Source organism: Remersonia thermophila, chromosome 4, assembly GCF_042764415.1.
Source record: "Remersonia thermophila strain ATCC 22073 chromosome 4, whole genome shotgun sequence".
In the NCBI taxonomy this organism is placed as follows: Eukaryota; Fungi; Ascomycota; class Sordariomycetes; order Sordariales; family Chaetomiaceae; genus Remersonia; species Remersonia thermophila.
In genome coordinates, this window is record NC_092220.1 from 2,875,220 (window position 1) to 3,286,960 (window position 411,741).

At 60.9% G+C, this 411,741-nt stretch overlaps 104 protein-coding genes and 4 non-coding genes across 108 annotated transcripts; 51 read left to right on the forward strand and 57 right to left on the reverse strand.

The window, feature by feature from the left end:
• Window positions 1-1,548: 1,548 nt before the first annotated feature.
• Window positions 1,549-3,699, forward strand: VTJ83DRAFT_4960 (uncharacterized protein; the record flags this gene model as incomplete). The annotated part of the gene is made up of 2 exons (XM_071011507.1): window positions 1,549-3,609; window positions 3,682-3,699. 2 exons carry the CDS (start codon window positions 1,549-1,551, stop codon window positions 3,697-3,699), a joined length of 2,079 nt encoding a protein of 692 aa, XP_070866410.1.
• A 2,700-nt stretch (window positions 3,700-6,399) lies between these two features.
• On the forward strand, window positions 6,400-8,708 carry VTJ83DRAFT_4961 (uncharacterized protein; the record flags this gene model as incomplete). Its single annotated transcript, XM_071011508.1, has 9 exons — window positions 6,400-6,474; window positions 6,724-7,075; window positions 7,142-7,610; window positions 7,671-7,761; window positions 7,821-7,910; window positions 7,962-8,053; window positions 8,110-8,367; window positions 8,420-8,515; window positions 8,573-8,708. The coding sequence occupies 9 exons, from the start codon at window positions 6,400-6,402 to the stop codon at window positions 8,706-8,708; spliced, it is 1,659 nt and encodes a 552-aa protein (XP_070866411.1).
• Window positions 8,709-9,148: 440 nt separating this feature from the next.
• On the reverse strand, window positions 9,149-10,480 carry VTJ83DRAFT_4962 (uncharacterized protein; the record flags this gene model as incomplete). Its single annotated transcript, XM_071011509.1, has 2 exons — window positions 9,149-10,285; window positions 10,418-10,480. 2 exons carry the CDS (start codon window positions 10,478-10,480, stop codon window positions 9,149-9,151), a joined length of 1,200 nt encoding a protein of 399 aa, XP_070866412.1.
• Window positions 10,481-11,221: 741 nt separating this feature from the next.
• VTJ83DRAFT_4963 (uncharacterized protein) lies at window positions 11,222-14,195 on the forward strand (the record flags this gene model as incomplete). The annotated part of the gene is made up of 4 exons (XM_071011510.1): window positions 11,222-11,354; window positions 11,462-11,532; window positions 11,613-14,093; window positions 14,172-14,195. The coding sequence occupies 4 exons, from the start codon at window positions 11,222-11,224 to the stop codon at window positions 14,193-14,195; spliced, it is 2,709 nt and encodes a 902-aa protein (XP_070866413.1).
• A 1,538-nt stretch (window positions 14,196-15,733) lies between these two features.
• VTJ83DRAFT_4964 (uncharacterized protein) lies at window positions 15,734-19,492 on the reverse strand (the record flags this gene model as incomplete). Its single annotated transcript, XM_071011511.1, has 5 exons — window positions 15,734-16,463; window positions 16,610-17,389; window positions 17,471-17,998; window positions 18,087-18,269; window positions 18,363-19,492. 5 exons carry the CDS (start codon window positions 19,490-19,492, stop codon window positions 15,734-15,736), a joined length of 3,351 nt encoding a protein of 1,116 aa, XP_070866414.1.
• Window positions 19,493-24,943: 5,451 nt separating this feature from the next.
• On the reverse strand, window positions 24,944-27,390 carry VTJ83DRAFT_4965 (uncharacterized protein; the record flags this gene model as incomplete). The annotated part of the gene is made up of 3 exons (XM_071011512.1): window positions 24,944-25,205; window positions 25,304-26,769; window positions 26,854-27,390. 3 exons carry the CDS (start codon window positions 27,388-27,390, stop codon window positions 24,944-24,946), a joined length of 2,265 nt encoding a protein of 754 aa, XP_070866415.1.
• An 8,964-nt stretch (window positions 27,391-36,354) lies between these two features.
• Window positions 36,355-37,878, reverse strand: VTJ83DRAFT_4966 (uncharacterized protein; the record flags this gene model as incomplete). Its single annotated transcript, XM_071011513.1, has 4 exons — window positions 36,355-36,687; window positions 36,781-37,017; window positions 37,147-37,378; window positions 37,454-37,878. The coding sequence occupies 4 exons, from the start codon at window positions 37,876-37,878 to the stop codon at window positions 36,355-36,357; spliced, it is 1,227 nt and encodes a 408-aa protein (XP_070866416.1).
• A 4,907-nt stretch (window positions 37,879-42,785) lies between these two features.
• On the reverse strand, window positions 42,786-46,853 carry VTJ83DRAFT_4967 (uncharacterized protein; the record flags this gene model as incomplete). Its single annotated transcript, XM_071011514.1, has 1 exon — window positions 42,786-46,853. One exon carries the CDS (start codon window positions 46,851-46,853, stop codon window positions 42,786-42,788), a length of 4,068 nt encoding a protein of 1,355 aa, XP_070866417.1.
• A 4,721-nt stretch (window positions 46,854-51,574) lies between these two features.
• Window positions 51,575-53,624, reverse strand: VTJ83DRAFT_4968 (uncharacterized protein; the record flags this gene model as incomplete). The annotated part of the gene is made up of 7 exons (XM_071011515.1): window positions 51,575-52,165; window positions 52,250-52,279; window positions 52,377-52,924; window positions 52,984-53,212; window positions 53,299-53,343; window positions 53,413-53,462; window positions 53,546-53,624. The coding sequence occupies 7 exons, from the start codon at window positions 53,622-53,624 to the stop codon at window positions 51,575-51,577; spliced, it is 1,572 nt and encodes a 523-aa protein (XP_070866418.1).
• Window positions 53,625-55,159: 1,535 nt separating this feature from the next.
• Window positions 55,160-61,143, forward strand: VTJ83DRAFT_4969 (uncharacterized protein; the record flags this gene model as incomplete). The annotated part of the gene is made up of 2 exons (XM_071011516.1): window positions 55,160-55,627; window positions 55,690-61,143. 2 exons carry the CDS (start codon window positions 55,160-55,162, stop codon window positions 61,141-61,143), a joined length of 5,922 nt encoding a protein of 1,973 aa, XP_070866419.1.
• A 545-nt stretch (window positions 61,144-61,688) lies between these two features.
• VTJ83DRAFT_4970 (uncharacterized protein) lies at window positions 61,689-65,465 on the reverse strand (the record flags this gene model as incomplete). Its single annotated transcript, XM_071011518.1, has 1 exon — window positions 61,689-65,465. One exon carries the CDS (start codon window positions 65,463-65,465, stop codon window positions 61,689-61,691), a length of 3,777 nt encoding a protein of 1,258 aa, XP_070866420.1.
• A 1,348-nt stretch (window positions 65,466-66,813) lies between these two features.
• Window positions 66,814-69,391, forward strand: VTJ83DRAFT_4971 (uncharacterized protein; the record flags this gene model as incomplete). The annotated part of the gene is made up of 4 exons (XM_071011519.1): window positions 66,814-66,908; window positions 67,018-67,463; window positions 67,526-69,190; window positions 69,279-69,391. 4 exons carry the CDS (start codon window positions 66,814-66,816, stop codon window positions 69,389-69,391), a joined length of 2,319 nt encoding a protein of 772 aa, XP_070866421.1.
• Window positions 69,392-70,050: 659 nt separating this feature from the next.
• On the reverse strand, window positions 70,051-73,424 carry VTJ83DRAFT_4972 (uncharacterized protein; the record flags this gene model as incomplete). The annotated part of the gene is made up of 3 exons (XM_071011520.1): window positions 70,051-70,809; window positions 70,908-72,973; window positions 73,091-73,424. 3 exons carry the CDS (start codon window positions 73,422-73,424, stop codon window positions 70,051-70,053), a joined length of 3,159 nt encoding a protein of 1,052 aa, XP_070866422.1.
• A 715-nt stretch (window positions 73,425-74,139) lies between these two features.
• Window positions 74,140-75,742, forward strand: VTJ83DRAFT_4973 (uncharacterized protein; the record flags this gene model as incomplete). Its single annotated transcript, XM_071011521.1, has 5 exons — window positions 74,140-74,226; window positions 74,298-74,363; window positions 74,559-74,645; window positions 74,726-74,848; window positions 74,951-75,742. The coding sequence occupies 5 exons, from the start codon at window positions 74,140-74,142 to the stop codon at window positions 75,740-75,742; spliced, it is 1,155 nt and encodes a 384-aa protein (XP_070866423.1).
• A 3,375-nt stretch (window positions 75,743-79,117) lies between these two features.
• VTJ83DRAFT_4974 (uncharacterized protein) lies at window positions 79,118-80,151 on the forward strand (the record flags this gene model as incomplete). Its single annotated transcript, XM_071011522.1, has 3 exons — window positions 79,118-79,377; window positions 79,446-79,526; window positions 79,575-80,151. 3 exons carry the CDS (start codon window positions 79,118-79,120, stop codon window positions 80,149-80,151), a joined length of 918 nt encoding a protein of 305 aa, XP_070866424.1.
• Window positions 80,152-81,886: 1,735 nt separating this feature from the next.
• On the forward strand, window positions 81,887-83,173 carry VTJ83DRAFT_4975 (uncharacterized protein; the record flags this gene model as incomplete). Its single annotated transcript, XM_071011523.1, has 1 exon — window positions 81,887-83,173. One exon carries the CDS (start codon window positions 81,887-81,889, stop codon window positions 83,171-83,173), a length of 1,287 nt encoding a protein of 428 aa, XP_070866425.1.
• Window positions 83,174-83,723: 550 nt separating this feature from the next.
• On the reverse strand, window positions 83,724-84,913 carry VTJ83DRAFT_4976 (uncharacterized protein; the record flags this gene model as incomplete). The annotated part of the gene is made up of 4 exons (XM_071011524.1): window positions 83,724-83,965; window positions 84,091-84,328; window positions 84,456-84,773; window positions 84,842-84,913. 4 exons carry the CDS (start codon window positions 84,911-84,913, stop codon window positions 83,724-83,726), a joined length of 870 nt encoding a protein of 289 aa, XP_070866426.1.
• A 2,746-nt stretch (window positions 84,914-87,659) lies between these two features.
• On the forward strand, window positions 87,660-91,526 carry VTJ83DRAFT_4977 (uncharacterized protein; the record flags this gene model as incomplete). Its single annotated transcript, XM_071011525.1, has 3 exons — window positions 87,660-88,124; window positions 88,210-88,328; window positions 88,400-91,526. The coding sequence occupies 3 exons, from the start codon at window positions 87,660-87,662 to the stop codon at window positions 91,524-91,526; spliced, it is 3,711 nt and encodes a 1,236-aa protein (XP_070866427.1).
• Window positions 91,527-96,179: 4,653 nt separating this feature from the next.
• VTJ83DRAFT_4978 (uncharacterized protein) lies at window positions 96,180-99,865 on the forward strand (the record flags this gene model as incomplete). The annotated part of the gene is made up of 5 exons (XM_071011526.1): window positions 96,180-96,245; window positions 96,305-96,335; window positions 96,396-99,392; window positions 99,485-99,618; window positions 99,719-99,865. The coding sequence occupies 5 exons, from the start codon at window positions 96,180-96,182 to the stop codon at window positions 99,863-99,865; spliced, it is 3,375 nt and encodes a 1,124-aa protein (XP_070866428.1).
• Window positions 99,866-100,781: 916 nt separating this feature from the next.
• VTJ83DRAFT_4979 (uncharacterized protein) lies at window positions 100,782-101,700 on the reverse strand (the record flags this gene model as incomplete). The annotated part of the gene is made up of 2 exons (XM_071011527.1): window positions 100,782-101,467; window positions 101,559-101,700. The coding sequence occupies 2 exons, from the start codon at window positions 101,698-101,700 to the stop codon at window positions 100,782-100,784; spliced, it is 828 nt and encodes a 275-aa protein (XP_070866429.1).
• A 2,117-nt stretch (window positions 101,701-103,817) lies between these two features.
• VTJ83DRAFT_4980 (uncharacterized protein) lies at window positions 103,818-106,597 on the forward strand (the record flags this gene model as incomplete). The annotated part of the gene is made up of 2 exons (XM_071011529.1): window positions 103,818-104,135; window positions 104,198-106,597. The coding sequence occupies 2 exons, from the start codon at window positions 103,818-103,820 to the stop codon at window positions 106,595-106,597; spliced, it is 2,718 nt and encodes a 905-aa protein (XP_070866430.1).
• Window positions 106,598-107,421: 824 nt separating this feature from the next.
• Window positions 107,422-110,419, reverse strand: VTJ83DRAFT_4981 (uncharacterized protein; the record flags this gene model as incomplete). The annotated part of the gene is made up of 6 exons (XM_071011530.1): window positions 107,422-107,439; window positions 107,501-109,276; window positions 109,337-109,788; window positions 109,854-110,102; window positions 110,177-110,208; window positions 110,412-110,419. 6 exons carry the CDS (start codon window positions 110,417-110,419, stop codon window positions 107,422-107,424), a joined length of 2,535 nt encoding a protein of 844 aa, XP_070866431.1.
• A 1,493-nt stretch (window positions 110,420-111,912) lies between these two features.
• On the reverse strand, window positions 111,913-114,062 carry VTJ83DRAFT_4982 (uncharacterized protein; the record flags this gene model as incomplete). The annotated part of the gene is made up of 6 exons (XM_071011531.1): window positions 111,913-112,428; window positions 112,501-113,502; window positions 113,564-113,651; window positions 113,720-113,773; window positions 113,845-113,862; window positions 113,977-114,062. 6 exons carry the CDS (start codon window positions 114,060-114,062, stop codon window positions 111,913-111,915), a joined length of 1,764 nt encoding a protein of 587 aa, XP_070866432.1.
• Window positions 114,063-114,752: 690 nt separating this feature from the next.
• Window positions 114,753-124,895, forward strand: VTJ83DRAFT_4983 (uncharacterized protein; the record flags this gene model as incomplete). Its single annotated transcript, XM_071011532.1, has 2 exons — window positions 114,753-114,802; window positions 114,872-124,895. 2 exons carry the CDS (start codon window positions 114,753-114,755, stop codon window positions 124,893-124,895), a joined length of 10,074 nt encoding a protein of 3,357 aa, XP_070866433.1.
• Window positions 124,896-125,561: 666 nt separating this feature from the next.
• Window positions 125,562-125,649, forward strand: VTJ83DRAFT_t89. Its single transcript has one exon. It is a non-coding gene; the product is annotated as a tRNA-Ala (tRNA).
• Window positions 125,650-127,707: 2,058 nt separating this feature from the next.
• On the forward strand, window positions 127,708-129,675 carry VTJ83DRAFT_4984 (uncharacterized protein; the record flags this gene model as incomplete). Its single annotated transcript, XM_071011533.1, has 2 exons — window positions 127,708-129,406; window positions 129,470-129,675. 2 exons carry the CDS (start codon window positions 127,708-127,710, stop codon window positions 129,673-129,675), a joined length of 1,905 nt encoding a protein of 634 aa, XP_070866434.1.
• Window positions 129,676-131,485: 1,810 nt separating this feature from the next.
• Window positions 131,486-134,415, reverse strand: VTJ83DRAFT_4985 (uncharacterized protein; the record flags this gene model as incomplete). The annotated part of the gene is made up of 5 exons (XM_071011534.1): window positions 131,486-132,019; window positions 132,095-133,149; window positions 133,213-134,013; window positions 134,145-134,263; window positions 134,351-134,415. 5 exons carry the CDS (start codon window positions 134,413-134,415, stop codon window positions 131,486-131,488), a joined length of 2,574 nt encoding a protein of 857 aa, XP_070866435.1.
• Window positions 134,416-135,058: 643 nt separating this feature from the next.
• On the reverse strand, window positions 135,059-140,797 carry VTJ83DRAFT_4986 (uncharacterized protein; the record flags this gene model as incomplete). The annotated part of the gene is made up of 1 exon (XM_071011535.1): window positions 135,059-140,797. One exon carries the CDS (start codon window positions 140,795-140,797, stop codon window positions 135,059-135,061), a length of 5,739 nt encoding a protein of 1,912 aa, XP_070866436.1.
• A 783-nt stretch (window positions 140,798-141,580) lies between these two features.
• Window positions 141,581-143,613, forward strand: VTJ83DRAFT_4987 (uncharacterized protein; the record flags this gene model as incomplete). Its single annotated transcript, XM_071011536.1, has 3 exons — window positions 141,581-141,771; window positions 141,860-142,981; window positions 143,043-143,613. The coding sequence occupies 3 exons, from the start codon at window positions 141,581-141,583 to the stop codon at window positions 143,611-143,613; spliced, it is 1,884 nt and encodes a 627-aa protein (XP_070866437.1).
• A 1,183-nt stretch (window positions 143,614-144,796) lies between these two features.
• Window positions 144,797-146,996, reverse strand: VTJ83DRAFT_4988 (uncharacterized protein; the record flags this gene model as incomplete). The annotated part of the gene is made up of 3 exons (XM_071011537.1): window positions 144,797-146,655; window positions 146,739-146,859; window positions 146,970-146,996. 3 exons carry the CDS (start codon window positions 146,994-146,996, stop codon window positions 144,797-144,799), a joined length of 2,007 nt encoding a protein of 668 aa, XP_070866438.1.
• A 1,707-nt stretch (window positions 146,997-148,703) lies between these two features.
• On the forward strand, window positions 148,704-151,581 carry VTJ83DRAFT_4989 (uncharacterized protein; the record flags this gene model as incomplete). Its single annotated transcript, XM_071011538.1, has 6 exons — window positions 148,704-148,723; window positions 148,828-148,896; window positions 148,964-149,713; window positions 149,776-151,068; window positions 151,220-151,351; window positions 151,497-151,581. The coding sequence occupies 6 exons, from the start codon at window positions 148,704-148,706 to the stop codon at window positions 151,579-151,581; spliced, it is 2,349 nt and encodes a 782-aa protein (XP_070866439.1).
• A 618-nt stretch (window positions 151,582-152,199) lies between these two features.
• Window positions 152,200-153,468, reverse strand: VTJ83DRAFT_4990 (uncharacterized protein; the record flags this gene model as incomplete). The annotated part of the gene is made up of 1 exon (XM_071011540.1): window positions 152,200-153,468. One exon carries the CDS (start codon window positions 153,466-153,468, stop codon window positions 152,200-152,202), a length of 1,269 nt encoding a protein of 422 aa, XP_070866440.1.
• Window positions 153,469-154,786: 1,318 nt separating this feature from the next.
• On the forward strand, window positions 154,787-155,962 carry VTJ83DRAFT_4991 (uncharacterized protein; the record flags this gene model as incomplete). Its single annotated transcript, XM_071011541.1, has 3 exons — window positions 154,787-154,964; window positions 155,026-155,712; window positions 155,814-155,962. 3 exons carry the CDS (start codon window positions 154,787-154,789, stop codon window positions 155,960-155,962), a joined length of 1,014 nt encoding a protein of 337 aa, XP_070866441.1.
• A 3,753-nt stretch (window positions 155,963-159,715) lies between these two features.
• On the forward strand, window positions 159,716-162,127 carry VTJ83DRAFT_4992 (uncharacterized protein; the record flags this gene model as incomplete). The annotated part of the gene is made up of 1 exon (XM_071011542.1): window positions 159,716-162,127. One exon carries the CDS (start codon window positions 159,716-159,718, stop codon window positions 162,125-162,127), a length of 2,412 nt encoding a protein of 803 aa, XP_070866442.1.
• A 909-nt stretch (window positions 162,128-163,036) lies between these two features.
• VTJ83DRAFT_4993 (uncharacterized protein) lies at window positions 163,037-164,140 on the forward strand (the record flags this gene model as incomplete). Its single annotated transcript, XM_071011543.1, has 3 exons — window positions 163,037-163,053; window positions 163,148-163,802; window positions 163,916-164,140. 3 exons carry the CDS (start codon window positions 163,037-163,039, stop codon window positions 164,138-164,140), a joined length of 897 nt encoding a protein of 298 aa, XP_070866443.1.
• Window positions 164,141-165,436: 1,296 nt separating this feature from the next.
• Window positions 165,437-166,033, reverse strand: VTJ83DRAFT_4994 (uncharacterized protein; the record flags this gene model as incomplete). Its single annotated transcript, XM_071011544.1, has 1 exon — window positions 165,437-166,033. The coding sequence occupies one exon, from the start codon at window positions 166,031-166,033 to the stop codon at window positions 165,437-165,439; it is 597 nt and encodes a 198-aa protein (XP_070866444.1).
• Window positions 166,034-167,772: 1,739 nt separating this feature from the next.
• VTJ83DRAFT_4995 (uncharacterized protein) lies at window positions 167,773-170,911 on the forward strand (the record flags this gene model as incomplete). Its single annotated transcript, XM_071011545.1, has 4 exons — window positions 167,773-167,968; window positions 168,069-168,668; window positions 168,720-170,764; window positions 170,837-170,911. The coding sequence occupies 4 exons, from the start codon at window positions 167,773-167,775 to the stop codon at window positions 170,909-170,911; spliced, it is 2,916 nt and encodes a 971-aa protein (XP_070866445.1).
• Window positions 170,912-171,860: 949 nt separating this feature from the next.
• VTJ83DRAFT_4996 (uncharacterized protein) lies at window positions 171,861-172,774 on the reverse strand (the record flags this gene model as incomplete). The annotated part of the gene is made up of 2 exons (XM_071011546.1): window positions 171,861-172,299; window positions 172,377-172,774. 2 exons carry the CDS (start codon window positions 172,772-172,774, stop codon window positions 171,861-171,863), a joined length of 837 nt encoding a protein of 278 aa, XP_070866446.1.
• Window positions 172,775-174,499: 1,725 nt separating this feature from the next.
• On the reverse strand, window positions 174,500-175,757 carry VTJ83DRAFT_4997 (uncharacterized protein; the record flags this gene model as incomplete). The annotated part of the gene is made up of 6 exons (XM_071011547.1): window positions 174,500-174,535; window positions 174,595-174,703; window positions 174,781-174,836; window positions 174,906-175,198; window positions 175,291-175,307; window positions 175,450-175,757. 6 exons carry the CDS (start codon window positions 175,755-175,757, stop codon window positions 174,500-174,502), a joined length of 819 nt encoding a protein of 272 aa, XP_070866447.1.
• A 1,006-nt stretch (window positions 175,758-176,763) lies between these two features.
• On the reverse strand, window positions 176,764-179,022 carry VTJ83DRAFT_4998 (uncharacterized protein; the record flags this gene model as incomplete). The annotated part of the gene is made up of 5 exons (XM_071011548.1): window positions 176,764-177,802; window positions 177,867-177,986; window positions 178,057-178,225; window positions 178,352-178,647; window positions 178,736-179,022. 5 exons carry the CDS (start codon window positions 179,020-179,022, stop codon window positions 176,764-176,766), a joined length of 1,911 nt encoding a protein of 636 aa, XP_070866448.1.
• Window positions 179,023-186,035: 7,013 nt separating this feature from the next.
• On the reverse strand, window positions 186,036-188,672 carry VTJ83DRAFT_4999 (uncharacterized protein; the record flags this gene model as incomplete). The annotated part of the gene is made up of 2 exons (XM_071011549.1): window positions 186,036-188,415; window positions 188,500-188,672. The coding sequence occupies 2 exons, from the start codon at window positions 188,670-188,672 to the stop codon at window positions 186,036-186,038; spliced, it is 2,553 nt and encodes an 850-aa protein (XP_070866449.1).
• Window positions 188,673-199,350: 10,678 nt separating this feature from the next.
• On the reverse strand, window positions 199,351-201,305 carry VTJ83DRAFT_5000 (uncharacterized protein; the record flags this gene model as incomplete). The annotated part of the gene is made up of 5 exons (XM_071011553.1): window positions 199,351-199,712; window positions 199,823-200,150; window positions 200,223-200,795; window positions 200,876-201,042; window positions 201,113-201,305. The coding sequence occupies 5 exons, from the start codon at window positions 201,303-201,305 to the stop codon at window positions 199,351-199,353; spliced, it is 1,623 nt and encodes a 540-aa protein (XP_070866450.1).
• Window positions 201,306-201,987: 682 nt separating this feature from the next.
• Window positions 201,988-203,345, forward strand: VTJ83DRAFT_5001 (uncharacterized protein; the record flags this gene model as incomplete). Its single annotated transcript, XM_071011554.1, has 8 exons — window positions 201,988-202,070; window positions 202,135-202,362; window positions 202,414-202,535; window positions 202,585-202,727; window positions 202,789-202,929; window positions 203,012-203,019; window positions 203,240-203,263; window positions 203,324-203,345. The coding sequence occupies 8 exons, from the start codon at window positions 201,988-201,990 to the stop codon at window positions 203,343-203,345; spliced, it is 771 nt and encodes a 256-aa protein (XP_070866451.1).
• A 462-nt stretch (window positions 203,346-203,807) lies between these two features.
• On the forward strand, window positions 203,808-203,891 carry VTJ83DRAFT_t90. The gene has a single exon. It is a non-coding gene; the product is annotated as a tRNA-Gln (tRNA).
• A 1,074-nt stretch (window positions 203,892-204,965) lies between these two features.
• On the forward strand, window positions 204,966-205,838 carry VTJ83DRAFT_5002 (uncharacterized protein; the record flags this gene model as incomplete). The annotated part of the gene is made up of 4 exons (XM_071011555.1): window positions 204,966-204,975; window positions 205,106-205,303; window positions 205,605-205,667; window positions 205,738-205,838. The coding sequence occupies 4 exons, from the start codon at window positions 204,966-204,968 to the stop codon at window positions 205,836-205,838; spliced, it is 372 nt and encodes a 123-aa protein (XP_070866452.1).
• A 392-nt stretch (window positions 205,839-206,230) lies between these two features.
• Window positions 206,231-207,277, reverse strand: VTJ83DRAFT_5003 (uncharacterized protein; the record flags this gene model as incomplete). The annotated part of the gene is made up of 2 exons (XM_071011556.1): window positions 206,231-207,048; window positions 207,196-207,277. The coding sequence occupies 2 exons, from the start codon at window positions 207,275-207,277 to the stop codon at window positions 206,231-206,233; spliced, it is 900 nt and encodes a 299-aa protein (XP_070866453.1).
• A 4,092-nt stretch (window positions 207,278-211,369) lies between these two features.
• Window positions 211,370-214,702, forward strand: VTJ83DRAFT_5004 (uncharacterized protein; the record flags this gene model as incomplete). Its single annotated transcript, XM_071011557.1, has 1 exon — window positions 211,370-214,702. One exon carries the CDS (start codon window positions 211,370-211,372, stop codon window positions 214,700-214,702), a length of 3,333 nt encoding a protein of 1,110 aa, XP_070866454.1.
• Window positions 214,703-214,850: 148 nt separating this feature from the next.
• Window positions 214,851-217,065, reverse strand: VTJ83DRAFT_5005 (uncharacterized protein; the record flags this gene model as incomplete). The annotated part of the gene is made up of 6 exons (XM_071011558.1): window positions 214,851-215,216; window positions 215,296-215,733; window positions 215,961-216,433; window positions 216,555-216,723; window positions 216,823-216,905; window positions 216,978-217,065. The coding sequence occupies 6 exons, from the start codon at window positions 217,063-217,065 to the stop codon at window positions 214,851-214,853; spliced, it is 1,617 nt and encodes a 538-aa protein (XP_070866455.1).
• A 591-nt stretch (window positions 217,066-217,656) lies between these two features.
• Window positions 217,657-219,078, forward strand: VTJ83DRAFT_5006 (uncharacterized protein; the record flags this gene model as incomplete). The annotated part of the gene is made up of 1 exon (XM_071011559.1): window positions 217,657-219,078. The coding sequence occupies one exon, from the start codon at window positions 217,657-217,659 to the stop codon at window positions 219,076-219,078; it is 1,422 nt and encodes a 473-aa protein (XP_070866456.1).
• A 77-nt stretch (window positions 219,079-219,155) lies between these two features.
• VTJ83DRAFT_5007 (uncharacterized protein) lies at window positions 219,156-220,938 on the reverse strand (the record flags this gene model as incomplete). Its single annotated transcript, XM_071011560.1, has 2 exons — window positions 219,156-219,958; window positions 220,050-220,938. 2 exons carry the CDS (start codon window positions 220,936-220,938, stop codon window positions 219,156-219,158), a joined length of 1,692 nt encoding a protein of 563 aa, XP_070866457.1.
• Window positions 220,939-221,941: 1,003 nt separating this feature from the next.
• VTJ83DRAFT_5008 (uncharacterized protein) lies at window positions 221,942-227,070 on the reverse strand (the record flags this gene model as incomplete). Its single annotated transcript, XM_071011561.1, has 6 exons — window positions 221,942-222,606; window positions 222,677-223,181; window positions 223,242-223,587; window positions 223,642-223,928; window positions 224,025-226,672; window positions 226,740-227,070. 6 exons carry the CDS (start codon window positions 227,068-227,070, stop codon window positions 221,942-221,944), a joined length of 4,782 nt encoding a protein of 1,593 aa, XP_070866458.1.
• A 971-nt stretch (window positions 227,071-228,041) lies between these two features.
• Window positions 228,042-229,799, reverse strand: VTJ83DRAFT_5009 (uncharacterized protein; the record flags this gene model as incomplete). The annotated part of the gene is made up of 4 exons (XM_071011562.1): window positions 228,042-228,308; window positions 228,395-228,490; window positions 228,561-229,587; window positions 229,693-229,799. 4 exons carry the CDS (start codon window positions 229,797-229,799, stop codon window positions 228,042-228,044), a joined length of 1,497 nt encoding a protein of 498 aa, XP_070866459.1.
• A 526-nt stretch (window positions 229,800-230,325) lies between these two features.
• On the reverse strand, window positions 230,326-230,547 carry VTJ83DRAFT_5010 (uncharacterized protein; the record flags this gene model as incomplete). Its single annotated transcript, XM_071011564.1, has 1 exon — window positions 230,326-230,547. The coding sequence occupies one exon, from the start codon at window positions 230,545-230,547 to the stop codon at window positions 230,326-230,328; it is 222 nt and encodes a 73-aa protein (XP_070866460.1).
• Window positions 230,548-230,724: 177 nt separating this feature from the next.
• Window positions 230,725-231,502, reverse strand: VTJ83DRAFT_5011 (uncharacterized protein; the record flags this gene model as incomplete). Its single annotated transcript, XM_071011565.1, has 2 exons — window positions 230,725-231,016; window positions 231,447-231,502. 2 exons carry the CDS (start codon window positions 231,500-231,502, stop codon window positions 230,725-230,727), a joined length of 348 nt encoding a protein of 115 aa, XP_070866461.1.
• A 598-nt stretch (window positions 231,503-232,100) lies between these two features.
• VTJ83DRAFT_5012 (uncharacterized protein) lies at window positions 232,101-233,041 on the forward strand (the record flags this gene model as incomplete). The annotated part of the gene is made up of 2 exons (XM_071011566.1): window positions 232,101-232,227; window positions 232,293-233,041. The coding sequence occupies 2 exons, from the start codon at window positions 232,101-232,103 to the stop codon at window positions 233,039-233,041; spliced, it is 876 nt and encodes a 291-aa protein (XP_070866462.1).
• Window positions 233,042-234,517: 1,476 nt separating this feature from the next.
• On the forward strand, window positions 234,518-236,734 carry VTJ83DRAFT_5013 (uncharacterized protein; the record flags this gene model as incomplete). The annotated part of the gene is made up of 1 exon (XM_071011567.1): window positions 234,518-236,734. One exon carries the CDS (start codon window positions 234,518-234,520, stop codon window positions 236,732-236,734), a length of 2,217 nt encoding a protein of 738 aa, XP_070866463.1.
• A 788-nt stretch (window positions 236,735-237,522) lies between these two features.
• Window positions 237,523-238,212, reverse strand: VTJ83DRAFT_5014 (uncharacterized protein; the record flags this gene model as incomplete). The annotated part of the gene is made up of 1 exon (XM_071011568.1): window positions 237,523-238,212. One exon carries the CDS (start codon window positions 238,210-238,212, stop codon window positions 237,523-237,525), a length of 690 nt encoding a protein of 229 aa, XP_070866464.1.
• Window positions 238,213-239,599: 1,387 nt separating this feature from the next.
• Window positions 239,600-240,689, forward strand: VTJ83DRAFT_5015 (uncharacterized protein; the record flags this gene model as incomplete). Its single annotated transcript, XM_071011569.1, has 2 exons — window positions 239,600-239,646; window positions 239,699-240,689. 2 exons carry the CDS (start codon window positions 239,600-239,602, stop codon window positions 240,687-240,689), a joined length of 1,038 nt encoding a protein of 345 aa, XP_070866465.1.
• A 276-nt stretch (window positions 240,690-240,965) lies between these two features.
• VTJ83DRAFT_5016 (uncharacterized protein) lies at window positions 240,966-241,504 on the reverse strand (the record flags this gene model as incomplete). The annotated part of the gene is made up of 2 exons (XM_071011570.1): window positions 240,966-241,074; window positions 241,161-241,504. 2 exons carry the CDS (start codon window positions 241,502-241,504, stop codon window positions 240,966-240,968), a joined length of 453 nt encoding a protein of 150 aa, XP_070866466.1.
• A 363-nt stretch (window positions 241,505-241,867) lies between these two features.
• VTJ83DRAFT_5017 (uncharacterized protein) lies at window positions 241,868-243,118 on the forward strand (the record flags this gene model as incomplete). The annotated part of the gene is made up of 1 exon (XM_071011571.1): window positions 241,868-243,118. The coding sequence occupies one exon, from the start codon at window positions 241,868-241,870 to the stop codon at window positions 243,116-243,118; it is 1,251 nt and encodes a 416-aa protein (XP_070866467.1).
• A 783-nt stretch (window positions 243,119-243,901) lies between these two features.
• On the forward strand, window positions 243,902-244,900 carry VTJ83DRAFT_5018 (uncharacterized protein; the record flags this gene model as incomplete). Its single annotated transcript, XM_071011572.1, has 1 exon — window positions 243,902-244,900. The coding sequence occupies one exon, from the start codon at window positions 243,902-243,904 to the stop codon at window positions 244,898-244,900; it is 999 nt and encodes a 332-aa protein (XP_070866468.1).
• A 582-nt stretch (window positions 244,901-245,482) lies between these two features.
• Window positions 245,483-248,674, reverse strand: VTJ83DRAFT_5019 (uncharacterized protein; the record flags this gene model as incomplete). Its single annotated transcript, XM_071011573.1, has 1 exon — window positions 245,483-248,674. One exon carries the CDS (start codon window positions 248,672-248,674, stop codon window positions 245,483-245,485), a length of 3,192 nt encoding a protein of 1,063 aa, XP_070866469.1.
• Window positions 248,675-249,492: 818 nt separating this feature from the next.
• Window positions 249,493-250,492, forward strand: VTJ83DRAFT_5020 (uncharacterized protein; the record flags this gene model as incomplete). Its single annotated transcript, XM_071011575.1, has 3 exons — window positions 249,493-249,521; window positions 249,665-249,978; window positions 250,092-250,492. 3 exons carry the CDS (start codon window positions 249,493-249,495, stop codon window positions 250,490-250,492), a joined length of 744 nt encoding a protein of 247 aa, XP_070866470.1.
• Window positions 250,493-250,722: 230 nt separating this feature from the next.
• On the reverse strand, window positions 250,723-251,924 carry VTJ83DRAFT_5021 (uncharacterized protein; the record flags this gene model as incomplete). The annotated part of the gene is made up of 7 exons (XM_071011576.1): window positions 250,723-250,872; window positions 250,934-250,989; window positions 251,071-251,111; window positions 251,177-251,561; window positions 251,633-251,643; window positions 251,718-251,830; window positions 251,910-251,924. 7 exons carry the CDS (start codon window positions 251,922-251,924, stop codon window positions 250,723-250,725), a joined length of 771 nt encoding a protein of 256 aa, XP_070866471.1.
• A 902-nt stretch (window positions 251,925-252,826) lies between these two features.
• VTJ83DRAFT_5022 (uncharacterized protein) lies at window positions 252,827-255,536 on the forward strand (the record flags this gene model as incomplete). Its single annotated transcript, XM_071011577.1, has 3 exons — window positions 252,827-252,874; window positions 252,982-253,152; window positions 253,218-255,536. 3 exons carry the CDS (start codon window positions 252,827-252,829, stop codon window positions 255,534-255,536), a joined length of 2,538 nt encoding a protein of 845 aa, XP_070866472.1.
• Window positions 255,537-256,058: 522 nt separating this feature from the next.
• On the reverse strand, window positions 256,059-257,350 carry VTJ83DRAFT_5023 (uncharacterized protein; the record flags this gene model as incomplete). Its single annotated transcript, XM_071011578.1, has 3 exons — window positions 256,059-256,718; window positions 256,924-256,969; window positions 257,085-257,350. The coding sequence occupies 3 exons, from the start codon at window positions 257,348-257,350 to the stop codon at window positions 256,059-256,061; spliced, it is 972 nt and encodes a 323-aa protein (XP_070866473.1).
• Window positions 257,351-258,661: 1,311 nt separating this feature from the next.
• VTJ83DRAFT_5024 (uncharacterized protein) lies at window positions 258,662-261,739 on the reverse strand (the record flags this gene model as incomplete). The annotated part of the gene is made up of 3 exons (XM_071011579.1): window positions 258,662-259,726; window positions 259,808-261,383; window positions 261,462-261,739. 3 exons carry the CDS (start codon window positions 261,737-261,739, stop codon window positions 258,662-258,664), a joined length of 2,919 nt encoding a protein of 972 aa, XP_070866474.1.
• A 2,416-nt stretch (window positions 261,740-264,155) lies between these two features.
• On the reverse strand, window positions 264,156-267,611 carry VTJ83DRAFT_5025 (uncharacterized protein; the record flags this gene model as incomplete). The annotated part of the gene is made up of 6 exons (XM_071011580.1): window positions 264,156-264,225; window positions 264,318-266,753; window positions 266,893-267,026; window positions 267,108-267,125; window positions 267,315-267,339; window positions 267,478-267,611. 6 exons carry the CDS (start codon window positions 267,609-267,611, stop codon window positions 264,156-264,158), a joined length of 2,817 nt encoding a protein of 938 aa, XP_070866475.1.
• Window positions 267,612-270,016: 2,405 nt separating this feature from the next.
• VTJ83DRAFT_5026 (uncharacterized protein) lies at window positions 270,017-270,382 on the forward strand (the record flags this gene model as incomplete). The annotated part of the gene is made up of 1 exon (XM_071011581.1): window positions 270,017-270,382. One exon carries the CDS (start codon window positions 270,017-270,019, stop codon window positions 270,380-270,382), a length of 366 nt encoding a protein of 121 aa, XP_070866476.1.
• Window positions 270,383-271,126: 744 nt separating this feature from the next.
• VTJ83DRAFT_5027 (uncharacterized protein) lies at window positions 271,127-274,444 on the reverse strand (the record flags this gene model as incomplete). The annotated part of the gene is made up of 5 exons (XM_071011582.1): window positions 271,127-272,043; window positions 272,100-272,347; window positions 272,408-272,595; window positions 272,650-274,205; window positions 274,267-274,444. 5 exons carry the CDS (start codon window positions 274,442-274,444, stop codon window positions 271,127-271,129), a joined length of 3,087 nt encoding a protein of 1,028 aa, XP_070866477.1.
• A 599-nt stretch (window positions 274,445-275,043) lies between these two features.
• On the forward strand, window positions 275,044-276,697 carry VTJ83DRAFT_5028 (uncharacterized protein; the record flags this gene model as incomplete). Its single annotated transcript, XM_071011583.1, has 6 exons — window positions 275,044-275,097; window positions 275,177-275,232; window positions 275,290-275,516; window positions 275,586-275,653; window positions 275,709-276,468; window positions 276,525-276,697. 6 exons carry the CDS (start codon window positions 275,044-275,046, stop codon window positions 276,695-276,697), a joined length of 1,338 nt encoding a protein of 445 aa, XP_070866478.1.
• Window positions 276,698-277,245: 548 nt separating this feature from the next.
• On the forward strand, window positions 277,246-279,097 carry VTJ83DRAFT_5029 (uncharacterized protein; the record flags this gene model as incomplete). The annotated part of the gene is made up of 4 exons (XM_071011584.1): window positions 277,246-277,400; window positions 277,465-278,696; window positions 278,761-278,928; window positions 278,991-279,097. The coding sequence occupies 4 exons, from the start codon at window positions 277,246-277,248 to the stop codon at window positions 279,095-279,097; spliced, it is 1,662 nt and encodes a 553-aa protein (XP_070866479.1).
• Window positions 279,098-279,987: 890 nt separating this feature from the next.
• On the forward strand, window positions 279,988-281,233 carry VTJ83DRAFT_5030 (uncharacterized protein; the record flags this gene model as incomplete). The annotated part of the gene is made up of 5 exons (XM_071011586.1): window positions 279,988-280,069; window positions 280,137-280,375; window positions 280,453-280,511; window positions 280,586-280,939; window positions 281,026-281,233. 5 exons carry the CDS (start codon window positions 279,988-279,990, stop codon window positions 281,231-281,233), a joined length of 942 nt encoding a protein of 313 aa, XP_070866480.1.
• Window positions 281,234-290,351: 9,118 nt separating this feature from the next.
• Window positions 290,352-292,384, reverse strand: VTJ83DRAFT_5031 (uncharacterized protein; the record flags this gene model as incomplete). The annotated part of the gene is made up of 2 exons (XM_071011587.1): window positions 290,352-292,084; window positions 292,174-292,384. The coding sequence occupies 2 exons, from the start codon at window positions 292,382-292,384 to the stop codon at window positions 290,352-290,354; spliced, it is 1,944 nt and encodes a 647-aa protein (XP_070866481.1).
• Window positions 292,385-293,017: 633 nt separating this feature from the next.
• VTJ83DRAFT_5032 (uncharacterized protein) lies at window positions 293,018-294,620 on the reverse strand (the record flags this gene model as incomplete). Its single annotated transcript, XM_071011588.1, has 4 exons — window positions 293,018-293,474; window positions 293,547-293,800; window positions 293,861-294,204; window positions 294,254-294,620. 4 exons carry the CDS (start codon window positions 294,618-294,620, stop codon window positions 293,018-293,020), a joined length of 1,422 nt encoding a protein of 473 aa, XP_070866482.1.
• Window positions 294,621-299,146: 4,526 nt separating this feature from the next.
• Window positions 299,147-302,059, forward strand: VTJ83DRAFT_5033 (uncharacterized protein; the record flags this gene model as incomplete). Its single annotated transcript, XM_071011589.1, has 3 exons — window positions 299,147-299,219; window positions 299,293-301,921; window positions 302,023-302,059. The coding sequence occupies 3 exons, from the start codon at window positions 299,147-299,149 to the stop codon at window positions 302,057-302,059; spliced, it is 2,739 nt and encodes a 912-aa protein (XP_070866483.1).
• A 614-nt stretch (window positions 302,060-302,673) lies between these two features.
• Window positions 302,674-304,140, reverse strand: VTJ83DRAFT_5034 (uncharacterized protein; the record flags this gene model as incomplete). Its single annotated transcript, XM_071011590.1, has 2 exons — window positions 302,674-303,929; window positions 304,011-304,140. The coding sequence occupies 2 exons, from the start codon at window positions 304,138-304,140 to the stop codon at window positions 302,674-302,676; spliced, it is 1,386 nt and encodes a 461-aa protein (XP_070866484.1).
• Window positions 304,141-305,712: 1,572 nt separating this feature from the next.
• VTJ83DRAFT_5035 (uncharacterized protein) lies at window positions 305,713-307,669 on the forward strand (the record flags this gene model as incomplete). The annotated part of the gene is made up of 4 exons (XM_071011591.1): window positions 305,713-305,754; window positions 305,889-306,499; window positions 306,589-307,117; window positions 307,217-307,669. The coding sequence occupies 4 exons, from the start codon at window positions 305,713-305,715 to the stop codon at window positions 307,667-307,669; spliced, it is 1,635 nt and encodes a 544-aa protein (XP_070866485.1).
• A 719-nt stretch (window positions 307,670-308,388) lies between these two features.
• Window positions 308,389-310,473, reverse strand: VTJ83DRAFT_5036 (uncharacterized protein; the record flags this gene model as incomplete). Its single annotated transcript, XM_071011592.1, has 3 exons — window positions 308,389-308,515; window positions 308,584-310,307; window positions 310,375-310,473. The coding sequence occupies 3 exons, from the start codon at window positions 310,471-310,473 to the stop codon at window positions 308,389-308,391; spliced, it is 1,950 nt and encodes a 649-aa protein (XP_070866486.1).
• Window positions 310,474-312,042: 1,569 nt separating this feature from the next.
• VTJ83DRAFT_t91 lies at window positions 312,043-312,139 on the forward strand. Its single transcript has one exon. It is a non-coding gene; the product is annotated as a tRNA-Leu (tRNA).
• Window positions 312,140-312,877: 738 nt separating this feature from the next.
• On the reverse strand, window positions 312,878-315,140 carry VTJ83DRAFT_5037 (uncharacterized protein; the record flags this gene model as incomplete). The annotated part of the gene is made up of 3 exons (XM_071011593.1): window positions 312,878-314,323; window positions 314,422-314,945; window positions 315,032-315,140. The coding sequence occupies 3 exons, from the start codon at window positions 315,138-315,140 to the stop codon at window positions 312,878-312,880; spliced, it is 2,079 nt and encodes a 692-aa protein (XP_070866487.1).
• A 786-nt stretch (window positions 315,141-315,926) lies between these two features.
• Window positions 315,927-316,997, forward strand: VTJ83DRAFT_5038 (uncharacterized protein; the record flags this gene model as incomplete). Its single annotated transcript, XM_071011594.1, has 1 exon — window positions 315,927-316,997. One exon carries the CDS (start codon window positions 315,927-315,929, stop codon window positions 316,995-316,997), a length of 1,071 nt encoding a protein of 356 aa, XP_070866488.1.
• A 166-nt stretch (window positions 316,998-317,163) lies between these two features.
• VTJ83DRAFT_5039 (uncharacterized protein) lies at window positions 317,164-318,931 on the reverse strand (the record flags this gene model as incomplete). The annotated part of the gene is made up of 2 exons (XM_071011595.1): window positions 317,164-318,465; window positions 318,635-318,931. 2 exons carry the CDS (start codon window positions 318,929-318,931, stop codon window positions 317,164-317,166), a joined length of 1,599 nt encoding a protein of 532 aa, XP_070866489.1.
• An 839-nt stretch (window positions 318,932-319,770) lies between these two features.
• On the forward strand, window positions 319,771-322,060 carry VTJ83DRAFT_5040 (uncharacterized protein; the record flags this gene model as incomplete). The annotated part of the gene is made up of 3 exons (XM_071011597.1): window positions 319,771-319,937; window positions 320,005-320,197; window positions 320,282-322,060. 3 exons carry the CDS (start codon window positions 319,771-319,773, stop codon window positions 322,058-322,060), a joined length of 2,139 nt encoding a protein of 712 aa, XP_070866490.1.
• A 494-nt stretch (window positions 322,061-322,554) lies between these two features.
• On the reverse strand, window positions 322,555-326,086 carry VTJ83DRAFT_5041 (uncharacterized protein; the record flags this gene model as incomplete). The annotated part of the gene is made up of 3 exons (XM_071011598.1): window positions 322,555-325,829; window positions 325,891-325,987; window positions 326,045-326,086. 3 exons carry the CDS (start codon window positions 326,084-326,086, stop codon window positions 322,555-322,557), a joined length of 3,414 nt encoding a protein of 1,137 aa, XP_070866491.1.
• Window positions 326,087-326,806: 720 nt separating this feature from the next.
• Window positions 326,807-328,356, forward strand: VTJ83DRAFT_5042 (uncharacterized protein; the record flags this gene model as incomplete). The annotated part of the gene is made up of 2 exons (XM_071011599.1): window positions 326,807-326,937; window positions 327,012-328,356. The coding sequence occupies 2 exons, from the start codon at window positions 326,807-326,809 to the stop codon at window positions 328,354-328,356; spliced, it is 1,476 nt and encodes a 491-aa protein (XP_070866492.1).
• A 3,575-nt stretch (window positions 328,357-331,931) lies between these two features.
• Window positions 331,932-333,334, reverse strand: VTJ83DRAFT_5043 (uncharacterized protein; the record flags this gene model as incomplete). The annotated part of the gene is made up of 2 exons (XM_071011600.1): window positions 331,932-332,018; window positions 332,087-333,334. 2 exons carry the CDS (start codon window positions 333,332-333,334, stop codon window positions 331,932-331,934), a joined length of 1,335 nt encoding a protein of 444 aa, XP_070866493.1.
• A 1,335-nt stretch (window positions 333,335-334,669) lies between these two features.
• Window positions 334,670-336,093, reverse strand: VTJ83DRAFT_5044 (uncharacterized protein; the record flags this gene model as incomplete). Its single annotated transcript, XM_071011601.1, has 3 exons — window positions 334,670-335,198; window positions 335,269-335,927; window positions 336,034-336,093. The coding sequence occupies 3 exons, from the start codon at window positions 336,091-336,093 to the stop codon at window positions 334,670-334,672; spliced, it is 1,248 nt and encodes a 415-aa protein (XP_070866494.1).
• Window positions 336,094-337,933: 1,840 nt separating this feature from the next.
• On the forward strand, window positions 337,934-339,173 carry VTJ83DRAFT_5045 (uncharacterized protein; the record flags this gene model as incomplete). Its single annotated transcript, XM_071011602.1, has 5 exons — window positions 337,934-337,946; window positions 338,033-338,288; window positions 338,329-338,516; window positions 338,576-338,733; window positions 338,808-339,173. 5 exons carry the CDS (start codon window positions 337,934-337,936, stop codon window positions 339,171-339,173), a joined length of 981 nt encoding a protein of 326 aa, XP_070866495.1.
• A 3,998-nt stretch (window positions 339,174-343,171) lies between these two features.
• VTJ83DRAFT_5046 (uncharacterized protein) lies at window positions 343,172-346,824 on the forward strand (the record flags this gene model as incomplete). The annotated part of the gene is made up of 2 exons (XM_071011603.1): window positions 343,172-343,870; window positions 343,969-346,824. 2 exons carry the CDS (start codon window positions 343,172-343,174, stop codon window positions 346,822-346,824), a joined length of 3,555 nt encoding a protein of 1,184 aa, XP_070866496.1.
• Window positions 346,825-348,872: 2,048 nt separating this feature from the next.
• Window positions 348,873-350,507, reverse strand: VTJ83DRAFT_5047 (uncharacterized protein; the record flags this gene model as incomplete). The annotated part of the gene is made up of 3 exons (XM_071011604.1): window positions 348,873-349,081; window positions 349,178-349,621; window positions 349,745-350,507. 3 exons carry the CDS (start codon window positions 350,505-350,507, stop codon window positions 348,873-348,875), a joined length of 1,416 nt encoding a protein of 471 aa, XP_070866497.1.
• Window positions 350,508-351,911: 1,404 nt separating this feature from the next.
• VTJ83DRAFT_5048 (uncharacterized protein) lies at window positions 351,912-353,842 on the forward strand (the record flags this gene model as incomplete). The annotated part of the gene is made up of 3 exons (XM_071011605.1): window positions 351,912-353,101; window positions 353,166-353,299; window positions 353,358-353,842. 3 exons carry the CDS (start codon window positions 351,912-351,914, stop codon window positions 353,840-353,842), a joined length of 1,809 nt encoding a protein of 602 aa, XP_070866498.1.
• Window positions 353,843-354,484: 642 nt separating this feature from the next.
• Window positions 354,485-355,222, forward strand: VTJ83DRAFT_5049 (uncharacterized protein; the record flags this gene model as incomplete). The annotated part of the gene is made up of 3 exons (XM_071011606.1): window positions 354,485-354,516; window positions 354,602-354,671; window positions 354,893-355,222. 3 exons carry the CDS (start codon window positions 354,485-354,487, stop codon window positions 355,220-355,222), a joined length of 432 nt encoding a protein of 143 aa, XP_070866499.1.
• A 1,144-nt stretch (window positions 355,223-356,366) lies between these two features.
• Window positions 356,367-358,243, reverse strand: VTJ83DRAFT_5050 (uncharacterized protein; the record flags this gene model as incomplete). Its single annotated transcript, XM_071011608.1, has 2 exons — window positions 356,367-357,523; window positions 357,580-358,243. The coding sequence occupies 2 exons, from the start codon at window positions 358,241-358,243 to the stop codon at window positions 356,367-356,369; spliced, it is 1,821 nt and encodes a 606-aa protein (XP_070866500.1).
• An 892-nt stretch (window positions 358,244-359,135) lies between these two features.
• Window positions 359,136-360,281, reverse strand: VTJ83DRAFT_5051 (uncharacterized protein; the record flags this gene model as incomplete). Its single annotated transcript, XM_071011609.1, has 3 exons — window positions 359,136-359,438; window positions 359,534-360,166; window positions 360,252-360,281. 3 exons carry the CDS (start codon window positions 360,279-360,281, stop codon window positions 359,136-359,138), a joined length of 966 nt encoding a protein of 321 aa, XP_070866501.1.
• A 607-nt stretch (window positions 360,282-360,888) lies between these two features.
• Window positions 360,889-362,825, reverse strand: VTJ83DRAFT_5052 (uncharacterized protein; the record flags this gene model as incomplete). The annotated part of the gene is made up of 3 exons (XM_071011610.1): window positions 360,889-361,710; window positions 361,779-361,868; window positions 362,778-362,825. The coding sequence occupies 3 exons, from the start codon at window positions 362,823-362,825 to the stop codon at window positions 360,889-360,891; spliced, it is 960 nt and encodes a 319-aa protein (XP_070866502.1).
• Window positions 362,826-363,566: 741 nt separating this feature from the next.
• On the reverse strand, window positions 363,567-364,709 carry VTJ83DRAFT_5053 (uncharacterized protein; the record flags this gene model as incomplete). The annotated part of the gene is made up of 1 exon (XM_071011611.1): window positions 363,567-364,709. One exon carries the CDS (start codon window positions 364,707-364,709, stop codon window positions 363,567-363,569), a length of 1,143 nt encoding a protein of 380 aa, XP_070866503.1.
• Window positions 364,710-365,979: 1,270 nt separating this feature from the next.
• On the forward strand, window positions 365,980-367,149 carry VTJ83DRAFT_5054 (uncharacterized protein; the record flags this gene model as incomplete). The annotated part of the gene is made up of 2 exons (XM_071011612.1): window positions 365,980-366,141; window positions 366,214-367,149. 2 exons carry the CDS (start codon window positions 365,980-365,982, stop codon window positions 367,147-367,149), a joined length of 1,098 nt encoding a protein of 365 aa, XP_070866504.1.
• A 968-nt stretch (window positions 367,150-368,117) lies between these two features.
• On the reverse strand, window positions 368,118-371,087 carry VTJ83DRAFT_5055 (uncharacterized protein; the record flags this gene model as incomplete). The annotated part of the gene is made up of 3 exons (XM_071011613.1): window positions 368,118-368,379; window positions 368,456-370,887; window positions 370,968-371,087. 3 exons carry the CDS (start codon window positions 371,085-371,087, stop codon window positions 368,118-368,120), a joined length of 2,814 nt encoding a protein of 937 aa, XP_070866505.1.
• Window positions 371,088-373,214: 2,127 nt separating this feature from the next.
• On the reverse strand, window positions 373,215-373,907 carry VTJ83DRAFT_5056 (uncharacterized protein; the record flags this gene model as incomplete). Its single annotated transcript, XM_071011614.1, has 4 exons — window positions 373,215-373,338; window positions 373,409-373,633; window positions 373,709-373,773; window positions 373,866-373,907. The coding sequence occupies 4 exons, from the start codon at window positions 373,905-373,907 to the stop codon at window positions 373,215-373,217; spliced, it is 456 nt and encodes a 151-aa protein (XP_070866506.1).
• Window positions 373,908-374,800: 893 nt separating this feature from the next.
• On the forward strand, window positions 374,801-376,233 carry VTJ83DRAFT_5057 (uncharacterized protein; the record flags this gene model as incomplete). Its single annotated transcript, XM_071011615.1, has 3 exons — window positions 374,801-374,944; window positions 375,019-375,963; window positions 376,036-376,233. 3 exons carry the CDS (start codon window positions 374,801-374,803, stop codon window positions 376,231-376,233), a joined length of 1,287 nt encoding a protein of 428 aa, XP_070866507.1.
• Window positions 376,234-376,856: 623 nt separating this feature from the next.
• Window positions 376,857-378,769, forward strand: VTJ83DRAFT_5058 (uncharacterized protein; the record flags this gene model as incomplete). The annotated part of the gene is made up of 3 exons (XM_071011616.1): window positions 376,857-377,188; window positions 377,256-377,571; window positions 377,645-378,769. 3 exons carry the CDS (start codon window positions 376,857-376,859, stop codon window positions 378,767-378,769), a joined length of 1,773 nt encoding a protein of 590 aa, XP_070866508.1.
• A 1,586-nt stretch (window positions 378,770-380,355) lies between these two features.
• Window positions 380,356-381,920, reverse strand: VTJ83DRAFT_5059 (uncharacterized protein; the record flags this gene model as incomplete). The annotated part of the gene is made up of 3 exons (XM_071011617.1): window positions 380,356-381,181; window positions 381,252-381,481; window positions 381,561-381,920. The coding sequence occupies 3 exons, from the start codon at window positions 381,918-381,920 to the stop codon at window positions 380,356-380,358; spliced, it is 1,416 nt and encodes a 471-aa protein (XP_070866509.1).
• A 1,531-nt stretch (window positions 381,921-383,451) lies between these two features.
• Window positions 383,452-383,562, reverse strand: VTJ83DRAFT_t96. The gene has a single exon. It is a non-coding gene; the product is annotated as a tRNA-Leu (tRNA).
• A 364-nt stretch (window positions 383,563-383,926) lies between these two features.
• VTJ83DRAFT_5060 (uncharacterized protein) lies at window positions 383,927-385,785 on the forward strand (the record flags this gene model as incomplete). Its single annotated transcript, XM_071011619.1, has 2 exons — window positions 383,927-384,125; window positions 384,176-385,785. The coding sequence occupies 2 exons, from the start codon at window positions 383,927-383,929 to the stop codon at window positions 385,783-385,785; spliced, it is 1,809 nt and encodes a 602-aa protein (XP_070866510.1).
• A 2,725-nt stretch (window positions 385,786-388,510) lies between these two features.
• Window positions 388,511-389,643, reverse strand: VTJ83DRAFT_5061 (uncharacterized protein; the record flags this gene model as incomplete). The annotated part of the gene is made up of 3 exons (XM_071011620.1): window positions 388,511-388,754; window positions 388,816-389,373; window positions 389,447-389,643. The coding sequence occupies 3 exons, from the start codon at window positions 389,641-389,643 to the stop codon at window positions 388,511-388,513; spliced, it is 999 nt and encodes a 332-aa protein (XP_070866511.1).
• Window positions 389,644-397,312: 7,669 nt separating this feature from the next.
• VTJ83DRAFT_5062 (uncharacterized protein) lies at window positions 397,313-401,054 on the forward strand (the record flags this gene model as incomplete). Its single annotated transcript, XM_071011621.1, has 2 exons — window positions 397,313-397,703; window positions 397,807-401,054. 2 exons carry the CDS (start codon window positions 397,313-397,315, stop codon window positions 401,052-401,054), a joined length of 3,639 nt encoding a protein of 1,212 aa, XP_070866512.1.
• Window positions 401,055-403,108: 2,054 nt separating this feature from the next.
• On the reverse strand, window positions 403,109-406,383 carry VTJ83DRAFT_5063 (uncharacterized protein; the record flags this gene model as incomplete). The annotated part of the gene is made up of 4 exons (XM_071011622.1): window positions 403,109-405,393; window positions 405,482-405,841; window positions 405,926-406,053; window positions 406,220-406,383. The coding sequence occupies 4 exons, from the start codon at window positions 406,381-406,383 to the stop codon at window positions 403,109-403,111; spliced, it is 2,937 nt and encodes a 978-aa protein (XP_070866513.1).
• Window positions 406,384-411,741: the final 5,358 nt, after the last annotated feature.

The following is a 411,741-nucleotide window of genomic DNA, read 5'->3' on the forward strand; positions in this document are numbered from 1 at the left end:
CGAGCTGAGCCCGAGCAAACAAACGAAACCACGCGGCCTGGGTCCAGGAATGTCTTTTCGTTGCGGCCGAGTTACCTTATACCTACCTAGCTAGGTATCTAAGGTAGGTTGTCTGCTCTCCGGCAGTGAGGATCTGGTGGAGGGCACCAGGGACCTAACGTTAGCCAAGGTGGCGGCTCCCACCTTTTGTTGCAGGCGGGGACGCGGCTTGGCCTCCACCATTCGCGCAGAGGAGGCATGAGATGGTCAGCGTAGCACTGGACATGATGGGTGCAACAACATCCTACCAGCACCGTAGTAAGCCACCTCAGGGGCACCTCCCGTCATTCCAGGACGGCATGGCCAGCTTTGCGCCAACCTAGCGTTTCGTTACTGTGCAACCTACCTTTGCATCCTGACATACCTACGTAGGCAATGTCCCATAAGGATATAGGCACGTAGGGTTGACCCAAGGTACCTTTGCCACCCAGCCTTTTTGCTACGAGTGAAGAAGACAGGGCCGCTTGGCGATGTCGCCTGAGTTCACGTCCTCCCCCGGGCCCATGCCTTACACCCTACACAGTACGAAACCGTATGCAAACGAAAACGGCCAATCAGGCCGACAGTTGCGGGGCAGGCCGTACTTGGCGGCGACAGCCGGACGAACGAGCTGCCCCGGGGACTTTGGAAGGGGGGGGGGGGGGGGGGCGCCTCTTGCACATGGAACGATTTGTCGATAAAATCCACCCCGTAGAATGGACTGACCAGAGATTGTCAGAATAGGTACCTCGTGGGATTGCACACAAGAGAGCCCCTGTTGCTGATGCTCAACCCTCGTCGCTCTGGGCCCATCCCCTCTTTCTTTCTTTCCTCGCCTTCCGTATTTTTTCTCCCCTCGCACGTCCCGTTGCCTCAAGTATTATTGGCCGTGCTGTCATCTCCTGGGGCCGCCCCTTTTCTCCTTTTTTTTTTTTTTTTTTTTTAATCTTCTCCTTCTCTTGACTTTTGTCGCTGTGCAGTACAACAGTACCTACCACTCAGCGCGCATTTATTGGAGCCGGTTTTGGCTTGTCCTCGCCCCGCTTCAAGTTCCGTCCCGGTTTGCGGCACAGCGGCTCCCTAGTCGGCCTCTCGCTGGTGTACCACCCAACGCCCAACGTTATTCTAGCTGACCTTAGCGCCCCCGTGCATTCTTTTCTCCGCCAACGGTCGCGGCTTCGGACGGCCTCCTCTCGTCCAAATTGCTTCCGTGCCGACCGGACCGCATCCATCCCTGCGGCTAACGTTTCCCGCCGACTACGGTCGGGTCCGGTCTCCGGGGCTCCAGCTGGGTCTCTCGGAGTAGAAAGACACCGTGCAGCCCCGCGGCCCCCGTCTCTGCGGTCGCGCCCGCACACCCCTGCTCGCACCGGGGTCCGTCAGTCGAAGGAAAAGGAGTCGTGGAGCTTGGCGCCCACCAAAATCCGACGCACCACGTCGTCCTCTTCTTTCTCCTTCTGACCACCGCGCTCTGACGAGAGCGTCTGCCCCTGGTTTCTTCTCGTCAACCTTGCCGTCTCTTCGCCCGCCATGGCCGAACTCGACACGTTGGACGTTGTGGTCCTCATCGCCATCCTCGTCGGGACGGCGGCGTACCTGACCAAGGGCAAGCTATGGGCCGTCGAGAAGGATCCCTACGCGGCCTCCTTCGCCGCCGCCAACAGCGCCAAGTCGGGCAAGACGCGCAACATCATCGAGGCCCTCGAGGAGACGGGCAAGAACTGCATCATCTTCTACGGCTCGCAGACGGGCACCGCTGAGGACTATGCTGCCCGTCTCGCCAAGGAGGGCAAGAGCCGCTTCGGCCTCGAGACCATGGTGGCCGACCTTGAAGACTACGACTTTGACAACCTCGACCAGATCCCCAGCGACAAGGTTGTCTTCTTCGTCCTGGCCACCTACGGCGAGGGCGAGCCGACGGACAACGCCGTCGAGTTCTACGAGTTCATCACCTCCGAGAGCCCGTCCTTCTCGGACAACAACGACCCTCCGCTCGCCAATCTGAACTACGTCACCTTCGGTCTCGGAAATAACACCTACGAGCATTACAACGCCATGGTTCGTAATGTCGACAAGGCCCTTCAGCGCCTGGGCGCCCACCGCATCGGCGAGGCCGGCGAGGGCGACGACGGCGCCGGCACCATGGAGGAGGATTTCCTCGCCTGGAAGGACCCCATGTGGGCTGCTCTGGCCGCCAAGATGGGCCTGGAGGAGCGCGAGGGCGTCTACGAGCCCATCTTTGGCATTGTCGAGCGCGAAGGTCTCACCCGTGACTCCCCGGAGGTCTACCTCGGCGAGCCCAACAAGTCGCACCTCGAAGGCACCCCCCAGGGCCCCTTCAACGCTCACAACCCCTACATTGCCCCCATCGCCAAGTCGTACGAGCTCTTCAAGGTCAAGGATCGCAACTGCCTGCACATGGAGATCGACGTCAGCGCTTCCAACCTGTCGTACCAGACCGGCGACCACATTGCTATTTGGCCCACCAATGCCGGCGAGGAGGTCGACCGTTTCCTCGACCTCTTCGACCTCGCCGACAAGCGTCACGATGTCATCGGCGTCAAGGCCCTCGAGCCGACCGCCAAGGTCCCGTTCCCGACCCCGACCACCTACGACGCCATCGTCCGCTACCACATGGAAATCTGCGCCCCCGTCTCTCGCCAGTTCGTCGCCACGCTCGCCCCGTTCGCGCCCACCGAGGAGGCCAAGGCCGAGCTGACCAAGCTCGGCAACGACAAGGACTACTTCCACGCCAAGGTCACGACCCAGTATCTCAACATCGCCCGTCTCCTGTCCAGCGTCGCCAAGGGCGAGAAGTGGTCCAACGTCCCCTTCTCGCTCCTCATCGAGGGCATCACCAAGCTGCAGCCCCGCTACTACTCCATCTCGTCGTCCTCGATCGAGCATCCCAAGACCATCTCCATCACCGCCGTCGTCGAGTCCCAGGCCCTCCCCGGCCGCGAGGACCCTTTCCGCGGCGTCTCGACAAACTACCTCTTGGCTCTCAAGGAGAAGCAGAACGGCGACCCCAGCCCGACCCCGTTCGGCCTCTCGTACGAAATCACGGGCCCTCGCAACAAGTACGACGGCTGCCACGTCCCCGTCCACGTCCGCCACTCCAACTTCAAGCTCCCCTCCAACCCCACCAAGCCTGTCATCATGGTCGGCCCGGGTACCGGCGTCGCTCCCTTCCGCGGCTTCGTCCGCGAGAGGCGCAAGATGGCCGAGAACGGCCAGGAGGTTGGCAAGACGGTCCTCTTCTTTGGCTGCCGGAAATCGACCGAGGATTTCCTGTACGAGGAGGAGTGGAAGGAAGCCAAGGAGGTGCTCGGCGACAAGTTCGAGCTCATCACGGCCTTCTCGCGCGAAGGACCCAAGAAGGTCTACGTGCAGCACCGCCTCAAGGAGCGCGCCAAGGAGATCAACGAGCTGCTGGAGCAAAAGGCCTACTTTTACGTCTGCGGCGACGCGGCCAACATGGCCCGCGAGGTTAATGCCGTTCTGGCCCAGATCATTGCGTCGGAGCGCGGCATCCCGGAAGCAAAGGCCGAGGAGATTGTCAAGCAGATGAGGTCATCGAACCAATACCAGGTACGTCGTTTCTATCGTTTCCTCTTCCTCCCGGTGGATTTGGTTCGGCTCGCGGCTAACACGTTTGTGCAGGAGGATGTGTGGTCATAACGTCTCTTTTCGTCCATTGATTGACCTATCGCTCAAAAAGTGGGGAGGAGATGTGCTCTTGGCTACGACCAATTCAATGAACATGCAGATGGCTGGCTGGCGGGCACTGGCGCTAGGGTCCGGAAATTAGCTGTCATCGGCTCTTTTTGCATCCGAATGTTGCATGCTCTGGGATAGAGTTGAGGGGGGGTTATGTCTCTTGTGTGTATCACTTTTTTCTGCGTACATCTTGGGTCTCTCCCCCCATGGCTTGGCCCGGGGTTTTTTTTTTCTCTGTCTTTTAGAAGGCTGTCTATTTCCTTTGCATTGTTTAATCTGGCAGCATTAGCACAAGCGGAAGGCTCAGCGACAAGTGGTTTTGGTGCAAGTTCACCTTGCTTCGCCTGCTTATACTTCTGATGAAGGGAACAAAAAATGAAAATACAATAAAATATGTGCAAAGGTTTCTCTCTTCTTCCCTCATGAAGTCTTTTCCAGGTATATGTGATACTACACAGGAATCATGATGCCCTCCCCGACGGTGCTCACTCTCACTCGAATCCCGTCCTTAGCCCGGAGCCAACCACGGATGATTATGTCATCAAGCCAACCGCAGCCCGGCCAGGTCCCCCCAATACAGAGCCAAAATGATGTCTTTTTACGTGCTCCATGGGGCCTCCAGGGAAAATATCTCCCCGGGGGGTTGCTTTCTGCTTAAAGTACCCTGTGGCACCTCTTCTTCCCTTCGTAGAGGGCTCGCTCTCTCCTGCTCCTTGGAACCGACTCGAAGTACATCGGTTCAAGTAGCCTCGAAAGACTTACAGAGCCAACTGGCTGGCCCATCGACCTCAGTTCAAAAACAAGACACGAACATGGACAAAACGCCTGAAAGTCCATCCAGGACGTACAATGGAAGTCCCCGTAACAGCAATGTTATGTTTCATTAGGAGTCATCTGTCGGGAGATACCTCCCCCCCCCCCCCCCCCAAGCGTGGCTGGGTGGCTTGAGACGTCGCCCTTCTTTCTTTCATGCCGTAGTTTGACGATATAATAGATGGAAAGAAGATACGGAACCGGAGCCCCCTGCCCGGGGATGCAATGGCGGATCCTTTGGAGGTTTCTGAACCCTGACTCTAGGACGAAACACAAAGTGCGGCGTGTCCAGTTTACAGCAAAGTTGAGAAAACGATAGAGGAGCTTAGAGGACATCCAATGGCTCCCGGTTCTCCGGCTCTAATCTCTCAGGTAGAGTTGGCCCGTACCAGAAGGCTAGCAAGGGCGTGGGGTTGCCGAAAGATGGAAACACTGGAGGTCAGTGGGATTGGAAGGAAAGCTGAAAAGCACATGCGGTCAGGAAGGAAGCTGTTTGCAAGCTTTCAGGTTGGCGGGCGGGCAGTGTCGGCCCGGTAACACCAAGTCCCAATTTCCAACGAAGTTTTTCTTGCTGATTCCGGCAGTGAGTCAATAAAACCTTAGGCAGGAAGGAGCCCGACTCCTTTTTCGATCCAAACAAAGTGGCCACCTCCCGCCCGCCTACCAACCACCGCTTCTTTCTTCCACAAATCTCTGTTCTGCTTTCCTCTTCACTTTCACCTCCGCAACATAGACTTTCGTTGCGCATCGTTCTGGACCGGCAATCAAAACAGCATTGATTGCAAGGCTCCTGTCGACACCACGAGAGTTCATTGCCCCAACCGCCAGTTCAACGAAGCGACCTCCACTGGTAGGTGAGTACAGTCTTCTTTTCTTCTCTTTGTGATTTTTGCTTTCCAAAGCTCCAGAGGGCTCGTCCTCCTCCGTGGGCAGGCCCGTTGGTCTTTCTCGATCTTTTTCCAAGGGCGATTCCCAAGGGTGAGTGGGAGACGCCGAGGCCGCATCGTGATCTACCTCTCTCCATGGCAGGCAATCACGAAGGACCAGGCGGCAGAGCACGCTCCTGTCATGAGCCTGATCTTGGCCTCGGTCTTGCTGTCTTGACAAGAGTTTTGTTTTCACGGCAAGGGCGGGGAGCAACTCGGTGCGAACAATCCGGGTGCTTCAACGGCTGCTTCAAAAGCCGGCGCACTTCCGGAATTTCTTCCTCCTTTCGCGAGCCCGGAAGAAAACAAACCACCTTCGATGCTCGTCGATTCTGCTCTCTTTCCGATCATTTACCACAGCATCAACACCCATTTCCATTCCATCCCCAGAGAGCACCTCAGCAGTCTCTTCCCTATCATCTTGGTGATAGCCTGGTCCATCTTACCCTTTCACATCACCACTTCGCTCACTCATTTTTCTTCGACTCCTTTGGTGGTACTAACTCGCCAGCTTCACCGAGCGGTCCGATTTCTTGTCGTCGTCGATCACAACAGCCCATTCATCCCAACTCGACCACCACGATCGAGCCCAAGTGCACCGGGAAAAGGTTTTCGAGGTAAGTCTGCACACTTTTGTTTGTTGTGGTGTTCTATTTTTCCCACACGTGACAAAGGAATTTTTTCTTTCTTTCCGGAATCTTGTACATTCTGTTTTTTTCTGCTGCCTACGCTTTTTCTCTGCCTCTTCTTCTTTCATCTGCCCCCCAACACATTCTGGCCTTCGACCATCACGCTTGGAAACTTCCTTCCACAGCATTCGTTTCCCTCTCCATTTTCTTTTCGACTCCGGCGTCGAATTTCTTTCCCCTGCGTTACCAACATCCTCTTCTTTTGTTTTTCTATTCGGAATCTGCAACTCGACATGTCTTCCCCGCCCGATCCGACAGCGGATAGAGACAGCTTCACTTCGGAAGCATCTAACTCCTCCGAGGTTGTGGTACGTTTCTTCGTTGTTTGGGTTTCTGAGGAGTGTCTTGTCTGGCCAGAATCGCCATATGGATATCCTCTCGTCACCCAGTTGTCGCCTGTTTATGTTTTTCTTTTCGGTTTTGTATTTGCTCTTTGGCCTTCCTGCCTGGCTAAACCTTGGAAGCCTGTTTCTTCACCATTTCCTTTTCCACATCGTTCCCTCATCCATTTGCCCGAGATTCGAGATCATTCTAACTGAACATTTGTCTTTGCTCAGGCTGTTGAAATGAATCACTACCACACGACAGCTCCTATGTCTTCCGACAACAACACGAATCGCCGTGCCTCGTACCCGGCGTACATGGCTGCTCAGATGGGGAACTCCGCACAGCAGGATTCCGCTTCGCATGGCCAGCACACCGGCCACCCGTCGGACTCGATCGGTGCTGTAATGAGCCAGTTCAGCTCCCTCAGCATTCCCGCGGGCCCTGCTCTTCCCGCTGGTTCTCAGCTGCAGGCTCACGCAACCTACTGTGGTCCCCAGGAGCAGCCGGTCGCTTACCCCGGCTATTCGATGCCTCTCCACGTTGGAATGACTCCCGAGACGGCATACTCGTTTGGCGTTTCCGGTCAGTTCCCAATCCAGGGCGGTTTTGCTCCGCTGCCCATCCCCTTCGCAATGCCGTACACTCCAGGCCGGATGGCCTCCTATGCGACGGACCGCAGCAGCGAGGTCCCTGGATTGGAGAACCGCCGTGGCTCGTACTCGACGACCGAGTCGACGCCTGCCACACCCTTCTTCGGCAGCATCTCTGAGCGCAACGGGGCGGGTCGGGTCGCCGTCTTCCGGTCGAGCTACACGACCCCGTCTCCTGAGCACCTTGTGGCTCCGAAGCCGCCTCAGCCCATTGATGAGGATTTGCTTGCGCTCTTGAAGCAGGATCCTCCCATCCCCGAGGCTGTCCCGGCGGTTTTCACCCCGCCGAGCCACACCAAGACCTTGGAGCAGTGCCTCGAGAACCGGATTCAGGGCAACCGGAACGTCTACATTCGCGGCCTGCATCCGACCACGGACGATGATCTGCTGCACCGCTACGCCTCTCGCTTCGGCAAGGTTGAGCAGAGCAAGGCCATCATCGACACAGCCACCGGCGCTTGCAAGGGGTACGCTTGTCTTGGTTTCCTGCTTCTACCGCATTTTCGTGCCCTGCTGACACCACCCAGCTTCGGATTCGCCAAGTTCACCGACGTCCGTGACTCGGAGAAGTGCATTCGCGGTTTCTACCATCTTGGTTACGAGGTGGGCTTTGCTCGGGTAAGTCTTGTCTAGCCCCTCAACACCCTGGAGCGTTGACGAAGCTAATCTTGAGACAGGAGAGCTTCAATGCCCGTCTCAAGGCGGAGGGCGATGAGACCTCGACCAACCTGTATCTGTCGAACCTCCCAAAGCGCCTCAACGAGGCGGTAAGTCGTCCAGAATCGGCATCCTATCTTAATCGCAGCTGACATCTCTAGGAACTCAACGCCATCTTCGCTGGCTACCATGTGGTCTCGAGCAAGATTCTTCGCGACAGCATGGGCAATAGCCGTGGTGTCGGCTTCGCCAGGTAATCGAGCACATTCATCCATGTGTTGCCTTGGCTGTTGTCTGATTGTTGAATAGGTTTGACACTCGCGAGGAGTGCGAGGAGATCATCAAGAAGTACCACGGTGCCTCGATTGGCGACGAGGGAATGCTCATGCAGGTCCGCTACGCGGACACTCCTGCTCAGAAGGAGTTGAAGCGCATCACCGCAGAGCGCCGCCAATTCCGCACCAACGAGTACAACATCGGCGCTTACGGCACTGCGGATGTGGGCGTCAGCCCCAGCATTTACAGCCCCGCCCCCTGGAATCGCCGTGCCGCCATGGGAGCCACCACGTATGTTCTCTCGCCTTCTGGATATCGTGAGCATTCGGCTGACCGTAACCAGGCCCATCGCTCCTCGTGTGCCTTGGATTCGCACGAACATCGCGAGCAGTGCCAGCGCGGGCACGGTGACAGCCCCGTCCATTGGACACACTCCGAAGTATGTGCCATGCTTGTTGTGGCGAGGTATCCGAGCTGACAGACGTCTTCTTTTCAGGCAGAGCGCGTCTGTCCCTGCGACGGTCTCCTCCGATGACGGCTTGGGCGGCGACAGCACCACGATTGTCGAGTCACCGACGGCCAAGAAGGCCAGCACCCAGTCGTCGCCGGCCAACAAGAAGGAGAAGGCCTAGATGGCTGGCGACGTTTCGTCGTGATTTCTCCATCACAGCCTATCGGAGAATTGTATGAGTTCGATCGACTTATCTCGAAGGGTCGGGCAAACGATATCGGGTACTTCACTATGGTCATTTCTTTGTTTTTCCTATCGTCACAGTGGCCTATGGACTGGACGTTGAGTCGGTTTCGGGGCAAGGTGGTTGGCAGCTCACATAATGAACTCTCTACTATGTCGAACTGGAGGCAACAATCTTATGGATGGACTCTTAGTCGGTAGCGGAGGCCTAGAGGCAGTGGGCTTGACAGCCATCGCAATACAGATAGATTGTCTTTCATCAGCTTCGTGAGATCTTAGGCAGCACGCCGAGCACAACGTCCTTGATGACATGGAAGGCATCGCATCATGTGAAGTACACGGGCTTAGTGAGGTGAGGTTGACATGAAGTGTATTTCATCACGTCTCATCACTAGGTGACAAAGCCTGTAACCCTTCTTGGGTTTCCAGGACTCTGTCACCAATGACGAGAGGCTCTTGGTTCCCTGCTTCGCTATCATCATCTGACTCGTCCTCGTCGTCATCCTCATTATCATCCTCGTCCGACTCGTCTTGGTCATCAGCCTTGTTGGCTTCCTGTTCCCGGATGGCCGCCTCGAGGTCTTTTGCCATCTTTTTGGTGAAGCCCGAGGCCTCGGAGACGGCATCGAGTCTCGTGGCGCCGTCCTTGCCGACGGTTTTCTTGGCATCCTTGAAAAAGGGCCCTGGCGTCTCGCTGACAAAGTGGAAGCGGCGCTCGAAGAAGCGCTTGATGCAGGCAACGTCGCGGTCAAAGTACATTTCGGCATTGGGGTGGTCCATCGAGATCATTTGGGGGAAGTCGATGAGGATGGGGGTTAGCGTTATCTTGGACTCGTCATCGGTTGGGTCTTCCTTGTCTTCGCGCAGGAGAATGTTGAACTCGTTGAAGTCGCCGTGGATGAGGCCGTGCTTGGCCAAGCGGAGGAGGAGGGCGATGAGGTCGGCGTAGAGAGCGGCGGGGTCCGGGACCGAGGCGATCTGGCGCAGCGGGGGCGCGTCGACGAGGGACATGACGATGGTGTGCCGCGACTGGGCGATGGGCTCGGGCACGGGGAAGCCCTCGGCATGCAGGGCCTGCATGAAGGAGAACTCGCGCACGGCGGCGAGGCGGGAGAGGTACATCCACGACGCCGACTGGCGGTTCTTGAGGTAGTCGCGGTTGGCCTTGACGGTGCGGAAGGAGACGCGGCCCAGGCGGTGCATCTTGAGGATGCGCTTCCGGCCGGACGAGTCGGCGACCACCATGATGTCGCTCTCCTTGCCGACGCCGACCCGGCTGCCGCCCACGCTGTAGACGTGGCCCCGCGCGGCGTGGGTGTGCATGGCGAGGTAGTCGAGGCCGCCGTAGGTGAGGCGGTAGCCGTCGTAGCGGGCCTCCTTCATGCGCGCGATCAGGCCGGCCTTGGCGAGGGTGGCGATGGACTTGTGCACGCCGCTGGCGCCGCCGCGGAGGCGCGCGATCTTTTCGATGAGGGGGGTGGGGACGAGCTCGTGGTTCTTGCTGCCCATCTCGACCTGGGAGAGGAGAGAGGTCGGTGTTAGCAGGGGTGGGGGGGGGGGGGGGGGGGGGCAGGTCGCGGCGCGGCGGCGGTCCCCAGGGGGGCAGGGGGGCCACGAGAGCAGAAGGGGACGTAGAGAGAGACGGACTGCTGTGAGGACGCGCCAGTCCTCAGAAGTGAGATGGCGCATCGCCCGCGTGTCGAGCTTCATGGCGGGCGGTAAGCGATGGGAGGGTCGGAGGATGGAGACAAGGGGGACAGATAGGGAGGCGAGGTGAGCGCAATAATCGGTGGTTGTTTCTAGGTAGGTGATCCGGGAGAGAGCTGAGTGGATGGAGGGTTGGCGTGTCTTCGGGGCGTTGGGATCGATGTCCAGGACCCCTCCATCCCAGGGTGACGTCCAGGTCCACCAAAAATTATGGGAGGATGGAGGGGCTCTTGAGAGCCGATAAGGCGATAAGACGGTGAGAGGTTGACAAGCGGAACGGAATTTCCACCGCGCCGAGCGGCTCTGCGCAGCTCGGGTCTTGGCGCGGTCCCGGCTGGCAGCTCCAGGGACCCGCTTCAAGGTGGAGCCCTGACGACTGGTCGGGCGCCTCGCCTCTCTGTCTCTCCCCCCCCCACAGGCGGCAGCAGCATCGCGTAACCACCAAGCTGCCTGTCCTTGGCCGCCCGATTTTCCAAACAACCCGACCTGAACCAGCTCTCAGCCAAGAACCTGCACCACCGCCGTTGTTCATTCTAGCCATACCGCCCATCGTTTCGATACAAGAATCGGCCCCGGGAGTCATCCAAAGTGCCAATTCCTCCCCCCCTCCCCGATACCGCCAAGACATCCCACCTAAACCAACCCAACCTCGCCTCCTCCATCCTCCATCCTCCCCCGCCGCCCGTCCGTCATCCTCGAGCTTCGGGACCATCCATCCTTCGCCATACAAGCATCGTCCCGATCATGGCGCAAGAACACGATCTCTCCAAAGCGGCCGACAAGGGTAAAGGGAAGGCTGTCGAGGATGAGCCACAGAAGGATAAGTCCGGGCAACCGGCACCAAACGGGAAGAAGAAGGACGATGACAAGGGCGACTGTGGGTTTCCCTGATGCTCCCCGATGCTGCCGCTGCTGCCGCTGCTGCCGCCGCCGCCGCCATCGCCGCCGGCCCGTGGTCTCGGTTGGTACTGACTCCGAGACCAGCTACCGAAGAGCTTAGCGAAGAGGACCAGCAGCTCAAGAGCGAGCTCGACATGCTCGTGGAGCGGTTGACGGTGCGTGCGCTTGACCGCTGCCTGGCGAGGAGGAGACGGCCTCGCATTGCCCCGTCCCGGAGCTGACGATGCGGCCCTAGGAATCCAACACATCCCTCTACAAGCCGGCCCTCGAGGCCATGAAGACCTTCATCAAGACGTCGACATCCTCCATGACGGCCGTCCCCAAGCCTCTCAAGTTCCTGCGTCCGCACTACGAGACCATGACGAAGCTCTACGATGAGTGGCCCGCGGGCGACGACAAGAACTCGCTTGCCGACGTGCTGTCGGTCATCGGCATGACCTTCTCGGACGAGGACCGCCAGGATACGCTAAAGTACCGCCTTCTCGCGCCCACCCAGGAGGATATCGGATCGTGGGGCCACGAGTACGTGCGCCACCTCGCCCTCGAGATAGGGGAGGTGTACGCCAAGCGCGTGGCCGCCGACGAGTCGGTCACCGATCTCATCGACCTCGCCCTCCTCCTGGTGCCGCTCTTCCTCAAGAGCAACCAGGAGGCCGACGCGGTCGACCTGATGAGCGAGCTGGAGATCATCGAGGAGCTTCCCAAGTTCGTCGATGAGAACACCTACGGCCGCGTCTGCCTGTACATGGTGTCCATGGTGAACCTGCTGACCTATCCCGACAACGAGCTGTTCCTGCGCGTCGCGCACGACATCTACAAGACGTACAAGCAGTACACCCAGGCCATGGTGCTCGCCATCCGCCTCAACGACCACGAGCTGATCGAGACCGACTTCCACGACGCCCCGGACCCGGCCCTCAAGAAGCAGCTCGCCTTCCTGGTGGCCCGCCAGAGGATATGCCTGGAGCACCCCCGCGACACCAACGACGACGAGGAAATCGTCGAGTGCCTCGGCAACGTCAAGCTGCCCGAGCACTTCAAGGCCCTCGGCAAGGAGCTCAACATCCTCGAGCCCAAGACCACCGAGGACATCTACAAGAGCCATCTCGAGAGCAGCCGCGTCGCCGGCCTGACCAACTACGACTCGGCCCGCAACAACCTGGCCGCCGCCTTTGTCAACGCCTTTGTCAACGCGGGCTTCGGCCAGGACAAGATGATGCTGGTCGAGGAGGGCAAGGAGAGCTGGGTCTGGAAGACCAAGGATGAGGGCATGATGTCGACCGTCGCGTCGCTGGGCACCCTGCTGATGTGGGACATCGAGAACGGCCTCGACCAGGTCGACAAGTACACGTACCTCGACGAGGAGTCCATCCAGGCCGGCGCCTACCTCGCCATCGGCATCATGAACTCGGGCGTCCGCCTCGACTCGGAGCCCGCCATGGCCCTCCTGGCCGACAACGACAAGCTCAACCACAAGAACCCGCTGATCCGCGTCGCCGCCATCATGGGCCTGGGCCTGTCGTACGCCGGCTCCAACAAGGAGGAGCTCCTGGCCTACCTCGTGCCCATCATCTCGGACACGACCCAGGAGATGCGCGTCTCGGCCATGGCGGCCCTGGCGTGCGGCCTCATCTTTGTCGGCTCGTCCCACGCCGAGGCCGGCGAGGCCATCATCATGACCCTGATGGACGACGACCGCAAGAGCCAGCTCACCGACAAGTGGACGCGCTTCCTCGCCCTCGGCCTCGGCCTCCTCTACTTTGGCCGCCAGGAAGAGGTGGACGTGGTCCTCGAGACCCTCAAGGTGGTGGAGCACCCCATGGCCAAGCCCACCTCGGTCCTGGCCTCCATCTGCGCCTGGGCCGGCACCGGCGCCGTGCTCAAGATCCAGGAGCTGCTGCACCTGTGCAACGAGCACATCGAGGAGTCGGACGAGAAGAAGGGCGACGAGCTGCTGCAGGCCTACGCCGTGCTCGGCATCGGCCTGATCGCCATGGGCGAGGACATTGGCCAGGACATGGTCCTGCGCCACTTTGGCCACCTCATGCACTACGGCGAGGCCAACATCCGCCGCGCCGTCCCGCTCGCCATGGGCCTCGTCAGCCCGAGCAACCCGCAGATGAAGATCTACGACACGCTCTCGCGCTACAGCCACGACACGGACAACGACGTGGCCCTCAACGCCATCTTCGCCATGGGCCTCCTGGGCGCGGGCACCAACAACGCCCGCCTGGCCCAGCTGCTGCGCCAGCTCGCCAGCTACTACCATCGCGACCAAGAGTCCCTCTTCATGGTGCGCATCGCCCAGGGCCTGCTGCACATGGGCAAGGGCACCCTGTCCATCAACCCCTTCCACACGGACCGCCAGATCCTGTCGCGCGTCTCGGCCGCCGGCCTGCTCGCCGTGCTCGTCGCCATGATCGACGCCAAGCAGTTCATCACGTCCAGCTCGCACTACCTGCTCTACTTCCTCGTCACCGCCATGCACCCGCGCTTTCTGGTTACGCTCGACGAGAACCTCAAGCCCGTCACGGTCAACGTTCGCGTCGGCCAGGCCGTCGACGTGGTCGGCCAAGCGGGACGGCCCAAGACCATCACCGGCTGGCAAACCCAGAGCACCCCCGTCCTGCTGGCCTATGGCGAGCGCGCGGAGCTCGAGGATGATGAGTATATCAGCTTGAGCAGCACCCTTGAGGGGCTAGTGATTTTGCGCAAGGTATCTTCTTCTCTCCCCTCCTTTTTCCGAACGTTGCGATGATCGCCCGTCCAGCTCGGTACTAACACGTACATGCAGAACCCCGAGTGGGAAGGGAGATGAGCGGAGCCCGTTGTCGAGCCCGAGGACAACGCGAGCGTGGGATGGTGGCGCATGGACGGCAGGCGGAAGCGGAGGGTAACGAACAAGGAAAGGGGAAAGGGGTAGCAGGGAAAGGGGCTGACGTGTGTCTGCTGTACATTATTACACAGGTCGCGTAAGGGCGACGCCCCCATGGACGTGAACGGACCAGCCCAACCGCCGCAGAAGGAAAGGCAGTTTCTGGTTTGCTAAAGACATGGTAGACGACAATGATGAAAGTAAAAAGATGCTCGATGGTTAGTGATTGGGTGTGTACGACTCTTGATTGCTCCCGGCTCGTCCGCAGGGTTATCGTCCCGTTAGCGGATGAAGGACGCGAAAAAAAAAAAAAAAAAAAAAAAAGAAAAGAGAAAGAAAAGTAAAGAAAGCAGGCGGCCGAGGCAGGGAGACGCTGTAAAACCTTCGAGGCGCTCGTGTTGCGTGACGTCTGCGAATACCGTGCCTTTCCACGCACCATGCACCCATGCGCCATGCACGCCAACCATAGAATGCACGCATCACGCTTGATACATCCAAACCGTTTCTCAGCAAGCCAGCGAGTTTATGCGAATCCAGAGTCCATCAAAGGAAAGGGGCGTGTACATTGTGAAAACGAGCAAGACGGGTGAGCGAGAACTGGGAAAAGTGGAAAGAAAAAAGACAGGCAAAGAGGGGCAGAGATGCAATGAGGGAAAAGAGGGAAGAAATCGTTCTTTGCCATCCTCGCAGCCCATTCCATCCGCCATCCCAACGCATCACCAATCCATCAATCCATCACGCCTCGCACTCAGTCATCAGCTCGCTCTCACTCTTGCTTTCTTATTCTCTCACGCTGCCATTTTCGCTTCATCACCTCATCCTCGCTATTTCTTTTCCTCATCCTCACCATCATCAACAGAACCAACTCATCATGTTCATCGTCGTTAAGTATCATCATCATCGGTCATCACTCGTCACTTCATCCCAATCCATCCCACCTCGCGCACCTTTCCGGCCCCCATCCTGTCCTATCCTGCTCGGCTGTTCCCATATCCTTCAAACCCCGACCCCCGCCTCCCTCCCATTCCAAATTGGCATGTAACCAAAATCCCAAGAGACCTCCTTGGCCTTCCCTTCGTGCCATATAGTGTACGAACTTGGCGATCTCAGACATGACTACCATGGAGAACCTCGCCCAAAGCGCTCCTCTTCCTCGTTTCCAACAAACCCGGGAATACCATGATGGCACAAATGGACACGACTTGATATGCATAGCTTGCTTTGCTTGACCGACCTGGGAGAACAGAGAAAATGAAACCCAAGTGAGATTTGTCCAAGCGGATCGACCTGCCAACGGTAGGAGGGGAGAAATTCCAAAACAAGAATCCATAAAGGCAAACAGCCAACGGGCACTCAAACAAACAATAAAGCAGAGAAAAGACAACCCTGACGCCCAAGGCCAACCACGACCAACGCAAATAAGAGCCGGGCGTGGGTGATGATTCAAGGGGGACATGAGAGAGGGGAAAGAAAAGGAGGCCCTACTCCGGCGGCACTGGCTCGACATAGTGTACCCACTCCGACACGCGATGCATCCCTCGGCCCATGCCTCCCAGACCGGCGAGCACAGACGACCTTGGAGGTTCAACCTTGCTATGCTCGCGCGTCGCCTCGCGCGGCGGTCGTCTCTTGACGTGCGGTGCGCGCGGGGAGCCGGCGGCAGCAGCGGCCGCGGCGTTGGTGGGATCGTTGAGGCCGTTGGGGTTGCCAACGCCGCCGCCCATGCCCATGTTCATGCCCAAGCCCATGTCAGGCATCATGTCGTGCAAGCCTGGCGGCGGCGGCGGCGGCGGAGCGGGGACGGGGGGGTGATGCATCATCCCCATAGGTCCCATGGGCGGCATGCCCATGGGTCCCAGGGGGCCCATGGGGCCCATCGGCATACCCGGCGGCGGCGGATGCGCGTGAGGGTGGTTGTGCGGATGACCGTGAGGAAGCGGCGGGCCGAACCACTCGGTAGGCGGCGGCATGGTGGGCGGAGCGTAGCGGTCCTCTTCCATCGTGTGGTGCCTGCGGAGTGCAGCCAACGGCTGGGAAGCGCCCGGGACCGGGACCGCGGGCGGCACGGCAGGCATGTGCATAGGGATCCCGACGTGCGTGGCGGGGCGTGGAGGGGGCGGCACCCGCGTCGGCGTGAGCGGCCCCACAGCCCCTGCGGGGCCGAGGGCGCCCGCGGGGTGCCCGGCGCGGTCGGGATCGGGCGTGCCGTGTCTTTGGAAAAGCGGCCGGCAAGGCGTCGCTCAAGAGAGCTCGCCCGGCGTCTCTCGGGCGATGGGGCACGGTGCCTCTCCTCGGGAGCTGGCGGAGGCCTCTCGGGGGATGGATATCGCGTGGGCAGCTGCCAGGTATCCGGGGACACGGGCCGCGGCTCGGACGGGAACGTGTGGCGCCTGTCGCGACCCCGAGGGGTGCGGTCTTGCGAGAAGGCCTCCCAGGGGTCGGGAGAACGGTGGCGGCGCCTTTCGAGCGTGTAGTTGTCTGCCCCGGCGTACTCGTCGATGCGGTCGGGCGAAGGGTAGCGGTTGTCGCGGCGGCTGCGCATGAGCGACGCGTAATCCAGGGCGGATACGGAGCGATCAAATCCTGGCGTACGCGACGGGGGCTCGAACGCCGAGCGAGGCGGCGGAGGGGCCGAAGGGACGGGCGGATGGGGCGGCGACGGCGCCACGACGGTGGCGGCGCGGCGGTGGTAGTCGTCGTCGTAGGAGCCGCCGCTATAGCGGCGCGCCTCGATACGGCGGCGGTGACCTCGGGCGTCTCGCGGATCGTCAAAACCGTAATCGTCACGCCTCCGGTCGAAATCCACGGCGCTGCTGTGGGGGGGAACGGCGTCGAACGAGTGCATCCTCCGGGCAAGGGGGTCTTCCCGATGCTCGTGCAGGCGGCGGGCGAGGGCATCTTCGTCGTAGCTCGAAACGCGAGCGTGCCCGGGGGCGGCCGCCACCGCGGCTACCGCTGCAGCGGGAGGGGCGGCAAAGTCGGAACGATAGCCGCGGGGAGAGGGGGCCCGCGACGCGAAAGGATTCGCTTGGCGCATGCTCAGGTCGGGGGCGTCGAAGGCGTCCGCTCGGGTCGAGGGACAGTCGCACGTCTTCCACTTGGCCCCGCAGGCCAAGCACCACTCGGCGCCGCAGCGACTGCAAGACCATCCGGTCAGTAACGCAGGGACCACGTCGTGGCCGGCGGCGGCCGAGCACAAGGGGGGGGGAGAGCCTGACCAGAGCATGTGGTTACGGCCATCCCGTTTCTCGACGGTAGCCCTGCAGCGTCGGCAGCGCTGCCAGGCATCCCGGGCAGCGGCGGCGCGCTCGGCGAACGACTGGGTTTCGGTGCCGTCGTCGACCGGACACTCGGCCAGAGGGTGCCAACGGCCGCCGCAAGCGCCGCAGATCTTGGTGTTGCAGTGGGAGCAACGGGCCTGCCAGCGGCTGCCTTCGATGCGCACGTCGTTGGGCCGCATCCATTGGCCGCAGCGCCGCGCAGGGCATTGGATGGGGCGGCCGCGGCTCGCATGCTCGCGGTACCTCTGCTGCCACTCTCGCTTGAATCCCGAGTCGAACAGGGCCTCGACGTGCTCGGGAGCGATGGCGTCGTCGCAGCACCGCGGCGGCATGTGCTGGGAATCGGCGAGGGACTGCTTGAAGACCTTGCGCAGACAGCCGTGGCACATGCGGTGGCAGCACTTGAGCTTCGCCGTCCGGCTCACGGGGGTGTTGGGGTTCCTGCAAAGCACGCACACGGTGGTACTGCAGAGGGAGGGTCAGACCTAAGGCAACAAGGCTTTCCCGATGGCGGGCTGGGGGATGCCGGAGTCTGGCAAGCAATACTACTGACCGTTCGGCCGGCTTCTCCGGGTGGGCTGAGCGGGCCGGCGGGAAATCGGCGGCAAAGTAGGCCGAGCGCTTCGCCGAGGAATCGAGGCTGTAGGATGAGGCGGCATGATGCCTCTGGAAGGAGGAGGCGGGCCGCGACGAGGCGTAGACGTCGGATTCGTAATTTCTCCTCGACGGCATGGCGCTGCACGCGTGGACCCGGCGACAAGGCGCTTGCTTAGCATTCCGAAAGGCCACAAAACTCGCGGCGCCATGGGGATCGGGTCGGCCGGCTTACCTCTTGGATCTCGAGCGGGAGCGGCGAGTCTCGTCCAGGCTCGGAGGGTCCGACAGGGTGATATCCCTGGGCCGGCGGTACTGATCCTGCCGGCTCGACGGCGGACGGGAGAGCGAGCGCGAGCGACGATGCCTTGTGGCCACCGACGGGGCGTACCTCGACGTGGCATCGGCCTCGGTTTCTTCGTACACCATCTCGGGACGGCGGTTCAGACGTTCCTGGAGAGAGCTGTGGACCTGCGGGACGGCCGGGGCGGGGGGGTCTGGAGGAAGCGGCAGCTTGCCGCGGAGTCCCAGATCGTCGTCGGAGGTGACGTCGGTGTTGTCTGCGTCGTCGTCCGAGTCGGAGACCGAGGTTCTCGGGGAGCGGCGAGACTCGGGGGTGGAGCGGTAGCGGTGAACGGAGCGCGGGAGGCTGGGCTCGCGACGGGCGATGGTCTGGCGGCTGTAGGGACGGGAGGGGGCGCGAGAGGGGGCGCGAGAAGGGGCGCGGGACGGGGCACGGGACGGGGCGCGCGAGGGGGCGCGCGAGGGAGCGCGGGAGCGAGAGCGAGAGCGACCGGTACGGGTGGTGGCGGCACGATCGTCCGAGACGTCGTCGTCGTCGTCGTCGCGGTCGAGGACGAGGGTGGGGCGGCGATGGACCGAGGCCGTGTCGACCACGGGCACCGAGGCGTTGGGCACCCGCATGGTCTTGCTCGAGCGGTGACGCCTGGAGCGGAGCGGGGTCTTGGCCTGGGAGGTGCTATCTGAGGCGGAGGATGAGTCGCCGGCGTCTGAGCTTGCGGGACGGGGGCGGAGTCGTCGGCGACGTTCCTTGTGGGAGGTCTTCCTCCTGGGCACGGGGCGGGCGTCACCGGTGTCGTCGTCGTCTGGGTCGTCGTCGGACAGGGGCGGCTCCGTCGATGACTCGACAATGTCCATGTCTATATCCGCAGGACGCCGGGAACGGGGCGTGGTGCGGGAGCGCAGCTCGCTGGTCCGCGGCCAATCATCTGAGGCGTGCGGCTGTTTCGGCCGGCCGGTGTGTGCGTTTTTCTTGGGGTGAGGAGACGTGCTGGTCCCGCCCTGCTCTTCCTCATGCTTCTCCCGCTTCTTCTGCCTCTGCCGGAGCTGGTCGAGGTCTGCCATTCGTCCCGAGTGCAGCTAGCTGGCAGGGCTGGGAGAGGGGGGGGGGGGGGGGTATTGCTCTGCTCCTTTGACACAAACACACGCGCGCACACACACACACACACTCCTCTCTCTCTCTCTGTCTGTCTCTTCTTCGTCTTTGTTGTTGCTTTGCTTTTCCCGGGTCGGCTCCGACGCTGCAGCAGGGGCGGGGAGAGGGTGGCAGCAAGGCCTTGCTGGGCGTCAAAGAAGCGATGGGGCAATGGCGAGATGGTCAAGCGGTCGGACAGCTGGTTGAGCGTGGTTGGCCCGGCAAGGGCGGGTCTAGAGGGGACCCGGCTGCGATTGGGCTCGCCGAGGCTTCGCGTGCATTGCCAGCACAGCCGACACACCAAAGAAGAAGAGCTGCCCTGTCGAAAAGCAGGCAGTCCGACCCCCCTCCCGGGTTTGGACCTGGTCGGCCGTCGGGTCAAATCTGGCCGTGGGCTTGTTGTGAGGTCAGAAAATGCCCGTTGCGTTGGGCAGCGTCGCGATGGAAGAGACACGGGATGGGGTAATGCTATCGGACAGGGCCGGCCGAATGATGATAAGGTGCTCAGAGGATGAGGAGGACGGTGCGCCGGGAGTTTGGATGAGGGGTGGGCGGGGAGGGGGCGGAGAGGGACGAGGAAGCGGGGAGCAAAAGTGGAAGTGGAAGAGGAAGAGGAAGTGGAGTGAACAAGAAGGCGGCAGGATGAAAGAGATGAGATAAGATGAGATGGAGATGAAGATGGGAAGCCCAGGAATGGGAAGGCTTGATTAAAGCAACCTGGAATGGAGGGTAGGCGCACGATGCTCGCTCCGGGTTGGTTGGTCTAGGCTGCTGGAGCTCTGGAGCAGCTGCAGGTGCTGCCCTCCACCTTTCTTTCCAGTCTTTACCCCAGTGAGCTCCTTCCAAGGACAACCTCGAGCGTGTGTCTCATTCCTGCCTTGGTGGCTGGCTTAGGGGCGCTCCCTTCCGGGTGGGTGAGGTGGTGAGGTGGTAGGAGGTGGGTGGTGGGTGGTGGGTGGTGGCTGCCCTAGCCTCAGGACGGGGAGGCTAGCGTTACCTGACACTACCTGCGGGCTAGGCTAGGTAATACCTTAGTTAGCCTTTCGCTACCTCTAGCCACCTATCGGGCCCCCGTTGCCTGTAAGCCAAGGTAGGTCATTGTCTGTCTGTCTGTGGCCAATTCCGCAAAGGGATCACCGAGGTGTGGGGGAACCAATGCCTCGCCACCTATCGAGGTGCTCGGCCCTCAAATCGACCCAGCAATTGCTCCCGCTCCCTCCCTGAAGCAGAAACCCGGAGAGGGGAGAGGGAGAGGGAGAGGGAGAGGGAGAGGGAGAGGGAGAGGCAGAGGGGGGCTGGACCTTGAGACACCGGCCTCGGGGGTTGCAGATTTGCACACCATCAACCCTCTCCCGTGATTCATCCGTGATTCATCAGAGACCACGCGTCATCCAATCGCGCGACCTGCAGAGGCTCGGAAAGCGGGATGGCGGGGCGCTTCGCTGTGACGAATCACGTGATGCTCCGCCACCCAGCAGTCGACCCCGCTGACTCCTATGCCCACGAACCGAGCCCCTGGCGCTGCATGCGCTCACGGACGCAAAATGCAAAAAGAGATTCAACTCTGCCTACCGAAACCGTTTCGACACACACACACAAAAAGCCCCACAACATATCCAACTACGTACGAATACCGTGATGGGCGGAGTGGGTAGCTAGGCAGCGTCAGGACCTACGGGACGGGTTCGGTGGACACCTCCTTGGACCTTGTGTGGGAATCGTGGTGTTGAAGAATTGATGCCCCAGGAAACGCCGCCGGACATTCCTCAAGCCCGGGGATGTCCTGCCTATGAGCTCCCCCGCCCCACCTCCGCCCGCGGGGCTTGGATAGGTGCGTGGACCTGATCCTGATCCTCCTTCCCCGCAACGGAACCCACGGCGATCTGGCCCCGCTTCTCCAGAAGCTCGCTCCCCCAAGAGCCGTCCGCGCCTTATGCGCGCAGAATACCGCTTGCTTCCGCGGAGGAAAAACAAGCGAGGCCATGGGAGGATGCTCTTCGCCAGCAAAACCGCCTCGTTGGATTCTTCCATGGCCAGAACTACCTTGCTAGTAGGTACCCCCATTCTCCATTGCGTTTCGCCCATGCCACGCCAAAGCCATCTCTCGCGCCGGTCAGGCCCGGGCCTGGAACCTTTGGCTCTCTCGATCTGCCGGCCTCCCGGCGCCAAGGCAAGCAGAGGCCGCTCCCGAGGACTCGGGCGGCCCCTCCGCGATGCCGTGCAACCCGAACCCCAAGTCTCTCCGGGCCTTGCAGACCAAAGGCCCGGCCGCCCCTGCCGGGCGTTGCGGTCCGGCTGCGCCGCGTCTTGGTGTCCGGACCGCACCCAGGCGGTCCGCACTCATGCTCCTCGGGCCCGGGGTACCTACCCACGTAGACACGGCCGGCCCGGTCCGATCCGTCAGAGGCCCCGTCCCGGCGTCCCCTTCCCTCGCCCAGATCGTCGCCCGACGGCTCCGGCGACACCAGACACGGTGAGCTGCCCGCGATGCGCCTGGCAGACCGTCTGCGTGGCCTCTCGCTCGCCCCCGTGAAGCCGGCTGGCGCATCGCGTAGCACGTCTGGCCGTGTCATCGGCGGACCGGACATGTGTGAAGCATTGCGCGTGGTGGCCGACGCGGGTCCCGGCTGCCACGGATCCTGTTTCCCTCCCTTTTTTTCTTTTTTCGCCTCTCGTGTTTCGGACAGCACAGCATCAGAGGGCACAGCAAACGAAAAGGAATCCTCTCTGAGATGGCTCCGATCCCGCACTCCAAGCACCCGACGCCTTGCTAAGTGAGCAGCAAGCCGCACGATGGGACCTGCTGGTTTCCCCGTCCCGCATCCCATCTAGGTAGAGTACGTGTGTCGTTGGACACAACAAAACCAACAACAGCCTGAGGTCTTTCCAAGCCCAGCTAGGTCGTCTCAATCCCCCTGATTTCCAGTCCGGGGGGGAGGGGGGAGGGGGGGAACGACGGCTTGCCCACCGCGACGTCGCCGGGTAATCCGCGATCCGATTACGTCCACACCCCTGCGTTGCGAGCAGGTAGTTATGTATTACGATATCCACGACAGAAACGAGGTCAATAGACACAGGGAAAAAAAAGAAGAGGGTTTCACGGCAAAAGCCTTTATCTCTTCTGCTTCCTGGTGCAGGGGAAAGACGACAACGTTGGAGAGGAGGATGAAGTTTTGGTGATGGTGCCAAGAAAAACGCTCGACGAGGACGCTGGTGAGTTCGTCCCATGCAGCAACACCACCACCAGAAACCGCCAGTCAAGAATCCCAGCCTCAACATCCATGCATGTCCCATTCTATGTACGTACAAGCATATTGTGTAGCCTAGGAACGTTTTCAAGCAACCTCCCATGGCTGGCCGAGCATTTTTTGTGTCAGTCCCCTCCCGTCCGGCCCCGCGCCCCCTCCCCTCCCCCCAAAAGAGCCGGTCCCTCAATCCCTTTCTGGGAAGCCCAGGGCAAAACAGGCCACAGCGAGACATCCCAATCCGGGCAAGCCCATTCGGCGAGCGAGCAGCGCGGGCTGATAAAAATAACCAGGGCCAATCTACGGCTCCCATGATTTCTTCTCTTCTCCCCTGGTCTGCAGAGCATCCAAACTTGACCCGCGTCCCTCCCATCTCCGCCACACGGGGTCCAGATCCTGTGGGCATGGAGGGGAGGTACCTGGTTAATTAATCAAGTCTGGGTCCGGTCCTGCTGAGACCAAGACTCTGGGTGAGGGGGAGCAATCAACACAATGATACACTGGCCGTTCCAACCTAGTTTAGGTTCCCAAAGTTGGCCAGTTAGGTAGGTGGTACTGTGGCTGCTAGATCATGTAAGCAAGGCAAAAAAAATATGAGACTAACGCCAGGACCAAGACTGGGTTCTTGGTCGCAGCGCATCGCCGAGGTGACATTGAAACAAACGGAACTGTTTCGGGGCGGACGGGATAGCTGGCCAGCACCTGACGTTCGTCAGTTAGATAACGGAAGGGAGAGCAAGCCTGAACCATGATTGCGCACATCCACAAGTGGCATCCTCAGCGCGTCGGTCTGTGTCTGTGTCTTTCAGCGTCTCCAAAACAATCCTAACATCGTTATACACTAAGCACATAGGCAGAGGGTTGGGTATGCCATGTTACACTCCCGGGGATATATCCACCAAATCAGACATGCCACATAAACCAAATCCACGACACCCAAAAAGGTGAGACAAGAAATGGGCTAAGAATCCCTCCCTCCCAAAACAAAAACCAGGTATTTGTCCCGACGCCAAACGGTGGTGTGGTGGTGGTGAGTTGCAAATTTGCCCGCCAGTTTTAAGCCCCTCGCTCCCTCCGTTCCCTCGCCCCAAATATCCAACCGGCTCGATCAATGACACAAAAGAAAAAAAAAAAAGGCAGCCGAAAAAGGCTGAATAAAAATGTCTCAGAAGAAGATGAAGAAGAAGAAAAGAATAATCGTAACAAGAGGAATGCGATTCCGACCGGGTGATTTCCGTCAACCCCGGGTCGGAGACGCATGACGAAGAGAATGCGGGGATCGGGGGAATGCAGAGAGGGTGAAGGGTCGGCGAATCGGCCCGACATCGCGCAGCCAGCATCGCATGCGCAGCCTCCCCGACAAGAAGGGTCGATTCTGACTCGCCCTGGGGATGGACGTCCTCTGTGTAACCCCAGACCAGACATGCAGCGCTCCCCTCCTTTGCCCCCCCCCCCCCCCCCCCTTCCGGGGCGACCGTCCGCAACGCAAAAATCCAGCCCTCTGGCATGACAATGTGCGTGCCCAACCCAAAGAAAGTGGCGCAACGGTCGTGCAGGACCCGGCCAAACATAAGCGGTTCTCGGCCGGTCAGCTTCCCGGTGCAGATCGAGCGACTCGGATCGCCTTGTTCCTGAATGGTTCGAACGTCTGGGGGCATGACAAGATTGTTTCAAAACCATGGCCAGAGTTGTGAACGCCGTCTTGAACGCCGTTGCACATTTCCGAGAGCGTCGGGTGTCGCGCCGGAGCCGCCGAGGTCTTGGCATCGCCGCGGAGTAGCAGTAGGTTGGGAATTCGTTGATAAGAAAATACCTCGTGCCTGCATGCGTGTCTGGCGGGAAGGGCACGAGTCCGTGCCGGATATGCATCGGCTCCATGCAACTCGCCATAGGCGAATGGTGAGCCATCTTGACGTCGGCATCGGAATGCAGCAAATCGTCGTCTTTCCCAAAAGACCGGAAGCGCGATGTGAGTTCGAGGCAAGGCCGGCGATGTCGTAGGGAGATCATGGTTTCATGCATCGGTTCGCCACAGAGTCGGATGCGTGTACGTAGTAGCGTGTGACGAGAGCGAGGGGGTGAGGGGGGGCGTTGTGCGTGTTCGTGAGAGGTGCATGTGCTCGCGACTCGACGACATCAGCCGCTGAGGAAGGTCCGCCGCCGGACCTCGGCTTCCTTGAGGATTTCGGACGCGAGGCTAAGGCTCGGGGAGAGAACGGCATAGCGCTCGAGCTCCATCACCACGTCGTTGATGATCTGGTCGATGGCCTCGCGGTGAGCGACAAGGCTCCAGAGGATCGTCGACAGCGATGGCGACATGGTGGCGCCCATGACAAGCAGCGTTTGAGACACAATGGAGAGAGCGCCTTGCCAGAGGTACGGCATATGACCGGCATGACTATAGCCAATAGGTTAGATTGCGTGTACGGAGAGAGAGGCAGGCACGGGGCAACGGGAATGAGCACGGAGGGGAGAGCTGGGAGGGCGAGATCTTACTGTGCGGTAATGTGCTCCAGCTGCCGGATGGCGGCCTCTAGGCACTTGGTGCAGGCGTCGCGAACCGCCGGATCCAGGATGGCTTGCTCGTTGTCGAGGACGGCGAGGATGTAAGGGCGGTAGATGATGGTTCGGCAGGCGAAGAAGCGGAGCCGCAGCACCGTCTGCACCGGGTCCGGAAGCATGGTGCGGGTGAAGGGGAACTGCAGCGGCACGGGGAGGCTCTCGTACCATTGGGTCAGCTGGAAGTCGAGCTCGGCGACGACGGGCTCGAGGCTGGTGGTCGAGGCCATCGAATCCTTGGAGTAGATGAGCTGGCTGACGCGGTTCAGCAGGCGGCGCAACGCGATCTCGGCCAAAAAGTACCACAGCTCGTCGCGGCCGACGGCATCCTGCTCGTCTCCCTCGAAGCCGCACGGCAGGCCGACGTTCTCCTCAAACGCGACGACGCCCGAGTGGGGCAGGTCGAGCTCGGCCAGAAGGTCGCTCTCGAAGAGGAGCGAGTTCCAATAGATGCGCTCAATGAGCTCGCGCTGGTCGGCGGGCACGCGGTTCGGCGTCATGAGCAGGAGCTGGAGCTTGGTGCTGGTGGTGCAGAGCAGGTTCCAGGCCTCGAGAGGCCGCACCAGGTAGAAGAGGTAGGCAGCGGCCAGCAGGTGGCACTGGGCGGCGAGCACGCTGTTGGACGTCATCATGCCGGGGAGCAGGGACCAGGCGGCGGTGAAGTACTGCAGCCCCGGGGGATCCTCGTGAGGGACGATGCGAGATATGCTCCCGCGAAGGCTGGCCTGGCCGAGGGCCAGGACGAGCAGGACGATGCAGCTCTCGGGTCCTTCGCGGAAGCCGTTGGAAAGGGCGATCCTGTAGTGGCTCTTCCACGTGTAAGGGTTGACGCAGGCGTACCAGATGTTGACGCGGTCGAAGTAGGCGTCGATGTAAGCGCTCGTGTTGGACAGGTCGACGCAGGGCGTCTTGGCCAGCGAGTGCAGCGGCTCGCGCGCCATCTCGAGCTGCAGGAGGATCTGCGGATCGTAGGGCCGAGACACCAGGTCCCGGATCAGCGGCCACTGGAGCAGGTGGAGCGCGGCATTGGTGTGCACCTTGGGCATGGTCGAGATGTTGTTGGTGGCGGCTGCCGACCACGTACCGAGGCCGCCGTTGGGTATAACGGAGACAAAGTTGCTATTGGGGCCCCCTTGCATCATCATGCCGTTTTCGCCGCTCAGCGCGGTGCCGTTGCTCATGTTGGGCGAGTCGTGCGACAGGTTCAGGGCGTTGCCGTTGCCCACGAGCGTCATTTGGAGCAGGTTTTCGATCCGGTTGAGGCGCTCCAGGATGAGCTTGTCTCCGGCATCCAGCTTGATGCCGGGTTCGCGGTAGATGCATTCGGCGCCGAGCTCGGTGCAGAGCTTGCACTTGGGCTTAGTGCCGTCGCATCGTGATTTCCTGGACCGGCACACTTCGCACTACCCAAACAACGTCAGCACAACAAAAACAGCTCGCGGCGGCGGTTCCCCGAGAGAGGTTCCCGGACGAGAGGCTCCACATACAGCGATGGTGGCTCGTCTCCTAGGATAATCCACGGTGGCGTCTGTGTTTCTCCTCTTCAGGGGGTTGATGGACTCTTCGGACGGGGCGGACTTGGGGATTCCGTTGGCGATGGCCTCTGGCCTGTTGTCCGACGTCTGAGACAGGTTCCTGGCCTTTTGGGCCGAGCCGAGGATGCCCTCGCGGCTGAAGCTCGGGGTCCTGTTCGCCGCGGCGGCGGCGGCCGTGGCGGCGACCGGCGTCTTGAGCGTGGTTGGCGATTTGAGCGTGTTCGCGCCGTTGGGCCCTTGGGGCATCTGGGGAGAGGGTATCTCCACGGTGAAGTCGCGGTTCGGCAGCGGCGGGTACGGCGGCCGCACCACGCTGGCGGCGGCGGCCGGGGTCGTCATGGCGGCGGTCGCCGAATGTGGTGACTCGCCAGTGGAGGATGGGGACATGCTGCTAGTGCTGATGCTGGGCGGCGCGACGGGCGGCGCCAACTGCGACGAAACTTGCGAGACACGGACCCGTTGCCGAATCTCCTCCCAACCGACAACCATTCAACAGACGGGTATGAATCAGCAAGGGCAATCGACGGCGGCTCGATGGAGCGTGTGTTGGTTTAGACGCCGGAAACACGGAAACTACTGGGGTTCGTCGCTCGTGGTCGAACTCGCATTATCTCGGGGGTCGCTGCTCCCAAAGCAAAGGGCTGGACCGGACCGGCAGCGGGAAGAATTTTGTTCCCGGCAAAGAGAGAGCGGGGGCGGCGAGCAGCCTTTGGTGTTGCTCGTACGTGCGTGCTGGGTGGCACCGTGTACCAACCAGTCTTGGAGATCAGAGGGTGGTCCGTTGGTCGGTGCGTCACGACGGTGGCGCCGTGGAAGGAGGAGGTGGAAAGCCTTCTTCTCCGGGGTCTTGGGGAACGGGAAGGTGGAGGATTCATATGTGCCGCCTTTGCTCTGATTCCACCCATGGGGTCTGCCTGTGCCGAGACAGGTCTGGGGACTCCACCCGTGGAGAACGGGGACCAGCAGGGGGTGTGGGGAGACGTTCCAGCGGTGGTGTGTGTGGTGTGTGTGTATGCGTGTGTGCGTGCGCGCGCGTCCAGTGCGAGCGCTGGAGCTGTGCTAGGTCCACGGCCATGGAACGCGCACCGTCCGCCGTGAGCGGTACGTATGTATTTCCGTCCTCCAACAAAGATGCGACTTGTGTGCAGAACCGTCCCACTTGCGCCGCTTGGGGTCGCTTTTCGTCCTGCGCTAATCACGACGGGGCCAGGACCGGCTGGTGCGTGTCAGGTGTGGCGGCCGGCTCCCCCGTTCGTTTTTTCCTCTATCCTTGCTTCCGCCAACGCTCCAACCGTTGCGCTTTGGGGATTGCGGGGAGCGCCAGATCTTCCTGGCTGTCGACCGTTCTGGGGGGGGGGGAGCGCAAAAGGTCGGCCAGGTGGGTGAACGTTAACGGAGGGCGGGACGGTGACGGCAGGGGTACCCTGCGCTAGTGCCGACTGGATGAGGAGGCGTCGAAGCTGGGTGGGCGAGAACCCTGGTCAAAGGTTGCATGGACGCTCTCGAAGACGGCGCGTTGTGGAGAAGCTTCAATGTCGCTTTTTTTTTCTTTGCTGCATCTTGCTTGGGGTTCGCCGTGTCCGATTTGCGACTGGAGCGTGTGCAAGATGGGTCCCTGGGCCTTGGAGTCTGGTTGAGCTGGGGCTTGACAATCTGTTGATGCAGGACGATGGCGGACCAGAGCGGAGCGGTCTGTGACGGGCGGCGGAGGGTGCAGCGTGCGTCCACCGCATGATGTTTCGATCCGTGGACCATGCTCGGCCATGTTGATGGTCACGGGCGGTCCCCCCCCCCCCCCCCCAGCTGATGAACAACAAGCTGCACAACGCTCTGGCATGCGATTCGGCGATGCTGAGACCGGAGTGGACGGCCAAAGACGACCAAGCAGTGGGTCGGTTGCGGAGAAGGGGAATGGGAGATGAAGGGGGGGAGACATGCAACTGGAAAACGCGGGGGTGGGTCTTGAATCCGAGCTCTCCCTTCCGTTGGCCAGCGCGAAGTCTTCTTTCCATCCATCCTTTCCATCTCGGGCTGGGCCTTTCCCTGTCAACCAACCTAAGCAATGGATGGAAGTGGAAAGCCTCCGCACCTTCCGTCTTCCAGAGGAAGGCAAAGCAGGTCGTCTGTAACACGCTGATACACTCGTAGCCTGCCAGAGACGTGCTCGCTGTTCCCTTGATTGATTGCGGGTGCCGGAGAGGGCTCAATGACTTGCATGATGATTCGCATCGCCCTGGGGTGCGCTTTGACCGACACCCGGGCATGTCGACACACCGCAACGCCGTGAAGCTCCCGTCGTTGACATCGTCGCCAGCATGCCAGGTCCATGTTTCCCCCCTGGTCCTGCTGGGCAGTGCGGGACGTGGAGAGGCGGGCATCCTTGACGGGACCCCATCCCCCATGGCTGGTGCGGAATGATGGGTTTGGTTGAGGTACCGAACCCAGAACCAATGGATCTTGGAGGGCGGAAAGTATGTACATGGACACCTTTGGCCACTATGTTTCCAAAGCTTCTGTGTCGAGGCGAAGCTTGTCCCCGAGGGTCACCGAGAAAGAAGAGAAGAGGGGAGAAGCTGGCAAAGGAGGGGCACGCATGCCCGCCGACAGGTCGTTGCAGCTCTAGCCTGGAACCTCGCTGGCTGGAGGGCCCATCGGCCATGAGGTGGTCATGGTGGCTCCAACAAAGGTGGCTACATACATACATACATACATACATCCATACATACATATGGCTCCAGGGCGATGTGCGATTGTCGGACGACGGGAAGATCCCCAAAAAGGATCGGGTGCGACAGTGTATGCACGTACAGATACGATGCTTGGCCTCCTGTAGATCTTCAGCTTCGTGGTCTGTTGACGGTTCCATGCACGTCTTTGCTGTCTTGTTATCTTTTGTGGCCATGGTTGAGGCCGCCGCCGACCGACTTGGCGACTCGATTAAAAACGATCAAAGCTTGCCCACTGGCCCCGCTGACACAGCAATGCAATGTCAAGCCCGGCTCGTCAACCATAGGTAGGTAGGTAGTTGACCACCCAGCAAAAAAAAAAACCCTTTGCGTGCTTGACCATGGTTCTCCGCAGGGTACCGGGTCCCGTCGAGATACCTAGCTAAGGTATAGTACACTACACACACACACACACAGGGAGAGAGAAAGGGGGGGGGGGAGAGAGAGAGAGCTAGATACGGAGGAGGGTGAGGTGAGCAGAGCTATCTTCAACGTATCTTCCTCGCTCCAGGATCCACCGGACAGCGCGCCCCAGCCCAGCCTTCCATCCTGCGTATCAGATTCCATTCTTTCCAACCTAGTTTGGGATGGGATGCACAGAACTTCCTCCCCCTCCATGATCCAATCCGGGCCACACCATGCGAGGCCCAGGGAACCCTCGCCGGCGTGCAATTTAGCATAAATCCGGCACCTGGCCGGTGTTGCTCCCACGCAACTTCTTGGCCGTCGAACCACGTCAGCTCCTCCGCTGCAGTCTGGTGTCAGCACAGGAGCCCGTCATTTGTCGAACAAAAAGGGGAAGTCTTCGAGAAGCCCTCCCACCCCACACACCGCTGTGGGCCCTGCTCGCGGTGAGGATGATGCGACACGGCCTCTCATCCATGACAGGCTGGGCATGAGGGTGGCGTTCAAATCCTGACGCCCTGGCCAGGCGCTAGTGCGTACATAGGTAGTCTCCCTGCTCACAGCTTCGCTTGACGTCCAGCATGGGGTGAGAAGGGGGGGGGGACTCGCAACCCCCCCCCCCCCCATTAACATTCGTCTGGTATAGATCGGCGTTGCTGGCTCGGATAGGTATGGAGTCTAATGTGTATAGTACTATAGACACGAGAACGAAAAAAAGTGGACACTCGGTACAGTACGTACAGAGAGGGAGGGAGCACTACCCGGTCATTGTCGTGATCGGACGAGACCCTGTTTGGCCTGGACGTCCATCAGATCACCTCACCATGGGCGTCCCCGGCGCGACCGGGGACCGGCGACCCGGCGGGGACGAGGTGCCACAGATCAGGAGTCATGTGAAAGAAAGCCGTTCCCGCCTCCTCTGCCCAGCCATCGTGGTGTATGTACATACTACATGGCACATCATGCATCGTCGCAGAGGCCATCAGAGTTTCACCTTGTCAAAAAATAAGGAGTTCTTTTTCCTTCCTTTCTCGTCGCTGCATGGCAAGTCCCGTGAGCAGTCGGCAATCCATTCGACCATTGCCACCGTCGCCAGCAAGCCGTTCGGGCTGCCGGCTCTCTGCCATGCCGCGCCCTATTTCAGGCAAAGCCGAGATTGCGTGCAGAACAAAAAAGAGCGGGCGTCCAAGAGCTGGAGGGCTGATGATACGAGGCGTCCGTGATGGGGGGGGGGGGGAGGGGGGGGAGGGGGGAGACGGCGGAACCTTCCATGGAGCTCGTCGTGTCCTCCACTACGTACCTCCCCATATCGTGCTCCTCAAGATGTCAAGACAAAAGCAGAGACGCGACCGTAGGCATGGAGCGTAGGATCGTGTGCCGGGCCGAGCGAACCCTTAGAGAGCTGGTGGCCCTGCATCCCCAACGAGTCGCCATCGACCAGCAGACCAGGTTCAACGCCGCAATCTCGCGGGCACGGGCACAGACTCCCGCCCCGCCTCGTCCATCGGTCAAAAACGGGGGACTTTTGGGGTCGAGCTTGGGTTCGGGCGGACGGGTCCCTTGCTCTCTCTCCCCTTCCCCCCCCCCCCCCCCCCCCGGCGGGAGCCAGTTTCCATCAGCGCCTGCCCCTGCCCCTGCACCTGCACCTGGACTCTCCTTCCCCGATCGAGGCCATGGCGCCGGCACGCTCCCGGCGGTTGTGGCGTCTGCTCTCGTTCGTTGTGGCTTGACGTGACCAAACGGTTTTGGCTCCTGACCCCATGCCCTTCCAGGCAAGGCGCACGTGCGACCCCCTCGCAGCCGAGCGTTGGTGGCTTGCCAAAGCAGCCTTCTGACTGGACGCTCGCGCAGGATTCTCGGACCGAATACCAGTTCCAGCTTCGTCGACAAGCATCCAACCGCCACACGGGTTTTTTTCTTCTCTCTTCGTTCTGCTGTTCATTGATCGCGTTGTGTTGGATCGTGTTGTGTTGTTGCCGGAAAACTAAGCTAGCAAGTCTTGCGAATGACATAAATCCTCAGTCAGCAAATCGCCGTTTCATTGAACAGGGCCGCCAGGGCCACTCTGCGGAGCCGAGGTGCACCGCTTTCCGGATCGGTTCGGGAGCGGCGAGAGACGAGATTACTTGTTTCTACCCAACCTACCGCCTCGGACCTAGCCTCGACGCCCTGTCCCCATCCGTGGTGACAGCTTCTCTTTGGTGGACCAGCAACGTCCTGACTGGGCTGTTGGGCGGCGCGTAGCCTTGCGCGGCCAACCCGAACGCTTGGGAACCTGCGGCCATGTCCCATCCCATCTTGCGTCCCGCGGCCGCCCGTCGACGCCAGGGTAGCCGAATCGTAGCCGAGCGCGCGGCGGTCATGGGACGTGGACGCTCAGCGCGGTTCGTTATCAATCGACACATGGACGCCACCATCCCTCATCGAGGTCCATGTACGCAGTAGGTGCCGCGTATAGGCCTCACGGCTGGACCGGGCCTTTGCCGCGCACAGCTGGAGATGAGCAGAGACGTTTCCTGCATGAAACTCCACAGGACATGCACGAGACTCGTTCGTCAATATGTTTTTGCCTCCCCCGCGAACCGCCGCAGCACGTGCGATGCCTTTGCACGAGCCCCGCGGCTTGTGGGACTCGGCGTAGGGGCATGGACGTGTTCTAGCCGCTCACCCTCCGTCCAAGCTGAACTTTGGATTCATCTCCGGGGGCAGACGACGGCCATGTGGGCACCACGCGCCATGGCCGGCACTTCCTCCGCTACGGCTTCGAAAAAGACAAAACCGTCCATTCTACGTACGCACAAGTGCTATCCATGCCGAGCATCAGGACGGCGCCACGGACATGATAGCATGTAGTTACATACAAGCAAGTAAGCTTCGGCGATGGCCCCGATCCAGCACATCTTGGGTCTCGACGCCATTTCACGCCCCGTGCGCGCGCGCGCGCGCGGCCGCCGCCGCGGGAGGGTGGTGTAGCATTCGACAGCGGCTGTCACAGACCGCCAAGGCGCCATTAGCACGGATGAGCAGCGGCGCTTGCAGGAGATGCCATGATTGCCGACATACCTCGGGCTCGCTCGCAGGGACGAGACGAGACGAGACGAGACGAGACGAGGAGGACGAGGTAGCGTCTCATGACCGACCAGCCCGACCCTGTCGTCGACATCGCAGGCCGTGCCCGCCCACCCGCACGCAAGCACGCCGCCGCCGCCGCCGCTCCTCCCAAGACGGACAGCCAGCCCCGCAGCCGAACCCGGGTCGAACCACGGTACGGGGCACTTCGCTTCGGCCTCGCCAGGACGTTAGCTTCGGCTTTGATTACCTACCTTTGTGTCTGGGCCCCAACTTTCTTGCTTTCTTCATCCTGATGCAGATTTCCTTCGTCCAGGGCTGTCAACCGCACGGATCAGCAGACGGGGATCCCTCTCTCCACTAACCTGTCACCGATGGACGCGGGCCCCTACGGACCCCCCATGCCACGGGGCGGATTCTCCCACGCTCGCTGCAACGCACCCTCTTCTCTCTCCCTAACACTAGCGTGCAATCCTTGGTTGTTGTAACCTGTGCGGGTACGGGACACACACACACACTCACTCTGTCTCTGTCTCCCTCGCCCACATCCCCGCCACCATCAGCACCTTCGTGCCGGGGTCACACGTCTCATCTCGCATTCGCGCAATGTGGAAACCTTATGTTCTCTTCCTGGCAAGGATCCTTTCCGCTTCCGTGCCCGCCGTCTTGTTCTGTGGCAATGGTGCGATGAGGCCTCTTCCATGGGGGGGGGGAAGATAGACTCCATACGCAGGATAACTAACTATCTGTATGGGACCGTCACATGCAAACGCGGCTTTGCATAGGGGCCTACTGTGTACGCAAGAGATGAATCTCCTCCCACCAGACGTGCATCAGACGCAAGCCACCTCCCCTCCCTCCCCTCCCCTTCAGCACGACGACTGCCAGGGTTTCTGGATTACCAAAGGTCAGAAGCGTGAAGATGGCATCAAGACCCCCATCTCCGCTCTCTCTCTCTCTCTCTTTCTCTCTGTGTGTATGATCATTGACGACGTTCACACGATGCCGTCACACTCTCCCTCGCCTATGCCACGAACCCAACTCCACTTGCCGTGCCCGCCACGTTGTGAAATGCTACTGTAGTACTGTAGTACTGTAGTACCTAGGCCCTCTCGCCCCCCCCCCCCCCCCCCCCCGGGGACCTCTCAACAACCGAAAGGACCTGAACAGAGATGGCCCATACTTGCACACGCTGGATGGACATCACTACTGTACTACCTATAGTATACACATCTCCACCACCCGCGGCTCGTTTCGAGGGCGTCTAATTTCCTTGACATGGCTGGCGCGTCCGTGTCCCAATCCTCAGAGAGGAGGAAGAGGAGGAGGAGGAGGAGGAGGAGGAGGAGTGGCGGTAAGGGATGATTCATTCCTCTTGGTTGGGACCTGGGAGAACCCAGCCCAGCTCAACGCCTCCACTATTGTGGATGCCCCCCCCCCCCCCCCCTCAGGCATGAATGGGCGGAGAATGAGGGCGGGAAGGAAAAGCTCTAGGGAAAGAGGGAGAGGAGAGGGAGAGGAGAGGGGCGGGAGGCGAAACGCTCGCGGAAGACGGGCTTGTTCCCCTTCCAGCCTTCGCCTTCCTCACGCACTCCTCACAAAGATTGTCAAAGAGAGCCGCCGGCCGACGTATGCATGTATGTGTGTGTGTATGTATGTGTCTCTGTGTGTGTGTGTGTTTGATCCTGCTTCGTAGTCAGATAACAGACGGCTCGGCCGCGCGGGACTTTGCGCGCGCGCCTCGCCCAGCATGTGAACGAAACCAAGCCCGTCTTTCTCCTCTGCGGTATGCAGTTCGGCGCATGGAGCTCGGCTCGAGGCAGGGTGCCGGGCGCGCGGCGCAGCGCAGTGCAGTGCAGGCGGTTGGTCTGTGTTCCTCCCTCGCATCTGCCGAGCGGGACAAGCACCTACGGCGATCTTGTGCATATGTCCGTACGTGCATTCGGTGCCCGGTATTGGCGTCCTTCTAGGTAAGGTGCGTAGGCATGTAGGTCCGTAGGTGGGTAGGTGCCTAGGTAGGTAGGTCTTCTAGAGCGCACGTACTTGCTCACCTAGGTAGGTAGGCCGGTAGGTGGGCAGGTAGGCAGGCCTCTGCTCCCAGAGTGGTCTGCCATCTTGATAGATGTGCCGCTCAAGAAGCAAAGGGACCGTTACGGACCTCAGGAGCCCAAGGCCCGAGGGGTAGCTCCAGCAGACGGGGACGGTGGTTTCATGGTGAGAGCCTCGAGTGCCCGCTGGTGTTCTCCGGGCGGCCCCGTCCCTCGGGCGGCTCCGGTATGCCTGATCGGGGCACGCAGGTACGGGAGGAGGGATAGGTTCGGAGCGGGGAGCGGCGTGACACCCGACCCCCGCTTCGGTTGGCGGCGGCTCCAGGTCCTGCCTCGGCGGGTTGTGTGGGCCGCGGCGCCCGGAGTGGGGCCGGGCCTAGATGCTCCGGCCCGGACCCCGCACTACGTTCCTCACGGATCTCGCTGCCTCGGGACGTAACGCACGCACGCTACCTAGGAAAGGAGGTGGGATTGGGATGGATGCTCTGTGGTGAGAGGATGCTTCTCCTCTCGGCATTTGCGACCATGTACGTATCGTTGGATTTTCGCTCAAGGGACGACCCGGATTTGGCAACTCCATGCGTTGATCCCCGTCTGGGGTCGACCGGGTCGACCAGGGGGGGTGGAGAGGATTGTCGCATGATGTCGTAGAGCGCGTCAAAGAGCGGGGAGGGTAAGGGGGGGAGGGAGAGGGGTTTTGATGAATGCATGCCTGAGCATGCCTGAGATCCTACTACAAGCATGGACGTGTGAAGTTTACGGGAGGACACGGCCGATGGACGATGCTGGGGGGGGGGGGGGGAATCCGCCGAGATGCACCGACGAAACTACCGTCCTCTCAGCGTCTACGCAACGCTCACGTTGTATGCATGCGACCCCAGCGCGGGGCGCCGATGGCACTGCGTAAAATCACAACGGGCGGGGGCGGGCAAGATGTCGAGCCCCTGAAACGGGATGGGAGATTCCGCTTCGGTCTTTCTGCATAACATGATTTCCTGCGATCAACCAACGGCGTAGCATGCACCGGCATTGAGGACACGTCGCAGATCGCTGCAGATCGTTGGGAGGGGGATCTCGTTTTAACGTGTGCGAAAAAAAAAAAAAAGTCTGTCTACCGCCGCACCAACATGCAAGGAATAAAAGAAGCAGGAATCATGTCGAAAGGGTATCAGGCTCCATGCATCCCCGCGTCGTCGTCATCCTCATCACTGCTGGAAGATGACCGAGTTAGGGTTGCCCTCGACGATGGCCTCGGCGATGGCTTCCCCGATCTCGCCCGTTGCGACGTTGCGCCGAAAGACGACGATGCGGCTGTCGGACTGGGCGGCGCTGGCGACGAGGGTGCCGTCCTTGTTAAAGGAGAAGTGGCGCGGGTTGATGCCGCCGGCGGGGGCCACCTGGACGAGCTCGAGCGCGCCCGACTCGTGGTCGACCTTGAAGGTGATGAGCGGGTCCGAGGGCACCGTGGTGCCGTCGGCGAGGGTGAACTCGAGCGACCTCTCGTTGCGCGACGAGAGCGTGATGAACTTGCCGTCGGGCTGTGGGGGAGGGAGGCGGCGTGGCGTGGTTAGCACGTGTTGCGGGCTCTCTCGTCTCCCAGAAGGATGCCGCCCGGGTAGCGGTGGACTTACAGAGACGTAAATCTCGGCGGCGGCGGTGCCGCTGGGAAGCGCCTGGTCGTCGCCGTGGGTGGTGGCGTTGAACACGCGGGTGAGCTTGAGGTCGTCCCCGGTGTACTCGACCGAGAAGCCCTGGATGAGGTTCTTAAGCTCGGCAACGACGTAGAGGAAGGTCTTGTCGCCGGCCTTGTAAAAGGCGACGTGGCGGGGACCCGTGCCACGCTCCTCCGGGGGATAGACGAAGCCCTCCTGCCAGAGAAGTCAGCCTGAGGTGGACTTTGACATTCGGAGTCCTGGGAGAGAAAGAGAGAGAGAGAGAGAGAGAGAGAGAGAGAGAGAGAGAGAGAGAGAGAGGAGGGGAGCGGCTCCATGACGCACCTTGATCTCGTGCTCGAGCGTTTCCTTGTTCACCTTGAAGACGCGGAGCACATCGGCGCCCAGGTCCGGGAAGACGAGAAAGTCTCCGGTGGGGTCGAGAACCGCCTGGTGAGGGCGCGACACGTCTTGCGGGGGGCTCTGATTATCACCCGGAGGGGCATAACCCTCGGTCTTGATGAGGGTGATGGCAGAGGGGTCCTCGACGTTGAAGGTGTCGATGCCGGCGCCGGCGCTAGGTGTGCGGCAGATTAGCGTTGGGCACCCTCTTGGGGAGGCCAAGGGGGAGGGGGGGTGTCGAGCTGCTCACTAGTTGGCAACGGCCAGGCCGCGGCCGTTGTTGCCGTAGACGGTGTTGCTCACAGGCCCGGGACGCGTCTTGGCCCCGCCCAGCCTGGTGACGGCAGCGTTGCTGCCGATGGCCAGGGCGTAGAGATCGCCTTGCGGGGCGCCCCAGGCCTCGTTGACGCAGTAGAGGACGTCGCCGGCCTGGGTCAGCCACGACGGATTGACGCCGCAGGCCTCCGACTCGGCGACCGACGTGAGACGCGAGTGAGCGAGCTGAAGCGTGATGACCTTGCCCGACTGACCCCATACCGCAGGATATGTGGTGACCCAGAGGTGCGCGGACTCGGCGGTGCTGTTGTTGTTGTTGTTGCCGCCGCCGCAGGGGCGGGCCGCCGCCAACTGGAAGCCAGCCGTCAGGGCGGCAGCGATGCCGTGAGACGTACGCATGGCGATGAAAGAGGAGGAGGAGGAGGAGGAGGAGGAGGAGGAGGAGCAGGGAATGGATGGTGCTCGACGGTCCGAGTGACGAAGCCTAGGCCTAGGGTCTCTTTGGCGATCACTGACAGCGACAAACCAAGTCGAGCCCGAGAAGGGGAGAATGTTTTGTTTTGTATTCTCTCTTTTTCTTCTTTGAAATGCGTCGTGGGCCGCCTGATGTCCCAGGTGATTGATCGGCGCGCAGCCTCCGAGCAGCCCTCGCCCAGTGATACGGCGGGAGCCAGGGCTCTCTCTACTATATATAAAGGAAATGCAAGGTTGTGTTGATCACCTCAGACGCAAAAATGTCCGCCCAAGTGGACACACGGTAGCAGCTTAGGGAAGGGGCAGGGACCGGAGACATCTCATCGGGCCGCTCACATCAGCGACCGCCATTTTGGTCCTCCATGCGGCACTTTGTTTGATTTGGACGGAGCCCAGGCGATTGGCGGTCCTCCTCGCCGCTGTTGGAACACACGTCGACGAGGCCCTGCGGCTCGGGTTGGCTGCCGGGACCCGGCATATGGAGCAGGGGAAAAATAACCCCAGCCTGGCGGCGGAATGCCCCTTGCAGGGCTCAGAGCAATCAGGGAGCGCGCGGACGGACGGGGTTGCTTGTGCTCCATGGATTGCCGCATGGCGAAGGAGGCAAAGGAGGCACGCAATCGCCTTGGGACCAGTGGACGTAGGACATTGCCCTGGGGAGGCTAATCTATCACGGCCCGGATAGACGATGGAAGCGGCGGTAATGCTCCGCGTCGGGCATGGATGAGACGTTGAAGCGGCATTTGGATGGAGGCTTGATGTTTCAAGGTGGAGGAGGTGGCAGATCTTGTAAAGAGATCGAAATTGCGTGGATGCCGATTGCCGGAGGGAAACCCTTTCATTGCCGGCGGAAGCTTGGCCTGGCCCTGTCAAGCCAAGCAGCGGCCAATCCCGCTCAAGCCAATGCCCCCTTGGGGGGGGAGGGATTACCGAACGGAACGAGCCCGTGTACGCAGTACGCAGTACGCAGCAGTAGCCCGACGCAGGGCATGCAAGGCCAGCAGCGCGGGGGAGAATGGCCAGGGGCCGGGTCCCCGGGAGATCGATCGGTCGCTGCAGCTGCATCGGCAGCTTGGGGGCGGCGAGGCTCCCCAATTTCCCTTCCGGTTGTCAGGTTTGTGTACTACTAGAGATGGCAAGGTTGTCAGACATCCAAGGGAATGGAGGTTGAGGCTGACTGACCCTGAGCTCTTGCATGCCCATGGCCGGCGAGGAGCTGAGGAGCCCATTGGCACTGGATAGGTACCGAGCAAGCAAGCTCTATCACGGGCATCAACATGGGTTGCTGACTGAGCCAGGGCAGCCAGCCATGGAGCAGTGGCGGCCGAGGTTGTTTGCTGCGTAGGTGACTGGTTCATTATTAGTGATTATACAACGGCGGCGCTGGTCTCAGGTTCTGCTGCGCCAACAAGCATGCCCGGAATAGCTGGCCAATCACGCTCGCTCCCTGAGCCAGGGGTAACGTCCAGCAGCAGCAGCAGCAGCAGCAGCAGCAGCAGCAGCAAAAACAACAAAGATGTACCGCACGCCTCAGCTATCTCATCTTACCGTAGGGAGTGCTCGTTGACACAGGCCTCCCCAGGCTGCGGCTGAAGACGAGACCACAAGCGCTCGTCAGAGGAACTCGTCAAAGGCTGCAAGAGCTGCAAGGGCGCATCAAGCCAGCCAGCGGCGCCGTACACAGTAGGCCTGGCATGTGCCACGGCGCAGCAGCTAACCAGGTGCCTAATTAGCTACCCGTCTGCGTACAGCAACTAACTACTGTGTACACAACGGCTAGTTAGCCGCCTTCGCCGAGCCCACCACAGCACGTCGCAACCCGCCGGGCTGGCGCGTCACTGGTTCTCAACGATGCCTAAGGTACCTACTATACCATAGGCACGAAGAAGTCCCTACGTGCCGCGTTGGTTGCCCACCTTCCTTTCTGAGACAATGCTGCGCTGGCTTTTGCCCGTTTCATGCCGTGGATGGTATCCATTCTTGGATGTCACCCGCCTACTATTAGTATGTGCACTGTGCTACAGTCCTCTTCTGCCGTTTTCGCGGTTGAGCCGCTGCGGGCACCACAGCGCCCTCTCTCCTCCTCGCGGCATCCGTTGGCGCGCCGTTGAACGTGACCAACAGTACACGGGCCTTGTCCGACTCGTCCGGTTCCCCCGGATTCGACGCCGTTTTCTGCAAACAACCCCGTCCTCGAGGATGGCCCCATTCTACCACGTCCGGGTCTGAGCGCCCACGGACATTATCATTCCTCCTCCTCCTCTTCCTCATCATCATCAGAACACGAGGTCATATGAGGCTTTTTGGCATGCCACCCCTGGCGCGCGGCGGTTGCACCCATCGCGGAAAGGAATGCACGTTTTTCTTATGTACACAGGCGCGCGCGGCCGCGTATCTGATGGGCTCGCTAACATTAGCGCCGGGACTTGCCCATCGCGCCGCTACCCCACGGGCTTCGCCTATCATGCCCACCGCACCCACCACGCCCGCATCCACGCCAGAATGACACCACAACGGGACCATGTCCGGATCCGCCGTCTCGTCGGGGCACGCGCACGGGCAAGGCGGCTGAGGATGGCCTTGAAGGCAAGTTACTTACGTACGCGTATGTCCACCTCTGGTGGATACGTTCCCCATGGGCCCCGTCGTCTCCAGCCGCCGCCGTCTGCCTTCGGGGCTTCTTTCTCCCCTGGTTCGCTTTTTGTCCTCCGCGGACCCTGGGGTACTATACACGCTAAGCAGATGCCGGTGGTGCTTCTCCTCGCTAGCCATCGCCCGCTTGTGCTTGTCCGATGATCACCAGGCCAGATGCATGCAACTGAGCTGGCCACCGACCCGGACAAGCTCGGCTCGGCGTTCCATGGGACGCATGCTCGGAGAAACGCCCTAGAAGGTTCATGGAAGGACCGGGGTGGGGATGCAGCGGGAGGCGAAGCGCGATAGGATCAGCCTGTCGACGAGGCCAAGGGGGGCGAAGGGAGGGACACCAACCACCTCCCCCAAAGCCGCCAAGGAGGCATGCATGCTTGAGGTGACCTCTCCCCAGGTTCGACGAGTGTGTGGTGTGGCGTGTTGGTTGGGTGCATGCGACGCTCGCTGCTCTGCGTAGGATCCTGGTCGGCAGAAGAGGGGAGAAGGGAGAACTGAGGAGGAGCAGCAGCATCAAATGGCGTAGATTGTACAGAAAGGAAGATACATGCAGCACGCCGCATACAAGGTTGTGCGTTTCTCGAAACGGGCTTCTCTGAAAGCGAGACGCCAGAAATCCGGCATATCTGCTGCTGCCGCTGCTGCCGCTGCTGCACCAACCATCCCTCGCGGTCCATACCTCGGTACAACAGCGACCTGCACAGGACACAGCAGCCCTCCGCAATCCTGTACGACACAAAGGTGAAGAGGCACCGTAACGACATGGCAAAACACCAAGAGACCATCCCAACCCCCGTCCTCTCCGCATGGAATGGCTAGGGCGCCACTTCCCGATCCCAACTGCCGCCGCCTCTTCAACCCCGGTTTCTTTCCACGACCCAGCTCAACAAATGCTACGGGCCCCGGGGGGACGGGGGGCCCGCGGCCATCCCCCAGAGTAACAACACGGGCCAGCGGCGAGGGGGATTGCGCTAGTAACCCGACACCTAACGTGCCAGCGAGCCAGGGCATGCGTTGAACCATGGTCAGAGGAGCCGGTACGCCAACACAACGTCGAATCTGAAACGACCTACCTATGATGCACATACGCGCATCTACATGCTTGCCTGCTTGCTTACACGCAGGCCCCCTCGCTTTCTCCACGGTGCCTCAGCCAGGGTGCTAGCTACCGTAGGTACGTAGGTGGATAGGTAGGCAGGTAGGCATCCCCCAACCCTATACCAATATAGTATGTATACATATGTCTCTTCGGGGTGAATGCTGCAACAACATTGCAACCCTCCCGCCGAATTCCCCCCTCCCCAGGCCGAAATGGGATTGCAAGTCTGCCGGCACCTGACCTACCACAGCAATCCAGCTCCAGACACCGGAACCAAACTCGCCGGGGTTAGGGTCGTAAAGTCCAGGTCCGATGTCGCGCCCCGGCCTTTCTCCGGACGGACGTTACCCTCCTCCTCCTCCTCCTCCTCTTCCTCCTCCATTCCCCACGGTCCGTGTGAAGACTGCAGCACATCCCAACGCACACCCCAACCTGGCCAACCACGGTACTGTACAGCACCTAGCATCCAACGCTGTATGTACATCGCTGGTGAGTAGCAGCACGCAAAACGGTGGGATGGGGTGGTATCAGTCGTGGTGGCGGTGGTGGTGGTGATGATGATGACGATATTGATAGGTCGGTTTACCAACCACACAACCTGCATAGGTAAGGTAGTCATAGCATAATACCCAGTCAAATCAACCAACCTTTTACATCAAACTCAACAAGGCAATTCAACGATCAAAGAGAGTCAACCGTGAAATGGGAAAAAATAACATGTCTTCGCTGTACTCCCTGTATGCCATCATGATGTCCGTGTGTAATGCCAGCCCATGCATGGTACGATCCACCAATAATAAAGCCACCCGCACGCATCCAACAGAGAAATCATGGAAGCCCCCAACCGACAGGACACCTAGCTCAGTAATACCCAGCCCAACGAACCAAGGGAGCAAAAAAAAGACGAAACCCCGCCAAAGCTATGCAAAACCGGTGCAAAGGAAACCCTCAACACAGACAAACGGGGGGTATCAACACACAAAACAGAAATTCCAAGAATAGAGAAAAAAAAAACGCCACCGATCCCTTGCTCTCCCCTTCATCATGAAACGGTTCCACCTCTTCCTTGACACATCACAACCGTTCATTCCACGCCAGCAACAGCGGCATCCAGCCCCTCTATCCACCCGCGCACCGCCTCGCGGAGCGGGCTCTCCCTCTCCCTCTCCCTGGCCCTCTGCTTCTGCTGCCTCTGCTTCAGCAGCCTCTCTTCCTGATCCTGCTCCCGGCGGTGGTCCTGCTGCTGCTCTCGTGGAGAAGGTTCCGAATCTCCCTCTCCAACGGAGCCGGATTCGCCACGATGGCTCTCTTCCTCCTCTTCCTCCTCTCTCCCCGCGAGGACGTCGTGTATGATATCCTCCAGCGCGGTGAGCAGCACCGTCTTGCACTGCGACCGCGGCACTTCTTGCTGGCAGTACTCCACCATCACCGAGGAGGGCACGCCAAGTCCGCGGACCGGCGTCGGCTCTGCGGAGCGGTGGCTTTGGTCGGGGTGATGATTGCCGGTGCTCGTAGCGCTCGTAGCATAATCCCCGTCAAACCCGGCAGGCCGCGGCGCGTCGAGGGACGTCCTCGTCGACCTCGACGCCGACGCCAACCCGGAGGCAGGAGGGTCCATCGACAGGCTCTCGGCCTTGCTTTCCCTGTCCCTGTCCATCTCGTTGTCTCTCCCTCGTCGCTTGCTCGTCGACCTCGACGAGCTCGCCGAGCTGGCTTTGCTCACCGTTGCCTCGGTTCCCGCAACGGTCCCCATCCCCGGGGCGGCAATGACGCGCTCAACGGCTTCGACCACAACGTCGTCAAAAGCGACGATGGGCTCCTCGATGAACTCTTCCCGCAGCGGCGCATCCAAGCTCAACGGTCGTCGAGGCGGCGGGGTATTGGAGGGCGACATGAAGGAGGCTGCAGACGACGCTACCGCTGCTGACGTTGTCGGGCTCGAGCCGGAGCCGGATGGCGGTCGCAGCCGGACCAGGCGGCGATATCGGATACGGGTGATGGTAAATGTCGTCGTGTCGGCGACCAGCGCGGAGGAGACGTCGACCCATCGTTCTGTCGCGTGGGCGGCGTCATCTCCCGGGGACGAGGGCGTGGCCGACAGGGGCGGGGTCGGCTCGGCGCGCATCGAGGACTTGATTTCGTCGATCACGCTGGACTGCTTTTGGGCCGGGAGGGCCTGCAAAACAAAATCCGGGTGGTAGTGCTGCAGCCAGCCGGCGGCGTTCAACGGCCCGTCGCCGTCGGTGGCGAAGCGGAAGAGGTTCTCGAAAGCATCCAGGCCGGTGCCAAAGCCCGAGGCGGAGAGGTAGCCGCTGCTCGACGGCGAGCTAACGGCGCTCTCAAACGACGTGATGAAGTCCGGGAGCGGGACGTCGACATCAATGACGCCATCGTCGAGATTAACGGACGTTTTGACGGGCGCATCGAAAGCGCCCGGCAGCGCGGGGGTTCTCTTGACCTTCTGGAACGAGTCCGGACGCTCGCCCGGAACGGTCGCTTCTGTCGGCGCCGGACCGGCATCTGCGAGCCCAGCCGCCGAAGTGTCGTGGGGGCTAACGCTCCGTTTGATATCGGCGGGCTCGGGTGTGAGGACCGGCCGGGCGCCCCCAGCGACCGACGGCTGGCGTGACTTGGCGGGCGACGCCAAGGGCGCGTCATGAAGGTCGCTGAAGACCGGCGAGCGGCCTGTGGAATCTCTTCTGCGACCGTTCCAGAAGCCGCTCAGGACACTCCACCGCGAGCTCTGCCTGCGTTCTCGCGTGCTCGAACCTTGCGAGCCCGGGCTCTCGTCCCGGGCGAAGCGCTTGAGGTCATCCGCGGCCGCGCTGTTGCTGCTCCCCGGGCGGCCTGGGCCAAACATGTCGGCCCTGTAGACGGTGGAGAAGTGAGGGATGCTGGTCTCGGGGGTTACGGTGGCGGTGGTGGCGGCGGCGGCGGCCACGCTGCTCTTCCGGGCCATGGGGTCGCTGCCGCGGATGGGCACATGGGCGGTCCGAACGGAGGCGGCGTCCGAGGCGCGCCTCTCGTGGCGGTTGTCCATGCTGAGGTGGGCCAGGGGCGGCGGGACGGCGCCGGAGCGCGCACCGCTCGAGGTCTGCAGGCTCAGGTTCCGCGAATGCGACGGAACGCGGGCGCCGGCGGTGCGGCGATTGATCTTTCTGCGCAGCGACTCCTCCTTGAGGATGGGCACGACAAAGGACGGCGGCGACTGAGACAGGGCGCCGAAGGAGGCAGGCGTGCTTGGGCGGGGGGCTCGGGCGCCGGGGAGCGGCTGCGACGTCGGGAGGAACGACGAAAGCAGGAAGACCAGGCGGCGAGCGGCGATCTTGTCGTCGCTCAGGATGACCGTGCGCGCCGGCACGAGGAGGGCATCCTCTTCGGAGCGACCCCGCTGCTGCTGCTGCTGGAGCAGGTGCTGGCGGCGGTAGGCGGGAGGGCCGAGGGCTTGAAGCCAGTCGGTGTGGGTCGCCAGGAAGCCCGTGAGCAAGTTGTAAAAGAAGAAACCCTGCTCCTTCGAGCCCGCCCACTTGGCGACCCAGCGGGCTTCCTCGCGCCAGATGGGCCAGCGGTTCTGGCCCGTGGCGACGCGGGAGGCCCGGATGCCGGCGACGATGCGCGTCTTGGCGGCATCGATCTCGGCGGTGATGCTGTGGTTATCGAGCAGGCAGTTGGGCAGCAGAGTGATGTGCTTGGCGTTGGTCTTGGGCAGCTTGGGGACGGGGCCCTGGCCGTCCTCTCCGCGGCGTCCCAGGCCTCGTGCGGCCAGCGGGATGGACGGGACGGGGTCCGGAGATGCCAGGTCGACCTGGCGGAGCATGGAGAACAAGGTGCTGGCGACGACGGACTGCAGGTGGCTCAGGGTTCTCATGATGATATCCCAGTGACGCGTGATGGCGTCGATGTGGTCCTCAACGTCGCTCCCGTAGCCCACGTCCAACGAGTCGCAGGCGCCAAGCCCAGGGCCGTGATTGACCAGCGTCCAGCCGGAGCGGCGGGCGGAGCCAAAGGACGAGGGGAACGAGTCTTGCTCGGCGTACGAGCCGGGGCCCCTGAACGCGCCGGAGCGCAGCGTGGCCGGAGCCGAGTGGGCCGGCGATGGCGGCAGGGTGATGATGAGGGCAACAGCGTACATGGGGGTGCGCTTCTGGCGCGGCTGGAACTTTTTCCTGGCCTTGACGTCCTCCGTGGCCTGGGCGCCTGGGACGCCCGGGGCCGCCGGGTCCACGGGGAGGCGAGAGGCGCCGTCTTCGTCGAGCGGCAGGGTGACGGGGAACAGCCTTGTGATGAGGACCTTTTTCCGGTCCGAGGCTCGACCCGGGCCGCCAAAGGACGGAGCGTGAGGGAACATGACGGGGTGCTCGGAGGTGAAGGACTGCGAGAGGCGGCTTGCCCTCGTGGCTGCGGATCGGCCCAGGGAGCCGCGGCCGTCGCCGAAAAACGAGTCGGCGGGACGGATATCGGAGGGCACGACGTGGACCTTTGTCGAGGTGCCCTTGTAAGCCATGAGCTCCGAGTTGCCAAAGATGCAGCTGGAAAAGGTGGCCAGCTCCTCGCGGTACTCGCGCCAGGCACGCTGCGACTCGCTCTCGGCGGAGGCCTGGCTGCGGCTGTGAACCGAAGGCCGGCGGTCAAAGGCGGGCGGGGGCCGCATCTTGGGGCTGCCGGGCTGGGGGGGCGGGGGCCGCTGCGAGTAGCCCATGCTGAGCTTGCGCGGAGGGGCGGGATTCCGGCGGGGCTCTTGGACCGAGTAGGAACCGGCGGTGGCGGAGGGACGGTCGAGAGAGGCGGTGGCGACGGGCGGGGCGGGCTGGCTGTCGTAGAGCAGCGAGGCGGCGACGGAGCTCAGGGCATCCTGCATGATGATGATGCGGACGTCGCGCACGTCCAGGTCGATATCGGTGCTGTAGTCAAAGGCAGCGGCCGGAGAGCCGGCCGGGGCGAAGGCGGGGCCGCCGGACAAAGGATACAGCTGGTTGGCGCGGTGCTCGTAGAGGTCCTGGGGGTCCGGGAAGAGCAGGTGGCGCGTGTGCATGTCCTCCTGGACCGACTCGAGGGGGAAAGGCCGGTGGGACGAGGACTGCGGGGAGGACACGGCGCCCGAGCCGGAGCCGGAGCCGGCGCCGGCGCCGAGGTTGAAGAGCTTCCCGAGCATGTCGGAGGGTGGCGGCGACCGAGGAATAAGAGGCAATCAGAGGCAAGGGAGGCGCGGACAAGCCGGTTGCGCCGTGCAAGACGTCGGCGGAGCAGCCCTTCACGCGACGACGGCGGTAGCAGCAGCGGCAGTCTGGACACGCATGGTCGCCGGCGGGTTTGGCGAGGCCGCCATGCAGGGAGCGCAGCCGTGGGATGGGAAGCGTCGGAGAGGGGTTGCAAAAGCAGACTGGTACTACACGGTGCTGGCGATGTTGAAGAGAACCGGTCAATGCGCTTGGGGGTCTCGTGACGGCTTCGAGCCTCTTTCTCCGTCCGTTACACCTCGTGCTCTGCGTACACGCGTGTGGTAACGGTGGGCGTCCAGGGTGCTGGGCAGCAGCTCGCAGGGGGGTGTTGAATAAGAGAGATGAAGCGTGGTTCCGACAGGGGTTCAAGAGCGAAAGCGACCGGGCGTGGGGGACGGGGGATTGCGAGGCGTCCACGACACGCTGTGTAAGAGGAGCACACGACACACCTACCGTGCGTGGTGCAGTAGGATTGTTGAGCGGGCGTCAGTATTACGGATGGGCCTTGAGTTTGTTTTATTTCTCCTTCTCTGAGAGGGGAGAGGAGGGGGGAGGGGGGGGTTCAATGGCAACCCATCTCCTCCTGCAGGGCTTCCGACAAGATTAGCACGAGGAGAATCGAGAAGCGGCAGAAGGCGTGGGCGGGTGGAGAAGTTGGCACGAGGGGAGTCCTGGCGAGCCGCAGAACCAAGAGAAGGCGAGTGGAGAGGGTGGAGAGGGAACGAGGGGAGGCGAGAGATGGAGACGAAAAGAAGAGGGGACGAGGGGCGGCGGGCGGCGAGGGGGAGAACAGGACGAGATGCAGCAGGGAATCCTCGGGTCCTCGGATCGTGGCAATGAAAATGAAGAATGGTACAAGGTACGCCTTTTTGCGCGGCTGCGGCGTCAAGGGATGGGATCCCTTTGAAGAGTCCACGGGTGGGAGCAGAGAAGGGCGTCTAGGGTCCTGCCGGGCCAGCACCGGCTCTCATTCGAAGCGGCATTCTTGTTCGCATCCAGTTGAGCAAAAGGCCGGGGGATGACGACGAGGATGGGACTTTTGATTGCTTGCATTGGGCTTTTGGCTTCTGCGTTGCATGGTTTCGATGGGTGTCCTCGACCTCGACCAAATCTTGACTTGGTACTAACTAGCGTACTAGTAGGCCCAAGCCCCCCCTCCCTTCTCTTGTGTTGCCTCTCGGCAGGTTGGGCCAGGGTGGAAGGATGGAGAAGGTCCAGAATGGCGGTGACGACAAGGTGTCGGGTGAGGGAGACCCGGGAGCGCGAGTGGTGAGGGAGAGGGTGAAAGACGCAAAAAGAGACGGACGACAGATGGAACCCCAGCTTTTCCCAGTCCAGTCCCGGCCAGTCCCAGCCAGGCATGTGGGCAAGTGGGGCAGGATGGGGCATGTGGAGAATCCATCTGGGACCCCTGGCCCTTCCATCTTCTCCAAGGCTGGCGGGGCTCTCTTGCCTGTTTGTCTGTGTCCATCTGGTCCATCTGCTTGCCTGCCTTCCTGCCTGCTTGCCGAGACCGGGGGAGGAGGGACCTGGGGCAGCCAGGTCGGTCCTGACTGCAGTGCACCAGACTGGTTCGCTTGCATCGTTGCTTCTGCTGCTGCATCTGCCGCATCTGCGGCATCTGCTGCATCCCAGAACGTTGCTGCTCGCCGTGTACGGTGTATAGTACGCAGCAGTGGCTATCCCTTTTGCTGCACAGCGTGGAGGAGATATGAGTGGAGTTCCCATCCCTGGTAGGTACGGTACCTTACGGTGTATTAGGACGTACTACTATACGTTCAGTACGCAGAATGTGCATGTTTGTACTGCGTACTACTGAGTATACTATAGATGGAGGTGACGGCGTACCTACGCAGTACTTGGGTTGCATTGTCTTGATGGCACGCTCCACGCACCCAGGCTCACGTGTGGCTTTCGTGCAGCAGCACAGCCCCGGCCACCATACCCCCTAGGGCACCCGCTCATCAACAGGGCATGGAAGAAACAGCCTTGCATTGCGTAGGTACTGTGTATGTACTTGTACCTACGCGTAGCAAGTTAGATTCTGTGCATCGCGCACACTTCTCCAAACTGCCTAGCTACCTAGTTACCTGGTTGCCTTACACCACCTGCTAAGGTACTTACCTACCTCCCTACGTTTGCTCATCATGTGCTGCTGCACGTCGGGTTCTGTCTGCTGTAGGTTCCTTCATGCCGCCATCTCACCTTGAACGCTCCCACCCTCCCTCTCTTCTCCTCTCCACTCCACCACGCTCGACTCGCGTCCCAACACCGCCGGCCACCGCCGACGGCGCCCGCTCCGGCCTTTTCTTTTCATCTGCCCTCGCGGGTCGGCGGCCCCGTCAAGACCTGCCCCCCCAATCCATCCAATATTCTACTGGCCTGCGAAGCTACACGTGTACAAGGCCGACAACGACCGAAGGCGGATGATGGAGAAACAGTGTCGCGTGACGTTCCCCGTGGCTCGGTTGGAAAGACATCCCCCATCTCGGCCGGTGAGCATTGTGATCGCAACCCAGGCAACCCCGGGAACGACCTGCCCTGGCAAAACCCGTCGCCAGATCGAGAACCTGGCATCGGGCATGCCCATCTCGTTTCTGACGCACCCGCCTCGCCGAGATTCCAGGTGGGTGTACAAAGTAACAACGCTGGGAAAAAACGCGGCGGACCCGAAAACGAGGCCTGAATGGATCGTTCGCCAAGAGGGGACGCAACCAGGACGATGGGAGTCCACACTGCAGTTTGTGGTTAACTATGTCGTGCCTCAACGCCCAATTCGCTCTCTGCCGCGCCGGTCGGGTCCATCGCTCCCGCGCATCATCACCCCTGGTTCCCCTGTCCCTGGTCCGCTGCGGGATTTCAACGTCTCGATAATAGTTATCACCATCGAGGTCGCCGACTCGCGCCCCTCCAAAAAGCGCGAGCCCTGAAGAAGCCGGGAATTCCAGGCTTTGCAGGCTTTGCAGGCTTTGCAAACCTTGCACCCTGCTTCCCTTCATCCAATCCGTCGGACACGCATCGTGGCTTCACTTTCGGGTGGTGAAGATTCCTTTGCCTGTGCGACATGTCGCGTGCCTTGCCGGTGTTCCCAAGGGCTGACCCCATCGAACTCCTCTTCCCCCCCCTCCCCTCCCGCGCCGGTGCGTCCAACTCCACAACCCTGGCAGCCTGCACGGAAGGAATGCCACGCAGCCAATGACAGCCACCCCAATTGGGCTTCGACACGGCGAGGGACCCGGAGAGCGCCGGTCAACGCCGGAGCTATCTCCGGTCCGGCGCGACACTTGGGCACTTTGAGCACTTTTAAACGGTGCACTAGGTGGCGTCGGCCGGTTTGCCACTGCGTTCCAGAGGCGGCCAGTTTCATCGGACGGTTTGCTTGCCAACGGGGGAATCAGGTTTGGGAAGAGGGAGGCCCGGTTCCTTGACTTGTCCGCAGGCTAGAGCGGCCGTAACCCGATCTGATCTCTTCCCGCGACCGATCCAGGCCTCGATTCCGTAGCTCGTGTTGCTGGGACGCCTCCCTGCCGTCCGATCGCCTCGCGCATCTCATCTCATCTCATTTGTGCCGCCCGCGCATGCAATTATCTCCGAACTCCAGGCGGGAGGGAGGAGCGTGTATGTACCGCAACGTCGCAACGTATCCAAGCAGCAAACGCCAGAGCGACGTTCCCTCCCACGCGCCAGCGTTGCTTTTTGCCGCCGCCAGACCCCTTCGCCCTCGCCCGCGCGGCTGGCTGGAAGGACGCGGTATCTGTTACGTACTGAAGTGCCGCATCGACAGCGACCCTAGATGAGCCGCTGCACAATGACACGCTCGAGGTGCTGGTTGATTTCGTCACACATCGCCAACGGCCCCCCACCCCCACGCTCGCCAAAACCCCTGGCCGAAACTCGTTCTTTGGGGCTAGTGACGCAGTAACTAACTACGCAGTACATACCACACCCATCGCACCCTTGCGCGTTGCGTCGATTCTCTCCCCCCCCTACACGTGTAGGGTGAAAACTCTCCAGGATCCGGCCCCACGGGTCTGGCACCGCCTACTATTTTGGGGACTCAAAGCGAACGCCGCGCTACGCAGACCGCCACATCATCACATGCGAGTGCATGTGAGAAGAGAGGCTAGTGGCTAGTGTGTCGATGGGACGTGCTCTGCTCGTCCATCAGATCCAAAGGTTTTTTTTTTTTTTTTCGTGGAATGAATGAACATCCCTCTCGCTCCTTGCATACCTACCTACATGTGCAGGGGATGCGGGATGCTGCGGTAGCGCATCGCATGCCGTTTGCCCCGATCCTGAGTTGCTGTTCGGCGGGCGATCACATGCGGTCCATAGCAGGGCCAAAGACCAGCTAGAACAGGCAGGCAGGCATCTGGCCAAGCTTCAGGGTTGAAGCTTGCTTGACTGGCAGGCCAACGAGCATATCAACACCACAATAACAATACGAGGGTGTGCTGGAGAACGTAGGGAGGAGAAACAGAGAAGGGGGGACAGGAACTCGGGTTCATCCGATGTGGACTTTTGTCGACCTCTGGTCAAAGCTAATTCTCTCGCCGCTTGAACGCAACGTCCAATCCCTGTTTCCGCGATCATCACCAAGTTGGGAGTCGCCATGGATGGGAATATCTATGCGTCCGTCCCTCTGGACGGGCTGTTAGTCTCCACGTCTCATCCTCGAGTCCCGCGGCCCCCCGCAGCAAGTGAGAGCCTCGCACTCCTGCCCCGGGCACATGACTTGGCACTCTGTCGTAGCCCGTAAGATGGGTCCGTTATGGTGCTCGGCTTGTCCTTGGGAATGGTGAACAGGATCACGATCATGACCACGGCCGCGGTCGGGGCCGCTGGTTGAGATTGGAGCGGGTGTGACAGCCTTGCGTTGAGTGCCACCCCCAAAGCTGGTTATGCTGTCCTCCTCCTCTCCGCTGGCCCCGTTATTCCCATTGTTGCTTGGCTCCTCAACCATCGAAGGGGCGGTGATGGCGTCGGCGTCGGCGTGAGGGCTGGCGTGAGGGCTAGCCCCGGTTAGGGACGAGCCTCGTGCCCCGGAGGCCGCCGACGACGAGGTAGGAGGAGGAGAAGCGATGAGGGCGGCGAGCTCGGGTTGCAGCGTGACCGAGTGGATGCCATAGGCGTGAAAGCAGCGGGCAGCGATGCGGGCAAGGGCCAGGAAGCTCGAGATCTCTGGGTCGGAGACGACGAGGTGGGCCGAGGCGATCGTCTTCTGCTGGTCGAGGCGCCAGACATGCTGGTACGGTGCGTGGGAGTCAGCATTTCTGATGATGATGAGTTGGAGAGGGCAAGGTGCTCAGGGATATCAAACGAAACTCACGAGTTCGTGGATATTGAGGACACCCGGAATCTAGAATAGCATTGAGATTGAATTAGACCTCTCCGTTCCACCCGACAGTGTCACCTGCCGTTCACTCAAGCCTGTCTCGCGACGCTCCACTACTCACCCTCTCCAAGTCGTGCCGGATATCCTCCAGCTTGACACCGCGGGGCGCACTCTGCAACAAGATTTTGCCGCTCCTCCGCAACAACGGCCAGGCCGAGCCCATCACCATAATGGCGATAACCACACTGACCGCCGGATCTGCGTAGAAGAAGCGGTGGTCGTGCGGGGCGCCGAACCACATTGCGAGAGCGGCACCGATGACGCCAACGTTGTTAAGGGCATCCCCGAGAACGTGCAGGAGGGCACCCAACATGCCAAGGTCGCGCCCTCGAGCTACCGCAGCGATACCGGCAGCCGCCGTCGTGTGTCTGTGGTTGGCGTGAAGCTCGGCCATGTCCAGGTTGAGAGTGGGGTGGCCGTCGCCAGCAGCGGTGGTGCTGGCGATGGCAGAACCGTTGGCGTGAGCGTCAGCCGGCCGACTCTGGAGAGTATCAATACGGATGCCGGCCTCGGGGTTCTCGGAAATTCCATGGTGGTGTTGGCGGTGGTCATGAACATCGTCATCATCATTCTCATGACCCTGATGATGGGTATGGTGTCCATGGTGATCTGGAACATAAATGTCAGTTACCGTCTTTTCGGTTTCCCACGGCGAGCGGCTAACGCACCGTGAAGAAAGAGGGCTGCGAGAACGTTCAACCCCAGGCCCACACAGCCCATAAGGAAGACTATCTTGACATGGTCAACATTGTGTAGCGCTGTGAAACGTTCGATGGCGTTCAGCATGATGCCGAAGCCGAGGGCCAGCAGAAAGGCGCCGTTGAAGAAGGCGCCTAGGATTCTCGCACGCTGCCATCCGTACGAAAAGTCCTGGCGAAACTCGGTCTTCTCCGCCATCTGCTTGATGTCAGGACCGGTTCCGGATGCCCTCATCTCCGCCACGACGGGTGCGAATCGAGCGACAACTCTTCATCAAAACGTACGCAAATCGACACGAGCGTCACCACGAAGGAGAGCAGGTCGGTGAGCTAACCGGAAGTCAGTGTGAAAGTGGAATCTCCACCACCTGTTGCGTGCGAAGCTATGCGAGAACTCACGTAGTGGATGGCATCGGCCATGAGGGCCAGGCTGCCAGTAATGTAGGCAGCTTTGCCATGATCAGCACCTCCAGACAGCGCATGTTCCCCGCCTGGTGTTGCGTCAACCCAGCACAAGACTCTCAAGACGTACCGGTGAGCTCGGCTAGGAAAAAGGCCGATGAGAGGGCGATGACTGCTGCAACTTTGCGCTTGTCGCTCAGTCGGTTCATGATGTCGTGGGCTGCTGCTGTTGCCAGTGTTGATGGTGGGGGAATTTGGTGTCAACTCGGAGTTGAAGAGGGAGGAAGGTCAAGGAAACGCCAGCGAGGCTTCTCAACAAGGGAACAACGCGCAGTCAGGTGTGACGAGATGTCAGGGCTGTGAGGGCCCCGAGACGGCTCCGGATCAGGACCTCCGAGGTCGCCAGCGATGACTGCGACGTGACCAGCCGCCGGCGCCGAGCTCGTCTCAGGGACCAGAGCATGGTGAGATTGACTCAAGAAGTCCGAGAGCTGTCATAGGATTATCTGATACTTGACAGTAAAAAGGGAGCCCAAACTGTTGCGACAGGCTGGCGTGATACACGTAGAAGAGCGCGGGCCAGCTCCAAGGGGCACTGCCAGGCACTGCAAGGAAGCCTGAGATGTTCCCGGTTTCCGTCACCAGAGAGATGGAAAGACACCGGATCATCTCGACTTTTGAAACTACACTTGAAATCACCACTGGAGCATGGTCAAGAACCAAGGGCCTGTTGGTGGCGAGATGTTGTCTGTTCGCCTTGGACGCAGCTCGCACGACAGGATCTAGGGTACCACTCGATCAAGTGAGAGTGAAGAGGGCAATATACGGTGGTCTCAGTTGACAAAGAGCTAAAGTCCGATAGATTCGGTTGTGCCACGATAGGAAACGTTGCAAAAAGTACCACATCATGCATAGTTCAAACTAGATGCATGCTGGGAAGCACAGAGATGCCTCCGTTCTCGTAGGGTTCATCTTCCCGAACAAGAATGGCCATCGTCCGTTCGCGCAGAATGTCCAATGCATAAATTCGAATATCCGTCCTTCTGCTAGAGAAGGAAGCTCCAGGTACACCTATGTGTTGCTGATCGCCATAGACTCACAGGTGGTGCGTTGGATGGTGCAACTGAAGGTATTGTGCTGGGGAAGCTCAGCAAGGCCACGAGATCATGGCCAAATGAACCAAGGGTTGAGGGTTGAGGTATCGTAAACGGCATGATACACGCGGGACCTCATCCGGATGTGCGGAGGACGCCAAACAACCAAGGATATCGAGGAACAAGAGAGAAACAAGATCCGAGCTGTCCCATCGGGCAACAATCAAGCAGGTCCGGGAGCTTTCATAGCTCCCGGCGGCTGTGGAACCATCCGACACCCGAGACTCCACACGCGCAGGCGGCAAGCATCGGACAGGAAGGCGGTGTGAGAGGTCCCACACAAATGCCCCACACATCACAGATTCTGCCGGCATCTGCTAACCTCCCGGCTTGATGGCGCAGGCACGACGCAGCGCAGGATCCAAGATGGGAAGGGCATCCTAAGGAATCTTCTGGGAATATTTCTCCCCTCTTCAACCCACAAAGACCGAGGCATTGCATTCTCAATGTTGCTTGCTCAGACATGACGACTCCGGGGCGGCCTTTGTTGATTCGGACTGTCAGAAGCCAGGACGGGCATGCATGCATGACTGCTTGACCCTTGATCTTTGATCGGCCCCGTCTCATCCAACTCCCCCAGTTGATTCCTCATGCTATCGCGAAATGCCGCGTCGCCGGCGGCTGCTGCTTCGGCGGCCCCGGCGACAGGTTTGCCGCCATCATCGTCCGTGACTTCACCGGCGCCATCGACAGACCCCTATGACCGTCCCTCGTCTCGGCTGCGCGCCGAGCGAGCATGGACTGTCACGATCAACGAGTCCATGACCCAGCACAGAGTGCTGCTCAACCTTAACCTGATGCACAACGACATACGACCTGGCAGCCTCGTCTCCATTGAAGTTCTCAAGCCCGATTCCGATAAGCCCCAGCACTCTCAGCCCGACCGCAGGGATCCCGCTCAGGCCGCCACCCCCTGCTCCAACCATCGCTACGTCTGCATTGCCACGGACATGCCCAAGGACCTCAAGAAGAGGTACGCTACCGTCGAGGTCTTCGTCGCCAAGCACATCGCCGACGCCTTTGGCATGAGGAAAGGGACCAAGGTCACCATCGCGCCGGTATGGTTTGCCAGCTTGCTCCCTCGCCAGCGCCTGCGTTTGCCCCCCTGACACGGTCTCAGATCGGCCCGGATAACCCCGTTGTCGAGGCATCCCACGTTGAGCTCTCCTTCAAGGACCAGTATCTTTCCCGCGCAGACATGTGGCGCCTGGCCGTCGGCGAGCTTGCCGACCGTACTGTTTACAAGGGCCAAACGATCCACTTCCTCGGCACGATCAAGGCGCAGGTCATAGCCGTCTATGTCAACGGCCGCAAGGCCCAGTCGGCCTTCTTCGGCCGCGACACGAAACCCGTCTTCCGCAGCGAGTCGGCCCGCTACGTGCTCTTCATCCAGATGGCCCGCGAGATGTGGGACTTTGACGCCGACGGCTCTGGCGAGATCATGTTCTCCAAGGTCGTCAACGGGTTCTTGCCGGCCCTCTTCAAGAAGTGGGCAGCCCTCAAGGTCAGGCACCTCGTCACCATTGTCTTGTTTGCCCGCGTTGAGTACGACCTGGGCATTTCGACCGATCTCGCCTGGACCGACGCCCAGCACCATTATTACACGGGCATCCAGCATTCTGGCGATCGGCGTCCTTACAAGGACTTCTACCGGGTTGTCGTCAGCGAGATGGGCAGCGGAGAGTGGACGAGGATCCTTCACCAGCTGAAGCGCGAGTTCAACTACTTCCGCAAGGATATCAGCACCCACCACCAGACCGCCCTGGCCGCGTCGTCGTCCTTGTCGTCCTCTGCGGGGGAGGACTCGGATGTCCTGCTCAACCGCATCAAGGCCGAGGCCTCCCTTGCCGTCCATGGAAACTTCCTCGAGGCCATCAATATGGCTTGCACTCTCTATTCGCAAGACTACATCGACCGTGACTTGACCCGCACCGGCATCTCGGTCGTTGTCATTAGCCCGGGCCCTGGCGTCTTCGAGGTTGAGTACGACGCCCTGCGCCGCACCACCGAGGCGCTGGTAGGCAGCGGCATCGGCATCGACCTGATTTGCATCCCCAAGATTCCTTTGCACTCGGTACCCTTGTTCCGATACCGCAACCCGCACCCGGCCGGGCCGGCGCCCTCCCGTGCCCGGACGACCAGGGGCGACTTCAGCCTCGGGACCACTCCTAAGCAGGCTACCCTGCTGTCTACCAGCTACAACAGCGCTGCGGGATCCTGCTCGCCAAGCAAAAGGCCGGATGGCAGTGGCGGAGGGGGCATCGACCCGGCGTCGCGACGCGATGAGTGGCTATCGGCCATTCCCCAGTGGCTTCACGTCTCCTACTGGACCGGAGACTCAAGGGAGGAGTTGTCCTATCACGGCATAGCACTGTCCGTCTCGGACGCAGCTCGCGCCCACGGCCCCGACGAGTTCCCTATTCGATGCCGCATGTACGACCTGCAGATGCGGAGCGTTATGGAGACCAACGAAATCGAGACGAAGCCGCTGTACGCCGATCCTTTTTTCCCGCTCGAGGCGGTGCTCGCACACAAGCTGTGCCCCAGGCCGCGCGTCGACGCAGAGGGGAACGTCCTCTTCCGGAACACAAAGGTGCCCGACTCGCTGTACGATCACGTATACGGCTTCCAAAAGTTTGCTCCCGACCGCCACAACAAACACAGCGAGCGCTCGCTTTGGAAACTGCTCCAGGAGTATGACGACAGTCGAGCCAAGCTGCACTCTCGTCTAGCCCTCATCAGCAGCGGCCCCGCGAGAAATGTCCGCGAGCCCGTTGGCGAGGCGCCTAGAAAACACGCCGAGGGCGTGGGTGCGAACCTCCTCGAGACGACCGTGAACCGCAGTCGGCCATCCTCCAGGGCTGTCCATCAGACGGTTCCCGAGCTGTCAGCCTATCCACACCTGGGCTCCGAGAGAGCCGAGGCCGTCTCAACGTCAAGCAGCAGCAGAACAGCTAGCATCACAGAGCCCAGCCGGCCGACATCCAAGGCATCGTCGTCATCGTCGTCGTTCTTGACGACCAAATCTCACAAGCTCATGCGTCACATCAGCTTGGGCAACCGGGGCTTCGGCATCGCCGCCCCCGCCATCGCCACGGCCGAGGTGAGCTTGGAGAGCGTGGGTGCCTCCAGATCCCTAACGCCATCTCGCAGCTCTCAGGATCTGCGTAAGATGCCCCCGGTAAAGCCCGGCCAGCGGTCGTCGTCGCGGCTGACGGCGGGAGTTCCGGCCACGTCAGGCCTCGCAGCGCCATTCTCGTACGTGCCAGGCGCTCACTCGCCCCCAGACACTCCCACGCGCCCTGTGAGCATTCGTGCAGGCCATCCGTGTCCAAAGGACCCAGCCGCCAATATGCTATCGGGCTCCGTCATCTCGACAACGCTTCGGCCAGAGCCGGCTGGTCACGACCGAGACATCCAGTACTCCAACGCCATCCGGGCCGAGGACGCCAAGAAGCTGTACAACTCCAAGCTGCTTGCAGGTGCCATCCCGGAGTTGCCGTCCACCCTCTCGCCCACGGCCTCCTTATCGCCCTGGTTGACGGTGTTGAACCCGTCCAACCCCAATGCCAACGACCTTGACATGGCCACGCTCTACAGCCGCTGGCAGCACGTCTTTCCCCGGCCCCAAGAGATGCGGGTCATGAAGTGGAAGAGCCTGTGTTCGCCGGCCTCGGTGCCTCTGACGACCGAGTTCTTCCCGTCCAAGGCGCAGTTCGAGACCGAGTACCAGCGTCAGCCCTACAACGTCTCGCAAAATTTTGACGACGAGCTTACCGAGGTTCCGAGATCCCGGGACGAGCTCTTGCGTGAGCTCGTTGGCCTGCGGCTCACTCAGGGCTTCCAGATTGTCGTCGGCCCGGCCGTCGCCAGGGCCTTTGGCCAGAAGCAGGTCCGCGTCGCCGATGTCTTCTCGCGTGACCACGTTGTCGAGGATGGCGCTAGCATCTTCATGTCGCGCGGCAACACAATTCACCAGCTGTCGTGCGTCAATGGCACCGAGGTTGAGGTGAACATCTTCGTCCGCAAGCCCACGGCCCCGTCTGTGCCTTCGGGCTATGACGAACCGCCCCGTTATAAGCCTGCCATCCGTACTCTCTTGGAGCACAGCTATACGACGAGCGAGTTCGAGCTCGTCCGGCAGCGCATCGACCGCAACTGGAACTACATTGATGCCTTCATCGCAGGTCACAATGACGAGCTGTCCGAGCACCTTCGGTTCTGGCGCGCCAGGTTCGTGCTGATTCCCGTTGGGGGCAGGCGCTCCTCCGTTCCGGGCACCCATGCTGGCGATAGCGAGGAAGAAATTCGCATCGAGGGCATCCGCAAGCTTGCGCAGATATGGCAACGGTATCGCTATGTTTCGCCAAGCGAGCGCCCTCGCGCCCCGCAGGCCAGCGCAAAGAAGGACCCGAACCCGCTCGACATCATTTACAAGACGGAAGACGCGTCCGTCGTGATCGCCGCAGAGCTCGAAACGCTGCCCCTGCTCGAAGGAACCGATCGTAAGGGCCAGCTGGTGCGCACTCGCGAACCCTTCTCCAAGCATAATATCAACCTGGGCGCCCTTGCGGAGGCCATTCAACAGCCCGTGGAGCACGGCGGTGTCCGCATGCAAAACCGCCGCTGGCATTTCCGCCTGCATTACAACTGCTTCATCGGCTCCGACATGACGAGCTGGCTCCTCGAGAACTTTGAGGATCTGGAAACCCGAGAAGAGGCCGAGGCCCTGGGCAACCGCCTCATGGCCTCGAACGATAAGGAGCGGGATGGAAAGAGAGAGGGCGGCCTGTTTGTCCACGTCGAGAAGCGCCACCCGTTCCGGGATGGCCAGTACTTCTACCAGATCAGCAGCGAGTATGCGAAGCCGCATCCTCCCAGCTGGTTTCACTCCAAGCGCAGCCACGGCTCGGTCCCTTCGACGCCGGTGGGTGAGCAGTGGTCGCGCCAGGCATCGATTCACGACGACGCGTCGCCGTCGGCCTCAGGCTCGACCACGCCGACGGGACCAGGTGCCCCGGCTGGCAAAAAGCCCAAGGTGATGCTCAGCAGGGTCATCAAGTACGACGTCGACCACCGGAAGAAGTCCTACCGCCCCGAGATCATCGAGCTGCACTACGATCGGCTCCACAACCCGGACAACTGTTATCACATCCGCATCGACTGGATGAACGTGACGGCCAAGTTGGTCGAGGACGCTCTCGAGAATTGGGGCCGCGAGGCCGCCCAGTACGGGTTACGCCTTGTCGAAGTACCTATCGCCGAAGCATCCGCCATCAGCGAGGTCAACCCGTTCCGCCAGCCCTATCTGATCAAACTCGCCGTGCTGCCTCCAGACCAATCGCCCCTCACCTACTATGACCCAAATTCCTTCACCCCGCAGGCCCAGCCGGGACGCCATTTCTACCAAAAGGCCATCCTCCGCAAGTTCGACTTTGTCCTCGACATGGAGGCTGCGTCCAACTTCCCGAGCGATGTCGAGGTGTCGTATTCATGGGGCAAGCCTGATTTCAAGTACACACAGTACATTCATCGCTCAGGAACCGTCTTGGTCCAAATCAGGGACGATGGCCACTTCCTGCTGCTGGCCAACCGCCTAAGCAGCAGCAGCCGCAATTTTGCCGCGCGCGAGAGGGAGGTGATGCACAAGGAGATGCGCGGCGGCGAGCCTTCGCAGCAGAGTCAGATCCACGGCCAAGGCACCTCAGTCCGCGGCATCACGCCGAGTTCCTACTCACCAGCCTACGGCTTCCCATCCTCGGTGCCGCCATCCACCGCCCACGATATCGCCAGCAGCCCCGCCTCGTCCCCGCTCTTCAGACCGATGCCGTCCTCGTCTCTGCGCTCTCCTTCTTTACGGCCGGTCCTGTCTGCTCAGGTTCCAAGCGGCGGCACCACATGCAATGCAGGTCATGCTCAGACGCAGCATCAATGCAAGAACTCACAGCCTGGCGGCGGTGGCTGCGGCAACGCAGGCCCTACCTGGGTGCCCGGATGGACCTCCCAAGACGCCGGGTGGATTAAGAACGAGCTCGAGACGTTCTGTAGCGACGCAAATGCGCTCGAGGTGTTTTATCGGGAGGCGAAGACCGCCGTGCCGGCTCCAGGGCCGGCGGCGGGCCATGCGGCGGAGACCGGGCCGGACGGCGGCAGCGAGACGGATGACGGGTTGGCTTTGTCTCCGGCGTTGGTGCCCATTTCATCCATGGATTCTAGCGCTCCTCCTGCGGGTGGTGATCATCGGGATGGTTGCGGGGATTCGGGCGCCGTTGCCGAGGGGAACATACCCGTTTTGGGCCTGCCGCCGGGGCTGTTGACGGCTTCTTCCGGCGCGGCCGAGAGCGTCGGTGATGGCGTTGGGTATCGGGAGGCTGGTGGGCGCCCGAGCGTCGTCGCGAGCAGCCTGGACGTGGGGTCTCGCTTTGGCACCCCGCGGCCGGCGAGTCCCGGCCTGTCGTTGATGGCGGCGAGCCAGCTGCTGAGGCGCGGGAGCGTGCAATACGAGAGCATCCGGAGCGGGTTGAGCGGGCTGAGGAGCGCGGGAGAAAGGGACAAGGAGAGGGATGGATCGTAAGGGAGCAGAAGATACCTTGGAGAAGGGCGTGCTGATTGGTGGATGGAGTTGACGATATCTCAAGGCGATTGTCTTTTCTTTTTTTTTTCTTTTTTTTTTTTATTATAGGACTGAGGAATAGCCCGTAATTGTCAACTCGTTTCATGCCCTCGGATGGCTGTACATGACTCTTGTTCATCCTGTACAATACCTACCTACCTAGGCAAGGCAGGCAGCGGTAGCCACGCACATGTGTCATCAAGAGCCCATCGCTTCGGACCGGCCAGAAGAAACAGACCGAGCATCACAGGACACGCGGCCAGTCAGGATTACAAATGAGATTACCCTTCACCCCCTACGCTACGCACCCTTCTATCCAAGTCCCTCCGCATCCATGTCGAATAGATGGGCATGTAAGGATGTACAGGGGTATGGTGCGCGCCCCGACCGATACCCCATCCCACGTCTAATACCTCGCCGGCGCTCTTTCTTCCCACCCGACGGCTTCCCCAACGCAATCCAACAAGCGAACAAGAACCCCAGCGGCGATCCATGCTCGTCTTGCTTCACTTGTTCGCGACCCCCGGATCGGTCCCTCCGCTCCCTCCTGCCGCCGTCCCCGTCGGCGACTTCGACCGGGCCCTCCTCACAAACTTTTCGGTCCAACTCCACATGTTTGCGCTCGAGTTCTTCTCGCTGCTGCTGCTGCTGCTGCTGCTGCTGCTGCCGCCGCCGCCGCCGCCGCTTCCCGCCAGGCTCAAGCCCAGTCCGCTTGTTGCTCCTCCTCCCTCTCCTTGAACGGCTTTGCCCTTCCCCTCGACCGAGGCGGGCGCTGCCGGCTGCGGTTCCGCAGCGGCCTTCTTTTTCGCCGCAGCGGCAGCGGCAGCGGTACGTGTCTTCCCGCTGCCAGGGTCATCGCTCTCGTCGGCGCTGTCCACCCAGTCGCGATCGCTCCACGTGACCGAGTCGATCCGGTCGAGGGGGGGGCGGCTGGGCGTGGCTGCGGTGCAAGGCGGCGCTGCGCCCGGGGAGGATGCGTGGACGGGCGGCGACATCACCCCGAGGGCATCTGCGGACGGCAGATCCGACACCGTATCGTCGCTCTCGCCCTCGTGGGCCGGGTCCTCGTTCCCGCCGCCCTGCGCCCCTCCCGCGGGCGCCTCCCCCGCGAGCACCTCCCCCTCGGGCTTCGTCTCCTTCCCGTCCGCCCCCGTCTTGACCGCGGGATCCTTGGCACGCTCCAGGCCCGGCACATCCTCGTCGCGCGTGCGCGCCATGGCCGCGTCCGAGAAGTGCGCCTCGACAAGGTGCTGCACGACAGGCCAGCCAAAGGCATTGGCAAACATGCGGCGCACAACGATGTTGTTGTGGGCGTCGGGCTCGAGCTTGACCAGCACCTTGCGCCACGACAAGCCGCGGTGGTAGGCGCGCGCGATCTTTTCTTCGACGCGCATGTGCGATATGTCATACTCGGGGGTGGGCGTCTCGTCGCCGTCTCGTTGCTGCAGCGGCTGCTCAGGGCCGGCGGGTGCCACCGCCGCCGCCGCCGCCGCCGCCGCCGCCACCGCCGCGACCGAGTCGGCGCTGGCCAGGGACGGGCTGTGGACGGTGGAGTCGTTGTCGGTCGAGACGGTGGACTCTTTGCGTGGTCTGGAGGCTTGGGGAGCGGGGGTAGAGTCTTTGTGGTCGAGCTGCTGGGCGGACGGCGATGGGGAGACGGAGCCGCTCCCCGCCTTGGGAGACGAGCTGGCCGCCGCGGGGTTCCAGCGGAGCAGGTTGAGGGTGCTCGTCGTCGTCTTTTGCTTGACCGGCGGCGGGGGAATGTCGGTCGGGTGGTAGACGCGGTCATGAAAGATGGTGCGCGGCCGCTTGGACGGATCAATGAGAAATTCGATGGACGGCAGCTTGGGGTTGAGCAGGTCGCCGGCCGCCTCGAAAACGCTCGTCTTCGGAGGCGCCAGCACGCCCTCGGGCTCGTCTGCGAGCTCGTGCCCGCTGGTGACCCTGGACTTGGAGGAAGCGACAGGGTCCGCCGAACCCGTCCAATCGCCAGGCTTGAGCGTCTGGCTGCGTTGGTAGATCTTGGGCACCTTGGGCGACGTCGGAGGCGGCGGTTTTGGCCCCTCGCCGCGGAAGAAGTTCAAGAGGCCGGCAAAAGGGTTGGTGGTCGTGGCGGTGGTGTTGGCCATGTCGCCCGGGGGCCGTAAGACGCCGGTCATGGACCTCAGGCTCTGCCGGTCGTCCTCGAACACGGCATTGGTCGGCGGTTGCGGAACCTCTTGGGCGTGCCCTGGGCGGGCTGGGGTAGACCTGCTGGTGGCGTCGGCTTCGTTCTTCTCGTGAGACTCTTCCTCCGACCACGGAGCGAGCCTGGGGCTCGTGACGTTGGCGCCGGTAAGCTCTGCCCAGCCGAACCCGACCACGGTCTCCACCAGGCCGGCCTCTCGGCGAGCCTTCTCGACCCGCCCCAGGCCCTGCCAGTCCAGGAAGAGAAGGCAGCTCGTCCGGAGCGGCACGATGCCGTCGTTGACCACGTTGGAATAGACGGTTCTGTTGCGAAACTTCCGCAGCGCCTTGTGGGCGGGCCCTGTGGGCAGGATCCGGAGCAGCGGCTTGGACTCGGGCCGGGGCTCGCCGTGGACGCGTTTGTGGGCGCTGTCGCCGAGGCCGCCCACGAGGGCACCCCAACCGTTCCGTGCGATGGTCGGGGCTCGCCATGTCAAGCCCAGATCCTGGCCTGTTCTGCCGACGAGGCCAAAGTCCAGAGCAAACTTGACGTAAAGGGGGTTTTCGTGGTTGAGGCCGAGAAACGGCGATGCCAGGGCGATGAAGTTGACGGGCTCGATCAGGTCGAAAAAGTGCGGAGAGTGCTTCTGGATGTACGCGACGGCGTATGTCTGGACGAGGCCGCCGAGGGAGTGGGCGATGAAGCTGATCTTGGTGAACTTGTAAAGCCGCTTGCCCCCCAGAGACGCCGCGGCATGGGCGGCGGCGCCGTGTTTGTGAGCCTCGTCGCCCGCCTTCCTGTGAGAGGTGGCCTTGAGCGTGTGGGCGATGGCTTCCGACGCTGCCTTGGCGGTCGGCAAGCATGGCTGGTCCGGATAGGTCATGGACAGGATGTACCTAGCGAGACGCTTCCCCAAGTACTTGATGCCTCGCTCCGTTCTGGTCGCGTTGCCCGAGAACCCTCGCACGATGACCTCTTCATCATCCTCGTCTTCTTCTTCTTGTTCCTCCTCCTCTTCCTCCTTTTCTTGCTCGCCAAGATGCTGCGGAGGGACCCCATTGGGCTGATCACCAGCGTTGTCGCTGTTGGTCTCTGTCTCGGGACCCGTCGCTGGAGTGACTAATTCGGTCGTCGGTGCTCCATCGGAAGCCGCAGGACGTTGCGAGCTGGGCCGCGCGGCTCGCTCCCTTGCTTTGCGTGCCTTTGCGTCCGTCTTGGCTTGCTTGACAGCGGCGTCGATGCTTTCCTTGAGGAACAGCATGTCGGCGCCGAGGTTGCTGTGCAGCCCGTGCGTGAGCACCACAAGATGAACCTTTTTCTGCTTGAATCGCGGACGGGGCGTTTGCTCGGCGCCCGTGCCGCCGTCGCCGGGGGGAGGAGCGCCCGCCGGAGCAGCGTTGGCGAGGTCGGCCTCTCGAGCGCGGAGCCACCCGACATCATCCCAGCCCGGCAGCCGCGGGGTGTTCCAGAGAGCCGCGGTGTCCTCGACCTTGAGGTGGACAGCCTTGGAGAAGACGCCCTTGGGCTGGGCGGGGTGGTGGGTGCGACCGCCAGGGCCTTGCTGGAAGTCGCTCACGCGGCCCGGCCGGGGCACCTGCGCCTGGCCGCCGATGATGGGCACGACGGAGCCCAGGTTGAGCGACTTTTCATCGCGTGCCAGCAGCAGCTCGTAATGAACGTGAGCCGATGCGGAAAAGATGACCTGGGACGCTATCTCGATGACCCAGCTCACCGTGTCGTCGTCGTGCTCGGGGCCGCTCCCGAAGTGGCCGGTGCTGATGCCCTCGCCGGCCGTCTGGCGTATGTTGTCGGGCACGATCAGGTGGCAGTTCCAGGTGCCGCCGGCCTTGAGCATGGGCTCGAACTCGGGCACGCCATAGCGACGAGGGTTGTCGAACTTTTCGAAGGGCTTGAAGTGGGAGGGGTACGCGGCCACGCTGAGGGTGTACGGACCGTGGACGAAGGCGGCGCGGAGGGCGGCGGCGCAGGTGTTTTTGATGCGCAGGTAAAGAAACTCGGGGGAGGGGAGGATGTGGTCGGCCGAGGGTTTGTAGGTGACGGTGTAGCGAACCACCTCGCCGATCTTGACGCTGCCGGTTTGGTGAAGCAGCAACATGGCGGCTAGGCTCCGGCACGGAGGCAGAAACTGGCGATGGGCCCGGGGTGCTGGGTGTGGAAGGGCGATCGGGGCATCGAGGGTCGTCGGGCGCGGAAAGGGTCAAGCGATTGCGTTGGGGTTCGGATTCAAAGGGGGGGGGGGGGGGGGGCGATAAGGAGGGCGGGGCCAGGGTGCAGCGTCTCGAGACGAGGCGAGGCTGCTAGGCCATGGTTTATGAAGGTCAGGGACGGCGAGATGCTGTCCTGCAATTTTGGGAGGGGGGTTTCTTTTTATTTTATTTTTTTCGCAAGGGGTTGATGAGCTTCGTTGTCGTCGTCGTCGTCGTCGTCGTCGTCGTCGTCGTCGTCGTCGTCGTCTGCTTCTCGGTGCTTCTGTCCAGCGTACCGGACCTAGGTGCCCTGGAAGATGGAGGAGGAGAAGAAGAAGGAAGAAAAAGAAAAGAAAAAGAAAAATGGCGGCTGGAGAGGGGGGAAGGGAGTTGGGATGAACCAAGGGAAAGCAACCTGGAAGCAGGCAGACAGCGCTGGTGGGCCCGTCATGGACGGGAATGACGCGCCTTGCCGTTCGGCTGGGCCCGGCAGTTTACGTTGGATCCCACTCGCCGGGAGGGAGGGAGGGAGCTGACGGACGGGGAGCCTCGATTGACCGGGAGCCCGCCGAAAGCTTGACGTGTCTTGGCCGCTTGGCAAGTGGATCAGATAAGGCGGATGGATGGATGGTGGCCGCTGACAGGCTCAGGAGGAAGAAGGACTTGCATGTCAAACTGGACATGAATGGAAGTTAACGTTATTACTATATGGTAGTAGTTATTGGACTTGAAGCAAAAAGAACCCCCCTCCCTCTGTCCCTTCTCTCCCCCACGGCTGGCCGCCAGCTGTCCTGCCTGTCCATAGTAGGGTCTCCGAGATGGGAGTGGGAGTATCTCACGTGGGTTTCCTCGACTTCCCCGGTCCGGGCCAGGATGAATCCCCACCCAAGATACCGCAGAGATGGAACACGTTCGTTACCTTACTTGTACTATAATACCATACTAGAATACACGCACGGTACTAACAAGTACACAGTAACTGACCATGCCCACAAAAGATGGGCCCCACCTCCTCCCCCCCCCCCCCCCGGGGGATCCATCTGGGTAGGTACACGGAGTGGGTGGGTCCCGACGCGACTGACCGCCAACTTTTCCCAATGGTTTAAGCCGGCAGTATTTTCGCCTTCTCCTTCCAAAGACCCCTCCGCCTTACAACCGCCATCTTCACCGACTAGCACTGACCCGACCCAAGCCAACATCACCCCTTCTGCCCGTCTTGGGTCCATCAATGAGGCATTCGGCATCTCGACTGCAACCATGGGAAGACGCCCGAATGCCCTCATTGCACAGTACTTCCAGCGCGGACCAAAGCTGCAGGACCAGAGCAACCGATATCCCCACACATGCAAAGCGTGAGCTGCTGCCACCGCTCTTTTGTCTTTCCTGCCCGCCCCGTCGCCTGCCTCCCCATTGGAGACGGCCCTTTGCTAACACCCTCGTCCTCCCCTTCGTCCTCCACAGGTGCGGCGAGCATTTCCCCCGCGGCCGCCTCGACAGCCTGACGAGCCACTTGACCAAAAAATGCCCGGCCATCTCTGAAGCAGAACGGGTCAACGCCTTGCTGACCTTGTCGGGCATGGGCCATGCATCCCAGCGCTTCCAGCAGTCCCAGCAGGCCCAAGCCCACGTCCAGGCCCACGCCCACGCCCAGGCACAGGTCCCCGTGGCCGCCAATGGCTCGTCGGTCGACCTTCCCATGATCCAACGCGACTGGACCGCCCTCGGTGTCCTCGCCGAGGTGTCGCGCCAGATCGATCTCAACGAAAAGAACGACGATCGGACCCAGCCGGCTGCCGGCCCCGGCTCGGCCCTCGTCGCCCAGCCGCCCGACGGCCAGCTCCAGGAGTCCAGCGCCATCGCCAACGTCCAGGAGGGGCCCCAGGACGCCGCGCTGCAGCCGGTCAAGGGTACGTGGACCCCCGGGCTTCCCAAGGCGAGCCGGCCTGTTTCCGTGCTGACCGTCATCCAGCCGAGCCCGTCGCCGAGGATGCCGAGCGAGCGCTCACGGCCGAGGAACGCCTCCAAGAGATCCTCCGCGTCGACAACGCCCAATCCGACCCTGCGAACAACATCACCATGGCCGCCGCCGCGACCGCCCGCCTCCATCCTGCCTACCTGGACCCGGAGATCCTCGAAGAGCAGGCCACCGCCGCCGCCGAGGCCGCCACCGCGACCGCCGCCGCCGCCGCTGCCGCTGCTGCTGCTGCTGCCGCTGCGGCGGCGGCGACCACCGCGGAGAACGAGGCTCTGGTCGCCGCAGCCGCCGAAACCACCTTTCCCGTGGCAGAGATGACTGGTACCGACGACGCCTTGGCCCCGGGCACGAGCACCGCTGCCGCGCATCCCTCCATTCCCGCCACCAGCGCCCCGCCGCCGTGGGGCGTCATAACGTACGCAACCGACTCGTTTCCGGCCGCCGTCCCGAACCATAGCGCGACCCCGATGCCCATGCAGACCACGACGCTGGGGCCCCACGGGAAGGGCGTGTTCCGGCTCGACGGCGGGCCGAACGGCGCCAAATCGCGCCATTCCCGGGCCAGGTTCAGCGCCACCCGGCGGAAGGAGGTGCAGGAGGTTCGCAAGATCGGCGCCTGCATCCGCTGTCGCGTCCTGCGGAAGACGTGCTCTCAGGGCTCGCCCTGCGACACGTGCCGAAAGGTCCTGTCGCCCCGCGTGTGGCGCACGGGCTGCGTTCGCACCAAGTTTTCGGAGCAGCTCGATCTGTATTCGGCCGGCGTGCAGATCGTCCTGGCCCAGGCCCGGGTCAACCAGATCAAACAGACGGTCAACCTCGCCGCCCACGGCCTCGTCGTGGAGGCGTGCCACTTCCCGGACTGCACCCCCCGGCTGCTCCTCCAGGTGCTCCAGCGCGATCCCGATCGAGACGCCGACGGGAAGCTCGTCGACGCGGCCGTCGTCGAGGATCAGCCGTCCACCTACCCCATCGTCATGCTCGACAACGAGAACCAGGACGTGCCGACCCGCGTCGAGACGTACATGCGCCAGGCCCTGCCCGACTTGATCCGCCGCGAGCCGTCCCACTTCATGCAGGTGACGCTGCAGACGGCCGTCGACGTGGCGGAAAAGACCAACGACGAGCTGCTCAAGAAGTCGCTCGAGCTGTGGGGCCTCGTCGAGATCCTGGACCGCGAGCGCCAGTGGACAATCACGGCCAAACCCTTGGGCGACGAGGGCGAGCCGCGGCTGATCAAGGAGGACACGGACGGCGAGCTGTTCAACACCATCTGCCTCCAGCTGGCGGCCGCCGCCGAGAGGAAAGCCGCCGCCACCAGCAAGGCTCTCCTCACCGGCATGCAGCGCGTCCTGCAGGACAGCAAGGTCCGCATCGACTTTAACATGTACTTTGCCGTGCTGATCCTGCTCAACTGCGTCGAAAAGTCGAGCTGGGCCTTCAAGGCCTGGGAGCAGGAGAACCTGCGCCACCTCTGGCCTCTGGAAAAGGAGCCCGTGAGCTTCACCCAGCAGGGCTACGTCATTGCCAACCTGCTGCAGATGCTCCTCAGCATCCGCAAGGCCCTTCCCCGGACCTCGCGCCGCGACGGCGACGGGAAGCTGGTCACGGAGGAGGACAACCCGACCATCAAGGGCTACTTTGAGGCCATCAACCTAGACTGTGAGCAACCCCTTCCGGAAACGAGCCGGACAACGTTCCCGCGTCAAGATGGCCATGGTCTTGCTAACGAGCGGTTTCCTTGCTGCAGTCGCCCACGTCAAGGCGAAGCAGGTCCGCCCCGATTTCTCGCCGACCGATTCCCGCTCATTCGAGCTCCTCTTCTGCTCGACCCTCCTCCTCCCTCCCAGCAACGACCCCTGATGGGGACCGTTGGAGGTGCGCCAAACACAATCCCAACCCGAAGCGAGCAACGTACGCCCGTACGCTCCTCGGCGTTGGCTTCGCCGATGAGCCCTGCTTCCTAGACCCTGCGGCAGCTTCGGCCATCGGCTTATGACATGTACGACTATATATGGTTTCCTCGGGGGAGTTGGCGGCGATTCTCGCAACGCCAGCATGCGGTTTCGATCCCTTAATGATATGATGGTTTTACGCCTCGGCTGGCTGGCGAACGGCGATGAGGCTGCGTTTGGTGTTTTTTTCTTTCACGGGCTTGCAGAAGCCAGCCCAAGGGGGAGGGGGGAACGTTGGCCGAAGCAAAGAACAAACAACACGCAAAAAAAAAAAAAGGGCATGCATGTTATAGACCAATACCCCGACGGATATGTCACGACGAAAGACACCCACCTGAAAGTGCCCTCTTTGACCATAATCCGGGTGCTTTCAGGTTGTCTGACATCTTCCTCCTGCTTTCTTCAATCCTAGAGGAGGATTGTTTTATTTGTCACTCGTGAACCATAAAGACGTGCCAGTTTGCCAGTCCACCCGTATGCCACATTCGAGACCAACAACCCCTTTCTCCCCAACTCTACCGGTATATGATTATCCCCTTCTTCTTCTTCTTCTCCCAGCAAGCCACCCTACCGGTCGCTTCCCAAGCTCCCTCCCGTATCCCTCCTCGGCAGCAGCCCCGCCACGCCTCCCGCCGCCGCCTTGGCCGCCGCCGCCACGGCCGCGAGCCTCTTGGGCTTCTTGAAGCACGCAAACTCCCCCTTGGACGCCTCGCGCAGCCGCTTGAGCACGGCCCGCAGCTCGGGCAGCTCGGCCTGCAGCCGGGCGCGCGCCTCGTTGTCGGTCCTCGCGTCGAGCTCCTGGTAGATGGCGCTCTGGATCTCCGACGCGCGGTCCGTCGTGTAGTGGCTGAGCGTCTGGGCGACGAACTCGACGTCGAGCGTGGCCTGCAGCAGGGCCTCGAGGTGGTAGCGCGGGCGGGCGGCGCGGAAGGCCTCGAGCAGCTCGCGCGAGGCCTGCTCGAGGAGGTACGAGAGGACCTCGGCGGCGAGGGACGGCGCCGTGGTGGTGACCTGGGTGTGCACGAGCACCAGGTTGAGGAGGGCCTCGTAGACGTAGGGCCGCACCTCGCGGGGCTTGGCGCCCGGGGGCGGCACCCAGTCGGGCGCCGCGACGCCGGCGCGGATGATGCGGCGCAGGGACTCGATGGCGGGCCGCGTGTACGACTGGAAGAGCCGGGCGTCGATCTGGCCGAGCACGTCGCGGATCGTCTTGGTCTCGTCGGTGAGCTTGACCGAGAAGGCGTTTTCGAACTGCGTGTTGAGGCTGGGGACCACCGTCGAGCGCAGGGCTTGCAGGTTGCTGAGCGTCAGGAGCATGCGGACGTTCTGTCGGGAACTATGCGTTAGCTGCGGGCGCGCTTGATTCCGTGAAAAAAAAAAAGGGGGGGGGGGGGGGGGGGGTAAGAGGAGGGAGGTGCACGTACCCTATCGGCCGCATCGATCGTGCCGCCGCTGAGGGTCGGCACCGTGCTGTTGACGAGGAAGTGGCCGTCGGCGTCGACCGTCCAATCGTCGTCGGCCTGCTTGGGGTACCGCTCGGCGTTTTCCACCATGCCGCTCAGGGCCTTGTACAGCGTCGTCACGTACTGGCTGCGGACCATCTGCAGCAGCTTGGTCGGCGGCGGAAGCACAATGTCCTCGGCCCCCGGCTTGGACATGGCGTCCGAGACGTAGAGGATGTTTTGCATCCCGGTGAGAAGAGCCCCCTCGAAGGCGGCGAAGCTGGCCGGCATCTTGGTCACGTCGCGGCTGTCGGGGGACCGGCGCCAGTCCTCGACGTACTTGATGTTCTCGGCGTCGCGGTTCCAGGCGGCGCAGAGCGCCGTGACGCACCGCTCCCGGGCGGCGCCCACCAGCGCCCGGACGCGCTCCAGCTCGGTCGCGTCGCCCTTGCCGACGGGGTCGATGGATGCCATGTCGGCGGCGCCGCTCCCCACGAGAGCAAGCATCTTGGAGAGGAAGTGGGCGCCGCTGAGCGAGTTCGACCAGGGCGGCCAGAAGGCGAACTTCTCCCACGGCTCGCCGCGCTTGGGCGACGGCGGCGGCGGGTTGTTGGCGTCCAGGTTGAAGCGCGGGTCCCGGGGCGTGAGCGATCCGGACATGGACGGCGTCCCTGGCGACGACGGCATCGGCGAGAAGAGCAACGAGAGATCTTCGGGCGGCGGCCCCGCAAAAAACAGGAGGATGTGGTCCCGGATCATGCTGACCAGCTCGATCGTGCCCTTGCGAAGATCGGCGGCGCCCTGCGGCGAGAGTCGGTGATGGGCCACGGACTCGCCTCTGTAGCCGGTTGGCAGGCTCCGCTGCGTCTTGCCGTCGACGAAGCCCTGCACCGTTTGCCAAAACTCGACCACCTCGCCGAGGATGCCCTGAGGAGAGAGCATGTTGCTGACGAAGGAGACGTTCAGCTCCCACAGCTCGATGACGTCCGACGAGTCAAACGTCTTGGACATGGTTTCGATCGACTGCCGCCCGAGGGTGCGCATGTGGGATGCGATGATTTGCGGCTTGGGCTTCTCCCCGTTGGCAAGCCGGCGGCGCAGGTACTCAATCTCCACCTTGGTGCGCTCGGCGGTGGCCTGGATCTTGCCCTTGAGGTGGTCGTACCGGCTCAAGAGCCACACCCAAATCGGGTTGTCCTCGACCCCGAGCTCCAGGAGGAGCGAGATGAGCTCCATGTGCTGGTCGCTGTCGCGGTGGTGGCCTGGGGTCTCGATCTTGGCCATGTTGTACGGGGACACGAGCTTCCGCCAGACGTCCCGCTTCAAGAGCTGGATCTGCTCGTCGACATCATGCCACATGCGCGCGGCCAGCAGGATCCGGTGCAGCTGGTCGTCGGTCGGCTGCGACGTCTTGATGTCGTAGGCGAGCTGCTTGGCCTCGTCGGCAAACTTGCGCGCCTTGTTGTACTCGTCGACGAGCGTCTCGTGGTCCTTGCGCTTTATGCTGTCGGCGATGGCGGCGCTTGTCTCGACGTACTCCTTGTACTTTTCCAAGGCCGAGGCCACCGTCTTGAGATGCTCCTCCTTCTCCCTGCCTCCGAGCGCCGGGCCCCACACCTCTTCGGCCTTGGCCGACACGTCCAGCAGCGGCGCCTTGACGCCGATCACGCCGTACTCGCTCTCCTTCACCAGCGCGTTCTTCTTGCGGGGGTCCAAGGCGGGTGAGAGCGTGTTGGCGGCCGGGGACGCTCCGCTGGAGCTCATGAAGCTGCTCCGCCTCGCGTGATGCGAGTGGCGGGACTTTGCGGGGTTCGGATCGGCCCCGCGGTACTTCATCTCCTTGTAAACATTGTCGATGGTGGCCTTTGCGCGGACGAAGCGCTCAAAGTTGGACTCGACAAGGACCTTGAGGGACGCCGATTTCTGGTCGATGGACCGCGAGAGGACCTCGAGGCCGTTGATGAGCGACTGCGTGTCGGCCGTGGCGTGCATCTGCGAGAGGAACAGGGCTGGAGAGAAGGTGGTCGAGGAGAGAAGGAACCGATTGCCTGCGGGTGAGAAGCTAGCGCGTCAGCCATGCCGCCCTGACCTTGAACGTTCCGGCCTGGATGTCCGTTCGTTCCCCCCCCCCCCCCCCCCCCCCTTGCGCTCCCGGCCCGACTCACGTAGCCTCACGTCATCCTGCAGCGGGACGCCCAGATGCTTCAAGGTGCGCACGACGCTGTCGGTGGTGCCGAGCGGGTCCGGCTCGTCCCTCTGCACCAGGTTGGCGATGCCGCTGCCCGAGGTCTCGGATCCCGGGAGGATGCTGCTGCGGTTGCTGACGGCGCGCTCCAAGGCCTGGTACCGCGATTTCCGGCGGTTGGCCTTTTTCCTGAGGGCTTCGGCTTCGTCCTCGGACGCGTCGCTGTCGCGGTCCTTCTCGGCGGGCCATTGCGTGAGGTTCAGGGTCGAGATCTGGTAGAAGTCGAGCACGGTGCGTTCCAGGTCGGCGGCCATGGCGTCTTGCTGTCGTCGGGGCTCGGGCCCGGGGATGGGTACGGGGACGGGGACGGGGATGCAATCAATGTGTCGCACCACCTTGGTGCCTCGAGGTTCTCGCGATGCTTGTCCCTCCGACGCTTCCCTGGGGTCGGCCCTGGCTGCCCCCTCATCCGGTCGTGCGCAGGCCTGTCTTCCAACGGTTCGGCGTCGAGGTTGCAAGCTCGGGGCTGACAGGGGTAAGGTTCCGGATGGCGGCCGGGTCCCTGGATGGAATGGAGTTGGCCGGTGGGGTTTCAGTTGCGTTCCACCCTGCCGGAAGCCGTCGTTTACCGCCTTCACCCTTCGCGGTTCTGCCGAGTTTTCCGGGCGGTGAGCGCTTGGCTTCCTGATGCGGAAGCTCTGCGCGGGGAGAAGGTGCTACGACGTCACGAGTTCACATGGAACCACCTCGTTGCCGCCGCGGTCCCATCCCTGTGCGTGCACGGTCCACTCACCGGCTTTCCGCGCCAAATCCTGCATCCCCGGGGGTTTGGGTTGGCAATTGGATTTTGTTATCTGCGCAAATCAGCAGCCAAAATCCAACACCTCACTCTTTTGCTCTCTGCATTCCCATATCCCTCCACCAACCCCCGGCCGCAGGACTGCTCTGTCCAACCTCCAACGACCCTCTCTGTCCTCCCTCGACCCCCCCATCCAATATCCCAGTCCCGGCCGGATTGCAACCGTCACCATGTTTGCCCTCCGCTCCGTTGCTGCGCCCGTGCAGCGCCAGTGCTTCCGCGCTGCCCCCCGCGCTGCCACTTCGTTTGTGCTTCAGGTGCGCCGTCCGCTCAACGCCGCTAGGCCAACGCTCGGCCGGTCGCTGACGCTCACGCTTCCTCCTCGCAGAACCAGAGGCTGTACTCGACGCAGCAGGACCGCGTCGCCAAGTTTGACGGCAAGAAGGATGCGCAGGTAAGCAGAGAAAAAAAAAATGTCACGCTTGCTGGGTGGCTTGCCAGCATGCCTGCCTGCCACCACCAAGCTCCAACAACCGCCGCATCTACGCGGTCTTGGCATGAAAATCACTCAAGAAACCCAACAAGACGGCGCCGATAGCGTCGAGGAGAAGGGGCATGCGCATGAAAGCTGACGTTTTTTTCCCTCTAGGGTCGCTACACCGTCAGCTTGATCGAGGGCGACGGTATCGGCCCCGAGATTGCCGTGGCCGTCAAGGATATCTTTGCTGCTGCCAAGGTTCGTCTCTCGCTTCCGCTCATCCGGCAACACCAGCCAGGCTGCGACTTGGCGGCGGCAACGCTTACACCACAGCACAGACCCCCATCGTCTGGGAGCCCATCAACGTCGACCCCATCCTCAAGGACGGCAAGACGGCCATCCCCGATGAGGCCATCGAGAGCATCCGGAGGAACAAGATCGCCCTCAAGGGCCCCCTCGCGGTACGTGCCCACCCGCTCTTGGTGGTGTCTTGCATGCGCTGCTGCTTTGCATCACGTCGCCCGCCCGCTCCATCTATCTAACCCACGCCTGTCTACCCGCAGACCCCTATTGGCAAGGGCCACGTCTCCCTCAACCTGACGCTCCGCCGGACCTTCAACCTCTTCGCCAACCTGCGGCCCTGCCGGTCGGTGGCCGGGTACAAGACCCCCTACGACAATGTCGACACGGTTCTGATCCGTGAGAACACGGAGGGCGAGTACTCGGGCATCGAGCACGTCGTGGTGGACGGCGTCGTGCAGAGCATCAAGCTCATCACGCGCGAGGCCAGCGAGCGGGTGCTTCGGTTCGCCTTCCAGCACGCGCGCGCCATCGGCCGCAAGAAGGTGCGGGTTGTCCACAAGGCCACCATCATGAAGATGAGCGACGGCCTCTTCCTGTCGGTCGGCAACCAGGTGGCCAAGGAGTTCCCGGACATTGAGTTCGACGCCGAGCTGCTCGACAACACGTGCCTCAAGATGACGACGGACCCGATCCCGTACAACGACAAGGTGCTGGTCATGCCCAACCTCTACGGCGACATCCTGTCCGACATGTGCGCCGGCCTGATCGGCGGCCTGGGCCTGACCCCCTCGGGCAACATCGGCGACGAGTGCTCCATCTTCGAGGCCGTCCACGGCTCCGCCCCGGACATCGCCGGCAAGAACCTGGCCAACCCCACCGCCCTGCTGCTTAGCTCCATGATGATGCTGCGGCACATGGGCCTGACCGAGTACGCCGACCGCATCGAGAAGGCCATCTTCGACACGCTCGCCGAGGGCAAGGCCCTGACGGGCGACCTGGGCGGCAAGGCCAAGACCAACGAGTACGCCGCCGCCATCATCGAGAAGCTTTGAGATATCCCCCCCCCCCCCCAACACACACACACACCCTCTGGTTGTATAGACTGGATGTACTTGTACCCTTGGACGACGTTCGATAGCATCTAGGCTGGTCTGGTGGTAGCGATGTTGATGAATGTTTTTGCTTGAGGTCGTTCGGGCCTGTGGTGACTTGAAAACTGGGTGGCAAGCTGTGGCTCACGACGGAGGAGGGGCTTTACCTGCTGGCTCGGCGGGCCTTGTTCGGTCAGGGTGAGAAGGTTCATTCGCGGTTCGCCGACGCACCGCGTGATTTGCTGCGGCACGGTGGGCGCCTGAGGTATAGATTCCTCAAACTCATGGATCTACAGTACACAAGCGTAAGAGAAGTAGAAGTTACCATATCCTCGAGGAGGAGGGGAGTGAACGACAAAGGGATTTGCTCTCGGTCTCGCCTCTGCCAAGGGGTCGGCGGCACCAGCACGGCTTTCTTGGCTCCCAACCATCTCGCACAGCGCACGCTAGCACCATGGACGCCTCATATCATATCATCTTGTCTGCCTTGGCGACTTCTCGACCGAGCATCGCACCGATGAGCCAAGGAAATCTGGGTGCGGGGGGCTTGAGTGAAGCAGCGACGAGTGCTCCGCAATATGAAGTTCCAAGACCTGCGAGGAGACCCAAAAGGTTTTTGTCGAGCCCCGACCCTCCCGTTCCGGGGGTTTTTGTCTGAAACGTGGACGTTGCGGTGATACAACCCTTACGTACACCCACCCACCCACCCACCCACCCACACACACACACACACACACACACACACACCACATACACACACACACACACACACACACACACACACACACACACACACACACACACACACACACACACACACACACACACACACACACACACACACACACACACCACATACACACACACACCACATACACACACACACCACATACACACACACACCGACTGACTGCCCTCGCTGCAACCCACCTTATACGTAGGCACCACCTCACGTTCACAGTGACGGTCCTCGTCTCCAACCCTCCCGTCGTCTCCACGCCAAGAGCCCGTGTCTTGCTGCGCTGCGTCGAACCAGAATGCCAAGGCCGCCTTGGCCGCCTTGGCCGCCGTTCGTTTACTTCTTCCCACCACCCTCGCCGTGTTCCCCCGGGTTTTCAGCGCGCAGAGAACGACACTGGACCCAAACATGGCGCTGCATACGACCCGATGCGCGCTGCGCAGCTGTTCCCCGAGAACATGATGTACGGACGCACGGATGGAACATTCCAATGCAAGCAATGGGACCTACCTGGTAGGTTTGCGGTGAGGGTGAGGTGTGCGCGTTGCGTGGGGGAGCCCACGGAGCACAACCCCCGCGGACAACCGGCCACTTGCCTAAACTGAAAAGAAGAGGGCCCTCCCATTGGCTGGCGCGGCCCCCGAGAGCCCCAGCCCTGCGGAATCAGCGGCTCCACTTCTTTTCGCTTTCTGGTGGGGCGCTTTGCGTCCTCGCCCCGGCCGGCTCTGGGCAAAATAGAAAAAAAAAAAAAAAAAACCGTTCCACGACTTGGACTTGGCCAAATGCTCTGCCGTCATGGAAGCCAGAAAGCGGGCGATCGGTCGGTCACGTTGGTTCATCAAGCCGGGATGGAAACTCAAACCTTTTTTGCTTCTGCGGCAGAATGTTTCAAACGATCGGTGGCTGCGTTCCAAGCTATGATGCCAACATGACGACAGACACCTCGCCTGAAACCGCCCTCCCCCCCTCTTCCCTCCCACGTACGGTTAGGCCGTGCACTTGGGTGCAGGTGGTGGTGGTCGGATCAAGCCGCGCAGAAAATCACTCACCCTTCGACCGGCAGCATCCGAGTCGTCCAGCTGCACGGCCATGCGGTCCAAGTCTCATTTGTTTACGTGTCTCCAATTTCAACCACACCTTTCGGGGGGGGGAAGCCGTCGATGATCCTGCAGAGGGGAGACGAATGCAGCCTTGGCCATCCGTGATGGAAGACATTTTGTTGGCTTCTGGTTGGCTCCCCCCGGACGAGGACGCATCTCCAAGTTTTTTGGAGACAAGTGTTGTGTAACCATAATTCCCGATGCGGCGGCGAGCGCCCCGACCTCGAGCCGTGTCTGTCCGCCGACGCCGAGCCCTGCCATTGAAGCAAAGAAAAAGAGAGAAAAAAAAAAAAAAAAAAAAAAGAAGCTTGCGAGGATATGAATGGCGGCGCAGCCGACACAGAGGAGGACGGGGGACGGCGGCGCAACGGCGACAACGGCGACAACGGAAGCGGAGGTTCGGCGGTTCTTCATGCCGGACGGCATCTCCGGAACGGGCGGGTGTGGAGGTTCGCTGTTTGCTCGCGCCGCCCCCCGCCTCTTGTGTACCTTGAGCAAGGTTGTACGTAGGTAGGTCTGAGACGACGGTGGCCGAGATGTCGCCTTTTTACGTTACCCGACAACGAGATGCACGCTCTTAGTTACCTACTGCACGAGGAGGCCATGCTGTGGCAAATCGGTCCCCCTCCCCAACGGTGCTTTTCATGATATGGCTGTAGATCGAGGCTTTCCCTATGGGACCTCGGTCTGTCTGAAAACCATCCTTCATAGGCTGTTGACGCCTGAGGTCCGGGAAACCCTGGCTCGCCTACCCTGTGAGATAACGAATCTTATCGACCCGGCCGGGCTTTTACAAAGAGTTATTCGCACGGCATGCCCCCATCGCCAAAACCAAGGCGGGGCCCAGCTGGGCGGTATCGTTTCTTCGGTTTCGCGGTTGAGGAATTAGCCCGAATGGGTTCGTTGCGGGCTCCATCCAGGGGGTTCGAATGTCGGGACGCTGCCGCCGGAGACGTGCAACGTCAAGGGTGCCAGGGGTTTGGTGTCGCGCGAAGCTGCGAGCGTCAATGGGAAGCGAGCCGGGGCCTGGTGTGTACACACGTGCGGCCTGCAAATGGCTCATGGCGATTCCCCCTCTTAGGTTGGTTGTTGGAGAGAGGGGAGAGAGAAGGAGGGGGGGGGTAAAGGAGGGATGGAGGCAGTTGGTTTCCTGGTGATGCATTGGTGACGTCCAATTCCGCCTCATCTTGCTCACCCCACCTACCTAGGTACCTACCGACGCCCCCCCCCCTCCTGGGCGAGGCCGGGCCGCTTCCGACCTGTCACCTTTTTGTCTGAGGCGTGAGCATACATGCGGGACACTCATGCCTGCTGCGTGTACCTACCCCCGGGATAGCACACGTGCGCCGGTCGGGGCGGGGCCATGGCGTCCCGGATGCGGGAATCGTGACGCTCCACTGATGAAATAGAGCCGGTCGACCCCCAATGGTTTGAGACACGATGTGCCGGTTCTGACTATATATACCTCACCTCTCTTCTCTCGTTGGGACTTTCTGAATGGCCTCTTGTTTGATCAAACCCAACGCGCTCAAGGTCTCGCCTTCTTTGCCTCGTTGCCATCACTTGCAGCCTCACAAAAGTTCGCTCTGCCTTGACTACCTTGACCATCGCTTGACCTCCTCTCCCCCATCTACAACATCCACCATGCCCAACGTTCAGGAGCAGCTCATCCAGACCCTGGAGACCAAGGGCCTCCAGTTCCACATCAAGACGGGCAACGCCAAGTACAAGTGCACCCTCATCGACCGTGCTACCCAGTAAGACCACCTCTACCTCCTGCTCCGCGAATGTTTATCGCATCGGGTTGGCTAACATCGGCGCGCAGCGAGAGGAGAAAGGCCGAGCGGACCACCTCTTCGTCGGCGGTGTCGACGACGACGTCCTCGAGCAGTTCCATCTCGAGCGGGTCTCACTAAGACCCTCTCCCCTTCGAGACGTACCAGCGCCGGACGAGGTTTCTTTGCTTGGTCTGGAACACGCCGCATCTCTCTCTCTACACAGTATACCCAACGCAGCAACCAAGCACCTCTCGGATGGAGGGCGGCCATATCGCGCGTGCCGCTGTAGCAAACCACCCCCCGGGCAGGCAAGGGGCTGGGTGGTGGTGGAAGCTGACTAATGGAAGAGAGAGAGAGAGAGAGAGGGACCACCCACCACCTCCTCGATGTTGGGATCCCGGGGTTTCCAGAAAGCTCATCCTGCGATATCCTGGATGCAACTTCGGCGGTGGGGTCTGGTCCGGTTCCCGTACGTCTTCGATGAGGGAGTGGATCCCTCCACCGGTGGAGGGATGGAAGCCCGACCACGAGGGCGCATGGGAACCGTGGTTTCTTTTTCTTGTCCTCGGGCTTCGGCGGCGAGGGAGAGCGAGGGCCCGCGAGCGGCTCCTCGCGTTCCGTCCTCTCCCAACCCCGTCATCTCGCGCTCTTGTTTTTCTCTGTTTTACACGGCCTCAGGTTTCTTCGGATTGGGTGTTTCGGGAGCACGGAAAAGCCGGGAAGTGGTTTTTCTTGATCGGCTGGAGTTTGTAGCGCTTTTTTTCTTTTTTTTTTGGTTTTGGCATGTCATCTAGGCAGACGGGGGCGTTCGCGTGGAAAGAAACACAGAGAAGAGAAACATTGCTTGCTGAAACACCACAAGCGCGCTCCCGCATGCCTTTTTGTGCCGCCGAAGGTGTGGATGGGGCTGGCCAGCGTTGGCTCGTTCGTTGTTGTACTATAAGCAACTCAAACCTGGAACAGAGCGACATGGAGGTCTTCCCGCCATCCATTCTCCGCTCCCATCTGGGCCGAGGCATGGCAGCGTTCGCCCGCGTCCGGCCCGGCTCGTGTTCCAGGATGACAGCCAACTAATTAGTTACAAGCATGAAAGCTCGCTGGTGGAGTTGGACCATCGGGAGTTGGGGATACCGATCTCCGACATGGTGGACTCGTCGGGTGGATTTGAGGTCGCCATGACATGATTCGACGCGGGGCATCGACTTGCCCTAGACTTTCTCATTCCCTTACGGGCCCATGGAGAGGGAGGAAAGCCGCCATGTGGATGGAAGTCCCGGATCGTGTGAAGAGTCGCACAACTCCAAGGTTCTGCTGTGCTCAGCTGCCTCGACCGCCCCGCCTCAGCTCTGCCAAGGGCTGCGTCCAAGATCCCTGTCATTACAGGTCGTTCGTTGTCACATACTGTGTAAGTTACCGTTATTTTCTGAATGGTCCAAGCCCCGGCCGCAGCGATGGATGCTTGATGCCATTGCTTACACGGCATTCACCAACACGCTATTAAAGCAAACGTCCTTGGCGACATGGCGTCTCCGCGCCACGTTCAACCCATCGAGGTTGTCAAACGATCGGATGGCTTCGCTGCCTTTTGTTGGATCCAAGCCGAGCCTAGCTCAGGGCTCAGCACACGACAATGGGTGGTCATAGAAACGCATCAAACCACGTTCGTTGGTTTGACATCATCTGGCCAATCCTCGCCCCGCCCCCTTCCCTCCCCAAAAGGGCTCAAGGCTCTCTCGCAGAGGAGGGGGAAGCCTTGCAACCAGATGCCGCCCTGCTGCGTAAGCTGCCGCGTCAGGGCGCACCTGATCTCGTCCAACGGGCAGACAAAACGGTGCTGTCCCCGGCTTGTGGCTTGCTGCCACGCTCTCCTCTCCCCTCTCCCATTGCTTTTTCCCGCCCAGCCTTCCACAGTAGACGTCCATGCCCAGGACCGGAGCTCGGCTGCCCCTTCATATCCATCGTCCTCTACCCACTCGAGATACCTATCCATCTTGCGCAAGGGGGTTTCGTCGACAATGCCGGTCCCCGTGGCTGTCAAAGGTCAGTGGTGATCAATTGGTGATTGTCGCTTGAGGTTGAGGCGTTGCCGTTGCCGTACCCCTGTCGCCATCCCCCTCCTTTTCCCCGCGTACCGTGTAGATGGGGTTGGGGTTGGTCGTTTTTACCGCCCGCGCCCGCTGTGACCTGAGGCCGCCTCTGTTTCCCCGCTAGTGCGGATCGCGGTCTGCCCAGCCCGGAGGGAGTGGCAAGGCGACACGCAATCAAGGCACTAAGAGCTCGTTTTAGCGCCTGCTGCCTCGACAAAACCGTTCGACGTTCAAAAAGTCGTTGGCTTTGCATTTCAATCCTCGACAAACACGAACCATCTTCTTTCCTTGTCTTGTGTTGTAAAGGTTCATTTTCATCCTCTTTGATTCAAGAGAGCGCTGAATCTGGACCGTTTTGACCGCCTTGCGTTCCCTTCTCCTCCATCACCTCCATCTCTGCTATGCCACCGCCTATTAACCATGCTGTGCTCGCCTCAGTTGGCATCGTCGTCGCCTCGGTGACCGTGGCGGCCGCCATTGCCATCTACGAGATCCCCGAGGTCCGCCGGGCCGCTGAGGACCTCCGCCGTCGCATCGCCATCGCTCTGCACGCGCTCGGCGACAACGTCGACCCTGCTCGCCAGCCGCCGCGCTTCAACCGCCCCGAGGACGCCGAGGGGTTCTATCAATCTCATGATGTCGACGCCGACGAGGAGACGAGGAGGAGGCAGCGGGAGGAGCTGATGTACTGGAACATGCGTCGCGAGCAGCAGCTGAGAGAGCAGGGCGAGCCTCCCCACCGGCCACGGGCGCAGACCTTTGACGACATCCTCGCGCCGGACCACGAGCGAAGCCCGAGCGGTACCCTGGTGTACAACACAGGCGCCAGCGCCCGGGATCTTGACCCCGCCAACCTTGTCCGCCGACGCGGCAACGCCGAGGGCGTGCGGGGCCTCAGCGCCGCCGCCCTGGCCAACCCCTTCAGCGACGAGTACGGCATTGAGCTGGACGACCGCCCGCAGCTTCCCAGCCCGCCCCGCGACGAGGTCATGTCCGATATCTACGGTGCCACCCCTCGGGTCCAGACTCCGCAGGTCCCCGACAGCCAGCCCTTGGCCGTGCTGTCTCCCATCCCCGTCCCGTCCACCAGCGAGGTGCTCTTTGACTACGAGTCGCAAACCCCCACCGACTACGGCACCGCCCTGAGCGCCACCACCGACAGCGATGCCCACGACGAGCAGAGGCCGACGCGGCCGGCCACGCCCGACCGGGCGTCCACCCCGACCCCCGCCACCCCGTCGTCTCGCAGCGCCACGCTCGACCGCGAGCTCGCCGACGGCGAGCACATGACGGCCGGGCAGGACCGGATCGCGGCCGACGCGTACGCGTCGATCCAGGCCTGGGCCCGCGGCTCGTCGTCGCATTCCTACTACGAGAACAGCCAGCACGGCCAGCACTACGACGGGGGCGCGAGCTTCTACTCGCCGCTGCCGCACACCCCCCAGGCGCCCGCGTCGGAGCCCGAGCTGGTGAGCGCAGGCCAGCTGACGCCGACGAGTTCCGACTCGGCGTCGGTGGTGGACGTTTCCCCTGCTGCTGCTGCTGCTGCTGCTGCTGCGGAGTCGGCGGCGGCGCAAGACCGGAGCGACGACGTGCTTAGCGTGACGGACGGCGGGGTCCCCACGCCGGCCAGCTGGTCGGATGTCGGGAGCGTCGTGAGCGAGAGCGACAGCGCATGGAGGGGCTGATGCTCCTCCCCCTTTCGAGCGCTTGCGCCGTCTCTCTGGTCCTTTTCCACCATTTGTTGACCCCGTCGGGCGCGGTCTACGTTGTTTCGCACGAGGCCGCCGACATTTCATCGTGGGCATTTTTCTTAGGCTATTATTACGGCGTTACGGGACGGTTGTACGACAGAAGGACGCGCATACGGTAAACAGGACATCTCCGGGATTGGATTTTGGGGAATATTCGGGTGCACTTGTTGTTGGATCTTGCTTTAGGACTTGGCATGGACGATATCGGGGGGGGCTGCGCGAGGCGATTCCTCTCTTTACAGGAGTTGCAGCAGGCTATTATGGGCCGTCTTGGACCCTCTTCAATACCATCTGCTTTGTGCTCCGGTTGACTCGACACGCCTGCGTCCATGAGCATTTGGATTTCTTGCCCTTTCGATTGATCCTGAGCCCCATCATTATTATACCAAGAAAAAGTGTTGATGTGCTACATCTATCCAGCCATCTTCTATGCGCCCGGTGCCTTGAGCAGAATTTCGCGGGGGAGGGCGCCAACAGAAACGTCTCAACTGCAACTTTCGTCGTCACTCCGATCCCCTTCGCCGTCTCCCTCCCCTCCCGTAACCTCCTTGACGTAGTTGGCATACAGCTCATCCACCGTCTTCCCCAGCAGCTTGCACCAGAAAGCGCCGCCGCGATACTTGTGCCGTCGCATCTTGGCATTGATCTCCTGCACCGTGCCGGGGCCGAACCGGGTTTCGAGGTACTGGAGGAAGTAGGCCGTTTGCTCGTAGCCGGAGGCCCAGTCTGTGTCGTTTTGCGGGAAAGCGGGAACGTCAGCGTGCGAGCGAGGGAGAGCAACGCGGAGGGGCATGGCAGAGAGGGAGAAGCAGGAGGAAAGAAAAGAAAAAGAAAAAAAAAAAAGGACATACCGCCATCCGGGTGCTTCCTCCAATGCGGCGGCTCCAAACCGCAGCGCAGCCGCACCCAGTCGGCCACGCCCTCAATGAGCCCTCCCGGGCACGTCCCGCACGCGTTCCACTGGTAGCAATGCACGAGCTCGTGGGTCAGGACGCCGCGGATCTCGGAGGCGAGGAGCTCCTCGGGGTGGATACTGTCGATGTACCGCAGCGAGAAATGGATTTCTTTGTGGTCGTCGTCAAGATCGGACTTTGGTGGGAGGGTTTGCACGTCAGTTGTTAGACCGGCCTCCTGGCTCCTCATGCATCCAACGGCCTTTTGGCGCTCACGAGGGTGTCGGAGCAAGAGACGAAGAAGAAGAAGAGGATTGACATACCCCTGTCGTGTACGCGACGCCGTCCATGTCCTCGAGCACGAGGGTTACCGAGCGGGTGGGCGGGGCGTGGGGCCTGGTCCCTTGCTTCTTGCTGCCGTCCGGCGGACGGTACAGCAGGCGGTCGATGTCGCCGACGGCTTGGGCAAGCAGGTCGCCCGCGTTGGGGACGACCCGCAAGAACTTGGCCGTGCCGGGGTGCGCCAGATCCTGGATGTGGAGGCGCAGCTTGGGCGGCTTGATGGCGGCGGGCCGGGACGCGGGGTCTGACGAGGACGACGAAGCCCTCTTGTCGTCGCCGGACCCGGCGTCGGAAGCGTCCTCGGCATCCGAGGCCGCAGCGCCTGTCGGCGGCGCCGGTGGCGTCGGGGCTGCGGCGGGGGAATGACCACGACGACGGAAGCGGGGGCAGACGACGACAGGGCGTCGGCTCCCATTGGGTCTTGCTCGCGCATCACCATGGTTGTCAGGCCGCTATGTACGGCGTGCTCTCAGGTGCACAAGTGCCCCGGTATTTCACGTTGATCGGCACGGCTGGATGCTATTTTGGTCGCTCTTCACGGGCGAGGCTCGGGAAATGGGCGCTACGCCAGGTCGCTTTGAGCACAGCAAAGTTGAGCACGACAACGTTGAGCACAAGCCTTCCTACGAGAGGTGCCGGCCAGCCTTTTAAGGCGGTCGAGCTGCGAGGCTCTGGAGGTGTTGTGAGGTGTTGTCTGGGGGGGAGGCCGTGAGGTCGTCAAGGAAAAGCCAATAATGATAGCTAGCGCCTCGGCAGAAGCGTTGGTGCTGGCTAGGCGCTTAGGCAGCAAGCTGCTATCTCTCACCGGCTCGGAGATCAAGGTGCAGCCGTGGCTGCAGCCTTGGGGGTTATGTTGCGTGTTAGTTGAGGTACAGGTGGACAGGGACGTTGAAGTCAGGTTCTCTGCCTGGATGAAGTGGGTTTCTTAGCGCAAGACAGGGACTATGTATGTTCCAGGCTGCAAACACAAGGTTCCTCTGCGAAGTACGAGTGCCTACATTAGCATGTATAGTATTCCTCTCTACGCCAAGCATGCGGCTGACTCGCCCGCGGCTCTATCTGCCTTCTCTCGGCATCTCGTTGGGGAAGACTACGTCATAACTAAACTGCCTTTGCTTTCGGGGACTTTCACACTTGTCATCTCACCTCTTTTCCCCAGCGTCGGGGGTCAGATTCCACCGGGCCCTTGTGGTCCCGGACCTTGGTCGAGGGTTGGCGCGTACGACATGTACATATCTCGTACCACCGTATACAGCTGGTGGTCGCGTACCTACAGAACCTGTCTGCAGCCACGACGTCGACATGCCTCCCAGGTCGGATTTGCGGATTTGGCCTGCACAGGATAGGGGCAAGGAGACGGGGGAGAAGGGGGGGGGGGGGGGGGCATCGGACTATTTGGTGCCGTTGGGCGCTCTATATGGTGTAGCGTGCGGAACTCTGGGAAATAAGACACGCCATCTCTCCGTCTTGCGTGCTGTGCTCGTGCATCGCGGCTCTACGCTGCCTATACAGGCTTCTTTGCGGCGTCGAAGTGAAGGCTTCGTTTGATAACACGCCACGAGACGACGTCGCCATGGAGTATGGGTATACCCGGCCTAGCCCGAGGCCGAATGGGCCGGCCTCCAGCTGCCTCTTTGCCCGTCACTTCCAGGCCAACGACCGCCAGTCGAACTTGACGCTGACACAACGCTCCATCAACCCGGCCTGCTTCCGCCCTCTCCAGAGCCCGGACCATGATGCCGGCCACGGCCAAGCTGCCGTGGCATGGCCAGCAAGCGAACCCATGGGCAGCGATCAGAAGCTTGAGGCTCAGCCGCTTAACCATCCGTCGAGACCGACCGAGCCAGCCCCGAACAAAGCTCTTGCCCAGAGCCCTGCCAGGACGGCGACCATCTTGCGCTCACCTCACAGAGCTTCAACGTCAACAACCTCCCAACCTTCCAGGACTCGACAGATGCCGTGTTCCAGCCGCTCGTCCAAATGAGCTGCTCCATGTACAGGTACAGCCAGGAGACGCTGGCGTCGAGCACCTTGCCCCCCCCCCCCCCTTGGAGGGCGTTGAAATTCCGAAGTGCCTGGGCGACCCCGTGTGTGAAAGGCTGCTAAAGAACCGCAACATCGCGATCAAGGACCTCGGGTACGAGTCTATGCTCACTGCGAAGAACGAACGGGTCGAGGTGTTGAGGCCGGGGGGGGGGGGGGGGAGGGGGCTGTACCACTCAGGGGAGGAGCCAGGGTTGGTGGAGTTGGGCATGATCTTGATGATGTTATGACGATCATGAAACGGAAACGGGTCCAAAGCAGAGTTTCATTCTCTTCGTGTACTGCGTACATAAATATCCCGGTAATGAAGTAGTTATGGTGGATTCGGCCAGGAACACTGAACAAAAGGAGCCAATGTGCAGCGTTCTCTAACAGCAACGTTGTCCGGAATGACGGCCATTTTTGGCTGTTGTGCAAGCTCTCTTATGAATCCGAAGTTGTGCTGTTTTCTTCAACCGAATATATGATTTGTTTAAAAAAGTTTTCTAGAGAGTTATTCACATATACCATGTCATGCCATGGATGAGACGAGCTTCTGGTTGTCATGGCGTTGGGTAACGAACTACTCCACCTCCGCCTCCATGACCAGTGCCGAACCTAACCCTCTTGGCCCCGAACCCTCTCCCCAATCCCGATAACTATTAGCTAACCCTGAATGAGCCTGAAGCGGGGGTTACGTATTAAAAAGCACCTTACGGTACGTACGGTGGGATTCACAAGAGCAGAAAGCGGCGAAAGGATGGCGCTCGTAATCAACATTGCGATCACCAAACCATCATCTGATCGTCCCAGCCCAACTTGCATCTCCGATTTGCGCCCACCACCACCACCAGCCCACCGACCCGTCGCTATCAAACGCGCTGGGAAATCAACGTGCACGGCAGCGCATGCGACCTGTTGCTCTGCAGCGCTCGCTTGTTCCTGTGAGTCCTTGTCGGCGTCCTCTCCTGTCGTTGGTTGCATTCGGTTGGCTGTCGCATCTCTGCGGTGCAACCAGTCGCGGGCTGGGATTTTGTTTACACGCGCAATGTTTTCTTTCTTCCTGTTTCTGCTGCAACCCACCGTCTGACCCTCAACCCCGCAGAATCCACGGTTTTGACGACGCTTTCCACCATCGCCGCAGTCTCCTTTCCAGGAGGATCATGGCGGAACGAATCACGGACCAGCAGGTCGCCGACCTGATCGCGCTCTTGCGCACCGACGCCCCCGTCGACGTCAAGGTGCAGCACGTCACGGCCGTCAAGTCGAGCATCAAGCAGCACACGGTCCCCGAAACGTGCATCCTACCCGTCTTCGACGCCCTTCGCACCGCCTCGAGCTCCCAGAATTCCATCCTTGTCAATGCCGGCTTCACCGCGCTCAACCACCTCTTCACCAGGCTGGTGCGCCAAGAGCCCAAACAGCTCGCGAAGGAGGGCGTGCGCACCCTGCCCTTGATCGTCGAGAAGCTCGGTGACCAGAAGGAAAAGTTCCGCCAGGTTGCCCAGCAGGCCTTGGTCACCCTGTACAAGGTTGCGCCCGCCGAGGTCGAACGCCAGATTCGCAACGTCGCCATGACCGGAAAGAGCGCGAGGGCAAAGGAGGCCAGCATGCACTGGTTGCTTCAGGTTCGTTCGTCTGGCCAGGGGAGAAGGGAGAAGGGCTCGTGCCCGCGCCAGGTGGCGTTTCTAGTCTGCTAACGAACCCGCGTAGATGCACCAAGAGCATGGCCTTCAGTTTCGCGCTTACGTCCCGAACCTTATGGAGCTTCTCGAAGACGCCGATCCTGTGGTGCGCGATGTGGCAAAGTCGACCGTGATAGAGCTCTTCAGGTGCGATTCCCCCCCCCCCCTTTTCTGCACCCCATCGTCGTCTCTTGCGCCCGCTGACCCAGCCTACACAGAAACGCCCCGAATGCGGCAAAATCCGACCTGAAAAAACAGCTCAAGATCTTCAAGATCCGACCCGCCATCGAGCAGGCCATCATCAAGGAGCTCAACCCCGCGCCGACGTCTGCATCGGCCTCTCAGGCCGAGCCCTTGGACGAGCCCGCACCAGCGCCCCGTTCAGGCCTCGGCGCGAGCCTACCGGCGCTGAGCAGCCGCCCCATCACGCCAGGCCCGACGGAGAGCAACAGTGCAACCGAGGCGGTCGAGCCGTTGTACATCAATACGGTGCGGGAGCTCGACGACATCCTGCGGGAGATGCATCTGTACTTTGAGGGCAAGGAGACGGAGCAAAACTGGCTGAAGCGGGAAGAAAGCATCACAAGGCTTCGGCGCATGCTGGCCGGGAATGCCGCCGCCGACTTCCCCGACCAGTTCCTGGCGGGGCTCAGGGCGCTGCTGGACGGCATCATCAAGGCCGTCGTGTCGCTTCGCACAAGCCTCTCCAAGGAGGGCTGCAACCTCGTCCAGGACATGGCCCGCGTTTACGGTCCCGGCATCGACCCCATGGTGGAGATCCTGATGCAGACCTTCATCAAGCTGACGGCCGCCACCAAGAAGATCTCGTCGCAGCTCGCCAACGTCACGGTCGACACCATCGTCGAGCGCGTCACGTACACGACGCGCATCATGCAGCACCTCTGGATGGCCTGCCAGGACAAGAACGTGCAGCCGCGCCTGTACGCCTGCGGGTGGCTCAAGACGCTGCTCAAGAAGGAGGCCCACCACAAGAACCACGTCGAGCACACGGGCGGCGTCGACCTGATTGAGAAGTGCATCAAGAAGGGCCTCGCCGACGCCAACCCGGGCGTCCGCGAGAAGATGCGCGCCACGTACTGGGCGTTCGCCGGCATCTGGCCGGCGCGCGCAGAGGCCATCATGAGCGGGCTCGACGCTACCGCCGCCCGGCTGCTCCAAAACGACCCTAGCAACCCCAAGTCGCCAAAGAAGGCCGAAGGGGGAGGGGGAGCCGTGCGTCCGGGCCTGGGCCTGTCCAAGAGCACCATCGGCACCTCGAAGCCAAGCGTGCGCGATGCCATGCTCGCTCAGAAGCGCGCCATGGCGGCAAAGACCATGCCCCCGCGACCGGGTTCCGCCATGGCCAACTTGTCGCCCGTTAGGCACACGACATCGCAGCATCAGACGGCGACGACGACGACGACGACAGGTTCGAGGCCGAGGCCCGAATCCACGTTGCTCACCTCCACCGGCGGCATTTCGGGCGCGCCTGTGAGGCCGGGCAGGAGGCGACCGGAGACCATCGCGAGACCGGCGACGGCGGGTCCCTATTCGGTTCGAGGACACGACCGGCCTTCCACCGAGCAGACGAGCCCTCCAAGCCATCACCCGTCCAAGTCCAGGCCCGTCACGCCCAAAGCAACAACCAGCACGTCGCCGAAACGGCCGGCCCCTAAGGTGGGCCGGCCCCTGGTCTACCCGGCGGCGGGCGAGGTTGGAGCGTCGACGCCTCCCCGGGAGGGCACCCCTAAGAACATCGTGTCCCCTCGAGCCACGCCGTCGCGGAACATTGTCGTGCCCATCTTCCCGCCCTCGAGCGACACGGCGAGAGCCAACGAGGACATGAGCCTGGTCGTGCCGACCGTCGCGGCTCGCTACGCTTCCCCCCCGCGGGAACCTGCTCTGATGGCCAGCGCCCTGGAGCGCGACCCCCCTCACGTCGGGTCGCCAGGCACCCCTTCGCGCCTCCCGCAGCCCGTCAGGAGGTCGCCGCCGAGCCGTCCTCAGCAGTTCGCCTTCGCAAACGAGGGGATCCCGAGGAGCCCGCCGTACGCGGTCGAAACCACCACGACCCCGGTCTCGCTCAGCCCGCCGCGGTCGCTCGAGGTTTACGAAGACCCGCTGACCCGCGAGCAGCAGACGTCGCCCGAGCCCATTTTTGGGTCGGTTCTCGAAGACAGGCCCGTCAACGAGGACGCCGCGCTCCTGCAGCAGGCCGTTCACCTCGAGCAGCAACTGCAGCAACAACAACCGCAACCGCAACAGCCGCTTCAGCTTCAGCAGCAGCACCAGCACCAGCAGCCACCGCCGAAGGAAAGCCGTGCCGACCACGCCACGGCTCCCACGCCGCTCTCTCCCGAAAAGCTTAAGCAGCTCTCGCGTCTCCTCGACAGCGGCATCGCCAAGACGCAACAAAGGTCGCTCGACGCTCACGGCTTCCGCAGGGTCCAGAGCATCCTCCGCAACATCCTGCGCGATAGCGGCAGCGTCCCGCCGCAGAACCACCCGTTCACCACCGTCTTCACCGACGCCAAGTTCTCCGCCCTCGTGACGGCGCTCTTCTCCTTCATCGAGGCCCCGCGGTCGCAGCTCGCCTTCCCCTCGCCGACCCCCGAGCGCGCGCTCGACGCCAAGGCGCAAGCCCTGGCCATCATCCGCATGCTCCTCCGCGACGATGCTTCCTCGTCGTCGTCGTCGTCATCGTCGTCGTCGTCGTCGTCGTCGCTGCTGCGGGCGTCGTTTGCCCCGCACGTCGCGCGCGGGCTCGAGAGCCTGGTGAGGGCGCGGGCCGGGTTCGACAGGAACGTGCACATCGTCGGCGGGCTCGAGGTGGTGGCCAAGGAGCTGTGCGCGCTGGGGGACAAGGCCGAGATCGTGAACGTGCTGACGAGGGTGCTGGAGACGCTGGGCGAGAGCGGCCAAGAGGCGGCGGCGGACGAGGAGGGGGAGGAGAAGAGCGCGAGGTCGGTAGGCATGGGGCTGGCGGTCCTGCGGGAGGTGCTGGAGAAGCCCTTTGCCGCCTCCTCGAGCTTGGCCGCCGGGTCGTCGCACCACCACCACCACCACTACTACTACAGCCCGAGCGACGCCGAGCTGGCGGCGCTGGCGAGGCTGGCGGCGCGGTGCCTGGAGAGCCCGGACTCGGCGGTGCGCATGGATGCGGTGCACCTGTGCGTGGCGCTGCACGCGAGGACGGGCGAGGCGCGGTTCTGGGAGGCGATGAGGGGGGTGCGGGAGGATCCCAAGAACCTGATCACGTACTACATTGCGAGGGAGCAGCGGGAGAAGGCGAAGGCGGCGGCGGGCAAGGGGGGGAGGAGCGGCGGCGTGCCGCTTTTTGGGTAGCGCGTGGTGGTTGGCTGCATTCATACCGCTGGCTTACCTGCCTAGGGAGCCGGGTTGTGTGTGTGTGTGTGTGTACGCGCGGTGCTGTGGGGGGAGGGAATTGCTTGGTTTCTTCGATGGGGGAACGCTGGATTTTTCAGGGACCCTTGTGTTTCTCATACTGCTTGTTTAATAATTCTGGCTGGCTTGGGGAAAGGGGATGGGGACGGGGAATACCTCGCTGGGTGTAACTGTTGGAGAAACGAAAGGTATACCAAGGGTTGAGAGAATGGCGTTGGCGTCCCGGGTACAGCGGAGGGGAGGTATCAACGATGGAAAGCGTAGGACAACCATCACTAACTCCGGGTTCTTGTTCAAGGTGCAAATACCACGCGGTCTGTTTCTTTCCGATGCTTGCTTTGGGGACCCAAGTTGAACTTGGAACACCTCTTCCGACCTGACTTTGGGGTTTCTTGCGAGACGCACTTCTTCAGGGTCTGGATTCCGCCGGTTCAAGGTGGGACATCTTGCTGAACAAGTCCCCGTCCGCCATCCTTGATCAGATCATTAGGTATTATTGATTTGGTGTACAACCCGGGACCGACCCCCGGGCGTCCTCTTCACTTGCGTCTCCCATCTCATTGCAGCGCCACAAGAGCGCCGTATACTAGGTGCCGCATAGGTAGCCTGATCAAGCCACGAGGTTCTACGATGAGCAAAACCTCCTCCTCGCTGACCATGGCCGCCGGCCGGATTCGGCCGCTGCACTTTGTCCCACCTGAAGGAACTTGACGTCCTTGTTCTGTCGTGCCCTTTTACTCGTATTCTTTCCAAGCCATCCCTTTCCCGTCGGCCTTGTCCAAACCCCCCCACACACACGCACCGACGGGCCTACGGTAGATGGAGAGGGGACGAATGGTGTTTGTCCGATTCGTCCTCTCTGTCTTTCGGTTTCGGGAGGAGGAGGATTTCCGAGACTCATGATTTTGTTTTTTTCCCCCCTCGGTCCCCGTCCCCGTCCCGCGTACTTACGTAGACATGTAGACATTGCAGATGCACGACCACGACCACGAGAACGCCCTGCAGAACCCGCGATCCGTTTGTGACATGTCAGACGCATGGGACGTGACGCCTTGGATGACAAAGGACGGTTGTCTCGGAGGGCTGAGAGGGAGTTTAACTTGGGCGGCCTGGCCTGGCTTTCCTTTCCCCCCCCCCCCCCCCCTGACGCCTGACGGAAAGGGAAATCCACAGGACGGTGGATGCGATCAATCTGAAACGCCAAGCTGCGGGTGTTGCCCTTGGGTGTGGAGAGAGAGAGAGAGAGAGAGAGGAGGAGGGGGAGGGGGGGAGGATCATCGTTCTGCAAGTCGGACCCCTGGCTTGCAGATCCCCGGGTCAAGGGCAGGGCAGGACATTCCCAGGGCATCAGGGCTGAGGCGTGGATGGTGGATGCAGGAGGCTACTTCTTGGATAGTACACGTGTTGATGCTGAGTGGATGGAGGACGGCATACGTACGTTCGTATAGTGGATGCTTGTGGCAGTCATGGTTGTCCATTCCACCTGGTTTCTTCTGTGCTCTCCCATCCGGTACCTGCGTATCGTAGGTACGTATAGTAGGTGGGCAAGTGCCACAGTCGATGATATCCCCTGTGGCTTTGGTGGCTGTACCGTTCGTTATTTTCCGAGACATGTCCTTCGTGGCGTGGCGCCCATGGACTGAAACTACTACCAGGCGAGGTGAGCGGGCGTGGGGGGGGGGGCCAAGTCTCGCAGGCGGTGCCGATATGGGTAAGATTGTGAAACATGTACATACTGCGTAACTACAAGTAGAGCCGGGTTCGGAGTGCGAGCGTCACGAAAATTCCCAGCTCGTAGATTGGGACGGGATGATGCCGTGCCAGGTCTTCCGTGTCGAGCAGCACAGCAAGATAGTTCTCTAGATGCTGCGTGTTGTTGGTTAGAGGGGCAAAGCGGACGGGATCTTTTGCGCCATGGATGTGTGTCGGCCGGTTCCATGGAACGACATGGGGCTCTGTGATGCGCGCCTCTCATCTTGCTGCCCGCGGGCAATGCCGGCACGGTGGTCCAAGGGCGGGCGGCAGTTTCAGATACCCGCGGATGCTACGCCGCGGTCCCAGAGTTTGTGTGTCCACGGCGGTGCTGCGCCGCCAAGGATGTCTGGCGATACCGTCACGGCCCACGCAGCGATTGTCCAAGTACTGCCTCCATGTACCGGCATCGTGTACCACGCGCATGGAACGGTGGCGTTGCCGAGGATGCACCTATCATTCCACCTGTTCCCGGCAGGCTGGGCGCATCACACCCAGAGCTGCAAGCCGGAGAAGGACGCACGTAAGACCGTCAAGACAGTCGGGACCGTCGGGACAGTCGGTGTTTTTGTTTGATGTTTGGGCTGGGAGGTGGCGTGACACAGGTCGTAGGGAACGCCTCCATCTGGAGGGAACCGGCCTTGTTGATCGGCCTTGACGGTACCTCAGCGCCATCTCAGGGATAGTTAGCCCCTTACACACGAGTACTCTGGGCAGGCCGGCTTTCCGGGTTGGCGGGGTTGTTGGTTTGTTGAAACCCGAAGGGAGGACGGCGGTCTCGAGCCGGCGAAAGAAGTTGGTGGACCGGGGAGAGAGAGGGGCATGTTCGGTCACTTGGGCAGACCAAACGTCAAGAGCCGAGAAAACACTGATGTTTCCGACTCTGTTTCATACATAATTATCTAGGCCAAGAGGCGCTCCATTTTGAGGCTGTACCGAGCTGAGGTGTGGTGCGCAAGGTATTACCTGATGGGAGGTACGGGAACTACCAGAATGTGCAATGACAGGGGGCTCGCATGGCGAGGCGTTCCTTGTCATTCGAGTAGCAATGATACAGCATCAGCAGCCGAGCAGGTAACTAGGTACCTGAAGTTCCCAGATCATACCTAGGTAGTATAGGTCATTCTCTCCCATCAAGCAACTCTGAAGGGAAAAAAAAAAGGAAAAGAGATGTCACATGCCATAGCTATGTATGCCTATCCAAGGTACCTAGGTAAGATATCTGGTAAGATGTCTGAAGTACGCCGTCTTAGACTAGTTAGGTACCTACCTTCAGGCACGGTACACATACACACACACACACACACACTGTGGACAGGATTAGGTCAACAACCTGCCCTGATGATGCGCGCCATGGGAGATTTCATGGCTCCGGGCCTTTCCTGGAGCCCGGCCACGATAAACCACCTTACGGTGTAAGAACCTGAATGGAGACGTGGGCGAAGCTACCGACAGCACAGCGGGGCTTTTTTACTCTGCAACGGCCATTGGCTCCTGAAGCAACCCCCTGTGCGGCCCCTGACGAGCAGGACCTGACTGGACCCAGACGGGGCCCAGACTGGACCCAAACTGGAGGTGGACCCAGACCCAGACCCCTCCCTCCCCCCCCCCCCCCCCCCCCCTCCCCTCCTCTCCCCCTTCCAGGTTGGCCATGGACTTTCCACGGTTTCCCTTCCCAGGGGGCCCAGCCATTGTTCATTGTGTGGGCAGCGCAGTGTCCACCGCCCTTGAGCAAACGGCAACGGCAGGCGGACCTAACGGGGCATGCATTCTGGAATGCCATCCATCCAATTGCCTACTGCCTACCCAAGGTACCTACCAACCGGACCCACGATCTGGAACTTTTACCTTCTTCCTCTTCGGCACCCTCGAATTCGAGTCGAGCATTGGGTTTGTTTCGGGTCTCGCGTCTCCCCCCCAGCACAACGAGACGACCAACCTAGCGGACGTGCCCTTCGTTCAGCCAGCCTGCCAGGTCATCTCGTTCGGGAACCATTCAGCAGGTCCGTCTCGTCCACACATTTCCCCAGGCGGCCATCCATTATTACCTATCGACTCGGCTGCAAAGGCTGAGCCCAGGTGGTTGCAACTTTATTTTTGTCTTGGTGCGCCGTAGGTGCCCACTCCTGACTCGCTCCACCACACCGCGGTTCGACTCGGACGAACTCATCCCAGGTCCATACCTTGAACTTACGCAGTTACCTCCCCCCCAGGTGCTCTCTGTATCTGCTCCCCTGCTTGCCCTGCTTGCGTTCCCGCTCTCTTGCTCGTCCCTGCTTTTGCTGCCGTTTTCGCCCGGCACAACACGCCCCATCCCCGACGGGGGCTGCGAGACAAGACAACGCAACAACAAACGTCCCAACGCGGCTCGACTCGGATCCGGATCCTTTTGTCTTGAAGACGCCCCCGCGCACTGGGCACCCAACCCAAGACAGGACACCCCCGCCCGCCCCTTTGCCATCCCACGATATACGCTACCTATCCTGCCTGCTTACCTACGACGCAACGCAACTCGGCTCTCGACGGCTCCCTGCCCGGCCTTCTTCTCCCTCCATCCTCCCACCCCCCTCCCCTCGACGGCGCTGGACCCTTTCCGGCCAAACGCTACGCGAAGCCGGCCAAGCGGTGCACCACAACCATCAGAGCCGCCTCGTCGTCCATCCTCCTCCTCCTCCGCTTCCTCCTCCTTGCCAGCCTTCCTTCATGCCGCTCCGCGGCCGACCCGCGGCCTCGTAGTCGGTCCATGCCCGGCTGGTCTCTCCAGCGCTAGAAACCACCGCCACAACATCCACACCCCCGCCGAATCGTACCCGAATCATACGTTGCATACCCTCCGCCACGATGGATGACTATCTGGACAGTCCGATGGAGACGGACGACATCTTCCCCTGCAAGGGGTGCGGTGAGGTGGGTGCGCCGCGTCCGGAACCCGGCGTCTCCTCGTTCTGACCATGCATGCCGCACAGATATTGGAGGAGGGAAAAGCCTTTGAGCTTGGTAGGTCTTTGCTGCCGCAAGCATCGGACCGTGTCCGCTGAGCTGACCGCCCCCCGACAGCCGGAAACCGATGGCATCTCGATTGCTTCCGCTGCAACACGTGCAATACGCTCCTCGACTCGGACGCGAACCTGCTCCTCCTCGGCGATGGCTCCCTCATCTGCAACAACTGCACCTACAGCTGCAGCGCCTGCGGCAACAAGATTGAGGACCTCGCCATCCTGACGGGCGAAGAGGCGTTTTGCGCAAGCTGCTTCCGCTGCCGAAACTGCAAGCGAAAGATCGAGAACCTGCGCTACGCGCGTACATCGCACGGCATCTTTTGCATGAACTGCCACGAGTCGCTGATGGCCAGGCGTCGAAAAAAGTCCAAGGCCGCCGCCCAGGCCAAGCAGCGCGAGAAGGACGCCTCGCCCCTCATCACCGACAAGTCGCTGCCCGCCCTGCCTCCCAACGCCGACCCGCCGCCCATGTTTGCCAACGACCGCGTGATCCCCTCCGACGCCCCGACCGAGCTCTCCCCGCGCCCCCGAGCCGCCTACGGCGCAGGCGAGCCCTCCTCCCGCGGCCGCTCCCCGGACCGCCCGTCGGAGCCGTCCAAGGAATCCCTCGCCCCGTCCGCCCCCAGCTACCGCCACAACCGGAACTCGGCCATCTTCGCGGGGACCCTCGACACGGGAGATGGCGACGGCGGCTTCTACATCCCGGTCGCCCTGGACCCGACCTCGGCCCCGCCCCCCGCCTCGACGCCCCAGTCCGTCTCGGAGCCCTTCCCGGACGCGAGCCGGAGGACCAAGGACAGGGATTACAACACCACCCCCAGGGCCCCGGCGGAGCGGAGGAACGAGTCCCAGTCATCGTCGACGCCCCACATCGCCTTTACCGAGAAAGGGAGGCAGCCATCCTCCGAGCACGAAACCCCCCCGCCGCAGGACCGGCCCGCCCGGAAGCTCTCCAAGAGGAACAACGGAAACAAGGCTTCGCCGAGCAGCGGCGATGACCCCAAGGCGGCGGCGGCCCGGTCTCCGCCAAGCGAAGAGTTCAAGCTCCAGGACGCTCCCAAGACCAAGCGGCAGGCCAACAACAGGAGCAACCCCGTCTCGAACAACGCCGGGCCGGACGTGCCAGCCCCGACGAAAGCGCCCCCGGCCCCGCCGCCGTCGCGGCCGCCGGGAAGCGGCGACAGGTCGCCGCCGCCCAGAGACGCGCGCCGGAGGGACGACGAGGCCGTCCGGCCGTCGCTGGACGCGGTCGCATCGCCCGGCCGGCCCGAGCCGAAGCTGACCGACACGTACATGCAGCCCAGGCCGCCGCCGCCGCCTCCCATCCAGACGGGCCCCAAGGAGACGACGCCAGCGCCCGGCGGCGACGTCACCGAGCCGAAGCTGCCCCGCTGGAGCGCCGGCGGCGAGTTCTCGATGGACGAGGACATCGCCAAGATCCTCGGCGCCGACGAGGGATCGTCGTCCATCCTCCGCCGCGTATCCAACGCCGTGCGCCACGGCCGCAACAACAGCGCCGAGACGGTCAGCACCCCGACCAGGATCGGCCACTCGCGGAGCGTCAGCGAGACCACCCGGGGCACGTCGTCGCCCCGGTGGCCCAAGTCGCCCGCCGGCGACGGCGCCGGCGACCCGGAAATCAGCAGCCCCATCTCGTTCGCCGGCAGCTCCCAGGACGACCCCGCGCTTCTCAAGAGGCAGCTTCGGAACTCGGAGCAGCGCGTGGCCGAGCTCGAGCGCCAGTTCAACACGGAGAAGGACCTCCAGAGCCTGAACAAGAAGCTCATCGAGAAGCGCAAGACGGTGTCGGTCCTCGACACGCAGACCGAAATCATGATCCGCCAGATCGAGGTGCTCGCCGGCTACGTGGAGCGCGCCAAGAAGACCAAGGAGCCCCTCGACCCGCGCGAGCTCGAGGAGTCGGCCATCAAGGAGTTTGTGCAAAAGCTCGAGCAGGTCAAGCAGGCCATGTCGGCCCAGATCGCCCAGCTGCACGCCGAGCGCGACGAGCTGCTCGAGCAAAAGGCCCAGGCCATCGCCGACCGGGACCGCGCCCTGCTCGAGTTCGAGCAGCTGTCGTCCAAGAACGCCCAGCTGGCCGACATGAACAACGATTTGACCCACCAGATCCAGGAGCGCTTCAAGCAGCAGATCAACAACGGCTCCGACGTGAGGCTGGCCAACAACGGCCTGGGCATCTACGGCCACGCCAAGGGCTCCTCGTCCATCTCGGTCAACGACAGCCTCCAGACGGGCACGACCGTCCTCGGCGACGCAGACGACACGGTCCTCGAGGGCCCCACCGTGATTAACATTCGCAAGGGCCAGGTCAAAAAGTTCAACTGGAAGAAGGGCTCCAGCAAGGTCGCCCACAACATCTCCAAGGGCATCAACCGCGCCGCCGGCGCTTTCCAGCAGCAACAGCAGCAGCAGCAGCAGCAGCAGCAGCAGCATCAGCAACAACAACAGCAGCAACAGCTGCAGTCTGGCCCGCAGCCCCTGTCGTCCGACAACATCGGCCTGCCGTACAACATGACCGTCACGCAGGCTGACTCGCCCGTCACGATGGGTCCGCCCCCGCTCGCGGGAGGCAACAACCGCGGCGGCAACGACGGCGGCCGCCAAGGCGGGTTCGGCTTCTTTGGCAAGAAGGGCACCATGCCCAAATCCGCGTCCACATCCAACGTGCCGGGCTCGTCCCAGCCAGCCCTGGGCCCGTCCCCGGCGATCGTCCCCGAAGCCCCGAGCACGCTGTTCGGGTCCGAGCTGGTCGAGCGCGCCGAGTACGAGCGACGGCAGATCCCCAGCGTGGTGACGCGCTGCATCGAGGAGGTGGAGCTGCGCGGCATGGACATTGAGGGCATCTACCGGAAGACGGGCGGCAACTCGCTGGTCAAGGCCATCCAGGAAGGGTTTGATCGGGACGACGATTATGACATCTCGGACCCGTCCCTGGATATCACGGCGGTCACGAGCGTGTTGAAGCAGTATTTCAGAAAGCTGCCGACGCCCTTGGTGACGTATGATGTGTATGATCGGATTCTGGAGTCGAATTGTGAGTTTTTTTCTCGTTTTTCTTCACTCAGGCGGGGGAGTTTTATGGAGGAGAAAGATGGTTGTCTGTGCTAACGAGACGTGTTGTCGTAGCCATCCAAGACGAGCAGGAGCGCTGCGCTCACATGCGCAAGACCATCAACATGCTCCCGCCCAAGCACCGCGATACGCTCGAGTTCCTCATGTTCCACCTCTTCCGCGTGGCGAGCCGGGAGAAGGAGAACTTGGTACGTTTTGTTCTTGGCTGCCCTCCCCTCGTCTGCGATGGCCCGGACGGAGGGAAGCGTACGGCGAACGAGCGTGTGAAAGCTAACGCCGATTGCCTAGATGTCGCCCAAGAACCTGGCCGTCGTGTTTGCTCCCACCATCATGCGCGACCACAGCCTCGAGCGCGAGATGTCGGACATGCACGCCAAGAACCTGGCGGTGCAGTTTTTGATCGAGAACAGCCATGTCATTTTTGGCGAGGCGTGATGAGGGTGCAGTTCAGCATTGGCCCTTTTTTTGGGTAACCTCAGCAAATAACTACGTTCGAAGAGGGTCGAGCCGGTCGGGCGCTTGTTGTTGCTGTTGGGAATGGAACGAGAAGAAGGAAGGGGGCGGGCATTGGATAAGGTAAATGATGATGGGCAGGTTTCGAGTAATTTTTGTTCCTTCTTCATTTTCCTTGTCTTCTTCTCGTTTTCTTTTCTGTTGTGGCTGGTAGGGACGTGGTGTTGTGGTGATGGTGGGATGGTGGGATGGTGGTAGTGATGATGGTGAGGTTGCTTTCTGGGCGACTTCTCTTTCTACGCCTTTTTTTTTTTTTTTTGTTGTCGAAACCCATCCCCACCCAACCTGGGTTTCTTCCCCTTTTTAATCGCTGTTGCGTGTTTTTCATCCCCTCATGAAAGGTCCGGTTTTGCTTGTATATACCTTGACTGTTTTGCATTGTTCATCCTGGTTCCCCCCCTTTTTTTGGTTGGTTTTGTTGACCTGGGTATTCCTACCTTCCCAATGCCTCATATGCCTCATAGCCAGCTCTCCGGTCATTCTTTTGGATTCTTTCGTTCTTTAGGGGGGGAGGGGGGGGGGCGGCACATTGCTGGTGAGGCCAAGGGAGGCGGACGATTGGGGATAACTACATCATCAGGACGGGGAACTTCATGGGAGGACGCTAAGAGAAGGTGGACGTCGTTTGGTGAATAATTTCCATTGAGCATATCGCACACGCAGCAATATACATCATGTCCCCCTGTCGTTCATGAACGTTAGGCTCCTTTCTCCCGACTACTAGTAGACTATTACCTACAGAACCGCCCACTTACCCCCGTTATCCTCATCCCAGCACACGCTAGAAAATAAACCAGTCGAAAAAAAAAAAAAAAAAGAAAAACCAAAGAAGCCCTATTCAACCGCTCCCTACCAGCTTCTTGACCTTGTCCAACAGAATCTTGGACTCCCTCCCCAGCTTGGGCTTTCCGTCGCGCCCGGGGGCTTTCGCCTTGGCCATGGCGCGGCGGTACCGCTCGCGCTCGGCGATGCGCTTCTGCCGCTCCTCCTCGCGGCGGGCGCGCTCGGCGGCGCGGGCCTCGGCTTCCTGCTTCTTGCGCTCGGCGGCAGCGAGGTCCTTCTGGAAGTAGTCGGGCTTTTTGGGCTTTTTCTTTTTCTTCCTCCCACTCCCCTCGTCGGCATGGCCGTCCGTCTTGGCGTCGTTCGGATCTTGCTGGTTCTTGTCCTCGTTGTCACCATCGCCATCGCCATTGTCGTCGTCGTCGTCGTCGTCGTCGTCGTCGTCGTCGTCGTCGTCGTCGTCGTCATCGTTGTTGTCGTCATCCTCGCCTTTCTCTGTGCCGTGCCGTCGTGGCTGGCGTCGGTCGGGACGCGGCCGTTGCGGGGCCGCCGAGCTCAGCATGGCTTGTCGGTCGGGGTGCATCTGGGCAGCCGCGCCGGGGGCAGCCGGGCCGTCGGGGAGGGCGCCGTCATCGGCGCTCGCGGCGGCGCTCGCGGCGGCCTGCTTTTGGTACTCGGCCTTGATCTTGGCATACTGCTTCTTGACCTTGGCCTTGACGATGAGGTCCTTTTTTATTTTGGCCACTGGGGTGGGAAGAGGTGGGCGGTTAGCTGGGTCGAAACGGCGGCGGGGCTAGAAGGGCAGAAGGGCAGAAGAAAGGCGCGGCGAATGTACCTTTGCGCTTCCAAGGGCCATCGGGCAGGTTCTCGGGCCCGACGCGGAATCCATGCTTTGGCTTTTTGGCCTTGCGAGAGTCGTCCTTGGCGGGCGACGGGCCTGCCTCGGTCGCCTCTTCGTCGCGAGCTCTCTTGGGCATGACCACCTAGGGCTGACTGACGCAAGAGGTGGTTGAAGGTCCGCTTTGCTTCGCCATGGCGGTGATGATGCTCCGCCGAGGTTGGGCGGGCTATTTTTTGGCGAAACCGTCTCTTATCGCTTATCGCAATGCCCACCTCGTTGCAGTGCAAAAAAAAAAAAAAGGTCGCATGAGCCGCTCCCGTGCCTTATCGGGCTGGGCGGTGAGCGACCCCCCCCCCACCCATCACCACGCGCGCCCATGCCATGCCCAGACGGGAACCAAGCAAGCGGAGCGTGGTTCGGCATGGACCCTCTCCCCCAACCCTCCCGTCACGCAAATGACTTTTGCTGGCTGTTTCACCGCCCTGCGGAGAGCCGCTGTGGGAAATGCGTGCTTGGGTACAACAAGTCCTCGGTGCAAAGTACGTAACCCGGTGGCATGGTGACGACGAGCATTCGTCAGCCCAGCCCACCGCGGCCTGGCCATCCGAGGATGGACGCATGTGTATAGTACTTACACAGTAGGTGTAGCTAGGTAACGTTACGTCACAGGGTCGGAAAGGTCTCGCAACGCGCCATCCAGCCGGGCGGGAAATTGGGTACGTACCGTGTACCGTGTGCGTACTGCGTACATATTCGTTCGTTATCTGGATGGGTTCTCTTGTTCCGGGGAACCAGGGCCACTTCGGGACCCGTGCGGAAATCGGGAGTGGTCGGGAGCTCCAACCGCACGAAACGATCCAGCGGCCAACATGGAACAAGACGGCCCGCCCGGACAGGCCTCCGCAGACAGCGTACCGTGTCTTGGACAGCACTTATAGTACATTGTTGAACGTGGGTGGACACGGGCAAGGGTGAGTTCCAGCTCAGTTATATGAGTACCTACTGTGCGTGGTAGGTATGGTACTTTAGCGAAGGTGGTGAGCGTATTTCGGTTTGGGATGTTGGATGCTTTGTAGGATCTTTGTTCCGCTACCTTAGGCATGCCGGTATTCGTGTACGGACATGGGTTGGGTCACTTTGCACCGACTAATACTGAGTAGTCCCCCACGACCCCGTGACCCTACGACCCGGAGGCGCTGTGCGGTGGATGGCGGGGGCTTCCATGCTTGGATTGGGGGGTCCCGCTCCCCGCTAAAACACGCGAGGGGGGGCAGCTGGCGCATGGCGGTTGTCACTTGCAAGCCAATGCAACCTCTTGGACTCGTCCGCTCTGGAACCTGAACCTCCCATGGCCCATCCGTCCGTCTTGCAGCACAAGCACAAGCACAAGCTGGACCAGAGAAAAAAGGCAATTTCCGTCTTCCCTACGTGTTCACCACGCAAGCTGCCCAACCTCAACCTCTTCGGGCGTCAGTGGTTTGTTTTTGGTGACTCTAGATCGAGATCCATCCGTCCGTCCTATACCGTTATTATCTACCTTGGGGAATCCAAGACTAGGCCTTTCTTCCCTGAGTCACACTCATCCTCTCAGCGTCATTCCAACAAGACCTCACCGCCGCCGCCCCCCGGCCACCTCAACGACCACGGCGACCATCCCGTCTTTCGGCGCTTTTGTTGACGGCTCCGAGGACGACTTGTAGAGTAACTACTTTTCACGTCAAAAGACGATCACCACTCGATCATTGATTTTTTTTTTTTCTTCTTCTCTTCTTCGGAGGCCGACGTTTGACCTAATTATCGTCTCCCTTCATCCCATCCTTCCTCGGAGCCAAAGGAACCAACGACACGGCATCGTCCGAAGCCGAGTCACAACAAAGGGCTCCTTTCGGCCTGTCGTTGCCCCGGGCGCACCCTTGTGCCGGCCTCGGTCTCCCGCGGGAAACCAGCTGAGGGCTGAGGCGAAGCTTCGAGGGCTATGATCGCCTCGAATGACATGACGCATGCCGAAGATCCCTACGTAACGTGACGAACGGGCGGTTTTTCTTGGATCCTGCCTCACCACCCCACGCCCTCTCCTCCACCTCCTCTCCTCCACCTCCTCTCCTCCACGCCACACGTCAACTCCCTCTCACCCGGCGCTTCTCCCATCCCGCCTCCTCCCAGGCCGGACCGTTCGGCGTGTAGCGGCCCGGCGGGGACCCCGCCATTTGGCTTGATTCATAAGGAAATCAGAAAAAGAACATTAGAGATACAATGCCCATGTTCCGCGAAGACATGACGGGCCTGGGGCCGGAGCCGGATGGCTCGCCTGAGCCTCGTCCACAGGAGCCAACGGCCAACGGCGGCTCGGCCCCCATCCAGATCCAGACGTCACCGGGTGTCGACCGGTGGTTCGGCCGCCGCCTCTCCGAAGAGAGCATCCGGACCGAGCTCTGCGAGGGCCCCGTCCCGGACACCCCCCCTCGGCCTGCCACGCCGCGCGACGCCGTCTCGCGCGCCGTCTCGGACCGGGCGGAGCTCATAGAGCGCCTCAAACGAGGCGAGAGCCCGACCTGGGTTCCCAACCGGCACGTATGATGACCCTTGTCGTCCCCCCGGTTTCTCGCTTTGGTGGTGGCTGACGCATCACACAGCTGGAAGGCTTGCTGCAGCAGGACAAGCAGCCCTCCTCGCCCCCCAGGACGCCGAGGACGCCGCGGGCTGCCGAGGACCCTTCTTCGGCCTTGTTGCCGGCGGCTCGGATCACGCCCGAGAAGCTGGACCCAGGTCGCCCCCAGAACCCTGCCTCGCCCCTGACGAGCGGCTTGGACATTGAGCGGCCTCGTTCCGCCCTCCACAGCGGCAACTTCACCCCCTCCGAGACCACCCCGCCCGCGTCCAGGACCACCAGAGAGGCTTCGGATCTCTCGCGTCCGAGCCGTCATGCCCAGTTCCCGCCGGCCTCCGCGTCCTGGACGAGCACCTCCCCGCCGCCCAGCTCGGCCCCGCTCGACGTTTCCCGAGCCATCCCGGGCTACAGGAGGGAGGCTTTCGGCTCCGGACCCTCCTCACTCAGCTCCTCCCTTTCCTCCAGCTTCGTCTACAAGCCGCCGACAAGCCCGCTCGTTCAGTCCGAGAGCAACGAGGATCTGGATCTAACCCTGCCCATGAACAGCTTCAACATCGACGCCAGCAGCCCTCGGAGCTCTCGTCGCCACACCCTCAACTTTGGGCACTCGCCCTTTGCCCACGCGCCCGCCCACGCCAGGCAGCCTTCGGCGCGCCGCGAGACCACGTTCCCCTACCAGGCGCACCAGCCCCGGAGGCTGTCCAGCTCCGGCTTCCCGGTTCCCGGGTCCTCGCCGCAGACGCCCTTCTTCCGCAGCCGACGCCCCTCCATCGGCCTCGAGGCCTCCCCGCTGCAGCACGCGTCCATGGTGGGCTCGTACGAGGAGAGCATCCTCCGAGGCCGCATGTCCACCACGCCGTCCAAGCCTCTCGAGTTCACCGCCCAGATCGGCGTCCTGGGCCTCGGGAAGTGCAAAGCGAGCCTGCGCTGCCCCTCTCACGTGACGCTGCCCTTCTCGGCCGTCTTCTACAACTACGCCGCCACGACGCTTGGGGGCGCCAAGGTGGACGACGGGCCGAGCCCGTACGTGGGCCAGATCGATCTCGAGAACGGCTTGCCAAACTCCGAAGAGGGCCAGCGCGCGAGGAGGAAGATGCAAGCTCGATATCAGGACCTCATGAACGCCTCGGGAGCGGACGGCCAAGATCCGGCCCCCGGCGAGCCGTCCGACGGCGAGGGCGCATCCAAGCCGGGCAGGACGAGGCGATCCTCGCGATCCGTCAAGGCGCCCCCCGGCGGCAACTACCGCATCCCCGAGAAAGGCCAGCTCCAGATCATCATCAAGAACCAAAACAAGACCGCCGTCAAGCTGTTTCTGGTGCCGTACGACCTCGCCGGCATGGAGCCGGGCACCAAGACCTTCATCCGCCAGCGCAGCTACTCGACGGGTCCCATCATCGACCCGGAGCTCCCGCCCGCCGCCGCCCCCGCCGCAACGACCACGGCCGCGACGGACCGCCCGACGCTCCGCTACCTGATCCATCTCCACATCTGCTGCCCCTCCAAGGGCCGGTACTACCTGTACAAGTCGATCCGCGTCGTCTTTGCCAACCGCGTCCCCGACGGCAAGGAGCGCCTCCGCAACGAGATCACCTACCCGGACCCGCGCTTCACCCCGTACAAGCCCATCCGCGTCATGCACCCCCCCGCCCAGCCCCCGCACCAGCCCTCGCACCAACCGCTGCCGCCGCCGCCGCCGCCGCCGATGTCGAACCCGTTCTGCAACCCAACGCCCCCCAGCAACGACGCGATGATGATGATGATGATGATGATGATGATGCACCCTTCCCCGGGCGCCATGGACATGCGACGGCGCAGCTCGGGCTTTGTCCTGGGCCGCCAGCTCCTGCACGAGGAACAACAACAACAACAGCAGCAGCAGCAACAGCAGCAGCAGCAGCAACAGCAGCAGCAGCAGCAACGCGGAGACGAGCTTCACCGCCCCCGTCCGTTCCACCACCCCTTCAACCCCTTTCACGGCCCCAGCGAGCCGCGAACCTCGGCAACGGCCGCATCATCATCATCCCCATCACCGTCATTCGACACAATGCCAGGGCTGGAGATGACCGGCAGCCCCAGCCCCACGTCGACCAACTTTGGTCGGCTCCGCTACGGCGCCGTTGCCGCCGACGGCCCTCCCAACATCCACAGCGAGAACGGCTGCAGCAGCATCAAAAACAACAACAACAACAACAACAACCACCCGGAGAGCGGGCATGAGGAGATCCCTCTTTGCTCCAGCAACAACAACAGCAACAACAACAACAGCAATAACGGCACCACGGCCGCCGCAGAGGGGTTGCTCTCTCAGGGCCTTCGCTCGTTGGAGGTGGAGCAGGACCGGCTGCGGCAACAAAAACGGCAGCAAAAGGAAGAAGAAGAAGAAGAAGAGGATGAGAAGGAACAGCGGAACCAAGACCAGTGAGGGAGGAAGGACGACGGGGCTACCACCACCACCATCATCACCATCATCACCATCATCACCATCATCACCATCATCACCATCATCACCATCATCATCACCACCATCGCCAACAACCGCAAAAGAGGGAGTCAAGAACAACAACAAGAACAAGAACAATAGCCGTAACCACAATGGCATCGTGCTGCCGCTGACACCCGCGTGCCGCTGACAAGGCGAACGATCAAGGGTGCGGCACGTTCGTGTCTACATGCATCCATCACCCACGGGAGCCGGGAACTGTCGAGGAATCAACCCCGCCAGGGTTGTTGAAAGAGTGAGGAAAACAGAACCGAGCTGTACTTTTCCATAGTTACCTACCTTACATAGTCCAATGCACATACGCCCATCATCATACCATTGCACATGGCAGGAAGGGCTGCAATTGATAAATCACCCACCTATAATACACTTATCTCCCCTGTCGGCGCTGCCTTTGGACGGCGACTCCTCCACCAATTGACAGGCATCATCATATCGCATCATCATCGACAAGGGGCCACGAGTTGGGCACAAACAAGAACGACGTGACATTTCAATATCCTCTCCTGGACCTGGTAGTTTTCTACCCTACAACTGCCGCGACCCGGAAGCTTCCGTGCCAGTGACTCTCTTCATGGGTATGGCTTTTGGACCATCCTTTCGCCTCCTGTTTTCCCCTCGCCTGGCTTGCTATCCGTGTCGGCCCAGCAACCCCCATCACCCGCCGGGTAAGAACCCCAGCGACGCGGCGCTTATCATGCGAAGGGCGCGGAGCAACCGCTTGCACGCTGGTTGATGGACGCCGCTTAGAGCTTGTCGTAGTACTGGAAACAGTGTTAGCAACCGTCCTTTCTGAAATACACTCAAGCTAGCAGGGATGCTTACGTTGTCGACACCCGGAACCTCGATCTTGAGACCCTTGCGCTTGCGCATCTCCGACACAACCTGGCCAGTCTTGGAGGTGGCGTCCAGAGGAGAGCCACCGGGCAGGATCTGCCAGTGGTCGAAGACGGACTGGGGGAAGGCCTGGCCCGAAGTGGCCTGGCGCAGATCGGCGTTGAAGCCGAACGACTCCATGACGGGCAGGTAAGCCTTGATGGTGAACAGAGGAGTGCCGGGGCGCTGCTCCTCGTTGAAGACGTGGCCTCTCCTGCGGGTGAGGACACCGTAGATGCCACCCATGGCCTGCTCGGGCACCTGGATCTCGACCAGGAAGACGGGCTCGAGAAGGGCGGGCTCGGCCAGGAGGGTGGCGGCGTAGAGCACACGACGAGCCGTGGGGATGATCTGGCCACCGCCACGGTGAATGGCATCGGCGTGGAGGGTAACATCCAGGATGTTGAAGCGGATCGAGCGCATGGGCTCCTCACCGATGGGACCCTCACGGGTGGCCCACTGGAAGCCGGAGACGACCGAATCCTTGATTTCGTTGAGGTACTGGACGGCCTTGGTCTGGTCAACCAGCAGGTTGGCACCGTTGGTGTCGGGACCGAAAGCCCAGATCTTGCGGGCATCAGTGACATCCCAGCCGAAGTCGTCGGCAAGGATGCGGGCACGGGCCTTGAGATCGTCGCGGGGGTTGATGGTACCGTTCTCGATGGCCTTGGAGAGCTCCTCCTCCAAGGGCTCGGCAACCACGTACAGACGGTTGTGCTTGTTGGGAGACTTGGACAGAGCAGTCATGCTCGACTTGGTAGTGACGGTCTCGCGGTACTGGACGACGGGGTCCGAGATGATGAGGGGAACACCGGCGTGATCCTCCTCGAGATCCTTGAGGCAAATCTCGAGGTGAAGCTCACCAGCACCAGCGACGACGTGCTCGCCAGACTCGTTGGTGAGGGTCAGGACGCAAGGATCCGACTTGGACAGACGCTTGAGACCTTCGACGAGCTTGGGAAGATCCTGAGCGTTCTTGACCTGGACGGAGCGCTGCACGACGGGCGAGACCGAGAACTTCATGACCTTGAGGTTGTGGGCGGTCTCGCTGGTGGTGAGGGTACCCGACTTGAGCAGGAACTGGTCAATGCCGACCAGGCCGACAATGTTACCAGCGGGCAGGTCGTCGATGGGCTCGACCTTGCCGCCCATCATGAGGACGGTACGCTGGATGGCCTTGATGAAGAGATCCTCCTTCCTGCCAGGGGTGTAGTTGGGGCCCTGGATGCGGACCTTGAGACCCGAGCGGACGGTACCCGAGAAGACACGGCCGAAGGCGTAGAAGCGGCCCTTGTCCGAGGTGGGAACCATCTTGGAGACGTAGAGCATCAGAGGACCCTTGGAGTTGCAGTCGCGGATGCTGATGGCGGCCTCGTCATCCAGGGGACCCTCGTACAGGGTCTCGACACGGTAGCGCTGGGCAGTGACGGGCGAGGGGAGGTGGAGGATCATCATCTCCAGCAGGCAGTCGGCAGCCGGCAGGAAGGTCCTCATGATGGACTTGAGGAGCGGCTTGCCCTCCTTGTCGCGGTCCTCGGCGGGGAGCTTGAGGTTGAGCTTCTCGAGAAGGGTGGCGATCTCATCCTTCTTGAAGTTCATGACGGCCGAGAAGATCTTGAAGATGGGGTCCAGGATGAACTGGCAGAAGGCACGCTCGAGCTGCTTGCCCTCATAGGTGGCGTTCTTGGTCCACTTCTTGGTGTGGGGGTTGAAGTAGTTGTCACCCTAGCGGAGGGTTAGACACAAACGCTGGACTAAAGTTACAAGACGCAAAGGTGAACATACCCAGAGACGCTCCATCATCTTGTTGCGGTCGACACCGAACTTCTTGGCATAGCGGGTGGCGAACTGGCGAACGGTGAAGGCCCAGCCGTGCAGACCGGAACCGAAAGCGACGGTACCCTTGTCGGGGTAGACCTGGACATCGCCCAGAGTCTTGTCGAAGTAGGTCGAGATGATGACGTTGACCGACTCAATGGTACGGGAGAAGGACTGGTACAGGTCCTCCTTGCTGACCTGCAGCTCGAGAAGAGCGCGGTCGACCTTGTTGATGATGACGACGGGCTTGATGCGCTCGCCGAGAGCCTGACGAAGCACAGTCTCGGTCTGGACGCACACACCCTCGACGGTGTCGACGACGACGAGAGCACCGTCGGTGACACGAAGAGCAGCCGTGACCTCAGAAGAGAAGTCAACGTGACCGGGGGAGTCGATCAGGTTGATCAGGAAGTCCTTGCCTATGCCGGGTATTAGCGGTCGAGGGTCTCGAGGAGGGGCTTGGAGGGCGGCTTCGGCTTCTTACCGTCCGACTTCTGGCCGACGATGTCCTTGAGATCCTCTTCTTCGGGCAGGCTGCCGTAGAGGGAAACGGCCGTCGACTTGATGGTGATACCACGTTCTTGCTCGTCGGCACGGGTATCTGTCGCGCGAGCCTCACCGGCCTTGCCGGTCGAGATGATACCGGCCTTGGCGAGAAGAGAGTCGGTCAGGGTGGACTTGCCGTGGTCAACGTGCGCAATGACGGACATGTTGCGCACGTTGGTGGGCTTGTCTGTGAAACAGGGTCAGCATCGTCAGATCCTGCCGCCGCGAGGCCAGCACATCGCCGTGGGCGGATCAACTTACCCATCAAGGCCCGAATCTCCTCGATCGTGAAGCTGCAAGGCGGTCGCCGTTAGTCATGTTGTCCAGAACGACAGCCATCGGCAGAGTTGCTCAATTGACCGCGGGGCAGCGAACGCCAGAAACTGCGCAGTCGGGTCGCAAAAAAAAAAAAAAAAAGAAAAAAAAAAACAAAAACGACGGCGACGGCGACAGCCGTGGTGGGAAGGCGATGGCGAGAACGGGAAGGACGACTTACTTCACCATCTTGACGGTATTTAACGGTGACTACCTGAGATGAGTTGGTTGTTTGGTGGATGGAAGGGTTTGGCCGAGGAATCTCTGGAGGCAGAGAATTTCAACCTGGCCTTGAAAAAAAAAAATGCAGATAAAAGCGGAGGAACGCTTTTGGCGCTACCCGAGAAGTAACCGTGCGGGGAGAAAGATAATGACGCGGCAACTGACGAGTCCCTGCTCAGTGGATCAGCTATCAGCACCAGACCGACAGCTGGAAACAACGGAGAAGGGCGTCTGGGAGACAGTTGGCTGTTCCGAGGGCGCCTTTGTATTTTAGAGAGAAAGAGAAAAACTGGAATGGAGGCCGGCGGGGAGAGGGAAAATGAGATGGGCCATCTGAGGGCGGAAGGAGGGGTAAAAGATATGGTGGGGCAGCCGAGCACCACTCGATGGAAAAGAGAGGTGCGATTTCTGCCAGCCCCTCTGTGCCCCGCCGTGCTTTGCTCTCATTGGCTCCACTGAGTCGCCTGATGCACAAACAACGGCTGGCGAGGGTCAAGCCCTGGCTCTGCCCCTCCTGCCAAACAGAGTAAGGGTCCACACAGGGATCAGTGGGACTTTTCAAGGTGGGGCTGGCAGCCTTGGGAGCTGGAGCTTGAAACTTGAGCTGCTCGCGGTTTTTTTACGACCTTGATGTCAGGCAGGTTGAACACAGCAGGTACCTTGGTACTGCAGCTGCTCATACTGAACCGACAATATCTTAATGTACCTGTGCTGTCCGTATTTCTTTCGTTCTCCTTCTTTTTGCCCATGACTTGGGTGCATCATCGACGAAGAGAGCTTGAGAGGGTGGCGTTTGGGGTCTCCTGAGCTGCGTCCAATCCTCGGTTGCATTTTGCCGCAGTAGCCCGCAGCAGTGGCTTGTCCAGGTGGTTGCTCTAAGATGCCGGGGATGCTGTTTCGGATGGGACGGAATGAGCCATGCAGCGTGCCAGAAACAGCAGTGCATAGTGACGTTAACACGCCACCGCGCTCCGTTTTCACACCTCACAAAACCAACCCAGGTAGGTGAAAGCACTGCGACGCTGGAGCCTGGCTCAGCTATCTCCCTGTAGGTACGTAGGCTTGACCACAGGCACGAGTTCGCCTTAGCGTCTGGCGACATCCGTGCTATGCACCCAACCGCTCTCCGGGAACCTGACGTGCCCTGTCATGCAGGATACAGACTGACCCAAGACCCCGTCGATATATTCTAACCGCCGCCGCCGGAAGAGCATACCCAGACAGATGAATGCCCCCAACAGCTTCCCCGCTGTAAACCCTGCAAGCCTCCCCCCTACCCGAATCCCCCAAGATCTGGTTTCAAAACTCCCATGTACCACAACACCAAATATCAATAATATCAAGTAAACGAGGGGTATCGTCCGAGCCGGGATCCCAACCACGCCAATGCTCGTTAGATGAAGAAATACAGAGACTGCGTCATGGCACGGCGTTCGCAAACTTTGACGACAGATGAGAGGTCACCTATCCCACACATTCCGGAACTCGTCCTCTCCCTCGATACCGTACGAAGGACTTGTGCGTCGAGGCGGCTCATCGTCATCATCACCGTCTGAGCCATTGCCCGAGGGCTGGTGCTGTGGCCGGTTCAGGCCCGCCGGTTCGTGATCCTGCGGCTTGTGGAGCCCACGCTCGGTGTCGACTTGGAAGTCATCGGCGGTAAGCCGAGTATGAGTCCCAACCGTGGGACCGTAGGCAATCTCGAGAGGGTCCTTGCCCGTCTCGTTTGTCTCCCCCTTTGCGGCGCGCTGGGCGTCAGCAGTCGCCTTCTTGTTGCCCTTTCGGTCTCCAACCCCGGCCTGAGCACCTTCGGGCGCTTGCTTTCTTCGCCTTTCGTGAGGGGTATCTGTGTCGAGAGCTGGGGGGGTGAGTGACGTCGAGGAGCGGTTGTAGGCGCTTCCTGTGGGTGTGTGCTGGTACAAGCTCGGATGCGGTGACAAATACCGGGGTGGCTCGCTCGCCGTGATGACGGGGTACTGGTAGCACGCCACGGTCAGTTCCAAGCCGGACAGAAATCCCAGGGAGTGGAAGGACGTTGGATCACTCACGTTCCAATCACCGTATTCGAGCTTCCTCGCGCTCTCGTACAGCTTCTCCTCGTCCGGGTCGAGCACGGGCTCTTCAAACATGTTTGTATGCGGCGATAGGGAGCCGTTCCGCCTGCTCGGCCCACCATTTCTCCCGAGCAGCGGCGTGGTTGCGTTAATCTCGCCGGGTTTCGGGATCCAGTACTTCCCCTTCCCGCCGCGCTCGTACCGCATGCCCTCCTTGATGCGTGCCAACCGCGACCGGGAGGCTTCGTGGGCCATGATCTTGTCTCCGGAATCAAAGAAGCGGTAGCCGTAACGGTCGCCCTTGAACGTCTCCTTCGAATCCTGAATGAGATCGCGGATGCCGAAGGCATCACGAGCGGCGTAATAGACAGGCATCCTCGCCGAAGAGATGCGGCTGTCGGCGAAGTCATGCCACGAGAAGGCATGCCAGTGGGCAACCGCAAAGGCGGGCATCTCGACGCAGATGAGAAAGTCCTGTATGGCAGCGGCGAGGTTGTCGGGCGTATAGCCCTCGACGTGGTCGGGGATGGCGCCGAGCCAGACCAAAATCGACAGGAGGAAACCCTGCCAGTATGAAGCAAAGATGATGAGCTTGACGCACAGGAACTTGGGCACCGGGCGGAAAGGCTTCAGATCGTTGTTCATGCAGACCCAGAACAGACCCAGCGAGTAGAGGCTGACGGTGACGCTGATGTTGTAGATGATGCCGCTCCAAAAGTAGCCCGATTTGAGCCCGATGTAGCCCTCCTGGTACGTGCCCGTTGCTCTCATGATAATGGTGGCCAGAGCGAGCAGGGGCTTCAACCAAGCGTACTGCAGGATTCCGCGCTTGATGGCGAGGAACGTGTGCGGATCGGATATGTCGACGCGAGGGAGCACGTGATTCATCGGCCAAAGGTGGTCAACCGGCTCACGGCCGTGGGTCATGATGATGAGAGCCCGCTCGCCATCGAGATAGTTGATGAGAAGCTGAAAGAAGGTGTAGATGGTAAACGCCTGAGATGTGTGTGAGCCTGGGTGAAGCCCTCAAAGACGGTTGATATGATGGCGGCAGTACCTCGTAGATATCACGGATGGGATCCAAGACGTCGGCAGCGGTGCGTGAGACCATGCTGGTCCATGATGAGACGGAGTAGATGGGGACCCTGGAGACGGCTCATTATCAGCATGGTGCTGCATGGCCGATGATGGATGGGACGCGGGCACGGCGCACATGAGCAGGATTCGGACCACATATCGCTGCAGCAACGGCTTCCGGTAATTCTTGCTGCGTCGTGGACACGAGGTTAGCATGCGAGGATCGGCCGGGATGGACTCGAGAGTTTGGAGGGTGCTCACGTTTGAAGCCATATTGATCTGCCGGGGTAGATGGGGTTAGCGCTCTGCTCCGAGACCCAGACAGGCAAGACCTCTTTGCAGCTGGCCAAGATGGACAGACAGAGGAGGGGAGAAGGATCTGGGAGCACTTACACCACGGACATCAGGGTCGCAACGAGCGACGCGACGCCGGCGATGATGGTGGCCGCAGCCTCGAACTTCTGCCCTGTGCCTCCCATGCTCCTGGTATCCTCCGGGCGGCCCTCGGTGACATCAAGAGGTGGTTTATGAAGCGAAGCTAAACCGCCATCACACGGCTTCGGGCGTGTCGTTGAGGAAACGAGGCTCGAAGGGCCGGCGCGGCCTCAAGGTCGCAGTTGGGTCGGGACCTGAGTTGGGAGTGGGAAGAGTGGATGACGATAACGTTCACCTCCCGCTATCGCCGGGGACTGGATGCAAGCGCATCAAGGCTCCAACGGGGGCCGCCTCAGCGCGTCAAAGTGGGGCCCCTGACCCACCTGCGGTACTGCGTACTATACAGCAGGGCAGCTTCCAGGTTCTCCTGCGGGATCCACCTGAGCTCGGCCACCCCTGTCGCCGGTTGCTTGATGATGCATCCATCTGCATCTGTCCGTAATTCCAGGACGGGCTTGGCCGAACATTTGGCCTCTCTCCCCGTCGCGTCCATCTTTCGGTGAAGACGCGCATCAACAGCGGTATATTCGCCCCAGCATGAATTGATTAGTCTTTGGAGAAACAACGCCTCCGCACACTTAGCTTCTCCATCGTTTTCTGGCATGGCAATGGAGGTTATGCCGGGCCATGCATTCTCGGTCCAGTAGCACTGCGACGGATTCCACCGACGACGAGCTCTCTCCTCGGCCGGTGCTCCCGCTCCAGATCTCTTTGGCGGCAACAACGACGGCGATATGTCCAGTGGCGGCGGCCTCTTCTCGGGCGAGGGAGCTGAATTCCACCCGTACGGCAGAACCATGCAGCGCATCCATCCATCTCCCTTGGCCACAGCCTAACCGTGTCTCGTTCCCAGGTCGTTTCTCGGCATCCTGATCGCATGCGGAGCTCTGTCGGTGTTCACGCTTCTGTACTTCAACCGCGTGTTTGCCTCCGTCGTCTCCTGGGGGATCCGAACCTATACCTTCCATCGCTACGGCGTCTACATCGACATACAGGCCCTCCAGATCTCGCTGCTCGCCGGCCGCATCTTCTTCACGGGGTTTCGATACCATGGCAACAACGAGACCATCCTGGTTCAGAATGGCCACATTACCTGGGCCTACTGGCTGCGCAGGGTCCGTCAGGTGGACATCGGCACGGCCAGGGACACGGCCGCCGCGGATGCATCGGCGAGGCTTCCTTGCCGCGTCAAGGTGTCGCTGATGGGGCTTGAGTGGTTCATCTACAACCGCAGCCCGGCTTACGACTCTGTCCTGGCTGGTCTGACGAAATCCGACGCTCCGGAGGAGAAGCCACCATCCGTGGATGAGGTGATCATAGAGCCAGTTTCTCGCGATGCTCCCGCAAAGTCGCGGCTAAGACGGCGTTCAGGCCGGCGGGGAGACAAATCGACGACGCCGTCTTCCCTCAACCCCCCCGCCACCGCCGAAAGCGCGAGCGTTTCCGGAGATGGCTTGTCCCGCAGCAGGACCCCCAAGGAGCCGATCCTCAGCCCCAGCTCATCAAGCACCGACGGACCCGGGGCTCAACGAAGCCGCAGCCACGCCCAGGATGAAGACCCAGACTTGCCGTTGTTCCTTCAGCTCCTGCCCATCTCCCTGACATGCGAACGAGCAGCCGTGGTCATGGGGAACGAGAACACGAAGGCCATCCTCATCATCAAGACGAGCGAGCTGTTGGGCGAGGCGGATGCCTCCGAGGCCAGCACGCTCGACCATTATCGCCAGTACTACCGCTTCCAGCTCAAGAAGCCAGTCGTCGAGATGAAGGAGAATATGGATTTCAAAGAGGATCAGGCCGACCGCGCTGTGCGTGAAAAGCAGATGGCCCAGGGATCTGTCCCGCACTTCAAGCAGTCCTTCTTCCGGGGACAGCGTCGGAGGCTGCGGGAAGCCCTCAGGGGCATGGTCCCGTTCTGGAACAGGTCGGTCGAGTCGCTATCTCCCTCCGACAGGCGCATTGGGACCGCCGCCAGCCAGGTCCCCGGCTCGAGCCAGTGGCAGGGCTTGTCGCGCTACCTCGCCGACGATGACGAGGACCAAAAGGCGCGCTGGGCCTCGTGCGAATATGCCGCCGTGCCAACTCTCATCGACAGTCCCGATGCGTCGCTGACCGTCTTCTGGGACGTCGTTGGCAAAGTTGCGCCCCCACCGTCGCATCCGTCCCAGGAAAAGCTTGCTGGCCAGTCTCCCAATATCAATGGCGCGCCGCCGCCGGCCTGGGGCATCACGCTCTCTCTGAATGGAGGCTCCATCAACTACGGCCCCTGGGCCGACAGGCACCGTGCAGATCTCCAGCGCGTGTTCGTTCCCTCCCTCTGCAGAGACGCGGTCCCGGCCCGCCCGCTCCGCCCCGGCGAAGATCGCGTGCCGACCCAGTTTACGTTCTACCTGGAGCTCACCGCTGACACGGTGATTCGCGTCCCCACGAGAGAGGCTTCCAAGAACTGGAGGTGGAAGGGGAAAGAGCCGGCGCCGAAGAAGCCCGGGGGGGATACGCGCAAAGCCCGCCGCTCTAAGAAAACGGACCCGTCCGCGGCTCAGCACGAGCGATCTCACGGATGGCTCGACTTGAGAGTCCCCAAAGACACCACCGTCTCGTACTCGATGGACATGGTGGCTGGCTCCTCGGGCTACACCAACACGCTTGACGTAGATATCCCCAGCACGGAAATCTCGAGTAGCATCAATCACGGCCTGCTCCTGAAGTCGGGCCGGCAGAGGATAGCCTGCGATTTGTCGGCACCCCTGGGCTGGAACGCTCTCCGTCAGTGGCATTTTCGGTTCGACAGCGAGGATTTGGACCTCTATCTCCTCCGAGAGCATGTCTTTCTGCTGACCGACCTTGTCGACGATTGGACCAGCGGCCCGCCGGTAGACTACCTGGTCTTCACTCCGTTCAAGTATCATTTCGATCTCCGCATGCGCAACATCCGCCTGTACATGAACATCAACGATGCCAACATCATCAACAACCCCACGGATCTCGATGACAACACCTACCTCATCATCTCCAGCCCCCTCCTGAGCGTCGGAACACGGATCGATGCTGATACGTATCGCGCGAGCGAGAGCGGCGTGCCTTTCGACATCCGGGCCGAGACTGCGACCTTCGACCTTCATCTCCCTCCCTGGAACACTCAAGCACAGTTCCTGACGTCAAAGGAGGTTGGACGGCTGGAAAACTTGGCCATTGAAGGTGGTTATTATTACCACGCAACCACCTCCCCGGGACTTACCGATACTCTGGTCCTGAAGATGAGTGCGCAGTCTCCAATCGTGCAGGCCCACGGTTTCACCGTCCGCTACTTTATGAAAGTGAAGGACAACTACTTTGGCGACGACATTCACTTCAAGACCCTGGAAGAGCATCAGGATATGCTACGTCTCAAGGAGGAGAATCCGGGCGCCGAGCCGACCAACAAGCCCCCCCCTAAGAAGACGAATGATCTGGACATCATGCTCAGCATCCGCGTCGACGATCCTAAAATCTTGCTTCCCGCCAGCCTCTACTCGTCGCAACGCCACATCCAGATCGACACGGCATCGATGTGCCTGGACCTGCGCTTCACAAACTATTACATGGATCTGGACCTTGTCATCGCCCCGTTGCACCTCTCTCTTGGGAATGCCGTGTCAGGCGCCGAAACTCCCATGAGCACGGCCGCATCGAGCACTCAGCTGTTTGTGGATGGCCTCCATGTTTACGGACATCGCCTCTTTGGACTGCCTCCTACGGAGCCTACCTACATGTGCAACTGGGACCTCTCCTTGGGCGCGCTGACCGGCGAATGCACCACGGAATTTCTAACGAGTCTCGTGCATGCGGGCAAGGCATTTGCTTTCACATTTGACGATGATGAAAACGCCCTGATCCCCTTCTCGTCCATCATCGTCTACGACGCCACTTTCCTCCGCGTATTCGTGCATTCGGTTCGCCTCTGGCTGCACGTCGACGATGCCGCGTTCCTCTTCTCCACGGATACGATCGACATCAACTACAACGACTGGGCACGGTCGCACTATTCGCGAAGGGCCAACATCAACATCCCTGACATCAAGCTGTCTTGCATCAACGCTGAGACTTCCACCAGGCACAAGACCTGGTCGCAACATGCCGTCGAGGCAGATGCGCTCGTCGAGACGAGCGTTCGAGTGGCTATTATCGGGCGCAAGGCGCACTTCTCACGGGAGAGAAGGCTTCAACAAGACCTCATTCGCGAGCATGACCAGAGAACGAACCGAACCCCATTCCTCATCCTGCCGGACCTGGAAGGGGTTGACGACTTCGCAGCCAGCACCGTAGACCCGCCCGCTCAGAGCGTTCCCCGGGTGCCCTTGCCCATTCAACCGCAGGACGCCGGCGATGACGGCACCTCCCTGCGTTCTAAGACAAGTTCGAAAAGGTCGCGAAGCCTGCGCCACAAGTCGTCCTTCCTTTCGTTGAACAGTTCGGCGACGGGCAGCGTGGTCAAACCTCTTAGCTCGCGACGGTCCAGCGGCAAGGGAAAGATCCCTGAGCCATTGCCCGGTTACCAGTCACGCCACGGCGAGAGACTCGCGGCGTCGTCCACGCAACCCCGCGAGACCTCTCCTTCCACCCGCCATTCCGCCTTCTACAGCATGCCCGGCGACTCGGCCGAGCATCAAGACTCCGCTCACCACAACACGGTTGTCTTTTCGAGCCCGTATTTTGCTCCGTACTTCCCGCTCGAGAATGTCAGACCGAGCCACGGCGAAGCGATGGTGCCCAACATGAAGATGGATGACGAGTCCTGGGCCGACTTTGAGTCCGTGACTTTTGACTTGGACGACGTGGATCCCCGCCTCCTCGACGAGGATGTTGCGCACTCGAGCATCCTGCTTGAGCTGCCCAAGGGCTTGACGGCGGTCTGCAATCCCACGGCGTTGCGATGTGTCGCGAGCCTGCTCTCGTCCATGCAGGACACGGACCCCGATGCCATTCTGGACTCGCTGCAGATGACTGCCATGGGCGCCGTGTTTGATGCGCAGAAGGACCAGACCCTCAAGGGGCGGGTGAGCGACCTTCTTGTCAGGCTTCCCCATCTCAGCGCCCGCCTGATCAACTCTCCCGAGGGACACCCCCTACAGGAGCCTAGCGACGAGCAGGATCAGTACGACGTCGTGCTCACAAGGCTCTCCTTCACAACCCGGACCCAGACCTCCTGGCAGGACGCGTACAAGCCGCAATCGAAAGAGTCACGCAATTCATTCCACCTGCGTCTGGACTCGGCCAAGGTCTCGGCTGCCGAGAGGGTCCGCGGCATGGACAACTCACAGGCTGCTGCGGTCGTCCGCATGGACAGCATTTTGGCGTCCATGGGCGACAAGGACGTCACGTACTTCGATGCCGAGATCGGGGGCATCCATGCCAGCACATTCTCTGGAAAGGTTGACTACCTCGCGTCACTGGTCCATCGCACAGGGGTCTTGGCCTCGGGTATGGGCAACCTCTTCGCCGAGGTTACGTCGCAGGAGCAGAGGACTGTCCAGAATCTGATACATCGACTCACCACGGCGGGCGACAAGGTTCCGGACCCGTCGTTCCTCATCCGCCCCTCTGCGGTGCTGCGCTCCGCGCGGCAGCATCTGCGCACCTTCGATTCATGGAAGCTGGCCATGCGCCTGCGACAGATTTGGACGGTTTTGGCCCCAAAGATGGGTGAGCAGATCAAGATCGATTGCTTAGGAGCGCTCCCGGGACCTGTGGCCGAGCTCAGGCGGGACGCTATCAAGGCGTTCGCAAAATGGCGCAGCTGGGACCTCGGCGATCTCGAAGACAGCTGGCTCCTTGATGTGGTATTTGGTCCGTCCGTTACCAAGGCTCCCAACGGCGCATCGCAGGAAAAGCCGACTCTGGCGGCCGTAAGGGTTAAGCAGGTCGAACTGGCGCTCAACCCGGGGCCAAAGCAGAACGAAATCACCCTGGTGAACATCGTCACAAAGCTGCAACACAACCCGGCGCCATCGTTGGCGGAGAAGCTGGCTGGGGCTGGCGAGACCGCTGGCCAGTCGACGGTCCTGAGTATCTCATGTGAGGATGCCGCAGTCAGCCTGAACTGGGAGCTTTGTGAGCTGGCCGATAAGGTGCTGGCACTGGCGAACAATGCACGGGAGCCTGCGCCGGTCGTCCAGTCTCCGGTCCAGTCCAAGCCGGCCAACATTGCGCCGGCCCGAGCGGAACAGCGGCCATCAGAGCATACGATCCATTGCGTCTTGTCCATGGGGAATGGGTCTCTGATTCTGGACGCTGTGAATCTCCATTCAGCCTCGTTCAGCAAGGGGGTGCAGGCATCGCTGCTTGTCAGAAAGCGCTGCAACAATGCAGTGGGTACGAACCTGACCGTGAACTGCGCTTCCGTCACCTCGAGCCTCAGAAGCCACCACCAGAGACTGGCGAAGCTGGTTTGGGAGAGACCCCGCGTCTTCGTATCCCACGAGCTACAGCCTGGGCGGGCTACCCAAGCTCACACCATCAAAGCGGCCGCCAGCAGTCAGTATCTGAGCCTGATCGTCAAGCAGGATCCTGTCACGCTGGCAGAAGTCGCAGACCTGGTGGTGCGCGATGAGTTTGCCCAGGTGTACGGTCTGCTGAAGAACCGGCTTCCTTCTACCCCACAGACTGCGCCGTCATCGTCCAAGAATATGGCGGAACAGCTCTCAGCCTTCCGGATCAATGTGGCCCTCTTTATGGATCAGTACACTATCAGCGTGCCGCTACTGCCGTCTCTCATCTACACAGTCCATGGCACCGTTTCCCGGGCAGCCGTGGCGGCCACCTCGGGCCGCGAGATCATCTTTGACTTCGACATCAAGGAGAACTCCCACGACATACAGGTTCGGGTGAACAACACATCGCGCAGCATCTCACTGCTGCAGATCCCTCCAACCAATGGGCGAGTCCGCAGCCTTGAGGAGGCTGGGGAGCGTTTTGTCAGCGTTTTCGCGTCTGTCGAGCTGGTGCAGCTGGATGCCTCGGCCGTGTACAGCCTCCTGTCGGCTCTGAACCGCCCGGAGATTTCCAGCGTGGTTAAGGACCTGAAGCACCAGGTGAAGAGCATCCAAAAGCATGTCAGCGAAATCACCGGCGGCGTCGCGGAAACCAAGTCGGTCGTCGCGTCCGAAGTTGAGGCGACGGCTTTGGCTTATGCCGTTCATCTAAGCATCGCCGGGCTTGAAGTGTTTGGAAACAGCCCTTTGCAGTTAGAAAAGGAACCGCTGGCGCACATCTCGTTCGCCCTCGGCAGCATCCGCGTGGCAATGTCCAACCGCACAGAGCAGTCCGGTCCTCTGCTGACGTACCCGGAGATCAGCATCGCGCTACGCCGTATCACGTTCGAGATTCAGAGAGGCAATGCGACGGTGATGAGATCGTGCGGCAGCGTTGCTTTCGGCGCATCCATCTCGGCGTCGTCACGGGTCGGCGAGGATGGGAAGGAAAAGAGGTTCTTTCACGTCACCAGTGACGCGTTCGCGGTGGATCTGTCTCCCGAGACCATTTCAACCGTTGTTGACGTCCTGGGCTACATGGGCGACAAGATCAAAGACCTCGACACGACCCGAGAACTCGGCTATCTGCGGAAGCTTCGGCACCAGTCGAGGCCGCGCTTCGCCGTCGCCCATGACGCGGAGACGGAGGAGGAAACGGACATCATCGATGCGGTCTTGTCGTCCGTCACGTACAGCTTCGAGGTTCGCAACATCCAGGTCGCCTGGCGCGTCATCAAGGACGGTGACGAGGCCGCCAGCGGGAAGGAGGACCTGGTGCTTTCACTTCAGCGCATCGAGCTCGGCACGCGCACCCGCAACTCGGCCCGCCTGACCATTGAACACCTCCAGCTTGAGATGGTGAGTCCGTCGTACGACAGGACTGCCCGATCGCCCAACTCAGCGCTGTTGCCCGAAGTCATCTTTAACGTCGCGTACGTGTCTACGGCGGATGCCCGCCGCCTCGCCTTCCAGGCGGTTGGCAAGTCGCTTGACGTGCGGTTGACATCGGGCTTCATCATCCCTGCGGCGCATCTCAACGACTCCATCAGCCTGTCATACAAGAACATCCAGCTGGCGTCTCAGAACTGGAACCCTGTGCCTTCCAGGGGCAGCCCGACCCGTGTGGCTGCGGAGGAGCAGATGCCGCGCAAAAACATCCTCGGGGGCAAGAGACTTGAATCGCTGCTCATTGACGCCGACTTTGCGGGAGCTGTTGTGCACCTGACAGGCAGAAGAGCACCGGCGGATCTCATCTCCGTTACCAAGTCGTCGAACCGACCGTCCAGCGCCGGACGCCAGGGGGGTGGTCACCTCGGAGCCGACGAGACGGCGAGCAGCACCACGCTGAAGTCACCTGGTCTGGCTTGGAAGCTGGAATACAGAGACAATGACAGAGACGACCCGTCCCTCCATGTCGAGATCAAGATCGACGCGTCCAGCAATATCCTCTATCCGTCGGTGGTGCCCTTGGTGGTGGATATCAGCAACAGCATCCAGAAAGTGGTGAGAAGCCATGATGAGGCCAGCAGTGCTCGTGCTACGAAGCCAGCGGGGCAACGAAGGGGGTCATCGATCCCTGCCAAGGTCAAGCTCCCTGAGGAGGACAGCATCCTCACCGCAGACCCGACGGCCGTACTTGGGCGTATGAGGCTGAACATTGGTCTGCGCATCTGCAAGCAAGAGTTCTCGCTGAGCTGCCAGCCGATCGCGCGCGTGGCGGCAACGGCGAGTTTCGACGATGTCTACTTTACCGCCAACACGGTCCGTTCGGTCGAGCAGGGCAACTTCTTTGCTATCTCGGGTGCCTTCACCAACCTGCAGGCGTCGGTACAGCACGTCTATTCCCGGGAGTCGACCGGAAGCTTCCGCGTGCAGACCATCGTCTTCTCGCTCCTCAACAGCAAGCACCTTAGCGGCACCAGCGGCGTCTCGGCGATTCTTAAGGTCAGCCCCATGGAGGTGTCAATCAACGCGCGCCAGTTGCAGGACTTTTTGCTTTTCCGCGAGATTTGGCTCCCGAAGAAGGCGCCGCCGGCAGCGGTCGATCCGAACGCCCCCCGAACCACGGCAAGACTCGTCACGGAGACGTCGCAAGGACATCTCGTGCAGCGGTACCAGCAAGTGGCGGCCACGGCGGCGTTCCCCTGGACGGCGAGCATCTCCATCTCGGCGCTCAAAATTGTGCTGGACCTTGGACAATCGCTAGGCCGGTCGACCTTCTCCATCACCGATTTCTGGGTCTCGTCCAAGAAAACGTCCGACTGGCAGCAGAACCTGTGTCTCGGCTTCGGCATGGTCGGCGTCGAGAGCACCGGCCGCATGAGCGGCTTCGTGGTGCTCCGCGACTTCAAGCTGCGCACGTCGATCGAGTGGCCCGAACGAGAGCAGGCCCTCAGCGAGACGCCGCTGATCCAGGCCTCGGTTGGCTTCAGCCAGCTCCGCCTCAAGGCCGCCTTCGACTACCAGGCCTTTCTCGTGGCCGACATATCAAGTCTCGACTTCCTCATGTACAACATCCGACGGAGTCGCGAGGGTGGCGGTGATCGCCTGGTCGCTACCCTCCAAGGCGAGGCCGTTCAGGTCTTTGGCACCACCACGTCCGCCGCCCAAGGCCTCGCGCTCTACCAGGCTTTTCAGCGGCTGATGCAGGAGCGCCGGGCAAACTTTGAGAGCTCTCTCAAGGAAATCGAGCGCTACATGCAGCGCAAGTCTGTGTCATCCCCCACAGGCGTCGCGCAGAGACTCAGCGATCCCAAGCCGCCAGCAACCGGCGCTGCGGGGGGAGACAGCATCAAGAGGGACCTCGACGCCATCAAATCGCCCATTTCGCTCGACACACATGTGGTCGTCGCACTCCAGGCGCTCAACCTGGGCGTATTCCCCAGCACCTTCTCGGACCACCAGGTGTTCAAGATGGAAGCGCTCAACGCGCAGGCCCGCTTTGCCGCGTTGGTCGAGCAGGATTCTCGTATTCATAGCACGCTTAGCCTCACGCTCGGACAGCTGCGCATCGGGCTTGCTGCCGTACGGCCATCAACGTCGACGCCAGCGTCGCCGACCACAAGCCCGACTATCGCTCTGCCGATTTCCGAGACAAAGGCAGCAGCGACAGCCACAGCCGGCGGCCGTGGTCCATCCAACATGCCATCAGAATCCACGCAAGCTTCCTCGGCCGCCGCCGCCGCCACCACCACCACCACCGCCGCCGCCGCAGCAGCAGCAGCAGCAGCTACCAGAACCCTCGCCGGCGAACTATCCGTCGAAGAAATTGTTCGCAGCGCGACGGGCTCGCGGGGCGGCACCATCCTCAAGGTGCCGCGCGTCGAGGCCAGCATGCAGACGTGGCAACGTCCCGAGTCGAGGCGGATCGACTACATTTTCCGCAGTGCCTTTGAAGGCAAGGTCGAGGTCGGCTGGAACTACAGCCGCATCAGCTACATCCGCGGCATGTGGGCCAACCACTCGCGCACGCTGACCCAGGCCTGGGGCAGGGAGCTTCCCGGGGTGACGGCGATTAAGGTGACCGGGGCGCTGCCCGAGGCGGCCGCCACCGGGGCGACCGGGGCGGGCGAGCAGAAGGAGGAGGAGAAGGGCAAGGAAAAAGACAAGGACAAGACCAAGGCCGCCAGCAAGATCACGGCCGAGGTTACGGTGCCCGTGTCGCGGTACGAGTACGTGGCGCTCGAGACGCCCGTCATCGAGACGCCCCAGCTGCGTGACATGGGCGAGGCGACGCCGCCGCTCGAGTGGATCGGCGTCAACCGCGAGCGCCTGCCCAACCTGACGCACCAGATTGTGATTGTGTCGCTGCTCGAGCTGGCTGGAGAGGTGGAAGATGCGTATGAGAGGATTTTGGGGAGCAGCTGATCTTGGTTTCTTGTTCTCCTTGTTCTATTTCGCTGGGTCGCGGGGATGGGGTTTCCAGGTTCTTTGGAGTATTGGTTGCGTTCTCGGGGGGGTTTTCTAGAAAGAGATGGGAGAGGGTACTGCTGCATCGTATTGGAGTTGCATTGTACGAAGCATACAGCACAGAGAGAAGAATATTGTGTGGATCCTGCTACCGAAGCACCTGGACAGACAGGTGGTAACGTTCAGTGTTTTTCCTTTGTCTGCATTCTTGTTGCTGTTGTTGTTGGATGATGTTGATAGTATGCAGTACATGGGATGGGGAAGGGGGATCCTAGAGGACAGCAAGGACCTTGATAGACAGGAGGACAACAGCACACATGCTCCGTCGTGGTAGAGCACTCCACCGTTGTTGCGGCTACAGTCCCATGTGTTAGTGAGTACGGTGTTGCCTCCCTGAGGGTCATCATGAAGAGCCTTCCCTAGACCTAACCGGAGGCTTGGAATTCTTCTCCACGGTTGATTGCTGCTCTGTGACCCTTACCCGGCCCTTCGAGCAACTCTCGTCCCCTCACTCCCTGGACCTCGGACGTCATGGATTCATCAAAACTGAACTCCTCCACCCTGACCGCTGCCTCTCTGCTTCTTGGGAGGCCCCCATGCCCTCATTCACCATCAACCAATCAAGGGCGTGTGGCTCAGTTGGTAGAGCGTTCGCTTAGCATGGGTTAAACACCGATGCGAAAGGTCCTGGGTTCGATTCCCAGCTCGTCCACTTCACTTTTGCTGTTTTTGGGCAACTATTGCTTTCACGTGTCTTGCTTCTGCTGTGCGTGTGTCGTTTCTTTTTTTTTTTTTTTCTTTTCTTTTCTTTTTTTTTGGGGGGGGAGGGAGGGGGAGGAGGGGGGAAAGGTGCGTTTGTTTGTTTCACCTGTCGATCGGTTGGGGCGTTGCCCGTTGGTTTTTGCCAAACAACGACGTTTTGGTTTCCACCGTCGACACGCAATACATACATTGGATGGCCGTCACTCGTTGCACAGTACGGACAACGGCCCGATGGCCGGTGGTTGCAGCTGCAGCCGGTGGGGGTTCTCCCACCCTCTGCCCCGAGAACCGGGGACGTTGGTGGTCGCATCCATGCATGCCACCGGGCGTGGGCTACATCAGGGAACTCGAATCAGCCTGGGTTGTCGGATTTTCCCACACGGAGCTCAGAGGTGGTGTTCCACAAAGTGTACTTGGGTACGTACTGTGTAGGAGTATGCGGTATGTCTCCAACCGCATCAGGGCCACCGTACTAGTACTGCGTACAGGAGTCTCGCACCGAGTCAGGAACGGATTCTTCCGACCGGAATGGCCTTCACGAACTACCTATCCAGCACCTATCCAGGGGGGTAAAGCACTTGACCGTACGAAGCATTGGTTGCACGATGCATGCGTTCCTGTTGTCCCTCGCCTCGTAGCGTGGCGTTCTGCGGTGACTGGCCCGGCGATGGTTGACCGCTACTTCATGATTGCTGCTTCGCAGAGAGCTTGACCAGTTCGTACTGTGCGCTCGTGTCCGTGTCTGTGTGCGTTGTGTTGCTTAGGAAGAGGGCATGCAGAGGTTGCAGTAGTATCGCCAGATATGTACGTGTAGGTATACGTAGTATGGTTGTGGGGGTGCGCTGTACATAGCGTGGTTCCTGGGCGCTGGACGTATCACCGTGGAATGTTGCTGCGCTGTCAATTGGCGTTCGTCTTGGTCAACCCCCCACTGAGATGTTTTGACTTTGTCTGCCAGACAGAGTGAAACACTGCTTTTTGTTTGTCAACAAACCGTGGATGGGCTTTTTTATTTCCCCTATGGCCATGTGACCTGCGTCAAAGTCAGTCAACATGGCAAGGGGAGATTACTACGTACATGTCCCTATCGGATTGCGGGGTTGGCAAACGTTATTGTGCCTCGAGATCGACAATCGCAACGCTTGGAGGGGCGGGAAGCGTGGAGGATGGCGGGATGAGACAAAAAGGTGGGGTGCGCAGCCGGAGCCTGCGGGACCAAGCTCGGCGTCGTCCAATCAACGAGGCCCGAGCATCTCCGGGGACGGCGAGGCTGTTTGTTGAAATTTGAGCTTCGCACTGTCCGCACTGTGTAACGAACATGTCCATGCCCCGCGGAAGGAGGGAAGACGCTTCTTTCCATGAGCTTTGGACAGGAGACCAGCTTCGGCCCGGTTTCTCTCAGTTTCTCTTTCCACGCTCCCCTGTCCCTTGCCTCCTCGTTTTCCTCTTTTTTCTTCCCCTGCCTTGTTATTTTTTTTTCTTTTACTTCCCGACTTCTCCATTCCAGCTCCAGCTCCGTCTCCTCTCCTCCGAACTACCCCTCCGAACCCCGGAGATCATCACCGTCGGCCGGACACGAGAGACGCACCTCGGTGGACCGTGGACCGTTGCCTGTGGAAGAGGGTTCCAATTGGGTTTGTCTGCGTCGAAGAGAGTGCGTTCTTTGTGCTGAGCTGTTGGCCGAACTGCTACAGTACATCATCTGTATGGTCCCCCCGTTCTTGCCCCCGTCTCCCGTCAAGCGCCAACGTGGTCATTGTCCCACCGGACCACCTCTAGTGCCTTTCATTGCCGTGCCCCAGTGCTCCCTCGGGTGCGCCCTGGCGACAAGAACTGTCTTGGGGTCGATATTTGTACTGACAGGACATCCTCTCCCCTCCCCAGTCACAAAGCCGAGGCCATAGTGCTCTCTTGTTCTTCCTAGCCCTCCATCTCTTCCGTCTCCAGTGTCTCTTCTCCTCTTTCACGCTGCTCTCTCCGTCCCGCGCCGGACCACCCATCGCCCACCATGCACATCCGCGACATGCTGGCGGAAGCCGAGAGGACGTGCGAACCGTCCTTCTCCTTTGAGTACTTCCCGCCCAAGACGGCCCAAGGCGTGCAGAACCTCTACGAGCGCATGGAGCGCATGTACAATTTCGGTCCCAAGTTCATCGATATCACCTGGGGTGCCGGCGGACGAGTGGCCGAGCTGACGTGCGAGATGGTCGTCCAGGCCCAGGCGTACCTCGGTCTCGAGGCGTGCATGCACCTGACGTGCACCGACATGGGCGTTGACAAGGTGAACGATGCTCTCCGGAAGGCGTACAAGGCCGGCTGCACCAACATTCTAGCCCTCCGCGGCGACCCGCCACGCGACAAGGAGAAGTGGGAGGCTGCCGACGACGGCTTCCGCTACGCTCGCGACCTCGTCCTTCACATCCGCAAAACCTATGGCGATCACTTTGACATTGGCGTCGCCGGATATCCCGAAGGCTGCGACGACAACAAGGACGAGGACCTGTTGCTCGACCACCTGAAGGAAAAGGTGGATGCCGGCGCTACCTTCATCGTTACCCAGATGTTTTACGATGTCGACAACTTCCTCCGCTGGGTCAAGAGGGTCCGCGAGCACGGCATCACCGTGCCCATCGTTCCCGGAATCATGCCCATCGCCACCTACGCCAGCTTCCTGCGTCGCGCCAACCACATGAAGTGCAAGATCCCCCAGGAATGGATGGACAAGCTTGAGCCTGTCAAGAACGACGATGTGGCCGTCCGCGAGATTGGCAAGACGCTGGTCGCCGACATGTGCCGCAAGATCCTCGCCGCCGGCATCCGCCATTTGCACTTCTACACCATGAACCTCGCCCAGGCAACCCGCATGGTGCTCGAGGAGCTCGACTGGCTCCCATCCCCCGACCGCCCGCTCAAGCAGCCGCTTCCCTGGAAGCAGTCCCTGGGCTTTGGCCGCCGCGGCGAAGACGTCCGGCCCATCTTCTGGCGCAACCGCAACAAGTCCTACGTGGCCCGCACCCAGGACTGGGACGAGTTTCCCAACGGCCGCTGGGGCGACTCCCGGTCGCCGGCGTTTGGCGAGCTGGACGCTTACGGTATCGGCTTGACGGGCAGCAACGAGCAGAACCGCCAGAAGTGGGGCGAGCCGAGGTGTATCCGCGACCTTTCGGACCTTTTCGTCCGCTACCTGAACAAGGACATTCCGTACCTGCCGTGGAGCGAGGCCCCCGTCGCCGAAGAGGCCGACCTCATCAAGAACGAGCTCATCGACCTCAACAAGCGTGGCCTCATCACGGTCAACTCGCAGCCCGCCATCAACGGCGTCAAGTCGACCCACCCGGTGCACGGCTGGGGCCCCGCCAACGGCTACGTCTACCAGAAGGCTTATCTCGAGCTGTTTGTCTCGCCAGAGCTCTTTACGGAGATCAAGCGCCGCATCGAGAACCATCCCGACTTGACGTACCACGCGGTGACGAAGTCGGGCAATCTTCACACCAATGCCCAGTCCGACGGCCCCAACGCCGTCACTTGGGGCGTGTTCCCGGGCAAGGAGATTGTTCAGCCGACCATTGTCGAGCGCATCAGCTTCCTCGCCTGGAAGGACGAGGCCTTCCAGCTGGGTACCGAATGGGCCCGCTGCTATGACTCCGGCAGCCCAAGCCGCTTGTTGCTGGACAACGTGATGAACACGTGGTATCTGGTCAATATCGGTGCGTAACAGATCTGACTTCAAGGGTATATCTCTCGGGGGAGAAGTGACTAACGAAGAGCAGTGAACAATGATTTCCATAATGGCCAGACCATCTTTGAGGTCCTGAACGGCCTGGAGTACCCCGACATGGACAAGGTGCCAGAAGCCCCGACGAACGGAGTTGCCAACGGCGTGGCCACGGACGCTTCCAACGATGCCACGACCAACGGCATTCCCGACGTTGCCGGTAAAGGCGGTGCACCTGCCAGCATCGAGGCCGCCGCTTAATATTTTCTTCGCTAGCCCAGCTCGCTTCCCCCCGGACCGTTCAACTCGGCCGGCAGGATAGCCAGCTGTGGCCATCAGTTTTCTTTCAACACTTTCTGCATGGCAAGGATCCATCCAGCTTCAACCTCCCAACGTGCAACACCTTCGGGCACAGCACTCTTAATAAACTCCGTCCATCCATCCGCAGCCTGGAGCGACATACGGATGGGACGCATATTCGACAACCAACGATTACAACAACAACGCGGGCATACGGCATTATTTAACATAGGGCAGCATGCATATGGGACGGCGTTTTACGAAGGGGGCTGGCGCACAAACACACACACACACAGGGGATACAGACGGGCATGCCGGGGCCATTTGCCCTGGCCAGGGTTTTGACTTTTCAACAACAGAGGGATTGGGTCGGCGGATCGGCGTGTTGGGAACACGGATGGGTTGGGCTCGCGAATCATCGACTGGTAGACGGGCGTGGGAGTGTCTGATGACTAGCAGGGGTTGGGATCTGAAGGGGGAAAAATGGTCGATGATGAAGAGGGGGGACGGCAATGACGAGGGGAAGACAAAATAATCCAAGTTCCTGCACACGTCGCCGACATCTCAACGATACCCAGGGGAGAAAGAGAAAACAATTGGTCGGGATTTAGGACTTATTTACCAGCTATTCCGTGAGATTGGTCCTTTGCTTGGCTACCACAGCCTGGTAGGGTAGGGGACCGGTCTGAAATATATCTTTGATTGTGAGCGAGTGCTTGGAATGCCTACAGGGTGTGGATTGTATCCGGGCTTTGATCGATGAAAGAGATTGATTGCGCAAAAACCACAACGCCCAGTGACTTTTGGGCAATGAAGAACGAAGATCCGACGTCCTTGCGTCTACTAATATCTCTTGTCATTGATGACGTTCCCTCGTCCTAGCTCTCTCATTCTGCCACCCTTCCGCTTCGTTGGTTCTGGGTGGAAACCCCGGCGCCAGCTGCATGAAGATCATCCCACATGGACTCAATATCGACATCGACATTGCCATCGCCATCGCCATCCACACCGAAGCCGGAATTCCTCCTGGATCCGGAATCCTTTTTGCACCCAAGCAACACGGGAGCAACCCGCGCCTTGATGGACCTTGCGTACGGTACGAGAACTCGGGCGCCAATCTACTGGGTACTCTAGGGGTACCGTACACTAATATCTTACATATATGTACAGAGCACCAAGGGGCATGGAATGCGCATTATCAATCCCGTCTCTCTCTCTCTCTCTCTCTCTCTCTCTCTCCCAACGGGGACGCTGCCGGGTCGGGCCGGGCCGGGCCGATTTCGCGTGTAACCAGCTTTTACCTTGCTCCTCAACTCCGACCACAACGAGAGGGTCGGTCTAGAGCCAAGGTAGTGAACTCCATGCCCGAAGCTTCTCAAACACCAGCCAGCGATAGACCCCATGCTCATAGGCCCTCTCACCCGGTTGTTTTTTCTTTTCGTTTTCTGCTCCCCTAGTACCACATCCGTACCTCTACCCCCCTTCCCCCCCTCTGACCCCAACCCGCCCTGGACCCGGGATATCTCGCTCGGCCCAAACCGTCTATTACAATCCCATCTAGCCACCGTTTGGTTCCTTGGGCAACCGCCCACTTCCCAGCCCGGGAGCAGCAACAAACAAAGCGACAAACGCGACAGGGGCGGAGCGAAAGCGAAAGGGGAAAGCAATCACCACCCGAACCGCCACCGTCGCTACCGGTGCTTCTCTCGGCCGCAACACAAAAAGGCAGACGGCGCAGCGTGGAAACAAGAAAAAGGAAAGGGAGAAACTACTAGTACCCCCACCCTTCCTCGTCCGCAACCTCGTAGTCCATCTCGTTCTGGTCCTGATCGGGCCGCCGGTCAAGCTGGATGTGCAGGTCCTTATCGCTGCTTGCGATCCCGCTGGCGGCGTCGTCGTGGTCCTCTCCCTCCTCGCCATCCCTGCGGCCATCCCCTTCTCCGGTCGTCGTCGTGGTTATCGTCGTCGCCGCCGCCGCCGCCGCCGCCGTCGCTGCCTTGGAGCCCGCACCGCCATTGGCAGTCCCATTCGCCGTCGTGCCGGCACCGGCGGTGCCGTTGCGTGCCGTGCTGCTGATGCCAAACTCCGCCGGGGTGGCCGTCGGGAACTTGTCGCTCGAGGAGGAACCCGATGTCGTGCCGTTGGGTCCCACCCAGGCGAGCTCGAGGGGTGTGTCGTCGAGGCCGGGGATTTGCTTGTCGTTGAGGGCGACGGCGTTGAAGAACTTCTCGGCCGTTTTGCGGTCCTTGAAGGTGATTTCCGCGGAGGCCGAGGTGGTTTGGATGTCGGTGAACTCGCCGATGCCCTGGGGCGCGCTGTTAGTTGCATGGTCATGACGACGGCGAGACCGAGCGATCCTGATCTGGGCGGGGGAACTTACAAACAGGTACTGCCTCAACGTCTCATCCCTCTCGGGCACGGTAAAGTCGGCGCCCGTCAGGAGCACCTTCTTGGGCCGGTTATCCAGCGAGTACGCCGCGTACGCGGCGTGAATGTTGGCCCTGCCGCGATAGCTTCCGCGCCCACGCGGCGCACAAGACGATGGCGATGCACCCCGCCAACCACCCCTACCGCGCCCGTAGGAGCTGCCACGGGCAGGCCAGGAGGAAGAGGATGCCGCGTCCAGCGCGTCGGGGTCAAGCCCCATCTGCCTGGCCTCCGCCTCGAGCGCGGCAAGCTGGGCACGGAGCGCCTCCGTCTGGGTCATGGGCTTCTTCTCGGAGCCGCCGTCGCCGTTTGCCGCGTTGGTCCCCTTCGCAGCGGCAAGCTTTGCCTCGAGCTTCGCTTTCTCTTCCGCCTGCTTGGCCAAGAGCTCCTTTTGGCGCCTCTCCAGCTCCTCTCGCTGGCGCTCAATCTCCTGGATCCTTCGCTGCTTCTCCTCGAACGCCTTCTGCTTCTCTTGTTGCTGCTTCGCAAACTCTTCAAAGTCGATCTCGGGCTGCGCAGAGACGCCGTTGCCGTCGGATGCAGAAGAGCCGTTCGCACCGGGACCCTTCAGGCCGTCGGGGCCCTTGGCCCCATGCGGCGCCGAAGAAGAGGCGGCGTCATCCTTGTACCAAAAGACCTTAACGAAGCGGTTGTCAAAGATGACCTTGGGAGACTGGTAGGCGGCGTTGGCGGCGTTCCAGCTGTCAAACTTGACGATCGCCAGCCGCTTGTATGGCTTCATGGTGACCTCCAGAATGGCGCCAAACTGCGAGAAGAAGCTCCGGACCTGGTCCTCGGTGAAGTTCTCCTCCGGTATGTTCTCCACAACAATGGTCGACTTTGACTTGTCCAGAACCGGCCCGTCGGCTGAGAAGGGCGCCTTATCGCCTCTCCGCGGCCTCCCGCCTCTGGGTTTCGACGATGGGGGGAAAGCGGGGAGGAATGGATGGCTTTGCATCGCCGCCGAACCCTGAAAGTCTGGCATGAGCGCATTCGAAGGATCATACTCTAGCCCCTGGTTAGCTCTCCGCATATCGTTTCCAAACAAAGAAACGAGAGTTCAAGCCGTACCATCAAACATGGGTTGCTGCGGCGGCCGCTGAGCGCCGCCAAAGGGAGAAGGGCCCGGGACGGGAGGAGGAAACACGGGGTCGTTGCTGTGCTGGAACATGCAGCTCGTCCCGCGTGGGCAGTATCCCTTCCTCTCCCAGTCGCGGCACTTCTTGCGCTTCTTAGGCGGCATCGAGGCGGCCTGTGCCAGGAACTCTGGGAGGGGATGTCCAGCAGCCAAGCTCATTCCGTACATCGCGGCGGCGCCCATGGGGTTCTTGGGATCGAAGTACCCGACGGTCGTCGGGCCCGGCAACGGCGGCTGTTGCGGTGACGGACCGCCCGGTTGTTGTTGTTGTTGCTGCTGCTGCTGCTGCTGCTGGAACGCAACACCTAACGCGCCGATATGTAGAGGCACCGCGGGCGGCATGAGACCGCTGCCACCAAAGTCGTCCGGCCTGTCGCCCCCGGCGCGACCTCCTCCGCCTCTGCCTCCCCCACGGCGCTGCTTGAACGGCCTCGAGCCGTTGCCCCAGTCCCTGCCTTTCTGAGCCGCAGGATCGTCCCAATCCACATATTGCCGTTTCCTGGAGCCCTCCGAGAAGTGCCGAGGGGGCGGGTACGCGGGTGCGGCCGACGCCGGCGCTCCGGTCATGGGCGCGTCATCATAAGACAGGCTATGCAAGGGCTGGGGCGCGGCGGTCGCGGTCGCGTTCGAGACGGGCGGTGCGCGAGCGTACTTCAGAGGCGGTGGCGGGGCGCCGGGCAAGTAGGACTGGTAGGCGATGGCGTCGAAGAGGTCGTTGATGAAGACGGGGGTGTCTGCGGCACGGGAAGGGAGGCTCTGGTCAGCTCGGATGCTTGCCGCCACGGCCTTGGGGGAAGCGGGAGACCAGAGGGGAAAAGACAAGGGCGAAACGGGAGAGGAAGAGAACGCGGAAGAGCCAGCGCACCTTCTTTCACAAAGTCGGGGATCTCTTCTTCGCAGAGCCTGCGCACGTCGGCGACGCTGCCGTCATGGCGGAGGAGCGCCAAGACGTAATCGGCGAGCACGTCTGGGTCGGCATCGGAACTATTGGGAGCGACGGCAGGTCAGATGGGCGCATCGGAGAAGGCGGAAACGCACGACGTCGTCGTCGTCATCGTCGTCGTCACGTACGTGTTCTCGAGTCGCTTGACAATCCATTGCTTCAAGTGCGATGCGTGCTCCTCGGGGAACAGCATTGTGGTCGTGGAATGCCGGTCTGGTCTGTAATTGTTTCCATGGACAGTCGAAACAATCGAGACGAAAAGAAAGGAAGCTCCTCGGAGTCGTCGGGACAGGATTCGAAGGAGACGAAGCTCGCGGGACAGGTTGGACGTTGGAACTGGGTGGTTGCCAGGAACTTGGACGGAGGAGAAATGTTATCTCGTCGATAAGCGTCGAAGCTCCCAAGGGTTCGAGAAAAAAAACATGGCCGGGGACACCATTCCAGGCGGCCCATGACGCGTAATTACGTTTGGTAACGAACTAACTGGTGGGCCAAGTACCTACCTTACCTATTCATAGATGAATGGAACACACGACTGGAAGAGCTCCGACACTTTCTCTGACCAAAACACCACGGCGTGAAATTGCATCCTTATCATCTCAGGGATCCGTCGCATGGCATGGCTCTGCGCTCTGCCCAAGCTGTCGCAGGTAGGCAAGGTCAATGCCGTGAGTCTATGTGTCATGTCCCAAGGTCTATCCCACCACAAAACTACAGGTAGGTCCATACGGTAACGCATACAAGGGCATACAGCACATCCAAGGTACACATCTCCAACGCGCATATATGTACAGCCAAACCCATCCCTATCATACACGCCTCCTCTTGTCCCACGGTTATTTCGTCCGCTCCTGTCGCTTCTTTTCAGCCCTCTTCCTCTCCTCCTTGTTACCCCCTGCCAGCATCTCCATCAGCGTCTGTTGGTCCACTTCGCCCCGTTTCCGGGTTTCCAACTCGGCCCCCCCAGGGGCCGTCAGGAACCCGTGCTCGTCGAAAACTGCGTCGTCCCGCAACTTCTTCTCCCTCATCTTCTCCTTTTCCTTCTCCTTCCTCGCCCTATTCTGCTGAACCTTCTTCTCCTTCTTCCTCAGCATCTTCGCCAGCTTCTTCTCCCTCCTCTCCTTGTTCTTCTCCGCCCTCTCTGCCTTCCGCGCCAACTTTCTCTCCCGCCTCAGCTGCCTCTTCTCTTCCTTCTTCTTCCGTATCCGCTCCTCCTCCGTCAGCGGCACGTCCTCGGAGGGCTTCGCGTCCTCTCTCGCAGAGGACGCGAGCCTTTCTGCCGGCGCCTCACTGCTCCGAATCTTGGCCTGTTCCGTCTGATGCAAAGTCAACATGTCGATGAGCTCTTCCTTGCTCAAGGCGGCGCTGGCCTTGGCGGGCGTCGTCTTCTTGCTCTTGGGCATCTTCTTGGCGTCGTCGGCACGTTTCGCGGAGGCATCTTGGGGGAAGAACGCGTCATCTGGAGACGGCTTGGGCTTCCGGCCCCGGCGGCGGCGGTTGGCTTGTCTGCGTTCTTCGGCCTTCCTTTTCTCGGCCTCCGCCTCCAGCTCCTCCACCCTCGACCTCACCCACTGGAGGAATTCTTCCCGGCGGCGCTCGGCTTCGGCTTGCTCCTGGGCCCGCTGGTCGCCCATCGGCACCGGCTCCGGACCTTCCGCTTCAAACTTCAACCACCGCAGATCCAGGGCCTGCCGGTCGGCTTCGCTTCTTCCTTGACTGCCCAGAATCGCCTCCTTCTCCCGGACAGAGTGCAGCAGCTTGACCAGCACGGGGCTCGTTTCCTGGACCTTCTCCCGCTTCTCCTCCTTCACGGGCGGCTTCTTCTCGTCCTTTTCGGACTGCTTCGCTTCCTCCTTTTCAGGCAGCTTCTTCTTCTCCTCCGTCTCGGGCTTCACAGGGGAAGCAGGCTTTTCAACCACGGGCCGGGACTCCTTCTCGGGCCTCGGAGGGGAAGCAGGCTTCTCAACCACGGGCTGGGAAGAGTGACCTTCCGCAAGGGACTCATCCGAGACTTGAAGCCGAGGCTGCGGAGGGCTGGATTGATCCACGAGGGGCTCTTCGGCCGCCTCTGGCTTGCTCGCGCCGTCCTTCTTGGGCTTCGGGGTGGGCGCAGGCATCTTCTTCTTCTGCATGGTTGGGGAGGGGCTGCTGTCCACAAATTTCTTGATGAGCAGGATTTGAGGTTCGGGCTCAGGCGGAGGGGGTTGAGGGGGCGGAGGCGTCGGTTCCTCCACGGGTTGGAAGAAGCCGTCTTCGGTGAAATACTGGTCCGAGAACTGAGCCTGAGGCGGGTTGGGTTGATACTCGAAGGCGGTGGCGTTGTTGCTGTCGGCCGCCGTCTCACCGCTCCCGCCTTCTTCCTCATGCACCTCGCCATCCGCTACCCCAGCCCATTCTATCTCGTAGTCCCCATCTTCTTCCCCCCCTTCCAACGCCTCATCGGGATGATGGTCTTCAGCGAACTGCACCATCCACTTCTTGCCCCGCTTCCACTTCCGCCGCCTCTGCGCAAAGACGGTCTCCTGCCACGGCCTAATCATCCGGCCGCCTCTCCACGTCGTTTGGACCTTGCGCAGGCGTTGCTCGCGCTTTTCGAGGAACTCGTCCCACAGCTCCTCGAGCGCGCGGGGTCCCTTGCGCTCCAGCTCGTCGGACCACTCCTCGAGCGGCACGTTGTCGTAGGCGTCGTCTTCGGCGGTGTCGCCCCACGGGGCCTCCTCCCCTGGCTCCACCTCGCCCTGGGGCTCCTCCTCCGCTTTCTCTTCCTCGCGAAGCTGCTGCTCCTGCTCAAACCCGGGATACGGCCTCTGCAGCGACGGCCTGCCGCGCTCGCCAAAGATCTCGAGCTCAAGCTCGGACCCGGTTTGCAGCATCGTCTTGATGGCGTGCACCGTCTTGACGCATTTTTCCTCGATGAGCTCAAACTCCCGCCCCGCCTCGTGCGACCAAAGCATGGCCTCTTCGAGGTCGAGGTACTCCTTGGCGAGCTGAAGCAGCGTGAACGAGACGGGCCGGGGCCGGGCCGGGTTGCGGCCGATGCGGCGGATCTCAAGGGGCGCCTTGGAGCTGGGCATCTGGCGGAAGCGCACCTGGTGCCACCCGGTCCACTGTGACATGAGCACCAGCTCGCAAATGGTGAAGGCCTCGCGGTAGCGCTTGAGGCGGGCGAGGGCCTGCACGTGGTAGTTCCAGTTCTTGTTGGTCAGGTCGAAGCCGAGCCGCCGGACCGTGTCGACGAGCTCAATCAGGGCGTCGGGGTTGCCCTCCTCGAGGTATAGTCGCTGCATGGTCTTGAGCGGGTCCGAGAGGCGGAAGCGTTGAGAGTAGAGCACCGGCCGCGGCGGGATGCTGTAGATGTCGATGCCGGCTCCTTCCTCTCCCTCCCCTCCATGCAGATCGCTCAAGAACGATGCGGCCGGCTGATACCGCCAGCTGCTGCGGCGCAGAATGATGTCCCACGTCTCCTTGGCGCGGCTAAAGTTCTTCTGCTCAAAGTCGGCAAGCAGCGACTGGTGGAGGAGGCGGAGCGGCATCGTCTCGGGGGCGGCGTATTCGGGGAACCGCTTCTGAAACATGCGAATGATCTGCTCCACCGTGTCGAACTGACGCATGTTGATGAGGAAGAAGGCGACGTTGGAAAAGAGCGAGATGATGGATGTGATCTTGTCGGCCGAGGCCTGTTCGTCCGCCTCCATGACGTCGTGGAAGTGGTGCAGGATGAGGCGCATGTAGTATGCCCCGTCGGCGGCCAGCCGCTTGTTGAATGGAAGCTGCTGCCACCTTCCCAGGGTTCCGATGAGCGTGGTCATGCGCCTGGCTGATGCTGGGAAGTCCATGCCGTTCATCTGCCAATCAAGAAGGAGGGCATTATGCGGCTGGCCGGTCATGAGGAAGCCCTTCATGAGAGGCAGGTAGAAACCGGGCGTCGGCTCGACGGCGCCCTCCTGGGTGGCGACGCGGAGCAGCTCCATGGCATGGGACACTTGATACGTGCGGATCAGCGCCATGAGGAGACTCAGGTACGTCTCCTGGTTGTACGCGACCCCGTGCGCCGACATGGCCTCGAGGAGGTTGTTGACGCCCACCAGATCTCGGCGTCTGGCCCGCCACTGGATGACGGCATTCCAGAGGGTTGCGTAGTCGCCAGGCGTGTCCTTCTTCTTGGTGACAGCCGCACAGAGCTTCTGGGCGTCGGTGGCCCGGTCGTTGGCACAGTAGGCGCCGGCCAAAGCCCGGAGCATCGCCATGGTCGGCTTGATGCCGTGTCTCCTGGCGAGCTGGAAGAGGTCGAGGGCGAATTGAAGATCGCCGCGCAGCCCCGCCATGGTCATCATTGTCGTGATGGTGTGGGCATCCGGGCCGAGCTCGCTGCAAATCTCGTTGAAGAGCCGGATGGTCGTCCGGTAGTCGCCCGATCGGAAGTGAGCATCCAACACAAGATTCCACTGCTCGAGCCCTGGCTCGATCCCGTGTTTTTCGGCAGCGTCGATCATGACCTGGCGAGTGGCCTCGGGGTCGCCTCGGACGGAGTGCGCGCGCATGAGAGTGGTGATGAACTTTGGGTCCCGCTCCAAGTTGATGCCGTAGCACGCGGCGTATTCTGACGCAAGCCGCTGCACTAGTCTCGAGTTGCCCTGTTCGGCGTAGACGTTGATGAAGATTCGGTATGCTCTCTTGTTCAGGCGGCCGTAGGTCCGATACCAGTCCTCGAGCAGCCGCTCCATGCCCATGATATCGTGAGGGAGGAGGACTTTGGGCATGGCCCGCAAAACAGGGCCGGCCACGCGCACGTTAGGGAGCACCCGGTATTTGCGGTACAGGTCACGGGCCACTCTCTTGCGGTCCTGCTCGATGTTGACGACGATGAAGCGAGCGTATGACTCCGGGTCTCGGGAACGATGGAGCATGAAGACGACGACGGGCACCGAAAACAAATCCATCGAGCTCCTCACGACGTGGCGGAGGAAGGAATCGGCCAGGGCCGTGGTCTCCTTCTTGGTTTCCGGGTCACTCTCCAGATACTCATACATCTCCTTCAGCTTGGCGCCTAGGTCGTTTGTGGCCGCCAACAGTGGGTAGCCGCGCGCCATGGCTTGACCATCCACCATCTCAGCGGAAGGCTTGTCGTCGGCAGGAGACGCGAGTTCTTGTTGGGAATTGGGCGCAGGTCCAGACTGGGTTGTCTGCGACGACGGCGTCGTATCGGCTTCTGGCTCACCATGCATCGGTTCCAGCTGTTCCAACGCCGAGGCCGGCACGGTCTGGGAGTTGAGGGCAGGTGTCCGCTCGGGAACGGATGCTTCCGGCTCCGACTCCGGCACAGCAGTTTCTGATTGCTGGTTGGACCCAACGTCCTGCGTTTGCGGCATCTCGGCGCTCGGGCTTTCGGACGAGCTGACCTCCTCGGCGTGTGTTGGTACCGCGTCCTGAACCTCCGATGGATTGGGAGCATACATATCTGGCGCTCCTGGGGTCTCGTCCGTGGCGGCCTCGAGCCCAGCATCCTCCATTGTCGGTGCTGGCCCTTGCTCGTCTTCTTCGTCCTCCTCGAGAAAATCTGGCAGTTCGGGTGCAAGCGTTCCGGCTGGCTGGTCAGTCAGAGCCAAAGGCTTGGGTACGGAGTCAACATCGCCCTTGGCTTGGAGGTACAGTTCCCAGGCGTCCAGGACCAGGTCCCAATCCGACTCCTGAAACGCATAAGCAGCCATGTTGTCGAGTGCTCGACCGAAGCCGTGATGCTGCAGAGCCGCTTGGTAAACTGCCATGGCTTCGTCCGTCCTGTCAAATTCCAGCTGCGCCTCGATGACGGCAACTGCGAGTTCCTCGGTCCACATCTGTGAGGGGTAGCCATTCAGGAGTTCGTACATCCTCGAGGCATCGACGGGACGGCCGGCTGACCTTGAGAGGGTCATGATGACATCCGGGATGGAATCTTGCTTCCACTTGGGGTCGAGCTTCTCGTACAGCTGATATACCGCGTCGTAGGCGCCGGCCTTCTGCAGGTCTTGAATTTCCTCGCGGAACCGCGCAAGATTCGCAGAACCCTCGGCTCCCGCACCGTCGCTGCTGGGGTTTTGGTCTACACTTCCCAATCCATCTTGGGAAACCTCCGTGGAGCTTCCCTCGCAAGCCGTGTCGATATTGGCCGTGGGTTCCGCGCCAACGGGTGGGTCGGGCGACTGCTGGGACCTGCGAGGTATCGCGGAGCTGAAGAGACGGGAGGCGTGGGTCCGGGCTACCTGGCTGGCTTCCAGGCGGGGCGGGAGGACATAGCACGGCCGATGGAGAAGGGCGGCTGTGCCTCTGGGGTAGAGAAAGTCGAGGAGAGCACCCGCCGACGTTGTGGCATCGACGCTCGTCTTGGGTCTTGCTTTAGGACCGCGGACGTTCGGCTCGGCGGGCGAGGGGCGTCGAAGACCTTGGCAGGCATCGGCGAGCTCCAATTCGGCAGCTCCATGGCGCCAAAAGGAGGAGTGAAGCTTGCGGCGGGTATGGAGGCAGACGGTGGCCGAGGGAAGGACTCGCTGGAGGCTGCTGCTGCACGGCTCGATGCTCGCAGCGGTCCTCTCGAGCATGGCGGCAATGGAGACGAATGGGCGGACGGACCACGACCCAGCTCAGAGGAACAGATTCACAAGAAAAAAAAACTCGAGCTCGAGGTCACCGTCGTTGCATGGTCCGGGAGCAGTGCGGTGATGGCTGCTCAGGGAGGTGGTTGGTGGTTGGTGTGGTGGGGGTGGGTGCGAGGGATCAGAGGGGAGATGGGAGCCGGCCAAGCACGCGTTGGACCGCCGGCATAGTCGATACTCGGGATGGGCAGCCGTGATGCTGAAGGTCGGGGGAGTCCCGGGTATGGGCCTTGGTGCAGCTGGCGTGTGGGCTTGGCCAGCGGCAAACAGCGTCCATGCGGCGTTCAAGCGTGCGTCGTGGGGTTGAAGCTGCACCGTTGCGTCGAAACTGGAATTTACAGAGGAGAATCCAAAGATTTTGGGACCCACTCCGGCACCCGGCGGCCGACCCAGCGCCGAGCTCCGTCGATTGGCGGGACGGGCAAGGCTGCCCTGGAGCGCTGCCCTGGAGCTTGAGTGGGTCCCTCTGCCCGCTGCCCGCTGCCCGCTGCCCGCTGCCCCACCAAACCACTTGGCCAACGCTGCACTTGCGCACACTGGCAACCCTCGGGGCGAGGGTCCATTCGCCAGTGCCCCACATTCTGGTCCCGCTCTCAACCTTCCGTCGTCTCTCCCGTCGTCTCGTCAACTCGTGCTAAGCACTGTCGACGTCGACGAACGACCGGGCACTAGGTAACCACCGTCTCCTCCCCCCCCGTCGACCCGGCAGAGCCACGACGCCCATCCGCCATGGACATCACCAAGACCGTCGTCGCTCTTCGCGAGAAGGCCCTCCTCTACGGCGACTACTCGACCTACCGCTCGCAGCTGTCGGGCAAGCTGCTCAAGAGCCGCAAGAAGCTCAACATTGCGACCAAGAACCGCGGGAAATTCAGCCAAAAGGGCGACGTCACGCCCGACAAGATTGCCGAGAACCGCGAGTGCGTAGAGCTGGCTGCCTCTTCTTTGCCACGTTCTCTTTTTTTTTTTTTCTTTTTCGCCGTCAGCCTGTTAACCCTCCACGCCCAGATATGTCTACCTCCAGCTGCTGACGTCGGAGCGCGCCTGGGCCCATGCCATGGCCATGAAGGCGAGCCATTCGGCCGGCACCAAGGGCATGACCAGCAAGACGCGCTCTCACATCGTCTCGCGCCTCGAGAAGGCCGCGCGGGTCGCCGACAAGCTGGCCGAAGCTCTCGCCTCCGACCTGAGCGGCGCATCCCCCACCGACGTCCTCGACGCCCGTGCCTACGCCGCCCTGCTCAAAGGCGCGGCCCTGTTTGAGCGCCAGAGCTGGGAACCGTGCCTCAAGAGTTACGCCGTCTCCCGCATCATCTACAGCGCTCTTGCCACCTCGGCCAAGGGCGACGTCTTCCGCGACCTGCTGTCCGAGACGGTCGACCCCTCCATCCGCTACGCAGCGTACCAGGCAAAGATCCCGCGCACCCAGCCGGTTCCCGCGATCGCCCGCAAGGCGTTTGACCAAGCCGACCCCGCGCTTGCAGACCAGGTCAGGGCGGTGAATCCTGCCGCCCTGGACGACGGTGGCTCGGATGCCTCCAAGGACGCTCCGACGACCTTGACCTGGCGTGGCAGGGAGGTCAAGATCGAGGATGCCGCCATCGCCGCCGCTTGGGCCGCCGTCGGCACAGCCAGGGCCCAGCTGGCGGAGAATCTGGCCTCGGCCGGGGCGCTGCACCCCAAGGACATGGCCGCGGCCTACGATGGCATTCTGACCGCGAGCCAAGATGCCGTCGACGCCACGAAGCAAGCCATTGACGAGCTCCGGGCCGAAGGGGTTCCGCAGGGCGACGCGCGCATGCAGAGCCTGCAAATCACGCGGACGGCCGTGAGCTACGAGATGATCAGCTGGCGCATCGGTCGCAACCGCGTGCTGGTGGGCGACAACGACGGCGCCAGCTTGGAGTTTGGTCCGACGTCGCGGAGGAAGAAGAAGTCGGACGAGCCGGAGGGAGACAGGCGCAAAGACGAAGCGCCGGGTCGGCAGATCGCCAGGCTCAAGGAGAAGGTCGTCCTGTACGACGGCGTGCTCCAGAGCCTCGAGTCCATCAGGGAGCTCCCCGGCATCGCCAACGACGAGGGCCTGACGCGTCGGCTCGACGGAACCTCGCAGTACTTTACCGCGCTGAAGTAGGTTTTCTCACGCACCATTTTCCTGTCGGCCGTGATGGCTAACCCTCCAACCTCCCAGATCCCTCGCCATCGCCCGGTCCCACGCCATCGCCGGCAACCCGGTCAACGCTCTCGCCCTCATCCAGCACGCCCTCCACCTCACCCAAGCCGCCATCCCCTCCCTCTCCGGTTCCTCTGACGCCACCGACTCCCCCCGCAACATCCAGGTCACCTCCCACGACACGACCTTCCTCCGTGACACCCTCACCGGCGAGCTGCACCGCGCCCGCGCCCTCGTCGAGATCTTCAACGCCGCCGCCGCCCAGCAACCGCCATCATCGCAGCAGCAGCAAGGCCAGCCATCCCTTCCCCTCTCGGCCCGCCTGTCGGACTACCCCGCCTCCGGCGCGGTCGACCTGTCCAACATCGTCACGTACCCGCCCCGCCTCGAAACCTTCCCTGTCAAGCCGCTCTTCCTGGACACGGCGTGGAACTATATCACCTACCCTGCCCCGCCCGGCAAGGCTGCTGCTGAGGGGAGGACGGCCTCGCCGGCTCCGGCTGCTGCGAAGAAGGACGAGCCCAAGGTGGAGGCGAAGGAGGAGGAGAAGAAGCCGGCGAGGAAGGGATGGTTTGGGTTCGGCAGGTAGTGTGTAGCGTGTCCTATACGTGCGGCCATGTTGCGGCAAGATTGGGTTTTGGCTCTGGGAATGGGGGAAGGCTAGCTGCAGGACGGCCCGTGGCGGTGAGGAAGGGGAGAAACGGGTAGTAAAAAAGAAAAAGAAAAATAGACGCACCGGGGCGCGCCGGTTGGGCTTCCTGGGAGCATGGTACATCACATCATCACTTGACCACCTATGAACACCTTATGGATCCCTCGCATCCCTTGCATCACGGCGGCTCTGGAAACGAACGCAGGCTACTGTAGCGCCTCGGCCCCCCTTCTGAGAGATGAGCACACATACGGTTTTACTTTTGGCCAAGTAACTCATCCAAATATGCCTTTTTAGTAAAAAGTCTTCCAAGTGGTTTTTTTTTTTCTTCTTGTTGGAGGAGGGGGTTCCATTTGCCTCCGATACGTACATTTGGTTTTTCTTGAAAACAGAAAAATGATAAGAAGAGGCAAAAAAAAAAAAAAAAAGGGGGGGGGGGAAGGGAAAATAGAAATAAAAATAAAAACAAAAATAATTGAAATTGCAGAAGATTGGCACATTTTATTTGTAAGATACACAGGATGCTGTAATAGTGTATACAACCCCACGTTTTGCCGTGCTGTACAAATTTTATGGAATGATCTTGCAAGCGGAAGCCGATCTTGAAATACCAGGGAACTTTCCATGATCTAAGAGATGATACCGACCGGAAAGGGTCTTGCATGGGAGAAGATGGGATACCCGCCTGACCGCCCGACATGCAGGACCACGCAGGAAGGCTTACGATTGCCATACAGATCCAATGGTCGCTGTGACCATCTCTCAGATGCCGGGAGGGGGGGGGGTCCAGTCACTTCTTGAGAGGGGATTTGATTGTATTGTTTCCTGTGGTTCCGAAGAAAAAGTACACGCATGCACCTTTATCCTGCCCCTGCCGTCCCGAAAGCCATCCCCCGAAAGTCCGTCGTTCGAAAATCGTGACATGACCCCGCCCAAATGTACACTGCAAGATTTTTTTGATGCTCAGTAAACGCCATCCACCGCCTGTCTGCAGATCAAGACAATCCGCAACCCCTGGGATATGAGTACACAGAATATACACTGGAGACCGCTTCCGCTCCAACCTAATTAGACAACGAGATGAAAGGGTGAGAAAATACTAAGAGAGGGATGATGGTGCTTAAGCCTTGGGCTCATCCTTCTTGTCGCCCTCGGCGCTCTGGCTGGCCTCGCCCTGCTCGGCGCGGGCCTTGTGCATCTTGTCAAAGAGGTTGAGGGAGGCGACCTGGAGCTCGTCCGTCTTCTCCTTGAGCTCGGCGGCGGTGGCCGTGATCTCGCCCGACTGGGCCTTGGCGACGAACTCGCGCAGGGCGGCAATCTTCTCGCGGATCTGGTCGGCCTCGGTCTTGTCGAGCTTGTCGGCGTACTCGTTGAGGGCCTTCTCGGTGTCGACGACGACGCTGTCGGCCTTGTTGGCGGCCTCGATGACGGCGCGGCGCTCCTTGTCCTGCTCGGCGTACTTCTCCGAGTCGGCCACCATCTGCTGGATCTCGGCGTCCGAGAGACCCGAGCCCGAGGCGATGGTGATGGACTGGTCCTTGCCGGTGGACTTGTCCTTGGCGTGGACGTGGACGATGGAGTCGGCGTCAATGTCGAACGTCACCTCGATCTGAGGCACGCCGCGGTGGGCCGGGGGAATGCCGACAAGCTGGAAGTTGCCGAGGAGCTTGTTGTCGCGGACGAGCTCGCGCTCGCCCTGGTAGACCTTGATCTCAACAGCGGTCTGGAAGTCGGCGGCGGTCGAGAAGACCTGCGACTTCTTGGTGGGGATGGTGGTGTTGCGGTTGATGAGGCGGGTGAAGACGCCGCCGAGGGTCTCGATACCGAGCGACAGCGGGGTCACGTCGAGCAGGAGCAGGTCCTTGACCTCGCCGGACAGGACGGCACCCTGGACGGCGGCACCGATAGCGACGGCCTCGTCGGGGTTGACCGACTTAGCGGGCTCGCGGCCGAAGATGCTGCGGACCGACTCGCCGACCTTGGGCATGCGGGTCATGCCGCCGACGAGGATGACCTCCTGGATGTCCTTGGCCTGGAGGTTGGCATCCTTGAGGGCCTTGCGCACGGGCTCAACCGTCTTGGAGATGAGGGGGTCAACCATGCCCTCCAGCTGGGCGCGGGTGAGCTTCAGGTTGATGTGCTTGGGGCCCGAGGCATCGGCCGTGATGAAGGGCAGGCTGATGTCGGTCTGGAGGGACGACGACAGCTCGATCTTGGCCTTCTCGGCCGCCTCGCGGATGCGCTGGATGGCCATGCGGTCGCTGGTCAGGTCGATGCCCGACTCGGTCTTGAACTGCTGGACGATGTGGCGGACGAGACGGATATCAAAGTCCTCGCCGCCAAGGTGGGTGTCACCGTTGGTGGACTTGACCTCGAAGACGCCGTTCTGGATCTCGAGGATCGAGATATCGAAGGTGCCACCGCCAAGATCGTAGACGGCGACGACGCGGTCCGCCTCCTTCTCCAGGCCGTAGGCCAGGGCGGCGGCCGTGGGCTCGTTGACGACGCGAAGCACGTTCAGGCCGGCAATCTGACCAGCATCCTTGGTGGCCTGGCGCTGCGAGTCGTTGAAGTAGGCAGGGACGGTGACGACAGCGTTCTTGACGGGCTTGCCCAGGTAGGCCTCGGCCGTCTCCTTCATCTTGTTGAGGACGAAGCCACCAACCTGGGAAGGCGAGTACTTCTGGCCGCGGGCCTCGACCCAGGCATCGCCGTTGGTGTGCGCAACAATCTTGTAGGGCACCTCCTTGATGTCGCGCTGGACCTCCGTGTCGGTGAACTTGCGGCCGATTAACCGCTTGGTGGCGAAGAGGGTGTTCTCTGGGTTAACAACGGCCTGGCGCTTGGCGGCGACACCAACGAGACGCTCGCCGTTCTCGGCGAAGGCGACGACGGAGGGCGTGGTGCGGGCACCCTCGGCGTTCTCAATGATCTTGGGGGTCTTGCCCTCCATGATGGCGACGGCCGAGTTGGTGGTACCTGGAGAGGGGGGATCCGGTCAGCGGGCTGCTGCCGAGCCGTTGGACGCCCTAGAAGGGCCGGGACGGACAAGGACGACTTACCCAGATCGATACCGATGACGGCGCCCTTGACCTTCTCCTCGGTCGACTGGAACCGCGCGAGGGCGGGGACGGAGCGGAGCACCGCGGGGCGGGCCGCCATCGAGGCCGTTGCCCTGGGAAGCTATCACGGGGTTGTCAGTATGGATGATGCTGAGCCGGAGGTTCGAGGCAGGGAGCTCGGCCCAGCAAGCAGCGCAGCCAAGCGGGAGGGGGGGGAGGGGGGGGGCTTACGGCGCGGGAAAGCCGTGTGGCCATCATTGTGAAGGATCTGAGCAGAATAACAACCAACGCCCTTCTCGAAGAAGAATTAAGGGAGCCGAAGGTCTAAGGCGGCCCGCGGGAAAGGTGTAATGGAGAAGAGGTGGGATTGGGGATGAGGAGAGGAGGAGTGAAGGATCGGGAGCGAGGATGGAGAAATCGGTGTTTTGGTGTCGCCGTCTTTTGTACGGCCACTTGCAAAAAATTCTGCCCACCACATCGAAGCCGCTCGAATTTCGCGCTGTCCATTGGCCTTGTTAGCGCAGTGGGGCCGGCGGGCAGCCAATGGGGGCGGATGCGGCCGGAACCGCTGGGACCCGGGAGCGACTGAGTTTGCCGTTGCGTTGCCGTCGAAAGGTGGGGTCGAAGGAGAGAAGGAAACGGTGGCGATGCACGTGACATGACACAAGTGAACACAAAACTGCCCGACTGGGCCGGGGATGATGGGTAAGAGGGTTCGCGAGGGACAAGCAGAAACCCTGCCCTGTGCAACCAATGTTAACTCGGAACTGACTTTGACCTGACCTGAACCGAATTCCATGTCGCCCAAAAAAGACAAAAAATTAGTGGCCTGCGCTTCCATATCGAGTTGCGGAGCTCCGGTTTCTTGTGCACCCAGCCCGGGCCAGCCCAGCCGAGCAAAGCACACCTAGCACAACCTACGCAGTAATACTGTGTACACAGCACAGCACAAGGCTCGGGGCATAGAAAGTGACGCAACACTGCAGAGCGGCGCAGTGGATGCGGTGGATGCCGTGTTTCCAACGCGACCGGAGGCGAGGGTGGGTTCCATGACGACCTACCTTAGCTCAGCTAAGGCGGTGGACTGTCTAAGTCCGTGCCCGACCTCAGGCATACAGGAGTTGTGTTGTTGGTGGCCAAGAGCCGCATGGGAATGAATGTTCTGTATATTAGTATGTACATACTGCGTATGGTGTGTGGGAGGACGGGACCGAGGAGGGCATCCCATCCGGACCACCGATGGACAGGGACGGGCGTCATTCCTGATTCCCTGGCCCCCCTCTTCCCCTCCCCGTCCCCGGCATCACCATCGTCTTGTTTGTTAGTCATAGGATGCTTCTTTCGCATCTCCATTCCACCTCCCACCCGGCCTGCGCACTGCCGGTGCAATCCGGGGGCGATGCCATGCCCATGCCCATGCAATGCAGATTGGATAGTGGGCTGCGTAATGCCATGCTATAAGATGCGATGCTAGAGTAGGCAAGTGTCGTGTCGGTGGCGAGCCGCGGTTTGCGACGCCTGCTTTCGTTGCATGTCGCGGGCTCTCCCGCTCCGTTGCAAAGCCCCCCCCCCCCCCCCCCAAGCTTCGCTTCTCCACCTGGTTCGTGGCCATGACGACGGTCGCTTGAATGTGCACCCGGGCCGGCTTTGCTTTGTCGCCCTCCCCAAGCAAGACAGAACCTCACCGCCAGCAAACCCCCCCCCCCCCCCTTTGCGCCCTTTCGCCAACCCGGATGCTGTTGCGCTAATCACCAAACATCGACCTGCGACCTACAACCGCCAACGCATTTTGAACCGCCGAGAAATTTCGACCCCTTTGCACATCGCGCCCTGGTTCGCCCGACGACAAACACCCGCCTCGCATCGCCTCGCATCGCCTCCCCCGGCCCGTACGCTGTGAATGGTCGCATCACGTCAGAACGCACCCGCTGAGGCGTTTCCCTAGACAGACAGCCTGTCAGAACCATGGCCGTCTCCAACAACTCGTGCGAACCTCCCCTTCCACACCTGCTGCATCAGGACCCAAGTCAAGCAAGAAATAATAATAATAATTAAAAAAAAGGCTTGCTGACTCGTCGCATGTCCGCAGATACATGGCGACGGACGACCTGATCCTCGCCAAACCGCGACGGCGGTTCCGCACCGGGATCCGATGGCAGTACGTCTGATCTCAGCCTCGTCGACCCCCCCGCCGCTCGTCGCTGACCAGCTCATTCATCGTTCAGGCATTGGCAGCTTCGGTCCCTCATCGGTGTCGATGGCCAGAATTACGTCTACTTCCCCGTGCCGCTCTCGGACGGCGGGCCCTGCACCGTGCAGCGCCTCAACACAAAAACACGCGAGACCGAGATCGTAAAACGCCTGTCCTTCAACCCCCGATGTCTGGTGGCGCGCCACGGCTGGGTGTGCTGCGGTGGCGAGGGCGGCAGGTTCAGCGCCTTCCGCGTGGGCGGCTGGAACCCCAACGACAGCGCCGACAGACGATACGACCTGCAAGCCGACGACCCCTTGCCGCTCTCCCTCGACCTTCCGGACGCCCTCTCCGCCGTCCTCGACGACGCCCGCAGCGAAAAGAACTCGGTGGCGCGAACCATGCAGTTCGGGAGGGACAGGGTCAACTGCATCACGCTCTGGTTCCCCCCGCCCTCGAGAGATCTGTGGGAGGGGGCGTATGACCAGGCCGTGGCCGTCCTGGCGCACAACGACAGCTCCGTCATCATGGTGGACCTGCGGCGCCAAGAGATGCTGGACAGGGTCACGTACCCGGAGTACATGAACAGGGGCGTCATCTCCCCCAACGGGCGGCTGCTCGTGGCCATCAGCGACGATCCCTACCTCTACGTCCACGAGAGGATAGAAAAGAAGCCCGAAGCCGGCGCGCCGGCCCGGTACGGCGACCGCCCGACGTACGCGTGGGAGCTGTGCAACAAGATCCAGCTCAAGAGCCAGAGGCTGGATGACCGGTCGGATAACAGGTGCGCCACCCGGGGGGGAGCCGGCTGCTGAGCGAGCGATCCGTTGCTAACGCGAACACCAGGGGGAGCTTCGCGGCGTGCTTCTCCAGCACGGGGGAGTTTCTGGCCGTGGGCACCCAGTACGGGACCATCTCCATCTTCCACGTCCCCGGCCTCACGCACCCCCGATCCGATTCGCTCATCACCTTCTTCAACGTCTCGCGCGCCAACGCCGAATTCGGCGCCGTCCGGGACATGGCCTTCTCGCCCGGGCCCAACGACCTGCTTGCCTGGACCGAGGACCGCGGCCGCGTGGGCGTCGCCGACGTCCGCCGGTGCTTCGACGCCCGCCAGATCCTCATGCTCGACCAGGACGAGGATTTCGAACCGCTGTCGGTGTCGGACCGCGGCACCATCGACCCCCGCCTCCTGGACCAGCGAAGCGGCGGCGGCGGTGGCGGCGGCAGCGAGCGCAGCGACGCCGTCTTCGCCTTTGCCAACGCCCTGGAGAACCGCCGTTCCGAGGGCCAGTCCTTGCTCGCTCGCTACAACGTCCCGCTAACCGCTGACGAAACGGCCGTCCTCGAGGCCATCCAGGACTATCGCCGGCGCCAGGAGCAGTACAGCCGCAGAACGGACCCCGAAGGCGACAACGAAGGCGGCACGAGCAGCAGCAGTAGCAGCAATAATAACAACAATGCCAATCACAGTTCTGGAAGCAGCGCCGCGAGACCTCCGCCGTGGTCGGAACGAGCCGGCCGAACTATCACTACTACTTCAACGACGACGACGACGACTACCGGGGGCGGCGGCGGCGGCGGCAGCGAAAGCACCAGCGCGGGAACCAGCCAGCAGCGCTCGGCGAGCGTCTCCCGCACCGTCAACGACGTGCTCGACAGCATCCGGGACCAGCGGGACCGCATCCGCGAGACGCACGCCGCGGCGCGGCTGCGGGCCCGCGCGAGCGCGAGCGCAGGGGGCGGGGGCGCGGCAGGGGCCGGAGAGGACAACAGCGCCCTCGCGGACAGACGCCGGTATGCAGCACCACCTCCTCCTCATGCTACTCTCTATGGAATTGTCGGCGTGCCGCCACACCTTGCGGGAGGAGGGGCCACGCGGGGGCGAGGAGGAGGAGGAGGTGCTGGTGAAGGTGCGGGTGGTAGCGGTAGTGGTGCCAGACGCGGTAGCATTGGCAGCAGCGGAGCTGGTGCGGGCGTCGGACCTGGCACCTTGTTCTCGCGCCTCATGGCCAACGTCACCAGCGCGGCTGCTGCCGGGGCGGGTAGCGGCAGCAGCAGCAGCAGCGGCAGCAGTGGTACCGCCGCTGGCGCAGGTGGTGGTGGCGGAGGTTATGGTTGGGAGAACGTCGAGGCTTTGTAGGGCCCCTCCTCACCCGGTGGCTCTCGGCCCCCATTTTTGTCTTTTTTTTTTTTCTTTTTTTTTGGTTCCCGGGGATTCTGCATCTTGTTGCAAAATCATCTGCGGCCGCAAGGCTCATCTGCTAACGTTGTGTTTGCGTTCTTGCAGGGCATCGTTCCTCTTGCGCGAGTGGGAAGAGAACCCCGGCCGCCGCATCGTCACGTCCTTCTTCGTCCCGCATGCTCGACCGCAGCCGTACGACACGGCAGGGCTGGCGTGGAGCGAAGACGGGAGTATTTTGTAAGTTTTGAATCCTTCCAAGGGATCCAGCGGGGTGTCTCTTCTCTGGGGGCTCCCTACCGCCTTGGCTGGCGGTGGTGGTGGTGGTCGTCGTCGTGAGAATGATGGTTCCGGCCGGTTTCTGACGCGAACGCCTTTCTTGCAGGTTTGTCGGCGCCGAGAACGGAATCTTTGAGTTTCACGTCAACACGCGTGCGCGGAGGATGCTGCCGTGCATCGACCCGAGTTAGGCCGGCGACGGACGGCCGCGAGCTACGAAACGACCAAAAATGGCATCACATATATACATCGGTAATCAACGGCGCTACGAAGTCTCACTTTCTTTTTTTTTTTTTTTTTTTTTTTTCTTGATTTTCAATTTGGACGACCGTCGCTTCAAAACGCAAACGAATCAATCTCGCGGGGGTTGGGGGCATGAATCAGTCGAGACTGTGCATATCTCTTGCGGGCATCTTGGGAGAAGGGCGATATTTGGGTTACTCTTGCGACGCTTGGGAGAAAGGGGGGCATATCTTTTCATGAACCATTAGCAAACGTAGCAACCAGGCTTGGCTGAGCATTCCGCGTACTTCCTTACATAGAGGTACGACCTCGAGGCCTGGGACTGGAGCGCGATGAGGGGAAATTGGTTTAGGGTACCGTCTCAAGGAGGACAATGCCAACATCCACGACGAAACGGGTTTCTCATGTTGTCCAAGTCCAGCAGGTTGGCGGGCATTTCACCCTGGTGAATTGTAGGGCAATGTTATCTTGTACACAAAAACAGAGGTTCGCCGGGAGCCTACGATATATAGATTGTATTATCTCACAGAATCCATGCCATGTACATACGGAACTCCGTTTCCTCGTCACCCGTATAATAGTTCCCTGACCCTCTCCGCAATCGCCAAGCTGCTCGTCAACCCCGGGCTCTCGATCCCCAGAAGGTTCACCCACCCTGCATAGCCCTCCTCCTTCTGCACCACAAAATCGACAAAGCCTTTCCCCTGCAGCACCGCGCCCTGCCTTCCCAGCTTGGGCCGTATCCCCGCGTAGTCCGGCTGCAGCTTTTCCTCGTCCAGCCCGGGCAGGTACTTCTTCACCTCCGCCGCCGTCTGCTCCCGCCGCCCCTCGCTCACGGTCAGGTCGTCGGGAGACTCGACCCACTCCACGTCCGGCCCGAACCGCATCCTCCCCGCCAGGTCGAGCGTCAGGTGCGTGCCGAGGCCTGCGTGGCCGGGCTCGGGGGCCGGATAGACGAGCGTCGAGACGCGCGGCGCGCCGCCCGTGTACGAGAAGTAGTTACCCTTGGCGTAAAACATGTCGCGCCGGCGGTCCGGGGGCACGATCATGTTGTGCACGGCGACGGCGCCGAGGCCGGCGGCGTTGACGATGGTGTCGGCCGTGACGGTCGAGCGCTCCCCCGTGGCCGCGTCGCGGACCGCGAGCGACCAGCCGCTCGAGCCGTCGCCGCCCAGGGGACGAATCTCCTCGACGGCGGTGGACAAGGCCAGCGTGCCGCCCGCGTCCTCGAACTGCCCCAGCAGGCAGAGCATGAGAGCGTGGCTGTCGACGATGCCCGTGACGGGGCTCTCGAGGACGCCCTTTTCGGCGCGGACGAAGGGCTCGCGGCGGGCGGCCTCCTCGCGGCCGACCCAGCGCAGCGGCACGTCAACGTCCGGGCGGGCGCAGTGCGCGGCGAGGCGTTCCAGGGCGGCGAGCTGGGCATCATTCTGCGCGACGATCCACTTGCCCGTGCGGCGGTGCGGGATGCCGTGGGACGAGCAGAGGGCGTACAGGAGCTCCCGGCCCCGGGTGCAGAGGGACGTTTTGAGGGTGCCCGGGCCGTAGTAGATGCCAGCGTGGATGACCTCAGAGTTGCGCGACGAGGTTTCGGTGCCGACGGCGGCGTGGCGCTCGAGAAGGAGGGTGGAGCCTCCGGCCCGTGCGGCGAGGGATCGGGCTACGGCAAGACCGACGACGCCGGCGCCGATGACGGCATGGGTGAAATCGGATGCGGAGGAGGATGTTCGGGTGGTGGTGACCGTGCTGAACCCCCGACGAGTCGCCGACAGGACGTTGGAGGTGGCCGGGGATCGGGCCCCGAGGGCCGGCGCCCGTCTCAGCCAAGGCTGCATGCTTTGTCAGGTCGAGGCCGCTGAACACGGCCCCATGCGGAAAAAAAGGACACCTAACAGCGCGGCCTGATTGATGAATTGGCCTTGGGATCTGGGTCTAAGCGCAAGGGTGATGGGATTGGCACGGCGATCCCGCACGCCCGACGGTTGCGGGGTGCGAGGTCGGTCCTTGTCGGGCCCGAAAGTGGCTGAGGTTGGGGTGGTCTCGTCGTGGGATGACCTTTCTGGGGCGTGATGCATCCCAGCACAACAGCAACCGAGCAAGCCCGGGCCCTGTGACTCGGCCGCCTGACATGGCGTATGCCGGTCCTCGTTGCTCTATCTAGGTCATGCGTGGTCTCTACCCATCGAGGGAATGATGTAGAGAAAAAAACTTTCGACTGTCCCTTGGCAACTGACTGCCCAAGGGACAAACATGCATGCATGGTGGGCATGTATGCATCCCATGAGACATTCATGAGACAGCCGCTGTCAAGATCCCGAGCACGTTGAAGAATGACCCCGGGGGACCCGTTCGGTTGGGACAGGCAAACAACCAACGAGCATTGCACACCTGACCTCTAGGTGGTACCTACCTGCCCTAAATAATACAGTTGATTTCCCGTTCCGTCCATCCCATCGTCAGCTGTTAAAAGGTACGGAAGGTACCTTATCTGCCTAGCTAGGTAAGCAAGGTGGCCAAAGGAAACCACCTAACACAGCCTGCCCAGGAAGTGCTTTGTGGTTGCCTCCCTTCGTGGCAACAGGCTCCCGTCCCTTCCAAGGTCCCAACGAAGTTTACCCGGCTGGACCCGGTCCCGTCTGCTGGGTGGGTCCACGGGGCCCCAGGTGGCTGCGTCACGCGGCCGGGCCTCGCCGGAAACCCGACCTGACCTCACCCCGCCCCCACCACAAACCCTTGGATCGGTAGGGCCCTCAAGTCCCGCTCATGAGGTGAAGCGCTTTCTGCTGGACCCTCGACTACGTGCACATCCTGTATCCTCCAGGAACCTGCTGTATGGTACGTAATCTCTCCTTGCCTCATCGGCAGACCATCTCACCGCGCATCCTGGCCACTCTCGCATTATCCATCTGCGGTCTAGGCTGCGTCCGGTTCCGTCTCAGAGGTTCCAGTCTTGGCGACCAGCTCTGCCCCGGCTCCGGCATTAGGATGCTCCCGCTTCGGTCCCGCCACTAAACCGCTCCTCCAGTGATATCTTACACCCAGAGCCGCGCTCGGAACCGACCGTCTTCATTCCAGTCCCCCCCCCCCCCCCCAAAAGACATTCCAGAAACCACCCGCCACCTAAACGACCCGCCAGCGTTGCCAACGCTCACCATGTCACAAGGCGCCAGCTCTCCAAGGCTTCAATCGCCTCGGCTTCGGCCGGCAGAACGCGGGCCATCGCCCGCTCCGGCGTCACGACGTGGCTCGGTCAGCCTCCAAGCCGCCGCGACTCTCAACGCCGGCCTTCAGCTTGAGGGCGCCGGCCTGCAGAACGGGTCAATATCGGAAGGTACTGTCGGCTCGAACGAGCCCCGACCACGAGACACGAGATGGCTAACCCGCACCCCCAGACCCCAGCTCGTTCCCGAGCCCCAACAGATCCCCGAGCGTCGACCGTCGTCGATCCCAAGTCCTCATGAACCTGCAGCTTGCCGACCCCGCGCTTCCCGGGCCCGGGGAAATGGTGACCGACAGCTCGCAGGGCGGCAGCACCCTCACCCACAGCCCACGCCCCATCTCGGGCTCCCCGCACCTCATCCCCTCCCGCCGCCCCAGCCACATCCGCACCCCCAGCCTCGGCGAGCTCCACCAGGAGCTCGAGGCGGAGCAGGAGTACCAGGTCAACCGCCTGCTCCAGCAGATCCGCCAGCTCCAGGACCAGCTCCAGCGCCAGCAGCTCCAGTCGGGAGCCGCCGCCGTGGCCGTCGGGGACGAGCCCCCCGCGACGGCTCCCGCCCCCGTGCCCATCCCGACGGCCTCGCCGCACCCCTTCAGCCCAAGCCCCGGCCCGGGCTCCGTCTCGGGCTCCCTGCCGCGCTCCCCCGGCTTCCCGCGCGCGTCGCTCCACCGGTCGAGGACGCCTAGCCGCCACGCCTCGCCGCGCCTGCGTGCCACTTCGATCGGGACCGATGCCAGCGGCTTCGGCGCCGGCGAGAACTGGGCCCTGGGCGGGCGCGACGAGAGCGCTTTCTACCAGGCCGAGACACAGATGTTGGTGAGGGAAAATCAGATGCTGAAGCATCGGATTCGGGAACTGGGTGAGTTGACTTTTCCCATTCGCCGCCTTGGTGGCTCGTCCAAGGATGGTTCTTGTGGAATGGATGGAGCATTGTGTGCTGACTGCAACGTTGTGAAACAGAGCGCCAGCTAGCCGACCTTCAAGGCGGCCATGCGGCCGTGACGCGCGAGCCGGCCCAGTTGTCGAGCCTGAGCCGTTCTGTGTCGGTCTCGGAGGCTGGAGACAGCTCGGCCCAACCGACGCCCGCCTCTATGGTGGCTGAAGAGTAGGAACCGGCTCCGCGAGAAGCTGACTAGATCAGCTCCGCTGCCAAAAGCCTGTGGACGGCACTCGGGGAACAGGCCGTCTGCCGTTGTCATCCCTCTTGTCTTTTCGCTAGTTACCCCTGATCTTTTTTTCTCATCCTCCATCCTCCCAGAGGCTGGAGATAGAGCGGCGTTTGTCAGGGGAAACCAACTTTCCGGTCATGTGTTCGCCGTTGGTTTTGAGGAGCCTCTTTATCCGGAAAGGGAAGTTGGGCTGTACGCCAAGTCCATGGTTTCGGGTTGGTTTCAGGGGGTTTCGTGGTTGTGTGCACTTCTACTATAGGTTGTGTGTTCTTTGTTGTTCCTTCCGTCTCCTAATGGGTTGCCGGCCGTTGATGGCACGGCCCGTGGATATTGAGGGTTATGTTTTTCTCAAAGTATGTACTGTGTATTTTGGGGTGGATGGGGAACGGCATGGAATCAGCACAGGGGGGGGGGGGGGGGGGGTAGTTTGTTATTGTGTAGTAGTAAAAGGCGAAGGCTACAATGGTGGGAACGGGACGGTGTTCTTCACATGGCATCAAAACACGTTGGGTTGTCAATGTTCATTTACTCTTCCCAGCTGCCTCGATCTCTAGCATTTCTACAAGTTCCGACTCAGACATGGAGTAACTAGTTTCCAGGTCCTTTTTTTAGTGAGAGATCCGTGATTCCAGCAAGATATGTCGACCTCTCAGAATCGAGGAGCTACTACTACTCTGCAAAACTGCCGTGACGTGGTTTTGCCAGGTCTTGGATCGCCGCGGGCAGCGTTACATACAATTTCCACGCACATGGCGCTAATGCAGGAACGAATGAGGCTGAGGAGCAAGAATCCCGAGACATCAACAAAATGCACTTCTCAACTACGTGGGATAGGTATGCCGTAGGTAGTACTGCGTCATAATATAGATGCAATGCAGCCATCCACGTTACAACACGGGAACATGAAAGGACCTCGCAGCGCCGGGCGAACGGGAACGGGTTGAGAGCGGTTGTGGGCTGTTTTGGCCTCTCTTTCTCCCCTCCTGCTTTCTCCCTCCCCCTCCACCCCTTCACTCTCCCTCTTCTTTCTCTCCTCTCGTTCTGTGTGTCTGTCATCCGGCCGGTCGTGTGTGTACGCAGTAGTCCATATCTGTCATGGCCCGGCCTGGGTCGGCCTTAGGTTCTCCACCTACAGCCCAGGGAGGGAGAAAAAAGTACGTCATCCCATCGTGGCTTATGTACATCCAGATCGGCGCGCTTCCCGATAGTTAGCTAATACGTATGTGTGGTTCCCCGACAACCAGGAGAGTTCACGGGCCCGGAGGTAAGGACGTACGTACACAGTACACACCGTAGCTCCGAAGGTCAATCATAACCCTAATGGGCGTGTCACCGCTAGTATAGCCTGCAGTAGCGTACGCCCCGAGGCCGGGGGACTCGATTCTTTGTTTTTCTTTTTTTTTGTTACCATACCGGATTCTCTGCCAGGTGGCGATGGTTCCGGGGATATCCATACTTGCCGGAGCATGTTGCTCTGGTGACTACTGATCGAACAATTGGGATATGGAGACGCTGCGATAGGACAAAATAGACGCATTTCCATCCTCGAATAGGTGAAAGCATCCAACCAACGCTCTGCGCCTGGAGACCAAACGTCCTGCGACAAAAAACCCCTACGCTAGCTAGGCTGCTGCAAGGCGGGAGCGCCGACGGCTTCCTACACTAAGCCATGGCTTAACGCAAGCATCCTTCCGCTAACCAGCCCTGGGCAAAGTTGAACGGTCTGGCTAACGCCTCTCCGACCAGCGCCCGCAAGCGCCGCATCGCCAGGCGAGAAGCGAGCCGTTCAGAAACGTAGCTGGACTGGGGAACGCCTCTTTGTTTCAGACACCCCGGATCCCCTGTTCCCCGGAACCGCACCCGGGGCTGAAATCTAAGACATGGCAACTTCTTTGCAGGCGAGGAAGAAAAAACGGCAGCGGGCGCTGGAAAAGGCCCAAATGTCCGCCTGGCTTCCAGGTTTTTTGGTGGATCATGGAGAAAGCCCCCGGATCTCCGATGTCCCGGCACGATCGATAGCCGGGGCTAAGGTCCAAGACGTGGCAGATCTTTTTTTTTTTTTTTTTTTTTTTTTTCGCAGACGAAGGACATCAATTGCCGCTGAAAAGACGCAAAGCTCTGACCTGGCCCCGGCGGATATCGCGGAGGAGAGGTAAGCCGTGTTGCGCCCATTCCACCACGTTACCAGGTTACCGGGAAGTCAGGCATTCTTTGCTGTGGATCCTGAACGCTAAAGTTAGAACTGGTGAACCGTGGTCGGCGGACGTGAGTGAAGAGACCATTGTCCGTCCTGCTTTCGAGGTCATCCGGGTAGGTTGTCTGCGGGATGGCGGGGGGGGCACAATCCATGGTTGCAAGCCTGATCGCCCAAGAAGAAAAGAAAGATGGCAAGTTTGTCCCGATGAAGGTTTTTGGTTCGCTGACAGCATCATCTCAAGCTTTGTCGAGCTCGGCTAGGAAGCCGCGACCCCTGAATGATGCCACTTGTCGACAGGGGTAGGCCCCAGCCGAAGGAGGGACAGGCCGGCCTGGGAGAATCTGATTCGCGGTGGCGTCCCAGGAAGCTTCCCCCGACCCGGGAGTTGATACGACTTGCTGTGAAATTTGCATCTCTCATTTCCGTCTGGCGCTCCGGCCACCACGTGAGGTCGCGGGCAAGTTACCCGCTCAAAGTTTTTTGGACGGAGGGAAAGTTATGCATCTCAGCTCTCCTGGTCCAGCAGTCGCCGCTGCGAAATAACCAACCATTGCCAACCCCCCCTCCCAACAACAACGACAGAAAAATCCATCATCGTCTCCTATCTGCTCTCCCGTCTTCTTAGGTACGAAAAGAAAAATCGTCGCTCCGGCATGTCCGCAATGCGATCACAGTTGTTTTTCTTCGGCAGATCGTGCCGAAACAGGGCGCGTCCAAGTACCGAGACGTTGTCTGAGACGCCCTGTCTGCAGCAGCGCCAGCATGGATGGCGCTAACTTCAGCCCATGGCTAGGCGGCCGGTCCCTGTTCTCCACCAGGGACCAACCTCGTCGCTTTTCTCATCAGCTGGGCCGTCCCTGGTTCTTTCGTCTCATTTGCTCACTGTGTTGTCCCATCCAAATAAGAAGAAGCGGATGCTCGTTCATTCTCGGACAATTCCTTTTATCGGCGCCGAGCTGTGCTGCTATTTCTCTCTTCACCCCCCCACCCCCCAAAGACGCTCTTTCGGTCCATCGACCCCAATTGCCGGGTCTCTCTGGAGAGGACGTATTTGTCGTGAATGGCACGTCAGGCTTGACGTATATTCGCCAAAGTCGAGGTTATAATATCGGTCCCGTTCTGGCCTCTCTCGTCGTGTCATCCTGGTCGTCCCCGATCCCGCCCTGACGTTGCACCGCAGCTTCGGGACGCGCCCTGTACCCCGTTGCTTGCCAACCCACGCGTCCCCAGGTCTATCCTCTCCTCTGGGACCTTGTCTTCCGCTCCTTTATATCTTCCTGGTTTCCCTCCACCCACCTCGATTGCGGAGCCGTTGCCGGGCCGCTTCACGCTCGTTTCTTTTTTGCGTTTTCTCCCGCCCCATGCCAGGCGCTGCTCCACGACATATGGCAGCCAACACTCTTTCGGGATTCCTCGCTGCTTCCTACCGCGCCTAGGCGGCACATCTGCGTTGCACACTCGTTTCGCCCTGCGCGCTCCTCGTCCGCACGCTCACCATGTCATACCTGTTAGACCCGGACTCGCCCGAGTCCTCTCCTGACCACAACAGCAATGGCCACAGCTCCCACCCCCGGAGGACACGGCCCCCGGATCCGTATGCCGAGGTTGACGATGCGCTGCGAGTCCCGTTGAGGCCGGAACCCGAGAACAAGGCCCGGAAGCGAGAGTCCAAGCTGGGCTTGAGGAACCTCTTCAACCGCGCCCGCGGAGCCTCCGACGTGTCCGCCGCCCCCCTGTCGCCGCTGGATGCCGCCTCTCAGAAGCTTGGGGCCATCCGGGCCTCGCTGGCCGAGATCGGTCGGTCCTACGGCTCGCATGGATCCCAGGGAAACCGGTCCGAAACCTCGCTGGGTGCCGCCATTTCCAAGGCGATCCCCGTCCCGACGCTGAAGCACAAAAAGTCGGAGAGCGTCGTCCGCCAGCAGCCGGACACCCCGGAAGGCATCGCCGCCTGGACCCCTCCGCCCTTGTTCAGGGCGTACCCGCAGGCCATCAAACACGCCCACCTACCCGCATGCACGCTCCCCGCCGAGACGCTGCTCCGGATGCACCACCAAAAGACGAGCGGCACCCTCGCCGCCCTGTTGAGCCCGACGATGCCCGACTTCCCCGAGGATCCGATCGGCGCTCCCAACAAGCCCAGGAGGCACCGGAGGACCGGCTCCGGGTCCGCGCCGAAGCTGGAATGGACGAGCAAGGTCTACGTTCTCGCCACCTCGGGATACCTGCTGCAGTACGCTGGCGAGGGCACGTATGATCGGCTTCCGGAGCGGGTCCTGCAGCTGGGAAAGGACTCGGCCGCCTTCGTGAGCGATGCCATCCCGGGCCGGCACTGGGTCTTGCAGGTCTCGGCCGTTGCCGAACCCGATACCTTGCATGCGGGCTCGCATGCCTCGCTGCTTGCACGGTTGCCCTTCCGGGGCGCCGACAGGAAGCATTGCTCGACCTTCCTCATGGTGTTCGAGAACGTCGAGGACATGGAGAGCTGGATGGCCACGCTTCGAGGCGAGATCGAAAAGCTCGGAGGCCGGAAGGTCTTGTCGGAAACGGGGAAGCCCAAGGCAGGGCTGGCCGACCCTCAGCTCGGCCGCCAGACGAGCCAGCGGGCCTTGGTGAGGCCCGATCCGAACCGCTTCTCTCGCGTGATGCACTCCGACGACGCCTGGAAACGCCAGAGCACCGCTTCATCGAACCCAAGCTTGTACATTTCCGCCCACGACCATTCATTCGACGACAACTCGACGGCGAGCTTCATTTCCCACGAGGGGCGGCAGCTCGACGGTTTGAGAGACAGCACGAACCGCCTCTCGTATCACTCGTTGGGGCAACGCACGATGGTTACGTCCGTCGGCTCTTCGCCGGCATGCTCCCCGATCCGGGACTCGTTCGGCGACTTTGATTCGCGGCTCGAGCTCTCCGATAACGAGGACCAGCAGATGCAGCCCAGGCTGAGGCCGAACGCCAGGGCTATCATCGACCGGCGTAGATCGCTCCAGGCCATCAACCACGTCTTGGAGATGCGCGTGGCTGCCGCCCAAGGCCTGCCCCCGTCGTCGAACGCCTCGGATTCCAACCCAACCGAAGCGGGAGCCCCTTTTGGGCCCCCGTTGCAACCGGCGGCATCCAACGTCAGTCTTGCTCACGGCGCCGCGAGCAAGCGACACTCACTCGGCAGGGCTCCGATGGGGATGCCACCCGCCCCGACCACGGCCATGTCTTCGGGGGCGCGCATGAGCGCTCGCAGGCCCCCGCCGTCGGTCCTGGCCATCAACCCGCGACCCTTGTCGCTCGTTGAGGACCAGCCTTCTCCTGCCATGTCGTCGGCTAGCGGAACCGGAAGCCCGGCGGACAGGACCGAAAACCCTCCTCCGTCTGCCACCCAAGTCGCGACTCCGGTGTCGTTTCCGCCACCCCAGAGGCCTGAAAGCAGGGCCGACCGGTCCAAGTTCCGCGACGAACCGATCCGTGACTCGGGCATTTCGACCCACGATCAACCCCCGAGCGGTTCGGCAGAGAGCGACTCCAAGGTCCTGCCAACCGGCGAGGCGACTGGCATTCCGGCGGATGCTCCACGCGTTCCACCCTTGGGCGTAGCGCAAGAGATCCCGGTGGAAGTGCGGCCGACCAGCCCTCCGCCGGGCGCTATGGCCATGACCACCCGTCGTCCGAGCTTGACCCCGTCCCAGATCGACAAGGCCGGGCAGCTGTCCTCCCCTCCGATCTCTCCGGCGTTTCCGCCACAGCTCGGGTTGCATGAGCTGAAACATGTGCCTGGGTTGCAACACCTTCGCAGGGGCTCCGAGCAGTCGGCGGTCGACGGGCCGCCACCTGCTCCCCCGCCGAACCGGGCCCTTCCCCCGATCCCCAAGAAGCGGAAGGGAAGCCTTCCGCCACCGGGCTTCATCTGATGAGCAATCCCCATACCAGCCGCGGCAAAGCTCACATACTTCCTACGCTTTCTATGCTGGCCGAGAGGCCTTCTGAGCGTCGTTTGACGACCCGTTCCTTCATGATATGCATTCACTAGACGGCGCCTGGAGCGATTGGCTTTTGGATACCTAGACCTAGACATAATTTTGGTTGTCTGCTTGTGTACAGGCAGGCGTTGCACGGAGGCAGGGTGTTGTGTGATTGTTTTGTTTTTTTGGACAGGAGGTTTGTTGAGCGATCTGATGAGATGGGGATTTGTTCAGGGTATACCCGGTGTATGACAGTCGACGAACTTTTTTTTCTTTGAGTCGGTGGAGGTTGGGAGTGTGCACAAAATTGCTTCGGTCTAGTGTGTGTTGCTATAGAATAGAAAGCTTTCCAGGGCTCCTCGCCGTGGCGCCAATTTCCGCTCTGTAACTACCACAGTACCTACTAGTATGCTCGCTGTCTTTTGAAACCGGATGCGGCGTGACGCCTGCTTCCGGAGCCAAGTTTCGTGGACCAGGGTTGGGGTTAGGTAGGCATCGGGGAGCACACCGGAGGCTTGATCAATTCAGAAAGTCGCCGAGAACGCATGGCAAGACCAGGCCATGGAGAAAATGGTCGAAGGAGGGACGGTGCAGTGCTCTTTGTGATGGCTGTCGTCGAGAAGAAGTGGCAAGCTGGAGTTGTCTTAAGGTGTGGCCAACGCGAGTCATCCTTTCATCGATTTTGACATTCATCACCAATTTTCGCCCCACACTCGAATATCCCAAAATTTGGCACGACAAACCTCCAGCTTTCAACCTCCCCACCCCCACCACAACCCTCCCCTCCCCCCAATCGACCACCTCAGCCCAACCCTTGAACCCTTCGGACAAGTTCACAGTTGCTCACAGATTGCAAACATGGCGCCGCCGACAAAGTGAGTATTGTCCGCTCCGGTGCTCCTGCTTCCTCCGGCAGGGCTCTGCCGTCCCCGAGGGATGGCCGCTGACAAAGGAACCCTCCTGTCACAGGCACGACTGGGCCGACGACGACGAGCTCGAGGAGACCACCACCACCACCGACCTCCCGCCCCCCCAGAAGATCCAGAACAAGGACGGCACCTGGACCATCATCGAGTACCGCTACAACGATGCCGGCCAGAAGGTGAAGGCCACCCGCCGGGTGCGCTATGTGGTGCGCCGCGAAGTCGTCAACCCGCGCGTGGCTGAGCGCAAGACATGGTCCAAGTTTGGCGACTCGGCCAACGACCCGCCTGGCCCCGCCCTCGACACCACCACCGTCGGCGAGAACATCATCTTCCGCCCGTCCGTCAACTGGCGCCGCGAGGCCAAGGACGAGGCCAACGACCCCAACGCCCAGGCCATGAAGGACAAGCTCAAGGACAAGAAGGTCAAGTGCCGCATCTGCGACGGCGAGCACTTCACCGCGCGCTGCCCGTACAAGGACACCATGGCGCCGATCGGGGAGGCGGCCGGTGCGGCCGATCTGGCGGCCGGCCTGGACGAGGTGCGCGGCGCGTCGGCCGCGGCGGGCGCGGCCGGCCCCGGCAAGAAGGGTTCCTACGTGCCCCCGGCGCTGCGCGACCGCGCCAACGCCGGCGCTGGAGAGCGGATGGGCGGGAAGTACGGCGAGCGGGACGACCTGGCGACGCTGCGCGTCACCAACGTAAGTTTTTTTTTTTTTTTTTTTCTTTTTCGTTTTTCCTCCTCTCCTCCCGGAGCCGTTTCTTCTTTTTCTTTGCATCACCGAGCCAGAGGCTGACGATAGGATCCTGCTAGGTCTCCGAGATGGCCGAGGAGCACGAGCTCCGCGAGCTTTTCGAGCGCTTCGGACGCGTCACGCGCGTCTTCCTGGCCAAGGACCGCGAAACGGGCCTGGCCAAGGGCTTTGCCTTTATCAGCTTCGCCGACCGCGACGATGCCGCCAAGGCTTGCGCAAAGATGGACGGTTTCGGTTTCCGCCACCTTATCCTCAGGGTGGAGTTCTCGAAGAAGGCGCAGTAAACAGAGACGGGGACGGGGGATTGAGGGGAAAATTCTCGCGGGAGATGGCTGCGGGCATGGGTTACGGCATGTAGAATGGAATGGAATCAACTGTTTTCTTTCGTCCCATTTTTTCTCTCTCGTACGTCATCATCATCGCGTCGCAAGGGGATTGCCTCGGCCGGTGGTCACCTATCTGGTTGAAAGCATTCACGAGAGGATAGCATGGCAAAATGAACGAAATGGGTTGTCAAGCGGGATGAAGACACGATGCAGCTTCAACAAGCCTTGGAAGGAAAACGCAGAAAGGGAAAACAAAACGCCGACATCAGAGAGCATGTTGAAACTGGCTTGTTGGAGTCACACGAGGCAGACGACGGGTTCGTGACTTGGAAAGGCAGATTAGGCCGTCACAGATAGTCAGGACAGCGATAAGCAACGCCGCCGCCGCCATATATGCCATGTCGGTCAGCACTATGCCGTTCATCACTCAACGCATCGCCAGCAAATTCGACATCTCATTCCATACTATATGTGTGCTGGTAGTGCTTTTCCAGGATTGCTATTTCTGTGGTATCTGCCAGCTCCCAATTTTCGTTCTGTTTTCTCTCCAGCAGATACCGAGCTGTGGTGAACAAACGCGCGCGGTGAATGACAACCTGAAGTAGCCCACGGCAACCCGGGGATAACCCAACCACAGCCGGACCACGCAGCCTCCCGCCCCAACAATAGACCAGTTTTCCCAGTAGTATCCCAAACCAGCTGGGGAAGCCGATATATCCGCCCGGCCATGATTCCCATCCCCCGTCTTTTCGTGCCGTGTCATGCCTCATCAAGTCGTAACAGGGGTATTATGGGGTATTAGTGCAATGTAGAAGAGAGAAATGATGACGGTGATAAGAGAAAAAAGAGATAGAGAGAGAGAGAGAGAGTGTGTGTGTGTGTGTGTGCTGTAAAACAGCAAGTGTAGTAGTGACCGTAGAGAGTGTGTGCTGCGAGCGAGATGTGCTCAGCTCGCGAAATAATAATAGAAAAAAAGACTGAGGGAGAGGTATCAAAGAAATGAGTGAGCGTATGTGAGAGCAAGAGAGAAAAGAAAGGAGAGTAAAAAAGATCGAAAAGACCAGAGAGACGGCTGGCCAAACGTCGAAGTAGACCCGGCGATGGGCCACCGTGTGTGGGGACGAGAAGGCAGAGCGTGTCGAGCATCCATCGAACATCGAATCCGCCCTGTTCTTCTCCCACCCAACACCGTCCGCAACAGCAACAACAACCCCCAACGCATCAATCACCCCTACTCACACCTCCCCCCTTGGATTAATTCCTCCCACCGCTCATCACGGCGGTCTCCCTCTCGCCGTCATCCTCGTCCGCGCCCTCCTCCGCCGCGCCGACGGCCGCCAGCTTCTCGTCCAGCTTCTTCTTCATCTCGAGCACCTTCTTGCGCTTGGCCTCCTCCTTCTTCATCTTGCGCGTCTCCCGCTTCTCCCGCAGCACGTACGGCCACGCCTTGGCGGCCGCGAACAGCAGCTTCCACCCCATCGCGAAGTGCTCCCTGGCCTGCTTCAGGTGCTCCTTGCCGCCCTGGGCGTTGGCCCGGGCCGCGGCCGAGCGCTTGCGCGCCCGGTAGGCCCGCTCGGCGCGCTCGGCCTGGCGCAGCTGCTCCGAGGCCTTGCGGCGGGAGACGCGCAGGGCGGCCTCGGTGCCCGAGGTGCCCGGGCGCTGGGGCTCGGTGAGGATGGGGGAGGGGAGGGGCTTGTCATCGTCGGCGGGCGGAGGGGGAGGGGGAGGGTTGTTGTTGTTGTTGTTGTTGTTGTTGTTGTTGCGGCTGTTGCGGGCCATGGGGGGCACGGTCTTGATGGTGAGCTGATCCGTGGTGGAGGCGGAGGAGGCGGGTTGGCGGGAGCGGAACATTTAGGGGTATCAAAAGAACGGACGGCCTGCCAACGCTACGCTGGGGAAGGCCTTGGGGATGGGTTTTGTTTGTGTCGTACGTCCCGGATGGGGCGAAAGGAGCGACTCAACGTCTGGTGGGAGAGGGAGGAAGAAGGGGGGGATCGAGGAAGACGTCGACGCCCAGGGGAGCAAGCTCCGGCTTATATGTATCATCAACTTTCTACTGCACCAAGATCCCTACCTGTCTGGACCTCCAAGGCTCTACTATACCTATGGTGTACCTATCCGTCATGCTGCCGTCGGAGCTTTTTCTTTAGTCCCTTCTCTCGCCGGGGTATGTTCCGGGAAGAGCACTCAATCGGAGAAGTCCTTGGGTCCATCGAGTTCATGCGTCATCGCGGCGTCCCCCCGGACCACTGGAGCCAAGAGGAGCGCAAGAGGCTTGACGGCGCCAAAGGCAACCGTTGACAGCTGACCAGTAGACCGGCGGTGTTGCAGAGCATAACAATCTCATCAAACACAGGGTCACACAGGGTCGCCGATGCGACGTGCGGCGGGTATGCGCCTTGCCATTTTGTTCGCCTGGCCTGGGATCGCGCGTCTACTATGTATATGTCCAGCCTTCGAGAAGATTGCCTTTTTTTGGTTCCTACGATGGCTGCACACGGGGTGGCCGTTGAACCATGTTGTCGAACAAGGTCAGGATGACTGATCCGCGCGACGTGACCCTGGGATGTCAACGTTCGATGGACCTTGTTTCATCGTTGGTTGGAACGAAGTGCCGAAATCCCCTAAAACGGAATGTGGGGGGTCCAACGTTATCGCCGCCCGTCCGCTCTTGGTCAGGGTTAACTACTGCGACTGATCTGTCCGTTTCTGTTTCCTTCCAACAAAAAAAAAAGGCCAGGGCCCACCTCGCTCAACTCTTCGACGTGGAGCCTTTCACCGTTGCACAACGCATCCCTCGCATCCCTCGCATCCCTCGGGGTCCCCAGAAAACCCCAGAGAAAGCCCACAAAATGCCCATCAAAACACAGGAACCCTGGTCGTCCATCGGGGCCACGCTGTCTTTAACGTCCGGGAGCTGTTCCTGGGAAGGGTCTTAATGCCCCTCCGCGATGGATAGCTAGCTGGCCTCAGCACCCACAACAACTGCCGGGAAACCAGCACGCATTCCTTCGGCGCCAAGGTGAAATTGTTATAGTAGTGACGTCGTTTCCGGCCGTTTGTGTTCAGCCCGACCCAGCCAAGACGCGAAGCAAAACGTCCCATCCCAGGTCGCGAAGTCTCCGGATCCATCGGCTGCAATCGGATTCGCGAGCTTAATCGGTCTTGGCATTCAGGTGGGCGAGCAAGAGCTCCCGTGGCTCTGGTCGGTGGCGTCTGCTCGATTCGGGCATCCGGGCGCCCCTCCCTGCCCCCCTCGGCAAGAGCCATCCACCATACAGAGCGCGAGCACACGTTCCCGTCCTCAGCGACACGCAGAGTGGCAGGCACGGCGGCACCAGCACGCGAAACGCAGTAACGTTATTCCAGGCTCCCTTGTGCCGCCGACTTCCGTCCCCTCCTCGCAGGGCCCCTCACTCACTCCGCCCCGTCTCGTCATCCCATCATAAGAACAAACCCCTCCTACCACCCTCCTTCTCGGATCCCCCTCCCCGTTTCCTTCCCTCCAAACTGCCACCTTGATTGGTGATGCTGCAAAAGCTCAACGCTTGTCTCTGCTGAATCGGTCTTCAACACCGAGCCCTGAGAGAATGAGCACGGCAACCTCCGGGCCCGAGGGCCTCGAATCCCTCCGACAGCGCCCCCGCGCCACCACCGACGCCACCGACTACTCCTCCGTCTCCTCATCCCGCCTTGCCGACACGCCCGACTCTCGCGAGTCTTCGTCGGGGGCCAATGGAGAAAATCGTCCCAGGCGGGCATACGGGCGGACGCCCGACGGCACCGGTGCGTAACGCTTCCCCCCCTCGGGAGCAACCGAGCCTAGGCCCCGTACTCGGGCTGGAATGCTGATCATGGTCCGGGTCTTGTTTTGCGCCTTTTGCAGTCTTCGTCGTGCCCGAAACCCACGACATGGTATCGCAGCTCATGGACCCCCGCGAGCCCAAGAACCTTTCCGACGTTGTCGTCCTGGCCATCCTCGTCCTCCACGCCATCGCCGCCTACGCTCTCCCGTCCAACCTCAAGCGTCCCATCTTCGCCCTTGTCTTCCTCTTCTGGCGTGCCTCGTACAACGTCGGCATCGGCTACCTCCTTACCGTCCAGTCCAAGTATCGCCTCATGGTGACCTGGGCCCGGCGTCTGAAGCTCTTCGAGGACCCCTCGACCGGCAAGAACCCGCGCCCCTGGCTGTACCAGCTTCTGCAGCGCGAGCTCGAGGCCAAGATCCCCAAGGACTACAAGATGGCCGACGCCCCGATCGAGTACAACACTTGGCTCGTCTTCCGCCGCCTCGTCGACCTCATCCTCATGTGCGATTTCGTCTCGTACTGCCTGTTCGCCGTCATCTGCGCTCACAAGCCCCTCGATGAGGGATCCGCCATGGCCCTGACCCGCTGGACCTTCGGCATCGCGCTCGTCGGCTTCAACCTCTGGGTCAAGCTCGACGCTCACCGGGTCGTCAAGGATTACGCTTGGTATTGGGGCGGTAAGGACCCGTCTCGCCGAGGTGCAGCCAACGCCCGTGCTAACCTTGCAGATTTCTTCTACCTCATCGAGCAGGAGCTTACCTTCGACGGCGTCTTCGAGATGGCCCCGCATCCCATGTACTCGATCGGCTATGCGGGTTACTACGGCATCTCCATGATGGCTGCGAGCTACGACGTCCTCTTCATCTCCATCCTGGCCCACGCCGCCCAGTTCGCCTTCCTGGCCATCGTCGAGAACCCCCACATCGAAAAGACGTACAACCCGCCCCCGCCGCGCCCCCGTGCCCAGTCCGAGGTTAGCAGCCGCTCCGACGGCGTCAGCAGCGAAGCGTCGTCCTCGCTCCGCAAGTCAGCCGCGAATCCCGAGGCCCCGGTGCCCGTCCACAACATGCTGGGCCTCAAGAACTTTGATCCCTTTCGCGTCCCCGACTATACCACGCTGCTCCTGGTCTTTTACCTGGGCGCTCTGGCCCTCGTCACCCCGTCGACCCCGGCGTACCAGGTTGCCTTCGTCATCAACGCCATCGTCTGGCGCGTGTGGTACTCGGTCGGTCTCGGCGTCATCCTCACCAAGCAGTCCAGCGAGAAGGGGTTCACGCGTCACTTCCTCAAGTACGGCGAGACCCTCGGCGAGGCTTGGCGCCAGTGGAAGGCCATGTACCACATCAGCATGACGCTGTGCCACGCCTCGTTCCTTGCCGCTTGCTGGAAGATGTACACGTACCCGGAGGACTGGGGCTACGGCTGGGTCCTGCTCAAGCACGTCATCGGCATGAGCTTGATCGCCCTGCAAATGTGGACGTCGATGAGCATCTACGAGTCCCTGGGCGAGTTTGGCTGGTTCTACGGTGATTTCTTCTTTGACAGCAACGGCAAGCTTACGTACCAGTCCATCTACCGTTACCTCAACAACCCGGAGCGCATCATCGGCACCGCCGGCCTGTGGGGCATGGCTCTCATCACCTCGAGCCGCTCCATCTTTGTGCTCGCCGTCATCGGCCACGTGCTGACCCTGGCCTTCATCTCGTACGTCGAGAAGCCGCACATGCAAAAGATCTACGGCGAGAACCTGCGCAAGGAGGCTGGCCTCACAAAGTTCATCAAGCGCTCGCTGCCCCAGCCCGTCAAGGGCCTGCAGCAGAGCGTCGACAAGGTCTTGGAGGACTCGAAGCACGTTATTGACGAGCTCATCGAGGTTGCTCGCTCCAAGATCTCTTCCGGCTCGTCCGCCGTCGTCCTCGACACCCCCTCCCTGTTCAACAAGTCCGCCGCCCGCCTGACCCTGCGGCGCATCCCCAAGGAGCTCGTCGGCCATGACCCGAAGCACTACTCCATCTCCATCGAGGGCACCCCCTTGGTGGTCTCGGCCGATGACAAGTTTACGGGCAAGGAAAGCGCCGAGGCCCGCGTGCCCAAGCATGTCAAGACCCATGTCTTTGAGTACGGCGCCCCGATCCGCGTCCACTGGACCGCTCCGCGCAACCACAGCAAGAAGGACTGGGTCGGTCTGTACATGGTCACGGACAACCGCTCACGCGAGGTCACCGAGGTGCCTACCCTGGGCCGCTGGGTGCCGACCAACCCCGGCGAGTACGACACGACGACCGACCAGGGGATCGTGGCTTGGGACAAGCCCGTGGCTGTCGCGCACGCGGCGGCGGCTGACGACGCCCACCTCGTCCAGGGCGAGATGGTCTTCGAGGGCGACAAGCTGTGGTGGACCCAGGGCGTGTTCGAGTTCCGTTACCACCACGGCGGCGGCCACAACGTCATGTCCATCTCGGAGCCCTTCGAGGTGCGTCTGGCCAAGGTGGACGACGAGGACAGCACCGCCGGGGCGCCTTTGACTTCGAGCGAGATCGAGGAGGCCTTGTTGCCCATTGTGCGGAACTGCCTGGATCGGGACCCGGATATCGCGCCGTCAACGCCCGAGGAAAGGTTTGGCGCGCACGTGGAAAGGGACTCAAAGTACGCCAAGCGCGTCGTCTATGCGATTCAGCACATGTTCGGCGTCGAGTTTACGCCGGCGGTGGTGCCGGCAGATGGGACGGTGCGGCAGCTGGCTTGGCGGATCTGCAGCGCGAAGGAAGTGCTGGTGAGTAGCTTGTCGGCCTGTTTGCTTGGTGAGAGTGGCGCGAGAAAGTGCTGATGGAGAATGATACAACAGGCGCCGTATAGCATGTCGCAAAGGCAGGGCCCACCGACACCGGTGAGGGATAGGTTCCCCGACGGGTTGAAATGAGGCAACGAAGGGAGAAAGGGAGAAAGAGAGAAAGGGGCGAGTTGTGTCTATAAAGGAGGAAGCTGGAAGCAGGGGGCCGTTTATACCTTTTGCGCGCTTGAGTCGTTCAGTGGTGCATATAGCATGTTGCATGGCGGCGCGAGTGCGGTTTGTGAACATGCAGGAAATACCATTGTTGGCTGTTGATAGAGAGATGATCACAGAGGGGAAATAAAATGCACATTCGTGCGTGGATACGACCCGCAAAGAGTTGGTCGGTTGTGTATAGATGGTGCGTGAGCTGGTGAGCGGGGTGCCTTTTGAATGCATGAAGCCAGTCGATAGCGCCCTCGGCTCCCATGTTTCTTGTCTCGAGCGTTCTCCCAACAGATAGCTGTCTACCCACCGGCGTGCTTCTTCTCTGCGTCTCTGTGTGGATCAGGTCGAACGACCAGGCAGCTGCTCGACTGTGAAGGCTGCTCTAATGCAGTTGATGAGGCTTGGGTGATGAAGCTCCAGGTTAACGGTACTCGGCGTTGGAAGGATCACAACATTCATTAGGGCCTTTTTGTAGTTTTTCACACCGAGGGTTCATGTCTATTATGTTCAAAGGAGCGTAGTGGGTATATACAAAATGCAAAACAAAAACCGAGAAAAAAAAGCCAATGCTGTACAAGATCGTCTCGTCATCATGCCTTTCCTCTCCGCCTCCCCCTCGGTGAAACCATGCCAAAAGAAACGACTGACACCCTCCAGATTCCAGAGCCCATTCCATGAAGCAGCCAGCAGTCCACATCCCACGATAGTGATCAACACTATGATGTCCAAAAAAGCTCAAGTCAAGCCCCGAAACCTTCCCCTCCGCCCCGCCCAGTTCTCGATGCCCCCCCCCTTTCTTTTCCTCACCATCCTCCACTCATTTCATGGCCTGGCCGAGCCGAACCCAGGCAAATCCGGCAACAAAAGAGCTTTAGTACTCGAGCTCCTCGAGGATCTCGGCGAGGACATCCGGGTCGGCGAGGTCCTCGGCGAGGGCGACGGCCTTCTTGCGGAGGCGCTCGAGGCGGAGCTGCGAGTCGCGGACCTGGGCGGCGAGCGAGCGGCGGGCCATGCGGCGGCGGACCTCCTCGGCGGGGTCGGCAGCGTCGACGACGGTAGCGTTGCCGCCCGCGGCAGCGGCGGCGGCGAAGTCATCGACCAGCTGGACGGGCACGATGCCGCCGAAGGGGCCGGCGCGCGCCCGGTTCTCGCAGCGCACCAGGCAGACGTTGTCCTGGCCGGCCACGGTGCCGGTGCACTCCTGCGTGGCGGGGATGCTGGCGACCAGGGGGAAGGCGGTGGCCTCGCCGTCGCGGTTGCGCGAGGTGCGCGGGTTGCCGGGGACGTTGGTGGTGACTTGGATGTTGGTCCTGCGTAAGGGGGACGGGTTAGCTTTGCTTGTTGCCGCTTCGCGGATAGGGCCGACGAAAAGAAAAAAAACACTCACCAGGAGGTGCCCGTGCCGTCCGAGTTGATCCTGCACGTGTAGGGGCCGGCGCCGTCCGAGTTGACCTGGTGCAGCGTCATCTCGATGCTGCCGCCCCGGGTGACCTGGGGCAGGACGTCGCCCATCTCGGCCATGATGGCGCGGGTGCCGGCCTCGACGTTGTTGTTGCCGCCGCGCAGGGTCTCGCCGACCGTCTCGCGAGCGCTGCCGCGGAAGCGGGTGGAGTCCTGCTGGAAGGGGTTGCGGCGGGTGCCGTCGCGGGGGGTCGAGGTGTCGACGCCCAGGGCCATGCCGAGACCGCCGGCGTCGCCGACCGCCTGGATGATGACGGAGTGGGCGGTGGCGAGGGGAGCGGCGGTGAGGAGGAGGAAGGAGAGGAGGGACTTGGTGCTGGCCATTTTGTCTGATGGGAGATACGAGATGAGAAAGAAAGAGGGTTGAGAGTGAATGTAGTAGTGGTAGTGGTGGCAGAAGTAGTAGGTGTTAAAGATGCAAGGAAAACAAGAGAGCCGTGGGCTTGGGGGGTGGATTAAAAAGGCCTGCTCTGCAGGAGAAGAAGTGAAGTGGTGATGTGGGCTGGCTGGTCTCCTGGACTCTGAGCTGTCTCCTGGACTGTGTTGATGCTGCTGCTGATGATGGAGAAGAGAAAGACGGACCTGACGGTGAGATTGGACCTCCTTATATAGACGTTTGCGCCCTGAGGAAGCCCGCTGAGGATGTTCGTGATGCTATTCCCGGAGCTGGCTGTTTCTCTCTCTTCCCCTCCCTCGTCGATCTCGTCGATGCTCGTCCCCGAGCTTCCCCTTCAAGCGCGACGTTTCAAACGGTCGAGCCTCGACGCCATCACAAGGGAGAATCTTCGGACGAAGTTTCCAAACCATCGTCCAAGACGTTGGTGAATTCCAAATCCCCTGCCTTGGCAGGGCCTTCTGGCGTTTGTATGGTGTGCTAAGCGCAGGCTAGGTCACGGGCACGGCCTCGTGTGTCACAGAGTCTATCCAAGTGCCGACATCTATTTTGAGCGTCTTGACTGGCACGGACCCTTGTTCTCTCTGCGATGTGATGGCTCGCTGCAGATCGTCGATCTTCCCCTTCGCCTACGCTTGAGGATTCATCTTTTTTTAGGACAAGGTCCCTGGAGGGTGTCATCGATCTCGGGAAATCTCCGAGCAAATCGTGGGGGATCCAAGATGAGGTTCCGGGTTTTACGGTTCGTGATCCCCTTTCAAGAGGATCATGTTGGCGTGAGGGCAGCAGCCTGGTGTTTTTTTTTCCCCCTCGCCGTCATGACTTCTGGATGCTCCCTCGACCTCTATGCGAAAGCTTGTCTGTTGAAGCTTTGGACGTCATGTCATGTCAACGTCATGGTTAGCGTGAAAGCTATGACCTCCGGGCTAACTTGACAGCAAGCGCTCAGATGGCGTCGAAACGGTCAGCCCGGACTTTGACGCAAAAACCTACTTTGAGCTTGGCTTTTTTGTTTTCTCAGCTATCGTAGACGATGTTTCATTTCATCGGACGAATGCCGGGACGACCTCTTTCCGGAGGGGCCACAAAAAACACCGGGGTCGGTAACGGTCCAAGATGTGCTAGCGCCGGGGAGAGCCGTGCATCACGGCCAAGCCAACGTTTGGAGTTTCCAAAACACGCACCGCCTTGTTTCATCTGAACACAAGACACCAATGGCCACGGGGCATTTGCAAACTCCCACAAAACGCCCCCCTCTAGATGATTGGCGCGGCTACGTAGTTCACAGTGTCACGATGATCGAAGTCAGGCCACAATGCGGTGGCTGTGTTGGACAGCACATCACGACTCCAACCGCCAAAGTTCAGACGAAAAGCGTTGCTATTGCCAATTCGTGATGGTGTCGTTTGGAATCAACGTTTGAGCTTGAGGGGCTCGCTTGTGTTGAATGGTTTGTCGGGGTATCGAGCTCGGGAGCCCTGCATCGGTCAAATCCGAGGCCATGCTCCCCGGTCACGGCCCAAACCGCCACAGCTCGAGCCGAGTTGCCTTGCCGGCGACGGGCCTGGCATCTCCATCGATCACGAAGCTCCTACGGGGTTTCACGTCTTTTGCGCCCTCCTCTCGATGCCCGCCATTCGCCACGACCCGGTGCCTCATGTCGGCTTCCGATACAGAACGCCAGCGCCGGCCTGATGGGGTCAGCTACGGTCGCCGAGAGCGAGCCCGGTGGATGGGACGCAAAACGTACCTGATGGCTGGGGAAGATGAGGGTGTCGGCCACGACCACGTTCTCGGGCCTCCCGGCGACAAAGACCACCACCTCGGCGATGTCGTCGGGGGTCAAGGGGTCGACGCCGCTGTTGCCACCGTCAAGAAGAGTCAGCGATGCGGCCGTCTCGCCGCTAAAGCATCCGGAGGGAGGGGAAACACGCACGCGTAAACGGCATCGGCCTTGGCCTTGTCGCCGTAGTACCGAACGATGGAGAACTCCTGTTGGCGCGGTCAGCGCAAAGCCGGCAAAGGGGAGCGTCGGACGGACGGGGGGAAACGGGAACCCACCGTCTCGACCTGGCCCGGGTCAATCTCCATGACGCGGATGCGCGTGTCGATGAGCTCCTTGCGCAAGGCGTCGGTGAAGGCGCGCACGGCGGCCTTGGTGGCGCAGTAGATGCTGCCGCCGGCGTAGGGCTCGCGGCCCGCGATGCTGCCGATGTTGATGATGTCGCCGGCGCCGCCGTTGGGGCGGGACTTGAAGATGGGCAGGATGGCCTGCGTCATGTTGATGAGACCCGTCACGTTGGTGTTGAACATGACGTTGATGTCCTGCTCGGCGATTTCCGGGGCGCGGGCGACTGGGAGGGTTAGAAGGAGGAGGTCTACCGCCGCTGCATCTACATCTTTGGCCTCCAAGAAGAAGTGTTTTCAGAGTGATGCGATCACATACCTCCTCTCACCAACCCGCTATATTGCCACGCAACCTTCTAGTCAGCTCCCATCTCTTTTTTTTTATTTTTCAGAAAGGGGAAAGGAATCTTGGAGCCCCCCCCAAAAAAAGAAGAGGAACGCAAAACAAACAAGAAGAAGAACAAGGGGAAAAGCTCACGCATTGTTCACCAACACATCCACCACCCTCCACTCCTCGGGCAGCTTCTGCACAAACCCCTTGACCTGCTCCGGATCCGACACGTCCAGCGCGACGGGCAGCACCTTGACGCCGTCGCCGACCTCGTCGCGGATCTGCTGGGCCAGCTCCTTGAGGCGGTCCTCGCGGCGGGCCGTCAGCACGAGACGCAGGTCCTGAGGGGCCGTGCGGGCGAACTCGAGGGCGCAGCTCCGGCCGATGCCTGACGAGGCGCCCGTGATGACGATGGTCTTGCCGGCGAGCCGGCGGGCCATGGCGGAGGTGGACATGGTTTGAGTATGGGTTAGGGGGGTGAAAGCAAGGTGCTGGCAAAAACGACGGCGAGGGGTGGTGGTGGTGGTGGTGGTGGTGAGAGAGCAAGGGGAGGGCGATCCGGGCCGGGAATAACCGAGGAGGAGGAGGAGGGTTGGGGTCTTTCGGGATGAGAAGGGAACGATGAGTCTTGGTGACTTGCTGGTGATGGTAGTGGCGGCGGCGGCAGCGGTGGTGGTGGACGTGGTGAGGGTACCAAGCACTCTTCGCAAGGACATGGCAAGACAAGCAACAAACCACCTTTCCCCTGGACGAGGTTCCGGTCGCGGAGGAGACGATGTGATAGAAGCGCAGGAATGACAAACGGGAGACACCACCCCCACGGCGTCGGCACTGACGCCATTTCACGGGACCCCACACTTTGCTTGTCGAACCGGCCCGGAGCCGAAGCATCCCCGCATCGTCTCCACCTCATGCCGGCGATAAGGCAGCCTCGAGAGGCTCAGCGTGTGCACCGCTCGCTGCCACTCGGTCGCCGGAGCTTGCTTACCTCCGTCCAGGATGCTCTGGGCTGGGGGGGGGGGTTGTATGGGGAGTCCTAGAGGTGCTTTTTTTCTAGTATTGTTTTGTCTTGTAGTCATGCACCGGATGCGACGTGGAACGAACCTGTTATCGACGGGGAGGGTCTGTCTGTACAGTCATTCACGCTGGTATCATCCATGGCGTTATTCCGAGCGAAAAAGGCACAAGGGCTGGGGCCGAGTGGTCTGTGTATCTGCATACATACATGTACTAATTACGGTAGGTAGGTGTCTATCGACCTCGTCTGACGTAGAGATGCTACCCCTGATATCATTCAACAACAACAACTCCCGCGCTCTTGGTATCTAAGTAAACATTCCAATAACCCTCTGATGCTCCATGATTAGAAACCCATCATCAATCATTTTTTCTTAAAAAAAAAAAAGAGGTAGTCGTTCCAAAGTCATGCTGTCCTCCCCCTAGGTACTAATTAATGAATACCTACACCTGTCCCGGCAGGGGGTCCTTGCCAAGCGCCTCCTCCACCTCCCTCCTTCTATGCTCCTCTTCCTGGTACCTCATCTTCACCATGTCCGCCAGCGACACCGTGTCGCGCCTGTACACAAACAACGAGGCGGCCAGGGCGGCCGCCAGCAAGGCGCAGCAAACAATCATGTCCTCCTTCAGCGCCTCGGTATACACGCGCCGAATGACGACCCACGTCTCGGCCGGGAGGATCCCCGGGTTGGAGGCGACGTAGGTCAGCACGTCGGGCGAGAGGGCCGTGGACCCGGCGAGCTCGGCGCGGAACCTGGCGCCCAGGATGGCCGACGAGGCCGCGATGCCGATGCTGCCGCCGAGCATGCGCACCTGCGCGATGATGCCCTGGGCCGAGGCGTGCTCGTACGCCGGCGCCTCGGCGTTGGTGAGCATGGTGGCGCCGGCGGCCGAGAGGCCGAACCCGAAGCCGACAAAGGCCAGGAACCCGAGGACCTTGGGCTCAACGGCGCCCGAGGCGTCGGCCGTCACCTCGAGCCCGCAGCCCAGCAGCATGAGCGCGCAAGCGACGACCAGCGTCTCGAGGAACCGGACCCGGGCCCCCTCGCGGCCGTTGACGGCGCCCGTGACCATGGTGCCCAGCGCCGTCCCCGCCAGCATGGGGAGCAGCATCAGCCCGGCGTCGAGCGCGCTGCGGCCGTAGACGACCTGGAAGCGGATCGGGAAGGCGTAAATGCAGAGGATGTACGGGAAGCCCGTGAGCATCGTGTGCACGGTGGCGGCGGCGTAGACGCGGTTGCGCAGGAGGACCGGCGGGAGGGCGAAGGCCGCGGTGTAGACGCGCTCTCGGTCGCGGCGGGTGGCGGCGGGGGACGACGCCTTGTCGGCGATGCGCCGGGCGAGGAGGGATTGCCAAACGAAGAGCGCCGCGAGGCAGGCGATGCCCGTGATGAGCGGGGCCAGGAAGGCGGCGGATGTCCAGGGGTCGACGGCGCCCATGGCGTGCTGGAAGGGGAAGACGACGAGGACGGCGGCCGCGATGCTGTTGCCGCGTGAGCAGGGCCGCGCGCGGCCATGCGCTGAAGATGAGGCGAGGGAGCACTTACAGCAAGAAGGCGCTCACGAGGTCGATGTCGCTCCACCGGCGACGTTCAAGGGCGGGGAGGTACTCCTCCTTGGGCCAGGACAGGAGGAAGATGAGAATGGAGACGCCGCCGATGGGGCCGCTGAAGATGCGTGTTAGTCGCCCGCCCACACGCTCCAACTCGACTCCAAGGGGGGCGGGGGGGCACATACTTGATCCAAAACACCCATCGCCAGCCGCCGTACTCGGTCAGGATCCCGCCCAGCACGGGGCCGAGCACGCCGGAGGCGGCCAGCACCAGCCCCACGACGCCGGCGATGTACTTTTTGGCCCGATCGGGCGTCACCTCGGGCATGATGATCATGGACACGCTGTACAGGCCTGCAATTATTGCATCCCTTTGTCAGCATCTCTTTTCGGAGCCTTTTTGAGAGGAAAGAAAGCAACCACCACCACTACTACAACAACCGCAGCAAAAGAAAAAAGAAAAAAAAAAAAAAGACTGACCACTTCCCCCCAGCCCTTGGATGGCCCGAAAGGCAATCAGCTGAGGCATGGTCTTGGAGAACCCGCAGGCCAGCGAAAAGGCGACAAACAAGACGTAAGAAGCGGCAAAGACGTTGCGGCGGCCCACAACGTCGGCGGCGCGGGCGAAGAGCACGGCGCAGCCGAGATAGGTCAGGACGTAGGACAGGGCGACCCAGTTGATGTTGGCGACGTCGCCAAACTCGACGGCGATGCTGAAGAGCGCCGTGGCCACGATGGTGCCGTCGAGCATGGCGAGGAAGAGGCCCAGGGATACGCTGAGGGAGCCATCTGTTAGCCTTGAGAGACGAAAAGACAAAAAAGAAGTAAAGCAAAGGGAAGGGGGGGCGGCAAAGCAGAACGTACCCGATCGTGAGGGCGCATACGCGGAGCGTCGAGAGGGCGTTGGGGCCCGAGGGCTTCTCGTCGGTGGCCTCATGGCCGGATGGTGGGCTGGTAGCGGCTGCGCGAGAAGGTTGCTTCTCTCCTTGGGGCTCGGGTACGTATTCCGACTCGGACCCGAAGGGTTGTTGCTGCTGTTGCTGCTGCTGCTGCTGTTGTTGTTGTTGTTGTTGTTGTTGTTGCCGGCCGGGCTGATCTGGCGGCGCGGCGGCCGTCGGAAGAGAGACGCCGGTCGTGGACGTTGACGCCATGGGATGGCAGTCAAGATAGAAATGGAGGTGCTCTTGCAAAAAAACCCTCGAAGCTCAGCTCGCCCGACGTCTTGGATGAGGGATACAGAGCGCAGCCAAGGCCCAGCCCTGTGCTTATTATATATCCGTCTCTGAATGACGCCCGGCTGTTGGCTGTGCTCTACGCACGCAAGTAGCCAATCCGTTTTCCCGCCGTTGCTTCGAGGCAGATTGGGCCATGCGCAACGTTACAGCTGTTGGTCCCCGAGGACGGCGCGGTGATGGGTCGGATTGCGTGTCGTCAACGAGGGTGACGGGCCGGAGGCGGTGGGCATTGGCTGGTGCGGCGGTGGTGTCGAGGTGACGGCTTGTGAATGTACGGTGGATTCGTGAACAAGAAGCTCGCACTCGGACTCGGACCGATAACAAAGGGATGGGGTCCAAGACTTGATGATTTCCCCCTTTCCCCCTGTGGATCGAGGCGGACTGACGATGGCGAGGCTTCGGTCAGCCGCCAGCGCCGCCAAGCATCCGCTGGTTGGTGTCCGGGCCGACCCGCGGTGGTTTAAGGTAACTACGTACTGCGGTAATGTACCGACGGTAGGTAGGTTGCTAAATGCCCAACGGGGACAAGAACCCTCCTTGGCCACTGGAAAGTCGTGATTGTCACATACATAGGAGGAGAAAGACAGAGACAGACACAAAACAGAGATGGGCCCGGCACTGTTCCAGGAGGGCAACCCCCCATACTACGTGGCCCTAGGCGGAAAAACACAAGAGGAACAAAGATGGCGAAAGGCAGCACCAGATTCATCATCATTATCATCACCATGGTCATCATCATCATCATCATCATCATCATGCCGTGGTCATGAGGGGGGGGGGGGGGGGGGGGAGGAGGGGTGCTCAGTCAAATGCTACCCCAGGGTATGGCTGACATTGCCATTGGCTGATAAGCGACCGTGTCCGTATGGAATTGAATACGGGAGCTACGTCGATCTGCAGTTGGTTCTGTGTTGAGCCGCCTTGTTGGGCTGAGCTGACAGAAGAGAAAACAAACAGACAGGGGGGGCTAAGCGGCGAGAAGCAAGCGAGAGAGAGTGCGAGAGCGCCAGAAAGCGAGAAAGCGAGCGAAGAGACAAACGAGAAGGCTTGTTTGTTGCCCAGGCCCAGAGACAAGAGAGACGGCACCAGGCGAAACAAGACACAAGAGCCTTACCTGCAAGCGAAGCCACAGCTCGCAAACGGCGCACCGCCAACCACAGCTCACCACCACAGCAACAACAGCCACACCAACGCTCAATTCAATGCTTTCTCCAATTCGCACTCGCACTCGCCAAAGCCTCCTCCTCCATAAGCGCATACGATTAGCCAATGGCCTTCCTTCCCTCCCCCCTCCACTCCCCCACCCCCCGTCGAGTGGGGTCTCCTCCGGCACTGGTATACCATACGCAGTGCTCCGTAGTACATCTTCCTCCGGAGGTCCCGTCGTCTCGGTCGGCGTAGCAGCTAAGCGAGTCCGGGTCCGACTCGTCTTTCTTGATGATTCGGCGGCGACTCGGGGAGGGCTGAGACATATGTATGTACATAGTACTTTGCGGCGGCGCGTGGCAGGGCCTGAGAGGGAAATAAAACTCCCACGTGGCCCCCCCGATGCAGCCACCCGGGACCCGCCAGCTCGGTTCAACCCCCATCGCCATGTCATCACCGCATCGAGCATCCAGACCTCCGACGGCCTGTCTCTGACGCCGAGCTGCGCCGACCGGGACACCATTCCATCCCGTCCGTCTCCAGGGCATGCGCTGCCCTGCCTCCACCTGGCCACCCCCCCCCCCCCGGCGAATCCCTCGGCATCAGCATGAAGCCGGTCAAGCCGGTCCCGCCATGAGCGATCCCCCGCGGATCACGAACATGCATGCATAGCGAGGGTGTCTGACCAAGCCATCGGCGACGTGCGGCTGAACATGAAGCATGCCTGGTTTGGCGCTGCGAGTGCGAGAGCCCGAGTCCGACACCGGCCTGGTCCACCCAACGGGGTCACGCAGGTGCCCAACGACGAACAAAACCTTTTCGTCATGAACCTACCCGAGAGCTGATTTCATGATCGTCGTCGTCGTCGTCATCATATTGCCAACATGGTCAAGCTGGGGCGGGGCGTCTGGGAAGGTAGAGGGAGCATCGGCCTCTCTCTCTCTCTCTGTGTCTGTCTGTCTGTCGGTCAGTCTGCCTGTCTCTACCAAAAGGCTCCCTTCCCAACGTCCAAAGCCAGAGTCAGCTTCAGCGCGTTACGCATAAGACACCAAGGAGGTTGACATGTTGGCATGATGCTCACCGGGCTCCATGGCCTCCGGAGGGAGTCCTTGAGGAATCTCCAAAGTCCGGCTGCTGGTCGAGCACGTCTTGTGACGCGCTGGAAAGGACTCGGGGCCCGTCAGACTGGGTACAACAACACCCTATACACCTTTGCTGATACCCATCGAACCCGCCACTCGTTTCGGCCCTCTCCTCTTCCTCCTCGCCGACGTTCGGTCCCGCCTTTGCACGAAAACAGCACCGCGTCCAAGGGATCGAAGGACGAAGGGATGAAAGGACAAAGGGACGAACGACTCACGACTCCCCGCCGATGGTGAGACAAAGCCGGCTCCTGTGCTGTTGCGGCCATGAGAGGCAAAGAGCACAACCTCTGCGAGTGGAAGAACTGCCGAACACAAGACGGAGCTTCTTTTCCTCTGGATCAAACACAGCCGCAGCTGCGCATCGACCTCGACCAAGTTTCTCCCCTGGCGACTTGGCGTGCCGTGTCACCGTTGCCCGTCTGCTGTGCTACCGCAGTCATCCCCAGCATCAGGTCGGAGCCCTCTCTCCGCCCCCCCCCCCCCCCCCATACCGGCCAAAAAGAAGGCACAAGGAACACACGGGGAGCCGATCTTGTAGGACGAGTGGTAAGTGTCACCTCAGCTGCGCATCGTCGTATGCACGTTGGAGGCGCGCGACTCACAGGCACGCTCGTGCCCGTTGAGGCCCGGGAGAGAGAGGGCCTTGTACATGCCGATTCTTTGCACAGGGCGGGACGACAAGAGAGGAAGTTCCTGAAGCACACACACGCGCGCGCGCGCCAGACTTGGATCACGACCGGTTCGCTGCTGCCGCACAGGACTTGAAAAATGGAGAAAAACACGGCTCGAGAACGCAGAAAACGCGGCTCGAGAACGCCGTTGGGACGGGAAGAGAGGGAGCGAGGTCCTTCGCAACCGGACCTGGGACGCTGTCGTCGCCGCGTCCCTGCCGGAGCCCGGACCGTCAAAAGAGCCAGGGCCGGGCAACCCGCGGGTCTTGGCTTGGTCGCGGGGCCCCCCTTGCGACGGGGTGCCTCGGCCGGGTGGACATGCTCAGAGCCCGGCAAGCGCACGTCCGGACCTCCGACAGGACCGTGCCGGCAGCCGTTTTGCTGCACGCTACTGTGCACAGCTCTCCTCTTCAACATGGTTCCCCTCTGCCCCAGAGGGCGGAATGCGGCCGCGCTTCTTGGAACGCACGAGCAGGAGGTGGGCTTCTGGCACGGTGTGGTGAGAAGCCCGGGCGTGCAGCGTGGACCTGCTGCTGCCTCTGTGCTGCCTTGGTCCCTCGGGTTTCACAAGCCTGGCGGCGAGACGTTGCCGCATCTCCAACGAGGGGTGGCTGGGTCTCCCAAGTGAGAAAGCCTCTTGGGCATCCAGTGCCGTCCCAGAGCCAGGCATGCTCCCCGGACGGTTGACGGTTGGCATGGCCGAAAGGGTCGGGGTACAGACAGCCACACCCTCTTTTGTATTTCGTGGCATCGTCGACGTGCAGGCCGGATCTGCCCCTGGGGTTGGGTGGAAAGGATTCCATCCCCCCCCCCCCCCCCCCCCCCGCAGCCTCGCTTCTTCCATGTGTCACGACCACAGACCATAGTTCCAAGGAACCGAAGGCAGTGGGGTGGAGAGCCAGCCTGACGGAGCCGGTCCCGGCCCCGGCGTCTTTACCAGTCGACGCTTGACATATCTCATGATGGCCACCTGAAAAGGCAGGTGGTTGGGGTATACTATAATATTGGCGGTTGGTGCTTTGGCCCGATCCGGCGGTTGGCATGGATCGCCCTCGTCGCATCTCGCAGACACGCGCCCGCCCGCCTGCCCGCCCTCTCCCTCTTTTTTTTCTCCGCACTCTTCTTCTTCTCCATGGGTTTCGTCTCGTCGTGTGGTAGCGTATCCCCTTCCCCGCACTTCCCCACACGTCGCTTCGGCTCGGCTCCAGAAAGCGTCCATGGTCCCTCTGAAGTACCGGAACAAGGCGCGCGACGGGCCGTGAAGCCAAATTGCCAAGAATCCTCGACGCGGAGTCGCCAACCATTCTGCCATCCAATGGCTCTTCGTGATTTCCGCCACCTTCCCCGCATCCGGAAACCCGTCTCGAGGGCCTCTTGTACCGTGTACGTCCAGGTACAAAGCATCGGGCTCGCCGAACCTTGGTTTCCCATCTCCCCAGCACCTACCTACCGCTTGTTTGCGCTTGTGGTTCGACTTTGTCCCATCGCGTACCATAGAGGCACAGGCGAGAGAACGTTTTGCACCTCGACCGCTTCCCCCCCCCCCCCCCCCCCCATCCGACGTGTTGGGTTTCGCTGGACTTGATCATGACAACCTTCTCAGAGCGTCCAACACCACCCTCTCTGATACGCAGTATACGCCTGTCTCCTGGATTGGGGGTGAGAGTTCCGGAGGAGGAGGGGGGTGGTGGTGGTGGATGGATCAGGGCAGTCTTACATACACGAGTGCAGTGTACTTTGTACTTCGTACTTGGTACTGGCGACGACCGGGAGGCCTCTCTGAAGAATAAGAGAAAAAAAAAACAAAAAAAAAAAAAACCCTGGCCGTCAAGGACTGGCCGGCCAAACTTGGCACACGCGAAACCGTCCCTCTCTACCCCCTACCCCCTAGTTACCCCCTACCCCCCGGGCGCCGTTGCGTCGCACACTTGGCACCTCTCCGCGTCGTCGGCCCTGAGATCCATGTTCCTAAGAACCCTGGATTTTTCTAGAACTGATAGGTCGCATCCACCAAGCCCCCCCCTTTCGAAGGGAACATAGGCAGGGCAGGGCGGTCTCTCCCGTCTTTCCAGGAGCTAGCAACGGTAGCGTCTCCTCTCGATGGGACCCTGCCTCACCACCGTCACAGTCCTACGCCGCTACCTTGACATCCAGCGACCCCCTCCCCCACAGCACACGTACGCTGCTCGCTACTCGCCAGGCAAGGGATCGACAGACTGGCCGGCCAGGCAGGCCATCATGATCGGTGTATGGCCTCCTCGGCATCCACCCCCCCCCCCCCCCCCCAACCCCCCCAACCCACCTCCCCAAAGGGTCGACAGCAGGGTAGGTAGGCCCTATACACAGTACGTACGTGCATCGATCGGTGGGGATGTACGTGTACTCTATGCGGTCGTCGCCCCGGCTTGCAACGCCGTCTCTGACAACGGGGATCGGGCAGGATGGAAACCCCAACGTCCTCGAGCTAGATGGCACGTCACATCGCATGGAAGGGAAGGGAGGGAGGGGAAGGGAGGGATACGCTGGTTCCCTTGTCTCCTTTGTGAACAGAGACAGATGGACAGACACAAGGCAACCCATGGAACAGCTCAGCCGGCCCCGTGAGCAAGTGGAGGAGGGTAGAGGAGGGTAGTGGTGGTGGTGGCGGTGACTAGGTTGGCGTTACCCGAGTATCTCATGTCCGTCCATCCTCTGCTCTTCTCGCCGGCCGGTAGGCAACCCTCTTGATGTGTCTCTCGTTCCGGGTGTTCAACAAGGCCCGGTGTCTCATTTTGCTCTGTCCAATCTCCATTCCCAGACCACCGCACGACAGATCGGAAAGGCAGGTCAGAGAGACGGTTGTGTTGTATGCCATGGAGGTTTGTCAAGTGGTGCAACCTGCCAGTATATACAAGGAAATTGTCAAGTGAAACCAAACCAAAAAAAAAAAAAAAAAAAAAAAAAAGAAAACAAAAACCATGGCATTGACCGACCCGTAGTACCGAGCGTCATGGCCCTCCCATCTCTTCGCAGTACACGCCGCACACAATCATTCAATGCCATCTGCTCCTGAGAGTGGTCCAGTGGTCCAATGTTGTGTTTTTTTCTCATTGTCCTCATCCATTGAGTTTTGTTTTTTTTCGTCTTGCGATATGAACAAAAAGTCTGCAAAGCACACATATACATGATATCATAAACAAGCCACCAGAGTTTGGTATATCCTCCACCATCCACCCTTCCTTGATATGAAACAGCCGAAACAGCAAACAAGAGGCGTGACTTTTGTTCCCCATGGTTCCCATCCATCGTCATCATAAATCAACAACAACATCAACACCGACGACAACACCGACCCGGAACAGAGGAAAAACTCCAACCCATCCCAACCAACCACCCATCCGTCCGTCCATCCGTCCATCCCCACCTTATCCTACCCTTCCCATACCCGCCCCTACCCAGCAATTGCAAAGAGACAAACCAGCCAAATACAAATCAAGAAAAGAAAAAGAAAAAAAAAGTAAACGCCCATCCCTCCCTCTTGCCGGGCCGAAAAAGCCTGTGATGGCTTTGCTGGCAAGGTAGGATTCGATGGGTAACGTAGTACAAGGTGAATGGAAACAGAAAAAGGGTTCTGGGTTGCATCGGAGAAGAGGGGTGGTGGTGGTAGTGGTGGTGGTGGGTGTACATGTGTTTTGTACACACCCCCTTATTCTCCAGCAAACACACACCCCTCCCCCAAAACCCTTCCTCTTCCTCCACACCTTTTTCCTCGAAGGAGATCGGCAAGATCCCTTCGTACCCAGGAAAAAGAAAGCGTGTGAAGAAGAGGACGAAACCAAAAAAAAAAAAAAAAAAGTGTAGAATGTTCAAGCCGCGCTCAGCCATCCATCGTAAGATCGTCATGGACCGTAGGACCCGTAGACCGTTGCTTCGTCGATTCGCGCATCGTTGGCGCCCGCCTCCCCCTTTTTTTTCCCTTCCAGACTGTTTACTGGACGTAAGCGAACCCCTCCATGCCCTGCTGCTGGTGCGCGGCGGCGTGCGCCATGAGGTGGTAGTCCATGGGGTGGTGATGGGGCGGCAGGCCCGGCGTGACGGGCGTGACGGGCGTCGCTGGCGCGCCGTAGGCGGCCGCCGCGAACTGCGCCGCCATGGCCGACTCGTCGACGACGGGGCTGCCGAGGCTCATGTGCGGAGGAGGCTGCGCGGCCGCCGAGCCGCTGGCCCAGTACATGCCGCCGCCGCTGCCGCCGGTCAGGTCGCCGCCCCAGAGCCCGCTCTGATCCAGCATCGCCATCATGCCCAGGCCGTTGTCGGCGGGCTCGAGCCCGATCGGGGACATGTGCATGCCGGCCGCCTCGGCCGCGGCGATCCCGGGCGACGGGAAGGCCATGCTGCCGTCGCCGTGCTGGGAGGAGGAGGAGGTGGCGGCGGCGGTGGTGATCACCTGGATGGTGGACGCCGCGCCGGGGGAGGAAGGGGTGCCGGCGCCGACCGGGACCGGGGCCGGGGTGCCGGCGGCGGGCGGGGCGCCGGTGCTCGCGCGCTGCTGGGCGACGAGCTGGCGGGCGGCGTCGTACATGCGCCAGACGACCTCGCGGGAGCGGCGGGCGGCCAGGGACCACTCCTCCATCACCTCGAGCAGGTCGAGCACGGCCTCGATCTGCTTGAGCCACTCGGGCACGCGGGGGCTGCCCCACTGCCAAAAGACGCTGACGAGGGGGACCATGGCGGCCTGGTACAGGAACCAGACCGCGTTCCAGCCGCTCATCTGGTTGCGCGCCCACTCGCGCGCAATGTCCTCAATGGTTTGCGCGGCGAGGTCGCGGCAGGTTTCGATGGCGGCCAGGTCCGTCTCGCAGGCCTGGGTGTGGGGGTTGAGGCCCGACGAGGCGAGCGAGAGCAGCACGGGCCGGTGCAGGAGCATGCGCAGGTTCTGGTAGCGCCACTTCATGATGCAGCGGGCCATGTAGAGCGGCTCCGCGCAAGGGTCGGTGGTGCGCAGCAGCCACGGCAGCGACGTGTACCAGCCGACGAGCTGGGCGTCGAGGCTGCAGCGGTCCTCGGTGCGGAGGAGCGGGGCGATGGCGAGCATGTCCTGGATCTGGGTGGCGATCTTGCAGAACTTGATGTTCTCGATGAGCGGCAGGATGCCGGCGTGCTGGGACGAGTCGCGGTTGGCGTTGATGCCGAACTCGGGCGGGCGGATGCTGATGGCGGGGCCCCAGCGGCCGAAGGACGGGCGGCCCATGGTCGTGGTGGCCCACGTGTCGAGGCAGAAGAGCGACCACCAGGTGCGGCGGCGCGTCTCGGCGGCGACGATGTCGTTGGTGCTCTGGACGAGCGACTCGCGGTGCAGGCCCAGGGCGCTGGCCATGCGGATGGCGGCGCCGAGCACGGCGTTGGCCATGTTGGGCCGGTTGATGTAGTGCAGGTAGTAGCCGCCGATCAGCGCCAGCGCCTGCACCGTCTCGATGTGGCTGCTGCCGAGCGCGTCCATGGGCAGGTGCTCCATGGCGCGGTTGTAGTAGTTGACGTGGTTGTAGTCGTCCGACTTGGACGCGGCGATGCTGCCCATGGCGAACACCATGTTGAGCAGCGCGAGCCACGGCGCGTCGGTGCGCTGGCCCTCGAGGTAGTCGGCGCGGAACGAGCTCTCGTCGAGCATGGGGACGAAGACGTGGATGCGCTTAAAGTAGGCGTCGATGAGCGTCTGGCCCTTCCACGACCACGCGATGCGCTGCGCCGGCTCCTTCTGCGACGACGAGCCCGACGACGCCGGCTTCTGGCGCACGGCCGCGGGGAAGTTGTGCGACATCTCGACGCCGCTCAGGGGCGCCGCCAGCGTGCTGCGCAGGCTGGGCTGCACCTTGAGCATCACCATGAGCGCGGCCTTGATGGACGACGCGCCCAGGTACGACGCCTGGCGGTCCACCGAAAGCGACAGGGCGTTGATGTCGTCGGCCTCGGCGGGGATCCCGTCGCGGCCCCGGCGCTCCTCGTCCCACTCGGCGTCCCTGCTCGGCAGCTGCTCGAGGAGGTTCTCCTGCTTGGGCACGGGCGATCCGAGGTCCGAGACGGGCGTCGTGTTGACGGGCGGCGACGGCAGGCCCCCGACCGACGTGTCGATGGGACCGGGCCGCTCGAGAAGGTTGAGGAGCTCCTGGCGCGACAGGGGCAGCAGCGTCTGCACCTCGTGGTTGGGATATAACCGCCGGAGGATGGACCGGCACTCTTCGAGAGACTGCGACAGGGCCTCAAGCGTCTTGCGGGAGGGGATCACGCGTTGGCGGTGCTTGTCGTAGAAGCACCTCTTGGGCGCCCGGCTCGAGAGGCATTGGCCGCATGGTTGTTGGCCGTCGCAGCGGCTGTTCACCAACCCATGTTAGAGCGAAGTTGCTTACCAACCTTGGGCAGGCAGGCTCCAACAAGAAACAAGAATCTCGGCTTACATCTTGCGCCTCTTGCACTCGGCACAGGCATGCGGCGTCGTTATCCTCTTGGTCGTCCCCGTCCCGCTGGCCTTGGCGCTGTCTGGTGAATCGCTCGACGTCTTGCGTGGGGTGACTCCTTGGAAGGTGTGGAACATGCCGCCCTGCGTGGGCACAGGGATGGACGGCGCCATGGTGACCGAGAACAAGGGCGTAGTAGGTGGAGGTATGGCTGGATGGAGAGGGTATCGGAAGGGCGGGGGGGATATCGCTCGAACAAGGTCGTTGGGGAGGGAGCCGGCCCAGGAGGGAGCGTGCGAGACCCGGCGGTGCTCTTTCAAGGGAGGGTCGTGATGTCAAGGAAACACAAGGCCGCAATGTGTCGTTGACGTCTTAACACATATACATGGAAACAAGAACAGACCGTGATGCAACTCGTCTCGGTCCGTCACGGTGAGATAAAGATAGAGGCGTGGCAGCCAAGTAGCGAGGCGAGAACGTGGGGAGTGGGTGCCAACTTATATATCGACATTGCTCGATGCAAGCCCACGAGCTGCGGATTGTGGGGAGAGAGGCGAGACGACGCGAGACTGGCAAGGGATGCTCGGCTGTCCAGGCCGATGTCGTGTGGGGAAGGCTACCCTCTCACCTTGGGGAGGGTGTAGCTTACGTTGGGTAGGTTTCCCCAGCAGGTTTCCCCAGTCGACCCAGCGTCCTAAACGTACCCCCCCCCTTCTCCCTCCACCCCTACCCCCGGCCTATGCTACCACCTCATCCCCCTACCCCCTTCGTAGCATCTAGGTACTAGTAGTTAGCGGTGCAGGCGCTTGGGTGTGCGAATATGGTACGCTACAGTCCCACCGACCCATGGCAATCTGCTGTACCATGAATGATGAGAAGTGGAGGGACAGAGGGGGGGTACCCCGGTAGAGCCTCGCCTGACCAAGGCTGAGATAGAGCGAGCGAGCAATGTCGTCTAGCTCCTAGGAACGCGGCCATGGTCTGCGGTCAATGCCGTGTTTCGAGAACTGAGCGGCGTCGAGGCGCGAACAGGTTGGAGAGACAGGGGACAAGGCTGCTCTGATCAGGAACATGACCGGGGAGGGGGGGGGGGGGGGGGGCTATCACCAATCAGGGCATGGCCGAGCCGCAGGTACCTGAACCCACATATTAATATCAGGGTTAGCACAGGTCACGGCCGGCGGCGATCCCGAGTGGCAGCTTGACGCGGGGCGAACGACTTGTTTGGAGGACGCACACACACGTCAGTTCCCGCCCCCCCCCCCTCCCCAGTTTCCACAGCCCTCCCGTCTGGGGAGCATGCGTGCCGCATGCCGGTGAGCAATCCTTCCCCTCTGGACAGTGTGCAGCGTGCGTGAGTGTGCGTGTGTGCGTATGTGTGTGTACGGCGTTCCATCAAACACCAATCGAGGCCGGGGTGCATGAGGGGAAGACGTTGACCAAGACCCTCATGCCGAGCAATGCACCCATGTACTCCGCGCTCTGTGTACATCCTTTTGCATCTCGACGTCGGGATGGACCGCCATGGCGCACGTGGGCCCAAAAGATACGTACCTACCTATGAACATGCCTCTTCTGTTCGCCCTGGCCGACAGGTCGAACTGCGGAAAGGATTCCAGGGAGCCAAAGTACTGCGTACATACGCAGCCGAACATCCCAATGACGTTGCAGTCAAACCATCGGGCGCCGAGGCCTGAGGGTCGCAGCGGGCGACAACACATTGTCAATTGACGCCAAGTTCTCTGCTTTTTGCTCGGGGGTACGCTCGGATCCGCGATCCTATGCTGTGGTCGCGCTTTCATGAGCGGTTCCCGCGGGCGAAGGAACTACCAGAGCCCAAAGTGAGTGAATAGCGAGATGAGCAGGATGGGCGGGCAAAGGCGTACCGCGCCGCTGTGATCTTGGTGTTTTGTTTCTGCGTTTTGGGAGCGATGGCTGGGGGCCGGGAACCAAGAGAGACGCCCACCGGGGAGAGGGCGCCAGAGGGCGCCAAAGGGCGCAGAGCTCAGGAACGAGGGACCGTCGGCCCCAGACTTCCTCTTCCAAGAACCCTGTTCCGCGATCCAGGGGCTCTGGTTGGCTTTTTGTGGGGAAGCCGGCAGGTTGCGGCGATCTGATTGGTATCTGGCTTTGGACTCTTCAACGGCCAGCGACCAGGGATCTGCCCGTCGCTCTCGATCAGGGCCAGGGCCGGCCGGGGGGCCCGGGGGGGGGGGGGGGGTGTGGTGGGAAGCCTGGGGGTGGTGGTGGGGTGCAGAAAATCGGAACTGTCACTCTGTCGGTCGGCGACAGACAGGGCGCCTCCTCCTCACCGTTCACGGTGCCCTGCAGCTCAAAGAGGGTTGCCCTCGAGGTTTTGCAGGCCGGCCTGCTGGGCGTCTCCATGGCCGAAAACGGGTGTGGCGCGCCTAATCGAGAGGGTGGCTCTGCAGGCTCTGCGGTTTTCCTCTCTGCGGACGTCTCCCCGCTCAACAAAATACACGCTGGCGCATGCGACGCTCACAAGCGATGGATCCGGCCGCCTATCATTGCGCTTTCCGACGGGCTTCACTTGGAACCGGGCCAGGCCATGCCTCCAGGCGATCCACCCTAAACGGTCCTGAGAGGAACCAATTCCGTCCCGCTTGCCTTCAAGACGTCCTCCTGTCGTCGCCGCCACCGCCGCCGTGTGGTGCTGCTGCCCCCTCCCCCCCCCCCCCCCCCCCCACAAAAGAAAAAGGCATAGGGCATCGTGACGAGGCGTCGATGGGGCGGTGGCGATGGCTTTGGCTGGTTCGACGAGGCACGTGAAAGGCACGTTAATCTAGCAAGGTGGTGATGATGTCCAGGTTGGGCAAGCCATCATGAACGAGTGGCGATGGGGAGGGGAGCGAGCGAGAGCCGGCCGAGCCGCGCCCGCGGACCATGTCAGTCTCCCCACGCCCAGCCAGGTGCTCTGTGAGGAGCCAGGAGCCTGCTCGCCGCTAACGGAGCGCGCCTTTTGGCTGGTTCTGCCGCTTCGTCAGCTCGCCCGCCCACTCTCGCGCCCTGGGAGAAGCCCGGGGTCCCCACTGTCAAGTTTTTTCTTTGAGGGAGGGCGGGTCAGCTGTGATGAAGAAGAGGACGGGAACCCATGCAGGACGCGCGGGTCGGCGCTCGCCCGCTGCCGTCCCTCGTCCTGTCATTTCGGTGCAGCCGTCCTCTGCTGCGGCGCGCGGGGCGAGTCGCCTTGCTCAGCTTTCTCGAGCTCAAATGAGCGTCGATATGCCGTCTCGTCTCGAGGCTGCTATTGCCTGTGCTTTGCGGTTTTGTGATGATTGCTTCTTTGCTTCGTCGGGATGGCGTGCATGACGGCGGCCCCAGCCCCCATGCCGGCGTCGCGCAATGCCGCCTGCCGCTGTTCTGAGCACCTGATCAGAAGATCGACCTGCGGCCAGTGTTGCACAGCTTTCTGCTGAAACCCTAGGCCCTCCTCTGATCGCAGCGAGACCACCGGCTGTGCCATTCTCGAGCAGCCGAAAACCGACGCCTCCCTGGCCGGCAAGCCGAGCAGCGGCCCCACGCCGCTGTAACTCGAACGCTAACTATGCTGCGACGGACTAGCCTCGTCGTGAGCTAGCCTACATGCCACCGTAGGCAGTACGTACACAGTATGAGTCAGCAAAGCATAAGAAGCTTGGAGCCAAGGTCGGGGGTGGCGGGACCCGTCGCCGCGTCGGTTTTCAGCTGTGCTCGCCCTTCTTCTAGAAGACCACCAAGCCAGGTGCAATTTGTCTGAGATTGTCGTTGCATTGTCTTGGCTGTCTGTGCCGATCATGAAAGGAAATGGGCCACGGTCTTTGGCTGACAAAAGTGCGCTAGGGCAAAGCCTCCTGCGCCCAACGTGAAGCGTTCCGGCCAAAGAAGGGCGGGCGTTAGCCACAACGGACATCGTGCAGAAACGCAGATGCAAGGCAGCGAATGGGGCCCGACGCCATCGGAACAGATCGAGACTTGAGCAGGCCAAGTGGGCCGGGGGGAGGGAAAGGAGGGGGGGGGGCGGCGCCGACGACGGTGGCTTCTGTGTGGCTCGGAAAGTCGGCTTCTTGTCCCAGCGCCTCCCCACAGCGGAAAAACGGTGTGGCGCTTGGATCACGCACTAACCCACGTGCTCTCTCTTGTGTTTTGCTCCCGTCCCTCCTGTTCCCTTCTGGGCCCTCCTGGCTCTCCTGGCTCTCCTGGCTCTCGACTGCATCATGCATCATCTTGTCTCACCATTGAAATCCCCAGAAAAACCATGACATAAGGAAAAGAAGGTGAAGCATTGGGTCGCATCCAACACGACATGGCCGATGCGGTGGCGAGCGTGGCATGTGGCATCCCGCATTGTTGACATCGTAGCGTACTGTGTACGTGGTGCACACCGCCGTTCTGGGGTCGTCATGAGCGTGGGATGAGGTCCATTCCGGGTTGTGTGTGTGTGTTGTGGTGGTTTTTTTTGTTGTTGGCGAAATGGTCAGTCGAATTACTGGACGTCGGGAAGCGGGAACGGTTCGTCAGTGGATTCGGTTGTTTTTTTGGGTGGGGTCATGTCGGTGGAGCTCCCCGGACCTTGTCCAGTCACGTCTCGCAAGATCCCTGCTCTGGGCTGCCTGCCAAATCGTCCTTTCCCATGTCTCGGCGATTGCGACCCCTACCATCTCGGCTCTCAACGTCTCCTCTGCACCCCACAGTCCTCGTCAGCCAATCATGCTTGCAGAATCTCATGGAATCACGGCAGAGCGAGCCTAGCGCCGTTCGGCTGCACGGCCCCTGGCCTTCACTTCCCGCCTTCACTCCCAATCTCCTGACATCTCCTTTTTCTTCGCTTTTGACCTCAGCCAAGTCACCGCTGGATACGCTAGATGCGCTGGATAACTACCGATCTCTGGGCGGTCGAGCGTCGGCGCTGTCCTGGGAAAAAAGCAAGGCGGTGGCCGGTGTGCTACACATGGTGTACGTTCGTTACAGCCGTTGCCCAAAGGTTGAGCACTGCCTACGGTACATACGGTAGTCCTACTTGGCGTTTGCTGGTGTGTTGTAACTACTCGTCGCGCACGTCACTGAGCAAAGGAACCTCGTCCGCTCATCCGTCCATCTGTCCATCCAAAGCATCGTGGCGTCGAGAAACCAAGACTATCGCAAGAGACCCATGAGGTCACTCGGACGCATCAAGGCCATCGACGGACCTGGCATCACATCTCACACGGCAAGCAGATTTCGGCCGGGCACCATTCCCATCGCGGAGGGTGCTGCTTCAGACAGACGTGTTGGTGGCGCCACCGCATGGCTCCGAAGCGGGGTGCAGCGGTGGCTTGCTCGTTCGACAGCCTTGCCCTGCATGAGCAGGTGAAAAGCCTGCTCACCCGTTGTGTTGTTTTTTGCCGTGAGAAGTTGGCAGCCCCCCCCTTGCAGCGATACGGTGGTAGTAGAGCTTAAGAGGCTGGCGTTATAGCAAAGCTTCTAACTACTATACTATACTTCTTGCGCTGGCCACGGAGCTGAGGTGAGACTCCCAAGTGCTTGTATACCCTCCATCTCCATCTATGCCCCATTGGGACTAGCCCCGGCGGACCCTCGGCATCTGCTAAGGCGCACCCCCCGGTCTCTTCCCCACCGGCTCCGCGAACGTCGAATCGCATTCGCAGCCGTCCTGACGCATCGTCAGGTTCAACCACTGCACATCCAAAGTCTCCCATTTCACGCAGGACGTGTTGCCCCTTTGGGCCGCCTACAGCCAACGCACAGACGAGGATCGCACATTTCCCCAGTTTTGCATGCTTCGAGAAGCCTGCCAACATCTTCTAGCTCGACGCGCTAGAGCACCTCCTCCCCCCCGATCTGTCATGGAACCCGGGGAGCCCGTCAAGAGTCGCTAGCATCGGCATGAGCGGGAACCAAGCGCAATCTCTTGCACGACCACGGCCTCAACGGGGACAGAACAGGGCCCTGTGGCCTGCTCATCCACAACGTGTTCCAAAGGCGTGTCTCCATTTCCCCACGGCATCTCGTGCAGTGCAGTACTTACAAGGACGGCATCGGCATCACGCACCTACGTCAACAAAGACAAACCCAACACGCCCAGGTCGAACGAAACGGTCACTCCATCCCAGTCCAGCACTCGCCTGTCGATGGCCGATGCAGAGCTTGGAGAATGATTTCAGGATGCCCTTTTGATGTCGTATCAAAGAACTGTAAGCTTCCCCTCTTCTTGGCCTGCGGAAGGGTGAACCGCAGCTTGAGATGGTGTGGTGGATGTGACCGGCGCTACACCCCTTCCATCATCGAAATTGACAGACGGGAAGCCAGCGCAATGCGTCAACCGGTGTCGGCATCGACACTATGGGACCTGTTTGGTGCAAGAGGGAGAGATAGAAAGAGAGAGAGAGAGAGAGAGAGAGGCCAGGGTCATCTCCCGTCGTAGAAGCGGAAAGGCGGGGTGCCATCGCCGGCCGGCCGGCCAGGTGCCTTTGGCTACTGCAACATCTCTGTACATACCTCCACCTCATCACGTCCGTCCCCAAGTCACCCGATGAGCGTAGGGAACAGGCGCGCACCCGCACACACACGCACACCCGCAACGCATACGCACTACACCTCGAAACACGCCGGCGAGCCGCGTCAAGCAGCCCTGAAATTTGGAACGAGGTGCCCTTGTCCTTGTTCCGTCTTGACGGCCCGGCACACCTCACCTATCAGCTTTCAAGAGAGCCATCTTGACGTGGCACGACCACACCATCATGCCAACCGGAAGAATGCTTCTGGAAACTCCAATCCCGTGGCGCCTGCTGTCCATAATGCGTTTCTCTCTCGCGTGGCCTGCGAGCGGCGTGAACGGGCGGGTTATGACATGTCGAACCTCCCTTGCTATCTCGCCTCCGCATCGTCACCCGGCCTCTCTCCCGTCGATCCCAACAACCCAAAAGCCCCCTCCCTGTCGGCCTTTGCGGGTCGGAGATGACATGAACGCGGTTGAGGACGGCATCTCGTGGATCTCCTGCTCAACCGCGGATGGCTTCGTCCCCACCATCCATCCTGTCATCCCCGATGGTGTTTTATTTTTATTTTCTCATATTACTACGTATTCTTAGGCTCGTTTGTCACCTTGCTGTCCGGCTCGTTACGCACCCTCACGCAGGACCGACAGATACCGTCTCGCGTCTCATCACCATGTACATGACGAGATGCTGTAGCGCATCCCGTCCTCCTCTCCCTCGCCTAGGCTGCCGTTCCCGTCGAGGCTCCCATGGGGTTTCTGGCTTCTATTCCCAGGCCTCCCTGGGTTGGGCAGAGTGTGCACAGTCTTGAGAAGCGGCATCTGTCACCGCCGCCATCGCCTCCCGGTGGGTTAACTATGCACTAATGTGCGCTGCCCGTCACGCTTCTGTACATGGCCCGACCTGCATATGCGCGACCGTTGTTAGCGTATTTGCCTATCGGCCGCATCGCCCCAACGTTCCGGACGACACGCCGGAACAGACGTCATTCTGATCCGCGAAGGGCCCGGCACTGCACCCATCGTCCCACTCCGCTTCCGTCTCTGCTGCTCTGTCTGTCCTGTCGTGTCCGATGCGTAGTCCCTTTTTTTTCCCCACCCCCGCCTCCCCCGCCTTTGCTCCTTTCCCTTCCCCGGCCCCGAGTCAGCGCCTCTTCCGGGGAAGCCTGCGTACGACATGATGCGCAGGCCATCTGCTCCCTCTCATGACCCCCCCCCCCCCCCCCCCCCTCTCGTCCATCCAAGTGCCAGCAGGGCTGGCGGGTCTCCGCATCGGGTGCCTGTGCCGACACCATCCCTCACCACCACTGAGAAATGCCTCAAGAGGAATGGCATGGGGGCGCTAGCCCGCTGCCCATGTTACCTCCGATCCACTCCACGCATGACACCTGCTGGACAGCAACCTTGGAGGCCAGGCCAACCTCCTCCTGCTGCTCCTTACTTCAACCACCTCTCGCTATCACCCATCTACTACTACCTAGGCACAGCTTAGAGGACACGATTCCCTCAACCACACCATCTCCGACGGAAACCGGGTTGACACCCTCGGGTCCTGCATCGTTTCCCCCGTCTCTTTTTTTTCTTGTCTATCACCCAGCAAGACCACCGCCGGCCCGTGCTTTTGTCCCCCATTTTACCCCCCCTCCTTCCCTTTCCACATCCCAGGTACCACCCGAGAGCGCCCGCGCTGTAAATCGCAAGCCAAAAAAAAAAAAAAAAAAAGGTGGTCTTGCCCAGAACCAGGACAACAAACAGAGGCAACAAAACGCAGACGTAGCAAGAGCCCATCCATAGCCGCCACAGCGGGGCCCAGAGTTGGGCTCTCTGGCCACGCTCTGACCGGGCCTGGCAAGAATGGGCGAAACGCCTGGGTAGGTTCGTTCTTTTTTTTCGGGGCTCGGCGCCTGTCGGATCCCCCCCTCCCAAGATGTATAGCCGTACCGATACAACACCGCCAAAGCACGAGGGTGCCATCCAGGCCCTGCGGTCCGAAGCGTACATGAGAAAGATTTTGGTTTGTCTTTTTTTTTTTTTTTTTTTCGGCTTTGGGGTGGCCTCACCTAGGGTTGCTGGATACGACGTAGGCCAGCCAGTACGGAGGGATGACTACGACGCTCCCTGTCAAGTAACTATTTGTAGTGGTGTCGTACCTTGGAAGTACGTATGTGACAACGAGCATCGTTGGGATGTCTTGCGCTGGGAGGCGCAGGTGGCGGCCTCTCAAGAGATGCACGTATGCACGGTGCCAGGATCCTCGAGATCGGTTGAACACAGACAGATGCAGACTATTTTTTTTTCTCTTTTTCTTTTCATTTTGTTTTCTGCCCCCAGTGCTTACAATCCCGTTCCGTTCCGCAGATATGCAATGCACTTTGTGACTCTGCCGAGGAATCCACCCACACGCACATGAACCACGTACACGTTACGATCCTCACCGAATCGTCATTTATGAAGACGTTGGAAAGTTTGCTATTTCCAGCAAGCACCTACCTACCTGGGCATCTGCCTGGGTGGGTAGATAAATGGGAAGATCATCCTGTTTGTCAGCTGGCTGCTGGGCCAGCACGCTGCACGGTGAGCATGGAATGTATATTAGAGCATGGGGATGATGGATGCATGTGTGTATATTCATCACAGCCTTGGCGTTTCCTTGTTTAGACATGCCATGACCATGGATGAACGAGCGAGCGAGCGAGCGGCCGCAACCATGGAGGCGGTGGGCTGTGCCAGAGCACCGAGGTGTCCCGCCGCGTTCCTTGACACCCAACACTGGCATACATGAGAACGGAGGAAGAAGGATCAAGTAGACAACATCATCTCAAGAGCTGTCAAGGAGGTGCTTGGCTCTTGGAGCCATCTTCCAGACGCCAAAAAAGCAAAGCAGGCGAGGGTGCCAAAGCCATCATCATCGGCAGGTGAAAAAGCGGGTGCGAGACCAGCACCGCCAACCTACCCTCCCGGCTCCTCGGCTCGCCCGTTCAGGTGAGGAATGCTTCCTCTCGACGACCGCACGCAGGCCAACGAGATCATACATCTCCGGCACCGCATGCACACGCCACCTGAACCATGCCAAACCGGCCGGATCGACGACACCTTGGCAGGTGGCGCGTATCCCATCTGTGCGGCGGGCGCTCGTCACGGATACCGACGGCGTCCCGATCCACACACCGGCCTTGCGATACACCATTACCGGCATGCCAGGCTGCCACCTCCCGGAACTAGTCCCACACGCAATATACGCCGTGGGCGAAAAAAAAAAGAAAAACAAATCGCCTTGGTTCGCGCCGCCAAGGGGAGAGGCCGGCGGGTTACCACAGCAGAGAGCGCACGGGTTTGGACGACAAGCACTGGCAGGGAAGAGGACCTGGTGGGTAGGACAGGTCCCGGTCCCGGGCCTAGTGCCGGTCCCCGTCCCAGCCCCAGGCCCAGATCCGCACAAGCCGTCCTGAGCCGTTGACTCGCCGCACGTTGGCTGTTGCCGCTGCTTTCCGAAAATAAACAAAGCCAGGAGGAGACGGTGGAAATGAAGCCTGCGTTGACAGCCCGGGCGGGAGGAAGCGAGAGGGAAATCCTCTTGGGGAGACGCACGAGTATGTACAAGAAAGAAAAGGCCCGCACGTGAGATTGCAGGACGACCTGGCAGTTGAGAGAGCCCGGCCTCTGCTGTTCGGTGCGGTCAAAGATTGCCCGAGGAGGGCTCAGCTTTCCCACCGGTGCGGGCTGTGCCTGTCTGTAGGAGAGGCCCTCCTAGCCGGCCCCGGAGTTCCGTCTAGCCGGGCACCGCCATGCCATGTTCTTGACCAAGTCTGCGGCTGTTCGGCCTTATCACGGAGACGGTTGAGAGAACGCAGAGTTCCCTCTCCATGTCAACACAGCTCAGCCACGCCATGGAAGCTCGCGCTGCTCGCTCCTTTGGAGTGGCAAGCTCCTATTCCGGGAACCCGCCATGCATGAATAGAGTGCGTAGTTGTGCTTGGTGGCTCGTTTCCCGAGACGTCTATCGAACCTTGGCTGCTCGCTAAACCTGTCAGCCAGACCCCCGAGTGACATTGACCAAACGCAGGCGAATTCCGAGGACCGGCCAGCGTTGGGGAGCCCAGCAGGAGCCGTACATACAGGAGCAGGAAGCTGCATCCTTGTCCCAGCGTGGCGTTTCCAACGGACCAGACTCGGCCCGGACGCCGGGAAGGTCGTTGGCGTTTCTCACCCCTCCTTCTGCTGGCTCCTCCCGCGCTCCATCGCCACCCATTTCTCTCCTCCTCCCCTCCCCAGTCGGCTTGCTTCCCTACCCCCTCCTCTCTTGGAGAGAAGCGACCTGACTCGTGACCCCTGCTCTCTGCAACCAGCCCCTTCAGCCGTTACAGCCGCAGCACCTGACACCTCCCCGCGATCCCATCGTACACGCACGTGTTGTCAATCGGAATGTACTGCTTGGTCACGATCTTGATGGTCTCCTGAGCCACCAGGCCCCCGGTCAGGGCGGCAACGTTGTGGAGCTCGCCTCCCGCGGCGCGCACCACCTCTTGAGCCGCCTGGATCACGCGCTCGTTCCGCTCCGCGCCGGGCACCCGCTCGGCGATGGCGGCGAGGATATTGTCGGCCCTCGGCGGCGTCGCGCTGTCCACGTGGTGGGAGGTGGCCTGCAGTGCAAGGTAGATGGGCAGCAGCGAGAGCGGGGACAGGGTGAGAGAAGCGGATTCGTCGTTCGAGAACTCTTGCTCTGTTGTGGCGGAGGGGGTGGCGAACGGGCTGGTGTTAGCTGTCTCGTTTCTCTTTCTCGTTTCGATCCCGGCGCCCGGTCTCCACAGCGCCGCATGGTCATCAGCTCACCTGCTACGGCCTTGAGGCGGCTTGCCGGGCTCGTCTTCGCATGCGGCCCCCCCGTGGCGTTGACAAGCTTGACGAACGCTGCGTTTTTGCAAAAGAGCTCAACCTCGGAAGCGTCGACGCGGTCGCCACCCGGCATGGCGCGGACGGCCTCGAGGATTTCGGCGGCGTCCTTGCGCGCCTTGGCCTTGTAGATGTTTTGCAGCTGGACGTACACCTTGGACTGAGCCTTCATGTCGGGCAGCTTGCCGGGCAACGGCAGGCACCCGTGCTTCTCGTAGAACTGCTTGACGGCGTCGGCGATGAGCCAGAATCCGGACCTTTGCTCGGCCTACCATGTCACCGTCAGTACAGGTGATCTCCCAGATGGGGGGGGGGGGAGGCGCTCAACGAGTGAGCCTACCGGAGACGTGTGCTCATGGTCAAACACCTCCTTCAAGCCAGACGGCAGAGACGGGGTTGCAAGGGTCTTGAGCACCGCGGCGGCGGCCTCGTCAAAGTTCTCCTCGCCACCTTCGGCGTTGTCGGTCCTCGCCGCGGCCTGGATAAGCTTCCGGAACTCGGACTTTTCCTTGTACGTTGAGGGAGGGTTTCCGTTGTGGGATGCCTTCCATTGCCCCAGGTAGTGGAGGAGAATCACCACATACGGCAAATGGCCGTGCTCGAAGTTGTCTAGGTTGTCGATATCCTTGGTCAGCTCCTCAGCGAAGGCAACCAGCTCGGGCCAAGGGCTTAGCAGCCTCAGATCCGTCGTGGCCGTCTCGTCCGGATGGGTGTCGACAATGGGGAAGGCCCCCGGGAGGTTCAGCTGAAAGTACGAGTAGAAACCCGCTGAGTGGATGGCTACAAGAGGAGTCTTGTGGCGTTGCCCATAGGCCTCCAGCTGTGCCAGCTGACCTTGGCGGATGGGGAGCGTGTACAGGATGATGGTGAACTGCGAGTCATCGACCAGCAGCGACTCCAGGGTCTTGACGTTCTGTCATAGATGATGTCAACCCGCTGATGTTCCTTTGGCCACGCGACCGAGACTCGACCTCATGGCAGCGCTGGACCTACTTCGCTTGGGTACCAAGTGCCTTGGACGTCCGGGTTCAGCTCCGAGATCAGCTCGGTCAATCCCTGGGACCGCGACCTGCCCAGCCAGCTCTCGTCGAGGAAGAAGTTGATACCCAGGTCGGCTTCCTGCACCACGGCCTCATCGTAGATGGCGAAACGGCCGATGCCTGGGATGAACGGTCAGCTCCCGTCGTGAGATTGAGGATGCCAAGGCCATCGCTTCGCCGGCAAGGTTACCTGGCAGGACGAGGTTTTTGAGCGTTTCTGCGCCCACGGCGCCCACCCCCGAGTTCACCAGCAGAATGTTGGCCGACTCCAAGGCCGACTGGCCGCTCGCCGCCCACAAGCGGAGCTGCCGGTCATATTTACGTTCCTTTTCTGACGGGGCGTGAAGGATGGGCGGGGTCTGGCTCATGATGATCTCCGTCATCCTGATGCGCCGGCTTCCGAATCGGGGTTTGGGCACCGTTGAAAAAGAAAAGACTGTCCAGGTGGATGAGAAGACACCGGGGCTGTCGTCGTTTGTTGATCCTCTCTCGTCGGCCCTTGTGTGTTGTTGGCGGTGTTGATGATCGGGTACCTGCCGGGCTTCAGCCACACAGCGGGGCGTTCGCTCCAGCTGCCTGTGAGCGGACGCGGCCAATCACAGCGGTGGGGGCTTGGCATGGTGGCGTGGCTGGTGTGGCTTGCCGCTTACAATACATGCACCAGCAACGACCTCGCATCATATGGAACCCTCGTGCTTTCCTCCAGCGTCAGGTCTTGGGCGTTTCACGTGCTAGCAAAAAGACGTTTGTTGGATTTTTGCCTTTCTGTTTCTCCTCTCAGCTTGCCGCTGCCGTTTCCCTTTCCTGGTAAGTATTCCCCTTCCAGCACACTCAGCATGGGAAAGGAGCACGGGGAAAGCAAAGCAGCCTGGGGAGCCGAGAGCACGGTTGGTGGAAACGATTGTGTCTTCTACCTGCCTCCTGAGATGGGTACCTAGACGAACCCAACAGAACCTCGCTCCCTTGATACGCAGACCCAATTCAATCATTCCCGTCACCCCCCATTCACAAGCAGTCCGTGTTACCAACCGCCTCCTCAACGTTTTCCGACCCTCGCCATCCGTCATGGAATACGAACAACGGCTCAGCTGTAATGTGCTGGAATGCAGCACCCAACTTGTAGATCGCGCCTTTGCAACCATTTGCAGGCGAGTCTCAGACCCCCAAGATCGGCCCTGAACACAGGCGGCCCCTAACACCTGCAACCCGTAGCCACGCCATCTGTCTTCGTTGCGCAGGCAGCTCGGGGTTGACGGGACAGGGCCCGTACGCCTGCCCAGTATGCCGACAGCCTCTGCATGCCACCGAGTTTGTCCAACAGCTGCTCCATCCCACCGAAGAATGGAAGACGGTGGCGCTGGCTGGGCTCAGCCCAACGGCTGTCATGGAGTGTGCTGGGAGAGCCCTGGCCTTTTGGTCCTACCAGATGACCAATCAAATGTAGGGTTCCCAGCTCCATGAGCATCATGGGCACCAGCTCACTGACCCGAGCTCCTACCAAACACGGAGGAACAGCAAACTCAAGGACTATTGTGCCGAGCTCCAAGGGGAAGTCAAGAGCATTTGGGACCAAGCTAACCAGAAGCTCACCAGCCTCACAGCCAAGATACGAGGTTGGTTTTTTTGTCTGGCAGCCTCGTGCAAATGGTTGACGATCCCCAGATATGGAATGCGAGGAGCATGCTCTGCGTCGCCAGTGCGAGGAGCTCCGGCTTACTCTTGAAAGCCGGACCCGGGAACTCTCGCAGGCCCAGGAGCTTTACAGGAAGCTAAAACAAAAGGTGCTGTCGGGCCAGGCGCCCGAGGTTCCTCCCAGAGCCGCAAGATCCCAAACTCCGATGGCCGCGTTAGCGCCCATGGACCTAGGTCAAGGCCTTTCCCAGCTACAACCACCGCGGTCAGTTCCGCCCTCCGGTGCCCGAGTCGGTGTCGCCAGCTCCTTTCCGGCCAGTCCTGGCTCCAGGTATCCAACAGCCCAGCTTGATGAAACTTCTCTTGGGCATTCAAGTAGGACACTCCTTTCCCGCCATGCAATTACGGATTCAAACGTGTCTTGAAGCGCACGCGCCAGATGGCTGACCTGGAACAGAAATACCGGTCACTCCATCCAGCAGCCTGATGCCCAGAAATCCAAGGACCTTTGCTTTCACTTCGACGCCCCGGAGGACAGGTGTTGCCACGACCGTATCAGCACCAGGAACGAGCAGGCTTCCTTGGCCCCAGATTTTCAACACTCAGAGGAGGGAATTTACCAACCCCAAGCCAGGCGGACCAGGATTACGGCGCTCGATAAGCAGCCTTGACGCCGATGCCTCAGGACACCCATTGAGACGAATGGAAGGTTCGTACCTCATTCCAACTTTCATCCCAGCATCATCGTTAACACTGCTAGGACGGGTAGTGCAGCCATCTTGGCAACCTAGTCCCCGACAAGCGGGAGACGTGTTTGAGTTTCCGGGTCAAGGACTTGTACACCCTTAAAGCCGTACCAAGTCATCATGTGGAGTCCATCTGGTCATCAACAAAAATTCTAGACTTTGTGAATACGCTGTCGTGTCATCGCCTTTTAGAAACGGGGCGGAGTGCCATGGTCACAGTCCGTTAACGCGTGGCATAGTCTGTTGATCAACGTGATTTCGCTTGTGAGGGTCGTGAAGATATACGAGGCATCGGAATTATACGGATGCCATTTACGATGCAGATCAACAGCCACCTGCCCTATTAGGGGCCGAAAATCAGCATGATTACGACCGCACGCGACGATCATGATCGCATAACCAAGCTCTCGACGTTGGAAAGGAGGAAACGATGAGGACTCAGATAACCCTAACCCTGTATCACAAGATATAAGCGGCTTTGTGCTGATGACATGGCTAGAATGACAAGGTTGTGTAGTGTAGTGGTTATCACTTTGGATTTTGATGACGTTCAAATTTCCAATAACCCCGGTTCGAACCCGGGCACGACCTCTACTTTTGCTTGATTCCTGCACGACCACTTTTTTTCTCTCTTTTGCTTCGCTTGTCGTCTTCCAGGCTTTTCATTTCTTTGGTCAGCCTAGCTGGATTGGAGAATGTATGTGTCATTACATGTGCGTAAGACATTTTATGCGAAGCCTTCGGACGCGATCCAGAGCTACGGCTTGGCGAAAGCTTGTACGCAACCGTTTCCATGCTTTCCACCTGACGATTCCTAGCTGGGGCGCTTTTTCGCCACAATATACTCCGCCATGACATCAAGATCGAAGAGCTTCGATGGCAACGGGCGAGCCCTTGTATGCGTACGTTCAGGCTCACAGCCATCGATCAACAGGGACCTCCCTGGGATCTTGTCAATATATACGCCTCTCTAGCTACCGATCCGCCTTAGGATCTGCTCAGCGTCAGGCATCTTGGACGGGACTGCCCCGGGGGATACCCCGGAACATATCGACGAAACCGCGTCGAAGGATGAGAGGGGTGCTAACAGTGCAGCTGGGACATCCGACTGCAATGGCCTCGAGTCTCAAGTTGTCCGCTGTATCTTTCCGTGAATGGAGCTGGTCTCGAGAAACTGCGGCTCTTCACTTCGCCAACAAAAAGAGCGATGCGAGCGAGAGAGAGACAGAGGGAGCGAGGCGGTGTTCGTCCATTTCTCTCTTTACTTGTTTTTTCCTCTGGTTTTCTTTGTACCTTTTTCTTTATCAATGGTATGACTTGTTAGATTTCGGGTATTGCTAGGGCTGAAACAAAGCCCCCCGGTGTATGCCTCACAAGCCACAGCCGTTCCTTGCATACCCCAGCAACCCAACCCCATGATCGAGGGCCTGTGATTATAGCCATGGATTCCAGACTCCACGACTGGACCCAAACCGTCTGGAGTCCTGGACCGCTTCGCCCTCTATAATACGGCCCTCCTTGCGTCGTCTGCTCCCCAACTCCTGTCTACTTCCCCATCACCCTCCGACAACATCACACCTCCTCCAAGCCATCCAACGGCATCACACTTCCCCATAGCCATCTAACGACGTTACAACCACTGGCCAAGAGCTCGGCGCCCTCGTCATGTCCAGAGGTACTTAACCCTCCTTTCGCTTTCTCCAGCTCCAACTCGCCTCAGCTCCCACTACGAGGGGATCTTGTCATCATTCCAAGCCGGTCGCCGAATCTTGGCCACTAACGCGGCGCCCCCTCCAATCTTTCAGAATCCGTCCAGATGCAGCCCGGCCTCGCCGTCGACGGGTCCGTCAGCCCCAGGACGGATCCGTACCAGGGCATGGAGATCGGCCGGGAGAACATCACTCCCATTACCTCCCGCACCGACGAATACCACGGCGACTTCATCACCATCACCAAGCAGCCGCCGACGCCTCCCACGAACCGGCGTGACAGCGACGAATGGGGTACGTTTTGAGCCGGTCCATCCTATCAAGCACCTGGGGGGATATTCTATCATAGAGTATCAGTTTGTTCAACAGCGGTCCCGGGTCCCCGTTGAACCAACCGTTCCCCTCTCCCCCCCCCCCCCCCCCCAACCCAAAGCCGTTGTCGTCATCGTCGGCACCATGAACACCGTGGAGGCCCTGGCCCTGCCTGTCGATCGCTGTCCGGCACCACGTTTTGTCTTTGTCTCCACCCATCGCCCCGATCAAGCCCGCTGGATCGAAACATGCTAACGGAGACCTCGCTCGCCCGCCCGCCCAGACGCCTCCAAGGTGCCTCCCTCTCGCTTCCAAAAGCGCAAGGGGTCCATCTTTGCGGTGCCTTGTACGTGGAACCTCCCCCTCTTGATGACCCCCCCGTTCCGTTCGCCCAGCCAAGCTCACACACGTGACAGCCTCGCGCGACGGCCGGGTCGATAGGAGCTACGCTGAAAGGTACCACGAGAAACTCGAAGAGATGGGGCTCACCCCCCGCAGGAAGTCGGTGAGCAAGTAGGGGGCGGATGCGTGGAGGAGGGAAAGGAGGCTCTTGGACCGGGCGGATTGGGGATTGGATACAGATTAGATTGGATGAGATTCCCCATGTTGAGGATCTGCTTTTTTTGCCTTGGTCACCTCGTTTGTTTTGGTTTGGAGTTCCGGCGGACGGAGGGGTGGTGCAGAATGAACCACTGGGCGCACGCGATCTTCAGTCTCTTCCGGCCTCAAGTACATACTTGGTTTCCTGCTAAATACATCGCTATCAAGTCTCGCTTGTTATCCATTACGGGTCTCCTTACGGCATCTCGGCGATGATATCTACTGCTCCCCCTTGTCCCATTGCCATGAGCTTGGATAACATTGAAACCTTGCAGTCCACCATTCCTTGCCTCCCATCCCGCCGCTCTCTCATTCCCCCTGAACCCCCTTCGCCAACCCCATCATCAACTCCGCCATCGCCTCCGACACCTCTGTCGTCCTCGGAATCTCATGGCCTCCTCCGTGATCGTACATCCTCTTATCCCTACACAAGCACGCCAGCTGAATGCTCGCCGGCCACCTCGGATCCTTCGCGCCGAACACATGCGCTGTGGGGATCGCGATCCCGACCCCGTCCGGCAGGGCCTCGTCGCTCAGGTCCAGCCCAAACACGTCCCTCTGGTCCGGCATCCGGCCCGGGTCGTGCACCAGCCCCGCGGGTGCGCCGTCGCGGTCCCACAGCCCCACGCCGCGCTCCCGCGCGACCAGCTCCGGGTTCGCCGCCATCTCCGCCAGCGCCGCGGTCCGGCCGCGCAGCATCCGGCCCGTCAGCGCGTTGATGTCCCGCGCGCGCCGGGTCACCTCCACGCCGGCGTCCGAAAGGACCTGCAGCGGCACGCCGCCGCAGATGAAGACGGCTGCTTTGAACGGCAGCGGCTTTTGATCCTGCACCTCCAGCCGCTGCTGCTTGGACCGCAAGGAATGGTGGACGAGGTAGCTGGCGATGAGCGCGCAGCCCTGCGAGAAGCCCATGAGGATGTCGAACGGGCCGTGCTGCGCGAGCTGGCCGTCGAGCCAGGCGATGGCCGAGCGGATGGCCTCGGGCGGCGCGGCCGGGTCGGTCCAAAAGGCGTAGTGCCGGGCCGAGTCGAAGAGGACGTCGGTGCCGGGGGCGGCAGAGCAGGGGTGGGGCGCGTCGACAAAGACAAACTCGAAGCGGTCGGGGGGCAGCTTGAGTCGCATGGCAGCTGATCGTAGGGGAGGTGATGTGGTTAGAGAGAGAAGAGAGAGAGAGAGAGAGAGAGAGAGAGAGAGAGAGAGCTCGCCTCGGGATCACCGACCAGCGATCCAAGGGGTGAGCGAGGGAGGAGGGAGACCACCGAAAGGAGACGAACCTGTTTGAGAGCGGAAGATGGCGGCGCTTGTGCCCATGCCGTGGAGGCCGAGGACGCGGATTTTCCGGCTTTGAATTTCCATATTGACGATTCGGTGGTGCCTGGGAGGGTACTATGCTGGTAGCCGTGGTCAATGCTCGTTGGAGACTCGTCTTCGAGGCTGATATCCCGCAAGGGATGGACAAGCTGAAACGGTCGGACGTTTGAATAGTTACATCAAGCCGACAATGGGTCAGGCTTGGGTCTGGAGACTAAAGGCAAAGAAGGAGGGGCAAGCAACAGGCGTTGAGACCGCCGTTGTCTATGGAAAGAAAGCGGTGGCTTCCTGGACTGACCTGAAGGTCTGTAGAAAGAAATCGGACAATGGGCAGGAAGAAGAGAGGAGGGCTGTTTGGATACAGTGATGGCTTCCAACAGACCTGACTTCATGCCGGCATCCTCGATAGAGGGTTCGCGAGTTGACTTGAGAGAACAAAAAAATCCTGGCACTCGCAGAATACAGCGGACAGGACATGATCATCTTCGAGTTGCATGGCTCATCATCGTACATCTACCACGATGTGATATTTCTATCTCGTTGTTCGTCCCATAGACGTACTTTTCTACCATCCATGCATGCCCTACCAAAATACTCATCTGTTCAAACCCGCACGCTATACGAAACCAAAACCCAACGCTACGTGAAGCCATTCGCTGTCGTATCCAAACGCCAAGGCAAACTCAACCAACGGCCCCCATCTTTCCTCCTTGATAACATTCTCAGATGACATTTCCCGGATCGTACTCTTCCTCCTCCTCCGGCAAGCCATACCACCGCTGATTCCGGTGCGCCTTCAAGCGAGCCTTGCGCTCCTTCTCGGTTTCCTCCGCCACGCCGTCCACGGACCGCTCTTCCTGCCGGCGGGCCTTGCGCTCCCTCTCACGCTCCACGAGGTGCCACTCCCAGCGGCTCCCCTTCTCAGGCCAGCTCTCGGGTCGATCCTGGTGGGACATCTCACCGCCCCCCTGGCTCTGTGCCTGTTGCTCGTCTTCTTCTTGCTGGTTCTCTGGTGGTTGAACTATGGTAGTATGGCGGTCGGTGTCAGGCCGGGCTAGCTCATGCATGCCGTCCATGTGGGGATGCATCTCTTTCTGTTCCTGTTGCCTTTGTTGAATTTCAGTAAGAATGCGGCCGAGGTCAGCCCGGTCGAGCTTCTCGATGTTATCCGCATGAAGCCAGACCACTTGCTGTTTCTCTTCTTGTTGTTGCAGCTTAGCATGGCGTTGAGGTGGGTTGAGATTGATAGGAGGCGGGCGTGGGCGAGAGGCGGGGAGTTCCTCGATGTAGTCGAGAGGCAGTAGCGGATTCACCCAGGAAGGGTACCTTCCTGGGTACTTACGGGGGTGTTTAGAATTCCCCAGAGAGCCGGGAACGGAAGTAGGGGGGAGGGAGGAGGTGGTCTCTGTGAGAGGCGGGGTGACTGCCTCGGGGTGCGAAGAGGATGTATCGTCTTCAATAAGAGGAGGGGTGATAATTCCATGGGGTGGAAGCGTCGGGGAGTCGGGGCGTGGCGTTCCCGTGTTGTCTGTTTCAGGGGGATTGGTGGCCTGAGGATGCCGACGGACGCACTCTGGAGGAAATAAGAGATACTGAGGTCGAGGATGCGTAGTTTGGAGCTCTTCAACCTCCTGATGTCCGGAGCTAAGAGTGGTTCCTTGCAGATCGGATGGGAAGCTCCGTTCCGCCGATGGAGTCGTTGCAATCTCTACAGGAGGTGGCGGCGGCGATGGCAGTGGTGTGGGCAGTTTCAGCGGGCTCAAAGGGGTGGCATTTTCCTCCAGAATGCTCGAGGGGCAAAGACCGAGGTGCTTGATGGAGAGTCCGGAGGGCGTGAGGCGGTTGCCGTAGCTGTCGCGGGGGACTGGGACCTCCGCAGCGGAGGCCTTTCTCGCCTTGTTGCGGCGATGAATATACCACCGTATGAAGATTCCCCCGAAGAGAGCACCGAGAACAGTCACAATGACTCCGGCAATACCTCCTGGTGATAGGCCCTTCTTGGCGTCGTCCTTTATGACAAACTGCATGGCATAGATGGTGTCGGTCACCGCCACCGTCGTCGTCTTGGTTACCTCGGCGTCGACGGTCACGGTGACGGGAGGGGGAGTGATTCCAGCTGGGTACGGGCTGTAGCACGGTGTGGCGCCGGCAATGTCAGTGGACAACGGGGTGAAGGAACTGCCGACGAAAAATGTTAGCCACAACGAGACAGGGGTTGACATCGAGGAAAGGAACAAACTTTGGACAGCATATCCCCAGGGTTGAATAGTAATCTCCTGGACATTCTTTCACGATAGCCTGGTTCGCTCCTTTGGGCTGTGGCCACATACCCACCGGAACGCTCGCCTCCCACGGACAGCAGTACGGTCTCGCGGCGTCACAACCGATGAAAGGCAGGTAGGACGCCGTCGGCTCCGAGTCGATCAGCGTGAAACGAGCCGTGGCACATTCGCCCCTGAGCAGCGCGCCGGTCCCGGTAAAGTGCGGGATTCTCCTGACTGTGACCGTGGTGGTGCTCAAGGTGGAAGCGATGCTCGTGGTCATGGTGGGGAAGGAGAAGGTGGCTAAGGGCACACCGGAGATGGATGGCGTCGAAGGGCCAGGGAATTCCATGGAGTCGGTCGCGGTCACAGGGGGAGGGGGGGATGCGGATGCGGCGGTCCCAGACGAGGCCCAAGACGCCGTGGAAGTCGGCGACAGCGTGACTGTCCGCGTCACAGTCCGTGACGCGGTCCTTCCCCAGGTAGGGGGGTCCGAGGACGACGGCAAGGTCCGGGCTTCCTCGTCGTCAAGATGCCCCGGGAGAAGTGCCATTGACGGCACGAAAAGCAGCACCAGCACCAGGGTGGCTACGACCCCAAAGCGGTGGTTGAATGACTTATTGGTCATTCTGATAATGTAGTTTCTTTTTGTTTGTATTTTTTTTTTTTTTTTTTTTTTTGCCGCTGCCACGGGGGACTGCAGCGGGGACGCAACCAAGTGACCCCTTGGCAGCGAGGACAGCGAGGGCAGCGAGAACGGCAAGCGATGAGGTCCTGAGATCACGCCTTGATGGGCAAATTCTCTTGTACAACGCGTGATGTTCATTAATGTTTGTTTTGTCTAGGAACTTTGGTGCCGAGACGAAATTGAGAACAAATGCCAGGTCGAGCAGAAATAGTTATACCCGTCAAGTACTGAGATATGACTAGAGATGACTAGATCAGGAAGGCTCAGGATGACTAGGCCATGAATACATGGACGTTGACGTGTTCTGCGTCAGGGCACGGACTGTTCCTTTTCGCTGAGCCATGACCGACTACCCACCTTCTGTATCTAGATTCGAGAAGAAGAAGAAGAAGAAGAAGAAGAAAAAGAAGAAAGAGGAAATGACTACCAACCACCCGACCCTGAGGCATTCTGATACACAATCTCGAGAGACGAGCTTAGAGCCCTTTTGAAGCTGCCCGGCTGTCACACTGACAACACCTCTTCAACGCCACTCTGCGCAAGCCTCAAAAATCCGTGAATGCTCCCATCAATGAAAAGGGCCCTGGTAGTTCGATTTACAGTCAGACAATCTGAAATCAAGGTTTCCACGGCATTGTCGTCATGGTGTAGAAGTGACGCTGACATCGGTTGCAACTCAGTCCCGGCGCTCTTCATTGCCCTTTGGGTTTGTTTACGAGTTCAGGGGTTGAGCAGCCAAAAGCTGATAGGGTTACCGTTATTAGCTCCAAAAGGCAATGGATTTTGTTCGAAAGCCTATGCAAAGTCCAAATCTTGGAACATGGATAACTCTAATTTGCAAAGAATAAAAACAGCACGTCGATAGCTACGATACTGTCATCAGCCTTGACGGCGGATGATGTTGTTCAAGGGGACGGGAAGAGAATGACGTTGGAGGGCCTGACAGGGGGAGGGTTCTAGGTACACAGTACAGAATCTATAGTATAATAGTACAAACCACGATGGTGGGGCTCTGCCCCAGTGATGCCGGATTTGGTAAGTGGAGATCTGAAGTGGATCCATGGATGGGTCCCTCCAACGCCCGCCTCGGCGGGACGGAGCTCATGGGACCAGCTCCGACCTTCCAACAACATCCTCTGGCGCCTTCGCCATTGATACAAATTCCCAAAGCATCTCCGGGATAACACCATGGCGGATGCTGTCAACGCCGAGGCTGCCTCTAGCCTGTCGTCGCAGCCTCCGCAGCAAAATGGACTCCACGTGCAGGATGACGAGACATCGGCGTTGCACAGGTCGGAGCCTCGGGAGCCCATCCAGCCCGTTTTCCCGCCCCTCCACAACAATGCTGAGGCGGATGCCGACGACCTGGCTCCCTTGACCTCGCCCACGTTGCGCGTGGGTGGCGGGGCCGTCGTTGATGGTGACAACGACGACGAGGAGCCGGCTGTGGCCCGCCCTTTCATCCGCACGTCGAGCCCCAGCCGGCCTTCGCGGCCAGGCTTGGGGAAAACCATCGAGCACGACGACGATGACACGCGCCTCGGGGACGACGGCGATGGCTCGGTCCCGCGTCCGAGGCGCAAACACCACATGCACCGCTACAGCTTGTACGAGACGGCGAGCCGCTTTTACATTGTCGGCGCCGATGTCACCGAGAAACGCTACCGCATCCTCAAGATCGACCGCACGTCGGACGGCGACGAGGATGCCTCGGAGCTGACCATCACCGACGACAAGACCGTCTACTCCCAAAAGGACATGAACCAGCTGCTCGACACCATCGACCACGGCAACAAGGGCACCGGCGGCCTGAAGCTGCGCTGCACCGCCTGGGGCCTGCTCGGCTTCATCAAGTTCACGGGGTCCTACTACATGCTGCTCATCACCAAAAAGAGCACCGTCGCCATCATCGGCGGCCACTACATCTACCAGATTGAGGGCACCGAGCTCATCCCGCTGGCCCGGCCCGGCGCCCGCCAGGACCAGCGCAACCCGGAAGAGTCTCGCTTCCTGGGCATCCTCAACCACCTCGATCTTACCCGGTCCTTCTACTACAGCTACTCGTACGACCTCACCCGCACCCTGCAGCACAACATCACCCGCGAGAGGACCGCCCTGCTCCACGGCCGTCCCTGCTCCGCCGAGGACGACCTCAACTCCATGTTCGTCTGGAACAACCACCTGCTGCAGCCCGTCATCAAGGCCATCAACGCCCCGTTCGACTGGTGCCGTCCCATCATCCACGGCTACCTCGACCAGGCCGCCGTGTCTGTCTACGGCCGCATCGCCCACATCACCATCATCGCGCGCCGCAGCCGCTACTTTGCCGGCGCCAGGTTCCTCAAGCGCGGCGCCAACGATCTGGGCTACGTGGCCAACGACGTCGAGACGGAGCAGATCGTCTCCGAGGCCCTCACCACCTCCTTCCACGCCCCGGGCCCCAAGTTCTTTGCCAACCCCGGCTTCACCTCCTACGTCCAGCACCGCGGGTCCATCCCGCTCCATTGGACCCAAGACAACACGGGCGTCACGCCCAAGCCCCCGATCGAGCTCAACCTGGTCGACCCCTTTTACACGTCGGCTGCCCTGCACTTTGACAACCTGTTTGAGCGCTACGGGGCGCCCATCTACGTGCTGAACCTGATCAAAGCCCGCGAGCGTACCCCTCGCGAGAGCAAGCTTCTCCACGAGTACACGCGAGCCATTGACTACCTGAACCAGTTCCTCCCGGCCGACAAGAAGATCATCCATCGCGCCTGGGACATGTCGAGGGCCGCCAAGAGCCGCGACCAGGACGTCATCGGCACCTTGGAAGCCATCGCCGAGGAGGTGGTGCGCACCACCGGCTTCTTCCACAACGGCGACGGCCACACGACGCCCATCCGCGTCCAGAACGGCGTGGCCCGGACCAACTGCATCGACTGCCTGGATCGTACCAACGCCGCCCAGTTTGTCATCGGCAAGCGTGCCCTCGGCCACCAGCTCTACGCCCTGGGCATCCTGGGCGACACGGCCATCGAGTACGACACGGACGCCGTCAACCTGTTTACCCACATGTATCACGACCACGGCGACACCATCGCGTTGCAGTACGGCGGATCGCAGCTCGTCAACACCATGGAGACGTACCGCAAGATCAACCAGTGGACCAGCCACTCGCGCGACATGATCGAGAGCTTCAGGCGCTACTACAACAACGCGTTTCTCGACGGCCAGCGCCAGGAGGCCTACAACCTGTTTCTCGGCAACTACATCTTCGCCCAGGGCCAGCCCATGCTCTGGGACCTCGCCACCGACTACTACCTCCACCACGAGGACCCCCGGACGCACCTCGAGAAGCGCAAGCGCGATTATATTCGCTGGTACACGCCCGAGTTCCTCAAGGAGCGCGTGCTCCCGCCGTACCCGACCGTCCACCACCGCCCCCCTGGCAGCAACAAGGTGCCCGCGTTGGCCTACGACGACTACTGGCTCGAGTATTACCGCCCGTCCACCTTGTCGTCCTTCCCCAAGATGTTTCCCTACCGGATGAACTCGACCATCAAGTACGTCCCGTTCAAAGCGACGCAGGAGGGCCGCTACGACCTCAGCCCGTTCCGGGTGCGCAACGACGCCGACGGCAGCGCCCAGGACCGCGCCAAAGCCAAAAAGGAGGCGACCATCGTCGCCCCGCAAGACCTGGCGCGCCTGGCCGACGACACCGAGTCGTCCGTCAACGACGGCTCTGGCGCCGCCAGGGCTGCCACCCCGACCGCGGCGGCCAACGGCCGGCTGTCGCTCCACCGGTGGCTGCACGACAAGAACGCCGCCGCGAACGGGGCCGATGGCGGCCACGGCCACGGCCACCACCGCAACGGGAGCCTCTCCAACAGCAACGACGCCGGCCATCCTCCTCACCTCACCCACAGCCGGGGCACCAGCGTGGACGAGCTTCGCGGCCATTCCCGGCACCCTTCCTACTCCCAGTCCGAGCGGCACCACGGCGGCGGCCACTCGTACCCGGGCGAGGACGCCATGCTCGCCGCCGCCTTTGGCTCCTCCCACGGCCTCGTCCACGGCGACAAGAAGCCGACGCCACCGGCGTACGAGGCGGCGCTCGAAAAGTCGCGCGCCGCGCAGCAGACGTTCACGCAGCTGGTGCAGGACTCGCTCAACCCGGCCGTCAGCGCCGAGGAGGCCGACGACTACGCGCACTACGTGTCGCACCCGCACAACCTGCCGCTGGTCGTGTCGTCCGAGATCCTGCCGACGGACGAGGTCGAGCCCGAGTACTTTGAGTTTGTGCACGGAGCGTGGAAAGATGAGGGGCTCGGGCGCGGGACGGACGTTGGCGGGTGCGGCGACGGCGGCGGGGTGGCCTGGGGGATCGCCGACGAGGATTACGCCCTGTACGCCGACACGGTGTGCATCCCCGAGAACCCGCTGTCCGTCACCGAGGAGGACAAGTTCAAGAAGCGGTACAAGGCCTATCGCAAGTGGCTGAGAGGCAAGAGCCTGTTCAAACAGCAGCCGGTGGACTAGGGGCTCCACGGGGCGCTGCTGGACGGGGGGCAGAGCGAGGCGTTGAGCCCGATGAGCGATTGCGGTTGGTGCTGAGACAAGAGGGTCTATGAAACGATGGAAAGACATGGCCTTTATTTTCTTTTGTTCTTTTTTTTTTTTTTTTTTTTCAAAGATCCGACACGGCAAAGAGCTTCGCCAGCCTCGGCTCCTTATCCACGAGCGGCCGGGTATGCGACGCAAGATCCGTCTCGGCCGTCTTGAGCACCGAAGCCAGAGCCCGCGCCGTGACGAGCAGGTCCCGCTCGATCCGGGGATACGCCTCTTGGTTGCTGCTGCGCTGGTCGTGCTCGGCCACGTGCAGCCAGCATAGCACCAGCGCGTTGATGATCTCGTCCTGCCACGCCGAGCCGGGGATGCGCGGCCAGCAGCTGGCGAGCACGGCCTGCAGGGCCTGGATGGCGGCCTGGAGCGTCGCCGGCGCCGCGGGCGCGAAGGGGTCCGTCATGATGCTTGCGAGCATCGGGATGAGATCCTGCGATGGCAGCGTCAACCCGCCCATCCGTGTTATCCTTTCAGGCATGCTGGGGCGTGTCGGCACGAACCGAACTTACCTTGAGGTGCTTGACAGCCTGCACGCCCAGGTCCCCCACGACCGCCGCCGCCTCGCGACACAGCACCTCCACGATCCTCACGTGCTCTTTCGCATGGAAATACCCCGAAAACACGCCCTCCCGGAGAACCCTGTCGAGCAGCGCGCCGTCTGCGGGCTGCTGCTTGCCCGCCAGGACGCGCAGCACACCGTACGCGGGCGGGAGCAGCTCCAGGGACTCGTCGGCCGGGGTGAGGTTGGGGAGGAAGGACAGCGTCGGGATGGCGGCGTCGGCAAAGACGCTGGCCAGGCCCGTGTCGCGGAGGGTTCGGCCGGGGAGCTTGGCGAGGAAGTCGGCGAGGAGGAGCAGGCCGCGGCGGCGGACGGGGGTGGCGGGGTCATCGGCGAGGGCGAGGAGGACGGGGGTGAAGAGAGGCCAGGTTTTGGCGAGAAGGGTGGACTGTTTTTTTTTTTTTTTTTTTTTTTTTTTTCATGAGGGTTAGTTGAGCTGGCTGGTACTGGGAGCGTCTTGATTCGAGGTATGACGTGGGCATGAATTGGGAGATACCCTTGGCGTTTTGGCGTTTGGTAGTTGAGAACAGAATGAAATGCAATGAGTGATGCTCTCTGGTTGTTTTTTTTCCTTGTCCAACAGAAACGAAAATAAGAAAAGACGTCATGACTTACATCCACTTCTCTTACCGCCCATGCCACCGCCGGCACGGCCCTCAAATCTCCGTATTTCCACGGCTTGGTCCGCAACGACTCGTCCGGCATGCTCTCTCCGCGGCCGGCGCCCCCTTCGGGGTATTCGGCCTTGCGGCCCGACGCTGTGATGGACGGCGGCTTGGACCGCGAGAAGAGCGGCCGGAGGTGGCGCTGGAGCACCGTCTCGGCGAGGAACGCCTCCTTGGACGCACCCGGGATGCCGAGCTGCTGCTCGACAAGCCGGGCGGCGACGGCGCGACGGTGGTCGTCGTCGGCGGACCAGGGCTCGGCCGCGTCGGCGTAGGCGATCAGGGTGAGGAGGACGTCGTCGTCGAGGCGCACGGTGGGGTGCTGGGACGCGAGGGTCTTGAGGGCTTGCAAGCCGGCGTCGGCGGCGGCGCGGCAGCGGGCGGTGACGGTTTGGCGGATGAGGGCGAGGTTGGGGAGCGTGGCTGTAGAGTGGGAGGGGGGTTGCGTGAGCTTGCCTGACGAGCTCCTTGGATGGTGGGTGGGCCAACGAAAGAAGAACGAGGGAGAGGAAGAGAAAGAGGAAGAGGAAGACAGAGGGCTAACCTTCGCTTTCGCTGCTCTCGGGAGTGGCCACGGGGGAGATGGCCCGGGCGATCCCAAGAGCGAGCTCTTGGACGGCGGCCTCGTCGGAGGATGGCTCGTCGATGATGCCGTCTTGATGACGCAGGCAGACGAGGATGGAGAGAAGGGTGGTTCGCGTCTTGGAGGCATGCTGAGCGCAGCCAGCCCGTCGGTCAGCCGGTCAGTCAGTCAGTCATGTCAATCTCGACGTCGGCCTGTGAGCCAGAAGCGGAAGCGCGAGATGGTCCACCTCTGGTTTGCCGGGATCGATCTGGTCGAACCGGTCTCGTGCTTGATGCGCGAGCTCCTGGAGGGTGAACGAGTCTGGAAGCGCTAGAGATGGTTGTCATTATCCAACGGGTTCGTTTTGGCGCCAAGTTGTGACAGAGGGCTACTCATGCTTACATGGCTTAAGCCGCTCGACAGCTTGAACGATGTCGGTCGAGCTTGGGACGGATGCCGCGGCGGCAAAAAGCTTGTTAAACCACGACATTCCGTTACTGCGTGGACAATGGATCTAGAAGTTGAACCAGCGTTGGTACTCCAAAGGGGGTGAATAAGATGGCGTGGTGAATGCTAGGGGGTTCTCGGTTGAGATGTTGGGTGAAATGGTGAGGGGCATTGGTGATTGATGATGATGATGATGACGATGATGATGAGGGTTGAAGTTGCAAGACGGGAGTGAAAGGCGGTTTCCAAGTGGGGTGTGACTTGTTGCAGCCTGGAAATTAGTTGGTTACTGGATTCTATAGCGCTACGGTAGGTACCTGAGGCTTCATAGCACGGCGGAATGGCAAACCACCTCGCCACAACCCACTGTAAGGTGGGCGCCTGGGGTGCTAAAGAGCCGCTGTACTCTTGCCCGTGGCAGCGGACAGCCAGCGACTTGGCCTGCCCTTGGGTACCCCCACCCGCCTTCAGGCCCTGGACATTTTCACCTCCAACCCGCCCCCACGCCACTTTGCTAACGACCGGGACCCGGGCTTCCATAGGTGGCCGGCGCTGCATGCATTCAGGGGGTGCAACGAAAAAGAGGATGGCAACCTAGTTCATAGCGCAGACGGACTCATCAACAGGACACACCATGGATCCCGTCCATCCGCTCATTTCATCACTCAACTCCAAGGGAGCCTCCTTCACCATGTCCATGTCGAGGCTGCGCAGAAAGCTTTCCAACCTCCTCCTCCGCAACCGCCAGGGCCCCGAGGATCCCGCCGACGAGGATGACGACACCACCACCCACTTCTTCCCTCGCAACCGTCACGCCCTCGACTCTCTTCCCGTCCTCCCGCCTCGCCGGCCCCTGACCTCCGGCCGGCCCGCTGACCCCCAGCTCTCCTCCCTCTTCTTTCGCCTTCCCGCGGAGCTCCGCCTTCTCATCTACCGCCTTGTCCTCTCCCCCGCCAGCCTCGACTCCTCCTCCTCCTCTTCCTCGGACTCCTTCGCCCCCCCGGGCAGCGAGATCCACCTCGACCTGCGGTACACGGCCGCCGTCATGGCCCCTCGCGCCCCTCACTCAACGCGCGGCGCATCCCTGTCGCCCGAGGGGCGGCAGTGGACCTGGCGCGCCTCGCGCTGCCACCGGCACCCGGACGCGCCGCCCTTCAGCGACCGGTGCGCCTGGGGCGGCCCCCCGCCGACGGCGTGCGCGTGGTACGCCGACCGTGGCGTCGCCCCCGACTGCTTCCTCGGCCAAGAGGTGCTCGGCCTGCTGCGCTGCTGCCGGCGGGCCTACCGCGAGGCGCTGCCCGTGCTGTACGGCGCCAACGCCTTCCACGTGGCCTCGGGCGCCGTCGTGCTCTTCGCCGAGCGCCTGCTGTCGCCCGCGGGGCGCGCCTGCGTGACGCGCCTGGTCCTGACCGTTGCCGAGGAGACGGTGTGGATGTACGCCGAGGAGCACCTCGGGCTCCCGCCGGGGCTCGGCGTGTACGAGGCCGTCGTGGGCAAGGTGCCCGCCGCGTTCCCCGGCCTGCGGCGCCTCATGGTGGTGGCGCACGGGACGCTGCTCCGGCGCGAGCTTGTGCAGCTGGGAGGCCGCCACCTGCACGCGCTCGTGTTGCAGGGAGACGAGGAGGACCCGAAGCGCGGGGTCGTGAGGGAGGCCCTGTTCGCGGCCATGGACGCTGCGGTGGCCGGGTTCGCGAGGCCGTTGGCTCACGCCATGCTGGTCATCGGGCTTCCCGCCTTTGACCGCCTGATGCTGGAAGAGATGGCGCAGGCGGCGGAGGCCGAGGTGCGAGAGGGACAGTGGCGCCAGTTTTGGCGGCCTCTCGGTGAGGGTACCTGCAGGTCCGACGACGACGGCAACAACAACAACAACGACAACAAAAACGACAACAGCAACAACGACAACAACAACAATAACAACGGCAACGACAACAACACCGCCGTTGCCGCTGGCGAGAGCAGAGGGTACTGGGTCAGGGGGGTGCCCAAGGTGCACAACACATCCACTTGGAACCCCATACCGGGTTGGATGCCTCCTGACATGGCATTGAATCACTAAGCTACCTATCTAGGTGGCCGGTACCGATAATACGTACGAAGGTACAGGAAGGCCGCATCTCTCTCTCTCTCTCTCTCTCAAGACCGGGGTATCCCCAGCTCGTCCCTCCTCTTCCTCACCTCCTCGATGGCGCCGGCGGGATCCTCGACGCCCGGGTTCCGGAGCTGCCAGGCCAGCGTCACGTCCAGCGCGGCCTTGGTCCACACGCCGCCTCGCACGCCCAGGGCCTTGGTCAGCATGTTGCCGTCGACGAGCCGCTTCAGGGACGGCGCGTTCATGACGTCCAGGTCGACCAGGTGGTCCAGGAACGCCTGCCACTCGGCGAGCACCGGCTCGGCCTCGGCCCCCGAGGGCACCCGCTCGGCCACGTCCGCCAGGATCGCGTACAGCACCTGCAGCCGCCACATGCACCCCCGCGCGTCCCAGTCCCGGATGGCCATGCCGAACCGGTCGCGGGCGTCGACGCCCTCGCGGCGCTCCCGCACCACGTCCCGCAGCTCCAGGATCGCGCGGCGGTTGCTGTGCGCCGCCGTGATCACGTCGCACATGCGGTTCGTCGCCTTGAACCCGCCGCGCGCGGCCTGCGTCGCGAGCGGCGGCGCGGGCTTGCCGGACCGCAGCGGCACGTCGTCGGGCAGCTGCTCAAAGGGCGTCAGCGTCGCCATGGACCAGGCGTAGTACCGGGCCTCCTCGCACGTGACGAGCAGGTCGTAGATGGACCCGGGCGTCTTGGTCTGCTCGAGCCGGTGCAGGCATTCGTAGGCGACGTGCCAAGCGCTCGTGCTGGGCCGGGGCATGTCGGCCCGCTCGGGATCCGTGAAGACGGCGTGGTAGAGCCCCAGCCGGTCGAGGAAGCGGAGGGCCTGGACCGCGTGCGGATCTGTGAGAAGATGGTTTCACGTCGGTCAGTTTCGGTTTGCGTCATTGGCAAGTGCAACAGAAAGAATAAAAAGAAAAAAAAGAAAACTCACGCTTCAGCATCTTCTCCAGCTCCGTGCCGATGCGCTCGCGCGAGATCTTGACCCGCAGCATGCTCAGCACGCGCTCGTCGGCCATGACGGCCTCGGCGGCCGGGTCGATGGCGAACTCGAGGCGGCTCGCGAACCGCACGAGCCGCAGCACCCGCAGCGGGTCGTCGAGGAACGTCTGCAGCGGCTCCATGGGCGTCCTCAGCACCTTGTTGCCCAGGTCCTCGACGCCGCCGACGAAATCCTCCACCAGCCCCGTGTTGAGGTTGTAAAACAGGGCGTTGACGGTCGCGTCGCGGCGCAGGGCGTCCTCCTCGGCCGTGCCGAACTCGACGAGGGGGTTCCGGCTCTCCTCGGTGTACGTCTCCTTGCGCAGGTTGACAAAGTCCACGTCGAGGCCGCACAGCCGGATGGTGCTCGTCTCGAGGTGCTTGGACTTGTCCGGGTTGCGCGCCACCTTGTGCAGGCGGCCAATGTCGTCGGGCCCGATGCCGTGGCGCCGCTGGTGCTCGGGCACGTCGGCGTACTCGCGCAGCCGGTCCACAAACGCCTCGCCCGTCATGACGTTGATGGCCGTGTCGATGTCGTGCGACTCGATCCCCAGCAGCTTGTCGCGCACCCAGCCGCCGGCCCAGCGCAGGACGACAGGGTCGCGGCGAGCAGGGGTGGCATCGGTGGTGGTGGTGGTGGTGGTGCTGCTGCTGCTGCTGCTACCGCCCTCGGCGGGAGGAGCAGCAGCAGCAGCAGCAGCAGAAGCAGCATCGCCGAGGTCCTGCTCGTCGATAAACTTGGCGACGGAAACGAGGAGATCCCTCAGCTGCTGCTCCAGCGGGGTGAGACGGAGGGTGAGAGGCGCAGGGGCCGAAGAAGACGAGGGCGGCGGGGCGGCCATGGGTGCGGGAGGGGGTGATGTGGTGGATGTTGTTGGGGCTGTAGTTGTCGTGGCGGTCGCAGCGGTAGCTTGAACCCTGGACGGCGCTGTTCCTTCGGCCTTGTCGCCGGCGCAGGCTCTCGTCGTGGCGCTTCGCTTGTTTGCAATCCGTGCCGCGGAAACTTGGTCGTCGCCCAGCTTGCGCTTCATCCGCGAGGCCGAGCAAGGCGTGGTAACCCGTAAAGGCTTCAGTCGGAGAGCACGAGCGAGCATCGACCTGGTAAGGCCCTAGGCTACAGGCTGCTCCTACACCTCCTCCTCTTTGTCCTCCCTCTTGCGCTGTCTCGAGGTCAGGTCGCGAGGCTGACCCGTCAGCTGGTGAAGGCGAACCACAAGACGCTTTCTCCGGATGACTCAACGGACGGCGGAAAGACGGAGCGATGTTGGGCAAACACCGTGACGTGGTCTCTTGAATGAAACCAGAACAAGCTCTATACTTCTTGCTCGACTGGAGTGAGGGATGGCGAGCGTGGGAGGGTGAGACGCTCAAAAACGAACCAGGACGAACTCATCAATTCAAGTGAAAGCCGGGCAGCGACTTCCTACTCAACCCTAACCCTCCTAGTGCGAATGGGGCCGGCGTGGACATGCTGCAACACCGAGGCGCTCTCTGGCCATGGGATCACTTCCCCCTGATGTCATTCGCAGGCAACCGGCTTCTTCCGGTTGAAATACGCTCCTTGGACTTTCAGCAGAATCTCTCGGACATTGATCCAATGCCAGGCTCGCAAGCAGCGCCGCCATGTCCATGGGCTCGTCTGAACGAGCGAGGGTTGTAGGTGGAGGTGTCACGTGATGCGCCTCATAACGTCCCAGAACGGCGTGAACAACGACAACAACCCTCATCATTCATGGTCTCTGCTGCCCTCTCTGTCCAAGGTACTTGGCTATCCTATGCTTTGCAACGCGAAGCCAGCTCCCCAAGAAATAGACAGCCAACTCTCCCATCATTACCCTCATTCACTCATGCCGCCTCCTTCTCCTTCGCCTTTTCCCCCTCACCAGCCGCCGCCGCCGCCGCCGTCGCCGCCGCCGCGGGCTCCTCCGCCGGCCCTTCCAACGCCAACTCCTCCCGCAGCCTCGGCAAGAACCGATCGATCCTCTTCCACGTCTCCTCCCACAGGTCCTTCTTGCTCGGATCCTGGCTCGGCGGCACGAGATACCCGTTGCTCGACATGATGAGCACCACGTTCTTGAGATTCTCGGGCACCGCCTCCTCCAGGCTGTCGCCCTGGCCCGAGTTCATCAGCCGGTCCATGATGTCAATGATCTTGACCCACAGGTCCAGCATGCCCTCCCACGTGGACAACGCCACCAGGTACTGCAAAAAGACCTTGCACAGCAGGGACGCGGCCTGGACGCGCGTCTCGCTCATGCCGTCGCGGTCCGACGAGAACACCTCGGGCTTGAGCAGGTGGAGGATGAGCGGGAACAGAACCTCGCCAAAGATGGCCGTCCATTCGGTCGAGGCCCCTCCTTCTTCCGTCTCCCCCCCCTTGGCCGTCGTCAGCTCGGGCGACAGGAGCGTCCGCTGCAGCGAGCCGAGCGCCAAGTGCCGGATCTCGCGGCACGGGTTGGTGCACTGCGTCGTCAGCGCCTGGAAGACGGGCAGCCAGTAGGCGGACCAGGCTGTTTCTTGTCGGGTTAGCATGCCTCAAGGACCAAAAAGAAACACTCGGGTCAAGCGAGGGGAACGCACCTTTGCTGGTCTCCAGATGGGACTGCTTCATGAGATGCGGGATCCTCCCCGTCAGCCGGTGGATGCTGTTCAGCGCCTTCACGCCGCGCTCCACGACGGCGTTTTCGCTGGGCTTGTCCTGCTTGACCGGCCGGCCGCCCCTGCGCCCGCCTTGCTTTCGGTCGTTCTGCTGCTCGGCGATCGCGCCGACGCTCGCCATGGAGGCAAACTCGTTGAGCAGCGCGATGGCCGCCTCGTAGTTGTCCGCCATGATGGCCGACGGCGTCATCGAGACGCTGTTTTCCAAAATCTCAAACACGGCAGGCGCCGCGTCGGGGTGCGTCGCCAGCGTTTGCAGTATGACCCAGAAGTCGGGAGACGTCATCATCTCGTTGCGCAGCGGGCAGGGCGTCTCGGTGCACAGCTTCAAGCCCCGCAGCACCAACCCGGACGCCTTGATGAGCGTGTCGCGCGGGAAGCTCGACACGTTGTGGAGCAGGATGGGCACGCGCACGTAGTCGTAGTCCTGGCCGCCGTTGTTAGCGAGCCGGTTCAAGAAACCTCGGCAAAGGCAAGCACGGCTTACATAGCTGGCGCGGAGCAGATTAAACAGATAATAGGTTGCCCGCTCGATAAGAATCGGGTGGTAGCGCGGCACGTCGCGGAGGATGCCCTGGATGGCCTTGACGACGCGCTCGCCCAGCAGCTCCACGGTGCTGTCGTCGCGGAGCGCCAGGACGGTGCAGAACTCGAGGATGTAGACAAGGCCCGGGTCGTACACGGCGCTGCTTTGCCGCGGCTTCTGCCCGTTGGCCGGCGACGAAGGCGGGATGTTCTCCGCCTTGACCGTAATGACGGTCGAGCCGTTGTCCTCGGGGATCTGCTCGAGCAGAGCGTCGACCAAGGCTTCGAGGGTGTGGCCGGGCAAGCTCCTGTCAACCCGTTAGCGGCCGGCCACGTCCGGTCGATCCTCGGTAACCACTCACGCGATGTTGGCGAAAACATCGCCCATGTGGCACTGGTTGACGCAGTCCACCGTGCACAGCGTGCTCTCGAGCTCCTCGTCCGAGGGCTCCGGCGGGTCGTCGGCCGCGTACGACGAGATGTACGAGGTAAAGGCTGAGAAAAAGCCCGTGTCGTTCTGCTTCGCGCGGTCGATCACCTGCGACGGCGGCTGCAGCGGGATGGTCGGCAGCGCGAGCTTGTCGGCCTCGGTCGAGAAGAACGGCGGGATCAACGAGTTGACAAACAGGTTGAGCCAGATTCGGATGATCTGTGTGTTTCATTTGTCAGCGACTCCACGGCTCACTACACACGAGCCAACGAGCAGAAAAGAAAAGAAAAAGGTCGAAACGGGGGCAAAACGTACATGCTTCCAGCTCTTCCGAATCACATGCTCCGACCCCGTCACGACGCGGAACAGCACCAACGTGGCCAGCTGCTGGCGCAGATCCCGGCCAAAGCGAACGGCCAGCTCGCTGACCATGACGCTCGTGTCCCCGACCTGCACCTCGGTGTTGAGCGACGTGTTGGCGAGGGACTCGCTGCTGAGGGCCGAGATGTAGCTCAGGCGGTAGACGATCTCGTCAAGCGCCTCCGAGATGCCGTACTTGGTGGCGATGCGCGCGCACTCGTCGAAGCCCGTGATGACGCGCGCGTACACGGTGTCGTCGGTGGCCGACATGAAGACGAAGAAGAGGCACGACACGATGGCGTTCCACGTCGTGGCGAACATGTCGGCATCGTAAATGTTGGTGTCGCAGAGCACGAGCGGGCCGGCCTCCTCCGTCTTGAGCAGAAGCTCCTTCCAGGCGTAGTCAAAGGCGTGCTTGTTGTCGTGCTCCTCGGGCAGGATGATCTCGTTGGTCCGGATGGTGTCGAAGATGTCCTGGAGGTACTCGGTCGGGAAGTCGTCGCCGCCGTTCTGCCCCCGGAGGTTGCGCTGGAAGTCGGCAAACTTCATGCGCGTCTGGTTCTTGACCGTCGGGCTGTGCTGGTCCGTGTTGAGGATGATGATGGCGTACGTCAGGATGAAGACGGCGTCCTTGTTGGCCACGCCCTCGGGCACCGAGCTGGCGCAGTACTTTTCGGCGAACGAGCTGACGATGCGCTCGATCAGGGGCGACTCGCCCGGCAGTCGAAACGTGCCGAGTAGGACGCGAAGCGCCTCGTCGACGCGCTTGCCCGTGAAGTCGCACTGATCGATAAACGCCGCCAGGATCTTCTCGTTGCCTTTCTTGGACAGGTACTCGCCCAGGACCTTCTTGTTGACGCGCGACGTCCGCTTGAGGAACTTGGCCACGGAGACGGGATCGCTCGCGCTGTCGAGGATGCCCTTGTCCTCGAGGTACGCCAGGCCGGCCCGGGGGTTATCGTTGAAGATGTTGGTGCCCTTGATGATGAGCTTCTTGCGGCGGCGCCGCTCCCGCAGCGCCGCCGGATCGGGGTACCCCTCCGTGTCAGGCGCCTGGTCCAGCCTCTCGGCGATGTACTGGATAAAGCGCAGGAGCGCGTCCAGGCACAGCGGGGGCACGCTCGTGGTGCTCCAGGTGGCGGAGTCGGGCAAGGCGTTTCTCGCCAGCAGGCTGACCATGTCCTCGCAGAGGTCGGCCCGGTCCTCATCGCAGTCGTAGTTGACAAACAACTCGACCAGGAAGGAAGGCATGCGGGTGAGCACGCCAATGTTCTCCACCATGGCCTGCCGGGCGTCGGGCTTGCGGGCGCCGCCCTCGAGGCCGAGCTTCTGGCGATCCTTAACCGCCACGGGCGTGGAGCGACCGCTGCTGGGCTGCGAAGGCGGCGGCGGCTTCGCCAGCTTGGGGGACTGAGGGATGCCCGAATACAGGCTCGGGTCGATGCCCGGCTCCCGGGGGATCTCGATGCTGGGATACAAGCAGGCTACGAGGTACGAGAGGTACAGCTCTTGCTGCAGCTTCAGCACGCCTCGGCACGTCGAAAGCAGCGTGCTCGCCACCGTCAGCGCCTCCTGGAGGATGGCCATGTTGTCCGAACGCACGAGCTGGAACAGGTAGGAGCAGAGCTGATCCTCCGCGATGCTCGCCAGCGCCGGGTGCCGGGCGATCGACGGGCCTGCGACCTCGAGGGCCACGTGGATGATGCGGAGCGCCATGACGCGCATCTGGTCCGGGTGCTTGCGGTCGTGCGGGTCGAGGAAACTGACCAGCACGCGAAAGAGCTCGCGGATCGACGGCAACGAGTAGGGCCGCAGGTCGACCGACTCGGCGCTCTCGGTAGCGCCGGAGCTGGTGCTCGGCCGGCCCGATTCGGCGCTCGCGTTCCCGGGCGTCTCGGACGAGGCGCTGCTGCGGCTCTCTTTGTCAGAGCTTGACGAAGGCCGGGCTTCGGCAGGAGCAACGCCCGCGGCGACATCATCATCATCATCCGCAGCAGCGGCGGCGGCGGCGGCCTCGCTCGCCGGCTCGGGCGTCCCCTCGGGCTCCGCAGCTCCCGGCGCGTTGAGCGGGACATCCGTCCCGTTGGCGGCCGGGTCCATGGTGACGCTATCCATATCGGCGCTTGTCTGGTGGTCCAGAGCCTCGCTCTCCTCGCCGGCCTCGGCCTCGAGGTGCTTGAGATCCTCAAAGATGATCTGCACCATGCGCACCATGGACGCCTCGGCAGTCCGCCGCAGGACCTCGGAGAAGCGCGGCCTCGAACAGATGGTCAGGCCGCGGCCCATCATGTCGCAGACGCTCTCGTCGCTAAGGATGTCGCCGCCGGGCCCGGAGAGCATGTGCTCCATCAGGTGCAGGATCATGAGAAGCACCACCTCCTCCTGGGCCGGGTCGCTGATGTCGAACTGGCAGTGGGTGATGGCGGCCGAGAGGGACTGCATGGCGAGGGCAAAGCGCGGCGACTGGGGCGCGACGAAGCCGTAGGACAGAAACTTTTGGATCGCGCGCAGGGCGAGGATGGTGACGGGGGCGGCGGTGCCCTTGGCCTGGATGATCTGAAGGAACGGGTAGAGCAGCACGAGGGAGTCGAATCGGTGAATATCTGTCGTCCCACAGGTCATGTCAACAAACGTTTTTCAATGGTTCCCGTTCCGCCGTGGCAATCATACCTTTGACACCGGCCAACTCCTGCCTCAGCCTCCCGAACCCCGCGATGAGCGGGTTGTCCTGCATGCTCTTGCCCTTCTTGCCGCGCAAGCCCCAACGGTTGGCGGCTAGGTCCTCGCCGCCCTCGGCCCCCGGTCTCCGAGAGCGGCGCGCTCCGGGTGCGTTTGGGGGCACGAGCTGGATGAGGTTGGGGCTGCCGCCCAGGATGGCCGACACCGAGGAGTGCGGAGAGCGGGCATGCTTCTGGAGGGCCGAGGTGATGGTGATGCATTCCGAGATGACGAGGGACACGGGGTCGACGGCTACCGAGACGGGACGGCTGCGGTACTGCATGCGCGACGAATAGAAGGCGGCTCGTCGAGGGGTCGAAGCGCCCGTGAGGACGGCGTCATCTGGACTCATGGCGGGTGGCTGATGGGCGGATTTGGCGGGGAAAGCAGGGGGGTGGGGAGGGGGAGGAGAGAGATGGCCTCTTTGTCCGGCAGTTTGTTGGTGAGGATTACGTTGAGGGACTTCGTATCGTCGCCGTCGTTGTCGTTGTGGTTGTCGACGTTGTCGTCGTCAACGTCGCCGCCGTCGTCAAGCTAGGGCCTTGGAAGGGGACAATCTGTCCTTGCTCACGGACCGCCACACGCAACCTGGTAAAGGACAAGGCCGTGCTGCACCGAAGCTGGCCGAGGAGGAGCAGGATGGGCTTGCTCCAACAAAACAAAGAGAAAGTATCCGCTGGGAGCTGACGCTAGAACCCAGCCATGTGAGACAAACCCGTTGGTGACGTGCTGGTCCGGGTAAGCAACGACGTCGAGGTGCCGCCAATCGGGGCCCGTTACTTGGTAATGGGGAGGTGGATGTCGATATCGAAACAGAGCCTCGTGCATCCTTGCTCGTTGGCTCGTGGACACCTTGGGCTGCGGGCGCCAGCGGTGGGTCCGCACCGGGGACGCCTCAACCAATCAATGCCCGGGTTGGGGGGTGGGGGGTTGGAGGATAATTGGCCCACCCGCCTACCTAGGTACCTACGCAGTATTTGTACTACTAACCCGTCTGAGCCCCGCCAACCCGACCTACTATACAGCCTCAAAGAGGATGTAGTTATGTACATAATACCAGCTACTTCACCGAACACGCCAGGTCAGATGAGTTACCAGGGACCTGTACGGTACCTAGGTAGATAGAAAGACAAAGGCTTGCCCGCCTGCACTACCTACCTAAGGTACCTAAGGTATCCCGACCATGTCATCCGAATGAAAAACCATGGCAGAAGTACATGACAAAATATAACTCAGGAACGAAGCACCGTCATGTCATGGTGTATCCCCTGTCTCCTCTCCACTGTCCGCCGTGGGAGTCTCAACACCCTCTGCAACTCTCTCCGCAGCACCGGCAGCGCCAGCATCACCACCAGCAGCCTCCTGCGTCTCCTGCTTCTCCTGAACGACAAGGCTCTGCATCTTGGCCTTGTCCTTCTCCCATTGTCCCGTGGTGTCGGCGAACGTCTCCTTGACCTTCTGGGCTTTCTCGGCCCTTTCCTTCTCGGCCTGCTCGTGGGCGAGCTGTTCGCGCTTCATTTGCTACGGCAAGGGGGGGCGGGTCAGTCAGTCAGACAACCGTAGGTATGGCATGCTGTGTATGTGACAAACCGAAACCGTCAACATACCTCCATGTGCTTGATATCCTCCGCGCTGGGCTCGTAGAGGTGCCAGATGGTGTAATGAGGCAACCCGACCACCGAGAGATTCATCCTCCGTGCCATCTGACCATACCCTTATTAGCAGAATCTACCAACAACAACAAAACAAAAAAAAAAAGGTTCATGCGCTCACCTTCCCAAACCCTTCCGTCTCGGCGTGCCTCTCGAAGCTAAACGCCGGAAAGTGGACGCCATAACGAAACACCTTCGCCTTGGCCAGGATGCTCACGCCGCCGACGCCATCGAGCTCCATCTCGACGTCTGGATCGCCGCTCGGATCGCGCAGGTACGCCAGGTGTGGCCGGTACGTCTCGTACTCGGGGTAGCCCTCAACGATGACGGCGTCCTCGTCGAGCGTCTCGGCCAGCGCCAGCGCCGTCTCCGACTCCTGCCACGAGTTGAGGTCGTACGGCTGCTCGCCGCCGAGCCAGTCCGGCAGCGGCCGCCACACGTTGGGCACGATGACGTCCTTGTCGTGCCGCATCAGGTCCTCAAGGATGGTAAAGGGCGCCGTCTCCACGTCCACGTCCCGCCAGTACACCCACGCGTGGTACGGCCGCAGCGCCGCGCTCAGCAGCCAGTTCCGCGCGCGCGCCATGAGCTTGCGGCGGCCGGCCTGCGCCGCGAACCCGTGCCGGCTCTGAAAGTCCTGGTTCACCGTCTGCCCAAAGTCCTTCTCGATGATGGACACCTCGCCAAAGTGCATCTGCTCGTCCGGGTCGCTCTGGATCGCCTCCATGGCCCGCGTCACGAACCCCAGCGTGTCGTCCTTCGAGTCCGACACCAGAAACGCCACGTCCAGCAGCCGGTGCGGGTACGTCAGGTTGCGCAGGTGCGAAAAGAACATGGGCAGATGCGACTCGGCGTCGCGCAGCGGGACGCACATGAGGATCCGCTCCTCCCGCTCCCACCCGCGCGCCGTGCCTTGCACGTTCGACAAGTCGTAGTAGCGCACCGTCTCGAGCTGGAAGCTGTGCTCGGGAGAAGCACCGAGGAGGCCGAAGGAAAAGAACGAAAGGGCGGCGGATGACGGCGGCGATGACGGGCCGCGGGTGAATGAATAGAAGAGGATGAAGAGAAGGACAGCGACGACGCCGACGAGCCGCACGAAGGATCCGTTACGGCGCCGGTAAGCCGGAGCTGGGTGTCGTGGCGCGTATCTGCAAACGGGGTACGTTGCCTCGTCAGTTCTCAAGCGGCTGGCTGGCTGGGCAGGTGTACTTGTACACAAGACGATTCAAGGAAGCAGAAAACAAACAACGTACCTGTGAGGCGACATGTCAAATGCCTTTTCGTTCGGATACCCATATGAGCAACCTGTGGTAGGATGGCGGGGAGCCACCTTGGACTCCGAGGCCGTAGTGGGAGGCATGGCTTTGCGCCTGGGGTCTCAACGGCGACAATGACCGGCAGAAAGCCTCTTTCTCCTTTGAAAAGGCATCCGTTTGGTTCCTCTCTGAGTGGGCAGTCCAAGCCGTCGAGATGGCGCAAGGGTTCGTTGGATGGGTTGGTTGGGTGTATAATTAAGAGATGGATCGTTGAGCACGATAGATCGGGAACGAGCAAAGTTCAGGGCATGGCAATTGTTGGCCGTGAAAGTCACCAGGGATCCAATCTCAACCACGTTGCACCAAACGGCATCAAAGAAAGCGACTGAAGGTGGTCTCGCATCACTCCCGTTGTGTCCATCTGATGCGTTTCGAGGAAAGCACCACGGAAAGCTTGGCACTGTTTACATCGCGAACGCATCCAGGAATCTGGTTGATCCATGCCCGCTCAATGCCTCTATTAGTATGTACTGTACTTCGACAGCCAACAACCCAACAGGTCTGGGCTACTCTTGTATCATGATGTCACTCCTTAGAGTTCAACACCATGGAATCCAACCATGGAAAGACTCAACCGTGGTGTACTCGACATGAATATACCCCCCAGGAAATCCGACATGACCTCGTCGAGGAGAGTGTTTGATCTCTTAGCGTTGATAACCACCAGGTGCCACCAGGTCGGTTACAAAAAGCAACGCATGCAGATCGATCCATATTGATGCCTCGCATATATCCCATCGCAAAAGAGAAAAAGGGTACCTTGCTGGACAATCTGCTAACATTGGAATACATCTATGGAGAGCGTCTACAACTACACGACGGCCATAACTACCCACTTACCTGGTTGCAGAACTTGATCGACCCGGTGAGATTGTCGCATCCTGCTGTCATGTCAGCGCTCATCCTCGATCCCAGAGCGGCATGACCAAAGCGACAAAAATCCAGAGAAATCAGACAGGCCAGTTTAACTCATTCCACGGACCGGCCCAAGCTCACAGACACCATAACGGTGCATGCTGACCCAGACAACGGAAGCCCAATCACATCTCCGAGGAGAAAACACCACAACTCGTCCTCACATCCTAAGATGCTAGAGTGCGGATGGGAGACTCGGCCCGTCGAGTCGTTGAATGGATAGACTATTGTCATCATGGAAGGATGTGAAGGCAACGCTATGGTTTGTTGCAACTGACCATCAGGACATGGAAGGCCTGGGAAGCGTGTGGCGATGTCGTTGTCGTGGATGGTCAGGTCAACAATCCTTGGAACTGGTCAGCGAAATGTCCATGGACCAGAAACGGTGAGAAAAGAGGGAGAAAAGTGGGATCAGAAAATGGTTTTGGTATATGGGTGTCTTCATTCTGTTTCAGAAGCAGAACTGAATTTTTGGGATCATCATGGAAAGAGGTGGGAAAACAAAAGCAAGGGTTTGCTGGCCGTACCTCTGGTTGATGACGGCGTCGTGGAAAGGCTAGTTGGGAGTCAACAGCATTTGCATGTGCCTAAATCTGAGCTGCGGAGAAGTCAGTCATTGAACCGTCATCTCGGAAAAGCATTGAATAGGCAGTTGCTCCAAAGTCAGATGGTAGTGCATGTATGTTCGTTCGCTCATGGGACTTCGCGTGAACTAAAGGTAGGAAATTTCATCATGGAAGGGCGGAGCAAACGATGAGCAGAAATTGCCGCATGACGTACCATTTGTTAGATCATCCTGCCGTTGGCATCCCCGACAGCGGGCAACCGCCATAATCGCGCACCACCTCGATCTTGGAGACGCGTCGTCGACCGGCCAACTGGCCACGCTGTGTCGCGGAGCCAGACCGGGCCACCAAGCCACGCGGTTCCTGTGACACCATGTGGCCAGAGACCGGTGCGGGCGCGTTCCAAGAAGAGGATGTGCCGCCTGGCGCCAATCCCATGGGCGGGGTGGCCGGCGACTTCACTTTCGAGGGAAGAGAAGTGGTGTGAAAAGTTGGTTGCAACAAAATTTTGGGAGCGCAAGTTTTTGATGTTGCAGCCCGGTTGGTGGGGCAATATGGTCCGAGCTTCTCGCTGTGGCTGATGCTCTCTCTCCGCCGCCAGAATCTGGCGTGGCTTGCGTCTCCTCTGTGCGGCTTGAAGGATGGAAACAAAACCTCCAAGCCTGAATCATTTCGAGGGTGAGGTTCCTGTGGAAGTCAAGCGATCCTCAAAACAATCAATCAACTCATTAAGGCCCTTTGCATTGTGCTTTTTCCAGATCCAGGCGAGGTCTTATTTTGTGTTGGGACTCGTTTGGCCGACTCACCTGAGTGTTCTCGTTTGATCATCCCTCCAAGCCAACCTCTGAGTTCTTCATCCTCGCCATGACGGACAGAAGGCGGATCAACGGCCCCCCGGGGGAGACCATCCCACCTTTTTTCGACGATGCAGATCGCGCTCCAGAGACGGCCAAGGGCCGGTTTCGTCCTTCCAATGCCATCCGGAAAATGTGTATGTTCCCTCGTCCAAGAAGAAAAAGAAATACTCTTGTCGAACATGGCTGACCTTTTGTTCAGTTCTTAAGACCGGCGTGACACCTTCAGCATCGGGGTCTGCCTATCTGGAAATTTCAACGTCTGCCAAACCAGGAGCCTCCGGGCTGAAGCTCAGCTGTTCAGTCCACGGCCCTCGGTCTCTCCCTAGATCGGCACCCTTCTCTCCCCACCTCGTCCTGACGACCCACGTCAAATACGCGCCGTTTGCAACACGACAGCGGCGCGGCTATCTCCGGGACTCGAGCGAGCGGGACCTCTCTGTCCACCTGGAGACGGCGCTTCGGGGCGCCATCATCGCCGACCGGTGGCCCAAGAGCGGCGTAGACATCATCGTGTCCATCCTCGAAGGCGACCAGGAGCGAGAAACGTCCAGGTCGCAGGGCGACGAGGTATGGGAGATGATGAATGCGCTCAGCGGGTGCATCACGGTGGCGGCGGCGGCGCTTGCCGACGCTGGGATCGACTGCGTTGACACGGTGGCCGGCGGCGTCGCTGCCCTGGTGCAGGACACCGACGGCGACGAGTCCCAGCCGAGCATCGTTTTGGATCCCGTGCCATCAGAGCATGCAAAGATCCTGGCGGCCTGCTGTGTCGCCTACCTGCCGACGCGGGACGAGGTGACAAACCTCTGGTTCAGGGGGGATGTACCTGCATCCGACATGGAGCTCTACAACTCGCTGGTGGAAAAGGGGATACAAGCGTCCAGGAACGCGAATCGCGTACTGGTCGGGTGCTTGACAGAAAGCGTGGGAGAAGGGGATACCAGTTGATAGCGAGTCATTGGGTGCATCCAGGGAACCCCAAGGCACTTACGTCGCAAGCACGTCACCAAATCGAATGGCACCTGTAGCGTACAAGTAAGGCCTGCTGCACACCCCCGAGTCACGGCGCTGATGTCATGGATGCGAGAACCGCACAAAGTAATATTGTTGGAAGACCTGAATACAGTCAGAGAAGGGACGCGACCATGGTCGACAGATGGACATATATCGCCAGAGGCTGTTGCTCCGCGATTGCATTGCGGAGCATCAGTGGTTGGTTCGATCCGGGCACGCAGCTTACAGCATGCTCCGTTCCGTCCGGGTGGGTGATGAATACGAAGGAGGCTGCATGAACCATCGACCTTTTTTGCCTGGTTTCTCCGCAGTGCCCACGGCCTCGGCAGACTACACAAGGTCCAAACGGAAACGAAACGAAACCGGACCACGTCTGCGGAACTGTTGAAACCGGGTCTGAGGCGAGTTTGTTACACAGTACACGGCGTCACCGTCGGATTCAAGCATGGCTTCCATCTGTGCCGTTTGCGGAGGTTCTCAGCTGAGTACACACACAAGTCCATACACATACTGCGTACGTACTTACGCAGTAGGTAACGTTAGTAGGTATAGTATGTACATACTATAAGCAAACAGGAATGATCCCAAATGGGAGCTCGCATTACGCGCGAACCATGATCAGCCTTACTTAGGTAATGTGCACCCAATGGAGGACCCAATTGGGGGGGAGCAAGGGGACGGGTGCCGTGGATTTTTTCGACCGTTGGGAATGGAAGGGAACGTGACCCCCACTTTCCATGGTTTTCGAGCTCCAATGCCTTTTCACGAAGCGATCCAGGCCGGATCCATCCGCAGACCCGCAGACCCGCAGACCCGCAGACCCGCAGACCCACAATGCCCGCGGAGGCCACTTGCGGCCAAGAGCACGCCAGCGCCGAAAGAGCGCCGCATGATTCGCCGCGCCCCCTGAAGCGGACGTATTCCAGCTTGTTATCAGCGGACGAACCGTTTCTTTCGCCTCACGGCCGAACACCACCACACAAACTTCAGACAAAACCGCCTGCGACTCGGACTCGCGCCGCCGCCGCCCCCAGCCGCTCCGGGCTGTGTTCCTTCGTTCAGACGATAAGCCTCCGAGCCCATCCTCTCGTTACTGACTGACAACCCACGATGCGCTTTGCCTGTACCGTTACCCCATTGTAATCCTAATCAACCAACAAGCTCAATCTTCTTTCGTTTTCGCGCATCCAATCGCTCTCGGTGCGACGCACCGCTCCGAGTCGATCCACCGTCGTTCATACATTCATACACAACCCTCACTCCATGCTTTTGCCCACGACGTCGTATCTGCGATAGAACCCGCCCCCCCTCCAACTCTCCACCGAGCGCCGAGCATCGAGCATCGACCTCTGGGCGACTAACCCCTTGGACGAACAACAACACCGCTCGCACACACCACGCGCAGTCCTCATGGGCGGCAAAAAGTGGCGATGGGGCGTCATCCTGGACGCCGGGTCGTCGGGCACCCGGTTGCACATCTACCGATGGAAAGATGCTAGGAAAGCGCTCAAGAATGCGACGCCCGAGGACCTTCGCAGCCTGCCCAAGCTGATGACGGAGAAGAAATGGACCAAGAAGATCCGGCCGGGGGTCTCGACATTCGGCGACAAGGTGAAGGACGTCGGGCCGGAACACCTGCAATCCCTGATCGACCACGCGCTCAGCATCATCCCGGCGGAAAAAGTCCACGACACGCCCATCTTCCTCATGGCGACGGCGGGGATGCGGCTGCTCCCGGAGGCGCAGCAGACAGCCCTGACGAGCGAGATCTGCTCCTACCTCCAGCGGAACACGCGCTTCTCGCTGCCCGATTGTGACCTTCACGTCCAGGTCATCCAGGGCGAGACCGAGGGGCTCTACGGTTGGATCGCGTCCAACTATCTCCTCGGCGGGTTCGACCATCCCGACCAGCACCAGCACGGCAAGGGCCACCACACGTACGGATTCCTGGACATGGGCGGCGCGTCCGCGCAGATCGCATTTGCCCCCAACGCTACCGAGGCCGAAAAGCATTGGAACGATCTGAAGCTGCTGCGCCTGCGGACGCTGGATGGGAACCCGCGCGAGTACAGGGTGTTCACGACGACGTGGCTAGGCTTCGGCGTCAACCAAGCGCGGGAATCCTACGTCAGACACCTCGAGGACCGATACGCCGACGCCGCCGGCGAGCTGCCCGATCCGTGCCTGCCCAAGGGCCTCCGGACAACGCTGGAAGGGAACCTCATCGACAGGCGCAAGACCCGGACGGCCAGCCTGGTGGGAACGGGGCAGTTCGAGGAGTGCCTCCGGCTGACGTACCCCTTGCTCGGCAAAGACAAGCCGTGCGAAGACAACCCCTGCCTCATCAACGGCCAGCACGTCCCGGCCATCGACTTTGACGTCAACCATTTCATCGGCGTTTCCGAGTACTGGCATACGACGCACGGCGTGTTTGGCGGCAAGGGCGACCAGGCCTACGACTTCGCCACGTATCAGAAGCGCGTCAAGGACTTTTGCGGCCGGGACTGGCAGTCCATCCACCGCGGCATCCCCTCCGGCAACAATTTCGACGTGAGGCTGGCCCAGGAGGCGTGCTTCAAGGCCGCCTGGCTTATCAACGTCCTGCACGAAGGCATCGGCGTCCCCCGGATCGGCTTCCACGAGGGCCTGTCCAAGGCCAACGTGTCCAAGAGCGCCCTCGAGGCGGCCAAACAAAAGGGCTTCGCCGACCCGTTCAAGCCCGTCGACAAGATCGACGGCGTCGAAGTGAGCTGGACGCTCGGGAAAATGGTGCTCTACGCGGCCGGCCAGGTCCCGCCCGCCGGCGGCAACGACCGCTACCCCGTCGGCTTCGGCAGCAACACGGTGGACGTGGGCACGCCCCCGGACTTCCAGTTCGCCGGGTCCAGCTGGGAGCCGCTCCGGTTCGCCGGCAACCAGACGGGCTCCGCGGCCGACGCCGACGCCGACGACGACTGGGATCTCGACGCCGAAGACATCCTCGACCGCGCCAAGGCCCACTCCACTACCGGCTTCTTCGCCTTCGTCGCCATCCTCCTCCTCTTCCTCTGGTTCTTCCGCAAGCGCGACCGCCGCATGCGCGTCTACGGGAGCGTCAAATCGCTGCTCCGCCGCCACCACCACCACCACCACCCGCGCGGGCGGCCCGGCAAGGGCGGCGCCGCGCGCGGCGGGCTGGCGGGCCTCGCGAGCAAGCTGTTCGGCCACCGCCCGTCTTCGGGCCCCGCGTACGAGCGCGTCATGGAGGAGGGCGACGCGGACCGCTTCGAGCTGGCGTCGTCGTCGGGCGCGGGCGCGGGCGCGGACCCGGACGGCGACGCCTACGACCTCTCGGACTCGAGCGACGGCTTGTCGTCGTCGTCCAAGTCGCCGTCCGGGCTCGGGCTGAGCCGGCTCGGCCTCTCGTCGGGCCTCGCCACGCCCGTCGAGCAGCACCACCCGTACCACCACGCGCTCCTGTCGCCCACGTCGTCGGCCCTGGATCGCGCCGGGTTGGTGGCGCGCACCGAGAGCCGCGAGAGGCTCACGGTCCCGCCGCACCTGGCGCTGGCGGGCGTGGGGAGGCGGAGCCGCGCCGCCAGCCCGACCTTGCTCAAGAGCCCGCGCTTGTCGCCCCTGGAGACGTAGCGCGGGCGTCGTGGCTGCTGTTTGTCGTTCCCCCCTTTTCTGTTTGTTCTAATTGGTCGTACGAGTTTTATTTCTTGTCCCCTCCCCCCCCCCCCCCCCCCTTTAATTTGTTCTTTTTAAAAAAGAGGAAAAGCTTCGATGTTTGACCTTGGGAGTGGTTTTTTTCCGGATGGCTCTGTTTTGGTATTCTCTCTCTTTTTTTTTTTTGTGTCCGTGTGTGTTGGGGGGGTCCTTCTCGCATTCTTGACATAGGGGGGTCACAGTGGGCATGGCTAGCGGAAGCGGGCGCATTCTCTTGGATTTCTGGTGGCGGATGAGGTCTTGAAGGGGCGTCTTGTGGAGTTTTTGTGCATGTTGTGTATGTGTGGAAGGGCAGAGGGGGAACTTTGGGTACGTGATGAGTCCAGGACTGAGCGATATGACTATTACTGTAAGGCTACGAAAACAACGACGAAAAGACGAAATGTATACAGAGCGATTTTGTGTATTCCATCATCGGACCTTCTGTAGGCACTCATGTTACCCGAACCGGTGTATTGATTCATCCAAGTGTCTCCGTCAACAGAATATACTTGCCTCCCCTCCTGAACGCCATGAAAGATGCCAACCAGCCAGCCCCCCCACCACCACCCATGCTGCTTTTGCGGCATAGGCGCTCTATTGCCACTACTGCCCCTTGGTCTCTCTTTTTTATATATATCGGAGCAGCCCATCTCCCTCCCCCCTCTGGAATCGATCCCCCTTTCTCCTCTATGATGCGTGTGATCCACCTTCGTTTTTCCCCCTCCTTAATCGTCCCTTTCCAGGAACGTCGGATCGCTCCTCACCTTCCCCTCGAACTTGCGCCACCACTCCTCAAACGCCTTGAGCGGCACCACCTCGACCTGCCCCGCTGTCCCGCTGAAGCTCGCCAAAAAGTTGAAGGCGTTCTTGATGATGCGCTGCGCCAGCACGAGCGTGCTGGGCTGCTGCCCGCCTCCACTACCACCGCCACCACCACCTCCTCCGGTCCGCGAGATGGGCACCAGCGCGCCGGCCTCGGCCGCCGTCCCTGCCGCTGATGATGATGATGACGCGGACACCTCGGAGATGCGCGCCGCCACCGATTCGGCCGGCTCGATCGACACGCCGATGACCACGTTGCTTTGCGCCGCCGCCGAGGAGGAGGAGGAGGCGGAGGAGCTTCCGATCTTGAAGATGGCGCTCTCCTTGCCCGGCCCGATGCCGCCCAGGAACCGCGAGTTCGGCTCGGTTTGCCCGGGCGCCGTGGGCGGCGTGACGAGGTAGATGGCGGCGGCGGTTCCCGGGGGCAGCTCGACGCCGGGGAGGAGGAAGACGACAATGTGGGAGAAGGGCTTGGCGCCGGGGTTGGGGTTGGGCGGGATGGCGTAGAGGAAGCTCGTGGGCGTGGGCGTTTGCGTTGGGGCGACGAGCACGGGCTGGCCGGCGGGGACGAGGCCGAAGAGGGGTTGGGACATGGTGGGTGGATGCTCCTGAATAGAGGTTCTTGTATTTCAAGTGGATGGAACCAGTAGGGAGTTTGTGTTGGTGGTGGTGGTGATGATGATGCTTGAGGTTCCAGTGTCCCGTGGAAGCGATGAGACGAGAAGGTGAGCGAGTAAGAGATAAGAATTGTAGTGGCTGATGTATGTGTTGGCCGTGTTGGCAACGTTGAGACGGCCTTGGGACGACCGGCTTATATTGGTCTCAAGTCGGGTGGGTGTGATAAGCCACAAATGAAGGGATGAGAAAGGCGTTGGTGACCAAGATTGGCCCCGTGGTCCTCTTTGGTGGTGGTGGTAGTGGTATGTTGTGAGAGTTGAGTCAGCTGGGTCAAGGACAAGAATGCTGCTGATGGACTCCAAGCTCCATGAAGGAGAGCGGGAGAATCGGTTGCCACACGATCTTGACGAGGCAGACCCGATGCATTCCAAATTCCTTCTTGTTCGTTGGACTGGATGTCAACATTCAAAATCCCTACCTGCCTACACAGCAGGTGAGGTAGGTCCTCATCGGGCGCCGTTATGAAAAACGTTTGACCGTCTCTACGATTCTAGAGTGATCCATGGACCACTTGCCTAATCCGTCCATCCACAGCAACGTTTTGGTGGAGGCGGAACGGACGAGGAACCTGAATGGAACGTCTGCTGTGTAATGTGTAACTTGAAGGTGCGTCCTGCCGGCGGGGCATCCCCCACTTCCATGCCACTGCCGGGCCCAACCTACAGGGTAAGCGACCTACCCTACGGTGTGCTGTGTACTATGGTGCGCACCTATCAACACAAGAGGATGCCGTTTTGTGTCTTGCATGCTTCTCCGACAGCTTGGGTCTGCGACCACCAAGCGATCTCGTCTCTTCTACATACGGACAGTTTCGCGGATAGCAGCCCACGTCACTCGGAGTGCCCTGAGCCATTTCTACCCGCTTCAAAACTCCCACGCAACTAAGCGGTACCTTCTCTGTGAACTTGAATGAGATGAAGCCGCTTTCGGGGTTTCACGAGGCGGCAAGTGGAGGCAGAACAAGTCCACTAAGTCGGTGCCCTGGTCTCTCAACCTCATCCTCATCTTGCGCCAATAACCACCACCCTCTAGACTGGACTTTGAATCGTCGGCCTGTACGTGCGCGTGTCCATCGTTGCCACTGCCAGCGGCCAAAATCCCATCCTGTCTGCTCATAACCCCCGGCGGCCTACCGATCCTTGATTCTTGCTCTTCTTACCACGGGCCTTTCTTGTGTGGGAAAAAAAAAAAAAAATCATCATCGAGGTGATTGTGCCCAGCTTGGATTTCCAGGGCTTCGTTATCACCCCTCGCTGCTCCTCCTCATCCCCTGATCCTCACATCCGCGCAACCTCGCTCAACATGGCGACTCGCATGACCCCGCTGGACCATGTGAAAAAATGCGACTCGTATGTGTCGCTCCCTCCCCGAGCGCGCCTCGTCATCTCACACCACCCCCAGGTTCCCGGACCCTGAGCGCGAGCCGGAGCGGTACGCCGAGGAGATGAAGCGTCTCTACACGCTCCTCTGGAAGGACGAGGACGGGACCTACCCCATCGGCTACGTGCCTCTCTCGGTCCTCGCGGCCCTCGAGACCACGCCCGAGGACATCCGCGGGCCCATGACGGTCGACCGCGAGGCGCGGACGATCCTGCTCTGGCAGGAGCCGGCCACCGAGCCGGAGCGCACGCGGCTCGTCGGCCGCCTGACGGCGCACTGGCGCTCCCAGCAGGCGTTCCGCATGCTCCGCGGCTGGCGCGACGAGCTGTGGCCCGTCTACAGCCGCCGGGGCGAGCTCCTCTTCAGCGTGGAGCGCGTGGCCATGGGCCTGTTTGGCAACGCGCGCTTCGGCGTGCACATGACGGCGTTTGTCCGCCGGCCCCGCAACGAGGACGGCAAGGACAGCCGGTGGGACCTGCGCGTCTGGGTGCCCAAGCGCGCCGCCAACAAGACGTCGTACCCGGGCATGCTCGACAACACGGTGGCCGGCGGGCTCATGACGGGCGAGGACCCGTTCGAGTGCCTCGTGCGCGAGGCCGACGAGGAGGCGTCGCTCCCCGAGGCTTACATGCGGGCGCACGCCAAGGAGACGGGCACGGTGACGTACATTTACATCACGGACGAGCGGGCGGGCGGCGAGCCCGGGTGGATCTACCCGGAGTGCCAGTGGGTGTACGACCTGGAGCTGCCGGCCGACGAGAGCATCACGCCGCAGCCCAAGGACGGCGAGGTGGAAAGCTTCCGGCTGCACACCATCGAGGAGATCCAGGAGCAGCTGGCCCAGGGCCTGTGGAAGCCCAACTGCGCCATGATCATGGTCGACTTCTTCCTCCGCCACGGCATCTTGACGCCCGACAACGAGCCGCACTGGGACGAGCTCCGCGCCAGGGCCCATCGCTTCATCCCCTTCCCTGGCCCGCACTGGCCGCACTGGAAGCCTGCGGGCCCATGACCGGTATCTACCACAACAGCAGGGGAACGTTGCCGACGCGGAGGCGGGTTGAGCTAGGCACCTAGTTTCTAGCGGGTATCGTTATTACTTTGTGTCGTGTCTTTGCCCAGGTTTCCCTAATGAACCATGTGGCCCCCGTTTCCCAAACGCCGAATCCCTTTTCTCATCAAAGATATCAAAGATACACACACATACACACGCACACACCATCCAGCATCATGCCTTCTTCCATGACCCCGGCAGGCTTGTTCCCTCCCGTCGTCGAGCACTCGCTCTCTAGATCCTCCTGGCAAGCAGATACACATAGTCGACGCGCAGCGGCGTCAGCTTCTTGTAGGGCCCCTCGAGCGACATCAGCAGGCCGCCGAACGAGATGTACGCCTTGCTGTTATTTTTGATGGCCCGGCACGTCAGCCAACCCTGAGACCCACGGGAGCAGGGGAGAGGGAGGACCCCGAAAAGGAAACTCACATGGTCTTCCCATCCTCGGCGTCCTCAAACTTGTAGATCTTGCCGTAGCAGACGTAGTCAAAGATGTCGGCGAGGGTGGCGTCGCTGGTGCCCGCCTTGGCGACGTCGCGCCAGCCGCGCTCCTCGTCCTTGCTGCCGTCGTACGACAGCGAGGTGGCGATGGCGATGTGCAGGTTCTCGTCCACCTTGCAGGGGAAGAGCTCCTTGTTGATGTCGAGGCTCATGCTGATGCTCTGGTCCTTGGAGTGGCAGTAGATGCGGTCGACGCGGTCGTACTTGGGATCGCCGAGCCGCTCGACCACGAAGTGGTCCTCGAAGAGCTGGGCGTCTGACGGGATGGACATGGCGCGCGGATTGAGGATGGGGTCCCTCAACGCAATTTGTGTTTGTTTTTTTTTTTTTTTTTTCGGGGACCAGGGGACGGGAGCGAGGGGGTTGCGGTTGTGTCTTGATTTGTTTCTCTGTAGCTACGGTAGGTCGGGAGCGGCGTGTAACAAGGAACGAATGAATGGACGGTCTGGTCAAAAAAATCATACAGCGGCCAGTTCGGGCCCGTTCAGGCCCCCCTTCCCCCAGGCCCAACCGGAACCAACGGCCCTGTGGGGCTCCCCGATAAGAGCTCCCCCGGGGGGGCTTATCAATGCCCCTCCATGCGCCCCTCCACAATAAATCGTGGACACAGCGTCATCCGCAAGCCACATCGACAAATGTCCTTTGTCAAGAGGAACACGGTACTCTCGGCCCGACCCGCGCGGCCAGGGCAACCGGCTGTCCAGGCCGCTTCGCCAACACCCACACCCGCAAAACCCCACCTTGCGCCAGGAGTTCGGCCGTCGCCTCTGGACGGAAGGCCGTGTACGTCGACGGGAACGGCATCCCTCGACCAGCTGCTCGCAGGACATGCGGGATTGCCCTTGGGCACGTGCGTGTTGGTCGAGGAACAAGGGACCACCGACTTTTCGGGCATCCTCCTGCGATACTATGCCGCCGAGGGTCTCGTCCAAGGGCACCATGTGCACCTCGTCGGCTACCCTCCCGAGTGGCGCCATCAGCTCCCCGGCCTGGCGACCCCAGACGCCAAGGCCAAGCGCCCCCAGCCATCACCCGCGCCGGAGGAGAGGATGAAGATCGCCTGGCGCTACGAGGCGCTCTCCAACAACGCCGCACCCTCCGGCGCGGCTTCCCGGACCGCCGCCGGCGACCAATCCCCCTTCTGCCACAGTTTCGACCTCAGCAAGCGCCTCGCCCCGAGCGCGTGCAAAGGCACGCTGCATCCCGCCCCCGGCACGTGCCCGCCCGCCCTCGACCAGCCGGCGCCCTCGTCCTCGCCGTTCCCAGCCCTCCTGGCCCACCTCCGGGCCAAGCTCGCTTCCTCGGCGCCCGCCGCCATCCACCGCATCGTCATCCCCGGCCTGCTCCTCCCGACGCTGTACCCGCCCTCCTGCGCCCTGCCGTCCGAGGTGCTCCCCTTCCTCCACGGCCTGCGCGCGCTGCTGCGGGCCTACCCCGCCCAGCTCACCGCCATGATCACCCTCCCGACGAGCCTCTTCCCGCGCGACGCGGGGCTCGTGCGGTGGATCGAGCTGCTGTGCGACGGCGTCATCGAGATGATTCCGCTGCCTGCGAACCCGGGGGCTCCCCCGCCGCCGCCGCTGCCGTCCTCGTCATCGTCGACATCAGGGCCGGGGTCGGGGTCGGGATCGGGGGCAGGGTCCGCGAAAGCGGAGGAGCAGCAGCCTCAGGGGTTGCTTCGGGTGCACACGCTGCCGGTGTTCCATGAGAAGGGCGGCGGCGGGGCGGGGGCGAGCTCGTTCAGGGAGACGCTCGGGTTCAGCCTCAGCGCGTCGAGAGGGTTGGTGATCAAGCCGTACAGCCTGCCGCCGCTGGAGACCGAGGAGCCGGCGGGAGGCGGGGGGACGACGAAGGGGGGAGGGGAGAAGGGGAGCATTGATTTTTGATGGGAACGGAACGCAGCGAAGGAGTTGCTGGATAATTAAAAACAAAAATAAGCACCCCTGTTACTGGAATTATCAACAGGAGATATTAGACAGAGTGTTGCAAGAGGGGGATTATGTAGACGGCCGGATAGGCCTGGCTGATCCCAAGGTAGATCCCGACACAATCCACGTGGATATCGACACCCGTGCGTTCCCTTGTCACTCATGGTGCTCGCTTCTCTCATCACCGGCGTCGGTTTCGATGCTATGAAAAGAATACGGCAATGTCCGAGGTTGTTTACATCGCGGCTCTCAATCCGTCAACGGCATCCAGGTTCACGGTATTAATTGCTATACTATACAACAATGCGGTAATACAGCATCCGCTTGTACCTTTACCTTGCACGTTTCGCTTGTTTGGCGGCTGGTCCCACCTGTAACGGAAATTTCCAACCTGTTCGCATCTCCACCGCCGCCAAAAATAAATTTCCCGGAAGCGCTGCTTCGCCAATTTCTTCCACTTTTCTTCTTCTCCCCGTTGCTGCTTGACCAGCAGCATCCGCAACCACGGTGGTAAGTGGCAATTATTCTTTTCTGACATGCTTTCTCACGAAAAAGAGGATGATTATACCATCGTATAACCAATCTGTCAATCCACTGAATCCAAGTGATGACTACTATACGTGTCCAAGGCTTATGACTCTTATTGCTTCTGGCTCGCTTTGTTTCTCAACATCGCTTCGCGATCTCGAATTGGTTGGCTGACGGCGAAACCCCAGGATTCGGCGACAGCCTCAACACCCCATGGCTGCTGCCAGCGCCCCCCCGGCGGCCGAGAGGCTGGTCCGCATCTCGCGCATCGCCGGCCGCTACCTCGTCTTTGACATTGACGATGTTGTCTACATCCGTCGCTGCCACGGCGTCTGCGCCGTCCTGACGGGCACCATGCCCCAGAACCCGACGCAGAACCTTTTCCTGGGCTTGCCCGTCGAGCTTCAGGCCGAGGAGGCCAAGCTGCTGGTCGACATGGGCGTCGCCTACGTCGCCGACGAGCTCGCCGACCACCTGGCGCGCCTGTCGGACCCGGCGTTTGAGCCGGCCCGCAGGACGTATCGCGAGCACCTCAGGCAGCTGCGCAAGACCGCGCAGCAGGCCTTCGAGGAGGAGAAGGCGAGGGTGGCGGCCCTGCACGCGGACAAGCGCGGCGGGAAGAAGAACAAGGAAAGCAAAAAGAAGCAGCCTGCGGGGGTGGAGGCCGCCAGCGCAGAGCCCGAAAGCTCTGCTGCCGCCTCCGGCCCCGCCGCCCAAGCAGAAACCCCATCTCTCTTTGATGATGACGTCCCTCCCCCACCACCACCCCAGCCACAGAAGCAGAAGCCATCCATCCTCCCCGGCGTGACCCCCTCCACCAGCTTCCCCCTCACCGCCACACCTCCCAGCCCTGCCTCCTCCGCTCCTGCCGACTCCATACCCGCGTCCGTCGCCCCCTCGTATGCCCTCCTCACCTACCTCAACAGCCGCGGCTACTACACAACCCCGGGCCTGCGCTTCGGCGGCCGCCTGAGCGTCTACCCGGGCGACCCCTTCCGCTACCACGCGCACTACCTGGCCAACGGCTACGGATGGGACGAGCCGGTGCCGATGCTGGATGTGGTGACGAGCGGGAGGTTGGGCACGGCGGTGAAGAAGGGGTTTTTGTTTGGAGCCGAGAGGCCCAAGGCGGCCGCGGAGGAGGGAGAAGAGGGCGGAAAGGACAAGGGGGAGAATGTGAGGGTGTTTTGCGTGGAGTGGGCAGGCATGTAAAGAGTTGGGACTTTTTCTGTCATGTAACACCTCGGCGGGAGCTTATGAACATGTGTATGGATAGATGAATACGATGTGATGCCCTCCTCCCTCCTTTCCACAACCATGGGAGGAGGAGGAGAGAATAGAGATACCCAATTTCACGCGTTGCTTATCCGGGACATGTTTGATACCTCAACGAGTCGCTGAGGGATGAGCATGTCACAGTAAGAAGCGACCACGATATTGTAATATTGTCAGCCCAGCCATGCATGCACCCAAACGCTGCCACATGGAAAAGCCACTCGTCCCTCTCTAAATGCAAAATCACTTGCCAAAGCACAGTTGACCGCGATTAGTAGTCGTAGGTATCTATGTACATGGCTTCCCTCTTTCTGTGCTCTCCATATTCTCCGGTGCGCCCGTCACCGCCCAAGCTTGCTTCAGAACGAAACATGCTTGAGGCCCCCCGGAACGGAAGGAGAAAGAAAAGTATAGCAGAAAGAAGAAAAGAAGAAAAAAAAAAAAAAAACAACAGCAAAGAACAGCAACAATAACAACAACGACAAAAAAGCCCAAGAGAGAAAAAGGAAAACAAACCAATCAAGGCACATAAATCCGACTAAAGCTCATCACCTCCCTCCGGCAGCACACGCACTTGTCGAAATTGTTCATGGCCAACGACACGCGGCACTCGTCGCACAAGCACAGGCAGCGGCACGGCCACACAATGACGGTGCGCGGCTCGCTCTGGCACACGACGCACAGCGGGCCGTCCGGGCCCAGCCCGTTGGCGCCTGTCGCCCACGTCCCTGCGCCAGCTGCCGTTCCCGGCCGGGAGGAGGAGGAGGTGGTGGATGGCGGCAACGACGACAGCCCTCCCGAGACCCAGGGGGAAGAGGAAGAGGAAGATGCCCCCGCCGCGGCCCTGCGGCGGGAGAGCAAGAGCTGCTCCAGCGCCCTCGCTTCCTCCTCCGGCGTCATCCTGTCGCTGCCCCGAACGCCCGCGCCGCCCGTTCCAACGCCGACGCCGCGGCCGGCGGCGGGCCGCAGGCGGGCGTTGGTCAGCAGCACCTTGGCGCGCTGGCGCTGCTGGAGCGCCCGGAAGCGGGAGCGGGTCATGATCCCTTCGCTCGAGAGGTGGGCCGCGATGGTGAGGGCCTCGTCGCGGTCCTCCGGGCTCTGCGGGTTGAGCAGGCGAACGAGATCGGCGGCGCTGAGCGGGATGGCGTCGTCGTTGTCGGGAGCCGGCGTGGGCTCGCGCGATGCGCGGGCGGAGGCGACGGCGGATGCAAACGAGCGAGGGGCGAACGGTTGTTGTTGTGGTTGTTGGTGGTGGTAGTGTTGCTGGGTGGGCGTGCGCTGGCCGTCGCCGAGAGCATCTGCGTCGTGGTCGTCGTCGCCGTCCTCCTCCTCCGGGGCCGACTCCCAGTCCAGCTCGCTGGCCGTTTCCGTCGTCGAGATGACGCTGGTGGTGTCGGTCATGTCGTCGGCGTCGGTGCCTGCCGGGGGCACGTAGTCGCCGCTCGAGTCGCGCTCGCCCCAGAAGCCGCCGCGGGCGAAGTGGTCGTAGAGCTTCGAGTCCAGATCCGCCTCGTCGATGGGCTGCGGCTCGGCGAGCCGCCGGTCGCCGGAGCGCATCCAGCGCCGCAGCTCCTCTTCGACGTCGATGTCGTCCTTGTGCGGGATGGTCAGGTAAACGCCCCGTCCCTGGGGCAGGATGTCCACGGCCAGCCTGTCGCGCCGGCTCGACTTCTTTTTGGAGGCCGGTTCGTGCTTGGGCGCCTGGGACAGGCGATGGAGCCAGCGCGGCGAGGTGCGCATGCCGAACAGCGCCAAGAAGCGCAGCGTAAACGACGCCCAGACGACGAGCACCAGCCGGAAGACGTGCATCAGGTACTCAAAGGCGATCAGCCACCGGGCGCTCCGCTCGGCCGCGCCCACACCGTTACGCGTCCTCCGGCCGGTCGCGACGGCCTTGGGGACCTGCTGCGCGGCCTTTTCTCTTGCGTAGCCGCTCGCGGCGCCGGCCTGACCGTCCTTGATCGGCACGAGGCCGATGGTGCCGACCGAGTCGAAGTGCGACCCCGGGATCCCGCCGCTGATCCACTGCATCCTCAGCTCCTCCAGCTCCCGCAGCCGCTCCTCCTCGAGCCAGGTGTGGCTTGCCAAGTTGACGGGCTGGTCCTCGTTGAGATAGACGGCCTCGCTGGCCATGTTGATGGCGCCAAACCCGGCGCGGAGCAGGGCCGTGTAAAAGTCCATGTCCGTGCGGATGCGGATTTCCGACAGAGATACGTTGGCCTGCATGTTGCCGTGGGCGCGGACGATGCGTTGAAGGACGGAGAGCTGCTCGCCGTCCGGACCCCGATTCGGCGAGGCCAGAGCCGAGAGCGTCAGGGCGGAGACGTAGACGACGCCGCACGAAAAGATGCCCAGGAGGATCAGCACGTGGGGGATGAAGCCGATGATGCAGACGGTCGGGAACCTCAGCAACCCCTGGGCCGCGGGGTCGTCAATGGAGAAGCGGAAGGCGCTCCAGAGGAGGCCGGCCATAAAGCACAGCCCCCAGAAGCCGGTGCTGAAAAGGCGATACTTGGACTGGACGTTCAAGATGCCCAGGATGTGACTCGTGGCGTGGCTCATGGCGGAGAAAAAGGCGACGAGGAGAACCTCGGGGGCGGTGTTGACCCTCTTGAGAATCATGGCCCTGGTCAGGGCCATCTTGGACTCGAGGGCGGACGGGTCCCCCGAGGTTCCGTTCGCAGAGAGGCTCCATCCCAGCTGGTTGCTGATGGACGCGTCGGCTTCGGCGAAGGCGAGGGAGTGCTCAAAGATGGTCATGCCCGTCTCGGCGGCGACGGGCCGGCCCTGGACGGCGCACGAGAGCACCTCGACGAACTGGCTGACGCAAAAGGTCTCAAAGAGCGGCCACAAGCGCGAGAGAGAGCCCGAGAGCTCCGGATGCGCCCGGTCGTCCCAGGGGACCATCTTGACGGAGCGGCACGACTCGGCGTCCGAGGCGCCCAGCAGCAAGGCCGAGCTCAGCTTGTTGAAGACGGGGTTCGGGTACGAGAACATGAGCTCGGAGCTCTTGCTGGCGTTGGCCCAGCGCAGCTCGGCGAAGTCGGGCGAGGTCTGGCACTGGATGGACTGGAGAAGCCAGCGGGCCTGCAGGAGCAGCAAGATGAGGGGCCCGGCGCGGAGGAGCAGGCGGACGTGCCATTTGAGCTGGAGGCGGCGGCGGGTGGCGGCAAAGATGTGGGTGCGGTTGAAGATGACGGCCATGGCGATGCAGCTCAGCGCCCACTTGCTGGTCGCATAGCTGAAGACGCCGCCGAGGCTCTTTGCGCCCTCGGTGGAGACGCGAGAGAGGAACGCGGCGGGATTCTCGGTCACGGCGTCGGCGGCGGCAGCGGCGGCGGCGGCGATGGAGGCCGAATCGGACGCGGAAGCGGAAGCGGACGCGGCGGAGGTCAAGGTGTCGGCTAGGTCACCGGCGGCGGCGGTGGCGGCGGCGGAGAAGGCGTCCAGGTCGGGGGCATCGGGGACGACTCGCTGGCCAAAGCCGTCGATGGCATCCGGGAAGGAGATGAAGGAGCCGAGCTTGCCGAGCTTCATGACCATGCGGGGACCGGCCATGACGAGGTGTTCGAGCGACGGGGCGAGGCGGGACATGTTGATGGTCAAGCCCAGCTGCTGGGTCCAGAGGGTAAAGTTGCGCCAGGCGCTCGCGTTCTCGATGGCGGAGGGCAGGGCGGCGGCCACGGCCTCGGGAAGGGCATCGTCGGCCATGGTGTGGCCCGGCGTCGGTCTCGTCCTCTGCTATCTATCGGCGAGGGGGCGGGTATGCAATTGCAATTATCCACGCAGGTTCGATCCGGGAGAGAAGAATCAAGCGGCGGCAACGAGGATGCGCGATGCAGCAGGACCTGGCGCCGAGCCCAGGCCTGCGCGAAAAGGAAGAGACGGAGAGACAAGGAAAAGAACGCGTGGACTCGCGCGATCAAAGCAGGCGCCTCGTTGGTGCATAGCCGACTCCAAGAGCCTAATCGTACATGGTGGTCAAGGGTTTGGTAATCGGTCAGTCCAACAGATGGCCCAACAGCAGCAGGCCGACGGCGGATTGGGCAGCCGTGGTTCTCGTGAGGTTGGACGAAAAGGTGTCGCGGTTTGTGAGGCTCGGACGAGCGAAGCATGTCGTGATGCCTTATCCCGGCTTTCCTTGGTTATCGCTTTCCCCTTGTTTGAGAAGCCATGGTGGGGACTCTTTGTGACGTGCAGGGACCCACTGTCACATGCCCCACTGCGCCAGCGCCGCTAAGCTTCAGGTACCTGGGCCGTACGGGAGTACGGTAGGTAAGGTAATTTACGTCGGGTGTACGCTAGTTAGCGAACAACTGCTGCAGCAGCCGTCAACAAAGTCGCATTGCATTCCATCCCGTCCTTTGCCTTTGGCAACTCTTACCTAGCAAACATAGTTCGGTTCATCCTCCTCCATTGCATCCTCCCTCCTCCTCCTTCATCCAAGCACCAACGAACGCTGCTTTGTCTTTCTCCACCACATCGCTGGCCAAGGCTGCGCTACGCAAAAACGCGAAAACACAAAAAACATGTCTTCAGGGCAACAGGCCATCGCTACGTATGTGTCATTGCACTCCGACACATACAAAGCTCCCTGTCCTTGACGCGCCGCCTCTTTTTTTTCTTCCGTCTCCAAGAGGCGGCGGCGGCGGTGACGACGACGAACAAACCCCTACTGACCATCTTCCTCTCCCCACACAGCGTCTACGTCCGCAACCTGGAAGAGCGCGTCAAGCCCGAGCCGCTCAAGGAAGCACTCCTCGCCATCTTCTCCGAGTATGGCAACGTGATCGACATTGTGGCCAAGCGCAACCTCAAGGCCAAGGGCCAGGCCTTCGTCGTCTTTGACAAGCCCGAGTCGGCCCTGGCCGCCATTGAGGAGGTCCAGGGCTTCGAGCTGTTCGACAAGCCCATGCACGTCGCCCTGGCGCGCACCCGGAGCGACGCCACCGTGCTGCAGTCGGGCAACGCCGACGAGTTTGACGCCCACAAGCGCCGACGTCTGGCCGAGAAGGGTACGCTCCGCCATGACGTCTTTTGCTTTTCCTTTCCCTTTTTTTTTTCCGTCTCACGATGCGAGGGGAAAGCGGAAGAGAAACCTGCGCTGACAAGCTCTACAACGAAACAGACAAGAAAAAGGCCCTCGAATCCGCCGAAGAGCAAAAGCGTCTCAAGCGCCCCCTCCCCGGCGCCCCCGCGGCCGCGCCGGGCGAGCGGCCGGCCAAGACGGCGCGCGGCGCGGGCCTCAAGTCGACGGGCGCCGCCGCCGCCACCGTCGTGCCCGACGAGTACCTCCCGCCGAACCGCATCCTGTTCGTGCAGAACCTGCCCAGCGACGCCGACAAGGACTCCCTCACGTCGATTTTTGGCCGCTTCGAAGGGTTCCGCGAGGTGCGCATGGTGCCGGGGCGCAGCGGCATCGCCTTCGTCGAGTACGAGGCCGAGGCGGGCGCCATTACGGCCAAGGAGAACACGGCGGGCCTGATGCTCGGCGACAAGGCCATGAAGGTGACGTACCAGCGGCAATGAGAGCTTTTTTTTTTCGCGGCTGTGTGGTGCGAGAGAGCACGGGCGTGTCTCTGTCTCTCTGGGGCTGTTGGTTCCGGACGGCCTCGGCAGTAAAGAAGACGACGGATCCATGCACAACACAAACCCAAGATACCCCCAATATATTGCGAATGGATGATTTGCGTCTACACATCAAATCCTACACAGATTGCACAAACGCTCTGCTCCTTGTTCTCCTTCTCCTCCCCTGATTAAAAGATGACATCCTCGTCTTCTTCGGCAGCCAAGAGGTCGGCTGGCCCGTTGGACCCGGTTTCCTCCTCCAATGCCGCAAGACGATCCTTCTTTGACTTCACCTCGGCGTCCGTCGCGGCTGTGTCTCGTTGCTTCTTGCTTGCGACCTGCGGATGTCGTTAGAGGGATATCTTTTGCTGTGCACAGGGGCCGTAGTCTTTTGCCCACCTTCTTGAGCCGGTAGAACTCTTCGCGGTCCAGCTCATCCAACTCAGAGTTGATATCTGCCCGAGGGTTAGCAAGCCGTTCAACAGTCGACAGGAGGTAGGACGGGCAGGCCGGGGGGGGTCTCTGGGTGCGCGCACATTTGATGGTGTTTTCTGTCCTCGGGATGATGACATGCTCGCTGCTGCTGTTAGCATTTTCCTCCGGACGGCGGTGCCGTGGGAAAATCGGCAGGGCCCGACTCACATGGCGTTGACTCTCCGGTTCACCACCTTGATCACCTCATCGAGAATGACAAACGCCGTCTGCAAGCTCGCCAGCTCGACCAGCGCCTCCACCGCCCGGGCATACGTCTCGCGGCAGCGCTGGACCTGCTGGCCGCCCTTGCCGAGACCCGTCATGGCGAAGTCGTTGTTACCCTCGGTCAGGTACGCCTCGAAGGCGGGGAGCAGCACGCCCGACACGTTCTCCTGGCGGGCGCGGATCCGGAAGCGCGCCGACTTGGCCGACTCCTGGATCTGGTACCCGATGTTTCCGCCCACGGCGTACGTCACCTCGGCGAGGGAGAGGGAGGCGATCTGCATGACGCGGCCCATCTTGCGCTTGGCCTCGTCGATGCGGCGCGTGATTTCTGGAGACGGGGGTGGGGGGGTTAACGGGAGGATATCGGACGGGAAGGGGCCGGAGGAAGTTGGTTCGCACCTCGGAAACGCCTGGATGCGAGAGAAGCCCCTGTTAGTCTCTCATACGCCTCATGCCTCAAGTCGGGAGAGAAAGGGGCGCATACTTGGTGAGGGCTTCGCTTTTCCTCTTGAGCAGGCTGTGACCCGTCTCGGCGCCCTTGAGCTTGGCCTTCATGACACCCAGGGACTGGCGCGTCGGGAAGACGGCCTCCCGGTCCTGCTGCCGGCGTCAGTTCCGTCTCGTGTGTCGCATCGGGGGGTGAGAGGCTGGGAGCATGGGGGATGCGGGAACATACACCGGCGCCGGACATTGTCGCCAACCGCTTGGAATGAGGAAGATGGGGTCGGATCGAAGAGAAAGCGGGAAACTTGGCCGAGCTGGGACGGCAACGACCGGGAGCAATGGACGGACCTGGCTCGTCGTCGAAAAGGTTGAAGGTTGTTGGTTGTTGGTTGTTGATTGTTAGGTTGTGCGGACGTGGTTGATGGTGGTGGAGCTTTGCAACCCACTTGGACGCCGATAACGTCAAGCTGGGAACGCCATCGTAATGGGCAATCCGCAACCAACGCTGGGCCGGCTGGATGGGGACCCCCCGGGGGGCAGCGGCAAACAGCACCCGTAATAGCAACCTGCGCTGGACCAGTGGCTTACAGCAGATCCCCAGCACCAAGCGGCACAGCTGGGAGGAGCCCCACCGGCCCCACCAGCGTCACTGGATCGTCACTGAGAGGGTAGGTACGCAGTACGTACCTAGTTAGGTAGTTACAGGTCAAGAGGTCAGGTGGGTCACCTCTTTCTCTGCAAGGAGGCGGGCGGGAGAGTGGTTGGCCCGTGCTCCAGGCAGGCAGGCAGGCAGGCAGGCAAGCGGGTAGGTACCACTCACTAGGGGAAAGGAAATTCCCAGCGAGAAGCGAAGGAACGCTGTTCGATTCCGTAACGTGACGTTACAACGTTCCATGTCAAGTTCCAGCAATCACAATCTCTCCCGCCCAATCGCCAAACCTCAAAAAAACAGAGCTCCAAACTCCAGACACGGTCCCGTCCCGGCCAGCTCGCAGTAATGTCACGGCAACGCTCGCTTTGACCTTCCTCTCCATCACGTCGTTCGTTCTCCCGCGCCGAGGGCGCCCATCTCCCTCGCCGTTGCTGTCTGGCAACACGCGCCCCAAGACCGACGCCGACGCCGACGCCGACGCCGACGACGCCCGCACCATGGCCCCGAGCCTTGCCAATTCGCGCCAGCCAGACCTGGCTCTGGTGGTAGGCCTGCCTCCCTTTTGCGTTGCTTCTTTTTCTTTTTGCTTCCCCGGGTGCCAATACCGAGTTGGACGACGTGGACGTTTTTGGGTCATTGACACGATTCCCAGGCCGAGGACGACTTCCCCTACGAGCAGGACATACGGCGAAATCTTGGGAGCGTAAAGCCGTGGCTGGCCTACATTGAGTACAAGCTCAAGCATGGCACGCTACGGGAGCAGGCCTTCGTCATGGAGAGGGCCTGCGTCCAGCTCCCGCGATCGTACAAGCTGTGGAAGATGGTAAGCAAGCGGCGTTGCCCTAATCCACGGACCGGGCCCTTCGTGGTTGCTGACGGCGCGGCCAGTATCTCCGGTTCAGGACGAAACACGTCGAAAAGCTCAACGCCGCCATCTTCGCCGCCGAGTACCAAAAGGTCAACGCCCTGTTCGAGCGCGCCCTCGTCCTCCTCAACAAGATGCCCAGGATATGGGAGATGTACCTCAAGTTCCTCATGCAGCAGCCCCTCGTGACCGTCACCCGCCGCGCCTTCGACCGGGCCCTCCGCGCCCTCCCCATCACCCAGCACAACCGGATATGGGCCCTGTACCGCCCCTTCGCCAACTCGGCCGAGGGCATGACCGCCGTCAAGATCTGGCGCCGCTACATGCAGGTCCACCCCGAGGATGCCGAGGACTTCATCGAGCTGCTGGTCCAGACGGGCTTGTACACCGAGGCCGTCCAAAAGTACATCGAGATCCTCAACAACCCGCGCTTCCAGAGCAAAAACACAAAGGGCCACTACGAGCTGTGGAGCGAGATGGTGGACCTGCTGGTTGAGCACGCCGTCGACATCGAGACGGGCCCGGAGTCGGGCATCGACGTGGAGCAGATCCTCCGCAGCGGCATCGAGCGCTTCAGCGACCAGCGAGGCAAGCTCTGGGTCGGCCTGGCCACCTACTGGATCCGCCGCGGCAACTTCGAGCGCGCCAGGGACGTGTTCGAAGAAGGCATCACCACCGTCATGACGGTCCGCGACTTCGCCCTCGTCTTCGACGCCTACACCGAGTTCGAGGAGTCCGTCATGGGCGCCCTCATGGAGGTGGCGCAGACCCGCGCCGCCGAGGGCATCGTCGACGAGGCCGCCGACTTCGACCTCGACATCCGCATGATGCGCTTCGACCACCTCATGAACCGCCGCCCGTTCCTGCTCAACGACGTGCTGCTGCGCCAGAACCCCAACAACGTGGCCGAGTGGGAGAAGCGCGTGGCCCTGTGGGGCGACAACAAGGACGAGGTGGTCAAGACGTACACGGACGCCATCGCCGCCATCCAGCCCAAGAAGGCCGTCGGCCCCTTCCACCAGCTGTGGGCCAACTACGCCAAGTTTTACGAAAAGGGCGGCGACCTGCGCAGCGCCCGCATCATCATGGAGAAGGCCGTCAAGGTGCCCTTCAAGTCGGTCGCCGAGCTGGCCGACATGTGGATCGAATGGGCCGAGATGGAGCTGCGCAACGAAAACTTTGACGAGGCCGTCCGCATCATGGCCAAGGCGGTGCAGGCGCCCAAGCGCTCCACCGTCGACTACTTTGACGAGACGCTCTCCCCGCAGCAGCGCGTCCACAAGAGCTGGAAGCTCTGGAGCTTCTACGTCGACCTCGTCGAGAGCGTGAGCTCCCTCGACGAGACCCGCAAGGTGTACGAGCGCATCTTCGAGCTCCGCATCGCCACCCCGCAGACCGTCGTCAACTACGCCAACCTGCTCGAGGAGCACAAGTACTACGAGGAGTCGTTCAAGATTTACGAGCGCGGCCTCGACCTCTTCAGCTACCCCGTCGCCTTTGAGCTGTGGAACCTGTACCTCACCAAGGCCGTCGACCGCAAGATCAGCATCGAGCGCCTGCGCGACCTCTTTGAGCAGGCCGTGCTCGACTGCCCGCCCAAGTTCGCCAAGGTCATCTATCTCATGTACGGCAACCTCGAGGAGGAGCGCGGCCTGGCCCGCCACGCCATGCGCATCTACGAGCGGGCCACCCGCGCCGTCGCCGACGAGGACCGCGCCGACATGTTCAACTTTTACATCACCAAGTCGGCCTCCAACTTTGGCCTGCCCTCGACGCGGCCCATCTACGAGCGCGCCATCGCCACCCTGCCCGACAACGAGGCCCGCGACATGTGCCTCAAGTTCGCCGACATGGAGAAGCGCCTCGGCGAGATCGACCGCGCCCGCGCCATCTACGGCCACGCCTCGCAGTTCTGCGACCCGCGCACCAACCCGGACTTTTGGCAAAAGTGGGAGCAGTTCGAGGTCCAGCACGGCAACGAGGATACCTTCAAGGAGATGCTCCGCATCAAGCGCAGCGTCCAGGCGCAGTACAACACCGACGTCAACTTCATCGCGTCCCAGGCCCTGGCCAGGCAGCAGCAGCTGCTGCAGCAGCAGCAGGCGCAGAAGTCGGCCAACGGCAGCGGCGGCGGCAGCGGCGGTGGTGGTGGTAGTGGAGGAGGAGGCGGAGATGGAGAGATGGACCCGGAGGTTGCCGATGCCATGGCGCAGCTGGAACGCCAGGCGCGCGCCCCCGTCGGTTTCGTTGCCGCTTCCGAGAATCTCAAGGGAAACGTCGCCGCCCAGCCGGTCGAGGTGGCCAACCCAGACGCTATCAACCTGGACGAGATGGACGAATGATAACCGACCCCCCCGCTTCTTGGTATGGTGTGGATCTGTTGGTTTTTTTTTTTTTTTTTTTTTTTTTTCCTTTCCCTGTAATTGGAATTGAAATTGAGTGTATAGATTTTGGGGGTGGGATGCAAAGATGCGTTGACATTTAAAGAAATGCGTGAGAGAGCGGGGAGAAGCTTGGGCAGAGAGAAAGCCAACCCAGACAGAGAGACTCGAGTTGTTTTTGTTTTCCTTTGTCGAATGGAATAGTTTGGGGCGTTATTTGATACTGGATGGTGCACGTGAGGGAGAGAGAGAAGGAGAAAAGATAAGTGGTTTGTCAAGATGAGATGGTCGTCGTGCCCATGTGAGATGGGAAGAGGAGGAGAGAGGAGGCTTCGTTTTGACCTGGCCGACCTCGCGGCTCAGGTCGCTTTATCAATATCAAAAATCAAAACCCCATTCTCCGCCGCCCGCCATCCGGCTCATGTCCCTTGTCAAGCGTTTCTCTCCGCCGGCTCCCCTGTCTCCCCCAGCAAAGCCCGCCCTTCACGGGTTCACGTACGCAGGAGGGACCTCCGTCGCCCCCTTGATCCGGAACGGCGGCTTCATCCCCGCCAAGTTGACGCCGGGAAACACGCGCAGGTTGACGGGGTGCAAGGGCGCCATCAGCTCAGCCACCCAAGCCGGCGTGGGCACCGGCGCCCCGAGCGCCCGCAGCTCCTCCTCGCCGCGGTCCGCCCACTCGTTGGTCAGGCACACGCCGCAGGCCGCGCAGAAGGTCTTGTTGAGGACGTGGTGGGAGAAGTGGTAGCGCCCGATGCCGCCGCCGCCGCCGCCGGTGGTGGTGGTGGTGGTGGTGGTGGTGGTGGAAGAGGAAGAAGAAGACGAACAAGGGGCCGCGCCGGACCCGAGGACGACGTGCTCTTTGCGGGGGTAGGCCCAGACGTACCCGTTCCGCACGCACACGCTGCAGTTGCAGTCGACCGTGCGGTCGGCGTAGGTGGCGTCGAGGGGCTTGCTCGCCAGGGCGACGGTGACGGCGCCGCAGTGGCACGAGCCGGTGTGCAGCTTGTGTCCTCCGTCGCCCGGGGCGGCGGCGGGGAGGGGGCCGGCGTGGACGGCCGGGGCGGCGGGGGCGTCGGCGGCGGGGCAGGCGTAGGGGACTTTGGTGATGGTCCAGGTGTCGATCCCCTGGAGGGCTCGTACCTGTGTTTTTGTTGGCAAGATGAGATGGTTCAGTGCCGCGCTTCTTTTCGTCCTTTTTTTGTTGTTGTTGTCGTTGCTGCTGTTGTCGTTCGGTCCCAACCGTCGGGTCCCACCAAGACCAGGGAGCTCGCGATGCAGTGCAGTCGATGGGAGAACGTCTCACTTACATTGACCAACAACACCATTCCGTCTTTGCCGCCATCACGTCCCACGACCTCGGCCGCGACCGGGGAAGCGCATTGGGGACAAACCTGCGGGCGAGCAATCAGCATCCCCGGTCAGCGGCGCTCCTCGGAGATGCCTTCTTCGCCATCTGAGCAACGTGCCCGATGAGCCACCGTCCCCTGCTCCCCAACGATCTCGTACCTCGCAAGATCCTCCCACGTCCCCGTGACCACCTCGACATGCCGTCGGCCGCCGCCAACCAGGTTCCACAGATAGCCCTTCCTGTGGCACATGGCGCAGCGGCACTCGAGCGCCGAGTGGATGGGGGGAAGCCAAACCTCGTACACGAAGGCGGCGCAGTGGCAGTTGCCCCGGTACGTTGTTTCCATGGCGGATGGGGCAGGGAGAGGCGCAGGAGGGCCGTCGGTGGAAGGCTGGGCGTCAGGCTCTCTCGGAGAGGCGGCCATGGTGATTCCGGCGATGGTGTTCTTGCTATCGCGCTATTCTTTTTCTTCTAGGTTCTGGAGCCCAAGGAGGGGGCTTACCGTTTCAAGAGAAGAGCTGGGGGGTGGGAGGTTGCGAGGTTGGCAGTGGAAGGAAGATTCATGGAGGGAGGAGGTAGGGCAGCGGGACAGCCAGCGCGTTTGGGCGCTTTTCCTCAACAAATACATTAGAGTTGAGCTTCCGGTGCTCGGGCTCCTCAACCCTTCGCTGCTTAGCCGGTATGCAGATGCAGGCAGGACGCCGTAGTTTCGTCAGCCTCGGTGCAACCCTGAGGATCCGTGCTGACGGGTGTCAACGTCGAGCGATCCTTGGGGAGAAGCCCGCGGGTTTGGAAGTTCCCCGGTTGTCCTCCCTGCATGCAACCTCGTCGTTTGATAACGGATGCATTTCAATTCAACATAGAACAACTCTTGCGTGGAATTCAAGCTGTGGATCCTTTCCAGCCTCGCTCCGAGCCGTCCTCCGGCCCGCTGTGGGTCCCCGGCACCGTCCGGGAACAGTGGGCCCCGGTCCGGCGCCACCACCACCACCCCGAAGCTCCGTCCCCGACGCCTGGAGATGGTGAACAGAGCCCAGCGTCCGAGAGTTTCTGACAGAATAGCTCAAGGATTAAGTATCCAGCGTATGAATTCCAAGACCACCACGGGCGATCAAACACTTTCTTGACCCAATCCCTCGCGTTCTGGTTTGACCATGAGCACTGATACGCAAGATGTGGAACAGATAGGCTGTCAACATGCCTGACCTACCCAACGATTTCTCGGCTGCAATGGGAGATGTGACCAGCTGTCAGACATTACATCTACTGGAGAGAAAAGCCTACCTAAAAAAAAAGGGGGGGGGGCTCAGCATGGCCTCAAGAGAGTAAAAGGAACACGAACACGTTCGCCAACGAGTGTTTGGGTAGAACAAAAGTTAAAGAGGACAAGAGAAAAAAGAGCATCACCACCACCCTAAAAAATCCCATCCATGACTACGCTCCACGGAAAGGCTCGTTTCACGAATTTCAAGCATACAAAAAAAGAAAAAAAACCACTGCCAAATAGACAACGAATGGGAACAATGTACTCGGTTTTCGGTTCGGGTTGACTGGGACAAGATACACACACAACGGCCATCTAAAAAGAAGCCCTGGCCGGCTGTTTCGAACGCATCGTTGCTCGGACCGGCTTCAACTCCCCCCTGAAACCATCCGGAGTCCTCTTTCTCAGCCACGCCATCATCTTTCACACCCATGCAGAATCATGGCCCATCGCCACTTCACTTCCAAGCGCTCAGCCCCGCCCACGGATCCGGCTGCTGATGTGGCGACATCGGCCTCGTGGCGTTCGGATCGGCCGGATAGTGCTCGGACCCGTAATGTATCGTTTGCTGCGGGCCCAGGGGGGCGGTCCCGGCGGGGGCGGGGGCGGGACAAAGTTCGGCGGCACGTAGCCCGCCGGCGCCGGCGCCGGCTGCTGTGCTTGTTGAAGCGCAGACGGATTTCCGTAGGTGTTGACCCGTCCCGGCTGGGAGAAGGTGGTCTGCGTAGCCGGCGGGGAGGCGGGCCCGGGCCGGCCAGGTGTAGGGCCGATGCTGAAGGTGGATTGGTTCGGTGGCGGCGAGGCCGGGCCGGGGATGCGGCCGTGCACCGATGGGTTGTAGGTGTAGGGTTGCGTGGTCGGCGGCATGTAGGACTGGGGTGAGGTCATTTGGTTTGGCGGTGGTGAGCTGGGGACTGGGTATTGCGGCGCGTAGGTGGTGGTGGGTGGGTAGACGGGTGCCGCGCTGAACGACAGCGGCGCTGGTACCGGCCGCGAACGAGATTGGAGCGACACCTGGGGTTGCGACGGTTCTATCGTCATCTTGGACATAAGCTCTCTCAATCTTTGTTGCTCAAGAGCGGCCTGGGCGCTCTTCTTCGCTTCCCACTCCTGCTCGATCTGGTTGAGGAGCTGGGCTCCCTCGGCTCGCCGGTTGTTGACAAAGGTCTCGACGTTCTTCTCGAGGCTCTCGACCGTCTCCTTCATTTCCTGATACCATGTCTTGGCGTTCTGCAGGCCGGCCTCCAGGTCCAGAAACTCTTGGTATGCCCGCTTGTACTTGCTGATGACGGCGCCTCGTTGCCTCTGGAACGTCTCGTACCGGCTCTGCTCGGCCCGGACCCGTTTGTCCTGAAGAAGCGCGTTGAAGGACGCCGTCAGCTCTCGCATCAGCGCCGCCTGCTTATGCGTCGCTTGGACAAGCCGGTTCTGATAGGGCCGATACTTCTCGAGCTCTTGCTGGAAGAGCTGCTGCTCGTAGTTGGCAATCGACTTCTTGTTGAGAATCAGGATCTGCGAAATATCGTCGTTGTGGGCCTAAGATGTCGTTAGAAAAAAAACAAAAAAAAAACGCTACCCTCCCTGAACGACCGAGGGCGTGGGGTGTGGCTCTCTCACTTTCTCCTTCAGGTCCTTGAGCACTTGCATGCGCTCCCTCTTGATCAGGTTCAGCTTCTTGAGGATATCCTCCACCATGGCGATCTGCTCGACGACGGTGGGCCCGCCATCGTCAAAGTCGGCGTCTAGAAGATTCGGTTCGGCGGAGGACGGGCTGTGGGAGCTGGACTTGCGCGCCTTCTTGACGGCGCTTTGGAAGAAGGCGTCGATCTCGCCGTTCTGGGCGGCGGCGCGCATCTCGTCAAACTCGTGCTGGTTCTGGCGCAGCTTGGCGGCGAGCTGGCTGTCGCTGCTGGCCGCCTCGTCCAGCGCGTCCCGGTAGCTCCGGATGTCGTTTCGGAGGGTGGTGGTGAGGCGCGAGCTCGGCTGCTGCGTCCACTCGGACTCGTATTTGGACCTCATCTTCTCGCACACGCTCTCCTCCGTGTCGAGCTGCTTCGTGCTCCGGTCAAGAATGGCCACGATGGCCTGCTTTTGGGCATGCAGGTTTTCAAAGATGCTGGCGGGGTCCTCGTGATCGGCCACGTCCACGCACCAGGTCCGGAAGTCCTCGTCGGGCAGGATCTCCTGGTCGAAGCCGCCCTTGAGGACTTGCAAGGCGCCAGGTAACCTCAGGTAGTCCAGGCTGGCGGCCATCTCGCTGTTGGCCGCGTCGACGCGCTCCGTCTCGGCCCGCACCAGCTTGGCCTTCTCCTCGTCGTACAGGCTCGCCGACTCGGTGACCGACAGCGGCACGATCTTGGCGAACAGATCCGGGCCCGTGATGCGCTGAATATCCTGCCCCGCGTACAGCTCGCTGACGGGGATGGGCTTGGCGGCCGGCAGCTTCGCGACGGCGGGGACGCTGGCGACGTCGGGGACGGGCTGGTGGTAGATGAAGTCGTTGTCCTTGGTCAGCTCCTTGAGCTTTTGCTGCACGGCGACCAGGTGACGCTTGGTGATGTCGGCCATGATGGCGCCGCTGTCGGCGGTTAGGTTGGAGCTGGGGGGCACGGAGCTCGGGAAGCTGTTGGAGATCTTGTTGGCATCGCGGGCGTGAGCCTCGGCGACTTGCAGGCGGGCGATGGCCATGCCGTGCGAGTTGGCGTCGTCGTCGGCGAGAGCCTGGTAGTACTGGGCCATGGAGCTCATGAGGTTGAACTTTGCCTGGACCATCAGCAGCCAGACCTTCTCAAAGATGGCCTTTGTGACGTTCTCCTGGATGCCCTCGAGCGCCTGGCTGTAGAGGGTGGCTGCCTGGCTGGCCAGCTTGGCGAGCAGGCCGATCTTTTTCTGATCCGCGATCTGCTTCTCGAGGAACACCTCCTGGGCCTGAGCCAGCATGACGTTGATTAGGGATTTGATGGTGTCCCGGCTCAGGTCGGCCGACGGGGCGTGGAGGAAGTTTTCGTTGATGTACGTGAACATGCCGGCGGCGGCCTGGAACGAGTGGTAGGCGTGCTTGAGGCCCGACTCTTGGCTGCGCGTCTGGATGGCAGCATGGCACGACAGGACGGCCGAGATGTTGAAGATGATGGAGGCCTTTTCGAAGGCGAGAGAGTACTGCGAGGTGGCCTTGTGCGTGAAGGCATCGTACCTACAGCAAAGCCGGGGTTAGCGCTCTGACGGGCGGGGAGATGACGGGAAGGCCCTGACGGCAGATCAAGAGGATTACCAGGTGAAGGAGACACGGATATGCTGCTCGTCGACGGGGAACCGCAGGTCCAGCAGCTCCAGCTGGCCATAGTAACGATAGAGCAGGTCCCGGCCGGCGGTGCTATCCTTGCCGGCGCCGCGCATGTCCTGGCGCAGCCGGTTGAGGGTGGCGCACTCCTCGGCGTACCGCTCTGGGTCGTCGCCGTACGTGTTTTGGATGTAGTTCTTGAGGGGCGTGATCCAGTCGATCTCGTTGGTGGCCTTGAGAGGCACCGAGATCATGGGTGCCTGAGCCATGGTGGGCGGCATCAGGGATTGGTCGGCGGGGAAACGACGACAGCGGTGAGCTTGCCGGGTCTCGCTGCCGCTGTGTCCCAGGGGCGGAGGAACCGGTGATGCTCCAAGGGAGGGAGGGGGGTGGCTTGCTCGCTTGCGAGAAGAGGGAATGCGGAGCGGAAAGCGTTGCGGCAGGCTGGGGATGCTGGAGATTGTGATTGCGTAGTAGCACGCAGGTCGAGGTCACGGCTGGCTGGCCACTGGCGTTTGGAAAGCACTGTTGTTGTGGTGGTGTTTGGAGCAAGATGATGAGGTGATGCGGGCGACCCAACGGAACGTCGTGGCGGGGTATCTAGCGCGGGGAGTTTTGGTTGCGAGGCAAGGGTGTCGTCACGGTTCGTCCTGCTGGTGCCGGGTAGGATGGGACAAGCTGGTCATTTCCAGAGCGTCTCTCCCCCGAGTCCCCGACCTGAGGGTGAGCTGGAGGTGAGGCAAAAAATCGAGGGACGGGATGTGGAGGAGAAGGATCCAAGGCTCGGGCCGCGTCACAGGCAGAACGGTGCGCTCAGGCCAACGTCCGTTCCGCTGTCTTCACAGTGGCCCTACATGGAACTAAGCATGTGGATGGAAGGTGTGAGCTGCCTTGGAGGTGGGCGGCAAGCACAGGTCTAGAGCGCCCAATCGTCATCCTTTGCTGCCCCTCCTCCCTGTCATGGGGGAGCGGGGCATCCCTGTCAGCGGCAAGTCTTGGCGCCCTCCCGCGGCGCGGCTGATCACCCTTCTTGGGCAGGGCCGCCTATGGGAATGTTTGCAGTTCCTAGCATGACACCTCCCTTACCGTCAGAAATCAAGCAATGCCGATGGCTCAGGTAGGTACACAAGGCCCGCAGGCCCTCCAAAAACCATAAACGGTTCGTCCATGATTCCAGCAGTCGAAAAAAAAAAAAAAGCAAAAAAATCTGTACCGGTACTACATAATCTATCGATGCGATTTGCATCCCGGTTCCTCCTCCCCTCCCTCTTCTCCCCTTCCAGAGCTCACCCGTATGGCTGGAGCAACACGTCGGCACCAAACTTCCCTTTTGATCCGCGGGGTGAGAGCGGCGGCACAAGGCCTCGTCGCAGAAATCCCGTCGTCGGATTGGTGGCTTTGCCGCGCAACCACCGCGACTAGGGACGCCAGAGCAATAGTACCTTTGTTGACGTTGAGAACAGAACGCTTGTGTGACGGGCGTCTGACGGCGAGAGATGGACGGCGACGAAAGCGGTAATTCGGCGAGTCTTGAATCCACGACGCTCAGCGCTTCCGCTTGAGATGGCATCGTGAGTCGTCCTGGTCTCCTGAGCTCAGGTCCTTTGAGCTGTCCCTTCCAAACCAGACTTCGTCATGGCAGATCCGTCCATGCCCGCAGGCGAATGTTGTCGAAGCACTGCCGCTCTCCGCGCAAGCTCAGCCCAATTTCCAGTTGACATGTCGGATGGATCGTATATGTTTCCCCCCCCCTTGTCCGAAACTCCCCTTTTCTCTTTCTGAGGCTCGACTGGAAGCATCTACTATATGTCTAGGAAAGGGGTCGCTTACTGTGTACCTTGCCTTCCCCATCCGGCGTGGGAGCTGAGCAAGCACGGAGCATACCGAGAAGCCGGGTGTGGGGACCCGGAACCGGGAGCTTGAATCCAGCACCGGGGCCTTGGGACCTTTTCCCCCGCAGGATGATCGTTCCCGGTTCTGGAATCTCAGGCCCCGAGACGGAAATCGACACGGAAACGATCCCCGAACCCCGTGGATGGACAACTCTCATGAATGGCCGTTTCCCCCCCCCCCCCCCTCCGGATTCCCATCTTCCCATGGCATCTGACACCAGAGAAGGACGGTTTTCATGACCTGGTGTTGTTGGCTCAAGCAGACGCCTGCCTACCTTGTCTCTCTCGGCCAGCATCTCTCTGTCTTGCTTGAACCGCAAAAACGGCCCCGTTCAGCCCCGCATACCTCAAGTCACCCCAGCCAGGGGGTTGGCTCCCAACGTGCCTGGTGAACCCCTTGAATAGCATACGACGTATCTCCTATCCAAGCAGCTATTGACAAAACACCACACTCGACATGTATCCAAGAATTACAGCGTTACGCATCAGCCAAATAATGTAGGTAGTCAGCGCTCAACACCGGCACCACCTTTCTTTCCACACGCCGGGCACGCCATCCAACAAGCCAGCTGCCAAAATATACCCGGTCAAACGAACCAAACCCTTCAGTTTCCAACCCGCCTCTCCGGCGAGCTATCCCAACGCGTTTCCATCAGCATGTCATTACCACTGGCGCCGCCTCTCGCGCTCAGCCATACGAGGGTAACCTGTAACCAAAAAGCACTACACCCCCACCCGGCATCACCCATGAACAGCACCAATTCCAAAGTTACCAGCCGCTCGGGCTCGATGCCTAGACGATCGGCAAACTGTCCAAGCTGATGGGGTTATTCGGGTCGTTGTGGATGCCAAACCATTGGAACCTGCGCCACAGACAACGAGTCAGTCACAGCGACTCCAACAACAAGAACGAGCCACCAACACCAAACAGAAGCGAGAAAGAAAAGAGACTCACCAGTCCTCCACGTTCAACGTCGCCGGCACCGGCTGCCCCTGCACCGACCCGGTACTCCAACTATCGCTCGGGCTCTGCCCATCCGCCATCGCCGTATCCAAGCTTTGCCACAAATTGCCATTGGTCCCATGATTCACGCCGTTTTGATTCGGAAGGCCATGCGGCGCGTGCGGGCTTCCCATCGTCCCTTGCTGGCCTTGTTGCTGCTGTTGTTGCTGGTCAAACTGACCCTGCACTCCCATCATGGTCGCATCCAGCCCCGCATGCGTCTGCCCGGGCGACAGCGGCTGGCCAAATAGCGGCACGTGTGCGCTCTCAGGGAAGAGCTGGTCGGGCTGGAAGTTCTCCCAGATGGCCTGCGACAGGTTCGGGGAGTTGCGCGTGACAAGGTACAGATCCGGCGGGGTGCCGGGCACCGAGAAGGAAGGGTTGAAAGGGGTGGCGGGTCGGGTGTGCGGCCTCGAGGCAGATCCGCCCATGAAGGCGTCGGCACCGTTGGTGCGCGGCAGGTGCGGGGACGTGGGGCCGGCGGCGGCGGCGCCGCCGCTGGGGGCGTGGTGGGATGGTGGGGGCGGCATGGTGTTGGGGATGCCGGGGCCAACGGGTTCTGTTTTGGCGGCGGCGGCGGCAGCGGCGGCGCTCGGCGATTGAGGCCGGGAGCGTTCGTACGACTCTTGTGGCTGGGGCGTGGTGACGCCAAAGTCGATGGCCATCTCGTCGTACTTGCGCTTCTGCTCTTGGGCGTAGCGTTGCTGCTGCTGCTGCTGCTGCTCCAGCTGCGACAGAGCGTGGTGGATGCGGCAGTGCTTCTTTCCGGCGGCCTTTTGGAGCCGCTCTTCGAGAGCCTTGTTGCCGAGAATGGACTCGAAGAGGGTGTGCACCATCTTGCCCACCAGCCACACCTTGGACACGTCCTTGAGGGCGCCCATGCAGGTGCGTATCCGGTCCTGCGTCACCTGCTGGATCGACTGCACCGGCGACCGCATCTGGTACACGTGCATGATGAGGGCCGAGAAGATGCTGTAGACGATGAAGGCAGGGCAGTAGCGCAGCTCGCCGCGCGCCGACAGGTTCTCGATGATGGACGTGATCATGCCGGCGGCTTGGAAGGCGATGTTGCGGCTGGGGTAGACCGACTCGTCGGGGATCCGGTGGCTGCCGCTTGGCGGCATGTGGGCTCGGTGCAGCAGGCACAGGGTTGTGTAGTAGTTGGAGTGAAGCAGGGCGGACCAGAAGTGATGACGCGGCATCTCCCAGTAGACGATCTTGGGGCAGTTTTGCAGCCAGTCGGCCAGGGCCATGTCGCTGTGCGTCAGGTCGATGGGGCTGTAGCGGCGGCCCTTGGAGGCGACCGAGTATTGCTGCGAGAGCACGAGCCCCATGATCTCGCACAGCTTGACGTACTGCAGGAAGAACTGGACGTGGACCGGGTCGGGCGGGTACTCGCTCTTCTGGTCGGGCTCGTCCTCGATGAAGTCATCCTCGGTCAGCATCTCCACGTCCGAGTCGTCCAGGTTGATGTGGCAGGGACGCCCGAGGGCGACGGCGGTGGAGCGGTCGCGCGTGAACAGAGTCCACCAGATGCGCTTCCATAAGCGCTTGTCCGATCGGCTCAGCTGCGATCCCTCGACGCTGCGATGCATGCCGGACCCTTGGGCCACGATGGTGGCGACGCGGGTCCAGTAGAAGACGTTCTTGGTCACGTCCTCGGGGCCTTCCCAGTACCAGCCCATGAGCAACAGCGACTGCACGATGGTGACGCGGTCGTCCTCGTAGTTGGCGTCGTACAACGCCTTGGCTCGCTTGTAGAAGGTCAGGGCGGCCGGGGTCGACGAGCCGTTGGCGTCCATCAGCTGCGGGTTGGTGCAGACGCGCGAGCCAGCCAGCAGCATGGCCTGCAGCAGGAGCAGCGACGGCGGGTTCTTGGGGTCCTTGTAGCGGCGCATGAACTTGGTCTTGTTGATGACGGGCACGATGGGGTGGATCCATCGGAAGTAGCACTCGATGAGCTCGTCGCAAAGCGCCCGCGGCGGGAGAAGGAAGGCACCCCGCTGGTGCAGGATTTCGATTTCGATGTTGTCGAGCTCCGTGAGCCGCGCCCGCGACCCGCGGATGTTTTCGGGCAGCGGATAGTGCACCACGTCGCCTTCGCCCTGGCGGTCGTGCACGAGCAGCGTCAGGTTGGACGACTCGCCGAGGTATGCCACCCTGCCGGCTTCGGTGATGGGCGCCCGGGTGAACTTGGGCTTCATGACGAGGTCCATGTAGTTTGCGAGGTTAGCATTCTCATATGCCTCCTTTCTCTGAACTTCGGCCTCGACATTAGGGGCCGAAGGCGTGCCCTCGTGGGTGTGGTAGACGGCGGGCGGCCGGGTGCCGCTGGGGAATGTGGTCGCGCCGTGCGGAAGCGGTGATCGGTCCTCTTCGCCTCGTTCGCTGCAATAACGTAGTCAGCATCATCCGTCGTCCCAGCAAGAGCAGGGGCGCGGCCGTCCGGGGTGATGGAGGGGGGTGGGGGGGAAGGATTGCCCAGCGGAGATGAGCGGAAGCTGAGGGAGGAGGGCGCGCCATGTACCTGTCTGAGTCTCTGAGCTGCTGCGCGAGGGCATTCTGGGCCTTCTTGCGCTTTGGGGTTGGGATGCGGCATTCGATCTGGAAGGCGACGCAGTTCGTACATGGAACGCCGAGGCTTGCAGCATCGCAACGGACCTGCAGAAACAGACGTGTGAGTAACGCGCGGGGCCTTTTTTTTTGTTCGGCGGGGTACGGGTCAAAGAGAAGCGTTCGTACTTTGCGGGCATGACATGTCTGGTGGACACGGAGGCTTTCGTCAGCGTTGTTTCTTGTGGTAGATCGCAACGGTTGAGCCGAGGCTCGGGATCCGCGAGGCCATCACAAGGGCTTTTCGGATGAGCCTCGGGCGACGCCCCTCGCTAGGGCCACGCCACGGCCGGGGCTGCAACCTGAACAGATAAGAAGGGGAGGTGTAGAACTCACTTCGCATGCTCTCGATGCTCGTTGTCTGCCATGCAACGAAACAGCAACTGGTTAGCACAATGCCATCGAGCCATGCCATCGAGCGCGGTGGGCCATCATCATCATCATCATCACCCAAGGCAGCAGCAGCAGCGGCGGCGGCGGCGGCAGCAGCAGCACCCACCTCCTAAAACTCATCTGGCCTGTCGTGGTGGTGGTCGTAGATCCTCCTACGGTAGACGGTTGCGACGGCGAGCGCGACGTCTGTTTGGTAGCCGGAGGAGTGTTCTCAGCGGGAGGCGTCGAATCGATCTCCATGGTGATGGCGGGGCTGTGCAAGGCAGCGCGGAAGGTGGATCGTGGTTTTCGGTTGGAGGTGGTGTCGGACGTGGTCCGGACGACAAGAAGGAGAGAAATGAAGGAAAAGGAAGGATTGCGCGGTGCGTGTTGCTGGCTTTCCCGCAGCCAATTCGTCGCGGTGATCCTGTGGTGTGTTTCCACCGCCGGCCCTGGCGCTTTTCGAGGCGATCTGCGGCGCCGAGGTCGTCGGGTCGCTGCAGGGGAAAAGGGCTAGGCGGCAGCCGAACTCGAAAGCCTCTGTTTGGGATCGGCCCAGCAGCAGCGGAATGGAAGGGAACGGCGCGAATCCAAGGTGCGCAAGAAACGACACAAACAGCACTAGTAGGTCGGACTGGAAATGAGCTGCAACCCCCTCCCCTAGGTCGGTTGGCTCGAAGAATCTTGTTGCGCAGTGCAGGTTTCTTGTGCGAAGGGGGCCGACACGGCAGTGAAAGCTGAAAGCGGGAGGTTCGTCTGGCCAAGGTATGGTCGCATACGCAGTATGGCATGCGAAAACGGTTGCAGACGGAAGCGTGCCTGTCTTCTGAGAGCAATGGGACTCGATGGAACCGGGGCACGAGGGAGGAGGGGGGGGGAGGATCAAGGGTCCAACTTCAGGTCATTCCCCCTTCCCCCCACCACAAGAGCCACAAGCATGGCGAAGGCACCCCTACCCTTCATACCACGCCTATTACTGCATACACGCACAGCAGCAGGTCCACGGATCCACGGGTGGCACTTGGCAGCCAAACCTGGAACCTTGACCTGTCTGACCACGTACCGGGTTCCAGAAAGCACCTCGCACAACCACCTAACTCGTACCTACCTCTCAAGTGAAGGTGCTGTCGTGTCATCTTGGGCTGGCCCTTGGAAAACTTGCCGGACCCGTCGTGGCTCCAGCATGCGTTAGCTCTTGGCTAACTACCAACAAGTGCTACAGGAATGGAGCATGGAGCGAATGGAGCGACTGGAGCGAACGGGGCCTATGGAGAGGCCATTGTTAGCCTCGATCTGCCCCAAACGGCCAACTTATCGCATGTTCCCCTCCCCTTGAGATTCTCCTCAGCCCTCTCGTGGTGTGTTTAAGACGGTCAGACGGCTCCCAACGTACTTCGTAACTCGTCCCTGTTGGGCGCACGCTATTGGGTGTCGTTCACATGCAAAATGGCGCCTTGGCTGCCCGTGCGAAATGCATGCAAAGCGACCAGAACCACCCCCCCCCCCCCCCCCCTCCCCCGACGATTCTGATACGATCCCATGCGAAGGCTGTGCACAGCGGGCTTTGCAGCAACTACATTAGAAACTGGGCGCATGCGGATGCAAGGCAAGACCAGGTGGGAATCTGCTCCCGTTCTTGGACTTCTTGGACGACAATTTGCAGGCGCCAGCGCCAGGCCCCCTCCGGAACCTGCCCTTTGCGGCGACAGGCATGCGATGCGCGCACAGAGGGAGGGTGACTGGTGGTAGGCGGCATGGCCCGCCGGTTCTGGCGGATGTCGAGCGCACGCCCCAGCCGAGATTGGCCGGGCGGGAGCGGCAGCTTGATCGGGAAGCCGCGGCCGAAGTCACGAATCCGGGGTAGTCTTGGCGTGGGCCAAGACCCCTGTCGGCCTGGGATCTTGGGGCCGTACTGGGGCTGTCTTGGAGCCTCTTGGGGCCTCTTGGTGTGCCTAGGGTCCAGTCTTGGCCAACGGCCATCACGCCGCCTGTGGCGTCGTGCTTAGCGGCGTCTTCCGCTTCAGAACAAACCTAACCCCCCCCATCCCTCCTCATTCTGCGGAGCAGGTCAAGTTCTTGGCCGTCTGGACACCACGAATTTTGTCTGCGAGACCCCATCTCTTTGTCAATGCTCCGCCGAGAGAATGCCCGGTGGCTTGATGCGTGGCCGGGCCCCAAAGAGGCGTCCAGCTCGGGGCTGTTCGAGCCCCCTCCCCCCCCCCTCCTTCCGGAGGAGTTGCAATCGTTGACTGTCTGAAAGCCAACAGGGTGGGTTCTCTTCGACCGCGTACGAGTCATTTCGCCGGTGCTCGGCAAGGGTCGCTTACTAAGGAGTAGAATTACGTGCGCCCAGCGGCGACGTCAATGACTTTCGGCAGCTCCCGGATTTGCCTGTCGGTCCCCAGAATCCGGACCCATCCAGGACCATGCCACCGTCCACCAACCTCCACCGCTCATCTCACGACCAGCACCGCCGCTGTGGCTCAACGCCCCTGTCCCGGTATGAATACCTACATACACGTACGCAGTATGTACAGTCATCAAGTCGCCGCCGGGTCAGGCACGGCACGGGTCCCGACGGGCATCGGCGGAGGTCATCTGGATCTGCTGCCACATCAGACCGGAGCCAAGTCCCCTGCCGTGCTACATAGGTGACATGGTGATGGATGTTTCCTAGTTCCTATTGGAGACATCTTGCCGCCCCCCTTCAAGGAGGAGACTTCTTCCCTTTCCCCCTTCGACTTGGGTCCCGTGTCTTGGGGGGTCATGTTCCGGGTCCCTCCAGAGCGTGCTCAGCATGGTCATTCTTCTTCCTATTCCATGCCCTTCGCTGGGTTGCCATGAAGCACGAGAGGAGCCTCCGACCCACGAGGAGGTTCCCCGGGCTTAAGCATAGCCTAGCGCTGATTCTTCGGGTAACATCCCCGTCCCAAGGGCACGCTAACACCTGCCGACATGCTCTACTACAGTACATGTTTGTTTGGGCGTCAAGGGGACATGCTACAGGGCGGACGCAGTCCCGGCCTTCTTGACGAATGAAGCTTAGCGCAAAGGATCGTCTCAATGGCCGTGGTGATGAAGGAGGCTCGACGACGAGCCAGACCGTCAAGATGGCTTCCGACGTCGGATCCGTCTTGTGCCAGCTCCAACACGCTGGCGTCGTTGTCAATGCAATGCTCGCGACGGGGGAGGCGGGGAGTGTGGAGAGGGAGCCCAACCCAAATCATCCCCCCCTCCCTCCCCCCCCCCCCAACTTCTCAACCCTTCTTGGTCCACCCTCTGGTTTGTCAATCACCAGATTCCCGCTCTCGGCAGTGGACCTGTCATCATTGTTGCGCGTACGGTACCCCGCCCCCGGGATTCGGTTTCGGGTGCGTTGGAGGGCACCCTCTTGCGTGGGTGTCCCTTCTGCGAGGGCCCTAGGCGGTGAGCCTCTCACGAGCTTGGTTGGTAAGGAGATCTGGAACAACGCTCCGATGAATTTGTCAAGAGACCCGCCTGTGGCCAACTGCGTGCTGAGGTGGATTGCCCATGCCGAATTCAGAAATATCTTCACGAATAGACGACGCCAACAAGAAAGCGAGGAAAAAAACAGTCACCAAGACCGTCATCAAAAGGCCCAACCGAGATGAACGCCCAGCCCCTTCTGCCTACGAGTAGATCACGCTTTGCAGCCTCAAACTCCAAACCTGTTTTGTCTACTGTGTACTCAATATTGTCCTACCCAAATCTACACAAACTACAAATGCAATGCCTCCCCCCCCCAGCCCGATTGATTAACTTTGCCGCAAACCGTCCGCCTCCGCAACCTTATATTCATACCCATTCACCTTGTTTTGTATCGGCCCATCTCCCTTCTGGCCCGCCGCCGCCGCATCCTCCTCCACCTTCACCCCAGCAATAAACATCGCGCTAACCCCCTCCAGCGCCGCCACAAACACGCAAAGCACGCTCGCAATCACAAAGTGGCTAATCGTAGACCCAATCTCCAACCATGACCCCTCATCCTTGACCACCCAAAAAAAGTAGAGCGTCAGCACATCGCTGATGGCCATAACCACCATGAGCAGCGCCGAGGGCGCCACGCCCAGCCTCTGGTTGAGAATCCCCAGGTTGGCCGAGATGAGCGCAAAGGGAATCAACAGCTTGACGATGAGCAGCGCGCCCTGCGCGAAGGGGTCAAAGATGGGCAGCAGCCGCGAGACGCTCTCCAGGCTAAAGGCCGACACGGATGCCACGTTGCCCGTGCTGAAGAAAGCCGACTGCAGCAAGACGAGGAAGAAGAGCGCTACGCGTGCGTCGAAGAGGGTCAGCGGGCGGAACGGGCGCTGCGTGGCAACTTCGGACCCGGTGGCTCGGGACGCCGAGACGTTGGCTTTCTCCTTGGGTGGCGCGGCGTCGTTGCTGGTGTGGGGTGCCGCCGTGAAGGAGGCGTCGCCGTTCGAGGCCGAGACCGCTCCACCGTTGGCGTGCGAGGGAGCCTTGGACGATTGCTGCGAGTACTTGAAAACGGCGTGCTCCAGGCGCACCCAGGTGACCAGGGTGACCGAAAAGGCAAAGTAGAAGAGGCCCTCGTACGAGATGGTCAGGATGACAAACGTCGGCGCAAAGGTCAGGAAGACGACGAGCAGCCGGTGAAGGTAATGGCTGTTCGACTGGAAACGGTTTGCCAGTGGCAGGACAAGCGAAAAGACTGTTCGCAGAATGTTAGTTGCGATTTTACGTTTCAGCCCTGCCAGTTGAACTAACCAAGAACGCCCCAACCCACGAGTTGGTTGCCACGAGGAAGACCCTGCTTGGCCTGCAAGGACAGGGCGCTAGACCGGGTAACAAGCATCGCAAGAAGGGTCAGGCCGATCTGGATACCCACGAGGGTCCGCGAGACATGATCCTTGGGAGCCGAGCGCTTCGTTGACAGGCCAAAGTCCGAGAGGACAAAGTCCTCCAGCACCAGATATAGGATGCCGACCGTGACCATTAGGGCCCCTCCAATCATTCTGTACGGGGCTGGATTTAGCGAGGAGGCTTTCTGCAGAATTGGGTTCGGGACCACCTACATCAGGTTCACATCCTCGATCTTCATGGCTGGCAGAAGCGTAAACGTGCTCATGGCCACGCAAGAAAGGAACCACGTGATGGAGAGCGCCAGGTGCTGTTGCAAAAAGGAGAAACCTTGGACAACAGGCCAGAAGGCGCCAATGATGAACAACACGGTCAAGATCTCGCGATGGATATAGCCCAGAGCCTACCAGAATTAGCCTGCGATCTTGGGGGACGCAACGGGAAAGAGAAAGCTCACCAATGACTCGATGATTCCAACGTAGATGGCGCAGTTGAAGGCGAGGGAAGCAAAGCTAGCCCCAGACTTGAGGTGGCCAAACAGCCGCTTCCGTCCCTCCACCAGGCTGTTGCGCCGAGCAAACACCTCCTCCCAGAAGAAGACAGGGAAGAAAGCATACGCGTAGTATGTCAGGGGCGACTTGGAGATGATGAAAGACGCGTAGAGCGCAGTCAACGTGGACGAGGCCACGAGGGTGCCGCCGAGCGTCCGCACGGGCTGCACCTCTCCGTGTAAGACATAGAGGTCGATGACGGTGGTCAGCGCGTAGGCCATCCAGCCCAGATAGCCTAGCGTGATGAGGGCTCGAAGGAACAGCCAGTCATAGGTCTGGAGGTACCGTAGGCCGCCGAGCCCAACCTTCAGCAGCGCCGCCGATTCTTCGATGGCTTCTTCGTAATGGCCGGCGTCGATGAGCTGCCGAATGTGGGCAACCCGGCTCTCGGCGTCCTGACCGTTGTCGCTCAGCGGTTCATACGGCCTGTATCTCAGCTCCGTCGCCTTCTTCTTCTCCTCCTTGACGCGGTACTGCTCGAGGATGCCCTGGGCATTGACAAGCGATGCCTCGGCCTTCTCTTTCAAGCTGCCCGTCAGGTAGGACAGGGGCAGCGCTCCGACCGAGTTGGCGGGGAACTCGGTACCGATAAGGTAGGCCATGAGGGCGGCCACATCGGCCTGCTCGACGTCGTGCCGCCGAACGTGATCGAGGTGCCAGTCGGCTGAGTAATCGTCATGGCCGGGCGCGACCTGTCCCGGATAGAGCTCGGGCTTGGCAACCCCGGAGCCCCAGGCGATCAAGGGGGTGCGCGTGTTGTCCGGGTGGCCGTCGCCGTGGCTGCCCCAATCGCTCATGCCGTGGTCTGCCGTGAAAACAAAGGCCGTCCTGTCGTCCCCGTAAAAGTCCTTGACCAGCTCGGTGATCTCTTGCACGCCCTGGTCCACGACCTTGATGTTGTGGAGGTACTCCTTCGAGTAAGGCCGGAATCCGTGACCCGTCGTGTCCAAGCCCAGCAGGTGGAGAAAGAAGACGATCTTGTTCTGCCGCAGCATGGCGTTGAGCGTCTTGTTGGTCCGGGCATCCGCGAAGAACTCCTTGACACGGTCAAAGACCCACAGGTCCAGAAAGACGGCGTCCGAGGTGAAGTCCTCCAACTCAGCGTCGTATGAGAAAGCATCGACACGGCCAGGGACGGCGCCGTGCTGGAACATTGGCAAGATGTCCGGACTTCCCCAGCTCCATGTGTGCCGGCTGCGGTTGAACAGGCTGTCGAAGTTGACAGGGTTCATCTTCCAGCCGGTCGTGACGGCGGACACGTCTTCGTAAAGGCCGGCGATAAGAGCGACATGTCCAGGCCGGGACTCGGTTGGCACACGCGTGTGCGAAACACCAAAGGTTCCTTCCTTCAGAATCTTGGAACGCAGGAACGGAGCGAGCGGACGGGGGACGAGGTCCTCGTCGGACTTGGGGTGGGGTTCGGGATGCCATTGAAAGGCCTTGTCAGCGCGCAATCCGTCTCCTGCGCACGAAGTGATCAGCGTTGTGCCTCAGGGGCCGCAGAGGGGGGAGGGGCCACGTACCGACGAAGAGGACCAGGCGATCGGCAGGTGGTGGAGCGGAGGGTGCCCTGGGGACCTCGAACAAGCGCATGCCCGAGACAATAGGACTGACGAAATAGATGTCGAAAATGGAGTATATATATACAAAGTGGAAGATGACCGCAATGGCCAGGAACCGGAATCGGCCAAGCCCTGCCATCTTGACTCTTTGCGACACTCTTGGGTGTCGGTGTCAGCGGCGGACTCTCGGTTGGCGATCCAAGCGGATGTGGTCGATGCTCGGCAGCAATGAACGGGGATCGCAAACAAAAGAAAAAAAAAATCGAAGCCGATTTAAATAACCTGGGGCGAAACTACAGGCGCGAAGCGAGTCATTGCGCGATGAACGACGACCGATGCTGAAGAATGAGTGGATGAACAAAATGGGTATATGGAAGAAGCCCCCCCTATGGACACATCTGCGACGTTGACGGTGGAATGGATGGCCGATGCCCTGCAACGACAAAACGAGCGTGGACCTTGAGGGTTCCCGCCCAAGCTTTTTCCTCCACGTTCCTGTCCCTCAGATCGGCATCAGGGGCTTGCAGGGGCAAGGACGGGAGAAACGCCGGAGGGCCCACTTTTACGGATCCGCCACAGCACCAGAGGCTTGATTGGCGACGGCGAAAACGTGACTTCGCGCCTCTCATTTCAGGTTCAAGCGCGTCGCGACGGGACTCGACACTTCGACCCAATCACCCCCATCACCACCATCCCAAGCAGCTTCCTACGGCCTGCAAGCCGAATCAGCCATTAGCGATGGACCGCTATGTTCAATACCTGGCCGACCATGTTCTCACCGAGGACAAAGTGGTATGAACCCTTGGTTTTGACATGCTAGGGCCAGGAGGGCGTTTTTGGAGGGAAGCTGACGGTTGCCCCGCGATCCCAGGTCACCTATCGGCTCTTGAGCCGAGAACTCCGAGTCCATGTCAACACAGCCAAACAGTAAGCGCTCATGGCAAGACCTCCTATTGCCGCCGGATGAGGGCTAACAGGATCCAGGATGCTCCATGACTTTCACAGAAGCCAGAATGCCAAACGCCCTGGGACCGTGCACGCCACGTACCTTGTGTATGGGACCAAGAAAGCGAGCAGCGACACGGTCTCGGCGTCACAGAACGGCGATGGCGATGGCGATGTCGACATGACAGGCTCCGCTCCCGAGACAGATCTTGCGGAGGTGGTGCCCATCTCGACCCTCACTCTAGTGCCAGAAGAGCGGCTCCAAGGTCGGTCCAGGCTTCTCGGCCGGATTCCCTGCATGCTTCTTTTCCTTTGCATGTGCTCACATGTCCCAGATGCTCTCGAGACCTACGAAGAAGTGTCCTCGCTCCATGTCTACAGCATTGCACCCCATCCAACAAAGGTGGGCACCATGTTTTCGTCAAGGATGGACAGAGACCTTGTTAACACATCATCAGGACATGGCACTCCTGGTCGATGCGGCCAGTCAGGTGCAGCCGTTGGAATTTGGTGAGGACCGCAAGAAGATCGCCCCTATCCTCAACTCAAAAGCCCGCCGTCGGGAGCGTCAGGGAGCCGGATTGAAGGCTGCTACGGCCGCCGCAACCCTGGCCAAGCCGCAGGCGAAGGCAGCCTCGAAGCCTGCGCAAGCAACGCCGTTTGCCAAGGTCAAGGAGGATCCAGCCACCTCTCAGGTCAAGCAGGAACCGACCGAGAAACCCGCCTCCTCCGTGCCGGCCCAGAAAGCCGCCCCTGTGCCAAAGCGCGGTGCCAGCGGTGGCATCATGCAGGCCTTCTCCAAGGCCGCAGCCAAGCCTGCCAAACCCAAGAAGGAAGAGACGTCAACGCCCGCCGCTCCCAGCGCGGAGCCCAACGTTCCAGCTCTTTCGGATGAAGGCGAGGATGACGACGACGACGAGATGCCCCAGCCCAAGCCACGCAGCGCTCCTAGACACAAGACTCGCCAGCAAATCAACCAGGAACTTCGGGAGATGATGGAACGGGAAGATGAAAAGGAGGAGGAGTCGAAGTCAGACAGTCCTGACGAGGAACCCATCGAGGAACCTCTGGAGGAGGAAGCTCCGGGCCCGGTGCCGGAGCCGGCAAAGGAGGAGGAGGAGGAGAAAGAGGTGGTTACTTCTTCTTCCAATGGCCGGCGGCGCGGGAGGAGACGGGTCATGCGAAAGAAGCAGATTATGGACGACCAAGGATATCTGGGTGCGTTTGACAGCCCTTCCGCCCTCCTTGTCCCCACTGCTAACGTTGGTTCACAGTCACCATCCAAGAGGCGGCCTGGGAATCATTTTCGGAGGATGAGGCACCACCGCCACCGAAAGCGAAGGCCCCAGCCCCAGCAGCGACCTCTTCGCAGGCGGCAAAGCCAGCTGCAAAGAAGGGTGGGCCCAAGGGCCAGGGCAGCATCATGTCGTTCTTCAGCAAGAAGTAACCAGCCTGCCACGATTCGTTTTGTCCAGAATGGCTGGAAATCGCCAGTACGTTGCATCGAAATGGCGCTATCGTCTCGATGCTAGCAAATCTAGACATTTTTTACCGGAATAAGCCTGTTATGAAATGGGTGGTACTGTGTCAATATCCATTCATGCCAAGGCCTCCCTCCCTCGGCGGCTTCTCTTATTGGCCGTGCTGCCAGCAACAACAAGTGTGAACCGCAATGGCTCTCTGCTGGACAGTCCGTGCGATGTTGGTCTTGGGACTTCCCTCCATCCCTACTTCGACCCTCCTTACCTACCTACCTGTAGCAGGGTAGGTACCTAGGTTGTGGACGATTGACTCCCGTCTCTCTGTGGTGGCACGAACCTGTTACCTTGTGCGGTGGGAAGAACTACATCGACATGCTTCCATACCCATGACAACGCGCTCCTACGTCAACCAACGAAGGTGCCCATCCTCTCGAGTAAGATTCTAGGATTGCCATCTCATCATCACTGCGTTTTGAGATTTTTTTTTTTTTTTTTTTTTTCAGATCGCCGCGCCATGCATAGACTGTTGTGGCTGCCATGCGTCCCGGTGCTACTGGCCCAGCGGGCCGTCGCGCTGGGCCGAAATACCCCAGGCCATCAGCAGCCCTTGACCGGCAGCTTCTCGCAGGATGACTGCCCCGACTACGCTAGCTATGCCGCTTATCCTCAGTATGTGTCGTTGAACTACCGCGCAAGAGCCTCACGGTCCAGAGTCCCACTGACGGGCATCAAGCCCCCCGCTCAGCAAAGGGTCGCTCCAGCTGCCATTCCAGCGGCCTCATCCTGTCTGCCGCACCTTTCGGTCTTACGCCATCGAGAAGGTCATCCATGACATCACGTCTCGCATGAAGAACCCAGACCTGGCCCGGTTGTTTGAGAACGCCTTCCCGTCCACCACCGACACCACCGTCCGGTGGCATACCGATGGGAAAGACGAGGCCATCCAGCAGAAGCTCCGCACCTGGCGGGACCAGGACGGGTGGCTTGACGAGGGCCAGTGGCAAGGTTCTCAGTCCTTTATCATCACGGGCGACATCCTCGCCGAGTGGCTGCGCGACAGCACGAACCAGCTGAAGCCGTACCAGACCCTGGCGACCAAGGACCGTGCCATCTTCCACCTGATCCTGGGCGCCATCAACACGCAGACCGAGTACGTCATCCAGTCGCCGTACTGCAACGCCTTCCAGCCACCCCCCATCTCGGGCCTTCCTCCGACCTCCAATGGGCAAGACGACGCCGTGCACCCCATCTACGACCCGACCGCCGTCTTCGAGTGCAAATACGAGCTCGATTCGCTGGCCCACTTCTTAGCGCTGGGCAACGACTTTTACGCCCAGACGGGCAGCACCGAGTTCCTGACCCCACGGTGGCACAAAGCGCTAGGCCGCGTGCTCGCGGTGCTCGAAGAGCAGAGCCAAAGCACCTTTGATACCGTCACCGGCAGCTACCGGAAAAACGCCTACACCTTCCAGCGGACCACGACGACGGGCACCGAGACGCTCAGCCTGGGCGGCATCGGCAACCCGCTCAACAACGGCACAGGGCTGGTCCGCTCGGCCTTCCGCCCCAGCGACGACGCCACCATCTTTGGCTTCCTGATCCCGGCCAACGCGCAGATGGCGGTCGAGCTGAAGCGGGCGGCGGCGGTGCTGCGGTCCACGAGCAAGGCGCCCAACGCGGAGCTGGCCGGGAGGCTGGAGCGTTGGAGCGAACGCATCACGAGGGGGATCTGGGAGCACGGCGTGGTTCCGCATCGCAGATACGGCAACGTGTTCGCGTACGAGGTGGACGGCTACGGAAGCGCCCTGCTCATGGACGACGCGAATTACCCGAGCCTGCTGGCGCTGCCGCTGATGGGGTTCGTGGACAAGAACGACAAAACGTATCAAAACACGAGGAGGATGTTGCTGGAGAAGGTTGGGAACCCGTACTACCTGGTCGGCAAGGAGTTTCGCGGCATCGGAGGTAGGTTTGCCAGAAGCTCCGACGAAGACGGTGCGGCCTGGCGCCTTGCTGACCCGAGCCACAGGGCCGCATATTGGGCTTCAGAATGCCTGGCCCATGAGCCTGCTGGTCCAGGCTCAGACGTCGGATGATGACGAGGAGATTATGGGGTGCCTCAACATGGTGCTCAGGTCAAGCAAGCTGGGGTTGATCCACGAGAGCGTCGACGTCAATCACTCGAGCTCTTACACGAGTGAGTTGTTCTCGCCGACAGCATGTCCACGGAAGTCCCGCACTGACTGCTACGTGACGCAGGGAGCTGGTTCGCCTGGGCGAACGGCGTGTTTGCCGAGACGATATTGAACCTGGCGAAGAGGAAGCCCCATTTGATCTTTACGGACGCGAAGCCCTACGAGGTGTAGAGAGGAGCACAGTTCGTTGGAAGCCGGCTTGGATGGACCGGACGAGCAGCTTGGGAAGTTGCACTGCGCTGCCGTGACGCACTTTGTGCTGGATGGCTGGTATGAAACGAAGCGAGTCCCAAAAGATCACCCGCCTTCTTAAGACAATACTCGGCATCGCAGCTATCACATACGACCATACCTGCAAGAAAGCACGGGATCCCGTCCGCTCTCCCCTAGTTAAGCTTGCAAGGGCCAGACTAGTAGTTGGGTCGGTGACGACCAGCGAATCCCTGGTGTTGTATGTTTTTGACAGCTTTTTGGTGTTTTGTCTCGCCACCTCTGGAACCCCTTGAACCACATCACTGAGTGGTCTGATTGAGCCGTTGTGGTTTTTTCCCCCTCGCTTTGTGTTACTCTCATGTCCCCTTGGAGAAGATGTCCAACCCCTCATCTTGACCCCTCTATGGTTCCTGGACTGCGGGGAAAGTGGGGGAGGGGGAGGGAAGGGGGGGCGGTTCGGACTCGGGGAAAGCTTCCCCAGTGGCATCTGGGTCCGTTTCGGGGTGAATTCGTCATCCGGCAGTTTCCCAACGAAATGCCATGTGGAAACGCCGCGTGCAAGAGCGGGAGAATGCGAGAGATTCCATGTCTGCATCTTTATCTGGCTGTATCCTGCCGGGCCTTTTTGCCTATCCTTGCTCCTTTTTTCTCGCCCGCCTTTTGAACCCGGTGCTTCTGCGTTCGTCCCTCGGCTGAGGTGTATAGTAACTCGAGCGAGAGCCGTCGCGGAGGTCTGATTTAACTTCCGAGTGGATTCACATCTGCCCCCCCCCAACCTATCGCTGTCAGCAATTGGACTTGGCCCGCAAGAAACATCAAAACTCTGAGCCTTTGCCTTGAGCTTGTTCATGTTTGCATCTCGGTCCTCTGCCGCCGTTCGACTTTGCGGGATCAGCTTCCGTCGAAGAATTGCAACCATGTCGTTTGACCGTATGTTGTTGAAATGCCCAGGGGTCTAGGCGCTGTGGTTGTTGTTTACTAACTCCCTGGCCCCTAGGTCTTATCCGGTTCGTGCCCAAGGGCGACGAGAGCAAGGTGCTCATCGGCGAGCCCGCTGATGCCGCCGTCGACGTCGGCGCCGCTGTCCGCAAGGGGGAGGATGTCCAGGTCAAGGTCTTTAGCGGCTCCTCGGTGCTGGACGCCGGCGCCCCGACCGGCGATACGGCCACCGTCGGCCGCATCCTCTCGCCCCTGACCCAGGCCGAAGTTGGCACCATCCGGTGCATTGGGTTGAACGTGAGATTGGACCTTCTACTCCTGCCCCTGAGGCGAAGACCGGGGTCGTTTGCTGACCGGCCTCTGGGTGCACACAGTACAAGAAGCATGCCGAGGAGGCCAAGATGCAGATTCCATCGATTCCTACCCTCTTCCTGTAGGCTCTCCTTTCGTATTCACCATTCCGGCATCTGCCACCACCCTGCTCACCAAAATCCCTCCCCTGCGCAGGAAACCGGCGACGAGCCTCGCGGACCCGTACCCAGCTCCGACCATCATCCCCAAGCACACGCTGGCAGACGACTCGGCCGACTACGAGTCCGAGCTGGCCATTGTCCTGGGCAAGGATGCCAAGAACGTGTCGGAGGCCGACGCCCTCGACTACGTGCTTGGCTACACGGCCAGCAACGACATTTCGAGCCGCGCCTCGCAGTTCGCCCAAACCCAGTGGTGCTACTCCAAGGGCTTCGACGGCGCTTGCCCCATCGGCCCCGTCCTGGTGAACAAGCGCCTGGTGCCGGATGTGGGCAAGCTTCGCTTGAGGGGCCTGAAGAATGGGAAGGTGGTGCAGGATAGCCCGCTGACGTGAGTACCCCCCTTGCAAGATCCCTTGGCGAGTCGTGTCTCCCTGGCCGCGGGCTGTTGGGCGCTGACGGTGATTCCTTCTCCAGGGACCTCATCTTTTCGGTCGAGAAGATCGTCAGCTTCCTTTCTCAGGGTACGACGCTGCCAAAGGGCACCCTCATTCTCACCGGAACGCCGGCAGGTGTTGGTTTTGCCCACCGGCCGCCCGAGCTGCTGCACGACGGGGACGAGTTTGTCGTTGAGATCCTGCCGCACATTGGGAGTCTGTACAACGTGTTGCAGAATGAGAAATAGGAGCGTCGGGCAATTCAAGACCAAAGTCGTCCGTGCACTCATGTAACGTCATGCTTCCTCTTCTAGGCGCCATGTATTGGGTTCATCGCCGCAGCGAGAATGCTCTGGTTGAACAAGCTATTGGGATTGCTGTGCAGAGGCGGGCTGTCCCACCACAACCACGAGCATGATGCCCTTGTGACGCCTCTCCACGCCAGGTTTGGAAGAGCACGATAACGTCTACCACAGCAAGAGCGATGTTCTCAACATCAGGGTCTTTGGGGGAAGCGAAAGGGGAGGCTAGGTTCTACATAGGTTAGCTAGTGCATGTGGTTGCATATATCGAACTCAGCCGCGTCCTACAACACGCACGCCCGTGTCTCAGAACCATTCCCTCGGGTCAACCCCCCGGCCGGAATCTCTCATGCAGAGTGAGCAGCTACTGCGAAGTGGCGCTCACCGCCCTATCGCACGGCCCGAATTCTGGCGTTGGCTGCTGCGCGTGACAGTGGCGGCATGAAAAAGCCTCGCGGAGAGGGCCTGACGTCCTTACCACCGAGGTTGTTTCTGCAGCGTCTTGTAACCCACGTGAGCGTGGTTTGCTGGTCAGCGAGCGGCGCCTTCGAGAAGATGGCAGCGTGCCATCACGGCCCGACGCCTCGTCACCCGAGGGATCCAGATGCTCGTTGTGCGTCAGCAGCCACACCCAGCGTTTTGGTTCATACCGCGGTAGCTGGCTCATGCGTGTGGCGTTCCATAGATGCCTGTGGCTTCTCAGCATCCTCCACAAGGCGGGTTCTTGGACGTTATCTGAGCGCCCCCACGGTTTCCGGCGTCCCAAGTTGGGTCCCAGACGCATGGTCTTCCCCTGCACAGCTGAACGGTACAACACGGACGGCTGGGCTTCCGCTCCACCCCCCTTGGGCTCTGGTTGGGGATGATGCGAGGTTGCGTCCTTGTTGGGCCTCCCCGCTTGCTTCTTTCGAGCCCATTTTGAGACCGGGCAACCCTTTGGGCACGCGGAGGGGCTCCGGATGAGCTGAGCTGAGATATCAGGCCCCCGGAATGGCCGTGGCCGAGCCAACTAGCCTTCTCCTGCAGGTTTCTATAGGCTCCTCCCTGGGCGAGAGTGAGACGCCGCGGCAATCGTCTAGCGATTTCTTGACGGTGACACAAGCATGCCTTGGGGCTTGGGATGCTGTCAAGCGGTCCCCCCTCCCCCCAAAGAAAAAAAAAAGAAAAAAAAAAAACACGACGGCTGCCATAGCCACAGACTCGCAATGCAGAACCTTTTTTTGGTCGAGCATACCCTGTACAATAGCGTAGTGAGGCTGCTGCTAGAGCCGCACAACAGCCCTTCTGGAAGCCTGTTTCTCGTTTCTCCTTGGTCTAGATGCCTTTGTCTCGGGATTCTAGTAATCAGGATGGAAGGAAACTCCAACTTTGGCATGGCGTGTCAATATTGTTCCCTCGCTACGACTCCCTGGGCGGCATCAATATCAACACATGTCAGCTGCAGGATGTTGGGACCGTGGGCAGACGGAAGACGGGCCAAATGGGGGAAACCCGGAGCCCGTTTGTTGCAGGGAGCCCTGCCGCCTCCTCCCTATCGGTTTGGATATTGGAGACAATTTCACAGCTGCCAATCAGCAAGTCATGGTTAGGAGCCGATAGGGTTCGGATGTGTGCGGTGATGGTCACTTGGACCGAGGCTTAGATGGATTCTGAGGCGAGGGACGGGGCGTCCCCCCACGCGTCAAGCACGCAACGACGGCCAGGGTGAGCGAAGATTTTCTCGTGGGAGCCGCGGGGACCTGCAACACCCTCTCCGCCGGGCACATTTCCAACGCTTCCACCATGCGCAGGCCAGCATGCGGGCGCGGCTTGGGCTGCAGCATCTCGCCGAAAGCCAAAACCCTTCGCTCCGGCTCTCATTGGCGAGAGGCAAGACGAGGGCTGCAGCAGCCACGAGGCCTGAAGGGATGAGGAAATGCACACAGACGTCATCGCCATGCGCACATGCGTTGGTCCCATCACGTTGTTCCCCCTGCGAGAGGTCTCCAGAGCTACGGGCCCTAACGATCCCTGGCCGGCGCGCGCGCGTCCGACCGCCATCCCCCGCATTTCGTCGGCACGGCCAGCCCGCGGATTGGTGGGCGAGGGGGGGGGGGGGGGGTGAAGAGTGCAGAATCGGGGTTCCATTCGATAACGGTGGTCCATCGAACGCTTCGAATGGTTGTTGGGTCTAGCAATGACGCAAGGGCGGTGAGAAAAAGCAACAAGGTCACGACGACCAAGCCGTCGGGTGTCGGGTGTCGAGTGGTTGCAAATGGATTCCGGGGTTCCGGAGTCCTTCTTTGGGGGGGGGGGGGGGCGGCCCGGACACGGGAGGGGGGAAGTCTACAAGGAAGATGCTTGCTCATCTGGCAGCCTTGCTGACGACGCCTGTCCCAAGCCGTGTTTGACAACGATGGAACACGGAAACACGGCGTTCACAACAGTAACAACAACAACAGCAACAGCAACAACACCAACAACGACGGCGACGACGGCGACGACGACGACGATGACGATGACGACGGGCTGCATGGAGGAGGGGATGGGGGAAGAGTTCCACAAGCAGTGCCATGCGGTGTTGCCAATGGATGGCCGTTGCATGCAGCTCGACGGTGCAGATACCCAACGCAGAACGGGACGGGGGGGGGGGGGGGAGGATGTAACGGGATGAGGGGTCTTTTGTCCACATACCTACCTCCCTCCCCTCAGAATCAGTCAATCATGTCCATCCCTTTCCCGCCCCGGGCGCATGTGCCGATGATCAAACCCCCGCCCTTGGTGCGGGTTGCAAATAGAGAAAGGCCCATAGCTAGTGCTCGAGGGAGCCGGTTGGTGGGTTTGGCTTAGCTTCCGAAGAAACCATGGCGTTTCGGCTCGACAAAGTCTGGGGCGAGTGATATTATCGACAAGGGCCGGAGGAGGTCGGGTGTGACAGGGCCGGAGCAACCGCAGAACAGGACGCTGTGAACGGGCAACGGGGCAAATTGCAGAGGCTCTTTGTCAGGCCTCGTGACCGGCTCCGAAGGAGGATCGTGGTGCCACACCGCCGCATCCTCCCTCCGGTCTGGCGATATTTACCACTCCGAGACCCCTGCTGTTGTTGGTGGGGAGAGATTTTCGGTTGTCTTTGCTGCTGCTTAGGCCTCTGGGGCGGGTATTGGGCGCAAGAAAGGAGAAGCGCCTGGCTTCATTGGTTGTCTTGGCGAGATGTTCCGCTCAACGTCCGACCATCTTGCAATTTTTTTTCTTTTTTTTCTTTTTTTTGCTCTCCTTCGTGTTTGTGGGACCCACCCCCTATTCCTCGTCTCTTTGCGAAACGGGCACGCACGCTCTTTTTTTAATCGTCATGGCCTCTGGCAGAACAAACGGTCCTATCCCGGAGGTCTCAGATGACAGGAGAGGAGGCACTAGGTGCTTGACATGGCTGGCGGCCTTGAACATGGGGCCGGAATGGCTGTCACCTTGTGAAGCCAGCCGCTCCTCCGAAGGTACCTCGCAAGCCCCCCATGGTGGTGACGCTGTTTCGACGCAGCACCGTTGCCCGCCCCGCCTCCAGGCCCGAACCCCCCACTAGGCTCCCCCATCTCCTCTCATGTCAGTCAGGTTTCCTATTTCGGAGGCTGACATGGAAGTGCCATAGCGCCGTCATTATCCTCACCACCAAAAGATTATATATATATGGCCTCCCTTCTCCTCCCCTTCCCTCCTCCCACGCATCATCAAGCCAAGGCATTCCTCTCTTCCCTCTCAAAGCACACAAGATATCTTCATCCTCTCGCCTCTTGCCCAAGCACCGAGCGAGCCCTTTCAAGCTTCAAACGGCTCGCTCTACCCATCCCACCCACCCACCTACCCACCTCCTCCCGTTTCTCGCCGGGACCAACATCGCGCACGTATTCGTCAACAATGGCCATCCTCGAGTACCAAGAGCTCGTGGACGAGTGCTGCTCCTTTTGCTGCAAGGCTGTCGACTTTGGCACCCACGACTACTGCCCCAGCGGTGCTCATTGCGCCTCTTGCCCCGACTGGTAGTGAGACGGCACCATCGTGGACGCAAGACGGGGTCAACCCTTTGCTGGTCTCAATTGGGCGAGCTGCATTGCATGAGCCGCTCGCGGCCAGGATGCACGACCGCCCCCTGTCTCTCGCGCACAGGCTTGGCTCAAACGAAACTTCCTGACGGGTTCGCCGCACCGTTGACAACGCCCCCCGATGCCTTCATCTTCGTTGAGCTCGTCAGCCTCCGTTTTTACGAACCCCCCCCCCCCCCTCTCCTCCTCCTCCCATCGGCTTGGATTGGGATCTTCCTCATCATTTCGCCTCGGCCGGATACGGCCAACACGCCGGCCGCGGCTCACCTTCGCGCGGCCTCTCGTTGCGCCCACCATGCTTCTCGGGCCCGGGGGAAGGCTCTCGGGGCCGCTCGGCTCGTTTTCCAGCATGCTCACCACCCGGCGACCACCCACATATCCCAGACCAAACCACCCCGCTTGTTGCCGGCTTCAACCACCATTTTCCCCTCTTCCAACACGTTTGCGCCGCTTGCGCCGATGCTACACCCCGCAGCAGGGCGGACGGCATCTGCGAGCTTGGTCCTCGCTACCGCTCTCTAGCGCTATCCGTCCACATCGCATGGCACCTAAGAGAATGGAATCGGCGCCCCGGGAATGGCCAGGGAGCGCGTAGGATGGATGCGCTGGCGCGGTTTCCTTTCGGGAGCGATCTTCCGCGTCGGCAAACCTCCCCTTCCCCCACCCTTCCACACTCCACACCTATGTTCGGAGGACAACCCCTGTTGTTGTTGTTTTTTTGTTTTTTTTCTTTTGGTTTGGTTTCCCTTTTGTGTCCTTACTGGGTCTTACCGGGACAGGGAGTTTGGAGCAGGGCTCTCGCGGCTGCTGCATGGCGGGCATTGTATTTGGATTCCTCTGGCGTTTCGGACTTTTCTTCTTGAGTTTGAGACATTCGTTTGCGCGGGAGTTCGGACATGGGTCGAAGGCGTTCTATTTGGACAAGGGGGGCGCAAGGCGAGGGCAATGTTATCTGTTTTTCGGAGTGTTATTTTTTCTGTTCCTGATGATACCAACCCGCAACGTTGCTGTTCTTCCTTTTGAGCATGAGACCTGTTCTGTCCAGCGTAAACAGTTCTTCTGGGGATCATAACGTGACTGCGTTACCTACCTCTCTGCCATGATCCGGCGGTTGAGCTGCATCATGACGCCCTTCCCTCCTCTGCTGTATTCTCTCTCTCTCGTCAAACCCAAAGCTTTGCTCCTCGATTCTATCATGCAAGATCACCACAGGGTGCATTAGGCCAGACCACCTTGCAGACCGCCACATAACGCCGCTGTGATTTTCACGGAACCGCAAGGTCCTAGGGAAGATCATCAACTGCCGTTGAATGGTCGTTGCATACATGCTAGTATACAATCACCGCTGCTCCGCTTCCCTGCCTGGCTTCAACCGGCCGGTTAACGAGTGACCGGGGGTTCCGCTAACACGCTGCTTTGCAGCTCCTCGGACGTTCACCTCGAAGCGGTCAAGCTGCAGGCCAGGGGAGGGAGCAAGCACATATGCACACTCCACTAGGCTCTCTCGCACATAACCATCCATGTTGATATCAAACAACACGCCGTCAACTGCCCACTGCTGTTGGGTCCTCGTTTGGCCTTGCATGAAACGATCCACGCTAATTAATGCCGGGCACGCGTTAACGCTAGTTCGTGATGACCGTTGCAGCAGTTGACATTGACACAACAAGCACAAGCCCACCCACCTCACAGGATCCCTGGCCTGGAGAGCACACACGGACCGGGTTGGGTCATCGGGGGGGGGGGGGAGTCTCTCTCCTTTTCCAGCCGTGCAAGAGATCGGGCTGCTGTCCTCAGACCACGGAAACCGTCATCACACACAATGGAGAAAATCCCAGCGTAGCCTCGTCGATCGCGACTAGGTCAAGTGACGCAGGTCCAGATGACGTGGCGCAGGACTGCGCTTCGCTTCGCACCTTTCTGGTAGGTACAATCCCAAGTTGTTCACCACCGGGCCTCTATCTATACCATACACGGCGCAACTGTATTTCGGCCCCCATTCGCGAGGTCTTAGGTGGGGGAACGCACCCTTCCTATTCTGTCACATTTGGGGGTTAGTAATCCCAAACATCGGCTCCGTTCTCGACCTCAAGAAACGTCTCTGAGGTTCCATGGTGGATGACGAATCGGGAAAGAGCACGTTCTTGGATGTGCTCTCTCTCTCTCCCCATGCAACAAGGTGTGGTCGCGTAGCCGCGTAGCCGCGTAGCCGCGTAGCCCGGCTGCTCTCCCAGGTCCTCTCCGGCCGGCTCCGTTTCTGGGATTCGATATATCAAACGTGATCCATGTGATGGTTTGCCATGCTCGCAGCATCAAATCCAGCTGGGGTTTGGTTTGGGATGATGGCCCGTTTCTCTCATGTCGGTCCATCCAACAACACGAGCACATACACCCCAGGGGGGGCGAACCTAGAGCCAGGGATCAAGACAAGGATAAGACAGGGGCGCTCACAGGTGGCTGCCGAACTCCGAGAGAGCCAGGCTCAATGATGCTGCTTCACTACTGCAGTTATGCTGAAATAGACGTACGACCAACCAGTTCGGGATGAACACCCCCAGAGCGGAAACAGGATGGTCAGAAAGGCCGAACAAGAGCAAGGGGCTCGATGATGAGACTGATGGGCCAATTGGTGGAAATGCATACATGCTCCGTTCCGGAGCACGGTAGTTACATGTCAAGGGAGCTGACACAAATGAGAGAAAGCCCGGTTCTGTGGCCTTATCATCCGAGCACCGTAGTAGTACGGGCAGCAGCACGACTCCCCTGCTCCCCCGAGGAATCACATCGGTCTCCTTCAGCATGTGGTGGCTTCTAGTTCGTATCCCTGCGCCCGAGACATGTGTAATATGTGCCGCTGGCAGCCTCATGAACATGTCTAAGGGACTAGTTGCACAGTTGGGAGCCGCCGGGCTTCGTACAAGGACCACTCACAGATTGTGTGCTGTCTGAATCATCAGTCTCTTTCTTCTTTCTTCCTCACACCCCCCCCCCCTTTCCCCCTCCATCTCAAGCTGCAACTCCAATCCCCTCCCTCTTGCCAGCAATCACTCACTGAAACCTATTGTGGCACACAAGCCGCATCGACAGGGCCCCGCGCCAACCCGGCTCGCACCGGTGTCGATCAGTATCAGCAAGGAGGGGGGGGGGGGGGGGGGGGGGGCAGAGCAGCCGTAGGCTCGGAACTCGAGCCGTTTTTGTGACGAAAAACGTCCAAGAAAAGAAGCACATCCTCGCTGTTCCCCGGAAGCGCACCCAATTGGGGTGTCATCAAGGAGCTATTTCCGGAAATGTTCCTCCCTCTCCTCGATGGCTGGGCACTCTCCACCAATGTCCACGCCCTCCTGTTGCCCTGCCCCAGAGGCCTACACAGCACATCGTCTGTGCTCTCGTGAATGCCGGCTTCTTGACTCGGCCTCTCGGGGACCAGGCGAGGGTCCTTGGAGCCAGGGCTCCTCCTCCCTTCAGACGGAGCGTGCCGGACGCACACCAAGAGGCTAGCCTCGTTGCTCAAGTCGCCTCGGGGATGTCGTGATTATCCACATTCGCAACGCCGGATCCCCCGCCCGCACCAGGTAGGCATGCGCCGTCTTCGGACAAGGCGGCCGAGCCTCGTGGAGAGGGGGCGGCGTCGGACGTTATGAGCACAAACACTGCCGTATATGCTATGATCCCGAGGTTCCAGCTATGAAGTCGCTCTGGATGGGCCGGAAAGAAAGCCGTTCCTACGGGATCAGACAGGAGAATCTGCGCACAGGGCTCTACATGCGCTCCTTTGGCGTGAGTCCCCTGCTCAAAGCTCCCTGCAGAGCAAGGGCTTCTCGGAGAGGAGCCAGAGTGGCATGCTGAGAGGATCGATGGGTAACGATAGTCCGAGTCGGGTGGCTTACTGCCCATCCTGCGTGCGCACGTCCCTGAATCAAGCCTGATTGATACTCTTCCAAACCAAGGTTGACCCTGACCGACAACTGCCGTTTCCGCACGTTCGGAAACGTTCCTCTGACCAGGACCACGGGGGAGGTGATGGCTCGGATCCGAACCAGAAAATCCCACGGGCTGGAAGCGGGGCGTTGAAAGGCATGGATGCGAGAGAACCGCCGCTCTATCGTAGTCCAGCAATGCCGGGTTGCACGAAGGGAACCCGGCGTGTGCCAGAGACCAACCAAGTTCGGCCGTCGAGCTGTGTGGCGAGACTCTCCATGGCAGACAAGGACCGAATACGCCTCGTTATTGATGGGTGCCGCAGACTCCGAAGAGGCCAGACCGATCCAACCAACTGCTCCTCCGGAGAGGAGGTGGGGGACAATCAGGCAGCCGTAGACGTGCATGGACGCAACCCTCAGACGACGGGGTCAGCAGCGATGTGTTCCGGAAGGGGTAGAGAACGAGCCCCGGAAATATCCCATTGAGACCAGGTCGGCAAGGCCTTCGCCCAAGCCCACAGTGTACTGCGTACACATGTATACTATAGTAGGTGCCATGCATGATCCATCCATCCATACATACAGCCTACAGAACGCCACACGCCATTTGCTATCGGAGAGGTATCGTAACCCTTGCCAAAAACGAAATAAAAAGAAAACGCCATGCGGTCATCCTCAACCACCCTTGAAGAAGCCGAAAACGAAAAAGAACCACAAGAACCAGAGCGAGCGTGTGCCAAAAATGGACATGCCAGCAGGCACCCCAAGCCCAGATGGAAGCAAGCGCCCCCCAAAAACCGCTCCCCTCGTTCGCCGTCCCGTCCCCAGCAAGCAGAGGCCCATCTCTTGGATCAAGACGAGCGTGGTCCCTCCGGCCGAGACACGCTGCATGTGGCCTAGCGGCTTCGGAACAGCAACTAGTGGAAAGCGCCACGACAATGCCAGTGCAGAGGCGGCCCAATGTCTCGCATTGAACCGGGGAGGAGGGCGAGCAACGACCGGCATGCGGAATGGGACCACCGACGCACCCCGGATAAGCAAGCGCCAACGGCTTTTTCCACGGCCCTGTCCTCAGTACAGGGTTAAGAAGACGGCGGCGATGGACGACTTGTCGTACTTGACGTACTTGCCCTTGCCCTTGTCGATCTCGTGGTATCTGTCCCAGAAGCGGTTGTAAAGAGGCTCAATCATGTTCTGGATGTCTTTGGCAAGCATCTGGCGGACCTCGCGCTCCATGCTGTAGCCCTTGTGGCGCGAGACGAGCTCGTCGAAGCTGGCGTTGAAGGCGACGAACTTGCCCTTGATGTTCTCCTTGTCCTTGGAGCTCAGGCCTTTGAGGATCGAGGCCGAGTCCACCACCATGGCGCCGCCCTGGCCCGACGACGGGCGACCGCTGGGCCCGGCGCCGCTGCGGCTCGTGTGGATCACGTCAAACAAGTGCATGCTAACGTCCTTGCACGTATCGGTGTACAGGCTGGTGGCCTTTTTGCGCCAGACGTCGAGCATGCCGAGGCGCGGTTCGAGCAGGGCCGCCAGCTCGGAGGATTGGATCATGCGCTCGACGACGGCGATGCTGTTCGCCATGAAGACTCCGACGACGGGTTTCTTCTGGAGCAGGAGACGGGCGCGGGCGTCCAAGGCTAGCAGGAGCGTCTCGATGGTGTCGGTGCAGTAGTGGGCAAAGATATCCTTGCCATCGGCGCTTATGTCAAACGAGGCCAGGCTGGGAACGGCGTCGCCGCCGCCGCCCCGCGAAGCAGATCCCGACTTCCAGCCTCCATCCCCCAACGAGAACATGATGCTGGAAATGGGCCGTAGGAACTCGACCATGGTCTGGAGCCGCTGCATGGTTTCGGTGACGATAGGGACGGTTGCTCCGTCCAGCGGAAGGGTCGATAAGCTGCCGACCCTTCGCCGGGTGTCTTCGAGGAGCTCCGAGAGCGACGACTTGGCCGTCTCGCGGACCGGTTTGAGGGAGGCGGCGAGAGTGCTCTTGAGCTCGCCTGTCCTCCGCTCGAGGTTGTTGGAAAGCTCCGAGATGATCTCGACAACCTCGTAGGCCAGATAGCAGTCGGTCGTCATATGCGCCTTGATATGCCCGTTCAGCTCGCGCAGCGTCCTTCCCAGCTCCACCAACGACGGCTGGCACGTCGCCTCAAGCACAGGGGCCCAGTCTTCTCGGGTGAAGATGTTGCAGATGTTCTCGTATTCGGCGGTGAACAAGCCCTCCATGGCCTGGGCGTAGGTCCCAATGCCGTTGGTGCCCGGCCGGTAGATGGCATCGGGGTTCTTTTTCTTGGCGGTGCTCGCGCTCGCGGTCGCCAGGTTCACGAGGGCCGACGCGAGGTATTGCGACCGGATCTCGATGTAGATCTTGGCGATGGGGGAGTCGAGGGGAGATGCAGAGCCTCCGTTTTGCTGGTAGGCCCCGGCGACGAACGAGTTGATCAGACCCAGCCTGGCAAACTTGTCTTGGGAGAGGACGGGGAACGGTTTGTTCTTGGTGATGAAATGCAGCGGCTCGAGGGCGCGGGGCGTTTCGTTGCGCAGGAGCTTGTCAAACGAGTTTTCGAGCTGTGTGTTGCCCAGCTTCACCAGCCGCTGGAGCTCGGCCACGGTTTGTTGCGTGGATCGAAGGTTGGACGCCTTCATGTCGCCGAGCGCCTTGTTGAGGCGTTTGATAGATGCCAGATAGTTGGGCAACCCGGCCTTGTCGGGGCCCATGCGGATGATCTGCTCCTCGTCGTTTTTGCTATCCACCGGTTGACGCAGACGCTCAATGGCGGCGAGCACGGAATCGATGTCTGCGACGGCGAACCCCTCCCCCCCATCCCCCATCAATCAGCCTGCCAGCCTCGCAACAAGGGTGCTCCCAACATGAAGGTTTACGCACTGTTCCCGAGGATCTGCAGCTTTTTGGTCTCGCCGTTCAGCGGCCCTGCGACATCGTGCACGCTCTTTCCCGTGGCCTCGAGGCGGCCGAGACAGGCACGGATCTTCTTGGTGAGTTGGGTGGTCTTCTCGAGGCGCGAGTTGAGCACATCGACCTCGGCGCGAGCCTCCTCGTCCGCGGCCTGCCGGGCGCTGGCAACCCCAACCGCCATGGCTGTGGTACGGCGGATGGAGTGTGATGGTGGCGGTGTGGTGATGGACGGTGCCAATGTCGTCGTGAGGCGAAGGCGTTGGGATGGTTGACGTTGGAGGTGCATGCGGAGGGGCCTTGGCTCGAGGGACAGCTTGAATGCTTGGATGGGGGCAGCTTGTAACTTACGTCTTACGTCACGTACTGTATTATCAGGAACGGCCCGGTGCCCGTACTAGTAGATCCACAGTGCCCCCCACCCGGCCCGCTTGACCTGATGGACTGTGTCCTGTCCTGTCTGCTCACCTGCACAACGCACGATGGGTAGTTACCTCTAGGTACGGCGGGTTGCGCGCAGGTTGTGTGCTTCGTAGAACCACCACTGCAGCAAAGAGGCCAGAAAGTCCCATATTAATAACAAGCTCGACGACTTTTCTCCGAGACACTTTATGTATGCGAAGTTGGGAAAATCGAGAGACGCCAAGTTCAATCTGTACAACGATATCCCCCCCCCCCCCCGTGTAAAACACCAGGCTGTTCCCCAATCCGGCAAACCCGGCCTCTCATCATCCTCCGGCCGTCAAAGTCAGTGCTCTTTTTCCCTCCCTTCCTCCTTCCAGGCTTCCAGGCCTCAGGGTTCAACCGTTCATGTTCCCTACCAATTCAAAAGCTCGGCAAAATAATCCTCCACGAGCCGAGCAAGGGTCTCGGCAATCCATTCAATGTCATCGGCGCTCACGTTGAACGCAGGCGAAATGATGATGTGGTCTCCACGAATGCCGTCGGCCGAGCCCGAGCCGGGATACACGCTGATGCTGTACTCGGGCCTCAGGCCGCGCTCGGAAATGGCCATGGCAACGTGCTCGTGAGCCGGGAACGGTTCTTTGGTGTCCTTGTTGGCGACAAACTCGATGGCCCAGAACAAGCCCCTCCCGCGTATGTCGCCGACGTTGGGGTGTTGGCCCACGCGTTCCCTCAGCCGTACCGACAGCAGCTCGCCCATGGCCCGCACATTGCTCAGGAGGCCCTCCTCCTGGATGATACGCTGCACCTCGAGCGCGGCTGCACAGCCCGCCGGGTGTCCTTGGTACGTGTGGCCGTGCACAAAGGCCCTGAAGAGGAAGCGTTAGCCACCCACCCCTCGATAGAATTCCGTCGGCCTCCCAGGACCCTGCAGGACTTACGAGCTGCCCTTCTCCAGCACATCCACCACGCTTCGGTTCACCAGCAAGCCTGCCACGGGCTGGTACCCGCCGCCGAGGCACTTGCCAATGGTCTGTATGTCCGGCACCACGTTTTCCTGCTCCCAGGCGTGCAGAGTCCCCGACCTTCCCATGCCGCACATGACCTCGTCGAAGATGAGGAGGGCGCCATGCTTTTGGCAGACGGCGTGCATCGCTTCAAAGTATCCCGGGAGCGCCGTCATGCATCCGAGCGCCTACCGTATCCGTTAGCCACGATGCCTTGACGGAACCACGATTCGGCAGCGCCCACTGACCGCGCCCACTATCGGCTCGGCGACGAAGGCGCAGACCGTTTCCGGCCCGACCGCCTGGAACGCCTGATCCAGCTCCTCCGCTAGCCTCGCCACGTACGCCTCGTCGGGCTCCCCGGGCCGTTTCCCGCGGTACCTGTTGCAAGCAGAGACCTTTGTGACGTCCATCAGGAGCGGCTCAAACTTCTCGCGCCGAAACTTGTGGCCGCCCACCGCCAGCGCGCCGAGCGTGATGCCGTGGTATGACTGCTTGCGAGAGATGAATCGCGTCCTCTGTGGCTGGGGTGGGCTGAGCTCGAGGAAGTACTGCCTCGCCAGCTTGATGGCGGCCTCCATGGCCTCGGAGCCTGGCGTTGTCAGCCGAGGGGACGGAGGATGGCCGTCTGGGAAACCTACCCGAATTGACGATATACGCGCGGCTCATCTTGCCGTCGGTCGAGTCGACCAGGACGCGACAGAGCTCCTCCTGGACCTTGGTCGTGTAGTAGACGGTGGAGCAATACGGCATGGCGAGCATCTGCTCGGTGACCGCCTGGGCAACCCTCTCGTTCCCCCAGCCGAGACAGCCCACCGCGGCGCCCCCAGAGGCGTCAAAGATTTTACGTCCATCCTCCAAGACAAGGTAGTTCCCGTGCCCCTCTTTCAAGGGGAGGAAGTGATAGCCAAGGTCCCTGTGCAACACGGCCGATTCGCCGGCCTCAACCACGCTGCCGCTGACCACCTTCTCCCCGTTGCGCGTTCCATTGACCTGACGCAGAACCATGTTGGGCGACCCGGCCTCGAGGGAGAAACGGCGGCCGCGTTCGGATCGGTGATGGTGGAGGGAGTCTGTGTGTGGGAGCGAGAGCGAGAGCGAGAGCGGTCCCCCCTCCCGCCACTACCCGGAGAACGTCTCTAGGGCTCTACTTATAATACGTATAAAACACCCATGGTAGCTTCGTCCCTCCAGGCAGGCGCATCCCTGTCAAGCAACGTGCCCTCAAAGACAAGCTCGCATCAGACAGAAACGAAAGAGCCACATCCCGACATGGCCGGCGCCCATCTGTAGTGCCATGTCCTTTTTGGGTTCCAGTCTGACCGAGCCGAGAACTCCCTGGTGGATCTTCGGTTGCTGGCATGATTCGCCAGCTCAGCCAGCTTATCGCCAGCATTTGTGTCCCAGCGCACCCTCTGTTGACCGTGCAAGAGAAACCACCCTCCCACATGAGTCAAGCGACGAGGGGGGACGCACGTTTGCGAATCCGACAGGGAACGGCGACATCATCCGTCAATGATGTCAGACAGGATTTTTGTTCAGGACCGTTGGATGGCGCCGCCAACACAGCTGACGGCGAGCCAAGTTTCGTTGCCATGTGGGATGCTGGTGCGGGAGCAACCAGGTAGGTAGTTAGGTAGGTGCTTGGCGTTCTGCACAACCTACTGCGTATGCACCATACCTACCATGCCGTCCCTGCTGCGGCTGCTTGCAGAGAGCCACGGATCCTGCTGCTGTGCGACGGCTCCTCCTGGTTAGGTACCTTAGCACCTCCGTATACTACTACATATTGTACCTAACACTGCACGCTGGCTTACCATGGTCCCTTCTTGGCACCCAACCGGGCCCAGGGAGGGGGACGTTGCGGCGCGAGCTCTGGATTCGGCATCCCGATTCCCGGCTGCCCCCGCCCCCTTTGCCCGACCCCGGGCTGTAACAACGGTCCACCCATCAGCAAAAGCCGCTCCCCCCCCCCCACCCCCGCCCCCCGGTCCACCAACCACCGGCCTCGACCAAACCTTCGGACCGGACTGCCCTACCCGCTCCCACCGGCCCGGGTGCTCCAGTCGGTGTGCACAACCCCCAGGCGTAGCCGCCCGTCCACTTGTTAACCGGTCAACCAACAACCAACGCACTGCCTGGCCAACCCTCCCTGCGCACGTCGGGCCATTCCCTCGGCGCCCGCCCAGGCGTTCCAGGAAGATTCCCAACGAGAATAGAGAGATAGGTTGAATGGCAGTCCCGGCTTCGGTAATGCGGACTTCGGAACGCGGACGTCGGAGCTGCTGGAAAGCCTGTCTGCCATTGGAACCTTCCACATCGTTCACGACCGACCGCAATGTGCTGTTCCCTGTCGCCATTCATTGGCTCATCCTCACCGGCAGCCGTGATGATGTACTGCATACGCAGTATGTAATCATGGATAATGGATGAGCCGCGCCCCTCCCCCTCCCCACACACACCCCCCCCCCCAAGCGAAGGTACGTCAACCCGCCCAGGGGTCAGCAAACGCCTGCTGTATCGTGGCGTTTGCGTCAAACCTCGAGTCTCGGACCTTCGCCGGGTGGAAAAGAAAAAACAAACGCCTAGGTCGCCTGGGTTCCGGGAGCCTTCATGGACAGCCCTGGTCGCATGCCGCTTCGCGAGCGAGCCCGCTGCATGTCGGACCAAAGCTGCCTGTTGCAGCGGCTGACGTTGTGTGTCTGCCGCCGTCTTCTGAGCCGTGATTTGGCATAGTGAGATGATGATGATCCTCCGCGAGACCGTACCATGGCGGCCTCGGCCAAGGAGGGTCGGGTCATCTCAGCTCTCTTCCTCCGTTTGTACCAGAGAGCAGAATCGGTTCCCCTACATATTGGCATTGGGGCAGACTTGGCTTGCATCGCGTCGTGATCCGACCGGGAGGATACGGTCCTGAACAGCGGTTGTACAAAGCACATACATCGCATGCATGCACGCGTTCCGCGCAAGGACCGGGAAACTTGACACTTTTCAACGGTTCAGCTGGATTGTCGACACGTAGCAGCCGGGAAATGCCCCAGAAAGACATCAAACAAAAAGGGAGCAGCAGAAGCATCCAGATTGTGACACAAGACTGGAGGTCATAACAGAGCGTTATGGAAAAGTACCTCGTGCTCCACTGCGTAGGGACCTGTCTGCATCCTTCTTGGGTAGAGAAACGGCATTAACCTGGGGTGTGGGAATGATGATCCGCCAACGGGTGTGGGACCTTGAACCGGGCCGAAACATCCCTTGGCCAGGGCTGATCTCTCGGACGGCTCGGGGCGGGGAACACCACTAACGAGTCGCTCACTGCTACCGTCGTGGTCTGATGCTGACTCTAGCGCAGTAAACCAAAAGGCAGGTGAGGATTCGAATCCGGACGGATGGAGCACGATTGAGAACAGAATGGAGGGGGGGGGGTTTCGGCGGGTGCGGCACAACACAGCATCTCTCACGCCCAAAGAATACATACATACATGTAGATGCTCTGCTTATTCCTCCCGGGCAGCCGGTAGCCAACTGGTAGCCAACTGGCCAACCCGGTTTATGCAAACACCTCGCGCATGCACCGTGCTCCGGGAAGCGCCTGAAGCATCCCGGTGTCCCACTCCCACCCGAGACTCGACAAGCCGCGGAGGAGCGGTTGGATCTCCATGATGTCGCGGATACGATGCACCCACGTCACTCGCTGCTGGGGGGGATAGAAGGTGCTATGATTCGGCCCTGGGCGGATGGAGAGCGGGAGGGCAGGTCGTCGCCGTTCGTATCCTGCCCGCGGCCGGCCGTCTTCACAAACCGAAGAAAACAACATCTGCATGCGCATTCTGCATGCAACCATGGAAGCCAAACCCTTGGAGATATCCAGCCGTTTGCCGACCCGGCCGAAGGGTTCCAGCTCCGCCCTGGCTTCCTTTTGAGCCTGCTTGTCATCTTCTTTGGTACCCGAAATGGGATATTGGTGACGACAGCTGGTGCTGGGCCACGTGCGACCCCGCCCCTGCTAGGCTGCGCGTCCTTTGGCTGCCGTGTTTCCCCAGGCAAGCCACAGGCCGTTGGTAAGTCGATATCGGGCGATGATCTGGTCTCCGAGGGCTCCGTGGGCTCCGGGGGCTCCGTCGGGGTCCTTGCCCACCTGCCTGAGGTGGACTATGAGCCTACCAGTCGTGGTCACAAGCAAGCTGCACTATGGTAAGGGAAGATGGCACTCCCTCGGTCGCTTTTGTGTATTATAGTATGTCTGTCCTGTGTGAGACCAGCTGGTTTGTCGATCTGCATCCTGTTGATAGCAATGGTCCACGGGGACTTGGGGTGGGTACGGTACCACGTAGGCACACTTCAACGGTCCGGACGTTGCTTTTTCCAACAATGTCGACACAGGACACGGCTGAGAGGCGATTCCTGGATCGCAGGGAAAGATGCAGGTGATGTGATATGGGTTCGCAGCAGCCTATGGAAGGGCTGATCGAGTCCCGGATAACTCGTGGCGCCGTTCGGGAATCTGGCCACATTGGTTGCTGTGATGGTGATATAATACTGTGTGTACTACTACTGCGTAGAGAACACCGAAACCGAAAAGCGGTCTCCGCCAAATTCGATCGACACTGGAAAACGCCCATGTTCCGCATGACTCGAGCGGGTAAGCTCGCCTCGATGTGAGACCTACGTGATACCATGATACACCGCAGGCCTGCAAAGTTGTGTAAGGGCACACTGGCATTGCGTGGCTGGCGTGCATGAACTGTTCGTTGCTTACGGGTGGAGTTGGGTTGCCCTCCGGTGGTGTAACGAAGAAAGAGTGGTTGCTTGGTGTGAGCTGGAAGTTTGACTCGACTTCCTGCTGGGTCATGTCGTGTCTGCTTTGGTCGTGGTTGTGGCTCGTTGGGCATCAAAAGCAGAGGAGAGGACCTGATCCTTGCCCATCGTCATCTTCATCATGGGAGAATCAGGGCGCGACAAGTTGACCGTGCTCTTGCGCACCATCTTCCTCTGGCAGGAGCATGTTGATCATGACGGCCAGGGTCCGAAGCTGTAAGCTCTCTGCCCAGTTGGTACGGGCTTGATTGTTGGAAAGCAAACATTGACTCCGCGTATTCCAGGCTGATCGCAAGCAAAGAACGACATCGACATGGTCAACCCTATGCCCGAGCTGGGTTGATGTGATGGATGGGACCTCGAGGCTCCGTCGAGGGTGGCGTCCATCGCTGTCATTGTGTCATTGGATCCCTGTGTCCACAACCAGAAGGCGGTGAGCGCCGGAGAAAGGGCGGGGACCTGGATTCTGCCGGACCTTCCCCTGCAATCAATTAAGCTGGTGCCAGGGGCAAGCGCGCCAAGCACGCGTTTTACGCGTCGGGACCGCGTTTTCTGGAAGGCCTTCCCCACATTTGCTCAACACCGCCCAAACCAAGGCCCAAACCAAGCCCCCCCCCCCCCCCCCCCTCCCCCTCCAAAGGCCGCCAAACTCGGACAATCCTTCGACACACGCTCCTTTCCCCTCCCTCCCTTCCATCCGCAAGAGAACATAGCCAGCCATGGACACATTGTTTCAACGAGACCAGGCTGCGCGCGACCGCGTGCGCCAGGCTCAAGAGTTCCTCGATCCCCGTAAGGCGCACTGCTTCCTGGCTTGGTCCCCTCTTGGGGGAGTCGTGCAACAGCTTCTAACCTGCTGCTCCAGGCGATGCCCACCAGAGGAGCTACCGGTCCGACATCATTTTGATGCTGCAGAGGAACGAGCGGAGGCTTGTCGTTAACATCGATCATGTCCGCGAGTTCAATCCCGAGATGGCCGACGGCCTGCTCTACGACCCCTTCGACTACACCCTCGCCTTCAACCAAGCCCTCAAGGAGATTGTCCATGCGTTACCCCAGGCCCGCCCTGACCAGCAGGATCCCGACACGCTCTATTACTGCGCCTGGGCCGGCAGCTTCGGCCTCAACGCCTGCAACCCGCGCACCCTGTCCTCCCAACACCTCAACTCCATGGTCTCGGTCGAGGGCATCGTCACCCGCTGCTCGCTGATCCGCCCCAAGATCGTCAAGAGCGTTCACTACTCGGAGGAGGGCAACAAGTTTTTCTTCAAGGAGTACCGCGACCAGACCATGACCAAGGGCGTCACGACCAACAGCGTCTATCCCACCGAGGACCCGGACGGGAACCCGCTCACCACGGAATACGGCCTCTGCACCTACCGCGACCATCAGACGATTTCCATTCAGGAGATGCCGGAACGCGCCCCGGCCGGCCAGCTGCCCCGCGGCGTCGACGTCATCCTCGACGACGACCTCGTCGATAAGGCCAAGCCAGGCGACCGTGTCCAGCTCGTGGGCATCTACCGCACGCTGGGCAACAGGAACACCAACCACAACAGCGCCCTGTTCAAGACCGTCCTCCTGGCCAACAACGTCGTCCTGCTGTCCAGCAAGTCGGGCGGCGGCGTCGCCACGGCCACCATCACCGACACCGACATTCGCAACATCAACAAGATCGCCAAGAAGCCCAAGCTGTTCGACCTGCTGTCCCAGTCCCTGGCCCCGAGCATCTACGGCCACGAGTACATCAAGAAGGCCATCTTGCTCATGCTCCTGGGCGGCATGGAGAAGAACCTGGAGAACGGCACGCACCTTCGTGGCGACATCAACATTCTGATGGTCGGCGACCCGTCCACCGCCAAGTCCCAATTGCTCCGCTTCGTCCTCAACACGGCTCCTCTGGCCATCGCCACCACGGGTCGCGGCTCGTCAGGCGTCGGTCTGACGGCCGCCGTGACCACCGACAAGGAAACCGGCGAGCGCCGCCTGGAAGCCGGCGCCATGGTCATGGCCGACCGCGGCGTTGTGTGCATCGACGAGTTCGACAAGATGTCCGACATTGACCGCGTTGCCATCCACGAAGTCATGGAGCAGCAGACCGTCACCATCGCCAAGGCGGGCATCCACACGTCGCTCAACGCCCGCTGCAGCGTCATCGCCGCCGCCAACCCCATCTTTGGCCAGTACGACACCCACAAGGACCCTCACAAGAACATCGCCCTCCCCGACTCTCTCCTGTCCCGTTTCGATCTGCTGTTCGTCGTGACCGACGACATCGAGGACACGCGCGACAGGCAGGTCTCGGAGCACGTGCTGCGCATGCACAGGTACCGTCGGCCCGGCACCGAGGAGGGCGAACCCGTGCGCGAGAACACGGGCCAGGCGCTCAACGTGGCGCTCAGCAACCAGGCCGACTCCAACCAGCCGACCGAGGTCTACGAAAAGTACGACGCCATGCTCCACGCCGGCGTCAAGGGCACCGGCCGGGGCGCCAACAAGAAGCCCGAGGTCCTGAGCATCCCCTTCATGAAGAAGTACATCCAGTACGCCAAGACGCGCATCAAGCCCGTCCTCACCCAGGAGGCGGCCGACCGCATCTCCGAGATCTACGTCGGCCTGCGCAACGACGACATGGAGAGCAACCAGCGCAAGACGAGCCCCATGACCGTCCGTACCCTCGAAACCCTGATCCGTCTCGCCACGGCCCACGCCAAGTCGCGTCTGTCCAACCGCGTCGAGGAGCGCGACGCCCTCGCGGCCGAGGCCATCCTCCGCTTCGCCCTCTTCAAGGAGGTGGTGGAGGACGAGTCCCGCAAGAAGCGCCGCAAGACCCGCCCCGTCACCGCCGACGACGAGGAGAGCGCCGACAGCGACGAGGACGACTCGGACTCGGACGGCGACGTCCCCAACGGCACGGCGCGCGCCAGCACCTCTCGCGCCAGCGCGTCCCGCTCCTCCCGCGCCGCCCGTCGCAGGCCGGCCGGCACGCCGGACGGCGCCAACGGGACGAACGGTGCGGGCCAGCGCCGGCAGGGAGACGAAGAGGACGAGGAGGAAGACGTCTACAACGCCACTCCCCGGCGGCCGACGCGCACCACGCGCACGTCGGCCGCGGCGTCCTCGTCGTCCCAGCCGTCCTTCGCCTCCTCCATCCCGGCGTCGCAGCTCCGCTCGCAGACCGAGACCCAGTCTCAGGACGAGGCCCTCGCCGCGGGCGCGTCCAACCTGCGCGTCGACGAGGACGAGGAGGAGGACGACGACGAGATGGACGCCGAGGCCGACGAGGCGCAGCCCGCCGTCAGCGAAGAGCGCGTCAAGGCCTTCAGCCGCGCGCTCGGGCAGCTGGCGAACGCGTCCTTCTGGGACGCCGACGGCGTGGCCAACGTGGACGAGCTCATCGCGGGCGTCAACACCAAGGTGGGCTCGACGGCGCGGTTCGGCCGCGACGAGGCGATGCAGGTGCTCAAGGCGATGAATGACGACAACAAGATCATGTGAGTATCTCCCGCGCCTTGTTGCCCTTTTTTTTTTGTTGTTGTTTCTTTTCTTTTTGCTGCTAGGTCGACGGAGTGCTAACGCTGCTTGCTTTTCTTAGGCTTTCGGAGGAGGGAGACTTGGTGTACAAGATCTGATTTGATGAAATGAGTAGACGGCGTAGCAGGCTTGGGTTACCGACAGGCATCGAGAAACACAGTAACGACTTTGAGGAATGAATGACCGTATAGGTGGGCGGTGGTATGGACGAAGGCGTTATGTTTCGGCATGGCAAGGGTCGAGCTCGATGTAGGGCTAGGATAGCATAGAGGCCGTGGACGGTTTCGGCCAAGGCACAACATGGTGGCGTTTATTAATGTCATTTCTCGCGCTCGCCCACGTGAGCTGCGTTTCGAGCGACAGTGCCCGAAACTCCTTCCCAGGTTGCTCCGTTGATCAGAATGGCTAGCGCTTCGAAAGGATGCTCTTATTGTCAATGAATATACCTTACCCATCCCCCTCTACCTACCTGCTCCGTGGCCAGCCTCGACCTGCCGACTAGCTACGCCTTGTTGTTCGCCGCCGCGCCGTCGCGCCGCCGCGCCGTCTCATTACCAAGGTATGCCTCTATCTCGGAATCCCTACGTCCAATGAAATATCAAGTCGAGTCGACTCACCCAGCCAAGCCCAACAGACAAACAAAGCCCAACGTGCAGACAGAAACCACCCTCAGGCCAAAAGGAAGGAGAAAAAAAACAAAAGCACAAAGGGTTCAAAGCTGCGCACGCTCCCGATACTCCGCCAGCCTCTCCTCCACCCTCACGCCGTTCCATCGCTCCCTGCCCTCCTCGTCCACGGTCAGCACGGGGAACCCGACCTGCTCGATGGCCAAGCTCGCCGCGACGTGGCCCCAGGCGCACGCCTCCTCCATCGTCTTGCCCCGCGCCAGCGCAACCGCGAGCCCACCCAGGAACGTGTTGCCTCCGCCCGTGGGGTCCGCCACCTTGTCCGAGGCGTCGCCGCCGGGGTAGCCGGCGCCGTAGTAGGCGGGCAGCCACCGGCCCAGGCCAGGGTCCATCTCGATTTCCTCGCGCGCGACGCAGCCGTCCTCGTCGCGGAGGAGGTTGGCAAAGAGCGCTTCCAGGTCCATGTCCGGGCGGAGGCCGTGCTCTTTGAGCAGGGGCTTTTTTGTCTTCTTTTTGCTGTTGTTGCTGTTGCTGTTGCTGCTGCTGCTATTGTCGTCTCCCCCAACCATCTTTTTCCTCCTCCCGCCGTTCCTCGCGACGTAGCACCCGGCCTCGCCGGCGCGCACGACCAGCGTGTAGCTCTGCAGGGGCATGCTGGACAGGAGCTGCTCCGAGTAGCGCTCGACGGCGGCCGGGTCGGGGCGGCCGGTAGCCGGGTGGGTGGCGCCTCCGTCGTCGCCCATTAAGGAGGCCAGCTCAGCGTGGTTGGGCGAGCACACGTCCACGAGGGGTAGCGTGTTGGTGCAGTTGAGCAGCTCGCCGGGCACGCACAGGTCCGGGACGGGCTCCCAGATGATCAGCGGGCGGGCGTACTCGGCGTCGGCGTCGGCGTCGGCGGCTGCATCTGGGTTGGCATCTCGCTTCGAGGCGAGAAAGGCCGCGTGGCGCCGGGCCAGCAGGGATTTCACCAGCTCCTGGCAGCGCAGGGGGCTGCAGATGAGGTGGATGGCTTTGGCCTGGAGCAAAGGAGGGGTGAGGTCGTCGACCGTGAGACGCCTCTTGGGAGTCGCGTAGCGGAAGGCGCGGCGCTCGGCGGCGTCGTAGCCGTTCCAGCCGCGGGTGGTGAGGCGGGCGGGGTTGCGGCGGACGAGGGCCGAGCTTTGCCAGGCGTCGATCTGGTCCGTCAGGTGCTGGGGAAAGTCGCTGCCCTGGTCGACGATCCAGCCGACGGTCCGAGACAAGGGAGGGGGTGAGAAGAGGCGGGCTCCCAGGGCCGAGTAGGTGCCGGCGCCGCCGAGGATGTTGTAAGCTGGGGGTTTGGGCGGGAGGAACTCAATGTCATCTGGCATGTCCTTCGTCAGCGCCAACGCTGCGTGCTGCTGAATGAGATCTCATCTCATACGGAGTGGGGGGAGGGACCAACCGATGATGAACATGCCCAGCGTGACAAAGTCGATCGGCTGATTGGCCGGGACATCTTGGATGATTTGATCCGTCGAGTCCAGCTTTTCGGCGGCCTTCTCGGGGACCGAGGCAGCGGCTTCCGAGGCCATCTCCTGGTGTTGTGCGTGATGGTCTGGCTGTCTGCCGCCCCGGGCCGGGAGTGCAACTTCGGCGACAGCGGGACCGTGCTTGGCATGGTGGGCTCGGGGGCTGACGGTGGTCTGGGCCAAGAAGCGAATCTGGGGGCGGTTGCGGGCCCGGACTCGACCCAGCGGCGGCGGCGGCGGCATAGGCATAATGACGGGATGGACGTGGGAACAAAAACTACAATCGGGAATAGAAATTTTTTTTAACAAAAAAAAAACCGTTGATATGAGGTAACGTCTTTTTTTGAGAATCGAGTCGGAGAAGAACAAGCCGGTCCTTTGCTGTGGTGAGTGTGTACTATATCTTGACGTTAATTCGCGTCGTCTTGTTGGTTTGGTGCTTCTTCCAGAATTGAGATGGATGGATGGATGGCCAGGTCCAGCTGGCATCAGGCACACATCATCACCTCCTGAAAGAGCGACAGCTGGAGCTTGGTTGCAGGTGGGACGATAACTCTAGGAAACTTGGACGGCCCGATATGGATTGGACGATGCTAAGGGGGACGGATTCAGCCTCTCGTAAGGCCAGGCCTCGCTGAGGCTCGCCCGAGGTGCGGTCGACGTTTATGCGCATTGGCAGAAAGGGAGGAGCTCCAGGTACGTGTACTGCGTAGGTAGGTAGGTAGTCCATGGCAGAGATAAGAAGCCCCATAGATACCGAGGTAGCCTGGGGCCGGGGAACGTTTGCGGGTGTTCCCTGCCCAAGGTTGGTGGTGCATGTGTTGGACCACCCATGTACGGTACCTTAGGTACCTAGTTACCTTACCTGAGGTTCCATTCGATGGGATAGGATTCGTATGGATACCTAGGTATCAGCCGCATCCCCGGGCCCCCGTGGTTTCCGTGTTCTTGCAGCCAGCATTATCACGCAGTACCTATAATACCTGCCGTGCCTCCTGCCTAGGCAGTGGAGGTAGTGGAGGTGTTGCCTGACGGACGCGGGTACGTAACTGCTTGGACCTTGCCAGCCTGGAGCGCTGACGGGAAGTTGCGAGCCGCAAGTAGCTTGGGTCTGGACATCCCCGTTCCAGGTTGCGCGTCTCGGGTTGCGAGGTCAAGACGAGCGGTCCGTGATGCCAGGCAACCTGGAACGATGCGAAGCGCAGCCTGATGTCCCTGTGCCTTTTCTGCAGAGCCTGTGATTGGTGCATCCGGTGGTTGTGCCCCACTAGCCCCGGGTACCTTCACTTCCAGTCTTGGGGAAGTTCGCGGGGAGCTAGCTGCTGAACCCTCAGCGTTCAGGGGCCTGCTCTGACTTCACCCTGATCCTCCGTTCCACCTTTGCTCCGTCCTCCACCGCGCATCATCTTGCTCTTGTACCTGGATGCCCGCCTGGCACCATAATCGCGACCCTCCTCTAGAATAGACCAATTCTCCCCCGCGACGTCACAGATTGCCTACCTACGAAGCGAGTTCATCTTGAGGTGCCCCGATCTTGGGCCCGTCTCCCCAATTTCCACCCCGCCCTCCCATTATCATCGTCTCTCTCTCTCTCTCTCTCTGAGCCCACGACCGGGCGCAGAACCCCTTCCAGCCATGGCGACAAATCATATGCATAACCTGACGACTCTGATTAAGAGGTGCGTACCCGACAAAAGTCCCCCCCCACCTTCTTGAGGCCGCGGCTACTCAGGGGCCGCCCCCGTCTTGGATCCTCCTCAGCGTCCTTCAGAACTGCTGACACGGCTTACCCTTCTTCTCCTCCCCGGCAGGCTCGAGGCCGCCACGTCTCGCCTCGAAGACATTGCGCAGTCGGCCTTCGAACTTCCTCAATCTGCCACCGCTGCCATTCAGCAGTCCGCCACCCTTCCGGCCCCGCCGTCCCCGGCTCCCCCCAGACCGCCATCGGGCCCACCCCGCCCACCTCGGCCGTCGCGCCGCCGCCGCCTCCCCCCGAGCCCGTGCCCGAGTCCATCGAGGAGTTTGACAACCTCATCAGCCAGTCCCTCGAGAAATGGGTCAAGATCAGCGACGAAATCGGCGGCGTCGTCGCCACCCAGGCCGCCAAGGTGCTCGAGGCCTTCAAGGAGGAGCGCAAGTTCCTGCTCATCACCACCAAGGCCAAGAAGCCCGACATGAAGGGCGCCGACATGTCCGTCTTTCAGGACCTGGTGCAGCCCATCAGCAAACTCATGACCGTGGTCGGCGGCCTCAAGGACGCGAACCGCGGCGACGCCAACTACAACAACCTCGCCACCGTCGCCGAGAGCATGCTGGCCTTGGCCTGGGTCACCATCGATATCAAGCCCTTCAAGCACGTTGAGGAGAGCCTCGCCGCCGCCCAGTTCTGGGGCAACAAGGTCCTGACGGCCCACAAGAACAAGTGAGCATGAGAGCGCCCCCGCACCCCAACGTTCCGAGGCTCCCGCCGAACCCGCCGCGTGTCTAACCAAACATGATCTCCGACGGCAGGGACGAGAAGCAGATCGAGTGGGTCAACACGTACTATCAGGTGTTCCGCGACCTCGCCGAATACGTCAAGTCGTACTTCCCCAACGGCATTCCCTGGAACCCTCAAGGTGTGCCGGCCGCCGAAGCCGCCAAGGCCATAAACGCCGCCGCCTCGACGACCGCCGCCCCCGCCTCGGCCCGCGGGGCCGGTGGTCCTCCTCCCCCTCCCCCTCCCCCTCCGCCGGGCCCGCCGCCGGTCCTCAAGATCGACGCGCTCCCGTCCCAACCCTCTGGCCCGAGCGGCCTCGGCGCCGTCTTCTCGGAGCTCAACAAGGGCGAGGCCGTGACCAAGGGCCTGCGCAAGGTGGACAAGTCCGAGATGACCCACAAGAACCCGGCCCTGCGTGCCGGCTCAACTGTCCCCGAACGTTCCTCGTCCTCGGCCATCCGCGGAAAGAGCCCCGCGCCGCCGGGCACCAAGCCCAAGCCGGAGAGCATGCGGGTCAAGAAGCCGCCAAAGCAGGAGCTGGAGGGGAACAAGTGGACGATTGTAAGTGGTTTTTATTTTCTTTCTTGATTGCTTTCGGGAACGAAACATGCCAGAAAAACAAGTCCCAGATGGTCGTTAACCGCGGGCGCTCTCGCACAGGAAAACTACGACAAGCCCTCGGCCCCGATCGAGCTCGAGGTCACCCTCAACCAGTCGGTCCTCATTTCCAAGTGCGTCAACACGACCATCATCCTGCGCGGCAAGGCCAACGCCGTCACGGTCGAGAACACGCAGCGCCTGTCGCTGGTGGTCGAGTCGCTCGTGTCGACGGTCGACGTGGTGAAATCGACCAACTTTGCCCTGCAGGTCCTCGAGACCATCCCCACGGTCCTGCTCGACCAGGTCGATAGCGCCCAGATCTACCTCAGCAAGGAGAGCAGCTCGACCCGTGTCTACTCGAGCAAGTCGGCCGGCATCAACCTCAACGTGCTCGTTCCCGGCGAGGGCGGCGAGGACGACTCCAAGGAGCTGCCCCTGCCGAGCCAGATCTGCTCGTGGTGGGATCCCGAAAAGGGGGATGTCATCAACGAGATCGTTTCGCATGCAGGCTGATGTCGTTTCTTGGTCTTAGTTCCTCCCTCCGGGCTGACCTGAGCCTGAGAAACGCGCATGCCCTGTGGCACATGGCACATTAGCACATGGGTTGGCTCTCGCGAGCGCGGGGTGCTGATGGAGGGGTTGGATGGGGACCAGCCAGGGCATGCGTGTCAAGCTGGCCGGAGGTAGCATGGCGGCGGGCGGAGATGATGAAGGTTCTGGTTATGTGGCGAGGCTGCGCGCCTGTCGCGTATGGTGCGCTGGTTGTGCGGTGGAGGGGCGGTGTGACCGTTGTATATGCCTAGCAAGTAGTTGTAGATGAGCATCCAAGTCACATGTGCATCACAGTCCCTTTCGTGTTTGGCGTCGACAAAACTGCCACCAAGCACAGCACGGGTTCCGCGGCCTACGCCATTCAATCTACTACAACTCCACATAGCTTACACACAACTGGGAGAGAGACCCAGGGAGGGAGGGGGATGGATGAGGAACGCTGGACCACCCACCAACGGGCAACCAGAACGTGCTCCAACGAGAGAAACCAAAGTTTTCTAGACATCAAATAACAGGCTATGCCAACATCGATGATCCAAGAATGCCCACATGTTGAAATAACGACGCCTCCCATCGTTTCCAGCCGGTTTCCAAACTCCAACACCTTGATCGCTCCCGCCCGTGGGATACCATATCTTTCCTTTTTCTCTTTTTTTTCTTTTTCGTTTTTGGCGGCCCCTTTAGAGCTTGGCCTTGGGAGCCTCGAGCGTGTGCGCCAGCATGTCGCGCATATCGTTGGCGGCCTCGTTGAGGTAGAAGCTCATCTTGTCGCTGCCGAGGCCCTTGGAAACGATGTTGAAGTTGAGGCTGGGTGGGGCATGTTAGCGACGGGTCTTGTTCAACAAACCAAAAGCAACGGGAGAGGGAGGGCTCACCTGTTCTCGTTGATCATGTAAGCAATGCCGAAGCCCTCGTCAATGACCTGGCTCCAGCCGTAGCCGTTGAAGTACTCGGAGCTCAGCTGGCTGGTCGAGAGGTACCACGACGACGAGTAGCCGTAGGCGGGGTCCTTGTAGATGGCCGGCAGCTCCTGGCCCGGCTCGAGCAGGCGCTTGAGGCCAAACAGATGACGGTCGACGCCCTTGCCGTCCGAGGCGGCCGAGATGTACTCGAGGTGGGCATCGATGGCCTTGCGGAAGAGGGCGGCGCGGGCCTGGTTGTCGACCGACTCGTCGGCCATGGACTTGCACCAGGCGACGCTCTCCTCCGAGACGGTGCGGCACGTCTCGGTGCGGCCCTGCTGGAAGCGGCGGGTGGCGGCCGACTCGTAGGTGGGGCGGTTCTTGCCGTACATCTTGAAGTAGGCCAGCTGGATGATCATCTGGACGTAGGCGTCGGGCGAGCACTTGAACTTCTTGATGAGGCCCTTGCCGTAGCCCTGGTAGGCCTGGACGGCGAGCTGATGCAGGCCGATGACCTTGCGGAAGTCGGCGACGGCGCGGTCGATCTCGGCCTGCACCTTGTCGTTGACGACGAAGCGGACGGGCTGGGGCTCGGGCAGGTTGGAGCGCACCGACGGGTCCGAGAAGTCCAGCTTGTTGTTGAAGATGACGTCGTTGACAAAGTCGTTGAGGCGGTGGGTCGGGGTGCCGTCCATCATGCTGTGCTCGCCCATGAAGCCCGAGGTGCCGTTGTCGTTGATGATGAACTGGATCGGCTTGTCGTACCAGCGGTTCTGGCCGTCACCGTGCCAGTAGGCGTGGGCGCGCTCCTCGAGGGTCACGGGCTTGGCATCGTCGAGGCAGACGACGAACGAGGCCGACTCGATGGCCTCGATGGCGCGGGCGTTGGCCTCCGGGTCAGCCTCGAGCAGGACGGCGCGGGCGTCGGTCCAGACGTCGCGGTTCTCCGAGGTCAGGGCGCCGACGGCCGGCCCGCGCTCGCCGGCGAGCTCGTAGACGCGGCGGAAGGCCTGCTCGAGCTCCGACGTGTTGAGCTGCTGGCCGTTGACCTCGTGGGCCACCTTGAAGAACTGATTCTTGCGGATGACGAGGATGTGCTTGTTCTGGGCCGGGTCGAACTTGACCGGGTAGTCGGCGGGCTTGGCCGGGACGCGGCTGGCGTTGAACATCCACTTGTAGCTGTCCATGCAGATGGGCAGCTTCTTCATGTACTCGGGCTCGAGGGTGCCGTTGTCGACCTGCTTCTTGAACTCGAGGACGGCCGTCGAGATGGCGGCGGCCCGCTTGGCGGGGTCACGCCGCCTCCGGTCGTCGCGGTGCGAGTAGAAGTAGCTGACGTAGGGCACGACGGGGTCGCGGTAGCTGAGGTAGGCCGCGTCGTTCCACCACTCGTACATCCAGTTCTTGACGTTGGGGTCCTCGCGGCGGGCGATCAGCTTCTCCTGCAGCTTGCGGCCGGGGCCGTTGGGGGCGATGAACTCCTGCACCGCCTTGGTGCTGTTCTCGAGCTCCTGGGGGGTGAGCAGCGGCTTGAGCGTCTTGATGTAGCGCGCGGCCGTCTCCTCGAGGGTCGGCACGGGGAGCCTGGGGAGCGAGTCCTGGAACCGGAGCATGGGCCCCTTGGACTTGTCCTCGACGTACCCCCCGGGGATGGAGCTGTTGTTCCGTTTGCTGGCGGGAGCCATGGCTGCGAGTCTCTGCACAGGGGGCGGACGCGACGCGGGTCAGCGGATGTCAGTCAGTCTTGCGACGAGAAGGACGCACCAGAGCCGACGTGGTCGTCGTGGTATGGGATTTGGCGGAGAAGAAGAGGGAACGGAGAGCGGGAGACCGGGCCTCTGTCCTGGCAATGGAGGCTAACATATCCCAACTTTGCGCTGTCCGGGAAAGGGGGCGGGAGCGGTGGGAGAGGAGGGCGGGCGAGTTGTCGGCGCGGTCGTGGGCGTAGGCGTGGGGCGTGGGAAAGAGGACGAGAGGAAAGAGGAAAGATTGCAATGTCTTTGTCGCCTTGTCAACGACGGGCGCTACTTAGGTCAACTTTTGGAGGACGCGCCTTGGGAAATGGCTCGGAGGTTCGGGGCGCCTGACGTGTGGGGTTCCAGGGAGAGCCGCGGAAGATGTTATAAGCGCGGAGCAGGGTCGGCCCTACTTGCGGATTGCCGGCGGCCGGGAACCTAGGCACGTTTTTTTTTTCAAGGAACCGGGGTATGTTGGAGGCGTTTGTTTGGGGGTCTTGAACGAGGGCTTGTTGAGTAAGAGAAATTCTCTGGTTTGGAGGCGTTGCAAGCTGGAGGCGTTACAGATATACCCTGCACGCGTTCCTCCCTTTGCTCGGGAGATATTCGAACCCCAAATTTGCGTCCCGTGCCTCTCCTTCCTCTCCTTGCATCACCGTCTTGGATTTTCAGACAACGGCCAGGCAGGTGCAAGTGCAGGTGCAGGTGCAGGTGCGTCGTTGCTGGGCCGAGCCATGTCCGTCGAGCCGAGGCTAATTGCCGTCATTAGCCTTGTCCAAAGCCGGGAGCTGCCGTGGGGTTTTCCGTCTGCGCTGGCCCGGGGGGGTGCAAGGTGCCGCCAAGGCCACTCGGGTGTGCCGTTTCTGGCGAGTCAGCCGCGCCCCCCTTTTGGGGTCCTTGCTTCCCCCCGCCCCCCTGTCCCCCTGATCGAACCTTGGACCCCGGGTTTCAACGTTTCCTGCTTTGCCCCGCGCCACGAGCACCACATGGAGCTTCTCAGGCCTCAGCCCTGGCTCGGACCTGCGTTTGTTCAAGGCTGCTTGTTGAGCCAGAGCATGGCACACCCTAACACACCGGGTGGAAGCACGCCACAGCTGGCGTTCGTCCGGGGGAAGCATGGAGGGGCGCGGGGAAAGCGACTGGATATGTACACAGTATGTGTGTGTGTGTGTGTGTGTGTGTGTGTGTGTGTGTGGGCTGCGGACCAGCGGATGGAGAAAGCCGCAGGGCCACCCCCCCCCCCCCCCCCCCCTTCTTCCCTCCTACTGTGTACACCGTAGGGACATTCACATGCTCAAAAACCCCATGCATGTCATCTCACCCAACGTTCATGTTACAACACCCAGCGCGGGATGAGCCACGAATCTGTTACGCGAGACCTCAAGAAAAGAAAAGAAAGGAGCTCGTGACGAAGGAGAGCATGATCATACCCTACCTGCACTGCATTCATTGGATGAATTCGCCAAGCGGGCGCAAGAAAAGAGACAACGGCGATCCAAGCTGGGGCGGTGCTGCTGCTCGTTAAGGTTGGGTCTACAACCAGCACGTGAAATGTACCCACGTACCTACGTAGTACGTCGCCTACTACTACTGTGTACGTACCTACGGGGTACGGCGTGGTTAGGTGGAAAACCAAACGGAAAGAGGGTGTCTCCAAATTCTGATAGTGTCGCACTTTTGGCGCTCCGAAGATAAGGGCGGAATGGCCGAGTGGTCTAAGGCGGAGGATTTAAGTATTTTCTTAAATCTCCTCTTCTCGAGAGAGAGCGTGGGTTCGAACCCCACTTCCGTCAAATTGCTTTTTGTTCATGAACCTCCTCTCGTCATCCTTTTTGGCTTGACCTGCGGGGCCTCAACGGCTCCTCCGGAGCAGCTGTACGCTGCCGTCATGGAGCTGGAGATCGGCCTTCGTGCTGACGAATGACATGTCTCATCCAGCCCATCAGGATCATCCCCACCCCCTCAGCGGCATCACAAGCGATGAACACAACCACCCCCAACATGTCATGGGGCCCCGAAAGTTCTAGCTACGAGAACCGCCTAGGTATCTCGTCAAACTGAAGAGAGAGAAAACCTCATTCGACGACCACATTCACATCCAGCCCGATATGCAATGACAACCGAGGAGGAAAGACAACGGCGCGATAGGCACGAAATCTGGGGATCTCCTTTTCATACAACATCCTAACCACCACCACGGCGAACCACAGACACACACACACACACACTCTCTCTCTCTGCCCATCCATGACCGAAAAACAAAGAGCACCAGTACCCTTCCGTTCGCCCCTCAACGCCACAGAAAAATCCGCGGAAGAACCCAAAGAACGATTACCCGGAACAAGACCGACAGAGAACAAACTACTACTACTCATCCAACACGCACCACCCCCATACGCCCACCCGCACGCAGGCGCATTCCAGCTTGATTCACCAGCGGCTTCACCCACCCCCCTGATTTTTTACAAGGGGAACCAAGCGGGCACGGCCGCGGGCAAGAAACCAAGGTCCAACCGGGCCCCCTCGGCGCTCTAGGCCTCGTAGCTCTTGATCGGACCCTCGGCGCTCAACGGCTGCACGGCGCCCGGCGCGGGCGCGGGGTGGAACGTCATGAGCTGCCCGTCTCCGGCGGCCGCCGCGATCTCGTTGGCCAGCCTCGCGCCCTGCTCGCCGCCCACGGCCGCGGCCTGGCGCAGCGCCTCCTGGACCTCGCGGACGCGGCGCTTGAAGGCCAGGCGGTCGAGGAACAGCTGCTGGCGGGCGCGCTCCAGCTCGCGCCGCTCGGCCTGCAGGATGCTCTCCATCTCGTTGAAGTACTTGAGCTTGAGCTCGAGCTTCTCGAGGGTCACGTTGACGGCGGCCGAGACCAGGCGCGTCATCTCGCGCTCCTCGTGCGAGGCGAGCCCGCCGGCGCGGGCGCCCATGGCGGCGAGAGGGATGTTGGCGAGCGAGGCGGTGGTGGTGGTTGTCGTGGTGGTGGTGGTCATCGTCGTGGTGGTGGTGGTGGTCTCTTGCCGGATGTCCACGTCCATGGAGTCGCCGCCGGCCTCCTTCTCCTTGTCCTTGCCCTTGCCGTTGGCCTGGGAATCGGCGGCGCTCCCGCCCTCGAGCTTGCTGCGGAGGTTCTGCTTCAGGACCTCGGCCGACTTGTTGGCGGCGGCGGCGGTGCTCGCGGGGTCGGCCAGGCTGGCCAGGAAGCCGACGACCGACATGACGGGGTTGTCGGTCTGGCTGAAGGGGAGGTGGCCGCCCGCGTTTCCGAGCAGGCTCAGGCCGGTGGGGGTCTCGAGGCGTTCCGACTCGAGGTACTTGTCCTCGATGTCCAGCTGCAGGAACTGCAGCACGCACTCCTCGCGCGTCCGGGTGCCCACGTACTCGGCGATCTCGCCCCAGTCCTCGTCGTAGCGCTCCAGCGCCTCGAGCAGCCGCAGGATCTCGGCGTCGCTCCACGGCGCGTCGCGGTCGACGACGGACGAGTAGGCCGAGTTCTCCATCTTGGTGTAGTGGGCGCTCGTCTGGTTGGCGGGCAGGCGGCCCTCGAGGTAGCAGCTCGGGCACAGGTCGTACTTGGCCTTGCTGCTGGGGTCCGACTGCGAGCTGTGGTAGTAGATGCGGGTGCAGTCGGTGCCGCAGTTGAAGCAGTGGATCTTGGCGATCGGGGCCTTGGTGAGCTCGTCGGCGCCCGACACGCCGTTGGTGGCGGGGGTCTCGCCGTTGGGCTTGCCGTCGCTCTTGTTGAGCTTGTTGTGCTTGGCGTTGGCCTCGTAGATGTTGCGCCCGACCTCGAGGTTGAGCTCCGTCTTGGAAGCCGGGGTCGCTGCCGCCTTGGCCTCGGTGTCCTTGTTTTCCTTGCCTTGGGTCACGACGGGGTCGGCCGCCGGCTGCCAGGGCTGGAGGCCGCGAGGCGTGTCGCAGATGATCTTGAAGTGACCGGTGAACGGCGGTCCGACATGCGAGGGCCGCTGATCGGCGTCGACCTGTGTGGTGTAGCAGCGTTAACCAACCATGACGAGAAACAACAAAAAAAGGAAACGCGACCAGAAAGCTGCCAAAAAAAAAAGGAGGGGGCGCGTACCTGGTAGTTGATGAGACCCCACTGCTCGAGGAATGCGTGCACGCGCATGATGGCGCAGACATCGCCGGCCAGGTTGCGGCGGCAGGCCGTGACGGTGAGGTACTCGACCGGGTTCAGACGATAGGCGTTGATCATAAAGTCGCGGTAGTCCTTGTACACGGCGGGCGTCTTGCTGCGGTTCCGGTGGTTGAAGAACTCGGGCAGCGCCTTGCGCTCAATGTTGTGGATGGTGTTCATGTCGAACCAGGTGCTGTAGCTGGGCAGCACGATGGCGTGGGTCTGCGAGATGAGATGCTCTCTCGCGGCGTTCTCGATGAACTCCTTGGTCTTGGCCTCGCCGGCGCCGTCGGCCGAGCCCGCGCCGTCCGCCTTGCCGCCCTCGGTCTTTGGCGCGTCGCCCATCTCCTCGTCCTGGCCCGCCGCATCGGCGCCCTTGGACGCGCCGCCCTGGCCGTCTAGCCCGGCGCCCGGCGCGGGGGTTGTGCTGTCCTGCTTGATGGCGGGGCCCTCGGTCATTTGCACATCTGCAGGGTTATTTTCGTCAGCAATGCGCGGCACAACAACCTCAGGACGGCAGGCAGTCCTTGGCGGGGGGTGGTGCGGTGCATACCCTCGTTTTGGTCGTTGGCATCCGGCAGCGGCGGTTGCGCCAGGATCGGGTTGGCACCGGGCGACGCGGCGTTTGTTGGGGTGCCGTAGCTGACCGAGCTCTCATCCATGGCGATGGCGATCGGTGATGGCTATGGATGGAAACCGGGGATGGAGGGGGGACAGAAGGATGGATGGGGAGCCCTTGGGACAAAACACCCGGCAGCTGTGGGGAGCAGCAAGAGAAGAAGTGGCCAATTGAAGTAGGATCCTGATGCGCAAAAGAATCGAAACGGCGTAACGAATGCAGCTCCGCGTGCCGATAGGCGATCGAGTTTCGATGTGAGGCCGGCGCAAAGTCGCGTTCTGTCGATGGCGGCGGCAAGGGGGGGGGGGGGAGGGGGGGGGGGAAGAGGTCGGGTGTGGGATGGTTTCGTGTTGGCGGCGCGTTGGAGGAAATTGTTGCGCGACGAGCCACAGCAACGTCCAAGTAGTTAGTTAACTAGTTAGAAGCTGCGGCGGCTGGCGGCTCCAGCAGAAGTGGCGCACAGACCACCTGGGAATCGTCAGGGAGTCACGTGACGCCTCACAGTCGTGACCGGAACGATCTTCGGTATGATACGTCGAAACGTTTGTTACCGGCCGTACGGTGTACGGTACGGACGGGGAAAAAAACCCACCCGACCGGGGTCGTGCTTCTTGCTTCGACCTCGGGCCGCTTCCACCCGTCATCATCGCTTGTCTCTCTCCCTCTCCTCCAACGCAGCGCCGGCCCCGCGGGCTTTTCTACCTCCTTGACAGCACAACGCACCCAAAAGCCACACGCACGCGAACTCTCCTCGGCCGGAACCCGACGCCTCGGTCGAATCCAATCCTTCCCGGCCTCCTCCAGCCCACAAAACCAATCACCGAATACCATGCTGGCCGCCGGACCCCGCCGGGCCATCTCGGCGCTCGCCCGCCCGGCGCTGCGGGCCGCCACCACCCCTTCCCCCTTGACCTCGCCGGCGGCGCTCCGACGGTTCCTCTCCGCCCTCGCCATCCTTGAGCAGCGCGACGGCAAGATCGTGCCCTCCTCCCTCAGCGCCGTGACGGCGGCCAAGCAGCTGGGCGGCAGCGTGCACGCCTTCGTGGCGGGCGGCGACGTTTCCGGGGCGGCCTCGGAGGCGGCCCGCGCCCAGGGGGTCGACAAGGTGGTGGCCGTCGACAAGGCGCCGGCCTACGACCGCGGCCTGCCCGAGAGCTTTGCGCCGCTCGTGGCCGAGAACGTCAAGAAGGGCGGCTACACCCACGTCGTGGCGGCCCACTCGGCGTTCGGCAAGAACGTGCTGCCCCGCGTGGCGGCGCTGCTCGACGCCCAGCAGGTGTCGGACGTGACGGCCATCCAGGACGACAAGACGTTTGTTCGCCCCATCTACGCGGGCAACGCCGTGGCGACGGTCGAGTCGTCGGACCCCATCAAGGTGGTGACGGTGCGCGGGACCGCCTTCCCGCCGGCGCCGGTGGCGGGCGACGAGGGCGCCGGCGCCGCGGCGGTGGAGGCCGGCGTGGACCCCAAGGTCGAGAGCCCGACCGAGTGGGTGTCGGAGGACCTGGCCAAGTCGGACCGGCCCGACCTGGGCACGGCGAGCCGCGTCGTGTCGGGCGGCCGCGGCCTCAAGTCCAAGGAGGAGTTTGAGAGGATCATGCTCCCGCTGGCCGACTCCCTCGGCGCCGCCGTCGGCGCCTCGCGCGCGGCCGTCGACAGCGGCTACGCCGACAACAGCCTGCAGGTCGGCCAGACCGGCAAGGTCGTGGCGCCTCAGCTGTACGTCGCCGTCGGCATCTCGGGCGCCATCCAACACCTGGCGGGCATGAAGGACAGCAAGGTCATCGCCGCCATCAACAAGGACCCCGACGCGCCCATCTTCCAGGTGGCCGACGTGGGGCTCGTGGGGGATCTCTTTGAGAAGGTGCCCGAGCTGACCGAGAAGGTCAAGAAGGCATAGAGGAAAGAAAACGAAGAGAAGAAACAAGAAAAAGGGCAGCAGAGCTACAATATAATGTACAATATTGTTTTGGGGGCATTGTTGTTTTTCTCCGTTTGATACAAGGGGGAAAAAAATACCACACCACACACACACACACTCACACACAACGAGCTCGTTGGTTCCATCAGCCCAACACGGCCAGCATCTCGGCCGTGCGCGTGAACTTTTCCCTTTCCTTGCCCACCTTGGCACCCCTCTCCCGCTCGGCCGCGTCGATCCGTTTCCATCCTTCCCAATGCACCACCTTGTTCACCTCGCCTCGCGTCATCTCGTGCCTGACCGCGTCCCACCCGTTCACCTCGTCCGGCCCTTGCCCTTGCCCCGGCGCCTCGTTCAGGAATCTTACGCTTGCGTCGGCCCAATCCTCGGCGATGGCGTCGGCCGTCGCGAAGGCGTCCTCCATGGTCGACGCGATGACGCCCGTCGGGCCGCGCTTGACCCACCCGGCGCAGTAGAGCCCGGGGAACGTGCCCAGCGCCATGGCGGCGTCGGGGGTGCGCTCCTCGTGGCGCACGCGGCCCCGGCCGTCGTTGCTGATGACGCCGTGCCGCTCGCTGAAGGGGATGCCCAGCGCCGCGAACTCGGGCAGCGGCGCCGAGCGGTACCCGATGGAGCGGAAGGCGAGCGGCGTGCGCAGCTCGGCGGTCTCGTCGGCGGGGAGGGCGTAGGCCTGCGGGTCGAACGGCGAGGAAAGCGTCGTCCGGGCGAAGCGGACGGCGGCGAGGCGCGGCGGGTCCGACGGCGGGTCCGACGGGAGAAAGGCGGTCGGGGACAGGAGGAAGTCGAGCGACCACGACTTGGCGGCCTCGGCGGGAGGCGTCGGAGAGCCCTTGAGGAGAACGTCCATGAGGCGACGCGGGGCCCGCGGCAGGGCCTTGGGGTCGGGAGGGACCAGGGAGGCGTCGATGGGGTGGAAGCCGACGGCGGGGAGGCGCATGAGCTCGCGGACCTCCTTGATGGTGAAGGCGGCCTGCATGGGGCCGCGGCGGCCGACGATGTGGACGCGCCTGACCTTGCTGCGGGCGAGCGTCTCGACGGCGTGCTCGGCAATGTCCGACCTGCGCAGGACGTCGACGTCTTCGAGCAGCATGCGGGCGACGTCCAGGGCGACGTTGCCCTGGCCGATGATGACGGCCTCGTCGCCGCGGGTGAGGTCCGGGGCGAGGTCGGCGTGCTCGGGCAGGCCGTTGTACCAGCCTACGAACTCGCGGGCCGAGTACACACCGGGGAGGGACTCTCCGGGGATCCCCAGGGCCCGGTCCTTGGGGGCGCCGTAGGAAAAGACGACGGCATTGTAGCGGCGCAGGAGGCTCGCTAGGGACACGGCAGCGCCGTCGGGATGGTCGCTGGCGGTGCCGACCGTGACGTTGCCAATAAAGGTGAAGTTGGGGGATGAAGCCACCTCTTCAAACTTGTCTTGGCAGTTCTGCAGCGCATCCTCTTCCTTTAGCCCTGTGGCACCGATGCGCACCTACGCTACACACACAAAATACAGATTGCTATGGAGGGGAGAGCAAGGATAGGAAGGAGAGGAAGAGGGAGGGGGGGGGGGGGGGGGGGGCGTTTTCAGGGGCCAGCCAGCGATTCACACCCACCTTCACCTCGGGATGGTCGGGGGCGACGCCGAACCTCACCAGGCCGAACGGCACGGGCAGGGCCTCGTACATATCGACCCGCGCGTCCTGGACCCGAGTCATGGTCCGGTAGGCCGTGTAAAACCCCGCAGGGCCAGATCCGATGACGGCCAGGCGAAAGGGGCGGCCATGGCGCGTTGCGGGGGCGGAATAGTGCCTCGGGGCGCCCAGCCACAGAGGATTTCGAGGCTGGCGGCGGCTCGGGAGGAGCGGCGGCCAGGCGGAGGCTCGCCGCGTGCTCCGCGTGAACAAGAGCATCTTGTTGTTTCGGTGGTGTGTGTGTGTGTGTGTGTGTTGTTAGCAATGGCAGTGAAGTGGACCCGAGCTCTTGTTGCAAATCCCCCGGGGCATCTCAACAAGCGCTCATGATGATGCGATTCCCTACTCTTCTGCGAGCGTGCGGCTCATGGTCGTGCGTGGATCGCGAATCGGCCGGGCCAGCGTCCAGGGAGACAGGGAGACAGGCTGGTGAAGGAGCCAAAACCTGGAATTGCAATCGAGGCCGACGGAGCGCCGTCATGGGTTGGAGTGGGTCGCAAGCTGCCCTATGAAGTAAGCCAATCCATCTACCGGATCCGTCGCATCGGGCTCGGCCCGGAGCTGGGCGGATCCCAAGAGTCAGGTCTGTACCTATGCTTGGTATCGCCCACGAAATTGGGGTGGAACTGCGTCTTCCACCTCATGACTCGTGTTGTAATATACTACCACAGTAGTCGGCGGTTGGTCGGGCGATGGCTTCATGTTTTGATCCATTTTTTTCCTCCCGGGCTGGGATGTCTAGACGTCATCGTCGCCCGTCGTCCATAGGCTGTGAGCGCAGCCGGCGGCGCATGCTGCGGCACCGCGTTGCCCGGCCAACCCCTCCCTATCACATTCAACAAAGCCTCTCTCACCAACCGCCCAGATAACTACCACAGTACCTATGTAATGCCGGCTGCTCTTGACGTTGGCAGACAAAAAAAGGAAAAAAAAAAAAAAAAACGTCAAACTCAACATTCCAGTGCTCTCAACCCGCGAGCCGTCCGCCATATCCCCCCATTGTGCGTCTTTTGTGTCCAGCCTGCACACATCACCCAGACAGTAAACTGCTCGGCACGATGGGGGGCTCGCAGCCGCCCTACCTGTACGAGCCCGTCAAGCGGGACGACGAGCGCTTCCCAGAGACACCCTTTGATCCCAAGGCCGTGACCCGTGCCAGCTATGAAGAGAAGAAGCCCAGGCCCAAGCCCGAGGGGCCGCTCATCTCGGCCAACCGCCATCCCGAGTACGGCACTCCCCTCCGCCATCAAAGATTGCATCGTTCGGCCGTGTGCTCACTAACGGTCCAACAGCCTGCATGAGGTCCTTCCCGGGCGGGACACGTTCAAGCCCATGAGCCCTCGCACCAAGGGCTTGATCAAGGCCGTCCGCGTGGTGCAGCTATGTCTCCGGGTGCCCGAGGCCATTGCCGCCGCCGGCTTGATCATCGTCATGATCGTGGCTGGCTTGATGTCGGGGTTCTTTGCGTGGGTCATGAGCACAACGGTAGGCACACACTCTCTCACACACACACGCGCACACACGCCCGCCCTTGTCACGTTGAACTGTCCATGGTAACACCTCCCACAGTTGGGCGTCGCCATTATCCACTGCGGCTATAGCATCTATCACCACTCACGCCCGGCCGGCCTCAAGCCTCCTCGGTCCTCGGCCGCTTACCACTTCTTCTCGGCCGCCTTGGACCTCCTGATCCCCCCGCTGTACGCCTACGGCGCTTATACGACGCGCCGCCGGTGGGATGACGGGAGAGCCAATCCCCAGCTCGCCGAGACCACCAAGGTCAAGTACGCGCTGCCCTCGCTGCATTACAGCCTGATCGCCGCCGGAGGCCTGCACCTGCTGTCCATGGGCATCGCCTTGTGGCTTGCCATGACGTACCGGCGCATCGCCAAGATGCCTCCGGACATGAACCCGTTGGAGCCCAAGTTCACGTCGCGCGTCACGGTGCAAAAGCGCGACAAGTCCTCCGTCGTCATCTCCTTCACCTCGTACGCCGACATCAAGCGGGACAGCGAGCAGCTCTACGATGACCCCGACTCCCCCCGCCGCTCCATCCCCTTCATCCACACCCGCCAGGGCTCCGAGGTGACGGTCGGCGGCGCCAGCAACCACTCGCGCATCATCAACCTTCCGAACCGCCAGTACCAGATCACCCCCGGCAACGGCGCCCCGGCCAGCTCGCGCAAGTCGGAGCGCATGTCGGCTCCGCCGTCCGTCTCCCACGGCGGCGCCTCCTCCTACACCGACATCCCGCTCAGCAAGACGGCCACCAATTCCTCCTCGGCCGTCACCTCCTGGCCGCCGCCGTCCACCCCGAACCTCCCGCGTCCCGCCCGCTTCACCGAGACCTGGTACGCCTCCGACTCGCTCATCAACCGCACCCAGCAGCGCAACCGCAAGAGCCACCAATCCGCCAAGAAGAGCACCGCCGCCGCCGCCACCACCACCACCGCCAACAACAACCACAACCACCCTCGGCGCAGCGCCTACACCACCCTCGACGCCTCTTCGTCCGACAACGACTCCGACCACGACTCCTTCTACAGCCCGGCCCCGATCGGCCCCGTGCGGGGCTCCTCGCTGTGCACCAACAGCATCGACAACGGCAGCGACAGCGACAACCCCGCCGTCCACCCCCTGCGCTCCCACCCGTCCAACTACGGCATGGCCGCCGTCATGACACCCCCCGCCACCACCGACGACGACGAGACCAGCAACACGGAAAACCGCAACCCTGCCGGCAACGCCAACGACAAGGACAAGAAGCCCGCCCAGCGCCGCAAGGGCACCCCCTTCTCGCACATCCGCACCTCCCGCATCCTCACCGACGTCACCGTCAACGACCGCCACCACCCCGCTCTCATCGGCAGCCGCGACGACAACGACGACGACAACGACAACTATTACGACGATTATTACGATGATTACCAAGACCAGAACGACGCCGCCGGCAATGAGCGGGACCGGAACCGGGAGCGGGAGCGGGAGCAGGAGCAGGACATCGCCGACATGAAGAACCACGGCGGCGGCGGCGGCGGCGGCGGCGGCACGCTCAAGGTGCCCAAGAAGCGGCACTCGCTCTTCCCGCCGCGGCACCGGCTCAGCTCGATCCAGGCCGACGCCGACTTCTTGGCCAAGCCGTACGGCGAGCTGAAGCCGGGGACCCCGCCCATCATGATCGGCCCCGCGGGCAAGGAGATGCGGCACTCGATGGGGGCGGCGCCGACCACCACCACCACCCGCCAGGTATCCGGGTGCGATTACGGGGACCTGGGCGGCGGCGGGGAGATGGGGAGGCGGCGGGTCAGCGCGCGGGCGGCCGAGGAGGGGAGGGCGTACGGGTTTTGATTGCGAAGCGCGCGTGGTGTAGTAGTAGCCCCAAGATCCTCAGGGAATGCGGGAGGGACAAGAGAGGGGGTATACGGGATGCTGTTTCTTGATCATGCACGAATTTTGATGTTTGAGGGGGTTTGTTGGGAGTTTATGGCACTTTATTTTTCTTCTTCTTCTTCTTCTTTGATGCATCTATCTAGACATGAGGGCTATGTCAATGTAAGACCAAACCTTATTGTACGCTGACGTTAACACGTGTATCCATGATGATATCCATCAAGAACGTGCACGTGCACGATATATTCTTTGCACACCACAGATACCAAAGTCCCTAACCCGCCTGCCTACTCACACTTGTCCAAAACAAAAAGGCAAACCTCACGGGGGGGAGGGGGGGGGAGCAATACACGCTTGAAACAACCTAAGCCGCAAAACAAACCCCATCCTCCTCCTCCTCCTCCTCCTTCTCATCATCATCATCATCATCATCATCATCTTTTTCTCTTCTTTTACTCTTCCTCTCCTCTCCTCTCCCTTGCCCACGCAGCCCAGTTCGTCCTCTGCCCGCCCGCCCGATCCTCCTCGCGCCAACCGCGCCCGTCCCACGCCCCCAAGCCGCAGAGATGCCGCATCGTGGGCCTGCCGTGCGGGCAGTTCCAGGGCTTGTCCATCTCGCCCATGTGCCTCACGACGCGCGCCATCTGCCGCGCCGACAGCGCGCGGCCGATCATGATGCTGCTGCGGCAGGCCCGCATGGCGAACATCTTGCGCACCTTGCTCGGGCGGGGCACCGTGCTGGGGCTCGACGTCGGGTTGTCGCCCAGCAGGAACACGAGCTCCTCCAGGTCGGCCACCGAAAAGGTCGTCTCGCGGCTGAGCGGCAGGCTGAGCAGCTGGACGCGCTGGCCGACCGGCTTCGCGCCGGACGTGTCCACCGCCACCTGGAACCCGTTGCGCTCGAGCTGGGGGATGTGCTCGAGGATGATTTCCTCCTCGAGCGCCGTGAGCTCGAGCGCTTTGGGCTGCACGAGGCGCTGCGACTGGACCGTTGTCGTCGCTTGGAGGCGCTCAAAGTTGTACTTTTCGTCCGAGGCGTGCTGGTCAATGATGAAGAGCTCGTCGTCGTCGGCGGCCGCGTGGTCGGCGTCTTCACCCGGCGACGCGGCGGCGGCGGCCTCGCGAACGGCCAAGATGAAGCCCAGGTTGAACTGGCCGACGATGCGCATCTTGGCAAAGTCGGACTTGGTGATCTTGAGCGACAGCTTTTCCTCGGCGTCCGCAGCGTCGAGTCCCTCGGGCCCGCCGGCGTCCGAGGCGTCCCGGCTGGGCGGCGGCAAGTGGGCGGCGAGCGAGGCGATGCGCCGCTCTATGTCGTCTAGGCTGGTCTTGACCCGCTGGGCCAGGTTGACCGTCATGTCTTTGCGTCTCGAGCGTCCCTTGACAAAGAGTTCGGAGCGCCTCTCGCCCTCCTCGGTGGGCGCCGCGGCAGCCTCAGCAGCGTCAATCATGGCCTGCACCTTCTCGTCTTCCTGGGCCTTCTTCTCATCTTCGTCGACGTAGTCACCGTCATCATCGCCGTGGTCTCCATGGCACGAATGCGAGGCATCAGGCGCCTCCTCGTGAGCAGGGCTACTAGGCGCATTGGTGGCGTTCTTCGGTGTGGGACGCGGGCTTGAGGGTGTGGGTTCTTCGTGGTCATCCTCCTCGTCCTCCATCACAGCATCCGCGCTTTGGGACACGAAGAGCGATTCTTCGCCTGCTTCGTCTTCTTCTTCTTCTTCATCCTCCATTGCCCTTTCTCCCTCTGTCCCGCCTTCATCTTCATCATCATAGGCCTCCATTTCTTCATCGGAACCCTCGGTTGTCTCCTCGATTGGATCGGCCGAGCTGGAATCGCGAGCCGCCGCAGCCGAGAAGAGTTGAGTGAGCCTCCCGCCAAACGATGGCAACGGAGCCTTCCGTTTCGTCCCGATGCTGGAGCCTGCCGGTTTGCGTATCCCCGAGGCTTCGCTTACCCTGGGGCGTTTGGCAGAACTCCCAGCCACGCTTACCGTGTGGTCGCCGATCGTAATCGTAGCCTCTTGAGTAGGCCGCTTGGGAGGCCGAGAGGATGCCAGGAGGATAGGCCTCGACGATGGAGGCTGCGAGGGGGGCGGGATGGCGGGAACCGACGGCTCGGGTTCGTTGTCCAGCTGCGGGGATGTTGATCGTTCTGAATCCGCTGTCGGAGCCGCGAGGTCGGCGGATGGGCTAGGTTGGTCTACAGAGTTTTCATTCGCAGCCTCCGTCACCGTTCCTGCTGCCACAGAATCAGATAACCCGGCCTTTACCGTCTCGTGCGCAGGCTCCTCGTTGGCAACTGTTGTGTTTGATGGTATGTCACCGCCCACCCCATCTTCATTCAGTTTCGCTTGACCACCCTCAGATCGCTCGCGATCAATAACAGCACGGCCGGCAGGACGCTGCGAAAGTATCATCCGGATGTCCGCCGTAGCTGCCGGTCGGTTCGTGCTGCGACTCGCTGGTGGAGAAACCTTTGGTTTGTTGCCTTTTGCTGCTCCCGCCTGATCCGAGATGGGGTCTCCTTCCCCCTCGCTCTCATCCCCTTCATCGTCTTGAGCACCGCGGGGCGTGTCGTCATCGTCATCGTCGTCGTCATCATCGTCTTCGTGAGACGGGCGGTCGGGGTGCAACGGCGAGCTCGGCTCGGCTTCCGCATCGGGCTCCGCGGCGGTGTTTCTGGCCCGAGTGGACGTGGACGCAGCCGAACGAGCGCTCGCTGGTGCTTTCGACGGCGTCGGCTTGGGTGCCTGCGGTTTGGCGATCGGGATGGTGACATCCTGCTTCTCAAACAGCTCGATCAGGGATTCCCGCAGATTGTCGAGCATCTGCCCCTGGTCGTGCAGCAGGATGGTCCGCTTGTCGGGGCTAACGTTGACGTCGTAGAGATGGGTGTCGAGGCGTATGTCGGCGAAGATGAAGGGCGACTGGGACGAGTTGTAGGTGCGATACACCTCGTTGAAAACCTTGGCGAACTGGGGCAGGCCGCAGGGCCGGCCGTTGACGTAAAACATCTGCCTGTCTGGCGTCTGGCGGCCCTCGCCGTGGGCAGGACGGGAGATGTGGCCCACGACTCGAACCTCGGCGCTGGAACCGTCGGCGCGCGCCTTGCCCTTGGTGAGGGGCCCGGCGGAGGGAACGAGCTCGAGGCGCAGGTCCATGGCGACGAGCGCATTCATGGTCTTGACGCCAAACACATTGATGATGTTCTCGCGGGTGGTGGGGTTGCCCTTGGTGGAGAAGAGCACCATTCGCTTGCCCTTGTTGGGCTGCTGCGAGACGGTAAACTTGACGCCGGTCTGGATGCAGGCATACTGGTTGAGCAGGGCGATGACCTTTCCCCACTCACGCTTGATGTTGCGCTCCAGCTCGCGGCGGCGCACGGGCAGGTTGTAGAAAAGGTTCTCGACGATGACGGTGGTGCCACGCTGGCCCGAGACGACCAAAGTGCTCTTAAGCTTGCCCGAGGTCTCGAACTCGAGGCGGGTGGCGCGGGGCGCCTCCTGTTGGGTGCACGTCACGATGGAGAAGCGGGACAAGGCGCACAGGGACGACAGGGCCTCGCCTCGAAAGCCAAAGGTCTGCAGCTCGGTGAGGTCATCGTAGGTGGAGAGCTTGGAGGTGTAGTGCTTGAGGGCCACCGACTCGTAGTTGTGAGATGCGATGCCCGCGCCATTGTCCTGGACCTCGATCGAGTCCAGGCCCTGGTTCTTGAAGCGGACATCTGTTTTGGCAAGGGTTAGAAGAGATGCCCAACGCTCGGAGAGGACATGCGGTGCCGGTACCAATGGTGGTGGCTCCGGCATCGAGGCTGTTTTCGACAAGCTCTTTGGCGACGGAGCACAAATCGACAATGACCTGGCCGGACTGGATTTGGTGGATCTGGAGATGCGTTGGCAAAACTTGGCTCGGTTGCTGTATTCAATCAGGCAAACATACCGTGCTCGAGTCGATGGCCTTGATGGTAGCATTGGATGCCATTTCCGACGCACGGGCGAGTCACTCGTGTGACTGCAGGCCTCACGTCTTATACGGTGGTCATGGCACTGATGAGTTGGGGGGCGTGGACAGGCTCTACTGCTCACTTTCCGGCTGGTCGTTTTGGATGATGTTTCAATCTCGTCGGCTTCGTCCTACCCCTCGGCCGACCATGGTGGTCGTTGCGGAACGCGACGCGAGACGCGACTTGCATCCCATTTGATCGTTTGATGGCTTGCAGCGCCAATGTCTTGGCGGACCGTGCTGCCAAGCCACAGCTCAACGCCGCGGTCGGGTGTGGCTAGGTGGCTTGCCTAGGCAGTAGGTGGTTGTGGCTGGTATTACGGGCCCCCGGACATAACGGGACCAGTGTCACGGTGCCCCTTCCCCCTCCCCCCCCCCCCCCACAGGGACAGGGACAGGGACCCAGGGCTCCACTTTTGACTTCATGGCTTGGCATTTGCCGGGGCGCGGCGTTTCAAGTCGTCATCTGACTCCACAGCCGCCGACAAGGCCGCCCGGGCCCGCCCCAACCAACCATCTCCTCCGTCTTCGTCCGACACTCACCTGAACAAACACTACGCATCGAGTCCATCAACACACGGTTGCTGTCGAGCCATCTCGCATCACCAACCGCCGTTGGCTCCCGCAAAGCACACACATCGGTCCTCCTGATACGCGACACCCCGCACATACGGCCGCGGGCCCGACAACGCCATCGCCATGGGCGCGCTCCTCTCGATACCGTTCCTGGCGGTGCCGAGCGTGGGCACCGTCCTCTCCTTCGCTGCCAGCTGCTGCGGCGCCGCGACATGCTCCATGGTGTGCAGGGCATGTGGCAAGTGTGGGAACAGGTACGCTCGAGCGCCAGGCGCTCCCCGTTTCTGCCTTCGCCGAGGGCGGTGCTAACCTATCCGTCTTGTCGCAGCATCGCAACGCGCATCGCATACGCACTCATCCTCCTCATCAACTCGATCCTGTCGTGGATCATGCTCACAAAATGGGCCATCGAGAAGCTACAACACCTCATGCTCGACTATGTCAAGATCAAGTGCGGTGACGGCGACTGCCACGGCTGGCTGGCGGTCCACCGCATCAACTTCGCCCTCGGCATGCTCCACCTCGTCCTGGCCGCCGTCCTGCTCGGCGTGCGATCCTCCAAGAACCCGCGTGCCGCCATCCAGAACGGCTACTGGGGCCCCAAGATCATCGCCTGGATCAGCCTCATCGTCCTTACCTTCTTCATCCCGGACCCCTTCTTCCAGTTCTGGGGCAACTACATTGCCATGGCCGGCGCCATGCTGTTCCTGATCCTCGGCCTCGTGCTGCTCGTCGACCTCGCCCACAACTGGGCCGAGTACTGCATCGTCCGCATCGAGGAGACCGACTCGAATGCCTGGCGCTTCACCCTCGTCGGCTCCACCCTCGTCATGTTCCTGGCCTCCCTGGCCATGACGGGCATTCAGTACGGCTTTTTCGCCTCGAGCGGCTGCTCCATGAACCAAGCCGCCATCACCATCAACCTCATCCTCCTGCTTGCCATTGCGGTCATCTCGGTCCACCCCACCGTCCAGGAGCACAACCCCAAGGCCGGCCTCGCCCAGGCCGCCATGGTGGCCGTCTACTGCACCTACCTGACCATGTCGGCCGTCGCCATGGAGCCCGACGACACGGAGGACCGCCACTGCAACCCGCTCATCGCCGGCCAGGGCACGCGCACCACGACCGTTGTCCTCGGCGCCATCGGCACCATGGTCACCATCGCCTACACCACCACCCGCGCCGCCACCCAGAGCCTCGGCCTCGGCGGCGGCGGCGGCAAGGGCGGCCACATCCGCCTGCCCGACAGCGACGCCGAGTACGAGCACGGCCTGATCACGACCCAGCCCTCGGCCCGCCGCCAGATGCGCGCCGAGGCCCTGCGCCGCGCCGTCGAGGAGGGCAGCCTGCCCGCCGACGCCCTCAACTCGGACAACGACGACGACGACTACGCCTCCTCGGACTCGGGCGTCGCTCGCGCCAACGACGATGAGCGCTCCAGCACCCAGTACAGCTACGCCATGTTCCACATCGTCTTCTTCCTTGCCACCGCTTGGGTGGCGACCTTGCTGACCATGGACTGGGAGGACGGTCGCGACGATGACTTTGCCACCGTCGGCCGCACCCTCTGGGCGAGCTGGGTCAAGATCGTTAGCGCTTGGGTCTGCTACGCGCTTTACATCTGGACCTTGATTGCTCCGGTCCTGCTGCCGGACAGGTTTGATTTTGATTAGAAAGGGGCTTCTCGATGCGGGGTGCGGTATTGCTTGGTTCTTGCGTTTGGGTGTTGGCATCGCAACGGGTTCTGTCGGGCGGCGCGATTTTGTTTCCTTGGGTTCAGAAAGCCTGGCCCCTTGTGTAAAGGTTTCCTTTTGCGTTTTCAGCATGGCTGGTCTGGCTGGTCTATAGTAGGCGGGTTCAGTTGGTCGGTCTCTGGCATGGAATGTCGTTATCTCCTCTGCAAGCGCACACGTGCGGCATCTTGTTAGGTTCAGTCCATCCGTGTTGTCATTCTCCCAAGGGGCTGTGTGACTTGTGTCTCCTTTGGCGGCCATGTTTGGAATGCGGTGCATTTGCATGCTGCGGAGTCCTTGAAGAGGGGGGGCGGGGGGGGATCAATCTGTCCACCTCAATTTTCATGGAAGATCCGATGACATAGGGGTGTTAAGCCCTCGCGCGTAGATGGTTTTCAAACGTCCTCACGCCATCTTGAGAGGGGGCCAACACGAGCCTTGCTCGTCAACATCGACGCATTCCATGCCGTTCCCACGGACGTGGGGGCGCTTCAAGCATCATGTCATAGTCCGCGAATGTACGGAGCTTCGCCGTCAACCTCGGGAGGCATGTCGGTGAGAACTGGGCCAGCATCCAGGCTGGCTTCGGACAGGCCGTCTCGACAAACGCCGCGCCCTGGCACCGCTGTGGGACGTCGCGGGGTATGTGGGGTCATGTCAGCTGGGTTTCAAGTTGAACCAATATTCCTCTCGATCAGCTCAACGCCTGGAGAAAGTGGATGATGTGGAGGGGAGGGACAAAGAGGTTCTCGGTTATTTCCGTGTCTGATATCTAGAATAAACAATGCATGGCTTGTCTGCCGGTTGTCGAAAGGCAATCTCATTGGTCGCCAGGCTCATGGGTTTCTTCGACTCTCCGATGCTTCACAACGCATCGGCGATCGTCGCTGGTGTCTCAGATGGTTGATCAAGCGGAAGTGTTACGAAGAAGGCCGGTCGCGAACTCGACAGGAAGAATGGCAATGGCTGAAAAAAAAAAAAAAAAAAAAAAAAAAAAAAAAAACCCAGGCGGTAAGCTGAATATGCACACAAGATGCCGCGGGTAACCGATGCGATGCGATTCACGGGCACTTTTGCCAACCTCCTCGGGGGTGCCCGTGGAGTAACACCAGGCAGGGCTAGACTCCGTGGCTGCTGCGGTCCCCGTCACCGTGGCTAAATCGTGCCGCCTATCCAGTTACGAAAGTGAGTCCTCTTGCAACGGGGATTCGAGGCCTAGCATCTTTGCTTTTCTTCCCCCACGGTGCAACGCGAACTGTCTTAACATCAAACCACCACCTGTACGCAGTAATCTTGAAGCGGGGTCCTGTTGGAATAGCGGTCAGGAAAGCAAGATGACGGCGGGGGAAAAAGGCAAAGGTGCCGTAGGGATCATGATGGTGGCGGTTGTGGCTGATGAGCGCCGCGGACGACAGGCCGAGGCGAGAACCTCACATAAGTGAGGCTGGGGAAAACGTCTCCCCACGTTCAACAAAACACATGCGCCGGCCAACTGTTGTATATTGATGTCGTTCTGGTGGCGTCTGGTTGTGCACGGTACCTAGGCAGGTACGTAGCAGGCCTCATGGCAACAACTAGGCCATCAGGAGCGTTTGGGGCTAGATTGGGCCTCCATCACAGCGCAGACTGGTCGCTTCGAGGCAACCCAAGTTCTCAGTGGCAATGGCTGGGAGAGAGGCTGGCCCCCGAGAGCCTGAGCCGCCGAATTGGCTCTGAGCGGCTACATGGTGGGTCAAGAGTGGACTAACCACCTCAAGCATGTCTGAGCTGCCCGTACTAAGGTAGTTATAACTTCAGGTACGCGGCATCCCGCTAGACCCAGCGAACATAAGGAGCGTCGGTACCGGATCTACTCTGAATCTACAGGGAACCAGACCTCACCACGTCCCAACCGCGTCACCGCCCCCTCATGCGTGCCCTCGCCTCCAAGTACACACCGGGCCGCCGTGTGTAGACTCACGTCCTCCCTCACGCCTCAGCGCGGCATCCTGCAAGGCGTCCGGACCTGCACATGTCCATCGCGGTAGTTAGCTAGTCATGCCGGTGTGTTCGAATGATACAGCAGCATTGCCCCGTACGTTAGGGACGCACATGCCTTAGCCGTACGGCACGTTGCCTTGTCAGCCGGGGGGGGGGGGCGCGTGCTGCATCTCTTCTCAACTAGGTGCTGTCTGTGCCCAAGATTTCGTATCAGGAGTTGACTGCCTCCAACCCCTTTGGTCGTATCGCAGCACACGAGAGATGATCAAAGACACGAGAGAAGAGAAACCGGCAAAGATCTCCCGCCGTCTATTCAAGAGGAACGTTTGAGACCTAACAAGGAAAAAGGTTACGCGACCGGACTAGGTCCGCAGGTCTGTCGTTGGCGATAGGCGGGTTGACAGTGCAGGAAAGGGGGATGCTGACGCGTCTGTCCCCCAAGAGCGAACCTAACGCATCTTGAAGCCAGCAGCAGCAGTTATCATTCACTCATTATCGTCGCCGGTGGCGTTTCGGTACCTGCATGATTGGGTGCCTCATGCTGCAGCGCCCTGCAGGGGCTTGCCCGATTGCCAGCTGCAAGATCAAAAAAGCAAAGTTCATAACATACTGCGTACACAGTATGTCCGGTCAGCTCTCCGACACCCTTCCCGATATCACGTGTTGGCCGTGCTTCACGAGCCGTGATGGAGCAGTTGAAAGTGCAGCGTTGGGAAGAACAAGAAACGAGGCTCAAGTCTGTCTTGGAAATGCAATGTACACACACCACAAAAATATAAATATAAAGGCAGGCCTAGGTGGCCCGACGTTTGTTCAAGGCCCCTCTTCGATGAGCTAGACAGCTAGAATATCCCGTCCCAACTCCTCAACGCCATTCCCGTCATAGCCATGCCCCACAGCGTCAAAGACCACCCCTATACCAGCGATGTTCACCAGAGGTATGCCATATTGTCGACCCTACGCCTCCTTCCCCCGCCTTATATTCTCACCTCTCAGGGGCGGACGATCCATAGGCGCATTCGCTCACATACCTTCTTGCCAGGAACATGCCTACCGTCGACCACCCGTCTCCGACACCCGTGAAAGAAGAAGTTATTTTTGTTCAAGTGCCATCACCCATGTTGATGCGTTGGATGAACGAACTGGACCCCGCCAACCTCCCCATCAGCGAGTCCCTCTTGAACCTTGGTCTAGAGCAGTAGGTCGTAGGTCCCTGTCTCCAGCTTGAGATGAGTGACCCGGCCGATGGTGGAAAGACATCAGGCGGAGCTCGAGAATATCGGTGGCGGTCAAGGCGTTGGCGGCGCGGCGTAGTGGCCACATGAAGGATGGTGAAAACATCGAGCGGGCGTTTTATGTTCCCGAGGGCGGGTCTTTTTCTCTCCTTTTCTTTATATTGCTGTGTTAGGGCACCCGTTCAACCCAAATGTTCGTTCCTCGTGCCTGAAAGATGATCCCAATGCTCATGACTCCTTTTTTGTTTCTCTTTTCGCCTCAGATGGTGTATAGACCGCATAATATGAACTATAAGCTGTCTAGGCTGATGCGTCTTCACTGTCGATGACGGCGTCCGTGGCGTGGAAACCATCTAAGGTGATGGTCACCGCACCAGCTTGCACAAGCTGAAGAAAACAAGTCAGCTTGTGTTGCTTGCTCATGGCTGTATCCCTGTAGATTTTTTTCTACTTACCGCACGGGAAAGATCTTCTATCAAGTCATCGCCGTCTTCGATGCCAACGCACAGCCGAATAAGATCCTCGGGCATCTGCCTCTCCTGCCTCGTCTTGGCGTCGATGCTGGCATGGCTCATGCGACACGGCATGCTGATGAGGCTGTTCACGCAACCGAAGCTAACGCTGATGCCCCAGAGGCGGGCCGACTCGACGATCCTTTCGGAGAGGGCGACGTCGCCCGTCTCAAACGAGAGCACGGCGCCGGCGCCGCGGGCCATGGACCAGTGGAGGTCGTACTGGGGGTGCGACTTGAGGCCGGGATAACGGACGCGGAACCCGTGGGATTCTAGGAACTCGGCGATGCGCTGGGCGTTGGCCTGCTGCTTCTCCATGCGGATGGCCAGCGTCTTGACGCCGCGCATCAGCAGGAACGAATCGTTGGGCGAGAGGCCGCAACCGGTGGCGTTGATGGTGAAGTACATCTTGTCGCCGAGCTCAGGGTCGTTGCAGGCGATGACGCCGGCCATGATGTCGTGGTGGCCCGAAAGGTACTTTGTGCCCGACTCGTAGACGATGTCAGCACCGACGTCGAGCGGGTTGAAGAGCATGGGCGAGAGCATCGTGTTGTCGACGACGACGAGAGCCTTGGGGTTGGCGTCGTGGGTGGCAGCAGCGATGGTGGGAATGTCGACGATCTTGATGAGCGGATTCGTGGGGGTCTCGAGCAGCACCATGGTCGTCTTGTCCGAGATGACGCGCTTGACATTGTCTGCGTTGGTGGTGTCGACGTGGTGCACTACGACGCCTTGGTTGTTCTTGAGGTAGGTGAGCAAGCGGTGCGTCCCGCCGTACAGGTCGTCGCCCGTGATGACCTCGTCGCCGGGCTTGAGGAGGCGGGTGATGACGTCCAAGGCGCCCATGCCGGAGCTGACAGCCAGCACACGGGCGGCGTTCATGATCTTGGCCAGATGGCGCTCGAGATGGGTGCGGGTCGGATTGCCAGACCGCGTGTAGTCGTACTCGCTGCCGCCGTTGGAGGATGTTTGCTTGAAGGTGGCCGACTGGTAGATGGGGACGCTCGAGGCGCCATACTGATCCTTGGTCTCGGTATAGACGAGCTCCGTGGCCAAGGCGTAGCGCTTCCGGCCTGAGAGAGGGCTCGACGGAGCGGGCGATGGCGGGAGGGCATGGCCATCGACGTCGACGCGGGCGAGAATTTTGTTGGCGGCCTGCGTCGCAGGGCTAGAGCCGTTTGGCGTCGCCATTGGGGAGGTTCTGGGGGGGCTACGGCGACGGGGATGGGATTGCCGAGGGCCAAAGGGAGCGGCAGCAGAACAAGCGTGCGGCCAAAGACAATGACTTGAGGCGGCAGATCCGATGTCGCCACACGGCACGGACGCAGTTCGTCCAAAATCTGGCCACGTTGGGGGCGCGGCGGAAAGCGGCTGAGGAAGGCAAAAACGATGGCAAACCCCCACCCTGTGAATGCTTTGGAGGAAGTAACTAGAGAAAGAAGAATTGGGAGCGAGGTCCCGTGTCCAGTGGAGAGAGAGAGAGAGGGAAGTTGCCTCGCTTCGAGCTAAGAGAAAGGGGACCGGGGCCCAGGGAGGAAACCCCAGGCCTGGCGTTCGAGTCATCCATCAGCATTCCCGGGAAGACGTCGACCGCCTTTTTCCCATCCGAGTTCCGGAGCGGCAGGGACCCGCAACGGCTTAGGGCGAGAGATACACAGTACATGGCTGTGAGCGGCTGAACAGGCGCTCCGTCAGGTACCCGATAGCCGGTAGGGGCCCCACTGCGGGGCCGGCAGAATGACGTGCTTGCCAGGGGCGGGAGTTGCTTCTCGCTCGCCTGGAATCACGTATTCCCCCGAAACCGCAAGCAGGGAGCCCCGTATGTAAAGTAAACAATGTGATGTCTTCGGCATTCCCTGGTCCAAGTGGACAGCGATGAAGTTGACGGCCAAGGTAGGAGGCCAGCCCTGTCTGTTTCCATAGCCCTGTCTGTGTGTCCCATCCGAGCCATGGGAACGATCCGATGTACCTGCATTGGCATGAGACACGCGCTGTAGAACCAACTCATCGTTGCCCGAACGGCCGTCTCAGATCATCATGTCCCAGTCACCACCAACCATGCCAGCCTGGTTCGAACAACACGCGGGGTAGGCCAGTCGCTTTGCCAGTTGCCGTCCATCCCCCCCTATCGCTCTGGTCTGGTCGCATCTCGTTATCAGGGACACACATAGAATACACGACAGAACGCAACCCTCCCCGTTCGACTGCGTCATCGGCTAAACCCGCCATTGAGCACAAAAAGCAAGGCGCCTTAAGTATCCTTCATTTATCTGGGTATTGCGTACTCTATGAACCGCCCTGTCCCGGCGGCTCCCGCGGTGCATCCGATTCCACCATCCCGGCTCTTACAATTGGGCCCGTCATCGCTCGTCATGGCTCATCATCACCCCCCCCCCCCACCACCACCACCACCATCACCACCACCACCATAGTCCAAGATTGGCGCTTGAGCCGAGGGAACAAAAAATGTACAAGAAGGGGGGTGCCAACAGCAGGCTGTGCGGATCGATGAATTGGACGTTTCTCCTAGTCTTCTTCCTCGACCTCTTCGTACCCGTCGCTGGAGACCTTGGACTGGTCGGTAGGAGTAGCATCGACGGTGCTCACCCGGCGCGAGTGAATCACCGCCGGCTCGGCGTAGGGCCGCGCGCCGCGACGGCCAAAGAAGTCCTCGGTGCGGATGCCGCGCACATCGTCCGGGTTCACGGTGGACATGGCCTGGCCCGACGCGCGGTGCTGGCGGATGTACTCACGCATGGGCACCATGGCGGCGTCGCGGCACGCCTCCTTGATGTCACTGCCCGACATGCCCGCCGTGATGCGCGCTATGTACTCGAGGTTGAACTCGGGGTCGCGCTTCGTGTTGCCGAGCACAAGCTGGAGGATGCGACGCCGCTGCTCCAGGTCGGGAAGCGGCACGGGGAACTTCTTGGGCATGCGCCGCAGGATCGCCTCGTCTATGTCGTTGATCCGGTTGGTCGCGCCCAGCACCACGATGCGGTTCGGCACGCCCGCCGCGTTGGTCGACGTGAGGCCGTCCCAGAGCGTCATGAACCTGTTGACAGGGCGGGTTAGGTACCTGCTCTGCCGCGCATGAGCTGGGGAGGGGGAGGGGGTTAACCTACTCGGCCTTGACCATGCCGCTCGCCTCATGCTCGCCGCTCCTGCGCGTGCCCAGCACGGCATCAATCTCATCGATAAAAATAATGGACGGCTGCAGCTTCTGGGCCAGCGAAAAGACGGCGCGCACCAGCTTGTTGGAGTCGCCATACCACTTCTCCGTCAGCGTCGAGATGTGCAGGTTGATAAAGGACGCGCCGCTCTCGTGAGCCACGGCCTTGGCGAGCATGGTCTTGCCGCATCCGGGAGGGCCGTAAAGCAGCACACCCGAGGGCGCCGCCAGCAGCGCCCCGCCGTGCCGGTACAGGTGCGGCATGGTCAGCGGGTAGATGATGGACTCCTTGAGCTCCTCAATGATATCCTCGAGCCCGCCAATGTCGTCAAAGCCCACGGGTATGTCCTCGGGCGCCACCACCTCGAGCGCCACCTGGTTCTCGTACTCGTTGAGCACCAGGTCTTCCATCCGCAGCCGCGACCCGTCGCTGCCCTCGTCGTCGCCGCCAAAGCCGCCCTCATCGCCGTTCTGGAGGCGTCGCCTCCGTATCCTCTGGAGATTGGCCTTGGCTTTGAGCTGCGCCTGCTCGTGCTTCTCGCGGTCCGGATCGACTAGCTTGGCGATGTACGGCGCCACGATCTCCCGAAAGATAAAAAAGATTGATACGGTCTTGGAACCGAGACGTGTTAGCGGGGGGGTGGGGGCGAGTTCTTGGATGCATTGCGTTCCAAAAGGATGGACATCGAGGGGAGGGGGGGGGAGGGAGAGAACATACCCCGACGGCGAGGGCCAGGCCCGAGACGAGCTCCCTCGCTGCCCTCTTTTGGTCGCTCATCTTGGGTTTGTCGGTGTTGTACGACGCTGCGCGACGGCAGTCGGTACGTCAAGTGAAAGAAGAGGTTCGATGTGAGACGAGGAAAGGGCAGCTCCTCGCTTGGGGATGTGTGGCCTCGTAGGCGGCAGAAAGATAATGGGGAGGTTGGACTGCCACAGCCGCACGGCGGTGTTTGGGAGAGCGATGGGACGACTGACGACGCATCAACGGAGGCGTGCGCTTGCGCCGAGGATGCAGTCAAGCGCCGGGAAGCGTGCCACGCATGTGGTTCGCCCCACCGAGGCAAAGTGGGTCCTGCAAGCCAGCATGGACGCATTACGGTATTTTACAATACACACTCCATCCTGACCTCGATGAGCGAACGGCGACGAGAACTGGAGGGATGGATGGATCTGGATCTGGAACACCATGGCTTGAGATGCTGCATTAGGATTCAAGCCTTCGTGGGTTGGAATAGTTGTTTCCCATGACACAGCGTAGATTCGTTCCATCTTGATGCTTTTGCTTACGGCGTCCATTCCAGAACTTGAAGAATCACGTTACAACTGCATTGATGTTTCACATGCTTCAGGAACGGTAAAGTTCGGTGATCCCTGGAAAAAGAACACCCAACCGAATCACCAAGTTCTGGCTGGCACATTTAACCCTGAATCATCTCCAGCCAATCTAGGCACACTAGCCCCAACCTACCCCAACTGGAACCCAAACCCCAAGTCTCAGCTGGATAACCCTAAAGTTACCACTGTCCTCACTTCAACCCCAAGTCGCACCCCCCTCTTCAATACGTGGTTTCACTAGCAGATACACAGCATCGACCCTCTTCCCCCAATGATCAAATGAGGGAAATGGCATGTCCAAGACACGCAAAGCTCCCGATGGGGTCGGCAGGATAAGTCGTTTGTACGCAGTCCAGGGCAAAACAACAAGCAATAATGAGAACTGGTAAGTGTCTTAAGGGCCGACCAACCAGGTCGGTCAACTCGGGGAGCTGAACTTCCCGGTGACAAACCCGAGGTGAGCAGAGACTACACTACAGTATATATTCCGGGCTGGTAGTGCAACGCCAATTTGACTGCGCGGTAGACACATCAGCAGCACACTAGGGACCTACTGTGTATGTAGTAGGGTAAGATATTAAGCTTAGGTACCTAGAGTGTTGCCGTTTTCAGACGGCTTCTACGCGTATGATTGGCGGGCGCCAATCGTCAACTGCAACCTCATGGTCCTGGCCGGCCTCGACCTGGGAGGGATCTTGGCTGCCCCGCCTCTTAACCTCGACTTGTGGGCACCTCGGGGCATCAACACCTCCGTCACGGCTATGGCGCACATTCATCAACCATCCTCCGTCAGTCAAGTTGAAAGTGCTAAGTGATTATATTTTTATATTTCCCGCTTTGCCATCCCGCGCAATGCGTCAACACAACCCAAACCAAGGCACATGATGCCTTTGGTTGGTCGCGGCCCCAACACGTTCACGCAGAGGCGAGCGTGGTGTATCGTTGCTCGCAGTGTTAACCGAGATCAAGTCACGAATCAGCAATTCAACTCAGGAGGGACCATGTCTGTATGCGAGAGAGTGGTTGTCGAAGATGGCACATCAAACAGTGGATCGGTTTTTGTCTGTTGACGCTTCTGGATGGTGCCGCCGTTCTCGTTGTGCGCATATCATTGCGAAAGGGACGAGGCAGAGCCGCCTCCGAGACTTCATTCCGGAACTCCCTGTTCCATACTACCAGGCCCCGGGCGCCGGTGTGCCGTCCTTCCGCACCTCTTTTGACACGGCTTTCAAGGGGTGGCAGCTTAGCGGCGACGGTTTTGTAACAGCGTAGGATTCAGGGGCATGGTGTGCCGACGTATGTGAGTGATGGGGAGGAGGCGGATGGGTATCTGCTGGACGGTGCAAATCTTGTGCCGATGCTGGGGGATGACAGGAAGACAGTGGTTCGCGAGGAGGTGAGCAGCCCTGAGGGGCTGGTCTTCAGGGTGGTGGTTTACCAGCCCGGTGTGGACTCGGGCGCGATGCGAGTGGAGAGGTGGACGCGGCAGGGCAGCGGTGATGGGGATGGAGATGATGTGCACTGGCGTGATGTCAGCGCTGACAACGCCACAAGCATCTACGGCCGTGATGACTCGTCGCTCATCGCAGATGGCTCCGGGGTCAAGCGCCGCATCGCGGTGTGGCGGCTGAGCCAGTCGTAGGATGGCCGGGGCAACGCCGTGGAATACGTGTACAAGCCCGAGGACGGCGCCGGGCTCGGCGATGACGGAGAGCTGCTTCCCGCCTGGGAGCGCAACCGAGCCTTGGAGGCTCGGTGTCGCCAAATATGCCTCAACCGCATACTGTACGGGAATCGTACACCCTGCTGCGATCTGGACTTCCGGAAAGCTACAGGAACGGCGTGGCTGGGACCGAATGATTGGATGTTTGAGATAGTGCTTGACTACGGCGAACACGACGCAGCGAACTCCGCGGCGACGGAAGTAAAACCATGGCCTGTGCGTCAGGACGCCTTCTCACAGAGCAACTTGGGCTTTGAGGTGCAAACCTGGCGCCTGTGCTACCGTTTCCTCATGATTCATCACTTCCCCCAAGAGACAAGCTGGGCTGAGGACGGACCTGGTGGCGGCCTCGAGCATGCAGTATGATAGCTCGCCACGAGGAACCTTCCTTGTCGAGTAATTACGCCATCGCCCGCCAATATGCCGTGTATGAGCCACGCAGCATGGAGGCCGGAGCGTTGCGGCACAAGAATGAGCCGCTGCCGTCTTGGACTTTTGAATACACGAGGTCGCACATGCTAAGAAGGTCCTACAATGGGTTCGGCAGTTCGACGCAAATCACGAGTGAATCGTCGGCCGAGTACTTCCTCCGCGACCAGCGTGCGGGCACGCCATGGACAACCCATCCGCCCTTTTCCGTAGAATATGTTTCTCGCGTGGTCCGCAGAGACGCCATCGCTGGCCGCGAGTCCCAACCCAACTACTCTTACCATTTAGTAGATGGTACGATCCCCGCACCACCAAGACTGGATGATCCAAGGGCTTCGGTTTCCCAAACACGAGCAGCTGCTAGATGTTGAGGGCGTGGGGAGGTTCGATTTTGCGAGTCTCCCGGTCGCAAAGGAGAATCATGCACCGGCCACGGGTCACTCCTGCTAGCGACCTCTTGATGGAGGACGGCTACATTCCACTAGAGAACGATGACCTGTCATGGGCTTCGTCGCCTCGCATTCTATCTTCCAAGTTTGGGAGTCCAGCGGACGAACTGGCTGCGGTGCGTCGGTCTTTCTGCTCTCCTCACATGAGCATCGATCCATTGAGGCAAGAAACCGACTCTCACCCTCGACGCAAACTTCCTCCTCGCTAAGCGCCTGGAGAACGCCCTGGGTGGTACGGTTGATTTTGAGAACGACCACCAATGCCCACAGCCTGTCACCCTGAAAAACCAGAACAGCATCCGTCGGGCCATGTCGCTGAGCACGCTCGTGGGAACCACAGTCACTGCGTGCCTTGGGAAAGACGAGAACTCCTTGGGGAACGCCTGCAGCCGTCTGGTCTATGCGCTCAACAGGTAATATAAGGAGAAGGATCTCCCCGCCGTCATTGTGTCCATCTTACGCGATTGGTCGTTCCGTAAGGTTTAGGAGCCAAATCTACGCATTAACATCACCTACCTCGACGGCTAAGGCACACCCGTTCAGGGATTGCAGCTTCACGACCCCGAGTCTAAGAGCCAAGGGTGGATTGTGCCCGGCATGGCGGCGATTGATTCTTCAGGCCAAACCATCCGATCGTACAGACCTTCTTGACACCAACATCTGGCTTCACTCCATCAGTGCCATCACCATACCCGGGGAAGCCTATTTCTATGACGCACTCCGTCATCATGCCGGGAGCCTCATGGCAGACGGCGTCTGAAACAAGATCATGCATACGCCATGAACTATAACAGACTACGACTTCGGCAGCATGGATCACTGCATTTATCTGAGCATGACCAAGATATTGGCTTTTTCTTTGCGCGCATGCCGCCCGAGCGGTACCTATCGGCTTGGGCCGAACTATACAGGCTTTACCCATGTCGGACCATGAGCGCACTGCTGCGACGCAGTCCACCATCTGCTTTGGGGCAGCGACCACAACACATCTCGGCTCGTGCGGCATTCCAATCTGCAGCGAGGATGTTGAGCCAGGCTAAGCCGATGTGCGATCGCGGATGCTCAAGTGCGACGTGGCCGGCCACAAGGTCTGTGAGTAGGACGCGCTGGGCAGTCTTATTGAGAGCGCCGTCCAAGATCTGCTTGGCCGGCATGTACTCGTATCTTCCATGCATACCGGCACCAACGCCACGTTTAGGGATATCTTCAGCGCTGTGACCTGCGTCTGGAACAGCCGCGGAGTCTGTTAGCGATACTGGTACGACCAGCTGCGTCGCCAGGTTGCGAAGCTGTTTGTCTAGAGGCCGGGAGCCGAACGGTGAGAGATTGTCGCCCGAGTAGAATACGGTGAGTTGGCGCCTGCCGGAGAAGCCGCCCGCGGAAACCCGCGCTGCCAGATATGATGTGTCTGCGATCAGGCAGGTCTGCATGTCAACTCTCACTTTGATCTACGCGGCCGTGGTGTCGGAACACGATGCTTCCTCGCGGACGAGTACAAGCCTGTCCTCGACTGGATCGTGAGACCGGACAAAATGCCATCCAGGCTCAGCCCCTACCCCTTTACGCAGGCTGCGCGGTTCAACAACTTCGGCGAGGCCGTCTTCTCGACCGACGCCAAAGAAAAACACAACAACTCGCGCATTCTCTCGTGGGGGCCACGTCGTGCGCGTGCATTTCCGGCACGCCGAGGCCGTCGATGATGAGGATGATAGAAGCAAGAGGCAAAGGCAAGGACTACCTCATGAAGGCGACGTTCCACGTCGACGTTCCACGTCGACGTTCTTCCCTGAGACCCGCTCCTATGGCAACGGCGTGCATGCTGAGTACACGTACCACCCATTGTCACGGCGGCTTGTACGTCAGCGAAAGATCGACGGCAGCGGCGCAGTGCTGCAAGATCTCACACGCACGTACGACGCTGTCGGGCGTCGAGTGCACACGTGCGTCGCGGCACCTCAAACCCAATATTTCCGCAGCTGCCACATCGAGGCGGCATGGGAATGCTGACACAACGACGGGGGCCAGCTTGTCGAGGCGTGGGATCGCGGCCAGCTTCCTGGGACGACAGACAACGGGGGGGACGAAAACGACATAAGGAATCGCGAGGTCAGTCTCGAGCCTCACGATGCCATGACCGGGTTGGAACCGGTAAAAGGAGAGGTCGACACAACCCACTTTACCGGTACCGCGAGACGTTTGAGCACGATCTTGGGGGCAACCGAACGTCCATGACGCATGCGGCACCGGAGGAGCGGTTCGTTTCCGGGTGGACGAGGCGATGCCACTATGACGACGATGGCGCTCGCCCGGGTGATGGAGCGAGGGCGCAGAAGACGTTATCGCGTTGGTGGAGCCGTCGTTGTTGCACCCGGGGAGCCCTCCTCGACCGGTATCAAGCCGGGCCTGGGCTGTAACTAAATATTACGAAGTTTCCCACCGCATGTCATGTGTGTGCTGTGGTATCTAACTCAGTAGCCATCATCACCAAGTAATCAAGGTCACATCGAGGGCGGGTTCGCTGCAGGGCACCTGGAGGATGACCGCCATTGGACCGAGACAGCCCGAGAGAGGGCGAGGGGGCGAGAGGGCGAGAACATTGAGATGCAGGTCGTGGTCGCTGCGAGCCGAGAGCTCGTTCTGGTGCATTCGTTTTCGTCATTTTGTCGAGTCTTGCGACAGCCAGCCACACATGCACACGCGTCGTGGAGCAGCACACTCAAACCAGACGTCTGAACGGGATGCTTTGTATACATGCTACACAGTAGAACCTCAGGCCCTCGGGGAGAGTTGCCTGTCGGCCGTACAGAGACTGATGTAATAACATTGCGTTGGATGGCCATGTCCCATCCAGGTGCTTGCTTGCATACGGAGTGTTTCAGACTGACCAAGGCAGAGAGAGAGAGAGAGAGAATGTGTGTACTGTGTGTGTGTGTGTGTGTGTGTGTGTGTGTGTGTGTGTGTGTGTGTGTGTGTGTGTGTGTGTGTGTGTGTGAGCGAGTGAGATGTTTCCAGCTGCTGAGCCGTAGAGAAACGTGACCGAAACGTTGGATGCAGCCAGACGAGACGAAACCTACCTTACCTTACCACTCACTGTAAGCTGCCTGCCTAGGTACGGTACCATCCAGTATAGTATGTTTGGATGGAAATGAAACGAAACGATCCTTCCCTGTTGGACTCTGCCTCTTGCCCGCCTCAGGTCCCGCGCTCAGGTCCCGCCTGCCTCCTTCCATGGAATCCCATCGTTATCGCTTGCCCAGCATGCCCGGCGAGGGCGAGAAGCTGCAGCGTCCGTACCTGCCGCTAGCCTGTTTCGTCGCGACACGGCGTCCCCACGCTGTCCAGCCACCCGTCACTGCAAGACCAGCGCCAGCAAATCACGTTGGCCCGTTTCAAAATGCGGGCCCAGCTTGGTCCTGGAAGCCCCCCTCGTGCTCCATGGGCAATGGGCAATTTGGTGAATTTGGTGGGGGCTGCAGACCGTCTGGCCTGTCCTGATCCGAGCTGCCCACTCTCTCCAAAAAAGCTTGGTATCTTACGGCGCCAACTTCCCGTCTTCGACCTTGAGCCGACCTGTTGGACCGACTGCACCGTCACCCGTCACCCGAGCGCTGTTTTCCTGGCCTCGCTCCCCGTCGAAGTCGGACGGGTGCCCACGCTCGCTTTGCATCCGGGGACGCCCCCAATGACCTGCTTAGCGCCCTAGGACCAAAGGAAGAAGGGATCGAAAAACAACAAAAAAATCCTGCTTGAGGCGGCCCATGAACAGCAGCGTTTCACCGACGCACCACCGCTTCGCACCTCGCTCGCTTGGCCCGTTCCGACCTCGACGACACAACCACCACCCATAGACGCAAAGACGGCGATCGAGGCCGCATTGTGCCACCCCAACGCCAGATCCCGAGGCGACCGCCCTTGCTGGGATGAGGAGCCATTCGTTGGGGTCGTCACAAGACGATGCTCCTCCCCATTCTCCCTCCGCCAACGCTGTCCATGTCAACTCGTCCTCCGCTCGCTTCCCCACGACCGAGTCGCGATCTTCGGCCCACCCCTCCAGCATAGCCGTCGACCGCCGCCGCAGCGCCGACGCCCGGCCGTCCCTCACCCTCAACCGTCGATCCGGAAGCATCAATTGGCGCTCGCCCACCGACTCTCGCTCTTTCGGGAATGGCAGCTCAGTAGAGAAGCGCTCGCCGCCACCGCCGCCGCCGCCGCCGTCGTCGTCGTCGTCGTCGTCGTCGTCGTCGTCACCCCCCAAACGCCCTGCCTCCGCTTCCTCTTCGTCCCTGGGACTCGCCCTGACCGGCAGCGCCATGGACCCGGCCACCAGAGACATGGCCGGCAAGGGGCCCGAGACGAGGTCGCTCGCCCGCCGCCCGCCCTGGAGGAGCCCTTGGGCCATCAGCTTCGCCGTCCTCATCGCATCCATCGTCGGCGTCCTGTCCCTCCTGACCGTCGTCCAATCCGCCGCCACGCGCCAGCTCGACCCCAAAGGCTGCCGCATGTCGTACATGCGCCCGTCGTACGCCAAGCTCACCGAGTTCGATACGGAGCACACGCGCCTCGCGAGCAAGTACTCGTTATATCTCTACCGCGAGCAAGGGGTGGATCATGATGCAAAGGTGGGATGGCACGAACACTCCTCTCGCTCCTCTTCCTTTCTCCTGGTGCACAACAAGCCGCCCAATGCGCGCTGGCTAACTCGCCCCTCCACCACCAGGTTCGCGGAGTCCCCGTCCTCTTCATCCCCGGCAACGCAGGGAGCTACAAGCAGGTCCGCCCCATCGCTGCAGAGGCCGCCAACTACTTCCACGACGTCCTGCAGCACGACGAAGCCGTCCGGGCCGCCGGCGTCCGCAATCTGGATTTCTTCACGGTCGATTTTAACGAGGACATTACGGCCTTCCACGGCCAGACCCTGCTCGACCAGGCCGAGTACCTCAACGAAGCCGTCCGCTACATCCTCTCGCTCTACCTCGACCCGCGCATCTCGGACCGCGACCCCGACCTCCCCGATCCCACCTCGGTCATCGTCCTGGGCCATTCCATGGGCGGTGTCGTCGCCCGCGCCATGTTGATCATGCCCAACTACCAGGCCAACTCGATCAACACCATCATCACCATGTCGGCGCCGCACGCCCGCCCTCCGGTCTCCTTCGACGGCCAGATCGTCCAGACCTACAAGGACATCAACGACTACTGGCGCCGCGCCTACTCGCAGCAGTGGGCCAACAACAACCCCCTCTGGCACGTCACCCTGGTCTCCATCGCCGGCGGCGGCCTCGACACGGTCGTCCCCTCCGACTACGCAAGCGTCGAGTCGTTGGTCCCGGACACCCACGGCTTCACCGTCTTCACCACCAGCATCCCGCACGTATGGACGAGCATGGACCACCAAGCCATCCTGTGGTGCGACCAGTTCCGCAAGGTCATCGCCCAGGCTCTCTACGACGTCATTGACGTCCACAGGGCCTCCCAGACCAAGCCCCGCGCCGAGCGCATGCGCGTCTTCAAGAAGTGGTTCCTGACCGGCATGGAATTGCTCGCCGAGAAGGCGGCCCCGCACGCCGACCCAACCACCCTGCTGACGGTCGACGACAATTCGGACTCCATCATTGCCGAGGGCGAGCGCCTGGTCCTGAGGGGCCTCGGCGCCGCCGCCACGCTTCGCGCCCACCTCGTGCCCATCCCGCCCTCCGATTCCCCGGAAAGAATGCGCTTCACCCTTCTGACGGACGCCCGGCTTGACAGGCCTGGCGAAAACGGGAAGCTCGAGGTGCTCTTTTGCAGCGTGATCCCCTCGCAGCCGAGCCAGTCCTGGGCCGCTTTCGTCAGCCAGATCGACCTGTCCAAGGGCAAGGACTCGGCCAGCACCACCCGCCTGGCCTGCCGAAATGCCGCGCCGGACGTGGTGCCGCTGCCCGCCTCCACATCATCGACCCGGTTCCCCTTTTACGTTGACGGCGAGAAGGCGATTGCGCCGTTTTCCTATCTCGAGTATGGCGTCGACGACATTTCCGAGCACCAGTTCGTCGCCATCATCGAGAAAGCCACCGCCCCGACGCACGGCTTCGTGGTCGCCGAGTTCTCCGACCATGACCAGTCACGCCAAACTCGCCACGCCAGCCTCACCCGCCTTCTCACCTTCGGCCTCAGCCTTCGCCTGCCGGCCGACCGGCCCATGGTCACCGAGGTCCGAGTACCTTCGCTGCAGTCGAGCCTGCTGGCCTACAACCTCCGCGTGACGGCCCAAGCTTGTGACGGCCACGGGCGTGAGCTCTTCGCGCCGCTTGTGCGTCAGTACCTCAGCGAGCCGTACGAGTCCAAGTACTTTGTCAACGTGCGGGAAGCCGCCGTGAGCCTGCACGGCGTCGCGCCCTACGTTCCCCCGCCGCTCGCCGGACGATCGGACCACGGCGGCTTGAGCTTCCAGTTCTGGACGGACCCAACCTGCCGTGCCAGCCTCGATATCGACCTGACCGTCGACCTCCTGGGCAGCCTCGGCAAGCTCTACATCCGCTACCGCACCGTCTTCGCCGCCTTCCCCATCTTTATCGTGGCGCTGGTGCTGCGCGAGCAGTTCCGCGTCTACGACGCAACCGGGAGCTTCAGCACCTTCGCCGAGAGCTTGGATCTCTGCCTCAAGAAGCCCATCCCCCTGATGCTGGCCTCGCTCATGCTCCTGACCCTTACCACCTCGACCAAGGCTCCGGCTCCGACCCACGCCAACTTTTGGCACTGGGGCAACGGCACGCTTCCCGCCATCGACTTCCACCAGAACGACCTGCTCATCGGAACCCCGGATCCCCTCTTCCTGTTCCTCATTCCCCTGATCGGCATCGTCTGCGTCGGCGTATGCACCGTGGTCCACTACCTCGCCCTCGCCCTGACCCACCTCATCGGCGCGATCGCCAGCCTCGTGTCGTTCCGTCCCGCCTGGGTCCGCAACGAGGATCGGAGAAAAGCCGCACTCGCGACCCCGTTCCCCAACCCCTCCCCCCGGCGCAGGATGATCACGACGGCGGTGCTGCTCCTCCTCGTCTCCACGGTGGTGCCTTACCAGTTTGCCTATTTGGTGGCGTGCTTGGTGCAGCTGTTCACCACCGTGCGGGCCCATCGTGTCGCCTCGGAGCTGCGGTCCACCGCCCACTGCAACTTTTATAACTATGCCCACTCCATCTTCATCCTCATGCTCTGGATCCTCCCCATCAACCTGCCCACCTTCGTCGTCTGGGTCCACAACCTCGCCGTCCACTGGCTGACCCCGTTCACCTCGCACCACAACGTCCTCTCCGTCATGCCCTTCGTCCTGCTCGTTGAGACCCTGACGACCGGCAAGGTGATCCCTCGGCTGACCAGCCCCCTGAGGCACGTCACCAGCTTGCTTATCTTCTCCATCGCCATCTACGCCGCCGTCTACGGCGTCTCGTACGCCTACACGCTGCACTATCTCGTGAACCTCCTCGCCATGTGGCTGACCATCGTCCACTCTACGACGGACTCATGGTCGCTCGCCGGCCTGAGCCAGCTGTACGCGGGAGATGGAGGCAATAGGAAACGAGGGAAAGAGCCTTGAGGACGGCAGATGCCCGGTGTTCTGCTCTTCCTCCTCGGCGCATCCCGCGCAGCCTGATGACGACCAACGACGACGACGACGACGACGACGCAGCGACGACCATTGTTTTTGTATCACCTTGCTTTTTTGTCTTCCATTCCCTGTTCCGCAACGACTTTCATAACCCCCCTCCTCATCAATCTCTCTCACCCCGGCCCGGCGCAGTCCTCCTCGACCTATTTTCCTTCTCCTTGCCGCACCGCCGGCCATGCACATACATACGCTACATACCCTTGCGTGACCAACTCGTGCGTCTCGCTTCTTCGCCACATATATAGCACGATGGTCTGCCGCGCCCCGTCGTGGCCATGGATCTCTCGCTCACCCGCCGGAACTCCAGAGCCCGGACAGCTTCCGGTTTCGATTCGACATTCTATATACCCCTTGTTTCTTCTTCTTCCCAGACATGGGGCCGCGGTTTCTTCCTTCTTCGATACATTTTGAGCTTTCAGATGATACGTTTCACTCACCCTGGTATCCCGACGGTGACACACCTTTCCCCCCGAAACCATTACCACCATCACCATCCATAGCGACCCATATAAGACGCCGTCGTCGATTCCAGCGGGTTATTATTTTTGGTTCTCCTTTCGCGGACCTCCTAAGTGCAGCATGGCGCGACTCAACATGCATGCATTGCATTTTGCATCAGCGAGAGCGACATTGTTCTCCACCAGCAGCTCGACCATGGACATGCTGCACCACGTGTGAGGCGAGCGAGCGAGAGGATCGCGTTGCGTCTTGTTACATGCTCCTCTTGAGCCCCATTCTCATTCTTCTTATTCTTTTTTTTTTCATATATCGCCCTTTCCGCTTCTTCTTTTTCTTGGGATATCCCCCATGCTTTGTCACGACACGGCGTGGTGTCAGTGTCTGGGGACATGGCAGCGTCTGGAGTGTTGTGGCGCGGCGTCAAGTGGCTGGTTGGATAAGCTTAATGGAACATTTTCTGTTTGGAGTAGATGGTCGGGTAGGGCTCGCGAGCTAGATGAGCGGATGGAGTGGATGGTATGAGCGGTCTGGTCCGGGATGGCTATGGTGTATTGAAGGAGGAGCAGGAGGGACATGAGCCCCTCTTTTTCCTTCTCGCACGCACACATACATACACGTGAATCCCTTCCCTCTCTCTGTCTATTTTGTCTATCAAAGACGAGATGGGGTACGCTGGGTTGGATGAGAGAAACTTGTGGAGGCTCCTTGGAACAACGGCCTGGCGGAAGCGGCGGAGGCGGAGGCGGAGGCGGAGAGGAGGCGAGAGGCGGTTTACCTGGCTGGATGCATCTGTCTACACCCTGAGTAATGTCTAGAGTTATTGTTTTATTGGGTTTCTCAACCTTGGCCGTCTGTCTCCCTGGATTTGGTGAGCTGCTAGTGGTAGGTTCCCTGAAGTTGGTTTGGCAGGGATGAGCGAGCAGGCTTTTATTTTGTAGACCGTTCCCCTGGGTACATGGACTATCCCCATGGATGGACGTAATGCGGACAGAGATGGGTGAGGGAGGCCTCGGAAAAGGATCTCTGTATATAGCATGCATACACACTGAAAATAGAACGATGTGTGGAACGTGTGTGATGTGTTTCGGGGGGGGAGGGGGGGGGGGGGGGGCTCGGAAGACAAGCCTTGCATGACCATCGATGGGTACACAATGCAGCTTTACTCTGCAGGAGACATTCCGAACGAAACGATACAAGAAAACGAGCATCCGAGGGAAGCAAGCGCCCGAGATGAAGATGATGAAGATGCAATGACCGTTCTCCATCCGCAGAGATGCCTAGAGTGCGCCTAACCCGAAAGTTTGTTCTACCTTAGACACGAATCCGACCAAAAACCCTCGGTACACCATCCATGGATGCAAGACCAACGCCCCCCATGAACCCGGGAGATGCAGTAAAGTAAGCAAGACGCCCCCCCCCCCCCCCCCCCCCCCCCAATTCAATTCGTACAGCCGAGGCGGAGAGAGACCCATGCCCTTGTTTTGCTTTCCTCTTTCAAGGCCAACAACGACACAGGTTCAGCCCTCCGCCGTCTCGTTCAACGCCTTCAGCACGCGAGCATAAAACTTGCCGGCCTGGGACTGGGGGAAGGTGATCTCGTCGACCAGGTAGCCCGGCAAGATGGCGATGAGGGCACGGTCGCGGCTGGGGTCGAGCTGCGGCGTGTATTGGCAGTGGGCCTCGCCGTCTTCGGGGTTGGTGTCGATGGTGAGCTTGAAGTGGAGGGCTGCAAAGCAAGGTACGCCGTTAGCCATCCGTGACAAGGCACAAACAGGAAAAAAAAAAAGGAGAGGAAGAGGGGAAGGAAAGGAAAGGAACATACTCCCGTTGCGACCCGTCTGGAGACAGTCGAACGTGTCCTCCCCGGCGTCCTGCTTGACCCCGCGCACGATGAGGCCGGTGAGGTCGCTGTACAGGTCCTCCTTCTTCTTGTGGGCGGCGAGCGCCGCGTCCGAGGCGGCGCTGGCGTGGGCGGCCGCGAGGCGGGCCGCGGCCGTCGAGCCCTTGATGGCGCTGCCGGGCACCTTGGCCGCCGCGGCCGTCGCCGCGGCCTCGCCGCTCCGCGCGGCGGCGAGCTTGAGGTTGAGCGACTTGATCTCCGACTTGGACTCGCCGAGCGAGGCCGTCAGGTCCGAGACCTTGTTTTGCAGGGCGTTGGTCAGCGACTCGCTCTGCTCGAGCTGCTTGCGCAGGCGGGAGGCCTCCTTGGAGGCTTCTTTTTGCGCGGCGAGCTCGGCCCTGAGGGCCGCGATGAGCTGGTCGGCCGCTAGATGGGGTCAGCGGAGGGTTCAACCAAGGGAAACGAAACGGGCAAGCACCGGAAGGATGGATGCAGGAATGCATGCATGTGGGGGAGGGGGGAAGGACAAGAGAAAAAAAAACCCCATACCCTTGGATTTCTCTTCCGATTGCTTCCTGAGCTTATCAAAGTTGCGCTCGGCCTCCTTGACGGCGATCTCCTTGAGGTCGCGGTACTTGTGCTCGAGCGCCTCGTACTTTTGCGTCAGCTCGCCGAGCCGGCGGCGCAGCTCGGGCCCGGCCTTGTCGGGCGACGCGACGGGCATCGGGAGCTTGGACACGCCGCGCGGCGTTGGAGCGGCGTCCCGGGCGGGCTTTTGACGCGCCGGGCTCTGCGCGGCCGGCAGCTCCGCGAGGTCGTCGCGCTCGTCCACCTCCTCCTCTTTCTCGTCCCCCTCGTCCTCCTCGGCGTCGGTCTGCGTGGCATCCTGCTGGTGGGTTTCTGAAATATCGGACGGCTCCTCGGCCGGCGCTTCGGCCTCGGCCTTCTTGGCTCCTTTCCGGCCGCGTTTGGGGCTGGCGGGGGCTTCTTTGGCTGGGGCCGCGACCTTCTTGGGCCGGCCACGCGCCTTTTTCTTTGCCGGCGGGGATGTTGGCTCCTCCTTGGTGGCAGGGGCCTCCGTCATGGCGGTGTCCTCTTCCTCCTCCTCCGCCTCCGCAGCAACGACCGCGGCGGCTGCTTTGCGACCCTTGCCGCGTCCGGCGGCCGGAGCCGCCTTCTTCGCCGCGGCGGCTTCCTCGGCGGCGGCCAGCAATCGGTCATCAGCGCGAATCTTTGAGGCTGGCGCCTTTGCGGCCGGCTTGGCGACGCGATTCGTGGGCGGACGGCCCGGTTTTGACTTCTTGGGTGGCATTGTGCGTGCTGTCGTTGTTGTTGTTGTTGTTGTTGTTGTGGCGGTGGTGGTGGTTGCGGCTGTGGAGCTTGGAACCTTCGCGTTTCCCGGCCCGCTTTTGCTTGCCCTGTGGCTTCCGGCTCCAATCCCGTCGTCGGAGTCGGAATCCACCAATTGCAGCAACTGAGACCGAGCTTTGGCCTTGGACATGGAAGTTGGTGGCTTGTGCAGGGAAGAGGCAATGTTTGTGCTTTTGGGAGGGTTGAAGTCGCGGCGCGCGTCTGCGGTGGAGCTGGTTAGCGCGTCTTGACGCTCGTTGGGTGGTGGCGCCTTATCGATAACAACTGACGTCGTGGGTGTCGTGGGTGTCGAGGGTGTCGCGCAGGGGATGTCGGTGGGTCTTGGCATTGCGTAAAATACAACCCGCTATTACGCCACAATGCCGTGTGTTTGTCTCTGGACGCCATCGACTTCTCATGTGCAACCCAACCAGGCTTTGATGCTTTGGGGGGTCATCCATCTGGCCCAAGTGCGTACCGGTCACCGCTGGTTTGTTCGAATCCGACGGCGCAGTGCATGCAGAGAGGATGATGCGAACATGACCCTCCCTTGGCCCCCTTTTGGGGTGTTGCAACGCACGTGACGTCCAGCCGGTTGGCGAACCGTGTTGGCAAGCCGTCAGTACTAGGTAGCTAACTAGTACATATAGTACAGTACGCTGAACGTCATGGCCAACCTGACCGACGGGACTCCCGTCTGGCATCTGAACAAAACCCGCGGGCCTATTTCCATGCAACGCGAGGTCAGCAGGGGCAGTCCCGAGGGCCGGAGGGTTCCAGGGGCATGGAAGCGCTGCTACCCGGCCAAGCTCATGCCAAGACGGGCTTCCGCGGTGGAGACGTAGCGATGGACCTGACGGGCGTGATGGACGTACGCTGTATGTAATTACTGTGTAAAGTGAGGAACAGCAGTGGGGCAGGGGTTTCACATTTGGCGTCCATCCATCCGCGCTTCAGGGCATTGTGTAAGGTCACCTGGAAGTTTAAGTGAACTGGTTACCGCCCGCCCCAGACGCCGCCTGTTCCTCCATCGTCTTTCCCTTGTCAGGCCTAACCTTACCTATCGTCCTCCGTCAACACACCTCCCTCCTCCAACATGAAGCCATCTCCGCACAACATCTAGCGCCTAAAGCCTCTATTCCATCCCCCGCACCGCTTCCCCTCCCCCTTCCCCCTTCCCCCCGCCCCGCGGTGCTGCGACCTCGGTCGCAATCACAAACGCTCTCTCTCTCTCCAACCCCCCCCCTCCCCCGGCGGGATGCCTGCATACGGCTGAGCCATCTCATCTCTCACTCCTAGTCTAGACTCTTCCAGCACCTCTCCCATCACCACCCACCCCTCCCGTCCCGTTGGACCATCCGTCGCCATGAGGGACGCTCAGCTACACCGCGCTCGCCTCGTGTCGAGCGTGGCCGCCACCCTCATCTCTCTGGCCTGCGGCACCAACTATGTCTACTCGGCCTGGGCCCCTCAGTTCGCCGATCGCCTGCACCTGTCGGCCACCGAGATCAACCTGATCGGCCTCGCCGGCAACATGGGCATGTATTCGGCCGGCATCCCCGTCGGCCTCTTCGTCGACAACCGCGGGCCCCGGCCTGCCGTTCTCGGCGGCGCCCTGTGCCTCGGCATCGGCTACGTCCCGTTCCGCGCCGCCTACGAGACCGCCTCGGGCTCCGTGCCCATCCTGTGCTTCTTCGCCTTCCTCACCGGCCTCGGCGGCTGCATGGGCTTTGCCGCCGCCGTCAAGACCTCCGCCCTGAACTGGCCGCACCACCGCGGCACCGCCACCGCGTTCCCCTTGGCCGCCTTCGGCCTTAGCGCCTTCTTCTTCTCCTTGGTCGGCGGCGTCCTGTTCCCCGGCAACACGAGCGCCTTCCTCTCCTTGCTCGCCGGCGGCACCTTCGCCATAATCTTCACGGGCTTCTTCTTCCTCAAGGTCTACCCGCACACCCACTCTGCCTCCTACCAGAGCGTCCCCACCGGGAGCAGCGATGCGAACCCCTCGCAATCCCGCCTGCGCCGCCGCACCCTCTCCCGCTCCGGGGCCAAGGCCGCCCAAGCCGCCCAGCGCGTGGTCGTCAGGCGCCCCCTCGAGCCAGAACCTGGTACGTCGCCCACCACCTATACGACCCCCGTCGTCCCCGGCGCCTCCGCCTCCTCTTCCTCCGCCGCCGCCGCCGCCGCCGCCACCGCCGCCACCGCCGGGTCGTCTCAGGGCTCCGTGGATCCCTCGGATCCGCACCCCGTGGAGCCTCTGGACCCCTCGGCGCAGCAGCAGCACGACAACTCCGACGTCGAGGCCGCCCTGCCCAGCAAGGCATCCGACGTTGCGCCTCACGAGACCGAGCCCGATGAGACATCGTCTCTCATGTCCCGGTCGTCGTCATGCTCATCCTCGTCTTCGCTGGCCGGCGACGTGTTACTCGCGGACAGTGTTGACCTGGATCGGTCTCATCGCATAGATATCCGCGGCTGGCGCCTGCTCAAGAACAGCGAGTTCTGGCTGCTCTGGTCCATCCTGGGCATCTTGGCTGGTATTGGCCTGATGACCATCAAGTACGTTGCCTCCCGCATAACCATTAAGGGGGGGGGGGATCCTTTTGCTGACGGTCCCGCCCAGCAATATCGGCCAGAACGTCAAGGCCCTCTGGACGCTCTTTGACCCCTCAAAAGACGAGGCGTTCCTCGTCTACCGGCAGCAGCTCCACGTCTCCATCCTCTCCATTGCGAGCTTCTGCGGCCGGCTTCTGAGCGGTAAGCTTTCCTTCCCTGCAAGACTCTCCCTCTCCCATCCGTGGCTCACGCATTCAAGGCGTCGGATCCGACTTTCTCGTCAAGGTGGCGCATGCGAACCGGGCCTGGTGCCTCGTTCTCGCCTGCGTCATCTTCTCGATTGCCCAACTCTTCGCCGTTCAGGTCACCAACCCCAACTTCCTGGGGTTCGTCTCGGGCCTGTCGGGTCTTGGTTACGGCTTCCTGTTTGGCGTCTTCCCGTCCATCACGGCCGAGTCGTTTGGCATTCACGGCCTTAGCCAGAACTGGGGCGCCATGACCCTGGCCCCGGCCATCTCGGGCAACGTCTTCAACCTGCTGTACGGCGCCGTCTTTGACAGCCACACCGTCGTCGGCGAGGACGGCAAGCGTCATTGCCCTGTTGGCATTGCTTGCTACCGGGACGCTTACTTGATGACGCTTGTTGCCTGCGGCGTGGGCATTGCGGTGACGCTGTTCACGATCCAGTATCAGTACCGCCAGCGCCTGAAAGGCAACGAGGGCAAGGGTGCTGCGGAGGATTAGAAATCCCTCGGGAACCCTTTTGGGGGGAGGAAGCACCCCATCTCTGCCCAAAAGAAGTGAATGAGAAGCAGGGATTTCTTGATGAGGCCGGATGGACGGATGAGACAGGTCCGGAGCTGAGAGGACCACACAAGCATGATGATATCCATTCGCATCGTCTGGTTGGTGTATCAAAGCCTTAGACAAAGGGAGTTGGTTGATTGGCTGGAGGGTGGACGGCGTTGGGAGGAGGTTTGTTGCGACTCACGACATGTTCATTGGCGTTGGGAGTATGCCTCCGAGGGTCATCCAGGATGGTAGGATCATAGCCAGAGGCAGCGAGCATTTGAAGCGATACCACCGTTCATGTAGCACAGGAGCCGAGCCATCAGCCCAAATGTTTCTAAGGTTCTTGATGGACGTTGGGCGTTTCCCAATCGCGTCTTGCCTTGCCTTGCTTGCCAACCGTGAACCTTGATGGCTGACGGCGGAAGCGCCAGTGCGCAACCCTAACCCTGAATATGCATTGGGAGCTCTCCCCTTTCAACCCCGGACCTTCCCCTGTCGTCCTCCGTCCAGCCAACAACAACATCACGACAGCAACCCCAGCGCCGCGTCGCATCCAGACCTTCCGCGGGCAGCCCGCGCGTCGCCGCCGTCGCCATGTTGTCGTTCATTTTGATACAGAACCGCCAGTGAGTTTTTCTTTTATTTTTATCTTTTTCGATCTTTCTCCGCAGGCTTTCTCCTGATGCTAACCCAAATTTCCCCCTTTCGCAGAGGCAAGACCCGCCTGGCCAAGTGGTACGTCCCGTACAGCGACGAGGAAAAGGTTAAGCTCAAGGGCGAGGTATGTCCTTTACGCTCCCTCTTTTTTTTTTTTCCTTTTTCAAACATATTCTCCCTCCCTCTCTGTCTACCTATCTATCTATGACCTCGCCCATACGCCGCCCAACCCCCAAGCACAGCGACTCGATCGACCGATACAATCTATATACCCTCCCCCCCCCCCCCCCCCCCGGGCCCCCCTCGAGGCTAACACGGGCTTCTCCCCCCTCTCCCTCCGCGCAGGTCCACCGCCTCGTCGCCCCGCGCGACCAAAAATACCAGTCCAACTTTGTCGAGTTTCGCAACCACAAGGTCGTCTACCGGCGGTACGCGGGGCTCTTCTTTTGCGCGTGCGTCGACACCAACGACAACGAGCTCGCCTACCTCGAGGCCATCCACTTCTTCGTCGAGGTGCTCGACGCCTTCTTCGGCAACGTGTGCGAGCTCGACCTCGTCTTCAACTTTTACAAGGTCTATGCCATCCTCGACGAGGTGTTCCTCGCCGGGGAGGTCGAGGAGACGAGCAAGCAGGTCGTGCTGACGCGGCTGGAGCATCTGGATAAGCTGGAGTGAGCGAGCGAGCGAGCGAGCGAGCGAGCGAGGGGGGTGGTAAAAAAGAAGCAGGGGTGGTTGGTAGGGCGAACGGCCGACCGCACGATCGATCCAACGGACCCTTTGCCCCGCTGGCCGCCGGCCCGTTCTCCGAACGCTCCCCTCGAGCCCATGGCTCGCCCGGACGACAGATGACGAAACGTCGTTTGAAAGAGAGAGAGGAAAACAAAAAAGGGGGCGCCCGGAAGCAGCCTCTCTTGCCAAAGAACAGCGCCAAGCGGGAGGAGCGCTCTCAAGGGATCCAGACTCCTGTCGGGGGCCTTTTGTGCTTTCATTCGTCCAGCAGCTCTTGAGCATCGCACGGCTGCCGCGGTCAAGCATGAACGGTCATGGCGTCGCCAGAACGCGGCCCTTTCGGAAATGAGTGAGCAGGTGAGGAGGAGGCATGCAACAGCTCCGACGCCGCCAAGGTGGTGATCTATCTCACTCGGCCACGGGTTTGAACATACAGGACCGGGACCTTGCGGGTGGATGGGATCAAGAGACCATCATCAGCCTGGCCATCTAGAGGGGGCTGGTATGCAAAACCATGGCGAGTTCAAGATGGCGGACATCACATTCGACAAGAGACCTTCTCAGAAGAACTTGTAATACTAATATTTTTGCAATGCCCGATCATGGCATCAAGAGCCTTGTAGGGGGATCCTTGGTGAAAAGGGAGCCCGTGTCGATGCCTCTTGTTTCCTCTTCTCGCAAACCAAGATGGACAGGAAAAAAAAAGTACCAGAAATGAAGTGCCCAGCGCTGTGAAAGCCGGCGATATTGGGAGGACAAGATTTTCCTACGTGCGCGTTCCCGGCATCTCATCCAGACTTCAATAAGACGTAGAGTGAGACGCGCAAAGCGGCCACTACGCCGCCCTCTGTGGCCGTCGTCGCCACAGCCTTGCGCCCGTCAGATAGTGTCGATATATGCCGACCGTCCGAAGCCCTCCGGCCTCGTAGATTCTGTCCTCCGTGCCTCTATCATCCCGCCGCAAGCCTGGGCGACGTTTCCGGCTGCCGGGGCAAGATGACGGCGGCGGCGGCGCCTCAAGCCGTCCGGAAGGCGGCATCCGTCCCTTGTGGAGTTCAAGCTCGGCTCGGATCCGTCTCGCGGCGCTTCTTCATCCGATTCGCTTCGGCCCCTCCATCCCCATGATTTCATGAACTGGAGCTGCAAAGAAGCCGGGTTTGCCCTGGCCCCAAACCGGGCCATCGATCTCCGGCGGGCCGGTCTGGCCGGCCGAGCTTGAGTGCTCGCGCGGCAGAACGCCCTGAGCGTCGGGGCCCTGGGAGACAAGAGCGCAAACAACGGCGTTCCAGACTTTGATCATCTCCGGATCGTCATCGTCTCCGAGGTCGACATGGTCAGAGTTCTCGGCGGTGGCTCCTGGGTTTGCCGTTGGCCCCTGCAGGCCTGGCTCGGCAGCCTCGGCCTGCTCTGCACCGCTGAGAGCCGTCGACGGCGTCTCTGCCACCCCGCGAGGCCAGCGGATGAAATCGACTGCACAGCACCGCCTTCGCACGACCGTCTTCTTGTTGACCCAGAGAGGCGACTGGTTCTTGAACAGCTGGAGCAGCGCCGGTGTCGGGGCGCGGACACACTCAACGCCCTCGGCGACGAGCAGGAGGTCCGTCTTGCCGCTCTCCTCCAGAATCATGCCGAGAACTTCAGCTTCCCATCGCTGCTGCTGTTCAGCGCCACAAGTGCTGGCATGGTCCACGTCCAGGAGGGATGTGTTCTCGCTTTCGTTTCCAAGGTCCATCCTCTCAACCGACCGCGAGCCGAAGCGTGACGGGGTGGAAGAGCGACGTTGGCTGGCGACGGACGAGCCGCCAGACGCGTTGTCACTACGCTCGTCTTCACACGACAGGCGCCCTTCTCGCGCATCCGTCGAGGCTCTGAGATGCCCAGTCGTGCTGGGCCATGGATGCTTTGGCTTTGCCCTCCTGGGAGAAGGCGACCGTGTGGCCTTTCGTTTCGGTCTCTTGTCCTCGATCGAAAGCCGAGCCAGCCAGTCCGCCGGGCGATACCGGTCCCAACCGTCATGATCCAACGGTTTGCCAACGCCGGCCCGTGAGCGCTTGCTGCGGCGAGCCGCCTCCCCTGAGGCGGCCCGGCGCCGTCGAAGGTAACCGATGGATTTCGGATCCGGGTTCCTGGGACAAAAGCGCACGAAATGATCGCCGGTCTTGCGACAGCAAGGGCACTTATACCCCTTGGATGGCTTCAGGTCGAACTTGGGGTTGATGTTTGTCGGGCAATCGTAAACGCCGTGGCCTTTCAAAGAATCAGCTCCGTAGATGGAGGTGTCGTGTTCGAGCATCGATTCTTACCTGCTTGGCCACAACGGCCACACTTCTTTGGAGTCATGGCGAGGGCTGCGGCCCGGGCCATGCTCTTCGAAAACGTCTTCACGGGCCCGACCGGCTCCATGTTGGAGCCCGTCGGGAACGTACGATCAGCAGGCAACCGGCTCTCTTGGGCGGTGTCCGAAGTGAGGCCCATGCCTCCGCTGCCGCTGGCCTCGACATTCTCGATTCCGATATCCATGGGCTCTCCGGCGGATGTTTGGCTTGACGCATCGTTGTCCTCGGCGGGCACGGGATCCGAATCTGGCTTTCGACGCCCCGACACCGCGTCGATGAGCTTCTGAAGCGCTGCCTCGGCAATCATGAGGCGCCTAGAGCTGGCAGGATCAGCGACGGCCTGCTTCCTCCGCCAGCAGCGGAACGTGTCCAACAGGAGATGGTCGTCGTGGGACTGGGCCTTGGCCACCCAGTACCATGCTGCGATCTCGGCCGCGAAGGCGGTCTCCTGAGAGACGTCCATGGCCATGAGGCGCTCGTGCAACAGCCTGACATGGAACGGCAGGCCTGTCTTGTCAAGGTTCAGCGGCAGTTTCTTTGCGGCCGGGTTCGTGACTTGGTCCAGCGTGCCTCCGTCGCGGCCCTGGAAACCCAGGACCTCACCGTCCTGCTGGTTCCCGGCGAGATGCATCCCGGGCCGTTCTAGAGCCACACGCAGCCGATCTGTCCCGCCGCCTCTTAAGACGAGACAGGAAGGGTTCAGAACGCACTCGAGAGAAAAAGAAAGAAGACGAAAAACAAGAGAATCAAGCGATTGAAGTGGGGGAAAATCGTCGACCTTGAAGTTCCGCTTGGCTTCTCGATCGGAAGCGCCCTGTGACGTCAAGACACACCGAGACTTGTCACTGGCTCTTGATGTTGTCAAGGGGGATGGGTTGGCTTGTATGTTAGGGAAGATGATAGAGGAGATGATGAAGCGCGCTGAGGCGACGGACGATCTTGGTTTCGTATAAAGTCCAAGAAAGAAGGGTGCGAGGAAGGAAACGAGCCAGAGAGAACGACAAAAGAATGGCCATGGAAGGAAGTGAAGTAGGTACGACAGCGGCTCTGTCTCTCGGAAGAGGAAAATGCCTTTTTCCTCAGGTATGGCGATGTGCTGTGTAGTAAAAAAGTACGTGTGCCGAGATAGATTCAACGACACGGGGCTTTGACAGTCCAACGGGGGAGAGAGCCCAAGGCTTGGAGGTGTGTCCGTTGCATGCGATAGTTCGCCTCGGCCGGCCTTGTCCGAGAGTGCCTCTTTGACATGATGCAGGTGGTTGCAAAGGGCTTTGGCGCTCTTGAAAGGCCAACAAACCTGGTGCGTGCCGGGTGACCTTGAAGCTCAGGTACACGGGCCATTCCTTTGATGGAAGCAGGAAACCCATGGATTGGAGACGGTGAAGGGACCAGAAGCAAACGAAACCCCAAAGCACAACCAACGCCGGGCCCAGGCTCAGGCCCTATCAGAACCCAACTCCGATAAAAACAACAACAACAAGGCAGTGAGAGCGCCACAATCCAACACCCATCAGCCCTGCCTGCTACCTCTTCAGCGCGGCAAACCTCTTGGCCAGCTCGTCCACGTCCGGAATCCCATCGGCTATGCTCCCGCCCTTCTTCTCGGCCGGCTTCTTCCCCGCCGCCGCCGGCCTCTTGGTCGGCGTCAGCTCCACCTTGTTCAGCGTGACCTTGGGGTGTATGTTTTCCGTGGTGGGCCGCGGCGGGTTGACGTGCAACGGGCTCGTCGGCTTGAAGCTCTTGGGCGGCGTCGCCTTGCTGAGCTCTTCCCTCGCCCCCGCTTCGTCGTCATCCCCCAGCAGGTTCCCCGCCAGGCTCTTCTTCATCTGCCCGCCGCCCCGTTCCCCGCCCCGTCCCCGTCCCCGTCCCCGTCAAACTCGGGCGGCCCCTCATCGTCATAGCCCTCGCCGTCGTCCCCGACCAACGTCGTCGCCGCCTCGGCCGCCGCCGCCGCCGCCGCCGCCTCGGCCTCGGCCTGGAGCCGTCCGGGGGGCCAGTCGACGCCGTACGCCTTGGCGATCTCCTCCAGGTACCCCTGGACGAGCTCCGGCTTGGGCGGCGCGACGCTCAGCTTCTTGAGCACGCGCGGGCTGACCTTGGCGTCGCGGTTCTCGGCCGCGCGCAGGACGTACTCCTTGCCGAACCGCTCGGCGAGCAGCGCGCGCACCTGGCCCAGCTCCTTGATCTCGGTGCGCGGCGCCGCGTAGATGATGCTGTGCACCGCCTCCTCGAGCCCCGGGTCGCACGCCTGCCCGTCGGCGGCGGACGCGGCGGGAGGAGGAGACGCGGAGGCGGGAGGGGGCGGCGCGGCGCCGGGGGCCAGCAGCCCCGCCCGCGCCAGCAGCAGCTCGCAGTACAGCTCGAGGATCTCGTGCAGCTCGGTGATGATGTCGGAGCGGATGATGTTCTCGACGCGGATGCGGGCCGAGTCGGTCTTGCCCTGCTCGAGCAGCTGGGCCATGGCGCGGCGCTGCGTCTTGGCCAGGGCCTCGTCGCGCTTCTGCACCATGCGCAGGCGCGCGATGGAGAGCTTGAGCTGGACCTTGATCCGGGGCTATGCGGGGGGGAAGGGGGCCTTGTATGAGCTTGGGTCGCCTGGCACGTTTGTCTTGGGTGGCGCGCAAGGGCGGCGGACTTACAACGAGCGTTGAAGATGGCGGCGGCGGCATCTTGGCTGCGGAACGAGTCGAGACGATGGCCGCTGTCAGTTGGTTTCCCGGGGCGATGACTGGGCTGAGATCCAAGCCGGTGGAAAAGGCTCCTGGATTTCTCTTGTCAACAAGACGCCCAGGCTTTCCATATATGAGAACGCGCGAGGTCAGCACAAGCTCCAGGCCTCCCAAACCGTGCTTCGCAGCTGGGACGCGGCTCCGGTGGTGGCATGGTCCTGGAGCGCATGCGCGGCGTGGCGGGGTAACCCGTGGTCATGCGCTTATCGATAAGCAGGTGACATGAACGTCACACGCGCCCTCCTCCCTCCCCCCCCACCCCCCCCAATATCCTATCACCAACACAGAGACGGGCGTCCTCGTGAGGAAACGTCAGCGCCGTGATAACCATCTGTCCTACGGGAAGTGGTAAACATTTCCATTCAAGCAACAAGACAAGACATCAAGACATTACGGAGATATCCCCAACCGACAACGCCAGCGTAACTCCCATGTCATCATGAACACGCCCATAAGCACCCATGTCCTCCAACATAACGCCACGCTCTCCATCCATCCATCCATCCATCCCATCCTCCAACCCCACATCCCACGTCCTGCCTCCTGGCTAGATCAGCTTGAGCGATGTCCGCTGCTGCAGCCTCGTCCCGTTCAGCATGGCCCTCGACTTCTTGGGCCGCTGCTGCAGCCGCCGGAAGGCCTCTTGGATGTGGCGCGGCTCGACGGGCGTGCGCCCTTCGCTGGGGGGGTCGAACAGCCCGCCGCCTCCCGGCAGCTTGCGCTTCTTGCCGGCGTTCTCGCCCGTGCGCTCGCGGTGCAGGTCCTCGTTCTCCTTGATCTTGAGGGCCTCCTCGGTGAGCGTCTGCACCATCTCAAACGTCAGGAAGCCTAGGATGTCCACAATGTCGTCGGACGGCTTGCTGTCCGTCACGATGCCGAACCCGGCCCACTCGCGGAACCGCTTGCCCTTGCGGTAGGTGAAGGACGCTTGGCGGTATTCGGACCACGTCACGTACTCCTCCTTGGTCATGGCCTTGGTGCGCTCGTCCGCCTTGCGCAGCCGTTGGAGGGTGATGTAGTTCATCTCCTCTTCCTCCTCGTCCTCCTCGTCCTCGCGCTCGGGAACCTCGACCGAGTAGAAGGACGCCGGCTCCCAGGGGAGGCCGACCTTGGACTTCTTGTTCTTCTTGGCCGTGTCGTCGACGGGTCCGCCCGCCACGACGCCGCCGACGGGATCCTCGGCTGCGCCGAGATCCGCCTCGCCGCCCTTGTCGTCCGAGTCCTTGACGTTTTTGCGGACATCCTTCCACGAGAGGAACGTCCGCAGCCGAGACACCTTGGGCGCGTCGTCGCGGATCTGAAAGATGAGGTCGTTGATGGTGATGGACCGCGACCCGCGACGCGCGGCCAGCTCGGTGCAGTTTCGAAGCTGCCGTGGGCGTCAGCTCAGAACCAAGCAGGCCAGCGGAGGCACCAAGCTGGCGAGGGGCCGCTTACAATCTCAATGACCTGCTGGCGAACGATATCCTCAATGATGCCCGTGGTCTCAACAGATGGCTCTCCCGTCTCGCCAGACACGTACATCATCTTGAGCATTAGGTAGTTAGCAATCGCCTCGCGAGGGTGCGGTTCACATCGAGCGCCATCGTTCCAGGGAGGGGTGGGGAGTCCATGAGCGATCTTGAAGGCATCGCTAAGATGGCGCAAAGGGACTCCTTGAAGCCCTAGCCATGGCTCGACCAGGCGCCGTCGTTTCTCGAGGCCCTTAACCTCGTCGAGAATGGCAGCCTTGCCAAAGGCGCCCAGAAACATGGCGACTTTGCCCAGAGCAACCAACAACAGGAAGAGCGAGACTGAAAGGAACAGAAGGGGACGGGGACAATGTTGCAAGCCCGAGGCTCCAATCGAAGGATACAAAGGAACCGAGGGGCAAAGCGCAAAGAAAATAGAGAAGTAAACAAACCCCAAACGCTTTGGGGGGGTTGTGCTGGGCTGGGTTTGGAGATGTCGTCGACGGGGGCAATTTGGTGAACAACCGGATCCCAGAAGCAAGATGGATGGACGAGATGAGGGAGGTCCCGAGAGAGCTTGAATGCCAACACCAACGTCCAGCGAAAAGCCCCCTAGCTCATCGACAACGCCACGAATTCACGGCTTCCTCACGCTCTGCGTCATCGTGAACCAACAATAGCACCTGGAGAAAAAAAAAACCCCTCGCCCCGTGCTCTAGGCTACAAGAGCCAACGCAGAGGACAACGGATTCCCATGATGCGACTGGCATCACTCACAGCCGCTGGCCGTCCGACGGGGAGAGGCCGTGTGGTGTTTGTAGAAACCATGGATAAATAACAAAAGAAAGGTTCTCTCTGGTAGCCAAAGTTTCGCCAGGTTTGCTGGCTACGCCATGCGTGGGACAGGAGGGTGTTGGGGGGGGGTGAAGCGGCTGTTCCGGGAGACGGTGACGCGTGAGGCCGAGTGAAACCGATTGGAGCTCACCTGTTGGATCTCCTGGCGATACTTGTACTGTTTGTCCTTGTCCGCCATCTTGCCGTGGCCCCAGGGCTAGCCGGGGTTATGAAGCGGTGGGTGTAGACGGTCTTTGATGCTGGCGGTGCTGGGAGATGGGAGAAAGACGGTTTCTCCCCCGACGGTGGCTGAAATGGAACCCTGCGACGCGCTTGGAGGCTTCAACGATGAGAAACGAGTTCACCGACGGCCTCCAAGATATTGGCAAAGCGCTTTCATGAAAGGGAGTGTCAATGGCCAATCAAGAAGTGTATGCATCGATGGGAATTCGATGCCAGGCGTCTAATACGACGGTGTTTGTGCTGTATCTTGGATGGAAGATGGATGCAGCACGGCTAGGTCCCTACGGTTGTCGTTGGACCCTTCGGCTGCCAAGCCCGGGGAGCAGGCGCTGCCATGAATGCATATATCGGGGCTTGTGACATTAAAGTTTCTGTTAACAAGATACTTCACTCATAACCCATGATACATTCTAAAAAAGAAGGCTTGGGGATGTTTGTTCGACAAAAGTATAAATTGCAAGGAGTAAATATCTGGTGATATTGTTTTCATCTTTCTTGTTCGTAATGAGAAACGGTAGGTTTGAGGGGTTGAGGTCCTTGGCCCGGCTTTCTTGCCTGCTCTCATCGCTAGAAGGTGTACGCAAATGAGTTTTGCAGAGCCAGACATCCAAGCTATCTACATCGGAAAACAACCCCCCTCCCCCTCCCCCCCTCCACCCCAGAGAGTGCTGCCCTTTGTAGGTCTTGTACCAAAATGCTAGTCCTCCACATCACGACTTGACGATACCCTCTCGTCTTCCACTGTCAAATCTAGACCACCACCCTCCCGACCTCTCGTCGTCATCCAGCCCCAGACGACAATGTAGTGCCCGGCCAACAGCTCCCACTCCTCCACCTCATCCAGCCCTCCCTCGAGCAAATCGATCCTCCTCTTCTCCCCTTCGTCAACCCACCGATCCCAGATGACGTTGACCGTCCTGGATCTCGCCTCGTCAAACCCAGCCTCCCTCAGCCTCGTCTCCTGGTCCGCCGGGGTGGGATACACCTCGAGGGTGGGCATGGTGATGCCCCGCGCGGCCAGGTTCGACACCATGGTCCGCCCGAAGGGGTCGTTGGGGAGGACGGGCTCGTAGATGACGATGGCGACGGGGGCGGAAATGGCCTGGGTAAAGTGGCGCATGACAGACGCCGCGTCGGAGGGCGAGAGGTAGCAGAGGCAGCATTCGGAGATGAGCAGGGTCGGGGCGTTGGGGTCCAGGTGGGGGAGGAGGAGGGGGGGGGTGTCTGGGTCTGGCGTGGAGGAGAGCCTCCGCAGGTCGAGGCCGTGCAGGATGAGGGTGTTGCTGGTTTCTGGTGAGGCACCGACGGCGCGCCAAGAGGTGGGCGACGCGGGCTCGGGGGCTTGGAGCACGGTGTTGAGGTACGCGTTGGACTCGAGAATGGTCCGCTTGCGCGTGATCATGTCTGGGAAGTCGATCTCGTGGTAGGTGAGGTTGTCCAGCCCGCGCGAGGCAAAGAGACGCAGGCAGCGCGTGTCTGTGCCGGCACCGAGGGAGACGATTTGTCTCCTCGGAAGCGGGGCGGTCGTGGCCAGGAAGCGATCCACGATCCTGTCGATGGCGGTGGTTCGAGAGTACGTACCCCGGTTGATGATGGGGAGGCGACGGGTGGGGGGTCCCTGGACGAAGAAACGAGCAAAAGGGTCGGAGAGATAGCCCAGGTCCACGGCACTTAGACGAGAAACGGCAGCATCTGTGTCGGTGCCCTGGATGGTGGCATCGTGGCTGAGGCCCCGTCCGGGCCCGGAGCTTCCTCCCCGGCCCCGGCCAGCGAATCCCCGGCCTCGTCCGCCGGCCCGGCCGCGGAGGGAGAGCAGGTTCGGTATGGAGGGCGCCGACATAGGCAATCTGCTACTTTGGGTGCTCGGTGGCTTGAGACCTGTGAAGGCTGCGGGGTCTTCCGCAAAACGCAGATTAGGCTGGCTGCGTCGTCACGGATTCTGGTCCAAGGCAGTGTTGGAGGTGAAATGGAAGATGGATGACGACCGACTTCCAGCAGTGCTGTTGAACGCCCCGTGGGAGAGGAGATGAAGCCCTCTTGCTTTATGACCCTCTCTCCTCCTGACCTATGCGTTCGATGTGCCTGTCTTGTTGTGAGCATGGACTAGCAGCCGATCCAAGCCCAGCAGGTTCCCAATCTGGTGTTCTCGATCGGTAGTTGGTAACGTTAGATGGCGACCTGACCCCACTCCTCGTTCATGGCGGTCATCCAACCCCACACTCCACAGCCCAAGCGTGGACCCGACGCTCAGGTACTTTTTCAGGGGGTCCAGGACGTCCAGGACATTATCAAGAGGGAACCTTCCGGACCTATGTACTGTGTACCTACCTACATGCTTCATACACAGTAGGCAGGGATGGATTTAACACAGCCCTGGAAGACAGCTAGCATCTCCAGCTAAGAAGGAAAAATAAAAATTTAATAAAAAAACAAAATAAAAAACCACCGAATGTCCAAAATACCAAGCATCGTCCATGACCGGGAGCCACATGTCGAGAGGGGAGGAAGCCGCTCAAGGACAATCCCCGTCTCCGGCGTCAAGAAACTTTTTCCGAGACATTCGCCGCAGACAGTGAGCAGACCAAGGAACGGCACCCAGGCTCTCACCTCGCCCTCCATCTCGGACTTCCATGCTGCCCCGGGCATTCCAACTTCCCGACGGGAGGTTGTGAGACGATGTTTGCGCAGATCCAAGCGCCCCCTCCCCCTCGCCTCCCAGCCCTGCACCAACGTTACGGTTGTATGAATGGGACCAGATTTCCGGATTCAGAAGGGCTGGACCGGGGGGCGCTTGACGTTCCCGCACGGCAGCCAATGCCAGGCCCCGACCCTGCTGACAAAAGTGGAACAGGTGCCTAGCACAAGTCCCAGGCAGAGCGGGCTGCGGGCCCTGGTACGGAAGGCGCCGCATGGCCTGCTCCTTATAAACCTCGACGAGCTGACGCGCCGCCTGCGTCGTCATCTCCGTCTTTGCTGGTTCTTTGGCCCTTTCTTGTCCTCCTCTCGCTTTTGTTCCTTGGCAACCTTCGTTTTCTTTTCTTGTTCCTCCTGATTCTTCATCTCCAGCCATAATAGTCCGTCCGTCGGTTGCTTGCGCTTTCAACCCAGCCATGTTCCGGACGACGGTGAGCGTCGGCCATGCGATGGCCCAGGGCTACCTGGCCAAGCGCTACGCCGAAGAGGAACAACCTCCCTTTCTGAAGCTTCTCGACACGGCCCACCTGCTTGTCGTCCTGGCCAACATCATCCTCTTCCTCCCGATCTTCTTCATCGTAAGCGTTCCCAGGACCCACAAGGAGGCACTGAAAAAGAGTCCATCGGCTCCCTAACACGCATCCTGCTAGATTTGGTACACCCTCCCAAGCGTCCATGTCACGCTCGCCGCCGTGGAGGATCCCCTCCCGGCCTATGAGCCGGTTCCCCTGGACCCCCAAGACGACGACGCGCCCAAGGACCCCAATGATGCTGCCGGCGGCAGCCACCGCAACCGGCCTGTCACGTCGTCTCTGCGCTCGACCAACCGGGTTCTGAAGTCGGTCTTTGGCTGGCGCGCCATCTTCCTCGGCTTCCGCTACGCCTGCGTCGCGGGCGCCGTCGCCTTCGTGGCCCTCAACTTCTTCGATGCCCTGCCCTTCGTGCCCTTCAGCATCGCCCACCTCCTCTCCATGCTCGCCGCTTCTCCCTTCACCACCGTCTGGGTGCACGCCGTCATCGCCGCCCCGACCCCCGGCTCGGAGCCGGCCAAGTCTCTCCGGTCCCGCCTCCGCTCCTACCGCAAGATCTACGCCACCACCTGGTTCCCCATCTTCCTCACCTGGGCCGCCACCAACGCCGTCATCTTCTCCTCCCGCCTGCTCGTTCGCCTCATCGGCCTGCCCAGCCTCGACCCCAACAGCCCGGACTTCGTTGACCCCGAGGATCGCTCCCTCGTCCCCAAGTCCCTGTGCGTCAGCGGCGTCGCCCTGGCCCTGTACCTGCTCCTGGTGGTGCCCGCCCAGACGGTGCTGCAGCGGGTGCAGGCCTCGCTGCTGCCCGCCGACGAAGACACCATCGTGCCCTTCGACCGGTCCTTTGGCGGCCGCCTCGAGCCCGAGGTGGTCGGCGGCCAGCGCTTCGCCACCTTTGGTGCTGCCTTCAAGACGGTGCCCTACGCCAGCTGGGTTCGCATCTACCTGCAACGCGCCAAGATCTTCCTGGTCACCGCCGCGACCTACGTCCTCGTGGGCCTTCTTGTCGCGCTGCAGTTCGTCCTGCTGCAGAAGATTGCCGGCCCTGCCTAAATCCAGGATAATTACACAACATCGGGTAGCAGCAGTGATCCGGACTTCCCTGACCCTTCGCTGCTAGGATACCCCGTAGGTGGCCAGATTGCTCTTGGCAAGCTTATAAAAGGGCCTGGATCTGAATGGGATTGCTTTGGTTTTCCTCTCTCCTTATTTCTTCTCAAACCATGTCATAACTACCTATGTCTTGAGCATCATCCGAGGACCCAACGGAACACACAAAAATATACATGTCTATTTCTTTTGTTCGTCAGCAGCAGCATCGTGTCAACAAACCACTCCATCGGGTCGATGTGAAGGTTGATCTCGTCATCCCTGACACGCTTGCTTGGACCCCCTTTCTTTCAAGCTCCCGCGAGCAGGCAACCAAAGTGAACAGAATTGGCACAATGTGTGATTGTATCCAGAATGCGTGGGACTAAGACCTTCTAATATAGATTGCCCTGAAGGGGAGGTGTCCAACATCGTTGTGTTCTCTTTGCCTAGAGAAAAAAAAAAAAAAACAGAGAACCCACCACAAATTCATCGCATAATACTCAACAACTGGAATCTGGGAGAAAAGGAGGGGGTATTATCACAAGACGGTCCTAAGCCCTGCCGCTACGTTGCCCACACTCTTCACAGCCATTGCCCACATGTCATGTCCTCTCCACCTCTTCTCTCGAGACTCTGGTCGTAGCCACCGATTCTCTAACCTTTCACAAAGAAAGCGTACGCACGTTAACCCCCCCCCCTGTCTGGCCCAAGTGCTCCGTATGCCTCTAGGTAAACAACTCCCGCCGGCCCCCCTCCTCCCCTCCCCTTCTAGGAACCCGAGAGCATATGCCCAAAACAAAAAGATGACCCATCTCTGCATTCACATCTCCGTACGCACCAATCGGTCATTCATCAAGTCATGCAGGCATCCATTCACTCCTTCGTCCGTCCGTCCGTCCGTCGGCGCATTCCTCCCACCAAACCAAACATTACGACTTCTGGAAGAACCAGCTCGTCCTCTTGTTCTCGGGAGGGTTTTGCAGGCTGGCGACGGTGGGGTGCGACGCGCCGGCGGCCGACGCCGACGACTCACCGCCGCCGCGGAGGGGCTTCGCGATGCGGCTGCCGATGCTGAAGGCGCCGCCGCCGAAGCCGCCGAAGCCGCCGCCCGCCGCCGAGCCGAGGCCGCGCGTGCTGCCGGCCTTGGCCGCCTCGAGGCGGTCCTTGACGGCCGCGAGCTGAACCTCGAACCTGTACGGAGAGGAAACGCCATGTGAGCATGAGTACCGAGAGACAAAGAGGGCGAGAGAGAAAAAAAAAAACGTACTTGTGGCTGGCCTGGGCCATCTTCTCCTGGCTCTCCTGCAGCAGCTGCTCCAGGCTCTGGATGCGCTCGTTGCGAGCAATGAGCTTGCGCTCGGCGATGGCCACCTCCTTCTTGAGGCTCGAGTTCTGCTCGACGAGCTGGCGCTGCACCTGGGTGAGCTGCTCGAGGTTGCGCTCCAGGAACGCCATCTTCTTTTGCTGGGCGCGGTTGTTGCTGGCGCGCAGCACGTTGTTGTACTGCTCGCGCGTCTCGTCGAGCGAGATCTCGAGCTCCACGACGCGCTCGCAGCGCTTCTGCAGGTCGCGCATCAGCGACTTCTTGATCATGTCGAACTCGGCGAGCTGCTGCTGGACCGTCTTGCCGTTGGCGAGCGGCACCGCCGCGGCGCCGTTGGCCTTGACGCGGCGCTGCAGGTCGTCGACCTGCGCCTTGAGCTTCTCGTTCTCGGCGGTGCGCGCGGCGACGTCGGCCCGGAGCGCCTCGACCAGGTCCGCCTGGATGCTCGTCTTGTCCGACAGCGACTTGGCGAGCAGGGCCTTGACCTCCTCCTTGTCGGCCTCGTCCAGGTTGCGGGTGAGCAGCTCCTCGTGCTCGAGCTGGAGGGCCTCGAGGCGGGCCTCGAGGTCGGCGCGCTTGCGGGCCTCGGCCTCGCTGGAGGCGGCGCTGAAGGCCGACAGCTCGGCCTGGCGCACAAAGCCCTGGGTCTCGACGAGCTTCTCGCGCAGGGCCTTGAGGTCGTCCGGGGGGATGGGGTCGCCGGTCGAGCTGATCTCGTAGAGGGCGTCGATGCGGGCGATGGCGTCGGCGACGGCGCGCTCGTTGTCGCTGAAGACGTCGCCGCTGAGGTCGAAGCCGGCCATCATCTTGGCCATCTTCTCGGCCTTCTTCTTCTCCTTCTCGTCGAGGGCGGCGCTGGTTTCCTTGGCGCTCATCTTCATGTCGAGCATCTGCTGCTTGACCTCGTCGAGCTCGGCCGTCAGCTCCGCGTTGGCGTCCTTCAGGCCGTCCATGGTGATCTGCGCCTCCTTGTTTTCGAAGGCTAACCTCTCGAGCTGCATCTTGAACTCGTTGGCCTCGCTCGTGAGCCGCTCGTTGTCCTTGCTGAGCTTGGTGCCGTGCTCCTTGAGGGTCGCCAGCTCCTCCTTGGCCTCGCGGAGCTGCCGCTCCATGGCGGCCGCCTGCGTCTCCTTCTCGGCGAGCTGGTCCTGGAGCTCGTTCTCGCGCCGCAGGAACTCCTCGCGCTCGTCCTTCTCCAGCGGCAGGCTCGGGGTCCCCGCCCGCTCCAGGCCGCCCGGCGTCTCGGCTCCCGACCGATCCGGCAGCAGCCGGGACGGGGTGGACGGCCGCGCCACCCTGCCTTCGGCCCGCGCGCCGGCCGCGCCTTGCTCCGAGAGCGGCGGGACCCACTTCTCCTTGGGCACCGTCTCGCCGCCGCGCCATAGCTGCACCTCGCCCTCGAGGTTGGAGATGTAGACCTCGTAGGTGGTGATCTGGGTCTTGGCCTTGGCGAGCATCATCTTGAGCTCGGCCGGGCTCAGCTCGGCGTTGACCTTGGCCTTGTTCTTGATGGTCTTTGCGCGCATGCCGAAGCGCAGGGTGCTGAGGGTTTCGACATCGTTGTAGCTGCTGGGGGAGCAGTTGATGATGAGGGTCGTGCGGCTGTTGCCGCCCAGGGACTCTTGCAGGATGCGGGTGAGCTTGGAGTCGCGGTAGGGGACGTGGGTGGATTTGCCGTCGGTCAGGGCGTTGATGACCATGCCGAGGGCGCTCAGGCTCTTGTTGATCTTTTTGGCCTCTTCGAGGGTCTGGCCGCTGGCGCCCGTCTTGCCGACCTTTTCGCTGCCGGCCAGGTCGACCAGGAACAGCTGGCCGCTCTTGGCCGAGCCCGTCTCGACGTTCTTTTGCGTGATGGTGATGACGAAGATGGAGTGGGAGCGGGACGACTCCTGGTTCATGTTGGTGGCGGCGACCGCCCTGGCGTTGCCGCCGCGGCGCATCACCTCAAACACCTCCTGGACGCTCGAGACGTAGATCTCGAGCAGGCCCTTGACGTAGACGCCGCGGTTCTTTTCTTCGTGGACGGGCAGGTTGTCGTTTTGCGGGGCGAGCAGGTCGCGGATGCGCTCCATGTAGATTTCCATGTAGCTCACTCGTACCGTGTACTCGATGTTGGCGGGGCTGGACATGATGCTGGCAAAGATCTGCTCGACGATGCGGGGGATGACGCCCTTGCCCTCGTCGTCGTCGATGTTGGTGCCCATCATGGTGTAGGATTTACCGGCGCCGGTTTGGCCGTAGGCGAAGACGGTGCCGTTGTAGCCGTTGAGGATGTCATCGACGGTCGACTTGATGGAGTACTCAAAGATGTCGGCTTGCTTGCAGGACATGTCGAAGACGCGGTCGAAGGTGAAGGTGCCCTGGGCCTCCTTGGACTAGACGAGACAGAAAGACACAAATCAGCACGCCCGCCGCCGGCGGTCTCTCCGGAGAGGCAAAGCCCGGCACAACTCACGTCGATGGTGCACGTGTCCGGCCCATTGAAGCTGACGATGGGCTGGCCGCCCGACTCGATTTCGACCCTGTTCTGGGGCCGAAACCGAGCCACGACCTTGATGCTATTTGCGTTCGACATGGTGGCTGCCGGCTTCCCGCGCTGCTGGGAAGCGCAAAGTCATGAAGGGAGAAGGGCGGGAATCGGTGCCGGAGCCGTTCGCCGTGGGAAAGAGAGGAGAGGTAGAGAGCGGAGATGCGTCGGCGAGGGAGGGGGAGGGGGAGAGAGGGTGATCAAGACCGGAAAAAAAAAAAAACAAAAACAAAAACAAAAGGACGAAGGATCCACGACACACTACCGCGGCGGAAACCGAAACTCGCCTTGAGCACCGGGCGAGCGTTGCGGTATCGCCGAAAGGAAGAAGCGGGACGCCCGGGACGGAAGCGGTCGAGGGACACCTTGGGGAAAGGCTGCGGAAGGGATGGCGGCAGATGCAAGTCCTTCGGCGAGGGTGGCACGCGTCGGGGCGTCGGTTGCAGGGCCGGAGAGAGGGTTTTCGGGCCAAGGAGAATGCTGAAACGGGATGCCCAAGAGGTCTTGGACCTTTGTCATGCAGTCGTTGAGGGGACCGAGAGGAGGAGGATTGGGGTCGTTGGTGGGGCACAAGAGGAGCCCAAAGGCGGTGTCAGGGTTACGGTCCCAGTGGCGCCGCGCTGGTGTGTTTTAGCTGTGAAGGACGTCAGGTCCAGTACACGTAGGTGGTAACGTTCGTTACCTGAATGGCATGCCTGTCCATGCGAGTGCGCCGAGTCACGCAGGGACTTGGAACGCTGAGCTGAGAAGAGCCGATAAGGTGGTTTGGTTGGGAGACGGGTTGTTACCGTACCTACCTAGTACCCGAAGTGCAAGTGTCATTTCCGGGTTCCAGCTTGTCTTGTCTTCCAGGTCAACACACCTGGCGGGATGGCAGAATGGCGGGGCCCAGACGCGACAGTTCGCGCGACCACGGCGGGGAACCTGGTACCCGAGCTGGGCAGCACAGGCAGGCGAGCAGTCGGGCTCGGGTTTTCAGTGTAGCTGCCGGTAGGTACCTACCGTAGCCTGTTGTCATGTACAGCGTACCTACCTACCTACCGACCATGGTAAGAGATGCCTACCACCTGACCTGGTACCTACCTGCCTAGGGCTGTGTTTCACAGCTGGGCAGTCCAGCGCCAGCCTGTCAGCAGCTTGGGGGTGGGGGGAGGGAGGAGCCCCGCTTCAGGCCGCCTCAGCCGAGCCTCCAGTGCCCAGATTCCAGGGTGGTTGGCCGGGTCCATTCAGCATCCAGGAGGCAGCAAAGCGGCAGAGCCAGGGGGGAACCAGCCGAAACCATACGTACCTTAACATTCATCCGATTTTACGTCTTATTGCCCTTTTATGCAGGTGGAGAAGACCTCAATGACGATTTGATTACCGCCAATGCTCCAACATTTCGCCGTGTCTTCTGTGAAAGCAGTGGAGGACCTAGGGTAGCTGAGGGAGGACTATTACGTGTCCTGAGCCCAGCCAGCAGATCTCAAAGCTTCCAGCTTGCGTCGGGTGTGTGTTGATGGATGGCTTCGTATGGACCTAGGTGCCTTACGCCGTGTAATAGTGTGTAGGGCAGTGCCGTCCACCCCCGGGTGCCGTTTCAAGTTGATCCCCTGGCTCTCGGATCCAAGAAACCCACGCGTACCTAAATTGTGTCTTGTTGCTTCCATCATCTACCAACAAACCTCAAGAGAAAGGATCGACTCGATATAGACTAGCTACTCTCTCTCTCTCTCTCCCCTCTCTCTCCGCAGGCAGGATCCTGGGCGCGACTGTGCACGGGGGAGGTAGGTAGGTAGGTAGGTAGGCAGGTCTGGTACCACCTGGCCTCTGTCGGTACTCATCTTCCGGGCCTCAGAACTCCCAACCCGGCTTGAAATCATGTCCCATCCCCCCGCCAATTTGGATTCCACCCAACCGTGCCCAAGAACCAGCCAAATGCTTCCAACGCCATACAACAAATAGAGTGATTCGCCTCCCAAAATGCTCCCAACCAGGCCAATAACGCCGAGACTCCATGCTAAGCTAAACAGCGCCCTTCACCATCATGCTTTCGATCCCGGACGAACCGACGGACGGACGGTGGCTGGTGGGCTGTGGCTGCTCAAAGCGGAATCGGTCGGACATGGAAGAAGCTGCCGGGCATTAACGTCGCCGATCCCAGAGCGCACACCCCCAGACGACCATCGCGTCGCTTCAGTCCTCCCAGCTCTTTTCAACCGTCTCCCTCACTCGCTTGGTGTACTCCTTGCGGTTGTCCTTGTAGAGGTTGGATGCTTCGACATTGGCGGGGGATCCGGTGTTGGGGTCGTTCAGCAAGCTAGGCGAGCCATGGTCAGAAATCGCCAGGCCCACACGCCTTCCTAGGCGGCAGAATCTCTCAAACCCACCTCTGGATACTTGTGAGCACCGCAGCGACGTCGTAGGTTGGGCTCCAGCGGTTCTGGAGAATGTCGAGGCACAGCTCGCCGGTGGCGTAGACGTTGGGGTGGAACATTTGGCTGATGAACTTGACCGAGGGCGGCTTGTTCGGGTACTGCTCCTCGAAGTGCATCACGAGCCGGAAGGTGCCGTCTTCGAAGGGAGTGTCGGCGGGGCCAATAATGACGGCATTCCTTTTTTTTTGGGTTCATCGAGTCAGCCGTCGGTGCAGATGCGAAACAACGCCCCCCCGGGGGGGGAATGCTCACCAAGTCATGACGTTGTCGGGAACGGGAGACGCGGAGACGCCAGCGGGGGGGTCCGTCTGCATGCGCTGGAATCCCAAGTTAGCCTGCGTGAATCAAGACCCAGGCCCAGAGCATCGCGTCGCTCTTGGGCTCGCTCGGAGACACATCGGAGACGCACCTTGAAGTCACGCATCAGACGACGGCGGGCGGCGGTGGACATTGTAAGGGGAGGGAAAGCAGAAAAGGGTCGATATGCACAAAGGACTTGCAACAAGATTTCTGGGGGAGCGCAGGCGATGGATGCGTCGAGTCGGCAGCGATGAGGGGGTTGGATGACGATACATACGGGTTGAGGAGAAAAGGATGGCGACTTGCAGGCGAGCGGCGGATAAGAGCTTCGGATCCGAAGAGCGCGGCTTCGAGTTGGCGGTATCGAATTATTCATTTACCGAAGGGCGGTCGCCTTATCGGGACCAGGGCCCAGATCGTGTTGTGTTGGCTTGCTTGATCGCAGCAGCGATGGCGCTGCTTTCCCCATCGCCCCATGACCTAGACCTCGCAGGCCACCCTCGGGTTTCTTCTTGGTCATTGCCCATGCGCATGGTTTGTCTTGTCGAATCTCCCTTGCTTGGGAGTCAAGTTGCATCCGCTACGCTTCACGTCTTGCACCGTGTGTGTTTTGACGCTCAGAACGGATGTACATAGTACAATAGTACTACGCAGTATAATAAGGGGCGGCTGCACGTGCAGATTGCTTACCTAAGCCAGCCGAGTTTCGATTTCCACCTTCACTTCCCCGCCCCTGGAATCTTCTCCAGGCAAAGGGTGGGTCCCGTTGGCCCCTCCAGTCCACCCCTCCATGGCTCCACCTCCACACGCCCGCCCGCCCGTTCGCTCCGTCACAAGCCGAAGCCGAACAGCTGCGGCAGGGATTCGGCCATCATGTGCCAAAGACGAGAACGACCCCTCGACGCACCGTCTGCCCGGGGAATACCGAGTTCCCTCCCTCCTTGTTCTCTTTTTTTTTTTTTTCCCTGCCATGCCAGTTCATTTCTCTTGCCTTGATTCTTCAATTTTAGGATACCATTGCCTTTTCGTTTCTTCCTTAGAACCATGGCCAGCCAACTTAGAAGCACAGCGCGCGCCGCATCACGGCTCCGGGCCGAGTCGGCTCGGCTATTCTCGACCCAGTCCGCTTTGAGGCGAGAGATTCGCGACGCCTACATTCTCAGCGGCTCGAGGACACCGACGGCCAAGGTGTGTGAACGAAGACGAACCTGGTCCATGGTGGCCAACTGCTGACGTTGTTGTGCCCCCCTCCCCCCCTCCAGTTCAATGGCTCCTACGTCAGCGTCAGCGGCCCTGAGCTCGGCGCCGTCGCCATCAAGTCGGCGCTCGAAAAGTCCAAGGTGCCCGTCTCCAAGATCTCCGACGTTTACATGGGCAACGTCCTCCAGGCCTCGGTCGGGCAGTCCCCCGCGCGCCAGGCCGCCATCTTTGCCGGCCTCCCGCCGACCGTGGAAGCCATCACCATCAACAAGGTGTGCGCCTCGGGCCTGAAGGCGGTGGCCTTCGCGGCGCAAAACATCCAGCTGGGGCTGGCCGAGGCCCAGATCGCCGGCGGTTTCGAGAACATGTCCCGGGTGCCTTACTACCTCCCCCGGGCAAGCGGCCTGCCCGCCTTCGGCCACGTCAAGATGGAGGACGGCCTGATCAAGGACGGCCTCACGGACGTCTACGACCAGATCCACATGGGCAACTGCGCAGAGAACACGGCCAAGAAGTACGGCATCACCCGCGAGGCCCAGGACCAGTACGCCATCCAGTCGTACGAGCGGGCGCAGGCCGCGTGGAAGGCCAACGCCTTTGCCGACGAGATCGCGCCCGTGACGGTCAAGAGCCGCAAGGGGGAGACGGTCATCACCGAGGACGAGGGCTACCTCGACGTCAAGCTGGACAAGGTCCCCTCGCTCAAGCCGGCGTTTGTGCGCGACGGCACGGGCACCATCACGGCGGCCAACTCGTCGACGCTCAACGACGGCGCCAGCGCCCTCGTGCTTGGCAGCGAGGAGATCGCCCGCGAGTACGGCGCCGGGTCGCGCGTCCTCGCCCGCATCTGCGGCTCCGCCGACGCGGCCGTGGACCCCATCGACTTCCCCATCGCCCCGGCCAAGGCCGTCCCCATCGCCCTCGAGCGCGCGGGCATCACCAAGGACCAGGTCGCCGTGTGGGAGTTCAACGAGGCCTTTGCCGCCGTTATCAAGGCCAACGAGAAGGTAAAGACGAAAAAAAAAAAAAAAACACGAGACGCATTCTTTGGCGCATCCAGCTAACCCCCTGCCACGCAGATCCTTGGCCTCGAGGGCGCGCGCGTGAACCCGCTCGGCGGTGCCATCTCCCTGGGCCACGCCCTCGGCAGCTCTGGGTCGCGTATCCTCGTGACCCTGCTGCATCAGCTCAAGCCGGGCGAGTATGGCGTCGCGGCCATCTGCAACGGCGGCGGCGCCGCGACGGCGATGGTGGTCCAGAGGATCGAGTCGGTGTAAACGGGGGATGGATTGCGCAAACGGTGCCGTGTAAAAAGCAGCTTCATGATCTGGGCGTCCGCGGGCCACATAGCTTTTGGTTTGGGGGTTCTTTTAAATCAAATATGGTCGGTTTTGCTAGGTTGTGAGCGGGTTTTGGGAAGAATTTGAGGAGAGGGCATTCTCTTAGGCTGCATGTACTGGCGATAGCCAGCGGCAAACATAGCATTTGGGCGGGCTGTGGGTCCTTAGAACCAGGGTTAGGGTCAGCCATGAACAATGGGACATATCCGCGATGCATTCACTCTCACCTCCTCGGCTCCCCTTTCTCACCACTTCAACTCCATGCACAGCGCCTGGACGCTCTTGGAAACCAAAAAAGGGAAAATACGCATATAATTTCATCGGCTCTCTGCATTGTTTTGGCCGGCCGACCAAAAAAACAATGCCACGGTAATAAGACGTGCTCATCTGGGGTGTAGGATCCAGACGCGTTCAACGCGATATCCAAGCTTTCTCATCCTCTTCTCTATTTACTTTCCATGCGGCATCTCTTGAATTCACCTGTCCAGTGATATCAGCTCTGGGAATCTTCCCCATCGCTTCTAATCCAACGCAACCGCCCTCTTCAGATCGTCACCATCATGAGCCTCGCGGTCCAGTTCCTGACTAGCATCCGGGGATTCGTCCTGGACCAAAATGGCGACGAGCTGCGGAACTGGCTCCTCGTCGAGAACGATGTCGCCAACATCTACTTTGACATGGCCAACGAGCTGAAGGCCAGCTTCCCCGAGAACTCGCCGGCCCTCGAAAAGCTCGTCGAGAAATGCCTGCCCGAGGAAGACGACGTGCCGGAGGGCAAAGGGTCCCCGTGGCCCGGCTTCAACTCCTTCGTCAAGGACTACCTCGAGTACTGGCGCGACGTCGACTTTGAGGACCTCGTGAGGCTTCACGCCCGCCTCAGCAGCTTGGTTCTGTATGTGAACCGACCATGCATCGCCCTCCCCGCAACGCCATCGAACAGGCTAACGCCAATCTCGCAGGTCATGCGCCAACGCGCTCGCCAACCCGACCTACGGCGCCATGCTGCTGCAGACCAGCATGTCCCTCTCCGAGTCGCTGTCGAAGCTGGTTATGGGCCTGAATCGACAGCCTCAGCTGCTGGCGGAAATCGAGGGCGACGTGGCGGGCGACGAGGGCGGAGAGCGCAAGTCGGTCGTCGAGCTAGCCGCCGACATCATCCAGAAAATCTTCACCTCCTGCCTGACGGACCGTTCCAGCACCCGGTGGTCGCAGCCCAAGGGGAAGAAGGTGGCCGTCTATCTCTTTGCGAATCTCACCCTGAAGCTGCTCTTTGCGGTACGTTCTCGCTCTGTCCGACGCGGCTGCTGTCAGGTTGACTAATTTCGTTCCCCCCCCGCCCCCTCCGCAGTGCGACAAGTCACGTCTCGCCGTCCAGATGTTTACCAACTTGTCCACCAGCGGGCCGGCGCTCTCCCTGTACCCAGCATCCCAGCGGGTCACCTTTCTCTACTACCTCGGCCGCTTCAACTTCGACACGGGCCACTTTCCGCGCGCCGAAATGTGCCTGGCCGAGGCGTACCGGCAGTGCCCGCCCGCCTTCCAAAAGCACCGACGACAAATCCTCACCTACTGGATCCCCGCCAACCTCCTCCTTGGCCGGTTCCCCTCGTGGCCCTTGCTCCAGCGGCCCGAGGCGGCCGGCTTTGCCGACATCTTCCTCCCCATCTGCGCCGCCGTCCGCTCAGGCAACTTTGTCGCCTTCCACCAAGCCCTCGACCAAAGCCGCGACTGGCTCTGGGACCGCGGCTTGTACCTCACCCTCCTCTACCGCCTCAAGCCCCTGGTCTGGCGCTCCTTCACCCGCAAGATCTTCCTCATCACCTGGCAAGGCTCGGCCTCGGCCGGCGGCGACAGCAGCGGTTCTAAGACCAACCCTGCCTCCGCCGCCGCCGCCGCCGCCGCCGCCGCAGAAGGCACCAAAGCCGCCGTCCTCTCCCTCGAAGACGTCGTCGCCTGCGCCGAGTACGTCCAGAAGCTGCTCGAGGGCTACACCCCCGCCAAGGCCCCCGCCAACCACCCGCACCACCACAGCCCCCACAAGGCCAACCCCCTCCTCCTCCGCGCCATCGCCAACAACGCCACCCACTCGCCCGACGCGCGCTCCCCCTGGCAGCTCCTCCCGCCGCCCGGCGGCCAGCCGCGGCGCCTCATGCCCAACGAGGGCCTCATCTTTGGCAACCGCCGCCCGGACCTCGAAAGCATCGAGGCCGTCGTCGCGGGGCTCGTGTACCAGGGCCTGCTCAACGGGTTCGTCGCGCGCCAGCAGAAGCGGTTCGCGGTCGAGGGCGCCAAGCGCAAGGGCGGCAACGCCGTCGCGGCCGGGTGGCCGCCGCCGTACGAGGCGCTGACGGAGCGGTTCCGGGAGGCGTGGCAGGAGGCGGTGGAGGCGTGCGACGAGGGAGGCGGCTACGACGGCGCGGAGCCGCCGGGGGAGCTGGATGAGGTGCCGGGGTGGGTGAAGAACTTGGGGTGATTGTTTGATGTCTGGGACGGAGGCGAGTGGGTATCTAGGTCTCCCTTGACCCGGGCCGTCGCGTTGTTGTTTGTTCGCGGGTGGGTTGGTTGCTGATGCGGGATGCGGGATGCGGGATGGGTACACAGATATATGCACGGGATTTGTCTTGGAGAGAGGGGAGTTGGCGGGTGGGTGCCAGAGAGCATGTATCACAATCTCCAACTTGGATTTGTTTGTAGAACACAAAATACAAACATCATGTTGAGCAGGATGGAATCCTGCCGTGATATCATTGCCTGATATGTCCCTCCCCCCCCCCCCCCCCCCCCCCCCATGCAACCGGAGGTCTTGATATCGTGGGTCTGCCAGCAAAAGAAAAACAAACCAAAAAAAAGGGGGGGGAAAAAGGAATGGCCGAGTGTTCACATCATCCCTCTTCCTCGTTCAAGTGTCGGCTCCGAAACAGGTCACCATCACCACCCGCATCACTCAACAAAATCACCACCGCCCATGTGTGATCGTCAATCATTTTCACATTGACTACCTAGGTGCAGCCAAATCCATGATCGTCCGACAGGATCCAGGCTGCTGCTTGTATCTATCCCTCCCCAAGACGGCGCGCGGCCGACCTGAGCGGTGCCTAGGCATGTTTCTTTTCTGTTGTTCCTTTTGGGCCAAGAACCTCTCCCCGATCCTCCGAGGGTGGTTTTTTTCTCCCGCAGTTTCAAAATTGCCATACCGGATAGTCGCCTAAAGCAGGCCCATCCTCCGCCGTCATCTTCATCCTCTCTCATCCAAGCCATTACAATTGTGTGTTTCATGAACCAAAGCCACCACCAAACCGCCAAAGCAAAGAACCAAGCCTGAAACCGTCTAAACCAAGATGCGCACCAAGGGCCGCCGAGGACGACCGGTAACCAAGAAACGAAGCTCGAACGGGGGTATATCGCGAAGCGCTAAGACCATGCAAAACAGGAATCCAAAACGAAGTGCGACGGCCGGAATCGAAGTCGGGTGTTGTGGTGTCGGCGCGCAGAGTCGAAGTCGAAAGGAAGAAATAATAAAAAGCCGGAAAACGAAACGAACAAAGACAAAGTTGTGTCGTCGGCGGCAGGGGGGTGGGGGGGTGTTCCCGATCCCTCTCCGAGCAACAACCAATAGACACTAACACGACGCCGGGCAGAAAAGAATGCCGCGGCGGCCGAGGTATGTATGGATGGTAAGTCGTCTATACAATAAAAGGGTAATATGATAGGCGAAGATCCCTGATGGCGACGAAGGGGGGTCCATGGTTTGTACCGCTGAGGCCGGGGCGCTCCCCCTCGGCGAGGTCGAAAACGGCCGCATCGAAACGGGTCGGATCGAGGCGCAAAAAATGGGGGGGTTCGTTTCCGATAAACGCGAGCGGGCATCAGAGGCGCCTATAGAAAAGTCCTGAAAGGCGAAGAGCGAAAAGCCAAAAAGAAAAAGACGAAAATAGGAATGCGTGCGCATGCACAGTTGCGAACCGTCGGTCCGCTTCCGACATGGCTGCTGCCGAGAATCGAAGAGGAAGAAAGGTTGAGGAGAAAAGAGAGAGGGACAAAGGAACCCGCCGGCAGCGCCTAGATCAGCGCCGCCGCGGCCACCAGCGCGACGACCAAGCCGGCAATGGCGGACCCGCCCTCGGCGGCGGCGCCTTCGTTGCTCGAGGTGGACGAGACGGCACCGCGAGCCTCGTCCGAGCTGTGGTCCTCGACCGCGTGCGGAGTCGTGTGGGGAGAGTCCGGGGAGACCGTCGTGGCTCCCTGGGCGTCAATTTCCTGGAAGACACCGCCGTAGAAGTGGTCGGACGTGGTCCAGGAAGATGACGATGATGAGGACGAGGACGACGAGGACGGGCTGTTCTTGGACGAAGAAGACGGCGGCGACGACTCGGCCTGCTTCGCCGAGGGGGCGACTGGAGCCTTCTTCGTGGGCTTAGGGTCCTCGGCGGGCTTGGTCGGCTCGGGCTCCTTGGGCGCGGGCTTTTCGGACGGCTCCTTGTCCTTGCCGGACGGCGAGCCCTGGGAGCCATCGGTGTTGAAGACGACAATGTTGGCGGTCCGACCCTTGGGGACGGTAACAACGCAGAAGGAAGCGTCGCTCACCCCGCTCGCGGCGGCGGGGCCCTCGACCTTGTTATAGCCGAACTTTGACGGGTCGATGCTGCAGGGAATTCCGTTGCAACCGCCGTCCGGGCACTCAATCCTGAGGCCGTACGAGGGCTTGACGCCCTGGTACCGGGGCTCGTCGAGGTACACGGGGTTCCAGGCAATCTTGACATAGGTGATGCCGTCGTCCAGAGTGTTGGCACCGGCAACATACGCCGCCCAGTTGCCGATCGGCTCGTCGGGAGTGCCCCACACGCAACCCCTGGACGCGGCTATCCCCGGCGCGTTGACGTAGTAGCTGACGATGGGTTAGTCCCTTTGCCGTCCCCTTTTTCAGCGGCTTTGATACAGGGAACTGCGCTACTTACTGTGCGGCAGTGCCGGCCCAGTACTCCGGTCCTGGGACCGCCAGCGTGACGGCATCGTTGACATCTGTCGGGATGATCATGGCCTCGTTGCCCGGCAGAACGGTCTGGCAGAACGACACAATGCTCCCGGCCTTGTTTACAGCCTTGACCGTGCCGGTGCCGTCCATGCAATACGGGCGTTTGGGGAAAGGCTTTTCGAGCTTCCCGCCTTTGCACAACAGCCCTCCGTACTAGATCAACACAACCCCCCCCTCGTCAGCTCACGTCGTTTTCATTGTGCAGAGAGCAAGCAAAGCTCCAATCACGCACCATCGAATCCGGATAGGAATATCCCGTGTTGGGCTTCCACTGCGCCATCACCTTGCCAGGCCTGCAGGCAAGCGGGCACCACGTGCCGTCCTCGCAGGCCTGGTCGGGACTCATGGCAAACCCGTTGTTCTCGGCTCCCGGGACGTGCACGAGGTCCGGATCGTCTGGAAGCTGGCACCTGGCTCCTCGCGCTGCCTTTGGAGAACCGATGGTCTCGTTGGTTCGCGGGCTATGGGTGTGGCCGTGGCCGTGGCCGTGGCGCCTCGCGTAATGTCCGTGGGCGTGTCGGTGGCCGAGGCTGGCGGCGGCTGGCTGGGCGGCCAAGAGCCCGAGGGCGATCTGGAGCGTCGAGAGCTTCATCGTTTTCACCTTCAAGAACCCGGAGAAGAAGCTCGACTTGAAGCGATTGAGACAAGGCCGGCAGGCGGACAGATGGGCGTTGGGCCTCGGATGCGTGTGCCCCTGACGTAGACCGGCCGAAGTGGAGCGAGACCTTTTTCCCTCTGGTCGTCGATGGTTCGATCGCCCGGGCGCGTTCAACAGGCTTGATGAGCCTCTTCGCGATCAGCACGCGGTGGATGCCGAGGTTTGCACAGAGAACCTCTCAGCAGCCGTGATGATGAGGATGTCGACGGGGAAAAGACAGGCAAACGAGCGACAGGAGAACAAGAAAAAGAGAGGATGTTCTGGACCTTCTGGACCCGACAGACCGCAAGAGAAAAGAACAGGCGGCTAGGGTGGTAAGCGCAGAGCGGGAAAAGCGTGATTGACGGGCTGGCTTGGGATGAGGTCTGGGCCAGGGGCCTGGCTCAGGCTTCTGAGCCGCTTCTTCCCTTCTCTGCTTGCTTCCCTGCGGTAAGTTACCCTACGGCAAGCTGAGGAAGCCCCTTTGGCTTCCAGGCCCCGTCTGGGGGGAACGGCGGTCGGTGGGCAGAGCCTAGGGGGGCCCGAGGCCAGACCCGGGCGGCGTGGACGGGGCGTGATGACCCATGGCGTCGCCTCACGGGGCTGCCCAATCAGGGGCGTCTGTTGTCTCCTGGTTCCTGGAGTCTCATCTCGGCAGTGGGCACGTCTTGACAGGGGCTCGTCCAGGAACGCCAATGGGAAGTACAGCTGGAGATTGCAGAATCAACGGCTCGCGGGATGAAATCCCCGGTCGGTTGCGGTCTGGCCTGGCTGGGCCTGCCGGCACTGGAGACAGAGTTTGCGATGTGCGGGTTCTTTTCCTTTGACGGGTCGACAGGGTTGATGAATGAAGTTTGCGATGGGGCCGTTGTCTGAGGTTGAGCGTCAGATCTGAGGATCTTGATCGACAAAAGTGAACTCGTGGGACGGTGCACAATTTCCGTCCATGATGTATGATCCATGATCCTGACAGTTTTTTTTCTCCCATTTTCAAGCCGCCACGCGGGAGGATTCCATGCCATCAAGAAGAAAGCAGGCCCAACGATGTTGATGGGAAATAAAAATGTTTCACGGCCCAGTGCTCGGTGTTGTTGGTTCGTCCATGTGTTGTGCCTCCCCCCCAAATCCCCTGGACGCGGGAAAGGGTTGCCGGCTAAAATGAATCTCGTTGTCATTGCGTACACACCATTATTCAACGCTGATGTTGGTGGAGTTTTTTTGGGTCTCACAAGATTCTGTGGGTGTTATTCGATGGATGGGACAAGGTCGGGACAAAACAAACCTGTGGCAGATCAAGTCTTGCATGGTCAAGCTGAAAAGAGAAAAAAAAAAGAAAAAAAAGAGGAAAAAAAAAAGAAAAAAAGAGGAAAAAAAAAAAAGAAAAAAAGAGAGAGAGAGAAAGACCAATGCCGGGACGAGTGAGCAACAACCGAATGCAAAAAAATGTCATGTCTCCCCTCCCATGCACCAGGAGGCAAAAGATAGTTGACAAGTGTGAGATTCGAACTCACGCCCTTTCGGACCACGGAATCTTTGGGAAGATTTTGATTAAGGGTGAACCTTAACGTGGCGCCTTAGACCGCTCGGCCAACTTGCCTGGATGGATGTTGAAGGTCCGGGATCCAGGTGAGAATTTTTCTGCGGAGCTGAGGGAATTCCGTTCGTCCAGGTGGGATGAGGTTCCATGTCGGCGAGTGGACCTGTAAGTAAATGCTGAGGTTGTGGAGAGCAGTGGGAACGTCGAGGGTCGAGGGTCGAGGGTCGAGGGTTGAAGACACTTTTTTGGTTCTGTTGTTGTTGCCCAGGTTGGCTAGGGTTATTATCGATAACCAGCTGACCAGCTCAAAAAGCCCAGCCGCTTCTGCAACATGCCTAATTCACGTGATTGCCACGTGACGTCACCCATCTGTTGTCGTCTTCCTCCCCAAACAACCTCCAAGGCCACGACTTGAACCAGCACCATGTCAAGCTCAGCCGGAGCCGACACCAGCGGCTCTGAATACTGGCCCCTCCACATTGCCCGGAGCGATGGTCAAGGATACACCAACCTCGACAACTTCCCGCTGAGCGACAACGATGATCAAGACGTGGAAGCGCGTGAGCGATGGGAGGTGATCGTCGCCGGCCATTTGCAGAAGGAGCTGGGACCCAGAGACGACAGTGCGTGATAACCTGCTTTTCTCTTCAACAGGTTCTGACTTGAGCAACAGAAAAGCAGTATAAGCTTGCCGGGTTCCCCAAGGGATACGAGCTACGACGCTCCGTTCGAAAGGATGGCATCACCAGGGACTATTACCTGTATGGCCATCCTCATGGACCCAAGGCCGCCTATCGGGCCCCCGGCGAGTTTGCTCATCATGCCGTATGGCTGGTGAGCAACTCGACCGACAATAAGGACTGTCCCTGCCGGCTCTGCTCCATGTACCTCGCCGCGTTCAAAGGCTCGAGGGAACGGAGCCTGGGAGCCGTCCAGCCGCCGCCGCAAACACCGCCCCAAGCGCAACAGAACCACCACCAGCAGCAGCAGCAGCAACAACAGCAGCAGCAGCAACACCAACAGCAAGTTCAACAGCATCAACGGGAGCAGGATCAGCTTCTGCAGCAGCAGCAGCAACAACAACAACAACAACAGCTCCAGCAACCACCGCGACAGCATCCTCAGCAACAGCAGTTCCGGCAGCCTCAGCCGCCCCTCGAACCGGGAGTAATTGGCTGGACCAACGTCTTTCGCGTCGGCGAGCTCGTCTGGTACAGGCACACGGCCTGGCGGTTGGGCGTCATCATGGCGATCGTTCCGTCGGCCGGAGGCATCGCGTCCACGGGCGCTCCCGACGCGAGCTACGTCTTCCAGCTCGCCCCCTTGGGCCACGCCCTGCTGGAACAGACCCCGCTCATCAAGGACTGCCAATCGATGCGGCCCTTCCTCACCTTCAGCGTGCCCAACGTCACCAGCCCGGAGCTCCACGAGGCGCAGTTCTCCGCCGTCGACTGGCGCGCCCTCATCGACCGCCTCTCGCTCGAGCCGGACCCGGCCAGGCGCGAGACCGCCCGCCAGACCATCGGCCTCGACGCCTCCAAGATGGGCGCCCGCGCCATCAACGACGTCTACTCGACCTTTCGCCTCCTCCGCCAGGGCACCACCCAGGACGGGTCCGTGCTCATCCAGGCCTATGCGGGCGTCTACCTCGGCGCCGAGATGGTGTGCGTCGGCGACCCCTTGCGCGTGACAAGCGCGTTCCCAGCGGCGCAGGGCTCCGCCCCCGGCGGCCCCGAGCCCACCCTCGTCATGCGCATCGCCGAGATGCTCGTCCTGTCCCCGCGGGTGCCCGGCGCCGGGCGCGAGCCCGCCCTGCGCTTCAAGGGCAACCTGTACCGCATCGTGCGCTCGCCCGCCGCGCACCCTCCCCCGCCCAACGCCGTCCCCGACCCGGAAGTCGCCGCCCTGGGCCCGGCCTTCGCCGAGGAGCTTGCCTCGCGCAACGCCCTCGAGGCGGCGCGCCAGCAACAGCCGGGCGCCGGCGACGGGCCCTGGCGCTGGTCCTGGGTCCTGGCCGCCCCCGACGTCGCCCTCGGCGAGCCCGAGGTCCAGGGCCGCTTCTACGTGACGACCCGGCTCATGAGCATCATCGACCCGGTGCGGCACCAGCAGTGGGTGCGGGCGCCCGCGAGCGCCGCCATCGACGAGCCGCCGGCCTACCTGAACGCGCGCCTGCACAGCGGGGCCGGGCACTTTGCGGGCCGCCGCGCGAACCGCGCCGCGGCGATCGGGGACGCCATCTCGGTGAGGTTCCAGGCGCCCGAGGGGATGCTTGAGGAGTAGTATATCTCATTGCGTCTTGCGCGGACGGTCGCTGTCGGTGGAGCCGGGCCCCACGGCGGCCTCGCGAGAATGACGGTTGCTGCCGTATGGGTTGGATGGGTGAATGCCCGGGAGCCCCGGATGGTTGTGCGTTTGTTTCTGGTGCCTACGACGGCTTAGAAGGCGTGAGCCGACGGCGAAGGGGTGCCTGGGTGTTGTTTTCCTTGGAAGCTTTTCTGTGTGCTTGTAGTGTCTAACCCCCCCTTCCGTAGCAGGGAGGAGGACTACTGTGTATGGGGGACCCAGCTTGTTAGGTACATTCCCTGCGTAACCTTTGGGCCTTTTTTTTAGTATTCCTTTTTAGCCAAGGTTGTCTGTGATTCTCGTCCCTTGCCATCTCGTCTTGCGTCTCCTGTCCTTGTCCTCATCGCCCCGCCTTCTTCGAGCCATCCTCTTGACCGACACAGGTCGTTCCGTGATGCCACAACGCGAGCTCCTCGTCGCCATCTGCTCGCAGCAAACCCTCCCGCCGCCCTCCTTCTCGCAAGGAAGCTCCCCTTCCGCCGCACACCGGGGGTCTATAGTATATGTTGTGTCACCAGGCCATGACCCGTTGTTCCCCGACAATGTCCGAAACAGTCCAGCCGCTGTGTGAGAAACCGAAGAAGCGGTGAGCCCGCGGGAGGGGGGGGGGGGGGGGGTCTGTGTCATTTTGTAACACCACCTCGCCATGGGCTCAGGACAATGCAGGATCCCAATGTATCCACCGGGTGTATCCAGAATCCACCAGGACATGGGACGGCAGGTTTGCGCTTCTCCCTCCCTCCCACTCTCTCTCTCTCTCTCTCTCTCACCTACACACACACACACACATGCACACACAGAGACAGACAGATAGACAGACAGACACAACCCAAGGATCCTATACCAGAAACCACGGGGGAAAAAAAATGCTGCAAGCCTCTTGCGCCGCCAGCGGCAGGGTTTCTCCCTGGGCTGCCCCCTCGAGAGCGCTGCATGGTTGATCGATGAACGACCGCTCCGCAATGCCCGCAAAGGCCTGATGTTGAAGGTGTGTGCGTCGCGCGGGAGGCGATTGGTTCCTGCGGAGGCTGCCTGAGGTCATGCACCTCCCTTCCCCCCCCCCGGCATGCTCCTTGTCGGGCTTTGGGCTGGAACCAGAGCATCGGTAACCCGAGGCTCGGTTGGACCCAGCTGGCCGGCGAAGCAAAAGCAGCGGTGGGGTGGTCCACGCTGTCGGGTTTCTCGGCGGAAACCCCTACTAGTAGACGATGGGGGAAAAAAAAGTAATAATGAGCTGACATGGTGAACGATTGGGCCATGCGGCCGAGGGAGGTGGAGGAAGACGAGGAAAAGAAAGAGGCGTCGAACTTGGCGGATCAGCCACTCAGCCGCACGTGACACCTTGACAAGCTGGAGCTGAACAGCAGCGACGTTCCGCTCCATGAACGTTAGTGAGTTACCCGAATCCCTGGAAGTGGATGTGGGATATGGACGTGTCAGCCAACCGGCATTCCCGACAAGAATGGCACGAGGCACATGTGGTCTTTGAGCTAGTACTTGGGCGGGCAAATGAGATCAAGATTGCATTGATTTCTTGAGAAGCGACAAGATCTCGGAATGCATTGGTAGGATTGGAAGCAAAGCCAAAAAAAGGGATCCAGTCTCCCATCAAACTTGAGCAAGCCATGACGAGCACGCACGCTACCCAAATGAAAACGCAGCTTGAGAATGGAATGGGGGGGTGTGTGTGTCTGTCATTGATGAAAAGCCAAACTGAAAAACAACAACGGAGTACTCCAAAAACAAAGACATAATCCGACATCATGATCTCTCTCTCTCTCTCCCTGCCCCAATAACAACATGTATCCTGCAGGCCCCGTGCCCTTATCCAACCTCCTCCTCCTTCTCTTCTGACTGACTTGATCCAGTCTCCCTCGCTCACCATAGCAACCAACAGCCTTCCAACCATCTCGGTCCCGGAGGGAGCGAGCTGCAGCAACCTGGAACGTGCATGCCGGGCAGGACGAGTCGGCTTGACGGCGCCGGACCCGACGGCCTTCCGACGTGTTGGTGGTGAGTTTTCGAGGTACCAAGGAGAGTGCGCTCCATTGCAGGAAGGGCGCACAACACTCGCTCTGGTGTACCTTTCTCCTAAAGCGTCCTGGTCTCGCCCAAGGTTCTTCTCATCGGGCATCGAGAAACGGTGTGGAAAAGAGCGGGTATATCTGAAGAAGCGTAGAAGGCGTCTAGATGCGGTCGGGTTCGTGGCGTTGTGCGTATGCTGGGTTCGTGGCGGTGGCTCGCGCAGAGCGTTCCTGGACCCTCCGAAAGCCTGGACGCTGGAGGGGAGGGGTTTTCAGGGTGGCTGGCGAGAAACCCCTCTCGTGCGGGCGGCGGCCTTGTCGGCCGAGGAGCTGAGACGCTCGGCGGGCGATACCGGACCGAAAACCAAGCCGGGCAAGTTTCATGACGAGTGATGAGGTTCATATGCTGGCTGAGAAGCGATGGTGAATGAATTGACAGCTCCCAGGGGAATAATGCAAGAGGAAAAAGAAAACGCAGAAAGGAAAAGGACATGGTTCGTTTCCCACCAACCCCCTGGAGCCGCCCCTGACCGTGGTCTTTTTCCAAGCGTCATCCCAGCAGCCCGCACAATCCCAGCGGCTCCAGCGTGGCATGAGACAAGATCAAAGCTCGCGGCGCTCTCGACTCCCTGGCCGTCCTACTGCTTGAGCTTCAAGTTTTGGAGCCGATCCTGGACGCTCTTTACGAGTTCGGGATCGGGTTCCGGCTCCACCTTGCGCGGCGTAAGCCTCTCGACCTTGGGGTGCGAGCATTTGGGGCATGAGACTTCGGCGGCGGGGGGTATCGAGAATTTGTGCTTGCACTCGGGGCACTGATAATGGCCGATCCTGGTGCCCAGCGCGTCCCCGGGGTAGCCGTACGGGTACTTGTCCTTCTTGGGACTGCGTCGCAAGGCATTAGCAGACGAGCTAGAACGGGATGGCATGAAAGGGGGGGGCTTACGGATCCCGAGGGCAGTCGGTGCAGCGGACATGCTGGCAGCCTTCGCACGTCTTGCCGTTCAAAAAGAGCTTTCCGCAGGTGCAGCACGTCCTCCGGATGCGCTGGCGGGGCTTCCGGTAGTAGAGGTCCTGGCCGCCCGTCTTGGCCGGGCGCTTGATGACGATCTTCTTGGGGTTCGGATCCCAGTCGGGAACGATGGGCTGATGCTCGGCGCGCTCCTTGAGGATGGCGGCCCTCTTCTTGCGGCTCTCCTCCTTTTGGGCCTCGGTGCGCTTCGACGGCACGCGCTTGCACTGCTTGCAGCGCTGATGCTTGCACTTGGCGCACTCCTTGGAGATGCCGAACGACGAGTTGCAGACGTGGCAATAATAGTGAACGCGCATCTTGATGGGCTTTTCGACGCGCAGGACGTCGCCCTCGGTCGAGTACCACGTGCTCGGGAGCTCCAGGCCGAACTGTTCACCGAGCTTCTTGGCCCGCTCCGCAAAGAGCTCCGACCTGGGGACCTTGGTGGCCTCGACGGCCACGGGAGCAGCCTCGGTGGGCGGTGCGGGAGTGCTGTGGCATGCCAGTCAGATATCCAGCGGTAGATTCAACAGGAAACAAAAAAAAGGAAGTCGACCGGGCATACCTCGTCGAGGCTTCCGCTTCGGCAGGCGCACTGGTCGTCGGGGCGGCCTTCAAGCCGAGCGTCGAAAGCCGGCGGCGAGACTGGTCGGCCTTCTTCAGGACAACCGTCTTCATCCTCGACAAAACCTTTCCCAGGCCCTTCTTCTCCTTCTCCTTCCCCTTCTGCGGGGGAGGCCCGCCCTGCGCTGGAGAGCTCATGATGCCTGAGATCTGCGGTGGTGGTGTTTGGTGATGGCGGTGATGGTTGTCGTAGTAGGAGGTGTTCCCTCAGAGAAGCGAGGTCGTCGAGACGAGGCGGATCAGCTCGCACGACGCCTAGGCGATATGAATGGGCGACAAGACGGCCGTCGTGTAGGATGGGCGATGTGGCAGGCGGCAGGCGGCGCCGCGACGGGATGGAGACGTAGCGATAGAGCCTCGTCTCAGCTGGTCGGGCGTGCTCCGTGGAACCCCCCGTTCGGGTCGTACGAGGCGGGTTGCCGTTCTTTTGACAGATGCGACTGATAAAACCCCGTCGCAGCTGGTCCAAGTTGTTGAGGTGTCGAGGTTTGGCTACCGAGAGCCGGGAACCTAAAGGGTGGGAAGAGAAAGGAGACAAGGAAGGCCAGGTCTCGGGAAGGGGAGCGAGACACCGTTGAGGAAGTGGGAAAGGTGAAGTCGAGGCGAGAGGAGCAGAGCGGAGAAGGCCAGGCGGACCCGACCTGGGCAACTTAGCTACCGGGCTCAAGGTTGCGTGGTGCGAGAAAGTGCCAGGCTAGGCCAGGCCAGGATAGGCGTCACCAACAGGAAGTCTTGCATTCCAAGAGTCCCCACGCCTGGAAACGAAGCGGCGGGTGCAGCGCGCTAACCTTAGCGTGGCTACTTCGAGGTAGGTTGACAGGAGAGGCAAGGTCCACGCCCCAATGGGGGAAACGGGGGAACGGGGCAACGAGGTTCGGGGGGGAAGCAGCAGGTCCTGGCCGGTTAGCGTTGGGAGCCAAGCGATTTCTTCAGAGGCCCGGCAGCCCGGTCGGCCATCACCAGACGCCCAGGTGTTCCACGCAGGTGCCCAGCCGCTGGACGCACGCCACTTATCATCAATAGCGCCTGCAGCTAAGGCCGACAACACCCAAGCTCCGCATGCTCAATTCTATGCTCGTTCGCTGCTGTGCGAACCACGTCTGAAGCCCCGGCAGCCTGGAGCCTGCCCGGCCTGGTAATACTATAGAGACAACCAGAGAGCTACGGTCTCGCGTGCGGGTTCGTTGTGTGCTGCACACGGGAACACGGGCGGTGTTCCAGCGAACCAGTTCGCCACGCGGTCCAGGATGATGGTGGTCCAATGCGACGGTCCCGGCGCGGCGGAAGGGGACGGCCACTGCTGGTTCCGGGGGGGGGTATCTCATAGGTCAACCCGCACGGTGCTGACGATGAGCGTCCACAGTACCCAACCCTGCGCAGAAATTAAAAAAAAAAAAAGTAAGAAATTAACAAAACCCTCGCCTCGTGAGGTACGTAATGAATTATCACCCAAACACAAAAGACGCCAACAAAGCCGGTGCGATGGGAGTCGTGGCGTCCATGACCCGTTAACAGCCCACGGCATGTCGGTGGCGTTTTTCCGTCGCATAAGAGGAACAACGCGAATGGCCAGGCTTTCTCCCAAGCGTCACCAACAAAAAAGAGGAGAAGGGGGAGAGGGAGCAAGAATCCCGGTTGCTTGGACTCGGGTGGGCCTCTGACCACACAAAACCCGCCGGAACCCACCTGCTCAAGGCTGGCGGGACCAGTCACCTCGCTTGCCTTTCCCTTGGAAAGACCCTTCGGTGGATGCTGCGGGGAAACCGGGTGCCAAGCCAAGACATTCCATTTGGGAAACTCGACCACCCGGGGGCCTCAGGCCAAACCGCATCGAGGAGCATCCAAGAGTGGGGCTCGCGACAGCGCACCAACCACGGCCGCTAGAAACAGCAGGCACAGAGTACCGCCAGCCAGGTCGGCCCCACCATGGGACGTTGGACTTGACGTTGCACAAAAGTTTCATTCCGTCCATCCCGTCGCTGGTTGGTTCTCGTGCGACCTTTCCAGGGGGTGGGGCACAAATGAAAACACGAAATGCCTGCCTTTACCAACCACCGCCATCATCACACACCCGGCCCGAAAGGCCAACACCGCGTGCTTCGTATGTATGTATGTACGGCGTACACAGTAGTGTATGCATACACTGCTCTTCGGACCACCTGACTAGGGCCACGCAGCGATAACGATAAACGCAACTGCTCCAGCAACATGCAGCCGATACCATCCCTGGCGTTGTTGCGCCTTTCGCATGGGTTGTTGGAATGGCTCCTGACAAGCCCCCCGAGATGAAAGCCTTCGATGTTGTGTTGTGCCGGGTGGTTCCAGGGTCAATCCAAGGACCCCAAAACCTGACGGGATCCGGCACAACACAAGCAGTCGAGCCTTGGTGAAGGCCAACGCAGGAAGCCATGAGGGCTTTGCGGCCGTCTTGCCGTCAGCCAACGACTACCACCTGGGGCGGGGGAAAACCACATCCCCGTTCTCGCCCCCAGACACGCCGCTGACCGAACTCAGCGACGTGCAGCACCGGTTCTGCAGTTGCCAGGTCGTCGACCACCGCACAGTCACATCCGCCCTTCACCACAAAATCCGTGCGAGGATGCCTAGTAAGCAATCTGGAAGCCATACCACCGGCACGGCTCAAAGATGAGATGGCGGCACGGCAGTCTTCCACGAGCCCCAGGTCAGGAGGCTGGTGCTCCCCCCATGTTGCACGACGGCAAGCAGATCAGAGGACAATCAATTCCCTTCACGCAGCTGATCCAGCAAAAAAAACCCATCGGTAGGGTCTCAGATTGCGCCACAGATTGCCCATCCAGGCCTGTATCCCGACGCCGGATAAATCGCGTCCCAGTTGAGCGGGCCTTTTTGCGCTCCCTACCGTACTGCGTATAGTTAGCTATCAGCCTGCTGCGCGATTTCCCGCCGGAACCTCGGATCCGGACGGGCCCCATTCTCAACCTCGAGTCTGAAGACAACACGCCATTCCCATCAAGACTTGTCCGTTCCTAATGTAAAACCCGTGGGATGATACCGACCTGTGGGATGGCTCCGCCCCGGCATTCTTTCGTGTGGCCCCCTCTTACCCCCCCCCCCCCTTCTAGAGCGGGTCTCTCGGGCGGTCGGCCTCGCTTCACGGAGCTGAAGCCAGCTATCGACCTTGGGTCCCAGGGCCTACCTGAGGGCCAACATATCAGGACAACGCCAGCAAACCTCGTTTTTTTTTTTTTTTTTTTTACCAGCGGGAATCGATTCGACCTGCGATCCGCCGTCAGACGACAAGCTGAGCAGCGAATTGTTCGGCTCAAGCTCGTCACCATTTCGCATCTTTGGGGGATGCGCAGCGAGTCAGGCAATAGTTAACCTGACTAGGCATGATCTGCCTCCCCGTCCACCAGGGGTTGATGATTTGCTGGCACCGTTCATGAGACAACAGAGCATCGCGGTCGCTATCATGGGCCCTTGCCAGAAACCCCTTCTTCGCCCGAGGTTGTATTTTCTCGCGTTTACCACATACTACTGTGTATACGTACGGAGGAGCCGTCGGCGATTGTGCAACAGATGCACACGACGGGGGCCCCGGTTCCTCGGACGACCTCCATCTGCAGGCACGGGCGGGTGGGTTGGTTTTTGCGCACGTGCTAAATTCTTCAGCAAAGCTCGTCGGTGGCTTCTCCCTGAGCCCAAGCTGTCCGGTCCGAAGCGGTCTGGGCCTCCACCTGTTCCAAGGCAATGTTCCAGGCTGCTTTCACCGCTTTCGCGTCCTCCTCCCTCCCCTGAGCGCTGGTGATCTGCGCCGTTCTTGGCCGATTCGCTCGGTGTATCGAACCTCCAGGAGACCCAGTCTCGGAGCTGCTCCAGGATACGGCTCAGCGAGCCCACGCCAATCTAATGGATCGCGGGGGGGGGGGGGGGGTTGTTTTAGTCGTGTACATACGCAGTATGTATGTATACCGACCAAGCGGTGAAACTGCACTATTGGGCCGAAACCCGATGAGGCGGACGGACGGACACTGTCTGCCATGCCATGCCAGATTTCTCAACGCAGGCAGTAACTAGTACGTATGTACAAGTATAGTACGTAAAGGCCAACAACCAAACACTTTCAAACCAACAAGTTTGGTGGTGTTGACCCCTCCTCTGTTTTCCTCCCCTTCTTACCGCGGGCCGGAAAGTCACAGAGGCGCATCCGCCCGCCGTCTCCCGATAGCCTCCCATTCGCGGGGTTGTGACCGGATGTCGTGGTTAGCTTCCCCGCCCGGGTTATGCGTCTTGGCTGCGGCGAACAGATGCATTTTTGCTGCCGCTAACCTTGTTGATGCGGTTGCTGCCGAGGCCAGTGTTACTTGGATTGTTGTTGTTGTTGTTGTTGTTGGTGGTGGTGGTGGTGGTGGTGGTGCTGCTGCTGCTGCTGCTGCTGCTACTGGATGCTGCTCCGGCAAGGCTCGCGTCACCTAGCGTAGGCAGTTGGTGCGAGAAGAAACATGGTGCGGGGACGATGCCGAGTTGGGGCCATCTGCCGCCTTTCGCTGTTGCAGAACTCGCAGAGAAACAAAAAAGTTGCCCCTACGCGCCGGCCAGGGTGGCTGGTGATGCGTACTGTACTGCGTATCGCACACCATGGTAGAAGGAACGTCTTGCTCGCCTTTACGTCTTCACTAGAGATCTGGTGATGACGTTGTTTGTTGTCGTCGTTGACCGCCTTCAAGGGCATCCCTTGTTTTCTGGACTCCACCATCCCGGCGCTAGGCAACGGGCCGCTCGGGCCCCCCAGCTGATCTCGAAATCCACACCCACCCTCTCGTTTTTTCCATTCGCCTTCTCCTCTTCCTTCTCCCGCGCATGGCATTTTCGCCATTTCTTCACTTGGGACGAAAGGGCGCCGGGATCCGGGTGAACAAGGGGCACCGATGATGGAAAAGGCGAACACAACTCTCTCCCACTTTGACCCCTTCCTCTCTGTAACATCGTAGCCTCCGTGGCGACAGCGACGAGTTCCCCGTCCTTCTTCGCGCCCAATCGGAAATGCCGTCGCCGCTGCCGGCTCTTGCTTCCCCGTCCCCTGCCGAGGTGGTGGTGCTGTCTCGTGCGTGACCAGCGTTTCGTCAACGCCATTGCCGCGTGGGCAAGGTGGAAAGTTGGGGGTCACGTCGCCTCCGCCATGGGGGCGAGCGGTTGCGTTGCGGTTGCGTTGGATGTTTCTTGCTTGCATGGATCGTTTCGTCTCCGCTCGCGGGCATCAGAGGCCCGCTCTGTGGCTCTGTGGATCTCTCTCCCTCTTCCTCTCTCTCTTTCTCTCTCTCTCTCGGGCCCGAACTCCCATCCCCCCCTGGCCCGATGGCCGATGTCTGGCCTGATGGCCCACCTCCAACAGGTTCGGACGAAACATGGCCATTTCGCTCAGAGAGGCCCTGTCAAGGGAACACAACATGAACGCAACCTTGTTGGAGGTTTTTTTGCTGGGGGAGCCAGCGATCATCTGTCCACTGGCCCGCTCGGCACGACCCGTCTCCCGCCGCACCGCTGCCGTTCCCAGATGAGGGAGGTCGTGGTACCTCGGACAGCGGCAAGAATTCCGTGGTATGACGACAGGATGTTTCGACAAGATGAAGTAGGGGACAACCACCCCGCCTCCACACACGCAAACGCACACATACTATACACACATACTGCTACGCACACCCCTTTACTATACGTGTGTACGTATGTATGCGTGTAAAGTATGTCCGCGCACTGGGTCGTGTGTTTAAACCATGAGGTTGTGTTGTTTCTCGTGATGATTGTGATGGACCCCGTTCGTCTCCGTCTCGCGTTGCAGTGTTTCACGGCAATTGCGTCGGCTCTGAGACGCCCCCTCTCCCCTTGTCGCTGGAGAACGAAACCGTTGCAAAGTATGCACACGGGCAGGACTGGCTCAACGTCCGCGAGCTCCATGTTACACAACAACGGTTTCCCTCCTTGATGGTTCATGCTCCTCGCCCAAATCCCGCTTGGGGAGGCAATATCATAACCACATCGAGCCTAGTACGCTTGCGCCACGGCGCCAGATGGGCAGATGTAGTCGCGCGTGTTCGCATGCATGCATCTCACCGAGAGACAAGTACGAACGAAGTAGATGTACTACTACTATACACTATTTTCGAGGGAGCGTGCACAAGCCAAACAGACAGCAACGGCCTGCCTGGGCTGGGCGATAGGTTTGCCTGCGCCACCTCTGCTAACTCACCGCAGATTGAGACGGCAGCGAAGAGGGCCCGGGTCTGTCATAACGAGCATACTGCGTATGTGCTAACGTTACCTAGGTCGCCAACCACAGCACGCAGGACGCCCCGTGCTCTCGTCATCCCCCCCCTTATGCACCACATGTCGAGCCATCCCTCTTTGGGGCCGTCTTCCTGGGCTCCGCAATGCGACCGGGAGTTCCCTTTTCATCTCGGACGGCGACCATCAGGAAGTTTGGGGAGAGGCGAGGCATCCCAGGCACCCCGTCCAGGTGTGGGCGTGCGGGCAGACTGGATAACTATAGTACATAGTTAGAGCACGCCACTCCCATACGCTACGCCCCTCCCATGCCAACAACGTCGTTAGAAGCCCACGACTTCACATGCCTCAAGAACACCCCCTCCTTCTTCCCCTCCAGCAAGATGCGACAGGAGAAAATAGACATTTGCACCGCTAGCAAGGGTGCATACCACACTAGTTGGCTCTTATGCTATCGACGGTGCCACCGGGGATGGGATCCGTCGCAATTTTCGTGTTCCCTCCCGGATGGTGATCCGAAAGATGAACCAGGCCCCTGGTCCTGGCTCATCACGGCGGAGGGGAGAGAGAGAGAGAGAGAGAGGGTTCGCCGGCAGCGTGGCTTGAGCGTCTCTTGGCTCGCTCGTCGATAACGAACTACGCAGTAGTTACCTACATACAGAGCGAGCGGGGATTCCGGATTCCGGAGCGCATAAACGGGACATCCCCTAAGCCGCGACAGTTGGCGTCGCCAGCCACGGGCTTGCATGAGCGGAAGGGCAGCGTTCTCTGCGTCGTCTGCACATGTCCTACGGTTCGCAGGGCAGGCTCCCTCTCCTTGGCCTCGGTTTCGGTTCGTGAGACGAGGACAAAACAGCCACGCGGCGAGCGGCGCTTCAAGCAGGCCTTCTCTTTTGGCGCGGCCCCTCGAGGCTTTCATGCTGGGCGTCGTTCCGCTTCTCACTTCCTGTAGCGTATAGTAGACGGGGGTTCACTTGTTTGATGTCCGCATAGAGTGAATCTTGGGAAGTCGACCACGACACGCCAAGTTGCTCTAGCGCCATGAACGAGCTCCAACCGGTCGAGATAGCGTCTTGTGTTGATGTTCCCCCCCATGAGAAATGAAAATGCCATTGTCAAGGCCAAGAGCTGGGCTGCCCAAAGCGGAACGGCAGCATGAACCCGAACCCTGACTAGGGCACGTGGCAGCCGTTCCCGGAAAACCCTGAGTGGACCAAACCACGTCACGACAAGACACGAATGAGGAGGAAGGATTTTGACCTTTCAATCCCTTGTCTCTCTAGTAGTACACTTGATTCAGCACCCTGCAGCAAGCAAAGCGCACCATTGACCGATCCAGAAACTGCTTCAAAAAAAAGGCCAACGCGATAACTACACTACTAGTATTCAGCAAGAAAGAGAGAGAGAGAGAGGGACCGAAAGTGACCCTCGCAGAGCATACCCCCCCCCCCCCGCGTCCGTCACCGAGCCGACGCTTGCCAACGCTGTGCACACCGAGTTGCACAGCGGACATCGCCGAGTCCCCGAGCTCAGCCAACGAAACTTTATGCAATCAGGCCCGCCCGAGTCTCCCAGTCGCGACGTCGAGCCAACCGACATCCCCGCTAGCCCATCCAACACCGCACAACATGGCTCCGGTCACTCTCGCCCAGACCTGCCACATGTTGGCTCCCCGCTGCGCGTCCGAGGCCCGTGTTCGGATGCCCTGCTGCGCGGCGGGGGCGGACCGGCGTCGGCCCAGCCCCTTGACGGGTTAAACAACGACGCCGAGGACAAGGTCGCCGCAGCTCCTCACGGGATCCTCGCTGGCCATCGCATCGCCGAGTACGAAAGGGCCGCCCTCTCGTCGGCCCCGCGCAGCTCGCGGCCAGCCCCGGTCGTCAAGGCGGCTGCTGCCTCTTCCCCTCCGGGCGTCCAGCTGACCGATCTTCCGAACGGTGCGTCATCGTCGTTGTTGTGGTGGTGGTTGCCGCACGCAAAGCTCGGGTTGCGGGGCTCTTCTGCTGGGGGCGGTTGGTGGCTAACGTCGGAACCCCGCAGAGATCCTCACCCAAATCTTGTCCCACCTGCATCCCGACTCGCATGGCGCCGTGGCGCTGCTCTCGAAGCGCTTCTACGCCCTCGTCACCACTCCGTATGCCTGGAGGGCGGCTTTCTTGCGCTACTTTGCCGGTCAGAACTCGGTCGCCGGCCATGTCCAGGCCGCCGGGCCGGCGCGGGAGAAACCCAGGCCGGACCTCATCCGGTCCGAAGCCCGCTACTTCACGCGCCTCACGCCGCTGGCCTCGTGGCGCAGCGAGTACCTGCTCCGGACCCGCCTCCTGCGGAGCGTCGTCCGTGGCCGGCCGGGCAACGTCGGCCCTTCGGCTCGCCCCAGCCAGTCCGGAAAGAAGGCCCAGGCCGTCCTGACGTACAACCCCAAGCTTCCCTGGATGACCAGCCACCTCGATGCCGACTTCGCCGGCGGCAAGAAGGGCCCGAGGGTCATCCATGGGACGCGCGATCTGGGCGTGGCCACCTTCAGCGATCCCACCACGGGCAGAGTCGAGAAGTGGGGGCTCGACGACCCCTTCTCCTTTCGGCAGCTCGACGAGGTGTTTCCAAACTTGGCCTTCTACGGCGCTGGCGAGGGTCCGGCCGCGGTCCCCAACGTCATGGACGTGAGCCAGCAGTACGGCTTCGTCGCCGGCGAGGGCTTCCCCGGCGGCCGCGTGTACTACAAGGCGACCGCGCAGCTGCGTGGTCGCTATCTCGGAGGCGATCGCGGCATCGCCGACGCCATCCCCGAGATCCCAAAGATCCCGGAGCTGACGGATGCCGTCAGCTGCGTCTGGATTGCAAAATCGTCGGCGGTGCCCTCGACGACGCAGTCCATGGTCGGCATCATGGCCGGATCGACGCTCGGCGTCGTGACGACCTATGCTATTAGCCAGGACGCAACCAGACCGCGCTACGCCGTCGGCGACATGACGGCTCGCTGGGTCCTCAGCCCCGGCGTGCCCATCGTTGATATCAAGGTCGATGACCAGTACAGCCTGCGGCGCAAGTCGCTTCGGCGCGTCTGGGCTGTCGCTCTCAATGCCCTCGGCGAGGTGTTTTACCTCACCGACCCGCCGGTGCCGCCCGCCCACAAGCCCAAGCCCGAAGAGCGTGTCAAGGACGCCTGGGAGGCGGGCCGATCCGTCTTTTGGGAGCTGATTGAGTCGACCCGGCGCACGGAGTGGCCGGACGAATCTGGAAACAACGTCGTTGCCGGGTCCTACTCTCCGAGATCCTCCGGATGCGCCATGAACTTGAGCCTCGAGCAGATCGCCGCCGAGTCCAGGGAGATTGAGCACTTCTTCCGGTACTCCCCGGCGCACTTCAGACGAGTCTGTCGAGGCTGGGACATGCTCCGCAGACTCGAGGTGGACTTTGCTGCTGGCGGCGAGAACGGCGCCGGCGCCGGCGGCGAGTCGATCGTCGTCATCACCTGCGGCAGCGAAGAGGGCCTTCCTCCCTCCGTTCGCAGGTTTGTGAGGGCTGACCGATCCGTCAAGGGTCTCTCAGGGGGTCTGACCCCGACGGCGCAGGTCATCACCATTGGCCACCGGTCCATCTTTGGCGGGGATTCCGTCACCGAAGGCCATGGGCCTGCCCTCGCAACCGACGGCAACGTCAATGGCGTCTCGCCCTTGGGTTCCGGCGCCAGCACCCCGCAGCTTGGATTCGTCCCCGGCACACTCGAAGCCGAGGAGTGGCGGGCTGGCGAGTTTGCGCTCCCCCACGGCCCGACCATGGAGATCACGGCCAGCGCCATCGACATGTCTACGTTTGCGACCATGGCGGCCTTCGAGGATCCCCTGCTCACATTCTCGCCCGCATCTAGCACGCCGGCCACCCCGACGTCGAAGCAAGCCACCGGCGAGATCCCCGGGCGTCGTGCCCGCCTGCTGGCGATCGGCACCAACGCTGGCTCGGTCGTTGTCTGGAACATGCGTGACACGGAATCGCCGGCGCGCCCGGTCAGGATCATCCAGACGGATTCGCCAGAGGTCACAGCCCTCGCCGTGTCGGCGCTCTACATCGTCCACGGCGGCAGCGACAGCCTCGTGCAGGCCTGGGACCCGCTGGCCTCGTCGCTCGAGCCGATCCGCACCGTCAACGCCAAGTCGTCTGGCCGCATCCCGCGCCACCTGCTCAACACGGCACCGGCGCTGCAAGAAGCCGATCTCTTCTCGGTCCGATGCATCGTCCTGGATCCGGACGCGACCCTCCTCCGCGGCGTCCTCGCCTGCGGCACCTACGTTCGGTTCTGGTCGTACAGCACCACCAGGCAAGGGCCCGGCCGCAAGCGCCGGCTCCGCCATTCGGACATCCACGGCCGCCTCGCCAGCCGCCGCAACAACAGCACCGTCTCGAGCTACATCGCCGCCGAGGAGGCCGAGATGCGCCGCGAGCAGGAGCACCGCTCCCGCGAGCTCGAGCGCCTGAGGAAGCGCTTCGGCGTGGGGCTGGCAGAGCTCACCGAGGAAGAGGCGCTGCAGTACGCTCAGATGATCTCCGAGGAAAGCTTCGCGTTGGACGAGCTGCGTCGCTCGAGCGCCAGCGATGCCGCCGAGACCGCGTCTTCGGCGGGCAGCACGACCACCACGGCCACGGCCATGACGGACGCGGTCATGCCGCCCGAGGCTGGCCTGTCGGGCGCGAAGCTCGGTTCCACCTGGCCGGTTGGCTCGTCGTCCGGCCCCTCCCCACTTGAGACGAACCCGCCGGTGACGGATGCCGATGCCAATGCCGACGCCGACTACGAGGCGCAGCTTCAGATGGCCATCCGTCTTTCCCTGATGGAGGGCGCGGCCAACGGCACCGCCAATGGCAGCGGCAGCTCCGACCCCTCTCCGTCGGCTGGCAGCAGCAGCAGCAGCAGCAGCAGCAGCAGCAGAAACAACCTGCCTCTGTCCCAGGCGGACGCCGGGTTCCCCATCGCGGTCAGAACCAAGCCCGCCAAAAAGAAGGGCGGATACGGCAGCCAACTCTGGGAGGCGCCGTCGCCGTCGTCGTCGTCGTTTACGGACCTACCCTCCGCGCCCGCCGGCTCGGCGCTCTCGGCCTCCATCGGAGTCAACGAGGATGACGACCTGGCGCTCGCGCTGAGGCTGAGCCTGGAGGAGGAAGAGGCCCGCCAGGCGAGGCTCAGGGAGGAAGAAGAAGAACAGGTGCTCCGCGCGGTCCGGGATGCGGATGAGTTCCCTCCTCTGGAGGCTACGGCTAGCGGGAAGGGGAAGGGGAAGGGGAAGGCGGTGTGAGGCCGATGGCAGACGGGGAACGTGGTTGCGTTGTTTGCTTTGCTTCGCTACACTTTGATTCGTCGTGCCATGGCTTATAGATGGATGGATGGGAGCGTCATTGGTCTTCTTCCCCATCTCTCCGTCTGCTGGGTTGGTTTGGCCTTTCGGTGCCGTTTTTGTGGCCTTCACCTTTTTTTGTCTGTCCTCTTGGAGGAGGGGGGGATTCCCGTTTAGTTCGCTGATAGTTATGGTTGATCAACAATGCCCAGCGGGCGATCCTTGAAGCTGTCTTGATCGGAACGGTTGGGGTGGTCTCTCTTGAGCTTGTCTCATTTCGTGACGATCAACCCTGAACGCGTGACCCCCGTTCCGTATACGTTCTTTGAGTGCCCACCCATCCATCCCATCCATTTCCATGTCTCTGATGCCTTGCCCTCCTCCGGCCTGGCTTAGATCGTCCAAACCGTTGTTGGTTTCGTCAAGAGCAGCAGCAGCAGCCAACAGCAGCAGCAGTCTTCAACAGGAAAGGCGTCCTGCGGTTACCTCCCCCCCCCCCCTTTTTCCGCACACTCCTTTCCTTACGGAGATGGATGGGTGGATGATGGATGGAATGGGATGGGATGGACGGGATCAAACGATCATGCGTTTGCTCGTCACACAGACACACACAGACACACACACAGACACACGGCGTTCTCTTTCTTGTGGGACGCCCCTCCGATGGAAGAAGACGAGACGAGGGTCCCGATTGGAAGAGGGGTTTTCACCTTTTCTCTCTCTCTCTCGCCACACATGCGCGCACACGCAGAGATCGCACGAGAGAGAGGGAGCGAGAGCGAAGGAGAGCGAAAAAGAGAGAGAGAGAGAGAGAGGAGAGAGAAAGGGAGACAGACTCTGCCCTGCTGATGAATCAACTCGCAACGCATCCGACCTCCGCGGCTTTCCTTCCCCCCCTCCCTTTTCTCCCCTTTTCCCCTGTTCCCTTGTTCCCCTGTTCCCCTCCACCCCCTCCACCCACCCTCCGTTGACCGTGAGCTCTCGACGAACGACAAGACAAAAGGAAGCGGTGAACGCCGTCCTGGATGGGGACATGGGGGCAGAACGGATGGCCTGCGCAAACCAGGCCTGGAGATGGGCCGGGCGCGATCAGCTGCCTTGCATGTCACCGAGGCCTCCGTCTCCCGCCCGCGGGCGTGCCGAGCGGGTGCCGAACCCTGAAGCCATCTCGATGGCCGAAATCCCCGAGGCGGTGGGGTCGTGGCGACAGATAGGTTTGTAAGCAGAGACACGGAGCCTGTCGAAGACTGGCAGGATGACGTTTGGTGAAACACGCTGGCCCATCTCCATGGGGATTTGGCATGGTGGTGGAGATGGCCTGACCCCCGGAACCTTGAACAAACCTCCTCCTCCCCATGGGAAGGGGGCGCGGCGGGGGGTTGGTTACTGTGTACACAGTACATGCACGTCGTTCGTTAGATGGAAGGATTCACGCAGTCTCCTCCCCGTCTCGCGAGCTAGCCCATCCCAAGGGACCGTTTTCTTGGTGGATTGTCGATGGTGAGATTCGTCTGCCATGGTCTACTACTACTACTACTAGTACTACTACAACCACCACTGCGATACTTCCCTGGGTTGCCCATCTCCGACACTGGGCACCTCCTCCATGGCACAGCAGCAGGTTGCCATCCGCTCGAAACCAAGCGCCGCCATAAAGACTGATGATATTACACGTACATTTCGGAAAACAACAATGAAGGTGGGATGACCGATAGGGTGTCTTAAAAGATTGTCCAAAAAAACAATAATCAAAATTCCGCTTCCTAACCAACCCCAGACCGCCCCGCCCTCTGTGTTTCGTTTCGCCCAGGCCAGCTGACACATACATTTTGCTCCCGGATTCATGTCCCCAAAAAACAACAGCTAAAACTCCCCAACTCCGCGCTGGTATTAAACCCGAGAATAGAAAGAGAGGAGGAAGGAAAATCAACCAATCACGGCTGTGGTATATTATCATCGTGTCGCGCCAAAGTTCCCGCAAACAGGAAAAAGATTCCCCGGCAAGACAGATGATTTTAGATGTTTCCTCTTGGGTCGTCTTCCCAACTGTACCGCTTCTCGGCCACCTGGGGAACGTGGATAAGCTCCGAGCCGGCCTCGATGCGCTCCATGCTACGGGGAGTGCGAGGCATGTCGCCGTCCCGGCTCTCACCATTGTCTTGGCCACCCACCGCCACAGACAGCTGAACAGGCGAGCGGCCTTGCTCGTCTCCCCCCACCGTCACGGACGGCGGGAAAAATGAGACGGGCGAGACGGGCGAGACGGGCGAGATGGGTGAGACGGGAGAGCGGTTGCCCTCGTCTCCTGCCACCGCGGTAGGCTGGACTGGAGCGCCTTCTGTTTGGAGGAGGATGGTCTCCTCCACCGTGTAGTTGCTGCCAAGGGTGGACGTCGAGCCCTGGGTGGGTGACCGCTGGCGGCGCGGAGATCGAGGAAGCGGCAGGTTCTGGGCCTGTAGATAGACCTGCCCCTCGTCGGCTGGCGAGGATGGAGCCGGGGCTGGGGCAACGATGCGCGGTACCGACCGCCGCGCGCGCGGGAACTGGAGGTTGTCTGGCAGCGGCCCCAAGCACACCACGCGCGACGAGTCGATGGGCGTTCGTTGGACGGATGGCGAGGGTAGCGGCAGCGTCATGGAGGGGCGCAGAGAGGTGGGAGACCCGCTGGAGCCCGAGTTGGTCAGGGACGAGGGAGCATAGGTGTGTGGCAGGTGGGCGGAATGCGGAGATTGGGGCGAGATGGGCGGGAGCGGTGAGACGGGCGAGTTGGGATTGGATCCGGATCCGTGGGAAGGCGCTTGGAGGTACTGGGAAGGCGGCATGACCGCCATGGGCGAGGGAAGGTCGAAGCCGCGCGTCCAGTCACCGTGAGGCGTCATGGGCGAAGGCAGGGTCCCCGGGATGGAGCTGCTGTTGGCGTACGTGGGAGACGACGCCGGCGACGGGTCGTCGGACGGTCGGTAGTGAGGAACCGGGCTGACGTCCTGGGCCGACTTTTCCTGGCCCGCCCCCGGAAGGGGCGTGTCGCTTGGCGTGTAGCTAGGCACCGGTCCTTGCATCTTGCGGTGGAGCTTCCGCTGGGTGATCTCATACTGGGTCAGATCTTGGCCGGCTTCCAGGACAATGTCGGTGTCATCGTCGTCTCCGAGGTCGCGGCTGTCGAGCTCCACGGGCTCCAGGGGAACATCCAGCTCGAATATCTGCTGGTCCCGGTCGGCCGCCACCTCGACGGCGCCGTCTCTTGGCTCCATCTCGTTGGCCGCGGGCTTTCTGGATCGCTTCCTCCGGATCATCTTGGTGAACATGCGCTTGACCGGGCTCCTGGGCTCCCCGTCCTCCTCGACCTCCACCTTCTCGGCCATCCCGACTTGGGAGTGGTCCTTGTTTTCCTCCTCCTGGCCGGCCTCCACCGCAGACTTGGACTTGCGCTTCCGGATGAGGAAGAACCACACGACGAGGGCGGCGATGCTGCCCACGATGAAGGCGCCAATGATGGTTCCCGTCTTTTGCCCGGCGTTGAGCCCGCCGCCGCCAGCGGAGTCTTCCGGGTCGGCGTGGTACCCCCGGTACGGGCTGTTGGGAGGTCGGGTGATGGCTTCGAGCGAGTAATTCTTGCCCGCATTGTCCGGGAACCGAGCCTGGTGAAGCGAGAAGGTGGACCTGTCGTAGCTGGTGATCATGTAGGCCTCCTGCATAAAGGCGCGGCCGATGATGTACTGGTTGCCGTTCACCTCGGGGGTCGATCGCCTCAGGGGAAAGTACGGCACGCTCGAGTCGTAAAACTTGATGACGTTCCGGAACGGGTAGCGGAGGAGCTGGGCGAAAGCCGCCGACGGGAACGTGATGTTGACGACCCCGGGGGCGCTCAGGGGCTGGCCAAAATTGTCGGCGTTCTCGTAGCTCGAGACGCTAAAGGTGAAGGACAGCGACGTGCCGTTCAACCAGGACGCGTACTGGGCGCCGTCGTTGAACACGTAGAGGGCCAAGTCCTCCCTCCACGTCGGGTTCAAGGCGGCGGCAAAGCGCTCGCACACGTCGGTCGGGAGCCAGAGGAAGGGCGTCGACGTATCGATGACGGCGATGATGGAGTCGTCCATGGTCACGAGCTGGTGCGACGCCGAGGTCCAGTTCTTGGTGGGTGCCTGGTCCATGCTCGGAACGTGAGCCGTGACTCCGCGGAGCCGCACCTGAGGCGCATGGGTCACGGGTTCCAGGGCGAACTTGATGTCGTGAGGCTGGAAGCGCAGCGTGTCGTAGCCTCCCAAGGTAAGCGACGCCACGGTGCCTTTTTTCTGGCCATCTAAGGGGGGGGGGGGGGGACACCTGTCAGCAAAAATACGCCGAATGGCCGCGCACGCGCGACGGCGCCACATGGACCAACAACTTACCATTGCGGTAGTAGGCACCTGCCGTGTACCCGAAGCTATGGCTAGGGATGGTGCCGTACGTCTCGACAAGCTGTGAGATGAACGGGTTCGTCACGTTCGAGCCGAACTTGCCCGGGGTGACGCCGACGCCGATGAAGCCCTGGTAGTAGTTTGTGTCGTTGATGGCGGCGACCAGGGCGCCTTGAACGGCGGTGGTGTGGCGGATGACGGTGTTGACAAAGGCGATGGATTCCAAGCCGTAATCCCCGTTTCCCTGCATGCCCGTGTAGTTCATGCCCAGCTGCCAGGTCCCCAGCGAGCGCCACGATTGAGACACTTTATGGTTGAATACGCCGCCGCGGGCGTCGATGCACAGCTGGACTGCGACACACTCGTTTTAGCATGAGGCGGTGGCATGGGTCGAGCGGCCTGTGCTGGGCGCGACACGATCGATCGGGCACTCACCTGGGGTACAGCCGCCGGACGAGACGACCCATATCTCTGAGAGGACGGTGGCGACTGTCAGGTAGACGATCTGGGCGGGAGAGCCGACGAAGAAGGAGAAGTGAGACCAGGTGCCGTCGATGCCGTACCTGAGAAGCCGGTCAACGGATTGCCACGGAGAGAGAGAGAGAGAGAGAGAGAGAGAGAGAGAGAGAGAGAGAGAGAGAGAGAGAGAGAGAGAGAGAGAGAGGAAGCGGCAGATAAAACCATCCTGCCCAGGAGCCGAGAGGAGGATGCGCTAGGGGATTGACATACCACTCGCCGGAGGGCTGGATCCAAAGCGGGGTGGCGGCTGGAGACTCGGAATCGGTGGCAGCCGGATCGGCGATGGCGGCCACGAGGCGCGCCGTGAAGAACAGCAGGAGCAGAGCGTCACGGACAGCGACGGCGGCGGCGGTGCCGGGGCAGGGTAACCGCATTGTTGTGGCAGCACCCGGGCCAGAGGTTGCGCGACGGCCGGGCGATCTGTTACCAGAGGAAGGGTCCCGGGACGCTGGCGCGGCCGTTTCGGCGTGCCATGAGCTGTGGAGGAGAAGGAGGAGGAGGAAGAGGAGGAGAAGGCGTGGTCAGCGAGAAGGTGAATCGACGGGCGTGCGTAGCAGGGCGCAAAAGCACAGAGTCAGGCCGGGAGTGGATCGAGGAGATGGGTCAGGGCTGCGTCGATGACGAAGGGGAGCCGAGTCCTGTTGTCTCCTCTCACTTCATGCAACCCGACCCGCGGCCAGCCACGACGGGACAAGGTGTGTGGTGATGATGGTAGCAAATGTGGTGGTGATGGCGGTGTTGTGGTGACAGCGAACGCAGCGATTGGCTTCGTACGATGGCGGAGAGAAAGGCCTGGACGGGGGAGCAGCCAGCTGTGCGCTCGGCTGGACGTGGTGTCCTCGTCCTGCGCCTTGAAGCCTGTGCGTGCCTGTTTTGCTTGTATCGGTTGTCTGCGGCCTCGACTGGGAATCGTCACGGCAGGCCGGCAACACAAGGAGACAGCAAAAACCACGGCGACGGCGACGACGAGCGGGATTGGGGGTTGGGAGGGAGGAAGGGTGTGCAAAACGGCGGCCCAGGCATGCAGGTGCAAGCAGCAGCGTCTCGTGGAACGAAGAATGCAACGGTAGGGAAAACACCACCACAGAAAGGGCCAAAACGGACCCGTTTTTTTTTTTGGACGAACAGAGGTAAGAGACCCGAGATTTGAACGTGAATGTGTCTCGCCTACCTGAAAAAGCCCTGGGGTAACACCTTCGTCCCAAAAGCAGCAGGCAATCCACGGATGGAAAAGATCGGCCAGCCTCAATCGACTTTCGCCCGGCCCCAACTTGCACCGAGCGGGGCGTGACGGGGAGAGAAGGAGAGAAGAGAACGGGGCGCGCCTCAGCTCGCGGCCCGCCGTCAGAAGTTGGAGTTCGGATCTGACGACGGGATGGGATGGGATGGGATGAGATGGGATGGGATGGGATGGGATGGCACAGAGAGAGAGAGAGAGAGAGGACGGATGGATGGATGGACCGACGTTGGTATGTCAGCAGCGTGTCAGGCCAGCTAGCTTGGGGCCTTGCCGGGTGGGTTTATTTTTTCGCTCTGGCTTCGCTGCGAAGGGCAAAGCCCCATTCCAGGGCTGGTTTGGAAGGTCCGTTGGGGTTGGTTTGGGGCCAGCTGGGTCCGTTGGGCAGGTGCGAAGAAGCAGCGACCCAAGCGAGCTGGGCAGGCAGTTTCGCAACGGACGGGCAGGGCAAGGGCAGGGACAGGTCAAAGTGCGCAACGCTGACGCGCTAATCCTAGCAAGGCAGGGCCTTCGAAGGTTTGGAAGTCTCAACCCCCAGGCGATAAGCAGCCGCCTTCCATCGCCCAGACCGAGTCATCGGGGCTCTGGCCCGACGACTAAGCCGTCCCCACTTTTCCCCAAGCAAGGGGCAACAACCTACCGTGTAAGCTAACCCGCTGTCCGTCCACTGCGTACCTAAGTAGGGTAAGGGCGGGGCAGAACAGCCTCTTTTTTCGCATGACAGAGCCAAGGGCCGGGGGGGAGTCGCTGTTGCTGTTGCTGGGGGGAAAAGCGTGGGCGCACCACAATCGATCGGGCTCCACCGTGTCGCTTTCTTTGCACAAAAATAACATCATCCACCAAACCTGACAGATCCCAGAGGTATGGTAGGCAACTACCAGGCAATGGAAGCGTGGGAGAGAGGGCGCACCGTACCATGGATCGCGCGCTCGCTGTCGAGGCCCTGCTCATCCCTCCGAGAGCGAGCCATGGTTGTCGGCAGTGCGTCCACGAACAGCCGTGGGTAAATTTACGCTAGCGTGCTCCGTACGGCGGGCCAGGGAGGCGAGATCGCGGGGAACGAGACCAGCGCCCATGCAACACACACACACACACACCCGACGAACACAGCCCAGGCTGTATCTTGGAGTCGTGTCTTCGTACTGTGTGCAGGGCATAGCCTGGCACTGCACCCGTTATTCGTGTTTCGTGTCATACTGTGTACATAGCTACGATAGTATACACAGCACTCGGTGCGCTCGGCGCATCGTACCGTAGGTCAGCTACTTCGTACGCCTACTTCCTCCAGGGAGGTACATAGGCGCTCGTCAAGATCGTCTGTAGGTACTGTACGTAGGGACAAGCAAACAGCACGCACGTGGCGTTGACGCGGCTAACGCCGGTGGCTTGCGGTGATGTCGACACTAAAGGCACCGGACCGCTGGGGGTTGGTGAATGACTGGATGAGGGGGCCGAACAAACGGTGGTTGACGAGGGGGGGGGGGAGGGGGGGACGAGAAATGTCCGATCCAAGTTTCCGCTAAAAGTTGAATGGCTGCGTTTCGATTCATGGGCAGGCAAAGCACCCCAATTGACCCGATCCGACCGGCGGATGGTTCATGCGGTGCGCATCAAAATCCCTTCCTGCATTGACGAGGGAGACCCCAGCCAAGACGGCCCGATCCATTCTTTGGCAGCCGGCCAAGACGCGCCCTGACCCCCCCTCCCCTCCCAGCGACGGAGAGAAGCTCACCTTACCCGGCGGAAGCCAAGCAGCCCATTCTCCATCAGCATCCACAAGGTGGGGACCGTGTGCGCAAACCAAGACGGATGGACGACTGGAGTCAACAAGAAGAAGGCTTCGTTCCTTCACGGAGCTGTCGAATCGCAGAACAAACGTCATTCTCCGTCAGCAGATGCCGGCCGGTGTGTCTGTTACGTTGCAACCTCCACACTGCTTCACATCTGTTGCCTGGCGGTGTCGCCAGTTCCATCAGGAGGAGCCAGGGCGGGTTCAGCTTGCAACCCAGCGGTGGCAAGCGAAGAAAGCATTGCGGGGAGCCTCGCTTGCGAGTCGTATGCCGCGGCGAAGGGTCCCAACAAATGCTGGGAGGGGAAGAGGGCGGTGGTCATGAGGTGTGGGGAGGAGCCTCGGGAAGAGGAGGGGACGGGAAAAGCGCCTCAGGAATGTCCACGGCAAGTTGCCAGAGAGATGGGAACTTGGCCTTTTTTGGGAGGGGAGAGGAGGGAAGCCGTGAATGGATGGCCCTGGCTTCTTTTCGTCGATGAGAGGTCGATGAAAAAAGAGACTCGTGGCGAGACACCTACGACACAGCACAGTGCAGCAGGAGAGGGAGAGGGAGAGAGAGAGACATTGCTGACGACGGCCGGGTAGCGCACGAATCGCGGACGAGTCGCCAAAGTTCCCAAGGCTTGCGGGCTCATCGTCTTCATCTACGGGCAATGAGCACATATTGGGGTAAATATCGACGCAGCACGGCAGCAAAGTGCCTCCTCGGCTTCCCCTCCTCGAGAATCCTCAAGAGGCGACAGGGGGAATGCCCAAACGGGCATGCGATGTGCATCGGACACGGCACAGATAATATATAGTTTACCATTGGCAAGCGTGAGGGCCAGCATGCGCACTCTGGCTAAATGCAACGCATTCCTCCGCCTCCCCCCTCCTCTCCCTCTCTCCCTCTCCTCATTTTTCCCCCGGCGCCATCAAGCACGCAAACAAGGCCATGCGACGAGGGCCGTCATGACCAGTCCACCCCGTCGATAGTGGCAAGCAGAAGGGGGAAAAACGGCGTGAAAACAAACAAACAATTGGCAGCCGTGGGGAAGGATGATGGGAAGCTGAATCGACTTGAAACAAAGAAAGAAGAGAGTTTCTGCTCGGGATGCTCGGACTCGATCAATCTCTTCCTCCCTCTGACGTTTTTGTTGGGAGGAGCTCAGCCTTGTTGCCTCGTGTGTCAGTTTGGTCATGCCACGCTTGCTCTCCATCTTCGCCGTGTGTCTCTTTTTCGGACTCGCCAGATCGCCCATGCGACGGACCTGCCTGACGCTACCGCGTCGGACCCGTCGCGATGGCGGCTCGCCGTGCCGACAACGACCCAGTCTTTATTTTTTGCTTGCGTGGCCGGCGTTTTTGGTCGAGCCTGTCTGGATCGATGCGACCGTGCGCCCTCTCTCGCGTGGCTCCAGGACTGTTACCACGGATCCCCCCCTTCGGTTCGCCCTCAGCTCTTCTCCGAGACATTTGCTCCTTCGCAGCAGTCACGCATAGTGGTAATACTGTAGCAGGAGCCGCGATGGGAGTCGGTCTGAGCCGCGCTTCGCATTCCATGCGCCGTCGCGCGACAAGGCCGAGGCTTGTGGTGTTTCTCGCTAGTTTACTGCGGTGCAGTGCATATATTTCCACCCCCAACCAGGTCACTGCCAGGACCCACCACATAAGCCACAAGTGTAACTTACAGCCATTTACAGGTGGAAAATACGCATTACACCGCTGCTTTGTCTTCTAGTCAACACTCGGACAATCACAATAAGAATAGCCAGCTGCAAACATCTTTCCAACAGCAGCAACAACAACAACAATAGCTGGCCGCAAACACCTTTCCCGTAACGATCGTCTACGGATTTTGACTTTATTTTATAATAGCTATCTGAACCAAGCCAAAATTATACGAATGGGTTACGCAGTAAAGAGGCTTAAGAGGAGTTGCCCAATAAGTAGTTATTAGAAGGACTTGCTGGCTTCGATACTAGAACGCTGCCGGGCTGTAATTGTTACGGATAGGATGTATATCCTATACTGAAATTTGTATAGTAAAATAGAGAAAACTAGTGAACTGAGAGGTCTGGTTTCATTTGTCTGTAGCCCCTATTAAATGTAGTAGGTTAACAAAGTAACCTGTTTATGAGTGGAAATATACCCTTAAGGGGTAGTATAGTAGAGGCTAAAGCTGCTCCGAGTATAAACGTAAGCCCGACGGCGCAACCCTTATCAGCGTGCGGGCGTACGTGTATATACCTATCCAAGGATAATAAAAACTAGTACGGTACTCCCCCCCTTCTATCCCCACTTAAACCCACTCGATTGCAACCTAAGAGAAGACTAACCAAAAACGAATAAAGAAGTTACAGGTACCTACAATTACATATAAAGTTATATAGGAATAGAAATACTAGTACCCAATATACTTTTTATCCAATTCGATTACTTTCCGGAGCCGACTTAGCATCGAGTAAGCTAGCTACTAAAACAAGTTATTTAACACAGTCTCCTATACAGTCTGGATCGCTTTACGTAACCGCCATATATCTAGATTCTTAAGATCATAATTCTTTTCCAGCTACTACTTGATCTATACTTAAAGGTTCTTAATAGGATTAAGGTTTAGGCTCCAGGAGGGCTACTATAAAACCTTAATCCTTAACGTAATAAGCAGATCCTTAGTTAACCGGGCAGAATAAGATAACGCGTTATTCTACTAGAATACTATTTCAC